The sequence below is a fragment of the Macrotis lagotis genome, chromosome 1, assembly GCF_037893015.1.
Source record: "Macrotis lagotis isolate mMagLag1 chromosome 1, bilby.v1.9.chrom.fasta, whole genome shotgun sequence".
In the NCBI taxonomy this organism is placed as follows: domain Eukaryota; kingdom Metazoa; phylum Chordata; class Mammalia; order Peramelemorphia; family Peramelidae; genus Macrotis; species Macrotis lagotis.
The window spans coordinates 204451695-205028410 of NC_133658.1; the positions used below are offsets into that span (position 1 = coordinate 204451695).

At 34.6% G+C, this 576716-nt stretch overlaps 1 protein-coding gene across 1 annotated transcript; it reads left to right on the forward strand.

The window, feature by feature from the left end:
* Positions 1–20176: 20176 nt before the first annotated feature.
* TPO (thyroid peroxidase) lies at positions 20177–305744 on the forward strand. Its single transcript, XM_074233541.1, has 14 exons — positions 20177–20339; positions 125660–125744; positions 161595–161764; positions 165904–166036; positions 216837–216966; positions 219858–220064; positions 226732–227247; positions 253174–253432; positions 256766–256936; positions 269177–269414; positions 275580–275788; positions 277301–277471; positions 283892–284023; positions 305641–305744. Exons 1-14 carry the CDS (start codon positions 20177–20179, stop codon positions 305742–305744), a joined length of 2688 nt encoding a protein of 895 aa, XP_074089642.1.
* Positions 305745–576716: the final 270972 nt, after the last annotated feature.

Consider the following 576716-nt stretch of genomic DNA (forward strand, 5'->3'; position numbering starts at 1 on the left):
ACTGGGGGTTCCACCATTTTTTTTTCTCTTAAAAAGTAAGAGACTGGCTTAGTATGCTAGTCTTGCTTTTGTGAGAAATGATGTGTAGGAGAAGAAATGTTGAAATAGAATCCCTACAATGTAGGTTCTTCATGGCATTTTTGTTAATTTTTTTCTCTCAAAAGAGAAAATCCAGCAGGTTTTTGTTTGTTTTGCTTAGTTTTGCTTGGTTGTGTTTTTTTTTTTTAATTAAAAAGCACTTTAATGAAGTGAGTTGTATTTTCCTTACTTGGAAAGCATAAAGACATTTCTAAGTGCAGCATGAATATTCTTTAAACTCATACATGTATTACAAGGAACATAGAAATAAAGAAGTGAAATGTAGATAGTGCAAGAGCTCTCAGCAACTAAGTCTCAGGATCTTGTCATCAGGATGGAGATTAGCTGATAGAAGAAATATCAGGCCAAGGTAAATAGTGTTTACAACAATCCAGTAGATTTATGAGTCTCCTTCCTATATATCTGATATTGAGGGAAAAAGAGAAATATTTTATTGGAACAGAAATATTTCTAATTAATATATTATTTTAATAATCTTTCATTAAAATTTCCCCAAAACTATTTATTTAAAAAAATTCCTACTGAAATATTATATTTTATATGATTAAATCTTAAAATAAGATATTGTAGAGGAAATGATACTTTAACTACATAGCTATTTATCCACTTGTTTCAACCCACATTTTCCATTAATATTAATCTTAAAAGTCAATAGAACAGTTCCAAAAATATTCATATACCTGGAAAATTGAAAGAGGATTATCATTTTTCCAGAATTATATTTTTCAAATTTCTAGGTTTTCCCCCCAAAGAAATATTATATTTGACTTTATTTTTTAATGTAAAAAAATCTTAGAAATTGAGGATGTAATTCTGTAGTAAAAAGAAAAGTTTAAGAATTTTTGATGGTTGTATTTAATTTTGAGTGATTTTTCCATTTGAAAATTTTACCTTGGTAATTTTTTTAGATAAAAATAAATAAAGAATGTGAAAAAATGTTTATTTCTTAAGTGGGGAAATATACCTGACATTAACACAATGACAACACTAACTAAGACTTTAAAGATTATCTGGTACAACCATACCTTTTATAGACAAGCGGACCAGGAGAAGTGACTAATTTTCCAAGGTCACATGGATAGTTTCTTGATTCCCAAAATTTCATAGTTTTAAATCTGAAGAGGATTTTGGATGTCATCTAATCAACTGTCCTTGTTTTACAGATAAGGAAACAGAACCCCAGAGATAAACTGATAGGTATAATGTCGCAGAGACAGAGAATAGTGAATCCTTTCAGAAAGAGAATGAAAATCCAGGTTCTCTGAATTCCAAAGCTAGTCAATTTTCTGCTAAATCACATACAATTCATTTTGTCCTTAGTTTAGTATAATTTCCACTAACAACAAACACTACAATAATAATGATGCTGCTGCTGCTGCTGCTGATGCTGATGCTATGATGATTAGTATTTTTGTAGCATATTAAGGTTTTACATGTTATCTAAATTATTATTGACAACAGCCCTGTTAGATAGATGCTATTATCCTCATTTAGAAATGTATATACTGACATCCAGAAAGGCTAGATACCTAGCTCACAATCACACAACCAGGAACTACCTGAGGCAGGATGTGAACTCAAGATTTAATTTATATATTTCTAGAAGGAACTCACATTTGTCTATTACTAATAGGATGTAAAAAGACTGCTTTTATTTTAGGGAGAAGACACAAGCCTCAGGTGTTGTCACACCTCAGATGTTCCTCTTCGTGGGAATTAGTGATTATTTTGCATAATTTTTAAATTTCTTTTTTTTCATTTTTTAACATAACAGGATTACTAAGAAAAAAAATCAATCTATTCCATGACATTTTTCCACATGTGAGAAACCATTGTTAGTTCAAAATAAGAGCACAACATCACTATAACTTGAATGATGCCCTTTGAAAGATACTGTGGGCAAAAAAAAAAAATTAACCTTGTAAAAGTCTAGCCTCAGATACTCACAAGCTATATGACCCTGGGAAAGTCACTTAACCTCTATTGGTTTTAGTTTTCTCAGTTATAAAAATAGAGATAATAATAGCAGTTACTTCAAAATGTTATGTGGTCAAAATAAATAGAACATAACTTGGAATCAAGAAAATTCATTTTTGTGATTTCAAATCCAGTCTCAGACACGTACTACCTGTGTGGCTCTGAAAAAGTACCTTCACTTTCTTTACCCTCAGTTTCTAGTCTTTAAAATGAGCTGGAGCATGAAATGACAAGTTTTAATGCCATTGCCAAGAAAATCCTAAATGGCACTATGAATAATTGGATTCAACTGAAACAACTGAAGAAAAACAACATAATGTGTTATTGTGAAGATCAAATAATTTCATATTTATTAAATGCTTAGAAATATTGCCTGGAACACAGTAGCCATAATATATTTGATCCAATTAAATTAAAAAAAAACTTTTCAGCTCATTGGGACTTATAATAACATATGCTTTCCTGGTACAATCTTCAGGTTGTTTCCATCATTACAATGAGGTCCAATAAAATAAAATGATTTTTTTAAATGAGTCTGATTAAATTTGAAACATTTCATTTAAGACTGAAATTTTGTAAGAAGAGAAAGCATTCTTTTACTTTAGATCTTCATAGTTGATACCATAAACTAAATTCAAACTAATATTATATTAAGATAGTGAACATTATATACTTAATTCAATAAACATATAACATTGTCAAAAGATTAAATGTCTCAGTAGGTAGATGGTTGGTATGGAATGAAAAAGACCTGACTTCAAATCTGGTCTCAGATCCTTCTTAGCAGTGTGACCCTGGGGTAAATCACTTAATCTTCATTTGCCTAAAATTCCTCATAAGAAAAATGGGGATAATAATACTGTTTACCTCCCAAAGTTGTTGTGAACATCAAATGAGATAGAATCTATAAAATACTTACAATGTTTGACACATAAGCTTTATATAAAAGCTTTATATAAATGTTAGCTGTTGTTTTTGTTATTGTTGCTGCTGTTGTTACTGTTGTTGCTGGTGTTGTTGTCTATTAAATGACTGTAAAGGACAAAACCTAGACAAAAACTTGGAAGAAACATAATTAAAACATAGTTCTTTTTTTTAAGGTTTTTGCAAGGCAAATGGGGTTAAGTGGCTTGCCCAAGGCCACACGGCTAGGTAATTATTAAGTGTCTGAGACCAGATTTGAACCCAGGTACTCCTGACTCCAAGGCTGGTGCTTTATCCACTATCCACCTAGCTGCCCCAGTTCTTTTTTTTACTTTAAATAATTTGCAAAGGAAATTAATAACAATAATCACAAGAATTTTGCATATGTTTTATCATTTGGTCCTCACAACAAACCATGTTAGCTTTTTTTTACATGTGGGCAAAGAAAAATCAAGAGAGGTTAATTGACTTGCCCAAGGTTACTCAGCTAGTAAGACTCTGATGCAGGATATGAATCCAGGTCATCCTGATTCTGGCATCCTATTCACTGTGCCATCTAATTGGGTGACACAGAGGAGATAAAACATATACCCAGACAAATCTGAAGCAAATCATTAGAATAGGATTTATGTGTGTGTGTGTGTGTGTGTGTGTGTGTGTGTGTGTGTGTGTGTGTATGTCTTCTGACACCTATACTGAATGATAACAGAAGAAACAGTTAAAATTTGTTGACTCGGATTCCCTTAGGCAGCACTAAGCTTTGGATCACTTGTAACTCCTGGTGTAGAAGAAGGAATTCCACCCATCATGGGGAGTCTCAGAGAAAAAGAATATCTGTCAAATAGTCAAAGAATGCTAGAGTGGAATGACTTCTTTTTAGATTTATTGAATGATTAGATCTTCCGATTTTAGGATCATTCCTGTTTGATACCTTTACTTTCTGCTTCTATGTTGGGATTACTATGTTATCTCAGAGTGTCAAATCTCTGAGGACCAAGTACATATATTGCTGGAAGTTCCTGGAGCAAAAGCTAACCATTCCTTGGGACTTACTCCAGTCAGACCACCTAGTGGTCAGGACCCAGGAATCCCTCCCCCTCTTCTCTATACAATGACTTTTGCTACATGAATAAATGATACATCTGTTGATCAAGAAGTTTGTATTGTATTTAATTCCAATACAAAACTCTTAAGTATTCTAAAAGGGCCAAGATTTTCTTATAGTTAGTTTTCTTTTTTACCAAATGATAACCACAAGAAAGATAAAATATACAAGTTTCTTTTGTCTCCACAAATTATACATACATATACATATGTGTGTGTGTGTGTGTGTGTGTGTATAGTAGAAGTCATTTTATGGCCATTTTAAAGATAAAGATACTAAGGGTCAGAGTGATTAAACTTGCTCATGGTTTTACAACCAGTATCAGACCTGGGCATGTACATGTACATACAAAAATTATACAGCAACTGTCCTTCAAAAATTACCAAGATGTCTCCCATCCTTAATTATTCTACAAACACCCCAGCTGCTGGTCTCAGCATGTAATAGTTGCATAATAAATGTTTATTAATTAATCAGCTGATTTAAATCAGGCTTTTTTAACCACCATTTTTAAATATTATAAATATCTTTAGCAATGCTAAAGTCAATGGATTCTTCAGAATAGTAGTTTTTTAAAAAGATTCATTTGGAAGCAAATGCTAAATTTCTATTACAATTTAGTAAAAATAAAGGTGTATTTTTTCCTTTTCAAGTTCACGAATGCCCTAAAATCCCTATAGCTTCCCTTGACTCCACATTAAGAATTTCTAAACTAAAAGATGTTTATAAGATGTTGCAGAGCAGAGAATTTAGTTTGTGTTGAGTCTTTTGACCTCAATCAGTAATTTAGGGAGTTCTTTTCTTTTTAATCTGTTAAAGATGTTATGAAGAATATTAAATAAATTATTAAAATAATAATAAAAAAATTGTCAGCATAGGAATAATCTGCCTATGAATATTTGTTCCTCTTTTCCCTATATATGAGAGAAGAAAGGATATGAGAGCAGTTTTTAAAGTTTCCCCTATCAATTCCTAAAATGAGCTATAGGAGTTATAATTAATAAACCAGTGTGGTAAAGATGGTTGGTATGATTTAATGTTGCAAGCATGAGATTTAGACTGTACTCTCATTCTGATTCTTACACTAATTCCGAGTTTGGGCATAATGCTTAGTTCATCTTCTACTTTATCATCTATAAAACATTGATAATAAATGACCTCCAAATCCCAATAGCAGCATTAAAAGGATCAAGTGAGACCATGCACAAGTTGCACTATTGTCCACAAAATTTTTCAGTCATTTCAGAAATTTGTGCAATAACACAGTCTCAGACTAGCATATAACAAAACTCAGAGCATATGTTTTTATCACTGTTATTGTGCAGATCTCACCAATGTATACCACGATCTGTTTATGTGTTAGAAGAATTTTTATGTGTCCATAGGACTTTAAAATATCAGAAAATTCTGGATGAGACCCCCTTTCATATTGAATTAGCTGAATTGTTCAAAGACAGACACACAATACAGCACCATACTCACATTCAAAGTCTTTCCAGCATGGTAGAACCTAACAGTGCTTGTGATCTGCTCGTATAGCCTTTGAAAATATAGGGTCACCTCTACACCATAAAGGAAATCAGCACTATTGGACTTTAGGAGAGGGATAAGTTAGAAAGACTCCACATTGTAGCAAACAAATTAATGAACATTGTCAAGATAAACAACATTTGTAGGAGAAGGGGAGAGGTGATCACTCTGAAAAAAAGACTTTGAAAAGACTGTCAACAGAATTTTATATGGAGTCCAAAGTCAACCAATCTCTAACCTAGTAATAGCCAGAGGTGTATAGAAGAGATCACGTGTGTCAGAAATCAAGCAATGGTTAAATTAATTTCAGGGTGAGGAAGGTTATTTTCAAATGAAGTTCTCCTTTGGGAAGGTTCATCTTGCTGTGAGAAAGTCATAGTTCATATATCCCACAAGTGGGCTGGACATAATCATTTTTACCTACTGAGTTGCTGTTCACATGACATGTTCATTCCTGGCATTTCTGGATCCAGTAGGAACTGTTCTTAAGCTTATTATCTTAAGTCTTGGGTGGGGGTCATGATTACTCAATAGGTTACAGAACCAGAGTTTTATGAAGGGAATAGGTTTTGCAGACTTTAATTTAGTTCATACACAAACATAGGAATGTATAAATCATGAGTGTGTCAAGAGTTGATTGATCACTTTAAGCAGTTATGTGTTTCTAACCAGAATCTCCAGAAAAAAAGGGAGATCTAAAAATTCTAGATAATTACACAAATCATGTCAATTAACATGAGGATCATAAATCCCTTTATAAGACATAATATCTAGTTTCAAGTATTGAAAGAATTATTGCATGAATGGAATTATACTTGTTCTGCTTATCCCTGGAGGACCAGACAAGGAAGTTATAACAAGGCAAATTTGGATTTGAAATAAAGAAAAATCACAATTAGAACTATACAAAAATCGAATCGGTTATATCTAGTGATTATGGGTTTCTCCTTAGGGAAGATTTGCAAGCAGAATATAGGTGACCACATACTTTTAATATTCTTTGAATGATTCTTTTAGAGGCATAGATGTACCTCAAAAGTCCCTTTCAACCTTCAAGATTCTGAGTACCAAACTAAGTAAAATTTTGTATAAGGATATAGAAACTGGAGAGGAATAGAACACGTTGTTAATATTGACAGACCATTTCCAAGAAAAATGGCATAATTTATTAATTGCTTTATTATCAGCAGCAGCAGCAGCAGCACTAAATCCTGGAGTCAGGAAGACCTTAGTACAAATCCAGAGGTAGCTAAGTGGTGCAGTGATACAGCACCAGCCCTGGAATCTGGAAGACCTGAGTTCAAATCAGACACTTGTGTGACCTTAGGCAAGTCACTTAACCCTGATTGCCTAGCATCCAGGGAAATCTCTAGTCATTCTGATTCATATCTGGCTGCTGGATCCAGATGGCTCCAGGGGAGAAAGTGAGGTTGGTGACTTAGCACAGCACACCCTCACTCAAATCCAGTTCATTTGCTTATCATGGCATCACCTCCCTGATATCATGGTCTTCAAGAACAAAGGACAAACTTCTGATTATCAATGCAAATACAGCCCTCAGTGTCAGACAGTTATTAATGTATGATCCTGAGTCACTTAAACTGCCTGCCTTTATTTCCTCAATTGTAAAATGGGAATCATTTTACCTTCCACTCAGGATTGATGTGAAAATCTATTGTTAAGTACAGGAAAAACACTCAACACAGTGTCTGGCACATAATAGGTGGAATATGAATACTTATTTCCTTTTCCTTCCATTCCTATTATCTACTTACTAAACATAAGGCTAATATGGACAATTCAGGCAGAGATATTTGGAAGGTAGAGGTGTTTGCATCATCTGCAAATAGACTTGATCCCTAGAAAATCAATCAACAGCCACTATGTGTTAATGGAATGACAGAAGGTGAAAGAATAAGTCAACATCATATTAGGAAAAGTGTTAGCTTTAAAGGAGTCATGAAGTAGATGGGGAAAGGTAAATCAGTAGTGAAATTCCAGTTGTTTCTCTTGGAAAAGAGACTTGGGGGATGGGAATTTTTGAAGGATTCTTAAGGAACAAAAGGACCAAATGTTTTCTATTTGGCTCCATAGGATAGTTCAAATAATAAATACAAACAAATGAACTTAATGTTAATATACAAAAAATCATTTTAGAATTTTTTTTAAGGTTTTTGCAAAGCAAATGGGGTTAAGTGGCTTGCCCAAGGCCACACAGCTAGGTAATTATTAAGTGTCTGAGACCAGATTTGAACCCAGGTACTCCTGACTCCAGGGCTGGTGCTTTGTCCACTGTGCCACCTAGCCACCCCAATCATTTTAGAATTTGAAATGATCGAAATGTGGATGTGCCTCAGTAAATGGTGGGTTTTCCCTCCCTGGAGATCTATAAGTAGAGTCTAGGTGATTTCATTTCAAAGATGCTGCAGAGAGGAGTCATTGTCAGATATAGGCTGGATAAGAAGGTCTTTTGAGTTTTCTTACAGTTGGAAGTTTCTGCAATTCTCTGATAGTTTTCAACTTATTATGTAGTTACAGAAAACTTGGATATGACTAATGAGAAAAGCACTTTAAAAATTATCGCTGAGATGGCAACTCTAAGAATATTTTTAATACAATGACCCTGCAAGGTAAATTTAGCCAATACTATTATCAGCAAAAAAGAGGAAACTGACATTCAAAGAAGCTCAAATGACTGGTCCACAATCATGCAGCTAATAAGTGTCAGAGATGAAATTCGAATCCATAGTTTGCAACTCAAGTATTTTTCCCACTATGCTAAATTGCATTATATTCAAACAATTAAAGTTTTAATGATGAAAAAATATATTGAAATCTATAATTAATACATGGATTAAAATGTTAAAATTAATCCAGACAGGAATACGAAGTATAAACTGGTATCCACTAAAGATAATGCATACTTCAAACTAAAGTTCAGCATACTCTGAAAATGAAATCTTTCAAGGTTTGCTCTAGTCACAGATTCAAGTCTTTAATATCAACCTCTCAGCTTCTAGATGAACCCTGGTCCAGAATTTTCTCCAATTGCCCTGCTTAGAAACCAGTCAGAAGAGAGGGTAGAGGAACTAATTACTCTAATCCTTATATTTTCTCCATTTCATGTTCTGAACCCCTCATATTGCCAGCACACAAACTACATTTGCCATCTCTATAAATCTAAATCATTGCTTCTATCCAATCCTCTCTTGGCTTTAGATTAGTTGATCTGCTCTTGCCAAACTCTAACTCGGGATTATTCTTACTGTACACTTTCTTTGCTCCTATTCATATTACTAAATGTAGCTGGAACAAACCAATCATACAGGGTGGATCCACTACAAATTGATTCTATCTAATTTCAAAGGGGTCCATATTGCAAAGTAATCGTTGTACTTCTCTCCAACCATTTTCCATGTAGTAGTTGCTTGTATCATTCTTATTTCTCTCAAGCCACCCATAATTTCTCCTCCTCTCAAACTCTCTACTGACCTTTCACTTACTGATGCGAGAAAGTTGAAGTCATTTGCATAGAGTTCTCTATTTCTGTCTCTCTAACCTCTCTCTCCTCTCTCCTTTCTCCCTCTGCATGTGCATGACTGTCTGTCCCTTCCTTTTCCTCTACTCCATTCTTCATCACACACACACACACACACACACACACACATCTTCCTTCACTCTAGTTTTAGATGGAGAGGTTGCCCTTCTTTCTAAGGGAAACCTCTACCTACATTTTTGATATTGTCTTCTCCCAGTTTTCCAGTAGACCCTCACTTTCATCCCCATTCTCTTTAATCTTTACCACACTATTGTTTTCTTCCAGCTATCTACAGATATAACCATGGCTTCCTGACCCTTTTTAAAAAATCCACACTTGTTCTACTCTGTATGCTAACTCTTGTCCCATATCTCATTACTTCTTAACTAAATTTAAGAAATGTTCACCAGATTTCTCAACTTAATTTCCTTTTACTCTCTTTTAAATCCTCTTTCATTTGACTTCCAACCTTATCATTTAATTGATACTGCTCTCTCAAAAGTTATTAATTATTTTTAGTTATCAAATTTAATTACTTTTCCTTGATTTGATATATTTTTCATCATTAAAGTTTTCATGTTTTTCTTTACCCCTCTTAAACATTTGAATATATATGCCACCGTCTCTAGTATACTTTCCTCTTAAGTTTTCATGACACTACTCTCTGAATTTCTCATTACTCTTTTAACTTATTTTTAATTTTGTTTCTTTTCCAAGTCATAACCACTAACTGTGCGTGTTACTCAAGGCTCCAAGGGCAAAACTCTGTACTTTCTTAATTAGGGACTCCCTTAGATTCAATTGTCATCTGTAAGCAGTTGTGAGCACCAACTAAACCTAGATCACCAGCTGTCTTTTGAATATCTCAAATAGAATAGACTATTCAAAATCATCATACTCAAAACAGATTTCATTGTCTTTCCTCAAATCTTCCTCTTCTCTTCTCAACTTTTCTAATAATATTGAAAACACCATCTTTCTTCCAGGCACCAAGGGGTAAAATATACAACCCAAGGGATAACACCTCTCTCACACATACAATATATCCAATCATATGCCATATTTTGTTTGTTTCTACCTTCCCTGTCATCCCTTATATAAATCTCTACTCTTCATTCTTATAACCTCCATAATTGTTCAGGCCTTCCTCACCTCTTTCCTTGACTATTGCAGAAGGCTTCAGGTTGTTGTTCCTGATTTTAATCTTTCTGTTCCAATTCATTCTCTACTCAGCTTCTAAGAGAAATTATTGTTTTCTAACCAATTATTAAGCTAAGATTGAGGGATTTTTTCTTTCTTTCCATTTTTTCATTTAAGTACCAGTTATTGTAAGTCAGTCATTCTCTAAGGACAGAACTGATGATGAGTTAGGCCCCCAGGAACATTCTCCTTAATCTTGCACAGTGTCCACCCATCTAGAAGATCTTATTTCTGATTAAATTGTAAATATAATCTAAAATAAATGAATTCCAGCCCTAAAGCATTAAGTTGATGCCCTTGATACTCCACTCCTCCCCATAACTCAACAGGAGTTGTCTGGAAAGAGATGAATTCCTTTGTCCAGGTAACTCTTGGCAGATATTGTTTTCTATCCTTCATTCTCAAAGAAGACCATGACAACTCGGAAATGATGCCATGACATGCACATGAATTGGAGTTGAATAAGGGAATGCTGTGCAATGTCACCAGCTTCACTCTCACTTCCAGAGTCTTCTGGATCCAGTGACCAGATTTGAATCAGGATGACTGGAGATGGTTCTAGATGCAAGGCAATCAAGGATAAGTGATTTGCCCAAGACCACACAGCTATTGTATCAAATGTCTGAGACTGGATTTGAACTCAGATCCTCTTGACTTCAAGGCAAGCATCTATTCACTCTATCACCTAGCTGACCCTCTTGGCAGATGAGTCTCATGATCAAATCATGCTTTCAGCAGAAGGAGTGGAAACCCACCCTCCCACTCATTAAAAATTAAGGTTGATTTTCACCTCTCAAGGGTACCATGTTGTTTTTTTTTCAAAACAGTATTTAAGCATTCAGGGTTTTTTTCCTTTGAATACAAAGAGAGACCATTGACCATAAATTTATCAATTATTTTCTGAAAATTAATAAATTAAGCTTTGATTACTAAAAAAAGTCTGTCTCTTGGACTTTCCATTCATCTTGCAGTTGCTGGCTACTTGAGTTCCATTCTGCCTATGAGGAATCATTATTCAGACTTGGGGGGAGCAAAGGTGGAAAGAAAATAAAAGTTTATTAAAAAGGTTACAAAACATAGGAAGGGAGAGAGGGGGAGGGAGAGAGAGAGAGAGAGAGAGAGAGAGAGAGAGAGAGAGAGAGAGAGAGAGAGAGAGAGAGAAAAGAACAGCCAAGCAGAACTGGCTGGGCCACAGGACAGAGGAGAGTGGCGGCCCTGAGCTGGAGTCCAACTCGGGTTTTTTATGTCTTTCCTCTCATCCAGAGGGCAAAAGGTGAACTCCCTTTCTCTTACTGGACCAGGAATTAGGTAGAGGGTGAAGCCAAATTATACATTAAACAATCAATGGTACATCTAGAATGGGGGGGAGGGGTCTCTACCCAACTAGTCTTTAAGATTACAAATTGTTGCTATTATAATCATAATTCTCTACTTCTAGTCAATTTAAATCTCAAGATTAGGTGGTAGTTAATTTACATCTCTACCCAATTTCTCTTCATTTTTCCTCTGCATCAATCTCACTACCAAAGCTATTTTCCAAAAATATAGGTCTAACTATGTTACCCGTTTTATCAATAAATACAAAGAACTCCCTATTATCACAGGATCAGTTCTGAAATCCTATCTTTAACCTACAAAGTCCATCATTACTTGTGCCCTTCCTCCCTCTCCCCCACCCATTCTTCTTACCTTTGTCTCCCCTCCATGAATTCTGTGATAAAGCTACCCTGACCTACTTGCACCTCCTGAATCATGAAGTACCATCTCTGATGCCTGTGTTTTCAACTGACTCTCCTCCACATCCAGGATACTCTTTCACCTCACCTCTGCTATTTAAGCTTCCCTGGCTTGCTTCAGGGTTCATGTCAAATTCCATCTACTTCAAGAGACCTTTCATGATTCTCTAAACAAATAGTGCTTTCCCCACTGTGATTACCCTCTTCTATTCTTTAATTAAATGTTGTACCTCCATTAGAATGTGAGCTCCTCAAAGACTGAAGGGTTCATTATTGGTTTTTTCTTTCTTTGTTTTTCCTTTCTTTGTATTCTCAGAACTTAGTACAGGGTCTGACAAGTGGTAAAAGTTTAACAAATACTTTCTAATTGGTCTATTGACTGATTACAAATTAATAGAGTTAATTGAGATATCTGTAATCTTCTATATGGGGTAAATCTATAAAAAAAATCTCTTGACTTTGGAAGACTTTGGGTATGTCTGACAAACTATATTTGGACACGGTTTTAAATGATTGATTAAGCAAACAAAAAGATAAGGTTTTCCTTTTTTTCACTCAAGACAAATTTTATATAATTTTTTCGTAATATTAGAATAATACTGAGCCACCTCCCACCTACCTTTCAAAAAAATCAAGACAAAGTCATTTTTCCTAATGCCATATTTTTCACAGTAATACCAATGACTCATACAGAATAAAAAATCTCACAGGAACCTTGAGAGATGTTTTGCTTAGTTCTTACTAGAGTTTTAACACTGATTTTGAAACTTTTTTAAGGTAAATTAAGCACAACTCCATCAAGAGGTCTTTTGGTAGATTTTTCAATAGGAAAGCAACATATCTTTACCCCTTGATTTCAGTGCCTAAGGACATGAGGAGATAGGAGCTTGAACTTTCCTTTGTACTAATCTATTTAAGACATCATGGTTATTTGAAAGCAAAACAAAGTGACTCAGAAATGTAGATTCCAATTGAATTCAAATGTGTTATCTCATGCATGGAATTTCTCTGGCTGGATAATTCTGTAAACATTAAAACATCTACCCTGTTCATTCAAAAATTGATTCTTTCTTCTTAATGCTTTTGCCCACTTGATACTAGGGAATTGATTTGACTTTTTTTTATGGAACTGGATGAATTCTTAGGCAACTGATTTCCTGATTCTGGGGACACATAGACAGAGTTGCAAATTTACTAACTCCATCAATCAGTTAATCAATGAACATTTATTATGTAGCTCTATGTGACAGAATATAGCAGGAAACATGTTCGGTTTAAATTTTTGTTTCTCCTAGGAAGATAATTGCTTTTTTAAAGTCCATAACTTCTTGAGTGATGCTATTATGAAAGAGGAATATGTAAAATAGACAACAAAAAATCCTTTGAAAACTCTTTCATGATTCTGGAACATAGGTTATTTTTAAAAACAAAATTTTAAGGAATGTAAAAGACTCTAACAGAAAAGTTTTATGGATAACAATTTTAATTAAGTTTTAATGTTTCTTCTGTGACTCTCTGAATTATTCCTCAAATAATTTGAACAGGTTTTATATATAAACATATCTTAGTTCCTGAAAGTTTTGTTATCAGAGTAGCAAAACAAAGTATAAGCTGTATGAGCATTGTAGCTGATGAAACCTTTACTAGAAATAAACACTAGAAAAATAAATTGAGGAATAGAGAATATTATTCAGAAAGTGTGATTCTGGGGGGGGGAAGAAAAAAATAGTTTTTCTTTCAAACATCTGAATATTTAGATGAAGTGAAGGCAATCTTTTATGTAGCATATATATGTAAACATGCCCACCTCTATGTAAATATATAAATTATGTATGTATTATGGGCATTGTGCTGTTTACAAGTATTATCTTATTTCATCCTCACAACAATTTTTAAAGGTAGGTGCTACTATTATTCTCATGCTATAATTTGGGAAACAGAATTTATAAAAAAGGTTAAGAAACTTGTCCAGGATAACACAGCTAGTAAATTTCTGAGACTGTATTTGAATTAATAGTTTCCTGATTCCAAGGTCAGGTGTCTACTCACTATACCAGCACTAGATATCTGGGAGACATTGAATTGTTCAAGTTGAATTTTAAGTTTATAGAAGAAAGAAAGAAGAAGAAAGTGCATTCATAAAGTTCTTTAAGTTTTATATTGTCAATTCTTCATAACATTCTTCTATAGTAATGCAAACTAATTATCTCTATTTTATGTGAGGAAACAGATTCATAGATATTAAAAAATGATTTTTCCAAAGTCATACAGCTAATAAATGTCAGAAGTTGAATTCGGAACCATTTCTTCTAAATTCTTTTTACAAAATTTTGTCATTCTAACAGGTAATTCACAAACCATTTCTTCATTCCTTATGTTATCTGGGCAACTGGTGACAGTTTGAGGTGACAGTTTCATGGAAAACCAACAACTGATCACATGTTTCTGATTATAGATTCATGTAAAGGCCTATTTGTGATAGATCATTGAGTAGTTCCAGTGATTTCTACTTTTCCTACTGAAAAAGAGAAATTTTCTAAATTAATGCAAAGATAATTTTCAACATTCATTTTTGTAAGATTTTAAGCTCCACATTTTCCCCCTCCTCCTTTCCTTCTCCCCTTCCCTGAACAGTAAGTAATCTAATATAGATTATATATGTATAACAATCATTAAAAAATTCCATATTGGTCATATTGTAAAAGAAGAATCAGAACAAATAAGAAAGAAAAACACTAGAAGGAAAAAGTATAAAAGATAAAATAAATTTTTAAAGTGGAAAATAGTATAGTTTGGCTTGCGTGCAGATTCTGTGGTTCTTCCTCTAAATGACAGCAATATTTTCCATCGTAATTCCTTTTTGAGTTTTCTTTGATTACTGTGCTGTTGAAAAGAGTAAGGTCTATCATAGTGACTCATCATACCATGTTGTTGTTCATGTTTACATTGTTCTCCTAGTTCTGCTCATTTTACCCAGTATCAATTAACATTAGCCTCTCCAGGCTTTTCTGAAATCTGTCCACTCTTGACTTCTTACAGAACAATAAATTGTATTCCAACCCATGTGTATACCACAATTTGCTCAGTCATTCCCAAATTGACAGACATCCACTCAATTTCCAATTCTTTGTCACTGCAAAAAGATCTTCTATAGGGTAGCTAGGTGGTGCAGTGTTTAGAGCACTGGCCTGGGAGTCAGGAGGGCCTGAGTTCAAATGTGGCATCAGACACTTAATAATTGCCTAGCTGTATGACCTTAGGCAAGTCATTTAATACTGTTGCTTTAAGTGAATTAATTTTTTTTAATTTGCTATAAATATTTTTGTAAATGTAGATTTTTTCCCAAGAATATAGATTGTTTAAATGAAACCACCTCACAGAGTTAAAATGAATATGAAGAATGAGTGTTAACTTGACAATTCTTTATGAAATGTGGATGTTATCTGAATAAATAATGTGTGAAACTCTTGCAAGAGAAGGAAACTACTAGATTTGTGATGAAGGAATATTAGAGATATAGAACTAGAATTTATTGATAAGAGATGATCCTTTGGTATAGAAATGACCTCTAACTACATATATTCCTGATTCATATAACATAGTTTTAGTTACCTGGCAGTTTCCCTAGCTGTTTTATTACCTGCTCTAAATTGTTTTTAAAATCCTCTTTTTGCCCTTTTAAAATCTCTTTCTATAACCCTTCTACGAGTTCTTCTTGGGCTTAAGTCCAAACTATATTTCTTCTTTCTTTGAAGCTTTAATAGATGTTTTTGAGTCATTGAGAATACTGAGAGTTAAGTGGTCAGCATTGTTGAGTCAATTTGTATCAGCAATCCAGGTTTTCCAGATCTGATGGAGAGTCTATTAACTCTTATAATGTACTACTTGTTTCTTTAGAGATAATCTATTCCAAAAAAACTGTTTTATACATGAGTTAACTGAAGCGAAAATAGAGCAAGTGACTTTTCAAAGTTCATGTACTCCATCAGTAGCAGAGTCAGGACTTGACCCTAGTCTTCTCAGTGCTAAATACATTGCTTTCTCTACTATATCACATTGTCTTAACTGACCATCATAATGTGAGAGTTGAAAGGGATCATATAGTAGATTTAGCCCAAACCCCTCATTTTTTACAGGAGGAAACTAAGGCTCAGAGAGTAATTTATTAAAGGTCACAGAGTTACTTATTAATAGAACCAGGACAAGATTCATGGTCTTTTATATCTTAATACAATTAACTTTCCATTATACACTCACTTCCTGAGTGTATGGTAATGTATGTATGGTATGGTAACATCTTGTATGGTAATACATAATAATGCACTATTTTTAAAAGGCCAAAGCTGTTCTGTCATTATTAACAAATATTAAGCATTCATTATGTGCACAGTACTCTTTTAGATACAATGTTCTGTTTAGAATTATATAATATCATTTGAACATCATAATATAGAAAAAGGATGGAATAAAATATTCAAATGTTATAGATAGAAGTGTGAACAGGTCATAGTCCAAATTTCTTACGTTTCTTATGAGCATAACAGGAAGGAAAGCTCTGGCCTCATTTCACACGAGGAGCTAATGTTGGACTCCCTATAATAGAGACTTTTTTAATGAAAACTAGAGAACAAATCAATGCTATTTGATCAGTCAGCCAAGGGAAGTTTTAAGTTATGCATTAGGGAGAGTCTTACTTTACTTGCCCTGAACTAATATGCTGCAAAGAGATATTTTACATTATCCATAGAATATCAATTAATACTTTTAAATGAATCTAAGTTCTGAGTCTTTTTCAAGCCTAAAAATGTTATTTTATCTATAAATAGAGGTGGTTTTTATCTTTTCCATAGCTGTTTGCTTCCTTTCTATAAAAGACCAATAGCCAGATTAACTCCTTATTCTGACTCTCTGGGTCTCTCTCTCTCTCTCTCTGTCTTCATCTCTGCCTCTGTCTTTGTCTTTCCCTGTTTCTTTGTATCTCTTTGTTGCTGTCTCTATGCTTCTGTCTCTCTCTGTGTCTCCATCTCAGTCTCAGTCAGTGTCTCTGTCAGTCTCTCTGTCTTTCTGCCTGTCAGTCTGTTTGTCCTGTCTCTCTCTCTCTCTCTCTCACTCTCTCTCTCTCCTCCCCCCCCTCCAATTGCAGTAAAGAAATTATGTTGGGAAAGAAAGTGAAAGTTTTCCAACAACCATTTGCTAGAGTTCTCCAAATTCTCTGACACTGCTATTTGTCACAGTATCTGACACATGTTTATTGAATGTTTATTGATTGACTCACTTGAAGTTCAAATTTTCTATTTAACTCTGTTTTTTTAATCAGGAAAAGTTGGAAGTCTCCCATTTTGCTATATATCCCTCTTTTCTCCTGGAAGAAAAGGCTCAGTTTTGCTGGATAGTGAAATCTTGGCTGCATTCCAGATTCCCTTACTTGTTGCAATACTGCATTCCAAGTCTTTCAATCCTTTAATGTTGATGCAGTCAGGTCCTGTATAATCCTTACTGTGGCTCCTTGGTATCTATTTCTTTCTGGTTGCTTGCAAGATTTTCTCTTTTATTTGATAGTTCTGGAATTTGGTAGGCATCCCTTTCTGGAGGGGATAGATGTATTCTTTCAATAATTAATGTCCCCTCTGGTTGCATGATGTCAGGGCAATTTTCCATCACTAAATCCTATAATTGCTTCAATGTCTATGGCACCTTTTAGGAGGATATAGTTTCCTTCCTTATCTCTTTTAATGAGATCTATTTTTGCAGCTGCTTTGTCTGAGATAAGTATTGCTATCCCTCCAGAGTTTTTTTTTCTTCAATGTTTTCCTGAAGCCCAGTGATTTTTTAAGTTGTCTCTTTTGGACTACTTTTGAGGTCAGTGGTTTTGCCAATGAGGTATTTTATATTTTCTTCTATTTTTCTTAATTTTTTGTTTTTGTTAAATAGATTCTTGTTGTTTCATGAAGCCATTAGTTTCCACAGTTTCCATTATTTTATTTAGAGAAGAAGTTTATTCATTTACCTTTTTTGTGATTCTTTTGCCACTTGGTCAATTCTCTTTTGGAAGGAGTTTTCCATTTGTCCAATTGAGGATTTGAGAGAATTATTTTCTTTTTGCATTTGCCCAATTGTATTTTCTAAGGATTTGTTTTCTTGTTGCAAGGTGTTAATTTTTTCTTGAGTTTCTTTTTTCCAATTTTTCCAATTGATTTTTAAACTCCTTCCTGATCTCTTCTAAGAAGTCTTTCTGGGCTAGAGACCAGTTTATATTCTCCTCAGAAGTTCTAGCTCATTCTGAGTTAGGTTCTTTGTATTCAAAATAGTTTTCTATGGATTCCCCTTTTCACTGGTCTTTCTTCATTTTCTAGGATCTTGTATTGAGGAGGGACTGGTTCAGAGAGGTTTGGTGTTGATATCCCTACAGGCTTTGCTCACTAGGTTTAGTAACTCCAAAAGGGCCCGACAGGGGGATTGCTAGATGCTTTCTCTGTAGTGTCTGTGAGCTTGATTTGTGGTCCACTTCCTAGGCCTGGGGATTGGGGGGGGGGGAGAAGGGCCTGAATTATCCTTGAACAATGTGGGCTGGGTCCTTGGGCTATTTAGTTAATCTCTGAGTAGTGAGTACTGAGAAAGGTTTACTTCCCACACCTGAGCCTGGGGGTGGGTGGGGTGGTGGGGTGGTGGTTGTTACTCTCTTTGTTCTGGGAAGAGTCCCTTTCTCTCACAGGGATGGGGGGGGGAACTCAACTGGAAACGTGGATTCTGCTGAAAATATGGAGCATGTGACCTAGTCTTTCAAGCCAGCAGAACTGACCAAATTGATGTATAGCCTTAACACTGGACTCCTATTCCCATTGCATTGCTCTCCTACATGTTCACAAAGTCAAAGCTTCCAAGGCTGCTGGGAGGTTAGTCCTGGGTCTCACTCCCCCACATGCCCTCTGTGCTGGCTCTCTGCTCCCAGCTTAACCATGTTCCCCTGAGACAGTCTTTGTTGGCAGATGTTCTTCTCCTTTGCTCTTTCTGAATTTTGTGGATTTGAATTTTAAGAGACTGGATTCATATTAATTCTGAGGGAAAGTCAGGAGACCTTAGCACAGTACCTAACTTCTCTCAGCCAACTTGGCCAGAATTCTATCAATTACAATTCTGAGAAACATGTTAAGGAAAATGCCAACCATCTCCAGAAAAAAAATAATCAATTAGGAATGTAGAATAAAGTATATTTTCACTTTTTAAAAAAATTATTTTGCTTTTCCTTTTTTTTTTCCCATCTTAGTTCTAATTCCACTGTCATAGCATGACTAAAATGGAATTATGTCAAACACAATCATACATATACAAATTTTACCAGATTACTTGCCCCCATGGGAAAGGGAAAGGAGGGTGGTAGAAAAATATGGGACTCATAAACTTGCAATGGGATGAAGGTTGAAAACTACCTTTGTAATTGGAGAAATTAAATAAATTTTCAATTAAAAAAATGAAACATTTTGTATTTTTCTTTATGTTTTAATTTAGTCCCAACTGAAAGTATAGTTAACTAGATAGTACAATAGATGCAATGCTGGTCCTGAAGTCAATTTTTGACTTCTCTTCTCATCTTCTAGAGTTCAAATCTGGACTCAGATACTTAGTCCCTCTGTTTTTTTTTTTTTTCTGTCTCTGTCTGTCTTAGTCATTTGACCCTGCTTATTTCAGTTTTCTCATCTGTAAAAGATGGGGAAGAAAATGGCAAACCACTCTGGTATCTTTGCCAAGAAAACCCTAAGTGGGACCACAAAAATCTCATGCACAACTGAACATCAACAACATCTGAAATCAGTTCCAGTAATTGCTGGTATTATATGATTTAAAGAAATCAGGGAGCAGAACCAAGATGGCAGTGTGAGGGCAGGATTTCTCAGAAGCTCTCTTTCAAAATATTCCAAAAAACGTTAAAATTATGACTCAACAAATTTTAGAGAGACAAACCCTACAGAAAAACCCAGTGAAATAATTCTCCAGCCCAAGGTAACTTGAAGATCCATGGGAAGGCTTTGTTCCACTAGGGTAAGGAGGTGAGGCAATGCAGTCAGGGTCATGCTGTGGCAGAATGAACAAGCTCCAGTCTTCCAGGAACAACCTGTGGGGTGCCTGGGTACCTGGGGACTCTGGCTTATGACAGCAAAAGTGACATCCATATCTCCAAACCCAGGTGTCACCAGGTACAATTTGGAAGATCAGTGGGGGAAACTCTGCCAGAGTAAGTGTAAAATCCATGCCAGCGTGGCCCTCAGCACATTCCCTGTCTGGAAAACAGAAGCATACCTACTGAGCCACTCAGTAGGGAGCCATTGGGCAGCTGCTTCCAGAGCACACAGCTCATGGACAGTAAGGGAGTCAGGAGAGACTGTCAAGGTCTCTCCACTATTCTACCTCACAGCTCCAGGGCAAGGGGGAGTACTTATATTCATCCACAGACCAGAGCATAGGCAAGAGAGCAGATAGAGCCTCTCCTAAGATATTGAAGGAACTGAGGTCATTGCAGGGGTAACCCAATAACATTCAAAAGCTTGGGAAGAACCTCAAAACCAGAATATAGGCTGAGGAAATGTGTAAACAGAAAAAAAAAAAGAATTTGACCATAGATAATTGCTTTGGTCCCATGAAGGATCAAAACACATACTCAGAAGATGACAAAGTCAAAGTTTCTGTATCCAAAGTCTCTAAGAAAAATAGGAAATGGGCTCAGGCTAAGGAAGAACTCAAACAAAGATTTTGAAAATCAAATAAGGAATGGAGGGGAAAAATTGGGAAGAGAAGTAAGAGCAATGCAGGAAAAATATGAAACCAAGTTAGTAACTTGGTCAAGGAGATAACAAAAAAAAATGCCAAAGAAAACATGTTAAAAAACAGTTTAGGTCAAATGGAAAAAGCAGTTGAAAAAGTTAATGAGAAAAAAGAATACCTTAAAAACCAGAACTGGTCAAATGGAAAAGGAGATAAGGAAGCTATCTGAAGAATACACCTCCTTCTAATGTAAAATGGAGCTAAGGGACGCTGATGACTTTGCAAGACATCAAGAAACAAAACAATACCAAAGGAATGAAAAATTAGAAGAAAACATGAAATATCTCACTGGAAAAACAACTGATCTGAAGAACAGATCCTGAAAAGACAACTGAAAATTATTAGGCAACCTGCAATTCATGATCAGGAAAGAATCTTGACTACATTATTTTTAGGTTTGACTACATTTTTAAAGAATTTTTACAGGAAAATCGCCCTGCTATCCTAGAAACTGAGGGCAAAATAGAAATTAAGGGAATCCACTGATCTCCTCCTGAAAGACATACAAAAAAATAATTCCCAGGAATATTATAGCCAAATTTCAGAACTCCCAACTCAAATAGAAAATATTATAAACAGCCAGAAAGGAACAATTAAAATATTATGGCACTACAAATCAAAATTACACAGCATTTAGCAGCACCTACATTAAGGACTCATAGGGTTTTGAATATAATATTCTGGAAGGCAAAAGAACTTGGAATACAACTGAGAATCAACAAACCAGCAAAACTGAACATCCTCTTCCAGGAGAAAAGATGGACATTCAGTGAAATAGGGGAATTTCAAACTTCCTTGTTGAAATGAACAGAGCTGAATAGAAAGTTTAATCTCCATATTCAGGACTCAGTTAAGCATAGAGAGGGTGAACAGAAAGGACAAATTATGAGCAATTTAATGATGTTGAAATGCTTGTATTCTTGCATGTTATACTGACAATTAATACAAACCATCTCAGAGCAGTTAGGAGGAGCATATTAGGCAAGGTACAGGAGAGAGTTGAATATTAAAGACGGAGTCAATAGGTTTAAAAGGAATGTACTGGGAGAAAGGGAAAGGAGAGGTAGAATGAGCTAAGATATTTTACCTAAAAGAACCAAGAAAAAAGATAGCACTAGAGTGGAATGGGGGAAGGTAAGGGGAAATGAGTAAGCCTCCATTCTTATCAGAAATGGCTCAGAGAGGAAACAACATATAATACTTAATAGGGTATAGAAATCTCTTACCCTAGAGGAAAAAGGAGAGAAAGGGAATGGGAAAAGGGGGACAGAAGGACAGGAGGGGGTGTAGTGACAGAGGAGAGGATAGATCATGGGAAAGGGTAGTCAGATACAACACACTTTTGGGGTTTTTCGGCAGGGTGGTAAGATTGCATGACCTGCCTGAGACCACATGTCTGGGGTGGGTTTTGGGTGTCTGGGTGGGATTTAGGCTTGGGTCCTCTTGGCTCTAGGGCCAGTGCTTTGTCTTCTGCACTACTCTACTATCCCATAGCATACTTTTGAGGTGGTAACATTTGAAAGGAGAGAGAAAAATTGAACAAATGGGAGTGGGGAGGAATGAATGGAGAGAAATATAATTAATTAGAAATAGCAACTATAGGAAAAAACATGGAAGTAACTTCTTTGATGGACTTATTATAAGGAATGTGATTCACTCAGAGACAGAGTTGATGGTATCTGAACACAGTACAAATTTTTTTCTTTCTTTCACTTTGTTTTTCACGAGGTTTTACTATTTTTTGGGCGGGGGATTATACTTACTCTTACAATAAGATTATTTTAGTAATGTGTAAATGAATAAAAATGTAATGATAAAAAAGAAATTGGAACTTTAAATGAATTTTGATTCTATTTGTAAATATGTTGTACTTCATAAAGAAAACTTTACTTTTTTAAAAAATGAAACTTTACATTTAATCAAATATAAAATAATTTCTTTGACTATTAAATGCATGAATTTTCAAGTAACTGATAATTTATTACTTAGAATTTCATACAAAGACAAGTATGGTTCTACTGAAATAAGATCTTTTTATAAAGATTTTCTTCTGATATGTTATGAGACTAAACAAAACATAAGCAGGAATCACAGCTCTCTTTCTGATAACCTGTCATAGGTTTTTGAAAAACATTTTCTATAAGTCAGCAAGAAAGCAGATTCAAGGTGATTGAAAGTATAGCTGGACTTTTAAACAAAATCCTCCTCTTACTGAAGCTCAGCAGCAGAGTGGAGATTGTACCTGGTGGTATTAGAGAAATGGCATCTGATCCCCTTGTTCTATGAATAGGGATTTTCTAGGACTTCACAGCCATTTTCAAAATGATCCCAAATAGATTTGGAAGGACAGGTTCAGTCAAAACAAATCAGATGCTTTCTCTGCATTCTCAATTTTGGATCTGTGTCCAAAGAAATTGATGAAATCAGTGTAAGCTGGGCTGCCCAAAGGCACTGTATGCTTTAGATTGAGTGATAGCCATCTACAACTTTGAAAATCAATGCACATTCCAAGTGATCATACCAAGTTTTAGGAAAAATAAATTTTACTCAAAGCATTGGTGGAGGGTCTCATTCAATTTAATTTGGTATTAACTATTTTAGTCTGTTGAAATGCAGAAAATAAGATAACATTTATAATATTTTAAAGAGGAAAATGCTTTTAATTGCTACTAATCTGTGCTTACAACAAATATCAAGATTGCTATCATATTTATTCTTTTTAGTATATTTATTCATACACTTGTGGTCACAGGTAGATGTATTTGATTTAACCCAAGAATTATAGCTTTACCTTGCAAATTGCATAATACCTATCACTCACAGATTTCAAAACACCTCAAAATGAAAGTTACCAATAGTTTTAAGGTTTTCAAAATGCTTTACAAATATTTCATCACAGCAACCCTTTGAGGTAGATGCTATTATGATCACCATTTTGGAAATGAGGAAACTGAGGAAGACAGAGGCAAAATGACTTAGCAAAGGTTTTATACTGGCTTCCTAACTCCAGGGTCAACAGTCTCTCTATTGTCCCACTCTGGGAAGTAATAAAAACAGTTCACACAGTTATGTAGGATGACCTTAGGAGGAAGCTAAATGGCATAAAAGATAGAATGCAAATCCTATAGTCAGAAAGATCTTAGACTGTGAACTCCTTGAAGGCTGGAACTATGGTTTTTGACTCTTTTTGTAGACTTTTTTTTTGGTTGACTCTAAGTGAGTTAATATGAGGTTTTCCATAACAATGATATGTGGTTTGACATTTCTTCTCCAGGGGATTGAGGCTAACAGGTTACATTACTGGGTCACTCTGCTAGTGAGTATCTGAGTTGAGATTTAGATTCAGGTCTTTTTATATCCATTGAACCATCTAACTTCCTCTCTAACACTTAGCAAAGTGTTTGGAACATTATAGGTGCTTAATAAATGCTTATTGATTCTGACCAATTGAAGTTAGTTTAAATGCTCTTAGATACTTAATAATGGTGAGGACTTGGAGAAGTTGCTTGATCTTTCTAAGCCAGTTTCTATAATGAAAACTAAATGAGAATATATATATATATATATAAAATATAATACATAATATAAAATATAATATATAATGTATATTATATCATAATATAATATATGATACATGATATATAATATATGATATGTGATGTATAATATATGACATATGATATATGATATGTGATATATGATATGTGATATATGATATATGATATATATAAATGATGTACATATATAGAAAAATTATATAAATAGATAATGTACAAAATTTTATACAGGTAGATATAAAACAGAATTTTACTTAACCCGTCTCTACCCTTGGAATGGAAACAAATCAGGCAAGAGGCAAGGTATCAGTAATCAAATAGTAGTTTCATCAGTTAGTTTCTGAGTGAGTAATACTGGAATTCTCCTGGAAAGACCTACCTTTATTGAAGTGAAAGCAGAGATTATATAAAAAAATCAAAAATGGGAAAGGAGGAAGAAGGTAGATCATGCAAGTCCAGGAGTACAGGGTATAGTAGTTCTTCAGGAAAAATTCTTCTCAAGTTTTGGGGAATTTTATTGCTTACTAAGTACAGAACTAAAGTCCTGATGGGAACCGGTCCTAAAGTTTTTGATTCACTTCATTAACATACACAGGCATAGGAATGTAGAGTTATATTGTGAGTCTGACTCCCAAGAGAGTCTGCTGAGAAAATGGATCTCTAAGACAAAATAATTAGTATGTTCACTAGGTGGCACAGGGGGCAGAGCACTGACCTTGGAGTCAGGAGGACAGGAGTTCAAATCTGACCTCAGATTGCTTGACTCTTACTAGCTGTGTGAGCATGGGCAAGCACTTAAGCCTGATTGCCTCACATTCAGGGTCATTCCCACTCGTACTGATTCATGTCTGACCACTGGATCCAGATGACTCTGGAGAAGAAAGTAAGACTGGTGGCTTAGCGCAGCAACCCCCTCTTTCAAATCCAATCTATGTGTTTATCATGGCATCACCTCCTTGATGCCATGATCTTTGAGAATGAAGGACAAACATTATATGAAAAGTATAATTTCATGAATATATTTGTATATACATACTAGATAAATGCTGGCTATTTTACTATGTGATTTCTTCAGAGAAACACTGTAAGGGAGATAGGTTAAATATTATTATTCTTAGTATACAGCATGTAGAGGTTACATGAATTTTCTTGGTCACATGGATAAACAACATGGAGATTGATATTTGAAATTTTGTCTTCTGATTGATTCTAGAGTTCTTTCCACCACACCATGCTGCAACTGGCTCACACTGTCAACATTAGTTTAAGGAAATAGAGAACAAAATGGTTCAGTAGAATTTTGAGCTTACAGGAAGCTAACTCTCCACAAATATGAACTTATTTACTAAGTAAAGAGCATTATTATATACCAGGGTCTCATGACTCCTGAATAAGACTTCACATAACCATAGGAAAGAGAAATGGATGTTGAAATGTGTTGACTCAGTTAGTCATTGTTCCTAACTTTGCTTGTCATGCAAAGTTGAAGAAGGCTGGAGTTGAGAGGTGGGGAGGAGCTACCAAGTAGCCAGTTTTTGTATCATCAGCTTTTTGTCACTTGCAATTTGTCATATTCTTGCTAGTTGAAGAGGAAGTGGACCTATTTGGATTATCTTAAAGCTTTCCTCACTGAAGCCATTGCTGATTTCCATGACTTGCCTGAATATACATGCTACCTTGAGGAACTTACACTATAATCCTTTTAATTCTTTATGTCCTTGATATGTGATAATTTGTTCAGTACTAAGTGAAAAACTCAGGATTCTCTGATCTCCCCCCTCCTAGTGAAGATGTAAAAAGAAAACACAGATTTATTAGAAAGGCAGTTACAACACAAAAGAGAGAAAGCAAGAGGTAGTTAAGAACTCTTAAAAGGCCATATGGACTTTGGACATGGTAGTTTAAACAGACAGACCAACTGCTGATAAACTTGTGATAAAGATAGACAAGATGAAGGAGCAAGGTAAAAATAGAGAGAGAGACAGGAACCACACTGCCTTTAAATGCCCATCATGATCAGTGAAGGGATGAGGACTGGAGAGATTGCTATAGGACTGATGTAGAGAATTGTGAATGTAGCAGAAATAAAATCTGTTAAATAAGTGGAGGTGTTGTGGATTGAGTTCGATTATCTGCCTGTGAAGAATCACACTATTGACCTAGGAACGCAGGTGTAAAAGAAAATAGAGATTTAATTTAATTTAATTTTTTATTAAAGATTTTATTTATTTTGAGTTTTGCAATTTTCTCCTAATCTTACTTTCCTCCCCCCACCCCCCACAGAAAGCAATTTGTCAGTCTTTACATTGTTTCCATGTTGTACATTGATCTAAATTAAGTGTGATGAGAGAAAAATCATATCCTTAAGGAAGAAACATAAAATATAAGAGATAGCAAGATCAGACAATAAGATATCAATTTTTTTTCTAAATTAAAGGAAATAGTCCTTAGACTTTGTTCAAACTCCACGGTTCTTTATCTGGATACAGATAGTATTCTCCATTGCAGACAGCCCAAAATTGTCCCTGATTGCTGTAATGATGGAATGAGTGAGTCCATCAAGGTTGACCATCACCCCCATGTTGCTGTTAGGGTGTACAGTGTTTTTCTAGTTCAGCTCATCTCACTCAGCATCAGTTCATGCAAATCTCTCCAGGCTTCCCTGAATTCCCAACCCTCCTGGTTTCTAATAGAACAATAGTGTTCTATGACATACATATACCACAGTTTGCTAAGCCATTCCCCAATTTAAGGACATTTACTTGATTTCCAAAAGAAGCTACAACACAAAAGAAAGTAATCGGAAAGTTAATAGTAATAGGAAAGTTAAGTAGAGATTAAGGAAAAGCCACATGGATTGCTAATTAAGCTTGACAGGTCAGTTGACAGGCTCGGGTCACATGGTGGAGCCCATGGAGCTTCACAGGGATTAAAGAAGAGCCAGAAAAAGCCACATCCTTCTGGATGGGAGGCCAGAAGCAGTAAGAGCCTAGAAGGGGCTGTGCTTCCTGTTAAATACCCCTTCAACATAGCCTGGACAGAGAGTGGTGCTTGGGGTGTGGTCTTTCACCTTGGAGCCTAGTAGCCTCCAATGGCAAATGGACTTTCAGTCATCCCAGTCCTTTCAACACATCATTTCCTGCCCACCCCTGTCTACCACCAAGGTTAGGTGAAGAGGAAAATGGGGGATGAGATACAAACAACAGGGTCAAGGGGAGACAGGATACAATCAACAGTGTCCAAGGGAGGCAGAATCTTAGGAGCAAAACCTCTACCAATTTAACAGATTTTGTTCCTGCTACATTCACAATTTTCTACACCAGAAGTGGCTGTAGAAGACATACTCTTAAGGTGACATACTCTTAAACTTGCATAATCTAGCTTGACCCATATGTGAGTGAATGACCAGGTCAAAATAAAGATCAAGGGGAAATATTTTTAACAATGTAGAGAAGATTACAAAACAGTTCTCAATAAATAAAAATAGATACATTTATAGAATACATACATATATATGTATATGTATATGTGTGTGTGTGTTTGAATGCAGATTTTAAACATTCCAACAGTGAAGAAAAGATTACAAAAATTTGTTTCCAATTGCAAAATTTCTGTAACTGTAATTTCCTGCATCAGTTTGCTCATTAATTAGATTCAAAGGGACATGAAAGGTTGTGATGATAAATATTAAATATGTAGTTAAATATTAATATTTCAGGAATAATTCTCCTGCAAAAGTGTGTAATTATAGATTTTAATTAACATTTCTCCATCATTTTCAAAAATCTTGACAATCAGAAAAAATAATAAATTAAGACCAGATTTGTAACATTTGGCTATTTCTGAGGTATAAATTCTCACACACTGAAAATTTAATAATGATTCTCAGGGACAGGTTTAAATTAATCCCAGCTCGCTTCTGGGTAGAGGTGCTGTCAAGGGTTCAGCTGACCCTGGACTTTGCTTAACTCTGCTGTATTCTATGTCTAAAACTCTAGGCAATACTTTCCCCAGTATTACATAAAACAAAGGGAAATACAAAAACAGACACACAAGCAGAATTACCCTTTACATAGTGAAAACTCACTTGGCTCTCACATTCCTTCTTTATCAGAGAAATTAATTCATACACTAGAATACACAAGCTTCACCACTAGCATAGAGACTAATCTTCCAGTCTTTATGTTATTTGAATGCATACTTTGAGAAAGAGGCTAGTACTACCTTAGGGCTAGTAAAAAGGGCACAATAGACTTCTAACTCTCATGGGTCAACTGTTCAATGATTTATGCCAAGTTAGGTATATCTAGAAGATTCCTGAAGCCACAAAATGTCCTTAGGAAGATGTCTTTCAAGTCTTCTTAACCATATAATGCTTTCATGTCATAGAAAGGTAACGGTTATATAGTCCTCTTCACCTTTTGCCTCATTGGGCTGGTGTGTTCCATTCTCTGAAATCTGATCTTGTGTTGCAGTTGACACAACTTCAATTTTGTTCTTGGCTATCCCTGATTCTTCAATCTTTCTATACACTTGGGTCTGATAGACCCTAAATAAGGGGTTAGTAAGGATTTTCCAAATGACCTCATCAGTGATCATCTGATGCACATTCCTACTTGGAATAGATACAAATTGACTATCTGTTTATTGGGAGCAGTTGTTTAGAAAAAACAGAAGTTCTGAGAATTCCAAAAGATATTTGGCAAATAGTGACTAATGAATTTCTGATTTCAATTACTTAGAGTAACAATAATGATGATAATTCACATTTGTATACTACTTTAAATTTTACAGAATGGTTTCATTACAACAACCCTATGAGGCAGATAATACAAGCAATATTATTCCCATTAACAGAGTGGATAACCAAGTCTCAAAATAGTTGAGAGTCTTAGCTAGATCATGATCAGATTTCCTGATCCCAAGTTCACTGCTATTTCAGCTTTACCCATTATTACCAGGTGGCTTAGAGTATCTTACTAAAATACAAAAGGATGAGCATGTATTTGCAGGACTTAATTGAACTATTTGAAATTGACGTGAAATCTTGAATTTTTGGGAGAAATAAAGCAAAATCAGATTTATTGCATTAGAATCAAAATTCACAAACGAAATTAAACACAATGGTGTGAAAGTTTGCTGAAGGCATAGGTGTCTTCATTAAAGCAGCTGTGGAATTATACCAAGTACTTACCTAAGGTTTTTCACATCTGGTCTTCTAACAAATGCCAGTTTCAATGAACAGATGTCTGTGAACCAGGAGAGATAATAGGAAAAACTTAGAGGCATGGGATCTGTATTATCTAAGTCAGAAATACTCTCAGACACTGTGTGTGATCGCTGTGAGAAGCTACTGTTAAATACTAATTTTATTATGTAAATGTATGATACTACATCTAGGGAGAGTCCCCTGGGAATAGCTCTTAGGCTCCATAATAACCTCCAATTGCCCTCACTGCAACATTTCTTTTAATTGATAAAAGGGAGAATACCTACATCAAAAAAATGCTGAATCTTTGAAATATTGATTATTATTTCTTACACATCTTTTCCATTAATAAACAAATACTTCTAATGGTGGTAATTCAGTCATCATGGAAGATCTATAGGGAAGATATTCAGGGAGCAGTAGGCCATTCAATGGCCCTCAACTAAAAACTATTCCATTTTGTCAAGCTCCACCAGTCTGTTGATAGTAATAATGATTACCTACATTTCATTTCACTTAAATGTTTATAAATCACTTACCCTATAAGAATGACATGAGCTACATGCTAAAAGTATTGTTACCTATAAGGAGGGTACAGAAAAGTGAAACAATTTTTCTGACACAAAATGGGGACATGGATCAAAAGGGGAGAACTTGGACTTAAAATTACATCTTTTGAGTTCACATAGAATGCTCTCTCCACCAGAATACAGTAATTTCTATGTCCAGAACAAAACTGTAATTGAACATAGAGCAAGAAGCATAATTTTCACTTTTTTGATGTACATACCACAAAATGTCACAGTGCTTCATTGATATAGAAAAGATATTAAATTTGACTTTACAAAATGCTAAGCAGAAAAAATTTTGGCAATTAATCTATTTGAAAAAATATAAAAAGTTAAATTTCTCCAAAGTTCAATATATTCTAAAATGCCATTAAAGCTGCTGAAAGCTACTGACAAGAATAAATTGACCATGTTCCTTGTGGTCATTGTAGGAAAATGATTTTCTACCATCTGGCAAAAATATGGAATTTATTGCTAAAAATTTGTGTTTTGACTATTTATAAAGGAAAGAGGTAAACACTAGGAGCTAATATGGCTTCATTAAGAATAAATTACATGGGGCGGCTAGGTGGTACAGTAGATAGAGCACTGACCCTGGAGTCAGGAGTACCTGTGTTCAAATCTGGCCTCAGACACTTACTAATTACCAGGCTGTGTGGCCTTGGGCAAGCCACTTAACTCCATTTGCCTTGCAAAAACCTAAAAAAAAAATCAAAAAAAGAATAAATTACATAAAACTAATCTCATGTCCTATTGACTATTTATAAAGGAAAGAGGTAAACACTAGGAGCTAATATGGCTTCATTAAGAATAAATTACATGGGGCGGCTAGGTGGTACAGTAGATAGAGCACTGACCCTGGAGTCAGGAGTACCTGTGTTCAAATCTGGCCTCAGACACTTACTAATTACCAGGCTGTGTGGCCTTGGGCAAGCCACTTAACTCCATTTGCCTTGCAAAAACCTAAAAAAAAAATCAAAAAAAGAATAAATTACATAAAACTAATCTCATGTCCTATTTTCACTAGCTTTATTAGACTATTAGATTAGGAGAATGTTATAGACAGAATATTTGAATTTCACCAAAGTATTTAGTTTTTGTTTTGTTTTAATATGAATAATATTTTATTATTTCTTAATTACATGTAAAATAATTTTCAATATTTGTCACTTTAAATTTTGAATTCCAGATTTTCTCCTTCCCTTGTCAGTTCTGGTAACAAATAACTAGAGTCACAGAGGTTTTACAAACACTATCAATTCCAAAAATTCCAAGAATTCACACAGTTTATAAACAAAAAGATTTCTTATTCCATCGTGGGAGAAAAATTAGACAGAAGTGTAGGGGGTCTCCTTCAGTGGGAGAACCAAGGCAATGGACTAAACCTTGATATATATTTGTGACTAGACAAAGAATCAAACAACATACTGTAGCAACATTGGTGAGATATAAACATCAGCCATGAGGCTATCTGATGACAAAAGCCCATTCATAGCAAGGCTTCATATCTGGGCCTATTAGTGCCTAGAGACCATCAGTTTTGTGATTTAGCTGCAACAGAATCCATCTGGAGGGTGAAAACAAAGAATTGTTTTTATACCAAACTCCTAGAGTGGGTTGCTTGATGGTCCTTAGCTCCAGAAAACAGGGTATCTGCAAATAGCATTACTAAATTAATTCCCCACCATACTATTTCTCATTTTTGTTTATTCTGGCCAAGAAATTTTCATTCTAATGGAGAGATAAAACACATAAAAGAAATCTGAAGAAGGAGTGAGAAAGTCCTGGATTGGTATCAGAAGGATTCCATCCACCCATGGGTTCTTGGTAAGAATGCAGAGAATAGAATTTCTTTTTTATAACTAATTTTTGTTATTTCATTTTTTAGTCTAAGAAAATGATGGTTAATTATGGTTAATAACAAACTTGAACCTTAAAAACCTCAAGTGAAATGTCCCAGGAATCTAACTTTGGATGCATATTGATTCAATATTTATATCAGTGACCACAATTAAAGTACTAATCGGTATATTGGTATATTCTTCCCAGAACCTCCATCTATACTTTCACTCTAGGACATGCCAGAGTAGAAAGGCTTTTAATAAGAATATTTTTACATCTTAATTCAGTAAACACAACAAATTAGGCCTTGATTTATTATATCATTGATTATCTAGACTTAAGAAAGTGGAGAAAAGGTTAATAATGTAGAATAAACTTACAGCTGATTATTGAACATATACTAGCCCAGTCTTGCTAGTCTTATTAATCATGCCACAGGGGACTTTTCACTATGAAAGTATAGTGAGCTGTGGAATCCCCTTCTTCTCTTTTTACTGGGTCCTCCTAGAGTCCCTATTTTAAGGAAAAAGGCCTAGTCAAACCATGTCCTCATTTCTCCACAGTCTCCAACCTTAACACAATGGATTTGATCTCCTCATCTCTATCCTCACTCCTTCAACTTTCTTTTATGTGTTTTATTTCTCCATTAGGATGCAATTTTCTTGGATAGAATAAACAAAGTGAGAAATAATATGGTGGGAAATTCAGTCAGCAATATTATGAAAAAATTTTGAAGCAAATTTTTCTTATTAAAGTTTCATTTCTCAAACTTGCATAGAACTGATTCAAATTTTTAAAAATAATAACCATTGATTAATTGATAATCAAAAATATAAGCAGTTTTCAGATAAAATAATCAAAGTTATCCATAGTCATATAAAAAAAATACCGTTACTCATTACTGATTTGAGAAAAACAGATTAAAACAATTCTGGGGTGCTACCTCATGCTTGTTAGTTTTACTGATAGAACAAAATAGAAAACTGACAAATGGTGGAGGGGATGTGGGGAAAATACATTATTGATGGAGTTATGTATGAATGGATTTAACCAAGTATAGAATAATTTGGAACTATGTCCAAAGGACTATAAAATCATGCATACCCTTTGACCTAGCAATATCATAATAGGTTTGTATCCCAAAAAACTCAGAAAACAAATAGGAAAGAGAATCTAAATGTGCATAGAATCTAAATTGGAAATGTCAATTTCTTTTCTGATGGCAAAGAATTAGAAATTGAGGGGATGACCATCAGTTAGCAAAGGCTAAACAAGTTGTAGTGTGTGATTAAGATGAAAACTATTCTGCTGCAAGAGATAAGACTGCTCTCAGAAAAACCTGGAAAGACTTACATTAACTGATGTAAAATGCAATGTATTGTATACAGAGTAAAAGCAATATTGTAAGATGAGCAGTGGTGAATGACTTAGCTATTGTCAGCAATACAATAGTCTGAAGGATTTATGATGGAAAAATGCTCTCCATCCCCAGGAACGAACTCATGGTGTCTAAATTCAGAATGAAGCATATTTTTTTATTTTATTTTTCTTGAGATTTTTAAAAAAATCTATATGTTCTTGCCCAAGATGTTTATTACATAATTGTTTTGCAAGGCTATACATGTATGGCCTAAACTCCATAGAATGAATTGTCTTCTCAATGAAGGGACTTCAATACTAGTGCAAGAAAGAAACAACTTATAAGAAACATTGTCACTATTTTCATATACTTGAAAGTCTTGAATATGCAAAAGGAATTAGATCTATTCTTGGTCCTAGAAGACAAAACCTCAAGCAAAGGGCAGGGGGAAAGACAAAATTGGATTTCATATAATGAAGAATTTCCTCAATTTCTGAATATGGACTGGATTGCCTCAAGAAGAAATGAATTCTTCATAAAGTCTTCAAATATGAAAGTCTTCAAACCAAGGTTTCATATCCAATAAAAAAATATATGTTGTAGGGGAGATTCCTATTCAGGCAAGAATTTGGCAAAATGACCTCTAAGTCTCTTCCAACTCTTCTTCTACATGTTCTATTTGACCAGATTTTCTCACCTTGGAAGTTCACCCTCACCCTGTGGACTTCTCAATCTGGAAGTTCACTCTGCCCCTGTAATCTCTTTCTCTGAATAAAAGATTTGCCCCCAAACCTCTTTTTAAAGGAAAATATCCAGATCTTTATTCCTATTCAGGTTTCTCTCCTGACTTTCCAAACATACTGTAAGTTGTCCTTGCCTTCTCTACCCTTCTCACTTTTTGCATTGTTTTCCCCATTGGAATATAAGCTCTTTGAGGACAAGAACTGTTTTACTTTTTGCTTGTATTTTTATTCTCAGTACATAGCATAATGCCAAGCATATAGTAAACACTTAAATTTTTGTTGACTTAATGACTTGAATTGATTTTTATTTGAGTTTGGATACCTAGAGAAGTTTGCTAAGTATTTGTTAGTTTTAGGATGATATAACCAAGTAATTTGGAATTCGCAGTATCAGAAGCAAAGTCTATCACAAAAAATTAAACCCCAATTTTGTTCTGTCTCATTTTACACAGATGGTAACTCAAGAAATTGCATTCCCCTTCCCAAAGGTAGACATTGGGTATTTCTACTTATTCATTAAAGAGATTTTACAAACTTACAGATAACAGAAGGAAGCCAATTCAAAGTCATTTTTTCTGCCAATTAAAGTAATTTGAGAATAAAAATACCAATAAACTTGAAATGAAATATTTTCAAACCTAAGACTTCATTTTAACAATCAACATAAGGACTAAGGCCACATTTTTCCATGTGGCTTATGAATCACCTCTCCTCCTTATATGGAACTGCATGAATTTAATTTCACAAAGTATGGAATTTTAATGGTAGAGTACTTATGCCACCTCAGTTTTCTCTACCAAGATTCATGTATGAAGTTGACTCATGCCTAAAATTTCATATATTTATCTTGCTAATAGATCAGGGAGGGTGTCCTTGAAAGAGTAAATAATTGAACCAAGTTTCTTTACATTTCCAAATACCAATAATTTTTTTACTCAAGATATTCCAAACTGTGACTCCAATAGCCAAATCATGGTCTTATCCATATAAAAGTCAGAATGTGTGACTAAGTTCAACTGCTTCTCTTGCTTATTTCTATAAATTTTATCTGCATCCTACTTTTTTCCCCATCAAGTTCCAGGCTGTACAGGTCTTTTCAATAGCATTCTTGTTAATCCTGTGTCAGAGGAGAAATGAAACAAACAAACCACAATAACAGCAACAAGGTCATTTTACATGGGGAAAGAAGAAAGCAAATCTTCCTACTTCTATCAGGGAAGGGAACTGCTTTTACCCCTTTCTTCCCAACTCCCTCAGTCTCCCTTTGCCTCTGACTGGAGGACTGGAAAGTGAGTGGAGCACTAAAACTTTCCCAAAATTTCCTACATAGAAAGCTGGGACAGGGACTTTCCATATAACTCTTCTCTTTCCATCTGTAGTTGGTTTGGTTTGAACTCCATAGAATGATATCCTCTTGTTCCCCACATATACATATGCACACTAAAACCCTTTCCACTTTCTTTTTATGTATTGTCTTCCCCCAATTAGACTATAGCTTCCTTGAGGGCAGTTAATGTCTCTTTTTCTTGTTACTGTCTCCAGCAATTAATAGTGCCTGAAACATAGTACATGCCTAACAAATGCTTATTTGATGAAAATGAATTCTTTTTAAGGAAAATTTAATGTCTATATAGCACAAAATGAGCTTCTCTCTCTCTCTCCCTTAGGGTATAGGAAAGGAAATTCAGATTCTCAAGAATTGCATCTCTTTATCTTAACAATCAAGAAAATCTAAAAGAGAAAGTTGCAATGTTTCTATCCACTCAGTCACTTACATACGATTCTATCCTTACCAACTTCATGAACTTCACTGGCACCATATTTCTTCCATGATCAAATATAAAATCCTCTGGTTTGACCTTAAACATTCTTTTTCAACCTTTCTACTTTTTTGATGCATTCTACATCCCTCTTTGATTCAGGGACACTGATCTTGATATTCTTCCCATATGACATTCAATCTCTCTATGCCATTTTCCTGACCTTCAGCTATTTCTGGATTGATGTCTCATCTCACCTCTGCCTTAATTTCCTTGAAGACTCAGTTCATATCCTATCTTCTGCAAGAGGTTTTTCTTACTTTCTCCATTATTAGTGCCTTTTCCCTATGATAACTTCTTATTTCAACTGCCTCTATTATATATTTATTTAGAGTAATGTTTTCCTCCTCATTGGAATAAGTTTCCTGTCCAGGGCCATATTTTTTTCCTTTCCTTGTATCCCCAGCATTTTGTTCAGTGTTTGCCCATAAGTACTTTATAAATGCTTCTTGATTGGCTGATTAAATCTTGTTTTTTTTTAATGATATTTTATTTTTCCAAATACATGTTGTGAAGTTTTTTCAACTTTCTTCATTGATTTGTGCATGTGAATATTTTTAATCTTTAAAATTTCTTTCTACCCTCTCTTCCCAGCCCCCTCCCTTCAGTGGTGAACATTAAATCTTGTTGGAAGGTATTTCAACCAGAACATATGCTTGTCCACTTCTAGATCAAGGTATCGCACTGAAAATTTCTAACATTTTAGACAACCAGGACATGTTTAAACCTAAATCATTAAGAAATTATATCAATATCAAATCATAATTTACATCAGTTGGTAAATGCACCCTCATCCATGAGATCATTTATGTCATCACGTCAATCATTATGTCAGCTTGAGAAGTATAGCAAATGTTACCTGAAAAATTAAAGGGAAATGACTGCAAGGTAAGTAACAAATGTTACTATATATGTCTCTAAAGAAGGTCTTAAAATAATACAATGCATATACTACACTAGAGAAACTAGAAATCTGTAACAGCAGTTTGGATAAGTTGCTGGGTAGAATATAGAGGCATGTATAATTGTAGAGCTGAAAGAAACAGGAATAAAAGAATCTGTGGGGGTAAAATCATTGCTGGGTCTCAATAGAAGGGAACAGCATGATATAGTGCATGGGTGTTCAACCTTTTAACTTTACTAGGTCGTATCAGCCAACAAAAACTTGTCAAGATTTTTTATTTGTCAAAAAATATTAATTATTTATGACTACAATACTACTAATGAGTACTATAATAATAAAATGCAATAATATAATAAGGAATGAGCTTTGAGGGCCACATGTGATCCATGGACTGAAGATTATACCCACTTAGAATGGGAAGAGCACTGAAATCCTGTTTTAAGAACTTGGGTTCAATTCTTGGCTTACACTAATTACCTGTGAGACTTTGAGCAAGTTGCTGGGTGTACTGTGGTTCTGTTTCCTATCTATGATATACTAAACTTATGCTAGGATTGGATTCTATAATTTCCAAAGTCCCTTACAGCTTTAAGTTTATAGCCTTATAGAGAAATACAATGTATAACCCCAGTGGTTTTGCTGTTACAGTTTAACACATGTTTATTGAGTGATAAATTTTGGGCATTGCAGATTCTGAGAGAATATTAAAAAGAATAATCTCTGGCCTCAGGGAGTTTACCATCTATAAGTTTACACACTTTTACACAAATAAGAATACCATCAATAGATGGAAAGAGCAATGTTTAAGGGATCACAGGGAACATATTTAGGAAATGAGAAATGTATTATTTATTTCAAAATCAAAGAAGTGATCCCTGGATTATTTTTCACTCTTTTAACAATGAGACTCTCACCATTCTAATATTAGCAATACTTGGCTGTAAGTGTCAACAGAAGGTTGAAGATGATAAAGTTGAGTACATGGTTAGTAGCCAGCAAAATATACCTTGAACCCCAAACTTTTTATAGAGTTGCACATATGGCCCTACTTTACTAGAACAAAGACCATATGTTTGAGCTCTGTCTCCTACTGCTCAAACTCAGAGCTAGCATCATGTGCCATATGGAAAAGAGTGAGGCTGCCTATTTATGATGTGCAGTGATCCACAGACAGTCACGTAATATCAACCTCATTTAGGCCTATCATCTTGAGGAAATGAGTCTTCACCCAAATTAGACTTGGATCAACTTTTTTTGAAAACTGGACACCTCAACATGTTCTCTTTGATGGGCCTAGATTTACAAATAATACTCAAAGAACTCTCCACTTCTCTGACAAGATATTTTTCTAATATAATTACATTTACTGAAGAAGTGATGAGCAAAATCTCCTCAAATAATAATGCTGAGTACTCTCATCAAGGACTTTGAAGTACTTCCTGAGATGTTGGGAGATGAATAATGGTCAGGCAGGGTAAAGACTCACTTTCTTGATGAAAGAAAAGAGGATACAAGTGATTTCCCCAGAACTAGGTCATGCTAAAAGCAACAACACTTGAGTATCTCACACTGGAATGAGTTCTATACCTAGAAATGTGAAGGCCATGATGAAAAATGCTCGAAACTCTAACTCAGGAGTTGTATTTCCTCATGGCTCATGTTCAAAGGATTATTTTTTATGAAAACATTGACTAAATAAAATGAGCATAAACTTTTTTGTCCTAAAAGCATTAAGAAAATATATATGAATATATTATGTTTTTATATTCTAACATTCCCACAATGTGAACTGTAGAACACTCAGACATCAATTCAGCAATATTCTAAGACAATTATGGGGGGGGGGTTATTAATACCTAGGAAAGGAAGTAGTGATCACAAAGAGCATTAAGAACAAATTAGGACAATTCTTTCATGACAAGATTAATAGGTCTGAGGGATACTATAGATATATCTTATCTGATTAACTTGAAAGTCAAACTCATTCACATCAGATTCACTGAATTGCTGGAGAATGATTCCATGCCTGTGTGAGGAAAAGATTTTGTGAGAGCTTCAAAGAGAAGAGATACTTGTTGTCTGAAAACTAGTTTCAAGAGAGATACATATGGTTCAAAGTTCTCTAGGAAAAAGAAAGACTCCATTAAAAAGTTAGACATATTTATTTGCATGTTATATACATGCACATATCTAGACTCTCTAGATCCTTATTCTCAGTTTACTACTTAAAACTTGATGGAATTCCTCCTTGGGTGAGAATCATGCAGTTAGTGGAAGTTAATTTTTAAATTTTCAGCATGAAAGGATGTCCATCAATTTTGGAATGGCTGAATAAATTGTGTTATATGAATGTGATGGAACACTATTGTTTTATAAGAAATCATGAGGCATAGGACTTCAGAAAAGTCTGAAACAACACATGAATTGATGCAGAATGAAATGAGCAGGACCAGAAGAACATTATACACATGAACAACAACATTGGGTGATGATCAACTTTGTTGGACTTGTTCATTTCAGCAGTATTATTATCAAATAAAATTCTAAAAGACTTGGGATGGAAAATGCCATCCATATTCAGAGAAGAAACTGTAGAGACTAAATGTAGACAAAAAGCTTATTAGCTTCAATTTTTAAAAGTTATCTGATGTGTTATGTCATTTTTCTTCCTCTAATTTTTTCTTTTGTTTAGATTTGATTCCTCTTTCACAACATGATTAATATGAATCTTTGTTTAGTATAGTTATACATGTAGAGCTTATATTAGATAATTTTTCTGTCAGAGGAAGAGGTAAGGGAATAGAGGGAGGGAGGAAAATGTAAGATTCAAAACATTGTCAAAAAAGATTGGTGAAAACTTCTGTTGCATGTAATTAGAAAAACAAATAAAAATATTTAAATTGAAAAAATTCAGCATGAGTATTTACATCTCAGAAAATAGCAAATGTTACAAATCAGGGCATGATTTATTATTTTGATGATTATCTAGATAAGAAAGTGATGGAGAAAATCTAATATAATGTTGTTATTTAGTCATTTTTAAATTGTGTCTGACCCTTCATGACCCTGCTTGAGTTTTTATTTTAGCAAAGATACTGAAATGGTTTGCCAAGTCCTTTTCCAGCTCATTTTACAGATGAAGAAATTGGGGCAAAAAAAGTTAAGTGTTTTGCCTAAGGTCACCAGCTAGTAAGTGTCTGAGGTCAGATATGAAATGAGATCTTCCTGATTCCAGGGTCTGTATTGTATTTACTCTATCTCCTAGCCTCCCCAATTTTATTATAGATTAAACTTAAATGTACATTGTACATCCTTTGGATTTTTTTTTTAGTGAATGTAAATTAAAAGAATATACATTTTTTTGAAGAGTCAGTTATTAAATCTTTGCCAGTATACTCCTGGATTAATGATTTGTGTATGTGTTTTTGTGTGTGTGTGTGTGTGTGTGTGTGTGTGTGTGTTACTGAGCTTCTAGTGGGAGAGCTTATACACATGTTGTGTACTATCTGATATATTTTAATTGGTATAATTACTCTGATTTCTTATTGCTTTTGCCTTGGATAAATGAGATTATTTGCTATTCATTATCTGTGATGGTCTTTATGATACTGCATTTTTTGGGTAAAGGAATCAAGTCTTAAGTTATTAAAGAAATTGAATTTTTCTAGTGAAAGAGATTAAAAAGTGTGGACTAAGAAAACAGTGCAGTTAAGATTTAAAATTCAGCATTATCCTTTCAAAATCACAATGTATAGAATTTAATTCAGTATTTCAATGAACATATGAATGATGAAACATTTATCAAACACTAAAAGAATCTGAATTTAAGAATCCTTCCAAGAATCAAGCTACCTCAATTGACAATGCACATTTTTATCCAAAAGAAGAAGAAAATAAAGCTATTAGGATGCAAATTTTTATTTCAAAGTCAAATTATAATATCTGTTTGAAATTATTTGAAAAGCTAGGAGAAATTATAGTAAAATTAATTTTTAAAATGCATCCTTTGGCAGAACTAATAGAACATCATACACATTAACAGCAACATTGTGAGATGAACAACTATGTTGAATGCAGCTCCTCTCAGCAATTCAGTGACCTGGCAGCACCCTGAGAGACCTGCCATGGAAAATGCCATACACATCCAGAGGGAAAAAATTATGAAATCTGTTTTCAGAGCAAAACATACTATATGCCCTTTTGAAATTTTTTTATGTTTTTTCCTTTCTCATATTTCTCATTTTCCCCCCTTTAGTTCTAATTCCTCTTTTACAGTATGACTAATATGTAAATATGTTAAATACATTTGTACAGGCACAACCTTCATAAGATTGTTGTTTGCCATGGTGAATGAAGCAAGGGTGGTAGAAAAATGTGGAACCCAAAAAAGGTTGCAAAAGGATATAAATGTAGAAAATTACTTTTGAATGTAATTAGAAAAAATAGATAAAATTTTTAAAATGCATCATTTAAGTCACCCATTCCTTCTTGTGTTTGAATTCTTACAATGTCACTGCTATTAAATACTAGGAATATAAACACAATAAAAAGACAGTTCCTGCATTCAAGGAACTTATATTCTGAATATAGTTAGTGTGAGCACTTTCTCAAATGGCAGTTTCAGGGAGAAGGACATCATAATAGTAAAGGTGTTTCCAGTACAAGAAGACCACTAGGATGGAGGTGGAGAGGTAGTTTTGGGAATCAGAGCTCCACCAAATGTGCCCTAGACATCCTAAAATCTGTCTCAAAAACTTCATCATCTTTCGCTAAAAGCTTTCCCCTCTTCTTAACCTGCCTGTTATTGCTAAAGACTCCATGATTACCACCAGACTTGCAACAGAGGTGTCATCCTGGACTCTTCACTCTCCCTCACTTTTCTACCATAGCCAATCTTTTGATAAGGCCTACTGATTTTTGTCTTCAGTGATATCTTGCCTTTTCTCCTCTGATGTAGACCTTCATCATCTCAGTTCTAGACTACTGCAGTAGCTTTCTGGTTTATTTGTCTGACATAAGCCTCTCCCCATTCTAATCAATTCTCTACTCAGTTATCAAAATTATTTTTCCTTGTTCTCAGGTGATTCTTCAGTGAATTTTTGTCACCTGCAGAATCAAATAGAAAATTCTCTGTAATTCAAAATTTTTTACAATCTTCATACTCCCCTACTACTTCCAGTCTTGCATCCCATCACATACCCTTGTAATGCAGTCATTCTTACTGTTTCTCAAACAAGATATTCCATCATCTGACTCCAAGTATTAATTTATACTGTCTCCTATGCCTGAAATAATCTTCTTCCTTATCTCCATTTTATGGTTTTCATCAAGTCCAGGTAAAAATCTGTAAACCAAGTTTTCCTGAGCTGTCTCTAACCTGAACTTGACAAACAAATCAAAGATAAAGTGCAGTTAAAACATATAGCAGTCCCTTAAGAAAAAAAAAACTAAACTAAATTAAACAAAAAGAAACTCTTCATAATCTGGTGAACAACACATTCACTTTTTAAAAAATATCTCATGCATTTGTTTCCTTTATCCTAATTCCTTGTGTCAAAAATGACTAATCTGTAAACATCTTTAACAAAACTGTGTATGTACAATATAAACCTGTTTGCTGCTAAGGAGATGAGGGTGGGAAGGGAGGGTGGAAGGAAATTTTGTAGCTTAAAAATATACATAGGCATATGAATGAATGTTGAAAAACTTTTGTAACATGTATTTGTATTGTAACATGTAATGATATTCTAACAGTATCATTAAAAAATAAAGTATATAGCAGTTTATTAATTACTTTCTTTGCAAGGAGCTGATTTGCAAATCATTATATTATTCCATTTCTTGGAACTCCACTTCACTACTGTGGAACCAGATGTTTTATACGTGATCATGAGTGAGTAAGTGGTTTCATAAAACAATCAGATTTGGGGTTTGAGTGATCTTCCCAGGGCAAACCTACATGCAGGACAATACAATGATTATATCAAATGTGACCATCCAAATAGGAGTCCCATGAGAATGAGTGGGTTGATTGTATAGTTTGAGGATTACATGATGAAGCAAATTATATGAATATACATCACTTAATACAGACAAGTACAATTCAGGCAAAAATGCAGGATCTATCATGATGAAAACAAGTTACTGTTCAACACTTTGTTTTCACTGTTTTCCCAGGTCCAGAGTTTTCTGTGAAAAAAGATTTCTAGAAACTAAATAACTGTTATTAAATTCATTACAAATATTATGCTAATCAATATAAAATCTATAAGTTTTGGCAAATCCTGTCTTTTATATGAAGACTTTCTCAATAGTGCCCTCCTTCTATTGATTAATTCTGATTTATACTATATATCTTGTATGTACATAATTATTTGCATGTGCTCTCTTCCATGAAACTATGAATTCCTAGAAAACAGATATGGCTTCTGCCTTTTCTTCTTTATTTCTTTTTTTGTGTGTGTGACCATGTCTTTTTTATCCTAAGGTATTCTCATCCATATCTTTTTATCATCTCTACATAGAGTATATATTCAGTGCATTGATGGGTTTTTTGCTTTTTGTTTTTAAATGTATAGACCAGTAAATTAGAGTCTTAATAGAAATGCCACTGAATTCAGTAGCAGAAAATAGTAGTTATAATAAAAAGTTTACTATTTGGAAATAATTCTGTTCACCTTGTTAGAATTTAGAAGACCTTTCTGGGAAAAATTTGAATGGCAGAGAAATCAATGACCTCTATCTATTCAAAAAAGAAAAAGAAATCAAAGAAATCAAAACTGATGTATGTGTTTCCCTTTGCAGTCAGCAAGCATGTTAACAATGAACCTGCTCTTAAAGTTTAATTCAATTTATTTCAATACAACAAATATTCACTAGTTGCTTGTTGTTTACAAGTGCTAGCTAAAAACAGCAACATACATAGTTTTTGCAACTTCCTTTAAGACCTAGCAAAAATCCTGTTTTCTGACTTAACCTGTTCCCTGGAACTGTTACCTTCTGATCTGAATTTAATTTCTTTCTAGGCAGTCTATATTTTATGTATCATTTAGTTATTTACACACTGTCTCCCATTAGATTGCAAGTTCCTAGTAAAGAGTAACTGGATTTTTTTGTTTGTTTTTATTTTTGTTTGTTTGGTTTTTCTTTATTGTTTGTTTGCTTTCTTTTCTTTGAATTCCTGGTGCTTAGCATGGTAGTTGGGACATAGTAAGTTTTAAAGAAATGTTTATTGAGAGGCAGCTAGGTGGCATAGTGGATAAAGCACCATCCTTGGAGTCAGGAGTACCTGGGTTTAAATCTGGTCTCAGACTATAATTACCTAGCTGCATGGCCTTGGGCAAGCCACTTAACCCCATTTGCCTTGCAAAAACCTAAAAAAGAAAAAAGAAAAGAAAGAAATGTTTATTGAATAACAAACTGATTCCTTTAATTTATTCAAAAACACCCAATACAGGAGCATCTAGGTAGCTTAGTGGATAGAGCACTGGCTCTGGAGACAGGAAGACCTGAATTCAAATCTGAGCTCAGATACTTAATACTTATTTGGTTGTGTGACCGGGCAAGTCACTTAACCCTACTGCTTTGCAAAAATCAAAAATAACAAAATAAAATAAAATAACTCAATGTAGCATATTCAAGGATGTCCATTGACATCATTTTTGGTTTGAACATATATACAGCATTTGTACAGCAAATCTAAAATCTGGTCCTTTTCATCTTCTTTTCTTTACCTCTCTGTTCTTTTTGTATCTTTTCTAGTCTTTCCCTCTCTCTTTTGAGAGAGAGAGAGAGAGAGAGAGAGGAAGAGAGAGAGAAACAAACCTAGGAATGTTATATGCTTGGAAAGAATGCTTGGAAAAATACCCCTTAGAGGAAGAGTCAAAAAATAGTTTAAAGGTTAAACTTTTGCCCCAAGGCCAAATTCCCCCAATCATATCCACATCATGGAGCTTCTCTTATAAAAAGGTGTACATCTGTCAAGTCTTTTCTTCCAGAACCCACAGAAACCGAATCAGAGACTAAAATTTAGAAAGGACTTTAGAGGTCATCAAATTCAAGTCTTAAGATCAAAAAAACAAATGACTTGTATAAGATCACATAGTAGAGGTGGGATTTTAACTGAGGTCCTCTGACTTCAAGATTGTCACTCTTTTGAATTAGACTAATCATGTTGCCTCAATTACTAGGACCTTCTCTTGCACCTAAGCATCTCTAAATAACTTGGGTAGCTTCCAAATAAATTGTTACCTGGTAGGAGATATGAAGCTAGGAACCATGATTGGTCAGAAATCTTTAAACTCTTGTATGGCATGTATAAGTGGTATGTAGAAAGGTGGAAAAGAAGAGGAGAGAAAGGGAAGAAGGGAGAGAGAAATGGCTACTTTCATATTCCTTGCTCTAGGCTTTGAGTCTAGACCCTTACTTACCATGTTGAATCTGGCCAGTGCTGACATGGTACATTTACCGTTGTGTAATTGAAGTCCAAAAGCTTGAGGGCCCTGGGAATAATGGAGCTAAAAGACAGGGATAGTAGGGGTCATCTAATTGACACTGAAAACAACTGCTATAAACTTACACTGTCACTGACCTCCACAACCAAAGAGAGGAAGAAACAGTTATTCATAAGGACTCAAAAGGGAGAGGCACAATGCTTAGATTAACCTAGAAGCAAGGTATTTCTGTCTTTTTAGTCTAATGCCTTTAATATACTGATTCATCAAGTACTATATATATATATATTTGAACCCATTCCTTTCTTATCTTTGTTAGAGAAATCTGGATGTAAATGACTGAATGAATTAATCAAAATAATATTCAGTAATGGATTTATGTCAGTTTTGAGGAATGTCTAGAAGAAGAACTCGGATAAGTTATACTCTGGGAAGTTTAAAAATTTTCAACAATGACTTACGTGCAAGTCCAATATGTTTATCACAAAGAGGGACAGATAAAATATTCAGTGACAATATGAAATTTCATATTCAACAAGTTTGACAATTTGAAACACTGGAATGAATCAAATAAATATGGAATTTAATATATATAGGGGTATAATTTTTAGAAGAGTCATGTTTAAATGAAAGTAAATCTTTAAAATTTCAGGAAATTTAGTTGATTAAACATTCAGTTTAATTCAATTTCTAAATTGATGGCTAAAATAAATGGTGCAATTTTAAATTAAAGTAAGAAAGGCATAGTTTCAATGACAAGGGAGATTACTTATATATTCCATCCTAGTTGTGTCATAGTTAGAAAATTTTGTTCAGCTATGTGTATGTCATACCTTAAGAAGTACACTGTTAAATTGGAATGTACCTAGAGAAGAGTGATTAGGATGAAAACTGAAATTAGGGATTTCCTTTAAAAGCATTAGTTGGAGCTGGGAATGGACATGGGAAAATTATCCTGGAAGACAAAGTCTGAGTCTAGAGATAGAAGCATGGCTGTCCTTTTTATGGAACCAATTAAGATTTTTGAGTAAAGGAATGTGTTGACCAAAGCAGAATATATTCGAAAGTCAATTTTTGACAGATGTGTTAAATATTATTGGAGAAAAGATAGTATTCTACATAAAATCATCACTGATTTGACTGAACTAAACACTAAGTTTTAGCATCAAAAGAACCTAGAAGGTAAAATGACTCAATGAAGCATTAGTTATGTATGTTAGAGTGGAATGTTATGTTAGAGCAGGGCAGATTTTGGGGATCATTGGGTTCTAACCCTATTAGCTTTTTTTTTGTCTGATCCTATCTTCAAAATTATCTTTGAGTTTCTTAGAGATTTTAATGATTTGTATATTTCTCTCAATGTATTTATCATTTGTTTTTATTTACTATCACTATTGCCTCTACCATAAGAATGAAATGGATACAAAATTTCCTAAAGAATAATTCAATGAAGGAAGCCATGAATTCTCTTTTAGGTATAAGACCCTTAAAATGAAGTCATTCTAAAATAAATGTGTATGTCAGGATAAATAAATAATGAAGAACATATGAATTATAGGATAAATAGGACATTTCCTTAGGCTACCAGTACTAAATCAAACTAAATGAAGTATTTTTAACAGTATGATTGCAATTGTCATTATATGTAAAACCAAGAAATTTTAGCCTAATGAAAGGATGACTCACTGCATTTCCTTGGTCAGGCAAATAATAATCTGGCAGTTAGTTTCAGTATTTGCCTAAAAGTACTGTAGAGTCCTAATATGCTCTGCCTGACAGGGAAATAGCAATTTGAATCAAACCAAGTAAACCAAAAAAAGAACCCCCTGGCAAAGACAACTTGATTTCAAATATATATATATATATATATATATATATATATATATATATATATATATATATATTGAACACATTGATATTCATGAGGTCTAAAATAAGAATAGAACACAATTGAACAAAATAATAGTTTTATTAACCAAAAAGATTCAATCAAAATGAAGTCATTAATAATCTTATGTTTATATCCTTATCTCTAGAAAATCATGGGGGAAATTTTTAAAAAGAATTAGATAAACAATAACAATTAATTTGAAGGTTTAGAATTTCAAGGAAAATCATGAGAAAAGTAAACATGAAAGGAAATAGAAAAGTAAATTAGACTGACAGATCAAATATCAATACTCAGAAATAATCAAAGTGTGTTTAATATGCCAATGAACACAAAATTCTATGGAAAGTCTTATTCAATAAGAACATTTGTATATATTAGAAAGCAATTTGGAAATAATTGGTTTAAACTATTCTTTTCACCTCATAGACTAAAATAAGCTCAAAATGGATAAACACTCAGTGTTGATGCCAAAGACTATATCTTTATTTATTTTTTAAGTTTTTGCAAGGCAAATGGGATTAAGTGGCTTGTCTAAAGCCACACAGCTAGGTAATGATTGTCTTGAATCTCACATACTGCTGACTCCAGGGCCAGTGCTCTACCCACTGCACCACCTAGCTGCCCTGACTATATCTTTTAAAAACAAAACTAACCAAAAACCTAGGAAATAGAAGAATATACAATTCAGATTAATATATTCATAAATTAATAAATGCAAAAAAGTTAGAAGTGATCACATAAGACAAAGGAAAAATTGTGTTTGAATTTTTAAAATTTGTATAGATAAAATCAAGAGGAATAAGACAAAGAAAAGCAACAGTCAATTTGGAAGAATGTTTTTTAATCTTATCAGCACCAGAAATAGCATTCTCCTGTTTCTCTCTCTCTCTCTCTCTCCTCTCTCTCTCAAACTCTCTCTAACTTCCAGGGCAGAGTGAAGATGGTAGCAGCATGAAGCTAACCTTCTCCTGGAGACTTTCCCTACCAAAGATACCTGAAACCTCTACCCTGATACTCACACTACAAATCCCATCAAGAAAAAGAGAAGATTCAAAGAAGGTTTCAACTGTAGCATTGTGGAGGATCTTCAGTGAAGGTTTGTCTCTTTGGGGGGAAAGGGGAAGTAAAGTCCAGTGGATTGGAGATCAAGGAAAGCCAGCGGGAGGTTTTTAACCAGAGTGCAATTCAGGTCCGGACAGCTTAATAATAACAGAGGTCCCAGCATCTAGATAGCAAGCCAGCAAAGAAGATCCCAACCCCAAAAAAAGTATGAACCCTGAGAGCACCAGGGTAAAAGCCAGGACTGTATCATAACCAATCCTCTGTTAAGTCAGAACCTGAACATAAAGGAGGAAACAAACCTCTGCAAAGGCCTGGACTGCATAGGCAACATCTTGGCCAACAACAAGCCAGGGATCAGATGCCCACCCCAGCAAAATAAAAGCTTGGATCTATACTCCATATACCCCAGGAGCAGAACTACAACATCAAAGATGAGCAAAAAAGCTAAAAGAGTGTTTGCTATAGAAAAATACTTCACAGATAAAGATGAAAGCAATGCCAAGGGGCACAAAAAAGAAATCCAAGACATATAGGAAAATTGTGACAAGTTGAATAAAGAAATCAACTTAATTAAAAAGTTAAAATAGCCAACTGGAAAAGGAAACACAGAAGATGATCGAAGAAAATGAAATCCTAAAAATTAGAATTAAACAGTTAGAAATTAATGGATCTAAAAGATTATAAAATTCCATCAAAAAAATAAAAAAGGCCAAAAAATTGAAGAAAATGTAAAGTATAAATGACCTGGATAACAGATCCAGGACAGACAATCTATGAATCACTGGACTACTAGAAAGTCTGGACCAACAAAAGAACCTGGAAAACATCATGCAGATAATTATAAAGGAAAACTGACCCAATCTACTAAAACAAGATAACAATATAGCAATTAAAAGAATCCACAGAATCCCTCCAGAAAGAGACCACTGGATAAAACCTCCAAGGGCTGTAATAGTCAAATTCTAGAACCCCCAAATAAAAGAGAGACTATTGCAAGCAACAAAAAAAAAAACAATTCAAATACAAAGGGAACACAATCAGACTAACACAGGACCTATCAGCCTTAACATTGAAGGATTGGAAGAAATGGAATAACATATTTCAGAGAACTAAGGACCTGGGATTAAAGTCCAGAATGTACTACCCTGCAAAATTCAGCATATGCTGTCAGGGGAAAAGATGGATGTTCAAGGAAATACAGGACTTCCAGAATTTCCTGACACAAAGACCAGAACTGAATGGAGAATTCCATCGCCAAATACAGGACTGAAGAACTACATTAAAATAAAGAAGAAGATATAATAATAATTCAAATTCGTTAGAATTTTACTTCTCTAAGGAATTAGAGGGTAGAATATAATTGAAGAGGGTAAAACTGAAGTATAAAACCCAAGAAGAAAAAGAAAAAGTAAGTTTCAAGCAGGGGTGTTAACTTTAACTTAAGTGTCTCATTATACTGTGACTCACTTTAATCACAAGGTGCTAAGCACCTTGCCTAATGAAGGCATCATAAACTTATTGATAAGACCTGAGACAGTACCCCTGTTACTTACAGCCATTTGTAAAGTTCTCAGGGAGACCTCCATAGCTTCCCATTACTTAGAGATCTTCAAGATTCTTACAGTTAATTAGATCAGAGTCCAGCTAATTGGATTAGCTTCCAGTACTTCCCTAAACAAGGGGTTCAGTATCCTGGGTGTGGAGGGGAGGGTAAAGTGGAAGAGACAATAGGCCTCAGTTCACTTAACAAGGTGTTGAGAAGCCTGGGGGGGGAGGTGTGAAAGAAAATAAGGGGGGAAGGGACACAAATAGTTCAAGAAATGAAATGATTTTGGATGATACTTTGACTTGTGAGGAGATTTATGTATATTCCAAAGATACTTGAAAAGACAGAAAGGTAAAAAATGATTTTAATTATAATTTGATGCAATTTGAGTTAGTGCTGTTTATCAAGCAATCAAGTAAACAATCTTGATGATATCTTGATAAAATAGGTAGGAGCTTATCAAGCAATCAAATAATTGAACTGTGTTGGATGATACCTGATTAATAATATTAGAGCACCAAGGGAAGAGGCACAAAGACTTATAATTTTAGAGGGAAAGAAGGGAGAATGTGAATGATGAGTAAATTCTATTCAAAATATTTAGCCCAGTGAGGAAATAAGATATATTCCCACTTGGATTTAAAAATCTAACTTAATCTACAGGAAAGGGAAGGACGGGGAGTGGAAAAAATAAGGAAAGAAGGGACTGATAAAAGGGAAGGTGAAAGTATACATTTAAAAAAACTCCAAGTTAAATTTCTAAAAGGAAAGTCAAAGGGGAAAGGTAGTAAAATTTTGGTGAGAAGGAATAAGAGAAAACGAAAGGATAAAGGCGAAAGATAGCATGGAGAGGGAATCTTAACTGTAAATGCAAATGGGTGAACTGTCCTATAAAACAGAAGTGGATAGCAGAATGGATTAAAAACCCAAATCCTGCAATATGTTGTTTACAAGAAACACACTTGAAGCAGAGAGAGATACGCACAGGGAACAAAATATATTATTCCTCAGCAGAAGTAAAAAAAATCTGCGCTAGCAATCATAATCTCAAAGTAAAAGTAAAAATCAATCTCATTAAAAGGGATATTGAGAGGGCAGAGCCAAGAGGGCAGCATTTCCCAGGAACTCTTTTCCCCCAAAACTCCAAAAGTCAACAAATTATGACTCTAGCCAAAATTTAGTGGGTCAGAACCCATAGAAATACTGAGTGATACATTTTCCCAGTCCAAAATAACTTAGAAGTTCTGCAGGGAAAGGTGTGTTTCACAAAGACCAGGGTTTGGAAAACAAGCTGCAGCCACAGTGCATCCCAGCCCAGCCTAGCCCAAAGATCACCAGCAACAGATTGAAGGGGTGATGAGAGAACTCTGCTACACCAGAATGAGTTGTGGAGTAAGGAGCACAGGATGCAGAATCTGCAGTGAGAATCTGGAGAAAGCAGCTTGCACCCCCAGAGATGGTAAGGGGGTGAGGGAAGACTGCAGAAATTTTTCTGCTCTCCCTTGAGGTAGGACTCTGCTGTTTGCCTACACTCAGATCCAGGTTGCAGTTTGGGCTTCCATACTAAGTAGTCAAGCAGGATTCCTCCTTATAGCTCCAGGGCAGAGGGAAGTGAGGAAGTCATCTAAATATCAAGGCACAGGCAAGAGAGCAGAAGACCTTGGAAGAATAAAGGTCCCAGTGGGGTGCCCCCCCCCAAAAAAAAACAAAGTCTTGAAAGTGCTATCTTGGGCTGAGGAAATGAGTAAACAACAGAAAAAGAAGAATCTGACCATAGAGAATTACTTTAGTGCCATGGAAGATCAAAACACATGCTCAAATGATGACAAAATTGAAGCTTCCATATCCAAAACCTCCAAGAGAAATAGAAAAATGGGCTCAGACTATGGATGAGCTTAAAAAGGACTTTGAAAAGCAATTAAGAGAGATGGAGGAAAATTTGGGAGGAGGAAATGAGAGCAATGCAGAAAAATCATGAAAACCAAATCAACAGCTTGGTGAAAGATATACAAAAAAATACTGAAGAAAATAGTGTTAAAAACCAGTTTAGGCCTAATGGAAAAAGCAAAACAAAAGGCAAATGAGGAGAAGAATGCCTTAAAATGCAGAATTGGCCAGCTGGAAAAGGAGATAAAATAACTCTCTGAAGGAAAAAAACTCCTTCAAATGAGCAATGGAAAAAAAAGAATGCTGATGACTTTGCAAGAAATCAGGAAGAAATAAAACTCTTCCCAAAAAAGCCAAAAATTAGAAGAAAATGTGAAATATCTCATTGGAAAACAACTGACCTCAAAAACAGATCAAAGAGAAATAATTTAAAAATTATTGGGCTATCTGAAAGCCATAATCAGGAGAAGAGCCTAGACTTCATTTTTCAAGAAATAATACAGCAAAATTGCCTTGAGATCCTAGAAACTGAGGGTAAAATAGAAATTGAGAGAATTCACTGGTCACCCCTGAGAGGGATCCCAAAAGGCAAAACTTCCAGGAATATTATAGCCAAATTCCAAAACTTCCAAATGAAAGAGAAAATTCTAAAAGCTGCCAGAAACAAAGAATTCAACTACCAAGGCTCCATAGTCAGGATTACACAGGATCTGGCAGCATCTGCATTAAGGACTCATAGGGATTGGAATATGATATTCCATAAAGCAAAAGATCTTGGTTTACTACTGAGAATCACCTACTCAGCAAAATTGAACATCCTCTTTTAGGGAAACAAGGGACTTTCAGACTTTCCTATTGGAACAACCAGAGCTGAACAGAAAGTTTGATGCCCAAGTACAGGACTCTGGTGAACCATAGAGGGGGTGGAAGAAAAGGACAAACTATGAGGAACTTAATGATATTGAACTGTTTGTATTCCTGCATGGGAAGCATGGGAAGAAGATATTGATAACTCATATGAACTTTCTCATTTAAAAAGAGCTGTTAGAAGGTGCATATATAGACAGGACACAGGAAGGAGTGGAATATAATGGTATAATATAGTAAAAAGATGGAGTCAATGGGTGATAAAGGAAAGTACTGGAAGGATGGAAAAAGAGATGAAGAAGAAGCTAAGAAATTTCACATAAGAGGCAAAAAAAAAGGTTTTTTAATGGAGTGAAAAGGGGGAAGGTAAGGAGGAAAGAATGAGCCTTCATTCTCATCAGAAATGGCTCAGAGAGGAAATAACAAGCACACTTAGTAGGGTGATGAAATCTATCTTACCATAGAGAAAAATGAGAAGAAAAGGGATTGGATAAAGGGGAATAGGGGGGAAAGGGGGGAATAGATGATAGAAGAGAAGGAAGATCAAGGGAGAGGGTACTCAGATACAACATACTTTTGGACAGGGCCAGGATGAAAGGAGAGAGAGAGAGAATAGAATAAATGAGTGGGGAGGAATAGAGAGAAGGTACAGCTAGTAATAGCAACTGTGGGAAAAATATTGAAGCAACTTCTCTGGTGGACTTATGATAAAGAAAGCAACTCACCCCAGAGACAGAGCCATTGGAATCTGAACACAGATTGAAGTACATTTTTTTTTCTCTCTATTCTTAAGGTTTCTCATCTTCTGGGGGTGGAGGGGTAGTTTCTTATAACACATTCAATTTCAATCAATGTATAGCCTGGAAACAATGTAAAGACTATCAGACAGCCTTCTGTGGGGCGGGGGTGGGGGGGTGGGGGGGAATTGTAAAATTCAAAACCTTACAAAAAATGATAGGTAGATGCTACTATTGTATATAATTGGAAAACACAAAATGTTAATGAGTCATTAAAAAATTCCAAAATTAAAAAAGGGATAAGGAAATAAACTGCATCTTCTTAAAAAGGCACCATTGGGTAATTAAGCTATATCATTATTAAACATGTATGCACCTAGTAGTATAGCATACAAATTCCTAGAGGAAAAGCTGAGTGAAATACAGGGAGACATAGGTAGCAAAACTTTAATAATGGGAGACCTCAATCTCTCTCTCTCTCTCTCTCTCTCTCTCTCTCTCTCTCTCTCTCTCTCAGAACTTGATAAATCTGACAACAAAATAAACAGGAAGTAATTTAAGAAGTTGAATGAAATCTTAGAAAACTTAGATATAGGGCAGCTAGGTGGCGTAGTGGATAAAGCACCGGCCCTGGAGTCAGGAGTACCTGGATTCAAATCCAGTCTCAGACACTTAATAATTACCTAGCTGTATGGCCTTGTGCAAGCCACTTAGCCCCGTTTGCTTTCCAAAAAACCTTAAACAAAAAAACTTAGATATGATAGACCTCTGAAAAAAAACTTAATTGTGATAGAAATTAATACACATTTTACTTGGCAGTACATGGCAACTTCACCAAAATTGACCATGTACAAGGACACAAAAACCTTAAAATCAAATGCAGAAAGACAAAAATAAGAAATGCACGCTTAGGCCATGATGCAATAAAAATTACATGTAATAAAGGGTCAGGGAAAGATAAACCAAGAAATAATTAGAAATTAAATAACTTTATCTTAAATAATGGATGGATGAAAACAGAAAATAATAGAAATAATCAATAATTATATCCAAGAAAATTATAATAATGAGGCATTATACCAAAATTTATGGGATACATCAAAGGAAGTTTTTGAGGGGAAACTTTATATCTCTAAATGCCTATATGAATAAAATACAGTAAGAGAAGATCAATGAACTGGGTATGCAACTAAAAAAGCTAGAAAAAGAACAAATTAAACAAGTCCAATTAAATACCAAATTAGAAATTCTGAAAATCAAGGGAGAGATTAATAGAATGCAATGCAAGAAAACCATTGATCTCATAAATAAACCGAAGCGTTGGTTTTATGAAAAAGCCAATAAAATAGAAAACCCCCTGGTTATTCTGATTTAAAAAAAAAGAACATAACCAAATTATCAGTATCAAAAATTAAAAGGGTGAACTAATCACCAAATGAGGAGGAAATTAAAGAGGTAATTTGGAGCTAATTTGCCAAATGATATGGCAATAAATTGGGTAATTTGAGTGAAATGGATGAATATTTACAAAAATACAAATGCCCAGATTAATAGAAGAGGAAATAAATTACTTAAATAGCCCCATCTCAGAAATAAGAAATTGAAGAAACCACCAATAACCCCCCTAAGAAGAAGTCTCCAGATCTAGATGCATTTACAAGTGAATTCTATCAAATACTTAAGGATCAATTCTATATAAACTATTTAAAATATAGGAAAGGAAAGAGTTCTGCAAAATTCCATTTATGATGCTGACATGGTGCTGATACCTAAACCAGGAAGAATCAAAACAGACAAAGAAAATTATAGACCAATCTCCAATGAATATTGATGAAAAATATTAAATAAAATTTTAGCAATGAGATTACATCAAGTTGTTACCAGGATAATATACCCTGATCAGGTTGGATTTATACCAGGCAGGCAAGGATAGTTCAACATTAGGAAACCACTCAACATAATTAAACATATCAATAGTAAAACCAACAGAAATCATATGATTATCTCAATAGATGTTGAAAAAGCCTTTGATAAAATATAACATCCATTCCTATTAACATTGGAAAGTTAAGAATTAATGGAGTTTTCCTTAAAATAATAATAAATATCATCTATCTACAACCATCAAGAAATATTACATTTAATGGGAATAACTTCAGAGCATTTCCAATAAATTCTAGGGGAAACAAGGATTCCCATTATCACCATTAATATTCAATATAGTATTGGAAATGCTAGCAGTAGAAACAAGAGAAAAAAACTAAGTATTTGAAAAAAATTGTTGAAAAAACTGGAAAATAGTATAGCAAAAACTAGGCATAGAACCACATCTCACAATGGGTGAGGATTTAGACATAAATGGGTGCAGGATTTAGACATAAAGAGTGATTAGCATAGATAAATTAATAGACCAAAAATACTATATCTATCTGATCTGTGTAAAAGGGATAAATTTATGACCAAACAAGAATTAGAGTACATTATAAACTGCAAAATGAATGATTTTGACAGTTTTAAATGAAAAAGTTTTTGCACTAATAAAATAAATGCTGCCAAAATTAGAAGAACAACAGAAATCTGGGAAACAATTTTCACTACCAGGAGTTGTGATAAAGATCTCATTTCCAATATATATTTATATAGAATTGCATCAAATTTATAATTTGTCAAGTCATTCCCCAATTGATAAATAGTCCAATGATATGAACACGGTTTTTCAAATGAAGAAATTAAAGCTATTTATAGAATCATTTGAAAAAATGCTCCAAATCATTATTTATTAGAGAAATGCAAATTTAAACAACAGTGAGGTATCATCTCACACTTATTAGATTAGTCCAGATGAGAAAAAGGGAAGATGATTAATGTTGGAGAGGATGGGGTAGTTTTGGGACACTGATGCATTGCTAGTGGAATTTTGAATGGATCCAACCTTTCTGGAGAACAATATGGAGCTATGCCCAAAGAGCAATAAAACTGTTCATACCCTTTCACCCAGCAATTCCAATTCTAGAAGAAATTGTAAGTAATGTGAAAAGTCCTACATGTTCCAAAATATTCATAGTAGCTTTTTTTTTGTGGTGACAAAGAATGGGGCATTGAAGAGATGCCCATCAATTGAGGAATGGCTAAACAAGTAATGATACATTAATACTATGGAATATTTTTGTTCTATAAGAAATTATAAATGGTCAGACTCTAGAGAAGCAATGAATGACTTTAGGGATCTGATGCTGAGCAAAGGGAATAAAGCCAAGAGAACAATATACACATCAACAACATTATGAGATGAACAACCTTGATGGAAGTCACTTGACGGAGCCACTCCTGTCAACAGATCAGAGAGCTAGGACAACTGCATTAGATTGATAATGGTCTATATTGTCCCCAATCAGTGGAAGTAAAACAAAACAAAACAAAAAAACAGAAAAAAAAACCCATTCCTGCCAAATCTGATGACCACTTTATAAAAATTATCTCATGTATTTCTTTCCCTTAATCCTAATTCCTCATGCTAGAAGGAAAGTGTAGGGAAATTTCGCAACTTGGAAATATGCATGTACAAATGGATGAAATATAAAAAAATAAACGATAAAATTTAAAAAACTCTCCATCTTTTTTTCTCTCTCATTTAGATAAGTATATCCTTGTATACATATAAAGTTTGATTCATTCCCTTGGTATTATTCCTATTGCATGATTTGTACTTTTGAGGAGATTGTTCAAAATATTTTATATTTTTATTGTTCATATTAACTGTCTCCAAAGTTGCTTATGTTAGCATTAATTTTTAGTGGTCAAAGATAGTCTAGAAAATTTTGGGAACCTTGCTATCAAGGGATATAATATATAAATGATAGCTTTCTCCTGTAGACTAGACAAAGTTTTTAAAGGGTTCAGGAAGTAATAAAGCTTTCTACATGCACACACACACACACAAACATCTTACAGATAGGTTTTTGCAATTACAGATTAAGATAGTTTCAACATTCATTTTGAATTTCAAATTTTCCCTGCCTCCTCCCCAAGACAGAGAGCAATATGATTTAGATTTTACATAAATAATCATGTTAACCATATTTCCATATTAGTCATGTTATGAAAGAAGAATCAGAACAAAAGAGAAAAAACAGAAGGAAAAAAATGAAAAGAGCATGCTTTAATCTGCATTCAGACTCCATACTTTTTTCTCTGTATGTGGATGACATTTTCTATTACATGTCTTTATTTAGCTTATCATCACACAATGATTCTAATTCTGTGTACAATGGTCTCCTGGTTCTGCTCAATTCACTCTGCATTATTTTATGGAAGTTTGTTCAGATTTTTCTGAAATCTGCCTGCTCATGATTTCTTATAGAACAAAAATATTCTATTACTTTTGTATGCTAAAATATGCTCAGTTATTCCCAATTAATGGATGTTCCTTCAATTTACAATGCTTTTCCACCACACACACACACACACACACAAACACACACACACAAACGCACAGACAAACCACCACCACCACCACCACACATGCATGCAAAACTGCAATAAATATTTTTTCACATGTGGCCTTTTTCTCATTTTTTTATCTCTTTGGTTACAGACTAAGTAGAAGTATTGCTGGATAAAAGAATATGCTCAATTTTATTGCCCTTTGGGCTTCCCCTTTCCATTTACTTTTTTATACTTCTCTTAATTCATATAATTGAAAATCAAATTTTCTGTTCAGTTTAGATTTTTTTATCAGGGAAATATGAAAGCCTTCTATTTCATTGAAAATACATATTTTCCCCTGAAAAAAAATATGCTGAATTTTGCAAGTTGGTTGATTCTTGGTTGTAATCCACTCTTTTGCTTTCCAGAATATCATTCTCCAGTCCCTCTGATCCATTAATACTGAAGCTGATAAATCCTGCTGAATCATGACTGTGGCTTCTTGATATCTAAATTGCTTGTTTTTGGCTGCTTGCAATGTTTTCTCCTTTGGCTGAGAATTCTGAAATTTGGCTATGATATTGCTTGGAGCTTTTATTCTGGGGTCTTTTTCTGGAGATGATTGATGGACTCTTTCAATGACTATTTTATTTTCATCTTCTAGGATTTTAGGGCAGTTTTATTCCATGAAATGATAATTTCCTGCAAGATTTTGTCCAGATGTTTTTTATGTTTATGGTTTTCATGTAGATCAATAATTCATAAATTAAGAATTTATTTTCCAAGTCTATCATTTTTCCCCAAGATCTACTTTACATTTTTTCTACTTTTTTCAACCTTTTGTTTGATGGAATCTTGGTATCTCATAGAGTCATTAATTTCCATGTGTACAATTGGTTAATTTTACTTTTTGATGACTTAATTCCTTTTACAGGCGGTTAATTTTTACTTTTTAATGACTTAAATCCTTTTCCAGTTGGTTATTTTTACTTTTAAAGGAGCTGATTTCTTTTTTCATTTGGCCAGTTTTACTTTTAAAGCTATTGTTTCCTTCAATCAATTTTCAAAATTTTACTACATGGCTATCACTTCTTTTCTCCTTTCTTCTTCCTCTCTTTTTTGGTTTTGAAAATCCTTTTTTGGACTCTTCTAAGAGATCTTTTGGGATTTGAGATCAATTTATAAAACCCTTGAGACTTCATACAGAAGCATTTTGTCACTGCTTTCCTCTTCTGAGGTGGCATTTTTGTCATCCTTATCAGAATAACAGATTTTTATGGTTAGCACCATCTTGACTCCACCTCAGAAGTTTCAAAATATATACAAATAAATGCTTTTTAAAATTTAATATAGAATAGATATACTTTACTATTAAAGTTTTATTTAGTGGTAAGTTTGTAATTGTTAAAAATACTCTTGCAAATCCATGAATTCATAGTGGTTAAACAGATATTTGATGAGATCCTAAGAAATACATTTATCAGGGATCAGGAAAAGATTTAATACTTTTATAATTCCTTGTTGAAAAACAAAAGTCATAGTTTTTTTCAATCAAATGTTAGAATAAATGAAATAAAACACAGCATTGTAAATACATCATGGCTATTTTTCTGAATCTTTTTTACTATATCTTTCCCCTTATGTACTAAGGCAGGAACATAAGAATATTGTCTTAAAATATTATAATTTAGTATAAAATGATGGGCAAATAGAGATTATAAAGACAGGAAAAGATGCACCAGGAGTGTTTTAGAAACTTCTGGGTCTCATTTTTTTTTGTTTAATATCTTCATACATAAAACTCCATTTCCAGAGGAAGATGGGTAAGTTGAACAGGTGAACTGACCTCATATCCTGAAGACACATTCTGTACTCAATCCAGTTTTCAAAATGAAATGAAAATACTAAATCAACAGTCTCCAAAACTGACATAAGCACATTTCTCTGATAAATGCCAAGAACTAAAAGATACCCTATAAAATCAACATTCTTCACATTGTTTAAATTTAATAAGAGTGTAGTTGGGAAAGGAAGTTGATCAGGACATCACTATTGATTCCCCTTTTCCATCCTATTTGATACATCAGAGAAAATAAAGATCAGGTAACAGGCTATGAGGCATTTAGATTTCAAAGTGTAAAGAAGGTTTATACTTACATCTGAGGTCTTTCAGAGCAAATTTGATGGCAAAAGAGAACAGCTTTTCAATAGCTAGGATAAGATTAATTATAATCATTCATAGGCTCTGCAAATGCTCTGAGATGTGTCTTAAATTTCAAAAGTCTTCACATAAACTAGCCTGAAGACTTCAGGGTCATCTTATATGGTGATTAAAAGTCTGCAAAGGGTTTGTAAACATTATCACATTTTAGTCACATTTTAATTTTGTGTAGTGGTTTTGTATATGTAGATATAATATAATTATTATTATTATGTCCATTTCCACAGATACTCAAGGAGGACAAGTGACTTGCCCAATAGATATATGCCTTTTGACCCAGGACTTCATGACATGAAGTTCACCATTCTACCATTGTTTCTCAACTGATTGATCAATTGACTATCATATTCCAATCCTTAGAGAGAGAGACTAAATAGAAGGTACCAATTATTAGAAGTAACTGAAATTTAAAAGTAATAGAAATTTAAAAGGTACATTTTTGGTTGGTTTGGTTCATTTATAAAAATGAAATTTATAAATTTATAAAATTTATAAAAATTTATAAAAATGAAATCTTCCTTACAGTGCAAAAAAAATCTGGCATTCAAAATCCCCTTAAGGTTTGCTAAATGCTTTACAGATATTACCTCTTTTAAACTCCATAACAAGGGAGGGAGAAAATGTATCATCCCTATTTTACAGAAGCAGTTACTGAGGCACAGAATGTAAGCCATGTGCTCTTGGTCATATAACTAGAGACAGTGGTAGAATTTGAATATAGGCCTTCCTGGGATTCCAAACCTGGAACACTGTGCCAGGCAAACTTAAGAGTATTAGATAATTGCCAGTTACAAGGTTTGAATGTAATCCAAAACTAGTATTTCAAACTCATCTATTTCCTGTCTGTATCTAGTTAGCCCTGCAGAGAAAGCCCCTTTTCAGAGTAATGAGTATGGGATCTATGTTCTCTATTAAAGTAGCCTCTTACTATGGCTTTTTTTTCTTCTCAGGTCTTAGTTTATTCTACTAAAGCTGTAGACCATGGCAGACAAAGTTCAGGGAGAATGCCATATCAAGTAATGTATGCTTTTCTTAAGAAACAAATTAACTTTCCTAGTTTATGATCATTCAGTCTATTCATGTAGGATATTACTTTGAGGGTCTTCTCTATTCAGAGCAATTTGTAGTGTCCATCTTGATCTGTGTATACTGTCCCCAAAGTGTTTCTAATGCCTCAGAGTGGGTGACGCCATTTTACTAAAGGAAAGCTTAATCCCACTGAATCATAAGTGCATGGAGGAAATCACTGGAATCCATTATTCATGGCATGTTTTGAAAATGAAATATCCATAGTGATTTTGCAACCAAAGACTTGCTTCTTCCCAGCTAGGGGAATTGAAAGAAGGTTTCAGACTGTAAGCCATAAAGTTGTCTGAGAAGAAAATCATTCATTCACACAGTTTCATAATTGTGGATTTTGGAGGACGTCCAAAAATAATAGTATGACAATATAAAATAATAGAGATCCCTATGCCTCACTCTCCAGTCAGGGTTGCTTGCTGTGCAGTTGTCTCCTGAATCTCTCAGGTCATCCACTAGATCCTATTTGATCTACATCTGCTCCCTCCCTAGCAAACCACATATGTAAGTGCAAAGAAAGATGCTGGTTGTTGTTCAGACATTTTCAGCCACAATGGACTCATTGTAACCCTAATTGGGATTTTCTTGGCAAAGATAAAAAAATGTTTTACCACTTCCATCTCCAGTTTATTTTACAAATGAGGAAACAAAACAAACAGGTTTAAGTGATGTACCTAGAGTCACACAGCTTTTAAGTGTCTGAGGGTAAGTTTGAACTCAGGAAGATGAGTTTTCCTGACTCTAAGCCTGGTCCTCTATCCACTGTTCTGTCCATTTAGCTGTCCCTGAAGAGTAAAGATGATTATGACATATAAAAGACCAAGGGAAGTGACTTCTAGTTAAATTGAGGGAACACACCTGCTAGGCTATCAATATTAGGTAGATAGGGCTGAAATAGTTTGTCTTATTCATGCTATTAGTCTTTTATTTCCACAGATAACTGAGACTTGTTCACTCTGTTAAATTTCTATATCCAGTCAACATTGTTTTTCTTTACAAGTTAAATTAAAAGCTGTATATAATCATATGAAAAAATGCTCCAAATCATTATTGATTAGAGAAATGCAAATTAAAAGAACAATAAAGTATCAACTCACACCTATCAGATTGGCCAAGATGAGAAAAAAAGGAAAATTACCAATGTTGGAGAGGTTGAGGGAAGATTGGGTCATCGATGCATTGCTGGTAGAGTTGTGAACAGATCCAACTTTTCTGGAGAGCAATACAGAACTATGCCCAAAAAGCAATAAAAATGTTCATACTCTTTGATTAAGCATTTCCAATTCTAGGTCTGTATCCAGAAGAAATTATTAAAAAATGGGAAATCCCACATGATTCAAAATATTCATAGCAGCTCTTTTTGTAGTGGCAAAGAATTAGAAATTGAGGAAATGCCCATCAATTGGAGAATGGCTACATAAGTTATGGTGCATGAATACTATGGAATAATATTGTATGATAAGAAACCATAAATGGTCGAACTCTAGAAAAGCAGGACCTGATGCTGATCAAATTGAGCAGAACCAAGAGAACAATGTACACATTAACAATAGCATTGTGAGATGATCAACCTTGATGGAAGCAGCTCCTTTCAGCAGTTCAGAGAACTGGGACAACCTGTTTTAGACCAGCTATTGATAATGTTATCCCAATCCAGAGGAAGAAAAACAAAATAAAACACCCCCCCAAAAAAAACCAACCCTTCAGAATCTGATGAACACTTTCTAAAAATTATCTCTTATGTTTTTCTTTCCCTCCTAATTCCTCATACTGCAAATGAATAATCTGTAAATATGTTTATTAAAACTATGTATGTATGTACAATGCTTACCTGACTGCTGCTGAGGGGATGGGGATGGCAAGGGAGGGTAGAAGGAAATTTTGTAATTTAAAAATATACATGTGTATATGGCTGAAAAAAATAAAAATAAATAAATAAATAGAGCTTTTTTTTTTTTTTTTCTTTTCGATTGCTGACATCTCCTCAGGACTTTTTTACTTTCCAGGATGACTGAAGTAAGAAGAGGAGCTGAAGCACAGAAGGCAAAATTCTCTCCTTTCACAGGGTGCCTGACTTGATCTTAGTCTCTGTGTCTTTCCATTTTTCTCTGTGTAAACACATGTGTTTACAAATCCTAAAACGTATGTAGAGTTGCTATATTAAACCATGAGTTGTTTTTATAGAAATATGCCAAAACTAAGTTATAAATGTGAAATCATGAAATCTCATAACTTAATAGTCTTCTTAAGCTTATATATGTCACTTTGCCTCTAATCACAAGTCAACACCCAGCTACCTCCTGGGCTACAAATTCTGTAAATCCTGTGCAATTATCTATATACATCAGATTTTTAAGGCCTACTTTATTAATATATTGACACTTTCAAAATGACTGTATTTCAATCATCACTAGAAAAAATAACATCTAACAATTAGAAGTATCCAGAAGTGTAACAAGTTACTTTGAGGCTTAGTGCTGGAAGGTTTCAGAGTCAACAAGACTGTCATGGTAATAGTGTTAATTGCTATGGTATTTATCTAACTGAGGGAATTAGATCTGGAATCAGGAAGAGATGAGTTCAAAAAATGTCTCATCCACTTACCACATGTTATCTTGGGCAAGCCAATTATCTATTTGTCTTAATCTATTGGAGAAGGAAATGGCAAACCAATCCAGTATCTTTGCCATGAAAACCCTATAGCCAGCATTGGTATACTATGGTTTGGGGATCAAAAAGAATCAGGCATGACTGAACAACAAGTTAGTCCATATATATAATTTCTGAAATCATTTTTAACTGAGATTGTAACTCTCTTATTGTACAGATACATATTTTTTTGACCAGAAGGAACTAAGTGGCTCAGTGGATAGAGCACTAGCCTTGGAGTCAGAAGGATGGGAGTTCAAATCTAACCTCAGATACTTGACTCTTACTAGATGTGAAACCTTAGGCAAGTCACTTAATACTGATTGCCTTGGATCTAAGGCCATCTCCAGTCATCCTGATTCATATCTTGCCATTGGACCCATATGGTTTTGAAGGAGAAATGAGGCTGATGTATAGCAACCCCTCACTGAAATCCAATTCTCTTGCTTGTCATGGCATCACCTCCCCTGATGTTATACTCTTCTTCAACAATGAAGAACAAAACATTATTTATTTGCCTATCTGATTAGCTTCCTTGTCCACATTTGAAAAATATTTTTACCCAACTATTTTTTTAATTGAAACTATTTTAGAAGGGGTTGGGAGTAGATAGCAAGGAAAAAGAAAGTGCAGAGAAACAAAAATGCCATAAATTTAGAATAGAGCTCTAATTAGCTTCTGCTGAATAGTTTAATTTTATTTGTGATTTCCTTTCAAATGTGCCTTTGGCAAAAAAACTCCCCTCCCCCTTCACATCTCTGAAGAATATAAGTGAGAATGTAATTCCCTTCATCTTTTAGTGAAACTGATACATGGTAACACTGTAGGTGTGAATTTATTCAGAATATGCATCATTAGAAAGTATCCATACCTTAATTAGATGGAGTGTGACTACTTCATGTCTTGACAAATCTAGTATTGATGGCAGGATATGAATGAGCTCTCTTTTAAATGTTTATTTTGCCTTGAACCACATTTGAAGCTAATCATATTTATTTTCTCCCTAGTCTAGGGGCTTGGGTTGATATCTTAGTTATTTTTACATTCCTTATACCTCTCTTTATGACTTCAGAGAGATACTTTGCTGGATTTGAATCAGGAAGAAATGGGCCAAATTCAGTCTCTGACACAGACTGTTTCTATCAATCTGGAGAAGTCATTTGATCCCCCAGTACTTAAAGTCAACTCCTTAGGACATGCTTTCTAAGACCTGGGTGGATTGTCATCAGTATCAGTAGAAAGAATTGTTTATTCTGGAGAAATTAGAGATCCTGCATTTATTCAAATGTGCCAGGTTAGGAATGAAGACTACTTACTACTACCACAAAATATTAGAAGCTACAGTGGAGCCTAGCACTAGCATTCACACAAAATCTCTGGGCCTGTTTAGGTTGGAGTGGGAGGTCTCTGCTCGGATGTAAGAAGTGGGGAACAGTGATAAGGAATCATATGCCCTCAGCTCAAATCTTCACCCTTCAATTTAGTGCTTGTGACAAACTCTCTAGGTCTCAGATTCCTCATATGTAAAAGGAGAGTATTATATCTAAAGTCAGTTCTTTATTTTTTATCAGAGCTGTATGCCCTCAGTAGTTCAAGGGGATCATAGATAAGTTTAAGGCAGATATATATCATTATCTTTCCAGGATTTCTGGTGTTGGCTTTCCCACTATTTCTTCTCTGCAATCCAAAATAATCCTACCTTTTGTAAGAGGGGATGATTTTTTTTCCCTTTTGATCACATTATACTATCATAGTAACAGTTGAGTGGGGTTAGAATTATATTATGGAAGCTTAGTCTTCTCAGGCTTTGTTAGATGTGCCTATTTTAGGGCACATTCTGAAAAAAGAGGAATAAGCAGGGAGGTCAATCACACTCCTAGTGCATACTTACAAAAGACAGACACACATGAAGACTACATAGGGTGGATACAGGGGCAGGTAGGAGGAAAAGGGCAAAAGTCTCCTCTATATGTGCCAAAAGTCTCAAGTCAAGCTCCCATCAATTGAGGAGGTTTCAGTGGTCTTCTCTCAGAGGATCAGTTTTACTTTCACTTGGCATGTTTGGATTTCGTTGTTTATTTTTTCATTGTTTTTTCTTTGTTTTTAGTGGAAGAGAAGGAAGCTACAGAGTGCCAAGTTAAAGGGCAGAAGCAGGAAAGAGAGCATAGTACTGTAAAGTTAACAAGGGTATATTTTGTGAAATTGTAGATTTTTCTTTAGAATTCTTTAAGTGGGGCGGTTAGGTGGTGCAGTTTCGGTAGAGCACTGGCCCTGGAGTCAGGAGCACCTGAGTTCAAATACGACCTCAGACATCTAATAATCATCTAGCTGTGTGGCCTTGGGCAAGCCACTTAACCCCATTTGCCTTGCAAAAACTGAAAAAAAAGAATTCTTTAAGTAAAATAAATTTGTATAAAACAATAATTGTCTATATAGTGCTTACAATATGCCAGGCTCTATGCTAAGTTACTTAATACTGTTTCTGTTTATCTTCATAATACCTGTGAGAGGTAGGTATTATTATTCCCTTTTTTCAGATGAGGAAACTGAGGCAGGTAGAGATTAAGTGACTTGTTCAGAGTCACACATCTATTAAGTGCCTGAGGTTATATTTTCTTGGTACCAGGTTATGCACTCTATGATCTAGTTGCTGAATTTGATTGTGAAAAGAGACAGAAAAAAAAGTCCTGTGCCTAGAAAAGTTGAAATCCTTGTGCAAAGAAAAAAAATATCTGATTAAAATGTGAACTACAAACTGATAGGAGAACCAAGTAGGGAGTTGAGGGGACCTGTGTGAAGAGAGAGAGAAATGATTGCAACTACAGGACATTGTAATTCCTGAGTTCATTTTTTATAACTGTTTTTAGAGCTTGAGGAGCTAAACCTCACACGGTGACAAATCAAGTAACTGTTGGAGGCTATAGGATAATTAAAGACTGTTCGTTTCATAATTAACAGAAAGGTGGATTCTAAGTTTTGCCTAAAAAAGAAGAAGGTGAGTCATTGAGTACCAGGAGACTCCGATTTGAGCCATATTTGAGGACTCTTAAAAACACAGCAGCAACAGGAGCAATAAAGACTGGAGCAGAAGCTACCTGAAAAGAGACTAGCAGGAGCCCTTAACCCATAGGAAGGTTTTATCCAAGCTGGAGACTTCCTGATTAGCTGGTCAAAAACTCATTGGAAGCTCATTGGAAAGTAGCTGACTTCTTACTGTTGCCCTTTAGCTCTATCTAGAGTTTGAGAGATGTGAAACTTCTCAACTATGATGGATTCATATCCCCTCAGCAGTTAGTTCAGAGAACTAGGAATACTCTGGAAGATCTGATATAGACAACAGAATCCACATGCAGATGAAAAAAAAGACACAGTATCTGAATGAACTCTATATCACTTTTTAAAAAAAAAATCTTTTTTATGTTTTTCCTTCCTATTCCATGATTTTCTTTTGTTCCCCTTAGACCTAATTCCTTAATCCTAATTGAAGTGACTAAGTGGTGCCTTGGAATTGGGAGAACTGGAGTTCTAAGTTGTGTGACCTTGGACAGGTCACTTAACCCTGATTGCCTCACATCCAGGGCCATCTCCTGTCATCCTGATTCATGTCTGACCACTGGACCAGATGGCTCTGTAAGAGAAAGTAAGGTTGGTGATTTTGCACAGCATCACTTCACTCAAATCTAATTCATGTGATTGTCATGGCATCACCTCCCTGATGTCATAGTCTTCTTTGAAAATGAAAGAGAAATATTATTAATTCCTCATACTCAAAATGACTATGTAAACATATTGAACACAAATGAACAACATTGAACACAATTGAACAAATGAACACAATGAACAACACAAAAGTACAACATTGACTTGATTTTACAATGCTGAGGGGAGAGGGCTAGGAAAGGAGGATGAAAAGAAATTGTGTAACATAAATATGCAAGTGGATGAATGTTGAAAAACTTTTATAATGGGTAATTGGAAAAATAAAATAAAATATCGATTTTTAAAATGCCTGGTAGAAACTACTACATTGTTGGTGGAGCTGTGAGATCATCCAACATTTCTGGAGAGCAATTTGGGATTATGCTCAAAGTACAACAAAAATGTGCATACCCTTTGACCCAGCCATAGCACTACTGGGTCTATACCCTGAAGAGATCATGAAAGAGGGCAAAAACATTACTTGTACAAAAATATTGATAGCAGTCATGTTTGTGTTGGCAAAAAATTGAAAATTAAGTCATTGTTCTTCAATTGGGGAATGGCTTAACAAACTGTGGTATATGTATGTCATGGAATACTATTGTTCTATTAGAAACCAAGAGGGATGGGAATTCAGGAAAGCCTGGAAAGATTTACATGAACTGATGCTGAGTGAGATGAACAGAAATAGACAAAGATTATACACACTAACAGCAACATGGGGATGATGATCAACCTTGATGGACTGCCTCATCCCTTTTGTGCCACAGCCAGGAACAATTTTGGGCTAACTGCAATGGAGAATACCATCTGTATCCAGAGAAAAAATTATGAACTTTGAACAAAGACCAAAGACTATTATCGTCAAATTAGAAAAAAAAATTATATTATTATTGTGCAATTTTACTATCATACTTTATTTTTCTTCCTTAAAGATATGATTTCTCTGTCATCTCATTCAACTGAGATCAATGTATAACATGGAACCAATGTAAAGACTTACAGAATGCCTTCTGTGGGGGTGGGGAGAGGGAAGCAAGAATGGGGGAAAATTGTAAAACTCAAAATAAATAAAATCTTTCTTTAAAAAATGTCTGGTGTGCTCTTTGTTGTCCCTACTTTGGGTTAAGAGAGAAAGACAGAGGAAAAACAGTTTTGGACCAGATTTGACAGGATCTTAAATGCCAAGAAGAATTTATATCTAATCTTGGAAATAATAGAGAACCATTGGATTTGATTAAGTAAGGGAATGCTTCAGGAAAATACCACTTTGACAGTTATGAATCAGAGTGGGGAAAGACTTGAGGCAGAGAGATCAATTAGGAAGCCAATGAAATAGGCCATGTGAGTCCTGATTTGAGATATGAACTAAGATGGCACGTGTGCAAGAAAACTGCAAATATTTGTAATATAAAAACAAAATTTATTAATAGAGCATTCAAAGTTCAGAAACACCTGGTTGAAACCTACCTTTTCAGCTACTCCTTTTCCCTTTCAACATGAATCAGAGAAGGGGCATCAGAAAGTAACTAAGTGCTTCTTAGAGTTTTCATATCTCTCAAATAATAGATTTCACTAAAGAGAAATAGTAAATAATTTAACTTCATTAACATCAGCTTTTCACTGGTCAACTGAGAGGTTTCAAAAAGCTAGAAACTCAGAGGAAAGGAAGAATAGTGCGTGGCATATTACTGTGATGGAATACTATTGTGCCAAAAATGAAAAAATAGAGATTCCAAAAAGATCTGGAAAGACTTATGAATTTATATAGAAGAAAGTAAGAAGAACCAGAAGAATAATTTAGATAACAGCATCAATCTTATAAAAGAGAATAATTTTGAGGACATTTATAAATGATGAAGAATGAAAAGGAGAGAAGAGGTGGGGGCAGAAATTCAAAGACTTGGCAGCTGATTGAATATGTGGAATGAGGAAGAATGAGGCATTGAGAATAATAATAAATACACAAACCTCAGATAATAGAAAAAAATGGTGATATTTCCAAAGAAATGAGCAAGTTCTGAAGAAGTTTGTGTTTAGAGAGGAAAGATAATGATTTAAGTTTTGGATATGTTGAGCTTGTGATGTCTCTGGGACTCCTAGGTTTAAATGTCCAATAAATGTATGATGATATGCAACTGAAGCTTGAGAAAGACAAAGGGTGGGAGAGAGAGAAACAGAGACAGAGAGACAGAGTCAGATACAGAGAGATGCACATTAGAAAGTTGTTGAGATCTTACAAAATTTCCTGGGGTCACCAAGAAGTTATGTGACCAACATGTAGCAGAGACAGGATTTGAACCCAAATCTTTCATACTCTAAGACCAGATCTTTATCCATAATGATATATTACCTTTATATATAAAATGTGGACATAGTAAATAAAAAAATGACTTTGACATATGGGGAAAAGTGGGAAGATTCAGAAAGTTTTCTTATAGGAAATTGCAAGTGAATTTTACTTCAAAGTAAAGAGGAATTCTAAGAGGCAGAGGTGAGGAATGAGTGCATTCCAGAAAGGCAAAGGCAAAAATTCAAAGGAGAGTGTATATTTATGGAAAACAGAAAAGTTAGTTTAAGTGAAATAGAGTGTGGGAAGGCAATCAATGTTAGCTCACACTGGAAAGAAAGGTTGGAGTTTAGAGTAGGAAACCATGTGTTTGAGTTCTCATTTTATCCTTATGGGATTAGTATAAGTTTCTAGAAGACCAGAAGATTTCACAATGGCAGTCCCCACCTTAGTGAATTTGTGAATTCATAGAATTGGACCAAAAATTCACTTTTAAATAAGAACTTTCATTTCAATCTCAGGACCTCTGTTCACTTGTTCAAACGATGTAAACAATTTAGCAACATTCTCACATAATTTCAAATTGTTCTGCAAAACAGTTGGACCTATTCACTGCTCCACTTATATAGTATTAGTATTTAAGTCACCCCATAGTCCCTTCAACATTGATTATTTCTTTTATTACCTTTGTCAATTTGATGACTATAAAGTGACATCTCAGGTTTTTATTTTTACTTACAGTTCTCTTATGATCAATAACTAAACTTTTTATTTACTGATCCTTTACAATTCTTTTAAAAAGAGTCATCACTAATCCTTTGGGGAATAGATCTTTCAATCAATAGTTCTGGAGTACGTGTATGTTGGCCAAGATACTATTCTGGAAAGGGAAGGGGACACAAATGAGAATGGTTCCTAATTCTATGAAACTTATAGTCTAGGGAATAACAGTATATATATATATCTGCACATTTTTATTTACATTAAAATTTCCATATAAAAAAGTAAAGCTGAATTTATTCCAAATAGAACTCTTGTGATTTAGATTCTACCTCCACACCATCTAACTGACTAAAAGGGGAGGAGGGCTTATTGCTACAAGTGGTTGTTGGTTGTTTTGTCTAAATTTTGATGCTTTTATAACAATTTGATTTAATAATAAATTCTCTTTAAGCAACAAGTAACAATCACCACCACCTCATGATATTTTTGAGAATTAGAATATTTTTCAAAGTATTCTTTGTAGCCCCCTGAAAGACTACCCTATGAATTATTTGTGTAACTGAATGACATATTTCAAATGACTATTTATGAAGAAGACATTGAAGAAGAGAGAGATTGAGGAAGTTAGTCAAGATTATAAAGAACTAGGTTTAAAATGAAGATTCTTGATTCCAAATTGAATGTTCTTTCAATTATGTCATGTTTACTATTAAATGTATAGGTATAAATAAATGAAATGTTGCCCTTTTTATAAGAGGTGGAAATATTGGGACTATACAATGCTAATTATCAAATTTCATTCTCTAACAATTGAAAATTTCCAAATGCCCTTTAGAGAGATTTAAAAAAATATCAAAAACTTTAGTGCTATGCAGTAGACAATTAGGTTGGTATGATGGCTAAAGCATTTAAACTCCAGTTAAGAAATTGAGTTCAAATTCTGCTTCAGACATTTATTACCTATTACCTAGGCAAGACACAACCTTCTTTAGCCTCAGTTCCTTCACTTAGAAATAGAGGAAAATAATAGCACTTCTCTCACAAAGATCAAATGAATTAATATGTATAAAATGCTTCACAAACCTTAATACACTATATAAATGATATAATTATTAATAGTATACAAAATGACTTATTTTCTTTTCCTTGTAGTTTTTCTTGAATAAGTTTTCATTAACTAATTTCAGATGTGCATATATAAAACTGTATATATATAAATATATACACAAAATATACACATGTACATACAAACATGAAGAGTGTGTGTGTGTGTGTGTGTGTGTGTGTGTGCGTGTGTATCTGTAGGTACAGATTATCCCTCAAATCTTACTAAAGTTTTAAGCTATTAAAATTGGAAAATACAAACAGGCCAGCTAGATGTTGCTGTGGATAGTATCAGGCTTAGAGTTAGGAAGACTCATCTTTCTGAATTCATATCTGGCCCCAAACATTTATTAACTGGGTAATCTGAGCAAGCCACTTAAACCTATTTGCCTCAGTTTTTTCATCTATATAATGTTCTGGAGAAGAAAATGGAAAACCATGTCAGTGTCTTTGCCAATAAAAACCCAAACTGGGTCCACAGAGTTAGACATGCAATCATAAATTTGAAGAGAAATGAATTGCTTGAATCCTAATTCCACAATTTACTGTGAGCAAAGCTCATTATCAGTTATCTCTTCTCAGAATCTGCTTCCTAATTTATAAAAGGAAATAAAAAGTAATTTTTAAATTACTTAAAAGCTCTAAAAAAATAATATCACCATCTGCTTTAAGATTCACAGAGTATCGAGAGAAGAATATGGGGGCCGGAGCCAAGATGGCAGCATGAGAACAGGCTTTTCCAGGAGCTCTCTCTAAAATTTTTCAAAAACCTTAAAATTATGACTCTAATTAAATTTTTGAGAGACAGAATGCACAGAAGGATTCAGTGAGGCAATTCTCCAGCCCAACTTAACCTGGAAGATCTTGGGAAGGATCTCTTCCATGGGGTTAGTGAGGGTGGCAGTGCAGCCAAGATTGCCACAACAGAGCAAAGGAGCTGCAGCCTTCCAGGAAGAACCAGAGTGGGACCTGGGTCCCTGGGAGCAACAGCTCCTGGCAGCAGAAGCAGTTTCTTGACCTGCCATCCCAGGCAACACCAAGCACAACTTGGAAGATCAGCAGGGGAACTTCTTCCAGAGCAAGCATGAAGCCCTGGACAACTTGGTCCTCAACAGAGCTGTGGCCCTCAGCACAGCCCAGACTCCAAGAAATAGAAGCAGACCTGTGGAGTCACCCAGCAGAGATCAGCCCACAGCTGCTCCTGGAGCACCCAGCACATGGAAGATAAAGGGGTGAGGGTAGACAGTCAAAGTCTCTCCTCTGTCCCTGGCACAGTACTCTTGTGCTTTGTCTATATTCAGACCCTGGTTACAGTCTGGGGCCCCCTCATTGCCATAGACATGGGACCCTCCTTCCAGCCTCAGGGCAGAGGGTGTGCTTGTGTTCATCCATGGACGAAAGCACAGGTCAGGAGAGCATTCAGAGCATCTCATAAGACCATGAAGGAACTGAGGTCCTTAAAGGGCTGTCCCAATAATACTCAAAAGCTCAGGAAGCACCCCCCCCCAACCAGGGCACAGGCAGAAATGAGTAAGCAGAAAAAAATGAACCTGACCATAGACACTTATTTTGGTCTCATGGAGGATCAAAGCACACACTCAGAAGATGAGAAAGTCCAAGCTTCTGTATCCAAAGCATCCAAGAAAAATAGGAGCTGGGCTCAAACTATGATGGAGCTCAAAAAAGATTTTGAAAATCAAGTGAGGGAAGTAGAAGAAAAAATTGGGAAGAGAAATGACAGAGATGCAGGGAAAACATGAAAACCAAGTCAGCAGCTTGGTGAAGGAGATCCAAAAAGATGCTAAAGCGAACAGCATGTTAAAGACTAGTTTAGGTCAAATGGAAAAAGCAATCCAAAGAAAGCTCTCTGAAGAAAATAATTCTTTCAAATGTAGAATGGAGCTAAAAGGAAGCCTATGACTTTGCAAGGAATCAAGAACCAATAAAAAATACCAAAGGAATGGAAAAACTAGGAGAAAACATGAAATATCTCACTAAAAAAAAAACAACTGATTGGAAAAACACATCCAAAAGAGAAATTTAAAAATTATTGGGCTACTTGAAAGTCATGATCAGGAAAAGAGCCTTGACTTCATCTTTAAAAAATTTCTACAGGAAAATTGCCCTTATATTCTAGAAGCAGAAGTTCTAATAGAAATTGAAAAAATCAGGGGCGGCTAGGTGGCACAGTGGATAGAGTACCGGCCCTGGAGTCAGGAGTACCTGAGTTCAAATCGGACCTCAGACACTTAATAATTACCTAGGTGTGTGGCCTTGGGCAAGCCGCTTAACCCCATTGCCTTGCAAAAAAAAAAAAAAGAAATCGAAAAAAATCCACTGTTCTCCTCCAGACAGAGATCCAAAAAAATTAATAACTCCCAGGAATATTATAGCCAAGTTTCAGAACTCCCAAGTCAAAGAGAAAATATTACAAGCACTAGAAGGAAACAATTCAAATACTGTGGTGCTGCAGTCAGGATCACACAGGACTTAGCAGCATCGACATTAAGGGCTCATAGGTTTTGTAATGTAATATTCCAGAAAGTGAAAGAACTTAGAATGCACACAACAAAATTGAACATTCTCTTCCAGGGGACAAGATGGACTTTCAGTGAAACAGGGGAATTTCAAATGTTCCTATTGAAATAGCCAGAGCTGAACAGAAAATTTGATCTTCAAGTACAGGACTCAGGTAAAGCAAACATAGAGAGGGTGGATGATAATGGCAAATTATGAGGGATTTAATAATGTTGAACTGCATGTATTCCTGAATGGAAAGAAGATATCAATAATATTCATATGAGCCTTCTCTTTTAATAGAGCAATTAGAAGGAGCATATAGACAAGGCACAGGAGGGAGCTCAATTTGAAGTTACAATATATTGCTAAAATGGAGTAAATGGGTGAAAAAAGAAATGTACTGTGAGAAAAGGAAAGGAGAAGGAGAATAGGCTAAGGTATTTCATGTAAAAGAGTCAAGAAATAGCTTTTGCAATGGTATGGAAGGGGGTAGGTGAGGGGGAATGAGGCAACCTTCATTCTCATTGGAAATGGCTCTGAGAGGATACAACATGTCTGCTTAATAGGATATAGAAAATAGAAGAAAAAAGAGAGAAAGGGTATGGAAGAAAGGGGACAGGGAAAGGGGAGGGTAGATGTAGGTGATGGAGGAGAAGGTAGATCATGGGAGATATAACACAGATATAATACATTTTCTTTTTTACTTTTAGCAAGCTAGTGGAATTGCATAGTATGTCTGGGACTCCATAGCTGAGTGGTTGCTGGTTTTCTGGGTTTGGATGTGGGCTTGAGGCCTCCTGGCCCCAGGGTTGATGCTCTGTTCACTGTGCCACTAGGCTGCCCTGCAGAATACTTTTGAAGAGGGACAGAGTAAAAGGAAGGAGAAAATATAATAAATGGTAGTGGGGAGGAATGGATGAGGGAATTATGATCAGCAACAATTGTGGAAAAATGTGTAAGTGACTTTTCTGATGGACTTAAAAAATGCCATCAACCCCAGAGATAGAGCTAATAGCATCCAAACTCAAACTGAAACACATTTTTTCTTTTTCTTTCACTTCATTTCTTGTTAGGTTTTTATTTTTGTAGGCGGAGGGGGGATTATGTTTACTCTTACAAGACTATTTTAGTAATATGTAAATAAATAAAAATATAAATTAAAAAATAAGAATAATTCAATAAAAAGATTCATAGAGTATATTTCCAAAAACAACCCTACAAGACAGAAAATGAAAATACTATTACCCCCCCAATTTACCTCAAAGAGGTAAAGGTGCATTTCCAAAATAACATAAATAGAAGTAACTGTGGTTGGAACAATACAGAATCCTTTTCTCCCTATTTCCATGGAAATACTTCGTTCCGTTCTTGTTATGTACTAATTCTTCCCTGGCTAGAAGAGGTGAGCATTTAGTGAGGGTTTAAATAAGAGCCTACTCTGCCCTCCTCCCAAGGGGGAATTGTTCTGATCCAAAGATCCTTTTACCTGCATAGGTGGAATAGTCAGGACTAAAATTCACATATCCTGATTTCAAATCCAGTGTTCTTTCTGCGATAGTCAACTTCCTCATTCATTTAAGAGAAGACAAACTTCTAATATAGAGCTTTCTAGGATGCCTTGGGCTGTTTTTATATGGGTGTCAGAGCTATTCTTATGAAATGGGTCACTAACATGCTCACTATTCAGCACTCCAAATTGCAAGGCTCCCAGCTGGGTAACCATTACCATCTCAATAGCTCTGTCATGGTTCTATTGCTACATACATGGCAAGAATCTAAAAATTCTCCCAGTATGAGTCATGATTATATTAAGTGGACATATTTTCTTCAGTTAACTTTCACTTTCATTGTTTGACACAAAATGAAATAAAATGCTATAACTAAAGAAAAATTTAAGATCTTTAGAACATAGGTTTAGAATTGGAAGGGATCTCAGAAGTCATAGTTTGATCTCTTCATTTTACACATGAATAAATCAAGTCTCAAATAAGTTTAAATTATTTGTCTAAAGTCAATAAAGCAGCATAAAAGATAGAATCTGACTACATTTTATCTGCTCATTAATGATTCCTAAATAGTGAGGTTTTCCAAAATGCCTTCTAAAGTGTCATCTGCACTAAGATTTAATAATGAATTCAGATTAATGAAAAATCTATAGTTGTTGACAGTGTGGGAAAAGAAAGAATTTCAGTTCAGGGGGAAAAAAGTCCTGCTTTAATAGAGCAGTATAGGTTTCTAAGTTAAAATAGACCTCAAAGAACATGTCTAGTTAGTCATATTAGACAGAAGGAAAATGAGGCATCATGACTCACACACAATTCCTGGCTAGCTCTGTCTCAGATCCTGGTATTTTAGCATTGATATTGAAAAAAATGAGACAGTCATAGGTCATTCAACAGTTAATAAAAAGTAGATTTGCTTAACCATAGAAACAGAAGAATTCTTTAAAAGACTTTGTATAGAAAACACCATGAGTTAATTCAGTTGAATGGGGTTTTCTTACCAGAGCTACTCATGACCTACAAGATAAGCATCACAGAGGAAACCAAGAACTCTCTGTGACTATTTTTTATTCAGAGAACCAGGAAGAAATGTTATCAGTTTTAGCCTTTAGTAGCCTGAACTAATCAAGTCTTGAGGATGACAATCCTTCTGTGGGGGGGGGGGCAGGGACTAGCTTGCATTTGTAAAGGAAATAGTATATGACTTCCCCTACAAACACTTAGTAAGCAGTTCAAGCCAAGCTTCTCTGATGCAAACTGGCATTCTTTCTTCCACTCTGCCTCTTCTCATATTAATACAAAAAAGTTTACTCTATCCTCCCTCCTTCTCACCTGCAGTAAGTAGGAAGGTGGATTACTGAACTAATAATAAAACCATTCTATAAGACCAAGAGCTTTTAATTTAATGAAATTGCAGAATATGTAAATGTTTATCCTTTAATGGATTCCAAGGAGTCAGAACTATGTGTTGTCTAGATGGGAAATATATGTCTCATATACCACTAATGTATTTTTTACATTAAAATGTGAACAATATTTAATCTATTCCTTCATTAAAGAACTGAGAAGAGAGTAATCTTTTTGAAAAATCTTTGGTATATAAAGTAACTGACAATGATATCTTTTTCTTTTCTCACTTCCTTATGTTCAATATGTTACTTTAAGTAGCACCAGAAATAATTACTTTGTTCAGAATAGAATCTGAATAATGAAGCTATTAGAGCTGGAAGGAACTACAGAGATCAAAGAGACCAACCCCCTGTTGTTACAGATGTGAGAACTATACAAAAGGCAGAATTGCTGCCAAAGTTTGGTACTTTTCATTTTCTTGGCCCACATTAACATTATCATTAATGCACTTTAACTGATTCCAAATTCACAATATTGTTCACACTAATCCTCTTCTATCAATTTGTACCACACTTAGCCTAGTTTAGGCCTTAACTGTCACTAGGACTCTTACAATCATTTTCTAATCAATCAATCCACAAACATTTATTAGGCACCTATTATGTGCCAACTTGTGCTACATACTAAAGATTCAAAAATGAAAAGTGAAATTATTTCTGGTTTCAAGGAAGTTACATTCTGTCATGGAATACATCATGTATGAAAAGCACATGCAGTAACTATAGATAGATATAGATAAATACAAATACACTTATACAAATAAATACAAGGAAGTGGAGACTAAGATATTAGCAGGACTAGTGACAACTTCTCTGTGCCTCTTCAATCCTTTTACACAACTGTCAAATTGCTATTACCCAAATTGGAAGTCTAATCAGGTTACTCTTCTGCTCAAGAGACTTCTATGATTCCTGATTATCTTTTGGATAAAATGCAGACTCTTTTGCTAGACATTTAAAGTCCTTTTATAATCTGGTTCCAGTCAACCACACTGTTGTTGTGAAATCAATGCTTCAGTCAAACTGGATTACTATCTCTTCTAGGTATACAATATTTCATCCACTGTCTACATGCGTTTGCACATCCTCATACCTAAAATAATCTCCCTTCTCACTTTTACTCTTAGAAGCCCTGGCTCCATGCAAGATTCCACTCAAAGCTACTTCTATCCCATATCTTCCCTTAAATAATAGTTTATTTTATGTTATAATATTTTCAATTACATACAATTACATGTTTTCAACACTCATCTTTTTGTAAAATTTTAAGTTCTACAGTCCTCTCTTCCTTCCTGCCTCCCTACAGCAGCAAGTAATCTGATATAGGTTTTACATTTATGTTCAATCATGTATAACGTATTTCCATATTAGTGATCTCGTGAAAGAAAAATTAAAACTAAAGGAGAAACAAAAACCACAAGAAAGAAAGAGGAAAACATAAAATAAATTTTTAAAAGAGAATATAGACTACTTTGTTCTGTATTCAGATTCCATATTTTTTCCTCTGGATGTGGATGGTATTTTCCATCACAAGTCTTTTAGAATTATTCTTGATCACTGAACTGCTGAGAAGCACTGAGTCCCAACATAGTTGATCATCTCACAATGTTGTTGATAATGTGCAAAATGTTCTCCTGATTCTGCTTATTTCACTCCTCATCAGTTGAAGCACGTCATTCTACTTTTCTGAAGTCTGCCAGCTCATGATTTCTTCAGACATTGTATATTTATTTTCCATGTGTTTAATTTGCTTTATCTACAAACATATGTCAGCTCTCCCCCTTTAAGCTTCCTCATGGCAGAAAATGTCACTGTGCATTTGTATCTCCAGCACTTAGTATAGTCCTTGCTATGCAACAGATGCTCAATAAATGTTGGTTGATTTCTTAAGGTATTTTAGAGGTTAAAAATATTTTCCCCTTACTTTCTTCTGATCTTTTCCCATGCTGTTGACTAGGAAAGATAAGTAACCTGAATTATTTTTCTTCACTAGGAAAGATAAATAGCCTGAATAATTTCTCAAGTACTAGCATTTTAATTTTCTACTTTAAGTGGGAGTAGGCAGTCATTAAGATCCAACCTCTTAAATGTATAGAGACAGTAAATTAACAAAATACTGGTTTCATTTTAATTATGTTAAAGGCAAAATTTCATCTTATTAATTAGAAAAATTATGTTGCTTTGGGGTTGTCAATGTATTCCTAGTTCAGTAACAGTATTCTTTTTCTCAATGTAATTTCATGTTGATGGGACTGATGGAATATGAGGTTTTTGTTTCTTTTGTGGATGATGAAATATATTATATTCAGTAATAATTATAAAGCTGTGCATATTTTTAAACATCCCCCCATAAACAGATAAATAACATATTATTCCCACTATAAAATGGCTTGATGTTTTTGATTCTATTTTGTTTTCCTCAGTAGTGACCTAGTGATACTGCCTGGTTAGCTACCCATTTAATAGTTCAAACTAGAAAGAGCTAGGACTTGATTAGCAAAATCTCATTTTGAAATAAATATATTTTTAAGTAAATAATGTTTCTTAGATCAGTTCCCTAGTATATAAACAGTGTAACGTATAAAATGTAGAAATAAATCTAGAGAAGTGATTATTATCTTTATTTTTAAGAAGACCACTATAACATTTCTTAATTTTTTAAAAGAAGCAATGGTTCAGTATAAATATTTTAAAGTCTTAATTGTTTTTCTTTCAATTACATGGAAAGATAGTCTTCAACATTTATTTTTGTAAGGTTTGAATTTCCAAATTTTTATCCCTCCTTCCCTCCCCCCCTTCTCTAAGACAGAAAAGTAGAAAGATTAAAAGGTAGAATTAATCCAAATTCATGAAAAAAAGTATGAGGATATGTTACAATCCAAATGTGGTATATACTCAGTAAGGTATCTTCCTTCTTTGAACACAGTTAGGAGTACTAATTAAACTAAATCTTAAAAGAGTTCTGAGGTGAAAGTGAAAGGCATTATATTTTTTTCTTCTTTATGAAAAATAGAATTTATCCTGGGAAAGAATTTAGACCTCAAAGATTTAGAACTAGAGAAGAATATAAAGGACATCTATTTTAACCCATTCATTTTATAAATGAGGAAGGTTAGGAGCAAAGTGGCAAGTGATAGGCAATAAGTGGCAGAGCTGGAATTCCAAACTAGGCCCTTGAGTACCAAATACAGTTTTCATATTACAAATATCATCTTCTCTGCAATCCCTTCCTTTTACTAGATGCAATGTCTTTCTCCCTGTCATATATTTTAAGTAGTAAGTATTTCCTGGTTAACTACCATTTTCTACTCCAAAGAGGAAAGAGCTAGCTTTGACTTGATTAGCAGAATCTCATTTTGGAATATGCTAAAACATTCCAGGTTTGATCAAGTGATTCTTAAGATCCATCTGAGCATGCCAAGTGGGTACCCTGTTTGAGCAGTTTGACGTCAAAAGACAAAAGTTGATCTTGTGTTGGCATTTTAAGAACTACTTGACCATAAGTATCTGATGTGCTAGTGATTTTACTGCATGTAACAACTTTATGGGCTATATTAACCCATTAAACTGTGAAAAACTGTCTTGTGTTACACCTCTGGGTTTCTGCAAAGACTGGCAGAGTGTGAAGGAATCATGGAGCTCTTTATTCTGTCAACAGTCTCATTGATTGTTTGCCCTCTAAATTTAAAGACTAATAAGTGGACATAATTGCTACATGTGGACATAATTATTGAATTGGACCAATTGACATTCTTGATATAAACAAATGTGACAAACGCAAGTATAACAGGCATGAGTAGGAGTACTCTGCTGGTGTCCTTCAGTAAGAAGTAAAACTGAGGAAGTCTAGTATGTTGGGGGGGTTTCACTATGGTGACATTTTGAAAGAAGGATGAAAGTCACATAATTTGGGAAACATTTTGTTAGAATTGTCTGATTATTTTAATCAAAGTAATTAATAGTTTCAGGGATGAAATTTTCTATACTGATCAATTATTTTATCGAATAGATGATAAAATTGTCTTTTGTATGACTTAATTTAGTAATAAATCAACTTCTTGAGTTTTATCATTTTTTCCTTAACTTTAATACCTATTTCCCAAGTACAATTGATTTTTCTCTGTACATATCTTCCATGCATTTTATTGCTCTATTAAGATCATATTTTTGTTATTTCTAAATGACATAGAAACATATCTGAACAGATGTTCTAAGAACTCTACCTATGCCCTGGTTTACCTTCTTTTTTTCAACCTTAATGGTATCAATTTGAAAACATTTTTATCAGCAAATAAAGCTAGCTAATCAGCTGAATCAATATTTTTCATGACACAAGAAGAGATACAAATAAAGTTTGTCATTTATTCCTAAAAGAAACTAGAATGCAAAAAGTCAGAATAGAAATTTGCTTAATTTCTTGATTCCCCCTTTTCTACATACATATGCACATATGCATAAACACATTGATCTTTCAATACCAAGAAATCCCAAAACATTTCATTAAAAATATAGATGATTATAGATTCCAACCTCCTGACCTTGGTCAAGGGTGATAGTGGTTGGAGTTAGAAGATATGCCTCAATCTTTTACTTAGCTAATAAGTTAATGAGTAGCAACTCTTAACAAAGTAGTAAAGGTATTAAGAGGGGTTATATAAGCTTAAGGCAAAACCTGAAATTTTTTTCTGAAGAATCTGTTTGAACCACACATTGATTCTTTTTTTAGTTGTATTTCCAAAGCAAATGGGGTTAAGTGGCTTGCCCAAGGCCACACAGCTAGGTAATTATTAAGTGTCTGAGACTGGATTTGAACCCAGGTACTCCTGACTCCAAGGCCGGTGCTTTATCCGCTATGCCACCCAGCCGCGCCACACGCATTGACTCTTATTGTCATTGTGTTATCTCTATCTCATAAAGCATTGGTTATGAGAAAATTTATTTGTATCAAAAATATTAATGCTAAAATTTGTTAATATGAATATAAATACTAATACTACTAATATTGTACTCACGTTTTAGGTTCAAATCAATCACAATTTACTTAAATAACAATCATATAATATCAAAACATTTCCAACTTTCAGAAATGTCCAAAAAGAGATAGTCTCCCAGACCTTTTGATATATTTCTCAGCCAAGAAGATTTCAACTAACATTTATAGGGATCTTAAAATAGAATTTGGGTTAAGATCCAAGAATAATTGATTAACCAAGGTTCATGAACCACTACTTTTCTGGAACAATCAAAGACCTTTTTCTTTCCATTGATGTCTTAATGGTTTTTCAGTAAAGAAAGATGGGTCCTAGAACCAATGTTTCAGGTAGATTGGAAAACAATGATATAGAGATAAGAGTTGTTTTGATTTAAAAGTTGGCCTCTCTTAATTCATTTACTTCATCCCTCCAAAAGTCTTTTTGTTCTTTACCTTTGAAAGGTTTTTAGAAAGGACTTTAGTTAAAAAATATTGTGTCATTATTTTCAATTTGGCTAAAAATATTTTATTTTTCTAAATTAGCTTCCACATTTGTAAACCCTAAATCATTGTATCTTAGGATCTTAGGATTATAAATTAAAAGTTTGAAGGAACATTAGAAATCATCAGGTCCAACCTTATTATTTTAGAGCTAAGAAAATTGAGATTAAGAAAACTTGAAGTGACTTGCTCAAATCAACCAATTAGTAAGTAGTAGTGGTAGAACTATATCGAAAGTGTTACCATATTGATTATTATAGGATATTATTATTCTCCCTCTTCTTTATCAAGTTAGAGCTGTCATTTTATTGGAAAAGGGAACCTCCCAATGAGGAAGCTTCCTCTATCAATTCAGAGAAGTAACTGTGGAGACTTTCAGGCTTAGAGAACTAGAAATTTATTATTGCAGAGGTCAATTTGTATCTTGTAATCCATGGGGAAAGTTCTTTCTTTCCAATTAAAGATTTAAACTTTTAAACAAAGGAAATTTTTGAGCAACTAATCAAATTAATTCTCCAATCAATCATATAGAGATACATTAGGGAAATGTCTCTAAAAATTTTTTATTTTAAAATTTACTATATAAAAGTTTCTCCAAAAGCTATTTAAATATAAAAAAGTCAGCACTAGGAAAGGCTTTTTAGAGCAGGGCCTATGTCTTTTCTACCTCTATCCCCAACACCTTAACTCAGTTTTTTAGTGCCTGTTCTGCTACAAACCTTGAGCAACTCATTCATTCTCACATTCTCACAAACTTCTGGTTCTCACATTTAAGTCAAGAAGTCTAAACTAGATAAATCCTAAGGTCCATTTTTGTTCTAAATCTAGGTATTAAAGGATCAAAGATACAGAGCTGAAAGTATTTTCAGAGGTCACTTGCAGTTTCTTCATTTTAAAGTCAAGAATATTGGGGCACAGAGTGTTGACATGACTTGCCAAAATGTAATAAGAATTAGAGATAGAATTTGAACCTAGGTCCCTTGACTTAAGAGTCAGTGTTCTTGTCACTATATCAATTTGCCATGAGAATCACTGTGGTTCTTCTCATCCCTAGGTTTCTGTGACTAGAAAAATCTTTAATTAATTTGAACTGCGAATAAAAGTATGGTACCGCACTTATATTCTTCTCCAATGGATCATGGTAATAGAGAGATAACCCTGGGTCCCTGAGGGTTCTGCTAGAGATAAATAAAATCTGATGGATCCTACAAAACTAGAAAGTCTTCAAGGGTTTCCTCAGTAACATATACCTATGAATCAGATATCTAAATACCTATATGCTTGGCCAGCTACATCCTCCAAGTCTCATAAGCTAAAAAACTGGACACTAAGTGATGAATTGTTTTGGCTCCACTAACTCATGAAACCATCTGTTTGGTGGGGAGAGGTTGTGATTAGTGTTGGCGGAGGGAGTGCCCACATAAAGAAAATCATAGCTCTGCTGAAGAAATGAAGCATCTATTCTGATGTTTCTTTGTGTCTTCCCACAAATTGTTCCTCCTTTTATTCCCATTAGTGATTATTCTCAAAAATCTGCATTATTGAAGCTTTTTAATGTTATGCTCCCTGATCTTGAACAAAGGAGAATGTATTTTCATTACGATGCTTTGCATGTTTTAGAGATTTCTGTTGGTTTAATCAAAATAATTTTAACCTCCAAACACAGACAGGCTGTAATATTATAAAATTAAGATAAATGCTCCTAAATTATTCTCCTATTTATGTATATACACAAAAAGTGATATAAAAGTTTCTCCAAAAGCTATTTAAATATAAAAAAAAAATGTCATCACTAGGAACTGAATGGTGTAGACTAAGGAAAGGTGTTTTAGAGCAGGGTCTATGTCCTTGTTACCTCTATATCCCCCAAACCTTAACTCAGTCCTTTCAAGAGAGTATTTTTTGAAAAATTTATTGGAAAGCAAGTAATCAATCAATGAGCACTAATTTAAATGCCAATATAATGTTCCAAGCATGATACAATGTTTTAAGAATGCAAAGATAATTCTGAAAGAACTTCTTTGCAAAGAAGATTTTAATAAATTCCGGGAAATAGATTGTAAAAGATACCTAAATTAATATAATGAAGGGCACACAAGTGCTATTCATACCTCCACTCCCAAGTTAGATCACACCCCATGGTGCTCTGAGCATGTGTACAATGCAGGTGCATTTGGGAAGGCACTTAAAATGACAATATTTGATCCTCTCTAGTACCCCACCATGAACTTCCAAGAATTTAAATATAGATAAATATATCACATTTTAATGAGCTTTGTTGCTAAGTAGAGAAAACATTTAGTTAGGAGCATAGGATATGGATAGGTGAAACACTTTGTCTCTTGATCTACTCTGGCTATAATATATTTAGTACTAATTTGATATCATATTAGAAGAGGGAGGCTTTTTTTCACAGAACTTTATTCAAACAATATATTTGGGAAATTTTGAAGTAATGATGACTGATATTATACTTTCTATTTTTAAAACTGATTCGATGATTAATTTGTATGTGACTTTTATATGAGTGGCCTTCATGGGTCCAAGGGATCAGGGGTTGTTTTTTTTTTCATTATATTAAAAATCTTTGCATATAGTTGTTTGGGTCTTCAATAATAGGGAAGCACATTTGGAAGTACAATGCAAAAAGAGTGTCCTCATTTATATTTTAAACAATTAGCACAAAACAACATTCTTGGTGAACTAATTTACTTACATCTTTTAAGCTCAAATCTGCCACAATTTTATTTACTATAAAATCAATCTAGGGGAAACTAGATGTCAGACTGGATAGAGCAATGGTCTTGAAGTTAGGAAGCCCTAAGTTCAAATCTAGCCTCAGAAACTAAATATTACCAAACTGTGTGACCTTGAGCAAATCATTTAATTTCATTGCTTTGCCCAAAAAACCCCAAAAAACAAAAGATTAATCTGATATCTAATGTTTTAATATAACATCAATTTACAAAAATTTTCAAAGAAGATTCCATTTACCATTGATGCTTGGAATGTAACCCTCTTAGATAGCATGAGATCCAATAGACCTGAAAGACAAAGAGCTCTTCTTGTGAGAGAACTCAGCAGGCATCATATCCAAATGCTAGCCCTGAGTGAAATAACACTGGCAAATAAAGGTCAGATTTTTGAAGTTGGAGCTAGATACATATTTTTATGGAATAGCCACAGTGAAGGGGAGTGCTGCGAAGCTGGGATATGTTTTGCAACCAAAACTAATCTAGTCAACAAGTTTGAATGTCTACCAAAAGCTATGAACAATAGGCTCATGACAATGAAATTGCCACTTGAAGGAAAATACCATGCCACCAAAAATTGTAGAGAAAACTGGAAAATAGTATGGCAAAAACTAGGCATGATCCACATCTCACATCCTTTTTGAAAATAAGGTCAAAATAGGTACAGAATTTAGTCATAAAGAACAATACCATAGAAACATTAATAGACCAAAAAAATTATCTATCAGACCTTTGGAAAGGGGATAAATTTAAGACCAAAGAAGAATAAGAGCATATTATAAACTATAAAATGAATGGTTTTGATTATATTATATTAAAAAAAGGTTTTGAACTAATAAAATCAATGCTGCCAAAATTAGAAGGAAAGCAGAAAGCTGGGAAACAATCTTCACAGCCATGAGTTCTGATAAAGGTCTCATTTTGAAAATATTGAGAATTGCATCAAATTTATAATTTCATAAGTCATTCCCCAATTGATAAATGGTCAAAGGATATGAACAGACAGTTTTCAAATGAAGAAATTAAAGCTATATATAATCATATGAAAAAAATACTCCAAATCATTATTGTTTAGAGAAATGCAAATTAAAACAAAAATGAGGTATTACATCACACCAATCAGATTGGCCAAAATGAGAAAAAAGGGAAAATTATCAATGTTGGAGAGATTGTTTTAAGATTGGAGCACTGATGCATTGCTGATGGAGTTGTGAACAGATCCAACTTTTCTGGAGAGCAATATGGGACTTTGTCCAAAGAGAAATAAAACTGTTCATACCCTTTGACCCAGCAATTCCAATTCTAGGTCTATATCCAGAAGAAATTATATATATAAAAAAAGGAAAAAGACCTACATGTTCCAAAATAGTCATAGTAGCTCTTTTTGTTGTGGCAAAGAATTGGAAATTGAGGGGATGACCATCAATTGGGGAATGACTAACAAATAATGGTATCTGAATACTATGGAATACTATTGTTCTATAAGAAACCATAAAGCATGGAATGTTTTATGGAATCTGATGCTGAGTGAATGGAGTAAACCTAGAGAACAATGTCCACATCAACAACAACATTGTGAGTTGAACAATGGAAGCAGCTACTCTCAGCAGTCCAGGGAGCTAGGAAAAAGTGTTTTAGATTGGCTATGGACTATATTATCCCCATTCAGAGAAAGAGAAACAAAACAAAACACACATGCACAAAAAAGCAACCCTTCGGAATGTGATGAACACTTTATAAAAATTCTCTCTAATGTATCTCTTTCCCTTAATCCTAATTCCTCATATCAAAAATTACTAATCTGTAAACAAGTTCATCAAAATATGTATGCACAATGCTAACCTGACTGTTCCCTGCTGAGGGGAGTGGGGTGGGAAAGGAGGGTGGAAGGAAATTTTGTAGCTTAAAATTTACATGTGCATATGGATGGAAAAAATAAAGAAATTAAAAAAGAAAAAGAAAATACAATACCACTATCATCAGTATGTATGTTCCTACCATGACAAACCCAGATGAAGTCAAAGAAAAATTTTATGATGACTAGGAAACCCTTATCATCAATATACCAAAAGAGCATAAGCTTATAATTCTGGGTGACTTTAATGCTAGAATAGGGTCAGACTACCAGATATGGCAGGAAGTCCTTGGGAGAAATGGAATTGGAAAGAGCAATAGCAATGATGATATACTACTTGAAGACTTGTGCCTCTCATGACCATCTCATCACAAACATTATCTTCTGTTCACCTAAATGCAATAAAACTTCCTGGATACAGCCTCACAGAAAACAGTGACATATAATTGACTATATGATTGTAAGGAGAAGAGACAGACAGGATGTCAGCATGATGAAGGCAATGTTTAGTACATAGTGCTGGACTGATCACAGGCGCATCCTCTCCAAGCTAAATATTCACATTCAATGGAAGTGTCAGCCCCAAGACAAAGTGACTACCAGAGGAATTAATGTTAGCAGAAAAGAGTGCTTCTCTGAGTGGGAACAATTTGTGGCTAACTTGGAAAGAAAGTTGAGCCAAATTCCCCAATTTATAAATGATCAAAGGATATGAACAATTTTCAAATCAATAAATTAAAGCTCTCTCTCCATATATATATATATATATATATATATATAATCATATGAATAAATGATCCAAATCACTATTGATTAGAAAAATGCAAATTAAAACAACAATGAGGTATCATCTCACACCTATTATGATAGCCAAGATGAGAAAAAGGGGAGATGATTAATGTTGGAGAGGTGATGGGAGGAGTGGGACATTGATGCATTGCTAATAGAGTGGTGAAAAGATTTAACCTTTCTGGAGAGCAATATGGACCTATGCCCAAAGAACAATAAAACTTTTCATACTGTTGACCCAGCAATTCCAATTCTAGGTCTATATCCAGAAAAAAATTATAAAAAAATGAGGGGTGGCTAGGTGGAGCAGAGGATAGAGCACTGGCCCTGGAGTCAGGGGTACCTGAGTTCAAATCTGGCCTCAGACACTTAATAATTACCTAGCTGTGTGGCCTTGGGAAAGCCACTTAACCCCACTGCCTAGCAAAACTAATATATATATATATATATATATATATATATATATATATATATATACATATGTACATATGTATATATGTATATATGTATATATATATATATATATATATATGTCCACATATTCCAAAGAGTCCTACATATTCCCAAATATTCATCACAGTCCTTTTTGTAGTGGCAAAGGAATGGAAACTGAGGGGATGCCTATCAATTGGGGAATGTCTAAACAAGTTATGGTACATGAATTCTATAGAATACTATTGTTATAAGAAACCATAAAATATTGGACTCTAGAGAAGCATGGAATCACTTACAAGATCTTATGCTGAGCAAAGGAAGTAGAACCAGGAGAACAATGTACACATCAAAAACAACATTGTGAGCTGAACAACAGCTCCTCTCTACAGTCCAGAGAGCTAGGACAAATTCGTTTGATTGTTTATGGACTATATTATCCCCAACCAGAGTAAGAAAAATAAAACAAAAACAAAACACACTGAAAAAAAACCCTTCCGAATCTGATGAACACTTTATAAAAATAATCTCTTATGTATCTCTTTCCCTTAATTCTCATTCATGCCAAAAATTATTAATTTGTAAAAGTTTAACAAAATTTGTATGAAAAATACTAACCTGACTGTTGCCTGCTGAGGGGGTGGTGGTGGTGGGAAGAGAGGGTGAAGAGAAATTTTGTAACTTGGAAATAGGCATGTACATATTGATGAAAATAAATAAATTAAAAAAAAAAGAAAGTTGAGCCAACATATAGCAACAATGGAGCAGAAAAGGAACAGGCAGCTTTCAGAAATTTGGTGTACACTGTGTTTGCTCATCTGAGTCAGAACATTCTCGAACATCAAGACTGATTTGATGAAAATAATGAGGCAATACAGAAGGTGCAGAATGGAAAACAAACTCCACAAAATTTACTAGCAGAGCAGTTCATCCTTTTCTAAGAAGGCAGCATTTAATTCCATCAAAAGTAAAGTCCACGGTGATGCTTAAAGAGATTCATGATTCTTAGCTCAGTAAGAAGGCAGATGAAATTCAGTTTTATGCAGCTAAGAACGATCCAAAGTGCTTTTAGAATGCCCTAAAGGTTCGTTATGGGACAAAGACAAATGGTGCAACTCAACTAATGTGCAATCACATTGATTAGTGATAGGGACAAGATCCTAGAGAGATGAGCTGAAAATGTCCCTAGTATTCTTAATAGACCACCATTGATCAATTCAGAAGTTATTGACCCATTTACCTGAAGTTGAAATTAATTTGTCTCTAGCTGAAACTCCAGTTGAAGAAGCTGTTTTGAGTGAAATTAGGCTCTTTTCATGTGAGCACCTGGTGATGATTCTTTTCCAGTTGAGATTTACAAGGTCCAATGCTCATACAAAATTTTGCAGATTATATGGTATTAAGAGATTAACCCTCAGGAATTCAAAGATTCCCTCCTTGGTCAGTCTCTAAATATAAAGGGAATAGGTTGCTCTGTGACTATCACCGGGGTACTTCTCTTTTAGTTATTGCTAGTAAAATTCTTGCCAGAATAATCACAATGATTTCAGAAAGGTCAAGAAACATTGATATGATATTTGCTGCTAGACCACTCCAGGAAAAATGCCAAAAGTACAACAGAAATTAATATACAATATTTCTATATCTGACCAAGTCCTTTGATACTGTCAGTCGTGATGGCTTATGTCAAAATTTGATTGCCCAGATAAGTTCATCAGTACTGTATGTCAATTTATTGATGGCATGCTTGTCCAGGTTTTGGATAATGGATGATGTCCTTGTGGTTTCCCAGACACCAATGGAGTGAAACACATTTGTGCCTTGATCCCAACCTTTTTTTGCATGGTATTTTCAAACCTGTTATCAAACACCTTCTCTGAGGATGAACACAGGATCAAGGTCAGCTGTCACACTGTCAATTAATTATGTGACTTGAAAAGCTTGTAAGCAAGTACCAAAGTAGAGGGGGTTGGTGCAAGATTTTCTTTTTGCAGATGATTGTGCAGATGTGAAGCTGAGATACAACATAGTATGGATTGATCCTTTGCTGCTTGTGCTAACTTTGACTTTACAATTAACACAAAGAAAATGCAGATGCTCTATCAGCCGGCATCACACCATCAATATGTGGAACCATCAACTTCAGAAATGGAGAAATTTTAGCAATGTACCTTGCCAAAGTATTTGTACGCATTGATAATGAGATTTACACACAAATTGCCAAAACTGTCTCAGTATTTGGGAGGCTCTGAAAGAATGTGTGGGAGAGAAGAGGTAGTAGACTATCTAACTGAAGGTCTATAGCTGACCTCAATGCTGTATCACCTTGAAACATAGACAGTGCCATGTCAGGAAAATGAATAACTTCTATTTAAATTGTTATAGGAAAAATTGTGAAGGTCACCTGATGATAGGTTAAGATACCAAACACTGACATAATTTCTTAAGCTAAACTGAGAAATATTCAAATATTATTACAGAGAACATAACTACAATGGCTTGGCCATGTTGTCAATGACAGTGTATACTTGCCAAAAGAACTATTTTTTTGGAGAACTCACACAGGGAAAGTAGTCACAGAGGGGTCAAAAGAAGTGATACAGGGACATTCTGAGGATCTCTCTTAAGAAATTTGTAAATAATTATACAGCATGAGAGACACTGGCACAGAACTGCCTAGCATGGCATGTCCTCATCAGAAAGGGTGTTATGCTTTATGAGCAAGACAGAATTAAAGCAGCTCAAAGGAAACAGGAGATACATAAGTTTAGAGCAACCGCTACAGGTGTTCACATGGACAATTTGTGGCCAACCTGTCACAGAGCACTCTGAGTTCATATTGTGATTGACCATAGTCAGACACACTGTAACTTATCTCTTACATAGCAAAGTCATTTTGATCTCCTCAATAACAAATTATAAAAAACCAACCAACCAGTGTGTATTTAATAAGCTAATATTTATTTCTATATCCAAAAGTATAATAAAGAAGCAACTTGGTCAACTGGGATCTATGAACTTAAAAATATACAAATACATGTACATATATCTATCTATTGAAAGTAATATTTCAATGTAATTAGTTCTATTTGTAATTCTATGCACACATGTATTTGAAAACAATGGACATAATTACATTATGCATTTGTAAACAATATTCTGAGAAAGGGCACACATATGAGCTTTATCAGACTGTCAAAGAGACCCACAATACAACAAAGATTAGGAAACCCTAATCTATTGAACTAAAATGACTTCAGAATCTGGAAAACCCAGGTTCAAATCTAAGTTCTGTGACTTCCAGCAATTCACCTCTCTTTACTCCAAGTGACTCTTCACCATTCTAAGTATCAAAGTAGTTTCTGATTTACATTGGTAGAAGTTTCTTATAGAAATTTCCTAAATCAATGAAATCATTTCTGAACACCCAAAACAAACAAACAAAATATTCCTTATAGAGAGAGGAGTCACCAAAAGAAATTGAAGAACAAAATAGGACCATGGAATTAAAAAAAAATAAAATTTGGAAAAGGTTGATAGAGGATATGGTAGATAGAAAGAGTGAGGGTCTTGGGGCAGCTAGGTGGCATAGTGAATTGAGCACTGGCCCTGGAGTCAGTAGTCCCTGAGTTCAAATCCAGCCTCAGACACTTAATAAATTACCTAGCTGTGTGGCCTTGGGCAAGCCATTTAACCTCATTTGCCTTGAAAAAAAATTATAAAGAAAGAGTGAGGGTCTTGATGTCAGTCAGAAGGTAAAGAAATATTCATGAAATGCTCACTATGTGTTAGGCACTGATAGCATATAAGTAATGATGTAAAAGTAAGCTATATACCAAATAGATAGGAAATAATCCATAAAGTAAAGGCACTAACTTTAAGGGGAATCAAGAAAGCCTTCCTGTAGAAGACAGAATTTTAAATGGGACTTGAAGGAACAGGAAAATGAGGAGGGAGAATATCTCAAGCATGGGGACAAGAATTGATCAAAATTGAAAAATAAGAGGTTTTTTTTGTTTGAGAATAGAAGGAGGGGCAGCTAGGTGGAGCAGTGGATAAAGCACCAGCCTTGGAGTCAGGAGTACCTGGGTTCAAATCTGGTCTCAAACACTTAATAATTGCCTAGCTGTGTGGCCTTGGGCAAGCCACTTAACCCCATTTGCCTTGCAAAAAACCTAAAAAAAAATAAAGAAAAGAAAAAAGAGAATAGAAGGAAGCCAAAATTCTTTATTTAAGGTGGCAGGAAATTTGTAAGATGACTGGAAAAGAAGGGATGGAAGATTATTAAGGGCTTTCAACACCAAACTCAGGATTTCATATTTGATCTGGAGGCAATAGGGAGTTGTTAAATCTATTGAGTTAAAGGTATGTTGCTAAAGAGAGTTGTGCTTTAGAAAGCTCATTTTAACAGTTAAGGATGGATAAGAGTGGGAAGAAATTTGTGGTAGAGAGATCAACTCACAAGTTATTCCAATAATCCAGGTGTGAATTAGTAAGGGCCTACAGTGGAGTGACAATTCAATATCTATCATCGTATGAACACCTCTTACCTGCTATTAAAAGGAAGTCCACAGTCGTTGAAGATATATATATATGCCGAGGTGAAGAGAATGTCTGTAAAATAAGATTCCAGATGTCTGAATTGCTGTAGGAAATTAGGCAATTACTGAGTAATCTTATGCCTGCCTTTTATCAAGTAGTATAAATCCTGAGTGCTTCTCATAAATTCTAATTTGTCTAAAACCCAAGCAACCAGAAAGCACAAATAGCTAATGTTTGTTTGGTATAATTCAGACACTTTTTTAACATAAGTAAACAAGATAATGATGTAATCCTAACAGTCAAATTTGTCATTTACAAAATACTTCCTCACAATTTTGAGAGGCAGATGGTACAAGGTTCATTATACAAATTTTGGAAAATCTGATGTGATATTTAATTGATGAAAGGAGCTTCTCTTAAGAAAACTTCCCTTCCCAATGCAGTTAAGTGTCTTCTCTGTAAGGAAGTCAAGCAAATAATATTGCTTACTGATAAAGTAAGTGATATGCTAATGATTACATCCAATATGTGTCAGAGGTAGGACCCAAAGACAGATCATATCACCAATGTCAGCTCTCTATCCATTGAATTGCATTGCCTCTCATACCCATTTTATAGATTTTTTTAAAAAAATTAGAAAAAGAGGTAGAACTTATTGTGCAATCAAGATCTCAAATTAAATTTGAATGTACTTTCTATGTAATAACAAATTTATATAATTTTCAATAAAGGAAATTGTAGTGTTCTTTTACATTCAAATTATGTTTTTATTTTTAATTGATTGATTCTATTTGTAATATAAAATAAAATGAGTATTTTCATTCTCAGGACTTTTAAATATATTTCTTCAAATTCTGTTGTTAAAATTTTATTATTTTTATTCTGTACGTAGCATCAAAAATAAACAGTTGTATAAACAAAACAGCATGGAAAAATGTTTATCATAAGAAAAGCTTTCATGAAATTTTCAAAGCCTTCCTGGCCATGTTTTCCTCTAACATTCCTTATCTTCTGGACATTTAAAAATATTTTAGTCTTCCTTTTTTGCTCCTTTTTTTCTTTGTCTTTAACTAAGCTCTCTCCCTCCTACCTCCAATCAATAAAATGAAAACAAATAAAATATTTGCAATAAATATGCACAATGAAGCAAAATAAATACTCATACCAGTCATAACTGAAAATGTATGTCTGGTTATGTATTTTAAGTACTTCGCTACAGAGATGGATAGCCTACTCTATCAGTGGTCCTCTAGAATTTCTGTTTCTCATAGCACTGGAAATCTTTGGTCTATCAAAGTTGGCTTCTTTACAATGTTGCTACTGCATAAATTGTCTCTGGATTCTGCTTACTTCAAATGGTATCATTTCACTCAAATCTTTCTAGGATTCCCTGAAACTCTCATAATTTTCTGCTATGTAATTAGTCATTTTCAAATTGATACATATTCTTCAGGTTTCCAGTTTCTTTCTACAACAACAAAAAAATTACAATAAAAATTATTGTACTTATGTGCTCTTTTTCAAACTTTTTTATCTCTTTGGGATACAGATCTGGTAGTTGAATTGTTGGGTGTTCACAGGTGACTTTGGGGTCATGGGATAATATTTCCAAATTATCTCCCAAAATATTTGGACTAATTCAAATTTGTACCAATGGTAGTAAAAAGTGTTCTTATATGGGGTGGCTGGGTGGTACAGTGGAAAGAGCACTGGCCCTGGAGTCAGGAGTACCTGAGTTCAAATCTGACCTCAGAAACTTAATTATTACCTAGCTATGTGGCCTTGGGTAAGCCACTTAACCACATTTTGCCTTGCAAAAACCTAAAAATAAAAGTGTTCTTATTTTCCTCACAATCCTTCCAACATTGCTCTAATTTACTTTTCCAGTAATCTTTGACAATTTGAGGGAATGAGAGAAAAATCGGATGTTTTGATTGGTATTTTTCTAATTATTTGTTATTTGAAGCATTTCTTTTTTTGTTTTGCTATTTTTAATTTTTTATTGTATTTTTGTACAAGTGATGTTTTTTATATACATTACTACAATATTCTTGTTTAAGAGTAAGCATAATACCCCCTTCTACCAAAAATTATAGACCCTCATGAGAAATAAAGTGAAATAAAGAGAGAAAAAAATGTGTTTCAGTCTATGTTCTGATATCATCAGCTCTGTCTCAGGTGGTTCATTTTCTTTATAAGTCCATCACAAAAATTACTTCCATATTTTTCCATTGTTGCTGTTGCTGATTGTAATTCCCTCCATCCTTACCTGTCCACTACCATATATTATACTTTCTCTCTCCTTTCACTCTGTCCCTCTTCTAAAATGTGCTGTAGGGTAGCTGAGTGGCACAGCAGACTGATCACTTGCCCTTGTGCCAAGAGGCCCTGAGCCCACATACAACCCCTGATACCCAGCAACTACTAGCCCTGTGGTCCCGAACAGGCCCCTTGTAAGAAATAAAAAAAGAAAATGTGTTAAATCTGACTTTTCTCTCCTATGATCTACTCTCTCCTCTTTCACCCACATCCCCCCCCTTCCCCCTTCCCCCCTTCTTTCCTTTTTACTCTAGATGTCTATATTTGGTTTATGATAGGTTATATTTTTGTCTTTGAGAATTCCCTTTTAATAACTTTCATTTATTTATTGGGGAATGGCCCTTTGATTATATTACTGAAATACTTTCATGGATATAAAATAACAGACATTCATCAAAGGATCTTGCAGTGAAGACTTTATTGCAGTTAAACCATTTCCCTTCTAATTTTAAGTCCATGAGGTTTTGAGCAATGAAAATCTCTCCATTAATGAAGATTTGTATTTTTCTAAAGAGTGTCCTTTAATTCTATTTTGTTTTCCTTCTCCTCCAGAGTTCTGATGAATCTATGCAAATATATAAATTTTTTTCATCCTGTATTTATGCTGAATAAATTCATCTTGGGGATATATAGAAAGCAAATATTTTGGGTGAGTTTATTTTACATCCTGCTTATTTGCATAGCATTAGTTATATTAATTAGATTTTAGTTAACTCTCAAGGTTACTCTATATAGGGTATCAAATCATTGACAAATATGGTAATTTTGCTTTTTCTATGTCTACACTATTCTTTCAATTATTTTTGCTGGAGTAAGCCTCTTAAATACTATATTAAATATTAATAGTGATAATAGATGTCTCAAATTTAGAAAAGATCTTATTCTAACAGCCATTATAACTATTCTATAAATGCTATCTCTTTTATTTTTGTAGATTTTGTTAACAATATTAGGGAAAGGTCCATTTATTCTTATATTTTAGCAGTTTTTAACAATATTGGCAATTGAATTCTCCAGTGTGAAAAGTATTTGCTATATTATTGATATAATGTGATTTTTATTGTTTCTGGTTTTTTTTTAACATAGCCTATTATATTTTTAGCTTTTTTAGTCTCAAAGAAGCATGCAATATTGGTATAGATGTAACCTGATCATAGTTTACAATGTTTATGATATCTTGTAGTCTCTTTTGAATTTTATTTAAAACTCTTGGTCAATATTCATTAGGAATATTGAATAATAATTTTTTTATTCTTATCTCTTGTTAGTTGAGATATGCAGAAAATATTTGAATCATGGAGGTAATTTTATAAGATCCCTTCTTTTCCTATTTTTTGAAAAGTTTATGTAGTACTATTGCTATTTGTTCTTTGAAGTCTTGATAAAATTCACATGCAAATTCATCTGGTCCTTTTTTTTGCTTTACAATTATATTTGTGGTTTATTCAATTTATTTTTCTGCCATTGGTTTGTTTAAATTCTACATGTCTAGCTCTCTTAATGTTTTGTTGTAGAAAAGAACTAGAAATTAAGAAACATGTATCATTTTGGAAATGATTGAGTGCATAGTAAGGAATGATGAAAGGGACAATTTCATAGAACTCTAGGAAGACTTGAGTGAAGTGATGCCATATATGCACTAATATCAACATAGTAAAAAATTTGAAAGATTAAAGTTTCAAACACTACAGCAAATAGTAGTTCTAGAGGATCAATGAAAGATTATTATCCAGTTCCAAAGAGAAGGTACATAATAGGAAAAACACATTCATTTAAGTTGTTTGGGTTTTTTTTTATTAGGGAAATAATTTTATAATTTACTGTATTCCTTAATACAAATTCTTTACCTGTGTTTTTGATATTGAAAATTGTATTCTTTTTCCATTAAATAAGGTAAAGATTTATTGATTTTTTTTCTTAAAACTAGTTTATAGTTTTATTTACCAATTGGTTTATTTCGTTTTATTAAAGTCCTATTTCTTTTCAGAATTTTTGTATGATATTTAGAAGAGTTTTTGGAAATATATTGGTAATCTGGATTTTTTTTTTCATTTTAAATCCAATTCAAATGATTTGGTCTTTTTTTTTTGTTAATAGAAATTTCCATAGATTTAAATTTTGTACTCTAGGATGATTTATTTACATCTCCAAAGTTTTGTTATGCTGTTTAATTGTTGTCCCTTTCTTTGATTAAATTTGTGTCTTTGTATGTGTTTGTGTGTGTGTGTGTGTGTGTGTGTGTGTGCAGCTTTGAGTCATCAGTCATTGGATCTTTGATCCATCAACTATTTAGGATTAGGATTTGGTTATTTTGTTATAATTCTATTGTTTTCAGGGTAAAAAAGAAGTTCATTGATATTTCTGCACTTTTGCATTTGTTTCTGAGGTTTCTTTTGCTATAATTCAGGACCAATTTTTAAAGAATATGTATGTATGTGTATGTATGTATATACACACATAACATGTATATGGTTATGTGTGTGTAAATAGATGTACTTGACCCAGATCCCAAGAATAAAAGAATTATATGCACACAAACAGGCATATTGAAGTCTAGCACAGATTCATCTAAATTGTTGACACCTTCTACATCCACAGAACTTATCAATTAATTTTAATTTTTGAATGATAACGTGAGGGTCATTTTGAGAGCAACAAAGACATATGACATTACTGTATTCCCAGTTTTCTTTTCTATATCATCTTTTATTTCTTTACATCTAACCATGGGTGCTCTCCAAGGTTCTGTCCTAGTTTCCCTATGGATTCTGACTCCTTTTTGCCTCTGAGATCAAATCTTTCAAAGTCCATATATCTTGTCTACATTATTATATATTATTCCTCCTCATGTACTCTATGGTTTATCTACAGTGGTCTCCTCTCTTTTCTTTACCCTCCATCTTGGCATTAGATATCTCCCCTACCTGTGAATGCACTCTCCTCACCTCTACTACATAGAAACCCTAATTTCCTTTATGACAGTTCAAGTATTATCTTGTACATCATTCCCTTTTCTTGCTACTTTGCATTTGAATAGTTTTTATTTATTTTGTATGTATTCTAGGAATGAGAAAGAGTCTCTGTCATGGTAAAGAGGCAAAAGAAGAAATATAATATGTGAAGAAAAACAAATAGACTAATTTGGCAGAAATTTTAGAATGTATTAAATAATGTTGTGCTGCACATATAGCATCCATTTACTGATTTCAAGTTAATGTTGAAGTCTAGGAATAATCATGTAATTCTTAAATCAATTAAGCAAACATGAATTCAGGTGCTTAGTATGTGCCATGGACACTTGGACTAAGTCATTATTTAGTGTATTATTTAAATACTAGACATTTTAATGCTACTAAAGGCAAAGGAAGCCAAAAATATTTAATAAACAACAAGACAATAAATAACAAAGAATATTTTATTTATGCCTTGTAAATCAGTAAAGCAATACTAACCTTCCAATTTGGTGAATCTTTAAAGATTGCCATGTCCTAAATGCATTGGACTAAACTGTCTGGCACATAGTAAGGGCTTAATAAATGCTTGTGGACTGATCAGCTGCTTGAATGGCTTGGTCTTGGAAGACAAAAAAGCTCATTATTATTGTTAATAGTTTGGCAAATAATTGTTTTATCCTTAGGCATGTTGAAAAAGACTAAAGGATTTTTTTTATTCCCAATCCATCTCTAAGTAGTTAGTTGGGTGAATAAGAACAGAATTTTAAAATAAGACAGAAAGGTAATAATAGAACAAAAGAAGCATAATGATCCTAATCAAACAAGGGAGAAGTTAAGAAAGTATGAGCAAATTGAAATGAAAATTTATAGACATTCGGCTTTGAATGCATTCAGGAGCCATTGAGGTTTGTTTTTTTTTAATGGGCCTGATGGTTATAGAGGAAATTTTATCTTCTAAAGATACACAGAAAAGATTAGAAAGAAGATAAAGTCATTCCAAAGTAAAATGACTCCCTCTCCTCTGAAACTGGCTTTGTGAATTTCTCTATTATATAAGAAAAAGCTTAGGTAAAGAGTCAGGGAATTTAAGATCAAATCATGTTTCTGTTACCTACTATGGGCACCCAAACTATCTAGGCCGTAGTTTTGTCATCAGTAAAATGAGATGGCTATACTATGACCTGAAGGTGCTTTCAGCTCTGTGTTTGATTCTATAATCCAGTGACTTTGAGGTTCTTTCCCAGTTCCAAAATTTGAGATCCAGATGTCAATTTTCAAGCAGTACAGCTTTGATTATTATATTTTTTCATCTTTATATCTGTAGTGAAACAGTTCTTGCCCACAACGATCATATTTCTAAATTTTGTTGAATATAGAAAAAAATACAACACTTTCCCCAAAATCCTGAATTTCTACTTGAAAGAAGGTAAAAATAATGAAATGTTGTGTAATTATGTGACTGTCTTTGGAAGTTCATAAATACAGGAGTTTTCCATGCTTAAAAAGTAAGGGTGGTGGAGCGGCTAGGTGGCGTAGTGGATAAAGCACCAGCCTTGGAGTCAGGAGTACCTGGGTTCAAATCCAGTCTCAGACACTTAATAATTACCTAGCCTTGTGGCCTTGGGCAAGCCACTTAGCCCCATTTGCCTTGGGAAAAAAAAAAACTAAAAAAAAAGTAAGGGTGGGGTGGAATTTAGTTTGAACAAAAAGTTCTTAGACAACAATGAATGGAAAGGCCATTTATTTAAATTTCTTCATTTTGGGAAACCCTGTTGTTTGGACAACCAGAGCAGTTGGGGGCCAAACACACAGAGCAACCTACTCTCTTAAGTGCTGTGTAGGCTTTATAAGGAGTTCAGTCATCCATCAGAGGAACTGCAAGGGGCAACTGCTGCTCAGGTCACAGCCCTTCATGCCTACTTTGTTTTTAATTTTTAAAAATCTCATTTGGTCTGTGCCTCAGTAAGTTTGGAGGGTTATACCCTTGCTTAAGTAGGAAAGCAAAGATGGAAATTCAGCTGAATAAACCAGTTGGAGACTATAATAATGAGCTACATTAAAAAAAAAGTTTATACAGCAACTTAGGCATAGAACCTAAAAAGTAAGAATCTGTGAGATTCAGGACACTTCTGGGGAAACTATAGCTTCCTATGGTTGGGGAGATGTGTTTGTTTCAGTTCAAAAAGCAATTATTAATCATTTACTGTGTGCAGATTGACTTACTGAGTTGTAATGGAGAGGGTTTCAAATTGAGATAAGATCATAGCTTATCACATATAAAATAAAATACAAACATAGAAAATTATAATAAAAATAATGACAATACATGATAAGGGCATTCAAAAGGTGGGCTTCCTGACAGAGATAGCATTTGAGCTACACTTAAAAGGATAGATGGGAATTCATCAGGTGAAAAGAAATAAAACTTTCTTTCTAGGTATAAAGAACAATGTGAAGAAAAATATCTGCAATAAAATCTAATTTTGATCTAATTGGTCATAAATATCTATTTATACATAATTAACTGCAGCCATTCTGAATTATAAATAAATTGGGGAGGAGCAAATATTTTGTGACTCTGTAGTTCTCCAGAAATATTCTATTATTAAGTCTTATAATGAAATGGAGCAACCTGGAATTCTTGAAGGCTATAACAAACGAACTCAATCTAGTGAGGACTTAAATATAGTTCTCAAGAAAATACATCTTCTGACTAAAGATTCTAACATAGTCAAACTAAATAGGAAAGATTCATTCCCAGTGACCATTAACTAGAGAATAAGACCACAAAAATAAAAAGAAAGTAAAACAATCTTTACTTCTGTACCTACCACTTCCTCAGGGCGGTTGGCACTGATAGAAAAAAAGACAATGTTTGCTAAGAATTTAAATGTTATAGCCTATAAACATGAACTTAGTTTAAATATGAATTTTTTTCAATATAATGCTAGAGGAATTGAATCATAAAATATTGATATTTTTACCATAACTGAAATCAAAAAATTAGGAAATTAATACTAAAAAGAATGATCACTCATAGATTCTCCTTAGAAGGACCAATAAAAGAGTCATTAAGGGTGTTATTATCACACATACAATGGCATTAGGAAGCATAATTGCATAGAGAATTTTGTGATCTTCTCTGAGGAACTTATGATGAGTATCAGCAAATGTTTAGCATGAAGTTAACTCTATCTACATGCCAACACAGCTATTCCAGAAGACAAGATCATGAAATTCAAACAAAAAGAAAACACTTTATTAGGGATTTCAATTTGGTGTTAGGCATAGGAAAGGTTTATGAAAAATATATTAGACAAGCTAGTTCAAGTCTAAGAAGTAAAAAATGATAGAGGTGTGTAGGACACTCAGAAATTCCATATTATTATAGATAGACAGACAGCTAGCTAGCTAGCTAGCTAGATAGATAGATAAAATGAAGACCTTCAAGAAGGGAATTAGAATTAGACAACCTTGGAATTGACCAACAACCAACAAAATAAAATAAAATGAAATGTATATTAACATGCAATAATTGACTAATAATTACTGATGTTAGAACAATTTTCAAATACACTTTCTGTCAGATGATTGACTTATCAGAACAAAAATAAAAATTAATACCAAATTAGATGAAAAGTTGAGATTACTAATAAGAATGTTCATAGCTAACATTTACATAATGCTTGCTCTGCACCTGGTATTGTACTAAGCATTTTATCATCATCATCATTATTATTAATATTGTTATTATTATTATTTCACTTGATACTCACAACAACCCTGGAAAGTAGGTGCAATTATTGTCCCTTTTTTACAAATGGGAAAATTGAGGAAAACAAATGTGAAAGAATTTGCTCAGAGTCAACAAATTACAAGAGTTCTAATATGAATTATAAAATAAGTTATTGATGCTGACAAAGGGAAAATGAACTAATAAAAGATATTGAGAGAATTTCATAACATTTTAAAGGATATTTAGTTCTACAAATGAATTTTCTCAGTGATAGAATGAAAGATCCCAGAAATTTTTGCAACTCACAAAATTTGATGTCTTCCAAAAAGTAATAGTTCATACTGTCCAAGGGAAACTATAATCTTATAAACTATATATAAGAGCATTTCAAAAAGATAGTAGAACAAGAAGATGAAAATTACAGCTTATATTTCATAAAATATTAAGAAAGAGATTAAAAGAAACAAATCATCAAAATTTTAAAAGTTTGACTTAATCATCAGTTATGGATGAATATAGAAGGGCAAAGGAATCGCTTTTGTTAGTATTACTATATAAATGTCTTTTCTTATTTAGAAATGTAGCTACCACATTCAGATACCAATACTTTGAACTTGAATGTTTTAAAATGATGAATAAAATGAATACTCTCTATCCTTTTTGGTCAATTTTTCTAACTGTAGGTGATAAACAGAAAATCATTTGCAAAAGTCAGCCTTTATGCCTTTGAAAATTGGGAAGGTCATTCTTATAAAATTTTTATAATAAAGTAGACTTAGGAGTTGGGAGTCAATGATTTTGATTTAATTGGACTGTTTTCTAATGCAATCCATGATTTTTTTCATAACACTGGAGTTTTTTTTCAGTCTTGAAGGTCTATGTCTCAGTTTTTCAAAATTCTGTCACTCCCAGTATAGATTCAATTGATATGTTCTTGGTAAGCAAATTACTTGATATGCCTTCTACTTTAATGAAATTTCAACTTCCTCATATAAAATATATTAGACTCAGTTCATATAATTATTATTGATTTAAGTTGAAAATTGACCACAAAAAGAATGTTTTCCAATCCTCTTATTTTGTAAATAAGGAAATTGAAACTCAGAATGGTTAACAACTTGTCCATGGACTATCACACAGCTATTTTGAGAGGCAGGATTTATACCCAAATTAACTCAACCACAAACCAGTAGATAAAAGCTAATACAAGACATTCTCTCACATAATGAACTCAAATAATCTAAGCAAGAAACATTTCCATTGTCATATTCATGCCATAACTTATAGACATATGAGGAAAGCAGATGTGAAAGAATTTGCTCAAAGTCAACAAAATTTACACTGCATCCAAATTACAAGAATTCCAATATGAGTTATTAGAAATGTTCTATCTTCCCTTTATGGGTTGTATACAATTTGATGGTCTTGACCAATGTTTGTTTTGTTTTTCTTTTTCCTCAATTATCAAATACATATTGACAGTGTATATAGTAAGGGCATAATATAGAATGGTAAACTGGCAAATAGAGAAGTTTAAAAAATGAATTATATGTTCAGATAATTTATAGTGCAGTTAAAGAAATAAACTTAAAAGAGTAAAATGTTTGAAGACAATAAAGACAAGTTACTGGTTCCAAAATCAGTGCTTTTTCCCTAGAATTCAGTGTTGGATGCAGTAGTTTAAGAAAGTGAGATGCAATGTGAACCTTTTAACAATTTATATAAGTCAAAAGGAAGCTTACAGGCATTCAAGACAGGGAACTTTCATGAACAAAGAAAGAGTGATAGAAACAAGCTTGATATTCACATGAGACTTTGAGTTAGTCAGTCTGACCATAGTAGGAGTTAGGTATTAGAAAAGAATTGAAAAGAAAGCTAGTTTGGAAGAGTGAGACCATTTTATAATTATAGAACCAAGGAACTGATGAAATGGAAAGCCCCCTAGTTCAAGATCAAGCCACATAATCCCAAGAGAATTACTAGCTCAGAACAAAGCACTCCAGTGAATGGGAACTCAAATCAAACCATTACATTTTCAACAACTCTTTTTCTTACAAAACTTTTATATTCCTTATTATTTAGTACACACCTGCCTCTATATGACTTTTAATTCTGAGGATGAACAAGGTCTCAAGGTCACACTGATGGCAAAGACTATAAGCCAAAACCAGAATGGAGGGAGTGTTGGTGCATGATTTTCTGTTTGCAAATGACTGAGAACTCAATGCAGCCTCTGAAGCTGAGAGGAAACAAAGAGTGGATTGATTTCCCTGCTGCTTATGCTAATTTTGGTCTAACAACACCAAGAAAATACAGGTGCTACATCGACAAGCACCACACCATCCATAAGTGGAACCACAGATTACAGCAAATGGAGAAGTTTTGAGTACAGTGGACAAGTTCACTTACCTTGACAGTGTCCCTTCCAGGGAGGTACACATTGATAATGAAGTGGACTCATGCATTGCCACAGCTAATTCAGTTTTTGGGAAACTTTGAAAGAAAGTGGGAGAGAAGAGGTATTGGAGTAACAAATTAAAGGTCAAAAGAGTCATCGTGCTGACCTAATTGTTATATGCCTGTGAAACCTGGACATTCTATCAGCATCATGTTGAGAAACTGAATCACTTCCATTCAAATTATCTTAGGAAGATTCTGAAGATCACCTGGCAGGAGAAGGTACCAGACACTGAGCTTGTCTCTCAAGCTAAACTGCCTAGCATTTCAACATTACTACAGAGAGTGCAACTACAATGGGCAGGGCATGTTGTTAGAATATCAAAAGTACACTTGACAAAAAAGACTATTTTATGGAGAACTCACACAGGGTGAGCACTCATAAGAGGGGTCAGAAGAAATCATACCAAGACACCCTGAAGGTCTCATTGAAGAAATTTAAAATTGATTGTACAACAGAGGAGACACTGGCACAGGGTTACCAAGCATGTTGATTCCTCATCAGAGAGGATGTTGAGCTCTATGAGGAAGGCAGAATTTAAACAGTTCAAAGGAAATGTGAAATACATAAGGTTAGAGTAAGCACTGAAGTATTCACCTAGATTATTTGTGCCCAAACTTTGGAAGAGCATTTAAAGTTCATATTAGTCATAGTCAGACACACTGGAATTTTGAACTTCTTTGTGAGGAAAGACAAGAACCAAATAATTCTATGCTCTGTATTCAATGAGAAAAATTTTGATCCTTTTCCTTATGACAACTCTTTAAATACAACTAAGAAAGTGATAATATTTTTCTAGCTTTGCTCTAGCAAGTTTCTTTTTGTTTCTTGAATAACCATCAGAATTTTTTTTTGAATGGCAAATCTTCTCACAGTCCTGTTCACTCTTCTCTGAATATACTTCAACCTGTAAATACCCTTTCTAAAATATGTCACCTTAAATTGAGAATAATGAAATAGAGTACTTCCAGTATTTCCTGACACAAAGACCAGAACTGAACAAAGAATTTTAATGGCCAAATACAGGATTCAAGAGTTGCATAAAAAGGTAAATGAAAAGGGGAAGGAAAAAAGTAAAACCAAACAAACAAACATTGATCAAGACCATCAAATGGTATACAATCCATAAAGGGAAGACAACACTTCTAATTCTTGAGAACTTTAATTATCCCAAGAGAAGTAAATATAATTGAAAAGATTAGATTTGAAGGATATGGGTCTTGTTTCTCCATTGAAAAGGTGCAAGATGATTTCACTATGTTTGAGACCAAAAGCACTGATGAAAAGCTGAAGTGTTAAATTAAAATTTAAGTTTCTCATTATCCTTTAACTCACTTTAATTCTGCTATGCTGACAAAAGTTTAGCACTTTGTCAAAAGGTGGTCAGTCCAGAGTCAATGTCTCTGTTAACTTACAATCATTTGTAAAGTTCTCAAGTGAGACCTCCAGAGCCTCAGAGTCTTTAGAGATCTTTAAGATTTTGCAGTTAATTAGATCAGGTTTTGACTTAATCTGTGCTTCACTTAACAAGGGGATTAAGTACACTGGGTGTGTGTGTGGGGAGGGGTAAAGTGTGAGAGAAAACAGGTCTTGCTTCACTTAATATGTTAACATGGAGTTAAGTGCCCTGGGTGTGTGTGTGTGTGTGTGTGTGTGTGTGTGTGTGTGTGGTTGGGGAGGGGGTAAAGGATAAGAGAAAATAGGTCAAGGAGGAGGGGTACATATAGTTCAACAAATGACTTGGCTTTGGATAATACTTTGGCTGATGAGGAAGATTATGTGTGCTTGGAGGGTTCTTGAAAAGGGGATAGGATAAAAAAATTATAATTATAATTGAATGTAATTTGAGAAATTCTGCTAATCAAGTTGTTGATCTGTGATGATACTTTGATAACAATATGTATTTATGAAGCAATCAAATAACCAAGCAGTGATTGATGATGCCTGACTGATAGTACAAGAGCAATAAATAACAACAGGCAAAGAGACACAAAGATTTATATCTTTAGAGGGAAAGAAGGAAGAGTGTGATCTCTGAGTAAATTCTATTTAATAAATTTGTCCCAGAGAGGAAATAAGATATATTTCCACTTAGGCTTAAAAATTTATCTTAATCTACAGGAAAGAGAGGATGGGGAAAGGGAAAAATAAGGGAAGAATGAATGGGTAAAAAGGAAGATGAAAGAAAAAGAGAGGTAAAGTGAAAAGTTAAATTTTAAAAGAAACGTCAAAGTGGAAAGGAAGAAAAATTTTGATGAGGAAGAATAAGATGAAAGGAAAAGAGAAAAATATGGCAAGAAGGAAAATAGAATTAGTAATCTTAACAGTAAATGAGAATGGGATGAACTATTCCATAAAATGAAAGCAGATAGCAGAATGGATTAAAAAACAAAAATCTACAATATGTTGTTTAAAAGAAACACTTTTGATGGAGAGGGTTACACACAGGGTAAAGATAAAAGGTTGGAGCAAAATATATCATGCCTTAGCTGAAATATAAAAAAATCATGGGTAATGATCATAATCTCAAATAAAGTAAAAGCAAAAACTGATTTCATTAAAAGAAATAAAGAGAAAGCTACATTTTCTTAAAAGGAACTTTTGGTAATAAAGCTATAACATTACTGAACATGCACGCACCTAATGGTATAGCATCCAAATTCCTAGAAGAAAAGTTGAGTGAAATACAAGAAGACATAGACAGCAAAACTTTAATAATGGGAGATCCTAAGCTCCTTCTCTCAAAACTAGAAAAAATTAACTACAAAATAAACACGAAGGAAGTTAAGAAGGTGAATGAAATCTTAGAAAACTTAGTTATGATAGACCTCTGGAGAAAACTTAATGGGGAAAGAAAAGAAAAATCATTTTTCTTGGCAGTACATGGCACCTACACCAAAACAGACCATGTACTTAGGGTACAAAAAACTTTTAATCAAATGCAGAAAGGCAGAAATAATAAATACACCCTTCTCAGACCATTATGCAATAAATATCACATGTAATAAAGGAGTCATGCAAAAATAAACCAAAAGCTAATTGAAATTAAATAACTTGATCTTAAACAATGGGTAGATCAACAGCAAATAATAAGATAATCAATAATTATATCCAAGGAAATGATAGCAATGAGACATCATGACAAAATTCATGGGATGCAACCAAGGAAGTTTGGGGGGGGGCAAATTTTATATCTCTAAATGCTTATATGAATAAAATAGAGAAAGAGGAGAACAATGAACGGGGTATGCGATTAAAAAAGCTAGAAAAAGATAAAATGAAAGACCTCCAATTAAATACCAAAATAGAACTTCTGAAAATCAAGGGAGAGATTAATAAAAATTGAAAGCAAGGAAACCAATGAACTCATAAATAAAGCTTAGAGTTAGTTGTATGAAAAAGTCAATAAAATAGATAAATACCAAAATAGAACTTCTGAAAATCAAGGGAGAGAATAATAAAAATTGAAAGCAAGGAAACCAATGAACTCATAAATAAAGCTTAGAGTTAGTTGTATGAAAAAGTCAATAAAATAGATAAAATTTTGGTTTGTCTGATTAAAAAAAACAACTCATCAGTATCAAAAATGAAGAGGTTGAACTAAGCACCAATGAGGAAGAAATTAAAGAGATAATTTGGAGTTACTTTGCCAAACTGTATGCCAATAAATTGGATAACTTGAGTGAAATGGGTGGATATTTACAAAAATGCAAACTGCCCAGATTAATAGAAGAGGAAACAATTTACTTGAATAACCCCATTTCATAAAAAGAAATTGAAGACACCATCAACAAACTCCCTAAGAAAAAGCCTCAAAGTCCAGATGGATTAACAAGAAAATGATAGAAATTCAATGCTATATTCATTGATAACAATGAAACATCATATCAAATTTATGGGTTGCAGTCAAGGCAGGTTTGATGGGAAATTTTATATCTGTATATGCTTATATGAATAAAATAGAGAAAGAGGAGATCACTGAACTCGGTATGCAATTAAAAAAAGCTTGAAAAAGAATAAATGAAAGATCCCCAATTAAGTACCAAATTAGAAATTCTGAAAATCAAGAGAAAGATTAACAAAATGAAAAGCAAGAAAACCATCTATCTAATAAATAAAACTAAGATTTGGTTCATGATAAGCCAATAAAAATAGTTAAAACTTCATTTAATCTAATTTAAAAAAAGAACAAAGATAACCAAATTACTAGTATCATAAATTAAAAGTGTAATCTAACCACTTACGAGGAAGAAATTAAAGAGAATGTTTGGAGCTGTTTTTCTAAACTGTTTATGCCAATAAATTTGAAAACCCTGAGTAAAATGGATGGATATTTGCAAAAACACTAACTGCCCACATTAACAGCAAAGGAAATAAAACACTTAAATAGCTTCATTTCAGAAAAAAAAAAGAAATTGAAGAAGGGATCGAGTCTTAGGAGCTCTCTGATAAAAACTCATAAACTAAGGACTCTAACTAAACTTTCCAAAGACAGAACCCACAAAGGGACCCAATGAGGCAGTTCTCCTACTCAAGGTAACCTGGAAAAGAGCAGAAAGGCTCTGCTCCCCGGGGCTGGAGGGGCAGCCCGCCAGTGGGGTGGCCAGCCAGAGCCAAAGAACTTCAGCCTCCCGGAGGCAGCCCCAGGGCGCTGAGAGCCTCAGCTCACAGCAGTGGGGGAGTCTCCTGAGCTGCACCCCGGGGAACACCAGCACAAAGTGGGGGAACAGCGGGGAACTTCTGCCAGAGCAAGCACATGGAGCCCAGCCATCAGGGCACACAGCCAGCAGCCTGGTCAGAAAGAGCTAAAAGTGAGAGTCAATTTGACCCTATTATCTATATAATAAAATGAAAACTTCTTAACCTGAAAGTTAATGTCCTCTACATTTTGTTTTTAAATTTCTTTTTCACATTATATTCCCTCATATACTCCAGAATGCCACTAAACTAAAAATATATACTTCCTTAACATGCCATTCAATCTCTAGCTTCTGTGCTTTCATGGAGTTAATCTAGTATATCTAAAAATACCTTCCTTTCCCATTTTCCCATTTCAGAATCTCTTGCTTCAACTTAGTTCAACTGTTGCTTCCTCTGAATCTTTTCTTATTCTTCCCAACTGAAAGTTTCTTCTTTGTCCTCAAATTTTCCTAGAACACTATCTTCATCCCTTCCTTTTCTCTATCACACCCTAGTTTTTATTAAACCACCTAACTGTATTCAGATTTCTGTTTCTCCCCAGTAGAATATAGGTCCTTAAGGAATTGTAACTGTCATTTAAAAAAATATTTTATATCTCCAATCCCTGTGGAAGAGATGGTGCTATAAAAAGCTCAAAAACATTTAGAATGGCCACTGAGGGAAATGGAAAAGAAAAACAATCAGGAAAAGTAAAAGATTAGTTCTTGTGTGTCTGTTACTAATTTCACCCTGAAAGTCTTTCTATATTGACTAACTCTGTACTTCATTATCCACTGTTGCAGTCTTTAAAGATCCAGAGTCATTTCTTTATCACAGTGCTAACATGTAACTATGAGCAAATCTCTTTCCTTCTCTGAAGCTGGCTTTATTCATCTAAAAATCAGGGCAATGCTAGAAAACCTTAAAATGCTTTGGAAGAGGATGTTTATGGAAGAACCTAAGCCAATAAGTTCTGAAAAAAAAATACAAACAGACATATCTTCAATGATGAATACAAGCTCATCAAATAATAATAATAATAATAAATAGTATAGAGCACTTTCCAAAATTTCTTATTTGCTCCTTATGATAAGCAATGAATAAAAATAGCTTGCTTTTATATAAGTATTTCCAAATGAAGTATTTATATTAGGTTTTAAAGTTTACTGAGAACTTTACAAATATCTTATTGTATCCTCAAAACAACCCTGGAAAGTAGGACCTATTATTATTATTATTCACATTTTACAAAAGGGAAAATTGAGGCAAATAGCAGTTAGATAACTTGGCAAGGATCACACAGCTAGTATGTGAGGCTAGACTTCAACTCAGGTCTTCCTGTCTCCAGACTCAGGGCTTTATCGACTGAAAAACCTGACCTTCCTCTAATCAGTGAAAGCAGCAAAATGAATATTAGTAGTTCAATTTGTAGATGAGAAAAATAAGGGTCAATACTTTTACATATTGCTTAAGGTTATACAATTATACACTTTTAGCTTTGCAACTTCAACTTCAATGCCTAGCACAACACCTAATACAGCAAAGACACTGAATAAATTGATTGGTAGCTATCTCCAAAGTGGGAATAGAGTCTGACAGAACCAGGATTTGAAGCCAAATCTTCTGAATCTGAACAAGGACTTTTTCTCTACAACTGTATATTTTATTAAGAAAGTTCTACCAAGAATATGCTGAAAGTTTTTGCACTGGTGTCGCATATTAATCATGAACCTATCTATGAGACAGATGTGAGAGAGAGAGAGAGAGAGAGAGAGAGCACAAAATGAACATGAATCTAAAATTAATTTATTTTTTATGGATTAGGTTGGTCAAAGAAAATGAATATCATAGTTTTCTCTGCTAAAAATTAAACATTACTTTGGAATTCATAGGCAACTATCATCTTAGGGGAAAGTACTTTTGGAGCTGAATATGAAAGCTTTGATTTTCCTTGAGAATAAAAATAATGGTCCTCTTTTAAACTAGCTAACTAAATAAAAACCACCAAGATAAAGGTTCAAAGCTTCCCTTGCTAATAGACATCTGAGCTAGAAACAGTCTGTCTTTATGATTTCACTGTTTACTTTGAAAGAAAGGCTAGAGATATTTGTCCTATTTACATGCTGAGAGATACATCTTTGGCCTCAATAAGCAATTCTTGTTTGTTAAGCTCTCCCTAAATCACAGAAACTAATGATCTTTTTTTCTACTGGGAGACCTATCTTCTTAACTATGTTGAGGATGGGGAAACTTAGGGGAAACTTATGAACATGTGCTCATGATATAAAAATTTTAGAATGTAGTAATGTTCTATATGTTGTGCCAAAAACAAAGTATCTGATAGCTCATTTTACATATTACCCAAGGTTAAACAACTATTCATTTTTAGCTTTGTAATAAGATTTGTAAGGAGCTTTAGAAATCATACAATCTCCCCACTCACAGTTCACAAAACTGGAAATTCTCAGTCACTTAATTGGTGGCAGAGATAGGATCCAAAACAAGGCCTTTGCACTCTAGTCTAGTTATCTTTTCCACTAGACTACATTCTCTTGACTTGTTGTACACATTTGCAAAATGAAAGCACAAAAAAATAGGAAATTAGCCTATCAGTGAGCAATATTTTTCAATGAACACTATACTGAAGCAAGCCCCCCACACACACACACACTAAAGAAGTTATAATTGGTAGAAACTGGGGACTTCAGAGGAGACATATAATAATGGAAAATATGAGGTGGAAGAGACTTCTATTGGTCTCCAAAATGGGGACCACTTTCTGAACCTAAAGATGTATTATCAACAAATCACAGGATGGAAAGAAGTTCCATGGTATAAAATTCTAATCTTCTTGTCTGTAATGCAAGTTATACCTACTCATTTTCCTTGTTATTGTTATTTAGTCATTTCAGTCATAGCAGACTCTTTGTGATCACATTTGAGTTTTTCTTGGCAAAAATACTGAAATGGTTTGATATTTTCCTCTCTACATTATTTTACATTTGAAGAAATTAAGACAACAGGGTTTAGTGAGTTATTCAGGGTCATATATCTAGTAAATATCTGGGCCAGATTTGAATTCAGTAAGACTCATCTTTCAAACTTGAGGCCTAGAACTCTACCCATTGCACCACCTACTTGATTCTCCCCCCCCCCCAGTTGATCTACTTGCCTCAGATCTCTCTTCTTTTGAATCTGTTTTCTCCAGAGTTAATAAAGTGATTGTCTTGTCAAACATCTAGAGGCTCCCTATAGGATTTAGGATGAAGTACCAATTCATCTTTATCTTATGTTTTTAAAGTTGTATTTTTTGTGTAAGATATGTGTGTGTGTGTGTGTGCGTGTGTGTGTGATTTTCTTACAGTTGAAGGTGATTTCACTGGTATAAGGGATTCCCAAATAATAAAACTACAAGTGCAGGTAGGCTCCTTCTCTGCAATTTATAACTTAGAAGAGTTCCCAAAACACTGAGAATCTAAGGAATTTTGTGAGTTCGCACACACACAATATCAAACGTCAGCTCACATCTTCTCTACTTCAAGAACAACTTTCTATCCACTATACTACATTGTCTCTCAACAAGTGTTTATGAATAATTTATAAATAGTAGATAGAATCATATTGGCATGACAGGTAGAAAAATTTTTACATAAAAATCAAAAACAGTTTGAAAATCATTGTACTATTCCAATCCCCCCATTTTATAGAGGAGAAGGCAGCCTCAGAGAAGGAAAATATCTGATCCAAGGTCACAGGAATAACAAAAGTTAAGGTGAAGCACTTTAAGTGTTTCCATTTAAGTGGATCCATTAATCTGTAGTCCAAAAAAAGTTTATGTTTGAATGTCAGATAAATAGAAAGTCAGGAGGAATATAGGTGAAGGTATCTCAGGTAAAGTCAAGACCAGGGTCAGAAAAAAAAATGAAATGTACCATTTACAAAATGGGGATAAGCAGTATGCTGGAACAGGAGTTAAGATATAAGGTATGTAGAAGGTAACTTTAATAATGGTAATGAAGATAAACACAGTACCATAGCATATATTATGCAAGACTTGAAAGCAAAGGATCAAGATTGAGTTCCAATTCTCATTCTGACATTCACTACTCATGTGATCCTGTGCAAATCATTCCTTCATCAATTATCAATTTCCTTATCTGAAAAAATTAGAGATGATGGCATTTTTATTATCTACATCCTAAGTTGGTTTTTGATTTTAACCATAAATTGACATCTAAATATGTTTTATTATTCTTACTTTTCAGAGCCAGGAGAAATTGAAAAATGATTTGCTTAAGGAAACTCAGGTAGTAAGTGACTAGAATGGATCTTAAACCAGGATTTTTGATCTTCTGGTCCAGGGCTCTTTTTGTCCCTTTTAATTTCTTCTTGCTTGTGGGCTCCATCTAATACCCTGTTTATGTCTATATAGAGTAGACATAGAAAACGGACACAGATACTAAAATATTACCCAATAATCTTACGTCAAAGGGCCCCAAACCACCCTATTTCTGAACAGCTTGAAAGAGCATTAGAGCAGAGCAATGGTTTATATTGTCAGTAGTTCAGTCTCAGGGAAGCACTTGAAGTTCACATTTCAGGAGAGTAACAGCCAACAATAAAGTATAGAACAGTGTGAGATCCTTGCCTCTGCTGGGAGAAGGAAAAAAAGGTCAGATTCTAAGACTTTTTTGCTTTTCATTTTGTAAGAGAAAAGTATCATTGAAAATTAAGAAGTTGGCCTAAGAAGGACTTTGGTTTGGGGTGGTTGGTGAATATTAATCTCTTGCCACAGTAAAGCTGGTGTGATGATTTTTCTGTTTGAAATAGAAAATGGTGCAAATTTTATTATCTTTATAAACTCAAATTTATGTTGATCTATGGGAGAAAATGTTGAAATAAATTCTCATCAGAATGGAATATTTGCATTTGTTGTATTAAGATTGGTGAGACATGGATACCAATCACATAAAGACATTAACTATTAAGTAAATCAATTGTGATTCATCATTGTGGGTACAACTCCTACAAAATAGGATAGCATGGAAAGCAAACTTGGCTAGGAAACAAGAGGTTACCAGCTCTGATATTTTCTATATGAGCATCATTGTCACTTCTCCCCTCTGGACATCAGTTTTCTTTTCTGTAAAATAAGACGGTTGCAATAGATAATTTCTAATGTTCCTTCCAGTTTCATAGCACATATTCCATCTATGTCAGTTTAACTTACGATTTATGATACTACATCTTCCAAAGAATCAAAATTGTGAACCAAAAGTCAAATGGAGAGATGAAAGTGAGTGTCACTTCATGGTATCAATAATGATATACATATATACATATATGTATGTATATACATATATATATGTATATATATATATATATATGCAAGAAGTGATATAAAAGATACAATCAAAGAACAAAATAGGATATTGGCTCATTATCAATACCCAGCTGCCCAACTGCTAAACTCATGTCAATGAGATTCAAAAAACATACAAAAGAAGACCTTATACCCTGAAAGGAGCCCTATAGAAATGAATTATGGAAGAACAGAGGCAAAAAAACTTACAGGATCAGAAAGTATATCTGAACCCATATAGATGAGATGATAGAATAATTTCAGGATTATCAGAAGATAACTTTGGAGTCAGAACTAAAGAGGAATTTTGAGTTCATTTAGTCCCATCCCTTCATTTTACAGATGAAGGAAACTGAAGCTCAGAGAGGTCATGTATATGGTATCATGTCTTACAGGTTGTAAGTAGCTGGGAAAAGGTTTCTTCTGAGGACCTCTGACCCAAAAGCCAAGTGGTATACCAGAGTGCTTCCTAAGACATATTTCATAGATATAGAAAGAGATATGAATTGGAAATCCAATGACCTCAGATTAAGTGTCAAAAGTTGTAATGAGATAAAGCTGAAGGAATAAAAAAATGGGGGAAAGAGCAGTTCCTGGATTTGGTGGTTAGGAATTAGCAGTATCAGTAAAATAGTGGGAACAGTAGTCTGATTACCAAGGATTGAGGACATAATAGCACATATTAAAGGTATGTAATTTTCAAAAAAATTTAAGAAGGTATTATTAAGTAGAACAAGGTCCTATGACAGAAAGTTGGGACAACAGCAAAAAACAAGGTATGAGTCTTAGTGATACATAGTATGGTTATTTCTTTTTCTGTGATCACAGAAAGGAAGAGAGTAGGTAATGATTAAAAATAAAGGTGGGTCTGAATTCTAGCATTACCATCAATTATCTGTGCAAACCTTGACAATTTACTTTATGTCTTAATTTCCTTATCTATAAAATGAGAAAATTGGATTAGATAACTAAGGTTCCTTTGAGTTCCATTAATCTGCCAAATTCTAATTCAATTCTATCACTTACTAGTTATATGACCTTTGTAATTCCATAAAATTGCTGTAACAGATTTTGATACAATACTCACTTTATAAATAAAAACAGACACTTCAATAAATATAAATTTATGAGCTCCATTTGTCATACATATCTAAAATCAGTATTATGTGTTGTGTAGTGTGATCATCAAATCTGTTATGGTTATCCTTTATGGAAACTCTTGAAAGACGCATGAGATAACACATAGAATAGTGAAAGAATGAGTCAGGAAGACCTAGTTTTCAAATACTACCTGTGACACTCAGCAGTATATGACCCTGGAAGAATAACATGACTACAAATTTCAGGCTATTCCTTTAGACTTGCATTCTAAGCTACAGATCGATTTTAGTGTATATAAGTGGAAGGAGGTCCCATATAAACAATATTGACAACCTCCCACAAAAACATACTACCTGATTTAATTGTGAATTTTAGGATCAGTGGGTATGCAGCAACAGTGGAAAAAGAGCTTGCTCTGGAGTCAAAAGATCTCAGAGCAGATTCATTTCTACCACTAATTATTTATGAAAACCATGTTTTCAGGACAGCTAGGTGGTGCAGTGGATAAAGCACCAGCCCTGGAGTCAGGAGTACCTGGGTTCAAATCCAGTCTCAGACACTTAATAATTACCTAGCTGTGTGGCCTTGGGCAAGCCACTTAACCTCATTTGCCTTGCAAAAGCCAAAAAAAACCCCCCACATTTTCATTTACCTCTCTGGGGCTCATGATCTCTGAAGCTAGATGATCTCTAAAGTTCCTTTTTACTATAAACTTAGGATTCTGTCCATGATCTAACCTCAAACTCTAATTTTACAGAAATGGAAACTGAGGTCCAGAAGTTAGTAACAATCAGGGCATTTGGATCAAATTTTCTAAATCTGCTTTAACCTACTTTCTTCTATTTTTTTTTTATTCTGTAAGCATAATTGTTCTGAAAGTGCATGGGAATGGCAACTTATTCACATAGGTTTATGATCATCCAGTGAGTACTGATTAAAGCCCCAAGAAGGAACTTTTTTTTGGATGTTTTCTTCTTTTAGAATGAAATTATATGTTGTGTTGGGGATATTACTGGTGGTGGCCTGCACTGAAGTTCTCTTCTTTTTCATACAGAAAAATACAAACTTCTTTTGGGGTAAGTAACGTGCAATGATCTTCCTTTTTTAACATTTTCATTGGTGGAAAAATGGAAAACAATACTATTGGTGCTTAACTGGTAAATTCAGAGTTCTTTAGTAGATTTTTAATGAAAGACATTTGTTGTCATTGGAGACAGCTAGATAGTAGAAATTTGGGTCTAGAGTCAGGAAGACCTAAGTTCAAGACCAACCTCAGACACATATTTAGTTGTTTGATCATGGACAAATCACTTAACCTTTGTGTCTTGACTTCCTTAATTGTAAAAAGAATGATATTATCTACAACAAATATTATCAAATAAGATATTTTTAAATTGTTTAGCATAGCATCTGGTATATAAGGGCTTATTCTCTCCCTTTGTTCTTCCTCTCCTTGTTTATGTAAATTATAAAATAAAGACTCCTTCTAATGAACACCTAGTTCTTCTATTTGGTGATATGTTAAGAGAATCACAGGTTGCAAAAACTAGAAAAAAAATCTTCTAAATCATCACAATATTCTGGGCCAAAAAAAGGTGTCAAACTAGAGGGCCTCTGAAGTTGCTTCTAGCTCTAAATCAATGATACTATGTTTTAGTCAAGCCATTTATAATAGAGGAGGAAACTGAGGCACATTGAAGGGAAGTGACTTACACAAGTTCATAAAGTTTGTTAGTTACAAGTTAGTTTACAATTTCTTTAACTTTAATTTGGGTTGTTGTGAGGAGCAAATGAGATTTATGTTTGTAAAAAAAGGTTGTAACACTGTCTTGCTCATCTAGTAGATAGGCAGTATATAAAAGTTAGATTTTAATATATTTAGTGATAAAGTTAGCTCTTGAACCAGCTCTTCTGACTCAGAGTGCAAGGTCTGATGAAATCCATGGCTTTACAATGAATATGTTTTTGTTTCTGCTTCTACTTTTTCTTCATGATGTAATCCAGGAAATCAGACTGCCTGAAATTTTGTCACTGATACACTTTTTTTAAAATTAAAATAAGATTAAACAGAGATTATTAAGGAAGAGAATAGGCAAAAGGTTACTGAACAAACTTATTTTTAAAACATGAGATTGTTAAACAGGTATTATTCTTAGTTCTCTTAAAGGCATGATGGTCTAGAGTTCCAATATCAGATGCTAACAGAAAATTTAGTTTTCTTTTGTGTCCCAGGCTTCAGTAAATTGGCAGGATTTGTCAAACTATTCAGAATGAATTTACTATAGCCTCACCCAAATTATGAGATAGGGAAAAAATTCTCAGTGACATTTATCACAGAATTGCTAAATCTTTTTGAGCCATTCTGCCTCTAAAGGGGTCCTAGATGAACCACTTCCTCTAAGTGAACAGCTTGATCAAACTAACTAATTCATCATTGAATAGTTAAAGAAAAAGATAGATGTTTATAATTTATGGGTCATATTTGGTTTTGAAATAAATTTGGTTTTAAAAAGTTGAAAGGGGGGCTGAGCCAAGATGGGGACAAGAAGGGATCAAGTCTTAGGAGTTAGGACTCTAACTAAACTTTCGAGAGACAGAACCCACAAAGGGACCCAGTGAGGCAGTTCTCCTACTCAAGGTAACCTGGAAAAGAGCAGAAAGGCTCTGCTCCCCGGATCAGAGAGGCGGCCCGCCAGAGGGGTGGCCCGCCGGAGCCAAAGAACCTCAGCCCCCTGGAGGCAGCCCCAGGGCGCTGGGGGTCTCAGCTCACAGCAGGGGGGGGAGTCTCCTGAGCTGCACCCCGAGGAGCACCGGGCACAAAGTGGGGGAACAGAGGGTCACCTCTGCCAGAGGGAGTATGTGGAGCCCAGCCCTCAGGGCACACAGCAAGCAGCATCCTCTTTCCCCAGCCCTGATCCAGGAAACAGAAGCAGGCAGAGCCCTTAAGCAGGAGCCCCCAGGGCATGAGCCCATGGAGCTGAGGGAGGGGAGTGAAGAGAGACTGCCTAACTCTGTCCTCTGCCCCTGAAACAGGATTCTGAGCCTCTGACCACATTCAGATCCTGACCACAGTCTAGGCCCCCCATAGAACAGCAGCCCCCCCCCACATCAGCCCCGTGGCAGAGGGAGGTGCTTATGGTCATTCACAGACCAGGAGGGAGGACAGAGCAGCACACACTGAGACCCTTGTGGGAGTGTCCCAAAAGCTCAAGAAACACCCCAAACCAGGCCCAGGCTGGGAAAATGAGCAAGCAGAGAAACAAAAAGAAGACTATTGAGAAATATTTTGCAAATGAGCCCAAGAAGGACCAAAATACTCAGTCTGAAGATGAGGAAGCACAAGCTCCTGCATCTAAAGACTCCAAGAAAAACAGAAATTGGGCTCAGGCTATGATAGAGCTCAAAAAAAAGACTTTGAAAATCAAATGAGGGAATTGGAAGAAAAACTGGGAAAAGAAAGGAGAGAGATGCAGGAAAAACATGAAAATGAAGTCAGCAGCTTAGTCAAGGAAATCCAAAAAAATGCTGAAGAAAATAGCATGCTAAAAACCAGCTTAGGTCAAATGGATAGAACAGTTCAAAAAGTTATTGAGGAGAAGAATGCTTTAAAAAGCAAAATTGGCCAGATGGAAAAAGAGATAAGAAAACTCTCTGAGGAGAACAAATCCTTTAAACAAAGAATAGAATTCAGGGAGAGGGATGAATTTAACAGAAATCAGGAATCAATACCTCAAAACCAAAAAATGAAAAATTAGAAGAAAATGTGAAATATCTCATTGAAAAAACAACTGATATGGAAAACAGACTTAGGAAAGATAATTTAAAAATTATTGGAATACCTGAAAGTCATGATCAGGAAAAGAGCCTTGACATCATTTTCAAAGAATTACTACAGGAAAATTGTCCTGATATTCTAGAAGCAGAGGGAAAAATAGAAATGGAGAGAATCCACCGATCCCTCAGAGAAAGAGATCCCAAAAAACCAACCCCTAGGAATATTACAGCCAAGTTCCAGAACTTCCAAGTCAAAGAGAAAATATTACAAGCAGCTAGAAGGACACAGTTCAAATATCGTGGAGCTGCAGTCAGGATCACACAGGACTTAGTAGCAGCTACATTGGAAGCTCGTAGGGCTTGGAATACAATATACCGGAAGGCAAGAGAGCTTAGAATGCAGCCAAGAATGAACTACCCAGCAAGGCTGAATGTCCTCTTCCAGGGAAAAAGATGGACTTTCAATGAACCAGGGGAATTTCAAAGGTTCCTTTTGGAATGGCCAGAGCTGAACAGAAGGTTTGATCTTCAGATACAGGACTCAGGTAAAGCATGGAGATTGGAGGAGAGGGGGGAAATATGAGGGACATAATGAGGATGAACTGCATGTATTCCTGCATAGAAAAATGACACTGATAATACTCATATGAACCTTCTCAGTTAATAGAGCAGGTAGAGAGCTTTTATAGTTGAAGCACAGGAGAAAGCTGAATTCGAAGATAAAATATGGTGTAAAAGTGGAGTCAATAGAAAAAAAAGGGAAATGGAAGGGGAGAAAGAAAAAGGAGAGGGGGAATAGTCCAAGATATTTCACATAAGATTTTTTTTTATTACAATGAGCTATTGCAATGATATGGAAGGGGGGAGGCAAGGGGGAATGAGGGAAACTTTGCTCTCATCAGAGATGGCTAGGAGAGGAAACAGCAAATATACTCAATGGGATATAGACAACTGGAGTAAGAAGGAGGGGGGAGCAGGGGGAAGGGGTGGGGATGTGAATAAAGGAGGAGAGGATGGACCATGGGGGGAGAGTGGCCAGATACACATTTTCTTTCTTACTTCTTGCAAGGGGCTGGGAATGGAAGGCCTGCCCAGGACCACAGGGCCAGGTGGATTCTGGGCCTAAGGGGTGGTATGGGGGTTCAGGGCTTCTTGGCCCCAGGACCAGGGATCTGTCTGCTGAGCCAGTCAATGACCCTACAGCAGAGTCAGAGTGAAAGGTGAGAGAAAATAGAGTACATGGTAGTGGAGAAATAAGAAAGGAGGGAGTTGTGATCAGCAATGGCAACGTTGGAAAAATATGGAAGTAACTTTTGTGATGGACTTATCATAAAGAATATGATCCACCCATGACAGAGTTGTTGGTGTTGGAACAAAGACTCAAGCACATTTTTTGTTATGATTATTTGGGGGAGGGCACAGGGCAAGTAGGCCTGGATGGCCTGCCTGGGGCCACATAGTGGGGTGATCTTTGGGTGTCTGGGGCCGTATTTGGATCCAGGTGCTCCTGGCTCAAGAGCCAATGCTCTGTCTGCCACCCAGCCACCCCTACTTTTATTACTATTTTATTTTATTTTGGGTCTTTTTTTCCTTTCTTTCTTTTTTTTGGTTTTTGCAGGGCAGTGGGGATCGGGTGGCTTGCATGTCACAGGGCTGGGTGATTGTTGGGTTTACGAGGCTGGATGTGGACTCGGGTGCTCGTGGCTCCAGGGCTGGTGCTTCGTCCATTGTGCCACCTGACCATACCTACAATTATTACTATTATTATTTTTTATTTTAATTTTTTTCCTCTCCCCTTTACTTTTTTCGCCCAAACAAGTCTATCTATATTCATGGGGGAGGAGGGGTATTTTGTTTACTTGTAAACAACAATATTTTATTAATGTAAAAAAAATTTGTACAAAATGAGAATAAAAAAATAAATTTAAAAAAAGTTGAAAGGCAGAAAAATATATTATATTTTTAATTTTTATTGCAATATACACTTGCAAGTGACAATATATCTTAAAAGAACAGGATTTTATCCTATAATTTCATCTTGCAATATTTTTATTGGATTAAAGTTAATCAAAATGAAGTAGTCTTGAACTATTGAATGGGTTTTCCAGGGTTAAAGTGTGCTAAGATGGGGGGGGGGGGGGTGGCTCAGTGGCACAGTAGATAGAGAAGCAGCCCTGGAGTCAGGAGTACCTGAGTTCTAATCCAACCTTAGACACTTAATAATTACCTAGCTGTATGGCCTTGGGTAAGCCCCTTAACCCCGTTTGCCTTGCAAAAATCTAAAAAAAAATAGTGTGCCAAGATGGGAGAATAGCTAGGAAAACCGAGCAAGAAATCTGAGAGAAGAGGTTACTATAAATTTGAGTTTTTTAACTAGAGGTTTGAGATCAGAAAGGAAGGAAAATGAAATCAGTGTAAAAGGATCATACTTAAGATTAGCAGAAGGACTAGAGCTCATAATGGGAAGTGGATAGTTTTAGAGGGACAAGACACAGGATGACATAGATAATAGAAAGTCAGTATTTGATCAAGAGATTTTATAGTTTTTTGATCAATGAAAAGGACCATTAGTGGATAATAGCAAGATATTGGATGTGATCATATCTGCATGAAGCAAAGTTCCTAAATATTTGTTTAACTTCAGCAGAAAGGGAATGAGGGAAATGGGATCAAAACCCAGCTTGGTAATGAACTAACCTAACAACACTGAGAATCAGCCAAGAATAATTTTCAGGTCCATAAGGAAACTTATTTTTAGTTACTAGGTGAGCAAGGAAACAGAGCTACTTCATTCTGAGGCTAACACAGGAGAAATGTTTTAAGTTACATGCATTAGAACATATTTTAAAATTTTATTTTATTTTATTTTTATTTTTGTTTTGCAAGGCAAACGGGGTTAAGTGGCTTGTGCAAGGCCACACAGATAGGTAATTATTAAGTGTCTGAGGTCCGATTTGAACTCAGGTACTCCTGACTCCAGGGCTGGTGCTCTATCCACTGTGACACCTAACTACCCTAAATTTTATTTTTTATTTTCTTAACATACAAAGATAGTTTTCAACATTCACCTAAGTTTTTGAGTTCTATATTTTTCTACTACCATCCCTTACTTCCCTCTTCCTCATGGCAGCAAGTAATCTAATATATAAGTTGTACATGTATGATCCTATTTAACGTATTTCCAAAATAATCATGCTGGGAAATAAGAATTAGAACTAAAGAGAAAAAATGAGAAAGAGAAAAACACAAAAGAAGTTTTTAAAAAGTAAACCTAGTAGGCATTGCTCTGTATTCAAAGTCCATAGTTTTATTCTGGATGTGGATGGCATTTTCCATTACTAGACTTTTATGATTGTCCTTGATCACTGAAGTGCTGAAAGAAGCTAAGTCCATCATAACTGATCATCTCACAATGTTGTTGTTAATATGTATAATGTTCTGGTTCCACTTACTCATTCATCATCTGTTCACTCAAGTTCTTCCTGACTTTTGTGAAGTCCAGTCATACAATTTTTTTTTCAGAACAATAGCATTCCATAACAAAACTCACTTTAAAAAAAACACATCACTTTGAAATAATGTGTTGCTGTTCTTTTTTCTTCAGGCATAACTATTTCTTGTTTACTAAATAGTGTACACTGTGAAGAAGGAATAGGACAAGAAGAATAGTGTAAAAATTTGGGAAAAATTTGTTAAATCATATCATAGTCTTTATGACCCTGAGATTTTCTTGACAAAGTTATGGGATTGCTTTGCCATTTCCTTCTCTAGTGGATTAAAGCGAACGTATTATTTGATTTGTTCAACATCACATAGCTAATGTGTCTTATGACAGATTTGAACTCAGGTCTTCTTGACTACAGGACCAGCAGACTATCCACGGAGTCAACTATCTACATGGACAAAATTCTATATGTCAACTTGCCCATAATCATTTTTTATTTCCCTATGCCTTGAACTTTACCTTAAATGTTCTTTTTTTTCTGCATAGATTTGTAATTAGTTCATTTAATTTTGTTTCATATATGGGCCATTTATGTTTACAAAAAGATAATTTAGTAGCTAGAATAAAAAAGTATGTTTTTACACTTGCTTATCTAGGCTTCAATTGTTTCCCTTTTTAAAAAAGGGGGGAGTGTTAGACCCAAACATTGTCCATCAGCTGTTATTCCTCAATCTCATTGATGATTGAGTGAGCATTTTTTTTCCTAGTCACACATTTCTCTAGTAGCCTCCTTTATTGATCTCTGTAAAACTTTTTCCTATAATATATAGAAATCTTCTTCTGCTCAGTATGTTTATTTCTCTGTGGGTAATCATTTACTTCAATTCCTCATAGATTTTAGCATTCTATAACAAGTAACTGGAATCAATCAATCAACCAACATTCAATATTTGTCCTGCCCTAAAGTAGCTTATATTCTAATGAGTAAAGACAACAAATAGAAAGCAAATAGGAAGTGGGAAGAGTATACAAGCTGCGGAAAAAACAGCTGATGAAGAGATGGAGAAATATCCATAGTGAGTACAGTCTAAAATAAAATGAGTATGACTAGAGTCCCTCATGAAACTGTCATTCAGGCTAGAAAAAACACCAGGTAAGAAAGGGAGTCTCCAAATAAATAGGTCATTGTTAGGGGAGAAAGGAGGAACAGGCAACTGAAAACATTAGGAAAAGCTTTATGTAGAATGGGATTTTTACTAGAGCTTTGAATGAATGGGAAAAAATAAGTCCAAACGCATTTATTAACTATTTATTACTATATGCCAGATATCAAACTAGACACTGGTATAAGCAAGCAGATAATCCCTTGCTCCCGAAGAGTTTATATATGCATTCCAGGCATGAAAACTGCAGATGATGAGATGGTAGATGGAATGTTGAATGTGAGAAATCTTAAGAAGACCAGTTTGGCTGGAATAAAGAAATTGTGAAGGAAAATGATATGTGTTCAAGTGGAAAGGCAGGTTGGTATCAGTTTTGAAAGATTTTACAAAACAAATGAGAAATATTTTTGATCCTAGAGGGTATGAGCAATTCAGTGACTTTATTAAACATCCTTTTAGATTATTTCCACTTAATTGTTCATGTTTTTCTACATATTTTGTTTTTATCTTGTCTCCCTTAACAAGATTGGAAGATCCTTGAATGAAAGGGAATTTTTTTCTATCTCTGCAGCCCTAGTATTTAGCAGAAGATCTAGAACATAGTATGTTCTCCAAGGTGACCCTGAATTTGAGCAAGAAAGTGAATTTGGGGGCAGCTAGGTAGTGCTATGGATAGAGCACCGGCCCTGGAGTCAGGAGTACCTGAGTTCAAATCCAGCCTCAGACATTTAATTGCCTAACTGTGTGGCCTTGGGCAAACCACTTAACCCCACTGCCTTGCAAAAAAAAGAAAAAAAAGAAAAAAAGAAAAAGAAAGTGAATTTGAACAGACCTGGGTATTATTAGGCTAATTACTTTCTAGCTCCATAAGGGAAAAATTGGAGAGATGAAAGAACTTAAGGCATATTTGCCAAATAGGAGGCAACTGAAAAAGTTCAAGTAAAAGATAATGAGGAATTCGAATTATAACTATGATCAGACGAATGGAGAGAAGTGAAAGATGTGAGAAATGTAATTGTTAAAATAATGGGTTTTTGTTAATGGGACATGTTTTTGATTATTAAAAGAGTTCTCTAATTTTAAAAAAGGGTATGAAGACTGCTCTTCTGTTAAATTCTAGTCCCCAGACCTACTCAGCTTATCATAGTGCAAAAGATCTGTTAAACTATTAAAATAGTTTTAAAGAAATTGCTGTTGGTGGTAGCTAGGTGGTACAGTGGATAGAGTACCAGCCCTAGAGTCAAGAGGACCTGAATACAAATTAGCCTCAGCCCCTTAATAATTGCCTAGCTATGTGACCTTGGGCAAGTCACTCTTAATCCTATTGCCTTAAATTATTTTAAAAAAAGAAATAACTACCTTGAAATGATTACTTTATCAGGATATATTTTTATATTATCTAAAATATGTCAATTCTGAAGAACTGATTTTTCAGAATTTGATTTTTTTCAAAAAATATATAGCACAAGTTAAAATACATTGACTTCCAAAGACATTCAGTAACAGTGAAAGAAAAATGCTAGGTACCTTGAGTAAAACTAAATATATACTAGTTAGTGCATTGTCATATGCAAAAAATGACATGGGATTTTGGATTCGGAGGAACTGGGTTCAAATTCTGCTTTGTTGCTTACTAGTTGTGTGATATTGGTAGAGCTATTTCTTCCTCTTCTCACTTTTGTATTCTTTACATTAAATGGTAAGATATGTGTTTTTTTTGGGGGGGGGGGGGTAAAGATCTCTTTTAGTTACAAATTCTATATTTCTATCCTTATCATTGCGCTAAGAATTGTTTCCATTTTGATTGTTTTAATTTTTCCCTTTTCAGGAAGAACTGAAAGTTTCCATATTACAAGTATTGTGGAAGAAAGTATGCACATGGTAGATAATGCAATATACAATACAATGAAGAGGTAAGTTGACTCACATGTAAAACTTAATTTGAAGAGGTAAGTTGACTCACATGTAAAAATTAATTTGAGGATTTAGATAAACCATGATTCTTTTTCAGAAACATGTTATTATTTTCAGATGTCACAATGAATCCTTTAAAGTTGGGTAAAGAATTAAAGAACTGGGGCGGCTAGGTGGCGTAGTGGGTAAAGCACTGGCCTTGGAGTCAGGAGTACCTGGGTTCAAATCTGGTCTCAGACACTTAATAATTACCTGGCTGTGTGGCCTTGGGCAAGCCACTTAACCCCATTTGCCTTGCAAAACCTAAAAACAAAACAAAAAAAAAAGAATTAAAGAACTAGGTCAGTTTGAAACATATCCAATTCTAGATGAAAATTTCCAATAGATATGTGCATCCTGGTAGAGCGGCAATTATTGGAGATTGACTTATGGACATCTATTACAAAGATGTGATAACTGAAATAATGAGAACAGATGATCAAAGGTTTTTGTATAGTGAGAGAAATGAATTCCAGGTATGAAAACTTAATAACATCCAAATGCTAATAACATCAAAATGAGGGAAAATAATATCAAAAGAATAAGAAAATAATCAGTGAGAATAAAGAGCCAAAAAGTGTAAAAGTTTATCCTTAAATGTCCACAAGATAGAAGTAGTAAATGAAAATATAGTAGCGATAATAATTCAAGCATTTAATACTTTAAGGATTACAGAGTATTTTCTTCATAACCCTTTGTGATAAATATTGCAAGCATGGTTATGTCCATTTAGAGATGAAGAAACAGGTTCAGAGAAGTTCATAGAATGATAAATCACAAATTTAGTGCTTTAGAGAGCCTTAAAAATCATGGAGCTCAACTCCTACATTTGACAAGATAAGAAAACAAATGCAAAAAGATTAATACAATAAAAGGTAAGTTATATAAATTATAAATGATAGAGTTTAATTCTAAGTCCAAATCTTCTGACATAAAATCCAGAACTTTAGTGCATGTCAGATTTGCGAATTCAGATTCAGTTTATCCTAGTTTTCTATTCACTGGAGGTGAAAACAAGATGGTAAGAGATTCAGGAGAATGTCAATGAAAAGTGAATAGAAACTCTGGATACTGACAGATTCTTCAAGAAGTTGATGGAAGGGGCAGCTAGGTGGTACAGTGGATAGAGTACCAGCCCCAGAATCAGGAGGAACTGAGTTCAAATTTGGCCTTAGACACTTAATAATTACCTAGCTGTGTGACCTTAAGTAAGTCACTTAAATTTTTTTTTCAAAAATAAGTTTATGGAGCATCCAGAGAAGGAACTGCTGAGTTTAAATGAAGACCAAAGCATATTATCTTCAATTTTTAGAATTTTTCTTATGCAATATGTCATTTTTCCCTCCATAATGTTTTCTTTCTTCTGATTGGATGTGATTCTTCTCTCAACATGATCAATATGGATCTATAAATTTAGAGTCTATATTAGATTGCCTTCTGACAGGGGGAAGAGGGAATGAAGGAAGGGAGATAAAAATATAAAACTCAAAACCCTGCAAAAATAGATAAAAACTACAATTACATATAGTTGGAAAATAAATAAATTAAATATATTTTTTTAATTTAAAAATAAAGTTGATGGAGGACAGATGGGGTAAAAGGCCCAAAAGAATCATATTTATTTAATTTATTGCAGGGAATGAATAAGTTTATAGGAAAATAGAAAAGAATCAAGGGGAGAGTATGAGAGCTTGTAGGTTCTGGATATATGAATGGTTTATTGCAAACCACTCCAGTAGATTGTTCAAGAAAACGCCAGATGGAATTATGAAAAAGAGTCTAACATGACTGAACAACAAATGGTTTATCTAGATTTTTAGCAAATGCTTTGACAGAAACTTTACTGCTGTTTTTTTTTTGACTAGGTGCAGAGAGGTGCTAGAAAATAATAGTTATGTGGCCCTAAAAAAGGCATATCTTTAGATGCAAATGGTATTGATTAATAATAGTTAATTGTCAAATGTATTTAACCCCAACCTGTATGACATTTTTATCAATGATGTGGTCAAAGGTTTACATATTTATATACATATTATAAAGTTTGCAGATGATAGAAAGGGGAAATAACAGTTAACATGCTAGATGACAGAGAAAGAATCCAAAATGACTTGAAATCTAAAACATTGTTCTCAGTTGCAAAAAAAAGAAAATTAATAAGAATAATTGCAGACTGTTCTGAAGCTAGTTTTTACCAATTCAAGAGCCAATTGTTAAATTTTCTGTGTTTACATTTTGAAAACCAGCAAATTCTACAAATAAAGGCTTGATTTTTTGTTTTATTGATTGTCTAGAATTTAGGAAATGTTGGAGAAAATATTAATAGCAAAGATTAAACTTGTGTAGTATGCAGTTAGTGTTGACTGTTAAACATTTACCAGCATACACATATGTAACTGTATAGTTTGAAATTTTATTTTTTTAATGATTTCAAAAATGCAATGTAGAAGAGGCATGACTGGACTGATTTGTCTAATGAATTGTAAATGCAATTTCAGTTAAAGGAATATTTTGGGATCTTTGGAGGGAGGAAGTTTGTTATTATATCAGCATGGACATTTTGCCCACATCAGTAATTTATAGTCTTAGATAATTGTCTAGCAGCACTTAGAGGTGGTTAAATGACTTGTGATTAGGCAAAAAATGACAAATTTAATCTTGAACTCTATTATGAGAGGCTTAGTATCCATGACTAGAGAAGAGGTAATTCCACAGAGTTCAAACCACATATGGAATATATTAGACAGTAATGATTAAATTTAGATCTAGGTATCATATCCTAGGAAAAACATTAATGGAAACAGAAATGGAAAATGATGAGATGAGAAATATTTGAATGATGAAGGGCATTAAGATCATGCCATATAATTATTGATGGAAGGAACTGGGCATGTTTAGCATGAGGGAGGGGGGAGATTTAAGAAGGAAAATATCTTCTCAAGTATTTGGGCCACCACCTCAAAGAGAAATCAGACTTTTTGTCTTTATCCAAAAAAAGCAAGTAATGGAAATTTCTAAGAGATGGGTTTAATATAAGGAAAGATTCTTTTTAAAATTGTACTTAAATTAAAGTGGAATAAACTATCTCAAAAATGTGATTCCTTCACTAACTAGTCAGTGAACACTTGACTTGTCAAGGGGAGTTCTTGATTTTGTAAGGCAAGAAGGGAAGGGATTAGAGCAGAAAAAGATAAGCTTTAGGAAGAATGAAGCATGCTCATGAACCACTTTATGATTTATAAAGCACTTTCCTTTTAATAGCACTATGAAGTAGGTAGGGCAAATATTAATGCTCCCACTTCACGTTTGATAAAAAAATGTTTAAAGAAATAAAATGAGGGGAGGCTAGGTGGTGTAGTGAATAAAAGTATCGGCCTTGGAGTCAGGAGTACCTGGGTTCAAATCCGGTCTCAGACACTTAATAATTACCTAGCTGTGTGGCCTTGGGCAAGCCACTTAACCCCATTTGCCTTGCAAAAAAAAAAAAAAAAAGAAATAAAATGACTGCTCCAGGGGCACACAGCTATATATGAAGTCAAGACTCAAAATCTCCAAGTTAAAGGTTTCTTCTACTACATCATGCAAATCTATTCTAATATAGAAGAGGACTGAAATCACAAAAGATAATCATTAAATCTTTGCTGGTTAGTTGACAAATGGAAGGGGGAGGGAATAAACATTTTTGCAGATCCAATTATGTGCCAGAGAGTATGCCAAGAACTTTATAAATGTCTCATTGGTCTTCCCAATTTCCATAGGATTATAATTCCTGTTATAATGCTGTTACAATTCCTGCTTTACAGTTGAGGAAACAGAGATAATTAGAGATTAAGTGACTTTTCCAGGGAAACACAGTTAGAGTTCATGAGGCTGGATTTGAACTCTTTTTCACTCCAGGCCCAGGATCAAGTGTTTAGTGGGAAGATTGATAAAATAATCTAAAATCCCAAGATTATATATCAAGAGTATAGCAATTCAATATTTTAATATTTTGAGTAGTTTTTATTATTTTTAATTTTAATTAAAATTAATAATTCAATAAATTTAATATTTCTATTTCCTATCATAGTGATCCTTTTTTTTACTTATTTCACTCTATGGTTCATGACTATTAAAACTGAATATGGATTCATATATATATATGTATATATATATATATATACAGTAGCCAGGTGACATAATAGATTAAGTGTTGCCCCTGAAGTCAGGAAGGCCTGAATTCAAATCTGACCTCAAACAACACTGTGTGTCCCTGGGCAAGTCACTTAACTTATGATTACCTCAATTTTCTCAAGTAAAAATGGGGATGATAACATCATATCCTCTAGGATTATTGATCGATTGAAGGAACTAAGATTTGTAAAGCACTTTGCAAAGTGCCTGACATATATATATATATATATATATATATATATATATATATATATATGTGTGTGTGTGTGTGTGTGTGTGTGTGTGTGTGTGTGTGGTGTGTGTGTGTGTGTGTGTGACTGAATTTTTTAAAAAAAGATAAAACTATTAAGATAATCAGCCCCCAAAGTCAAAGTAAAGCCACAAAGTAGAAAGTCTATAGAAATGTAAATTAAAGTTCAGATTTGTTTATTATATGCTGATGGATATATGTATTTCCATATTTATGTCTATATATATGTAAAACCCACATGAGTTCACCCTTCACAGTTCCAATATTGGCCCATTTAAGTGATTTTTGTTTATAACTTCTCTAAATTCACCTCAGAAAAAACTTTCCAATATAAGGCTTTCTTCTATGGTTTTAAAATATTACCTTGGATACCAATGCAACATTCAAACTATCCATCTTTTTCTGACTCTCACTAAATAAAAACAAGTCTGTCAACTTCCCTGTCTTTTGGTGTCTTTTATTGTGAGAATATCAATATGGAAGTGATTCAGGTCATTGAATAGTGTATTAGACAAGGATTTCACATTTAGAATAGCAAGAATTAAATTAATGTTTGTAGATGCTCTATGTGATTCATATTCTAGTCACTACAGAAGTGGAAGTTGCCCACAGGACTGAAAATCATTTCTTTTTTCCTGTAACATATATTATCATGGCCAAAGATTCCCTGTCTAATAGTGATAAATCTTTTGTATTTAATAATCTCACTCTCAGGCTGCAGACAGTTAACTGGGATTATATTTGAAGGCTACAGTTTGAAAGAGATTTCAAGAACTATTCATCCTTATTAGTGCTTCATTAATTATTTGGGGTATTTTAATAGATCTTAAATTTCTCTGTAAATGTGAGTTTTCTTTATTTTATATAAAATGATACAAATCAACTTTCCTTAGTGCTGAATAGTCCACAGGCTACACAGTAAAGATTAATTTTGTAGAAATGATAAATAACAGAGAATTCAACCATGATACTAGAAACAGTACCAAAAGAACAGGTAAAATTGGTCATTGTCATCAAACTAATAATTACAATTCAGAATCACAACACATTATTGTGGAAAGAGTTCAAGTTTGTCAGGGAAGCTGAAATTAAATCCCAACTGAGATGGCAATATGACTTTAGATAATTTAGACTCTTTGAGTGTCAGTTTTATCATCTGTAAAATGAGAGTGGTTAGATTATCACTAAGTCCCCTTCTATAATTCTGTTACATTGTACAAAGTATTTATTCAAATTGATCAATAAACTTGACTCACATGGTTGTTCGTGTAGATTTAAGTAGTTTGAATTTCCAGATTCTATCATTGATAAAGTATGGCTAAGAACACTGGGTTTAGATTCAGAGAAAGTGGGTTGAAGTCTGGTTCTACTGATTAGTACCCATGTGGTCCTGGGTAAACTATCTTTTCTAGGTCTCAGTTCCTTTATCTATAAAATGAGATGACTGGAATAAATAACCTCTAAGGTTTCTTCTGTCTAAATCTTATGACTATTGAGATAGCTTATTGGCAAAATGGTGTTCTACTTAATTTACCTTATTAAAAGTCAAAGAAATTACATCAGTGATTTTTTCAGATCTTCTAAAGCCTTTTGTTGGTCATGCTCAGTATCACTAGGTGATACTTGGTTAATTGATTGCTTAGGTGGTAGGGAATAAGGCACACAGTGCCTTACCTTTTATTATTAAATAGTAAAATGGGAGGGAGGAGGAAGAAGAGGTTTGAATTGTCCAGGGTTATTGCTATAATTGACAATAAAGATAGTGATCTGTATAGGTGCTTCTTAGGAATTCAGTTCCTGAAATGGTAAACTAACTCTATTTAGTAATTTTTTCTGTCCTCCTACTAATTTATATTAATGTCTGGCAATTAATGTTAATTAGGTATTAAGTCATTCATTTTCTATTTGCTTTGGAAAACATGCAATTAGTGACTGGGTTGCTCAGTAAAGAATTACTTAATAATTGACAGACTCTTCAAGTAATTACCAACTCATTAAACATTTTGGGAAGTTAAGGAAATACAATGTAAGACTTTTCAAGATGATGGTTTTAATAAGAAAATGGTGTAAGATAGCTTGTACCCCAGCTCCCAATCTTATTGCCCTCATATTCTTGGACTAGGTCATTTTCTTAAATGGTGTCAAGTTATTACTGACAAATGCAAAGTGTTTGACAACAATCAATAAAATAGACAATTTCAAGAAACAATTTGATCAGACTATTAGCACCAGAGGTTAGAATAAGGAGTAATATATGGAGACTGATAAGAAGCAAATACAGACTCCATGTTGGACACATCAGGGGGAATGATTTTCTTGACAATTAAGACTGCCCAAAAATGCAATAGACTATCTTAGAAGGTAAGAAATTCTTTTTAGTGGAACTCCTCAAACTATGGCTTTATGATCCTTTGTCATGTATCTTTCAGAATAATCCTTTGGAAATGGATTTGACAAAATAGCTGAAGTCACTTTCAACTCTAAAATTATAGGATTTAACATGTATGACCTTAAAGAAGTTACTTTATCTTTCTCTGCCTCATCTTTTGGCTTGCCATTTGATACATTTAGGCATTGAAATAGATAACCTTTAAGGTTCATTATAGTTTTAAAGCTTTAATCCCACTTCTAAGAGAAACAGGTTTTAGTAATATTTTGTATATGAAGACTTGAATACCTAGAACTAAATGGAGTTAATGAGTTGGAGTGGCTTGAGGTGACTGACAAGCATGTTGTCATCAAGTATTAAAACAGCCACTGTAATGTTAATGATATCACAGTAGCAGGGTTATCTGTACATTAGACTTTGTTATCCACTTGTTTCAATCACAATCAATTCATTGTGATACCCAATTGGGATTTTCCTTTTATTTTTATATTTTTTTTTAGTTTTTGCTAGGCAATGGAGTTAAGTGGCTTGCCCAAGCCCTCACAGCTAGGTAATTATTAAGTGTCTGAGGCCGGATTTGAACTCAGGTATTCCTGACTACAGGGCCGGTGCTCTATCCACTGCACCACCTAGTTGCCTGCCCCCACCCCCATTGGGATTTTCTTTACAAAGATAGTAGAATAGTTTTCCATTTTTCCTCCAGCTCATTTTACAGAAGAGGAAACTGAGGCAAGGAGGGTTCAATGCCTTGTTCAGAGTCACACAGCTAAGAAGTGTATGAGGTCAAATCTGAACTCAAGTTTTCCTGACTCCATGCCTCATACTTTAACCACTGCACTACTTAGTTGCCTTTCATATTTGCAAAGGATATAATTTGGTTTACCTATCTAAGAAAGGCTGATCATAAGGTAGAAACAGTCCAATACTTAAGAACTTAAAAAACTGGACTCAAGTCTAAGCTCTGATCATTTTTAATTTTGCCACTGTGGGCAAGTCACTTTACCCCTATGAAACTCAGCATCCTCACCTATAACAGGGATAATATGATACTTGTCCCAACTACTTAATGAAATTACTTTGAAGAAGAAATTCTGTAAAATTAAAAATGCAGTAGAAATGGGAAATCATTTTAATAACAACATCAATGATAACATTGATAAGTTAGCTCATGAGGTCTAAACATCCTGGAGACCAGTTTGAACTAGTGGAAAGAACATTGGGTCTGGAGTTAGAAAACCTGTTCCTGAGTCATTTCTTGCTTCCTTTGAGTTTGTTTGCAAATCATTTAACTTCTCAATTAACTTCTCATTTTTTATCATCTGTAGAGGAAATGACAGCTGTACTACTTAAAAGGACTGTTTCTTTTTTTTTTTTTGCAAGGCAAATGGGGTTGAGACTTGCCCAAGGCCACACAGCTAGGTAATTATTAAGTCCAAAGGCAGATTTGAACTCAGGTACTCCTGACTCCAAGGCCGGTGCTCTATCCACTGTACCACCTAGCCACCCCAAAGCACTGTTTTTAAGAAAAATTAAACCTTAAAAGATTATGAGAATGTGAGTTATCTTTAGATTTGTGCATTTGAAAATATTATTCTAAGATTTTCACAGGCTTCTCCAGGCTACCAAAAGGATCTATGCTATAAAAAGTTAAGAATCCCTGAATTCTAGAGTCTAACAAGATCTCACAAACCACCCAATTCAAGCCCTTCATTTTTAAATAGAATTTTTTAATTCTGAATTTAATTAAATACAAAATATTTCTTTGCACAAAGAATAACAAAGAATGGGATTTATGTGAAAACAAATCTGTAATATATATAGTTTATTTTTTAATTCAATTTCTTTTTAAGCTCCAAATCTCTTCTTCCCATATTCTTCTCCTTTTGAGAAAGTACAAAACAAGAAAAAGAAAACCCATTAAAAATGTGTGTGTAGTCAAGCAAAACAAATTCCCATCTTAACCATGTGTGCTCATTTTGCCTTGATTAGTACTGTGAATCCATCACCTCTCTATTACAAAATGAGTAGTATGATTCATCATGAGTCTCCCGAAATCATGCTTCACCAGTATGATGTTCAGAGTTCCCAGATGTTTCAGAAATACTTGTATTTATATTATTGTTGCTATTGTACAACTGTTCTCCTGGTTCTGCTCATTGCATCTTTTTTTTCAGATCATATATTTTCTCCAAAACTCATTCCCTTCAATTTTAAAAGAAAAAAATTATTCCATCACATTCATACACTGTAACTCTTGAAATTATTCCAATTGATGGAAACCCACTCAAAAAAAGGTGCTACATTTTTTCTTCATCTGGATTCTTTTCCAAACTCTTTGGGTTATAGATATAGTAAATTGCCCAGAGTAATAGCTTTTGGGGCATGATTCCAAATTGCTTTCCAGAATGACTGGGTCAGTTCAGACTTCTACCAACACTGTATTAATGAACCTTTTATCCCCCAGAGTCCCTCCAAAATTTTTAATTTTCCATTATTTAGAGGGGAGAGGGGAGCAGGGAGGGACAACTTTGTGATTCTTATGTGGGGAGAGATTATATCTCTAAGTTGTTTTAAATTATCTTTGTCTAATTATTAATGATTTGCAGTATTTTCATATGGCTATTAATAGCTTTGAAGAAGATAGGTGGATCAATAGAGAGCAAGTACTCTGAACCTAGAAACAGAAATACCTCAGTTTACATTTGACCTCAAATACAGTAGCTGTGTGATCCTCTGCAAATCACTTAACCCTATTTGTCTTAGTTTCCTCAAATATAAAATTGCCAAGAAAATTACAAATGGGGTTACAAAAGTTAGGTCACAATGAAAGAACTGATCAACAGGATTATCTTGGATTTCTTCCTCTGAATATTGCTTATTCGCATAGTTTTACCATTTATCAATTGGGTAATATTATTTATTAGTACTCTAAATCAATTTTCCATATTTCTTTTTTATTGATGTTTTACTTTTCCAAATACATGTTATAAAAGCTTTTTTTTAACATTCATCCTTATACCAATGCATATTTCTAAGGCATAAAATTTCCTTCCACCCTCCCTTCCCATCCCCTTCCCCTCAGTGGTGAATAGTCAGGTTAATATTGCACTTACACATTTGTGTTTAGCATGTTTACAGGTTAACCAATATTGGTAAGAGGAATTAGGATTAAAAGAAATAAATAGGGGTGGCTAGGTGGCACAGTGGATAAAGCACTGACCCTGGAGTCAGGAGTATCTGGGTTCAAATCCAGTCTCAGACACTTAATAATTACCTAGCTGTGTGGCCTTGGGCAAGCCACTTAACCCCATTTGCCTTGCAAAAACCTAAAAAAAAAAAAAAGAAATACAGGAGATTTTTCTTAAAAAGTGAATGTAGTGTTCCTCAGATTCTGAAGGATTTTGTTTTGTTTTGTTTTGTTTTGTTTTTCTTCCTCTGAATGGGAATAGCATTGTCCATAGCCTATCTAATGAGGTTGTCCTAGCTCTCTGAATAGCTGAGAGGAGCTGCTTCTTTCAGGGTTGATTATCTCACAGTGTTGTTGTTAATGTGTACTTTGTTCTCTTGGTTCTGCTTCCTTCACTCAGTATCAGATCCTGTAATTCCTTCCATGCTTCTCTAGAGTCCAACCATTTATGGTTTCTTATAGAACAATAGCATTTCATAATATTCATCTACCACAACTTTTTTAACCATTCCCCAATTGATGGGCAATCCCCTCAATTCCAAATTCTTTCCACTACAAAAAGAGCAGCTATGAATATTTTGGAACATGTGTAACTTTTCCCATTTTTTATGATTTCTTCTGAGTATAGACCTAGAATTGGAATTGCTGGTCAAAGGGTATGAATTGCTTCATTGTTCTTTGGGCATACTTCCATATTGCTCTCCAGAATAGTTGGGTCAGTTCACATCTCCACTAGCAATGCATTAAATGTCCCAATCCTCCTACAACCTTTGCAACATTGATCATTTTCCCTTTTTGTTATCTTAGCCAATCTGATAGGTGGGAGGTGATACCTTAGAGTTGTTTAATTTTTTTAATTTTAATTTTACTTTCTCTAATCAATGGTGATTTGGAATGTTTTTTAATATGATTATGTAAAGCTTTAATTTCTTCATTTGAAAACTGTCTACTCATATCCTTTGACCATTTATCAATTGGGGAATGACTTTGCAACCTTATAATTTTGATGCAGTTCTCTATATTTTTTGGAAATGAAACATTTATCAGCTCTCCCAGTTGTGAAGATTGTTTCCCAGCTTTCTGCTTTCCTTCTAATTTCGGCAGCATTGATTGCATTAGTGCAAAAACTTTTTTAATTTAATATCATCAAAATCACTCATTTTGTAGTTTATAATGTTCTCTAAATCTTGTTTGGTCATACATTTGTCTTCTTTCCATAGATCAGATAAGATAGAGTATTTGTTGGGTTATAAATTTAATGTTATCATCCTTTATGTCTAAATCCTGTACCCAACCTGGCCTTATTTTGGTATAGGGTGTAAGATGTTGATCTACGCCTAGTTTTTGGCCATACTATTTTCCAGTTTTCCCAATAATTTTGTCAAATATTGAATTCTTATCCCAGAAACTAATGACTAGGTTTGTCAAACAGTAGATTACTGCAGTCGTTTACTACCATTTCTTTTGAACCTATCCTAATCCACTGATCCATTACTCTATTTCTTAACCAGTACCAGGCAGGTTTGATGACTTCTTCTTTATAGTATAGTTTTAGATCTGGTAGAGCTAGGACATCTTCCTTTATATTTTTTTCCATTAGTTCCCTTGCTATTCTGGACTTCTTGCTCCAGATGAATTTTGTTACTATTTTTTCTAGCTCAATAAAATAATTATTGTAATGGCACTGAATAAGTAATTTAACGGGTAGAATTGTCATTTTGATTATATTAGCTTGACCTAACCAAGAGCAATTTTCTTTTTTCCAATCATTTAGAACTTATTTTATTTGGCTGAGAAAAATTTTCTTCATTTCTTATAAATGAACCATTACTAGTTAAAAAAAAAAAAAACTTTGTGCAAAGTTTTTCTCTGCAATTTTCTGCTTCTCCTCTAATTTTAGCTGCATGGATTTTATTTTTGCAAAGAACATTTTTGATTTTATGTAATCGAAATTGTTCATTTTACCTCCTGGGAACTTCTTTATCTCTTATTTGATCATAAACTCTTTCCCTTCCCATAGATCTGACAGGTTCATCAATGCTCTTTTATTTTTTATAAATTATTCCTATATCCTGTATACATTTGTAGCTTGTTTTCAAATATAGAGTGAAATGGTGTTCTCTACCTAGTTTCTACCAGATTGCCTTTCAGTTTTCCCCTAATCATTTTTGTCAAATAGTGCAGTCTTGCCTTGATTTCTGACATCTTTGGAATTTTCAAACACAAGACTTTTGCATATATTTTGCTTTTTTAAAGTGTATATACTGTTACTTTCAAAGCTTTAATCCTTTCTTAAATTTCCTTATGAATTTCTTTCAGTTATGTTCTGTATATGCTTTAAAACGTTTCAATCTCTTATTTTTCATTTGTTCTTTGTAACTCAGAAGTGTCAAATTCACTAAGCCTTTGGAGATCCTACAAACTCTAGAGTACAATTGAAAAAGATTACAATGTAATTGGGAAATGTTTTGTTAAATAAATAAAAATATAATATAACATAGATAATACTAATTTCTAGTTTTCAAAATTAAAATGGGGTCAGCTTTTCTATTAACCTTTTTTCCTCCAGATCTATATAAAAAAGATATTGCTTATAACAAAATCATGCAATCAAAAGTCATTTATAGAATTAGCTATACATCATTTTGTTCATAGCAAATAGGTAGATTTGAGTCCATTGCATTTCAGAAAAATGGATTAAATACTTCCTTATTAGAGCTCTAGAGTCATAATTGGTCATTTCATTTATATTAGTTCTTAATCAACTCCATCATTTTGAAGGAAACTTGATACCCATGGTGGTTAAGTGATTTTTTTCCTAGGTCCACACAAGCACTGTAGCTTGACAAGGTAACCAGATATTCTGACACCAGTGGGGGACTTTTTTCATTGTGCCTCAGGCTGATGACATGAGCTCATTGAATTGTATTTGTGTGGCTTGGCCACTAGGAACTGAGGCAAAAAACACAAAATAATCAGTTTATATTTGACTCCCCATGGTCCATATCTTCCCTTCTGGCCCCCTTTTCCATCTCTACAGAGCTAGAGATTTTTGAGCCAGCTTATGACTAGTGCAATATTTAGACTAAGTCAGCCTTGCTCTAAGTGCACCATATATCAAATTATGGTTCTTTTCCTCCCACCTCTAACTCCAGAATAAAGAACAAAACAAAGCAAAAACAAACAAGAGTAAAACTCTCTTTCCCTCCCTGGAATGATCTTAGGAGAAAAATGCAATTAAAAACATCCATTTACTAATGATTTTTTTTTAAAAAGGGAAAGGTCATGAAGCTTATGTGACAAGACAGGCTTTATGAAGCACACTTGAACTAAGTCTGAAGGGTGAGTAGGATTGAATTAATTAGAGAAGTTGGTAATCCAAAAGAGAATGTTAGTAAAAGAAAGAGTACTTTTCTTTCATTTTAATAAAATGCAAGAATCTTAGATTATTGAGACTCTAGACTCAGAGTAAAGAAAGTCTAGATTCACTCTTGAAGGGTTAGTTTGATTCTAATCAAAGATGATTTAATTGATCATTAGATAGATAGATGATAGATATTTACATATAGACTTGTATATTTGTACAAGCACACATATATGTATGTGTATGCATATGTGTATATATAAATAAACATATGTGTACTGTATATATGCATCCTCATCCCAATGTTTCCTTAACTTAAAATCTCCAGTGATTAGCAATAGATTGATTTAACCAATTAACTTCAATTAGCTTTTATACAAAGATATTTATTGCAAACATATGTAAGAAGATAAGTATTAACATACATTTCCAAGAAAAAAGTAAGAGCTTACTCTACCCCAAGCTCTAGGGAGCTTTACACAGTTTCTACAAAGCAGTCATCCCACCAAGTTCACTTCCTAATGCCCCACGGTGAGTTGATTAGGTACATGTATATCTTTGCTAATAGTTAGCTAGGTCAGTCATATCTTTTGAAACTTCTTACCATCTAGTTTCTTTCAAATTCCATTTTGGACACTAGCTTCTAGACTGGTGACTTACTTTCCTGGTCTTTTGAAACTCACAAAATGAATGTCACTTCTAATATCCTTTACCTTTATTAGGAAAGAAAAATTCAAAGGAACAAAGAACAGCAACCTATATTCATGGACTACATTTTAGTTCTAGGTCCCAAGGCTCACCTCTTATAGTACTGTCTTTCTTATCAGAAGGATATGCTAAGCAAGAAAAAGAAATCATTTTCAGAAAGTTATGCTCTGGTTGATCAGTTCTTTTTTTTTAAATGTATTCCAGTTCTGTCTACACAGTCAATAAACAATCCATATTCCCATGGTTATTAAATCAGAAATATGGAATGACTGTATATGCTCCAAATAGGGGAACATTTAATATTTAATACATTGCTAATATGCTTGTCTGGAAGCAAGCTCTCAACCTCTTTAGTTCTTGAAATAGTCCTTTCCTCTAGCCTTTCCCTTTTAAATGGACCTCTTTTTCTTTCCAGGTATCTATCCTACTACAGAAATCCATTCCCTACATTTTTCCTTCCTACTTTGCCTTTTACTTTAACTACTATTCTTCAAACATCTGGATCATATTGGAAGCCATGTTGGTATTTTGTTACCAGCTCCCACAATAGAGTGCAAATTTTATTGCCTTTAGGAGAGTCATTGTAGGACAGTTTTGTATTCGACATTTGAAAATAGCATTTTGTTAAATTGTAGATATCTTTTCCAATATTTCCAGATCCATGATTTCATTTGATTTTTCTAACAATCTTATGAAGCAGGCAAGAGAGTGGGTGTTATTACTTCCATTTTATAAATGTGACTAAGAAAAAGATGACTTGTTTAATGTCACTAAGTCAGTATGTGATGGATGCAAGACCAGAATCTGGTTCTTCTGATTCTTATTTTATTGTTTTTGTATACCATACTATAGGAGTCATATGATTGAAAAACTGCTAGAGGTTATTCCAGTGAAACTCAAGTTTTGCTGTGAGGACTTTCACCATTCCTAACAGAAAAATCTAGAGCTGATTATTCCTAGGCTATAACTATATCTTCTCATAGAGTCTGTTTAGGGAATGATTTTTACCTCTGGGTTCCTACCTTTAATTCCCCACCCCCTTCTTCCTTCATAGAAGCCTAACAGATTGCTAGAGGCTCCATTATTTGGTCAATCAGACCTTACTAAGATGAGCTTTCTTATTAGCTTAGTAGCAAAATAGTGGCCTTCAGGTCTATGTGAATACCTTTTTCTCCCCCTTTTTTGGTAGAGCTTAAGAATTTAGGTTATTAATAAATCATCATACTATTGCTCTTGCTTCTCCAATTCAAGCTGAAAATTCTGATTTTTTGGACAGAATACATTTTCCTTGAACTCATTATAATTTTGTTATATTAAGCATGGCCACTGATATCTCCCTAAGCACTCTCTAAGCAGATAAAAAAATTCAGGCTCAACACACATACACACAATCAATCAACCTTACTTTACTTAGGGAAAAAACAAGCTTTAAGATGTTATCAATCAGTAATCATTTATGTGCCAGTCACTATGCTAGGTGCTGGGGATATAAATAAAATGAATGAATGAAAGAATCTCTACTCAGAAATAGTGTATATTCTAATTTGAGAAACAACAAGAATCTATGTTTGTATAGATAAAGAAAAAAAGACAAAGGACTAAATCCAAAGTACTTTACATTTACAAGATAGTTTGGAAAGCAGGCAATAGAATTTTGGAGTGATGAGAAAAGGTTTCCCTAAAGAGGGAGTGCATTCCAGACAAAGACTTGGAGATGAAAGGCAGAATGATATGCATTTGGAACTGAGGATTTTTTGCTCAGATCACAGCACTTCAAGGGACAAGATAGTCAGCATTGAAAGTGGCAAATAAATACCTTAAAGCGTTAGGAATAATAATAACAGTTTGTTAGCTCACACAGTTACAATGAGAAAAAAAAATAAGGATTTAATATTTTTCCTTACTTCTCAGTAGATCTTAGAGGGAGGGGCCACTGTTCTGAAGGCCCCATCTGACCATAAAGCAGACAATACCCTGAAGTTAACATTCCATGTTTGGTGTGGATACTGCAAGAAACCCTCAGAGACCTTGCCATCATACATACACCACAGTTTTCTTTGTTTTTTTCTCTCTGATGTAGCCCAGTTCTTGTCTGACACAGATTTTCCTCTCCTAACTCATTTTCAAAGTAATTCAAAAAATTCCTACTATTTGAGAAAATCTGTCCTCCAATTCAGTTTGATAGGTCAATGTGTTCCTGATGAGAATATTAATGATTTTCTCCTAAGGGAGGGCTCTGATCTTTATTCAGCTAGGATGAGGCCTGTCTAACTGGGTTGATATACTGGCAAGGGACAAAAGAAGGTGTATATGTACATAATGTATCCTCAATAAGTAGTAGCCTGGTTCCATCTGTGACTCAAGCAGCAGTGACCCTTAATGATACTTATTGGATCAGGAAATTAATAGGGAAAGTTTACAACCAAACAGTAAAAGCATTTTAGTGTAAAACTACTTTTCACAAGAGATATGTTATAAATAATCTGGAACTGAAATAAATTACTAAAGAGTGAGAGAAGACTGAAGATTACAAAGGGGGAATTAAAACCTGAAGAAATGAAAAGCCAGGGTTTGGTAGTAAATGTTATGAGATACATACCTTCTGGGAATAATCAGATGATATTCTCACTTTTGCTGTTATTTGTCCTTCATTCTCGAAGTAGACCATGACATCATCAAGGTGAAGACATGATATGTATGTGAATTAGATCTGAGTGGGGGGAAGGGGGACTGAGCTAAGTCACCAGCCTTACTTTCTTCTCTAGTACCATCTGGGACCAGATATGAATCAGGATGACTGGAGTTTCACTATACTCTGCTTTCAACAGACCTCATGTGGAATGATGTGTTCAGTTCTGGGCAACATAGTTTTAAAACACAGCAATAAGCTATAGGAAGGCAACCATAATCTTGACTCCATGTCATATGACAATCATAAATAATTTGATTTGGTTAGTTTTTTTTCATGCTGTTCCCGTACTTTCCCCCTCCTTTCCATTCTATTCAATTGTCTTCTATTTTATTTCCTTCTTTTTCCTTCTCTTCTTCTGACTTTCCTCCTGCAATCAAAAATCAAACCAGTTTAACATTTACCTTTTCTTTCTTTTTTTGTTGTCTTCTTTGTTGTTCTTTTTCACTGAGGCAAAATAGTCAAATTTCTTTATTTGATAGACATGTATAGGATAAACATGTATTAAGTACCAATTCTATGGAGACTATTGCTCTTGACTCCAGGGAAGGTATAGAATTTTGCAAAGGGATGGTCCCTTTCTTATATATTCTTAAATATATTAGATTATGAGACACTTAGAGAGATAGCTATAATACAGTATAACAATTTGGTTTGAGCTTGTGATTCTATTAGGGGATTTCTGGTGTAAATACTCTCTCCAGTGATGAAGATGAGTAATTCTTCTGTAGTTTATAGTCTTTACCTTTGCAAAAATTTTCCTTTATCACTGAGATTATGTGTATGTGTATCGCCCACACTTTTAGTATGTGTCAGAGGTCAAACATGAATCCAGGTCTTATTTAATATTGGGAGAAATTCAAAATTTAGATAAGTTACAGACCTGTCTTTTTAGGGGCATCCATCTAATAAGATGAGGAGGTATAACACAGAAAACATTAATATGTGATGTTGACTCTCCCTAAGTGCATGACCTATATATTGTCACTCTCTTCTTTTTCTCCTTTCAATAAATCTTAATGAGAAAGGGAAAAGCTCACATTAAGAAGATCACAAATGTGGAGAAATTAGAATGTAAAAGTACCAAATGTTCTTATTCACCTAAGTGTTTAAAATCTCCTGGGGCTCCCATCCTTCCAACCATAAATCTACTACTTCCCAAGTGTTCAGTAAGAGTTTCCAGGGCACTGTGATTTACTTTGAGTTCCATAATTTATTCAGACTCAAGTATCTGTGCTCAGATTTGTGACATTGTTTGTGGCTGTTTACTGTTAGCTTTAAAGTGCTCTGGTGGTAGGCACAGGTTGTACATGGCAACACAAAGGAAGCATTATTATTTAATGAAAATTATGCTATAGAATAGTTTACCATTACTGAAAGATCTAAGATATTAATGTAGGTATGAATTTAATGCATGCCCCTCTCCACAAAGTCTTCACATTCAGACCCCTGTGCCAGCTGTGATCAAAGGTTCAGAATCTGGTTTTCAAAATCAGGGTTGTTTTCCTCCCAGTCAGAGTCCATGTTAGTTTTGTCTAAATATGATACTTATGCACCCTCCTAATGAGATCTTCAAATGGTTATGAAGTGCTGGCCTGGGGGACAGAGAAGGATCAGAATTCAGACTGTGAACATATAAAGCCTCTAGACATTTAAAATTTGGATTCTAAAGCCTCCCCAAGACTGTTGTTATAGCAACTTAGGATTTTCGTATTATAAACAAAATGATTCACTAGAAAATGTTACTGTGACTCTGACAAAATATTCTTGGGAAAAGGAATGCTTTCCCAATATACTTTGTGGCATCCCATCTTTTCCATATATAACTAATATAACAACTACTTACTAATGAGGAAGCAGCTTGGTAAAATCAGAAGCTACTCAAAGTCAGGAAGACCACAATTCATTTCTGCCTCTGATAACATATGGTACTTAAATTTGGAGTCACAGAAGTAACTGAGCAGTTACTAATCTATTTTAAGTAGAAGGAATTTCTTCACTAGAAGTTCTATATACCAATGAAATCACAGGTAAAATCCAAAACATAATAATAGCAACCACGCAGCTAAGTACATTATATACCAGCAGCATGTTGTAGTAGATGGAATGCTGACTCAGAAAGACCTGGATTCAAAAGTTGTCTTTCACACTCCCTCCCTACAGAAGCATTGTCCCTTGAAGGAACATAGGCTATAAGTTCCTTGTAGGAAGGAGCTGTTTTAATTTTTATCTTTTTGACTGTAGTGACTTTCACATTATAGGCACTTAATATATAATTCTGGAATTTAATTAAGAGCTTATCAAAGTCACTTCCTCTGACTCTCAGTTTCTTCATTATAAAATAGAAACAATAGCACCTTACTTCATAAGCCTTTACGAGGATCAAATGAGATATCTGTAAAGAACTTTGCAAAAGTGTTATATAATATAAACTAAAGACCTTTATGTTTGTTCTTAACTTTGTTTTAATAAGCTTTTGTGGATTATTTTTATATTAATATGGTAATATAAAATGCAATATGACTCCTCTCCTCCCAAATAGTTATCCTACTTAATTAAAAGTATACCATTTTTAAACTAAAAAGAAGAAAAGAAAAAAAAATTCATGTGACTGTTCAATATATGAAAACAGTCTGAAAGTACAAACAATTTACAATAATTTGGCTCTCCTACCTCTGCAGAATGGGGGGTGGGAGGAAATGAGGGAAATATCTTTTCATCTCTTCTTCTGGATCAAGTTTGTTCTTTATCAATTTGCAACATTCAGTTTTGACTTTCTTGTGGTTATTTTTAATGTAATCATTGTGCATGTTGTTTTCTTGACTCTGTTTACTCTACATCAGTTCATGTAGATCTTTCCATGTTTCTCTTTGCTCATTGCATTTGTCATTTCTTATAGAATATTAATATCCCATTATATTCATGTGCCATGATTTGTTTCTTTTCTTTAATCAATAGATACTTATTGCGTGATCTTGGACAAGCCACCTAATTACAATGCCTTGCAAAAAAAAAAATAAGGTAATAGGGAATAATATATAGAGACCTTCTTCTCATGAATGGTCTCCATGACATATGAACCTAATATTGGAAGCTCTGGATCAAAAGAGTGTAGAAATTTTAGTGTCTTTATTTGGAGAATTCCAAAGTAATTTAAAAATGATTATATAGATTCACAACTCCAACAACACACTAATATTCACAAGTCTCCCACATGGGCAATTCTCATCTCTTGTAATATTTTCCAATTTTCAGGATTTTAAGTGAAAATTATTTCTTTTATTATTAGTAAATGAGAGCACTTTTATCCATGTAATTGTTAATAGCTTATATACATATATATATATATGTAAAAACATATATTATATATATACATTGCCATTTTAATTGGAAATGATGTTTGGTCATTTGGACATATGTGTATATGTATGTGTAAATACACACATACAGATACACACAAATATTCAAATATTTATGCATGTGTATGTTTGTATATATATATGATATATATCTATATTTGCAGTATATATATTTGTATTATAAATGTATGAACACAATTATATATATATATATATCTGTAATGTCAACATGTGTTTATTTGTGTTTATGCATACACATCTTTGTGATTTTTGTCCTTATGGTTATAACACATGTGTTTATATATATATATATATATATATATATATACACACATATATACATATATACATATATATGTATATATAGTATGTGCATATGAGCATGCAAACAAGTCAAATATATTATATATATTCACAGATATATTCATGTACATATATATCTGTATATGTATTGATATGTATGTCTGTACATAGTTGAAAGATAAAAATAATTCCTCAATAAAGTGCTCAAAATATATGAACAATAATATGTATATCGGTTTTATATATATATGTATGTATGAGCATTCTTTTATCAAAGTGTATCTCTATTTCTATCTAAATCTAAACTTTTATCAGAAATTTTTTTCCTAATTTTTCCAGAATTCACTAGACCACTAAGAATAACTTTTAGGTAAATTAATAAGTAGGAGCAGCTAGGCGATGCAGCACATAGAGTCCTGGGATTCCTGAGATCAAATCCTCAGATTTTAACTGTGCAAATATAAGTCAAAATCTTTTTGCTTAAGTTTCCTCATCTGTAAAATGAGCTGGATAAGCAAATAGAAAACTACTCCAGTATCTTTGATAAAAAAAATTAAGTTGGGTTATAAAAAGTTGGATATGACTGAAACAACTGAATGACAAAATTTGATGCATTTCCTTATACACCAGAATTACAACATATGTACATTTTTGTAATATTTTGATAATAAGGAAAATTTATTTAGGGAACATGATTTTTAAAATATTGAATAATTTTGCAACTGGAAAGCATATGTATGTTTAGAAATTTTCCTTGATTTTATACTTTTTATATGAGACCACTTTTCACTTTTTAATACTCCATTCTATGAGATTTTTGAAAAATTGGTCCTTTGTGGGCCTTTGAAATTTTTTTGCCTATAGTATAAAGTTTCTTCTTTATATTGAGACAGAAGATAAAGAAATTGAGAAGCTTCCCAAATAACTTTACAGATCCTCTAAAACAAGTCAATATATATTCTGATATTTCATTGATCTTATTGCAATAACTAAGATAGAGGATTATAAAAAAATTGTTTTATGAGCATTTATTAGATGCTGATTTTATTCAGCATACTGTACTAGAATAGTTACTGGGGAAAATATAAAGTTTAGATAAAACTTTATTTTCATGAGAAATTTCAGCCTTGTACAAAATATGTTGGAGAAATATTCAACGTCTTGAGAGGGCAACAACAAAGTTATTTACTAAGCTGGTAACAGGTGCTACATAAAGTTTAATCGCCTTACTAGTTCCCTTTCAATCAAGTTCATGAATATAGGAACTGGTGGTAGATCCAGTTCCAGCTATATTAGCTACACTAAGACAGGTGGTCAACATTTTGTTATGATCAGTCACATTGCCAGGCAAAAATTTTTCCATGACAATTTCAATAAACAGCAATAAGAATAGTGGCAGAAATTGTTATAGTCTATCCTTTGCAATTAAAGTTTTGTTTACTTCCAAGAACATTTACATTTACATGGTGCTTGACTTCATAAGCCTGACTCCAATAGTTTTTTTTTTATTATTTGCTACTTCATTTGACTGAATAGACATTTGATTTAAATAGGCATGATCAAAAGCAACTAAAAACTGGTGGATTGTTCATACCTGAACAACTTGAATTGAAATATACTGGTTGTGGGGCAGCTAGGTGGCACAGTGGATAGAGCACCAGCCCAGGAGTACCTGAGTTCAAATCAGACCCCAGACACTTAATAATTATCTAGCTGTGTGCCCTTGGGCAAGCCACTTAACCCCATTTGCCTTGCAAAAAAAAGACACTGGCTGTAATGAGAATTAAATCACCCCCCAAAAAATTCAATCAGTAAACATTTATTATATACCTAGTATGTCCCAAGCAAGGGGCTAAGTTATATCTTAGCAGTTAGGAAATAATTCATTAATAATGGAATAGAGTCTAAGGACAATTGATTGGCTAGAGAAAAGGTCAAGTAAATACCAATGGTGTGTGGGGGGGAGACTTGATTTAAGTAAGAAGATTCCAAATGCAGTTTCACCAGTTTCAATGTAACATTTATAAAATTTTTAACTATAAAAATGGAAAATGGACTTAAATAACAACATTGACTCGATTATTTCCTTTTCTTGGAGAAATTAAAACAGTGCTAACAACTTACTGTAATACCTGCCCAAGAATACTTAAACCAAAAATTTGTGATGTTTGGGGCAAGGAAATAGATATTGTAGCTATGGTGAATACCAATTTAGAATATAAACTCAGTTATAAAACACTATGCAGGATGATGACAGAAAACAATATGTGATATTACCTTAGAAATATTTTTTAAAAAATCCACCAAAATATAGTTTGAGGATCTATCCAATCAAGGCAGATGACCCTGAGCATTTACCAATGAAGCTGGAGAGAAGCTAACAGACATGAGATGGGCATTTTAGAAAAGTTATTGTCTCATTAACTATGATAGTGAACCATTATTTTTGGATTCTACCACTTCAGGAAAATAAGTGAAGATAAACTTAAGAAAAGTGCCTGGTTTCAATCCTCTGCTTTCTACATTTGTAATCATAGAATGATCACTTCACTACTCAAAATTTCACTTTATTTATCTGAAAAAAAATGAAGAGGTCAAACTCCAAGACATTTGAAAAAGGGAGTGATAATAAATGAATGGCAATCAAATATATATCCAAAAAAAGTCTGAAAAAACACTGGTCACCATTGACCTATATGTCTGTTTTGTCATCTCTAGAAAATCTTTATGTGAATAGTTTATGAGTATTGAGAATACACTGGGGGAGACCATGAGAAGAAAACAGAAAATTTTCTGTAGCAGGCAACTGTGGCTTCTCTAGTCATGAAACTAGCTGGAGCACTGAGAACATAAATACACTATGGATATAATATGATTTAAAAAAATTAAACATCATAGAGGTCTTTCTTCCTGATAACTTGCAGAACCATGAAATATGTTTTCTTTAAAATATAGTTTACAACAGTAGAATATTTTCATGCAACAGTGTAGTATGGCAGAAAATTTTGCTTAATTTGGAGTCAGGAGACCTACTTTCAAATCTTGTCTCCAATACTTGTTAATTGTTAATAAAATAATGACAATTACTTCTTTGAATCTCCCTTTGCTCATCTTCAAAGCAGGATACTAAGTGGAATATTGAGGACAGTGGGACACTAATAAGGATAGAGCACTGGACTTGGAATCAGGAAGACCTGAGCTCAAATGTAGTCTCATTCATTTACTAGTTGTATGACCATGGACAAGTCACTTAACCCTGTTTACCTCACTTTCCTCATCTGCAAAATGAGCTGGAGGAGGAAATGATAAACCACTCGAATATCTTTGCCAAAAAAAAAAAAAAACCCAAATAGGTTCATCAAGAGTCCAACTTTATTTAAATGACATACATACTAAAACTACAACAATGTACTATATTACCTCCGAGATTTTTGTGGGGAAAGTATTTTGTAAAATTTAATGTAATATAGAATTCTTTTACAGGATGAAATCTTTTTTATTAAGACATTCCCTGACTTTTCCTCCATTCAAGTTATTTTATTTATTATTTTGCCTCTGTTCTCCAACCTGGGAAATGGGATATGGGACTCTTACCTACATAATGTCATTATGAGTCCTATCATTGAAAAAACATGCCCGATTGCTAAGCACTAATAACACAAGGAAAAGAAAAAAATAAAGTCTTTACTCTCAATTAACTCACATTCTAATTAGAGCTACAACATGAAAATAACTAGATACATAGTTATTCTAGCACAGTGGAACTGCCTTTTTCCTCTAAGAGGTTTCCTAACAGGAAGGAAAGAAGTAAAAAAGATATCCAGTGTTGGAGTTGTTTGTTCTCCAGTGTCATTGGCTCAAGCTCTCCTCCCCATTTCTCTAATTTTTCAGATCTAGTAACTAGTAACTAGAACCTTAGCTGGATTTAATCATTTAGCATTAGTTACCTTTTACAAAGGAATATTTATTTCAAAGTTATCATAAAAACAAAATGTATATTTATTAATGTGTATATATATATATATATATATATTTTTTTTTTCTCCAATACTTCTAGGTCATACTCTAAACCACAGTACCTTGATCTCTGGGGAGGAACACTCACATTGGTCCCCACCAAGTTCACATATAAATGTGGTATGATTACCATACAAAGCAGTATTTGAACAATGTATGGTGCTCCTGAAGTGCTTTGTTTTTTGGGTCATAGATGCTATCCTGGCTTCAAAACCCTGCCTAGACTCTGACTCTCAGAATTCCATGTTCTTTATTCTGACCACCTTGAAACTCTGATGCTTGATGTGTTCTCTCACCAGATGTAGGTAATACACTCAGCTAGTTTCCCCAAAAACAAATGAAGTGCAGAGTGATAATAGCTGAGGCCTTCAGGTGGTTTGAATGCTTCCATAGCCAATTAAAAAGCCACTCTTTAACATGTGAATAATTACTTGGAATGAGTTACAGAAGTTAACTCAGACTCCATGATCACTTCACATCATCATCACCCTCCCTGAAGGAGCTGCCCATGACCACCATGAGAAGAGATCTAAGAAACTTTAAACACATGCCATATCACCATTACAGAATCATTATAATTATTTAAAAAGCTAATTCACACACACAGACATTTGATATCTTATGTTTCACTACCACTGAGTAAAACCCAGGCACTACCAAGTGGATTTCTCTCATTCTTGTGGTTTTTCTTTTCTGTTTTTCCTAACTCTCTCAGCTGGTTCTGTACTGCCTTTGATATTTATTGCTGTCACTGTTGTTAACTCAACTTCTCTGGTAGCCAAGAGTCTGCTATTTGAGTGTCTGGACAGATAGAAGAAACCAGATGCCTTTCAAAAGCTCACTAGACCCTTTAAAAAAGGAGATGCAATTAGGAGGTGGCTCCATCCCAGACAAAGGCTTGTCTAGGAAATCACACACAGCCTCAATGTGAGATTATTCTTCCCTGACTCAGAAGCTCACAAAGTCATCTTGAGTCCAACTGAAGGGCAGAGATTGGTCATGTTTATTTTTCAAGAACTTAAGCTCAGTATGCAATTAAAAGCAACCTCATAACAAGCAAGAAGAAAGAGACTTTTTCTCACATGCTCTGCATGAAGAAGGGAAGGTCCCTTCTATTTAGCAACCCCAAGTGATACTATGTTATTCCTCCTGGTTAAAATTTGCTGTCCTTTGTAATTCCCTGGAGTGTATTTAGCAGTTTTATTGTCAATATTCCCAGCTCAGAATAGTTCTCTAGGCTCCCTCAGAAGTTTAGCAATATAATTTTCTAGTGCTTTATAATAAAAAAGTCCTAGAATAATCCATATGTTATAAATATCACACCATTCCACATTTTGGGACAGAAATCACAAAGGTAGTTCTGCAATGGCACCAAACAAATGACATTTTGTCATATCTGAAATTATTGCACATTTAGGCTTTAATAAGGACTTTAAGGAACTCAAAGAAAATAAAAGTAAAATGGAAATGGGGAAAATATATGCAACCAAGAGAAAATGAAAAACTGATGTACTGTAATCTGAGCTCAGCTTCCAACAAGCATAGAGTTCTCCCCAAAGGAAACTGTGATCAGAGATCAATAGGAAGTCACCCTCTCATCCTTAGTTGAAAAACTAAACTTTGCTGGGTGAGAACTTTTTTCATGATTCTCTTAGCATCTAGGGCTATCCAACTAGAATTGGGATAAAAAAAGTTCTCTATGGGATGTAGTTCAATAAAAGGCACATCAAAATGTCTCCAGGGATCTCTATATTATAGATGATTCCTTAAATCATTTAGGCAAACTTTAGATGCATATACCAAAGTAATTTTTAAATTTTCTTCAGGTGAACTCTGTCACAACAAGGATATTCTTAGATTGGCAGGTTCAAGTATAAAAAGAAGGGGTGAAAGTAAATAAACTAGGATCAATTAATTACTACATGCGGACCTCACAAAAGGATTCAGTGACTTAGGTCACTGAAATAAGCTCCTTGAAATGGAAGAGACTTCCCTTTAGTACTCAAGTCTTCATTAAAATCAGACTCTCAAAAATTGCAGATTTTTTCCCACACATCTAATGATATTATTTTGCACAGAAAGAAATTGAGTCCCAAAGGGATGAGAAACTCACGCTCAAACTAACACATCAGAGCTCAGCTCTTTCTATTTAAAAGTTTTAGGATTAACACTGATGTTTGGGGAAGGGAAGTTTTTCAAATATTATCCTCAAGAAACCCTATTCCTCACATATCAATCACAGTTAATATTTTCCCGTTATCTTAATATTTACCTTATATTGATTAGTATCAGTATCATTTTGACTTCTTGATATTGCTGATAACTAATTAATGTCAATTAGGTTTAAAAAACAAAATTTACAAAGAAGATATAGTAAGAGCTAAGGTATCATCCATGAATTTGGACTTTCTCCCTTCTACACTTTGGACCCCAGGAAGAGTGGGTTTAAACTTAAAGTCATATCTTCAAATCATTCTCCCATTAAGTTCAGTTCTTGGTGTATTATGGTTACTGCCTTTCCTCAGCTGCTAGATTCATTCATTTCTAGGGAGGTTCAAGTAAATCGATTCCCAAGCTTTTACTGACTCATCAGGTTTAACTGCTGTGGTCATCCACAGGCTCTGCTATTGTTTGAGGCTGCTTGACCTTGAGTGATTCTTCCATTCCTTTAAAGTTCAAAAGGCACCAAATGATTCATTCTGTTTCTGATACTCCATCTAATTATGGAAGAACAAACACAAAAAGGCAAAGAACAAATTCACATTTCTTCATTAGTCATGTTAGACTAAATAGGAGAGGAAACCTGAGGTGAAGGTTCAACCACCACCTCAGCCAAAAGCTTTGAGACTGAAAAGCAGTAAAGTTCTTCCAATGAAGTTTTTTGTGTTCTCATTCTCTTCTAGACGAGCAGCCAATTAAAAGTTTTTCTCATCACCATAAAATTAGCTGAAAGTAGTTAGTGGTTAGGTGGCATAATTCAATCTCAGACACTTTAATACTTAGCTGTGTGACCTTGGGCAAGTCACTTAACCCTATTGCCTTCCAAAAATCCCCTCCAAAAACTATACTGAAAGAAAACAGTCACAGAGTACTTGTGCATACTTTGAAGTAGAGGGAAAGGTCAATGATTATTCCCTCTCATTTCCAGCGTCAGGCTTCTCAAACCTCCTCACAGTTAGGCACCAGGTAAAATAGATTATACTTAAATAGCTGGAACCCTATTACTGTTAAACATAGTGCTCTTGCACTTCATCATGTTCTTTCTGCCACAACCAGAAAGAATTTTTTAAGAAACCAGAATCAGAGTAGGATTTAAATGATTATATACTTTAAACGTTATATCCAGAAATTGAAATATTAGTACCTTACCAATCCACTTCACCCATCTGGCAACCTTTCTATTTGAAATACCAAGAAAAAAAGATTTTAAAAGGAATTTTGAGAACTCAGATAAATTTCACAAAAGTTGATGATTTTAATTATTCACTTATTGGCTCATGTGTCCTTATATAGTACCTGTGTACTTTTTGTTTTATATATTACCTTATTTGTGTTTTCTCCACCCACAGAAGATTAAAAATAGTAAATCTAAAGTTTATGTGTTTGGACAAGGTATTTGTTGTTAGGCCAAAAAAATTGAAATTAGTGAGAAGTAATAGTTAACAGGTGAAGGAGATGCACTTGTTAAAAATAGACACATTTAGGGGTGGTTTAGGTGGTGCAGTGAATAAAAGCACCAGCCCTGGAGTCAGGAGTACCTGGGTTCAAATCTGGTCTCAGACACTTAATAATTACCTAGCTGTGTGGCCTTGGGCAAGCCACTTAACCCCAATTGCTTTGCCAAAAAAAAAAACCACCCTAAAAAAATAGACACATTCATTAATTGTGACAATCTGGGCCAAGGCAGTATCAAAACATATTGTCATTTAGTCCTGAGGCTATCTCTGCTTTGTATCAGAGTAAAATAATCAATATATATGATAAATGGGGAAAGGGAAGGAAATAAGCATTTATTAATTGCCTACTGTCACTATGCTAAGCACTGTACATATATCTCAGTTGATAAAAAGAAGTCCATCAAGAAAAACATCATATAATGCATTCATTCTGTTGAAAATGGACAACATAAGGTACACTTTAGAAAGATATTCAAAATAATCAAAGTGAAAAATATGCAAGGTGCATGTTTTTTGAAAAAGGAGCAAATCCTTCTCTACTATTAGAAATCTCCAAAAATCTAGAAAAAATATTCCATGAGGAATTATTTCAAGAGAGCTGTGTTTTAACCAAATTGTTGTGTTTCTTGGTTGAAAAGGATTCTAGACCCATTGGATTTAGAGCTGGCAGGGAACCTTAGGGAATCATCTTGTCTAATCATTTTGCACAGAAAGAAATTGAGTCCCAAGCAGATGAGAAAATATCCAAGCTACATAGCTGGTTTGAGGCAGAGTTGAAGCCAGAACTGCTGTCTTCATTCACATGATGCCCAAATATCAAGTCATTTCTCCCAGCTCAATCATTAACTTCAATCTTCCAGTCAGAACATCCTTGGCTTCCTGGTAACAGGTAGCCAATCAGCCTGATTTTTTTTTTTACCAAATGGACTGAAAGTTTTAGAATCACATAAACACAGACTAATTCTCCAGCTATAAATTAGGAAGCAAACAAAAATATTTTAAACAAATCAGTAGTGTATATTCAGGAAGATCATAAAATGCACTTAAAAACATGTGGACAATTTAATGATGTCTTTTGTATACAATAGATTTCTGTCAAGTGCCTTGAACAATATTATATCATTAAAAACATAAATAAACCTGCTCCAAAAGTCAAGAGATTGAGTCCTAATTGTCTTCTATCATGTCTGGGCAATATGACCCCAGAAAAACTATTTGTCTTCTCTTGTGCTTATTTATTCATCTGTAAAATAAATGATAATAATTTTATCTCTTCCTAATGTCATAGTATTCATCAGGTGTTATTAAACTTGAGATCCCTTTCAACTCTTGGATAAATTTAAATTGGCAGGTACTCCATGGATATTTGTGGGTTTGAGCTTTCTCATAATGTAGACTTGCTCTTTTTCTCTTCTGTAACCCCTGTTCTTGGAATAGCTTTAAAAGTTTATAGCCTAAGGGACTTGTGTCATATTCAAGCATTAGGACAAAGATGTACCAGTTGGATATTCTGGGATGTCGAAAATTGATTTCAGTGCTGACAAAAAGATCTTCTTACCAGTCATTAAACATTGCTACTTACTCTGTCCCACCGGATTCTGAGAAACAGGGTGTGTGGGGGGGAACAAAAGCAATTAACAAGGATTAGCATTTTCATCATTTTTCTAAATTTTGACATAAAAGGTATGCTACATGTTCATGAGAGTGCATTGAGATTTTTTGTAATAAATTTGCTTTTTTAAATATCCCCAAATAATGATTTCTTAAAAATAACTATTTGTTTAATGTGGCACATTTGCAAAAGACTTCTATATTGTCTCATTTGGTTAGAAGCACTGGGTATGTCAGCAGCTAGTTGGGCAGCAGATGGAGTGCCAAGACTGGAGTCAGGAAGATTCACCTTCCTGAGTTCAAATTCAGCCTTAGACATTTGTTAGCTGTGTGACCCTGGGCAAGTTAGTCCTATTTGTCTCAGTTTCTTTGTCTGTAAAATTAACTGGAGAAGGAAATGGCAAATCACTATTGCACCTTTTGTCAAGAAAACCCCAAATGGTATCATGAAGAGACAAACATCACTGTATACAAGCAACAACTGACCGCTTCAAGTGGCCTCTTCTATTAAACCACATCCAACCATGATCTACTGTATAAATCTAAATCTTTTCACTAGCCTCATCACTGCTATTGGCATAATCTCTAGTCTAGTCCTAGAATCAGACTCAAATCCATAGTTAGATGCCTACTGTCAATCTACTCAGATCCACAAACTCTTGGCTTGCCTTGGATTCCATTTGCCCATTTTCAATAACTTTCAAACAAAAATGCTCCTTCCCCATGTATGTTGTCTCTCCTCACAAGAGTTGTAAATTCCTTAAGGATGAGGACTGTCTTTTCTTCTGTTTTTATATACCCAGACCTTAGCACAAGGTTTGGCAATAAGGTTTACTATTTTTTTCCAGTTATTTCTTCAATCATTGGGACTTTGTATACAGAGAATGGATTAGGAATCAAGTGAGAGGAATATGCAGGTAATAACTGCAGAATAAAATGAACAGAGTTTACAAAAAGTAAAATGACAAATCCATTAATGATATGAAAAACATGTGTGGTTTGCAGATCTTCTCTAATTAAGTTGTTTTAGAGGGCTTATGTAATAAGACAGCAAAATGGAAGAAAAAAATTGATGTCAGAATGCCTAGACTTGTTTTAGCATTTCTAATTAATAGAGTTATGACAAACCAGTTGACAATAAGCTCTTGAGGACAGAGGTTACTTTGATTTGTTTTTGTATCCTTAGCTCTCTTCTTAATGACTCTCAAATAGTAGGCAACAAATAAATGTTGTCTCAAATAAAATTACAATCCACCTCTCTGAGTATCTGTTTTCTTTTATGACAAAGATATGACCAAATTTTCATGGTTATCAGAACTGGATGATATGATGAATGTGATGGGTCTTATAAGCATAAAAGGGCTAGAGAAATTTGAATTACTATTTAAAACTGAGGTCATTTAATACAATTAAGTAATTTCCCCATTTGAAAAAGAATAGCTTAATGTAAGAAGAAATTAAATTTTTAGTGGTTAAGGGTACTTCATAGTTATTTCCTCATGATTAAGATCAAGTCAATTTCATTTTACTGGCATCATATCCTGTTTGCTGAATTCAGAGACTTCTACTCCCTTTGTCAAGAAATACATACAGTTATGACAATTCTTAGTAGCCTAAAAACCTGTTTTCTTTCATTTCTCAATATTAATCTATAACTTTCATCACTTTTGGTTATCATTGCTGTATTCCCCCCATGACAGCCTTTGCGCTGAGACTGATAAGATATATGCTGATCTTGTTTGGAAGATCTTGTCAAATTTGTCATAATTTTTTCTCTACTTTTTCAACCTCTATATGAGGTACTGAATAATAAATTACAATTATCTTCATGGTGGTTTGTTTGGTTATACTTTCATGAGCCTGTAAAATGAAATGACCAAATGTTCCATAAACTGACATATCTTGTAGCCTTGACCTTGGGATGAGATAAACTTCACTGACACCTTAGTTTACTGCCTGAAGAAGATCCCCTCAGTCAACAAGCATTATTTTGTTTTGGGTTTTTTTTTTTAGGTTTTTGCAAGGCAAATGGGGTTAAGTGGCTTGCCCAAGGCCACATAGCTAGGTAATTATTAAGTGTCTGAGACCGGATTTGAACCCAGGTAATCCTGAGTCCAGGTCCAGAGCTTTATCCACTACGCCACCTATCCGTCCCTCAACAAGCATTGTTAAGTGTTTGTCATGGTCTAGGTACTGTACTAAACACCAGAGAAACAAAAAAAAGGCAAAAACAGTTCTTAAGGAATTTCTATTCTAATGAAGGGGGACAAGAAGTAAAAAAAAATGCCCAAAAGAGGTATTTATAGTACAAGTGGAAGAATCTTTGATCAGTCCCACAATTTAGCCAAGAACATAGGAGATTATAATGCCATGTGTCAGGAGCTTTCACACTGCAGTCCTTTCCCCACTATTCCAATTTTCTCAGGACCAAAGTAACTATGATATTGCTCTGAATGTTTACATTCCTGTATAATCCACATGAATACTCTATTTTAGGTATGTATGGAGTTTACAATCTAGCAGAAGAGTATAACATAGACATAGAAAGGCAGTGTTGTAAAATAATTATAGTGTAAGAAGAAAAGAATGCAAAAGCTCAAAGTAGGTACAAAGTGTTAGCCCAAGTCACATGAAGAAAAAATAATCTCTATGTAAGGTAGCCAGCTGGTATAGTGAATAAAGTGCTGAGATTAGAGGAAGGAAGGAAGGGAGGAAGGGAGGAAGGGAGGAAGGGAGGAAGGGGGGAAGGGGAAGGGGGAAGGGAGGAGGGAGGGAATGAGAGAAGGAGGCAATGAGGGAAGGAGGGAGGGAGAAAAAAGAATTTGCACATAATGCATAAGGGCTATGCATAGAAAAATCCTAATAGTCCCTGTTCTCAAAGAGCTAATCTTCTAACATAGAAAACCTATTTAAGAGGTTTCAATCAAATTGGTTAGATGGGGTCATGCATGGTCCTACCTTATCAAGTTCAGTTTTCTGAAAATTGATAAGTGTCATCCAAGTTAAGCATCAACAGTTCCTTTAATTGATTTTCATATAGCATAGATTTGAGTTCCTTAGAGCCAATCTATAGATTGGCTCCTCTGAACAACTTTGACATTGTAAATGGTCCATTATAGTTTGGTACCCAGATTTGGATATACTTAGAACTCCAAAAGCATAAAGAATCTTAAGAAGCCTAAACTGAGGCTATAACTGAGGTCTTTATTAACCTTAGAAAATCCTCACTTTTCACTAGTCATTTTAGTTACTACTATAATAATAATATTATTGATAATTCAATAATAGTAGCTTTTATATTAATGAATATGTATCAAGAAATTACATTGATAGCAATACTAATACCATTTATTTAAAATGTCTATATTAATAAATTGTATTATTAGGCAATAACAAAAACATTTAAATACTAATACATAATAATAATAATAATAAAATAACATGTATACTTTACAATTATTATTTCATTCCCTCATAAAAGTCCTGAGATGTTGATGATATTATTATCTACAGTTTTGCAGTGAGTTACCTGAGGTGGACAGAGGTTGCCCAAAAGTTATAATATACTAATAAAAATCTGAGGCAAGATTTGAACTAGTTCCAGGTCTCTTTATTCACTGTTGCCACTTAACTATTCACCAGTTTCAGTGGCAGAAAAGCTATTGGAAGCTAAACAAGGTGCAAGTCAATCCTTGTTGATTTTCCTTGTAGTTCTTTTCCACTACAGCTACTAAAACAAACAGCAACCAAAAGAGATGATGTTAGCATAACCATAGTCATTGATTTTGTTTTTGTTTTGCTTCTTCTACTGTTTTCATCAAAGCAGAAAGTCTAGGAAGGCAATGAATCTTGGAGAGGTCTGTCTCCTTCTCCCCCAACCTTATTCTGATTCCCTGTAAGTGTAGTTCTTATGAATCAAAATTATTCATGAGATGGTCAAAGAGTAGGGAAGGAATCGGAAAAAATTATAAACAATCAACCTGGTGATTGTCTTGCCATTCATGTCATTTACTTATATTTTCTTTTTCATTGGTTGGATACTGTTGAGAATAGTGTAGTATAATAAATGAAACAGAGAAATAAGGAGTCAAGAAACCCAAGTTCCAATCCTGGATTTAACACCTTTGAGTTAAGTGATCTTTGAAAACTCTGAGGCCAAAGGAATGAGATCTAGAAATGACAATAGAAATTCATTAGTCACCTTCCCCTCCCTCCAACTGATGCTCAGAAAAGCCAAGTAGAAGAATGAGAATACAAACCTATCTTCCCATTCCTCAAAGTGTCATGTTTAATATGACACTGATTTCTCTAGACCTGAGATTCATCTTTTGCCAAATGAGAAACTTGATCTGTTGGGTCTCTGTGATCCTGTCATTCTTTTTTGCTTGCTTGTTTGTTTGTCCTTTGTTTTCTTTTCTTTAATATTTCATTAGTTTTTACCAATCATCATTTTTTTGCAAGGTTTTGAGTTTTACAATTTTTCCCTCCCCTCTCCCCCCTAACAGAAAGCAATCTGATATAGGCTCTACATTTATAATCATGCTAAACATGGATCCATAACAAACTTTGGTCCTCATTTAAACTCCACAATTCTTTCTTTGGATATGGATAGTATTTCCCATCTCAAACCTTTTAAAATTGTCTTTGATTTTTGTACTGTTGAAATAATCAAGTCCATCATGGTTGATCATCACCCCATGTTTTTGTTAGTACTTATAAAGTTCTTCTGGTTCTGTTCATTTCAATCAGCCTCAATTCACACAAGTCTTCCCAGGCTTTTATGAAATCTCATTCCTCATGATATCTTATAGAACAATAGTGTTCCATCATATACATATACTACAATTTTTTCAGCTATTTTCCAATTGATGATCATTCTTGATTCTTAGAAATGCCTTTTAAAAAGTTTCTAGGGGTGGCTAGGTAGCACAGTGGATAGAGCACTGGCCCTGGAGTCAGGAGTACCTGAGTTCAAATCCGGCCTCAGACACTTAATAATTACCTAGCTGTTTAGCCTTGGGCAAGTCACTTAACCCCATTGCCTTGTAAAAAAAAAAACTAAAAAAATGTTTCTAGATGTCTTTTGCTATCACCTTCATTTCTAGATATTTGTATTGTGGCTTTTTTTAGTCATTTCCAAATTAACAGCCATGTACTTTATTTCAATTCTTTGCTACTACCAAAAAAGTATTTCTCTAATTCTCTAAATATCTTGTAAAAATACACTACTTTTCTTTTATCATGGCAAGTAATTCTTCTGTTTACAACTTAGAATACAAGGCAGTAAAATATTACATTTTGTAAATTTATTACTTGAAAAGAGAAGTGCCAATTGTTACTAATGGAAGTGTGACAAAAGAAGAAGAGACAAATGGGCTTTTAAATATGAGACATTTCCCACAGGTATTTATAGTATCTAGAAAACATAGTGATATTGGCTTCTCAACTTGTCATCCATTGTCCTTGGGAGCAGTTTTTAACGTTTCACAGAATGAGAGATACAGCCTTTCTAATCTGTTATTCTGTCATTCATTTTAGAAGTACAAGACAAAGCAAAAGCATTCTTTAGTTGACCATAACCAAGAATTAGGATAAAGACTGAAACTGTATGTAACTATCCAGTAATCACTGAAATAGAGGTTTGTTCTAAAATTCCACTACTTATGCCAAGAAAGAGAAAATAAAGTTCTACTACACTTTGCCATCATCCTCTTTATATTTTATCTATTTCAAGTTGACACCTACCAGCAAGATCTCTGCATCAAATGTTATGAATATTTTAAAACTTTCTTAATACAATTCCAAATTGCTTTCCCGTATGTTTGTTAGGATTCCCAAGTTCGCCTGACTTTCCACAACTCCTCCAAAATTGATTATTTCTCTTTTATCATCTTTGTCATTTTGCTGGATACAAAGTAAAATCATAATTCCTTTTAATTTTTCACTTCTATTTGTTCTTTCATTTATAATTTTTATTTTGTTAACAGGTTAGACCTTAGGCCATAATGTTCTATATCACTTGAATTCTAGTTATTTAATACCACTGAAAAAGCTAATTATTTTTATGTATCTTCTTTGTTCATCAGGAACCTCAAAAAGAGGGAACTAAATTCCCCAGCTCAACTCTTCTCCTTCTTTAAAATGCCAGAGAGAACAAGTCGAGATGTTTCCCGAGCAGCAGAAATAATGGAAACTTCATTCCTATCAGTGAAAGAAAAAGTTTCCCTGCAGCACAAGAAATCTTGGCATCCAACTGGTAAATGTGACTGCTCTTTTTCATCTCTTCTCTCTTTCCCTACCACCCCCAAGCCCCATGACTTTTCAGAAATCAATGGGGGCAGCTGAAATGAAAGTTGTAGTGTTTTGATCTAGCAGAGTGTTTCCTTATTTGGCTCCAGGCAAAAAATATAGTTTATCCCTGACTAGTCAGTCAATAAAAAAGTGCCAGTTCTTAGAAATTACTTATAAAACAGTCACTCTATCTATCTATTTATCATCTATCTATCTATCTATCTATCTATCTATCTACCTATTTCTATAGAGAGAGAGAGAGATAGAGATAGAGATAGAGATAGAGATAGAGATAGAGATAGAGATAGAGATAGAGATAGAGATAGAGATAGAGATAGAGATAGCAACAGAGATGATGATAGAGATAGAGATATATATATTTGCTTTGGCCACAGAGCTAACCTCTGCAGTTTCAGTTATGCCTTGAACCAATGCTTGATAATTTGCATCGCCTACCTTGTTGAATCAAAAGCAATCACAGAGGAAATTTTTCCTGTTCTACCAGCTCACTACTAACATCTCAGTATGGAAAAAAAATGTTCAGGTCTCATAGATACAAGTTCCTTTTCAAGAAATCAGGTTTTATGGCTTATAGAGTTGAGCATTGTAATGCAAGACTGTGGTTTCATATATTCCTCCCCACAATATGATAGAAGCATATTGTTTTCATCTCTGAAATCAGATGAAATTGATTCAGTTCCAAAAATGTTAAGCCTTTGGGTGTGGGTTCTTAGGAAAGGGGGTAAAAGGAACAAAATTTCCCTCAAAAATTCCTCAAAAAAGGAAAAAATAATTCCATGGCTAATAAAAAGTCATAGTCAAGTGATTTTTCTGGTTATTCAAGGGTTAATCTAATTTTTTTGTTATCCCTATTAAAAATATGTCTTATATGTATTGCATGAACAAATTAATGAAAAAAATTTACTTACACATTTCTTTATACTTCTTATTGCCAGATACTAAAGCTAGGCACTGTAGGGACAATTACAAAAATAAGACAACACCTGACTTCTAGGAATTCTCATTCTAATATGTAGAAGATACACATAAAAGGGAATGGCAGGAGAAAGTGTTAATCTGGACAGTCACAGGGACTGTGAATGCAGTGATAATAGACTAAAATGCTCTTTTCATTGACAATGGTAATATTGATTTGCTTGCTGTTCTCAAAATGAGTTGAAAAGTGGCAGGGAGTACTCCTATTCACAAAAGATTCAGAAGGGAAAATGCTGAGGTAAACTTAGGTTTACTTTACCCTCAGCAGATGGAGGCCTCAGTTAGCTATGCAGCATGGTTTAGGGTCAGGTAGATATAGCGGGTTAAATAAGTTTTTGCTCATTTACCAATCAAGACAACTCATTCCCAAGATGAGATTCCAAAACTTAGTGGATCACCTGGGGAGGGGAGAAGGCAATTGTCTCTGGAGGTCAAAGATATTAATCTGTTTTCCTCTCTAAGTTAATTACATCACTGAAACTTTGATTAAGGACATTGAAAATTAGCCAATTATTTTGTGAATGGCGTTTAGAAAAAGATGCATTTTTGCTATGCTTTTAAAAATTTGGGAATGAACTACAATTTTACCACTTCCTTCCTACAGAAAGTCTTCCCTAATTTCTCAGTCAGAGATTTTCAGTTGTTTTTTTTTTCAGTTGTGTTCAACTCTTCAAGGTGTCATGTGAGATTTTCTTGGCAAAGATACTGGAATGGTTTGTCTTTTCTTTCTCCAACTCATTTTACAGATTGAGGAAATGACGCAAGCAGGGTTAAATGACTTTTCTAGGGTCATATAACTAGCTAGTATCTGAGATTAGATTTTGAAATCTAAAAGATGAATCCTCCTGACTCCAGGCAGAGCATCTTTCCCCTTTACTACCTAACTGCCCTACTCAGAGATTACCTTTGCTTCATTTACTTTCATTCATACATTCTACCTGCTTTGAGCTTTTATATTCTTTTCTTCTTACACTATAATTATTTTATAGCATTTCATATCTGTGTCTATATTATATTCTTCTGCTAGATTATAAGCTTCATGCATACCTAAGCTTTGGCTACTTGTAGGCTATACATGAATGTGAAAATTCAAGCCACCATCATAGTTACTTTGGTCCTGAGACAGACTGGCATAGTGGGAAAAGTATTGAAGTGCGAATGCTCCTCACACATGGCTTTGCACCTCCTATTGCCAGGGCTAAATTGTGGAATTGATCAAAGACACTTCCGCTTATACTATAAATATCTCATTAAGGTAATTTTTTTTTTTTGCTCGTCATCTCCCTCATTAGAATATAAGCTCCTTGAGAACTGTTTTAGCCTTTTTTTTCTATCTCTGGTGTTTGGCACAGTGCCTAGACCATAGCAAACGTTTAACAAATGCTTGTGGATTGACAGGTTATTCTTCAGGCAGTAAACAAAGGTGCCAGTGAAGTTTATTTCATTCCAAGCTCAAGGCTACAAGAAATGTCACTTTATGGGACATTGGTTATTTCATTTTACAGATTCATGAAGAGTATAACCAAATAAACCACCATGAAGATAAGCATAATTTATGATTCAGTAACCTTTGCAGAGGTTGAAGAAACAGAGAAAAGATTTTATGATAAATTTGACAAGATCTTCCAAACAAGATCAGCATATAATCTTCTTATCAACTCCAGAGCATGGGAGGAGTACAGCAATGATAACAAAAAAGTGATGAACGATATAGTTTGATACTGAAAAATGAAAGAAATAAGAAGTTTTTAGACAATTAAGAATTGTCAAAATTGGATGTCATGAATGCCTTCTTGAAAAAGAGTAGAAGCTCTGAAGCAAGAGACGCTTCTAAAATGAACTTGATCTGATGTTAAGCCTGAGGAAATGATTACTTACTATCCTGGCAATCATTTCACAAGTATTTCTGTGAATGTCAGATATCATTAACCATTTAAAGTCAAGGTCAAAGTCAATGGAAATAAGTTACTAACACTAATGGGTAGAAGTAAAGATTGTCTCTGAGCATCAGTATTTCCTAAAGAAGCTTACTTAAGGTAAACAATTTATATGATATAGATGCCAAAGAGCTACAAACTGTTACCAATAAGTATCTGATCCTTATGCCAAATAGGAAAAAAAAAATTGGAGCCATGAGTAATCATGATTCAAGATAATTTGCAAAATATAGCAAAAGAAGAGGAAGAAAGATACATTTTATTATACTTACTACAGGTGACTAGACATACAAAATTTCTCCACTTGAATTTTCATAGCCACAAAAAAAAAGATTTTTTTTGTTATCTGTACAGAAAATAAAATAAATGACCAAATTAATTGACCAGAAGAAACATTTTATGTCTGTTGTTGGGTTCAAACAATTTGTGAGGAAGATGATGAGACAGAGGTAGTTCAACTGGAGATAACTTCAGAGTCACTGCTGTGGGTGAACATAGATCATGATGGCAAACAGGTGCTATTTCACTGGATATATAAGGAAAAGATTTTGTTATTCAAATCAGTGAATTTATTTGGATAAATCCACCTATATGCCCTGGAGATATTTGAATTATTCACAAAGTGAGAATAAACCACAATTGAACCTCCAGGAATGGGGGGAAAGTACCAGTGTATTATTTCAATTTCCAAAGAAGTTTGGAGGGAAACAAAAGAAATAGCTGAAGGCAGAGTATATGTATTCAACAGATACCTTATGTAGAGGAGGGTGAATGAAATAGTAAGGGCTGAGCCTATAATGAAAAGTCTTCTGAAATATACAGTCCCAGTTGTATTTATGATACAGCAATACTTTTGAAATTTTGCCCCATCACTTAATGTATAATCAGAAACTACTAAGACTTAGAAGACTACAAGATCAGATCACAAAAAAGAGATCTAGGTAATCACCTACACAAATTGCTTCTTCATAAAGCACCAGTTGTTAGAACTGCAATTCTATAATTGGACAAGCTTGTTCTCCCATACTAGAAAAGATCATGGTCAAATCTCCCAGATGAATATGACTGTCCTAGGATAATGTGAATATTTGTAAATGAAAATATTTTTGAGACACTTTAAAGTATACACCACAAAGATCGGGTATAATATATAAAACAATTTCTTTAACAGATGTTCTATCAGCTGACTTGTTGAACACAATTGCCAAAGTTTCTGGATGCCTGCCTTACATGCTGCCACCAAAATGCTCAAATACTTGCTTAGCAAACAAGTACAGACTTATCACAGGAGCCTGCAACAATAGGTAATTAATATTTACATTCTTGTTTTCCTCAACTTTTGATTTTGTTATTGACAGTTCACCATGTTCAGTCCAGATACAATCCAGATAAATATACACCATACCACTTGAGAGTAAGTACTAAAAGTGTATATATCTTTTTCCATTAAAAGTATTCAAAAATAGTTACTTTCCTGCTAAAAGAAAAATGGAAGAAAAAATCTGAGATGCTTTCTTATTATATACAGGATAAAGCATAAATTACATAGTCAAGGACTCAAGATCCTTTGTAATCTGATTTCTATTTCCCCAGGTTTATCTAAAATACCTATATTTGGTGAACCTTTCCCCTCAAACTTTTATTTTCTATTAACTAATTGCACTTTATATGCTTCTGCTTTCATGTTTTTCCTTATATCATTTCTTCTGCTTAAATATTTGTTCCTTCCATTTCTATGTGTTGGAAAATTACCAATTCCTCAAGGACTAGGTAGCATCTTTTATAAATCCTTCATTTGTAACCATTACCAAAAGTCAAAGGACTCCCAATATTTTAGAATTTCAAGAAATCTTAGAGATCATGGAATTCACTGCCTCCTCCACTGTATGGATGAGGAAACTGAGGCCAAGTTGTAAATTGATTTTCCTAAGGTCTTAACTGATAGCAAACAGTGGAGTTCGGTTTTAAAACAATTCATCAGACTTCAAATCCAATATTCTTTCCTGTAAATTGCATTGTGATTTCAACCTTCTTTGCAATCTTGCTTCACTTATTGCCTGTAGTATTTCTATCCTATCCTACATCATTTTGATTTCTTATTTCTTTAACTGTTTTGTAACTTATTAAGGACAATCACTACCATAATTATCTTAGTTTTCCACATAGCACCCAACAGAATATGTGCATTGTAGATACAAATGATATTTGTAGAATAAAAAAAGACTGAAAATTCTTATAGTTTTGTGTATGTGTGTGTATGTATACATCATTACAAATATGTCTGTTTTATGCAGTTGACAAAATTATCTTTCTAAGATACATGTATGATATAGTAAATTGCTATGGTCTCAAGGATAAATTATGTAAAGGAAAATAGAACCACTACTGGAAGTACAGTGACTGATAACTTATACCACTCCTTACCCTATATCTAGTCATTGTAGTTTGCTCAAATTCATATCTGAAGGAGGGAACACCATTAAATACAAGGATTAGGTTCTCCTTTCTCAGAAACTTTTGCTTTTTTCAAATCCCAAAACCTGGTTTCCCAGGTAAGAGGCCAATTATAGCTTGAGTTATAGTTTATATCTAGATATCTCTAATGGGTAAAATGAAACAACTACCTATCACACAATTTGAAAGGAATACTAAATCTAGAAAAATCATAGTGTGCATTAGTAAAATGATTTAAAGATTAAGGACATAATATAGATTCAGGGAGACAAGATGGCAGAATAGAAGTTAAAAGAAACACAATGAAGCTCCCAACACAACTCCCCAGAAAGATCAAAAAACCCTAACAGACCAGTGCAAATGAGGAAATCCAAGAAAAAGACACTGCTATATAAATGGAATAAGACAACCCAAACCTCAACAAGGGATCTGTGAACTTGTGTAGAATCCTGGAACAAGTGTCAACCAGCAGCTTTGTTCCTCATTTCCCAGTTACAGTTCACAAATGTGTGGCTAACTGAAAAGGAGTCTTATACCAAGGATGAAAAGTGGATGAAGGCCCTAAAGAAAGTGAAAGTTTTTAAGCAAACAATAGCATGTGGTTCTGATCCCCAGAAGCAGAACAAGATGCCATTTCCAAACTCCAACCTAGTATAAAGTGGAATAACTAAGGCAGCAAACCCAAACAAGAGGAGAGCCTGTAGTGGTGTTCCTCAATCTATAGAACTAGTTCCAATAACAATCTACTGGAAATCTTTCTAGAGTATGCCCAAAGGTGTATTGATTAACTCCAAATGGAGATCAAGTCCTTGAAGAGCTAAGATTAGGGAGGAAATGATCCCTGGAACAGACCACTTGTGCATCTATGAAAGCTTACTTCGAAATAATGTTTCAAAAAAATTCTGGGGGTAGCTAGGTGGTTCAGTGGATAGAGCAACAGCCCTGGAGTCAGGAGGACCTGAGTTCAAATGTGACCTCAGACATTTAATAATTGGGCAAGCCACTTAACTCCATTGCCTTGGAAAAAATAAAAATAAAAAAATTTTGGACTGGAAAAACCAACAAAAAAGGCAGGATGAGACTGTTCTCTAGCCCAAGACAATTTATCAGGTTGTCAGGAAAGGACTATCTCAGATAGGAGCAAAGTTCAGGCAGGTTGCACTCAAGCTTCTAATTCAGGATGGCTGAATTGGTAGCTGTGGCTTCTGGAGCTCTCAGCTCATAGATGGTAAGGTATTGGATAATTGGTCAGAAGGAGATTACAGGGACTCTTGACTGGAACTGGTACAGGTTTCTGTTGCATTATCCATATACAGTTGAGGGTCACAGTTCCAGGATAAGGAGGAGCACTATCTCAGTGAAGTTGTGGCTGGGGTGGGGTGGACCATAATCACAATTCCAGGATGGCAAAGAATACTTGTATTCACTCACAGAGCAGAACACAGGCCAGGAGATCAGGGGTCAAAATTCTGCCAGGATTATACTACCTTGGAAGCAGCAAAAGTTGTACCCCATTGTTCTGCTCCAAACTAGTTCTGAAAACAGCAGTTCAAAAAGCCTGAAGCTTGGTACAGAGCTTTGTCAGTCTCAGATGAGCAGAGTCCAAATCTAACATTAAATTCTATATTTTTAGTTGATATTTTATTTTTCCAATTACATGTCATGAGTTTTATAACATCCATCCACATGGATATGCATATTTTAAAGTTATATAATTCCTTCCACCTTCCCTTCCCTCCCCCCTCCCCTCAGTGGCGAACAGTCAGGTGAATACTATACATACACTTTTGTGCTAAATATAAAATAAAGTTCTAACTCAAGAACTGAAGTTTGTATTTAACATAACATAAAATACTAACAAGAAATATACTGGAAAATATGAACAATTGACAAAAAATAATTTATCATAAAAAGTTACTGATAGAAGGGAAGATCAAGACATTGATTCAAAAGAAAGGTATGATAACAGACAACAAAAGCCTCAAAGAAAAATGATAATTGGACAGAAACACAAAAGGTATTACTAGAAGAGTTAAAAAGATGAGTGATAGAGGGGAAAAATAGAGTGTAATGCAAAAAAAGTATGAAAAAATTTTGACAGTCTGGTAAAGGAAGCACAGAAATTACTGAAGAAAATAGCACCATAAAAAAAATTGGCCAAATGACAAAGGAGATACAAAAATTCACTAAAGAAAACACCTTAAAAAGCAGAATTGGTCAAATGGATAAAAGAAATAGAAAAATCTCACTGAAGAAAATAATTCCTTAAAATTAGAATTAGGCAAGAGAAAACTAATAAATCCATTAGACATCACAAAATAAAAAAGCATAAAAAGAACAAAAAAAGAGTCAAATGTAAAACATCTCATGGGAAAAACAAATGACCTAAAAATAGATCAAGGAGAGATAATTTAAGCAGTATTAAACTATCTGAAACCCATGATCATACAAAGGGCCAAGACATTACATTTCAAGATGTTATAGGGGGCAGCTAGGTGGCACAGTGGATAGAGCAACAGTCCTGGCGTCAGAAAGCCCTGAGTTCAAATTTGACCTCAGACACTTAATCATTATGCAGTTGTGTGAACTTGGGCAAGACACAACTCCCTTGCCTTGTGAAAACCAAAAAAAGAATAAAGATATTATCCAGGAAAAAATCCTGATATCATAGATCCAGCAAGTTAAATAGAAGTTGAAAGAATTGGTCTTTCACCTCCAAAATTCCCAGGAATATTGTAGCCAAATTTCAGACCGCCTATGTCAGGGAGAAAATATTTCAAGCAACCAGAAACAAATAATTCAAATATCACGTAGTCATAGTCAAAATCATACAAGTTTTAGTGGCTTAGTGTTAAAAGAGCAGAAGGACAATATTGTGATATCCTGAAAAGCAAAGGAGGTAGAATTACAACCAAGAATAACCTGCTCAGTAAAGCTGAGTATAATGCTCCTGGTAGAAAAATGGCAACTTATGATATAGATGACTTTTAAGCATTCCTGATGAAAAGAAAGGAGCTGAATAGAAAATCTGACATTCAAACACAAGACTGAAGAATGAAAAAGTAAAGAAGAAATAATAAGGGACTTTTTAAAATTAAACTTCCTACATTCCTATATAGGAAGATGGCATATGTAATTCCTGCAGTTGTTTGTCTTTTGTTCTCAAAGGAGAACCATGATATCAGGAAGGTAATGCCATGGCTTAAAAATTAATTGGATTAAATGAGGAAGGGCTGTATAAAGTCAGCAGCCCCACTTTCTCCTACAGAGTTATCTGGATCCAGTGGCAAGAATCATTATTAGGACAGTTAAAAGGAGTTTACATAAATATAGGGCATGAGTGAAGTCAATTATATTAGAATGATCTGCAAAAAATAAAAGGGGGAGGTGATAAAGAGGGATGCTCTGGGAGAAAGGGGAAGGGAGAAATAGAATGGGAAAAGTTTCTCACATAAAAAAGCTACATAAGGAAAAGCCTTTACAATGGAGTGGAGAAGAGGTGGTGGGCAATGCCTGAATTTCACTCTCAACAGAATTAGTTCAAAGAGAAAAGACTATTTGAACAGAATCATTCAGTATAGAAATGTAACAGGCAATAGGGAAATAGGAGGGGAAAGGAATATGAGAAAGGAAGGTTGGTAAAAGGTATGATGGATTATAGGAGGCAGAGGTTAGAAACTAAATAGACTATTGTGTATGGACAAGATAAAATGAAAGGGGGGAGGGAGAGGGAGAGGGACAGGAACAAGGGGAGAGAGAGAGAGAGAGAGAGAGAGAGAGAGAGAGAGAAGAAAATATTGTAGATGGAAGAACACAATTACTAATCATAATGTGAATGGGAACACCCAGAAAACAGCAGATAGCAGAATGGATTAAAAACCAGAATCCAAAACTATATTGTTTATAAGAGATACACTTGAAAAAGAAATACACACGCGAGTTAAAAATAAGTGACTGGAGCAAATCTAATATAGATTAACTGAAGTAAAAAAGGAAGGGGAAGCAATCATGATCTCAAACAAAGCAAATGGACAGACCTCATTAAAAGAAATCATCAAGGAAACTCCATTATGCTAAAAGATACCACAGACAATATAGCAATGTCAAATTTTTTTAGGGCAAGTTTCTCTGATAAAGGCCTCATTTTTCAAATGCATACTGTGAGTATAGAACTGAGCCAAATTGATAAAAACAAAGTTGTTTACTAATTGACAGTCAAAGAATATAAATAGGCCGTTTTCAGAAGAAGAAATCAAGACTAGTCATATGAAAATTTCTTTAAATTACTATTGATTAGAAAAAGATAAATTAAATTAACTCTGAAGTACCATCTTACACCTATCAGAAATGACAAAACCTGGAGATAATAAGAGGAATAAAGGTAAACTAATGAACTGCTGGTGGAATAGTGAACTAGTCCATTGTTTCTGGAGAACATTTTTGGAACTATGTTTAAAGTGTTATCAAATACGCAAATCTTTTGACCCCCAGCAATAAATTACTAGAGCTGTAACCCAAAGAAATCTAAGAAAAAAGAAATGAATCTAAATGGATAAAAAGATTTATATCAACTCTTTCAGAGTAATGGACATCAAGAGGATACTCATCATTTGAGGAATGGCCAAACAAGTTGTGGTTTATAATTTTGATTGAATACTGTTATATTCAAAGAAATGATGAAGTAGAGTGGTTTTAGGGGAAAAAAACATAGTAAGAACTGTATGAACTAGTGCAAAGTAAAGAATTCATTATTCATGGGAATAGTAATGTTGCAATAATAATCAGCTGTGAAAGTCCTAGCTACTCTGATCAATAAAATGATCCAAGATAATTCCAAAAGAATTTTAATGAAAGAATGCTATCTAACTTTAAAGTCAGCACTCGTGAATTCTGAATGCAAATTGAAGTGTAATTTGTTTATTTTTCTTTTTTTTTTAAATAGAACTAATACAGGAATATGTTTTGCACAATTTAATAGGAATAATTGATGGCATATTGCTTGCCTTCTCACTGGATGTGGGAAGATGAGGGAGGAGGGAGAAATGTGGAATAAAATTTTTAAAAGGAAAGAATTTTTCAATTGATGTTTTATTTTATTTTTCCAATTACATATTATGAAAGTTTTTCAACATTCATTCACATACATTTGCATATTTTTAAGTTGCATAATTTCCTTCTGTCCTCCCTTCCCACCCCCTTCCCCTCAGTGGTGAATAGTCAGATGAATATTATACATACCCATCTGTGTTTAGCATGTTTACAGATTAGTCATGGTCAATATGAGGAAGTGGGTTTAAGGGAAAAGAAAGAAAACAATGATATAGTAAAGAAATGCATAAGAAAATTATTAAAAAGTGAATGAAGGGGTGGGGTGGCCTAGTGGCGCAGTGGATAAAGCACCTGCCTTGGAGTCAGGAGTACCTGGGTTCAAATCTGGTCTCAGACACTTACTAATTACCTAGCTGTGTGGCCTTGGGCAAGCCACTTAACCCCATTTGCCTTGCAAAAAATTTTAAAAACAATTGAATGAAGTGTTCATTCAGATTCTGAATTGCTAATCGGAGTTATGTCCATAAAGACTGATCAATACACAATGTTGTTATTAGTGTGTACAATGTTCCCTTGGTTCTGCTCCTTTCACTCAGCATCAGTTCCTGTCATTTATTCCATTCTTCTCCAGAGTCTGGCCCATTTATGGTTTCTTATAGAACAATAGTATTCCACAATATTCATATACCTTGGATTGTTCAGTAATTCCTTAATTGATGGGCATCCCTTCAATTTCCAATTCTTTGCCACTACAAAAAGAGCTGCTATGAATATTTTGGAACATATGGAACTTTTCCCACTTTTATGATTTCTTCTCGATATAGACCTGGTATTGGAATTGCTGGGTCAAAGGATATGATCAGTTTTTATTAAACTTTGGGCATAGTTCCATATTGCTCTCCAAAATGGTTGGATTCATTCACAAATCCATCAGCAAAGCATCAATGTTCCAATCCTCCCACAACTTCTCCAATATTGATCACTTTACCTTTTCTCATCTTAGCCAAACTGATAGGTGTGAGATGATATCTCAGAGTTGCTTTAATTTACATTTCTCTAATCAGTAATGATTTGGAGCATTTTTCCGTATGATTATATAGAGCTTTAATTTCTTCATTTGCAAACTGTCTATGCAAATCCTTTGATGATTTATCAACTGAGAAATGGCATGTAACCTTATAAATTTAATGCAATTTTCTATATATTTTAGAAATGAGACCTCTATCAGAACCCCTAGCTGTGAAAATTATTTCCCAGCTTTCTGTTTTCCTTCTAATTTTGAGAGCATTAATTTCATTAGTGCAAACCCTTTTTAATTTAATATAGCCCAAATCATCATTTTGTAGTTTATTATATACTCTACCCCTTGCTTGGTCATAAATTTGTCCCCTTTCCATAGATCTAGCAGATAGATTATTTCTTGGTCTGTTAACTGATTGATGGTGTTGCACTTTATGTCTAAATCCAGCACTCATTTTGACCTTAATTTGAAGTAAGGTAAGATGTGGGTCTATGCCTAGTTTTTGCCATACTATTTTCTGGTTTTTCCAATGATTTTTGTCAAATAATGACTCCTTATCCCAGAAGCCAATGTCTTGGGTTTGTCAAACAGTAGATTGCTGTAGTCATTTACTGAAGTTTCTTTTGAACCTATCCTAATCCACTGACCCCTTACTCTATTTCTTAATCAGTACCAGGCAGTTTTGATGACTGCTGCTTTATAGTATAGTTTTATACCTGGTAAGAAAAGAATGTTAAAAATAATTTATTACTATATTACAGTATAAAAAGGAAAAAAACCAAATTATTAATATTAAAGATAAAAATAAATTCATAATAGTAGAAATAGTTTGGCCTAAAATTCATCTACAAAGCTTATAATCAAGATAAATATATAAATATTTTCTAAAAACATAAATTCCAGTATTAACAGAAGAAAACAAAGGCAGTATAATTTCAGAAAAAATTGAACAAACCACAAATAAATGCTCAAAGTGGGGAAAAAACAAGATCAGATGAATTTGCAAGTGAATTCTATCAAATATTGAAGGAAAAATTCAATCAATATTATCTAAACTCTTTGAAAAATTTCATCAAATTTCCTTCTGTGATTAAAAAAAAGTTCCTGAAACTTATATAAAGTAAAAAAAATGAGAAACAAAATTTGAACAAAATATTAGCAGAGAAACTAAAGTAACATATTACAAAAATAAAATATTCTGACTACTTTTAGTTTATTTATTTATTTATTTATTAGTTTTTGCAAGGCAATGGGGTTAAAGTGATTTGCCCAAGATCACACAGCTAGGAAATTATAAAGACCAGATTTGTACTCAGGTCCTCCTGACTCCAGGGCCAGTGCTCTATCCACTGCACCACATAGGTGGTCCAACATTAATTTTTTTTAAAGTTCATCTATTTTATCTATTTTATTTTTAACATTTATTCATGTGCATATATATTTTTTAAGTTACAAAATTTTCCTCCCACCCTCCCTTTCCATCCACCCCCTCCCCTCAGTGGCAGTCAGGCTAACATTTTTCATATATATATATATAGTATATAAGTATATATATGTATATATACTTATATACTGGAAGGTATATTCATATGTATTTTTAGGTTTTTTGCAAGGCAAATGGGGTTATGTAGCTTGACCAAGGCCACACAGCTAGGTAATTATTATGTGTCTGAGGCCAGATTTGAACTCATGTACTCCTGACTCCAGGGCCGGTGCTCTATCCACTGCGCCACCTAACCACCCTATAGTTACTTCAAATGGAATTTCTCTATGATACTAGAATAATACATAATGATCACATAGGATTTATACCAGGTAGGCAGAGATAGTTCAATATTAGAAAAACACTTAACATAATTGAACATATTAATAGCAAAACCAACAGAAATCACATGATTATCTCATTAGGTACTAAAAAAAGCCTTTTATGAAATACACTATCCATTCCTATTAAAAACATGAGAAAGGGGACAGCTAGGAAGTGCTGTGGATAGAGCACTGGCCCTGGAATCAGGAAAACCTGCCTCAGACATTTAATAATTGCCTAGTTTTTTGATCTTGGACAAGTCACTTATCCCCATTGCCTTAAATAAATGAAAAAATACCAGAAAGTCTAGGAATAAATGGAGTTTTCCTTAAAATAATAAATAGTATCTATTTAAAATATCAACAAATATTATATGTAATGAGAATACGCTTGGAGAATTTCCAGTAAAATCAGGGATGAACCAAGGCTGCCCATTATCACCACTACTATCCAATCTAACATTAGAAATGCTAGCTGTAGCAATTAGAGAAGTAAAAGAAATTGAAGGAATCAGAGTTGGCAGCAAGGAAGCAAAGCTTTCCTTCTTTGCAGATGATATGATGGCATTCTTAAAGAATCTGAGAAAATCATCCAAAAAACTACTTGAAACAATTAACAAATTGAGCAAAATACCAGGTTATAAATAAAACCACATAAATAATCAGCATTTCCTATATACAAACAACAAAGCCCAATATGAGTTTCAATTTAAAACAAGAATTCAGAACTGGCTAAACATTAAGAAACTATAAACTTAACTATAGATATTAATAACAAGATCAACAGAAACTTTATTATTCTAGTGATAGAAGCAGGCCTTAGATAAGACACAAAACAATTCCTGTTTTTTCACACCAATAAAATCATATTAGTAGAGCTTTCCTTAATGTGAAAAGTAGTTTCTATCTAAAAATTAAAAGCCAACATTAGCTGTAATTGAGATAATAAAGAGCCTCTCCAATAAGATTGTAGGCAAAGGAACGATTTTCAGTATGACTATTATTATTCAAAATAGTACCTAGAGAGAGCTGAGTGAGAGATGCCTGGAACTTCCCTCAGAAACAATATTAGCTTCTAAACGGATTGTGGAGTGACAGAATCCACAAAAGAACAAAGTGGAGTTTTTTCCAGCAGAAGATATCTGGGAAGGATTTCAAGGAGCAGGCACATGGCAGTCTTTACATTGTTTCCATGGTATACATTGATCTAAATTGATTGTGATGAAAGAGAAATCACATCCTTAAGGAAGAAAAAAAAGTATAAGAGATAGCAAAATTGCATAATAAGATAACTGTTTATATCCTAAATTAAAGGTAATAGTCTTTGGTCATACTTCAAACTCCACAATTCTTTCTCGGGATACAGATAGTATTCTCCATTTCATATAGCTCAAAATTGTTGCTGATTATTGCACTGATGGAATAAGCAAGTCCATTAAGGCTCATTATGACTCCCATGTTGCTGTTAAGGTTATACAATGTTTTTCTGGTTCTGCTCATATCGCTCAGCATCAGTTCATGCAAATCCTTCCAGGCTTCCTGAATTCACATCCCTCCTGGTTTCTAATAGAACAACAGTGTTCCATGACATACATATACCACAGTTTGTTAAGCCATTTCCCAATTGAAGGACATTTACTTGATTTTCAATTCTTTACCATCACAAACAGGGCTGCTTTGAATATTTTTGTACAAGTGATGTTTTTGCCCTTTTTTCTTAATCTCTTCAAGGTATAGACTCAGTAGTGGTATTACTGGATCAAAGGGTATGCACAATTTTGTTGCCCTTTGGGCATAATCCCAAATTGCTCTCCAGAAAGGTTAGATGAGTTCACATTTCCACCAACAATGTATTAGTGTCCCAGATTTCCCACAACCCTTCCAACACTGATCATTGTCCTTTCTGGTCATATTGACCAGTCTGAGAAGTGTGAGGTGGTATCTCAGAGATGCTTTAATTTGCATTTCTCTAATAAGTAATTATTTAGAGCAATTTTTCATCTGACTATGGATCTCTTTGATCTCCTCATCTCTAAATTGCTGTTGCATGTCCTTTGACCATTTGTCAATTGGGGAATTGCTTGTTTTTGTGAAAATTTGACTTAGTTCTTTGTATATTTTAGAAATGAGTTCTCTGTCAGAAATACTAGTTGTAAAATTGTTTCCCAATTTATTATATTTCTTTTGATCTTGGTTACAGTGGTTTTGTCTGTGCAAAAGCCTTTTAATTTAATGTAATTAAAATTATCTAGTTTGTTTTTAGTGATGTTCTCCATCTCTCTTCCTTAGTCATAAACTGCTTCCTTTTCCATAGATCTGACAGGTAAACTACTCCATGAGCTTCTAGTTTGCATAAAATATTGTTTTTTTTATGTCTTAATCCTGTATCCATTTTGATCTTATCTTGGTATAGGGTGTAAGGTCTTGGTCTAATCCAAGTTGCTTCCATACTAACTTCCAATTTTCCCAACAGTTTTAATCAAAGAGAATTTTATCCCAATAGCTGGAGTCTTTGGGTTTATCAAGCAGCAGATTACTATAATCATTTCCTGCTGTTGCACCTAGTCTATTCCACTGATCCATCACCCTATTTCCTAGCCAATACCAGACAGTTTTGATGATTGATGCTTTATAATATAATTTTAGACGTGGTAAAGCTGTCACCTTCTTTTGCACTTTGTTTTTTCATTGAATTCCTGAAATTATTGACTTTTTATTTCTCCATATGAATTTACTTACAACTTTTTCTAACTCATTAAAGTAATTTTTTTGGAATTTAGTTTGGTAGTATGCTAAACAGGTAGTTTGGTTTTGGTAGAATTGTCATTTTTATTATATTAGCTCGACCTATCCATGAGCAGATGGTGTTTGCCAAGTAATTTAAATCTGATCTTATTTGTGTGAGAAGTGTTTTGCAATTGTTTTCAAAAACTATCTGAGCCTGCCTTGGCAGGTAGACTCCCAGGTATATTATATTGTCTGAGGTTACTTTGAATAGGTTTTTTTCATTCTAGCTCTTTCTTGCTAGTCATATATGGGAATGTTGAGGACTTATGAAGGTTTATTTTATATCCTGCGACTTTGCTAAAATTTCTAATTATTTCCAGTAGTTTTTAGATGATTTTTTGGGATTCTCTAGGTATTCCATCATGTCATAATGAAAAGAGGGAGAGTTGTGTCTCTTCCTTCCCAATTATAATTCCTTCCATTTCTTTTTCTTCTTACTGCTGAAGCTAACATTTCTAATACAATATTGAATAGTAGTAGTGATAATGGGCATCATTGTTTCACCCCTGATCTTATTGTGAATGTCCCAAGCCTATTCCCCAAGCATATAATGCTTGTTGATGTTTGCAGATAGATACTGCTTATTATTCTAAGGAACAATCTATTTATTCCTATGCTCTCTAGTGTTTTTAGTAGGAATGGGTGCTGTATTATGTCAAAAGCTTTTTCAGTATCCATTGATATAATCATACATTTTCTGACAGGTTTGTTATTGATCTAATTAATAATACTAACAATTTTCTCAATACTGAACCAACCTTGCATTCCTGGGATAAATCCTTCTTGGTCATAGTGTATTATCCTAGTGCTAACTTGTTGCAATCATTTTGCTAAGATTTTATTCATGTTTTTTGCATCTATATTCATCAGGGAGATAGGTCTATAATTTTCTTTCTCTGTTTTAACTCTTCCTGGTTTAGGTATCAGCACCATATTGGTGTCATAGAAAGAGTTAAGCACAGTTCTGTCTTCACCTATTTTTCCAAATAGTTTATATGGAATTGGAAACAGTACTTCAATTGTGAATTCATCTGACCCTGGAGATTTTTTATTAGGAAGTCCAATAATGGTTTGTTGAATTACTCTTTTTCAGAGATAGGGCTTTTTAGATATTTAATTTCCTCTTCATTTAACCTGGGCAACTTATATTTTTGTAAATATTAGACCATTTCATTTAGATTGTCAAATTTATTGGTATAGAGTGGGGCAAACTAATTCTGGATTATTACTTTAATCTCCTCCTCAATGGTGGTGAGTTCACCTTTTTCATTTATAATACTAGCAATTTGGTTTTCTTCTTTTTTTTTAATCATATTGATTAGAGGTTTATTAATTTTATTTTTTTCATAAAACCAGCTCTTGGTTTTATTTATTAGTTCCATAGTCTCCTTGCTTTTGATTTTATTAATTTCTCCTTTAATTTTTAGAATTTTTAATTTGGTATTTAACTGGGGATTTTTAATTTGTTCTTTCTGTAATTTTTTAGTAGAATATTTAATTCATTCAGTTCCTCTTTCTCTAATTTATTCATGCAAGCACTTAAAGATATAATCTATCCACTGATAGCCACCTTGAGTGTATGCCATATGTTTTGGTATGTTGTTTCATTATTGTCATTATTTAGGATGAAATAATTAATTCTTTCTATAATTTGTTGCTTGATCCACTCATTCTTTAAAGTGAGGTTACTCAGTTTCCAATTAGTTCTGGGTCTATATCTCCCTGGCCCAGTATTTCATATAAAGTTTATTGCATGATGATCTGAGAAAGATGTATTCACTCTTTCTGCCTTTCTGCAATTGATCTATAGGTTTTTATGCCCTAGTACATGGTCAATTTTTGTGTAAGTGCCATGTACTGCAGGAAAAAAAAGTATATTCCTTTCTATCCCCATTCAGTTTCCTCCTTAAGTCTATCATATCTAGGTTTTCTAACAATCTATTTACAATCTTAATTTCCTTCTTGTTTATTTTATGATTACATTTATCTAAATCTGCGAGTGGGAGGTTGAGATCTCCCACTAGTAGAGTTTTGCTATCTATGTCTTTCTGTAGCTCCTTCAGCTTCTCCTCTAAGAATTTGGATGCTGTCACATTGGGTGCATACATATTTGGTATTGAAATTACTTTATTATCCATGGTATCTCTTAGGAGGTTATAGTTTCCTTCCTTATCTCTTTTAAAGCTATCTATTTTTGCAGCTGCTTTGTCTGAGATAAGGATTGCTACCCCAGCTTTTTTTTATACTTCAACTGAAACAAAATATAATTTGCTCCAACCCTTTACTCTCTCTCTCTCTCTCTCTCTCTCTCTCTCTCTCATGTTTATATGCTTCAAATGAGTTTCTTTTAAGCATCATATTGTAGGATTTTGGTTTTTAATTCACTCTGCTATTCACTTATGTTTTAAGGGAGTGTTCATCCCATTCACATTCAAAGTTAAAATTACTAATTCTTTATTGTCCTCCATCCTATCTTCCCTCTGTTTGTATTTTTCCCCTTTTTTAACTTTATCCATATTCCCCAGTATTTTGTTTTTGAATGCCACCACCTTCAGTGGGTTTGCTTTCCTATATCAACCCCCTCCCCTTTCTTTCCACTTTCCCTTTTACCTTCTTCCTTCCCTTCCTTCTGCTAGCTTCCCTTTTTATCCTCCTCCTTGTCCCCTCTCCCCTTTTCCCCTTTTAGTTTTTTAAAGAAAAGATAAGTTTCTTAACTTAACTGAGTGTGTGGGTAAGTTAACTTTAAGCAAAGGCTGATGATAGAAAGATTTAGGAGCTTCTCATGTCCTCCCTTCTTCCCCTCTGTTGCAGTAGATCTTTTGTACCTCTTAATGCAATGAAATTTACCTGTTCAATCTCCTCCATCCTCCCATCTCATTACTGTCCCCCTTTTTAAGGAGGTATTGTTTTTTAAATCCTTCTATTTGAATTACAAAAAAGTCATGAGTGTCCATCACTTCTGGCTAAGTATATTCTCTCTAATAGAGTTACAATTCTCAAGAGTTATGATAATCTTTCTCCCAGGTGGGGATATAGTCAGTTTCATCTTCTGCTTTTGGATAGCAGTTTTTTTGTTTTCCCTTTTTTAAAACTACCTTTTCATGTATCTCTTGAGCCTCCTGTTTGATGTCCAAATTTTCCATTTAGCTCTGGTCTTTTCATCAGGAAATGTTGGAAGTCTTTCATTTCATTAGATATCCATATTTTCCCTTGGAAGAGAAGCCTCATCTTTGCTGGGTAATGGATTCTTGGCTGTATTCCAAGTTTCCTTGCTCTTTGGAATATCTCATTCCAGGCCCTTCGATCCCTTAATATTAATGCAGTCAGGTACTGTGTAATTCTTACTGTGGCTCCTTGGTATCTAAATTGTTTCTTTCTGGTTGCTTGCAGGATTTTCTCTTTTATCTGCTAGTTCTGCAATTTGGTCACAACATTCCTTGGTGTTTTCATTTTAGGATCTCTTTCTTGAGGGGATGGATATTTTTTTTCAATAACTATTTTGCCCTCTGGTTCCATGATATGAGGGCAGTTTTCTATCACTAAATCCTATAATATTAAGTCTGGGGTTTTTGTTCTCTTCAGTATTTTCAGGAAGACCAATAATTCTCAGGTTGTTCCTTCTCAATCTATTCTAGAGGTCAGTGGTTTTGCTGATGAGGTATTTTATATTTTCTTCTACTTTTTTTTTATTTTTTTGTTTTAACAGTCTTTTGCTGTTGCATGAAGTCATTTGTTTCCACAGACTCCATTCTCTTTTTTTTAGAGAAGAATTTTCTTCATTTACCTTTTGCAACTCCTTTTCCAATTGATCAATTCTATTTTTGTAAGAGTTTTCCATTTGACCAATTGAGGTTTTGAGAGAATTTTCTTTTTTGCATTTGTCCAGTTGTATTTTCCAAGGATTTTTCTTGTTGCAAGGTGTTAATTTTTTCTCCCAAATTTTCCGATTGATTTTTAAATTTCTTCCTAATTTCTTCAAGGAAGTCTGTCTGTGCTGGAGAACAGATTATATTCTCCTCAGAGGTTCTAGGTCTCTTGACTTTTCCATATAGGAATTTTTCTATGGGCCCTCCTTTCTGCTGGCCTTTTTTTTTTCATTTTCCTAAGACCTTGTGTTGGGGAGGGGTTGGTTACCAGAGGTTTGTTGTTGAGATCCTTAGGGAGACTTTATTCACTGAATTTAGTAACTCCAAGTGGGCAGGCCAATAGGCTGTGTTAGTTGTTTTCTCTGTAGTGTCTGTGACCTTGATTTAAGGTCCTTGGCCTGGAGGGGGGTGGTTGAAGCTGCTGAATACTTTTATCTTTGAACAATGGTGGCCTTTGCCCTAGGACAAGGTAATTGCTCTCACTATTCACAACTGAGGGGATTCTGCTACTCACACCAGAGCCTGAAGTAAAGATGGGCAGTAAATGTCTTTGTTCTGGGAAGAGCCTTCAGCTGAAATGAAAGCATGGACTCTGAGTTCCTCCAGACCAGAGGAGCCCAGGAATCAATGTCTGTAACACTCCCATGCTGGAATTCACCCTCCAGCCCTTCCCCCCAAGCTCCAGATCCGTAATGCCACAACCAATGCCTCTGCTCCCCAGTTGGTCCAAGCCCTGCATGCGATCAGGCCAGTCCTGCTATCAGACTCTCATCATGCCACTGATCTGGCTAGTTCTGCTCTCAGGTTCTCAGGTTCTCATTTTCCTGTGCTCCCTGCAGAGTCCACTCTCTGTGCCTGGGCTCACTCATGATCCCAGAAGACAAACCTTGAGGTAGATGTTCTCCTAGCTTCTCTTTCTGGGTTTTGTGGATCGGATTTCTGTTAATAGGTTTGTTTCAGGAGCAGCTAGGTGGTGCAGTGGATAGAGCACCGGCCCTGGAGTCAGGAGTACCTGAGTTCAAATCCAACCTCAGACACTTAATAATTTCCTAGCTGTGTGGCCTTGGGCAAGCCACTTGACCCCATTTGCCTTGCAAAATAAAAACTAAAACAAAAAGAGGTTTGTTTCATATTATCTATGAGTGTAGATCAGGAGACTTTAACACAGTGCCTGTCTTCTCTCCACCACCTTGGCTGGAAGTCCTAAAGCATTCTTTATATAAAGACAGATCCAAATAATTGGATGAATATTAATTGCTCATGGGTAAGCTTTAGCTAATTTAATAAAATGATTTAACAACAATTAATGTTCTAATTTTGTACCATTCCAATCAGACTACCAAAGGATTACTTTACTGAGTTACTAAAATATTTTTTTAAAATTCATCTAGAAGTTTAAAATATTAAGAATTTGAAGTGAAATATTGAAAAAGTGGAAATAAAGTGTCCTAGCAGTATCAGATATCAAACTAGTTCTCAAAATACAAAGTATTAGTGATCAAAACAATTTGGTACTGGGTAAGAAAATGAGAGGCTGATCAGTGGAACAGATTTAGGTATGCAAGTTACAGAAGCAAATGAATGCAGTATTATTATCTTTGATAAAATCCAAATATTTGACATATACTGAAGCAAGAATTAATTATTCAAGAAAAGTTGTTGGGAGAACTGGAAAGTAGTCCAGCAGAAACTAAATCTAGAACAACATCTCACACAGCATATCAAAAAAGTTACCAAGATATACATGAAGGTAATTTCATAAGCAAATTAGAGAAGGAAGGAATAAAATTACTGATCAAATCTAGGATTCAGGAAGAATTCATAATTACAGAAGAAAGAGAACATCACAGAAGGCAAAGTGTACACATTTATTTACATGAAAGTAAAAGGGTTTTATACATATGAAATCAATGCAGCTTGGTACAAGAATACTATGGAATACTATTCTTCTATAAGAAACCATGAATGGTTGGACTCTAGAAAAGCATGGAATGAGTTACAAGCTCTGATGCTGAGCAAAGGGAGTAGAACCAAGAGAACAATATGCACATTAACAACAACACTGTGAGATAATCAACCATGATGGAAAGAGTCCTCTCAACAATCCAAATAGCTAGGACAACTGTATTAGAGTGGCTATGGACAATGTTACCCCCATCCAGAGGAAGAAAAACAAAACTAAGCAAAAGGCACACACACACACACACACCCTTCAGAACCTGATGAACACTTTGTAAAAATTTTGTTTTATGTATCTCTTTCCCTTAATCCTAATTCCACATATCATATCAAAAATTATTAATCTGTAAACAAGTTCATCAAAATATGTATGTATAATGCTAACCTCACTATTCACCACTGAGGGAAAGGGGGTAGGAAGGGAGCATGGAAGGAAGTTTTGTGACTTAAAAAAATTTGCATATGGATGAAAATAAATAAATAAATTTAAATTAAGAAAAAGAAAAGAGCCTGCAAAATAAATCAATACAGCTAAAATTGGAAAAGAAGTTAGTAAATGGAAAAAAGTGAAACAATTTTCTTTAATTAAGGTGTAATTTCTAAGATATATAGTGAAGTGATTCAAAATATAAGAATTAGAAATTCAAATTATCAATAATATATTAAAATGGTTTGAATAATTAATGTTTTGAAAAATGCAAATTAAACAACTATGAGTTTCCATGTCATATCCATAAGATGACAAAGTTAACCAAAAAAGAAAAATGACAAAGGCTAGAGGAGCTATAAGAAAACACATTAATGGACTCTTGATGGAACTGTGAATTGGCCCAGTCATTCTGGAAAGCAATTTGGAACTTTCCCAAAATTTCTTACTCTGAGCATACCATTTTTTTGGCAAGGCAATCGTGTTAAGTGACTTGCCCAAGGTCACATAGCTAAGTAAATTATTAAGTATCTGAGCTTGGATTTGAACTCAGGTCCTCCTGACTCCAGGATTGGTGCTCTATTCACTGCACTTTCTAGTTGTCCCCTGAGCACACCTTTTAACAGTGTGGTAGGCCTATAAACCCATAGTAGTAGCTTGATATCCCACAGAAATAAAAGAAACAAAAAGGACCAATAAATGAGAAAATATTTATAGCATTTTATCCAGTGATAAAGAATTAAAAAACAGAATGATGGCCTAATTTTTCTATAAATTTTTTGTACTGTGCTTTACAAATATAATCTCATTTTATTCTCACATAAATATAAATATAGATATATATGAAGGGGTGAACAATCAGTGTAGAAATTTGTTGTGACTATCCACGTTTATTGTAGAAATTTCATTCATTTATTTATTTATTTATTTACTTGCTAGCTTCCTTTCTCAATGAGAGAATGGAAAGGAGAAAAAATATATTATGCTTGAAAAACATATCCATGGTAACAATCTCATTAAGATACAAAATCTCTTTAAAGGCTACTAAATAGCCATTTCATATTTCAGTTCTATATTGGTCACTGTTTCCTCACTCCTGTTACTTGTTACTGGTAAAGGATGCCAGGCTGGAACCATCTCTTTGTAGTTAGTGGACTCTTTGAGGCAAATATTTCTACTGCCACTCCAGTGGCTGTCATTGTTATTACTGCAGTGCATACCCTTCCATACTCAAAAGATCAGTCTGTCCTGTACATATACATCATAGGATATGAGTCCATTCTCCTGAGATCTAGAAAGAAAAGAAAAAACATGAAGAGAAGGAAAGGCAGCATGGTGATGCTGATAAAGACCCCAAGAAGTAGGAGTTATGTGGAGAGAACTGACATGATGCCAATACAGACAAAGACCTAGTCCTTCTTCATCCCTCACTGCAATCACTTGACTCTTGGAAAGACAAGAAAGTCCAATGGGAAACTAGTAATTTTTAAAAGTCCTGTATCATCAGCTCTTTCAGCTCAGCAGTCAAATTAGGTATGTCTTAACAATGGGTCATATATGGAGAGAATCAAGTCACTTCTCCCCCACCCCTGTGCTTCCATTCAGTCAGTCAACCAGAAATAGAGAGTATGTGCATGCTCTGTCCAAATCCAAATTTCATATAGTTTCCTCAGTCTGGCATTTAAAGTCCTCCAAAATATGGCTTCAACTTACCTTTCCAGTTTTAGGTAACATTACTCTCCTTAATTCCCTCTAAGATCTAGGTCAGATAGACTACGGGTCATTCTCTCCATTCGATATTCCATCTCTCACCTCCAAGTCAAGTCAACATGCATTTATAAAGCACCTACTATATATCAGATACTATGCTAAGTTCAGTACCTCCATCAACCACTGGTGCTCTATGCTGAGCCTAGAAAATACTCTTTCCTCATTTCCTTTTTTCAGAATCTTTCTCATCTTGCCCAGCTTAAATCAAGGATAATCTTCTGAACAAATATTTCCCAGTTATTAAAGTTCTTTTTTTCTTAAATTATATTATCCTTATCCATATCTGTGCTTGTTCCCTTTTGGAATACAAAATACTAGAAGGCAAGAATTTTTTCATTTTTTTTTTGGTTCCTTAGCTCTAGCATAGGACCTTACACATAGTACAGCCTTAATAAATACTTGATGAATTGAAATGAGAGATGGCATTTGAAGACCAAGAAGATTCTATGGTGTGTATCTCCTGGTTAATTCATATTTATGCATGTTATCATACCCTATCCATGAATTAAAGCTATAAAAGGTTTATTGCATATTTTTTTCTTTTTTGTGGATGTGATAACAGCAATACAAGATAATAGCTAACATTTATTTCATGTTTCAAGGTTTGAAAAGTCTTTTACAGATATCTCATTTAGGCCTCACAAAAACCCTTTGGATAGCACACAGGAGCATCAAGTAACATGCCTTATATGAAGAGATACTTAAGGAATGCTAAGGTTTCTGAAAGTTAGAGATGAGGGAGATGCACATTACTGCACACACATGTCCACATATACACATCCTTTTAACTTCATTGTTGCTTTCTTTGTTACTTACAAAAGATTTGGGCCACAGGATTCTAAAGACTCGTATTATTTATTAGGGGAAAAGAACTTTGATTCTAAGACTTTGATTTTGTTCCCTAAATACTGACCCAGAAGTCCAGGCCAATCTTCAAGGACCGATAGAGAGTTGCCTGTTATTGAACTTATCATACATTGTCATCTAATATGGTGAGTTAATTGTTCATTTTAGTTTAGCAGTATTTAATTGTGTTATATTTAACAAGGCTGAATCCCATAACCACAATTTCTCTCTGACACTGACTTAAGATTCAATAATTTCAAGAACCTGAGCTTCATAAGATGTTTAAAACTTAGGTTTCTTCATTGTTAAGAATTCTGAGCCAAATCTGCCTTTAAAATGGACTTTCCTTCCTTATCAAATTCTTATTTATGACTTCTATCCTCCCTGAAGGATATTAATGAGAATTTAGTACTTTATTGATGAAGCTATTAGAAAAATCATGACCTGATTAACTTGATGCTTTAACAGATGACATTCTATACCCCTGTCATTCATTCTCTCATTTAGAAATGTTGACATGTAGGAACTGTACATTACCATAATGTCTAACTGAAACTCAGGAAAAAAGAGATTTTCAAAGAAGAGATATGTATGTAAGTTGAATAAGAGATGACAAAAAAAAAACAAACTAAAGGTTTAGAATTATTATGGTCCTTAGAGACCATATAGCCTAACATCCTACAGAGAAATAAATTGATGTTCAGAGAAGGTAAATAATTTTCCAGGTCTTTCTGCTTCCATTCACTAAACTCTCTGAAATACATTTTCCACACAGTTACTAAATACATCTTGCTAAAGCATAGAACTGACTATTATTGTGTTGTCCGTACTCAGAATTGCCATTGACAACTTAATATGACTTCAGGGAAAAATATAATTAGTAGGATCTTAACTATGTAACTAGATCAGATGCCATCTCACTCAAGTTCCTTATTTTACAGTTGAGGAAATCAGTTTCCAGAGAGATTGAATTATTTATTTGCCCAAGTTTACAAGGGTAGAAGGAGTTAAATTGTAATATTAATTCAGGTCCTATAATTCCAAATTCAGGGTTCTTTTGACTCTACCCCCAAAGCCTCTTCTATTTCACTTTTAAAGCTCTCAATTCTACTATCTCATTGAAGATATAGTCTGGATCCAACTCCTGATTTCATTTCATCTTGTTCACTCTGGTGAATACCAAGAAGAGAAAATATTTATTTATGGAAGGATAACTGCAGTGTAGTTTTTAAAGTCTTTACTGTAATATAGAATCAATGAGAAAATCAAAATCATTTACTTACTATGTTCCAAGGGCTGTAACAGGTCCTAGTGATGCAAAGACAAAAGGGGAAGCAGCACTTGTCCTCAGTGAGGTTACATTCTGATGGACAAAAATGTAGGCAAAGCAAATGTATATATAAGATGCAAAAAGTAAACTTAAATAAATAAAAGTACATTGAAATAAACTTTTTTCTGCTCACTATTAGTTTGAATTCATCTGTCATTAACTGAGTGGTATACTGATGATTCAGATGTTTTCTTCAAAGAGTTTGCAATCTAGCAGGAGTAATAAACCAGGGAAACATATAACAACAATATAAAATAGAAGTGGATAAATATATTAGAAAAATAAAGTATTAGAGGAAAATCATAGAAGAAATATGTCACTTTCTACTGGAGGTAGAGGATCTTAGATCATAGGAGGATAGATCACAGGTTTCTTCAAAAAATAACTAGGTCAAATTATTCTTTTTTTTCAGATGAAAATGAGACAGAGAAAGGCTTCACCGTATATCAGACACACTAAATGTTATTCTAATTAGTTATTAAGTTGTTTTTTAAACTTTCTATGGAGTAACACAAGTTCCTCAATAATGAGAAATTGTAGAAGTTACTTTCATAGGACTCTCTTACCACCAGAAAAGTTTCTAGCTCCCATCTTTATTCCCCATTTTCTTCTCTTATGTCCCTAATCTCAAAGGATTCAATACATTTGTCATCAAAATCCCTAAATCAGAGATCAGGCCTACCACCTAAAATGCTGGTCCCTGCCCACAATAGCATTGCTCTTTTCACCAGTACTATTTCTAGGGGAAAAAATGAACTATCCATCTTCTTGAAAATTATAATCATTAAGAAGTCAAAATCACAATAATATCTGTAATATGTTATCTCATTTTATGTTCATTTTCTTTATAATGGTCATATAGATTTTCTAAAATCATTAGCAAAAACCATGAATAGTCACTCATCAAATTCTTTGAGTGCCTATCAAGTTACTACTATATTTTCAATGGCCCACTCTGTATCTCATTGAGAGGGCTCCCCTTAAGATGAAAGATATGCCCCAGGGTACATGACACTTCCTTTAATTTTAAATTACCCTTCCCTCAATTCAACCAGAGCAAAGTGTGCTCTCTAACCTAATTCTTTTGACCAATGTCAAATATTCTGGGTAGATTAGGAGTAGCTCAGACTAGTCCAGCAAAACAATATGAAGTTTGAAAAGCATTTAAATAACTGTGGATATAATTTAATAAAAAAATTAATTTGCAAAAGGAAATTGTAAGATTTTGATAACAGCTGAAATAGACATTGATCACCTCCACCTCCACAGGCAAGATCTCATGATTGGGAGCAATGCTGGATAAGAAAAACATTCATTTATGAGGGGAAATTCTGCTATACTTTTGGCATGCCAAATCCCCATAGGTTTGGATGTTTATGTCATAGGAAGTGAGGAAGCAAAATCTGTCATTCAAGCCCTTGAACCAATCAAATCCAGAAGTCATTTCATTTTTCATAACCTAGAGGCCTCTCCTATAAAATCAAGTTAAAAAAAACCCTATGCTTTATTCAATTGGAATGCTAAGCATAGTAAATGAGAAATAGTAGGCACTTAATGAAGGCTTGTTCATGAATCAATTGGGCAATAAGAAGTTACTGATTGACTTTGAGTGGTGGAGTGACTTATGGTTTAAATTTATGGTTCTTTTGATTGTGATGCATAAAATTAAATAATGAAGACAGGAAGATCATTTAAATTGGAATTCTGAGTTCTAGCAAGAAGTAATGAGTAGGGGCAGCTAGGTGGTGCAGTGGATAAGGCACCGGCCCTGGAGTCAGGAGTCCCTGAGTTCAAATCCGGCCTCAGACACTTAATAATTACCTAGCTGTGTGGCCTTGGGCAAGCCACTTAACCCCATTTGCCTTGCCAAAAAAAAAAAAAAAAAGAAGTAATGAGTAGGGGTAGAGCCAAGATGGCTAAGTGAAGGCAGGAAATCTTGGGAGCTCTCCCCCAACCACTTCAAATGCCTCTAAATAATGACTAACCAAATTCTAGAATGTCAGAACTCACAGAACCAATTTGCAGCCCAAGACAGCTTGGAAGATCCATGAGAAAGGTCTGATAAATCTTTAGAAAGGTTTTAGAAAGGGTTAGAAAGGGTTGCAGCAGAACCAGGCCTGGGTCTTCCACCTGGCAGCTGTTGCCAGATCCTTTAGCTGATAGATAGTAAGGGAACTGGCAAAAGACTGCAGAGGTTTCTTTGCTATCTCTGAGGCAAGATACTGTTGCTTTGCCCATCATATTCGGATCCATATTGCAAACTTGTCCCCAAACTCAGGAAAAAAGAGCTTTAGCTTTATTGCCATAGCAGAGCAGGGAAACCTCCTCATAGTTTTAGTGCAGAAAGGATTGTTTGTGGTCACCCACAGACCAGAGCACATTCTAGGAGAACAGTCAGAAGCAATCATAAGACCTTGAAGAAATTGAGTTGCCTGCTGTCCCTGAAAACAACTGCAAAAAAGCCCTCTAAATTCTTGGAAAAGTGCATCCTTCACCTTGGAAGCAGAGCTTCACTTTAACAAAGAATTGAAATCAAATCATAGGTGGAGAAAATGAGCAAACAACAAAAGAAAAAAAAATCTGACCAATTACTTTGGAACTATGGAGAATCAAAATACACACTCAGAAGATAACAAAGTCAAAGTTTCTGTATCCAAAGCCTCCAAGAAAAACATGAATTGGTCTCAGGCTATAGAAGAGCTCAAAAAATATTTTGAAAATCAAGTAAGTGAGGCAGATGAAAAATTGGGAAGAGAGCAATACAGGAAAATTATGAAAACCAAATGAGTATCATAGTGAAGAAATTACAAAAAAATGAAGAAAATCACATCTATAGGGGATACATTTATGACCAAACAAGAGTTAGAGAACATTATACACTGTAAAATGAAGGATTTTGATGATATTAAATTAAAAAGGTTTTGTACAATAAATTCAATGCTGTCAAAATTAGAAGGAAAGCAGAAAGCTAGGAAACAATCTTCACACTAGAAGTTTTGATAAAGATCTCATTTCTAAAATATATAGAGAAATGCATCAACTTTATAAGATGGCAAGTCATTCCATAATTATAAATGGTGAAAGACATGAATAATTTTCAAAGGAAGAAATTAAAGCTGTACATATATATGAAAAATATATGAAAAAATGCTACAAATAATTAGTGATTAGAGAAATGCAAATTAAAATAACAATGAGTTATCACCTCACATCTATCAGATTGGCCAAGATGACAAAAAGGAAAAATGATCAATATTGGAGAGGCTGTGGGAGGATTTGGGACATTGATGCATTGCTGGTAGAATTGTGAAGAAATCCAACCTTTCAGGAGAGTGATATAGAACTATGCCCAAAGAGCAATAAAACTATTCCTTCCCTTTGACTCAATAATTCTAATTCTAGGACTATATACCAAAGAAATTATATAAAAAAGGGAAAAGTCCTACATGTTTCAAAATATTCATAACAGCTCTTTTTCTAGTGGCAAAGAATTGGAAATTAAGAGGGTGCCCATCAATTAGAGAATGACTAAGCAAGTAAAGGTTCATGAATACTATGGAATACTGTTGTTCTATGAGAAACCATAAATGGTCAGACTCTAGAGAAGCATGAAATGACTTAAGGGATCTGATGCTGAACAAAGGGAGTAGAACCAAGAGAACAATTTAAACATCAACAACAACATTGTGAGATGAGCAACCTTGATGGAAGCACATCCTCTCAGTGGGTCAGAGAGCTAGGACAGCTATATTAGACTAGCTATGGACTATGTTATCCCCATGGAGGAAGAAAAACAAAACAAAACAAAACAAAACACACAAAGAAAACCTTTCAGAATCTGTTGAACACTTTATAAAAATTATCTCTTATGTGTCTCTTTCCCTTAATCCTAATTCATCATACCAAAAATAACTAATCAGTAAACATATTTATCAAAATATGTATATGCAATGCTAACTTGACTGTTCACCACTGAGGGGAAGGGGATGGAAAGGGAAGATGGAAGGAAATTTTGTAACTTAAAAATATGCATGTGCATATGGATGAAAATAAATTTTAAAAAATTCTAAAAAAAAATGACATCTTAAAAATCAATTTAGGTCAAGTGGAAAAGCAGTCCAAAAGATCAATGATCAGAAGAATGCCTTAAAAAAGCAGAATTGACCAGATGGAAAAAGAGAAACAAACGCTTTCTGAAGAAAATAATTCCTTTAAATGTAGAATAGAGCTAAGGTTTGTGAGAAAACAAAAATAATAACAAAACTAAAATAATGAAAAACTAGAAGAAAATGTGAACTATCTCATTGGAATATAAATGGAGAAAGCATAAAGGGAAATACGGAATTAGTAATCTTAATCGTAATTGTAAATGGGATGAACTATCATATAAAATGGAAGCAGTTAGGAGAATGGAATAAAAACCAGAAAACTACAATATGTTGCTTACAAGAAACACATTTGAAGCAGAGAGTTACACACAGGATAAAGGTAAAAATATGGAGCAAAATACATTATGCTTCATTTGAAATAGAAAAATCAGGGTAGGGATCCTGATCTCAGATAATGTAAAAGCAAAAATCAATCTTATTAAAAGGCATAAGGAAGAAAACTACAGCTTCTTAAAAGGCACCATTGATAATGAAGCTATATCATTACTAAACATGTTTTGCACCTAGTGGCATAGCATCCAAATTCCTAGATGAAAAGTTGTGTGAGTTACATGAGACATAGACAGCAAAACTTTAATAGTGTGGGACCTCAACCTTCCTCTCTCAGAACTATATAAATCTAACCACAAAATAAACAAGAAGAAAATTAAGAAGGTGAAAGAAATCTTAGAAAACTTAGATATGATAGATCTCTAGAGAAAACTTAATAGGGATAGAAAAGAATATACCTTTTTCTCAGCAATGCATAGCACCTATACCAAAATTGACCATATACTACGGCATAAAAACCTTATAATTAAATGCACAAAGGAAGAACTAGTAAATGCATACTTATCAGACCATGATATAATAAAAATTACATATAATAAAGGAGCATGGAAAGATAAACCAAAAACTATTTGGAAACTAAATAACTTAATTTTAAATAATGGATGGATAAAACAACAAATAATAGAAATAATCAATAATTATATCAAAGAAAATGATACCAATGTGACATCATACCAAAATTTATAGGATACAGACAAGACAGATTTGAGGGGAAGCTTTATGTCTCTAAATACTAAAATGAATAAAATAGAGAAATGAGAGATCAATGAATTGGGAAAGCAATTTAAAAAGCTAGAAAAAGAACAAATTAAAGATCCACAAATAAATATCAAATTAGAAATTCTGAAAATCAAAGGAGAGTTAATAAAATTGAAAGCAAGAAAACTATTGATATAATAAATAAAATTAAGAGTGGTTTTTATGAAAAAGTTAATAAAATAGATAAAACTTTGGTTAATATGATTAAAGAAAACAAATATAAAGAAATTATCAGTATCAAAAAATTTAAAAGGTAAGCAAACCACAAATGAGGAAGAAATGTAAGATAATACGAACTACTTTGCCAAAATGTACATCAATAAATTGGATCTCCAAAGTGAAATGGATAAATACTTACAAAAATACAAACTGTCCTGATTAACAGAAGCGAAAATAAAATACCTAATTAACCCCATTTCAGAAAAAGAAATTTAAGAAAATATCAATAAACTCCCTAAGAAAAAGTCTCCAGGTCCAGATGAATTTACAAGTGTATTCCACCAAACATTTAAGGAACAATTAATTCTTAGCTTACATAATCTATCTTAAAAAATAGGAGGAGTTTTGCCAAATGCTTATTATGACACCAACATGGTATCATACCCAAACCAGGAAGAATCAATATTGATACAAAAAATCTTAAAATTTTAGAAATGAGGCTATAGCAAGTTATTACTAGGATAATACACATGATCAGGTAGGATTTATACCAGGTAGGCAGGGATAGTTCAATATTAGAAAAATACTCAGTATAATTGAGCGTATCAATAATAAAACCAACAGAAATTATATTATTTTCTCAATACATGCTGTCTATTCCTATTAAACACAGTAGAAAGTTTAGGAAAAAATAGGGTTTTCCTTAAAATGATAAATAGTAGTATCTATCTAAAACCATCAAAAATATTATATGTAGTAGGGATAAAAGAGCAATTACAATAAGATGTGGGGTGAAACAAGGATGCCATTATCACTACTGCTATTCAATGTAGTATTATAAATGCTAGCTGTAGCAATAAATAAAAGAAAAAAGAAATAAGAAATTGAAGGAATCAGAATTTGCAATGAGAAAGCAAAACTTTCACTCTTTGTAAACAATATGATGGTATACTTAGAGTCCCCAAGAAAATCATTTTAAAACCTTGAAATAATTAACAAATTCAGCAAGGTAGCAGGATATAAAATAAACCCACATAAATCATCAGCGCTTCTATATATGAACAGCGTACCCAAGAACAAGAGATAGAAAGAGAAATTCCATGTAAACTAACTATAGACAACATTAAATACTTGGGAATCTACCTCCTTAGACAAATCTGGAAATGAACACAATTATAAAGCATTTCTCACCCAATAAGGTCAGGTCTAAATAATTGGGAAAATGTCAATTGCTCATGGTTAGAATGAGCTAGTATAATAAACATGGTACCAAATAAGTATTTTAACGAGCTAGAAAAAATAGTAACAAAATTCATCTCAAGCAACAAAATGTCAATAGCAAGTGTCGAGTCCGGAGGAGGAAACTCAGGCCGACATCAATATGATGCATAAACTGGTTCATTTATTGATCACAGGATACATACTTTTATACTCTACATTTACGTAACCAATTACATAAGTGTTTTAGCAAGCATTTTTTCACATGCATACCTTGTGTATGTCTTAGGTGATTGTTTTGAGAACCAAACAGTGTTCTGATAAACAGAGAGAAGATTGTTTTGAGAACCAAACAGTGATTTGATAAATAGAGTGCAGAAGGTAATTATCTCAGAATGCACTATCTATCTGAGCCTGGGAATATACCTTCTTAGCTCAGACATGCAGCTACTCCCTTATCTAAGCTCTGAAGTACATCTTGCTGGTTAAAGCACATAACTATTTCTGTGTTAACCCTTCATAGCTCTTAGCCTGGAATATATATGACACAACAAGCAAGGGAACTGATGAAAAAAATATAAAGGAAGGTCACCTAGCTCTACCAGATCTAAAGTTATAGTATAAAGTGGCATCATCAAAATTGCCTGCTACTCATTGGGAAATAGAGTAATTAGGATAGCGGATTAGGATAGCTTCAAAAGAAACCAGAGTAAATGACTACAACAATCTATTGTTTGACAAATGCAAAGACATCAATTTTAGGGAAAAACTAGCTATGTGAAAAACATTATTGGGAAAACTGGAAAATAGTAGGGCAAAACCTTAGCATAGACCCACATCTCATACCCTATACCAAAATAAAGTCAAAATGGGTACAGGATTTAGACATAAAGGGCAACAGTATAGATAAATTAATATCCCAAGAAATACTCATCTAATAGACATATGGAAAGGGGACACATTTGTGACCAAATAAGAAATCTAATACATTATAAGTTCCAAAATAAAAATTTTTAACTATATTAAATTAAAATTTTTTGCACTAATGAAATCAATGCTGCCAAAATTAGAAGGGAAACAGAAAGCCAGTAAAAAATCTTCATAACTAGGAGTTCTGATAAAGGTTTCATTTCTAAATATATTGAGAAATGCATCAAATTAATAAAGTTACAAGTCATTCCCCAAATTGATAAATGATCAAAGGATATGAACAGATGAAGAAATTAAAGCTATATATAATGAAATGAAAAATAATCCAAATCATTAGTGATTAGAGAAATGCAAATTAAAAGAACAATGAAGCAACACTTATCTGATTGACAAAGATGAGAAAAAGGGAAAACAATCATTGTTGGAGAGGCTGCAGGAGGATTGGGACATTGATGCATTGCTGGTGGAGTTGTGAATGGATCCAACCATTCTAGAGAGCAATATGCCCAAAGAGCAATAAAATTGTTCATTCCCTTTGTCCCAGCAATTCCAATTCTAAGTCTACATCCAGAAGAAATCATAAAAAATGGGATAAGTCCCACGTGTTCCAAAATATTCATAGCAGCTCTTTTTTACATTGGCAAAGAATTGGAAATTGAAGAGATAACTATCAATTGGGGAATGACTAAAGAAGTTATGCTTATGGGAAAGCAATGGAATGTTATTGTTCTTTAGGAAAACATAAATGGTTGGGCTCTAGAGAAGCATGGAGTGAGTGACAGAATCTGATGCTGAGAAAATGGAGTAGAACCAAGAGAACAATATACATATTAACAACATTGTGTTGGGCAGCTAGGTAGCACAGTGGACAGGGTAGCTAGGTGGTGCAGTGGATAGAGTACCAGTCCTGGATTCAGGAGGACCTGAGTTCAAATTTGACTTCAAATGCTTAATAATTACCTAGCTGTGTGACCTTGGGTAAGTCACTTAACCCCATTGCCTTAAATAAATAAGAATTTTTAAAAAACAGCATTGTTAAATAATCAACCTTGATTAAATAGCTCCTCCCAGCAATTCAGAGAGCTGAAACAACTATATTAGTCTGTCTCTGGACAATGCTATGCCCATCCAGAGGAAGAAAAACAAAACAAAATAATTTTTTCAAAACCTCCAGTATCTAATAAACACTTTATAAAAAATATCTCTTAATTCCTCATACCAAAAATGACTAATCTGTGAACATGTTTATCACAAATATATATGTACAATGTTAACCTGTCCAGTACTGAGGAGAGGTGGGTGGGAAGGGAGGGTGGCAGGTAATTTTGTAACTTAAAAATATACATATGCATGTGGATGAATGTTGAAAAACTTTCATAAAATGTATTTGTAAAAATAAAATACCAATAAAAAGAAATATCTCAATGGAAAAACAATTGACCTGGAAAACAGATCCAGGAAAGATAATATACAAATTATAGGGCCACCCTAAAGTCATGACTAGGAAAAGAGCCTAGAATTCATTTTTCAAGAAATAACCCAACAGAGTTGCCCTGATATCTTAGAAACAGAGGGTAAAATAGAAATTGAGAGAATCCATCAATTACCTCCTGAAAAAAATCCCAAAATAAAAACTGTCAGGATTGTTATAGTCAAATTCCAGAACTCCCAAGTCAAGAAGAAAATATTACAAGCAGCCAGGAAGAAACAATTCAAATACTAAATACCTGAAAAGCACTGGAGGTTGCACTGAAAACAACAATAAGAAAGGCATGGAGCTTGGGACAGAGCCCCCTCTACACTGAGTGCAGAATTCAATTTTAACATAAAGTTAAAAGTCAAGAAATAGACTGGGGGAAAAAACAAACAATAGGAAAAGAACCTGACCATAAAAAGTTACTATGGTGACAAAGATCATGATAAAGTTAAAAGAAGACAAGAAAGTCAAAACAGCTACATGTGAAAGCGAAAATAAATCTATGAATTGGCCCAAAGGTCCAAAAAGAATTCCTGGAAGATTTCAAAAAGGATTTTAAAAATTAAATAAGAGATGAAGAGGGAAAATTGTGGGAGGGAGAAAAATGAGAGTGATGTAAGGAATGACTAGCAGAATATTTTCAGAAAAACCTGGGAAGACATAAACTGGTACATAGTGAAATGAGCAGAACCAGAAGATTGTTATAATAGTAATATTGTATGATGATCAACTTGAATAACAGTTATTCTCAGCAATTCAATGATCTAAAAAATTCCAAAATACATGATGAAAAATGATATCCACCTCTAGGGAAAGAATTGATTATGCATGAAGCTTAGAGAATATTTTACTTTCTTTGTTATTTTTTTAATTCTCTGAATTTTCGTTTACAATATTCCTAATATGGAAATATTTTACATGACAACTTGTGTATAATCTATATCAAATTGCAAGCCAAAAGAAGGATAGTCCTTAAATTCAAGGAGTTTATATTGGGTAGAAAGGAAACTGGAAGATGAAATGAGAAATGACAATATGTCCGACCTGGTCACCCTCCTTCTGTGAACTTTCTAGGATGAGCCCTCTAATCACAGGGAGAAGCTACAGGGGTAGAATATAAATTCTGTGGCTGGAAAGGTCTTCCAGAATGAAGTGTTTTCTGGATTGTGATAGACAAATCTGGACTATAGTCTGATGGTACATAGTGAGATGAGGACAGAGTAAATATTTGACATTAGAAATTATCTTCATGGATAAATAGAGATGGGTGATAACATGTCATAGTGGTTTTGAGATACCATTAATAATCTGATTTGTTGGAGTATAAAATATCTGATGGGGGGCATTTGGGGGCAGAGATAATAGGAAATAAAGTCAAAAAGTGCAGATTAAGGTTAGAGATGTAGGACTTTTAGCAATAAACTGAGGAGTTTGTGTTTTAACCTAGAAGCAATGGAAACTGCTAAAGCATTTAGAGCAGATGTTTCTCATAATTTGGGGGGCAGCTAGGTATTACAGTAGATAGAGCACTGGCCCTGGAATCAGGAGTGCCTGAGTTCAAATCCAGCCTCAGACATTTAATAATTACCTAGCTGTGTGGCCTTGTCAATTAACCCCAGTGCCTTGCAAAAAGTAAAAAAAAAAAGAAAGAAAAAAGATGATTTTGATTGGGTATGATCCCACTCACTAATCAAGTGTCCACAATTAGTCCCAGCAGCAATAGTGTGAACTCCCAGTGGAAGCTTCCAATTCAACCCAAATCAGCAAAACTTGTTAGGTTTATGATTCTATATAAGGATTGGGCCTGCAAGTAGTTATTAACCTTCTAGCTATTAGATGGAATAGAGAGATTTAGATGCCAAAAAGTTAAATGAAAAAAGGATAATTTTACCAGCTGTATAAAGGCTGAATTGAAGTAAGGAAGAGTAAAATCAGGGAAACAAGGTATTAATTGTTTCAATGAAAAATTAAACCATTATACAGTTGTTTCCAGCTACCTGGATATCTAATGTTATGTTGACCAAATAGTGTTAGGTATACATAGCCTTAGACATTAGCTCATTTTTGCTTTTTACCTTTTTAATTAGTGTTGGCCTGTTTCAAATAATCTGTTCATTTATTTCCATCTGGACTAAGTGCAGTTGATTTGTGGGCAACATTTATGCATTTTAGGGTAAATGACTTGATGTAGGGAGGATTTATAGAGACCTGTAGATGTGACTAGGTGTGAGATAAATACTACTTTGAAATCAGAAGAAAACATGAGGACATAATTCAGCATGTGTGTTAGGGAAGAGTATTTAGACAGTTGGGAGTAGTTACTGACACAATGAAGTGATCTGAAGGAAAATTTTATTTGACCTCTTTCATCCACTTCTATATAAAATATATGGATAGTCAAAGTGTTCTATAAATAAGAATTTCAAAGTCTTCTGGAAATATTGAGTGCTAGACAAAACGCATGTCAATATGAGGTAAGATCTCTACATTTTCAAGGAGACTTTAAAACATTCTCACATATTCATGACTATTGATGAGATGGACTCTTTAACCAATCTTCTAATTGATTCTATTTTCCAATTCTAGTGGGTATAACTGCAGACCCAATAAATAAAGAGTCCTGAATTTACATAGTAAAATCATTATAACTAAGAGTTACTGCTTTCTTAGAAACTGAATTAATTCTTTCATGTTGTTTAGGTCTTAATCAAGAAAGTCAGCATGATGTTGTGGAGATGACATTGGATAAGAGATCTGTGTTTGAATCCTATCATTGACACTTACATTAAGTACTGCAGCTATTTGCTCTTAACTCACTTAAACTCTCAATTTCAAGTACTTCTCTAAAATTAAGTAGTCTACTAAATGTTCTTTCCCTATTTCTGATCTCTTACATCCCAATCCATATTTCAATCAGCTACCAAAATGACTTTCCTAAAGCACAGGACTGATCATGTTATTTTCCTGTCCAATAAAATCCTGGATTTTTTGGTATTTAAATCTCTTTACATCCTGGATCATTTTTTACTTTTTCCAGTCATTTTAAACTTTAGTCCCCTCCTTGCATTCTACAATATAGTTTCACTGATCTGTTTGTTACTTCTTGTATTTATATGCCATATACTCCACCTTCTAATTTCATGTCCTATGCCTCAAGTCCCTTCTTACTTCCTCCTTGTTTCTTCCTTGTTTCCTTCAGGACTCATATCAAAGTCTATCTTCTATAGAAGCTCAACCTTTCCCAGTTGCTCCTTCAAACCAGCAACTTCTCTAAGAAATTCATCTGAACTTCTATATACATAACCATTTTCATGTTGTCTCTCTCATTAGAATGTGAACACCTTCAGGGACTGTTTTCCTTTGTATCCTTTACATTGTGCCTTAAAAGTGTGTAAAGAAACACTTTAAAAATGCTTGTTAGCTGACTTACGGACTTAGTCTTTCAGATCTAATATTATATAACTCTAGTCATTTATGTTTTGGATTAATAAATCATATTCTTAGACATTATTAATATGGATTTATGTTTAACATAGTTATACATGTACAACCTATATTAGATTGCCTTCTTTCAGGGGAAGGTGGGAGGGAGGGAGAAAAATATGAAGCTCAAAATCTTGCAAAAAATGCTTGTTGAGATTATCTTTACATGTAGTTGGAAAAATAAATAAAATATAAGACAAAACTAAAAAGGAATATGATTATAATTTTCACTTATACACACACATATATGTACATATGTGTACATATTCACAAACACAAACTTAAATGTGTCTATATTAAATTGAAATTCAAACTAATTTGGTTATAATTCAAAACCAGAATTAGGATAAGATGATGAAACTTTGTGTTCTCAAGTGAAAGCAATATTTGTATTCCTCCAACTGCTTTAGTTAGCAAAATAATTTTAATTGATATTTTATTTTTACAAATACACGTTATGAATATTTTTCAACATTCATCCATATGCATATGAATATTTTTAAGTTACAAAATTTCCTTCCACTCTCCTTTCCCACCCCCCTCCCCTCAGCAGCAAAGTTGGGGAAACAATGTATTTACATATTTGTGATAAACATGCTTACAGATTAATCATTTTCTGTGTGAGGAATTAAGATTAAGGTAAAGAGATACATAAGAGATTTTTTTATTAAGTGCACATCAGATTGTGAATATTTTTTATTTATTTTTTGGTTTTATGTTTTGTTTTGTTTTGTTTTTCTTCCTTTGAATGGGAATAACATTGCCCATAGCTAGTCTAATAGAGTTGTCAGCTCTCTGAACAGGTGAGAGGAGCTGCTTCTAGCAAGGTCGATCATCTCACAAAGTTGTTGTTAATTTGTACATTGTTCTTTTTGTTGAGAGTAATTTGTTAAAGTAAGAAGCTACCAGCCAGGAACCATGGCATTGATAAATACCTTCCTAGATTCCTCTGTAGCAATAGATTCATAGAATTCCTTTCTCTGCTTGTATATTATCCTTTTATGTACATACTTCTCCTTATCTAGCAGGTGACTTTCACTCAAGACTACTCCTTTAGTCCTTCCCACTATAAGAATGGTTTCTAGAAATAATGGGAAGAAAAATGAGGAAGGTCTCAAGCCCACTGCAAAGTCAACAAGCCTATCCCCTTGCCCACTAACCAGTGTATGGATGACCTGTGGAATTGTCAAACAGCTTATGTAAATGTCTGAACCTCAGGTTAACCTCAGGTCCAAGACCAATGCCAATTCAACTATACCATGCACCCTGTTTTACCTAAGATCTAAGAGGTGGAAAGAATTAATGCATCATCAAAAAGTTCTTTAATTCTTAGGCATAGTGATTCTGCTGTATAAATGCAGAAAAATATATACAAATACATAATTTTTGGATATATGTTTTATTTAGATAGTACATAGGATACAAATAAATACACAAAACAAACATGATTAATGATATGTGTACACACATGACTGTATATTTACACACATATATGTAGTCACACATGTGTTTCCTGAATTTGCAGGGCAATAAAGCATAACATACATTGTACAAAGAAATATTTTTAAATGTACTTTAAAAAGAATAATCTAACCCTAAGTAAAAAAAAATATTGATATAATTTGCTTTAAGTAATTACTTACTTCCATGAGATTACTGTTTCCAGCATCACAGAAACATTCTTTTCTCCTACAGAGATATAGGGTGTCTCTGTAAAAAAGGTAGGAAGGAAGGAAAAAACAAAAGATGGAACAATGAACAAATAAGCAAACTGATCTAGCTGTCTAGGTCAATTCTCACACAACAACAGTCTGTCTATAGGTTAATACCAAAACCTTTTCAAAATGGCCTTTTTATTTCACTTTCTAGAGCATGAAGTCTAATGACATAGTTTTAGAGGACTTAGGCTATTTTCTATAACACAAGTAGACATCAGGGGAGAAGCTATGTTATCATTATGTCAATATTTTTGTGTGCCAAATGTTATGTAAGGACATAAATTTTATAACAGGGAGTATCACTTGCTCTTAAGACAATACATTCTCTTAAAAAAAAGACAATACATTCTCCCTAATAGATGCTGAAAAAGCTGTTGATAGAATACAATATTCATTCCTATTAAAAATACTAGAAAGTTTAGGAATAAATGGAGTTTTCCTTAAAAAATAATTACTATTATCTATCTAAAACATCAGCAAATATTTCATGCAATGGGAATAAACTTGGAGCATTTCCAATAAAATCACAGGTGAAACAAGGATGCCCATTATCACCATTACTATTCAATGCAGTATTAGGAATGCTTGCTGTAGCAATAAGAGAAGAAAAAGAAATTGAAGGAATCAGAATTGGCAATGAGGAATAAAAATTTCTCTCTTTGAAGATGATATGATGGTATACTTGGAGAACCCAAGAAAATCATCTAAAAAAATCTTGAAAAAATTAACAAGTTCAGCAAAGTAGCAGTATATAAAACAAACCCACATAAATCATCAGTATTTCTATATATGAACACCAAAGCCCAAGAGCAAGAGATAGAAAAAGAAATTCCATTTAAAGTAACTGTAGACAAAATTAAATACTTGGAAATCTTCCTCCCAAGATAAACCCAGGAACTGTATGAACACAATTATAAAACACTTCTCACCCAAATAAAGTCAGATCTAAATATTTGGAAAGTATCAATTGCTCACGGTCAGTGGATTAGGACAGGTTCAAAAGAAACTACAGTAAATGACTAGAGTAATCTATTGTTTGACAAGCTCAAAGACAACAGCTTCTAAGATAAGGGCTCACTATTTGACAAAAATTGTTGGGAAAACTAAAAAATAGTATGGCAAAAACTAGATATAGACCCACATCTCACACCCTATACCAAAATAAAGTCAAAATCGGTACAGAGTTGAGATATAAAAAGGGAGACAGATGAATTATTAGACTAAGAAATACTCATCTATTCAATCTATGGAAAGGGGAAAAATTTATGACCAAACAAGAATTAGAGTATATTATAAACTGCAAAAATGAATGATTTTGACTATATTAAATTAAAAAGGTTTTGCACTAATAAAAATCAATGATGCCAAAATTAGAAGGAAAGCAGAAAGCTGGGAAACAATTTTCACAACTAGGAGTTCTGATAAAGGTCTCATTTCTAAAGTATATAGAGAATTGCATCAAATTTATAAGGTTACAAGTCATTCCCCAATTGATAATTGATCAAAGGTTTCTAATAGACAGTTTTCAAATGAATAAATTCATGCTATTTATATATAATCATAAGAAAGATGCTCCAAATCATTATTGATTAGAGAGATGCAAATGAAAATAACTATGAGGTATCATCTCACACCTTTCAGATTGATCAAGATGAGGAAAAGGGAACATGATCAATGTTGGAGAGGTTGTGGGAGGATTGGGACATTGATGCATTGCTGGTGGAGTTGTGTATGGATCCAACCATTCTGGAGAGCAATGTGGAACTTTGCCCAAAGAGCAATAAAACCATTCATATCCTTTAACCTAGCAATTCCAACTCTAGGTCTATATCCAGAAGAAATTATGAAAAATGGGAAAAGTCCTACATATTACAAAGTATTCATAGCAGTTCTTTTTGAAGTGGCAAAAAAACTTAGAAACTGAGGGGATGCCCATCAATTGGGGAATGGCTAAACAAGCTATGATACATGAACACTATGGAATATTATTGTTCTATAAGAAATCATAAATGGGGTGGCTAAGTTGTGCAGTGGATTGAGCACTGTCCCTAGAGTCAGGAGTACCTGAGTTCAAATCAGGCCTCAGACACTTAATAATTACCTAGCTGTGTGGCCTTGGGCAAGCCACTTAACCCCATTTGCCTTGCAAAAAAAAAACCCTAAAAAAAAGAAATCATAAATGGTTGGCTTCTAGAAAATCATGATGCTGAGTGAAGGGAGCAAAACCTAGAGAACTATGCATGCATTAATCACAACACTCAGAGATAATCAATCTTGATGGAAGCAGCTCCTCTCAGCAGTTCAGAGAGCTAGGACAACCATATTAGACCAGCTATGGAAAATGTGATCCCCTCCGGAGGAATAAAAACAAAATAAAACAAAATAAACAAAAAAAGCCAACTCTTCAGAATCAGATGAATTTATAAAAATTATTTCTTATGTATCTCTTTTCATTAATCCTAATTCCTTATACTGAAAATGAATAATCTGTAAACATGCTTATTGAAAATAAGTTTATATACAAAGCTAACCTGACTGTTCATCACTGAGGGAAGGGGGATGAGAAGGGAGGGTGGAAGGAAATTTTGTAACTTAAAAATATATATGTGTATTTGGATGAAAATAAATCAATTTTTTTAAAGTGTATGTTGTTCATAATATCTTTGAAAGCTAGGATATGTTATGTTCTTAAAAGAGTCTAATGTAGTTATAATCTGTAAAAATTCTAAATAAATATTATCATGATTGTAAAAAAAGACAATACATTCAAATTCAGGAGAGAACGTTTGTGTATATGTGAATATACATGTTGTCCTAGTATATCTATACAGGCACATATACATATATAGGAATTTGGGGTGGGGTATATACACATACCTTTCTAATATATAAATGTATTAATATACAGATATATAAACATGCTTATCTATCATCTTCCCAATTTAAAGAAATCTCCTTAATAGTTATGAATATTTCATTTTTATCTTTGTATTTTCACTACCTAACACAATGCCATTGTTGCTGATAGAAAGGATAGCATGTGGCAATTGATATCAATTTGTGGAATTACTGAGTATAAAGAGTAAAGGATAACATTGTGAATTTGAATAAAATGAACAGCTAGATAGATGATGGTACCCTCAACAGGAATAAAGAAATTGGAAGAGAGCTGTATTTTGGGAAATTGAGTTTGAGATGCCCATGAGACATCATGTTCAAAATATCTAATGGGAAGTTCATGATTTGGAATATAACTAAGGAAAAAATCTAGGGCTAGATATGCAGGTCTCAGAATCATCTACATAGAAATGATAATTGAAATTATGAGGTCTCCAAGTGAGAAGAAAAAATAAGAGGGGTTCAGGATAGAATGGAGCTATCATCAATACTAACTATAGTATGAATAAGGATCAAATAGAGGAGACTGAAAAAAACCAGTGGGACAGATAGGTGGACTAAGAGCAATATCAGTAACTCAATAAGAGAGAATGTCCAAGAGAAGATCAACAATTTCAGGTGCTATAGAGAAGTAAAAAGAGGATAGTGATTAAGAATGGGGTATTAGATTTGGCATTTAGAAGATCTTTGATAATTTTGTAGCAGTCAGTTCAGAATAGAATCTAGATTAACAATCCAGTTTACAATAATGTTCAACTTTTTGAGTTGGTAGAGAAAATTGTTCTTAGGTTTCTTCTAGTGTAGAGAGTTTGAGTAGCATCAAGGACAAACTTTATCTCTCAACAAGTCTCCAGTAAAATAGGAAGTTTAGAATTTTCTGTCCTGATGTTTTGCTTAAAATTCAAAATATCACAGGGGCCTTGGTAACTGCTGCCACAGATTGCTTGGGAAAGATGGGGGTGTTTCTAAATAAATCATGGGTAACTAGTATCAAATACAGTGCCATAGACATCTGTCTCTTCTCAAAAACACACTTTCAAAAATGCTATTTTATTTTTGTCAGCTTTATGGCCATTTTTTTCCAAAACTGCTGTTCATACAAATTTAGTAACAAAAATAGAAACTCATGCACTCAATCTACAAACCAATGTAGAACAGTCATGAAATCTTAATCTAGGAATTGTGAGAAGTTTTGAGGTTATGTCAGTGAGTAAGGTAGCAGGAATTTGTATCATTCTTATCCACCTTCAACACACACCTTGTTTTGTGAATTGATCTACTCCTCTCCTCTCCTAACCTTTACTTTGATATTTCTACTCTGGAGGAGCATATTTTTCTCTTGAAATAAGTTTTGGGAAACAATAAGAAGGAAAATGGTATCCCACCTCAATACTATCCCAGCTAGTTTGGCCAGCACTATGGTTTATTAATTGTTTACTGGAATCCTAATATACAGATTCTCTTTGTCCTTTAGGAAGCTAGAAAATGAACTAACAACTCTCTTCTGTAGCTCTGATGCCCCAACAAATTGAATTCTGGCAGAACATCATAGTTTCAAAGTCCACTACTATTTCCTCCAGGGATGTTCACTATCCATTACCTCATTAATAATTGTGAATATTTCATTATATGAAATTTGGATTTTTTATCAGTAATTTGAACAATGACATACAGAGATCAGTTGGAGGAATGCTAACAGTGTGACTTAAGAGAGCAAGTAAACATTTAAGCAAAGAAAAGAATACCACTTTTAAAAAGCAGGATAAACCTCTGGGTTAGGTTGGAGGAAAGCTTTAGTGTCAGAGGTATAGACTTGCTTTCCTGAAAAAGGAAGGGAAAAAAGTAGAGAAAAATGAAAATCTATGACCAAGATCTGTAGCCAAAAGAGGACTTCCAAAAGCAAAATATCTGAACTGATATTCCTAAATACTAGTCTACTCTACTCCTGGACTTTCTCTACCAATGACTGCCAATACTATTGCCTCAATCTTCCGGCTTCTCTTCCCTCAATCCAATAATATTAGAGGATGGATTTGTGAATCACATTCTCTTCTAATGTCAAAGATTAAAGATTTCCCTTCTCAGCTGTCAAGAAAAGGAACATTGGGGAATTTCTGCTCAAATAGTGGATGTTCCTTTCCAGTACCTTGCTCTCCTTAGTAAGACCTTGGTGGTTTTGTACTAGGTAGCATTGCTTTCTAACTAGGGAATGTGGTACAGAAGACTGATGCATGTGGGGAAAGTACCAAGGTTCTAATTTTAGTACTGCTGTAATATCTGTGGCACTTGGTAAATCGCTTCATCGCTCTTGGTCAGAACTTCCTTATTTATAAAATTAAAACAGTTTGACCAGATGACCTCTGGAGTCCCTCTCAGGACAGGGAACCTTGTGAAATTTCTTTCTTCAAGATGAACCTCAAGCTCTGTCATCGACATTCAATCTTTTCTCATTTTATTATATTTAACCAGATTATATTTATTTTATATTGATTCCATCTATCTATATATATAAATTATATACATATATAAATATGTATATGTAGTATCCTCCAATAGAATTTAAGTTCTTCAAGAGTAATGAATAATATCTTTACATGGTATCACCTAGTTTAATAATGGGGACATGGCAGGCTCATAAAAAAGTTTGTCATTTGTGTGATGTCAGAATTTATAGCTGAGAAGGAATTTAGGGATATAGATGATCAGAGCAGAAATGGACCTAAAATCACTGACATGTTAGAATTAGAAGATGAATTGACCTAAAAGTCATCTAAAATACTTGTGTAAGGTCATAACAGATAGTGAGAGTCAGGATTTCAAAGCCAGTATAATTTCCAGTCCCAACTATTTTATTACTACCTTCTCCTCCAGAGTTACCTTCCATTTCCCCAGTGTATCTACCTTCTTGAATGTAAGGTCATTAAGGGTAAGGGATGTTTAGATTTTTTATTCTTATTTTTTCAATTTATATCACAAGCCCTTAGGCAACAGACCACATATTGACAAGGAAGGGAATAAGCATTTACTTATTACCTACTACTGACCCATCTTTGTGCCAGGGAGCTTCACAAATATTATTTCATTTGATCTTCTCCACAACCCTGTAATATAAAAGCTGTTATAATTCCCATTTTGCACTTAAGGAAGGATCAACTAGGCACAGGAGAGAGAGAACTTAGTCTGAAGTCAGGTAAATTCATCAGCCTGAATTCAAATCTGGCCTCAGACACTTTACTATGTGACCCGGGACAAATAATTTAACCCTGTTTGCTCCAGTTTTGTCATCAGTAAAATTATCTGAAGAAGGAAATGGCAAAGCACTCCAGTTTTTTTACCAAAAAAACCCAACAACAAAAAACCAGGTTCACAAAGGGTTGGATGTGACTTAAAAATGACTAAATAATAATAGTTGAGAGAAAAAAAACCTAACAGAGGACTTCTAAGGGACTTGCCCATAATCACATGATTAGTAAGTATCTGAGGTCATATTTGAACTCAGGTCATCCTGATTCCAGATCCATCACTCTCTTAACTTTTCTATTTGGCTATTTCTGGCATATATGAAAACTTCATAAATGTTTCTTGATTCTCCTTTCCTCTCTATGCCACATTTCTGTGATACAAATTGTTCAAATACTTTTTGACTTGGGGCATATGCATGTTAAATTGCCAGTTTATATTTCAAAAAAGGAGTGAGAAAAATAAAAGAACTAACTGGATTTGAAAGAAAATCAACTTCACAAATTAAAATAACATAATATATTCAATAATTAGGTTTAATTTGTCTGGTCCTTTCATAATGGAAGCTATTAAATGCAGAATGAATTGAGGAGTGGAGAATGAAAGTTAATCTCACTTGGTTGGTGTCCATTGCAAGAGAAAGGGGAGGGGAGTAGGCAAAAATGAGATGCAAAATATCTTGTGTGACAAAGGATACAGCCAGGACTGCTAATTTACCAACTCCTATATCCATCTTCATTTAACCTATTTATGATGTGAGCACTGAGATGTATCAAGGAGTCTGCTTACCCAACATCAGAGCATTACTAATAGGCTTTAGCTCCCTTTGTCACCGGAGGCTAAAACTTTATAAGCACCAACACTCTGAAACTAGTCAAGTAAGTCTATAGTTCTGAAAGTGCTGACAAATTCCTGAATAAATCCCTTGTGTCATAGTATGTCCTAGATTAGGATAAAGGGGACCCAGCCACAAATTGACACATGACCTCATTGTGCCCATTAAGTTGTTTTTCTAGACCTGTGATTTCAGTGATTTAAGGAAATTCCCTGAGGAAATTTCTTCTACAATGGCAGATCAGCAACTGTTCTTCACATTACCATCTCAGGTAGTTAGTTGGGAAGTTGAAAAGTTGAGTCAACATTTATTTAAAATTTAGCATGTTCCAGGCACTGTGCTAATCTAGCCCCCTCCTACTTTTCTAGTTGTCTAAGATCTTATTTACATGGCACAGATTTCTCTATATAGTGACATTGATTTTCTTCCTGTCTGCCCAAACAAGTCACTCTATCTTCTCAGCTCCAGGATGTTCCTTAGTCTCTGGAATGTTCCCATTTCTCATCTCTGCTTATTGACTTTCCTAACTTCCTTCAAGTTTCAAACTCCTTAATTGTCACTGCCTCCTTCTCTAATTACCTTGCATTAAACTCGCTTATATTTACTTATTTTGGATTTACTCAGTTGGTATTAAACCTCAAAATATGGTATCTCACAATAGAATGTTAGCTCTTTGAAAGCAGAGATGTAGTCTCTCTGAGTCACTGAGTGTAGTAGACTTATGAGGGACCTATAAAACATTTGTTGATTGAGTGATCCCAGATTGTAGAACTAAGAAGGAATTTAGAACGTAATGAGATCCTATATTTTTTTAGGGTTTTGGCAAGGCAAATGGTGTTAAGTGGCTTGCCCAAGGCCACACAGCTAGGTAATTATTAAGTGTCTGAGACGGGATTTGAACCCAGGTACTCCTGCCTCCAAGGCCAGTGCTTTATCCACTATGCCACCTAGCCACCCCAATCCTATATTTTTCAAGAAATCTTTCTCAATCTTTCTTAATTCTGAGAATTCTGATAACTTATCTCTTGATTTTTTCTATGTCATATATATATATATATATATATATATATAGACATACATGCATATATATGTAGGTGTGGATGAATTTTACCTTGTAAATATTCATTTGCCTATTGTATCCTCCATTAGACTGTCATTTCCTTGAGGGGGACTATCTTTTGCCTATTTTTTTAAATCTTAGTGCTTAGCTCAGGGACTGACACATAGTAGGTATTTAATATACATTTACTGATTGAAGAAATTCATAATGTAGAAGACATGCCCACAGCCATATATCCAAGCCAATAAATATCAGAAATGGGGCTTGAGCCTCAGGTTTCACTGTCTCTAAGACCACTTCACTATCTACTATAGTAGGAAGACCTGAGTTCAAATCAAACTCATATATTTACCAGCTTACTAGTGTGAACCTGGGCAAGACATTTAATTTCTGTCTGTCAGGTTCCCATTTTATAAATGGGATAATAATAATAATAACAGATGCTTCTTAGGACTGTTGTAAGAATAAAATTAAATACTATTAGGAAAGAATTTTGCAAACCTTAAAGCTATATATATATATATATATATATAATATACATATATTATATATATATATATATATAAATTTGCATTTGCTAACTTATTAATTATAACTCAGCAGCCTGTGTTATTTCCTCCACACTTCTTTTAGAGTTTGCAGGCTCTTAGTGAATTACTAAAATATAAAAGCCAATCAGGAGGGGAAAAAATTGGCTAAGCACTTAAATTAACTTTTCATTATTTTTAATTGAGTAAAATAGTGCCTTTCCCATGAGCAGCACTTTATGCAATTCCAATAAAGACAAATCAACTGCAACAGCTTTGAATGCTTTATTAAGATGGCTCCAACCTTCAAGCATGGACCTAGTGCTGTTAATTAACTACATTACTGTCCCATCTAGTCTTGCAAATTGAGCCACTGTGGTGCGTTGATGATCAATGAAGTAGCATAATGTAATTATTCCCAGCTTTGAGTCCCCCCAGACACATGCCATCATGGACCTAAAGCAGCATCACTTTCCAAACTGAGCTACTCAAGTACAATAGACTTGAGAATATGAGATGAACTAAGATTTTTTCCCCTTTGGAATAAAGTATTAGGTAAGATCATCAACAGGATTTAGGAATAGAAAGTCTTCAAATGAACCTTTCTTGTAATTGCCCTATTTAGGTGTTATTCCCCCTTCCATGAAAATTTCCCTAATCTCTGCTAGTTAATAATAACCTTGCCTTTTGAATCTCCTCTAGCACATTATTTAAATGGAATCATGGGAATATTAAGGTTTTGGAAAGATCTCAAAGCATATCTATTACAACCAAAATGGCTGGGACAGAGGGTGTCAATTCCTAACACATACATTATTTAGGACAAGTGAAAATTGAGACTCTGCTTGGTCTTCTAGTGAACAGGATCAGTCTGCCAATGAACAATCATTAAGTGCCTCCTGTGTTCCAAGCAGAAACTAAGAAACTGGTGCTGTGAAGAAAAGGAAAATAAAAACATTTTCTATGCTGAAAGAGCTCATTGTCTAAGGAACTATAAGGTTCCATTTTTTCTTGAAGTGACCCATTTTAACTTTCAACATTTCAATTCATCAGTAAGTTTTACCTGACATCAAGCCTAAATTTCCTTCTTTTTTAACTTCAACCTAGTTCTCTGTTTTCATCCATTTATGTTATTACATTGTTATGTTATGCTATTATGTGTATCAGTTTGTAGTTATACCTCTCCAGAGCTAGAAGCTTCCTGAGGACCAGTACTAGACCACACTGATACTCTGCATCTCCTTGAATGCTCAGCAAAGGGGTTAATAAACATATATACATGTCTTTTTAATTGTGCATTAATTAGTTAGTTATCCATTTTATAAATAATTGCAAATTTGATGCTTGTGGATAAAAAATAATTTAAAATGTTTATTCTGTTGATTTAAAAAGGCTTAAAGTTAAAGATGTTTGAGTATTAATTATTCATTATTATCAATAAATAGTATTAATAATTACAATTAATTATTATAACATAATTATGTAACTATTCAAAATAAGAAATATTAATTATTAATGTACCCTAGTTTTTAAATTACATTAGTCTTAATATATTCATAATTAAACATTACAATAATTCAAACACTGCTATCCTAAATAGTACAAATGAGTGGTATTTATGTTTTATGTTTCAGTCTTCCAAAAACACAACACTGAAATTACCCCCTTGCTCATAAATCTTTAGTCATTCCTCATTCCTCATTCCTTCAAAGTAACATTCAAATGCCTTTGTCTGGCATTCAGGACTTTCTTGATTTCGATCCTGCCAATCTTTTAAAACTCATCTCTCTTTCAAACACATTATGTTCCAACCAAACAGCGGCTCATGCCCTGAGTCTTCCTATCTCCTCCATACCTTTGTTCAAGTAGTTACCACTACCTCTAATGAATGCCATGCTCCTTTCTTTCTTTGAGTCATACCTTCATAGAAGCAGATTAATTGCTTAATGGATAGAATACTGATCAGGAAAATCCAAGTCCAATTCTTATAAGCAATGTATTGCTGGTCAAGTCACTGAAACTCAGCCTTCCTCAATTTCTTAATCAATCAAGTGACAATAATAGCAGCTACTTCTCAAAGTTGTTATGAGACCAAATGAGAATATAGATGATAGATATACATATACATATACATATACATCATATAGATACATATAGATAGGTATATAGTATATACCTATATATAACATATAAATATGTATTTATATGTGTATATGTACACATATACATAAATATGTATAGATGTAAATATCTATATACATATATATGTTTATGCTTCATAAACCTTTTAAATATCACATTTAAATTTTATATACTCCATAAAGCCTATCTCTGTCCCATATATCCTTCCCCAAAACCAGAAGTCATCTTTCTTTCCACGGAATTTTTATCATTCTTATAACTTTATAATTGTCCTAGAAATTATCTTATCCAGAAATACTGAATATACTAATAAAATAAATGTTTACATGGTCTTGGCAGAATTGTCACAAAAGCAAAACAGTCTTTTCATATTTCCCTAAATGAATCACTACCCTACTCACCCCAGAAACTTTTCCAAAACTTTTCATCTCTTCAAATTTCTCATGACTGCTGTCTCATACACTCTTAGCTGAAAACTTTGCTTTCTATTTCACAAAAAAAGGTCATTCATTGAAAGCTTACTTTTCTCTCTTCTTTTTCATTTCAGATCACTTAAATGCATTCTGCCAATATTTCCTCTTTCACCTGTCTCCTTGTCAAGGCACACTCCTCTTCATGCTAAAGTAATTTTATTCCAACTCATCTTCTCCAACAAATTAACAATCTGTAATCCCATTTTCTCAATGATCTTCAATCTCCCTTCATCTAATGGATGCTTGCCTGCTTCCTACAAGTATATGTATCTCCCCATCCTCAAAAAAATCATTAGTAACTCCACTAGCAATTTATGATTGTGTTGATATGCTGAATTCCTAGAGAAGATCATATATAATTGATGTTCCACTTTCTTTTTTTTAACCATCTTGTTAGCACTTCCTTCAAACGGTAACTCTCTAGAGTTACCAATAATCTTTCTTAACTGAAAAATAGTCAGATAGTATGAATAGCAGTTTTCAGAGAAAGAATTTCAAGGTATCAATAACCATATGAGAAAATGCTCTAAATCAGTAATATATAGAGAAGTGTAAGTTTAAAACAACTCTGAGGTAACACCTAATACCCATCAATACGGCCAAGTTGGCAAACAAGAAGATTACAAAAGCTGGAGGGGCTAAAGGAAAACAGTTACTTTAATGCACTGTTAGTGGAGCTGCAAATTGCTCCAACCATTCTAGAAAAGATTTTGGAACTGTGCCCAAATAGCTATTAAACTGCATACCCTTTGCCCCAGCAAAACTCTTTATAGGTCTATGCCTACAAGTAGATCAAATAAAGAGAAAAAAGTACCCATGTATACGAAAATATTTGCAGCAGTTCTTTTTGACATTGTTTTTGGGAACAAAGAGGATACTTATTGAAACATGAAATTTCTGAAGAAGTTATGGTATATGAATATGATGGAATTCTATTGTGTTATAAGAAATTATTTATGTAAGGGTATCAAAAAAATTTGGGAAGAATTGTATGAGTTCATGTAAAGTGAACTGAGCAGAATGAGGAAAATATACAATAATATTTAAAAGATAAACTTTGAAAAAATAACTCTGATCAACACAATGATCAACCATAATTCCAAAGAATTCATGGTGAAATATACTCTTTACACTCCCAAATAGAGAAGAGATAGACTCAGTGTTCAAATTGAAGTATATTTTCTCTTTTTCTTTCTTTCTTTCTTTCTTTCTTTCTTTCTTTCTTTCTTTCTTTCTTCTTTCTTTTCTTTCTTTCTTTCTTCTTTCTTTTCTTTCTTTCTTTCTTCTTTCTTTCTTTCTTTTCTTTCTTTCTTTCTTTTTCTTTTTGTTTCTTTCTCAATAATTTTCCTTATTCCTTCCTTCTTTTTCCTCTCTGTCTCTCTGTCTATTTCTCTCTGTCTATCTGTCTCTCTCTCTCTCTCTCACACACACACGCACACACACACACACACACACACACACACACACACACACACACACACAAAAACACTGCCTCTGTCATAGTCTCTCTCTGTCTCTCTTAATTCAAGAATTTGTTTTATATGACAACGTATTTGTAATATATTTTGTTTTACTTGTCTTCTCAATGGATTGGAGAGTGAAAGGATTGAAGGAGAGAATTAGGAACTAAAAAAATAATAATAAGACAATGTAAGAAAAACAAAACTACAATGATCTTTTTGTTGTTTTTAAGTGACTTACCCAGAGTACCACAGCTAATAAGTAACCTATGACTCATCACTCATTCACCCTTCCCCATATCCAACCAAGTGCCAAAGCCTATCATTTCTACCTTTGCAACATCTCTCAAATATGCCCCTTTCTTTCTTCTAACACTATCATCTCTCTTGCACAGGTCCTCATCAAACCAGACTTAAATTATTGCAATAACCTACCGATTGGTCTATCTGCTTCATATCTCTCCTCATTCCAATATGTCTTTTACATAGCTGAAAATATCATTTCTCCTCTCCATTCAATCAATACTGGCTGCTTCTTATTCCTCCAAGATCAAATATTAAACCCTTCTGTTAAGAGGATTTTAAGTCCCTTCAAATCATGATTCTCTCACATGTTTCCAGTGTCTTATACCTTACTCCCTACCATATATTGTATTTTCTAGGGATGCTAGCCACTTCATGCTTCCATCTAGAAAACACTTCAGCTCTCATCTCTGATATTTTCCTTGATTATCCCTCATGTCCAGAAGTCTCTCCTTCCATTTTGACTGTAAGCTCTATTGAATTCCTTTGATTCAACTTGTTTTTTAGGTTTTTGCAAGGCAAATGGGGTTAAGTGGCTTGCCCAAGGCCACACAGCTAGGTAATTATTAAGTGTTTGAGACTGGATGTGAACGCAGATACCCCTGACTCCAGGGTCGGTGCTTTATCCACTATGCCACCTAGCTGCCCCTAGTCTTCCTTAAACTTAATGCCTTCCCTCTTAAATTATTTCTATTTTGTCCTGCATATATTATTGTTGTTTGTATGCTGTCTCTCCTATTATTAAGATGATTCTTTAGAACAGGGACTTTTTTAATCTTTCTTTGTATTTATCATTTAGCAGAGAGGCTAGAAACATGGTAGATGCCCACTAAGTTTTTATTAACTTGACTTCTTCCTCCATATATATACTCATATATAAATTCAAAGTGCAGTAACTGAATCTTATTCTTTGTGTTCTCCTATAAGAACAAATTTTGTTTCTTTTATTTAGTGGTTATTTAATCTTTTTAATAAAACTTTTTGGACTTATGAATTTAGCTCTATCCAATACCTCTCTAAGATAATTCTAGACTGTAATATCCCCAGGAGGGTATGGAAATTACAAGATATCAGAAACCCTACTTATTTATTATTATATAAAATAAAACTAGTCAAAATAAATATCAGTTAAAGAAAGAATCAAGATACTCTGAAAGGTATTTCAGGGAACATATTGTCTAACTGAATAAGGATCCCCTCTGTAGCATTGAATGAAGAATTTGAAAGTACTTTACTGCTATCACCTAATCCAACTTACACATCAAAGAATCCTCAATATAACATGCTCAACTAGTGGTCATCCAGCTTCTGCATGAAGACCTCTAAGGAAAGAGAACTTCCTTGTGAAGAAGTCAACATCATGAGGTCTTTTACAATATGGGGATGGGAAAAGAATGAGTATATTTTTTATATATTGATACTAAGTGCCTTTGAGTTGCTAGGATCTGCCTCCTCGGTTGTCATAGCCACATAAAGTTGCTATCTGTAGCAATGGATCTGAACTCCTCTATCAATGGAATAGTTTTGTCCTTAGCATTGTTTTATCTTTCTTTAATTAGATTTTGTTTTCACTTTTCAAAAACTTTCAAGTGTTTTTATTTTCCACAGAGACAATCCTAGATGGGGAGCTGCCAACACAGCCCTGGCTCGATGGCTCCCACCAGTCTATGAAGATGGAATTAGTCAGCCAAGAGGCTGGAATCCTAACTTCCTTTACAATGAATTTCCACTGCCACTGGTTAGTACATCATTACGTCATGGAAATCAAGTTGGCATATTTTTTTTCCCATAACATTTACAGAATTCTATTGGTTTTCAAAAGCAGAACATACTTCCCTGATATTATATTAAGTGTAAATGACATTGTACAAGTGTAGATGTTCAAACAATCAATTGGACCTTAGATGAACAAACTGTCAGAATAGGGAAGAATATCTAATATCTGGCCCACCTCATTTCATCCTCATTTTATAAAGAGTAAATGATCCCTAGAAAGATTAAAAGGATCTGCCCAAAGCCACATATAAAATCATATGAAGATCCATGATTTATTCCTAGGTCTTTTAACTCTTCCCAAATGATCTTTTCCAAATCTCAAAACAGTAATGTTTCATGATTAAAATGAAAAATTTGTTCAATTGGAGACAAGGGTAAGAAGAAGGATTTTCAATGAAAAAGAGATATGTTTATTTGCTGGAGTAAAAAAAGTCTTAAATAGTTGACAAGGTTAATTTGGTCAAGCAACAATACATTTTAAAAATTATGAATTTTTCAGGCAACTAAGTGGTACAGTAGAAAGAGCACCAGCCCTGGATTCAGGTGGATCTGAATGCAAATCAGGCCTCAGATACTTAAAAATAACCTTGTTATATGGCCTTGGGCAAGTCACTTAACCCCATTGCCTTACAGAAACCAAAAAAAAATTATGAATTTTTCTTTGAATTACAGAATACCTAGGGAAATTGAATAGTTATTTCAATATATGTGAATAGCTTATCGGTTTCCATTTACAAGGAATTTCTTTGAACATATACCATATGATTCTTTTGAAAAATTCATTAGAAATATGACATCGAAATCAATATAAATAGCCATTACTTTGAAACCACTTATCTTAAATATCATTCCATGAAGTAACAGAACATATTTTCAATCACTTTAATTTCTCATCTATCAGGTTCTTTGCCCTGTGGGATTCACTCTTATGCACACACTTATAAATATATGTACCATACACATATATTTATATATATATATATATATGTGTGTGTGTGTGTATGTGCATACATATGTAAATATGCATAGCAACTAAATATATACTAACTTAAGCATAAGGGAATACTAAAAAATAGAGGAGCCAGAAATCATAGAGGATACAAAGATGAACAAAGATAGGGTTTGGGGGTTTGTTTGTTTGCAATAGTTGCAGATGTATCTATACAGATGAAATGAGGGATATATTAAGTGCAGAATTATTACACAATGAGAGAGAATGCAGCATATGACATAGTAGATGGGATTTTTTTTTAATAATCAACAAATCCTTTATTTAAATCCTACCTTCCACATCTAGCTTCTGTGTGAGCCAGGGAAAGTCACTTACCTCTAAATGCTCTAGGCAACTTTCTAATACTATAAATTTCAGAGAAAATGAACATCAGCATTGGTAAAAGAGGTTTCTTCATCTGAAATGTCCCTAAAGGAATGAAATCATAGGTACGGTATTTTTTTAAAAGCATAATACCAGATCAAATAAGCAATCAAACTGAATATAGTATCTCATATAAAAGTCATGAAAATTTTGCTTACCCTCCAAGGAAGTCTCAATTTGCAAGCTCTTTGAAGGGGGGGGGGACAAGATCATTTTTTTGTTTTTATATCCCCAGCACCTAGTATCATTTAAATTACATTACACTATATGTAATATTTGTTAAATTGATTTTAAATACATAATACTCAGTTTATTGCCACATCACTAAACTTAAACTGATTTTTGACTACTCAAAGCTGAAAATAACTGGTATTGGGGAAGATCACTAGAGAGTTATTTTTTTCACCCAGTGAAGAAAAGAATTCAATAGCTAAACTTGCAGTCATGCATTCATCTTCATCAAATATTTGGTTTTAGTCTTAACATTGAAATTCACAATACATTAAGTAATAAGTGACTTTTGACAAACTTGCTTTTAGCTATCAATTACTTGTTGGTGCATATACCTGAATGTAAAAGATTATTAATCATAAAAATAGATATAAAGATGTCAGACCAATTTCTTGAGGTTCTTTCCAGCTCTAAAGTCAATGTTTCTGTACATCCAGTAGAATGTAAATATTTTAGTGCAATGTCTGGTTTCCTTTTTGTCTTTGAATCCCCAAAGCATAACCCAGGACCTGGCACATAGTTGGTCTTTAATAAATACTTATGGAATTGAATTTAATAAATTCAGACATATTTTGAATTATAATACTAAATAGTAAAAGTACAGCTCAAGTATCATTGAATGTGAATTATAATCCTTATACTTGATGATGATGGTTGTTTGTCCTTCATTCTCAAAGAAGACCATGATTTCAGAGGAGGTGATATCATGACAAGCACATGAATTGTATTTGAGTGAAGAGATGCTGTGCTAAAATCAACAGTCTGACTTTCTCCTCCAGAGTCATTGAGTCCAGTGACCAGATTATGAATCAGGATGACTACAGAAGGCCCTAGTTGCAAGGCAATCAGGGTTAAGTTACTTGCCCAAGTTCATAGAAGGATCTAAGGCTGGATTTGACCTTAGGTCCTACAGACTTCAGGGCTGTTGCCTGACTCATTGAGTCACCTAACTGTCATTTGTATTAAAAGACTATCAGTGAGTTTTATGTAATATCCAAAGAAAAGAAGCACTTTTCTAGGTTGTCTTCCATTTAAACAGAAACTGCTAATGCAGAAGCAGAAGGAGAAATATCCCCAGGGAAAGAATCCCCAATCCCCTTTTCATTACAATCACATATACCACAAGGAGAATTCCTGTCAAAAAATGACAACCTTTTTCTCTCAGATATTTCTCCTTCTTAACAACTGAGTATTTTATGAAAAGTTAAGAGTTGATGGCATTGCTAACAAACTAACTTTTCCCTCAGGTTCGTGAAGTAACAAGAAAAATCATCCATGCATCAAATGAGGCTGTGACAGAGGATGACCAGTATACTGATCTCCTGATGGTGTGGGGACAATATATTGATCATGACATTGCATTCACACCCCAGAGCACCAGCAGAACCACCTTCTGGGGAGGAATTGACTGCCAGAGGACATGTGAAAGCCAAAATCCATGCTACCCCATACAGGTGGGCTTTTTTCTGAAAGTTCTTTATCAAAAAAGATGCAAAGTTAGTGATCAAAAACCCTTCTGTCTGACATGCTGAAATTCAAAACACATTTATATTGTATGAATAGACAGAATCTTCTTGGTTCATGAGATAAGCCAGAAATTTGAAAAATTCTTTCTGCTAACTGGCCCGGGTATCTGGTACTACCTCCCCACTGATTCATATTTTGGCCACATGGTAAACAAGAAGAAAAATGTGTTAAAAGAAAAATTACTAAATATATTTGAAAATGTAGTAAGATTTAGAGAGTAAAATCTTCTGGACTTAGTATCAAGAGACCTATAGTCAAGCTTTGTACCTCTCATATCTCAGGAAAATCATTGACCTCTGAGTTTCAGCATTTTCATCTGTAAATGAGGGATAATAAAATTCTTAGTTCCTCATAGGGTTACTATTAAGAAAGCATTATATAAACCACAAAATTCCATATTCTAGTATGTGCCGCTTCATGGAGCAAGACCTCCTTTCAACCATTAACTGATGGCAGATCATCAAAGAAGGTTAATCTGATATGTATTAGCTAAAGAACAGAATAATAAATACATCAATATTGAAGTATAGAGCCTGGAGCCCTGCTTCTCTAATGTAGGGCTTCTTGTTTCAAGAAACTTTGTGAGAGTTTACTTCTAAATAAAATTTCTAGATCTGTTAACTTTACAAGTTGCCAAAGAATACAATTCATTGAAAGCAAAAACATTTAATGAGACAGCACAGTAAGAAAGATAGCAATAGAATAATACCCCTTGGTACACTATTTTTTTTCCTTTCAGTTCACTACTCCCTTCTTGACATTCCCCCACCCCCCCTACCCCCAACCTCATGATTAGTGATATTCTCCTTAAACTCTCATAGAGGTTGAGTTGGAAAATTTCCAAGAGAGGTGAAATTAGAGGACAAAAACAATATTTGTCCTCACATTCCTTATATTTAATCAATCAAAACAGTCTCTCAAAATACTGGTTATTTCTTTGTGGTGGCTAGCTCTGCCCACACTTCCAATCTCTGATATTAGAAGCTGACTTCCACAAAGTTTTCTTCCTGATTCACCTTGCTACCTCTTAAGGGTAACCTAAGGGCATAAATTTTCATTTTTTTTTTTTTTAGGTTTTGACAAGGCAGTGGGGTTAAGTGGCCACACAGCTAGGTAATTATTAAGTGTCTGAGATGGGATTTTAACTCAGGTACTCCTGACTCCAGGGCCACTACTCTATCCACTGCACCATCTAGCCACCCCAACTTTTCATTCTTTATACATACCAGCACTTCTTTTCTAAATCACTCAAGTAACTTGAGCTCGTACTTCATAAAGTTATCATCTGGCATAGATAAATGAAAGTTTTAGTTGAATACCTTTTATGGGTATTCATAATAAGAACAAATACCTATTATGGGATCTGAGTTTTCCTTTAAACCTATTCCCTTACTCTTTAAGATGCAACTTAGGTATCACCTCCTATTGACTTGCTTTTTTGATCCCTCAAGTTGTTAATACATTGTGTATTATTTTGAATAAACTGTGTACTTGGTACTCCCAGAATGTAAGATCCTTGAGGACTGGGAGGGTTAGATTTCTGTCTTTATATCCCCAGAACATATCCTTTACCTGATAAAGGTAGGTACTACATAAATATTTGTTGATTTGCTGTAATTTTCTCAGGTCACAGCAGGGCCATTCTTTAATCTGCTGCCTAGAAAGCCTCTCCCTAAGAAGAACAAGCTAACAACTTTTTAGACTTAGACAGAGGATATTTAGCTACCACCAACCAATGTTCACACTAGGTCCCCAAGATGAAAATTATTTTTTCTTTTAATCCCAGTGTCTGCATTTAAGAGCCCTCACAGCAATAATATTTGGGATATTAAATGTATAAGCATCTTTACATATATATGTATATATGTATGCATACACGTATGCATGTACATGATTAATAGCATTTGGACTAAATCAATGGACCTACAAACCCATCAGTGAGTTGGGGTGAGGGGTGTCTACCTTCCTAAGCATGTGAAGACTTACCCCAATGGGATGGGTAGATGAGAACAATTTGTTCCAACAGTCATGTAGCAGATAAAGCAGATGCCATGAAGCACTTAGCGGTTGATCAGACCCCAAAGACACAAAGGTGTCCCTGGCTATTGCCAGTCATCCTGACTTTTGTCTTGTCACTGTACTTTTATGACTCTGAAAGAAGGAATGAGATTGATGACTTTATACAACTCTGCCTCACTTAAATCCAAGTGATGTCATTGGTTCACTCTGAAAAAGGACAAAGAATAACAGTAGTTACGTAGGCATTTTAAAGATAGAATGGAACATAAGGAAGGTAAAGAGACTATGTCATTATTCAGAACTTATTTCAACCATACCCCTGCCTTTACTTTATCATCAGTATCTGTCTAAGCCCCATGTTTGGTACTTATTTTATCCAGCAAAAAATTCTTCAGTCTTCCCAAAGAATGTAGCCTGGCAATGTTGCTTTTGCCCAGCATGTTTTGTGAATTTATTTCAAATCCATAAATTCTTTAGGTAATTACACTGTTCATTACCAGTAACTGGAAAGTATTTGGCAGTGTAGCAACAAAGAAATCAGAATACCTGGAATCAGAATACTTAGGATTTGAGAGTTGCTCTCTCTCTTATTAGTCATGTCGTTCTGCACAAAACTGTGATCTCACTGAACCTAAAAAGAGAATGTGAATGCCTATAACTGCTTATTTCAAAAATAGGAAAGTACTTTGTAAGCTAATTTGAAGTAGGAGGAGAAAGAGTGTGAAAAAATGTCAATAGACTTCAAGAAAGAGATATAGTAATAGGCACCCCATGGGATTTCAGGAGGTTTCCTACCTAGGCTCTTCCAAAAGGAGAGTTCAATGACTCAACAGGCCATATACTTTGAAAATGCAGTCACAAGTGAAAAAAATGAATTTGATAAGTTCTGATTTGATGATATGGAAAGAATTTGTCTATGAGTTTTTAGTGAAAATTTTTTAAGGTGAGAATAGAGTTAAGGATTTTTCCTCCACTTTAAAATTTTGAATCCCAGTGAAGGACAACAAAACAATAACAACCAACCATAAATAATTAATTTCCAAAATGTCCATCAATGCAAGATTCCTTACTTTTCTGTGGACCAAAAGAGATTTTTCCATCAATTGGGCAAAGCTTTAGAACCAAAATATTTGACTGACTCTCTCCCATGTCTTAAAAAGCTGTATTTTGTGATGCTGATACCTGCAGCCCAGAGATAAGTTGTTGGGAGAAAGGGAGTAAAGGTCCTAGGGGAGTAAAATTCCAGAATGGGTCTGCAATAATAATAATAATAATAATAATAATAATAATAATAATAATAATAATAATAATAATAACTCATATTAAATAGCACTTTAAGATGTGCAAAGCATTTAAAGTCTATTATCTCATTTGATCATCACACCATCGTTGTAAGGTAAGTGCTATAACTTTATTTTATAAATGAGGAAAACGAAGCTTCAATGCTTCCAAGGAACACATAAGGAATAAAGAAAGGAGACAGAAATTACAATCATTTTTAAACCCTTCCTAAGTTCAAGGCACTATGATTCTTTACAAATGTTTAATTCTCATGATCACCTAGTAAGGGAGATGCTATTAAGATCCACATTTCACAGTGAAGAAAACTGAGGCAGAGCTAGGTGACTTCACAGTGGTAGGTATCTGAGGCTGGATTTGAAATCAGATCTTCTTAACTCTAGGATCAACACATTATTGTGCCACTTATCTACTTATCTACTTCTGAAATAATATTTGAACCTAGTCCTTCCTGATTCAAAGTCCTCAATGGGGGAAGACCATAGAAAATTAATTAATGGTGAGGTCTTATTTCTGAATTCTCAGCATTACTTGTCATTTTTGGCCATTTTCCTTTATGTAACTTGCCAAGTGCAGTGAATAGAATTCTTTTCTAGTTAACTTACATTTAAGATGCCTTAAGACACCTTAAACATGTAGTAGTTTTTGTTTGGTTTGGTTTGTTTCTTAATTATTGAGATCAGCAATTTTTAGAAATCAATATGAGCTGAGGTTTAAACTTAAAATTCTGAACATCTTCAGTCACAAGTTCAGGCAACAGTCCTCCTTTATGTTCCTCCATATAGTATATAAGGATTTGGGATTTTTCAGGTTCTGAAGACAGATATTCTATACATTCTTTAAGATGTTCTCAAATACATGTCTTCCATGAAAGTCTTTTCTGTTTATAATTAGTGGAGGTGATAGCACAATCAATCAGTGCTAAAGCTTCTTCTAAAGTGCTTAGGAAGGTGCTAATGAGGCAATGTGAGGTAAGGGAGCAGAGCACTGGACCTGAAGTCAGAAGAGATCTGGGTCCAAATTTTATTGTTTAAATGAGCAAATCATTTAACCTCTCTGGGCCTCAGTTTATTCATTCATAAAATGGCAATAATAACAACCTACTAGGGTATTGGTAGATAAGGTTTTTTTAAGTCTCAAGGTACAATCTTAACATCTTTCATTATTAAAATATTTCCAAAGGATTAAGATTCTGATATTGTGCTGCAGCGATTAGGAAAGTGACTCAATTTTCTGAACCTCAGTTTCCTTATCTATAAAATGAGGAGGTTGGTTTCCATGGTGTCCCTACAAACTCTAAATTTATGATCCTACTCTGAAGTAAAACACAGTACTGTCAACAATTAGAACAGGAAATCTCTGCTGAATTTATACCACTTATATTTCTATCTTTGTTCCATGACTGGTTGAAAAAAAAAAAGCAACTCTGCGTTCCTCCAGCTCTCTACTATTGAAATGGAGATGTTGAAAATTAACTTTGCTGAGTTGTATGTGGTCTATAATGTCTTGCCATTATAGGCTGGTATTCACCCCCTTAACACAAGATCAATGGGTAAAATCATCCTTTCCCAGAAATGGAAAATGATCCTTTGGAATACAAAAATCATTTTCCTCCCATATGTTCTTGCCAGCAATCTCTCTGAAGCACGTAGCCTTGGCATATCACTGAGGTGACTCACCATGCCTCATTACATGGGCACATGGTAATACATTGCAGGAGCTCAGAAATAACAGAATTTCAGAAAACTACTGCTGATCTACAGCTCCACATTAAATGGTGCCCATTGGTGTTAGAAGCAGAGAACATCAGGGCTAGAGGGAAATTTTTTTGTTATATTATGAGTAATAAGAAAAATTGGCATTGACTTTTTAAAGATAATTTTAGTTGCATTTGGAGCAACCCCCAGGTGCTCATTGCTGGAGCACACTGTGGTTTCTCGAATAAATACATCTTAAATTAATACACATCATTTCAATAAATAATTGTCAGGGAACTCAACAAATATTTATAAAACATAATAAATATTATATAAAATATGTTGCATATGTTTTATGATTATTTATAAATAAATAGAGAAAGGAAATGGCAAATTACTCTAGTATCTTTGCCAAGGAAACCCTAAATGTGGCCACAAAGAGTCATACATGACTGAAATGATTGAACAGCAACAAAATATTATATATATATATATATGTGTGTGTGTGTGTGTGTGTGTGTATAAAACTATATACAATTAATATGTTTATATGTATAATAAATAATATATGATACAATAAATATGATATTTATTAAGGAGCACCATACATATTTAGAACTAGAAGAGCTCTTAGAGGCAGGAAGTAATTGAGGCATTGATATTTAGATAGATATTAAGTGATTTGTACAAGTCACTATGCCAATTGATGTGTCTACAAGGATGAAAACTGACAGGATGAAAGGATGCCTCTGCAAGGATGGAAAACCCTCAAAAACTTGGTGTATTGGGAGAAAAGGAAATAAGACATATACTTAAATAAAAGAGAATAACTTACTTAGAGTCAGAAAGATTTGGGTTCAAATTCTGCCTCAAATTATCTGTGTCAACTTAGGAACTGTAAAATGAAGAAGAACTCTATCACCTCTAAGGTCCATTTCAGAAAGAAATAATTCTTATAGTTTTGGGAGCAAAAGAGAGGTTTAGACAAATATTCTAGAAGGGAAAGTTCACTTTTAGCTTGTTTTGGGGAAGTGAGAAGGGAATCAGGAAAGGCTTTAACCTGAATTGGATCTTGAAGGAAGATAAGAATTTCAACAGACTATGAAAAGGGAATATTTTATTGGTAGAGGGGACAGCCTACACGGAGGGAAAGAACATGAAGAGTGAGGAAAGAAATCGGGGAAAACATTTAATAGCTTGGTGGAGGATGTGACAAAGATTGGAATGAAGTAAGGTTGGGAATAACACTAACCATGATGGGAATACTAGTATAAATAGATGGATGAGGATAGAAACAAATAAAAGGGATAAGTGATAGAGAGGGACCCCTAAAAGAGAAAGTAAATAGAAACATAAGATCTAGAGCTGAAAGAAATGTAAGCAAGTCTCTAGTCCAGCTCTGATTTTACAAAGAAACCAAGTTTGCCCAGTTTCACAGAATAGTGAGTGAAGATATGAATGTTCCTTGACACCAGGTCCCATATTCTTCCCACCACTCTACACTGTCCTTTTATCTTTCTTCAAATCAGATGCATCTAAGAAATTTTAAACACAATTGGATAACCATTCTTTCATTCAGCTTCCTGACAATGAAATATCATCAATGGGAATGGAATGCCTGCCTTTCTACCGTTCATCTCCAGCCTGTGGCACCGGGGACCAAGGAAGTCTCTTTGGAAATCTATCCAAATCAACCCCAAGAGAACAAATGAATAGCTTAACATCTTTCCTTGATGCTTCCACAGTTTATAGCAGTACACCTGCTATAGAAAAGAAGTTGCGGAATTTGACTAGTGAGGAAGGGATGCTTCAAGTCAATACACTCTATACAGATGGAGGCAGAGAGTATTTGCCTTTTGTGACTCAAGTTCCTTCACCCTGTACACAAGCTCTAAACACAGAGGATTCTGAAAGAATTGAGTGCTTTTTGGCTGGAGACAACAGAGCCAGTGAGGTGATCTCCCTGGCTGCCATGCATACCCTTTGGCTTAGAGAACACAATCGTCTAGCCAAAAACCTGAAGCTATTAAATGCCCACTGGAGCTCTGAAACCATTTACCAAGAGGCTCGGAAGATTGTGGGGGCTCTGCATCAGGTATGTCCCTCATTCCACTGAGTTTGTGACCCTAAAGATGCCTTTGTTCTATCACCCCTTTTAAGAGCTCTGGGTTCATTTTGGGGGGGGGGAGATAAAAGAAGTATTTAATATCTATTTCTGCCACTTGTGAAAAAAGAAGCTTATGGTCTTGGGATAAATTACCATCTGAAAAATGGAAGGAATAAAGGTTCCTTATAGCTCTAAATTATATGATACTTCATCATTTACATTCTCTGTGACTCAGTTCTCTTATTCATAAAAGAGAGACATCAAAGATCCCTTAAATTGTAGACCTAGTGTTCTATGATTTGAATTGCCTTATTTTTTAAGAAATTTCATGGGAGAGAACAATAAATTGAAGTCATAACAATAAATGAAGGGCTATTACATACAGAATATAGCAATTTCTTAATTATTCCCTGAATATCTATCATCATCCTGTCTTCCTCATTTTTCCTATTTGAACCCCCAAACCTGCCATTCAGGTCACTGAAAGCAATATTTGAGGGCACTTTCTTTCAGCATATTTATCCTTTCCTTAATGGGTCATCTTTTATGCTAAGTAATTCCAACCTTCACCCCTCTAAGTGACAATTTGAAAGGATGTTTTTGTTTTCCTTTTCATTCTTAATAAAAGGGATCAAAATAATGAACTTTCCACACCATGTTTTCTAAGACTGACCAGACATGTTACCTCTTGTTAGTGACCTGAGGTACCTAAGATAGACTTAATATCTACCACTGCCCTCAGTATAATGAACTGGAGGTTAATTGTTTCAGAAGGAGCAATGGATTTCCTGTTATCTCTAATAGGTACAATGTATTCATCCAGAAATTTAAATAAACTGGTATTCTATCTTTTGAAATGATCAAATCATTTCTTCAATATAGGTGATAACCCTTTGGAAATAGGCTTATAGAATACAACCTTAGTTGAATATGGTTATTTTTTTATAAAAAGAAGAATGGTATTACATATTAAGGATTGAGTCTTGCACTGACACTTAGGGTAATTGGATGGAATCAATAATGCATTATTGTACTGAGGAAAAAAATGGGCTCTGGAGCCTTAGTGTGGATTCTAAGATTTGCCACATGAGCAATTAACCTCTCCTCACCTATAAAATCAGGATAATATTAGTTATACTTTCTTTTTCAAAATAATGTTATGAGAATCCAGTAGGCTGATATATATATATATATATATATATATGTACATATATATATATAAAAGTACCCAGTAAAACTTAAAATTATTATAATTATAACTTGTTGTTATGTAAGTTATGTGTATAGTAATATAAAATGAAGCAAATAAATTAGTGATTCTTGAACCCTAAAATTTTTAAAACTAGAAGGGATATTAAAGGTCATTTAGTTCAATTATCACATTTTATAAATAAGGAAACATAGCCTTAGAGAGGTTTAATAATTTATCCAGTCATATCTAACTAATGGCAGAACCTCAGACATGAAAACCCAGAAGGAACTTCAGAAAGAGTCACAGAGATTTTAAATATTTAGAGTGATATGAAAATTTAGGTTTTGGGTTGTTAATTTCAAAATTAGATGATCCCAGGGGGCGGGGAAGGGAGGGTGAAGGAATTTTCTAACTAAAAATACACACATGCATAGGGACGAAAATAAATAGATAAATGAATGAATGAATGAATGAAGAAAAAATAGATGATCTCTAAAATCCCTTATAATTCTAATAATCAATAAGTCTGATTTAATCAATACAATTATTGGAACAATGTTTCACATTTACAAATTTACAAAGCAGCTTTTTGTTGCTTTCCACTCCCACAATTAAAAACCTCTTTGCTATTAATATTTGAGATCTTTTTCTTCCTTTAGCTATTTTCCACATAATAATTCTGTTTATATTCTTTATGTGCTAATTTATCATTGCACATTAATTTATCATTTCACAATCATATTTCCTCTTGGCATATTTTGTTGTTAAGGTCTCCTTTTCCTAAGATTTGGCCACTCTATTTGAATCTTTAGAAAAATGTAATAATATGTTTACTTAAACCCATTCTTTTCCTCTAAACCCTACTGTCTTCCTAACTTCCCTATTTCTAACAAGGACAACTTCATTCTTTTGGTCTTCAGTTTGGTAGCATTATTCTCAAATTCTCATTCCCTTCAGTTCACATACTTAATCAATTATCATATTTTATTGTGTATTTTTCCACATGTTCTCTCAAACATGACATCTCTCTATTCACACAACTTTCACCTTAATACAGGTTACCATCACTTGTGCTTATATTATTGCAAATCTCCTAAATTATCCTCCCTACCTCAAGTCTTTTAATTTTATCCTACATATGACAGCCAAAATAGTTTCCATTAAACCTAGATCCAACTCCATACTCAATCAGCCTCAATGGTTTGTGATTGCCTATAAATAGAATATAAACTCCTCTACTTCATACTTGAAAGCAATCTGACTGGCCTTAAAGTTTCATTGGACATCACTCCTTCTGAAATCTGTAGTACAGTTTATCTAGTATTCTCTCTGCTTCTCCCATATGGCAATCAATCTCAAATCTCTGCACTGGATTTCCCAAAAAATGTGATGTACTCCTTCCTTATCTCAGCCTCCTGGAGTCTTTATCTTCCTCTAAGACACACCTCACATACTGTCTTCAAAGCATGAAGTCTTTACTGATCTTCCAATAACTAATGCTCTCTTTCACAAATTACCTTGTATTAAATATACATTTGTCTATTTGTATTTATTCTCTTTATATTATGTCCCTGATGACTCTCTCATTAGATTATAAACTCCTTGAGAGAAGGGATTGTTTTCTTATTTTATGCTTGTGTTCCTCTATTTAGACAAGTGCTTAGCTGGTAATAAGTACTTGAAAACAACTGCTGATTGATTAGGTTCTGAGCCATTGATCTATGTGGGAAAAATTCATGGAGATTGTCATTCCTTTTCTCTTGAGTATTTCAACACACACTTCAGTAACAATTTGATTAGAATATGTGATCCTAAAATATATGGTAATAAAAGAAAAGCTCAAGATAAGGATAAAAATATGTATAGAGACTGAGTTGATACTGAGAAAGTATTTTTTAAGATTTATATTGTTTTCTTTTAACTCAAATAAGTCTCTGCTATTTCCCATTTCTCTTAAAAGCAGAAAGTTTGAAAGTATCAAAATAAAGGTCATAAAATCTGTGCTCCATTCCTTTCCTCCCACTTCCTACACTGCGTGACCCTGGACAGGACACTTCCCTTAGCTTCAATTACTCATCTCTGAAAGAAGTGTATTGGAGAACATATCCTCTGAGGTCCTTGCTATCAGGTCCTTATGATCCTATGATCCTACGTGAGGTATACTTGTCCTTAGAAAAGTGTTGGGGATATCATACTGTGCACAAAGTCACAAACTTCTGCATTTTAAACCTACCTCTGATGACTATCAATCAATAAACGTTTATTAAACACATACTATTTGCCATGAACTATTCTAAAATCTCAGAATACAAAGAAAGGCAAGATAGTCTCTGTAGGACATCAACCTAATTGTTGCCGATTATCTGCCTGAGAAGAATCACTCTTTGACTCAGGGTGGCAGATGCCAAAAGAAAAGAAGTTACAATACAAAAGAAATTAATAAGAAAGTTGAGAAAAATTAAAGAAAAATCCACAGGAATTACTAATTAATCTTAGCAGGCCAGCTGCCAGGCTCAGCAGAAGTCTGGAAAAAAGAGAGACCAAACCCCTCTAGAAATCTCCTTAAATTCCCCCCTCAGAGTCTATGGGAAGAGATAGTGACCTGGGAGTGGCCCAAGTCTGGCACTAGAAAGTTTGCTTTTTTGGAGAGGGGTGGAAGGGATTCTGGTATGGGTGGTCTTAGATCTTGTTTCACATGCCTATGTAACCTAGTTGCCCCTTACCAAAAGGGAACAAGTTTAGACTGAAGGTTGGGGTGGAGTATTTAACAGAGGGATAAAGGAAGAAGGAAGATTTTTTTTTAATAGTAAAAACAAAAGATTTACAAGATTAGTTTCAATTGATTTCAATATTTTCCATGCCCATAGTTCTCTGCATCATATTGAGAGACAGCATACAAATAAGAATGCACAAACAAGATATATAAAAAAAGATAAATTGGAGATTAAAAATAATAGTAGGTAACTGTTATATGATACATAATATATACTGAGCATTTTGCCCTTATTATTTTATTTGATCCTCACAACACCCCTGTAAGGGAGGGGTTGTTAGTTTCCCCCATTTAATAGGTTAGGAAACAGAAGCAAATAGAGGCAGAGTGATGTGCCCTGGGTCACATAGTTTATAAATTTCTGAGGTCAGATTTCAATCAGTCACTCAGGTCTTCTTGAATCCAAATTAGGCTTTCTATTTACTGTCTCAGCTCCCCAAACAACACAGGGAAGACGCTAGAATTAAGAAGGATCAGGAAAAACTTCTTGTAGACTTTTCCAGAAGATAAAGAAGAGGAAAGAGAGTATTCCAGGCATGAGGGACAGCCAGTGGAAAAAGCCTGGAGTATAGAGATGAAGAGTCTTGTTCAAGGAATAATAAGAAAGCCACTGTCAGTGGATTGGGTGTAAGCTGTAAGAAGACTGTAAAGGAGGGAAAATGCAAGGGCATTGAAAGTTATGGAATGACAGAGGTTTTTATTTATGATCTGGAAGGGGTCAAAGGCAAAACTTTAGGAAGTGAGTAAAGGATGGAGTAGGAAGAAACTAGTGACAGGGAGAACAACCAATAAGCTATTGCAGCAGTTCAGATAAGTGGTGATGAGGGCATATACCTGGATGGTGGCAGTATCAGAAGAGACTTTATACTTTAATTAAAAGTTAGTTACAGGGGGCAGCTAGGTGACACAGTGGATAGAGGAAACAGCCCTGGAGTCAGGAGTACCTGAGTTCAAATTTGGCCTCAGACACTTAATAATTACCCAGCTGTGTGACCTTGGGCAAGCCACATAACCCCATTTGCCTTGCAAAAATCTACAAAAAAAAGTTAGTTAAAAGTTGATGGCTTTTTCAACATGCTAATGCATCTGAGATGAATTTTTTAAATAATTTTCAGTTTTATTGATTTCATTTTATATGATCTCTCCTTATTTAACATTTCCTGATAATTATCTTATAACAAATCAATACAATTTAATAAAACTAATAATATAGTAACCTTATCTGAAAATGAATGCAACATTTCAATTCTGGTAACCCCCCCCCTCTCCATTTAGAAAAAATAATAAAAATCTAGTTTCTTCCACCACCCAACTGAAGAAAAAAAGAGAAAAAGAATTGCTTGTAACAAATACGTAGTCAATTAAAAATATATTCCTCCAATGGCTACACAATATGAAACATGTTTCATTTCATGATCAACTATATCATTTTTCTGTCATTGAAATATATTGCATTCATTGTTGATTTCAAGATGGTATTTGAACCCAGGTCTTCCAGTTTCTAAGTATAGCTTCTATCCATTAAACTATACTATCTTTATGTAATTTGAAGTGCTACATAAAGGAGAGCTATGATTATTTAAAGGTCAGGTCAAGTTTCTCTTAATTTTATTCTGATTCAAAGAAAATATTCCTATAGTAATTTTAATTTTAAAAAAATATTTATTAAGTACCTATTGTGTGCAGAACCACGTGCTAGGCTCTGCATTGATATAAAGTTGAGATAAACCAGGTCTTTGATCTTATAGAATTAACACTGATAGCATACAATCAAAGAGACTGTACAAGATAACCATACTACATTATCATATGCCAAAGTTTTTTGGGAGGACCTATGAAATAGTTGCACTAGATGATTTATCCCATCCCTGGCTACTATGGATAGCACATAGTAGTTACTTTAAAACATTTATGTTAGTTTCTCAGAACAATCATAAAATTACATATTTATAATTAGAATGGACTTTATGACTGTTCCATTTTAAATATCATGAAACTGAGACTCAGAAAGAGCAAGTAACTTACTCTAAATCACAGAATCATTATTCAAACAGAGGGTCTCTGGTTCTAAAATATTCTTCTATAACTTCTCTCTCTTAAAAACTTTACCATGATTTCCATTTAATCCAATAAATATATATTAAGGGTCTAATATGTGAAAGTTCTTGTGTTGTATGTTGGAGATAAAAAGACAAAAAAAGCAAACAATGTATATACTAACTCCATCTGCCAGGATCTTATATTCTATTTGAAATCATATAATCAATAATTTTAGTACAGGAAAATAGAGAGAATCACTAAAAAACAATCTGATTAGGAAAGATTTCAAGAATGCTGCAGCACCTGAGTTGAATTTTAAAGGAAGCTAAGTTTTCTAAGAATCAGAGACAAGGGGTTATTGCATTTCAAGAATGATGAAAAGTTTGTGAGAATGCACAGAAGAGAGAGATAGAATATTTTATCTTGAAAAAGGGTCCTTGAGTATTTGCTTCTGTCTAGGAAACATCAATATTAAGGGGCTTGCCCAATTCCTAAGTATTCCAGAAGGCAGAGAAAATCTTTATTCCCAAACAATAATAATTACAAAATAGCAAATCATAAGTATAGTGGTAAGGACAATTTGATTTAACAAAAAGCCTAATCCTCTTTAAGAAACTGGGATTCAAAAACAAAATTCAAATTAAAAAAACTGGATTCAAAAACAAAAATGAAACTCCTTCCCCATAAAAAGCTTACATTCCACTAGAAGATAAAAGATCATGGTTATTTAATATATTATAGTTAAAGTAAGTGCTTTGCTTATAGAGTTTCATGGGATCCTCAGAACAGTCCTATTAGGAAGGCGAGGCAGGAAATGGCCCAATTTTGCAGATAAGAAAACTGAGATGGAGAGATTAAATAACTTGCTTAAAATTATTTAGATTATAAAATGGGGATTTGGATTAGGAAGTGATAGTCATGGAACTCATACCAGATCTTTTACTATACTCATACTAATATTTTTGTATCCTTTTAGTAGCAATAATTTTTTTCATAATTTTTAATTTTAATACTCATTGAAGGATAAATAAATATTTATATCTTGTATGCTTTACCTATGCTGTCTATCACCAGCTACACTATAAATTGAGAGTAGTTCCTCTTGTTCTTCTCTATACATTGCATAAAACTATTTTAAACATAGTGGGCAAATCAAATACTTGGTTATATGGCAAGTGAGTTTTGAAAATCTGAATTGAATAATAAAAGAATTGAAAGAGTGCCGGGCCTGGGGTCAAGAAGAACCAAGTTTAAATATGGCCTTAAACATTTACTAGTTTTTGTGATCCTGGACAAGTCACTTAAGTCTATTTACCACTTTTCTCATTTGTAAAATGAACTGAAGAAGGAAAGGGCAAACTACTCAGGAATTTTTGTAAAGGAAATTCCAAATGGGGTCATAAAGAATTAGATAAGATTGAAATGACTGGGCAATATTTTTTTTTTATAAATATGATAACCACTTTCTAAGTTAATGAAAATCAGAAATGAATGTTTTATTCTTCCTCCCTCTGCCTCTCCCCCCATCCCCTCCCTTAAGTTATTTAACTGGTAGTCAACCCACCCTGTTACTTAGGAGAGCAAAACAATCATTTAACTTGACTTTATCATTGACTTCTAAGGTCACCAAATATCAGAGCAGAAAAGAACCTTAGAGGCCATTGACCATACCCAATAACTGAATAAGAAACCCTTCTATAAGATCCTTGAAAAATGATCACCCAGTCTTCACTTGAAGCGCCATAGGAAGTAATAGGAGGTTACCCATTCCAATTTAGGATGGCTCTCATTATTACGATTTTTTTTCTTACATCTAGCAAAAATATGTCTCATTAAAACTTGTACTCTTCTTATTACTGTCTCTGTCATGCTTAATCTTCACTGATAATTCCCCATTATAACAGCTCTTTTTTCTAGAATATTTTATTATTTTCAAAATACTTTCCTTACCATAGACTTTTTATGTGCTACATGAATGAATATCCCTATAACAAATGAGGAAACTGTCAGTGAAATGACCTAGACAAAGTCACACAGAGAATAAATGTAAAAGTCTAGGTATGAACCCCTATCCTAACTTCAAACATAATATTCTTCACAATGGACTAATGGTTGGGGTTGTTTATATTACTTCCTAAAATTGCAAACAAACCACATTTGTTTTATTTCTTCAGATAATGCCTAGAGCACTTCTCTCACAGGGAAAAAAACTCATTTAATCAAGATATATTAAAACACATTTTAATAATAAAATTATAATATTTGTGGATGATAATATATGATAATATTGAGATAATAATATATTATATATTAGGCATAAAATTATGGGGACCTAGAATTTGAAACTGTCAGTGCCATACTGTACTGGATTATATTCACAAAAAATTACCCTATTTAGAAATCTAGAAATAATTATTTTGATTTTTTTCCTCAAAAATCGCTGTCATTGGAGTTTAAAAAATAATAGCAATAGTCTAAATTTAATCAAGCAATGAAAAGAATGAAGGGAAACAATCAAGAGTTGTAACATTCTCCTCAATGGTTTCAGAAGAATTAATAATAGATGGCATATTTATAATGCTTTGAAGTTTGAATTATTTTTTTACATAAGTTATCACATATGACACAACATCCCTATGTGTTGGTTGTTATTATAATTCTCATTTTACAAATGAAGAAACTGAAACTTAGATGGATCAAATGATTTACTCAGGGTCACACAACTAGTTAGATTCTGAGGTGGTAATAGAACTCGGATGTTATTGTACTCTTTGAGTACTTATTATTATTATTATTATTATTATTATTATTATTATTATTATTATATCAGGTTGTCTCTCAAGAAATACCAGAATTTAAATGTTTAGATGATCAGAGGGTTTTGTGAAGTTTGTTTCTGTTCAAATAAGAATTAGGCTAGATGATCTTTCAACTCTGTGATACAAAAGTCTACATAATTCTATGAAATTTTTCATTATTCATTGACTAAAAAATTCTATCCATTGGCAAATAATCTAAGTATTCTTATCAAGAAGAGAAAACTGGGTTTAGAATTGGAGAACCTGACTCTGACTCTGTACTTTATTAGTCATGTAATTCATCCTCTTTTCTCCTTTATTTAAAATTGGGGGGCTCACTCAGGTTTGAGTACAGACAGCAACTAACTGAACTCTCCTATCATTACCCTCTAAACCACTTTAAAATACTTATTCAAATTAAATTTTGGAATGGCAGAGCCAAGAAGAGGTCAGAATGAGATATATTTCCATCCTAACACAAATTAAAAGGTCAGCAAAAGATGTCTGTCACACCAGAGTGGATGCTAACCCAGAGCACGTGAGTAGGCCTTGAAGGTGGCTTAACTGTACAACATCTTCAGGACCTCAGCCCAGAGGTCAGGAAAGTAGACCATTATTCAGAAAAATATTAGAAGGAACCCTTTGCTAGTGCCAGATGTATCTGATGCTGACTGGCAACTCTATTGCCCATAAATAGATCTGGATCACAATTCCAGGGTGGAGTGAAATCTTCTTATTAAGTCAAAAAGGAGCAGGATCCCTGGTCACAGTTTCCAGGTCAAGGGGCAACAACAAGAATTTTGACTCAGGGAAATCAGGGGACCTGTTTCCAGTTCAAAAAGCAAACAACCTTCATGGGTAAAGACCAGAGCACAGACCAGAAGAGCAGTGATCACATCACCTTGAACACAATGAAAACTTGTAGACTTTCAAAACAAAGAAGTTTAACTTTGAAACAGTACTTCCCAAGCCCCAAATGAGTAGAACCTAATTTAAAATAAAAGTCAAGGGACAGCTAGATGGCTCAGTGGGTAAAGTACCGGCCCTGGAGTCAGGAGGACCTGAGTTCAAATCTGGCCTCAGACACATAATAATTGCCTAGCTGTGTGACCTGTGGCAAGTCACTTAACCCCATTGCCTTAAATAAACAAAAATTAAAAAATAAAAAGTCAAAGGCAAGAAATAGGTTGGAAACAACAAAAAAAGAGCTAGGCCACAATGTCAGGGAAAAACAATATATAAACTCAGAAGAAGATAACAATATGAAACTAACTACAAAAAACTTCAATTAAAATGCTAATTGGAATCAACCTCAATAAGAATTTCTAGAAGAGTTAAAGAGAGTTGAAGAGAAATAAGAGTTATACAAGAAAATTATGAAAAGAGAATTAACAACATGGCAAAAGAGGTTAAAAATACTGAAGAAAATTTAAAAATCTTAAAAAAAGAATTGGTCTAATGGTAAAAGAGGACTAAAAGTTCACTGAGGAAAAGAACTCCTTAAAAATTAATTTTGAATAAGTAGAACCTAATGATTTCATGAGACACCAAGAAAAAATAAAACAGGGGTAGCTAGGTGGCACAGAGAATCAGTTCAGGAGTCAGGAGGACCTAAGTTGACAAGTCACTTAACCCCATTGCCTCGGAAAAACCAAAAGAGGGAAAAAACAATTAAAAAGTCAATAGAATTTTAAAAAAAAGAAAATATGAAGTATTCCATCAGAACATCAGAAAAACACCCAGAGAAGAAAAAGATCCAGGAGAGAGAATTTAAGATTTGGTGGACTATCTGAAAGTCATAATGAAAAAAAAAAGCCTAGGTGTAATATTTCAAGAAATTGTAAAATTACCCTGATTTCTTAGATTAAAAAGGTAAAATAGATTTAAAAAAAAATTCATCAATCACCTCCTGAAAGAGATCCCAAAATGAAAACTTCTAGTAATATTATAGACAAATTCTAGAGTTTGCAGTTCAATGAGAAAATAAGTCAAGCAGGCAAAAAGAAAAAAATTCAAATATTGTGGAGTCACAGTGTAGTCACAAGAATAGTACTACCATGTTAAAGGAGTAGGAGGCTTAGAATGTCATATTCTGGAAGGTAAAGTAACTAGAACTAGAACTAAGAATAGCCTACCCACAGAAACTAAGTGTAATCCTTCAAGAAGGAAGATGGATATTTAATGAAATAGGAGGCTTTCAAGCATTGCTGATAAAAATATCAGAACTAAATAGAAAATTTGACGTTCAAAGAGAAGACTCAAGAGAAGCAAAAGAAAAATAAGAGGGGTAAACAAGAAAATAATAAGGGAATCAATAAAATTAAAATGTTTACATTCTTATATGTGAAGATGATACATGTAATTCTTAAGAAACTTATTGGGGAAGTTAGAAGTCTACATGAACAGAGGACATGAGTGTAATTCTAATATGATAGAATACTCTCAATATAAAAGGAAGATGGAGGAAGAGAGATGCACTATAAGAAAGTTAAATAATCACAGGTTAAAGAGGCACACAAGGAAGACCTTTTATAGTGGAAGGGAAAACATGGAATGTGGCAGGCAATGCTTGAACTTCATTCTCATTGAAAATGATTCAAATGGGGCAGCTAGGTGGTACAGTAGATAAAGCACTGGCCCTGGAGTCAGGAGTACCTGGGTTCAAATCCAGTCTCAGACACTTAATAATTACCTACCCATGTGGCCTTGGGCAAGCCACTTAACCCCATTTGCCTTGCAAAAACCTAAAAGAAAATGATTCAAATAGAGCAGCTAGTTGGTACAGTGGGTAGAGCACTGGCCATGGCACCAGGAGGACCTGGGTTCAAATCTGACTTCAGATATTTAACAATTACTTTGCTGTGTGACCTTGGGCAAGTCATTCTTGACCCCATTGCCTTAAATAAATAATTTTTAAAAAAGAAAATAATTCAAATAAGGAAGTATGTATGTTTGTGGGTGTGGGTATGGGTGTGGTCAGAAGCAAAGCAGTCCTTTGAGGACAAAAGGAAAAAAGACAGGAAAGATACAGAGAATAATATAGTACAGAGGTAACTAATCAGTAATCTTAATTATGATTGTGAATCAAATGTGCTTACCCAGAAAAATGGAAGTGGATAGCAGAAAGGATTAGAAACCAGAATCCAATGATATATAATTTATAACACATGTATTCACAGTTTTTTTTTAAAGGTCAAAGCAAAATCTAACATATTCCAACTGAAGCATGATAGAGGTAGAAATCTAGATCTCAGACAAAGCATAAAGGGGAAAAGAGGGTAAAGGGTAAATATAATATATATATTAACATATATGTATTTGGTAAATATATAGGTAATGAAACCATATCATAATGAAACCATATCAAAAAATTTTATCATAAATTTCCCTGTTAAAGGTTCATTTATCAAAAATCTAGGGAACTGAGTGAAGCTCATATAAGCCTTGGAAATATGTCATTTCCAAATTAATAAATGGTCAAAGCATATGGACAGGCAGTTTTCAAAAGAAACCAAAACTGTCTATAATCATATAAAATATTCTAAGTCATTATTGATTAGAGAAATGCAAATTAAAACAACTCTGAAATACCATCTCATACCAATCAAAAAAGGATAAATGCTGGAGAGGATAAAGAAAAATAGGGTTACCAATAAACTGTTGGTGAAGTTGTGAACTGGTCCAAACATTATGGAGAACAATTTGGAACTATGCCTAAAGGACTATACTGGGTATTTCCTTTGATCTAGTAACACCATTACTAATTCTGTACCCCAAATGTGTGCAAAATATGTACAAAAGGATTATTTCAGTTCTTTTTGTGGGGTTGAAGAAATGGAAATTGAGAGGATGATATCAATTGAAGAAAACAGAGCAAGTTGTGGAATATTATTGTGATAGAGGACTATTGTTTTAAGAAATGATGAATGAGGTGGTTTCAGAAAATATATGGCAGGATGTATATGATGCAAAATGAAGTGAGCAGATCACTGTGCACAATTGTAGCAATGTTGCAATGATGATCAATTGTGAAAGACTTGGATAATCTTTTCAATACAATGATCCAAAATGATTTCAAAGAAATGATGAAAAATGCTATTCACCTCCAGAGAGAGAAATTATGAACTCTGAATACAAATTAAAGTACATTTTTCTTACTATTCAGGGGATTTTTGCTGGGTTTTTTGATATGACTATTAAAGAAATGTGTTTTGCATGATTTCACAAGTATATTGTGATTTTGTTCATATTTTGATTAATTGATATTGATTTCAGATTCTCTAACTCCAAATTCAGCATTCATTTAATAGTATTACACAGCCTCAGATGATTTCAATAGTCCCTTCCATCCCTTTTCTTTTCACATAAGATCAGTCATATAAGATAAGTCACATAAAGTCAGAGGGAACAAAGAAAGTCAAAAAGACAGCCCTTGCTCTCTTAAAGCTAACAGGCCAATGTGAGATTCAAGATGAAAACAAGATATAGAAAGAATAAATTGGAAACTATCATGAGAACAAAGTCATCATCATCAAAGACAATCCGATAAGCATTCTTGAAAAAGGTGTGATTATAATTGGAACTAGAAGGAAAACAGGGAAGTCAGGGGCCAGAGATGAGAAGTGAGAGAACTCCAGGTAGAGGGAACAGTCAGTGAAAAGTGCCTGGAGTTTAAAGTTGAAATGTTTTGTGGGAGGGATAGAAAGGAGGCCAGTATCATTGAATTGCATAATATGGGAATTGGAATGTAGAGTAAGGTGTTGAAAGACTGGAAAGTAGGAAGGAAATGGGTTATAAAGAACCTTGGATTACCAAATAGATCGTTTTTATATTTATCCTTGAAAGTAAAAGAGAGCCACTAGATTACACTGAATTTGAAGTGATATGTATTACATATGACATGATTGTAAGCTGATTGTAGACTTAAGGGAATTACAGTTCATTTAATTAACTATCCTCATTTTACAAATCAAGAAATCAAATCTATGACTTAGTAGTGGCAAGCAGCAAAACTGGATTGGAAGCCAAAACCTTTGACCCAAATCCAGTGTTCAGATAAGATTCAAGATCCTTTTCAGCTCTATTTAATTTGAGTATTTTCTTTGCATATTTTAACAATATAGTTTATTTTTATTTTTAACAAGTTTTACTTTATTTTTACAAAATGAAAACACACACACACACACACACACACACACACACACACATATATATATATATGTGTGTATATATATATATGAGTAAATGATGAAGGAAATGGTAGTATAGTAAAGCATGCTTTTTCCAAAGTTTGTCAAGGTCAAGCATGGAAGATGCAATTTAGATTTAAACTAGAACTTATTTTAAAAAGATTTAGTTAGCTATTTGGAAAAGACTGACTTTGGGGATTAATAGTGCCATGTCAGCCTTTAATTCGAAATTCATTCTTATTTTCTGTTGTCAAAATGTGCTTGCTGCTGTCCTCTGGGTTAGGAAGTCAAATTCCTTGTAGACTAGAGGTGGAAAAGTTGTCACAAACCAAGTTTACATTTGATTTCAACATTGGCTCATTGTCCTAAATTTAAATGGTTTGTCTGTTCCCCTTCCATTTCAATGAGATGAAACCAATAAGTGTCAAATGAGTATATTAAAAAACAAAATGTTGCTGCTCATGCTATGAATGTAAAAAACCACATTAACATTACTGGGAGATTAAGGGTCAGCTCAAAACACTTTGCCCTTGTAAATTGTATCCCATCATCCTGTTTGAGATATCATATGCATTACAAAGTCTTAGCAGCTAGCTTTTGTAATGAGAAACCTATTAAGACTTTTGGGGTAGGGAGGAGAGGGATTAGGAGTCTGGCTATCTGTACAAGGTCAAGTTTGAATGGGTTGTGTTAAACAAATTGGAATCAATATTATAATTTGAAATATTTGTGATATCAGTCAATAAATAAAAATTTCTTAATTAGTTGTTACATATGTATTGTTTTAGACCTAGGGTTACAAGTACAATAAATGAAACAATCTCTACTTGCAAGGAATTTCTGAAGATTTACTGTGAATTACTGTGAATCCAGAACAAAGATAGAACATTTGTTTTATTTAGACCAGGCAATTTGATTTCATTAATGAACTCCTGGTGAAACCTCTATCAGTGTAAATCTGTGCCAGCTCTGCAAATTAATAAATCTTGGAAAAGTTTTCTGGAGATTTGAGAGTTACTAATCTGGGTTTACATAAATAATGTGTCAGAGATGGGTCTTGAACACAATTCTTCCTAAATATATATACTATACCGTACTGTCTTTCATTATTAACTTTTCTAAATTGTCAGTCACTAAGTTCAGGGTTATTTTTATCCTTCAATAAAAGTGCACAGAGGCTTTAAGGCATGTCCCTAGAGAACCATTTCCCAGGCAGAGCTGAAAGGGAATTTAGAAGTCTTGGAGTCTAAGCCTTTCATATAAGTTTCAGAGACAGGAGCTTGCTTCATATTACAGAACTACTATATTTCTAGAAGAGCAGCTAGGTGGAGCTGTGTTAGAATCCAAAACCTAGAGTCAAGATCTGAATTCAAATCTACACTAGACATTTAATAGCTGTGTGACCCTGGATAAGTCATTTAACCACTGCTTAACCTTAATCCACTGGAAAAACAATTATCCATTATCTTTTTTTCAAAAAAATTCCAAATAGTAGTCTCAAAGAGGCAAACCTGATTGAAACAGCTGAACAGTAGCAAAGTTTCTAGTGGTATTGAGAATATAAGTTTCCCAATACAGCATTTATCCATTACAACATACAGCCACTCTTCTGGAAAGTTTTCCCACTGGTCTGTGTGTGTGTGTGTGTGTGTGTGTGTGTGTGTGTGTGTGTATTCTCCAGTGGTACCAATGAAATCAATAATAGAGTCCTGGTCATAGAATCAAGGAGACATGCTCAAATTCAGATTCATATACTTATTAGATGCATGATCTGAGGCAAATGACTTAACCTCTACCTCAGTTTCCTCATCTATAACATTAAGATAATAATAGTCCCAGGGATATTGCATGGATTAAATAAGATAATATTTTAAAACATTGAACATATATATAGAGCATGATAGTTGTTTAAATAAATATGTGTTCCCTTCCATGGGTTGATTTCTTGGCTTGTTTTTTTGGAGGGGGTGGTCTTTTTAGCTACATATGCAGACCTGCGGTGGGATATTTCTACTGGGGCAAGAATAAGAATGAGAAATGTCCCATATATACTTAAAGTTTAATTACAACCATGATCTCAATGAGAATCAGTATTTTTTCCACCAATAGACAATGCAACCAAGTCACATCTCATCCTTCTTATATGATTCTTATACTAGTCCTTCCATCATTTTTCCAATAGAAGACCTTCCCAATACTCTTAAGACCCTCCTCTGGAGCTTTTAAGAATTCATGGCTATCAGGACTATAGATAGGTAGACATTCTCCATTTGATTATTATCTTCTCTGTTGCTACATCATTGATCCATTCCTTTCCCTGGGTCATACATGTTCTAAATGTTTTGTTTTATGCTACTTCATATATGTAATTGATTGTAATATTATACTATAGCCTAATTATATCCAACACATATCTTTCCATTGCTCTTTGGTTTCTCTGACATGGGATTCTTCTGAAAGTGCTGTCTTAATACTTTCCATCATTTAGCAACACTTCAAAGAGAATGATGTTGAAAAAAAAAAGAAATAAAACAGGGGCTTTTTGGCAGAGAACCTTTGGGATCATAGAAAACAGCATAGTTTCCCAAATTAGATCCATTCTATTACTTCTACCTGTTCAATTCTTAAACTAATTCATTTATCTGTCATGTTGATCCAAGAAAAAAAAGGATTAAGTTAATAGATTGCTTATCCACTTGTGTCATAATTTGAACAATATGACTTTTTTGAAAGATCACCATGTCTCATTTCTCCAGTAGTCTGTAATCTCAAAGAGAAGGACTCATGTTATTCAAGAATTCAATGCACTTAGCACAAACTCCACAACATTCACCAACCAGAACATCTGTCAAACATCTTCTGTTGGGAATCCATCTTCCATTTGGAATTAGTCCAGAATATCCTGAGACAATGTCTGAACAGTCAATATATGGATGCATAGATTATTCCTAATTTCAATAAACTATGGTCCAACAAGACTAGCCTTCTCTCTGGTTTTCACCAATGGAACTCCTCTTATCTCCACACCTTTGTGCTGGCAATTCCTACTGTCTGTAATGTATGAGACTAAACACTGCCTGAAATTCACTTTCTTCTCAATTCCTCCTCTTTGAATCTATCACTTCCTTCAAAGTTCAAGCCTATTTCTACATTCAACATGAACATTTTCCTAATCCCCCAACTTTAGTGCTCTTTTCTCCCAACTATATTGTAATTAACTACCTTATATTTCTATTATATTTATTCTTGATGTACTCATATATATTTGGCTTCTTAGATAGAATGTAAGTCAATGATTGCAAAACTTATTTTCATCTTTTTGTTTTGAAGTCATGGTGCCTGAAACATAGCAGATGTGAATAGATGCTTGTTTGTTTACTTTTTTTATTTTGCTTTTATTTGTAATCTGTCCCTTTTACTGCTCCTCTGAAATTAAAAAAACAACCCTTATCATAAATGATCTGATAAAATAAATTCCAACATTGACCATGCCCAAAAACAACATATGCATAATAAATGTATTTGTGTTTATGTGTGTGTGTGTGTGTGTGTGTGCGTGTATCAGCAAACATTGAACAAAGTTTTCAGTATAGATTTATGGTGGAATTTTATATGATTTAAATATATGCATGGAAGTCACCTTATTAGAGAAGAGAATTTAAAACTGAGTTTTATTCTACTGAGTTAAATGTGTTTTTATACTATATAAGCATAAATATGGTTGGTCTTATGTAAGTTACACAATAAATTAACTATGTAGATGTATTCTGTATTGAGAATAGTCTATAAAAGTTTGCCTGTTGTTTTTTCTTATTCTCATCAAATATATATATATATACATATATATATATAGTTTAATATATGCATAGAACACAAGATTTATGGAGGTAAGAAAGTTTGTACATTGTAGTCATTGATTGTCAACTTAAAACTATATATTTTAAAATATTACTATCTGTAACCACTTTTATTCTTTTGGAATATTCCACTTTGAAATGTCTTGAAAACCAATGCCTGAATAGCTCTGGATTTCTTTTATTTATATTTTTGTATATATTTATGGACCAATGATTTTAAGTCAGCTTGTGAATAGCCTCACTAGGAACTACTATGACTACCAGTTTTTCAGAGTGGAAGAAGACCACATCAATCAACCAATTGGAGGTGTGAGTTGCACAATTGTATTTATTCTAGTGAAGGGTACTTGTGCATCTTTCTCACTTGCCTTTACCAGAAATGTTCTATCCCAGGGTCTGATTTATATGTTAAAGAACTCTTGGAGATGGTCTGGTTGCTGTGGGAATATCTTGGCTTTAAATGGTTTTGATACTTTCCATCTCAGTGAGACACTACAATATTCCACAATAAGACATGTATGGGTTAATAATCATCATTTTTTTTCCCTCTCAAGTCTTCCATCTTTGAGTTGTGAGTTACACATCAGTATGATACAATTGATAATAGCTTATACACTAGGACATCAGTATGCTATTCATAGGGTTATACTGATCTGCTGTTACTACACTCCCTAGAGCTGGAACTCACCAGACTGCACAAGAACTTTGAGACTTTCCAAGGTGCAGACACTTCTCTCAGGGTGAATCCATTTCAGGGTGGCCCTGCCCTTCACAAAGAAAAGAGAACTCTCCCCAGGACTCCTTTTGATTTCTCCAGGATTTGTCATATTATCACACTGGATGCCTATCTCACCACTCTGGATTCAGGGGCATGAACTCCACTCCCTTTCAACAGTTGAAAAGCACAACCCTTAGGTTCTGGCTTGAATATTTGTCTCACTGAGTGATCACCCTGATACCTTCCAGCTACTGACAGTTTTCTTCATGCATTTCTATCCTAGATTGAAAAATAATAAACCAATATGCTCTGGTATTTTCATATTAATAACTAGAGTTGCAAATATTCCTCTCATTATTCAATCAATTAATTTTGAACCATCCATCTTGGTTTATTATATACTATTTATTAAATAAACAGGAAAAGGAAACTTTTTTCCAATTAGCTTTCACTAATTTTTCTACATATATCAAACCCTATAACCTCCTAAATGTAAAAGTTTATGATGGGCTATTTAACTTATTAACTATAACAATAAAACAAAGACATTTATTTACAATGTATAAGTTGTAAGAAAGATCACAGACAAAATCATTTTTACTCATCATTTCATATGTTGATTTCTCTCCAATTTCAGAAACACAATCTCACCATTCAGCTTTCTCAGGATAGCATCCACCTTTCAAGAATTTTCTTTATCATATGTCATTGCAAGTTAAAAGTTAAAATAGTTCTTTCAGAAAGGAAAGTCCTTCATTTTCTTTCTCTTCTTCCTTCATTTTGTCTTCCTTCACCTACATCTAAATTTCTCAAAAAATGAGTGTCTATATCTGTGAATGAAATTATTGAAGCTGGTGTTAGATGTATATAAGTACAAATTTTCTCCTCTTATCGAATGTAAGATTTTTGAGACCAGGAATAATTTCATTTTTTTTCTGTATTCCCAGTTCAGCTTTCATATAAAATAAGCACATAATTAATGATTGCTGACTGTAACTACTTAGTAAGATTTGTTTGCTGTTCTTAATTCTATCTTCTTTTTTTTTTAAGGTTTTTGCAAGGCAATGGGGTTAAGTGGCTTGCCCAAGTCCACACAGCTAGGTAATTATTAAGTGTCTGAGGTCAGATTTGAGCTCAAGTACTCCTGACCCCAGGGCCAGTGCTCTATCCATTGTGCCATCTAGTCATCCCTTAATTCTATCTTCTAATCTCTAAGTATAGAACTAATTAAGTCTTTTCTCATCTTGAAAGAATTCACTACACAATGGTGAGAGGAAGGTCTGAATAAGGGAGGAACTTGGCAGGGACCTGGTACTGTCCAGTACTGAGAGGAGAGACAGAGAGGTCTAATCTTGGTCTACCCTATTAAGGGTCAATGTTTTCCTTCTTCCTAGCCATCAGTTTGAGTTGAGCATACCCTTCAAGTGGACTTCAACCCTGAGCACTTCGAGAAATGGAGATAATTCACAAATTTCTTATTCTTTGAACCATTTGGGGTTTTTTTTTTAGGTTTTTTGCAAGGCAAATGGGGTTAAGTGGCTTGCCCAAGGCCACACAGCTAGGCAATTATTGTGTCTGAGACCGGATTTGAACCCAAGTACTCCTGACTCCAAGGCCGGTGCTTTATCCACAACACCACCTAGCCGCACCCCCTTTGAACCATTTAAAAAAAATATTTTTTAAATTTGATACTACCAAATGCTAGAAAAGGACTCTTTCTAAGACCTAACAGCAGACTTTGAAATTACACTCCTTTGTGGGACATTCTGATTATCCTTCAGCAACTGGAAAGAACTTCAGGGAAAATGTAGAAAGAATCTTCCCTTCTCACCATGCTCTTCAGCCAGGCTCCACATTAAGTAAGCTATACTGAACTTGTTATCCCATTTGCAGGCACCATTTGTCTCTAGTCCACATTTTTTGGGATCTGTTGCTAGTCTAGAGATTATTGGATAAGTTACTTCTTCCATAGTGAAGGTAGGCCAGATCATCTCTATTCACAAACATTTAGATAGCAATGTCTACTAAAAGTTTGCAATATTGAACCTTTAATTTCAGTCTGCTAGTAACCTGGACCTGGGTTGACTAGGTTTACAGGCAGCAAAAGAACAAATTTTATTTGTTCCTTCCTGTTCACCCTTTTTTTATGGTTGAGATTCAAGGAATTGCAGTTGGAAATATATTTTTTCTTGTAAGATATATTTCCCAGTGAGACAAGGGTAATAAGAATTCTTTAAAAATCTGCTATTTTTGAAGGAATTTTTTGATACATGGAATGATGAAATCAATTATAGTCCCTTATTTGACGAGCAGGCAACTATGAGGCATGTTGGATAGTGCTAGACCTGAAGTCAGGAAGATGAGTCCTCCTGAGTTTCAAATCTGACCTCAGATACTTAGTAACTGGGTGACCCTAGGCAAATCAGTTAATCCTGATTGTTTCAGTTTCCTCATCTATAAAATGAGCTGGAAAAGGAAATTAGAAACTACTCCAGTATCTTTGCCAACAAAACTTCAATGGTGTCTCAGGGAATCAGACACTACTCAACAACAACCTGAAGAGACATCAAGAGACTTTTCATGCTGCGAAGGTTTAGTGGCAAGGGGCTAGGAAAGCAGTTTTAAGGGTGAAATATACCTGGGAAGGAAGGATTCCTTCCAATGAAATTCCAGTGAAATATGCTTTGGGACACTTACTCTGTTTCAAAAGTGTGGACATACTTTGAAAATTTTTATTCAGAAGCATTTAATGTGCTGCTCAATCATGGAAACCTCTCTTAACAGTTCCCTCATTTCTTTGCTTGATCATTATTTATACTGGGACTGAAAGTATAATCTATTGGAGGAAAAAAAGCCCTGGAAGAGATATTTTGATAAATTATATGGCAAAAATTTATCTTACTCATATTCTTAGAGGAGACAGTGTTCATGGAAATTTCAGAGAAGAAAAAATAATACTGAATTCATTCTCTCACTGGGGAAAAAAATGTCTTCTGTGTCTAGTCCCATTGTAAAAAGTACAAATTCATCAGCCACATGCTCAGGGTCTTCTGAAATTTGGTATCACCTTCCTTTTCTAGGCAAATCTCATACTATTCCCTTTCATGGAACTTGACTCCATTCTGTGTACCAGTCAAATTATATTACTCTCTGTGTATACAATACACACTTCATTTTTCCATCTTCATGGCTTTGTTCACACTATTCCCTCTGCCATGAATGTCTTCCTTCCCCTTCTTTCCTTGTAGGATTACTATTCATCCCTTATGTCCTCATTCAAATACCAACTGCTCCAATAAGCCTGTCTTAACACTACTCTGATCCCCAATCAGTAATGATGTTTTATTCTTTGTATTTTTAAAGTATATTTTTGGCTTTGCATATAATTGCTTATTATTTTCTGTGCAACTATGTTTTATCTTCTATTAAACTTGGAATTGTGTGAACAAAGGATTTGAATACTTTGAATACTACTTGAAGTAAGGATGGAATAAATGGTGGTTGAACTGTTTAGGATAGTTGAGATCACTATGTCTCTTCAAATGCACAAGTATTTTAGTTGATTCCCCCCCCCCCCCATTAAATTTCCTTTGGTCCTCCAATAAGACCAGAAGAAGTCAATGATTTCTCAGTGGAAAAATCAGAAAATCAGTCAGTGTGCTAAAGATATTGTTGATTCTTCATTCAGCCTACTGCATCACCGTCTACTGATATATCTTCAAATGATTGTCATAAATGTCATTAAAAGAAGATATTTTTAGTTGAATGGGTTAAAAAAATGCTTACAGCTCTTCCACAATGGCACAATGTGTTGTTTGGATAAAAAAAAAATAAGTTGTTTGTTGGAATGAGTAGGTTCACTCTGAAAGAATTCATTCTTTTTTGTAGAAAAGAAGCTACCTTGGATGTGTGATTTTCATATTTTTCAGTGACATATCTGTGCTATCCTCTTCACTTTTCTATATAAAGAGATGATCCACACTGTTGATTCATTCTTAGCAGAACTGAATGTCTCCAAGGCAAAGTAGCTTCATCTGCTGCCAGATTGTAGATTGAAGGCAAGAGCAAAAGTATGATTCCTTTTATTGTATTCAAGAAAACATTTAGAGCTTACTTGCCCACAAACCTCTCAAGAAAATGTACTGATTGTTAAAAGTGAAAAATAACAATTCTCCAATCATGGAGCCTGATACCCATAGTTAAGGACCAATTATGTGAAGACAAACATCAAACAGTCTGATGTCTAGCACAGCTAAGGTTGCCTACTTAAAAGTAAATAGAATGTGATTTTTCCTTTTATATTATTCTGGTGGTAAACTATTTGACATAAGTAAAAAGATTTATATATCTTGTGCTTTCTTAGGCTAAATTAGTCTAAAAGCAAAATTTCAGTTGTACACAGTTGAGTATTTTGAAAACTATAGACCACTTGCATTGATTTTTCTTTCTATGATTTGACAAAAAAATCTACTTATATTGTGCCCAAGACTAGGTTAGATATTAGTACTAAGGAGGTAGGGGTTTTAAATCTGTTATTTCATTGATGTTCATTTCTTTCCTCATTGGAAGTCAATAATTCTTCTTTAGAATTATTTTCTTCCATGTAGATAATAAGTTTAATTTTATTTCATTTTTGATACAATACTTAACAATGTCTTAAATGTGACCTATGACTTAATTAGTATTTTTAGGGTATTTCTAGATGAAGAAATGTCCTTTATAATGCAGATCAACACCTCAGTAAGTTGTTGGGAGGCCTGGAAACATGGTCATAAATGCAAAAGAGATTTGTGAATCTTAAACAAATTAGAGACCAGATGGTATGGCAGATAATTGTAATAAGCGACTAGTTTTCATTTCTTGTCTTATAGAAAAACAGCTAGGAAGCATGAAGAAAAAACTATAAAGTGAATTGATGTATAGTCAGAGGCCATGAAGTGAGGAATATGGGTTTACAGGATGTAAATCAAGCTAATTTACATCTGACTAAGAACAAAAGGAATCTCTCTATAGAGAAGTAGATAAATTTGCAACAGAAAAGCAATAGATCCAAGAATTACAATGCTGGGTGAATTAATGAATAAACTGGTGATGGTCTAGGTGAATGGTTCATATATCTGTGTTATAATTTTAAGGCCAGGGCTACCAAATTGTGGGGAAGAGGAGGTTTGATAAGGAATGGGACCCAAATGGGGAGAGAATTGGGTACTGGACCATTGCTATACTCAGTCAGTTGGACATGGGAGGTCCTTGTGTTTCTATGTAGGAGGAAAAAGGCCATGATTTTGTGCCACAGATGTGCCCATTTCTGTTTGAGACACCTGTTCTTAAGAAAGTTTCAAAACGGTTCTGAGTTATTGGTTTCTTATGATAATCAAAGTCCTCCTCTGGATTAAAGTCATGCCTCTGATAATGTGTGGGCAAATTACTTCTTGCATTGACCTAGGCCACTGAGTCTAAAACTATAAAGTTTGAGGAATTTCCACTCTGCATCAGTGGAGGAGTTTATCACAATCAATTCTCCAAAATGAACTAGGACTCTCCAGTCACACCCAAAACAAAAGACCAGAAAAAAGAATTATATATGTATTGAGTTATCCAATTTTTTTCCTTTACCAATTGCCTACATGAAATATATCTACAAGACAGGAATGGTGGCCTAATAATTAGCAGTGTGTGTTGACAAATTTTCCAGGTTGGAGGTTTAAGACAAAGAAATGAAAAAAGATCCCTCAAATTACCCTTCATGTCAACAGAGTCTATGACACCAAGATAACTTTTATGCCATGGATCAAACATGTAATGAATGTCAGAGGCAGAAATCAAACCCACAGCTCCCAACTGACTATTTAAACTACATTTGGCTGTGTCCACTGTTTACAAGGCACTCTCCTCACTATAAAATACTGTAGCTGCTGATTTGTTTCTTGGGTTCAGTTCTGCCCCAAGAAGAATTGAGGACTCAGACTCAAGAATGCAGGTTTTGAAGAGAAAAGAGATTTATTAAAGGAAATTACAGCAGATTAAGAAAGAGATAGAAAAGTTAGGAAGAGTTTTAAGTGAAGACCATGTGGATCTCAATTATATTTTCCTTCTTAATAACACACACAAATTCTCAAGATTTGTTACAAAACTTAGGTGACTAAATTACTCTTAGATAGTTTCTTTTTTTCTTTAAACACAAGGCGATGACCTTTTCCTAATAAAGGCCTTCCCGCCCTCTTTTGAAAGCCTCTTGAGGGCAGGGAGTCTACATTTACTAAACCTAAACCTTAAAGTCTCATTAACCTAAATTGAATAAAGCCTTCAATCAATATTAGGTCAACAAAAACTTAGCTCACAGCTGAAATCATTTCAAACTTTGCCACTTAAAAACTTTGAAATGGTGTAAGTGGATAGGCTCAGATCCCAACTTCATTAATTACTTAATTTTAAATTAGATCTTTTTAAGCAATTAAATTCAAAACCCAAACTAAAAGGAGTAACATTTAACTCAGGTAACTATTTCAGATATGAATTACACACACACACACACACACACACACACACACACAAATAACAGAAACATCTCTTTTGTATAAAGATTTCAAATTTACCAAGGTGAGATGAGTTTGATTCTGCTCAAATTGGGTGGAGATTCCTATCACCTTTGATTCAATTGTGTGGAATTTCCACCCAATTTCTGCAGCCTTTAAGATTACAAATTGCTGGGGGCAGCTAGGTGGTGCAGTGGATAGAGCACAGGCCCTGGAGTCAGGAGGACCTGAGTTCAAATGTGACCTCAGATACTTAATAATTACCTAGCCCTGTGGCCTTGGGCAAGCCACTTAACTCCATTGACTTGCAAAAAAAAAAAAAAGATTACAAATTGTTTCTGTTACAATCATAATTCTCTACTTCCATAAGAAATGTTATTAGATCTCAGTTTTGAAAGAAGTTAGAATTTCAGAACCAAGATTTAAACAGCATTTCTTACTACAATTCCAATTATTTTCCAATTCATCGCAATTCAATTTCAACAAACATTTGCTGACCACCTAATTATATCAGGCACTTTGTTAAACACTCAGATTTTAGAGAGAAAAATTAACCATACTCTGCCCTTAAAGGTAACTTTATACTGATGGGAACTACCATGTATAAGCTGCCTCTCATGGTGATTTTTTTAACTTAGTAAATAATTTTTGCTTAGTATTCTGCAAATATTCAAATGAAATATTTCCAAAGTGAAGTATCTGTTCAAGTTTAATTCTTTATGGATCTTGAATTTTATAATACATATAACAGGGCAGCTATTCTTTTCATATCAGATTGATGAGCCTATTAATCCATTCCTTTTTGCTTTAGATAATTACTCTCCGTGATTATATCCCCAAAATCCTTGGACCAGTTGCTTTTGAGCAATACATTGGACCATACAAAGGCTATGATCCCACTGTGAATCCAACAATATCCAACATATTTTCAACAGCAGCTTTCCGCTTTGGTCATGCAACTATCAACCCAGTGGTAAGAAGACTTGATGCAGAATTCCAGGATCACCCAGATCTCCCAAAATTAAATTTGCATGAGGTTTTCTTTAGTCCATGGAGACTCATTAAAGAAGGTGGGTTTTATTTTCCTTTGTTTTATGGTTGCATTCTTCTAATGTTGTAGCTAATTTCATACTAAGACCTTCTAAGAGCTTTAATTAAAATTTATTTCTAATTTAGGTGACTGGACATTGTCCAAAGAATTACTGTTTTGTGAAAGAAAATTATAATTATTTCATAGCTTTGTGAAAACACCTGCTTTTCATTGGAACCAACTTGCCACTCAATTTTTGTCTTTTTAAATAACTAGGATGCACAATTCCAAATGTAGGTTGAATACAAACTATGCAACTCATCTTCATTTTAGTATTATTTGAACAGAAATCTCTATTTAAATTTAACACAACATATTGGCATTTTTTTATTACCAGTTTTTTTAAACTCAGTAGTTTTATCTACCAGCATATGGCATTTACTATCTGGGTAGATTGTAATTTTTAATGAATTTTTAAAATATGTTTATATATCATATATATATATATTAGTTAGGTTGTTCCCTAGTCAATTGGACATAAATATATTTTCGTTGTTTAATATTCATATTCTTTCCTAAAGTCCTACTCATGAAAAGACATTTCTTTGGCAATTAAAGTTTCCACATGTCTCCAAAAAAATGAGCTTTAGGAAATGATGCTCCTAATTTGATTTTTAGAGGGTTTTTTTAACCACAGTTATTTATTTATGAAGACTACATTAAAAAGCAATTGTTCACTCTAATAAAATCACAGAAACTTAGAGTATTAACATTAATAAAACCTTCATTATTACTTCTCTTATTTTTGGGGGGGGAGAGGGCAGTAAAATAATTCCCAGTTCTATGTTCCTCCCAGAACTTGTTTTGGGTGTTTTTGAGCACTTGAGAGGCCCCCAGACAGAGTAAAGAGGTGATCCTTTCAAAGTGGGTGGAAGGGAAAAACATGTATACTAAAGCTCCACACATCCCCTCACTGGGATGTTCTGAATAATAACCATCTAATAGCAGTTGAAACAGAAGCAACAATAGTAACAGAAACAAAAATAAGAAAAAAATTATTATTCTTAATTTCTTTAAGTTGTCCAAACTGTTTTACTCACAATAAAATCATAAAGTAGATTTTGTAAGTTTTGTTGTACCTATGCAGGAAAAATCTAAGCCTTGGGGATATGAAGAAAACTTACTCAAGGTTTTAAGGTTACAAATGGAACTTGAGGGGAAGATAAATTACAGCATATGAAAGACTAACCAGCAAATAAATGACCATTCTTCTAAGTTATTCATCTACAACACACCAAGAACAGTAGGTTCTCTATGGCTCTCAAATTAATGCCTGATGGAACAGATCTGGCAAACTGGGTACCTGGAAAAAACTTTGATAATGTTTCTTACCTGAACAAGAAACTTCAATGATTTTATTGTATCTAGAAAAAGAATGTAGACCCCTCAGTTTGGTGTTTCAAGTCTTACCCAATCTAGATTGGATCTATCTTTTCATGCTATTTTCACATTGTTTCCCCTTCCATACCTATGTTCTAGCCAAATGATTTAGAAAGAACTAAGTGATGCGAGGGACAGATGCTGGTGCTAGTTCTGGTGCTAATTCAAATTCAGCCTAGCTACTTTGGACAAGTCAGTGACCTCTGTCTGCCTCAGTTACTTCAACTGAAAAATGAGAATGATAATAGCAACTATGTCCTAGGGGTGTTGTGAAGTTCACATCAGCATAACAATTATAAAGCTTTCAGCAAGCTCTCAGCACAGGTACTAGTAGAGGACACTAGATAAACTTTTTCCTCTCCCTTTGTTCCTCATCTTTTTTTTTGCTTATCTTTTGGAATCTCCTTTCCAGGCTTAACCTGAATCTTTAAGAAGCCTTTCCTGAAGGGTATTACCAAATTGTTATTCACCTTTTTCCACTCCAAACTATTGTGTATTTATATATTTTTTCTATGTCAGGAGCAAAGTGAGTTCCTTGAAGGCAAGGAGTATTCCATTTTTGCCTTTGTCTATTGCACAGCCTCTGGCACTTAGTTGGTCCTTAATAAAATCTTATTCAATTGAAATTGTTGAGAAAATAGACTTTCTAAGTGATTTCTCTATCAAAAGAAAAAGTGTATTTGTTGATCTAGGACTTAAAGGGTGGATTTGATTATGGTTGCTCAGATACTAGATGCTATTGTTTTTTTATTGAGAAAAGAAAAGACTCAGGAGTTGTATCAGATAGAACTGTTTGGGGATGATGCCTGAATTTCCTTTTTCAGTCCTTTTGGCTCAAAACCCCTGATGATAGTCCTTCTATTATATGTTTAAGGTAAAATTATTTGTATAAAGTACTTTCTATATGTAGAACAGAGAAGGCTGCCATTTTAGATCATTTTAATGATATCATAGGTTTGCTTGAGGCATGTGTTAAAAATCAACTCCCTAATAAACAATTACTAGACTCATCAGGTGATATGAGAGCTTTCTCATTAACCAGACTTGGGCAAGCACAATATAGTGGAAAGAGCACTGGCTCTACAGTTAAAAAAAAAAAAAGCTTGGGTATATCACACCCTGGATGCTCACTACCTGTGGGACATTGGATAAGTCACTAAACCTCCCTTGGTCTCAGCTTCCTCACCTGTAAAATAAGGGGACTAGACTAGACTCTGATGTCTTTAGGAATTTCCTGCTCTGTAAAATGATTTTGAAATTCAATTCAATTCCACAAATATTTAACATGTATGAAGCATTCAGTATGTTCTAGGTCCTTTGCTAGTTACTAGAGCTAACTAGTCCTAGTAGGGCTAGCTAGCACAATCTCAGTCCTTAAGGATCTTCTAATCTAAGGTATGAGATCTGTATTAAATAATTAAGACATATAGGTGGAATGTGATCAGAATAAAAGAAGAATGTGGATAAATTTGAAGAAGGGGAGATCACTTTCATAATGATGTAGCAAAGAGTTTGTTACATTTTAGCTATACTTAGTCAGTTTATAAGTGTATCTCCACACTGAATGAAACCTTACAAAATCTCTCAATACTCGAATAGCACATCCAATCTTCTACTTTTTAGGGGAAAATGTACATAATAGGATCATAGATTCAAGAACTGAAATGAATCTTAAGTCTGTGGACACCTAGTCCAACTCCTTCATTTTAAAGAAGAGGAAACTGAGGCTCACAGTGTTAAAGTCATGTGAATGAAGTCACCAAAGACATGTAATAATGAAGAAATTTCATTAAACTTGAATCCGCAGGGTGTATTCATATCCTTGCAGACCTTTATCTGTCAGCAATAATTAGTCTAAGGTATGAAATATTATTTTTGCCTAGAAATTTCAAAAGAAATAACTTTATTCCCTCTCCATGCCCAATATTTCAAGGTGGCTTAGATCCTGTGATAAGAGGACTTCTAGCAAGCCCAGCCAAATTGCAGACTCAGGAACAATTGATGAATGAAGAACTGACTGAAAAGCTCTTTGTATTATCTAATAATGGAACTTTGGATTTAGCATCACTCAATCTGCAGAGAGGGAGGGATCATGGCCTTCCAGGTCTGTGATTAGTTTCTGATTTTTATTTTGCAAATGAAACACATGGATATGATTTCTAATTTAGTAAAAATATTTAATTTTTCTTAAAGATACTGATCTCAAGTAAAATGTGTTTGAAAACATGACAAATTTCTCCTTATTTCACCTGTCCTGAACTATATCATATAATGTGTCCAAAAAAAGATTCTTCATGCCAGAGTTACTAGAAATTTTGACACCTGGAAAGAGTAAAATATTCCCTCAAATCAACTCTGAAATTCATAATATAAAAATAATACAAGAGAAAATTAAGGTCACTTCAGCTGAGTTGGACTGAGAATTATATGCAAGGAATCACCAATACTTTTGATTGTGCTTAATTACTTTCTGCTTGCAAAAGCAGTAAGATCTTTTGGTGGTAACTAGAAAGTAGGCGGTGCAATGTATTGGAACCTGTAAGTCAGGAAGATCTGAGATCAAATCTAGACTCAGATACTTATGATGTGATGCTGAACAAGTCACTTAACCCTGTTTTCCTCGATTTCCTCATCTGTAAAATGAATTAGGAAAGGAAATGGTAAATCAATCCAGTATTCTTTCCAAGAAAACTCCTAATGAGGTCATGTGACTTAATTATTACATCCACATAGAACTGAATGTAATAATTAAGCCACAATGTGTTTTGATTATGTTGGATAAGTACATCTGCTAAATTTTTGCCCTAAAATTACTGATTTTCTACCAATTACATATCTATTTCCAGTTTATTGACCCAGATTTAGAACTGAAAGGGACATTAAAGATCATCCAGTCCAATCCTCTCCCTGTTTCACAGATGAAGAAACTGAGGTCTATGGAGATAAAGTGACTTGCATAGTGTCACAGGAAGCAAGGATTTAAACCCAAGTTCTCTGACTCTAAATCCATTGATTTTCCCTCCTACTATATACCACATTGCTTCTGTCCTGTAGGAAAACAATAGTATGAAGCTATTTATTATAAAGACACAATTTAAGTTATAGACAAGCAATTTAGGAGAGACATTAACAGACTGCAATTGTTCATATCATTCTGTCCCCTTTCCTTTTCTTTTCCATACTGTTCTGTTGTATTTAGAGTATGACAGAAACTGTAACCCAAGCTTTTAAGGTTAGTTGTGTCATGAAAGAATTTGCAAATTTTGTAATACACAGATGGGTAAAAGAGATAGGGTTTATATCCATCTGTGTAGGGCAGCCTGCAATGTGTCTTCTGATCCATTACTTCCAAGTCTTTTTTAATCCACTTCTCCTCCCCTGATTGTTGCTTCCTCTCTGTCCCACTTACTGAAACTTAATACTTTCTTTAAGATCCAACTTAATTATCCATGAAATTTGCCTTGGTTATCTTAACCCACCATTTTCTTTGATTCTTCTTAACTCATATCACATAATATCTGCAAGTGTCCTTAGAATAGCTCATACTATTCTTTCCATTAATAACTGTCTGTGTAGGTGAATAATATATTTTGTTTTGATTTACTGCCTCCTCCTCATCTTTAAAAACCTCTTTCTTCAAAGTCCAAATCACAAGCTATCTTCTTAGCAAAAACCTATTCCAATTCCACCAGATAAAAATGTTCCACCTTTCTTTCTTTCTTTTTTTTTTTTGGCAAGGCAATAGGGTTAAGTCACCTGCCGAGGCCAGCTCAGTCCACAGATGATAAGGGGAATGGGGGTCTCACAGCTAGATAATTATTAAGTGTCTGAGGCTGACTCAGGTCCTCCTGACTCCAGGGTCAATGCTCTATCCACAGTACCACCTAGTTACCCCTACCTTTCCATAATTTTTGAAGAGCACTTTATCTGGATTTCTCCTTACTCCCAAGATTCTCAGCTCTGTATTATATTTGCCAACTGACATGTTAAATATTCTAGAGTATAAGCTCTTTGATGACAAAGAAAGTTTAATTTTTGTCTTTTGCATTCTAAGTGCCTTTATATAACATTTTTTGGTCACTCATATAAGAAGACTCTCCATGACTCCATTTGGAATTTTCTTGGCAAGTGGTTTGCCATTCTCTTCTCTAACTTTCTTTATAGATGAGGAAACAGAATCAATGGGTAAAGTGACTTGGCTAGTGTCATACAACCCTTCCCCAACCCATTTCCAAGGATGGTGGAATAAAAGCAAGGAATATTTGAAACTCTCCCACAGACTACTCCAAATGCCTTTAAATTATGACTCTTCTCAAATTCTAGGGTGGAACCATTACAATGACTGAAGGAAAAATTTTTCCCCAGAAAGTGTCTGCTCAGCATTGGAAAAGGCTGCAGCACAGCCTGATCACTCTGGCCACCAGAGTAAACCAGCTCCGGCCATCCAGGAGCAACCTGTGTGGTGCCAGGATCCATGGGGTCACTTGGGTCCATGGCAGAGGGGCTGATTTCCAGACCTCTCAGTCCAGGGATCACTAAGGTCAAACTGGAATGTCAACAGGAAAACTCTGCCACATCAAAATGAGTGTAGAGCCTAGGCCAGTGCAGACCTCAGCACAGCCCCAGTCCCCAGGAACCTGAAGCAGGCCTGTAGAACTATACAGTAGCTGCTTCCAAAGTGCTCAGTGCACAGATGATAAGGGGAATGGGGGAAACTACAGAGGTCTTTTCTACTATCCCTGGGGCAGGACTCTGTTGCTTTGCCCATACTCAGATCCAGGTCACAGTCTGGAGCCCCATATTGCCCTAGTAGAACAGGGAAGGGACCTTCCTCACAGTTCCAGGGATAAGGGAAGTGCTTGTGACCATCCACAGACCAGGGCATAGGTCAAGAGAGTGGTTTGAAAAAACTCTTAAAAGTTTGAGAAAGTCTATCTTCCACCCTGGAAGCAGAATACCACCTTAACAAAGCATTAAAATCTAGTCATAGACTGGGGAAATAAGCCAACAATAGAAGAAAAATAATCTGACCATAGACACTTACTTTGGTAGAATGGAGCAAAGGGAAGCTGATAACTTTGGGAGAAATCAGGAAACAATAAAACAAAAATGAAAGAATGAAAAAATAGAAATAAATGTAAAATAATTTACTGGGAAAAACAGCTAACCTGGAAAACAGATCTCAGAGAGATAATTTAAAAATTACTGGGCTACTGAAAGTCATGACCAGGAAAAGAGTCTAGACTTAATGTTAAAAGGAATTCTCCAGAAAATTTCCCTAATATCCTAAAAGCAGAGGGTAAAATAGAAATTGAGGGAATTCACTGATTATGCCCTGAAAGGGATCCTAAAATAAAAACCCCCAGGATATTATAGTCAAATTCCAGAACTCCCAAGTCAAGGAGAAAATATTGCAAGCAACCAGAAAGAAACAATTCAAATATCATGAAGTTTACAATCAGGATTATACAAGATTTAGCAGCACATACATTAAGGACTCGTAGGTCATGAAATATGATATTCCAGAAGGCAAAAGAACTTGGTCTACAACTGAGAATCAACTACCCAGCAAAATCAAACATACTCTTTCAGGGGAAAAGATTGACATTGAATGAAATAGGGAACTTTCAGATTTTCTTGTTGAAATGACTAGAGCTGAACAGAAAGTTTGATCTTCAAGGACAGAACTCAGGTGAATCATAGAGAGGGTGGACAAGAAGAGTAAATTAAGAGGGATATAATGATGTTGAACAGCTTATACTCCTACAAGGGAAGATGATACTGATCACGCATATGAACCGTCTCATTGATTAGAGTAGTTACAAGGAATATATATAGACAAGGTACAGGAGGAAACTGAATATAAAGGAAAAATATATTATAAAGATGGAATTAATGGGTAAGAAAGGAATGTACTGGGAACAAGGGAAACTAGAGGCATAATGGGCTAAGATATTTCACATATTAAAGAGGCAAGAAAAAGCTTTTGCAATGGAGTCAAAGGGGAGAAAGTGAAGGGGAATGAGTGAACCTTTATTCTCTTTGGAAGTGACTGAGAGAAAATAAAATACACATTTAATAGGATATAGAAATCTATCTTACCTTAAAGGAAAAAAAAAGAAGAGGAAAGGGATAGGAGAAAGGGGATGGGGGAATGGGAAGAGGATTGTAGGTGATTAAAGAGAGGGAAGGTCATGGGGAAGGGTTGTCAGATACAACACTCTTTTGAGGAGGGTCAGAATGAAAGGAGAGAGAGACAATAGAATAAATGGGGATGAGGAGGAATAGGATGGAGGGAAATACAGCTAACAAAAGCAACTCTGGAAAAAAAATATTGAAGCAGTTTCTCTGATGGGCTTATAATAAAGAATGTGATCCATCCCAAAGACAGAGCTGATGGATCTAAATACATACTGAAACCACACTTTTTTTCCCTCTCACTTCATTTTTTTTTAAAGTTTCTCTATCTTTGTGGGCAGAGAGGGGATCATGTTTACTTTTATAAGACTATTGTTTTAATGTGAAAAATAAATAAGTAAATTTTTAAAAAATTTAAAAAATAAAAAAAAATACTTCCTTGAAGTGGCAGGGCTAGAAATGCCTGCTTAAACATTTTTCAATTGACATTGACATTGCCCTTGAAAATTGTTAAAGCACATTAATATGACTATCACAGTTCACATTTACATAATAGCTTAAGATTTAAAATATGCTTTCTTTACACAGTGGAGTAGATAATAGAGGTGCTGTGATACCCCAGGTTCCCTTCCAGGTGTAGTGCCCTGACTTTTAGTCTAGTGATGTTTGTCTCATGTCATTCACTGTGTTTCCTCCTGAGTATCAGTGGAAATATGTGTGAACACCAGAAGTTTCTACATTCAGCAGCTTTTTCAGGAATGAATTTGATGGGTGAGGAAGCAGAATAAAACTCACCCACATGAGCTCAGAGAACTTCATGTTCTCTGGCAGAGAGGAGAATCAAGCCAACAAAAGATTTAGGATATGTAATGCTTGTCATAAGTACATAGAGGGAACTTTCCATGCATAATAAATTCTCTTTTATTTATAGTCTGAAAAGGCTTATAATAAAACTGTATATCTCTATGTCACAGTTTTAAAAGAGACCAAACTGATCTCTTTACTCTTTGTTCCAACTGAGAAATGTTTTAAAAAAAGAAGGCAGTGTGATAGACTTTTTGGAGAACTGAATTTAGCCTAAGAAGACTTGGATTGTAATATTGCCTTTACTAGTTACTAACTGTGTGACTTTGGCCAGAGAGATTCCCCTCTCTGAAATTCTATTTGCTCTCTGTAAAAGAAGATGGGTGATAACTATACTCCCAACATGCTCAAAATCATATGACAATGACATCTAAAATTGTGTCTCTTAAAAAAAAAGATGAGATACTTGAATCCTTTATCTTCCACCACTGTTCTTTGTATTTAATATTCTCACCATGTAAAATTAGATGTAATTGTCATTGTTCCTGCTCAGAGCAGGAAAAGAAAAAAAATAAATCAAGAATATATTTCACAAAGTAGTTAAAGCATAATCAAACAGTGACATGAAAATGATATCTATTTAGTCAATTTATGTCAATTTTACCTAAAATCGTTTTTCCCCCTCTGGTATCTAAAACTTTAGTCTTCTAAAGAATTTTTTTATGTTCATACTTCAGTCTTTCAATAGATATCTTCTCATTTATGTGGGTGCTTCCCCTACAATGCAAATCCCAGCAAATATTCAGCCAATCTACATAATTCATGTTCAGGTCCTCTAGAAATCCAGAATATTTTGCCCATCTAAATATGCTACAGATCCTCTCAGTAATTCTTTCAGCATCATATTGTAATTATTATAATATTCAACAGCCAGGCTAACAACTTAGTATTTGTGTGTGTGTGTGTGTGTGTGTGACCATACCACCTTCTTTTCCAATCACACTTCATACTTCTGGAGGTGTAGTTTTATAACTTCTTGAGTACAAAATATTCAAAACATGTTGTAACCATTAATTGCCCCAAGCTTCTTTCCACTGTTCTTTCAGTTACATATTTCATTTAAAATTTGGAACTTCAGAGATTGTGTGATTCCATAATCTGCATCTGCATAGCATCACCAGAAGAATGTTGTTATAAAAATTATATTTTTGTTGTCATTTATTTGTTTGTAAAAGGGATCAGTTTGGAATTGAAAACTCTACAATTTCCCAAACACAAGACAATCCTCTCTCTGCTTCTTATGTATGTATATATATATATATATATATATATATATATATATATGATTATATTTATCTAGAGATACTTTTCCTTTTATTAGTTATTTTCTTTTAAAAAACAGCTTACACTCTTGTAATTCATATAGTCTTTGTTGCATGAACTGATGCTGAGTGAAGTGAGCTGAACCAGAAGAACATTGTGCACACTAACAGAAAATGTGATGATGTAATGGTCAACTATGATGGATCAAAGACAATTCTAAAAGATTTGTGATAGAAAATACCATACATATCCAGAAAAGGAACTATGGAGTTTAAATGCAGACCAAAGCTTACTATCTTCAATTTTTTAAGTTGTTTTATGTGTTATTATTTTTTCCCTCTAGTGTTTTTTTTTGTTTTTGATTTGATTCTTCTTTCACAACATGATGAATATGGATATATGTTTAATATAGGTACACATGTATAACCTATATCAGATTGCTTTATGTCAGGGGAAGGGGGGAAGAGAAAAAGGGAAGGAGAAAAATGTATATCTCAAAATCTTGCCAAAAATGATTGTTGAAAACTATCTTTTCATGAAGCTGGAAAACTAAATAAATGAAATACGTATAGTCTTTAATATACATATTCTAAATCTTGTTTTTGTTGTTTTCAAAAATAGGCATTTGAAGATCATAAAAGATAAACAAATCATTATTTCTTAAGTTGGGTTATAGAAAAATTAGGAATTTTTTTTACAATTTAAAATATGTTATTTAAAACTTGGATTTTTAATATTTTCCACATTGGAAAATTGTATATTTTGTATATTGTATATTTATATTGTATATTGTACATTTTCCCTTTTATCTAGCCCCCATTTTTTCCTTTGAGTGGAGAGTCCTGCCAAGTTGCCCTATACTTTGAATACTTTCTTCACCTAATAAATAAGAATTTTTCTTTTCCAACATTCAAGTAACTCCTAAAATCTACTTCCCTCCTGCCATCCTAATTTAATTGGAAGAAATATGATTTTTTTCCCCAACAAAAAGCTGTCTGTGTATGATGGCAGCCTGTTAGCTCACTGTCACCAAAATACTTGTGTTTTTGGTTTAAATAGATTAGAAATACAAATGTTCATATAAAGTCCCTAATAGCATAAGAGATGATCCTTGATTAGCTCTCCTGTTTTTAAGGGAATTTTCCATACACTAATCCATGTTGTACAACTTTGAGAAAGTCACGCAGTGTCACAATGTTTTGTGACATTCTTTAAAACTCTAAACTGCAGAGGAATTGTCCATCTACACTAGTAGAGAGAGTTTCCTCATCTAGGAGTTCAATATGCTAATGAAATCATATCTAGTCTCATTTACACCATAGGTCCCACTTTAAAAAATAAACCTGGCCTTTATAAAAATTGAGTATAGTTAATAACCATAACTTAGAACATACTAAATGCTAAAGTAAATACAGAATTACAAAGAAGCAATGATAGAAATGAATTTTTAGAAATTGAATTGAAAGAAATATTTTAAAGGTTCATAAATTTTATATCAATATTTTATTTTTCAAACACATTATGAAAGTTTTTTTAACATTCATTCATACACATATGTATATTTTTAAGTTACAAAATTTCCTTCCACCCTCTTTTCCTATCCCCCTCCCCTCAGCAGCAAACAATCAGGTTAATATTGTACATATATATTTTTCTTAAACATATTTACAGATCATTTTTGGCATGAGGGATTAGGATTAAGGAAAAGAAATACATAAGATTTATTTTTTAAGTAGTGAATGTAGTGTTCATTGGATTCTGAAGGGTTTTTTTTTTTTAGTTTGGTTTGGTTTTTCTTCCTCTGCATGGGGATAGCATTGTCCATAGTCAGTCTAAGAGAGTTGTCCTAGCTCTCTGAACTTCTGAGAGCATTTGCATCTACCGGGGTCAATAATCTCACATTGTTGTTGTTAATGTGTACATTGCTCTCTTGGTTCTGCTCACTTCACTCAGCACCAGAACCTGTAATTCATTCCATGCTTCTCTAGAGTTTGACCATTTATGGTTTCTTATAGAACAATAATATTCCATAATATTTATATCACAAAACTTGTTCAACCATTCCCCAAATGATGGGTATCCCCTCAATTTCCAATTCTTTGCCACTACATAAAAAGAGCTGCTATGAATATTTTGGTACATGTGGGACTTTTCCCATTTTTTATGATTTCTTCTGTATATAGACCTAGAATTGGAATTGCACTTTATTACACTTTGGGCATAGTTACACATTGCTTTTCAGAATGGTTGTAGCAGTTCACAACTCTACCAGCAATGCATTAATCTCCCAATCCTCTCACAACCTCTTTAACATTAATCATTTTCCCTTTTGTCATATTAGCCAGTCTGATAGGTGTGAGGAGATATCTCAGAGTTATATTAATTAGTACTTCTCTCATAAATAATGATTTGGAGCATTTTTCATATGATTATATGTAGCTTTAATTTCTTATTTGAAAACTTTATTAATATCTTTTGATCTTTTGTCAACTGGGAAATGACTTGTAACCTTATAAATTTGATACATTTCTCTATATGTTTTAGAAATGAGACCTTTATCAGAACTTCTAGTTCAGAATTTTTGTCAAATGGTGAATTCTTATCCTAGAAGCCAATGTCTTTGGGTTCATCAAACAGTAGATTACTGTAGTCATTTACCACTGTTTCTTTTGGACCTATCCTAATCCACTGATCTATCACTCTATTTCTTAACCAAAGCAGGCAGTTTTGATGACTGCCACTTTATAGTACAGTTTTAGATCAGATAGAGCTAGGCCAACTTCCTTTTTAATTATATTAATATTTTATTTATATTCCAATTATATACAAGAGTAGTTTCTACCTATAATTTTTTGGTAAGGTTTTGAATTTGACCCTTTTCCCCCCACCCTTCTTTCCCTCCTCCATAGAAAGCAATCTGAATACCTTTACATAGTTTACATGTTATGCATTGATCAGAATTGAATGTGTTGAGAGGAAAAAAATATCCTTAAGGAAAAGATAAAATATTAGTGATAGAAAAATTACATAGTACATAAGCCAACTTTTTTTTTTTAAATTGAAGGTAACAATCTTTGGTCTTTATATGAACTTTACAGTTCTTTCTCTGGATCCAGATGGTATTCTCCATCACAGATGCCCTAAAATTGTCCTTGATTATTGCACTGAAGGGATGAGCAAGTCCATTAAGTTTGATCATCACCCCATGTTGTTGTTAGGGTGTGCAATGTTCTTCTTGGTCTGTTCATCTCTCTCAGCATCATTTCATGCAAGTCTTTCCAGGCTTTTCTGAAATCCCATCCCTCCTGGTCTCTTATAGAACAATAGTGTTCTAACACATACATATACTATAATTTGTTCAGCCATTTCCCAAATGATGAACATTCCCTCAATCTCTAGTTGTTTTATGCCACTTTCCTTTACATTTTTATCAGTTCCCTAGCTATTTTTTTTTTTTTTTTAGTTTTTGCAAGGCAATGGGGTTAAGTGGCTTGCCCAAGGCCACACGGCTAGGTAATTATTAAGTGTCTGAGGCCAGATTTGAACTCAGGTACTCCTGACTCCAAGGCCAGTGCTCTATCCACTGCGCCACCTAGCCGCCCCCCCCAGCTATTTTTTACCTTTTGTTGCTCCATATGAATTGTTACTATTTTTTCTAGCTCAGTAGTTTGGCATGACACTGAATAAGTAATTTAATTTGGGTAGAATTGTCATTTTTTATTATAACAGCTCAACCTATCATGAGCAACTGACACTTTCCCAATTATTTAGATCTGACTTCATTTGGATGAGAAGTGCTTCATAATTGTATTCATTCAGTTTCTGGATTTGTCTTGAAAAGTAGATTCCTAAGTATTAATGTTTTCTACTTTTACTTTAAATGGAATTTCTCTTTCTATCTCTTGCTCTTGGGCTTTGTTGTTCATATATAGAAATGCTGATTATTTATGTGGGTTTATTTTATATCCTGCTACTTTGAATAATCTGTTAATTGTTTCAGGGAATTTTTTTAGAAGATTTTCTTGGTTTCTCTAAGTATACCATCATATCATCTGCAAAAAGTGAAAGCTGTGCTTCCTCATTGCCAATTCTAATTTCCTCGATTTCTTTTTCTTTTCTTTTTTATAAAGCTAGCATTTCCAATACTATATTGAAGTAATGGTGATAGTGGTCATCTTTGTTTCACCTCTGATCATATTGGGAATGTGCTGACTTTATCTCCATTACATATAATATTTGTTGATTGGTTTAAGATAGATACTACTTATTATTTAAGGAAAATTCCATTTATTCATAAACTTTCTAGTGTTTTTAATAGGAAAGATGAATTTTATCAAAGGTTTTTTCAGCATCTTTTGAAATGATCATCTGATTTCTTTTGGTTTCGCTATTTATATTTTCAATTATGTTAAGTGTTTTCCTAATATTGAACCATCCCCACCTACTTGGTATAAATCCTACCTGATCATGGTGTATTATTCTAATAATAACTTACTGTAATCTCATTGCCAAAATTTTATTTAAAATTATTGCATATATTCATTAAAGAGATTTGTCTAAAATTCCCTTTGTTTTGGTTCTTCCTGGTTTAGGCATCGCACCATATTGGTGTCATAAAAGGAATTTGGCAGAACTTCTATTTTTTAAATAGTTTATATAGAATAGAAATTAATTATTCCTTAAATGTTTGGTAGAATTTAGTTGGAGACTTTTTCTTAGGGAGTTTATTAATTGTTTCTTCAATTCCTTTTTTTTTTTCCTGAAATGGGGTTATTTAAATATGTTATTTCCTCTTCTGTTAATCTGGGCATTTCGTATTTTTCTAAATATTCATCTATTTCATTCAGGTCACCAAAATTATTGGCATACAGTTCAGCCAAGCAGCTCTGAATGATATTTTTAATTTCCACCTCATTGGTGGTTAGAATACTCTTTTCATTTTTTATGCTGGAAATTTGGTTATCTTTCTTTTTTAATCAGATTAATCAAAAGTTTATTTATTTTATTGTTTTTTTCATAAAACCAACTCAGTTTTATTTATTAGATTATCGGTTTTCTTACTTTCAAATTTATTAATCTCTCCCTTGATTTTCAGAATTTCTAATTTGGCATTTAATTGGGAATATTTAATTTTTTCTTTTTCTAGCGTTTTTAGTTGCATATCTAACTCATTACTCTCCCCTTTCTCTATTTTATTCATATAAGTATTTAGAGCTATAAAGTTTCCCCTCAAAACTACCTTGACTGTATCCCATAAATTTTGGGAAAGTTTCATATTTAAATTTTGAGGTTTTATTTTTTGCAAGACAATGGGGTTAAGTGACTTGCCCAAGGTCACATAGCTAGGTAATTATTAAGAGTCTGGGGCTCATTTGAATTTTGCTCCTCCTGACTCCAGAATCAGTGCTCTATCCACTGTGTCACTTAGCTGCCCCCAAATTAATATATTTTATGCTATAATTTTTTTTCAGTGTATACCTAATTTTTAACTTTCAAAAGATGTAATTTTGGAGTCCAAGCTATTGTATTGGGCGCCATTATAATCAGACTAATATGATATTAACTTTTGCTTCTTTCTGAACTTTATATCTATATTAATATGTATGTATGTGTATGTATGTGTGACACATACATACATAACACATATATAGATATAGATAATTCCTATGTTTCTATATCTCATTAAAGTCTACTTGTATCATTTTTATCACAAACTGCAAGAAAGAAGCAAGAGTTTACAATTTCTTTCATCAAGAACATTAAAACACAAAAATAGCAATAAGTAAATGACTTTTTAGTAAGCAGATAAATCCAGTCAAATACTTTGACCTTTAGTTGTGACCTTTGGACCTAGTAGCCCTTTGGCTCATTAAGGTAGTTAAATTCTGTAGTGGCATTATATTTCATATATATTACAGTCTCTAGGACATCTAGTAGTCACAGAGCTATTTTACTTGATAATGACTATATGTCTATTGAAAATTGTGTTTTGAAAGGATTAATTAGATAAATTTGATTCAACATTTCTAACCAAAAAAAAAATACAATCAAATTCTTAAATATATTTTCGTATCTGTAGGTTATAATGACTGGAGAGAATTCTGTGGCTTACAGAGACTGAAGAATCAAACTGATCTGTTCACTGCTATAGCCAACAGGAGTATAGTTGAAAAGATTATGGAATTATACAAGCATCCTAATAATATTGATGTCTGGCTAGGTGGCCTAGCTGAAAATTTTCTTCCAGGTGCCAGAACTGGTCCACTATTTGCATGCATCATAGGAAGACAAATGAAGGCACTGAGAGAAGGTGATTGGTATGTGTTCTGCATGTTACTAATATTATTTATGAGCATGCTATCTACTTGTTTTCCAAAAAAAGTCATCTCAGGAAGAAAAAGATTTTATTTCACTCAAAAATACTAAGTTCAGGGAATATGTCTGTCCTTAGGAGTTCAACGATCATTTTAACTGGTCCTGTGATAATTGGAATATTTGATGAAATTATGATGGTGAACTCAATCTTATGTTCCATATTTGTTGTCTATCTATATTCCTATGAGCTATTTCACAGTCATAAACTTTCTTTTTATTACAGAAAAATATCATACATTACGTTTTTTCCACCCTCTCACAGGCTATCCTATTCCACCCTGAGAATAGAGGGAATTTAGGTATCATAAAAGCAAGAAACCAAAGGTCTTCCTTTTATTTCCTTTTATGTTCCCCTCATCTCCTTTTTCTTAAAGTCTATAATTTCAAGTCTTAAATCTAGTTAAGTCTCTCCAGTAGGAAATGGGAAACTCAAAACTTCTTTGTTTCAATTTTCTAAATATTTAATCTTCATCTTTCAAAGACAGATGATGAAAATAATGAACCAATGATTAAATAAGCACAACGATGAGAATAACATTTTTTAAATAAGCCCTTTGAGTCAGATCTTAATATGCCAGCAATCAATTCATTCAAGCATGTTTATGTCTTTACAACAGAGAATTCTCAAGAAATACTGATATAAACCCCAAACAATAAATTTTGCTATTGGGCAATTTATGTCTTAAATATTTGTGAAATATATCCCATAGGAAATAACTTGATCAATCAATAAATTAATTAATAATCATTTATTGTTTACCATTGATCAATTAGGTGCTTAGGATTTTGGTTTGGTTAGACTAGAAATACCAATGTTTGTATAAAAGTCATAAGAGCTTATTTCTTATTAAGTGATCCAACATGGTTACAAATAAATAAAAGGTAGATTAAGAAGCAAACTAGCAGTGAAAAGTAGAATATGAGAGGAACAAACAAGTCTTCCTCTAGTAGGTGGCTCCTGAAATGAACCTTGAAGGAGGATAGAAATTTAAGAGGAAGAAATAAAGGATAGCATTCCAAAAATGGAGGGCAACCCATGAAGAAGCACATGTAAAAACTCCTCCTTCTGCAGCTATCTTTCCCCTTTACTTTGAGGAGCAGTGGAAATTTTAGAAATGGGTGATCAACACAGTATGAAATGTGACTCAGTAGGAGCAACATGTTGGTGAAAATTAAAAAAAAGGGAACTAGGTGTGTGAAATAGACACAAGGACAATAGTAACTATCCTTTACCCTTGCTTGATGTTCTTTCCAATAACCCAGAGGGGTCATCTACAGCCAAGAACATTTAGAATTCACTTCAGTGAACAGGCAAGTTCCTATGAAACTGTGCTGAGAGGTTGGCATTCCTATGGCTACTCCTAAAGGGAGTCTTGCAAGAATTATCTAGCGAGTCAGTGCTGTGGGAAAATTTGACTCGCTTGGCTTGTTCAAGGGAAGATTCCAACTGTATGTTCTAGAAATTCTTGATCCTGATCAGTTCCACATCTGGATAATGGGGATTTAGGAGTTTTTTTGTAATCATTTTATTTTTGTTATTCAGTCATTCAGTCAGATCTGACTTGTCATGACCCCATGTCCCATAGCTCACCAGGCCCTTCACTATCTCCTAAAGTCTGTCCAAGCTCATGATCATTGCTTCCAAGACATTATCTATCCATCTCATGTTCTTCCATCCACTTATTCCTTTTGCCTTCAATCTTTCCCAACATCAGGGTCGTTTCCAATTAATCCTGCCTTCTCATTATGTGACAAAATTATCAAATATTTAGCTTCAGTATTCCACCTTCCAGTATATAGTCTGAATCAATTTCTTTAAATATTGACTGATCTGATTTCCTTGCTATTCATAGGAATCTCAAAAGTCTTCTCCATCTCCACTTAAAAGTATAAATTGTGTATACTCAGCTTTCCTTATATTTGAATTCTCACAGCCATTCATTACTAATGGAAAAACCAAAGTTTTGATGATATCGATCTCTGTCAGCAAGAGATTTCTTTCCAAGAAGCAAGCACTTTTTCAGTCCATGCCTGCAGATATTATCTACAGTAAATTTTGAGCACAAGAATATGAAATCCAACTCTACTTTCAATTCTTTCTTCCTCTATTTGCCAGAAAGTGATAGGACCAGTTGCCAAGACCTCAGGGTTGCTTTTTATTTTTCATTGTTACTCTACTTCTTCACCCTCATCAAGAGGTTCCTTAATTCTTCTTCACCTTCTGCCATAAGAGTATTAGCAATTATACATCTAAGATTGTTGAAATTTTTCCTGGCAACCTTAATTCCAACTTTTGATTCATCCAGATTGGCATTTCACATGATGCACTCTCCATGTAAGTTAAATCAAGAAAGTAAAAATTTATAGCCTTTTCATACTCCTTTTCCAAACTTAAACCAATCAATTCTATATGTGTTCTAAATGAAGCTTCACATATAGTTTTCAAGAGACAAGATGATCTGGTACTTCCATCTCTTTGAGTATTTGCAACCTTTTGTTATAATCTACACAGTCAAAATCTTTAGTAGCCAATGAAACAGAAGTAGACTTTTTTTTCTTTTTCTGGAACTCTCTTTTCCTCTCATAATCCAGAGAATGCTAGTAATTTGTTCTCTAGTTCCTCTAGAACTAAAATTATTTTGTAGATAGTCATATACATTATTATACATTGTGTTCTCTAATTATTACATTATTGAATTATTGAATTCTATGCTAAAAGTAAAAATGTTGCATACAATATTTCATATGTAGTTTCTGTAAAAAAAAAAACCATTATGGCAAAGACATCTTTCTGGAACTTAAGAATTCAAAGGGATACAGGGTTAGCCAGTAGGTTTATTCTCAAAGCTAATATTAAATAGGTGTTTCCACAAATTCTTTACTCCAGTGCAACCTCTAATGATGAGGTTTGGAAGATATCTGATAATTTGGAAAAGATACAATATTAGGCCAACTCAAAGCTTGCATATTTGTGAACATCCAGGGTGAGCATGACATTCCCCAGCCAAAGGTGATTAGTGCCACCTGGTGCTTTAACACAGTGTTCAATTCTGAAATTAGCCAATAGTCTGGTTTAACTGGAATTTAGAGTTCTTGTGAGATAGTATAAAATAAGACCAGAAAAGCAGGTAAGAGCCATACTGTGATGATACTCAAATTTTAGGCTGAAGAGTAAGTATTTCATTCTAGTAGTAAAGGAAAGATACTGGGAATTTTTTAATTAGAGAGGTGGAGTGGAGGGTGACAGAATCAAATCTATGCCTTAGGAAAAATTAATAGAATTTCCACATTTGTGGAACATGGATGGGAAGGCAAAATCAAAAACAGGAAGATATAGTAACTCAGATGATAACTAAAGAGAATGTGAAACATGATAGTAGACAAATGAGAAGAAAGAAGGGGACAAGTGTGAGATAGAGGTAGAATTGACAAAATGTTTGGATATGGTAGAAAAAGAAAGAGTAAATATACCTCTGGGGTCCTGACCTGATTGACTATAATGACATTGATTTCTTAGACTAAAAGAGGAAGCTTGAAGGAGGGACAGATTTGTGATAGGTGGGAGGGGGATAGGGTAGATATGAAGCCCACTTTGGATATATTAACTTTGGGATGTCAACTGGCCTTCTACAGTAAGTAAATAATGAATATAGGGTTAGTCTTCGAGGAAGCGATTAGGAATGGATATTTAAAAACATAGTTGGAAGTTATCTAAAGAATGATAATATTTAGACCTAAGGCAACACATGAGATCACTGATGGAGACTATAGAGTGAGAAAAGGGCCCATAAAAAAACCCTGGGGACATCTGAATTTAAGTTTCAGATGTATCAACGAGAATATAACAGATATATAAATATGAAAAAGGAGATCTTTGTTTAGAGTAGTTGACCCAGGATCAAGTTCTCCTCTCTCCATTTATTAGACAAGTTACTTAATTTTTCTGGGTTTTAATTTTTTTTTTCAAAATTAAAGTATTAGACTAGATGACCTAATAACTCTTCTATCTCTAATTCTATAATTTTGAGACTATCTTTAATCACCACCCCACCTTCTGCCAACCATTTTTTAATGAATTTATTTAAATTATGAAATTCTAGAAGTTGAAAATCACATACCTGTGTGTCTGACATACAACCACTACTAGAAGCTCTGTCACTTGGAACTATGAGTTGTGCTTCAATTCTGCAGTTTGAAACTTCATCCTGGGATGTTTGCATGGCATGGGGAAGCACTAATTAAACAAGCAGCATTGTCCTGTCACCTGGGTTTTCTTACACATGCATTATATTACCTTTTATGTTAGCTCATCTTCTGTGCGGCAAGCAAAGAAGGGGAAGGGAATTCTGGAGGGGCTTCAGAAATTTCTCTTTCAATTATATATAATTGAATTTCGTCCACATGTTAACAATACATGAGTTTGATCAGAGTCTTCATATTATTTTTTTTTCTCAGCTTGAGAACTCATTCCTGTGTGTTACAGAGATCTCCAGCTGAGAAAAAAAGAGAAAGAAAATCATATTGAATTTTAAAATTAATGAAACCATTCAGGGTTGATATTTATTTCTAGAATTATTTGGACAATCTAAAAGATCTTATTATTGTGAAGAAAGAAATTCATTTATTTCAAATATATCATTCAACATTCAGCAAACATTTATCAATCACCTCCTATATTCAAACACTGAATTAAGTCCTGGAGGAGACATGAGGCAATAAAGAAAACAGGGTCCCTGCTAGGGCAATTAGGTGATACATCAGATACATTGTTGGACCTGAAGTCAAGAAGACTCATCTTCCTGAGTTCAAATACAGCCTCCAGCAATTTACTAGCTGTGTAATTCCAGGAGAGAAACTTAACCCTGTTGGCCTCAGTCCTCATCTGCAAAATGGGCTGGAGAAGGAAATGGCAGCACACTCCAATGTCTTTATTAAGAAAACCTCAAAAAGGGTCATGGATTGCCACACTACTAAAACGACTCAACAACAATTCTGCCTCACTGGGACTTTACATATGGAAAGCAGAGTTAAGTTACAAGAGTGCTTTCTTGCTCATAACTATAAAACAAAGAAAATAAGTATAATTTCTGAAAAAAGACAGGAAGTTCTATTAGAAGCCTTTTATTATCTGCTAGATGGATGGGCAGGATTAGGAAGTGTGGAAAAGTGCATTTTAAAATAGAACAACTCAATTTAAAATATAGCAATTCAATAATTTTTTAAAAAGTAAAAAAAAATTATGTTCCTAAAGTCTTTAATTAAATTTATGGTTAAAAAATAAAGCAATGCAATCAAATTAGGTAGTGAAGTCAAAATATTGAGTTAAAATACAAATGTTTGTTTCTTTAGGACACATTCTCAGGGATGTTTTAGCTCTTCACTTCATCAGAAGCCCATAGAGTCATTTTGAGAGATTCTCTTCATTGCTGCTTGCCCCAGAAGGCAATGGGGTTGGAGTTACCAAAATAGAATCAAATAACTAGGTGGTGAAATAGATAGAGCACCAGAATATTCAAATCCAACTGCAGACACTTTCTAACCGTGTGACCCTGTGCAAGTAACTTAACTCTATTAACTCTATCTGCTTCAGTTTCCTCAATTATAAAATGATATGGAGAAGGAAATCGTAAACCTCTTCAGGATCTTTGCCAAGAAAACACAAATAAGGTCACAAAGAATCAGATATGACTGAACAACAAAAAAATAGAATCATTATTAGCCTTTAGAGGTAGTCTTTGAGCAAAGTCTGTATGATCACTTGTTGAGTATGTTGTATGTGGAAGGATGTATGTTAAGGTAAAGGTTGGACTTAATTGTCTTCCTTCTCAAAATCCTTAAATTCTGTGATATTGTGATAGTATCATTCTATACTTCTTCACATTTCTTAAATTAAAACACTGCATTGGAGCCTCTAACTATTCCTTTGTTTACTCTAATCCAGATATCTACTAACTTCACCCATAATAAATGACATAAATAACTCACTTTAAAGAGCTCCAAGGTGCATATCAATTGCCACACAAACCTCTAGACAGCAAAAGAAAAACCACGTAGAGAACATAAATATTCAAGCATTCAGTCTAAAATCGCCTTCTCAATTTCTTTAGGTTTTGGTGGGAAAACAAACATGTATTTACTGAAGCTCAGAGGCATGAACTGGAGAAATATTCTTTATCCCGGTTAATCTGTGATAACACAGGCCTTACTGCCGTGCCAACCAATGCTTTTCAGCTTGGAAGATTTCCTCCAGACTTTAAGTCCTGTGAAGACACACCAGGCATCAATTTAGATGCATGGAAAGAAACTTTTCATCAAGGTACATTTATGCCTTTCTTTTATTAGATTATAGGAACTAGAATTAATCTTCTGAGGCATAACTTCTTTGAAGAAGAAATTAATAAAGGCAGGTTTGTGGAAGGAATATTAATGATATATCTTTTATTTTCCAGAGCTCAGCACCTAGTTCACCCCAAAATCAATGCTAGTTGACTTAGAAACTAATTCATACAGATTTTGTTTGGCAACTATTCTTTGTATGCCTACTGTGTTTCCAGTATATTGTTATGTTCCTTTGGAGAATATAAATGTTTTGTTTTAAATGTGCACCATAATATACCTTTACACATGTCCATCCTTTATTTTTGTAGCCTGAAGTTCTGAGAGGTTACATTTACTTGCCTAGAGTTGCACAACGAATACTGAACCTAGATCTCCCTGATTTCAAGAATAGCTCAGTCACTACCTCATAATACTTTAATATAAAAGCCTATAAAATACATGGTACAGGCATTATTATCCCCGTTTTATAGGTAGAGAACCTAAGAATCATAAATATGCAATATTTAGTCCAGTCATATAATCAATCAATCAATCAACAAAATTGTTCAATACTTGCTATATGCAAGGCCTTATGCCAGGCCTTACTTACTCCAAGGCAAGTACTCATTTTATTATTCTACAATTATTTGCAAAGATAAAATAATGATAATTTGCATTTATATAGTACTTTCCTCCATACAGTGAAATTAACTATATGTTCCATGTGCATAAATTTAAACTGTCCTAATTAGATTATAAACTCCTTAAAGACAGAGAGGTAGCATTATTTAGTGATTAAACAGTATGCAGGACTTGAATCAGAAGACCCGGGTTCATATTCTATATCTATGAGTGATTTAAGCTTTCTCATTTAGAAAATGAGGATAACAATACTCATGGATCCCTTGTGAGTATCATTTGTGAATATATATTTGCTCTGTAAGCAAAAAGTACTATATTAAAAAATTATCATTATTTTATCTCTGCAAATGTTTAGCTAGTTGGTGCAGTAGATAAGAGTGCTGAGCCAGGAGTCAAAGACATCTGAGTTCAAATTCAGCCCCAAACACTTACTAGCCTTATGACCCTAGACAAGTTATTTAAACTATGTCTGCTTCCCTTTATCAACTATAAATGAGGATAATAGCAACACCTGTCTCAGAGTGTTGTAAGGATAAAGATAAAGTATTTAGCATACAGTGCCTGGTACATTGTTGCGGAATCACTTTAGTTATGTCTGACTTGTTAAGACCCTATTCAATTGTCATTTCCTTCTCCAGGTCATTTTAGAAGTCAGGAATAGGATTAAGTGACTTGTTCAAGGTCACACAACAAGTGTCTAAGGCCAGATTTGAACTCATGAAAGGGAATCTTCCTGATTCCAAACCTAATGCACTATCCTCTGTGCTACCTAAGCTGCCCATCTGGTATTTAGCAGATCCTTAATAATGGTTTTCTTCTACCCCATTACTTGCCTTTTTTAAACCTCTGTGACTTTAATTAATTATAGTAGGGAGATGCAGCTTCCCAGATAAGGTGGATGATGGAGATTTTGTGTTTTGTTCTGAATCCGGAAAACAAATTGTGGTTTATTCCTGTCATCATGGCTATCATCTTCAAGGAAAAGAACAACTCACCTGTACAGAGAGAGGATGGGACTCCCCACCACCAGTCTGTAAAGGTAAATCACTAAGAAGTGAATTTTTCAATGAGTATTTTAAGAAAGTAAAAACATGGAGTTAATTATATTAAATCATATATTATATTTATATCATATATTATATAAAGCCAAGATATGTTCTTGTTCTAGGTTATTAGAGCAGTTTTCCATGATAATTTCATGCAAGATATTGTCAATTCTCTTTCTCTGATCATGGCTTTCAAGTAGACCAATAATTTATAAATTATCTCTTCTGGATATATTTTTCAGCTTAGTTGTTTTTTCCTAAGAGGTACCTTCACATTTTCTTCCATTTTTTTTCAGTTCTTTAGTTTTGTTTGATGGGATTTTGGTGTCTCATACAGTCATTAATTTCCATTTGCTCAATTTTAATTTTTAGGATTTATTTTCTTCAGGTAGTTTTTGTGTTTCCTTATCCAGTTGAATAATTTTACTTTTAGATAAGTTTATTTCCTTTTCTAGTCAGTCATTTTTACCTTTGTAGGGGTTAGTTTCTTTTTCCATTTGACTAATTTTACTTTTAAAGCTATTGTTCTCTTCAGTCAATTGTCATAATTCTCCTGAATGATTCTCATTTCTTTTCTACATTTTTCTTCTTCCCCTCTTCTTTGGTTTTTAAAATTCTTTTTAACTTTGTCCAAGAGGTCATTTTGGATTTGAGACCAATTTAAAAAAAAAAAACCTTTAAGGCTTCATATGTCACAGCTTTCCTCTTCTGTGATGGTGTTTTATTGTCCCTCTCAGAAAAAGGAACAATTGGTCATGGTATTCTTTTTTGGATTTTTTTTATTCCTATTAATAGTTGAGCTCTGCTTCTGGGACAAAGGGGACACAGTCCCAAGCCTTTTGTGGTAGGACCAAGCGTCTGGTCCCTAGTTTACCACTTGTTTATGGTGTTTCAGGTGCTGGCAGTTTTTCCTAGAGTAGCTCCAGGAACTGGGGCTCAAACTTTGTCTTCTGAGCTGGGGTTGGGACCCTCATTGCTGGCCTGCTGGCCTGTGTCTAAGGGCCTCCTACTAGCTTATCAACTCTCTCACTTATGACAAGCTATACTCCCCTTTTACTCATGTGAGACAGACCTTTACTGAATTTTCTCTTCTCTGAGTTGATAATTGCTTCATTGTTTTTTTTTTTGTGGATTCTGTCCTACAGATATTTTCTTTAGGAATAAATTAATGAATAAATGTCCTCACATCAGATTAATTCAATATGCAAATACTTTTAAGTGCCTATGTTCTAGACATTACAAAGACAAAATAAAATAGCCCTGTATCCTCAGAGAACATTTGTTTTTCTTTTTTGTTCTAGGGCAAAGAGAGGGATACAATTTATATACATATAAGTAAATAAAATAGAGACAAAGTATTTCTTGAAGAGGCATAATATAAAAGGCAATTTATTAGCAATACATCAAAGGTAACAGAGGACATAAAAGGGTAAAAAAGAATTGGATAAGACTGACAAAGTTTAAAATGGTGATCAAGTAAGAGAACTTTAGCTTACAGTCCAGATCACACAGTGGATTACCATGCCCTTTTGCAGATGAAAAGCTATTTGATTATTCTTGAAAAATCTGAAGGAAAGCTGAATTCTCTAGGCCTTTAAGGTCAATTCTCTATTCACTATCCTATTTCAAACTATTCAAAACATTCATCCTTCTAGTTATATAAGACTCATTTAAATACAAAAGCTTCAAACTATACATTTATTCTCACGAAATGTGACTTATAGTTGGAAGAAAACAAGAAACATTTATTTACACATTACTGTGAAAGAGCCTTTATTACAAGTTAAAAGAACAATAAACTTTAGCTCTATCTAGCCTCTGTCCTCATGAAAATTTGCAATCTAGAAGGGTAAAAACCTATTGAAAAACATAAACCTGAAATATTTGTCATATTTTGCTTAATCCTTAGGCATATAAATGAACAGTAAAGAGGGAAAATGTTCTCTTTTAGAACAAGATATTTGCTTTCACAGAGAGTTGAACTAAGATGGAGTCATTAGGGCAAAGTGGAGAGAGCAGTACAGGACCTTTATAAGCCTCACAAAAGAAACTCCTGAGGCCAGAGCACCTAATTAAAAAACCAAAGCCAAGGGCAGTTAGGTGGATAGAGCACTGCCCTTGGAGTAAGGAGGACCCGAGTTCAAATGCATCCTCAGACACTTAATTGCTTAGCTGTGTGACCTTGGGAAGTCACTTAACCCCATTGCCTTAAATAAATAAAACAAACAATAATAATAATTAAAAATCAAAGCCAAACAAACAAAATGTGTTTAAAGCCACACTTAAATGGGTCTACTGGCTTTCTCCCCTTTGTGACTGTGCATCTCCATCCTCCATTCAGGGAAACAGATGTTCTTTCATATCTATCTTCACCTTTGCTTCACAGAATCAGGTACTTCTTTGAAAGCTACTCTCTCCCTCTCAGCACAGTCTCTCTCTTGAAATTATCTTGCATTACTTTGCATAAATGTCCTTGTGTATTTATTGAATGATGAAGTTACTGAGAGGCAAATTTAGGTTTGATATCAGGAATGACTTCCTATCAGTTAGACCTATCTCAAGGTAGAATGTAATGCTTCAGTAGTTTGTGAGTCTTGAAATCAAGACAATATGGTATCATGTTAGGAATGCTGAAGTGATGAGTCTCAGCTGTAAGAAGTTTGAATTGAATGATCTCTGAGGTCCTTCCAATTCTGGGATTCTATGACTCCATGGTGATTACCCATTAAATGAGATAATGAATAGCAAAGCTCTTTGAAAACTCTCATCTGCATTTTATCCTAGGAGTAATAGAAAGTCTGCTCAGGAACATGTATACATTCTATCAAGTCATCTAAATGCTTAGACAGATTCTTTGAAATTATGAAGGTTTCTAATGTCATTATTAAAAGGAAAAATAATAAACTCTTGGAAAGACCAGCTTGGAAACACTTGAAGATTACAGTAAATTAATTTGAACTCAAAGTGATAAGGCAGATTCTCAGTGAAGCTAGCTTATCAGTAATTCTATGACAGTAGAATGGAAAGCTTACTGGTTTAATTGAGTATTTGATTCAGAAAAATCAAATGAGATTTGCTGTTCTCTTCTCTTTTCAAATCCTATTCATGCACTCAAACCCACCCACATACAAATCTGGTAGTGGTAGAAAAAATCTAGTAAATGAACTGTAATAAGTATTTTCAAGAACTTTAAGGTTACGAATACAAAATGAATCAAAACTCAGCAACTGGGAAACAGGCTTTGTCAAGATGTTGAGCTATATTATGATTGTAAACAAATGGTTCTTAAGGAAAAGCTCCTAAGGAAAATCAGTCTTTCAAACAACAATCTTTTTTTTTTAAGTGCCTACTATGTGACTGGCACAGAAAGATATTAGAGGAAAAGACTACAAATGATTTTGCTATATTTTGCTTTTAATTTATATTTGCTTTTCATTTATAATTATAAATTAATTTTATAATTTATATGGGTGATTATATTATGTGATCTTTAAAATTATAGTCATATGATCAGAAGAAAAGCAACATTGTATATGAAGGCATATCTAATCTGAGTAGAAACTATAACTTGTATAAGTTGAATATATTCAAAATAATATACAGCTCAAGATAGATATGTATCACGGTCCTAAAAATATAGATATAAATACATATTTGATAGCATTACAGATTTAGGGTATGTTTTAGACTTGGTAAATTTGAGATATCTAAAGAACAAGTTGGAAATGTACCAGAAGCAATTGGCAATAGGGGCCTGGAGTTTAGGTATGTAACTATAGTTAGAAATGTAAATATGAGAATCATCAGCTTTGGAATGATAATTAGATTCATATATCCTGACTGGATAACTAAGAGACAGTATGCATAAAGAAAGAAAAGAAGAATGATTGATTAAACCTTGGGATATATTCAAATTTAGATGATATCAAATGAATTCTATAAGGGAGAATAAAGACTATATTGCCAAGAGTAGAATAAGAAATGATATATGAAAATGATCAAAGAAATGTGTTTTGAAATTCTTTATCATGAAAGGCAATACACACACACACACACACACACACACATATGGGTGATGGTATGATCAACTCTGTAAATACCTAAAGTTGAGAGAAGATATTGTTCTTGGAGCTGAATAGTCTAAGGAGCTGGGAGTTTAGGGTATTTGAGGGAATATCAATTTGTTTTGTTATAGTCATCCAATCTTGAGCAGGAATTCTTATTGGAGAAAGAAACTGATGAATCAAGTTTGTTGTTTAGTTGTCCTTACTTGAGAAGGAGCAAAATGTCATCACTATGTCAAATTCAAGGTATAGTGTGTCTTCGGGTAGCTAATCAGACCAATAAAAACTCAGAAGACTCTATCATAGGTCAGAGCACAAGGTGCATTTCACATACCTTTTGGGCTAGTGCAATTATATATTGTACATAGAGCAAAGTATTTTCTTTAAGGTGGCTATGGCATGTTGGGAAGCCCTGTGCCAGTGTCTCTCACATCTCACAATCAATTCTAAAGTTCTTCAGAGAGACTTTAAGAGTGTTCTTGACCTTCATGTGAGTTCTTGCCTTGTGTGAATTCTCTGAAAATATTCTGGCCAGCCCATTGAAGTTGTGCCTCTCTGCAGTAGATTTGGAATACTTAGTAGTTTGGTGTTTAGTACATATTGGTGTTTAGTGCCTTATATTACCAGGTGATCTTCAGAATCTTCTTAAGAATTCAATTAGAAGCAATTCATTTTCTTGGTGTATAACACTAGTAGATACTGTTGAGATCTCACAGGCATACAACTTGAAGGTCAACATGAGCCAGATATTGAACCTGAAATGAAAAGAAAGGGAGAATGATTTAGGTGCTGGTAACCAACAGGATTGAATTGGAGACAAATTTAAATGAACCTCAATGGAAGAGAACTTGCTGAATAATTATAGAACTAAGAGTCAGGAAATGTTCATGGGGAACAAAGAGTCTTGTGATTCCCCCTCCAGGGTTAGTGTGTATGAGAGAAAGTACAAGCATTACTGTAAAGTACAGGTATAAAGGAAACCAACTCTGTTGTTACTTTGTTGTTCTATTTGGATTTTTTTGTGGACAGAATTTTTTTTTAAAAAGTAGAAAAGAGGGTGTCTAGGTGGCACAGTGGATACAGCACTGACCCTGGAGTCAGAAGTACCTGAGTTCAAATGTGACCTCAGACACTTAATAATCACCTAGCTGTGTGGCCTTGGGCAAGCCACTTAACCCCATTGCCTTGCAAAAATCTAAAAAAAAAGTAGAAAAGAAAGAATTACAAAATGAAGTGGTCATACTGTTAAATATAAAATAGTAATTCCAGAATGTTTAGTAGAAGTGATGGATAGGACTGGTGGGGTAGGTTTGAGATGGATAAGGATAATAGATTGGGGAGTGAGAGTTGGAGAAGTGAGTGTTTTATTTTTAGTATTCTGTATGACTTAGATTGGAAGAGTAAGAGAAAAGTGGGAATTAGCCAATCTTAGGTGAAACATCTTAGCAGAGTAAGAATATTCTCTATTCTGGACACATCTCTATTCATAGAAATCACATATTATTCACTTAGTGGGCTTTTGGTTTGACTGTTTTCAGCATCCCCTTAGAGATGTGAAGGTGGTAGGCTAGGCTGCATCTCCATGGAGTGATCATATAGTCTGTGCTTAGCATGTTTTCTTAAAACCATGACATAAAGGAGGTGATACCATAAAAGTACATGAATTGGATTTGAATCAGCAGCCTTACTTTCTCCTCCAGAGTTATCTGGGTCCAGTGACCAGATATGAATCAGGACAACTGGAGATGGACCCTAGATGCAAGGCAATCATGATTAAGTGATTTGCCCAAGATCACACAGTGTGTTTGAAGTCATATTTGAACTCAGGTCTTCCTGATTTCAGGGTCAGTGCTCTATCTACTTACATCATGCCCACTTACCACAGTATATCTGACACATAGGAGGCATTCAATAAATTATTGTTGATTGATTGATTGAACAAGGTCTCCCATGTACCTGTCTTCCCCTCAATAGTCTGAAAGCAGTTTGACTATACCCAGATGGTAAGTGATACTAGTTGTAACCATTCTCTGCTCAGTTATTAGGGTACAGTCAGTTTACCTTGGTCCTTCTTTGGGTAGTCATGCAATTCATTGAACCCAGGCTCTTTTGTGTCTGCCTTGAAGCTATATTGGTAGTCTCGCTATGTTAGGTCTGCTCTTAGTGGTCATGCAGTCTCTGGTTGCATCTGACCTCTGAGACTGTAAATTACAAGGGAGTTACTTATCTAGGTTGGTGAAGGGAATTCTTCATATCGATGCAATCTTAGATCTCGACTTTAAAAATAGACAATATAAAACTAGGTCTTTTCTTTAATGATTTTCCATGGTCATTGTGTCATTTTCACAGATATTAATGAATGTGAAGATCAAATGAACCCTCCCTGTCATGCTTCTGCTAAGTGTAAAAACATCAAAGGCAGCTACCAATGTGTCTGCACAGACCCATATGAATTAGGAGAGGATGAAAGAACCTGTATAGGTAAGACTCTTTTAATGAATATTGGTTTGCCCCAAGTCTTTTGAAATCCTGTAAGTGTTTTCTCCCTGATATGACCTTACAGTACTTTATACTCCCCTTGTGAAAATAGTATCTCTGAAATATAGACTTTAGAGATGGAAGGGACATTAGCAGTCATCTAATTCAAACCCTCATTTTATAAATGGAGATGCTAAAGGTCAAACTCTGAAGCTCACTCTCCTGGAGTCAGCAGCATTTCTATGTTTAAAACTAGGTCTTCTAACTCCAAATTAAATACTTTTTATACTGCATAGCATAGTCTGTGCTTTAATATTTTCATTTCTTTTATAGTTATTTGTATACATATTCTATCTCTTCCCTACTGGACCTATCAGACCCTCCCTAAGGCCATGGATCATATATTATTTATCTTTTGATCACCCTCAGCACTTAGTACTAAGCATTACTTATAGTGGACTCTCAATAAATGTTTGTTGAATGAATGGGCAAATGAATTCCTCAATATTCAGATCTCAATTATCAATGTTCTGCACATGCCTACATTCATGCTAATGGACCACAGAGGAAAAGAGCATTTTAAAAGTCCAAATAAATAAAAAGACATTTCTATTTTGTTTGGACAGAAAATAAATCATGATTTTGTAGCTGTTTTGACATCCTAATTCTCCTGTGTTCAGAATAATTAGTTTGCATTTCCTGAGTGCATGAGGGCAAGGACTGTATTTTATCTCTTTTTTAACTGCCCCCACTTCAGTGCTTAACCTGGCACTCAGTAGGTGCTTAATAATTATTTTTGACTGCCTGACTATATGGGAATGGGCTAGAAGAAGCTGGAGATGATTGAAAGTCAGTCCCAGATAAAGCCTGAACTACAAAGAGACTGCAGAAGAAACCATCCTCATACTTATTATTGAATATTTACTATGTTGTAAAAATATAAAAGTTTTGCATAAAACAACTTATAAACATTAAAACAAATGTTTTAATGCTTAGGGGATTTTGGGGATATATATACATATATATATGTGTGTGTATATATATATATATATATATATATATATATATATATATATATATCACAATAATTTCTCAATCCTCCTAGAATAAAGCTCTCTATTATAACAAAAGAGGAAATATCTTTCTCCATCAAATCATAATTGAAGGTGACCCAAAGGGCAGTGGACATATCAACATAAATGGCTGCAGGGGTGTAGGATGGGGGGGCATCAACCGAGGCAGAGTTGAGCCTCACCTCTGAATGTGAAGGGTTGAGCACATACACCTGGCAGTATATACACATTACACATTCAACCCTTTGCAAACAGAGATGAGACTCAGCTCTGCCTCATCTAACACTCCTCACTACATGTCCATGGTTGCAACACACTGTCAACAATAATTTGCTTGCAGGAACAGTGTGCCATATTGGATATAGGGTGTTAGATTTAACTTAGATGGAAATCCCATATCTGCTACCTCCTATTTATGTAACTATTCATTTAACATTTCTTAGAGGCAACTCTCTATGACTAAAAGTTGCAGGAAGCTTCTGATCTGTGTCAAATATACTACAGGTAAACTTGACATAACTGGTGTGTTAGAAATGATATAAAAGATTTCAATCAAGCAATATATGATCAGAAAGAGGAAAGACAGTCACAGATTGAGAATGAGAGATAACATGAACAGCTTGACTGCTGCAAAGACACTAATAGAATGCTAAAAGAAAAAAATGACTATGTAGAATGTATTCTCTATGCGAAGATTCCAGACAGATGTAGTTGTAAATGGCACAAGATGGGAAACCATGACAGTTTGCAATCTACAATATTGGTGGGAGTACCTACATCAATGAAAACATGGTTTCACTGAAGTTTTGTCATAATTAGCCACTTTATTTAATTATAAACTGTTTGATAAAAAGAACTTTATCTTCTTCAACTTTTGAATCTCTACCCCTCAACACCAAGAATAGATCTTTACACACTCTGGGTGGCCAATAAATGGTTTTTGATTGACTGCTAGGAATAATGGAATGACAGAGAGAGCACAAACACACTGTGAGTGAAATGTAGAATGTAATGTAACATAATCAGGTGTAATTAGACATTAGTCATGCAAGTAGAGATTAATTGAAAAAGAAAAAAGTGGCTTGAATATATGAAAGCTGTAAAACCATTCCTGATTTAATCAGGCAATAGTAAAGTCCATTGTCTATTAATTATGGATTTTTTCATCTGGAATAAAGCCATACAATTGTTCAAGTACTGCTCAATGGTTTCTTGTGTAAGCTTCCTCAATCCAATAGCCCTTGAAAATGAACTTTAAATATTTTAATTTAAAAAAAAATCTTTCATGGATTTAGTCAGATTTGAATGTGTAAGGTGTGTGGGCTTTAGAACTGTGTATCCAATTTCATTCAAGGATAATGAATAGTTGTGCACAGTTGCCTCTGTTAGTCAAGATTAGGATATCAATGAACAGAGGCACAGTCTCACCCACCTGGAATCAATCGATCAAAAAACATTTAAGTGCCTACTGTAACTTTGAACCATATGAACTCAAAGGTGTGGGGATATTTCTTTGACACTAATTCCCTGGGGTATTAGCTGGTTTATCAATAGGTTATAAACATCCTGAGAGCAAGAATGTTCCATTTCTCATCTCTTGTCCTTTCTCCCATTCCACTACTTCCCTCCATAGATTTAGGCACTTAGTTGACAGTCAACAAATGGTGGTAGAAGTGTAAATGTCAAAGGCAGGCAGCAGTTTATTTTGGTATTTATGATGTTTACAACATTAGAGTCATTATTACAAAGACCCCAGTAAGGAAATTCTCCTGCTGGAGTCATAGAGAAAATCCTGTTATCCATTCCACCAATCTTCATTGATGGGGTTAATGAGGCTGGCTAACTATGGCTCACAGGATGAAATTAAATCTTTTCAGTTTCACATTCTAAATTCTTCATAATATGTGCTTTTCTGTCCTTTTCAGTTTTGCTATACTTTTTTTCCCTTTGTGTACTCTATGATCTGGCTACAAAGGTACCAATTGTTCCTTGCACATGACCCTTCATCTCCAGATACCTTTGCATTAGCTATCCCCTACTGGGATTGTTCTGTCTCCTCACTCCCTTAATTTACTTAGATTCCTTCAAAACTAAGCTTAACCTACAACTTTTATCTCAGGATCATGAAGACTACACCTAAACTAGTGAGAACTGTTTTTCTGAAGAGGAAAAGTTCTTAATCTTAGAAGAATTTATTTTGTGACTTTTATAGCCAAGAATGGTCATTACTATAACACAGTGGATGAACAGGAAACCTGGGAGGTCACAGCAGCTTTGAACTTTTAGCTGCAGCACCAGCCCATTTTTTTTTTAACATGACCAAAGAAGGCTGCCAGGAGCTAACCACATCCAAGCACCCCATGCTCCAAGGAGGTTCTCAGGAGCACTTTCCCCACAATATTTATCTTCTTCTTAAACAAGAAAATCAAAGAACTTCTCCCAGATACTGCTCCTGGGTCCAGGCTTTTTGACTAAAACCCTCAGAATCCCTACTGCTTGATGGGAATTTTATAAACTGAGAACTTTTGGGTTCTCAAAGTGGTAGTTTAAGTCCAACTAAGAGAGGAAGACATTCTGCCAGACTGATGTTGACTGTAAACTTGCCTTATGTTTTGAAGTTCTTAGGAAGAGCCTTCATTCCTCTTTGAAAGCATAGATCAAGAATTCCCCAATTCGAAGAAGATTCTTTAACTGAAAACACCCCTGATTATGGAGAATAGAGGCTACTGAATCCCCTAAAGCAAAGATATCAAACTCTAGAAGCAGGCCCAAATCTCAGATTAGAATCAGATTAAAATGTAACTAGAAAAGGTTTAACAAATAAATAAAAATATAGTACAGCATAGATAATGGCAATTTATGGTTTTTAAATTAATCTGTAATACTCAATAATTAGTTTCTATTTGAGTTTGAAAATGTTTATTTTGGTTTGTGTTGTTTTTGTCCTTCATTCTCAATGAAGACTATGACACCAGGGAGGTGATGCATGACAAGTATATAAATTGGATTTGAGTGAGGTGGTGCTGTTCTGAGTCACCAGCCTCACTTTCCCATCCAGAGTCATCTGTATGCAGTGGCCAGATATGAATCAGGATGATTGGAGATGGCCCTGGATGTGAAACAATTAGGGTTAATTGACTTGCCCAAGATCACACAGCTAATGAATGTCAAGTGACTGAGTTCAGATTTGAATTCTCATCCTTCTGACTTCAAGGTCAGTGCTCTATTCACTGCACCACCTAACTGAGTTTGTCTCCCAGATTCATCCTGACAGGACAGTGTCACGAAATTGTGTGTTATAACATATAGGAGTAGATGTCCTGTCAGACAAATAAGTGTACCTTAGTCATGACTTAAACGTCTGCTACAATAGAAAACTGAGGAACATTTACTTCATCTTGAGTTGAAATTTTTAGTTATTCCAAAAGTACAAGAACAAACTAAACAAAACCATAGAATACTCAATAAGATTATCTAATTGGAGTAGAAAAGATAATAAAATAAGTATTAGAAACATCTTCAGCAACTATGTCCCTTTCTTGGGAGTAAGCTCTACTTTGTTCAAATAAAGCCCATGGATGGACAATCTGAATGAGGATGGTATTCATGCAACCATGTATGATAAAGGTAAGTAGCCTGAACTCTTTGTACTTAGGTTTCAGAAACTTATCTTCTCCTATTATCCAGCCTTGTTAAATTCTTAGCAAAGCTAAGCATAGAGACTAGATATTGTCCTGACTTAGTTGTATTCAATGTTCCTCATAACATGTACTTTTCTGTCCTTTTCAGTTTTCCCATACTTTGTTTCCCTTTGTGTGCTCTATGATCCAGCTACAATGGGACCAATTGTTCCTTGTACATGACTCTTCATCCCTGGAGTGCATATCTTTGCATTAGCTATTCCCTATTCAGGTATTGTTCTGTCTCCTCACTAAAATGAGATCTGTAGAATCTTAGCTAATCCAGAGAGATAAGGTAATATAACTAAGAAGTGTCAGAGCCTAGTCATTTCCATTCCCTTTGAATGAAGAGAAACATCTAGCAACAAACAATGAACAGTAATTATACAAATTTATTAATACATTTATAGGTTTGTAAACAGGTGATAATTACTTTTTTCCTCACTAGTAACTCAAAAAATGGGTGGTTGAAACAGGGAAATATTATGATTTGCAACAATGGAAGACAAAAATTTCTGTCATGTCAAATAGATTTTCCTTTTTCATATCCTAAAGGACTCAGGTCAAATTGCATATTCTATGGAAACATTTCCTAGTTGAGATAACCCCATTCTTCTTTGAGATAGCCTTTTATCTATTTTGTACATATTTTGTCGGTACTTAATTATTTGCATAACATCAGTATGTGAGCTCCTGAAGAGACATGACTTTTTTTTGCCTTTTTTTGTAACCCCAATATTTAGCACAGTACCTTGCATAAAGTTAACGTTTCTTGACTGAGTAGTTTTGTGTTGTCAAGTTTGTCTCTGCATTGACTAAGTCATTAATAAAAAAAGATGATATTCCCAGGTAAGGATAGGTATGATTCCATCTCTTTCAGTAAGCTGACTGAAGGCAGTGTGGCTATCATATGAAGAGGTAGTACAAAACAGTGGAAACTGATCTTAATGTCATAAGATTTGAAAACTGACTCCCCTACTTACTAGCTGTATCACCTTGGGGTCTTAATTTTTTCATCCCTAAAATGGAATTGGATTGAATAGCATTGAGATTTAGATTCCTTCAAGTTTAGATCCAAAATCCTATGAAATGGTTAGCAAATAAATGAACAAAAAGCCACCATATTCTTTTCTTTGTTGCATCTATTCCTGAAAAGATGATAGTAAAGTCTACTAAATGTATATTAAAAAGTTCCAGAAGAGATTTTAAATTTTATTGGATTAGATATAAAGACTTTTTCACGTCCCTCATTTTATAAATAAGAAAACAGGCCCATAAAGGGGACATCATTTGCCCAATCTTACACAATTAGTAAATAGTTCAGTCAGAACCTTCTGGTATCAAATATTAACTCTTTCAATGAAGATTCAAAGACCCACTATAAGCTCAACACTTTTACTAATGATTAAGGGAGCACTTCTACGGACTAATAGATAAGAGGCTTTTGATATGAACACAGAGAAGTCAAAATGAGAACCCTATTTTCTAGATTTATATTTGTTCACAAGAAACTTGTTTTTATCTGATTCTTTTCAGGTCATAAGACTCCAAGAACCTTGCTCATTAGACTGATGATGATACTTAAAGATTATAACCTACATTTGTATAGAAAAACATTTTACAGCATTAGATCCAAAAAATCTTGTGAAGTAACTAGTGTTATTATTAATATCATCATTTTATAGATGATTAAATTAATACTATGAGAGCCTGACACCTGCCCAGTATTACACAACTACCAAGAATCTAAGAAGAGATCCCACACCTATTCTTCCTAGTTGTTTTCAAAGTTCTTTCACAATATTTTTAAAGTAGTAAGGATGGATTTTTGAATAATCAATAGAACAATCTAAACAGAAAGACATTCTGCTACTGACTAGTTATGGGTATCCTGTGCCTCAGTTTCTTCATTTGTAAAGTGAGGGAACTGAATTAATCTCTAAGATCCTTTTTATGCTGAATCCTATGATGCTGAAACATGAATTATCCTATCTGTACAGCTAGGAACCTCTCTGCCCTCTTTCCTTTCTTACTTTTTTTTTCTAATTCATTTCTATTGATTTTTGCTCTTCAGGATAGCAATTTCTTCTCCCCCTTTCTTTTTTGTTTGGGTCTTCTTACTCACCATTTTATTTCACTATTTACTTTCCAGCTATTCCCTAAATAGTTCTCAGTTTTCTTCCCTTTCCTTCTAATTTAATGTTTTCTTAGACTTGAATTTTATTCAAGTTTCTGCTTCATTTGAATTTTTTTCACTCCACTCAAAATCAGACTATCAATCTACACTATTGATAAAAATATGTCTGTCTGCTCCCAATCACCTTCCCCCCCCCCACCTCTGCTCAAAACAATCCTCCCATGAAAACATCTATAGAAAACTATAACTCTTAAGGTCAGGTAAAAATCCTACATGTTTTCTAATGCATTCTCATGCAAATGAGTGAGGCAGATTGGAACCAGTGCTGTATATTATAGATTGACATTCTATAGGCTTTTTCCTTTGATTCCTCACTTCAAAGCTAATGAAATCAGATTCTTTCTAAGGTGAATTGAAAAGAGTGTTAGTCAACATTCTGGTGCCTTCATCACTGTAGACCTGGAGAATTTGAACAGTTTATTTTGATCAATAGCTTTTCACTTCATTAATTGACTGTAGGACACTTTAAACTTTAAAATTCCACTATTTTTTTTCAAATATGATTAAAGTCTTAGAGGTTGAGAGTTTCCAGGGATCTTAAAAATCATCTACCTTAACTTTCTTCTTTTACAGATGAAGAAAACTGAGTTATAGAGAGATTAAATTACTTTTCCAAAGTCAAACAGTAATAATTCATATTAAATAGTGTCTTAAGAATTGCCATCTTTTTGCCTTTTAAACCATCCTGAAAAGGAAAAATTATTAACTCCATTTTACAGGTCAATCAGTCAAAAATATTTGTTCATTACTTGCTATGTGCAAATATTATTATATTCATTGTACAGATTAGAAAATTAAATCAGAGTTCAGTGACTTAACCGAAGTCAAATAATAAAACAATGCCACATTTTTATTAGACTTGAGAGTTTGAAAAGTTTTCCTCACAACTATCCTATGATATAAATATGGCAATTATAAGTATTCTCCTTTTACAAATAGAGAAGATGAGGCAGAGAGAAGCCAAATTACTTATCCAAAGTTACATAACTACTAAGTGTCAATCAGGCTTTGAAAATTGGAGTCTTTCTGACTACAACTGCATCCCTTTGTAAACTGATCCTGTTGTTTAATCATGTCCAACTTTTCATGAACCCCTTTGGGGTTGTCTTGGCAGACGTACTGGAATGGTTTGCCATTTTCTTCTCCTACTCATTTTATAGATGAGGAAACCTAGTCAAACAAGGGAAAATGACTTGCCCAGGGTCATACAGTTGATTAGTCTCTGGGGCCAGATTTGAGAGCATTCTTCCTGACTTCTCCCAGTACTCTATGCACTGCAAACAAATCCTCCTCACTGGATTTCTCTTAAAATCAGTAATAGAACCATGATATGAACCCAGGTCAACTGGTTCTTTTTCACTGAATCATTGTTACTGTATATATTGTTGATATTACTTATTTTTTTATCTTTAACTAAACACTGATCCCTTGTGGATATTTTATAATCAAATATGGAATAATCGTTTCAGTCCAAGAAAATGTCACATTTCACCCACTCAGCAAACATTTCCCTGACAACGTGTTGGGAACTGCTAATGCCTTCTGTTGAAGGAAGTCATTTCTACAGTGAATCTGGCCTGCTCTTTACCAGTGTACTTCATGTTTCAGGTTATTTTAAGATGACCTAAGGATTTACTGAGTCATACCCATCCTAAGTTGGAGGAATAACACTTTCTATATTGAAAGAGGAATTCATATACATTCTAAGCTGCCTTTGGGCTTAGAATGATTACTTTTTTTTCTGCTACTATATCCTTTTTTATCTCCTACTCCAGTGTGCTGGGGATAAGGAATTAAATACATTCAAATCAATACAAGAAAAAATGATTTACCTTTTTCATGTTATAGATAAAGATCTATATTAGATTCTATTGCTACAAAGGCATTAATACAAAGTTGTCCTACCTCCATAGAGCTTAGAGTCTTCTGAGGTAGTGTGAGGAGGGAAGACACAACACATGTAGACAAATAAAAGAAATAAAGTAATTTTAAGGAAAGAGAGTGCAAATAACCTGGTATTTGCCAAATGGCTTTCTATAGGACCTAACATCTAAGCTGAATTTCCTTCTTTTGGGGGGTCTAATTAAGGGAGTTCAATTATTCTGTTTCCAAAATTATAAATGCTACTTTGTCTAGCAGTTAATTCTTTCCCCCAAAAGAGTTGTCTTGCATTTATTAAATATATTTTCATCAGTTTGATATATATATATATATATATGTATATATATATAATTTTTTTCTTTTCTGGAATGGGTACATGTTTTCTCTTAAAATAAATGAACTTTTTGTCATTGTATTCCCAGGGACTAGGACAACATCAAGCTTATCATTAATTCCACATCCCAAATTCAAACTACAGAGAGAGAAGCATTTTTATAGAACACCAAGTCTGGGATCAGGAAGACAAATTGTACCTCAAACACTTACTACCTATGTGTTCCTGGAAAAGTCACTTAACCCAGTTTGTTTCATATTCCTCATCTGTAAAATCAGTCAAAGAAGAAAATAGCATAGTATCTTTGCCAAGAAAACTCCACAGTCACTATTAGACATGACTAAAAGGATTGAACAGAAATTATTTATTATTTATTCATAATTTCCCATTTGCCTTGTATATAATTTACTTTGTATATATTGCTTTCATGTCTTCTCCATCTTGAAGGCAGTGGTGGTCTTTTGCCAGAGTAAGTACTCAATAGAGGTTTATTGGATTGAGTTGAATTGAATTGTTCAGAACAACACTCTTTAATTTGAACAACACTAATTTCCAAATGTTTAGTGATCATTAGTATTAATCTAATTAAGAGGCACTAGGACAAATCTAGTTCTAAAATGATATGAGCCAAAATAATATTCTAACATAAAACTTTCTAGTCAAATTGTTGATCTGTAACCATGGGGGAAATTTCTACACCAGAAGTTCTCTAAAACAATGAAATCATAGGTACAAACAAAAATGTCATTCAGATCAACCTTATTTTTAAAAATGCAGGAACTGTTCATCAGAATTGGAATCTATCTTACGACAGAGAATCTGTCTGAAATTTAGTCATATCATCAGAGACCCTAAAATACATTTAGTTTAATCATGTCATTTTACAGATAAGAAAAGGCTCTGAACAATGAAGGGATCTACCCAAGGTCACATAGATATTAAGTGGCAGATCCAATGTCTTCTGAATTCAAGTCCAATACCTTCCTTTATTACCCTTACTGCTTTTAAAGCAATGGAAACATACAGTTTCCACTCCAAGTGTGGATTCTTTGATTGAGGTTAATCATCCTGATCTCCTACTCATTTGTAACCATATCCCAAATCTCTTGCCAATTCAGTAGAGCACATTCCTGTCCATTTTAAAACAGATACCTAAATGAATCAGTCTTTGGGTTCATTTTATCTGCTACTTGATACCATAATTATATACCCTAAGCACATTTTACCTTGGACATCCATTCTTATGCTTGATTAATTTAGGTCATAGTCATCTTAAAACACATTCCTGAATAGCTTCTTTTTTTTTTAAAGGTTTTTGCCAGGCAACTGGGGTTAAATGCCTTGCCCAAGGCTACACAGCTAGGTAATTATTAAGTGTCTGAGACCGGATTTGAACCCAGGTACTCCTGACTCCAAGGCTGGTGCTTTATCCACTGCGCCACCTAGCCACCCCCCCCCCTCCGAATAGCTTCTTAACAAAAACAGCTGCACAGCTACATGACATTAGGATTCAGCCATTTCATGAGTTCTTTTATACAAAGGTTTGGATGTTTTATTTCAAAATATAGCCTGCAGATCCAATTCTGTGACTTTGGACATATCCTTTCTCATTTCTGAACTTAAATTCCATTTTTCTATAATATTATAGTTTTTATAATAGATTAAATATCTTAAAACTCAGCTTAAAGGCTAGAATAGTACTATTTCAGCTTCACTTCACTTACCTCAGAATGTATTAGTCAGTGTGGTATGATGGAAAGAACACTGAATGTAGAGTGAATAAGAAGATCTAGATTCAAATCCCACTCTGATACCACTTATATGACTGCATACATTGATTAATCTTTTGGATCCTTAATTTCTTGAAGTATTAATGAGAAAGTAGGACTAGCTCACATAAGAGCCTTTCAAGTTCTACATCATACATTTCTAGAATTCTTTTATTCAAGGACAAAGTGACAAAGCTATAAATTACCATATCTAAAATTTGATCTAATGGGTAAGTTAACCCGAAAGAATACTGAATTTCAAGAGATAGGATTTGGACTTAAATACTAACTATAATTTGTTATCAATTATGACCTTATTCTAAACAAGTCACTTGAAAAATATTGTTGAGCTAGATGATCTCAAAAATCCTTTCTAGATCTAAATCCATTGAACTAGTCCCCTTCTAATGATGTTGATTGCAATTTCTCCATGATTTGTCATTGTGTGACTTTTGTACATGTACTTCTATAAATCTTCTATAAGATTTTGAATATTTAGAGCAATTTCTTTTAAACAGAAAGCAAAAGAGAGATAAATTCAGGGATGGAGATATTTTAAGAGACCCTGCAGTTATCCTGGACTGGTATAGCCAGAACAATAAAAACAAGAAAGAACATCTAGAGGAGGTCCTCATCTATAGGAAATACTTCTTTATTCTTTATATTATATAATTATATATTCTCCATGGCAGGAGGAACCATATATGGTGAGTTCACATCCCCCTTGTTATATGCCTTGTTTAATAAATCAGGGATTCAAAAACAGTTATTTTTGTTTCTCCATCTTTTAAGAAATTTTATATGATTTTGATATTTGTGATATTTGCATAAGAGACTACTTATATGAATGAAGCCTTTAAGGGGGTATTTTGGTCCATCTAATTCACTTCCTTTATGGTCAACAAAACCCAATGTGTATTCTATACCTTTCAGACAATTATGTGACCATAAAGATGTGAGCTGTTGTAGACTATCATTTGCAAAGATCTACCTAATTTCTTCCCATACTTTTTGCAAAAACACACTTGATATTTGTATAGGTTATTCTAATAAAGATTTTGTTGGGAAAGTTGCTATATGGATTGGTAGTTATTGACATTTTCTTATTCATCTCTTTTAGTAATAATAATAATAGTCATTTCCACCAACTCATTTATTTCTCCAAGGAAAATCTATGAGGCATCCATCCTTTCATGACGCTATAACTTCCATTTATATTTTGGTTTTATTGATAATTAAAATGTACAAGTTGATATGATTCAGCATCTCTAACAGCAAATGCATTTGTTGGTCATGGACAAAGAAGGGTAAGAATTAAGTTAATGTTTATAGATGGTCTAAAAGCTATGTTATTCTGTGCATGCAAGTAGGTGAATGTTATAAAGTTATATAGGCAACTTAAATTAGAGACTGCTGGACTAAATTATTTTTGATATCACTTCCAGACATATAATTTTATGATAGTAATACTCCATCCCAAAGACCCTTTGTCTGTCACCAAGATGTACTATTCAGGGCACTGAAAACTGTTAATCATATTGATCCTTAGAACTCATCTCCACATGGATATTGATCATCCCTGAGAGAGGCCTGTTATCTCATAACAACATGGTAAATTCTAACTTAATCATTAAAAGCTATAATAGTCAGAGTTTTCAAAATCACATTTATAATTCATTGCCTTATTCTGTAGAAAGGGTTATATATATTTTTAATTGAAAGTGTTTAGGATCAGCCCCATGCTGAATTTATCTAAGTTTGCTGTTGTCATTCTCAAACTTCATGAATGGGGCAGTTAGGTGATGCAGTGAATAGGGGCCTGGAGTCAGGAATACTTGAGTTCTATTCCGACCCTGGGCAAGACACTTAACCCTATTTCCCTGAGCTTCTTCATCAATAAAGCCAGCTGACAAGGAAATGACAAATTCCAATATCTTTCTCAAGAAAACCCCAATTGAGGGGCATAAAGAGTCAGACACAAAACTACTAAAACTGACTCTATCTTGTTTACCTCTACTAAATTATGAATTGGTTCAATTATTCTGCAGAGCAATGTGGAGCCATGCAAGAGAACTATTCATAATCTTTGAACCAAAAATCCCACTACTGCAAATATACTGCAAAAAGGCAAAAGATCGAGAAGTCCTCTAAATAACAGAACATCCACAGTAGTAGCTTTTGTGTTTGCAGAAGACCTAGGAAAATATTAGGTGCCTATTGTTTTGGGAATAGCTCAACAAATAGGGGTATATTAATGTCATAGAATGCTATTCTACTTTTAAAAAGAACATTCAGATTTAGAGAATTCAGAGAAAAATGATGGAGAGACTTTCATGAATTGATACAAAAATAATGTTTATAGATCTAGAAAAACAATGTGCCCAATGATTGTTAATAGTTAAAAACATTAAAACAAAAGTTAATGATGTTTAATTATATTGACCAATATTAATAACCCCAGAGAAGAGAAAATCCATATTGATACTTAAAAACTGCATCTCCATTATGGTACCAGTTAATTTTGCTCATTTTTTGTTATTGTCACAAGGGAAGAAGTCTCACTAAGTAAATGGGAAACAATAGGGTTTGTGCAGAAAAGACCATGATTGTATGCTGCTTGGGCATAGCCTGTCGTTTGCCTCTTTTTATATCCCTAGCATCTATTATGGTGCCTGGCATAGAGTAGGTATCTAATAAATGTTTATTGATTAATTTATTTTAAAGCAAAAGGCATGGATAAAATTTTATTTTTTAAAAAAAGAATTAAGAATGAATGAAAGAAGACCATTTCCAACCCTTAAAGACAAGTTACTTTTCCAACTATGTGGCAAAAAGCTCACCAAAATAAAATGAAACAAAAATTCAACTTATAGAAACAAAGACACAGCTTGATAGATAGAAATAGTTCTACAACTCCATCCTATCCATTGATAGACAGTTACAGTCAAATGGTATGTACTTTCAGGGTCCAGGAAACTGCAGGATAGAGGGAAAGAAATGAACTCATTGACTTTTAATCCAAAAAGTATCTTTTCCCCTATTTGAATAAATAATTCCTCTAATTTATGCCCTGGAAGTGTGTTGCTACTTATCATTCCTTTCCTAGGGCTACTGCACTCAGGGAGCTTTAGCAATAGTAAGCAGTGTTGTTGTGACTTTTTATTAAACACCATGGGAATTCATGGTAGGTTTGTTAATGAGTCTGTGAGCCACAGTGAGAATGCAGCTTGACTTCTTCCCAAACTCATATGCTTATCCTTTTAAAAAATGAGCAACTGGAACTCTAAAATGATTGAGATTTTGGATTCGTGCTGCTCACAATGATTTTTAAATTATTAGAGTATTTTGCAACCTCTCAGGGATTTTAATCTTCTAACTAAAGTGCTCTTCAAATTTTGAAGATTTTTTATTAAAACTGTTCTATTCAATGTTCATAAGATTGTGAATCATATAGTTTTAGAAGTAAAATGAATCTAAAAACCCATCTAGTCCATTAATCTCATTTTACAGGGAAGGAAGCTGAGTTCTAGAGAGGTTAAGTGACTTGCTTAAGATCACACAGGTAATATTTAGAAGAGTCATGATTGGAATTTGCCACTTTGGTTCAAAATCCAGACCTTCTTCCACTACACCATCCTGTATATTGAGAAGAGCAATGGATTTAGAAGTCAAAAGTCTTGACTTCAAGTTTCTCTTCTATACTTTTAAGCCAATGTGATCCTATGCAACTCATTTTTATTATCTAAAGTTCAGTTTTCTCATCATGATACAGTGGTTAACATCTGTATTACCTACACCACCAGGATGATAAAAGGAAAGGATATATAAAACTTTTTTAAATTCCTAAATATGAGCAACACGTTCCAAGGAAGAAGGGAACCTGTTCCAAAGAAGAAAGGGAAAATAAAGCCTCACTTTGTCTCTGAGTCTCTCTCCTATATTTTAGAGTTATACTTTTGAAGTCTGTGATTATCATGTTTCATGATAATCAGTCTCTTAAAACTAGGCCCATATCATATTTTTCTTGATCTCTACAGAGTCTTTTATATAATAGGTACTTGATAAATAAAAATGATTTTTGCTGTAAATGTAGGTAACTTTTACAGATGTGGGTAGTTAGGAAAATGAATTTGTAAAGAATGAAAAACAATATTTTTGTGTCCAAAAAAGATGATTAAAAGAACATCAATAGCTACAAATCTGGGGTGGCTAGGTTGGCACAGTGGATAGAGCACCGGCCCTGGAGTCAGGAGTATGAGTTCAAATCCGGGCTCAGACACTTAATAATTACCTAGCTGTGTGGCCTTGGGCAAGCCACTTAACCCCATTGCCTTGCAAAAAAAAAAATAAATAAAAAATAAATAGCTACTAACCTATGCCCCTACTTATCACATCATAAAAACTTTAGGAAAATTAGTTAAGTATGTGCCAAAAATATAAAAAAGGAATAGGAGAGTTTTTTTCTCAATATTTTGCTCTAAAGTTAACAAGTCATCTTTAGAATGACATAATTGTCTAAAAAGGTGTAGAGAAATAAGATCCCCTATTGTTTTTTCATTAGGAAAAAAGCTTAATGACTCCCTATTGCTATTTTTTATTTTTGCAAGGCAATGGGGCTAAGTGGCTTGCCCAAGGCCACACAGGCAGGTAATTATTAAGTGACTGAGGCCGGATTTGAACTCAGGTACTCCTGACTCCAGGGCCGGTGCTCTATCCACTGTGCCAACCTAGCCACCCCCCATTACTTTTGATATTAAATTTTTTTATTAATTTTTATTAAAGATATTATTTGAGTTTTACAATTTCCCCCCCAATCTTACTTCCCTCCCCCCACCCCACCCCCACAGAAAGCAATCTGTCAGTCTTTACTTTGTTTCCATGTTGTACCTTGATCCAAATAGGGTGTGATGAGAGAGAAATCATGATATTAAATTTAATGTCATCTATTTTTCATTTAAAGTTCTTTACAGCCTGGACCCTCCCTTCATTTCCCATTTTCTTTGTAATAGTAGCCTGTTTGTCTAACACTTTAACATTTGCAGAAAACTTTGCAAATATTATTTTTATCCTACTAACAACCCTGGGAAGAAGATACTATTATCATCATCATTTTATAATTGAAGAACTAAGGCAGACAGAGGTTAAGTGACTTGTCTAGAACCATACTTAACTAGCATATGTCTGAGATGATATTCACACTCAAGTCTAGGCCTAGCTTTCTAGGACTTATCTCTATGTCACTTTCTATAGAATGTCTTTGCCATTTCTCTATTACAGAGCTTTCTTCTCTAAGATTATTGTCAAACACTTTTATATGTATCTTTCATGTACCTTTTGGTTGACTTATTGTCTCTCCCTTTGTTATTTGAGTTCCTTGGGAGAAGGGACTAGTTTTTGCCTTTCTTTGGGTTCAGTAACTGACACATAAATATTTAATACATATCTTTTGACTAATTGACTAGAAGAGAAAAAAATGAAACTTCAAAGGTTCTCCTACATCATGAAGTCTATCATACATTTGTTAAAATAATACAATATTCCATGGTAATAAAAATAATTCTATATACCTACTCTGTCATTATTAGCATCCATTGAATCAGAAAAAGTTAGATATTTCTCTCCAGATTTACTATCTTGGAGGATGTCTTGTACAAGATCCAAATAGTAGAGGAATTGCCTATGATGGGTCATTCTAATTTGTAAATAATATTGCACTTCCTTGATGCACCCAGAACATTCCAGAACCTTCTCAAGGAGCACCATTAACTAGTCGAAAGAAAATAACTAATAGTCCATCCACATAGGAAAACATAAATGGATAAAAATAAATGTCTATATTTCAGACTATGATGCAGTTAGAATGATGATAGTCTATTGGATTGAATTCATCAGTATATTTATTTGGAACAGGCATTGAGATAGCTAATGAGCTGAATATAGCTTAAATAGGAAGAAGTAGTCTGATGCCTTTGGGAAATTGCAGTGATTTTGATGACCTCAAAACACCACATAGCAAAATTTTGTTTGAAAATATTGGTTCAACACATTACCAAAGAATCAAAATTGTGCTTGACCCTTTGTGCAAAGGAGAGATACATATTAAGTAGTAGTCTATTGCTAGTAATAATTTATATATATATATATATATATATACAAGAAGTAGAGAAATGCATATCATCAAAGAAAAGAACAATTAGAAAATAAAGGCAAGATGATATTGTTGAAATAGATTTATATTTATAGTCAAGAGACTAATTTAGAGAAAGGGAAAACTTTAGAGGACATCTAGTCCAATCCTTTCATTTAACCAGAGGAAACTGAGAGCCAAAGACTATTTTACCCAATATCACACATGTTTTAGGTGACATATATGGAATTTGAACTTAGGATACATGACTTTATGACTTTTTTCTGCCATACTATGCTGCCTCTCTCAGTGAAAGGTATTCAAAAACTTTGACTCTGCTACTTAATACCTGTGTGATTTAGGGCATATTACTTGACCTCTGAGTCTCACTTTTCTCATCCATAAAATAAGGAGTTCATTAGGTGACCTCTTAAGTGCCATCCAACTCTAGATTGTTAATCCCTATGATAAAGAGACTCACATAACTGCAAATTACATATACATAACTCATATACTTCACTAGTAACCCTCAGATGAAAACCCTAAGAGGAAAGTCTTTTGCATGTCAGGCAACTCCTCTACAGAAGGTCTCTAGGAGAAGATATCCAAGAATTGCACAAAAGAAGGAGATAGGGATGAATTGTGATATACACTAAAAGAAGGATTTTAATGAGATCATAACTTCAATGAAGCATTTACTTATTGAATATAATGGTATGAAGTAAAAATTTTAATATGGAGACTTCCTATCTATTAATGAGATCTGTTGGGGATAGCATCCAGAACTATTTAGCTTTGTAACATAATAGATAAAAGGCTGGTAAAATAATAGAATACATTTAGAAAACATACTTCTATAAAAACTTCAGAAATGGAAAGGGTAGTATCTCTGTAGGGATGTGTAGTAAGGGGGAAGCAGGCGAGGTAGTGCTGCACATCTGGTTGCAGAGGGTTGAGACATATATCTGACATGTACTTATTGTGTATGCTAGGTATATGTGCTCAACTCTTCACTATCAGAGATGAGGTTCAGTTTCTTCCTCATCTGCCACCTCCTCATTGCATGTCCCTAGAACTATAGTATACAATATTTGGGAATGAATGTTTGGGGCATACCTAGGAAAAGATAAAGCAGAACTTTTTTATTTAATTGATTTTTTTTCTTTATAAGGTGAAAATTGTATCTAATAAAGTCTTTGGCATGAGGCTAACTGGCCTTCCATTATATCAGCATTTCACAGACCTTAGTTCTATTTCCTCATTTTCCTTTTCATTACTCTGTCATTTTTGATAAAAATCCTAAGTTTCAAAAATTATTGAGTACTTCCTAAGTGAACAAGGTCTTGTGTGCTCAAGTCATTTTTCTTAATTCCTGTTTAGATATTTCAAGGAACTGTTATTTCACCAATGGGGATAATCTCTCCAAGAACAAAGATCATGGATAACACCACAGAAGTAGTCTTTTTTAAATTTCCTGGCCCTGAATATTCACCCCCAACTCTCTGCAGTCACCCTAATTAGTCCTCAGATCACAGACCATACTCAAAACTTGACATCACTTTCATTCTACAATGAACAGAGGACTTTCCTGAATTTTTTTTTCAAAGTGACTCAGTGCTTAAGTTAAGAGCTACATAAAAAGTTGAACCAAAACTAAGATCCAAACTCGAAGCCATAGTTCAATACACCAACTGGCCAGCTAAATTTATTAATCATTTATTAATTGCCTATGATATATAAGGGCTTTCAGAAACTGGGGCTTTAAGCAATGACATATAGTATCTGTCCTCAAGAAGTTTACATTCTACTGGTGAGATTATATTAAATGTAGTACTACTGTGTAGTACTATACTACAACTGTGCAGTTTTTTCTATACTACTACTTTATAATTTTTCCTATAATAAAGTCATAAACACTTAAGCTTATAATAGCCTTTAGCCTGGAGAACTGCTCAACAGTATCTTAATGGCTTCAACTCTGGGACTATTTCATTATGAATAAGATTCTTAGCATTATATTAGTATTCGTATTATAAAATATTCTTCACTAACATTTAATTTTCAAGCTGCATTTGTGGGGAAAAAATTCAATTGTATTGATATCTGATGCAATTTCACTTATATAAACTTCTTGCTTTGTATTTAAGGCTTGCTTTTGATTTATTTTTCTTTTCCCCACATAATTCCATTCATCAGATTCAATATTCTGTATCAGCCACACTCAGTACAATTTACAGTGATATGATAAGATTTCTACCTGCTTTAGACAGAAGGAAACTGACCTTGCTCCAATTCAAGCCATCAAATTGTTTACAGAGCTGCCAAAGCACTTTAGTGAAGGCATGGAACAAATACCAACAGAATAATACCCATCTAGTTTACAATGTAACTTTTATCAAAAGGAAGGGCATAGACAGCAGTAATACCCAGAGGTCCTCAGACTTTATAAACAACTTATCTCAGGTATAGATAAGAGGCAAGCCTATCCTGACTTCATCACAAAGGATAAGAAAGGCAAAATTGTCTTTTTCAATTTACCAAAAAGTTGAATTGAGGGAAATTGGTGGCATATCAGGACTTCAAGGAATTCAGATTACTTCATAAATATCCCAAGAACCTTTTTTTTAAATTCATCAGAAGGTAAATCAAAGAAAAAACAGTGATGATTTCCTCTCTCCAGTCCAGTACTAGAGAAGGATGTTGGGGAAGCTTCATGGTACAGTGAATAAAACAATGGCTTTGGAGTCAAGAGGACTAGAGTTTGAATCCAGCCTCGCACACTTGACTCTTACTAGCTGTGTGACCTTGGGCAAGTTACTTCACCCTGATTGTCTCACATCCCCAGACATCTCTAGTCATCCTGATTCATACTGGCCACTGGACACAGATGGCTCTGGAGGAGAAAGTGAGGCTGGTGACTTAGCACAACCCCCCTCACTCAAATCCAATACATGTGCTTGTCATGGTATCACCTCCCTGACGTTGTGGTCTTCTTCCAAAATGAAGTATAAACATATTGTTAGAGAAGGATATTAGTCAGAATACTAAGGAAAGTCTGAAGGGAGAATAAAAGGAAAGTGGATGATGGTAAAATATATAAATAGTATGGACCCAGAACTAAAGACAGAGTTAGATCACTGATTATCATAGGACTGAGGCCATGTAAGACCCAAGGGATAACAACCAGAAAGGGCCAAACTCAGGTGATCCCATTTGCAACATGGCAGGAGAGAGGGCCAGAAAAGCTCCTGGACCTTCACTCAGCAGCCAGGGAGCTGGTAACATGAGCCAAAATAGAAGAGAAGGCCAGAGTAAACAACATCTGGTTGGGACTTGTCATGCTCACAAAAAAGAATGGAGCCAGCTCTGGACTCAGGACAGTACAAGAAGACTAGAAAGGGGTCATAGCCAAAAAACAAGTCACCAGACTGAATTAAAACCCAGGAATTCATTCAGAAGTCCTATAATCTTAGCAAATTAATGACTGCCCACACCACCCAAGTGTATTAGAGGGAACAGAATCTGATCCAAGAACAAAGCTCCAATGCAGAAACTAGGTTTGAAGATATATGCTACAAAAGAAAATGCTGAAGGGGAGAAATCCACTCCTGTCAAACAAGACTACTTGCTATGCCTAGAACTTGTTTTGAATTTTGATTCATTACCTTTATTGACATAATGTCTTCTACCTGGAATGCCCTCCCTACTCCAGCCCTAAATCTCCCAAAATCGCACCTACAATTTCTATCCATCCTTCAAAATGAAATTCAAAGGCTGTATCACTCAGGAAGTTTTCCATGATTTTTCCAGTCAGAAATGATGCTTCCCTCTTCTAAAAGTCTATAATAATTAATCATTCTGTTTTATTTATTTCTAAATTCCTTCAGTTTTAAATTTATAATTTTACTTTCATATCCAAATATGTATTATAAGATTGTGCTTCCATGCAACTCCTAGTGAAAATAAAGATAGAATAGTAAAATGAGTAGCAGGATAAACTTGAAGTAAGGAACACTTGATTTCAAATTCCACATTTACCACTTGTTTGTGGTATAACTCTAGGCTATAACCTCTCTGAGCCTCTATAACTCATTTGTAAAATATTTAAAAGTATAAAGTGAGGATGATAATATGTGTGTTATTTACCTTATAGGGTTATTGTGAGGTTTAAATGAAATGATACATTTGTAAAATATTTTGCAAAGTTTATAGTGCTATATTTAGTCAGTTATTACTAGACTAAGTCCTATAAGATTAAGAAAGTTGCCTTTTTTTCTTGCCTCTCTCTGCCCCCAACACCCTGAACAAAATAAGTATCAAATAAAAAATAAGTTAAATTTTTGTGAAGCAATGAGAAAGAAGGATAAATCAATGATAAATTCAAGATCATAAAATTAGGTACCTGAAAACATAGCAATGCCCTCAATGGAATTAGGGAAGTTTGGAGGAAGGGCAGAATTAGTAGAGAAAATAGTGTGATGGTTACTATTAACAGTTTTGACAAACAAATGTTAAGAGACTCCTTCACCAAAACCCTCTCCTTTGTTTTTACATTTTAGATTCTGGAAGACTCCCCAGAGGATCATTAGTATCCATCATTTTGGGTGCCATCATGATCATAGGCTTGATGGTGCTCACCTGGATGGTGATTTGCAGGTGGTAAATATCCTCTTTCTTCCATTGACAGTCTTAACAGGAGGAAATTTCTCTATCCTTTGGAATGTCATTAATCTTCTTTGTTTCTCTGCAGCCAGTAGATTCTAGGGACCACAGACTCATTTCTGTGCCAAGCTATTTTGTACAACCTATTAGACATTCATTCCCTTCATTATATTGAAAATGGAAGTGTGAGTGGTCATTAGCACATCTTCAGTGGATTTGGAGAATTAGATTATTGAAATGTTCTCTTGTTGAAATAAAAATGTCAAGCAAAGGTCCCCAGAAAAGAAGAATCATTAGCAAATTAAAAGTTAAAGGATGTTGAGTATGTGCGTTTAAGAAGACTGGAAAGGTAGGGAGGAGGCAGGTTATGCAGGACCTTCAAAGTCAAACATATGATTTTATATTTGATCTTAGGAGTAATATAAAGACAATGCAGTTGGTTAAATAAGGGTATGCTATAATCAGACTTGTGCTTTAAGAAGTTTGTTTGACTGCTGAGGGGAAGCTATATTAGAGCAAGGAGAGATCAATCATGAGTCTACTGCAGTAGTCCAAGTGTGAAATAATGTGAGTCTGCACCAGAGTGGTTGCAATATTAGAGGATGGAAGGAGATATTTGTATAAATATAAAAGAGGTATTATAAAAGTAAAATCAACAGGAATTAACAATTGATCAAATATGAAGGAAGTTGAATATGACACCTAGATTTCAAACCTGAATAACAAGGTGTAGAGGTGAGAGAACTCTTCAAAGTAATACAGAAGTTAGAAAGTGGGGAAACACTTGGTGAGGAAAGATAATGAGTTCAGTTTTAGATATGATGAGTTTAAAAATCTATGAGACATTTAGTTCAAGGTGTCTTTTAGACAGTTAAAAATGCAAAATTGTAGATCAGGAGAGAGATTCAGGCTAGATAAGGATATTGATGTAATCTTTATAGAGATGACCTGGGAAACCATAGAAGCCTATAAGATCGTCAAGAGAAGTTGTATAGAGGGGCAAGAGGAACCAGCACTGAGCCTTTGGAGATAGCTACAATTAGCAACTATCCTTTAGCTGAAGATCCCTCAAAGGAGGCAAAGGAGAGGTAAGATAAGTAGAAGGAGAACCAGGACAGAGTTGTCATTAGTTCAGGTGAAAATTAATGAAGACATGATCCAGGGTGGTGGTTATGTGAGTATAGAGAAGAGTATATTCAGAAAAAGAAATGATAATTGGCAATGGATTGGATTTTATAGGATGTTTCACCTGGTTGGGAGATGACAAAGATCAGGGAGTGAAACAATGAGAAAGAAGGATAAATTAATGATAAATTCAAGATCATAAAATTAGGTACCTGGAAACATAGCAATGTCCTCAATGGAATTAGGGAAGTTTGAAGGAAGGGCAGGATTAGTAGAGAAAATACTGTGTTTTCTTTTGAACTTGTTGAGTTTGAGATATCAATGAGATATCCGGGTAGAGCAATACAACAGTGTGTTGTAAGTTAAGGATCAAATTTCACAAGAAAGATTTTGGGCTGAATACATACATTTGGTGTGTGTGTGTGTGTGTGTGTGTGTGTATGTGGTGTGTCTATGTGTGTGTGTTTGTGTCTATGTGTGTATAACAGTCATCTTCATAGAGATGTTAATCAAATCTAAAAACCATGTGAAATCATACCTCTAAGTTTCACTTTCCTCACCTGTAACTTGAGATGGTTGGATTGGAGGATCTCTAAGGTCTCTCTTCCCCCTATAATTTTTTTAATATTCTATTAATATAAACATGGAAGAATTATAAACTTATTACTGTTCTGTTCCCTATACCTGTAAAGACTGCCTATTTTCTCTAATACCCTCCTACATTTTCTCAAGATTCATCTCTTCTATGAAGTTCTTCATGGCTACTCTAGCTACAAAGATCTTTCTCTTCATTTAATTCCTATACTTTATGGTTTATACATACCCCATAATAATTGATCATATATTGTGTAGAATTTGTTTTTGTTGATATTGGTATAAACATCTCATCTCCCTAATTCAATTCCAAACTCATAAGAGCAAAGGTTATCTTCCATTTCATTATGCATTAGGCATTATTAAGTGATACTTATTAAGCTTTTTAAAGTATTTATTATGTGCAAAGAATTGTATCAGGTTCTTGGGATCCAAAGTTGAAAGATTATATAATCCCTACCATTAAGGAATTTACCACATAATAGGAATAGTCAAATATGCATACAGTAAACTAGGATAAAAAGTGAAATATGGCAAGAGGTGAGGCTGAAATAAAGTGATACATGGTTTTCAAGTAGGAAGAGAAATCCCTTGAAGAGTTTCAGGTGAGAAGGAGGGACCCTTTTGTCCTTTCTCCATTTTCACCTCTATTTCTTTATATTCTTAGGGCAATGGTCACACAGTGATGTTTAATAGATTTTTTAAATGTGACAAAATGGGTATGTTAGACATCTCTTGATGATTATATGTTATGAAGAAAATATCTTAGGATGTTTGAGGTTCATAACTTTTTTGAAAAAAAAAGATTTTTTAGGAGATCTGTGGGTGGTTAGTTTTTAATGAGATAAAAATCTGAACTGTAGAAAAGGGAGAGATATATTTGGAAAACCAAGTATAATATATTTAGAGTTGCAAAGGTCTTTTATTTCATTAAATACAACTCCCCCATTTTTACCAATGAGGAAATTACCAAAGAGGCGCTGTGTGCTATATAAGTCACAAAGGTAATAAACAGCAAGGTTTAATTTGAACCCAGATCCTTTGGTATCAAAATCCATATTAATTCCACTGTACCAAACTTGAGATTGGCATTTTCAAATTATATGGAAAATAATTCATAAAGATATATGTGAAAAGATCATATATTTGAGAGTTAGAAAGGATCTTAGAGATCACCACACAACTCTCTCATCTTATAAATTAGGAAAAGTCCACAGATAGAAAATGACTTGCCCAAAGTATAATAATGATAAAAATAAAGATTCAAGTACAGACTTTATTCATCACAAGCTAGGCTCCTTTCTTTTATAGTGGTTTGTCAGATTCTTCCTCACCCTACATTGTTGGGTGCATCTATGATAAGAGACTAAGCATCTTAAGCTAGAGAAGAGTAAGGACTATTTTTCATTTGCAGTGGAGTCTTGTCTGTCATCAGGATTGCATTTTAGTCCAGGCCTAATCCTTTCAGGACTACATAGATATTCTGCACTAATACAGGTTATTGAAGGTGAGCATTTTTCAGGGAATAGCAGAAACAGTATAACTCAACCAAAAATGATGAGAAATTCAGTGAAATATACTTTGAACATGAGCTTCAGAAAGTTCTTGTGATTAAATAGAAGTATGTGGTATATAGACATTTAATTACTACTTTGAATCCATTCATACTGTATTTAATCTAGGTTTTCCAAAATTGGGTCTCTAGAATTAGGTATTCAGGAAAACCTTTATGTTAAGATGAATTTAATATTCAAAATTCACCGTTTTCAAAGAATCAGAAGAGTCTAATAGAATTTAAGTGCCTTGAAAATGGAGATTGTTTCACTATTATCTTTGTACTTCTAGTTGTCCCGTAGTAATCTTTTTGATAGAATGTTTGAATCAACCCTAACCAGTCATAAACAATATAAATCAATATATATATATATATATATATATATACAAGTATACATATATGAATGTATTTTAAATAGACCCTAAGTAAACAAAAAAATTAAAATTAGCATCAAGTTCTAAAACTCATATTGATGAAATGGAAAGATAAAACTTATCCTCACTGATCATTGTATTTGGTAGACTCTATTTACTCTAGACAGTACAAAAAATTTAAAAACATTTTTCTAGGGTTCCCCCATGAAGTCAAGATCGAGGGGAGAGGTAAGAAAAACTATATCAGTAAAGTGGAGGAAGGAGCTACAGAGTTACCAGAGAAGAATAGCAAGCCTAGTCTCTCTTGAAAGAAAAGTAAGGGAGAAGAGGTTCATGAAGGTATGTACCTCATAAGGCTCTTCTAAGAATAAAATAAAATAATTTATACAAAGTGCTTTGCAAACATTATAGAAGTAAATGTTATCTATTTGAGGAGCAGGTTATATCAGTTGATATCTTGCTCTTTTCCAACTCTAAATCTATTATTCTAATTTTGTTTTTTTAATAAAAATAAGCATATGAATGACCTGAAAATACTATCATTAACTTTCTAAAAAATTAAGTAAATCCAGGGAAAAATATCCATTTAAACAGATGTTTATTGAGTACCTGAATTTATTATATTAGCAAAGATATCAGATTCATTCTACAAGCATTTATTGAGCTGAACTTTGTTCTTCAGGGGATTCAAAGATAAATAAAATACAGTCTACTGGGAGCTTGCCGTCTGTCTGCAACATATTCATGAGACTGACAGCTTCTTCCTTGCATTAATAAGTTTAGCTAGATCCTTTTAGCAAACAGTGCTTGCTTAGAAAGATTATAAGTGGGCATCATTGAGTTTATACCTTAAGGAGATTATGAACAACAAGGAAAAGAAGGAAGGAAGAAGGAAGGAAGCAAGGAAGGAAGGAAGGAAAAAAGGAGGGAAGGAAAAAGGAAGTAAGAAGGGAGGGAAGGAGGGAAGGAAAGAAGGAAAGTGGGAGAGAGGAAAAGAAGGAAGGAAGGGAAGAATGGAAGGAGGGAGGAAGGGAAGGAAGAAAGAAAGGAGGGAAGGAGGGTGGAAAGGAGGAGGAAAGGGAAAAAGGTAAGAAAAGGAGGGAAGGAGGGAGGAAGAGGAAAAGGGAGGTTAGTAGGGAAGAAGGGAGGAGTGAGGGAGGAAGGGAAGAAAGAAGGGGTAAAGGAGGAAGAAAGAGAGGCAGGGAGGGAGAAAGAGAGGAGGGGAAAGAAGGAAGGAAGAGGAAAAGAAGAGAGGAAGAGAGAAAGGAAGGGTGGAAAGGAGGGAGGAAGGAAAGAAAGAGTGAGGAAAGAGGGGAGGAAGGAAGGAAAGGAGGGAGGGAGGGAAGGAGGAAGGGAAGAAGGGAAGATGAAAGGGAGGGGAAAAATAAAAACCACAAGCATTTACTAAATGACTTCTATGTACCAGGCACTGTGCTAAGCACTTTCCAAATATTATCTCATTTGATTCTGACAATAATCCTGGTAGGTAGGGAGAGAAACAAGATGACTTGCCCACAAAGCTGGTTTTGAATGTACATTTTCCTGATACCAGGCCCAGAATTCTATCTAAAGCCTCATCTAACTGAAAATATCCTTTATGCATGAAAAATGCATAGAGTTGTTATTGATAATAATAAAAATATGGGGGAAAATATATGATCAATTTTTAGGAAATACCTCAATACATTATGGTGTTCTAGACCTGGCTTGACTCAGGATAATCCAATGATTCTGACTTGAGGCTGAAATATAATGGAACCCTTAAGCAGATAAAAATAATAAAAATAACTACATATAATAAAAACAAAATGACTAACATTATAAAAATATGATTATTCCCATTTTTCTTTGTCAAAGTAGCGAAGATAGATCAAAGATTGTTCCACAATGGTCCAGACCTCAGTTACACTTATTCTCCTTAGATTGGACTTTTTATTCCTCTCATCTTCTGGACCAACCAAATCCCAAGAATGGTAACTTTGCCTTCGGATAAGGAAATCATTTCAACCTATAAAAATTAAATGTTGGTTCCATCATATCTGGTATAAAGATGTGATAAATTATAATTGTACCATAAAGATTGTAAATATGGACAGGTTACAGAAACATGAGGTGACTTGTATGCACTAATGTATAGTGAAGATATCAGAGTCAAAAGACCAATATATACAATCACTAAAGCACTGTAAACAAGCCTACATTTAAAAGGTCATATCTCATATTCAACACAAAAATGTTGGCACCCTCCTACTTAAAGGAAACACACATTCTTTCGATTAGCAATCATAAACTACAAAAATAAAAGTGACAAGTGACATTAATCACAATAATACTATAGGTGCTTATTTACGTAACTGGTTTCACAGAATGTACTTTCCAGAGAGGGGTTTTAGAAGGTGTTTATTGAAAAGCACCTGTTGTATTGAAATAAAATGCATCAATAAATTCCAGGGGAAAAAACATGATTGGGGTGGAAATCTCTAGATAAAATGACTAAAAACTTTTTTTGCATGTTCCATTTGTGTTATTTTCTTAGTTATCTATGTTTACAAAGACATACTGGCTCTTTCTCTGCTTTTTATCCAGAGTCATTCATTAGGGACCACTGGAAAGTCAAGGAGTCTTTACTCATTTCTCCTCTCTGGGCCTCAGTTTCCTTTTTTTAATAAAATGAGCAAGTTGGACCAGATGATCTCAAAAGTCCCATCACACTCTAAATCTGAGGCAATAGATTTATTCTCTTACTCTTTTCCTTTCCACACAAACATGCTATTTGGCCAAGAGAAATATGAAACCTACTCCCCTGCCAGCTCTTGGCTGTGAAAGCTATTTTGATTTCCCAGGTTAATCCAACCATGCTAATTCAACCACATACTGCAATAATATGGGACATGTTCCTTGAGCATTGGATCTCAGCAGGTGATGCTGTTTCAAGGTCCCTGACTTGGAATCCTGCCCTCACTATTCATATATGCAAGTTCCTTGTTGAGGGTCCATCTGGTAAAATGGCCATCCGCCCACCCATTTCGAGGAGGGTTGGGTGCCAACCCAGGGTCAGAGCACATATTATCATTAGCATCTTGTTTGGAACTATGAAGATGGACAACTTAAATCGTTTTTTGTAGATTAAAAGAAGAAAAGAATAATTATTTGAGCTGAAAGGAAACATAACCATTTAGGTTTAATACCTTCACTTATAAAAGAATGGGAAAATGAGTCCCAGGGAAGGGAATTGCCCAAGGTCATATGATTAGAAAGTAGCATGGTAGGAACTTGAACCACTTTCTGGAAGTCTTCCAATTCCTCCACAGCAGAGGCCCTTTCAGAAGAGGGGAAAGTACTAATTAGGTTGAGAGTATCATAAACTCTACACGTTAAGGAAAGTTGAAAGTCATATTGTGTAGGTCCTTTCCCCTGTTCAGCTATTTGGAATCCCTGACTCACAGCTTGCATAGCCTTTCACTGATTTCAGTTGGAATAAATTCTGCTCTGAAGAAACTCATATGATCTGGCTATTACTCCAGTTCCAGTTCATTTGAGTTTGCTGCTACTATGTGGTAAGCTCTGTTCTAGATACTGTGGCTACAAAGACAAAAAAAAAGCCAATCTGCCCTGAAGGGGCAAAGAATTCAATCAATACATTCCATTAGAGAAGTAAATATTAACTATATATTAAATAAACAGAAAATAATTTTGAGGGGCATTATCTAGGGAACCAAGAAAGGCTTCCAAACCAAGACCCAGAGACAAGAGATGGAATGCTATAGAGAAGACAGCAAATAGTCCAGTTTGGCTTGAAGACAGTGCTTGGGGGTAGTAATGTGACATGAAGAATGGTAAAAAATAAATTCTGCTGACAAGGAGCTCACCTTCAAATGAAGAGGAAATAACTATATACAAAAAAGAGATATATTTGAGATAAATCTGGATTAATCTCAGCCTAGTAAAAAGGAGCCAAAATGTGAAGTGTTTTATAAATCAAATAATGGAGTTTGCATTTTATCCTAAAGACAATGAGGAGTCACTGAAGTTCATTATGTCATATGTCTAGACTAACGCTTTCTTTATACCAATTTGTCAGCTATGTAGATGATGACTTTGAGGCAAAAAAGCCTGGAAATAGAGAGAATAATATGGAGGATTGCTGCAATGATCCAGACAAAAATTAATGAGGACTTTGGACCACAGTTGTATAGATACTTCCCTTTTATTTCTTTTCAGTGTGTGTCTGCCATTCCATTCTGGAAATTCCCCAAGACCACATTGAGCTTGGGAAATAAATATACCTCAATCATGACTTGAGCTTCTACTGAGTGGAAAATTGAGGAACACTAATATCACCTTGTATTCAAATATTTGTTTATTACCACACTAACAGCAACAAAGTAAACAAACTGTAGGATAACTCAGCAACAGCATCTTATTTGAACAGAAAAAGAAATGAATAAACGTTAAAAACATCCTCTAAAACTAGTTCCCAAAACTGCATTGCCACTAATTTATACCGCAGCATAGTCATTCGGTCAGTCAGTTGACCAGCATTTATTAATCATATATTATGTGCCAAATGCTGTAGAAGGCTAAGGGCATTTTTTCAAAAAGCAAAAAAAAAATTCCCTGCTCACAAGTAGCTCACAACCTAATGAAGGGATAACAACATGCAAAAACTATATACAAAAATATTCATATCATATTCAGGATAAATTTGAGGTAATGTCAGATGGAAGGAACTACTAAGAGTAAGGAATGCTGGAAAAGACTTGTGGAGGGAGATGGATCTCTAGCTGGGACTAGAAAGAAATCAGGAAAACTAGGAGATGGAGGTGAGGAAAAGTTTTCCAGACAGGGGAGAGAAATGAGTGAAAACTCTTGGAGTTGGAAGATGGAATGCCATGTACAGACCTGGTCAATATGGAGGTCAGTGTCACTGGTTTGCAAGGTATGTGAAGTGGGGTACTGGGTGAAGAAGAATAGTAAAGTAAGAAAATTCCAGGCTATTAAGTGTTTTGGAAGTCAAAAGGAGGCTTTTCTATTTGATTCTAGGGAGGGGGTTCTCTTTTACTCAATTTATAGCCATTGACTTGGCATGACTGTATCAACAACTATCTCCATATAGAAAGTCCAGTTGGATTTTCTATATTCACCAATTCAGAGTTCTAGAACCATTACTTGTTTTCTTTCCCCACATGGCTCTTGATCTCTCTCTTCATTTTTCTCCTTTCAGGAGTATTGTCTCTTCTTTCAAAATGAATTATGTCCAACATCCAAGTACCAGTTCTTGTTCAATTATTTCAGACTCTTCATGTTTGCATTTTGGTGTTTTCTTGGAATAAAACACAGGAAGGGTTTTCCATTTCCTTCTCCAGCTCATTTTACAGATGACTGAACTGAGGTAAACAGGATTAAGAGACTTGTCCAGGATTATGTGGCTAGTGAGTATCTGAGACCAGATTTGAATTCAGGAAGATGAGTCTTCTTAATCTCAGCACTCTACCCACTGTACCACCTAGTTACCTCATATACCAATCTCCTTAAAAGTAAACTTCCAATCAGATAGCTTTGTATGAGTTTTCTTTTATTTTGGCAGTTACATCAATTGAACTTCCATAAGAAAGAGCAACCATAACAGTATGTCATCAGTCTTTTTTTTTTCAGTTTCAGTATTTATTCATATAAATTTGCATTCTGTAAATATATTGAAGAGTTTTACTTTTATCCTATGGAAATTGCTTGAGACTGATGCATGCAAGAGGAGAGAAGAATTCAGAGTTTGACTATATGGGTTCCTGAGAGATGCAGCTCCAAATATAATCTGATTTTGTCCTACCTTAGAAAGGCAGAAAGCTCAGAGATGGTCATACCAACAGCTGATATGGATTCTGCAAGTTTGGAAATTAAGAAGAAGATATATAAATTGTTGGTTGCTACAGCAATGTTTCAACTAAACAAGGAGAAGAAGTCAGGGTCAAGTTAGGAAAGGGTTTTTCAGTTAGGCTTAGCAACCTGCAGGACTGTGGCCTGAGCCCCAGGTAAAGTGGTTTATGGGACTAAAATTAGGTCTTTTTTTTTAGCAGCCAAAGTGAAATCATAATTGTGGACTTTCAATTTAGGAAAAGCTTGATGTAGTTTCTCTACCAAAGAAGGAATGTGTGTTTGGCTCTATTCATGTCAGATGAGTAAGATCCATCTGGTGTTTGCCATCCCACTAGTCTATATGTATATTTTCACAATCCAGTTATGAGAAATAACATGTTCTCCTTTCTACACAATTATATTCTCCCTTTTACCCTGGACCTTTCTCTTTCTCCTCTTAAAACCCTCAGAACAGTGACCATACACCAGCAAAGCATTGTTTTGTTTTTCTTTTTTGCTTCATCATCCTTAATTCACTCTATATTCTTTGAAGATACTAAGTTCTGAGGGATTTTTTTCCCCTCTAATCATTATATACCTCCTTTCAGTTGCTCAAATGAATTGCTCTTTGGGGATTGCAACAAGTGCTTTCTTACTCTTGCCTTTTCACAAGAATACCTGAAAATCCTCTTCTGTTAAGAGTTCATTTTTTTCCTCCATGCAATTATACTCAGCTTTGCAGAGTAAGTTAATCTATCTTTTGCATTCAAAATCTCTACTGGCTTAAAGTTTCAGTTATTGATGCTTGCAGTATTGCTTGTTTTTGCTGTTGTTTTTTGTTTTTGATATGGGAGTTCTGGCTTTTGGTTATGACATTCCTTGGGACTTTAGCAGTTTTTTTTTCAAAAGGTGATTAGTAGAAGCTTTCTATTTTTCTTTTGCCCTCTGATACTAATATCTCTAGCAGTTTTTGTTTGTGATTTCTTGAAATAAATTGCCTAAGTTTTTTTTCTATTTTTTTATCATGGTTTTCAGGAAATGCAATGATTTTTAAATTACTCTTCCTTGAACCATTTTCCAGTTCAATTACTTTTTATATGATGGCTTATATTTCCTATTTATTCAATCCTTTGGATTTTTTTTCTAATATTCCTTGCTCTCCCATTGGTCTATTCTAATTTTCAGAGACTTCATTTCTTGAGTAAAATTTGCCATTTTATTTTCTGAGCTTCTTATTCTCATTAAATTCCTCATTCAAGAGCTTTATCTCATTTTTTGACATCTCTCATATAAGTAATAATATGGTTCTTGTGGATTTTTTTGCTTTGAATTTCTTACTGAAGTTTGTTTTGGATGCATTTGTCTTTGCTTTATTCATCTCCCAAACTTTGTTCTTGAATTAGGGTTTGGGGGCAGAACTAGTTTCTGCTCTCTATTACATTGTTTGTAAGGGTGGTGGATTCTCCCTGGTCTCACTAGGCCACTTTGATTTTGACCTGGTCTCCATTTCCTATGACCATAACCTGACTGGTTTATACTACTGTGGGATACATCCCATTTCTGTTTCCAAAATACAAGGGACTTTTTAAGATGCTCACTTTAGGGTTTTCTTTTTATTTCCTTTTATTATTTATTTGCTTTTAGAAATTTTTTTTATTTTGAGTTATAAATTATCTTCCAATCCCCAGTCACACCCCTACTCACTGAGAAGGTAAGCAATATTATATCATTTTTACAAGAGAAATCAAATAAAACATACTTCTATATTATTCATGTCATCAAAAAATCAAGAACAAGAAAGTGAATAATTATACTTCAATTTTCATTCAGAGTTCACTAGTTATTTTTCTGGAGGTATATATTTTTCATCATAAGTCCAGAATTGTTTTGGATCATTGTATTGTTCATAATAGCTAAGTCTTTCACAGTTGAGCATCATTGCAACATTGCTATTACTATATAAAATGATCTCCTGGTTCTGCTCACTTCAGTTTACCTCAGCTCAAATAGATTTTCTTGGGTTTTTCTGAAGCCATTCCTTTCATCATTTCTTATAGCTCAATAGTTTTCCATCATAATCATATGATATAACTTGTTTGCATCCTGGAATTTTCTGACCACACTGAGACTTTTTCTTGGAAGCCTTAACTCTTTTTGTCTCTAAACATAGGCTTCAGGAGACCCTATTAATCTCTGTTTCTGCTGGGAAGCTATTCTGCACTGACAATGGCTTTGGTATGAAGGGGTAGGGAGACTGGTTAATGGTTTTGTGGAGTTCAGAAGACATATAAAGTAGATTTTCGTTGGATTTCTTGGTCATCATTGCTTCTGGCAACCTTCAGTTTCAGGAATAAGTATGTGTGAACTGGGCACAGTGTACAGAGTCCCAAGCCTGGAATCAGGAATACTCATCTTAAGGTCCAATATGGTCTTAGACATTTACAAGCTGTATAACCTGGGCAATTTCATTAATGCTATTTGCCTCAGTTACAAATCTGTTAATAAGTGGGAAAAGGAGATTAAAAAACTCCAGATTCTTTGCCAAGAAAAGTCCAAATGGAGGTCACAAAGAGTCTGAAACAACTGAAAATGATGGAATAACAAAAATCTCTGATTTCAAATTTAGTGTGTTTTTTCCAATGTAAAAATTAATCAAAATGTTTTTATACATTATTAGCAAAAGTTAAATATTTCATCATTACTAATTTGAAGTATACAGGAGTAATTGTCAATTATTCTTCTGAATTGACAGGGGTCAAATTATAGGACTCACGATTTGAGTGTGGTACTTAAACCAACAAAACTAGAGTATCACTAGGGAATTTATAAACTGAAACTTCAAGACTAAAAAATGCAAACTTTTTTAATTCAACCAAAGGCATCATTGTGTACCCTGTGGCCAATGCAAAGATAACCAAAACAGGTATAAATCCATGATAAGCATAGGTGTTCCCAGTACAAACCATTCACATTTATTTAATCAGTCTAAACCAAATTGTGGCTCTCTCTGCCCCATCACTGCAATGACAGCAACTTGTTCAATTTCCTTTCCATTGCTTTGACATATAAGCAGTCATTTTCCCTTCCTTTTCAAACCATGTTCTTACCTCAGGAATATAAAAAAAATTGATTTCACTTTTGACATGACTAAAATGTCAGCAGAAGTACTCATTCTAGGGAAAGATGAAGAGACCAAGTTTTTAGTGTCCCATTCCAAGGACATTAAAGACATAATTGCATTTGTCAAATAGAAGAAGTCTTTAATGTAATTTCAGCTGACTCTAGAAGATAGACTTAGAAACCAGCAACCTCAATGTCTATATGAGAATAAAGCAGGGTCCAAGAGAATAAGATGAGTGAGAACTAGCATGTTTAGCATGCTTAGGGTACGCCTAACATTAGAAGGGTCTCCATATAAATAAGTACATTAAAGTAATTCATTATTATAGTCAGCTTTGGAAGAAGATGGGTTCAAGTGCTATCACTGATACTTGCTGGCTAAATGTCTTTGAATAAGTCACTTAACCTCACAGTGTTCCAGAAAAGCTTGCAAGACTATAAATTGCACAAAAGTCTTGCATCAAACATTTATTAAGCCCCTACTATATATATCAAACACTTTTCTAAGTGCCAATCTGCTTTGATAGAAGGGGTTTTCCATACCAAAAAAAATTATTTATTGAATACCCTCCCCAAAAATGTGTCCTAATGAGTTACTAAACAAAATCCATTAGTGAGGTCTTTAAAAGGAGGGTCTTACTCTCTAGGGGATGACAAAGGTGCTAAACCAGTTACATGCTAAAGGTTGCATTTCAGTCTGGCTTTAAAGGATGGATAGGAACTTGGCAAAATTTGACAGAGAGGGAGGAAAGATAAGAATAAGGAAGAGCTACAGGAGAGGGAATTGGAAGGTAGTCAAAGAATTATCAGATTACAGTGTAATGTTAGATGGGGGGAATAGTTAATGCTTCAATTTGGTTGTAACATAAAAGCACATAAACAGGAATAATGGAAGCTGAGACTGGAAAAAAAGATGTAACTAAATTGGGAAAGACTTTAAGTGTCCTGCTATAGTTTGTCTTTAACCCAAAAGATAATGAACCACTGAAGAGTTTTTGCAGGGGGAAGTGATAGTCAAACCTGATCTTTAAAATGGATTCTTTTGGTACCTAGATAGAGAAATTTTATTTCTTAATTTAATTTTCTTTTTTTAAAGAAAGATTTTACTTGTTTTGAGTTTTACAATTTTCCCCTCATTCTTGCTTCCCTCTCCCCACCCCCCACAGAAGGCATTCTGTTAGTGTTTAAATTGGTTCCATGGTATGCATTGATCTCAGTTGAATGTGATGAGAGAGAAATCATATCCTTAAGGAAGAAAAATGAAATATGAGATAGTAAAATTACATAATAATATAACACTTTTTTTCCTAATTTGTCAGTAATAGTCTTTGGTCTTTGTTCAAAGTCCATAATTCTTTCTCTGAATATAGATGGTATTCTCCATTGCAGATAGCCCAAAATTTCCTCTGGTTGTTGCACTGAAGGGATGAGCAAGTCCATTAAGGTTGATCATCACCCCCATGTTGCTGTTAGGGTGTACAATGTTTTTCTGATTCTGCTCATCTTGCTCAGCATCAGTTCATGCAAATCTTTCCAGGCTTCCCTGAATTCCCATCCTTCCTGGTTTCTAATAGAACAATAGTGTTCCATGACATACATATACCACATTTTGTTAAACCATTCCCCAAATTAAGGATGTTCACTTAATTTCCAAGTTCTTGCCACCACAAACAGGGCTGCTATAAATATTTGTGTACAAGTGATGTTTTTACCCTTTTTTCATAGATAGAGAAATTTGAAGACATAAGAGAATAAGAGCAGAGACAACAGTTATTTAAATAGTCAGGCCAAGAAGTGATAGGGACCTGAGTTAGGGTGGTGGCAATGTAAAGAAAGCAAAGGCAATAGAATCAAGAGATATTTGATTTATAGAATTAACAGAATTTGGTGACAGGTTGAAATATGAGGAGCTGAGGATGACTCCAAGATTGCAAACGTGATGATCCAAAAAAATATATTGGTGTCCTCAAAACCAAAAAAATAGGGAAGTTTGGAGGAGGAATGGAATTAGACTTCTATTTTGGAAGTGTTTGAGTTTGAAATGACAATGAAATATCCAAGTGGAGAAATCCAGAAGGCAATGTTGGACTGACATTCAGGACAAATATTATTACTAATGATATATTAGATTATAAAGTCATCTTCAGGGAAACGATAATTGAACACTTGGAATTTGATAAGATAACCATTGGGAAAAATGTATAAAAAGAAGAGGATCCAGGACAAAATCTTAGAGGATATCTAAGGTTAGACTAGGAGATAGATGTTTCAAAGAAAACTAAAAGAGAAATATTCATCCAGATAGAATGAAGATAAGAAAAAGATAGAAACATGGAAGTCAATGTGAGAAAACTATTGAGAGGAGAGTAGTATTGAGTAATATCAAAAGTTTTAATAGGTTAAAGAGGATGAGAACTGAGAGAAATCATTATTCAGATGTTATCATTGCTATGATTTGAGAGAGCAGTTTCAATAGAGAAGCAAATTCTGAAGCAAGATATAAAGAAATGAAGTAGAGGAGAAATAGAAGAAAATAAATTGAAGATAGGTAGTGTCTATTAATTTTGTTTTTAAGAAGGGGGCTATTTTTAGAGCTAGGGATACCTACTCTAAACAGATATTTTAACCACATAGGAAGATGACTGGTAGAGCAAATTATTGAAATTACTTGATAGAGTGAGGTGATTACAGGAGCAAGGTCCTAAAGGACACAATGGGGAATGGATTTGAGAATGCAGGTGATATGCAAGTAGGTCATCTCTTGTTCTTGGAGAGGAGATGATACAAGTAATGAACAGAGGAAAAGAGAAAATAATTGGATCAATGGCTACAAATAATAATATAACAAATAATAAAGAGTAAAATATAATTGTCACAAGACAGTAAGGGCCCAAAGGAAGTGATATACCAAGAATTTGTTGTGGATAAAATCAAATTAACTAATTTTTCAATTTTCTGATATTTCTTTCAAATTTTAAATACACAGTCCTATAAGTCATTGATCCCATGCATCCCATTCCAGTTTGTTGGTTGTATATCTGACTGGCACAAATTGAAGCTATTATAAAAATTCATTCTACTTAATGTATTCTATTCTACTTAATGCCTTCTCTTTTTTCTCCAGATTCTGAAAAAGATGATTCATTTTAAAAAGAACAATCCTTCTATTTTTTTTCTTTAATCTCATTCTTTCTACCGTCCCCTCTGGAATCTTGTCTCCCTTTTTATATTTCTCTCTATTTTCATCTTCAATCACTCTCTAATTATTGGAAACTTCCTGATATATGTGACTAGAAGAGACACTAAATTATCTTGAAAAATTGAAGAGAGAATCCCAGGACGTTCTCTTTAGATGCCATCAGTATTTTTAAATAGGAACTATGTCACTTGTTCTAAGTGTGATGAGAAGCACCATAGTTTTAATGGGTAGAAGATGAATTTAGACATCAGGAAGATGTAGATTATAGATCTACCTCTGAAACAACCTAGCTGTGAGACCCTGGACAAGTCATTTAATCTCTCAGTAATGCATGGCAATTCTCTAAGATTATAAAATACAGATCAAGGGCTAATCTACATTGATAGAAGATATTCCTGTATCAGGAGTTTTAATTACAGTGAAATCCCAGAACCTGTCAATGGAAATCAGCCCATCTTCTATAATTATATAGGAAAAGGAGTTGGATTAATAACAACAGTAAATAAAAAAAAAACTTTAAAACAATGGCTAATCAAGATCAATGCAGATAAGTGGAATTATTGCTAAGTAACAAAATCCAAATGAATTCATGGTAGGTAAAATTAGCAGGCTCCACTTATTCCTTTACATAAAATTCTTTGCCTTGTCAATACTAACTCCTCCAGTCCCCAATGAACACTATCTTCTTTTAAAGATTCTTCCCATCATCATTCCACCTCTCTTTAATCTTCCTTATCCCCTGTCCACTGATTTCCTCTATATTGCCTACAAACACTCACAAGTCTCCTCTGTACTTAAAAACAATCCTTGTTAGATTCCATCATCCCAGCTAGTCATCAGTTTATTTCTTTCCCTCTTCTTTCTCAGGCAAACTTGTTGAAAAAGCTATATAGTTTGGCAAGTACTAGTCCCACTTCTTCTCTCATTCTCTTATTTATACCTTACAATCTGGACTCACATACCACTACTCAACTGAAACTGCTCTCTCCAAGATTATCAATGACTTCTTAGTCACTCAATCAAATAGCTTCTTCTTCATTCTCATTCTTCTTGATCTTTCTTTATCATTAGACATTGTTGACCAACATTTGTCCTATATAACCTCCCCCCCTTAGGACATAGGAGGAAGATTGATAACACGGAAGAAGAAAAGCATTATAACAGTTATGCAAGATATACACCCAAACACATAGTCAGTTTTAGTCTATTTGCAACTATAACCTTATGTTATGAAATGTCTAATGGACATTTCAATCTGGATGTTCCATAGACATCTCAAACTGAACTTATCAAAAACATTAACTTTCCATCCCAAACCACCCTTCTCAAAAATTTATCAGTTGTTGGTATTGAGGGCACCTCCATCCTTCTAGTCACCCAGGTTCTAAAATTGGCTGTCATCTTCAAATTCTCAACCATTCTCATCCCACATCCAATCAATTGCAAAACCTTATCATTCTATATCCATAACTCTCAAATATATCCCATCCTTTCCATTCATATAGCCACCATTCTTTATCAGTCCCATAACTACTCTAGTCTTGCCATGACCTTCTATTTGATCTCCCTCTTCAAACCATTCTTCTAAAGTAATTTTCCTTACATGCTGACCTAGTTGTGTTTCTTTCCTATTCAATAATTCCTGTGGCTACCTATGACCTCTATGATCAATGTATACTCTCATATTTGGCATTTAACTATTTTCACAACTTCTTTCCCAGACTTTTTCTTATGTAAGAGCCTTCTACAAGCATTCTGAAATTCAAGAAAGATGGTCTACTCACTGTTCTGAACATGAAATTCCATTTCTTATTTTCATACCTTTGCTCTAGCTGTCTCCAAGCCTAAAATACACTCCCTTTACCTCTATCTTTTAAAAATCTCTGAATTCCTTCAAAACCCAACTCAAATATCACCTTTGGTCTATTAGTATACCTAATTCTTTAGGTATAAGTGCATTACTCATAACTACATATTTTCATTTTAGACATATTATTTATTTGCCTAAACAAATGCTGTCTCCCTATATATTATATAAGCTCCTTGAGACCAAGAGATATTTCAATTGTGTCTTTGTATCTTTACCACGTGTCATATCTTGTCATAGTAATCCAGGACCAGTGCGCTATCCTCTGCGCCACCTAGCTGCCCTGTTTTCTACCTGTTCTTGTTGCCACCAACTGAGATTTTTGGATTTATTTTTGGTCTTTATAAATTTTATACATCAATTGTGAATTTATCTATAATTTATAATCTTAGAACTTTTTGAGTACTGCAAAATTAAGTGACTTGCTCAGGATCACATAGCTTTTGTGTGTCTGAAATAACACCTAAACACAGGTCTTCCTTGGTCTTAAAATTTTACTGTGATGCCTCTCCTTTTGAATATTCTTTTCCATTGGTGAGTCCTTCTTGTCTCTATGTAATATCTTCTTGACATGATGATCATGCATAATGTAATAAGGCTTAGAAAGTACCTGACAATAATCCTGTGTAGAAACTAGCACAAAATTGCTACCTCCATTTTACAGATAAGAAAACTGAAGCTCAGGTTTCTCTTTGACTTGCCCCAGGTAATGTGGCATATAATTGCTGCACCCAGATTTTGAATATACCACAAATCACTTTACTCTTAAGACTAACCAGTACTCTCTTCCACAAAACTATGCTTAATACAACCTCTCTGGGTTTCCTCCTTGACTCTAAAGAAGAGAGATGATAATGTTGACTTTTCAAACAGATTATAAGCATCCTTTCCTTGATTTCTACCCACCCCCTCCCTGAAGCCAGTGTTCCACATATATTTTTATTATCTCCTGTATTATCCCTTAGACAAAGCTTTGCAAAGTTATCATTTACTAAGTTTGAAAAGCAGTCAAGGAAGAATGTATTTCCAGGAGAATATCAAACAGAAAGAAACAATCAGAGTGACTTAGAAAGAAAACAAGATTTTCATTACAGTCCTGATACCCCATTACTGCAACTCACACTGAGGCACCATAGTTCCTTGAAAAGACTTTTACAAAAAAAGTCCCAAGGAGAAAAAATTGCAATTCCTGCAGTTTGGCTGTAAGTTTTTCCCAATTATTTTTCCTTAGGGTTTTTGATATCCCAAAAGTTAATCAATCAATAAACATTTATTAGGCTCCTATTATATGACAGGCAATATGCTAAAAAACTGTGATACAAAAAGAGGCAAAAGATAGTCCCTGACCTCAAAGAGCTTACAATCCAATGGAGGAAATAGCAAGAAAACAAATATAAGTGAACAAGCTATCTATCTAAACATATGCACATGATAAATATAAAATAGATGGAAGGCACTAGATTTAAGAGAAGTTGAGAAAAGTCATCAGAAAAGATGGTTTTAAGGTAACCTATATCTCAAAGGTATCCCCATTATTTTGTGTTCATTGCTGAGACTTAAAGGAAAAAATTACAAAGGAATTAGGCGGGCAAATTGGATATGTAAGGCAATAGGTATTTAATAGCAGCATTTCAACTTACCATAGAGGGCTTTCCCCAAAATTAGAAGGAACACTGGTTCCAGATACAGAAAAACTGAGTTCAAATCCCTTTCATGACACTCATTTCCTATTTGAACTTGTTTAAAGCACTTAAACTGAACTTCAGATATTTCCTCTAAAACTTGAAAAGGTTGAACTCCATAGCAAAGATCCTATGATCATAAAAGACCCCTGTAGTTTATAACTTAATGGGAGTGATCTAAAAACACATGGAGAGGGGACAAGGGACACAGGTACAAATGAATCACAGTCACTAGACACATAGAATGGATTTGGTATTGAGGGAGCAAGATTAAAAAGGTCTGGGTTTTGTTTTGATCATTTTCTGATCTCAATAAGAGACCCAAGGGGTTCAATGATCCAAAGAAAGATACCCTCTGGTTTTGACCCCTAGATTTTATATCAGGCTTTCAATATTCCTCTTTGGTTCAAGATGCCCATACAAGAGATCAGTGTTTTGGTAGAAATCCAGACCTTCTAAGGAAAGGTAGGGTATTGTTCTGGTGCATCTTATTGGCTTAATCTTCTAATATCACATACAAGGAATTCTCAATTGATATAGGAAATACAAAAAGTTCCAGCAAGGGGAGGTTGTGCTAGGCATTAAAGAGGATGCATCTAGACAGAAAAAGCCTAGTACAGGAAAGTCGAGACCCAGAAAAACAACAAAAACTTTTTTAGACAATCCTACTTTGCAAAATAAGACTAATTTAAGTTTATTTTTAAAATATGATGTTTAAAAATATGTAAACTCCTGGGTTTTTTTTCTCCCTATGCTATTGAGGAGGGATGTGTTACAAAAGTCAAATAAAAGCTATTTGTTATTCTCTCATCAATAATGTTGTTAGCCTTGGTAAAACATTCAGTATTCAGGTGGTTTTCTAAACCTTCAGAACATTTATTTTACTTTGTCAAGTCACTCTTGTCCTTGGAAATATGCTTCTGTCACAAAGTCACTGGATAGAATATGTACAATTAGCTTAAGATATTAGAATATTGTTTTCAAAACCTTTGTTCTTCTAACAACATTAAGGATGCTCTTTCATATCTTTTTTTAATAATATCATGTTGAACTCCAATAATTTTCTATTAAAAATAAAAATGTCATTTTCCTTACTTCAAACCACCAGAAATCCTATGGATCTGAGAATTCAGGATTCAGTCATTCTAATTTGTGTTATAAATCAACAAAGTCAATAATTAACCTTCCCTGTGGAGAGATTATAGGTGTTAAAGACATCAAAATTCTTTTACACTAAGGTACTATGGATTTTTTAAATACTCAGAGGTGTTTATACTTTAAAAGTATCTACTTTAAAAAATTATACTGATAAAAATCCAATGCTTAACAAAAAAAGGGATGAATTGTTAGCGAAGGATGTTTAGACACTATGGCTCCCATGTTACAAAAAATATGGGCTATTAGAGCTGAAAAAAATCAGAGAACATCAAGGGCAGCATCTTCATTTAACAGCTGACCAAATTGACCTCCAAAGTGTTGAAGTAATTTGATCAAAGTAAGCAATAACAACCAAAAATAAAAGACAATTGAAGTTCTCTCCCTGATGAAATCAGATAACTTGAAAAAGCATTGAAAAATAGAGAACTTTGGAAACAAAGCAGAGATCTAAAGCATTTTGTGTCAAATACTGGAAGATTTCTCTCTTCTCAAGCATCTCTAGGACCTATCCCATAAAGAAGGATAAAGCATCCTCTACACAGTAAGAAAGCATCTGAATTCTGAAAGGACTGTCCCATTTAGACCTGTGATCCAGGGCAAGATACTAAGGAGTGATTATGGCATACCTTAAACAAATGGAGAATTTGGCTATTGATCTCACATTTCATTATCTAAGTTACCCTATGGTTCTTGACAATCACAAAGTTTTCTGGGCACCAATCTTTAAAGTCCTGTCCCAGAGAATTAAAGGAGTCCTGAAATGAAAATACTGACAATTCCTCTTGCTAAGAAACTCAATAAAAGAATATATGACCTTCTCATTATCACTTTTTGCCCTCATACATTTTCAGGCACTATCAGCATCATCAGCATCCTATGGAATGCCCAGGTGCCTGGAAAACTTTCTAATAAAGATAAATCTGTTGCCTCCAGCAGCCCTTGGCCAAAAGAACCAGGTCACTGTTGCAATTGTCAACTCCAAAGGAAGTGATATTTGGTGGTTGCAATAAAAACACATGGAGAAAAATGTCCCTCTCTTCCTTCTCCCCTCCCCCAATGCCAGCGTCATGGTAGCCACTCGTTTTCTGGCAATTCTTCATTCTAGGTTATTTCTCACATACTCATATGATTGTTCAATTCAGCAAAGTCCTCGTGTAGATATGACTTTCTCATTTGCAAACTCTAAAATTCTTCCCTTTATGATTTTTGAAAATGTTGAATCTAGTATCATAAACATCAAAACCTCTATTCAGTTCTGTTCAACCCTCAAAAGTATTTATTTGTTACGTAAAAGATACCATGTTAGTTGCTAAAGCAGAAGAATCTATCCTGAAAGTTACCTCTTCCTGAAGATATATTACATATATGTAAATACCCAGACCAGAAAAAGTCTGGTGTGACTATGTAATCTTATATGTATAGAGTGCCACCTGATCTGTGCATAGAAACTCAAATTTCTGTGAGGCAAAGGAGGAAATACATTCCAAACCAAGGAGAGCCCCCTGTGCATTCCATCAGAAATGTTGTGAATGGGCATTACCTAATAGATCAGTCTAAATAAGCAAGAGGATGAGAAAAGATAGTTGCAAACCAGGCTGTTGAATAAGTTAAAGGCTAGATATGGGATGTTATGTTTTTATCCTAGAGGCAACAGTGAGGTATTGAAAATATTTGAGTAATGGCATAGCATGGTAAGACATGCCTCTTAGATTTTGAAGTATTATGGAAGACAAATTAGAGAAAGGAGCAATCACATTTTGTTAAGTTATATACAGAATTCCCCTGGCTGATCAGTTTAGTGACCCTGTCAAAAAAAGGGGGGGAAGATAATCTGCCAAAGATCTCACCTCCTTTGTGGTCACAACTTCCTTTCTTAAAAACCATCTTTTTGATAATATTTTTAAGAACTTCATCAGGAATCAAACTTGTTGCCCTTTAGTTCCTAGACCCTATTCAATTCCTTCCCTCAATTGCTACCTTCCTTTTCTTTTCTATCTTTTCTTTTGAGTAGGTAAAAGAGGCCATTTTTGTCTCATTTCTTACCTAATCTTATTTACTGAAAGGATGTTGCCTCAAAAAAAATAGAGCTGAAAACGTCCATATATATCTTGTTGATACATAGTTATCTGCACACTGTCTCCCAGATAGAATGAATTCCTTAAAGAGATGTTTTTGCCTTTCTTTGTATGCCTAGCTCTTAGGAGAAGACCAAGTATATATTAATTAAACACCAAATTAATGCTTGACTGATTTTTCTTTCCTTGAAAACCTCGAAAATTTAATATATATTGTTTTTCTCTACTCCTGCACTATCTCTCCATGATCAATCAATAGCAATCAACAGCAACCACATCCACTAGTTTTCTAGGAACACCTGAGCTCATCAAGTGTGGCTAAGTGCACTTACCATCTCTTTAAGTACTGTCAATATTATTTCACTAATCCCATTTTTGTTCTGGCCTTTCAAACCTTGAAGTCATTTTTCTTGGCAAAGAAAACAGAAGCAAATAAAAATTCTTTAGCTCTGCCTTATTGTTATCCTTTCTCCTTATTCCAGTTATCCTCATTTCATCCATAATGAACAGTGTTCCTAATTTGCTTTGATCATTCTCTTTCCCCTAATATAGATTTCCAAAAAAATATAATTTTTATCTTTAACTTTTCTCATCAGCTTCAGCTTATTTTGAATTTTAGCATTTCTGACATTATTCTTGCTTTCTGACCTTTTCTTGAATCTTCTGTATTTATCTTTATACAATCTCATTTTCAAGTGTGATCTCTAAGATCTTTTACAATTTTAATTCTCATTAAACATTTAAGAAGTGTTGCTATATGTAAATATTTATTCTTTGTTTTTCAAGGGATTCAAAAGTTCTGAAAAGGCTATATATCTTGTCTTCATGTAGCCTCTAATCCAGTAGACAGAAGAGACATGTACACAAATAGTAAAAGAACTTACTTGGTAATTCATGGGCACTTTACCTACTCTTCATTTTAGAATCTTTCCACAGTCATTTCTGAATTTCTTTTTAAAACAGAAGGAAACAGGGAAGAAAGGTAGGAAGGAAGGTCTCTCTTCTTTTCACCAAGGCTTTTGAGTACTGAGAACTTGTGATGAACTATTTCTTGGGAAATTATGTAAAGTGGGTCTTACTTTTGTGTTGACCAGGCCTTTTGTAAGTTCCTTTTGCAAGTTTTTATAAGTTTTATGACTTCACATCTATCAATCCACAAATATTTAATAAGAATTGACTATGTGCCAACCACCATGAGAGGCACTGAGGATATAAAGATATAAATAAAATAGTCCTTGATGTCACAGATGTCTTAATTTGGTTCTCATCAAAATTTAAAATATAATGAGGCTCATAATCTCACCAAGGAACATTAGAATATGGCTCATATTTTCCAAAAACCACCCTTAGCTCACATACAAATATCCAGTCAGAGCCAGACACAGAACAAGTTTTATTTACTTCCAATAGAAAAATAATTTAAAGAATTCATTCCCAAGTCCATAAAGAGTCAAGATAATATTCTTACCCATTCTACAAGTCATCAAGCAATACATTTTTTTTTGTTTGACCCCACTTTCCTTCAGAATTTGTAGAGTTCATATAACTCATAATATCAATAAAGATCACTCCAAGGTAGGCCTATGTGAACTAATTTTCCAATTATATTAACCCATCATCTTCTCTGGGATTGTGCTTATAGCACTTCCATTCCCTCTCATCTCTCACCAACATCCACTCTTTTGACTTCTGTTTTGTGTCAACTCTTTTTGGTTCAGATTGAGTGAGTAGATGGGATTTAGAGATTGTCACATGGTACCTACAGATACAAAGGTATCTCTTTCCCAATGGTCTATTTCTAAGTCCTCCTCAGCTAGTGGATGGATTCATCTGGTATTCAGCACTTAACTGTGACTTCCTGAAGAAACAGGGTTTCTGCGTAGGCCTTTTTCTCAGGATATTATGTCTTTGTCTACAACTCCCCCCCTGTGAACTTGATATCCCTTTCAATTATAGTATCATAGTATGTTAGTGGTCCAAGAAGGAGCCCCTGGGGGGGAGAGGAGAAGAGTGAGAGCGGGAGGTCACAGCTGGGTTTAACTCCTACCAAAACAAAGGATGATGAAACCAACTCACCTCTAACATCCTTCTACTGACTACTGAAGGAATAATTTTCCAACTAAAATGACATGAAGGCCAATGAAATGTGACTTTTTTTAGTGGGTTTTTCTCCTGGATCCCTTAGTTGTGGTGTAAGAGAAATGGACTGGTTTATATCTGTTGTCTTAAAAGTCAGTGTTACCACCTTTTAACTTCTATAACAATTCCGCATTAAAACTGGTGAAGCACTAATGTTGTTTTCTTTTGACAGAAAAAAAATTGCTAAATCCAATACCATTCCTTCAATAAACATTGACTCAACCTTTTAAAAATAATAATAATAAAGGCAGTAGGAACTTTAGAAATCACTTAATCCAAATCCCTCACTTTACAGAAGAGGGACTAAGACCTAGATAATCACACCTAAGGATCTCAAGTATACCAAAGGCAGTGGGACAAAGTCTAGACAAAGCAGTAGAGCAATTGGGATAAAAGACAAAAAGAATTCACACCTTGTCCAAGCCTTCATACTTTTTCATTCATGGAGACACTGTTGAGGAGGAAAATGTCCTTTATTCACTTTAAATGCTTTGCAACTAAAAGGTACTATACAAATAGGTTATTAAAATTATTACAGGTTATATAGGGGAAATGTCATTTTGACTCAGCAACTTCATTTCCCAAACAAATGAGTTTAACTCTTTTTTTTTGTAGTTCCTTCAGTTAAAAGCTTACTACTAAATATTTCCTTAAAATGGCAATGATAATAGGAAAACATTCTGGAAGTGAGTTAGAACTTACCTTTTAAAATCAAAACAGTGCTCTAATGGCAATAGTCACTGCTTTTTATAGCTGACTTTTTTTTTTGTAAATTGTCCCTTTCCTATGTAATTCACACAAAAATAAAAGTCATTAACATGGGCTATTTAGCATGGAATGAGTTCTAATCCTTTGTGATAGTAACTCCCTGGGTGGAATCTATTCCCCAGCATGGGAGCCTGAGAAAAAGGGAAATGACTGGTGGTCATTAGGGAACTCAGAGTCCTTTTTGAAAATGTTGAGGTGTGAGATTCTAGCTAGCAGGCCAAATTTCAGCTCTGGTAATTACATCTTCCTACTATTTAAATTCCCTTTGTGATTTCCATTGGCTATGTTATCCGCTTTCCATCTCATAAAAACATGTAATATTGCTCACTTCAAATAGTTCTGACATTATGCATCACAAAAGAAACTGAATTTGAGTGATATAGTACCTATATATTGAGAATGTTTGTAGACTTCTTGGGGTAAAAGGTCATATGAAAATAGATTAAGAGCTTAAAGTAACCTTAGAAATCCTTTACTCTCACCCCTTCATTTTAGAACTTTTCATTTTAGGGTTTCTTCCAGGAAGTGACCATTGGATGCTTTCTTTTTCCATTTTGGCCTCTGGAAACATAGGCAGTTTTTTGGTGTATGTTTATTTTTTTGATAAATTTCTTGAAGTATGGTATCAAAGTTTGTTTGCTGTTCTTTTTCCATGATTTTTAGGTTTCCTGATGAATTTTAGATTTTTTCTTTCCTTGATCTGTTTTCCAGGTCAGTTGCTTTTGATAATATATAGGTCACATTTTCTTCTGGTTTTTCTATTCTTTTAAATTTATTTTAATATTTCTTATTATCTCATGGATTTATTGTTTTCTATCTGACCCATTCTAATTTTCAGAGATGTCAACTCTTACATGTGGTTTTCCATCATCTGTTCTAAGTATTTACATTCTTTCCTCCCTACTTAAGTCATCTTGTTTCATTTTTTCTAGGTATTCAATAATTCTTGGGGCCAGAACTTACTGTTTCTGAGGCTTTCCTCAAACTTGTAAATTTACTTCTTAGTCTTCTCTCAGTCCAAAGTATTTCTTCACTGTATTTGGATTTTTTCTATTTATTCATATCTCCAATATTAATTTCTAGATTGGTTTTTTTTGTTAGATTGCTTCCTGCAGTATGCCTGATTTGGATGGACAACCTTGCTTGATAGTGAATTCAGTGATTATGACTAGGTTCCACATTCTATAGAAATTGTCTGCTCTTTTCTATTATTGTTTTTCAGACATATGCTCTAGGATCCTGGGTAGAATAGCAGCTGGTTAGGTGCTGGTCTAACCCTTTCACACAATACAATTCAAGTCTTAAGGAACAGGTTGAACACTGCTTCTAACTCTATCTTCTTCTGAGGCAAGACCTATGGGAAATGCTGCTTTACACTTCTTTCATCTGCTCTGGCTTATCTCAGCTCAGGACTAGGCAAGATTCTTTTTGTGTAGTACTAGTCTGTATAGAAGAGTTTATAAATTGAAATTCTTTGTTTCTCTTTATCATTGGTTTATTTTTTTTAAAGCTTAATGGGATGTTTTTCAACCAATCAGCAAGTATTTGGGGTCTAGACTCCACTGGAACTTTATATGACTCCATATTTTCACAATCTTCCCCTTTATTTTAGAAATGAGGAAACTGGGGGATAGTTAGGTGGTGCAGTGAATAAAGCACCAGCCCTGGAGGACCTAAGTTCAAATCCAGCCTCAGACACTTAATAATAACCTACCTGTGTGATCTTGGGCAAGTCACTTAACCCTATTGCCTTGCAAAAACCTTAAAAAAAAGAAAGAAATGAGGAAACCAATCCATTTTCCCAAGTTAACATTTGTAGTAAAGAGAGGAATTAAAACCTAGATCATCTGACTTCAAATTTAGTATTCAATAATTAAGAGAAGAAACAGGTGACAGCTGAGAGTCAGGAGATCCTGCTTTTTTCTTAATTCTCCTAATATGTGATAGTTTGGCAGTCATTCAACTTTCCTTGGTTCATCTTTAAAAAGAAGGGTTTGGACTAGAGAGTTTCTAAAAAACTTTTCAGTTCTATATTTGTTCCTGTATTATAGTCCTATTATAGGTAAAGGCCACTGAACATTCTTCAGCAGAGAAATAATTTAGTCAAACCTATGAGTTAAGAATATCCCTTTGTCAGTTGTGTAAAGGATGAATACAAAAGAGAAGATCAGTTAGGAAGATAATGAAATAGTTCAAGCAAGAAGAATGAAGGTCCTGAGCTAAGGTGGTAGCCATATGAGTAGAGAAAAGGGTTCAGATGCCAGAGATATCATATCATTGTCTATAAAGTAATTTTCTATAGTGAGCTCACTTTTAGCTTTTCTGCTCATCTTTGTTGTTTTAGCTCTGCTCCTGGGATAAAGGGAATACAGATCCAAGCTTTTTTTTTTTTTTTTTTGTTTTTTTTGCTGGGGCTGGGGTCTGATCCCTGGTTTGTTGTTGGCCAAGATGTTGCTATGCAGTCCAGGCCTTGCCTTTTCAGAGGTTTGTTTCCTCCTATATGTCCAGGTTCTGACTTAGCAGTGGTTTGTTCCCAACCCAGTCCTGTCTTTTACACCAGTGTTCTCAGGGTTCAGACTTTGTTTGCGGTTGGGATCCTCCCTGCTGACTTGCTACCTAGCTTCTGGGACATCTATTATTATTAAATGGTTGGGACCTGCATTGCGCTAGGCTACAAGCCCTCTGCTTGCTTCCCCACTCTCTCACCTCTGGACTTGCTTCCCTTCCCCCACCCCTAGAGAGATAGAGTTCACTGAAGATCCTTCACAATGTCTGCAGTTAAAAACTTCTTTGAATCTTCTCTTTTTTTTGGTGGGATCTGTAGTGTGAATGTCAGAGTAAAGGCTTCATTTATCTTTTGTAGGGAAAAGCTCTGGGAGCATGTTAGCTTCATGCCACCATCTTGGCTCCACCCCAGAAGTCCCCTTGATACAGTCTTGCATGAGGGGGAATCTATCCATGGACTGATAGACAGTGACATTATGGATGTAGAATCAATGGAACTTGGTAATCGATTGATTAAGAGATGTAAGGGGGAATGAATACAGGACAATTCTGAGGTTAACTCATTGAAAACTAAAAGGATAGTGTTACCCTTAACAGAAATATAGAAGCTTTAGAAAGGAATTCCTTTGAAGGCAAAAATAATGAATTCTAAAGATTTGGCAAATAAGAATAAGAAGTAGTTACACCATTATCATAGACTTTCTTAAACCTAAGGGCACCAATTTGGGATAAAATCTCCCTATTCAATTAAAACTATTGGAAACATTGAAGCAATCTGATAGAAATTAAGTCCTATAGTATATTCCATAAAAAGTACCAAACATAGAAAGGAGATGTCTTTTACAATTATAATTAGAGGTATAAATCTTAAAAAAATAAATAATATTGTAATCAAAGAAGATAAAATGGTTTGATTACATAAAACAAATAAAATAAATATAATTGGAATTAGGAAAAAGTTGTATGTTATTTTTACTCTCTCTCCACAAAAAAAACCCTTAATCTCCATCCATGAAACTGCTAGTTTCTGATGCTGGTTCTCCTTCTTCTTGGCAGAGAAGTGATGGGCTAAAAGTACAGAGTGAAAGATAAAGTTTCAGACATAGTCAATATGCTGATCTCTTTTTTTCAATTGAACTTAGTTTTAAATAAAATATAGGTTTTGTTTTGTGTTTGTTTCATTGAGGTTACCTATAAGATATCCAGTTAGAAATGACCAATTGACAATTAGCAATACCAGACTGGAAATAAATTTAAAAAAAACAAGAATCACCTACATAAAGATGAAAATTGAACTCATGGGAGCAGATGAAATCATTGAGAGATAAAAATGATAGAGAAAAGAGAAGAGAACCCAGAATTAAAACACTGTGGATTAAATGCCTTTAGAATACAGAACATGGATTACAATTCAACAAAAGAAATTGAAACACAGTGATCATATAGCTAGGAAGAGTCCTGGGAGAACAAAATATCTAAAACACAAAAGAAAGAGTATGTGGGCCACAGTTATCAGAAGTCACAGAGAAGTCAAGAGGGATGAGGAAAGAGAAATGTTCCATTGGATTTAGCAGTCAGTTCATTTGTAACCTGTTAGGGCATAGTTTTAATTGAGTAGCAGGGAAAGATACCACAGATTGAAAGGATTTGATAAGTGACTAAAAGACAAGGAAGTAGAAGCAAAAAGTATAGAAAACTTTTTCCTAGGTTTTTGGCAGTGAAAGGGAAATGTAAAAATGATAGCTTGTGGGAATGACAAGGTCAAGAGAGGTGTTTTAGGGTTTTGTTGTTTGTGTTGGTTTGTTTTTTCAAGGCTGAAGGAAGTCTAGGAATTTGGAATCCCTGGTTTCCTTCATAATTTAGCTCAATTATCATCTTTACCTAAATCCTTTCCCAATCCCCTAAGCTACCAGTGCCTTCCCTCCAAAATGATTATAACCTAGTCACCCCCCAAACCCATTTTTATGAGATTCTCTTTTATTGGTGGAAATAAGGTTCTCTTTACTAGGCAGAGTTGAAAGAGAGTTCCAATTCTCAGCAGTACCCCTGTAAGTCCTCTCAAAATGACAAAGCCATTAAAAGTTATTTTGCCTAGATGAACAATATTTAAAAGAGAATATAGATAAGCTTCTAAGCAGATACACCATCTCCCTGAGTAAAGCAGAGCAGCCTCCAGGCCCAACTTCTTGGTGCCCTTCCCAGCAGGAATAAAATTCTCTGGGAGAATTGTAGTAGAGGAAGAACTTCCTTTAAACATACACATCAGCAGGACTTTGCCCACTCCTCTTCCTTATGTCTACAAGGAAACTGCTGAGAATTGAAGCTCTATGCCTCTTGCCAAATCTATCTTCATTCCCACCAAATAGGAAATAGTCCCATACCACAGAGCTTTGGGATGAGGTCATATTACCTCATATTTATTTATTTTTATTTTTGGTTATCCATATATAAATGTTAATCTTAACAGAATATGAGGTCCTTCAGGGCAGACATAATTTTATTTTTGACTTTGTATCACCAGCAACAGACATAGTGCCTAGCATTTATTATGTCATTAATAAATGCTTATCGATTTATGTTTGTAAGCCATAAGGAAGAAATCGATAGATTGAGAGAGAGACTGAAAATATAATGATAGAAGGGGCAACATCACAAAGGAGATGGGAGGGGATGGGATCAAGGATATATGTAGTAGTAAAAAGGTGAAACGTCTTGCTTTAAGATTGAAGCAAAAGAAGAAATGATGAGGAAAGATGTTAAGGGAATTTGAGGTGCAAAAATGTAGAGGAAAGGAAATGCTTTGTGAAAGTTTCAATGTTTTTATATGAACTATGAAGTCCTTTCCTGAAAAGAAAAGTGAGTGATAACAGGGATGACTTGAGGAGGAAAAAATGGTTTGGAACCAACATTGTGGGAAGTGTGAGAGGTAGTCAGTTAAGGAAAAGCCATAGAATTGCAATAGTGAGGACCCAATTGAGATCAGATATCATATAGTTACAAAAAGGCCTGAATCTGTAAGCATTCAATTTAGGTTCAAATTCTTTCTGTGCTACTTATCATCTGTGTGATGTTAACAAATCTCTTAACATCGAGCATTTAGTTTCCTCTTCTGTAATAATCCATTGCTATGTCCCACACAGAGAACTATTCTCTAATAGCAAAGAATAAAAATGAAAAATAATACTAAAAACTAATTGGGACAGTAAACAATTTTGACAGTTCTTGTGTTCTATACTTCAAATGCCAAACTCAGCAATGAAAGATATTTTCTCATATCTCTTATGCAAGGTCAAATGTGGTCATTATAATTACACTGAATTCAGGTTCTATTTTCAGTTTCCATCATATGTTATATGAGCATAATTTACCTGATTCTTGCTTAATTCACTTTGCATTAATTCATATATTCTCCTTTGCTTTCCTGTGGTCTTCAAATTCATCATATTTTTAGTCAATAATATTTCATTACATTCATGTGACATATCATTTGTTTAAGCATTCTCTTACTTGATGAATACATACTTTCTTTCCAACAGAACAATTTTAGTTTAACTCAATGTTTTTAAAAATAGATAAAGTTCAATTCTTCCCCTTCAATATTGTCTAAATGCAGAAACAACCAAAAAAAGATAGATATTACATGAAAAAACTGTTCTCTGAACCAACCCCCCCCACATAAAGCAGACATAATTTTAGTAAGGATGCTGAATGGGTCATGTCTAACACACAAAAAAACTAGATTAAACAACTCATTGTCCCCCATTCTCATATTGTCATTATGTCCTTGACCAGTGACTGTTGTGCAGGACCAGAAAAGATGCAGGCAAAGGAGAGAGCTTTATGTACTGAGAGTGGGGGAGAAAAAAATCCATTTTAGAGGTTCCTGCATCATTAACCTTTCTTTCTTGATCAAACAGTATGTGCAAAGATAGAAAGACAATGGAACAGACCTAGTCAGGAAAGAGATGCTTGAGGAGAGACTGCACAGTGACAACTAGATGTCAGATTCCTAAATGAGTATGGCATCCTTCCTATGTCATCTGTCAAGATCTTGGCCCAGTCTTCGATATTTAGCTCTATTCTGAGCTATGGTTCACGTGGATAAGAGAAGCATTTAATGGATGCTGTCTACAATGCCCCAAGCAACCAAATCTGCAAAACTGAAAAGGAATATTAATTGTAATACTCCTTGAGCCACTAAGGGGGGAAAAAAGTAGCCTTGCTCCAGGATAGAGATACTAAAGGTCAAGAAGAGCCTGAAAAAAATTTATAGGTCATCTGATCATCCTTATTAGAATAGATAGATGGCTTCCATAGAACACTACTTTTTCAATACTTCTTATTCTGTTGCAGTTATCTTTCTGTTTAGTTTTCTATCTTTTGGATGATAACAGAATTGTTATAGAGTTGTCAATGCTATGTTTTAGTCATATTAAAATGGGAAGAAATGGGAAACATTGCTTAAATTATTTCAAACAGTGTTGCATTTGAATGGTTTATTCTCATAAATGGGGGGGTAAGGAGGGACATCTGATCATGTGATTTCATTGATGAAGAAAATCCTCAAATAAATTTCTCTCAGTGAGACATATTCACTATCCCTTGCTTTTCCTTAACCACAATGAATCCCCTAATATAGTGGGAGAAGAAAACATTCTAAGTAATAAATGTTTAGGATTCAATATTTTCTAGCTGGTAAAATTTTACAGAATTAAAAACCTGAGCAGGTTAGTATATGATGAAACCTCTCTACTTAATTCCAGAATAGTAGAGATTATGTTGGACACTTGGGTTCAGTAGCTCCATGACCCTGACACTTTACATAATGCTCCTCCAATGTCCTCACTGACCACAAATGCAGCTTTCTCCATGAGCTCTGCAGATACAACTTCATAGAATCACAACATTTTAGAGCTGTAAACTAGTCTAATCCATACCAGAAAAACTTTCCTTATTATATCTAACTGAACAAGTAGTCATCCAGTCTTTGTGTGAAAATATCCTGTGAGGACAAACTCACTAATCTTCTAGGAAAGTCTAAATTGGCCTTTCACAACTTCTACCCAGTATTCTCAGATCTCCTTCTGAGGCCTAATCCTTCCTCTTACATGAAAGCTGTTCAAATCCCTGAAGGGATCTTAGATGTCATTTATTCCAATCTCTTCACTTTACCTATGATATTACAGGGCTCTTAAAGAGTCAAGTGACATCCAAAAATCTCACAGGAATTAAGTGACAGATCCCACATATTCTAAAATATTCATGGAAGTTCTTTTTTGTAGTGGCAAAAAATTAGAAATTGAGGGGATACCCCAAAATTGGGATAAATGGCTAAACAACTTAATGTACATGAACACTATGGAATACTATTGTTCTATAATAAAACATAAATTATCAGACTTAAGAGAAGTATGGAATTACTTACAGGATCTGATGCTGAGTAAAGGGAGCAGAACCAAAAGAAGAATGTATTACATCAACATTAAAAAATGATCAAACTTGATGGAAGCAGTCCCTCTCAGCAGTTCAGAGAGCAAGTATAACTGTATTAGACCAGCTATGGAACATGTTATTCCAATCCAGAGAAAGAAAAACAAACAAAAGCAAAAGAAAATCAACTCTTCAGAATTTGATGAACACTTTATAAAAATTACCTCATAATATCTCTTTCCCTTAATCCTAATTCCTCCTTCCAAAAATGACTAATCTGTAAAAGTGTTTATCAAAAAATAGATATCTACAATGCTAACCTGACCATTCGCCACTGAGGCAAAAGGGGTAGGAAGGGATAGTGGAAGGAAATTTTATAACTTAAAAAATACCTGTGAATAAATATTTTTTTAAAAAAGGAATTAAGTCACAGAGTTGAGATTTGAAGCCAGATTTTCCAAGTCCAAATACCATACTTTTGATTATATTATTTTGTCAAAATAAATATTATTTTATTAGACACTAAAAATTTTAGTGTTTTTTCATAAAGTCAGCATGGCCAGTTTCTTGATACCAAAATATGAATAAGATCTAATAGCTTGGATGCTACAATTGGCACAGGGCTCACATCTGACATTATTCCATATTATGGTTCGTCATTTCACTACATAAAAAAAGAGATTTTTCATTGTTGTGTTCTTTGGAACTGAGATTGGTCACTACACTTAATCAGAATTTGAATACTTTTTTGTATGTTTTTAAAAATTATCATAGGTGAGATATAGCTATAGATATAGATATAGTAATTTCTTGCTTTTTCTGGTTCTCCTTACTTTACTCTCCATCAGTTATATGAATTTTCCTGTGTTTCTCTGAATTTCTCATATTTTCAATGCCTTATGTTAAAATAGGAAAATAGCATTAGGCAAAATATTTCCCCAATTCCATATTAAAACAATTTTAGCATTTTTAAAGGTTTTGAGATTCAAATTTCTCTCTCTCTCTCTCTCTCTCTCTCTCTCTCTCTCTCCCCCCCCCCCCAAGGTGGTTAAGCAATCCAATAGAAGTTTATATATATGCAACTGTGTAAAAAATTTCCACATTAATCTTTTTATAGTGAGATTATTTGAATAAAAAATAAAAGTGAAAATAGCATACTTCAGCCTATATTTATTTGGACAGTATCAAGTCTGGAAATGGATAGCATATTTCATCCTGAGTCCTTTTAGATTGTCTTGGATCATTATGTTGCTGATAACAATTAAATGATTCACAATTTTTCATCATATAATATTGCTGTTACTGTGTATGTTGCTGTCCTATTTCTGCTCACTCTTCTTTGTATCATTTCATGTAAGTTTTTCTAGGTTCTTCTAAAATCGTCCTGCTTGTCATTTCTTATAGCCCAATAATATTCCAACACAATCATATCCCGCAGCTTATTCAGACATTCCCCTAATGATGGGCATTCTCTCAATTTCCAATTTTCAGCCATCATAAAAGAGCTATTATAAATATTTTTATACAAATAGGTCCTTTTCCATTTTTTATATATTTGAGATATAGACCCAGCAGTGGTATAGCTGGAACAAAGAGTAAGCAGTTTATAGCCCTTTGGGTAAAATTCCAAATTGTTTTTCAGAATGCTTAGATCAATTCCTGACTCCACCAACAGTGAGTTCATTAGTGCTCCAGTTTTCCCACATCCCCTCCAACATTCATCATTTTCCTTTTTTTGACATGTTAGTCAATCTGATGGAGGTATAAAAATAACGTTATACTTTTTTCAGAAATTTCTTTTTTTGTTTTTGTCTGTTTTTTTTTAAATATATTGACACTTTATATTTTCAATCTTGAAATATGTCCTATAACTAGTAATAGTCCAACTAAGAGACTTTTGACATAATTACAAATCATTTTCCAGAACCATTGGACCCATCAACAAATCTGTCTTCACTCTATTAACGTGTCTTTCTTGGTCCCTTCAAAATTAACTATTTCTGTCTTTCTTCACCCTTGCAATTTTGATGAAGAAGCAATAGAAAAAAAAGGAATAGATTTGCAATCAAGGGGTCTGTGTTATAATCCTGGCTCTACTACTTACTACCTGTGTAACTTTGGCCAAGTCAATTAACTTCTAGATTTAAATTCCTCAACAGTACAATGTGAGGAAACTTTCCTAGATGATCTTTTTCTTTGTTTGTTTTTGGGGGGGTGGAGTTGGGTTGTCTTTTTTATTTATTTGTTTGTTTGTTTATTTATTTTATCCATGTGCACATGTATATTTTTAAGTTACAAAATTTCCTTCCACCCTCCCTTCCCACCCCCTTCCCCTCAGTGGGGAAGGTCAGGTTAGCATTGTACATACATATTTTTATAAACATGTTTATAGATTAGTTATTTTCAGTATGAGGAATAGGATTAAGGAAGAGAGATACATAAGAGATAACTTTTATAAAGTGTTCATCAGATTCTGAAGGGCTGGTTTTTGTTTTTTGTTTTATTGTGTGTTTGTGTGTTTGTGTGTGTGTGTGTGTGTGTGTGTGTGCGCACACGCGCACGGCTCGCATTTTGTTTTGTCTTGTTTTTTTCCCTCTAGTGGAGATAACATTGTCCATAGACAGTCTAATAGAGTTGTCTTAGCTCTCTGAACTGCTGAGAGGAGCTGCTTTCATCAAGGTTGTTCATCTCACAATGCTGTTGTTAATACATATTATTCTCTTAGTTCTACTCATTTCGCTCAGCATCAGATCCTATAAGTCATTCCATGCTTCTCCAGAGTCCGACAATTTATGGTTTCTTATAGAACAATTGTATTGCATAGTATTAATATACCATAACTTGTTTAGCCATTCCCCAATTGATGGGTAATCCCTCAGTTTCCAATTCTTTGCCACTAACAAAAGAACTCCTATGAATATTTTGAACATGTAGAACTTTTCCGTTTTTTTATAATTTCTTCTGGATATAGACCTAGAATTGGAATTGCTGGGTCAAAGGTCAGTTTGATTCAACCATAAAGTTCAGTTTTATCATTCTTTGGGCATGGTTCCATATTGCTCTCCAGAATGATTGAATCCATTCATAACTCCATCAGCAATGTATCAATATCCCACTTCTCCCACAGCCTCTCCAATATTGATCATTTACCCTTTTTTCTCATCTTGGCCAATCTGATAAGTGTGAGGTGATATCTCATTGTTGTTTTAATTTACATTTCTCTAATCAATAATGATTTGGAGCATTTTTTCTTATTATATAACTTTAATTTCTTCATTTAAAAACTGTCTTTTTATATTCTTTGACCCTAGATGGTCTTAATTGTCTTTCTCCCATTTCTGTGTCCTTGATCCTAAGCAATCTAAGGTGAAACCTCGGAATTGTTTTAATATGCATTTCTTATCAATAGTGATTTGAAGAATTTTATCATGTGATTGATGATAGTTTGCAGTTCTTTTGAAAGCTATTTGTTTATATTTTTCCTTCCCTCCCATAGGGCACTCTGTGACTTCTTTTGGATGACAAGATAAAAGACATAAGGGTTAATGGAAGAGATGGTTGGGAAAGAGAAAAGCTGGATGGTGGCCCCTTTGCTATCTATTCATATTAAAAAAAAACATTTCTGGCATAACCAGGACTACCACTGGAAATGGTATACGATGTTTTCTCTCCCTATTTTATATATAAACATTGAAACCTGACGGAGACTCATTGCATTATTGTACCTGTCAAGTGATGTATAATAGTGATTAATCACTGTGGGTATACATTCTTTGACCAAACCCAGAGCAGCACAACTAGGCTGCTGCTTGAAGAATTCACATTCTGAGGGGAAGGGTAGTGCCACTCCTGTCTTAAAGGTTATTTGCATGGTTGACCCATTTACATCAACCACATAGCAATGAATTCCTGGGACTTTCTCAGGGTCAATTGATTTCCTTATTGTGGTTTCTTACCTTTATGAAACTATTCTGCAATGCCATTTTCATTTTGTTTTTAGTATTGATTTGATCAGTTCTGTTCTACTGCAGAAGATTGTGTTTTTAGATTTCTGTTATGGATCATTAGTAACAACAATTTAAAAGGACTTAAAAGAAAATGAAACATGAAAAATCCATACCTTCTTCAAATTTATATGCAGGGTCATCATATTTGTAAAACTACATTAAGTAAGGATTTTTTCTGGCTTAATTTTTTTCATAAATTCTTTTAAATTTTAATTATGTCAACCATCATCATTATCACCATCATCATCATCATCATCATCATCAACACATCATTATCCAGTTAAGAGGCCTTTCCAAGCTCTTTCCTCATAACAGCTATATGAAAATTATTAAACTTGTTTTAGAAAAAAGGAAAGCTGAGACTAAGTGAATAGGCCAAGGGAGAGCCAAGATTCCAATCCAGATTATCTCCTAATAAGTTCAGAGCTCCTTCTAGTATACCACATTACTTTTCATTCTTAGTCAATTCAGACTGGTCCCTTCAATATCAAATTAGTCATTTTCCTTGTAATTGATTTCAAAGTCATTCATTCAGTATCACCAATCACTACTGGTAATTATATGAAGATCTTCATGATTTCTGATTTTATGTCATGTCAGTCTTGATTCATATGAACCTAATCTTCTTTGGTAATCATTTACTTAGTTTATTTCATTTTTTCCAGCAATGTAATCTCATAAATGAAATCAAGACTCATAAACAACACTTCTAAAGATCAAATCCCATCCTAGAAAACTAGGATTCAATTACATTAATAAAAAGAATGCTATTTCTATGGCACTTTAAAGCATGCAGAAGGCTTTACAAACACAATCTTGTTCATTCCTCATAGATAAACTAGAAGTACTCATATATAACACAGATATATTATCCCCATTTTATACATAAGGAAATAATACTAGATCTCATGTCAGAGTGACCTGGGTAAAAATCTTGCCTCTGGTACTTCAATCAACAGGTGTCAAGAAGCATTTAATAAGTGGTCATTATTAGACACTCAGGAGAAAAAGACAAAAATGAAATAATTCTTGCATTCTCAGAATAGGTAGTCTATCAAGGGAGGCAATATGTATCTGTATAAGTATATACAGAACAATGAGTAGTGAATAAAAAGGAAGTTATCAAGAAAAGACATTGGCAATTAGGTAAATAAGGAAATTTTCTTGTACAATATGGTGTTTGAGCTGTTTCTTGAAACAAGTGAACAATTTTAAAAAGTGTGACCAAGGAGGGTGTACCTTCTAAGCATTGTAGAAGGAGGGCTCTGGGGGTGGAAGGGGACAGCCAATACAAAAATGACTCCGAAATGGGAAATTGAGTAAGGTATATTAGGAACAGCGAAAAGGCCAGTTTGATTCAACCATAAAGTTCAGGAATGTGAGCAATCAATATTTAATGAAATTTGAAGGATAGGAAAGGACCAGGTAACAAGGGCTTTAAAAGTCAAAACAAAAGGATTGTATTTTATCATAGAGATAATGGGGAACTATTGGAATTTATTGAATTAAGCAATGACAGGGTCAGATTTTCACTTAAAGGAAAATCTCTTTAGTGGCTATAGCGAGGATAGATTAGGATAGTAAGAGACAGGAGACAGAAAGACCAATTATAAGGCCATTTCAATTTTCAGGGGAGAGGCTATGAGGATCTAAGAGAGTGACTGTGTGAATAAAAAGAAGTGATTAGATGTTATAGAAATTAAAATAGCAAGATTTGGTAATTGACTATCTATGTAGATTTGGGGAGAGTGAGGACTGTGAAAATAATGCATAGGTTATAAAACCTGGCAAGACTTAGGGTTATTCACTTAATCTGTCTAAATTTCAATTTCTTCGGCTGTAAAATAAGGTTAAACTTAAAGGCCTTAAAATCTTTCTGTTCTAAGCCAAACCTTAGTCTCCTAAATCTGAGTCTGGTGCTCTATTTATTCCTCAGAGTCAAAAAAACACATTCTAAAAGTAAGAAGAAATGGGTAATAAATTTGGTTTTGCCACTGAGTTGCTGGAGCAAAAAAAGTCAACCTATTATCCTCATTTTACAACTGAAGAAACTGAAGCAAACAGGAGTTAAACGACTTACTCAGTCACACAGTATTTGAGGTAGGATTTGAACCAGGATTTCCTGATTCCAGGCACATCATTGTATCCACTATGACACCTAGCTGCCTTCAGCAGTTCTGAGAAAGTTATAAATTTTACAAGGCCTCCTAATTATGTGATAGTTCATGAAATAACTACCCAATCACCAAAATATTTGCTTTGTAGTTTAACTTTTTAAAAAATATAAAGTAAAATATTTTAATTTTATTTTTTTTATTAAAAAGCTAATGAAGCATAGGTGAAAATAGTAATGTTAAAATTTTCTAGCTCAGAAAATTATATTACCAATGATTAGCTTTCAATTTCCCTTTTGTAGATGTTTATTACTCAATCTAATAGCTGTACTACCTGGAGCATTCTCACTGGTAGGCCTTTGAAAAGTTAAGCCAGGTTCAAGATAGTGAAACAAAATTTTGCTCACAACCATAGCTCACAAACACCCACGTAAAATTTTTGTTTATTGTTAATGAAAATTGCCTCTCCTTTCCTTGTTGGATGTCATGACTCTACTGTGTACTGAATCTCCTCTCTGATATCTTCTTACTGCTGAGCATTAGGTATAATGTTGGAGGAGCTGCTCTCTGCCACCATCTGCATGAGTACAAGTTGGTGGGTCTCTCCTATACAAGAGACTCAATTACTTTATTACTCATTTAACTCTATTACTTCTGCCAGGAGCATAAGAACAAGACAATAAATATAGCATCCAGCTCTCCCACTGATAAGAAGCCCTCAGAATTAAGCCTCCTCTTAAGACTAACTCTTCTTCTGCCCCTTCCAGTGCTTAGTCGAGTCCTACCTACATGATTTCGGGTTAGAAAATCCTTTTTCAATACTCAAATCACTTCTAGGATTCTACAAAAATTGCAAAAGAGCTTTGTGAGAAAGGGGCACCCTAATAGCTAGAATTTATGTAGCATTTTAAGGTGTGCAAAGCATTTTACATTTGCTATTTCATTTGATACTTAAAACAAACCCAGGAAAATAGGTGATATCATTCAAAATATCCAAATTTCAGATAAAGAAGCTGCTACTAAGAGAGGTTAAATGACTTCCTCAGTTTCAGTTACTAAGTGACAAAGAAAATTTGAAATTCAAGTCTTCCTGCATCAAGTCAAGTGCTCTAACCATTGGACTTATTATGCTATATAAAATTCCTGACTTCCATACAAAGCTAGGAGTAAAAACAAAAGGATTAAGAAAAGGCAGAAAGACTATAGAGCTCTGCAGAAGAGCCTTTGTTCCAATAGTCATTGGTCTTTAGTTATAATTCCTTCTATCTACAGTCACTAAAGGATTCCTTCTATTCGAATATCAAATGATAGTTACTCCTTGTTCCTTGAACAAGAAACATAACCTAAGAAATGGACATTTTCACTGGCACTTCCCATACCTGGAATACAAAGAAGATAATATCTGTAATATTAATATTACAAAATTATAATACTTAGCTTAGTGCCTATCACACTGTAGTCTTTTAATAAAGGTTTCCTTCTTCCTTACTTTTCTTTCTCTTTTTTCTTCCTTTTTCTTTCATCCTTTTCTTATTTCTTTACATATTTTTCTTCCTTCATTCCTTCCTTCTATATATCAATCTCTGCCTTCTGGTTTCCTTGGTTTCTTTCCTAGTTAAAATCCGACTTTCTGCAGGAAGCCATTCTTAAACCCCCTAAATTCTAGTATCTTCTATTTATTATTTCCAATATCTGATTTTTATAGATTTTTTGTCTATAATTGTTTGCATGCTGTCTCCCCCATTAGATTGTTGATTCCTCAAGAATAAAGGTTGTTTGTGACTTTTTTGTGCCTTCCCTTATACCTTAAATGTTCAACCCAGAAATAGGCACATGTTAGGAACTTACTGAGTGTTTATTGGCTTGACTTAACTTTCAGGAATCTGTGCCCATGTTGAGCTCTTTTTCAGTTGTGTCAGACTCTTTATTACTTCATTTGGAGTTTTCTTGGCAAAGATAATGGAATGGCTTGCCATTTCCTTCTCCACTTTATTTTAGGAGATGAAGAAACTGAGGCAAACAGGGTTGAGTGATTTGTTCAGGATGGCACATCTAGTATATGTTTGAGGTCAGATTTTTAATTCAGAGAGAGTCCTCCTGACTCCAGGCTGGTCAGACTGTGCACTATGGCAGGATCAGGATGTGTACCAGTGGAGATATATTCACTTGAGTCAAGATCTGGGATCTGATCTTGCCTTAGACTCTTAGCAACTCTGGAACTCTGAGTATGGCATTTCACTTCTCTCAGTTCACCCCCCACACGCCTTTTTTTTCTTATTTTCAAAATGGAGAAAATAATAGTGACTGTCTCTCAGGTTTGTTGTGAAGGTCAAAAGAAATTATATATGCAAAGTGCTTAAAGGACTATGTAAATACTACATATTATTATCGTGTCTAACACTAAACCTCTTACAAGGGAAACCACTTAGTAAATATAAGTCAGCTTTAATTTGGGCAAATAGATGAGAGTAAAAGAAATAGCTTAGATGAGTGATTATATATATATATATATATATATATATATATATATATATATATATATATATGCCTTTATTTTCAGCAGAGGGTGGGGGTTTTCCCTCCCTTCAATATATAAAGACAGACCTGTCTGCCTCCACCCCATGCATGAAATTATACCAATTTTCATCAGAACTGTTTGGTCCCCACTGTAAATTGTAAATTGCTCCTGCACACACCTGCCTGTCTGATAGGCAAATCATACAAAATCACTCTGGAAACTTCTTAAACCCTGATTAATAGAAATTACATGCACATGGGAGAAAAATAGATTTCTGAAGGTGGAGATAGAATCTCCCCCCCACCCCCACCACTTGTCTGTTGTGACTTAACCTCTGCCTCTCTTGCTGGTTAAAAGAAAATTAACTCAAAAGCAATTTCTCAAATTAGGAGTGAAAAAGCAGGCTTGAAACATCCATGCTTCTGTTTTTTTGGTTCTGACCCAAAGCAATTTAATTTCAGATTGGGATGTCTGTCTCGCTCTGCCTACCCTTTCTAAAGCAAACATGTCAGCAAGTAGTTTTTCTCAAAACCCAGCTTGCCAAACTGAAGCAAAGAAAACTCTCAGGGAAAAAAAACCTAGTTTAGAATTCCTTATAGCTTCTTCCTTCTTTGCTCACTCCCTTAGGAAAACCACTCTGGATATCTGAGACAGCAATAGCATCTAAGAGTGCTAAGTATCATTGGCTATAGCTTCCTCACAGCTAAACAGTGTTACCTGTTGGAAATACCTTTCATGGTCAATAAAATTTTGAAAGAATATTTGATATAAAAAAATCAGCAGAAAAGTTGTGCAAGTATTCCCTGCGTGATATCTGATTATCTTTCTTCTGAGGTACTCAGTGTCCATCTGACCCTTTAAAAATAAAATCTACCCCACAGGCAAACCACCAAAAAAGAGAATTGGACATTGAAGTAGTAATCGTAAAGAAAAAAAAGGAAATTAGTCTTCAGAGTGTAGATATTTTACAGGTGATTCTCTCCCTGAGGGAGCTTTATTCATTATTTGCATGAGGGAAAAAAATCCCATTAAATGTGAGACTTAGAAAGCTTGAGCAATAGAGATATTTTTAAAAAATCTTTCCTGGGTTATTAGAAAGACCAGACTCACAGCCTTTTAAAAATTCAATCATCTAAGAAACATTTATCAAGTATGGTGGAAAGAATATAGGAAAATCCTTGGTTTAGGAATCAGTTCTGACACTAACAGTGTCATTTTGACCTAGTCATTTAACCCCACTGCCTTGCCAAAAAAACCCAAAAACCATAAATCACAAAACAGTTTTTGTATTAACAGCTGGACCACTTTTGGACCAATTTTGAGAGACTTAGGATCTTGATGAATCTGAAGGACAAAAAAAATGATAAAGATTGGTACCTATTGATGGTGGTAATAAGACTGTCTATGTGCAAAGAAATGCTTTTCTGAACATCATCAACATGAAGATTTGTTTGGTTTGACTATGCATATTTTTACAAAGGTTTTGTTTTTTCTTTTTTTCCAGTGCAGTGGGGTGGAAAATATATACTTATTAATTTTTTTTAAATTGCAAATAAATTAGAGTTAAAATGTAGTACAATGAAAAGTGAGTGGATTTGTCATCAGAAGACTTAGGTTCAAATTTTTGCTCTGATATTTGTCAGATATATGATATTGAATCAGTTATTTAAATGCCCCTGATCTCACTTTTCTCACTTGTAAAATTAGAGGCTTAGATTAAATGACTTTGGGGGATCCTTCCAGCTCTAGATTCATAATCCTACTCTAGAATTCTACATGATAATCACCAAATAGTAATAATTTGAATATAGGGTAACGAATATTTAACTAACAGGAGATTCATGATCTCAAAACAATTCTAAATCATCAATACCATTTTGAGTATAAATTGACATAATAATCAAGGAACTTTAGATTTGAAAGATACATGAAAATTAATCTAATCCAACCTCCATGATTCTATAGATACGGGAATGAATGTAGAAGTTTAATCATTAAAGAAATGATAAACTTCAGATTAAAACCCACATTTTTTCCATATCTAGTCCTTTGTTCTATTTACTCTCTTATTGTTTAAATAAGTTTCTTGTGAAAATATCATTTTCAAATTAAATCATCTTTAATAAAAGATCAAGACACACAAAAATATATAAGAGTAGAAAACATTCATGAGTCTTAAATATTGAAGTTCTGATTTCAACATTAAAAAAGCCAAATTTAGTATGTACTTTTGTATTTTCTGATGATAATAATCAAACTCATGGTTATCAACAGGACATATTCTGATATAGAAACAACTCAGACAAATGTGGAAAATGATGGAAAGACAGCTGCTGAAATAGGATGTAAAAAATGTCATGAAATGAAGATTTTACAACCTGAAGTCATAGCTCAGCCAGTTGATAAGGTAGGATAAATAACTACCTTCATTAAAAGACTTCATGAAATGTCAATTATTTCCACTATCTCACAGGCCTTTCTAAAAAACTTTGGTTGTCAGTTCAATGACTTCAGAATCTATTTCTGGTTAAATTAGTTTCATATACATTTTTATTCTTTCCTCTCAGATGTCCAGTTCACATATATTTTTCAGGAAGGTCATGTTGGGAAAGGGAAAAAATATTTTTTCTGAATAATAAATAGGTAGAAGTCTATTGATCAAGGATAAGAAACTATGCTTTTTTATTTAGAAATCATTAGGGTCTTAGAAAATTGTTGGGGACATTTTGATCTTGATTTTTAACATCATCCTTGATATTAGATGCTTTCCCTGGTTTAAAGGGGGAAAAGAAAACAAGTGAAAATTGTTTGCTTTTTCAAAAAGAGGCTAACAAAAATCAGGGCATTAAAAAGATATCATATGTGCTATTCACTGTTTTTATCTTCTGTACATGACCAAAGATTTTTTTGTTAGTCATTTTCTATGTGTTCAAAAGTCAAAAAAACATAAAGAATAAAGTCCATTTCTAATATTGAACAATGGTTCAGAGTTCAAAGTAGTAGAATCTGAGAAAGTGTTAAAATTCAAGGGAAAATTTGCACAAGAAATTGATTTAACTTAAGTAAATTAATAAACCAATTCTATCCTAATGAAAAATATAATCTTTATTTCTGCTCTCCTTTGGACTTCTTTTTCCCTTCCAAGATACCTGCAATTAACCAGATAGTAAAGTCCCTCTGTTTATCTACAAGTCAAATAAATAACTATCCTTAGTTCATCATGCCAAAGGCCACATTCACATCCAAGGACAGCAGAGAACTATTCTGGTGGGGAACCATGAAGTATAAGTAATTATTTGTCATCACTATATCTACAAATTCCAGCTGAATATTCATTCTTTCCTTTAGGATTCTGCCAATAGTCCTCAGTTTTTATTCAGCATGTGAAACAACAGTTTGGAAGGTGAGCATGAACAACTCTACAACAACCACCTACTCTCTGAAGTTATTGCAAAGCTGAGGAAAACATGCTTCCCTCTTCAGAAGCTTTATAACCAGCACTAAAAATTTTGAGAATCAAAGAACATATGGACCTTAGTCTGACCACATGGGCTGTCCTTTAGAAAAATAGTTTCTATTTCTGACTTGTTTGGCATTCTCTAAATTGTAAGTGGTTAAGAGTCTTGATGTTGTTAACATTTGTTGAGAAGTCTTCATAGGAAAATGACCATATTGAAGCAGTAGGCTTAACATTACCAGATGGCATGAAAAGGACAGACATACATGAAAAATCAATGTTTCCAAATGTTTCATTCTTCAAAAAATCAAAGGCCCTCAACTTAAATGAAAACTTAATACATAATACTTAATGCAAAACAAGTAAATACACTATCTTATATTTTATATACTATAACATTTCAAAACTCTGTCATATATATTAGATTTTTTGATCCTCATTTCCTTTTTAATATCCTTTGATAAGTCTCAAATCCCACTGATATGGGTATTTTCTTTCCATCACATAGCCTATAATCATAGCCTATACTTGTCCTTTAAGCTTGTGCAATTATCCTCCATGATACTTATGAATCTTGTATAGAGGATCTGACAACATGCTAAGAATCTAGATCTCTAACTCTTTTAGTGTTTCCTGAATAACATCACAATGAAAAGGCTGTTAACCCTCATTAAACATAACTATGTCATTTTGATAATATTTTTGACTTGTTTAGTTTAAACCCTTTAATTATAATAATATATGAATCGTGTTGAAATTTACCTTTCATGGTTCCAGTGGCCTTCTTCTGGTCATGCTTGCTTTGTCCCAGAACAACCATTTGAGTTTGAGAGATGTGAATGTCTTGGGTCAAATGAGAGGAGAGATTGGTAAAGACAGCAGCAGTAAAAAGAGAGGAGTATCCTTAGCCTGGCCATTTAAAAAGCAGGCATGTACATGGAGTGTTTGAGCCAATACCCTATTGGTTATGAAATCTAAAAATATCATATTCATTATCTTCAAAACTGCTTTTTATTTGGAAAAGTTTTGATTATTAGCCTTTCTTCAGTTTATAACAATTGGTAAAGTTGCTGATTTTTGTTCTATTAACATTCAGTTGTGAGTCTATGTTGAAAATTTTATACATGTATCTCAGAATAAATTATCTATCTCGTATTTAATTCATATTTTACATTGATTAGTGTTTACTTTTTTACCTTGACCCTTTTGGGTGATGGTCTACCTATAAACCAGCAAGGATATTTCCACAAGCACAATAAGCTCAAATTTCAACTTTCCTTTTCTTCCTCCTCTTTTTTATGGCATACTTTACCCACCCATTTGGATCAGCCCCTCAACTTACTCTCTTTGGAGACATTATGTTGAACTGGAAAGAGCATTGGAATGGGTTTCTTTTGGTGGGGGGGCAGGACAATGGGGTTAAGTGACTTGCCCAAGGTCACACAGCTAGGTAATTATTAAGCATCTGAGGACAAATTTGAACTTGGGTCCTCCTGATTCCAGGGCTGGTGCTCTTATCCCTGCACTACCTAGCTGCCCCTGAAATGAGTTTCAAAAAGACATATTTCAGACCAGACTCTGATGTAGGACTATGACATAATTCTGTAGGACCATGATACAATAATACCTTCAAGCTTCAATTTCCTCATCTTTAAAATTAGGATACTAATAATTGCCCAGTATACCTCACACAGTTATGGTAGAGATCAAACAAGACAAAAATATTGGAGTATTTTTAAGCTACAATGTCCTCTTTTATACTTTTATATCTCTGGGACCTTATACTTTGTAGATGATTAATAAATGTCTATTGAATTAAAATTTGTGTGCATTCAGTCTTTCCTTCCCTATATCTATTAATTATCTACCAAATTAAAGTACTGTGCCAAATTGTTGTTTGTCCTTCATTTTTGAAAAGGATCAATAATCAATAACATCATAGATGATGTCTTGAATCATAGGTCAATTGGTTTAAAAATCAAGCAGAGTTGTACAGTGTTGTCAGTGTCACACTTTCTTCATGGGTCCTGGAAGTACAATGACAAAATAAAAGTCAAGATGACTAGAGATGACCTAGGATGGAATTGATCACCTTGGTATATTCAATGCCTGATCAAGCTCAAAGTGTTCCATAACACCTGTTTCAAACTCCCCCAAGACTGGTGAAACAAATAGTTTTTAATCTCACTATTCTTCTGGGGGTGTCTTCACAGGCTTGGAATAGACACCCCCCCTAATTCAGAAGGCCTTACCTTCAAACTGGATTAGCCCATCTGCCCTAGACAGTTTGCCAGACTATGACCACTGCACATTACATCTTCTTAGAGCCACAAGTGAGAGTTCACCAAAGGTGGATGGCAATCCCTCACATCTGAGGGGCCAGTCCTACTATACACCTCATGTATTCAACTGTGCCATATATATCAATGATACAAAGACAGAAACTTTCTGCGCTTGTTTCTGGCCTTGAGGGGCTTTAATGTGATTATAAACTTCTTGTCTCATAAAGTTTTTATGCCCAAGATCATGTAGCTTTGATCTTCTCTTCACACTTTTAGTGGATCACTTTAGAACAAGAATTATAAATGTATTTTAGGTCATGTACTCCTTGATAGTATGAAGAACACTGTGAATGCCTTTTCAGAATACTGTTTCTTAAATGCATAAAGTAAAATACATAGCATTACAAAGGAAATCAATTTATATGGAAATACAGTTGACATCAGAACATGTTTTAAAAGAATTTCATAGAACTCTTGCTTTAGAGGATCAAATGAATTCATACTTGTACACTTTAAAACTCTCCAAATGTAAGTCATTATCAAATATTATGTTGCTTTAACATAGACCATTATAAAATCCTATGAACAGAATAGGCTAGAGGTTTTTGTTCTTATTTAGAAGATGGGAAAATACAGATTTAGAGAAGATTGGTTACTTACCTGATATAACACAGTCATTTATTATATTTCTTATTTGTTTGCATGTTCAGTTCAATTTTTTAGTATATATATATATATATATATATATATATATATACATCATATATATATATATATTTCTTTTTTGCTATTATTTATTTTGTTTACTTTTACTTATTTATTTTCACATTACTTCAATAGTCTTGTAAAAATAAACAGAAAACCCTCTTCCCCCATAAAGATAAACCTCAAGAAAAATAAAGTGAGTTCAATTTCAAAAGGTAATGTCTCATCTTCCATAATTTTACATTATCCTGTTCTTTTAAATGAGGCAACTAAGTGTCTAATTAAATAGAATACTCAGTCTGGAGTTAGGTTCAGATCTGACCTCACACACTTAACTAGCTGGGTGACCTTGGGCAAGTGACTTAACATTTATATACCTTAATCCACAGCAAACTTCTCCAGGATCTTTGCCAAAAGTAAATAAATAAAAATTTAAAATAACATAATGGACTCATGAAGAATTGAACATGACTCAACAATATCAAATGCTTTTAAGGAACAAAAACAATAGCAAATATTCATATAGCATTTTGAGGCTTTCCAGGTGCTTTCTTACATTTGAACCACAGAACAACTTTGTGAAATAGGTGCTATCATTATTCCACTTTTTAGATGAGGAAAGAAAAACTGGGAGAGGTTAATTGACTTGACCAGTATAATGTAACTAACAAATATAAAATAGCTAACTAGATTTGAATCAGGTCTTCCTGACTCCAAGTCTCTGCCACCTAGTTGCCTCTAATAGAAGTTAATAATATGTAATCCATTCATCTAAAAACTAAAGTAGAATTTAATAAATAATAATTAAAGAGATCTACCAGCAATTAAATATCTGAATGACTAGTGTCTGCAAATGGAAATAGAATTATTCTGCTCATCCCCAGAAGGTAGAATTAGAAACAATGGATGAAAATTACAAAGATGCATATTTGGGCTGAATATAATATAAAGGTAGGCATGTTGACTATCAGAGTTATCCAAAAAAAGGAATGGGCTAACTCATAAAATAGTGAGTTCCCCATTACTGAATTGTCTTCTAGTAAAGGCTATGATTGCTTTCCTGCACAGTTTTCAGTTCAGGTCTTAAGTAGATTAAAGAGCTAATTAAATCCTTTCTATCTTCTAAGATTCTGTGTGTGAAAATGCAAGCGGGGAAATCAGATGAGGATTTCTTTAATTCCAACAATACCTCCCTTTTTCACAAAATTTATTAAGCATTTCTCTATGACTTGATACCAGGAATGGAAGGAGAGATATGGTCTAACTCTGGGAGCTGGAAGTGAAGAGGAACTGAGAGACAAATACTGTTCAAACAGCTCTTGCCTGCCTGCATTAATGGAGGGGAACAATGGTATCAATAATACACTCATCATTTAGCTTTGAATTTCATGAATTGAATATCATATAAACCATATCAAAAATGCCTTATTTTTCATACCTCAGAAATAAAATTTTCTCTTACTAGCCTGTCCTTCAATAAACAGGTAAATACTGTCTCCATTACATAATCTAAAGCTGATGTTAATATTCTTAAGTGAAATTTGATAAAAACAGAATATAGTTGTTGAATTTAAAGGCTATTTCATGACACTGAGTAGTGATAAAGAGTTAAATAGGTTGTCATGATTATCTCTCAGAGAAAAATGGATGATTATACAGGTAAAAATGATTAGAAGAGGAGCCTCCCAGCAGGGAGCTTCCCAGCAGCTGCTTTCAGAGCTCAGCCCATGAAAGGTAAAGGAGTCAAGGCCTCTCCTCTGTCCCTGGGACAGGATTCTTGTGCTTTGTCCATATTCAGACCCTGGTCACAGTCTGTCATAGAGCAAGGACCCTCCTCACAGCTCCGGGGCAGAGAGGAGGGCTTATGGTCATCCACAGGCCAGGAGAGCAGTCAGAACCTCTCAGAAAATCTTGAAAGAACTGAAGTCCATGTGGGGGTGTCCCAATAATACTCAAAAGTTTGGAAAGCACTCCAAAACCAGGGCACAGGCTGGGGAAATGAACAAACAGGAAAAAAAGGAACCTGCCCATAGATAATTACTTTGATCTCATGGAGAATCAAAATACACACTCAAAAGATGCCAGAGTCCAAACTTCTATATCCAAGGTTTCCAAGAAAAATAGGAATTGGGCTCAGGCTATGAGCCTTTCAAAAACAATTTTGAAAATCAAGTTAAAGAGGTAGATGAAAAATTGGGAAGAGAAATGAGAGAGATGCAGGAAAAACATGAAAATCAAATCAGCAGCTTAGTAAAGGATATCCAAAAATATACTGAAGAAAATAACATGTTAAAAATCAGTTTAGGTCAAATGGAAAAAATTCTCCAAAAAGTTAATGAGGAGAAGAATACCTTAAAAAGGAGAATTGGCCAGACAGAAAAGGAGATAAGAAAGTTCTATTTAGAAAATAACTCCTTCAAATGTAGAATGGAGCTAAAGGAAGGTGATTACTTTGCAAGTAATCAAGAGACAATAAAACAACATCAACAGAGTGAAAAGCTAGAAGAAAACTTGAATTATCTCAATGAATAAACAACTGACCTGGAAAACAGATCCAAAAGAGACAATTTAAAAATCATTGGTCTATCTGAAAGTCAAGATCAGGAAAAGAGGCTTGACTTCATTTTTAAAGAATTTCTACAGGGGAATTGCCCTAATATCCTAGAGATAGAGGGCCTAATAGAAATTGAGAGAATTCACTGATCTCCTCCTGAAAGAGATCCAAAAAAATAATAACTCCCAGTAATGTTATAGCCAAGTTCTAGAACTCCCAAGTCAAAGAAAAAACACTACAAGCAGCCAGAAGGAAACAATTCAAATACCATGGAACTATAGTCAGGATCACACAGGACTTAGCAGCATCTATATTAAGGGCTCATAGGGCTTGGAATATAAAATTCCAGAAGGCAAAAGAGCTTGGAATGCAACTGAGAATCAATTACCCAGCAAAACTGAACACATCCTCTTCCAGGGACAAAGATGTACTTTTAATGAAACAGGGGAATTTCAAATGTACCTGTTGAAACAGCCAGAGCTGAACAGAAAGTTTGATCTTCAAGTACAGGATTCAGGTGAAGCATAGAGAGGGTGAACGAGAAAGGTAAATTATGAGGGATTTAATGATGATGAACTACGTGTATTCCTGCATGGAAAGATGATACTGATAATACTCATATGAACATTCCCATTTACTAGAGCAGTTAGAAGGACTTTTTATAGACAAGGCACAGCAGGGAGTTGAATTTGAAGGTATAATATATTTTTAAAACAGAGTCAATGGGTGAAAAGGAAATGTACTGGGAGAAAGGGAAAGGAGAGGTAGAATGGGCTAAGCTATTTCATATAAAATAGTCAAGAAATAGAATTTTCAGTGGTATGGAAGGTGGGAAGGTGAGGGGAATGAACAACACTTCATTATCCTCAGAAATGGCTCAGAGAGGAAACAACATACACACACACACACACACATATATATATATATATATATATATATATATATATGTATATATACATATATACATACATATATATACACACACACACACACACACACACACACACACACACACATACTAGAAAAAGGAGAGAAAGGGGATGGAAGAAAGGGGACAGGGTAGGGAGGGTAATTGTAGGTGACAGAGGAGAGAAGCTAGTCAGATATAACACATTTTCTTTTTTTTTTTACTTTTTGTAAGGCAGTGGGATGGGGTGGCCTTTCCAGGACCATGGGGCCAGGAGGTCGCTGGGTCCCTGGGGTGGAATGTAGGCTCAGGGCCTCCTGGCCCTAGGTCCTATTCTCTGTCCACTGTGCCACTCAGCTGCCCACAGCACTCTTTTGAAGAGGGTCAGAGTGAAAGGAAAGAGAAAATATAATAGATGGTAGTGGGGAGGAATGGATGGAGGGAATTAAAATCAGTAACAGCAACTATGGAAAAATATAGAAGTAACTTCTCTGATGGACTTATGACAAAGAATGCAATCCACCCTAGAGACGAAGCTGATGGTTTCACAACACAGACTGAAGCACATATTTTTCTCTTTCTTTCAGTTTATTTCTCTTGAGGGTTTTTATTTTTGTTGGGGGGGATTATATTTACTCTTACAAGACTATTTTAGTAATGTGTAAATAAATAAAAATGTAAATTTAAAAATAAATAAAAAGATTAGAAGATCTAATCTCAAAGCAATGAAAAACCATTAAAAAAGTCTCCTCTCGGGGGCAGCTAGGTGATGCAGTGGGTAGAATATCAGCCTTGGAGTCAGGAGGACTTGAGTTCAAATCCATCCTCAGACATTTAATAATTACCTAGCTGTGTGACCTTGGGCAAGTCACTTAACCCCATTGCCTTGCAAAGCCAAAAATAAAATCTCCTCTCTGGTCAGTTACATGAAAGGAAGTAAAAAAGTTTCTGAATGAATAAAAAAAAATAGAGAATCTTAGAGTTGAATGAATCTTATGAGAAATGAAAGATGAAAACAAGTTTTTTTTTTTTTTATTGGCAAGGCAATGAGGTTAAAGTGATTTGCCCAATGTCACATAGCTAGACAATTATTAAATGCCTGAGCCTGGATTTGAACTTAGATCCATCCTGACTCCAGGGCCAGTGCTCTTTCCACTGTACCACCTAGATGCTCCAAAAATTAAGTATTTATTAAGCACCTACTAAATGTCAGGTCCTTTCTCTGCTAAGTGCTTTAACAAATATAATCTCATTTGGTCCTCATAAGAACATTTTAAGTTAGATAGCATTGTTATTCCTGTTTTATAATTGAGGAAACTGAGGTATATGAGTAGAATGAGTACTTAGAGCATATAAGGATTGAGAAGTATGAAATAAGGCAGAGGTTTCATACATAAGCCCCACTATATCCTGAGGGAGAAACCAAATTAAAAATTATTTGGAAATATTCAATAAAATAAAATAAAATGTAGATAATATTACTTTTTTACACTGTCAATTGAATCACACTACAGAAAGAGGTCATGTATCACAGATCTATAGCTAAGAAGGAACCTCTGAGAATACTCACTGGAGTCTCCCCATTGTACAGATAGAAGATTAAGGCTCAGGGACATTAAGAGGACAAAGATCACATAGATGACCCTTAGAGGCAGGATTTTAATGAAGGTCTTTGACTGTACAATTTACTCTCTTTCCACTGTACCATAATTTGTGTAGGGTATTGGGGATCTAGGGGGCCACAATGTTTCTACAGAGCAAAGGTTTTAATGAAAGACTATGAGTCAAGTACTCTAATTATTAGAGAAAAGAATGACTTAGAAGTTCTAAGTTAACAGCAGCAAGGGTCTAACAGGATGGAATGAATCTTAAAGAAGGAGAGGTAGTTACTGAATGATGGTGGAAGAGTAAGGGTCAGAAAGTAGTCATGGGGATTCAGTAATATACCAGTTCCTCCTCTTGGCCATGGTTTGGGTTTGGGAAAAGAAACAGTCAGCCTTGGAGAGAGAGTATCAAGATATTTAGTATTTTCAGGAGAAAGCCAGGCCATAATGAGCACCAAAAGCAGAGAAAAAAAAGATATAGGATGAAGAGAAAAATTTTAAATAAAGAAGGGTAGAGCAGTTAGGAGTCTCAGTGGATAGTGCAACCATCCCTGAGTTCAAATCTGGCCTCAGACACTTGATACTTATGAGCTGTGTGATTCTGGAGAAGTTACTTAAGTCAAATTGCCAATAGATAGATAGATAGATAGATAGATAGATAGATAGATAGATAGATAGATAGATAGATGATAGATAGATGGTGGATGGATAGATTGGATGGATGGGTGGATGGATGGATGGATGGATGGATGGATGGATGGATGGATGGATGGATGTGGGTGCCAAAAGGCACAATGAAAAGGGAGAGCAGAAGATGATGGCAGCTGAGGAGGATTAGGACTCTGCCCACTATTTCCCTCCCACTCTACACCAAGGCAGATACTAAAGAACACAGTAGCCCTGGGGCAGCCGGTCCTGGATAATTGGCCTGTTTGAGAAAAACATCTACTGGAGTGGCAACGCAGTTCACCAAGCAAGGGAGCAGATTGGGCAGCTAGCAACCATGCCCATGTAAGTGGTTTAGGAAAAAACCACTATATATAGGGTAGTTTCAATTCTACCTAAAAAAACCACTTTGTTTAATAAATATATGAATAAGAGTCCTCTCCACAATATCCTTAACAAGTACATCATCTCTGTTTGTCCCTCCCTTACTCATGGTCCCCAAAACCTACTAGATGACAGTTATAGTAGTCTATGATGGTCCAGTCTCTGCAGAAAGAAACCTCTAGGGAGAGAAATTCACTCCTTCCTGAGGCAGTTTATTAACCCTTGGATTGCTCTAATTATTAGAAATTTTTCCTTCCTAGACAAACTTACCAAGTTTCTCTGCAAGTTCCAGAGTTACTAATTCTCCCCTCAAGGAACCAAGCAGAACAAGTGTGAAGGGAAAGGTCTCATTTACCACTGATTGACAAATAGTTTCAGCTTTTTCTTCTATAAGCTTCTTACAGACAACTGACAGGCATAAAACAACGATTATTTTGACTGAACTCCCTGTACTTTCACTGCCCTCAAGAGGTGATGCTAAGGAACAATTAGCCAAAAGGCAGGAAATTGGGGTTAGAGAAAAGACCTATATAATGAGTCCCTAAATAATTGACTACTTACAATTTCAAACTGATTCAGTCCCCTAAAGCCAATAGACTCTGCCTCAGAACATATCCAGCACCTGCTAATTTGCACAACAATTCCTTTACTATCTGGAATTAATTTGATAATCTATTATCTCTCCAAAGTAGATGTCAGCTGGTAAGATAATGCTGGGTGATCATTTCAATGCCAAGATTGGCAACAGTTCTGCCAAATCTTCATCAACCAGAAATCCAAACTCGAAAGACAATTTCCATAAGGCCTGCTTCTCTGGGGAGGAAAATTACTTTTCTTTCAAATAGTTCCATAATTTGCAAAACCCTCTACTGCAGAATTTGTTACTTGTGTGACATTCCTAACGTTTATGTAAACTTCTTCACAAAAGAATAGTAAAATATTAAATGCTAGTCAGCCTAGTCTTGCCAGATGGCCCAATTAAAATCAGAGAATTTTAGCACTGGAAGACAATGTAGAATTCATCCAGTTCAACCCCATTCCCCCAAACACTCATTTACAGTTATGTTGAGATATATATATATATATATATATATATATATATATATATATTCCCCTCTACACTTAAATTTTTTCAAATGTACTTGCTATGACTTCTCTCCTTTACCTTATTATTTTATCATACTTATTTGTATGAATATGTATCTTCCCCATTAGTCTGTAAGTTAATTGAGAGTGAAATTGTATTAGGAGCAGGGACAATGTTCTTACAAATTTTTAAAACCTCAATGAATAGTACATTGTACTGCATTTTGTGTTGTTGGGGGAGGAGGGCAGAATATGACCTAGACCTATGAATGAATTGACATATGAACTTCCCAATGAATAGATTTATTTTATCAGTGCAGATTGGCATCTGTTCCTCAAATCACAGTCTTTAGAGAGTTACATATAGCCCCCAATTTTTATTATTTTTTTTTAGTTTTTGCAAGGCAATGGGGTTAAGTGGCTTGTCCAAGGCCACACGGCTAGGTAATTATTAAGTGTCTGAGGCTGGATTTGAACTTAGGTACTCCTGATTCCAAGGCCTATGCTCTATCCACTGCGCCACCTAGCCGCCCCCAAGCCTCCAATTTTTAAATGATTTTCCCAGGGTCATAGAGCCAACATGGCAGAGACAGATCTTCAACCCAGGTCATCCCAACTCTAAAGCCTATTCTTCTATCCTCTATGAGTAAATGCTTTAAAAATATCTTTTGATATCCTATTCTTTGTTCTTCTTTATATATTGAAATAGATGTGTTTGTGGATAAATGTTTCATTCACAATTTTTAAAAAAAACTTAATTGATTGAGACCCAGAGAGGGGAAAAGCCTTCATAAGGAAAATTTGCAAATTCAATGCATTTTCTGGTTCTACATCTAATTCTTTTTCTATTCGACCACATCACTTATTATTTTTAGAATCTAGCAGTTCACTAGGAACTAGGATTCTGACATGTGTTTGCTAGTTCTTTTCCATGGATAAAATAACTGAGATTTTAATAAAGATTTAAGTTTGCTAGCTCGTGTCCTCCAAAAAAAAAAAAATGGAAAATTAGCCTAATAAGCAAACATTACCTTTTTCAATTGTCAGAGAGCACCACCTCCTGGACACATTGAGAAATGACCTTTACAAAGCCAAAATTCGTAACATCTCTTTGCTGTTTCTTAATATTTCCTTGTTGATTAAGGACCTCAGCAATTTACCTAGGTGAGCTAAGTGTTCTGTGTAACTCCAAACTGGGTGGCCATTCCCTGAAAAAAATTTTTTTATGTTGCCTCTTTTTTCTTGAAAGTTAAATTACTTGACCATAGCACCATTGGCTATAGAGGAAGAAAACCCAGTTTTCCCATATTTCATTAGTTAAAGAAGATAAATAAAATATCAAATCAAATCACATGGTTATGCCTTTAAGCAGTTTTGCTAAAGAATGTCAAATTCAACCAATTTTCCCTTTTCTTCCTCTTCTCAATGATGTGGTGGACAGAACTGAATTTGTAATCACAAAATCATTGAATTTTAGTTGTAAAAGATCTCTGAAGTCATTTAGCCCATTTGAACAGAAATTTCCTCTTCATTATCTCCAAGTGCATATACATGCTCTATATGTAAAGATTCCCTGTGAAGGAAGATCTAATGCTAATAGACAGATTGTTGAAGAGATATGAATTCTAACTCTGGCTCTTCTATTCCTTATCTGTGCAGTTTGGGGCAAGTCACTTGCCCTCTAACCTTTAGTCTCTTAAAGTATACCATCCACAAAGAAAAGCATTTTTTTTCTTTTTTTGGGGGGGGGGAAGCTGATACTTTATTCTTTACAATTACATACAAAAATAGTTTCCAACATTCATCTTTTTGCAAGCTTTTGAGTTTCACATTTTTTTTTTACCTCCCTCCTCTCTCCCTCCCCTCCCCATAGCAGTGAGCAATCTGAAATGGGTTGTACACATAAAATCATATTTAGCATACTTCTGTATTAGTAATGTTGTGAAAGAATTAGAACTAAAGTAAAAAAATGAGAAAGAAAGGAAAAATAATAGAAGAAATTTTTTAAAAGAGGGGCAGCTAGGTGACTCAGTGGCCCTGGAGTCAGGAGGACCTGAGTTCAAATACTGACTTTAGACACCTAATAATTACCTAGTTGTGTGATCTTGGGCAAATCATTTAACCCCATTGCCTTGCAAAAATCCGCCAAAAAGTGAACTTTCCCTGAATCCAGAAAGTTTTTTTTTTCCTGGATATAGGTAGCATTTTCCATCACAGGTTTTTTATGATTGTCTTTGATCTTGAAGTGCTGAGAGGATCCATTGATCATCTCACAATGATGCTGCTAATGTGTGCAATGTTCTCTTGGCTCAGCATCATTTCATGAAGTATTTCCAAATTTTTCTGAAGTCCAGCTGTTCATGATTTCTTAAAGAACAATAACATTCCATAACTTTCATTGATCATAATTTGTTCAGCCATTCCCCAATTGATGGGCATCCCCTCAATTTCCAATTCTTTGCCACCACAAAAAAAAGAACTGCTATAAATATTTTTGTACCTGAGGGTCTTTTTCCTTTTTTATGATCTCTTTGGAATATAGATCTAGTGGTGTTATTGCTGGATCAAAGGACATGTACAGTTTTAGTGTACTTTGGGTATAGTTACAAATTGCACTCCAGAATGGTTGGATCAGTTCACAATTCCAACAATAATGATCCCGATTTTTCCACACCCTCCCCAATATTGATCATTTTCCTTTATCATTTTAGTCAATCTAATGGGAGTGAGGTGGTATCTCAGAATTGTTTAATTTGTATTTCTCTAATCAATAATGATTTCAAATAATTTTTTCATGTGACTACAGGAGGTTTTAATTTAGAAGAAGCATTTATTAGCACCAATTATGTTCTAAGCAACTGTGCTAAGTGTTGCAGATACAAAGAGAGTTAATACCATTAATAAAAAGAAGACATTTAATAGATGACTGGTAGAATCACTTCCAGCTTTAAATTTCTATTTTTACAATTGCCCATTTCACCTTAAATAGAACTAGTTTTCCTTTGTTTAGGTTATGTTTCATTTTTCCAAAGTATTAAGCCTAAATCTGGCTCGATAATTTCCAACCATTGGACCATTTCTTCCCTCTGGGACCAACCAAAAATTATTGATATACAGCTAGAAGAACCTCAGAATTATATCATTGAAACTCCTCATTTTACAGAAACATGAGAAATTAAGTGATTAAATCAAAGATGATACTGAAAAAAGGTAACAATGCTGAGATCCAAATTCAGGATCCCTAATCATGGACCTACTGATCTTTCCATTATATCATATATATATATATATATATATATATAAAATCTTAATATTTCTTCTATAGGACAGTCCTTTGAATAATTGAAAACAGTCATTACATCCCATTCTATCCAACCCATGTTCAAATCTTCTTAATTCTAAACATTTCCAGGATCTTTAATCGATCTTCCTTTGCAGCAATCTCTAACCCTGCAGTTGCCATACTGACATTACACATGTTATAGTTAGAGTTTTCAGGGTCCCAGAAAAAGCACAGAGCCCGGTTTTATTCTAGACAAGGCCTCACCTATAACACTGGGAAGTTTTTACCCCAGGTAGGTTAGATTTCATCTCTCTCACAGAATACTCCAGTACCCTAAAAGATTTGGAGAATGTATTTCTCCATTCCCCACTTATTGTTACTGTAAGTGTAAAGAGGTCCTCTCTAACTAAATTCCATTAGCCATATTCTACTCTTGATTTTCAGCAATACCTATGTGCTGTCTTACATCAATTATTATCACATCTAATCTTCATAACAATCCTGGAAGGAAAGTATCAATATTATTCCCATTGTACAGATGAGCAAAAAGAGTTAAATAGAAGTTCAAGTGACTTGCCCAAGGTCACACAACTAGTAAGTATCTTAGATCAGATTTAGACTCAGGGTATAGTTACAAATTTGGACTCAGGTCTTTCTGACTCCAGACCCAGAATTCTATCCAATGTGCCATCTAGCTGTCCCAATAAGATCTGTAATCCCTCAAACTTCATACATTTCTAAGAGACCAGGAGTATATAGTATGATAGAGTATAGAGCTTAGTGCTCATCTCCTCTAAGCCCCTCATTTTATAGAGGTGCAAAAAAACTAAGACCCAAAAGTAAACAGTCCAAAGTTATAAATTAGTAAATGGCAGTGAGGATTTCAGCCCAGATGTTTTTCTTAAAAATACTCTTTTTTTTTAGATTTTTGCAAGGCTATGGGGTTAAGTGGCTTGCCCAAAGCCACACAGCTAGGTAATTATTAAATTGTCTGAGGCCAGATTTGAACTCAGGTGCTCCTGACTCCAGGGTGGGTGCTCCATCCACTGCACCACCTAGACATCCCAAAAATACTCTTTTTTCTTGATGGCTGTCTTATTATATACTGTGACCCATGAATTACCCATTCTCTTTACACATATTTTCTTCCCCAAGCTATACTTGCTACTCTCTGCATGATCAAGCTTACCTGACAGAAATGGGTAGTTTTCTCCCTCCCTCTCCATTTTTAGTTTAAAGCTCTGGATTAGATTGAAAAGATTCCAGACAAATATATTTTTATTGGTCTTTGCTAACTAGCTACACTTGATTACTGCTCAAGTCTATCATTTCTTTATTTTTAAGACAAATCCTGATCTAACATATCTTTTTAACCAGATGTTCATTTTCCTATCAACTTTTTCTCATCTGAAAATCTAACTTTCATTCAATAGTAGTAAAGTCCTTGTTATTAATATTTTCATCTGCTTGCCCATTTATAATATCATTTTCAAGTAATTTTTTAAATAGGCAAGTAGTTTTTCTTCTATATCTAGCCTTCCTCCCCAAAAGACAAAAGAAAAGTCTTGTAACAATAATCATAGTCAATCAAAACATATCCCTATATTTATCACATCCAAAAATGTGTGACTTTTATATATGTAATATATTCGATAAAATATATTCATCATTTCTTTCTCATAATTTGTGTAGCATCCCCTATAATCAATAAGTTCGTAATGTCTTAACCGTACCTTCTTGGTTCCTTTAGGACATAGCATTTGACGTAATATGAATCATGAGAAGTAGATAATGGTCTTAATAGTTCAGAAGTCTTAGGAACCTCTCTGACATGTCCTGGGTAACTGCCATAAGAAAACAGAAGACTTTTGAAAATTCTACAGCTTATCAGTCCTTCCTAAAGCTGGAGTATTCAAAACTGAACATTTATCATGCACATATTAACTTTCAATAAGAAATCAACAGTTACTGCTACTTACTTCTCTTTCTCCTAATCAGTCCTAAATCTTCTTTCCTGGAAGCAGTCTCTCCCACATCATCATTCCTTAGAACCTACAAGGTTTTTCCTCCTGATTCTTTCTCCAAGGGAATAATTTTTACCAATACTACTATGGTGAAAATAATTGCAATGGTGGTAGTGATAATAACAATGATAATAGCTCTCATTTATATAGTAAGGTTTGTAAAGCACTTTGTTTTTGTTTACTTCTGATAATAACCCTTTGAGGTGTAGGGCTCTAATATTCCCATTTTGCAAATGAAGAAACAGGCAAGTGAAGTGACTTGCCCAGGTTTATCTAGTTAGTAAGTTTCTGGGGCAGTATTTGAACTCAAGTCTTCCTTTGTTTTCAATATTTTAATCATTCGACCTTCCTACATTCAGTGGTTCCCATTTCTCTTCCTTCTCTGAGTCACATTCTCCTACTCTGCAACAAATTAAGAGTTCCCTTTTGCTGTTCAAATATTTGTCTTATTTTCCCCCTGAAGCTTTTCTTTCAAGGACCCCATCATTCTTCATAACAGCATAGACAGTAAAGCATTTCCCCAATGCCAGCCACCCCAAGTCTTTTCTCAGTTAGTGAAATTGACATTTGTACATAAATCACTGTTACTTGCCAATAGAAGAAACTCAAATACAGTGTATTCTCTGCAAATCACTAAATAATTCTCCTTATCATCTGTACTTGCTGAAATTAGGTCCTCAGGCCCTTTCTTCTTCTTCTGAAAAACTGCTCATATGCAGGCTTGTTAGTTAGGATACTGAGTCAGTTGTCAGGGTTTCCTAAGGGAGGCTTTCTTAACACCAGGATTTTGTTTCATAATAGGGTACTTGCTCATTCAGCTGCTTTTGCAGTTGCTTGGACAGGTGAAGAGCCCTGTTACTATTATAGCATACTTTTTTTGTCAACCTTAAGATCTAATTCCCAAAGGCCTCATCTGTTTCCTATTTCTATCTAATTGGCCTACAGTATATTCATTGATGAAAAAACTACTTCTATTGTTCCCTCCATTGATCTTTACTCAAATATTTTCTACCAAGTTAATTTTTTTCTACTTCTTGGACTGAATAAGTTTTATTCATTGTATACTAAGAAATAATTTATATTTATAAAAGTAGATCACATAACTAATAAAAACTCTCCAACATCTTACTCATGAATATATGAATAAGTCATCTAACTAGGGTAACATAAATTTTAATTTTTACAATTGTTCTTCAGAGCTCTTCTTAATCAATAATATTGGAAGGGTATCTTGTAGTTAAGATATACTCCCCAATACACTACCCTTTTGAGTTTACAACTAACATGGGGGGAGGAGGGGATCTACAATTTTACTTCTTTAAAATCGAACATTTAATTCTTAACCTACATGAAACATAAGTTTTCCATGCTGACATTTCATTTTTTTTTGGCTAAGCAATGGGTTTAAGTGGCTTGCCCAAGGCCACACAGCTAGGTAATTATTATGTGTCTCATTTCATTTTCTTAAAGCAAAACAAAACAACAGGTTCTTTTAAAGTTAACTTTATAACTGAATATCTTTTACACACAAATTTATTTTACATTTTTATTTTATGAGATTATTTACCTCTTATGCCAAATACACTTCAATTTTCAAAAAGAAAATAAGATTCTTCACGAATTTAATCTTATACATATGATAATTTCAAAATCCCAATGTAAACTTTGTCCCCTTGCCAGTGTTCCATTTACTTAGAACAAGATCTCAAATAAATACATTTTCTTCTTCTTCTTAAATAACAGATATTAAGTAAGCTATTTTGAATTTACATATAAATATTCCCTTTCATAAACACAGGATGGAAAACAAAGCTTTTCATAAAATCTCTGGGCCAAAAAGACCTTGAGAGATATAAACTGCTGACAAGGCATTCTCTAGTTTTCTCATAACAAAACTTTACAAATGTGACAGATGAAACTTCAATGCATTCATAGTAATTTCAACACAGTTTTAAATTCTTAGATAAGTTTAATTTGAATATGTTCTATACAAAGTTTAATAATTATACAATTTCATGTATATTACCTTTGCTCACTAGAACTTTGCAGCACAGAAAATTCTTAAAACCAGATGTTTCTAAAAATCTCTTCTTATGGTTGTAAGATTTTCTTTATACTTTTCATAACTATTTTATAAATTCTAAAAGTCATATCCAAAATAGCCTTAAATTATTTTCCTTTTCAAAAATCTAAAAGTTTGCAAATTCTTATCTTTATCAGTACAATTCTAACTTCTCAATGCTCTAACTTATAAGAGTTTTTATCCTTATTGATCAACATTTCTTAATTTTAGAACATTTAGGAATTCTACCACATCATAATCAAAATTGTACATTTTTACAAACCCTTTAATTGAATTACATGTATTTTCAGATTACTTTCTACAGAATATCAGCCCATTATAGAGTTATCTAATTGAAGAAACAATAATAAAATAAAATAAAGAAAAATTAACATTTACCTAGCAATTGCTTTCATATCAAACTTTTCAGGTTATAGGGGTTCTTACTTTTCAGTCAATTCACTGCCAGATATTGTAGTAGTGGCAGTTTAATGCAATTTTCAAATTACCACAACGTTGTTTAAAAAAAAAACACCACATCTTAATTTAGCACAAATCTGGGTTATACAGAACCATAAGACTTGGTTTATCAACCACTTGGCTTATAACCATGGCTTATCAATTGACTTTTAATTCCATACTTTTCCTCTTTTTACATTGATTTTTGAATCACTTCTCAGCACTCCCAAAATTCATCTATTTTTACTTATACAAAGTCAAACTTGCTAATACCTTCTTTCTACATGCTTTAACTAATTTCCATACTTCCCAAATGGTTCAAGAACACCAACTTTCTCTATGCCTCTTCATTTTCCCTTGAAATCCTTTTATTATCTTCCCAAGCCTTTTAAAGCCATGATTCAGACTATACAACTTACATTTGCCCATAATATACTGCTCCACTGTTCTTTTCCATTTCTTTTGATTTTAATACATGCTGTTCTGAACTAGATTCCCATCATTTATTTAAAACTTCATTTTTACAGCTTTATAGATTACATTATAATGCATGATTCCACTTTTCACAATACACCTTTCCATTCAAAGGCTTTAATATTTAACACTTTTTGATTTTAATTGGTTTAACTTTTAAGAAGCCAAACAGCCACTCAGAAATCTCATAGCCTATTTAAAGTATTTCCTGACCCCTTCTCCAAATAACTTCTCTCATAAGGGAATAGTCCTAAGTTTTCTGGAGGTTCTTCTGTTCTTACATTCTCAATTGTCCCATTATTTTCTGTAAATTTTAGAAATGAAATAACATTATCAGAATCCATATTTTCACTAATAAACTCCTGAAGCTATAATGTTACCATAGAACAAACATATTCATTATGTTAAATGATCAACTATTTCCAGCACATACTTCAGTTTTCCTTTTTCTAGCATTTCTGTATAGTCAATTTATGTGCAATTTATGGACAAAGACATGACTCACATCCTCCTGGAATTTGATTCCTCAAAGTTTTTTCAATGCTGGTATTTGCTTCATGATTTATTTATTTAACACAAACATTTCCCATCTGGTAATACTCACTGTCTGTTTTCTGTTTAATTCTAAATAAATTGTCCTTTCAACATTTGTCTTACCAAATCTTCATAAAATAACTTTCTCTATTATTAATTAATCTTTTTTCTTAGTTCCTTTTTCGGCTCCTGTTCAAGGCTGAGAGATTAGAGCCAGAGCAAAGGCTACAAGTGTCAAGTGACAAGTGGCAGGGCATTGGGGGCCGGGGGGGGGGGGGGGAAGCAGCATTCTAGCAGCATAGAATTACAGAGAAAAAGCAAGTCAACAGCATTTAATCATTTCCTGCACTTTTCCTTTTTCCTTTGGTCTTTCTTCCTACTTACTATGTCCAGACCTTAGAGTTCTCAGTCAGTACTTTGGGGAGTAAATTTGATTTCTTGCTGCTTAACTTTGAATTTGACTTTCTCATTCTTATGGATTTGAATCCCTCAGGATATCGAACCTCTAACAAACTTTAACTGCTTAGAGGGTGTCTCTGGACCCCTTACAGGCTTCAACTATTTAGAGGATGTCTCTGGATTATCTACAAATTTTAGGTGCTTGGAAACTTATCTGCTTCCATCTTTACAGACTTTAACTGCTTAGGGGAGGCAGAGACCAGGTCCTGCAGGGGCTACCTAATCTTGTCCAGGTCCTAGACTACATACAAGTCTTGCTTTCCTGGGCTTGTGCACAAATACTTACATGAACTCATGATACCATTCCTTTGGTACTGTCTGTTTTCTGTTTCTTTTTAATTCTAAATAAATTCTCTTTTTAACAACTATCTTACCAAATATTCATAAAATGACTCTATCATTATTATTATTATTAATTCGTCCTTTTTCTTAGTTCCTCTTTCTGCTCCTGTGCAAGATTGAGAGATTAGAGCCAGGGCAAAGGCTACAAGCATCAAGTGAGAAGTGGGTTGGGGGGGTGTAGCATTCTGGCAGCACAGAATTACAGAGGAATAAAATGTTTTCATAATATTTTTCCCACCAGATGAAAATGTCCTAGCGACCTTCAATAACTATCAACCAGAATTAAGTAATGTCAATGGTTGAAATGTTCTCCAAGTCAGTAAAAATAGTCTTATAAAACAGGTGGCTCTGAGCTTCCTTTGGAATGCAAGGTTTTCTTGACAAAAACATTTCTTAACCCTGAGAGGACTTCACCAGAAACTTTCCCACACAATCAGACACTAGAAAAGCATGGAATGAATTACAGGATCTGATGCTGAGCCAAGGGAGCAGACAGAACCAAGAGAACATTCTACATATTAACAAAAACACTGTGAGCTGATCAACCTTGATAGGTGCAGTTCCTCTCAGAAGTTCAGAAAGCTAGGACAACCCTATTAGACTGGCTATGGATAATGCTATCTCCCCATCCCCATCCAGAGGAAGAAAAATAAAACAAACAAAACAAAAACAAAAAAAACAAAACTCTCAGAATCTGATGTTCTCTAAATTCAGTTTTGAAAAAATTTCTTACTTAATTCTAATTTCTCATAAAAAATGAGTAATCTGTAAACATGTTTAATACTTTTGTACATGTACAATATTAATTTGACTGTTCACCACTGAGGGGAGGGGTGTGGTAAGGGAGGGTAGAAGGAAATTATGTAACTTAAAAATATAGAAATGCATGTGAATGAATGTTGAAAAACTTTAATAACATATTTGGAAAAACACTAATTAGAAAAAAGTACATTTTACTAAAAGACTTTTATAGGAAGCTGACACAAAACAAGTACTCACATTAAGGTCAGAAGAAGCAATACAAGGACAGTCTCAATGAAGAACTCTGGAATCAGTTGTGAGACATTGGAGATACTGGCATAGGACATTCCAGCATGGTGTGCTTGCATAAGGAAGGGTTTTGAACTCTAAGAACAAAGTATAATTGAAATACTTCAAAAGAAACATGAGATGCACAAATTTAAAGACATCTCTACTTCAAATGTCCATATGGATTATTTATGCCCAACATGTGATAAAACCTTCCAAGCTAGTTTTGGTCTGATTAGCCAGTCAGGCACACTATATCTTCACCCCAATATAGTGATGCCATTGTTGTCCTCTTCCAAAGTGAAGGACTACAAACAATCCAATTGTGCCTTGATAGAATATACTTAATAACTGCTTGAGAGATCAAATCTATTGTTACTGAATCTAGTACAATCCTCTCTTTACATGAGGAAAATGAAGACCAAAGAGGGTTTGCTTTTTTGCTTTTGAGAGCTTGAAGTTTTTCATTTTTATCTTGTATTCCAGTATCAATTTGTATCAATGAAGTCCCTGAGGCTGAGATAAAAAAAAAAGTATGGATTGATTCTCTGTTGCTTGTGCCAATTTACTCCTTGGGATTGAAGCTTAGACTCTGACTATAAAACAGTTGTTTGTTCTAACACAACAACAACATTCTGGCTGCTGCCTAAAAATTCCATAGTTGGAGTTTAAATCTTCAGTTTTTAACTACACATGGATCTTTTAACACCCCAGATAAAATGACAGCTTCTTTGGGGGTGGGGTAAACTAACATTCAGTCTCCTCACTTATTTATATCTTATTATAAATGAGTTTGTAGAGGGAGCCTGGACAAAAGGACAGAATTCTGGGCTAAAAATTAAACCTCTTATACTTATGTGATTCTGAGCAAGTCACTCCATCCCTATGTGCCTTAGGTAATTACTTATGATATATACTAAATCATAGATGGATTGTAATTGCTAATGCTGGAGGGAAACCTCAAAATGGCAGTTCCTTATATGATCAAGATCATAGACCCTTAATATTCCAATGAATTGTTTTCTAGGAGCAAGTTTTGATAGTAAGATTATACATAAATACATATATCCATACATGCATATCTTTCTTTGTATCTTTAAATAATTCAGCTCCATCAATCTATGCATTTATCTATCCATCCATCCATCCATATATCCAACCAATGAGAAACATAATTCAAAACTAAATGAGGGAAAGTTAATGATGTCATTGCCAGGAGTTACATGTAACACATCTAGCTGATCATCATTTCAACTCTTTTTTCAGATGAAAAGAGAGGGAGGGAGAAAGTGATTTCTTTAAAATCATATAAATATATTACATATACATACATATGTATGATTATATACATATTAAGTAGCAGATGCAGTATTTGAACCCAAGTCTTTGGACTCTAAATCTTGTATCCTTGCATCTATGCCATGGTATATTCTTGCCTTGGAAATTACCAAAAACAGCTCAGTTTTAAAAACAATTAAAATAATATATTTAGAGCTAGTAGATAACTTAGAAGTCATTTATTCCAGTTTCCCTCATTTTTTACAGATGAGGAAACTGCAATTAAAAAGTTAGGTGACATGGCAAAGTCACACAAATTGTAAATAGAGTCAGGTTTTCAATTCAGGTCAATTATCCTGAATATGTCACTTTTCATTATACATGCTACAACCTTGCTTTGTCTTCAGCTATCTTACAATACCTCCAGAGAGGTATTCTATCAAATCTACAATGTTAAAACATCTGCCAGAGATACTATTAGAGAGGGCAAAAGGTTGACCTGAGTGACTTATTAAGTCCCTTCCAATTCTAAGATTATGTGATTTTGACATGGAATAGCATTGTTCAGAAAAAGCACTAGGAATATTATTGCTAGTCCCTCTGTCTACCTTTCCTTCTCTACTGCATCAGTCAGTCCCCTGGCTCTCATACTGCTCCGGTGGGTCTTTTGTAGATTATTCAGGCCTTCTACTGATCAGGTATGTAAATAATACAAATGTGTCATGTTGACAAAATTTCACAATTGTTTTAAGTAATGAATTAAACTTCAAAGTTGGCAGACTTTAAAGGATGTGGAAGTTTAGGGTTCTGGATGAATGCCTAGCTATTAGAGTATGTATGTATGTATGTATGAAAAAAAGGACTCTCAGTGAGAATTTTAGATAGTTTTACAAGAATTAATTCAAACACATGTATAAAGGCAAGATGAAGTTTTGAAACAACTAAATGATTGGTTAAGTTTTGGTTCCTGAATTATTCTTAGGACATAAGATCACATTTTATATCTTTTTCAATTAAGATGGATTGGTCATATTTATAAGGTAAATATTAATACTTTTCCCATCTCCAGATGATTTAGAGATCTTAGCATCTCATCTTTTTAAAGAAAGAACTGAATATTTTTGTCTAATTCTATTAAACCTAACAAACATTTTTAGAGTGCTTACAATCACAATCATTTTGTCAGATGATAGGGACTTGAACATTTTAGATTTAAAAAATCATCTCTTGCCCCGACCCGCGGGGCAGAAAAGTGGGGTGTCGAGGAGGACCCAGCCTGAAATGGAATGGGTGAGAATAAGGAGAGTGAGACCCAAGGATGGTGGATAAGGTCTGAGTTTATTTGAGAAAAATACCTGCTTATATTTTGTAGAGAAGGAACAAGGGGATTAGCTTAGGGGTGGAGTTGGTATGCCTTGGCCTGAGAGAAGGGATAGTCTGTGGTCAGTTTGTTCTTGATAATGGAGGGTGACCTTCCTTTATCTTGGCCCTTGGTATGCCTGGAATTTTGTTTGCTCCTTTTATCTTATCTGACAGGGGGCTTCTTGGCTCCTGGTATGTCTGGAATTTATTTGCTCTTTTTATGGGGGCTTCTTGGCCCCTGGCAATCTCTGCTTTCATAGATCTTATATTTTGGGGATCTGTTTTGGGGTTTGGATCAATGATTTATCATGATATGGAACATCTGGTATGGAAATAACATCCATTGACACAGATGAGAAACTTCATGTGTAACTTATAGTTATAATAAATTTCATTGGATACTGAGAGATTCAATGATATGATCATACATAGGTGTCCAAGGCAAAACTTGAACCAACATCTTCCTAATTTCAATACTTAGTACCTCTCAGAGTTTAGGAAATATGATACAAATACTACAGTATAAATGCTATTGTGAATTAAAAAGATGCAAATTTGCTACAGGAAGCTAGACTAGATATCTGTCTACAACAAGGAAGATGAGAGAAGATCTCCTAGAGAAGTGGGAATTTGTATTGAGCTTTCAAAGATGGTTAAGAATTCAACAATGGGGAGAAGTGAGGGTATGTGGGGCAAAAATAACAGAGTGAACAAAGGCCCAGAAGTGGGAAAATAAAACATAAACAAAGTAGTAAATAATCCAGTTTGAATGGATTTGATTAAATGTGGAAATAAATAGAGCTAAGAGATAAGGATACAAAGGTAGAGTTATGACATAGTATGTAACAACTGGAATACCAAGACAAAATAACTTGAACTTTTCTAGTTGGGTGATACAAATTCATGAATGAGTCTGTCTAGAAATAATTTGACTCAATTTTATACATAAGGAAGAAGATACTGACCACAATGGGAAAGCTGATTTTGAAGTCTTTTTTAGGAGCTAGTACAATAGCCCAAAGTTTTTCTATGGGGAGAGAGCCTATCAAGTCTGGGATGATCTAACATATGTTAGGGATAGTATTATATAGTAGAAGAGGTTAGCTCAGGTAATTCATAGGGTTTCTTTCAATTCTGAGATTCTATAATTTCAATATGGCATGATATTATTTCAAAAAGTGACTTAGGAAGAGTTCCTCTTTCTTACTTGTTCTCTCCACTATATCTACCTCCATTACCAAGATCAGTACTAGAGTGATGGTCATATGAATAAAGTAGAGAATGCAGCTATAAGATATGATAAGTAGGTAAAATCAATATTCCTTATTAATAAGATTTTTGGTTTAATAAATCATTGGTGTGCTTTAAATAGAGTAAAATTATTTCATTTCAGAACTTGGAAAAAGTTTCTTTTACTTTTGTGAACAATATGGAGAAAATTAATGGAAAATAACAGATTGATGATTTTGAAACTAGTTAAAAGACAGAAACTAAGGAAGAATCATTAATGAATCTGTATATAGTGGGACTTAAGGAAATGTGAGGGAAAAGAAATGTTCCAGTAAAATTTATACAGAATTCTGTCCAGGAACTTATATTTGACCATAGTTATAGCACTACCAGAGACTTCAGATAGCCCCATGTGGGGAATGAACTTATAGATGGTGGACAATCAGGTAACTGTCTTCCTTGGACCTGTACTGTTCACATAACTCATTTTTCACAGAACCAGCAAAAGATAAGGTTTAGGTTTACTCCTCAAGATCATAGCTCTATTTCTGACTTCTTACCATTACAACTCGAATTTAGTTTAGACCATTTGGTCCCAGAAGCATATTCCAAGAACCATCATTTTCCCAATACTATTCTACTCTTTGGGACTATACTATAACTCTGAGCTTGACTCAGCAAAGAATGGAAGGACTCAGAATTAGGAAAACCTGGGTTCAAATCATATCTCTGACATATATTGGCTGTGCAATTCTGGATAAGATATTTAACTCTTTAATGGTCCAAGCAATATTCAGATTATGAAGTATAGAGCAGTAATTTATCTACATTGAACTTGACTGACTGAAAGTTTCCTATTCCACTGAAATCACAGGCACAATTAAAAAAATCATAAAATATGATATTCATGCAAGATACTGTTACAAAATTTATAGACTTAGTAAAAGCTACCCCCTGACCATGACTCTTGAGAAGTTTAAAAAAACACAGCTGGTTACTCACAGACCAAGTATATTGGGAGACTCTGATAAAAAAAAATTCAAGATACAATTTTTTGCTTCTAAACTAGGCCAGGATGGACCCTTCCTAGAACGTGAGTTCCATGTTCCATAACTAGTATTTGTATCTGACAGTACCTGACACATTGAAAATGCTTAATAAATGTCTTTTGATTTACTGACTGGTTCTCTGGAGTTTTAAGCAGGAGAGGGGAAAAAGATTGATTTAGAAAGCAAGAAAAGTGAGAATACTATGTCAGGAACTTCAGGAGAGATGAGATTTAAGGGATGAAAGAGTAAACTTTCCTCTATCTGGATCCACAATACACAGTCACATAAAATACCTAGAAAAAGTAACAAAGTAACATAGAATAAAATGTTCATCTTCACAACTGTTCATTGAATGTTTAAGTGGCAAAAAGAGGCAAAATTCATCTGATATTTTAAAGTAGAGAAGCATTCCTGGAAGAGCTCTTTGAACAACTGGGAAGAATCAGAGATGCTAGTATGCTTAAATATATTGTTTACTTGGTACTAATGTGAGTTATAAATATTCTAAAGGAACATCCTTTTTAATAGAGTTAGGATAAGGAAGACTGGAAAGAAGATGATTATTAGTGGAGAAAGTATTATATCCTGCCTCTGGTGCTTACTATTTATGGACCATTGGTCAAGCTTTTGACGTTTCCTCATCTATAAAATGAATTGGACTAGATGGTCACTGAAGTCTCATTCAGTTCTTCAACTATGATGGATATATGGCTACAGCTGCATTGTAATAAAAGGAATCATAGCTGGTATGGGAATTTTTCTATGTGTTCTGACAATGCACTAAGCCCTAGGAGATGGTTGTGGTATATTTCTCTCCTACCCCAGGAATCTTGTGTATCATGTTCTCTTCCCCAATAGTAGAAGTTTCCTCAATTGTACAATGAAGGGGTGGGATGAGATGCCTCTAAGGTTCTAATTTGCTCTTTATTTATGATGCTAGTATGAGATAATTCAGAATAGGTCAGGTGTAATATGTAACATTGTGATTTTTCTTTTGAGTTACCACACTTGGGATCACATTTGCTAGCCCCAGAATAATAGAAGATTGATAAAAGAGCATCTGGGCCTTACTGTGTCCCTTATCCCACTACAGAGATAATCAGTCAACTCCTCTGCCTGCACTAAGATCAACCTTGCCTATCAGTCAACCACCTGCTGGAAGTTCAAAATTTAGAACAAATATAACATTAACATTCTGAATGAAATCTTGAAACAATTATTACCTCCTAATTAACCAAATTGTTCCTATTCAACCTTCTCCCTGCCCTCTCACTAACATGCCCTTTGCTATCTATCTCCCCAAATCCTAAGAAAGTTTTCTGCTTTAGATATAAACCTTCCTCTTTTTTCTATCTCAAACTTACTTTCAAACTTAGTCAATTCACACTGGTCTTCACCAGGCTACCTCAACTCCTGCTTACCCCCTATCAGCCTCTTCCAAAAGGCCCTTTGTAACCTTTTTTTTCAATTATGAACAAACACCTCTACCTCCAAGTTTTACTTAACAATTCTTTCTCCCTTATCATCCTAAATGAAACCCACATTTCTCTTGAAAACAGATAACATATCCTTTGAATCCTTTTCCAACAAACTTTCAAAACAAGAATAAGAATTTCAAGACTGCAAAGAAGGTATCACAGAGACCATCTCCAACCTCCTCAATATACAAATGAGAAAATGCACAGGACAGGTGGGTTAAGTGAATAACCCACGCAAGAAGTGACAACCAGAGGTTGTCCTATAAATCCTATAAATCCAGGACCAGTGATGAGTCTATCAAACCACAGCTCCCTCATTTTACAGATAAAGTCAATGGAACCCTGGGGCATTGAATGATAGAACACTGAGGTCCTGAGATGATTAAGTAAAACAAATGTGCCTTTATGAAGAGTATTCTAGACAACATCAGGACAACTCAGGTTCACATCCTACTTCTGACTCTTAATAGCATTGTATGGATAAGAAGGTAGCTTAACCTGAAGGTTCAAATGAGAGTTTATATAAATTGTTTTGCATACTTTAAAGCACTAAATAAATATTAATTATTATAAGGTGTCTAACAATAGCTAATTAGTAGCAGACAAGCTGCTTATTTCCCATGGACACTTTCACCTTCTCTTTCACTCTCTGACAACAGCCTCTCTGCTTGGCATTCTAATTTTTGATTCAATTTCCAATTACCATCTTCTCTTCTATAGGAAATCTTTCCCAATCTCTCAAGTCTACTGTTTTCTGACTTCAAATTATTTTCTATTTATCGTGTGTATATTATTTGTAGATAACTGTTTAATGTCATAACTATTAGATTTTAGTTCCTTGACTAGAGACTGATTTTTGCATCTTTTTGATCCCAGTACTGCCAGTGCCTGGAAAATAGCAGGCACTTAAAAAATGTTTATTGATTGATTTACCTTAATCATAACCCCTAAGTTTTTACGTTCTGAAAATCTCTCTCTAATCACAAATTCATATTCTCCACTCTTTCATGTCTTTAGAACCTAGTATAACAGTCCATTTCCTCACCATGACTACAGCATAGACTAAGGGAATGAGAAATAGATTTTGTATTATGAACCATGGGTTTAGAGAGTGGCACTATTAACAGCTGGTGTAGACTTGGGAAAGTAGATTTCCCCTTTCTCCATTGGAGTTTCTGCACTATAAATTGAGTGGGTTAAGCTGGATGACCATGAAAGTGTCCCTCCAAGCTACAAAAAATCTATGATCCCCTGAGCTCCTTCCTGTTTCCTTAGTCATCTCCCCTTCTTTCTTTGTTTTTAATTACTTGCCTTCCTAACAGGATTAGACCCCATAATTAATCATTTCACTAATGTCATACCTACCAAATACATTCTCTTACTCCTTGGGCCTTTACCCATCAGTTTATTCATCTCACATCCCTGGTGATCTCACTAATCTTTTTCATTCATTCATTCTCCTCGGTTTCTATGATATTGTATTCTTATTGTACTCCTATCTTTTTTGACTATTCCTATCTCACTTGCTCACTTCTGCTCTCAAAAAATAAATGATCCCTCAAGTTTCTACCATTTTTACATTTCTACACCCCCTGAACTTATTGCTATGCTCTCCTACCACCCACTCCCATACCTTGAACTTTCATCTCCATAATGCACAAATGACTTTCAGATTTATACCTCAATTATATCCCAAAATTTCCCCACTATTATTCACATCCCCATTCTCATCTTATCCCCAAATTAAAATTGTTTTCATAGGTATGCTAAGGATAGACTAAGAAAGTGATATGGTTGATCATTCCCCTCCATCTGGGTAGAACTTCTCTTTGTTTCAGTGGTCCTAATATTGTTTCATTTTCCTACTCCCTTGGTTTCCTTCAGTGAATGAATGGCTTAAAATGACCAATCTTTAAAGGGACTTCCAAATGAGGAAACTGTGGCCAACAGGAGTTCCATGACTTATCTGAGGTGTGAGTTAGTGATGAACTTGATGTATCTATTTTTCCTCTATTTTTCTTGAGAAAGATTCTTATTTGGAGTGAACTAGCTATTTTTAGTGCCATCTTATAATCTCACTGGGTTCCTCTTAAAAAGAAGTGCTAAAAGATGATCCTTTCTTTCTGGAACAATTTCAAAAGAGGTTACTTTTTGACAAGAGCTACTATTATCTCTGGCCTATGTTTCACCCTCATGTGAGGACATTAATGGGAACCCTGATGAAAATCCTTCTAACCTCATTTCCATGTTAGCTAAAGAGATTTTTAAATTTTATTCAGTAAATCCATTGAGACTACTTTCCTTATTACTCACTAGAAAAAATGATATAATGAAGCTAACACAAAATTCCCCACCCCACTCCCATGCCTCATTTCCAGAGAGAATGTGGCAAAAAATCAGAGGGCTAGTAGTCAACCTTATAGCTGATGACCCAAATTTATCCATTAACACCAAAATTCACTTTCTTCTTTGTGCTAATAGATCTCTACCTTATCAGTAAGACTGGGGACTTCAGAGAGATAACATTTAATCATTAACTGTCTCCCATTACTGGGGAATGGAGTCCAATTGTGACCTCAATTCCATCAACTATTCCATGCCTTCTAGAAAGATATGAGACATTTATCACATAATTACTTAAGTATTCTGAAGTACCCTGGAGAGGGTGGGTTAAGTTACCTATGTTTTGGTGACCTAAGGTAATTTTCATTGACAATAGTAAAGATAATGTCACATCTCAATAGAAAACTGAAAACTCTAAATTACTACCAGGAAAAAATTGGGTCATAATTTGCAGGAGTCAGGGAAATAAGAAGAAGAAGAAGAAGAAGAAGAAGAAGATGATGATGATGATGAAGAAGAAGAAGAAGAAGAAGAAGAAGAAGAAGAAGAAGAAGAAGATGATGATGATGATGATGAAGAAGAAGAAGAAGAAGAAGAAGAAGAACTTGTATTTATACTGAACTTTTCTGCTTGTAAAGTATCTTCTGTAACATGGGTAGGCTAGGAATTATTATCCCCTTATTTGAGGCAGAAAAAAAAACTGAAGATAAGAGAAGCTGGCTCAGCTGAGATCCCAAACAAAGCAAATGAAATCTGAGGTCTAAGGTTCTTTGAATTTTACTAATATTCTGCCTATTAACTACATCACAGACACATCTTTCTTTGAAATGAACTGAAATTCCTTGATGGCAGGACCTGGATTTTTTTCTTTTTTTGTTTTTCTTGTGTCTAGCACATACTAGACCCTTATGATTGATTGCTTGTGAAAGGGATGACACAGTAGACAATAAAATGGAGAGATAAGGGCAGAAAAAATGTTTTCAGAGACTCAATCTAAAATTAAAGGAGTGTAACCTTTATTTATATTCCCAAGAATACAAAGTAGAAAAAAACAATTATCTTTCTAGACCATATCATTCACCCAAGCATGTGATGGTAAGATGTTAAACAACCAAGTTTCTGAAAAACAAAACCATCATAACACACTTTTAATTGTAATCTACATTATTAACATTTTCTTCATCATTTTCTTAATTCTTAAAGACCATTGTGGCAATTCAAATAGAACTAGGACTGGGAAGACATGATGACTTTGAAAACCACATATTTATTAGTCACATTTTTCAGTCTTATTCAACTCCTCATGACCCCATTTGGGATTTTCTTGGAAAAGATACTGGAATGGCTTTCCTTTTCCTTCTCCAGCATATTTTACAGTTGAGGAAACTGAGGCAAACTAGATTACACTATGTAGTCATATGTTATACAATAAATAGAAACTATGTAAAGTAGTATAAGACTTAGAACTGAAAGAGATGTTAGAAGTCATTGACTCAATTCTTGAGTTAGAAGGGATCTTAGAGGTCATTTAGTATAATTCCTTCACAATTTGCCAAAGAGGAAACTGAGACCCAAAGAAGTTAAGTGATTTTTCCAAAATCATGGCATCGTAAATCATAAACTGGGTAATTCAATTCAAAGAAGTCCCACAAGACCAGTGCTCTATCCACTATATCACACTTCCATAGCTGTAGAGTTAGAAGTTTCCATAGCATTCTGTATGGAGGTAGGTGCAGTGGCTATATACAGAAGAATGATTCAGTCCATACTGAAGCATACTTCCCTCCCAGGATTGTAAATAAGCTGAATGAAGATTGAATGAAATTGAGGTCTTACAGTAACCCAGAGCTGATTGATAGTAGTGTAAGAGTATCACTAGCTCTACTTTTTGGTCCAACTTCCCTTACCCTGGCAAACTTTCTGGGAGTACTAGAGAGTTTAGGTTAGTTCCCAAGCTTAAAACGAAATTACACTTAGAGCAATACTATCAACTTGTGATGTTGACCTCTCCCCATTCTCAGAGAGTGCCAATGAAGTCAGCCCCCTCACTTATACCCTCCCCCCCCCCATTTTCCAATCCTATTCTGTTACTGAGTTGGGAGATGTCAAAAACATGGACCTCTGACTTGGTTGCCTATCCTCAGATCTTTAGATGCCATGATAAGAGGCCGTCCTTCTCTTTTTTAAAAATTAAATTAGGGGTGGTTAGGTGGTGCAGTGGATAGAGCACCCGCCCTTGAGTCAGGTGTACCTGAGTTCAAATCTGGCTTCAGACACTTAATAATTACCTAGCTATGTGGCCTTGGGCAAGCCACTTAACCCCATTGCCTTGGAAAAACCTAAAAAAAAATTAAATTACTATAAATTTTTGCTTTAAAGTAACTGACTTTTGAGAAGTATACCTCTAAGGAGGGAGCAGTATTCTGAATCAGGCTGATTTAGAATACCTAATGGCCCAGCAAGGAAAATGGGTGCTTTGAAATAGAGGAAATGAACTCCTCATTGACTGAATTCAGCAGCAAGACTAGTGGCATGTGTTGCAAGCAACTGAAGAGATAGAGAAGCAACTAGAGTGGGATACTGAGAGCTCTGATTATAATAGTCCCAAGGGGCCCAGCATGGTTCCAGTTTCCCAGTCACTGCAAAGTTCTCCAGAGACCAGAATGGAAAGGTTGGACACTCATTGATTTGGGAGATAATAAGCCTAGATTGGAAATGATGTCTCTGTTTCCTTCCCTCTCCTCTCTGCCTAGTAGCACAGAAATGGAATCCCAAGGTTATTCTGTTGCATAAAGTTAATTCTATAATTTTGGTTTATGCATAATTTCTTATGTTATTTAAAACCTATTACAGATTACTTGCTCTCTTGGGAAGGAGGAGAGGTAAGAGGAAAAAAAGAAGGAAAAATGTGGAACTTAAAATCTCAAAGAAATGAATATTCAAAGCTGTCCTTACCTGTAATTGAAAAAAATAATTATCAAAAAAAAGAAAAATTCTTTTGCCAGTTAAATAAATATGACCCATGCAACTGCTATTGATCTATATATTATCTTATTTACAAACAATGAGAACACAGCAGTGGTGGACCGTGTTATATATAGAGATACAGAAGAGAAGCTGGTTAGACCTCAGGTAAAAGAATGCCAGACTTGAATTTTATGACTAGGCTTAAAATTAATTGGGTGTTTTAGATTGAAACTATAAGTTGCATTGAAACATTGTAATGATTTTACTGTAAAAAGTGTTACCAAACTATGCTAAAATGGTATTTGTAACAACCCAACAATCCATGGCTGTTTATTTCTTCTGATTTTAACCTTTCTGCACAGTTATCACTGAAAGTGGTATCACTGATGTCTTTATACATGTTCAATTTGTTAGTCTTTCCTCCTTCCCTCTTTCACTTTATCTCCACTCCATGCTTTCCTTCCTTCACTGAACCTCTTTTGCTCAATGTGTATAATCTGAAGTTAATTTGTATTACTGTTATCTGACTAGAGCCACAGAACTGTAATTTTTTACTGAAACAGCATGGAATTAACATTAAACTTAAATAAAACAAACCTAAATTAAAAATAAAAATAAAAAGGACCAGGTTTTCACCTGGTTGGAGACAGAGGGAAATTTGAAAGAATTAAATTAAAAATTAAATTAAATTAAAAATAATAATTAATAAACAAATTTAAAATAAATTGAATTAAAAATTCAAATTTTTAAAATAAATTTACCAAAAAATAAAGTTTAAGCACATCTGACTTTTTTTCCCTTAGGAATAAGCAAAAGATGAGCCAGAAGAACTATTTTTGCTTTTTAGAACAAGGTTGAACTACTGGGAAAAGTGGCCTTACTCTTTCTGCTCCCTTCTATAAACACTCAAAGTTCACAGAGCAGGAATGGAGTTGAGAGCTATTCCCATTAGGTAATAGGAAGTGCCTGATAGTTGGAAAGAAGGTTTGACTGGACCTGACCAACAACAACCACATTCTAAAGACCGGGACCAGAGGAGGGAATATTTTTCCCCCCTCTTCCTCAATTCTTTATTCTAGCTACACTTTCATCACCTATGATTTCCATCCTCCTTCTCCATCGCCAGTCATATTTTATGATAAATCTACAAAGAAGGGAGGGAAAAAGCCACAGTCTCCCTTTTGATATTTAACTCTATCATCCAGATAGCAAAGCAGTCCATCCATCAGACTTAAGAGGTTTTTCTGAGGGAAGGCAAGGTGGCCTACAAGTTACAGAGAGTAGAAAAACATCTGCAGGATAAAAACAGGTTTCATGTCTCAAGAAAGCAACCATATTATGCCTAATCTAACTTCTGTTTTTCACTTTAAAGAACTGAGGCAGTTGGTCCATTGAAATAGTCTATCTACAGATTGCCTAGAAATCTACTCAATACCTTTAACCCTAACTTGGATTACAAACCCTCCCCATGATTTCATTGGAACTGAAGGAAGCTGAATATAGGTTACTGGAGAGGTGAGGTTGCTAGTATCCTGAATAGATTGAGGGTAGTACTGGCCAGAGAGTGGATTTGTACCCTTCTGGACACAAGTTGTAGGATCAAGGAGATGCCAGTTGTTAGCACTTTTCAATCTAGGCTTCTACCTTAGGAGCATAGAACATAGTGAGGAAAGGAAAAGGGAAGAAACAATATAATCTTAGCAGTAGAATATATAATAGTAGGCTATGAGGAAGGTAGTGGAGGCAGTGGTGGAAGCAAAAGAAAGAAGGACAGGAAATAATGGGACCAAGCAGCACTTTAAAAAGCTATCAATAGGGGCGGCTAGGTGGCATAGTGGATAAAGCACCGGCTCTGGAGTCTCCTAGGAGTACCTGGGTTCAAATCCGACCTCAGACACTTAATAATTACCTAGCTGTGTGGCCTTGGGCAAGCCACTTAACCCCGTTTGCCTTGCAAAAAAAAAACCTAAAAAGCTATCAAAAACATTTCCTAGCATCCCCCCCAAAAAAAGTCTGCAATGAACTCAAAGAAGGAACTGGTGAAAAGAGAATCAGAAGGGAATTATCACTAAGAATTTGGTAAACCTTGAGCAAAGAGAAGGAGAAAACAGGTAATTAAGTGTACCCCCGTGGAAGTTTCCAGAAGATATAGATCTTTGAAGTTCCCCGCAACTACTTTAGAATATTGAAGATCAGGCAAAAGTTTGAGAGATCTGTTCTGGGATCGCATAGAAGAACTAGTGATGATTGTGAAAAAGTGTTGTGGCATATATGTTATAAAAGTGAGATAGGCCAGTACTTAGTTAGGTTTGAAGATAGTTTTAATGGTTATATGTTGAAGACTAATAAGTAAGCCAGTCTATTTTAGAACCAGATCAGATCTCTAAAGATCAAACTCTGTGTTAGGACTTGGTATGAGAAAGACTAAGGTGAAGGTGGGGAAGTTAGCAGTGGGAACTTGCTCTGGATTGAGAATATGGGGTAGTTAGAGAAACACTGAATTAAGAGAAATGAGTTCAAGTTATGATTCCATGACACTGACACCACATATTGACACAATTCAGGAGACAGGTCAATTGACCATTGGGCACAAAATCAGTAGCTGTTGACAATAACCTTAACAAAGGCACCAAATTTTATTGCCTTTTTAAAGCTCTTATTTCACATTCTCCTATATTGTCTATGGTCCCTATCAAAATCCCATACATTTGGACTGATATGTACAACTATTAAAAACCTTAGCCAAAAAAAACCAAAGAAAAAATAAAATAAAAAAATAAAATAAAATAAAATAAAAACCTTAGCCAAGAGTAGACTATAATCAGTCACAAAGTCAATGGTGGATATAAATAACAACTCTGAGCCTTTCTATATTCTTTTGGTTGTGACTATGTCAGATCATTGAATCCCAGAAGTCTGTGGGTTGTTGACACTATAATATATACCTTTGAACAAGTCTCTCAGCTTCTCTGTTTTACCTTTCTCACCTATGAAAAAATATGATACCTCATCCCCACCCCAATTTGAGGAGCAAATGATAAAATGGAAATGAAAGCACTTTGGAAACTCAGAACTACAATGTAAATTGCATATTTATTAAGTAGCATCTGGTTAGTCAAATGTAGATCAGGTGACTATCTCCAGGGTATACTTTTATAGATCTCTCAGGTTCACTGTGCAATAAATATCTCCCCTCACTTGTTAACTCATGCAATACTATGTTAAATCCTTCAAGTCTTTATTTAAAAAAAAAATCCTTAAAATTGAAATACCCCCAAGGACCTGGAACCCTAAGACTAAATTCATTATAGTTAACATCAAAGACTGAACTCAGATCGTCCTGAGGGCAAGTTTTTGAATTCATAAGGATAAAGGAAAAAAAGTACCCTGAACACCCATGGGGAAAGGAGGAAGAGGCTAACTTCTAGGGGATAAGAAAAGATTGGAAACATCAAAGACTTGATTTATAAAGTAATGATTGTATCTAGGTACAAGGTAATAAAGTTCTGTAGAGAGAAGAAGAAGAATTACATCTCTACAATTATTAAAGTTTTATAGAATATTAGACCTGCAAAGGATCTTAGGGATAATCTAGTTCAGGACAACCATGTTCCTTCACCCCACCTCCATTTATCAGATAAGGAAACAAAACCAGAGGGTTTGACTTACCCAGGGTCACATGGGCAGTAAGTTGCAGAAGTAGGGTTTGAATTCCTATATTCTAATATATTAAATATACTGTCCTTTGCCCCTGCTATCTGTTTTCCTTACTTTATTCTGAAGCAGAGAGTGAAAGTGCCATTAGCTTCATTTCATAGCTGAGTTCAAAGGATAAGAGAGATGACTTGAAGATATGATGTGCTGGCCACCTCAGTCCCACTCAGCATAGACAATCTCTTTTAATATACAATGAAGATTTTTCTTAAATCTCTCTCTCTGTCTCTCTCTGTCTCTGTCTCGTTGTCTCTCTGTCTCTGTCTTTATCTCTGTCTCTCTCTGACAGGAAAGTTGCTAATGCTAAAAAAAAAAAGGAAAGCATTTTGATGTTTAATGAAGAGGTTTCTATTTTATTGCCATGAAAGCACAATATTAAGTCAAGAAGTTTGTTTGGTTGTTGTCATTGTGTTTAAATGTAGTTCCATTAACATCTTCCATTAAAGGAAGAGTTAATTGGCCACAATTCCAATTTCTCAGATGCTCCTATCAAGGTGCTTTAGACCTATTTCTTCTATCTCATTTTGAGGACCATATGGATGATAATTAAGGAGATGAGACTTGCCAATGAACTTTTAACTAGTTCCTTTTGAACATGAAGGATTTAATAATGTTTTGGGCAGAGACCCTGAGATTTTCAGGTTCTTAAAATTATATACTGTGGAAAAAAAGTGATGCTTCTATGATTTCCAAAATCTGTCTGGGTTTTACATTTTTTCTTGTCATGATTTTTCTTCACCCAAAGGAATGCCTGCATTCAAACACTAAGTGGGGAAGTGAGTTACAAAAATGCTTAATGCACTATGTCCCAAAAGTCTTGGTGAGGTTTTAAGTTTAAGATGATCCTTAATATTCCTTCCAGTTCAAACATTCTATAACCTCAGATACAATGGAAATGTGACTTATTAATCTCCATTATACTTATTGCTGTGGCCAGGTAAGCTTCAGAAGTCAACAGGTAAAGTTGGTCTTTAAGATAAAACTGAAAACTGAAAAAAAAAATCTCTTGGGCTCCGTTATATTTAAAACAAAGGTCAACACAAAAACTTCAAAAGATAATTATAAATCATAGGACCATGAGAACTGAGATGGAAGACCAAGAAAAGTGAAGTGACTTCTAAAAGGTGACACAGAACCAGGATTCAAGTTTAGGTCTTCAGAATTCCAATCCAATATCTAATTTCTAATATCTACCTCCCATATTGTAATTAAACAATAATTTCTTTTGTAGGTGATATAGACCTGCTGGGTAAGGCTTTTTTTTATCTCAGAGGTTTATAAGACATATAAGTAGGGAAGGATGAATAGAGGCAACATCATGACATAATGAATTCTACTCATTTTTTTATCTGACTCATATGAATATATTCAAGCATAGTTGGAAGTCTGTTAACCCCAGATTTGTGACTCTTAAATGCTCTTTAAACCCCCTTTGTATACTCTAGTACAAAGTAGCATGGTTCTTAACAATTATGGGCTATCAAATTATGTCTATATAATACCAGCTTCCCAGAATTACATGTGTCTAAAAAACTCCTGAATGGGACCTGAACTAGATCAAAATACAATTGAGAAATATTTAACAACATCAACAAAAATACAATACCACATAGATAATGCTAATATATGCTTTTCTAAGCTAATATGTGGTTCATACAATTCATTCATATTTAAAACCACTGTCTTAAACAATTCTTTCAAAATCTATATCTTCTGACAAGAGCAGACCATTGTTCATCCTCCTGTTTGTACTTGTTTTCACCTCAAAAAAATTACTATAGTAGCTGAAGGAATACCTCAAGTGAGAAATGCCACTTACTGAGGGACTCAGGAAATCCTGATTCAAGATTACTGGAAAAGTGCTTGTTCTATTAGACCTAGGGAACATTTATCAGTCACCATTTCTGCCAGGGCACAAGAGGATATAGACTTCCCCTACTCATTATAGAACATTCAAACTTCTGGCCAAGATAGTAGAGAAGCCAAGCACTGTGCTAAGTTCTCCTGACTTTCCCTCAGAACTAACATGAACCAAGCCTCTTAACAGAATTTGGAATCACAGAACCCAAAGAACCAAGGGGAAGAACATCTAACAATAAGGTCTATGTCAAGATGGGGGGTGGGGTGAGGGGGAGTCAGAGAGCAGAGAGCCAGTGCAGGGGCAGTGGGTGAGGCTGGGGAACTGACCCTAGAACAGGAACAGGGGAGGAAGTTTTGACTGTGTGAGAGGTGGAAGGGAGAGCTCCAAGGAGACAATGTGTCTGATCATGGCTGATCCAATCAATGTGAATTCAGAATGCTGTATCACAAGACCAACACAATTAATCCATCTGAACTCTAAATTTACACATTCCATTTCTTGCATAGATCTAATATCTTATTTTTTTGCTGGGTTGGGGGTCTGATCCCTGGCTTGACATTGGCCAAGATGTTCCCATGTGGTTCAGGTTCTCTTTGCAAAGGTTTTTTCCCTCCTCTTTGTCCAGGTTCTGACTCAACAGTGGTTTGTTTCTGGCCCAGTCTTGTCTTTTACCCTGGTGCTCTCAGGGTTTAGACTTTGTTTGGGGTTGAAATTCTCCCTGCTGGCTTGCTATCTAGCTTCCAGGACCTCTGCTGTTGCTAAACTGTAGGGACCTGGATTGTTCTGTGGCTAAAAACTTCCTTTTGGCTCTCCCTGCTGTCCTGCCTCCTGGGCTTTACTTCCCCTTTTCCCCAAAGAGATAGACCTTCACTGAAGATCCTCCACGATATCTACAATTGAAAACTTCTTTGAATCTCCCCTTCTTCTTGGTGGGATCTGTAGTATGAATGTCAGAGTAGAAGTTTCATTTATCTTTGGTAGGGAAAACTCTGGGAGCAGGTTAGCTTCATGGCATCATCTTTGTTCCACTCTGGAAATCACCAATAAATATTCTTTTTATAGTTCTATCTAGTTTTCTATCTACTATTCATTTTCTTGAAACTGTACACTTGTTTTTGAATATTTCTTCTAGCTCAGGGCAAGGGATAGAAATATAGAAGTAACCAAAGTGTCAGTACTTGCTCTTACCTGTGGAGAAGGAATCAGGGAAGAAGGTGAAAAATATCTGTAAGAGAAAGGGACTGAACACTACATTATATAAGTTGAAAGAACTAATAATGTTTATTCTGGAGAGAAGACTCAGAAGACTTGATCATTGTTTTGAAAAATATCATATGGGAGAGAGATTGATGTGTTTTTTCTGACCCTAGAGAACTTAACTAGGAATAGAATTTTGAAATTTCAAAGAAGGAGAATTAACCCTGATATAAGGACAGTATTCCTATAGAGCTGGATAAATATAGAAGGGGCTGTTTGAGGATATAAAAACTTTCCCTGAATAGAGATCTCAAACAAAAGATAGATGACAATTAACTTTAAATGTTATGGAAGGTATAAATTGAGCATATGTGTGTGTGTAGGTATGCTTGAACATATATATATATATATAATATCATATTTACATTTATAGTAGGTATGTATATGGTAGCTCTCTCTCTATATATATATGTATGCATGTGCATATGCATGTATATACATATGTGTGAATTGAACTAGATAAAATCTGATCTCTTCCATCTTTGAAATTCAATAATTCTGTTTCCATGTATATGTACAAAATCAACTTGATAGGCTCAGCTCGGCTTACTGGCAAAGTTATAGTTAGCAGTTCTTAGGATGTCAGCAGCCCACCTGATGTGCCTTCTCCACCAAAAAAAAAATCACTTTACATTTATTTTGTGAATAATTGCATAGGTACTTATAACTTTCCTCTATAGTATATAAGCTCTTCAAGGGAAGTTTTATTTTTCTCTGTGTTTCTGATGCCTAGACAAAAACAGATACTTAGTATGCGTTTACTGATTGAAATGGAAATGAGTATCCATGTGAATGGAGGACAGTGAGGGAAAAATCTCTTTTTCTAGTCACATATTCATCTTTCTCTCAACCCTGACATCCAATCTAAATCATCCTGCATATTAAATAGGTTGCTAACCCTTGCAATTGCTATCTGGAAGCTTTTTGGTGTGTGTGTGTGTGTGTGTGTGTGTGTGTGTGTGTGTGTGTGTGTGTGTTTGTGTGTGTGTGTGTATGTGATTGTCTTTTTCTGGGTGTCTGTGTGTATGTATAGATGGCATATCCACCAATATCCAAATAGATGGGAATTCATATGATCTAATATAAATTGATATTTCATCAATTATAATTCCCTTGGAGCATACAATGACTCTAGATGGAAACCAAACATCTAAAAAGTTATATGACCAATTTTTTTTAATCTTAAAAATGCTTCACAGTGTAATGAAAAAGCCACTGACCCTTTTCAAAGATAAGGTCAAAATGGGTACATGATTTAGACGTAAAGGGTAATATCATAAGCAAATTAGGAGACCAAAGAGTCATTTACCTATCAAATCTTAGGAAAAGAGAAGAATCCATGACCAAATAAAAAAGAGAGAGAACATTATAAAATGGAAAATGGATAATTTTGATTACATTAAATTAAAAGAGTTTTGCACAAACAAAACCAATGCAACAAGATTAGAAGGAAAATAGAAAGTGGGAATCAATTTTTAGAGCCAATGTTTCTAATAAAGGCCTCATTTCTAAAACATATAGAGAACTGAGTCAAATTTAAAATAATTTAAGTCATTACTTATTGATAAATGGTCAAAAACATGAACAGGCAGTATTCAGATTAAGAAATTAGACTTCTCCATAGGCATATAAAAATATTCTAAATCACTATTAATTATAGAAATGCAAATTAAAACAATTCTGAAGTACTACTTCACACCAATCAGAACACTAAACCATTGTTGGTGGACTTGTAAGTTTATCAAACATTTTGGACAGCAATTTGGAACTGCCCAAAGCTCTATAAAACCTTATGCATGCCCTTTGATTCAGCAATACCACTCTAGCTGTAGATTCCAAAGAGATCATAAAAAGGGGAAAAGGACTCACACATACAAAAATATTCATAGCAGCTCTTTTTGTGGTGGCAAGGAATTAGATATTGAAGGGCTGTCCAACAATTAGGGACTTGGGAACTGACAGAACAAATTATGGTATATGAATGTGATGGAGTGCTATTGTTCTGTAAGAAATCATGAGTGGACAGACTTCAGAAAAGTCTGGAAAGACTTGCATGAACGGGTGCTAAGAAAAGTAAGCAGAACCAAGAAATTTTTTACACAGAAACAGAAATGTGGTGTGATGATCAAGTATAATAGTCTTAGCTCTTCTCAGCAATATAGTGATCAAAGATAATTTTAAAAGACTTGTGATGAAAAATGCCATCCACATCCATAGAAAGAGATATAAAGATTGAATGAAGACCAAAGCATACTATTTTTACTTTTTAAATTTTGTATTTAGTTATTTTTTTCTTTCCTGTGATTTTCCCTTTTTATTCTGATTATTCTATCACATTACTAATAAGGAAATAATTTTAACATGATTGTGTATGTATGACCTATATCAGATTACTTGCTCTCTTGGGGAAGGGAAAGAGAAAAAAGGTAGGGAGAAAATTTTATAAAAATGAATGCTGAAAGAATTCCAGTCAAGATGGAAGAGAGAAGACAGGCACTGTGCTAAGGTCTACTGATCATATATAATATGAAACAAACCTCTTAACAGAAATTCAATCAACAAAACCCAGAAAAAGAAGCTAGGAGAAGATCATTCATGAACAAGTTCTGTCTTTGAGGATCATGGGTGAGTTGGAAGCAGAGAACAGAAAGCCAGCCCAGGCATGGCAGGATGAGAGCTGGACTAACCTAAGATCAGCTGCAGAGGTTTGACTGTGGGAGCCATGGTCCAAGAGCCAACTGGGGCATGGAGGCTATGACTGTGGGACTGATGGTCTGGGGTGCTCCAGCAGGGCTAGAGGGCAAACTAGTGCAGAGAGTTGCAGAGTTCTGGATATTGATCTGTTCAGCTGCTCGGGAATAGAGGATCTCAGACTCCACACATTTATTTCAGCTGAACCCTCTTCCCAGAACAAACACAGTAACAGCCCCACCCCCCCACCCCCCTACCCCTGCCAAGGCTCAGGCATAGACAGTAGAGCTCCCTTAGCTGAATAAGCTGAATAATAAAAATTACTTCTCCCCAGAGCAAAGCTCACATTGTTCAAGGATCAAAGTATCCAGCAGCACCACCCACCACCTCCAGTTCAAGGAAAGGGATCAAATTAAGGTCACAAACACTCCAGAGAAAGCAATCAGAATCCCCTACTGGCTGTCCCACTTGGAGTTACTAAGCCCAGTGTCCAAAACCTCTATGGACCTCAACACCAAACCACTGTGAACCAGCCCCTCCTCCAACACAAGATCTTAGAAAAATGAAGAAAGCCAGCAGAGACCCTAACTTAGAGAGATCTAGAACCTCTGAGGAGAATACGATTTGGTCTCCAGCCCAGAAAGACTTCCATCAAGAAATCAGGAGGGAGTTTAAAAATCAATTGGAAAATTTGGGAGACAAAATTAACACCTTGCAACAAGAAAACAAATCCTTGCAAAATACAATTAGACAAATGCAAAAAGAAAATAAATCTCTCAAAACCTCAATTGGTCAAATGGAAAACTTCAAAAAAACAGAATTGACCAACTGGAAAAGGAGTCACAAAAAGTAAATGAAGAAAATTCCTCTCTTAAAAAAAGAATGGACTCTGTGGAAATTGATGACTTCATGAGACAACGGGAATCTGTTAAACAAAACCAAAAAAAATCAAAAAAAGAAAAGAGAATGTAAAATATCTCATTGGCAAAACCGCTGACATTGAGAATAGAACTAGGAGAGACAATTTAAGAATCATTAGGCTCCCGGAATATATTGAAGAGAAAAAAATGCCTGGACTTAATATTATAGGATTTAGTGATGGAAATTTTCCTGACATCATGGAAACAGAGGGGAAAATAGTTATAGAAAGAAAATATTGATTCCCTCCAGAAAGGGATCCCCAAATGAACAAAAAACAGGGAATATTGTGGCCAAATTCCAGAACTATCAGGTAAAAGAGAAAATCCTGCAAGCAGCCAGAAAGAAGCAATTTGGATATCAAGGAGCCAGTAAGGATTATACAGGACATGGATTCATCAATATTAATTGATCAAAGGGCCTGGAATGAGATATTCCAAAAAGCAAGGGAGCTTGGAATGTAGCCAAGAATTCACTATCCAGGAAAACTGAGTCTTCTCTTCCAGGAGAAAAGATGGATATTAAATGAAATAGGAGCAAACAGGAGACTCAAGAGACACATGAAAAGGTTTACAAAAAAGGGTAAAGAAAAAAACTGCTATCCAATAAGCTGAAATTGGCTATATCCCAGCCTGGGAGAAAGACACTCATAACTCTCAAGAACTGTAATACTATTAGAGAAAATTTACTTAGCCAGAGGTGATGGACTATCATGACTTTTCTGTGGCTCAGAAAGAATGGCTTAAAAGCTATACTTCATTAAAAGGGGGACAGTAAAGAGATCCGGGGACAGAGGAGATTGAATGGGGTAAATCTCATTACATTAGGAGGTACAAAGGACCTATTGCAATAGAGGGGAAGAAGAGAGTAGGTGAGAACCACCTGAATCTTACTCTCCTCAGTTAACATGTATCAGTTAAGTTAAGAAACTTATCTTACCTTTCAAGTATTAAAAGAGGAAAAGGGGAGGGGGAAGGAAAAGGGAACCTAACAGAAGGAAGAGAAGGAAGAAGGGGCAAAGGAAAAGGGGAGAAAGGGGAAAGAAAAGGGAGGTGTTGGATATAGGGCCACAAACACACTAAAGGTGGTGGTATTCAGAAACAAAATTCTGGGGAATATGTATAAAGTGAAAAAAAAGGGAAAATACAAATAGAGGGAAGATAGCTTGGAGGGGAATAAAGAATTAGTAATTATAGCTTTGAATGTGAATGGGATGAACTCTCCCTAAGTGAATAGCAGAGTGGATTTAAAACAAGAATCCTACAATATGCTGCTTATAAGAAACCCATTTGAAGCAGAGAGATACATATAGAGCAAAGGTAAAAGGTTGGAGCAAAATATATTTTGCTTCAGATGATGCAAAAAAAAAGCAGGGGTAGCAATCCTTATCTCAGACAAAGCACCTGCAAAAACAGATCTCGTTAAAAGAGGAAACTATGTACTCCTAAAAGGTACCATAGACAATAAAGTAATTTCAATACTAAATATGTATGCACCAAATGGTATAGCATCCAAATTCTTGGAGGAGAATTTGAAGGAGTTACAGGAAGACATAGACAGCAAAACTCTACTGGTGGGAGACCTCAACTTCCCACTTTCAGATTTAGAAAAATCTAACCATAAAATAAACAAGAAGGAAGGTAAGTAGGTAAATATATTGATAGAAAACCTAGGCATGATGGACCTTTGGAGAAAATTGAATGGGGATAGAAAGGAATATAATTTTTTTTTCTCTGCAGTACATGGCACTCACAAAAATTGACCATATACTAGGGCATAAAAACCTAATAATCAATTGCAGAAAGGCAGAACTAGTGAATGCACCTTTCTCAGATCATAGTGCAATAAAAATCACATGCAATAATGGACAGGGACAAGTAAACCTAAAACAAATTAATTGGAAACTAAATAAACTCACTTTAAAAAAATGAGTGGATCAAACAACAAATTATAGAAAGAATTAATGATTTCATCCTAGAAAATGACAATAGTGAAAGAACATATCAAAACTTACGGGATACAGACAAGACAGCTCTCAGGGGATATATTATATCTTTAAATACATGAATAAATTAGAGAAAGAGGAAATCAGTGAACTAAATATACAACTAAAAAATTAGAGAAAGAACAAATTAAAAACCCCAATTAAATATCAAATTAAAAATTATAAAAATTAAAGGATAAATTAATAAAATTAAAAGCAAGAAAACTATAGAACTAATAAATAAAATCAAGAGTTGGTTTTATGAAAAAAAATAAAATTGATAAACCTCTGGTTAATTTGATTAAAAAAAGAAGAAAACCAAATTGCTAGTATCATAAATGAAAAAAAGATAAACACCACTAATGAAGAGGAAATTAAAGTAATGATTCAGAATTATTTTGCCCAAATCTATGACAATAAATTTGATAATCTAAGTGAAATAGATTAGTATTTACAAAAAAAATATTGCTCAGATTAAATGAAGAGGAAATTAAATATCTAAATAATCCTATCTCAGTAAAAAAGAAATTCAACAAGTCATTATTGAACTGCATAAGAAAAAAATTTCCTGAGCCAGATTGATTTACAAGTGAATTCTATCAAACATTTAAGGAACAATTTGTTACAATTCTATATAAACTCTTTGGAAAAAAATAGATGGAGACAGAACTCTGCCTAATTCTTTCTATGACACCAATATGGTTCTGATACTTAAACTAGGAAGAGTTATAACAGACAAAGAAAATTATAGACCTATATCCCTGATGAATATAGATGCAAAAATCTTAGCAAAATGATTACAACAAGATATCACTATGATAATACATTTTGACCAAGTAGGATTTATCCCAGGAATGCAGGGTTGGTTCAATATTAGGAAAACTGTTAATAAAATTAATTATATCAATACAAATCTATCAGAAATCATATGATTATATCAACAGATGCTGAAAAAGCTTTTAACAAAATACAGCACCCATTCCTACTAAAAACACTAGAGAATGTAGGAATAAATGTTCCTTAGAATAATAAGCAGTATCTAACTGAAACCATCAGCAAGCATCATATGCAATGGGGATAGGCTAAAGGCATTCCAAATAAGATCGGGGTGAAACAAGGATGCCCATTATAACCACTACTATTCAATATTGTATTAGAAATGTTAGCTTCAGCAATAAGAGAAAAAAAGAAATTGAAGGAATTAGAATTGGGAAGGAAGAGACAAAACTCTCACTTTTTTACAGATGACATAATGGTATACCCAGAGAATCCCCCCCCCCCCAAAATCTAAAAAACTACTAGAAATAATTAGTAGCTTTAGGAAAGTTGAAGAAAGAGATTGAAAGAGAAATCCCATTCAAAGTAACTCCAGACAGTATAAAATACCTTGGCACCTACCTGCCAAGACAGACTTAGAAACTTTTTGAAAACAATTACAAAACACTTCTCACACAAATGAAATCAGATTTAAATAACTGAGCAAATATGAACTGTTTATGGATAGGCCAAGCTAATTTTTATCATATTAATAAATTATATTATATTATATTTGTTATTATATCACAAATATATTTATATTATATATAATTTGATATATTAATAACTATTAAAAATGACAATTCTACTTAAACTACTTATTTAGTGCCCTACCAATCAAAATTCAAAAAAATTACTTTGAGTTATAAAAATTTGTAAGTAAATTCATATGGAGAAATTAAAAGTTAAGAATTTGGTTTTTAATGAAAAAAAGTTCAAAAGAAGGTGGCTTAGCCCAAACAGATCTAAAATTATATTATACATCATTAGTCATCAAAACTGTCTAGTATTGGCTAAGAAACAGAGTGATGGATCAGACTAGGTGCAATAGCAGGAAATGATTGTAGTAATCTGCTGTTTGATAAACCCAAAAAGCCTAGTTTTGGGGATTAAAAACTCTCTTCGATAAAAACTGTTGGGGGAAATTGGAAGTTAATATGGCAGAAACTTGGATTAGATCAACACTTCACACCCTGAACTAAGATAGGATCAAAATGAATACAGGATTTAGACATAAAAAACAATATTATAAGAAAACTAGGAGATCAAGGAATACTTTATCTGTCAGATCTAAGGAAACAGAAGCAGTTTATGACCAAGGAAGAGATAGAGAACATCATTAAAAACAAATGAGATAATTTTGATTACATTAAATTAAAAAAACTTTTGCACAGACAACACCACTTAACCAAGATCAAAAGAAATGTAGTAAATTGGGAAATAATCTTTACAACTAGTATTTCTGACAAAGGACTTATTTCTAAAGTATACAGAGAACTGAATCAATTTTAAAAAAAAGCCATTCCCCAATTGACAAATGGTCAAAGGACAGGCAAAAGCAATTTGCAGAAGAGGAAATCAAAGCAACCCATAGTCATATGAAAAATTGCTCTAAGTCACTACTTTTTAGAGAAATGCAAATTAAAGCATCTCTGAAATACGATTTCATACCTCTCAGACTGGTCAATGTGACCAAAAAGGACAATGATCAATGTTGGAAGGGATGTGGGAAATATGGGATACTAATACATTGTTGGTAGAACTGTGAACTCATCCAACCTTTCTGGATAGCAATTTGGAATTACGCTCAAAGGGCAATAAAAATGTGCATACCCCTTAATCCAACATTGACACTACTGGGTCTAGACCCTGAAGAGATCATGAAAAAGGGTAAAACCATTACTTGTACAAAAAATATTTATAGCAGCCCTGTCTGTGGTGGCAAAGAATTGGAAATTGAATGAATGTCCATCAATTGGGGAATGGCTGATCAAATTGCTATATATGTACATTATGGAACAGTACTGTTCTATTGGAAACCAGGAGGAATGGGAATTCAGAGAAGTTTTGGATGTGCATGAACTGATGCTGAGTGAGATGAGCAGAACCAGAAAAACATTGTATACCCTAACAGCAACATGGGAGTGATGATCAACCTTAATGGACTTGCTCATTCCATCAGTATAACAATCAGGCACAATTTGGGGGTATCTGCAATGGAGAATATCATCTGTATCCAGAGAAAGAATTGTGGAGTTTGAACAGACCAAAGATTATTACCTTCAATTTAGGAAAAAGGCCCATTATCTTATTATCTTATTATCTAATTTTGCTATCTCTTATACTTTATTTTTTTTCTTAAGGATATGATTTCTCTCTCATCACATTCAACTTAAATCAATGTATACCATGGAAACAATGTAAAGACTATCAGACTGCCTTCTGTGGAGTGTGGGGGAGGGTATTGAGAGTAAGGGAAAATTGTAAAATTCAAAATAAATAAATTAATTAAAATTTTAAAATGAATGTTGAAAACTATCTGTACATGAAATTGAAAAAAAATACTATTTAGATTTTAAAAAAGAAAGAAAGGCCACTTAATGTTCAGGAAATCTGACCTTTCTACTGACAGTTCTACTGACTAGAATTCCTTTTTCTGGAGGACTTTAAACCAAAAAAGTAAGTCAAGATACTGAGCAAGGGATTAAGGATATTTAAAAAAAAAAAAAGGAAACATCATAGACCTCTGAGATGGTTTTAGAAAAGAGAAAGATTAGAGAAGTTCTCTGCCATTTCATAATTTCTTGGTTTTGGACTCCAATCCAAGCAAAAGTATAAACATAACTATTTATGCAAACTCTACCTTTTTGGGGTCTTGTCCAAATTCTTACCTTTGTTTTAATCTCTCAATTTCCTCAGTTGTGAAGTGCAGAGTTTGAACTAGAATACTTCAAAGGAAGGGTCAGCTCTTAATCTAAAAATTTCATTTCAGAAAAAGATCTGTTAACTTGCATTCAATGTTTAGTGAGTCTCTAAATTAGTGCACAATCTTTCTCCTTGGGAAATTTTATTTTGAAATATATTGAAAATTGAAATAAAAGATTTTTAAAACATCTTAATCATGTCAGGTTTCAAAGAAAAGATGGGGAAAGGTGTTGGGGTAGGGTGAAAGAATAATTCCTTGGCATCAGACCAATCCTAATTTCATCCCTGAGAAGTCAGAGAAGGTCAAAAGGAGAAAGTTTCTGTTGATTCCACTATCTAAGCTTCTAAAATAAGAAAAGATTAAGGAGTTCTCTAGGTTAAGAACATTTGTGATAAAAGACCTTTAGATTATAGATTTAGATTTAAATCTAAAAGGTATAATTGTAGAAATTGTTCTCTTTCTCACTTCAATCTGTATCATTTTATATAACTCTTCCCAGTTTACTTTGAAATTGTCCATTTAAGCATTGCTTATGGTATTAATAATAAGAATATTCCATCCCATTCATATACCATAATTTGCTTATCCCTTCCCAAACCTGAACATTCTCTCTTAGTTCTCAATTTTTTACCATAAAAGAGCTGTTATAAGTATTTTTATAAAGATTGTTTCCAGGTCTTATTGTATACGGAAAGATTTAGATCTTAGAAGCTTTGAGGTCATTTAGTTCAATAGTCTCATTTTAGAGATAAAGAAATGGAGTCAAAGAAAGTTTGTTCAAAGTCATATAGCAAATACCAGAGAAAAGATTTGCTTACAAATTCATCTAACACTTTTTTCATAATGTATACTTGAGAGAACAAATTCTTATTCCTTTGTTATAGATGTTATCCTTTCTGAACCTCTAATTCTATTTTTAAAATTTTATATTGATATTTTATTTTTCCACATACAGATTATGAATATTTTTCAACATTCATTCCTATGTATACATATATGTATATTTTTAAGTTACAAAATTTCCTTCCACTCTCCCTTCCCATCCCCTTCCCCTCAGCAGCAAACAGTCAGGTTAGTATTGTACATACACATCTGTGTTAAACATGTTTACAAGATTAGTCATTTTTGGTATGAGGAATTAGGATTAAGGGAAAGAAATACACAATAATTTTTTTAAGAAATTAAATGTAGCTTTCATCAGATTCTGAAAGGTTTTTGCTGTTGTTGTTTTGCTTTATTTTGGCCTCCAATTTTTTAACTATAAAATGAGAAGACTGAACTAAATATGCTCTTAAGTTCCTTCCAGCTCTAAAATTGACTATGTTCCTATAAGCACTTGTCATGCTCTTCACATATGTCAGGGTCCAACCTATAATAAAAATTTAATTCTATATTCATCCCTTGATAAATTTTTGTGAGCAATGAGCTCCAAGAGCTAAAAGGTTGGATACCCTGAACTGGGTCATCTTCTCTCATGAGTGTGACCATTAAAGGGGAGATTTTTTATTCTCTGCCACAAGATGGTGCTGTTACTGTATGTTATATCTTTGACCCACCAAGAATAAATATAGTTGTAATTTTAATTCCCAAAGAAGGCCAGAAAATTACCCGGTTCACAAATGGAATTAATGCATCCTAATGGAATGAGGGCTAGTATTGCATTAGCTATTTAAAATTTCAGGAAGTTATTTTGGCAAAGCAACAATAATTTCAGAAACCATTTGCATTAGCAACCAGAATATTGAGCAGGTAAAGGAAAATGTCAAATACCCATTTTTTCTGATGGTGCATAGCCAGGGAAGGAAGGGGGTCATCCTTTCATATGAATTATTCCAATGACGTTAATAATCCTGACAGTGAATTCCTTTGACTGACTTCTTTCATTAAACTTAGTCTTTATAGTAAAGGCTATATAAATTTTAGTTATCACCTTCACCATTATCAAATGGGTACATCATATGATGTACATATGGGTACATCATATGTGATGAACAAGTGGAAGAAATGGGTTTGATTAGCCTGGATAAGACATATATCACCTTCACCATTATCAAAATCCTCATCATTATTATAAAGAAGCAGTACATGCTGACATTTATTATCTTATTCCCAACATTTATTTCTTATTAGACAATTTCAAAAGAAACAAAAAATAATTCCAAGCCATGTTACAAAATTAGGCTACAATAAATATCTGGTGATGACTAAAATTTTATCACTGAAGCTTTTTTGGGGATGAATGTTTACATTCTTATATTTGCATATATATAGGTACTCAAAATTTCAGAATCATTCATCACTGAGTCATTTTATAACAAATAGAGAAAATAATAGAAGTTGATATTCATTCATTTTCTGAGGCATATTCTCTGACTACATCAGAATTTGTATATGCTTTTCAGTTTAGTAGTGTTTGTAACATGTAGTAGGCATTTAATAAATATTTGTTGATTCATTAATTTGACACCAATAACAATAGAAAAGTGATTTATCAATAAACTTTTATCCTATCTCACAGATTGTTGCTGAGCTATATTTTTATATAAGGTGGATGTAAAGGTCATCCAATGAAAACACTTTGTTTTACAGATGAGGATATTGAGACCAAAAGTGATAAAAAGGAATATAATCACAGATGGATTCAAACTCAGATTCCCATGAGTCCAAATACAGGACTCTTTCCATCATTCTTCATGACTTCTTACTTTTTGTCATAAAAATTTACAAAAGTCTACTGTACAGCAACCAAAAAAGATAATTAATTATTAATATTGATGAATTGTGAGTTCAGGCATATTTTGAGGTGAAAAGGTGTCTAGGGCAGTTAGGTGGCACATTGAATAGAGTGCCTATCCTGGAGTCATGAAGACTCATCTTCCTGAGTGAAGATCTGGCTTCAGACATTTATTGTGTGATCTACCTAACCCTGTGCCTCATTTCCTCATCTGTAAAATGAGTTAGAGAAGGAAATGGCAAACCATTGATTGATTGTGCAACTGGAGCTGTAAAGAGGGGCACAATCAATACAGGAATAAGTAATCCAAAAAAGTCTTCATGAATGATGTAGTATTTTTCCTGAGCAGTGAAAATATGTACAATGTTGATGACCAGAGATGAAAAAGGAAGACCGTTCCCCCAAAAATGAATGGCAATGGTTTATAATAGCAAACACTCATAAGATATTCAAATGGGTACATCATATGTGATGAACAAGTGGAAGAAATGGGTTTGATTAGCCTGGATAAGACAAAACTCAGTGGGAGAGAGTCTTTGAAGAGTTGTCATGTGGAGAAAGATTACACTTGATTTTTATTTTATTTTATTCCAAAACAAGTAAGTTAGGCACTATTATTATACCCATTCTATATTGAAAGAAATTGAAGCAAACAGAGGTTATGACTTGCCCAGGGTCACACACCTAACAAATGCCTAAGACTGGATCTGAACTTTGGTCATCCTGACTTCAGGTCCATCTCTCTATTCATTTTGCTAACTGCTACCTATGATGAGAGGTATTAAGAGTGTCTCACTACATCTTGTCCTCAGGCTTCTAGGGCTTCCCTTGAAAGGATAAGGGTATCCTTCTAACATCATTGTCAATATTTTGGTGCATTGCCCATTAATATCAATTGTTAGCAATTATTGTCCCAATATCATTTACATATTACTATCTCCTCAATATTTTCAATAAGCAGTTAAAATCAATTAGCTTTTAGAAATGGATCTTTACTGATGTAATGAGGTTTTGACTTACACCCAGATCACTTAGATATATTCAAACTGAAGACGCCAGGAACTTGCTTCTCTGTTGACTGACCACATGGGTGGAAGCAGCCTCTTTCCAATGATTGTATAGCTATATTATTAAAAACTATGAGATTAAGACAGCTCTCTTTCTCTCTTTTTCTAACTGACTGTCTCTTTCTCTCTCTCTCTGTCAGGCTGTCTCTGTCTGTCTGTCTGTCTCTGCCCTCCAACCCTTTGTTTCATTGGTGTGCAAGGATAATGGTTTTGTTCACTCACAGCAGGAATCATCTTCCCCATTCTTTGAGACTCCATGGTTCTGAGAAATGGACACAAGGTTTTGGCCTTGTTTTGTGGGTCCTCTTCAGATTTAGGCTCATGGATTGGCATTCCAGGCCTAGGAGTTCATGCCATTGTAACCTTGCAGCCCCAAATTCCAGGCTCTATATTGTAACCAATCCAATAGAGATAATTCAAGAAACCAGGGTCTTTAGATATAATCCCAGTTGTGGTTTTAGACTTAGAATTTGGTGGGACTTCTACCTTACAGGAAATAAGGTAAGCTCTGCATCTAATTCCCCCTTCCCTCTCCAGAGTTCAAGGTTTATTTTGGGAGGGAGGATTTCCGAAGGTCTTGGAAGGAAAAATTGATATGTTTTTTCTTTCTATACTTTTGCAGCAAATATCCTTTTGTAATACTTAATTTGATTGTAAATGGGTTAAATGTAACTGAAATACCTGGGAGAACATAATTAGTAAGGTTTTCAACCAATGGCGTTGTTAAGAGACTACTGCAATCTTCCAAAGAGACCAGATGACATTAGAGAAGGATGAAATATAACTCACCTAGACTTCCAGCTTTGAATGCTAGTCTACAAATATATCCCTTTCAACTATTTTTATCTTTCAATAACACCTTCTAATTTCTAACTCTTTTACATTGTTCTGGACCAAACATTATATATATTATGTAATGCTTGTTGAAGATAGATACTAATTTATGAGTTCTACATGCTACCCATCTTACTATGTCATATATAGTCTGAAAAAATAGATATTCTTCATTTTATGGATGATTTCACTAAACTGATTTATGTGATTTTTGAATTCTGGCCACCTGGCTCTGCAATATTTAATGACTTGAGATAACCAACACAATAGGAATACCTAAAGAACCTCAATAACTATAAACTTTCAACTTTTACTTTGCACTCCATCACATTGGTTTATCTCTTATATGACAATGGATTCTTTTATATACATATATATATATATATATATGCAAGGTTATTTCCATTTTTATTCTTTTTATACTTTCAAAGAAACAAAGAATCATATGATATACCTTATAGAAAAAGAACCTTTAAGGTGATATTTTCCTTATAATACATAGATAGATGATTGATTGAATTAATTGATTAGTTATTAATAATCACAGTGAAATTCTTCAAAAGTTTCAGTCAATTATGTGTTGATAAAGATGAGGTCTACTATAGGATATCAACAGCTAAAGTTTATCTTTTGCCTAATATCTTCAATAAAGATATTTTTATTGTATCTAAAGATTATTCCCCAAAAAGATTTTGCATAGATAGGAAAGAAGATATAGAGATCTAGAGTTGTTCATATTCTGTTGATTATCTTTCAGTATAAGTAAGGTTCTAGGTGGGTCTTTCCCCCATGTGTTTGATATCAACTACTTTTAGATACCATGAGAAGTAATCTCTTAATATTATCATAATTATGTCACTTCCAGCAAAGACCTTTCCTCTAAATACCTGGTAGAGTCCAGATGCTTTACTAAACCTTGCTTTCTTTAGTGCTATTTTTGTCTCCCATATAAGTACATCTGGGACAATGAAACTGTATTTCTAGAGTTAATATGCAATCCTCACTACATATGTAAATTAAATGATAAGAAGATAAATGATCACCTGGTATATAGACTCAAATGTTCACAGATGGATTTTCTAAGCATTCCTCTACAAAGGTGGTCAAAGTAAAACTTGATTCTCTCTTATAAAAGATAGCAGTGCTTTTTTTAGTAGGTCTGTGATTTGGCTTAGAGAACAAAAGATACTGAAAATAAATAACATTTTTACTCTCAGGCATATGTGAAGATTATCTTATCTAACTGATAATGAGTAATCAATCAATCCAAAGGTAGAGACCCAACTCTGGAACTACTTTGGTCAAGTATAATTCATTGGACTCTGAAAAAGCTATTTCAGACTCTAAATAATTTGTGGGTAAGAATTCTCTTTAAATCAGCTTGTGGCTCCATGGGCTTTTATCTGAAAGGTAGTAGAGACAGTACGTAGAGTGTTATATTTTAAATCGTGAATACCTAGGATCAAAAATGACTTTACAAAAAAGAGATCATGGGCAAGCTATTTGACAGCATTTGCCTAAATTCCTTCATTTATTAAATAGGTATATTTATTCACTTGTGCCATGGATTATTATAAGAATAAAATAAGCTTATATAAAGAGTTTTGTGCACATTAAACAGCTATATAAATACCAGCTAATGTTATCTTTGTTTGTTTGTTCCAAATCTGAATAGGAGTTGAAAAATTGGGGAAATTGTACAATACTTTCAATTGTCCAAATCTGTTTCATGCCACAAAAGTCCTATATTATTAATCCCAATATTCTCCTGATAATGTGATATCCACATCATTTCATATTAAGTCAATCACCTACAATGATCCTTTTTAAAAAAGGGGGGGCGGTGAACAGCAACAAGATGAATTCCTAAAAGAAATCTGCTGGTACCCACTTCAAGTCCTTTCACCAAATAGATTAAACTTCCTGAATGTCTTATTTGCCATTTCTATGAGTTGCTACACACAAATATTCTATCACCTGATGTTGTTTTCTGGTGGAGAGGTCCTCCTAATTTAGCCTAGCCTTGGAATGACACAGTCCAACTTGAGGTTATATACAAAGCCTTCCAGTTTGCATTACAATATAGCCTTTGAGAGCCTAGTGAAAGCTCCACACCAAAATGAGGCATGAAAGTAGAACTCTAGTAGGAGATTTGGATCATTATTCTCCAAAACAGCTTCATATTCTAACTTCTTAGTAGGAACTACATAGGGTCTGGAAGAAGGTTATTCAGAAAGAAGCTGTGTAGTATTATTGGCCTATATTTGCTATGTCTTCCTAAAATTCAGCAAGAAAAAAAAATCCTAATATTTCATTAGAAAAATTAGATTGCTACCCTATAATAAAATGACATCTGCCTTGCCTGCTTTTCAAAAACAGGAATTCATCAGAATCAGATGTCTTTATCAAGGAACAATGAATAAAAGGTCATGCTAAGAGATTTTTAAAAGCCTGCGGATGTCATCTCTTAGATTTACTGCCAGCTTGTCAATGCCCCCAAAGTCTGACATGTATTGTTTTTAATCAGCAGCAATGAAACTGTTCACAGAGAATCATCAACACAGCCGGCTTTTTGTCTGGGGTAGTAAAGAGGAGGGAGGAGGGAAGGAAAAGAAGAGGAGCATGAATGAGAGGATTTTTGCTGACATCTCTAACCATAGGGACTGATGAAGCTTCTGAAAGCATTATTTTCCCCATCCTGCTCTCAACTGCCTAAGAGCTTTGTTCTCAAATAAGGGGATATTTTACTGCTCATCAAGGACAGAAGAGGATAAGAGGAGGAAAAGTAGATTCTGTCAAAGGAGGTGATTGCACCTTTTAGGTTGGTTTTGTTTTTCCTCTTCTATGGCACAAAAGAAGTTTCCGGCTTTCTGGTCACTCCTTTCAAATGCAAAATAAATTGATAATCCATATGCCAACACCAAACTATTGTAGATGGTAATCTCTGGCTTCCTGCATCTGGAGGTAGCAGCAGGCACTACAGGTGGTTTGGGCACTGCCAGCAAAATTCGTGGGGAAATACCAAAACAAGGAACCTATCAACCTGTGTCACTATCAATGGGATCAAATTGGATAGTACACAGCTCAAGTTACTCCTTCATTTAACATCAGTTTAACATCAATTAATTAACATCTGATATATGTAATGAACTAACTGAGATACAGAGATAAGCACAGATCATTTAAAGTTTTGTGTTGAGTGCTCAAATACAGAGGAAAAATGGCATAGACACTGACCTCAATAAGGTTATAATTTACTAAGGAGACTATGCCTGAAACAAATAAATATATGCTAAGTAGGTTATGCTATAAGACATACATGTAAGGAATACCTCAGCCTCCTTAAAAAAGAACTTCCAAACCCTAGAGAAAACTCGAAGTAATATCAACTAGGTACCAAATCCCCATGAATCTAACTTCACACCCAACACCCAGCACAAATTAGCACCAGGATTTAAATTTGATCTACAATCTAGATTAGATAATCCCACTCCCTTCCCTTAATGCCTGGGTCCTGTTTGACCCAGATAATTCTATGAAAAGCCAATCTGTTTCACACATATTGAGTGTTTAGCTCCATCGAGGTCCCCAGAAAACTGAGTTGTGTTTCCATCTTCTCTGATCACCCTCCTATGGGAGATTCTACCTTCAATACAGTTTGCTTCCTAAACTTTCTCTTTGTCCTATCTAATAATGCAGTTTATCCAGTGCTGAGCCATCTCCCAGTCATTCAGGATCCCTCCCCCATCTCTTTCTCCTCGTCACCAGGGCTGTGACTAGGCCCTGTTCAAATTTTGGACATTTTTCCCTGGCAACATAATTAGCAGATTAGGGAGATGGATGCCTTTCCTGATATTCCAAACCTTCCTAAATCTGTTTAAGACAAGACAAAAGAGAGGGAGAGAGACTAGTCAAATGTTCTAGAAAAATCAGAGAATGTCTCAAAGCAGAGAAGTGAGTGTTTGTAATCATTGTTACATTTTCAGATATGAATAATTTATGCATTTGTTTTTATTACATACATATTTGTATGCATACATATTTGGTATGCATCAATTCTATTAGGAGAAGGAAGCAGAGGGAAGTGATCTTTTTTTAAAAGCACATATAAAAGATATAATAATTGAGCAGGAAAAATAATTCAACTAGAGGAAAAGGAAATAAGGGGATGATTCATGGAGAAGTTAGAGCCTAAACTAAATCTCATAAGAAAAAGAAAGATTTTAATGGACGGAGATAAAAAAGAATTATGCTCAAAGAATAAAAATATGAAATGTATAATTTCACTGAAGAGGAAAATGGAAGGAAAAACTCTAAACACTTAGTAATTTAATTTGAATTGAATGGAGAAATCTATTGTGTAATGTGTACAAAAGGAAAATTAGCTGAGTCAATCTTGTTGATAAAATAAAATCACATGTAATAAATAAAATAATTTTGGTAACTGGAAAGTTTCAACAGCCTCAGTCACCCTATCTTGATTTTGCTCCTGAGTTGATTTACATGGTTAAAAAAATAACATTATGAGTGTTGTAAAAAAAATCTCTCTACTCCACTTCTACTCTGGTGATTTGCAATTCTGCTAAGTGTAATCCCAGGTATGATACTCCTTTTTTGTACTTATCAACCTATTCACTCTGGCTTTTGATTTTTATATCCAACAGGAACATCTCTCTCCAATGTAATCAATGATTGCAAAATAACTAAATCTGAAGGTCTATCTTTGAAGTGTTTGATAACTGTTGATAACCATCTCCTCTTTTATACTCTTCTAACTAAACATCCAAGACTAAATGTCTTATCATACCCAACTGATCATTCCTTAATTACCTATTATGGATCACCATTCATGTCCAACTTCCTCATCCTGACAGCCCCCAAAACTCTGTTATGGGTCCTCTTCTTTTCTTTCTCTCTCTGTGCCATCTTATCAACTCTCAAGGGTTCAGTAATCTCTAAGAATTCTCCCAAATAATAGGCCAATTGACTGGTGCCAAATTGTCAAGGGCTTTATATGCTAAATAGAGGACTCAAATTTACTCAAGATAATTTGAAGCCAGTAAAACTTCGTTAACCAAAGACTAAGTAATATAGTCAGACTTGTGCTTTATGAAAATCAATTTGGCATCTGTATGAAAGGAAAATTAGAGATGAGAGAGACTGAATGCAAAGAGACAAATTAAGATATTTGCATTTGTACAATGAAGAGGTGATAAGGATCTGAACTAGAGTGGTAGTTTTGAATGGAGAGATAGATGAGACAGATGTCATGGAAGTAAAATGGACAAGATGTTCCAAAGCAGTGCTGGGTGAGGTGAGGGAAAGAAAAGTGTCAAGTATAACTCTGAAGTTTTGAACTTGGGTGCCTGGAAACATAAGTGCTCTCAACAGAATAAGAAGATGAGAAAAGTAAAGCGTTGAGGAGAAAGAAAATTATTCTATTTTGGACAATTTGAATCTAATATTGCTATGAACTATCCAGACATAGATGTCAAGCAAGCAGTTAGTAATATAGTACTAGAAACCAAGAAAGAAAGAAGAGCTAAATATTCAAATAGATCTATATGGGTATAAATGAACTAAAGTCTACCATGGTAGGCCTACGACAAAGCCAACCATGCTTAGGGAATGGGATATAAATAGCAATCCTCCCCCCCCCCCAAAAAAAAGACCAAAAATGAGCTATCAGACATGTAGGAGAAGAAATAGGAAAGATAAACGTTATATAAACAGAAAAAAGAAGGCACCCAGGAGAAGTGAGTGACCCTTATAATATCAGATATATTAAGGTGAAGAATGAAGAGGACCATATTATAATATTACATGTACTTGTCTAGGCAATTTAATTATTACTTATGCTAACTAGCCCAGTGGAAAAACTCATTAAATTTCTACTTTTCAATGCATAAAATCAAACTTTATTAATCAAAGTAGTCTTCTCTAAGAACAAACCTCTAAACTATATCTTAGTGATTCTGATAAGCTTTTTCTACTGGTCACTTGATATGATCCCCTATTTGCCTGGTCAGAGACCCTGTGACTACTGTTACTCAACACTACCCTCAAGTGAACAAGGACTATAAGAGTCCCAAGTGTGGAGAACCTGCAGGAGTCAGTACTCTTGTTGACTTAGGGATAGGTTGACAGGTACAGTTTCAGGTGAGGTGTTGTTTACCTTAAAAAATTGTTTTAGTTATAGTGGTTCCTATTATATTTACCCTATAATTTGATTACTAATTAACTATATAAACTACTGATAAAATTGTTTAATTTTTTTATTGATGGTCTGTCTCATTAGGTAAAGCACATGTTAATCAACTGTTTAAGAACATGCATATGTTGTTTACTCTATCATACCACATACATTCTTCTTTTATTATTATTTAAAAGAACTCTCACAAAACAAAGGTTTATAATAAAATGGAGTACTTTTACAAGGTTGGAAAACAAATCTCTATCTTATTAAAGTATGACTCTTACTCTCTCTATAGACTGATAAGATGGCTATTGTATTTAGCAATTTAATGTAGAACCTGGGGCCATTCACTAACTTTCAAGGCAGGTCACTAAATGACTACTCCAGCTCCAAGGAACTCTGTGGATCTGCATCCTCTAAAATTACCTGACAAACTCCACCAATGTGTTTACCTTTGATTGTCAATCAAAGGACACAATTGATATTTCAAGGCATTTGTCTAGGAATGGAAGATAAAATATGGTTATATAAAATGATTACTTTTATGAGCCCCAATTTCCTCAACTGAAAATAAGAGTTTGAATAGATGGTCTTTAAATTTACATCTACCTTGAACATTCTGTTTTTATTATTCTATAATCCTCCTCCATAAGTTTGCCCATCCTTAATTTGTCCAGATGTGAAGACTCCAGTTTCTTTGTGTCCTTCAATCTATTTCTCTGATCATCATCTCATAACAAATCTGGAGTTGTAATTAAAATCTACCTAAAAATCAACTCCATTGGTCAAATTATAACATGAGTTGAAAGAGTATATTTTTCTTAAGAGGGAAAAAAAGTCTATGAAATTACTATTTTGACTTTTCCAAATAACCTTAATTCTTTCCAGTCTCTGGAAATCATTTCAGGATAATACAGAGAAGTGAGTATATTACAAAGTAGAAGAATGCTGCTGAGGAATATAACCTAGAATCTGTTTTTATGATAATATTTTATTTAGACATTTTAAATAAAAATGCTGGGATAGAGATTCATATTCCTACAGTGTTGAAGACATAGAGATTCTCCCAAAATGTTGATGGTTTCAATTTTAGCTATAATTTTCTCTACTCAAGTTTAAAATAAAGGTGAGTTTTGAAATATGATATCAAAGTGCAATTCAGCTGGTTTTCTACTTTAAATTGCCAGGTTACACTCAACATGATCAAAGAATAAAAGTAAATACTTTCAAAACACTTGGAGATTCAAATTCCATCAGTTCCAGTTCAAATAAATATGTATCATTTTTGTCAACCACAAGGCAGCTCACCAATGTATCTGACTTTTCCCCTAAAATTCTGAACATTCTACAGTCAGTATCCTTGGCCCTTCCCATCAGAAAGAACACTGGAATCCAATTCTGGGTCCTTTGACTCTTAGAGGCCAGCTTTTTGCCTTATGTGCAGGTTTCCACACTACCCTGTTGTATTTTTATCCCTACTGATCTTCTGTTTTGTATAACCCCTCTATATGTTATCTTCCCCCATGAGAATGTTAAGTCCTTAAGGCAGTCCAAGTCAATTCAACAAACATTTATTGATAATTCATTCATAGTATTTATATAATTAATATTATATTATATTAATAATTAATATTATTAAAAATTTAGTAAGTGTTTACTACTGACCAGTAAGTGCTAAATGCTAAGGATACCAAAAGAGATTTAAAAAATAATCTCTGCTCTCAAGTTCACCAATAACATGCAAACACCTATGTACAAACAAGACATATACTGGATGAATTAAGATGATCCGTGAGAGAAGTCCCTAAAATGACTGAAATGTCTTCTTTCAGGAAATAAGGTTTTAGCTGAGACTTGAAGGAATCTGAACCACGAGGCAGAGATGAGAAAGGAGAGAATTCCAGGCATGAGAGACAATTGATGAAAATTCCAAGAATGGGGATTTGGGGTGTCTCATGAAAGGAATCTTAAGGAAGCAATTCTATTGGGATCACAAAGTTTATGGAGGGAAGTAAGATGTAATAATACTGAAAAGGTTGGAAAAGCCAGGTTATGAAGGACTTTAAAAACCAAACTTTTTTTAATTTGATAGTGAAGGTGCAAGGTGTTTATTTAGTTGTGATAGGGCTGGGAGATAAGATGTTAGAAGTGTGCTTTAGGAAGATCAATTTGACTGCTGAGTGGGGGGATAGATGAAAGTGTGAAGAGACTTGAGACAGATTATTGAAATAATCCCAATATGGGGTAATAAGAGTTTGCATAAGGAGGTGGCAATGTTAGATGAGAGAAGAGGACTTATATGAGAAATATTGCAAAAGCAAAACTGACAGGAGTCGATGACACACAGATGTGAGGGATAAAAATGGTAAGAAGCTGAGGATGATACATAGGGCTGACTCTGGTTTGATTCTTTGAATTTCTATTATCAGCACTTAGCACAGCATTTAGTAAGAGTTTAATATATATTCTGTCTGTTTATGCATGCATGCATCTATAAATCTGTCTAATGTAGCACTCGTGTCAAGCCGTAGCACTATGAACTTTTTAAAAACAATGATCATCAATGTTTTTCAAACCTGGATTTTCATTACTTCAGCTACTTTAACTCCTCTAGAGATTTCAGGGCCTCTCATAACCAAGAGAAAAAATTCAAAGTCCCCACCCCTGTACTCATCATTGTCCATCATAGGAATTTATCATACTTATTATAAGTTGTCTCCTCCTAGTCTCCAACATGCACCCTTCACTATAGTCAGAATATCCCCTACATATAACTTATACAATCCTATATATTTTATTTTATCATCATGTCCTCTTCTTACTCCTCTCCAAATTCTACCCATCCCTCAATGTAACTCAAGGTAACATCATTTCCTTAGTGATCCTGGATGAATCACTTAAATTCTCTGGGTCCCAATTTCCTCATCTGAATTCATATCATTTGACCCAGACAACTCTATCATCAGGTACTACAATGACCAGTAGATGTGATTGTTGAGCTACTGACAGCGAAAAATCATGGAAAATCAGAAATGTTCTGTAGGACTAGTAAATGACAAGTGATATCCCGCTTTTTTAAAAAAGAGTCTGAAAGCTATAGGCCAAAGATCTTGACTTTGATTCACTGAAAAAAAAAATTAGATTGGGCTATTAAAAAAGGTAGCTAATGACTGTTTACTAGAGAAAATGAAGGAATGATTATAAAAAGACAATATATGAATAATGTATTTTTTAAGAAGCTTGCTAAATTAGTACATGAGGGGAGTATTGTAAACATCGCTCATGTATATGTTTGTAAAGTCTTTGACCAAGTATCCATACTATTCCTGTTCAAAAGATAGAGAAATGTGGACTAGACATTAACACCATTAAACAGCCAGAAGAATTCAGAATAATCCTTCATGGTTCTATTTTTAAACATCAGAAATTTCCCAATATGGTACCTCAGAGATTTGTACTTAGTCCTGTTCTGTTTAATATGTTTTTTTTTAACCAAAGACATAACGTGGCATCCTCATCAGATTTGCAGATAACATCAATTTAAATGGGATAGCTAACATACAACATTGGATAACTGAGTCAGGATCAAAAAATATTTATAGACTAAATCATTGGATTGAATCTAATAAGATGAAATTGAATTAGAATTAAAGACATTTGAATATTTAAAAATCGAGTTCACAAATACAAATTGGAAGGAACATGATTAGACAGGAGTTTGTATGAGTATACTAGTAAGAGTATATATATATATATGTATATATATACATATATATACATATATATATATATATATATATATATATATATATATATATATATATATACATTTATAGTGTGGTGTGATAGACCAAAAAAATAATAACCTTATGTAAAGGTTGACTTTATTAAGAAAATCACAGCTTCCAGGAATTTCTGATTGGATAACTATAATCCTAACCCTATTTGCAATCATTAACCCTGCCTCAAGAGGTAGTAAATGCTCCCTCTTTTGAAGTCTTTCAGTAGAAGTCTTCAAAAGAGACTGAATGATCACTTGTTGTATAAGTTATAATAGGTATTTTTTCAGGTATGAGTTGGACAAGATGACTGCTGAGGTCCCTTAGGATTCTAGCAATCTTCAATTATTCCACCTCTCCAGGTATTCTCCTTTATTATGCTGTCCTCTCTATTCTTTGATCTACATTTACCATGCCAATACTTTTAACACTCATATGAATTCTTTTATTTTCTGACTTTCATTTACATGTATTATCTCTCTAATAAGACAATAAGTTATTTAAGAGCAAACTATGTTTTAATAGTCTTCTGAATTCTCCACACATATTAGCATATTTATAGGTACTCAGTAAACACCCAAGAAACAAAAATTGAAGTAACCTTTAAGGGATCCTAAGAAACTTTAATGGACATTCATTAGTCCAGAAGGACTCTACTGTTGCAATAAGGAAGTCCAGGGTAATCCTTTTAGCAAGAATGGCTTCTACTATCTCATACAAGCTTTGAATCAGGTGATCATGATTAACTTAGCATATCACCCCTGGTTTTTAAATCTCAGATTTTTTACCTTAAGTGTACCTGTCAATCATGAGTTATATTTCAACAACTCAGCACATACCTCTCAGCCCATGCTATTTCTTTAAGATTTGGTGCATGCTTTCAGTAACTCAGACCTCAGTTCAGTCACAGGTAAATAATTGGTTTGATTGGATTAGTAAAAGCATAGTAAAATCCACAAAGATTTAACCACCTGTACCATAACATGTGCCAATCTAAACACTTCCCAACTCTACCCCCCCCTCCAAGGTAAATCCTGCCTCTCAAGTTAGAGTTCAGGATTCTCTTCAATCTCTCATCTGCAAGAGAGAGGGAATTAAGAAATTCCCTTTCTTAGAAAATATCTGGCCTGGAGGGATTTGCATGAACTGATGATGAATGAGATGAGCAGAACCAGAAAAACACTGTAGACCCAGCAGCAACATAAAGGCAATGATCAACCTTGATGGACTTGCCCATTGCATAAGTGCAACGATCAGGGACAATTTGGGGCTCTCTGCTATGGAGAATACTATCTGTATCCAGAGAAAGAACTGTGGAGTTTGAACAAAGATCAAGGACTATTTACTTTAATTTAGAAAAAAAAACTGATATCTTATTGTCTGATCTTGCTATCTCTTATACTTTATGTTTCCTCCTTAAGGATATGATTTCTCTCTCATCACATTCAATTTGGATCAATGTATACCATGGAAACAATGTAAAGACTGGCAAATTGCCTTCTATGGGGGGTGGAGGGAGAGAAGTAAGATTAGGGGGAAAATTGTAAAACTCAAAATAAATAAAAGCTTTAAAAAAAGAAAAAAGAAAATATCTGCCATCTTCATCTAGAGCTGAAGTAAAGGATTATTGCAGTCATTCATACAATTTAATTCAGGGACAAGAGCAGTGATTTAATAATCTTCCTTTTCTCAAGGAAGAGTTAGCATGTTCCCATTGTTGGAAACCACTCAAAACACTTTTCCTCTCAACCGATTCACACCCCTTTCCCATGATTTCTTCACCCCAAGAATCAGTTCTTACTTTCAAGCCTTTTCTAGTAGACATAGGAAGACTGGGAAACTACCCAATTAGACATTATAGTCTCAAGAAAAGGAAAAAAATGTATCTCATTGTTGTCATGCTTTTATGTCTCCTTTTCTTTTCTTTTTAGGTTTTTTGCAAGGCAAGTGGGGTTAAGTGGCTTGCCCAAGGCCACACAGCTAGGTAATTATTAAGTGTCTGAGACCGGATTTGAACCCAGGTACTCCTGACTCCAAGGCTGGTGCTTTATCCACTACGCCACCTAGCTGCCCCTATGTCTCCTTTTCTTTAAAACTTTCTACTGAAATAGCGATGTAAATATCTATCTCGCCCTGGATTTCCAATCGATTTTTTTTTTTAGGTTTTTGCAAGGCAAATGGGGTTAAGTAGCTTGTCCAAGGCCACACAGCTAGGTAATTATTAAGTGTCTGAGACCAGATTTGAACCCAGGTACTCCTGACTCCAAGGCCAGTGCTTTATCCACTACGCCACCTAGCCACCCCTTCCAATCGATTTCTTAATCGCAACATGTCCAAGGCTGAACTCACTATCCTTCTCCCCACCACCAAATCCTCCCACCTTCCAAAGTTTCTTATTGATATTACAGGTAACATCATAGTCCCAGTCACCCAGGTTCAAAACCTGCATGTCATTCTTGGCTCTTAATTCTCTCTTATTTCTCATATACAATCTATTGTCAAAGTCTTTCAATTTTACTTTCTTAATATCTCTTATAAAAGCTTCCTTCTCTCCCCTGACAATGCCATCACCCTGATGGTAGCAGTCAAGAATTCCTACCTGGCCTATTGTAGTAACATTTCCATTTGTCTCCCTTTCTGGTGTCTCCCTTTTCTAATCCATTTTCTACTCAGCTGTCAAGTTAATCTTTCTAAGGCACCAATCTGAAAATATCATTCCCCTCATCAATAAAACTTTGTTTCTATGACCCCAGGGATCAAATACAAAATTCTATGTTTGCCATTCAAAGAGATTTAAAACTTTGAGCTTTCTGGACTCCCCCTACAAGAAGTCTTTCCCAATGTCTTTCCCATTGCTGCTTATATTAGCAGCTTCCCCCTGCTGATTATATTAATTTATTCCATCTATATCTTGTTTAAGGGTGGTTGTTTTCCTGTGGTCTCCATAGGACTATGAACTCCATGGGAAAAGAGACTCTTTTGCCTATCCTTGTATCTCAAGTACTTGATATAATGTCTGGTTCTTTATAATCCTCTTTCTCTCATGGCAGAGTAGCTTGTGCTCATTGTTACCTGTCACTCACATCAAGCAACTTTTCCTTTCAGTTGATTCACACCCCCTTAATCAATGCTTAATAAAAGGTTACTAATTGAATAGCAGGTGAGAAGTCATTTGCCCTCATGTCTTTTGGTTGTATTCCAGGGAGAGAACATTTGTCCATCAAGAAAAAGGTATATTTTAAAATATTCTAGGGGTCTGCTATTCCTCAAATAGGTCATAAGAGTTTCCTTTCCCTTGACTCTCTGATCTGCCCAATCTCTCAACCACCAACATGGTCTTTATCAAACCCTTCATCAATTTCCCATACCCATAATAAGTTAAACCTTAGGTTCAGCAGACTGTATATACTATGAAATCGTTTCTGAAAAGATATCAATGTCATTCTCATCTCAGAATCAAAGCAAAAAAGAGATCCTAGAGAGGAGAAGAGGAAAGAGGAGAGGTTAGGTTAAAGAAATCTTAGTTATTCTTTGATCCAACTCCCCCTCACTCTAGAGGCGAGAAAACAAAACTAATAAGGGTAAAATGATTAGCCCCCCCAGTAAGTGAAAGAACTAATATTCAGATCCAGATCTTCTAACTCTAAAGCTCTCATAAGGTTTATCTCCTTTTAATCATCTCTTCTGCAGGATGAATAAGAAAGTTAAAATTTCTAATGTGTTAAATCCCCATAAATTTGTAATATTAGGCCTCCTAAAAGTATAAACAACATAATAAATCAGGTTCCTAATGCTCAGAAAATGTTATAGCATCAAAGATTTAGAGATAGGGATGACAAAGTTTACTGAATCTAGCCCCTTCATTGTATAGATAGATATAGATATTTAGAAATATATCTATATAGATATATATTTAAATATCTATATATCATTATATATATAGATATATAAAATATATGGGACCCAGAAAGGTTAAGTGCAGAGTTATTCAATAAATATCAATGGGAGACAAAAATGGAGCCAAGTCCAAACCTTCTACCATGTTGTCTTTCATACATTAATAGATTAAAACTTTTCTTTTTAATCAAATGAACACAGTTCATAATATTTACTATCATCAGCTGTGAGGATACCCTAAGGCAGTGTTGTCAAGTTTACATAGAAATGGGGACCACTGTATCATATATAAGGGCTCCATTTTTACTTAGAAAATCATGTATTAACATTATTTTATTTATTTAGTTAGTTTTTAAATATTTCCAATTTTTATCTTGTTTGACTACACTTAGTTGCCCAAATGCCTGGGCCCTTAGTCACATCTTAACCCCAAGTAACATGATATATTTGCATGGATTCCTGAACAATGTGTAGGTTACTAATGCAAGGATGTCTCCCATTTAAGGTTTGTTCCAACTCAGGAGAAGCAATAGTTTAATATAGTTCTTATTTTTAAAAAATTAATGATTATAGTTCTTTATTGAATATAGCTTGATGGCTAAGTTGGAGGAGAGTTCTTAACAAAAACAAAAAAAGAGTTGAGATGAGTAGGGAGCTTATCTGAGGCATAGAATAAGTAAAAAGAGAAGGGAGAATTTTCTGGAGGATTTGGATAGTCACTTGGGTTAGGTTGGGTAAAGGACTACATAGGGCTCTAAGGGCTGTTGTAAAGATCAAATGATATAATATTTGTAAAGTGCTTTCCAATGTTTAAGTGTTATATAAATATGGTAGGTGTGAGCAGGCTGCAACATGTAATCAGTGAAGAACTTTAAAAATGGAAGTTACTCTTTAAATTGGGCAGGTGGGAAGGGTACATTAACCTAGATGAAAATTTGTAGAGGAAACTAAGGAAAATTCAGTATTTTTTTTGTATAGTCATGGCTCAAGTAGGCTTGGGGTATTTTTTTTTTTTTGTTCAGTGATTTGTAAGTGAGGGAAATCAGAATAGACTGTGTGGGAAGATGTGGAACCACTCTCCAAGAATTTCTCCTGTCTTTATCTTAAGGTTCCATGTAAGTGCACCTAGGTGATGTAGTGGATAGGGAACTGGACTTGTAGTCAGGAGGACAGAAGTTCAAATCTAATCTCTTGACAATTGACACTTAATGACAGTGTGTTTTCAACAAGTCATTTAACCCTAATTACTTTCCATCCAAGACCATCTCCAGTCGTAGTGATTCATATTTATAAACTATCTCAGATGACTCTGGAGAAGAAACTGAGGCTGGTGACTTAGCACAGCACTCCTCACTCAAATCCAATTCATGTGCTTGTCATGGCACCAGTTCCCTGAGGACAAACATCATCACCATATTAATGAGATCATTGTAAAGCTCATTATTGACTCTAAGACCTCAAATGCTAATTCCAAGAACAGAAATACTCCAGTGATTTCAAATACTTCCAGTGATGCATATCATGATGCCCCTATGCCTGCCTATACTGTGAAACAGATTCTTCTGGAAGTTTACCATAGGGAGCCCATCCAATATGTAGGAGGTTTTCTTCTAAAACTGTAAGGTTACACCAAAGTAGCAATTGGGTTGATCTTGTCTAATCTTTTACCCTTTTCAAGGAATAGTCCATCTCCACTTCCTTTTGGGTAATTCCTTAATAACATCTTATGGGGAGGCTAGGTGGCACAGTGAATAGAGCACCAGCCCTGGAGTCAGGAGTCCCTGAGTTCAAATCCAGCCTCAGACACTTAATAATTACCTAGCTGTGTGGCCTTGGGAAAGCCACTTAACCTATTTGCCTTGCAGAATCCTAAAAAAAAAAATAGCATCTTATACTTCCAAGTTCTTCATTGATTATATGTTTCAGCCTGCTCACACCCACCATATTAGCTAACATTTATATAACACATTAACATTGCAAAGCACGTTACAAATAGTATCTCATTTTATCTTTGCAATAGCCCTGGGAAACAAGTGCTATTTTTATCCCTGTTTTACAGTTGTGAAAACCAAGGCAAAAAGAGGTGAAATGATTTACCCAATAACACATAAATAGTGTCTGAGACCAAATTTGAACTCAGATCTTACTGACTCTAGGCACAGGGCTCCATCCCATGCTACCTCCTCTTCTCTGCATGTACTCTTCATTCTAAATTCTTCAGATACTGTTGCATTGACCCTATTGCTCTTGTCCTGCAAAAGCAGGTATTGAAAAGATAAAACAAAAATAATCTCAATATAGGCAAAGATCATCTTTATAATTATGATAAGAGTTGAGACTTTATTGTGCTTTACTGTATGAATTCAGGTAAGGTAAATAATAGACCTATGGGGTGGGTACTATAAATATTGCCCCTATTTTATAACAGTAAATTGATGCTCAAAGGTAAAGTGATTTGCTCATAGATGACATAGCTTATAAATTTCAGTGTAACCACTTAAATCCAGGTCTATTAACTCCAAACACAGTGCTCTTTACAAAATACTGTAGTATGAAGAAATATCAGTATTGCTATTATTTTGCTCTAATGTTATTACCCTGATACATTTTTCCTGAACTGAAGAAAGCATTCCAAGCCAGTTCTGAAGAACTCTTCATATCATGCCAAGTTTCTCTGAAATAAAAATGTACTTTCTCATCTTAATGGCAAACAAATTAGTTTCTTTTGGCTACATTTAAATCAATATTTTCCTCCCTGGAAAAACATTCTTTATGTTTAATGGTTTCAGATTATATGGGAAAGAGGAAAATAATGCCTCTTACAGCTTAGGGTACAATTTCATTGAGTGGTACAATTTTGCTTGACTTAAATTGATTTGACTTTCTGTAACCAAATGGTCAGAAAATCTGAACTCCTCACCTAGATTCTCAAAGGAGGATAGTGCCAAGCCTTATACTTTCCCATACTTTTTCCACAAAGAAGAAATTCAGGTTCCTGTGGCTCACAATAATTAGCTTTCATCAAAAGCTTTGGCATTCTCAAAGGGAGGATGCTTCATCAGCATCTCAGAGGAATCCTCTCCTGGCTTTTCAGTTAACATTCTTAGCTAAGGCATTTGAGGTCAGTAGGAAAGATGGCATTTTTCCTTCTTACCTCACTTGGACTTATTCTGATTTGAAGAATTAGGCATCTCAAAACTAGGCACTGTGTCATGCCACATCAGTATATAAAGTTTTTACCATGTAAGTTACCTCTATATACAAGAGGCAAGCTGTGAATTTACAAGTCAAAGTCAAAAGTGAGCATACCAGACAGAGGCAAGCTTTCATGGCACACTAAGAATTCAGGCTCCAACTAAAATTAAGCACAAATGTGGACTTTCTATACCTCAGCCAAAGCCTAATATGTGCTGTTGTTTAAACCTAGAGAATAAAAATAAGATGGCATCCAATCATTGCTATCTAATGCAAAATTACTTCAAGTTTTTCAAGCCTTTATAGGCTTTAGAGCTGGAAGGGACTTTAGAGGTCCCCTAGCCAAAACCACTTATTTTTAAGGATGAAGGAGACCAAAGCCCAGAGAAGAAAAGTAACTTACCCAAAGTCAGACATCTACTAAATAATAAAAGTAGACTCTGAACATGTGTCTTCTAATTCCAAAGCCAATTGCTCTATATTTATAAAGAAAATGAAAAAAGAAATTTTAAATTTGAAAAGGCAGAACTGAAAGAGAGACCTTAGACATATAATACAAGTTCCTCATTTTACAGAAGAGAAAACTGAGACTCAGGAAGTTTATTTTTTCAAACTCATACAAGATAGCAAAGAAGTAGTGTCAATTTGAACATGAATCCCCTAGTCTAAATTATACTTCTTGTATTTCACTATGCTAGAATCAGTCTTAAAACTTTATTTATTGTCAAATTCCAACACCAAGTAAATGGTCTGAATAGAGTACTGGGACAGAATTCAGAAAGATTCCCTCATCTTCTTGAATTCAACTCTGGTCCCAGACACTTACTAGCTGTATGACCCTGGGTAAATCATTTAACCCTATTTGTTTCCATTTCCTCATCATTAAAATGAACTAGCAAAGGAAATGGCAAACCACTCCAGTATCTTTGCCAAGAAAACTCTAAATGAGATCATGAAGAGTTGGTCAAGACTGAACAACAACAAAACACTTACTACATAATATATTTAATTTAAATGTTAATAGATTTCACTCCATTCTCTGATTTACTGAAAATATAGTGCCTAAGTTATATCAGTTTCCCTTACTCAAATCCTTCATTGCTTCCCATTGACAGACAAATTAAGCCCCAAAATCACGGTATTTTATAATACCAATTATTACCACACATGTGACATTGCGTAAGTGATTTAAACTATCTAGACCTCAATTTTTTTAATTGGGGGAATTAGATTATATGATTTATAAAATCTCTTCAAGCTCTAAGTTTTATGAACTAAAATATACAATAAAACATGGTGGTCATAGATATAGACCTGGAAGGGACTCTTATTTTAAAGATAGGAAAACTGGTTTAGAGAGGTTAATTTTGCTGGCCAAGACTGCTTTTGTCTTTATGTTTTTCCTTGGAATGACATGAGTGATACATCTATATCCTCTAGAATTTAAATGAAAATAAGATCAAAGAGGTAGGCCTGATAAGGATGCTAAAGCACACAAGTTGGTGAATTCAGGATTCAAATGCAGGTTTTATGACTTCAAATTGACAGCTCTCTTATATCATTCTTTAGATTATAAGTACCTCAAAAAAGCAGAAAATGTACCCCAGTTCCTGTATAGTGTATAATTAATCATTGCTAGTTGAATGAATTTAGACAATACCCACCTGATCATGTAGCATTATGATATTCAAGATTTGTATTCATATTTTTGATGGCTTGTTTAATAAATGGATATTTTAAGTTCAATATGAAACAGTAGTATGAGGTCACAACCAAAAAAAGCTAAAATAATAATAGTTTGTATTGAAAGACACATCTTCCAAGAATAAGAGAGTAACATTCTAATTGTGGAGATAACTGGTGGCACAGTGGATGTAGAAATGGACTTCATCTTTGTAAATTCAAATCTAACCTCAGATACTTATTACTGGAATTGTTGACTATGAGATTTTGGGTCACCAATTAAAGACAGAAATTGAGGGTACTGAAAAACAAAGGAATTTGAGTGCTCTCTGGGGTTTTAAAACTGCTCAGGATTTTATTACAAATTATTACAAGATAGACAAGTTAAAATTAGAAAAGCAGTAAGCACTTTGAGGATAAGCTAGGTGAAGTTTGAGTGAGAGTGAGGGAGGAGACAGAGAGAGAGAGAGAGAGAGAGAGAGAGAGAGAGAGAGCATGCCCCAGCCACATGGCATGGGGGGGGGGTCTGTGGTGAACCACCAGGGCCTAGCATAGGAGCACATGGTTTAGGAAGAAAAGAAAGATGCAAATATCCTGTCTTGCATCCTGGAGGGTAGAAGATTGAATCAAGAAGAAGTGGCACTTCCTCTTAAATATACTTCTGTAGTGGGTTGGAAAAAGGGTGGCACTTAGGGTGTGGTCTAGCACTGCCCCAGTTATCCTCCAAATAGGAAGCGACATATTGGTCCTTCCTGTCCCAAAATGTGTGACCTCAAAGTTCAACATGTCATTTCCTGTCATGCCAGCATCAGTGGGTGAAGTCAAGTAACTGGGAACTGGAATCTGGGTAAAGGAGGAATGGGGAGATAGGATACAAACAAAAAGAGATTAGTTTCCATCTCAGGAGCAAACAGCCTTCTAGACCTTAACAAAATTAACAGAATTAAAGATTATTTTCTTTGTTCATAATTCTCTGCATCAGTATCACACAGTGCATTAATCCAGTTTACCTCAGTTTCCTCATCTGTAAATAAGTTGGAAAAAGAAAAGGAAAATCACCTCAGTATCTTTGCTAAGAAAATCCCAAATAAGATCCTGAGGAGCTAGACACAACTAAAAGTAACCAAACATCAACCATATGTAAATTACATCAGGATAATCTTCCCAACAGTTAGAGATGTCCAAAATTGAAAAGTGGGTTCCTATGGAGATAGTAGGTTTCTTCTCCCTGGAAGTCTTCAAGTAGAAGTTGAATAACCATTTTCCATGTATGCTATAGTAATGATTCCTGTATATGTGCTTTTTTTTTAATATAATCACTGAGATCCCTTTCCACTCTAATTCTGTAATTCTGTGAACATTTTGGACCAGAATATTCAATGAGGTAGTAGTCAGGCTTCTAGCCATCCTTTCAATCATATTATCTGGGACTGTCTCTGTTACAAAAGTATATCATGGGGACTGCTAGGGTGGAACCAAGATGTCATCATGAAGCTAACATGCCCCTTTTCCCTACTAAATATAAATGAAGCCTCTAGTCTGGCATTCAAGTTACAGAACCAACCAAGAAAAAGTGAAGTTTCAAAGAAGTTTTCAATGGTAGACATCAAGGAGAATCTTCAATGAAGGTCTGCCTTCTTCAGTGAAAGTAGATCAGAAAAAAACAGCTGGAAGTTCTTATCCATGGTACAATCCAGGTCCCAACAATTTGATGACAGCAGAGGACCAGCAGCTAGATAGCAAGGCAGCAGGTAGAATCCCAACCCCAAACAAACTCTGAACACTGAGAATACCAAAATAAAAAACAGGACTGTGTTGGGATCAAGTCACTGATAAGTCAGAACCTGGACATAAAGTAAAGAACCTATGCTTAGGCAAGCCTGGACTGCATAGGCAAACATCTTGGCCAACAACAAGCCAAGCATCATTCCTCAGTCACAGCAAAAAAAAAAAAAAAAGATTGAATCTATACTCCCTATACCAAAGTTTAAAGAGCACTCACTACAGAAAACACTTTACTGACAAAGATGTTAACAATGACATGTCTGAAGAAGAAATTAGTGAAAAAACACTCACAAGGGAAGTCTCAAAACAGTCTATGAATTGGACTCAAATACAAAAGCTCATCAAAGAGCTTAAAAAGAATTAAAAAAAAACAAAGTAGAGAGAATGAAGGAAAATGGAACAAAGAAATGAGAGTCATGCAGGAAAATTTGACCAGAGAATTCAACACCTTTTAAAAGGAAACACATGGCAATTGAAGAAAATAAAACTCTAAAATTTTGAATTGAACAAATAGAAATCAATGAATCTACAAGACTACAGGGTCCCATCAAACAAAATTAAAGAACTGAAAAAACTGAAGAAAATTCCCTTTTAGGGAAAATGAATGACCTGGAAAATAGATCCAGGAAAGACAATCTACAAATCATCATACTACTAGAAAACCTAGATAAAAAAAGAACCTGGAAAATATCATGCAGGAAATTATTAGGGAAAACTAATTTTCTAGAACAAAAAAGATAATATAACAATTCAACAAATATACAGAACCGCTCCAGAAAGAGACTCCAGTATAAAAACTCCAAAGGGCTATTATAGCTAAATTCCAGAACTCTCAAATAAAGCAAAGAATATTGCAAGCAGCAAAAATAAAACAATTCAAATATAAAAAAATACAATCAAAATCACACAGGACCTATAAGCTTCAACACTGAAAGACCAGAAGATTTGGAATACCATATATTGGAGGGTAAAGGACCTTTGATTACAACCTGGAATTTACTGCCCTGTAAAATTCAGCATGTACTGTCAGAGAAAAAGATGGATGTTCCATGAAATATAGAACTTCGGGAATTTCCTAAGAGAAAGATCAGAAATGAACAGAGAATTCAATTACCAAATACATGATTTGAGAGTTCCATAAAAATGGTAAATAAAAAAGGGAAGGAAAAACAAAACAAAAGTTGTTCAAGACCATCAAATTGTATACAATCTTAAAAGGGAAGATATGTATTTCTTCTAATTCTTGAGAATTTTACTTCTCTTAGGATAATTATTAATGGGTCAAATATAATTGAAGAGATTGTACTTAAAGGATATGGGTATAGCTGAGTCTTGTCTCTCTACTGAAGAGGTCCAAGATGATGTCATTATGTTTGAGACAAAAATCCCTGATGAAAAGGAGGGATGTTAACTCAAAACTTAAGTGTCTCATCATCCTTTGACCCACTTTAATTCTGTTGTGCTGACAAAGCTTAGCACTTTGTCTGATGAGGGCATAGTAAACTGGATGGTCCAGAGTCAGTACATCTCATAGCATACAATCATTTGTAAAGTTCTCAAGTGAGACCTTCAGAGTCTCCTAGTACTTAGAGTCCTTTAAGATTCTTGCAGTTAATTAGATCAGGAATTGACTTAATCCTTGCTTCACTTAACAAGGGGTTAAGTACTCATGTTAGGGAGGGTGGGTAAAGCTCAAGAGAAAAGAGGGCTGGGGAGAGGGGCACAAAGAATTCAAGAAATGATTTGGCATTGAATGATACTTTGTCTCATGAGGAAGATTATGTATCCTGTGAGGGTACTTGAACGGGGAGTAAGGTAAAAAATGATTATAATTTGTTGAGTCCCTATCAGGACTCCCTCAATCTTCTCCAGGCAAGTGTTGGAGGGGATAAAGCTCTGGTACTCAAGGATACCAGGTGAAGATAATTTACAGTACTCCCATACACAACAGTCCCTAGCAATAATTATAATCTTATGTAATTTAAGACAATGATGTCCATCAAGCAATCAAACAATCATTCTGTGATAATACTTTGATAACAATTGAATAATCAAAGTATTATTGATGATATGTGATTAATAGTACTTGAGAGATAAATAACACCAGGTGAAGAGGCACAAAGATTTATAATTTTAGAGGGAAAGAAGAGTATGAACACTATGTAAATTCAATTCAATTGATTTTGCCCAGAGAGGGAATAAGATGTATTCATACTAGGGTTTAAAAATCTATCTTAATCTACTGGGAAGGCAGGGAAAGGAAATGATAAGGAAAGAAGGAACTTATAAAAGGGAAGGTGAAGATATAAGTGAAAATAAACTGAAAGTTAAATTTTGAAAGGAAAGTTAAAGGGGAAAGGCAGGAAAATTTTGGTGAGGAGGAATAAGAGGAAAGGAAAGAGAAACATATAAAGAGAAAGATAGTATGGAAGGAAATACAGAATTAGAAATCTTAACTGTAAATGTGAATAGGATGAACTGTCCCATAAAATGGAAGCAAATAGCAGAATGGATTAAAAAATAGAATCCTACAATATGTTATTTACAAGAAACACATTTGAAGCAGAGAGATACAGATAATGTAAAGGTAAAAGGATGGAGCAAAATATATTATGCCTCAACTGAAGTAAAAAAAAACAGTCATAGTGATCCTGATCTCAGATAAAGTAAAAGTAAAAATTGAGCTCATTAAAAGGGATAAGGAAGGAAATTACATCTTCTTAAAAAGTACCATTGGGGGTAGCTAGGTGGCACAGTGGATAGAGCACCGGCCCCAGAAGTCAGGAGTACCTGAATTTAAATCCAGCCTCAAAAATTTAATAATTACCTAGCTGTGTGACCTTGAGCAAGTCACTTAACCCCATTGTCTAGCAAAAAAATATAGAGATAGAGATAGAGATGATAGAGATAGAGATAGAGATGATAGAGATAGAGATAGATAGAGATAGAGATAGAGATAGAGATAGAGATAGAGATAGAGATAGAGATAGAGAGATAGAGGTAGAGGTAGAGGTAGAGGTAGAGGTAGAGATAGAGGTAGAGGTAGAGGTAGAGATTAGAGATAGAGATAGATAGAGGTAGAGATAGAGATAGAGATAGAGATAGAGATAGAGATAGAGATAGAGATAGAGATAGAGATAGAGATAGAGATATATGCCTAGTGGTATAGCATCCAAATTTCTAGAGGAAAAGCTGAGTGAGTTACAAGGAGATATAGACAGCAAAACTTTAATAATGGGGTACCTCCCTCTCTCTCAGAACTAGATAAATCTAATCACAAAATAAACAAGAAGGACCTTAAGAAGGTGAATGAAATCTTTTTAGATATGACAGACCTCTGAAGAAAAATTATTGGAAATAGAAAATAATATACCTTTTTCTTAGCAGTACATGGCACCTAAACCAAAATTGGCCATGTATTAGGGCACAAAAACTGACAATTAAATGCAGAAAGGCAGAAATAATAAAAACATATGGTCTCATTTCTAAGATATATAGAGAAAATTGCATCAAATTTATAAGGTTACAAGTCATTCCTCAATTGATAAATGGTCAAAGTATATGAACAGACACTTTTCAAATGAAGAAATTAAAGCTAAATATAATCATATGAAAAAATGATCCAAATCATCACTGATTAGATAAATGCAAATTGAAACAACTATGAGGTGTTACCTCACACCTATCAGATTGGCCAAGATGAGAAAAAGGGAAAATGATCAATGTTGGAGAGGTTGTGGGAAGATTGAGACATCGAGGCATTGCTTGTGGAGTTGTGAATATATCCAACCATTCCGGAGAACAATATGGAACTATGCCCAAAGAACAATAAAAATGTTCATTCCCTTTGACCCAGGAATTCCAATTCTAGGCTAATATCCCAAAGAAATCATAAAAAAATGGGAAAAGTCCCACATGTTCCAAAATATTCATAGCAGCTCTTTTTGTAGTGGCAAAAAAACTTAGAAACTGAGGGGATGCCCTTCAATTTGGGAATGGCTAAGCAACTTTTAGGGTACATGAATACTATGGAATATTATTGTTCTATAAGAAATCATAAGTGGGGGCAGCTAGATGGCACAGTGGAGAGACCACTGGCCCTGGAGTCAGTTCAATTCTGACCTCAGACACTTAATAATTACCTAGCTGTGTGGCCTTGGGCAAGCCACTTAACCCAATTACCTTGCAAAAACTAGAAAAAAAAACCCATAAATGATCAGACTCTAGAGAAGTATGGAAAGAGAGTATCTGATGCTGAGCAAAGGAAGCAGAACAAAGAGAACAGCATACATATCAGTAACAACATGGTGAGATGATCAACCTTGATGGAAGCAGCTCCTCTCAACAGTTCAGAGAGCTAGGACAATTGTATTAGACTAGCTATGGACAATGTTATCCCCATCCAGAGGGGGAAAAAACTAAACAAAACAAAAAACAAGAACAAAAAACAACCCTCCAGAATCTGATAAACACTTTATAAAAATTATCTCTTATGTATCTCTTCATACTGAAAATGACTAATCTGTAAGCATGTTTATCAAAAATATGTAGGTAGAGTGTTAACCTGACTGTTCACTGCTGAGGGGAGGGTGTGGGAAGGGAGGGTGGAAGGAAATTTTCTTGCTTAAAAGTATACATATGCATATGGGTGAATGTTAAAAAAAATAGATGAACTTTGGGGGGGAGGAAGTAAATCAGTCCTCTAAATCTGTCTCTAGGGAAATGGATACCTGGATTTTATAATTTCTAATATTTTATCCTTAATCAGCACACCTTTTCTGAATGTAGTTGCTCAAGTTCATACTAGAGTATCTAATATGATATTTTGGAAGAAATATTAGATTTAGTGCATTTCATTTGCAAAGTATAAAAAGTAATAATCATGTCAAAACTTCAACTAGCAACAGACTTTAAATACAGAGTGCCAAAACTCTATATAGCAACAGACTTCTAATATAAAACTGACATGCCAGAATCTATCAAAAAAATTAAATGCCAAAAATAATGACTGTACAACAATCCTGTACTATAAATTAAATACATGACACAATAATGAAAAAGAAGAGCAAATATGAAGGATGGATAGAAGAAAGAAAAATTTTTTTTAAAACTCTCCAATACTATTTATTCCAGATACATAGTAAATGACCAGAAAATGAGATAAGAAGGTCATTTAGGAAATATAGAGTGACAAATATAAATTCTATGTGCACCATTCATATTCATGTAATGTCAAGAGACCTGGAAAAAGGTCTCCAGTATGATAAGTGAGGTCCCAGTGGGGAAAGTGCAAGAATAATTTGAGAAGTAGTTTCATAGGATGAGAACGTTTGGATCTATTTTGTTCTGTACAATAAGAATAGTATCTGTACCAGTGAAACCATAGAACCAAGGAAATCTTGAAATATGCTTAAAAATCCATAGTCAGTTCATCATTTTCTGAATTCAATCTTTAAAAAATAATATATTTTTAAAATCAACTTTTAATTAAATATCCAAAGTAATTAATTTATACCTGATACCTATAGGTATATGCCTAATTTTCATAAATGTATTATTTTAGATATATACTCCTAAGATAATACTCAACTCTTGTGTATTTAAACAAGTTCCATTATATAAGGGAAGATGTTTTTATTGTTCAATTGTATCCCATCAAACAATTTTTTGGATTCATGGAAAACATACTGGAATTATTTATCTTTCTCTTTTACCAGTTTAATTTTACAAATAAGAAACTAATATAAATAGGATTAAATGACTTGCCCAGAGTCACATAGTTTGTAAGCATGTGAAGTCAGATTTGAACTCATGAAGATATCGTCTTAATTTTAGGAAGCTAACACTCTACCCTACCCATTGTAACACCTAGCTGCTACTGAGGGAGATGACTCCAAAGCAAATTTAGATGATCCTGTCTCTGAACAAATGAAATTCGAATTTTTCAAGGAAAGATTGAATTAATCTACAATGTAAACTTGAGTTGGACAACAAAATTAGAGGAACATCAGTTCCCCTGATTTAATCAAATGAGGTAATATTTATAAACCATTTAGCATAAATGCTAATTCTATTCCATCTCAAATAGTTGTTTGAGGGCTAATTCAAAATAAACTATCATTAAAAGAAGCTTTTCATCTTTTGTAGTAGGCAGCATTCTCAAGTGAACCCTCAAAGAGGTGCCTTTCCCTATCAATAAAGAACTGTGGGACAAACATTGGGGATTAAGGCACATCCCAAGGAGATGTGCTAATCCTTCTGAGTAGGATTCACAATGAACACATTGTCGTCATGGGAGACTTTTGATGTTGTATTTTATTCTATACTATAATTATAATCATCATTGCATATTTAAGGTATGGCACTGCATACTTGTCAATGTATTGAAATCTTTCTAACAAGGCCAATAATTAACATTTAAAGCTTAAGGAACAGTAGCCCTACAGTATCTTATTTGATCAATGATAGATAGTAAACTCCATTAGGGCAGAATTAGAACTGAAAGAACATAAGCTCTGGAGTCAAAGAAGTTGACTCTAATAGTGGTTCTATCATTTACTTGATGTTTATCATTCATCCTCGAAGAAGGCCAAGACATCAGGGAAGGTGATGCCATGACAAGTACATGAATTGAATTTGAGTGAGGAGGAGCTGTGCTAAGTCACCAGCCTCACTTTCTCCTCCAGAGTCATGAATCCACTGGCCAGATTTGAATTAGGACAACTGGAGATTCAAGTCCTGGATGCAAGACAATCAGGATTAAGTGACTTGCTGAAGATCACACAGCTAATTAGTGCCAAGTGTCCAAGATCAGACTCAGGTCCTCCTGATTTCTTTTCTTTTTTTTTTTTTTTTTTGCTTTTTTCCAAGCAAATGGAGCTAAGTGTCTTGCCCAATGTCACCCAGTTAGGTAGGTATTAAGTGTCTGAGGTCAAATTTGAACTTAGGACCTCTTGACTCCAGGACGGTTGCTCTATCTATTGCACAACCTAGCTGCCCCTACTAGATACCTGGTGAGCAAGGGAAAGAAAATTTATAAATTGTAGCAGTACAATGTGATTTTTTTTAAAAAAGGAACTGCTAGATCATTTTATTCTCACAACAATAAGTGTTAATTTTTAAGAATATATTTTTTATTTTAAAATTGAGTAACCTGAGGAAAACAGCATTAAATGACTTGCCCAGAGTCACACACATAGTAAATATCTGAAGGTAGATTTGAACTTAGATCATCCTGATTCCAGGCCTTGCACTCTAATCTAGTGCTCTGCCTAACTAGCCACTTCTAAGTAAGTAGTCACTTAACCTCCCCTGGTCTCAGTTACCTCATCTTTAAAATAAAGGGCTTGTTCTATTTGATCTCTGCCATTCCACCTAATTCTGTATCTAATATTCTAGGAGCTCCCTTGCTTCCCCCATATCTACTTCCCTAAGGTTTAACACATATTTCATTATTTCAAAAGATCTATGAGTGATTAGTGGGGGGTCACCTGACCCCTTCATACCTTTCTAGCCTACTTACTATTTTAGAAACACACACACACACACACACACACACACACACACACACACACACACACAAACACACAGAAACTTATTTGCATACTGTATTCTTCCCTCTGGTAGCATAGGCCGCCTTGCTGTTCTTCAAACTAGATATTTCATGTCTCCCAGGTTGGAATGCTGTCTCTACTGATCTCCCCACTGGCTCCTTATTGATAGTTATTGCCCTTGACTGACAGACTTCAACTTATTCTTTTTGTATCTTATTTGTACCTAATTGTTGGCATGCTATTTCCACTATAAGGCAGTTTTCTTCTTTGAGGACAGGCCTGTCTTTTTCCTTTCTTTGCATCCCCATCACTTAGTCCATTTCATGTCAAGTCTTTGATAAATACTTGTTGATTTACTGACCACCCCTCTGACACATACCCCTGCCACTCTAACTTTGAGTCAACTTCCATAGAGACTTCTATCCCCACCCTATAAATACTCTTTGTGCAGGAACTGCCGGGATCTCAGAACTATGCTGACAAAATATGGCATCATTAGGTATTGCTATCCCTATCCCCAGATGCTAGAATGGTGGGGATAGGGGAGGATTATTACAAATACCCCTCAAGTTCATAACTTGGTCACCAGGTTGGGAGTGGGTGCCTTTGCTTAACCTTGTCTTATTTCTTCCTAGTCCCATACTATCATGACTCAAAACTCAACCTAAAAGCAGACTCCTTGTCCTGTAAGTCTCCTCACCAAACAAATGCCTATATATTTTCCTAATCAACACACAACTCCCTGTCACTCACTCACTCAAAATGACTAACATTCACATTTGGAATCACAGGTTTTTCCAGAAAGAACTATGGGTAACCTTGAGTTCTCTTTAACTGAGGCACTAAAGTATAGTCTTCAAGAGTTACCTGAAAGAGTTAACATGGTCCAGAGGAAAAGGTTCAAGGGTCTGAATTCAGGAATTTTTGATTAAATTACTAACTATGCTACTTATTCCCTATGGGAGCTGAGAATTTAAGATTTTTGAGAGCAAGTTCACTCTTGAGGACTTGTGCTTTGAGAACTTATACAGTCTTTAAGCAGCTTGGTGGCAATGGATGAAACTCTAAGCTACAGTCAAGAAAACCTGAGTTGTTTTTTTTTTTTTTTTTGCAAGGCAAATGGAGTTAAGTGGCTTGCCCAAGGCCACACAGCTAGGTAATTATTAAGTGTCTGAGCCCGGATTTGAACCCAGATACTCCTGACTCCAAGGCCGGTGCTTTATCCACTACGCTACCTAGCCGCCCCAAACCTGAGTTTTAATATGACCTCAGACATATACTAGCTGTGTGACCCGGGAAAATATCTTAACTCTGATTGTCTCAGTTTTTTCAGTAAAATGAACTGAAGATGGAAATTACAAACCAATTACAATCAAACCCTTTACAAAAAAAAGGGTCACAATTGTGACATATTAAACTCAGTTTTAAAGTCCTAAGCTTTAGTGGCACCTCTAGCATAACCTCAGGATGTGTCCTTATGTTGCTTTCTTTCTGAATTGTTCAATTTTCTCCCCCATAAAATAAGAGGAATGGACTTGATGATGTATAAAGGCAGAAGAAGTGTTTCATAGTGAAAAGATTCAGTGTGCTATAGTCAGAACACCTAAGTTCAAATTCTGCCACTTACATTTACGTTTTTGTAAGTAGTATAACTTTTCTAGCACTCATTTTTCCCCTCTGCAAAATGGGATGGAGGAAGTGAGGGAGAGAGACTGGGTAATTGTTGAGGTCCTTTATAGCTCCAAATCCATCATGCTCTAAAGTCTATAAACCATACCACAAATAGATCATTTATATCATTCCAAGAAATAACTCTTAATTTAAAAGGAACCTTGGCTAGAAGGGCAAACACCTAAGACCACACAGACAAGGCTCAGCAGCTTATTAGACACTCTCAGTTTTGTGGAACAGCATTGCTAAGCATGAAATGCAAATTACTCCTAGAAAATACAAGAGCAGCTGGCATTTTTGTGAGTAAGCCATTCCCGATTTAATTATATATGATTCTAGTTTCATTGTCCAGTGGGTAAAGATACCAGAACTGGCACATAGAGGAGATGAGGGTGATGTAGGATTGTGGGCCAAATTCCAAGTGAACTCAAGTCAGAAAAGCATCTCCCATTTTTTCAATTCCAAGGTGACTAACTGCATGGCCTTGGCTCTACATGAGTCTTCTGATTTGGTAACCGGCTTTCTTGAAAAAAATCACAGCTGCTTGCAATTTTTTCTTTTAATAAAAAAATGACAATTTTTTAAAATCCTTCTCACTCTTTAGATCAAGTCATTTTACTTTTAGATTTTAGATTTCCGAGACCAGTTTCACTTCATTCACTTCATTAACCCTGTCTACTGAGATACCCATGAGATTAAAATTGTTAGCACTTGAATGGGAATAGTAGAAATTTTTGTAAAACTAGGAGGACAAAAAAATGGAAGAAATATGATCAATTGGGAATGCCTGCATCTTAAAAAAATAATCTCCATTTAAATTATATTTGTATAGCATTTTAAATTGTTCATAACCAACATCCAATTTTGTGTGGGAACACAGGATAGATAAACCCATTTGATGGTTTAGGTAACTAAGGCAACATAGTCATCATTTTCCTGATTCTCTCTGGTTTTATATTAGCCCACACTGACTGAAGATTAAGAATACATAGATCTGGGGTGGCTAGATGAAGCAGTGTATAGAGTACTGGCCCTGGAGTCAGGAATGCCTGAGTTCAAATCCAGCCTCACACCTAGCTGTGAGACCTTGGACAAGTCACTTGACCCCATTGCCTTGCAAAAACCTAAAGAAAAAAAAGAATACATAGATCTAATTGAGAAATAGAGATTAGGTACAATGCCAAAATAAAACACAAACTATACTAATTATTTATCTAATGGTGTTTAACAGTTTAAAAGTGTTCTCTTTTCAATAGCCCTAAATGTAGAAGTAATATTACCCAACTCATTTGCCAAAACTTTTCAATTTTTCTTTCTGATGAGAACCTGAAATCAGCTGGATGTTTGTGGAAAGAAGGGGACATGTACAAGAGATATGGACATTAAAACAACAAGATTTAGAGTGGTGGGACATCAAGAATCACACCAGGTTTTGTTTTTTACAACTTGTAGAAATATTAAGAAAAGAATCCAGTCAATCAATTAATAAAGAATAAGGATGGATATTGGGTCTATGACCTTTTTAATAGAAATAGTATGTGATCTAGGGGTGACTAGGTAGTACAATGGATAGAGCACTGACCCAGGAGTCAGGGGTACCCGACTTCAAATCTGGCCTCAGACACTTAATAATTACCTAGCTGTGTGGCCTTGGGCAAGCCACTTAACCCCATTTGCCTTGCAAAAACCTAATAAGAAAACGAAAAAAAGAAATAGTCTGTGATCATTCTAAGCAATAAGATTCTCAAATAATTAGGACTAATATTATTAATAATGACTGAACTGAGAAATCAAAATGTGCAATTATTTAGAAAGTTTTGTGGACTTAGGAACTTTCCAAGGGACTGAAACTACCATCTGTGACTTACCAAGCTTCCAATAACCTTATGGGGTTTGTTTTCATTTTGAAGAAGAAAAACCTGAGGATTGGAGAGGTTCATTGACTTGACTGGAATTATACAATGATAAGATTCTGAGGCACAATCCAAATCCATACCTTTCAGATAATAATGATATTATCTCACTCTATCCTCCTCACTAACCAAAATGCAAACTCTTGTAGACCTGTTGTTTAATTGTGGTTCTTCTAGTCACATCTAGTCTTTAAACACACACACACACACACACACACACACATTTTATTTGCTTTTGACATTCTTTTCTTCTTAAATTTTGAGTTACAAATTCTCTCTCCTTTGTTTCACCCACTGAGAAGGCAAGTAATATATCAATTATACATGTGAAATCATGCAAAACATTTCAATATCAGCTCTATTTCAAAAAAAGAAAAATGAAAAACTTCTATTTCACTTTGAATGTAGAGTTTATCAGTTCTCTTTAAAGAGGTGGAAACATTTTTTTCATCATGAATCTTGAATTGTATTGTATTGATCAGAGTAGACAAGTTTTTCACAGTTGATCATCATTACAACATTGCTGCTACTATGAAGAATGATCTTCTGATTCTTCTAACTTCTAACTTCACCTTGAATCAGTCCATATAGGTCTTGCCATGTTTTTATGAAACCACTCCCAAATCACATACAATCACATGCCACAACCTGTCTAGTCATTTCTCAGTTGATCCCTTTATTTTCAATTATTTGCCACCACAAAAAGAGTTGCTATAAATATTTTTGTACCTATTGGTCCTCTTCTTTTTTTTAAAATTTCTTTGGGATATAGACATAGTAGTAGTAGTATTAGGACAAACGGTATAGAAAGTTTTATAGCCCTTTGGAATTAGTGTGAGAATTTTTCTCCAGAATGGTTGGATCAGTTCACTATCCCATCACCTCCTGCATTTATTATTTCTGTAAAGTATGAGGTGATACTTTATAATTGTTTTAATTTGCCTTTCTCTAATCAATAGTTATTTAGAACATTTTTATATGACTTTAGATAACTGAATTTTTTTCTGAAAATTATCTGTGTATGTATATATATATATATATATATACATATATATATATATATATATATATTGACCATTTCTCAATTGGCGAATGGCTCTTATTTTTATAAATTTATCTTAGTTCTATGCAGAATATATTTTTAAAATGATGCATTTGTCAGAAATTTGCCATAGAAAATTTTGATATTACTTCATTTTCTGTGGTTCTTTTTTGGAATAATGTAGTTTTTTAAATGTCTTAATTAGGTCTATTTTTGCTTTTACTTTGACTGAGATTATATTTGCTGCTCCTGTCTTTTCTATATAAACTGAAGCATAATAGACTCTTGTTTAGCCTTTTTTTAAAAAACCCTGTGTATGTCCTTCTGTTTCAAGTATTCACTTGCAAACAACATATTATTGAATTCTGATTTATAATCCATTCTGCTGGATTATATTCCAGATTTTGTTTTATGAGTGAGTTTATTCCATTCACACTTACTCAATTCTAATGTTTAAAGAATTATTTTCTTCAGTGAACTTCATTTGGAAAATTCTGCTTTTTGAAGAGTTCTTGTCAGTGGATTTTTTTTGCCTCCTTTACCATTTTGCCATTCTGTTTTTTAAGTTGTTTTTTTCTTCAATAATTTTTGTGTCTTTTTATCAAATCACTAATTGTCTTTTCAGAATTTTCTTAAATCACTCTCATATCTCTTTCCATTGTTCCTCTATCATTCATCTCTTTCTTTAACTGTTCTAGGAATTTTTGATGGATTTGAGTCTAGTATTTTTGAGGGTTTTTTTTAAATAACTTGTCACATGATTGTCTTCTTCTGGGTCTATATCTTAGTCTTCCCTGCCACAGTAGGAGATTGGTATGGTCATTTGTGTGGTCATTACTCATTTTTCCAGCCTATTTCTTTGTTTGTCTGGGGGGTTTTTTTTAGGTTTTTTTGGGGGGGGGTAAGGCAATGGGGTTAAGTGGCTTGCCCAAGGCCACACCTTAGTAATTATTAAATAGCTACAGCTGGGTTTGAACTCAGGAACTCCTGACTCCAGGGACAGTGCTCTATCCACTGCACCACCTAGTGGCCCCTTCCAGCCTATTTCTTGACTGAATTTTTTGTTAGAGTTCATCTCTGCTCCTCTTGAGGTTGGGGTGGTCCTGTTTCAATCTAAAAGTTTTTTGTGCTGATGACTTCAGAGCTGGTTCTGAGGGTCTGAGGGTGGTATGATCCTGAGAGAGTTGTGGTCACTGCTCTCTTAGTCTGCACTCTGAGCTTTATAAAGAAAGGGTTCCTGGTCCCTGACAGCCCCAAACATTAGTGCTCCTCTCTTCTCTGCTACTATAACAGATCCTCTGCTCCTTTGTGACTGACCACCAGTGCTGCTCTCTCTACATTGCAACTACAATTAAGAAATGTGTATGGCAATACAGTTGTCAATCAGTGCCAGCAAAGAGTCCCCTGGAATCTCCTTCTGGCCAATTGTCTGATCCTATATGTGAGCTGAGAGTTTCCACTTACTGCTATTCTACCTGCTGTTGTTGCTAACCCATGCCCATGCATGGGCTCCAAGAAGGCTTTCATCCTTTCTCCACAAACTTCTGATACTCCTTAAATTTTCTTATGCTGGAAAAGTCCAAAATTTGACTGTTTGAAAGGGAATATTGGAAGAGTTCAGCTGGGTAGATACCCCTAATCTGTTATCTTGGGGTCCACTTCGTGATATCGAGTCTTCAGTTAATGTTACCAAACTTGGAGAAGCTGATTTTCATGTCTTCATATAATTGCTATTTTTTTCTGGTGATAAATATGTACAATGCATGCTAAGTCACATGTCTGATGTTCTGATGAGTCATTAAAGAACAAAAACAGCCCCTTTCGCTAATATCTACCCTAAAATCCCAACAGGAAGAAACATGCTGTTTCTCATGGAAACAGCAAGGATAAAATGACTAAGTGAGGACTTCTGGGCAAGAAAGAAAATAAAAGAAAATTGTGCATCATTTCCTAATTGATGAGATGTTCACAAAGTTCCTTTCTGTAAAAAGAAGCAAAGAACTTTTGAGAAGAGGGAGGGCAAAAGGAAAGAGACAGACAGCAGAGAGAGAAACGGAAAAAATAGAATTGATTACACAGTCATCATCAACTGTGAAAAATATTTTATAGCAAGTTGCTCTGAAGAAATCTTATTTCTCAAATATATAGAGAACCAAATCAAATTTATAAAAAGTACAAATTATTCCCCAGTTGCTAATGGTCAAAGAATATGCTCAGACAGCTTTCAGACAAGAAATCAAAGCTATCTATAGTCATGAAAAAATGCTCTAAATTACTATCGATTAGAGAAATGCACATTAAAACAATTAATAGGCTCTACTTCACAATTATCAAATTGACAAAAATTATTAAAAAAGGAAAATTACATATGCTACATATGCTGGAGGAAATGTGGGAAAATTGGAACATTAAAGCACTATTAATAAAGTTATGAACTTCATTATGATCCAACCAGTCTGGATAAATATTTGAAACTATCACAAAAGGCTATAAAATCATGCATACCTTTTTATGTAGCAATAACACTACTAGATCTATATCCAAAGAATTCCTTCCCAAGAAAAAAGAAGGAAAAAGGAACCATATGTACAAAAATTTGTGGTGGTAGAGTTGGAAATTGAGGGTATAGCCATCAATTGGGGAATAACTACACCTGACAAGCTATAATTGAATTGATGCACAGTAAAGTAAGCAGAGCTAGAACAGTGTACACAATAAAAGTAACATTGTACAATGATCACTTGTGAATCACTTAGTTATTTTCAGAAATACTATGATCTAAGACAGCTCAGAAAGACATTAGATGAAAAAATGCTAACTACCTCCAGAGAAAGAAAAGGAAAGGAGAGAGAATTTTTTAAATTATTTAAAATGATTTTATTTATAACTAAAAGAAAATTAGTTTAAAAACTGGGAATGTGGGAAGGGGGGGCAAAGGTGAGGGAAAAAGAATATGAGGGGAAATGGTTGCCTTAAAGTAGTCTAAGAAAAAAAGACACAGAGAAAAAGTCATATTTGCAGAGAAAGAGGAAGCTTTCCTCCCATCCCTAATTCAGACAAAAAAAAGAGGAAAATCTAAATTTAAGTCATAACTTCAAATGTGAATGGATTAAACAAGTCAATAAAATTAAAGAAAATAGATTGTATTTATATATGCATATATTAACTCTCACAATTTTTTACTTATAAGAAAAGTACCTAAAAATCAAAGGCATAGATATAATGAAGATGAGCAGTCAAAACAAAATCTACTATGTATCAGGAAGATTCAAAAACAAAACAAAAAAAGCCATTCATAATGTCAGACAAAGAAAAAAAATCAACAATTTAAAAACAGATAAACAAAAAAGTATATTATGCTGAAATGAGCCAAAGACAATAAACCAATATCAATATTAAAATTATATGTACCAAATGCATTAGCATCTTCAAGAGAAAAATTATTTGAATTTCAAGACATAGAGAGTACTTATAAGTAGATTTTAATGTTTCTCACTTAGTTTGAGGTAAGTAAAACATAACAATGTTTGGCCATTGCAAAACAACAACAAAACAAATAACCCTACACATAAACTTTGGCAGAGTAAATCTTGGAATTATTAAATCCTACCTTATATACAAGACTACTGGACAAGGGTAGATAATTAAGACTGACACTTTTAGACCATCTACAACACAAGAGAAATGTTCCTCTCTACTTTTGGCTTGTTTCTACTACTGTTTTCTTGTATAGTCTTGTACAAGTCATGTAACTTCTTTTGGACTCATTTTTCTCATCTATAAAATGAAAGACTTGTATTAGAAGACATCTAAATTTCCTTCCAGCTCTATGTCTTTGGTTCTATGATCTATATTGACTAGCGTATATAAACTCAGGCCATGGCTTCCTCATTTTTAAAAAGACACTAATCCCTCTCCTCCCCCCCCACCTTGACTACATGGTGAACTTATTGTGAGACTTAGCTAAGAGGCCATGTATTAGAGGACATTGCCACTTTATAGATGAGGAAACCATAGTTTCTTTCTCTTTTTTTTGAGTAAAAACAACTGGGTGAATTGGACAGTTTGAAAAACCTAGTTCTTTCTCATCTGATACCATTCCCGCTACGAGATCTCATGGCTATAGTCCAGGTCTTGTTTTATTTGTTATCTTCCTACAGTACCTAACTTCACAATGATCATAGAATCAAAAGATCATAGGATTTAGAGTCAGGATTTTAAAGTTCATCTAGTTCAATTCCATCATTTTACCATAGAGAAAATAAACCCAAAAAAGTTAAAGGATTTTTCTAAAATTATACAGTAGAAAGTGGCAGTCAGAATTTGAACCAATGACTTATACCTCTACATTCAGAATTCTTTTTTACCATACCACATGTGTGTGTGACTGTGTGTGTGTGTGTGCGTGTGTATTTGTGTACCACTAAATATGACACTACTTTAAGGACATTCAATTTTGAACCTCTATGGTAGATACTCCTTCAACCTATTTTTATATAACTTAAATGAGTTCTCTGTTAATTGACTTAGATACACAAGGTCAGTCAGCTAGTAAATATCAAGTCCCTTCACTCCCATGTCCTACCTCCTCTCTCACCAGTAAATACCATATTGATTTAGTCTACAAGACCTAAAATATTGTCCAAGATAGAAAGTTTCTCTAACTATGACTTTATACTAGCAACTCAAAAAAAAATGTTCTTTGCAACTCCCTATATTGAATTGGCCATTGCATGAGATCACACTATTTACAAATACACAGGGCTTGCTTCATCCAGTCACCATCTGTAGGCAATTAATAATGTTCCTCTAATGAGCCAAGTATTCCCCTGCTATCCATTTAGTCAGACTTAGTTAGAGGGATACCTTGTATAAAAGCAAGCTTCAGCTCGACTTCAGAATAAAAGCCTGAGAAAGTTCATTCCAAATAGCAAATATGAATCATTCTTGCTGACTGCCCTAATTCTCTTGCCTAGAGATGAGGTTTGATAACTCTGGGGTTACTGAGCTGTGACTGGAGAAATAAGGAACTACTTTAAACTACCTTAGCAAATCAATGGAAACCTTTTATATAGGGAAAATGCCAAGGGCACCTTTCACCTCATGAAGTTTCTAAGCTGCTAATGCCACTGACATTCCCTGAGGAGGTGCAGAAGCTACTTTGAATTTTTATTCAATCTGTCTTACTTGGAAGTACCATCTGATCTAGGGCAGGTATTATCTTGAAAACATTTGATCATAGAAAACATAGCTATCTTAAGGTTTAGAGTCAGAAAGGACCTTAGATATGTCAATTCCTCATATTGCTGTTCACTTGTTACAGTCATATGAAACTATTTGTGACTCCATCTGAGGCTTTCTTGGCAAAGATACTGGAGTGGTTTGCCATTTCCCTCTCCAGTTCATTTTACAGATGAGGAAACTGAAGCAAGCAAAGTTTAGTGATTTGTCCAGGGTCACAAAACTAACAAGTATCACATTTGAATTCAGGTCCAGCATTCTACTGTATTATCTAGCTGCCCAACTCATGTTATAGGTGAGGAAATAGAGAACAAGAAGAGTTAAGTGATTTGCCCAAGGTCATACAACTGACTTTATACAGGAACTGGGGGCGGCTAGGTGGCTCAGTGGATAGAGCACTGGCCCAGGAGTCAGGAGTACCTGAATTCAAATTTGACCTCAGACACTTAATAATTACCTAGCTGTGTGGCCTTGGGCAAGCCAATCAAAAAAAAAAAAAAAAAAACCTAAAAATAAGTCAGGAACTGAGCCCAGGTCTTCTGACCCCAAATCAAAATACTGAATCAAATGTCCAGTATCCTTTTGATAAAGAGCAAAACATTAATACCTAAGATCAAAGGCTTGTAGTTTTTGTACAATGCAAGTTCTTCCGTGGAATCACTTTTAAATCCCTTAATTCATAAAATCACAAAATTTTTGGAAGGGCTTCAGAAGCCATGTAGTCCAAATCATCCATAACAACAAGCTCATCAAGTAGTGATCCACTCTGCTTGAAGACCTGCAAGGGAAGATAATTCCCCACCACATGAGGCAGCCAGCCTTAATCTCAGAAAACACTTATTATTTGGAAGTCAATAGGAGAAATCATTCTGATTTGAAGATAAACCACAGAATCTCAGATCTCAGAATTAGAAGGGACCTCCGAGGCTATCTCATTGGAATCACATCTACAGAAGAAAAAAAAAATCTCATCTACAGAGAGAAAGGGGAAAGAGAAAACAAAAAGCCATTCTAGTCATAATCAAGAAGCATGAAAAGAATCATGGGAAACAAACATCTAATAGAACATCTGTTAGCTTTTATTCAAAAGGTTCGACAGAAAAAACAAGAAGAATGCCATTTAGATAGAAAGTATCATTATGGTATATGAGCAACTAGGTAGCCGGATGATAAAGGACTAGACCTTAATTCAGAAAGATCTGAGATCAAATCAGATACTAACTAGCTATGTGAACATGGGCACATTATTTAACCCTGCTTGCCTCAAATTCTTCTCTTGAAAAATGAACTGGAGAAGGAAATGGTAAGCCATTCCCGTATCTTTGCCAAGAAAATCCCAAATAGGTCACCAGTTGGGCATGACTGAACAATAACAACAACTCATCAAGGTGTATTGGAGCATGGGGTGGGGAAAAGAATATAAAGTTGAAGTAAAAGACCTTGAATTTGAATTCCAGCTCTGCTACTTACTACCCTTGTGACCTTTTTGGTAAGTCAATTCATCACCCATTCATGTGACGTTATTACATTTTGTTATTATTATACTCATTAGTAATATGAGTTATATTGTAATCCTAAAAAATGTTAAATTCTATATGCAACCCTCAACAAGAAACTTTAGTTGGGTTTTGTGGCCCAGGAGAGTTAAAATTTTTATCCATGCTCTAGACCCTTTGAGAGAATTTGTAAAATCAAAACAAATTTCATAATAATAATCTGTTTTAATTTTAATACAGTAAAAAAAGTATAAACAAAGAATGGGGGCTGGACAAGGGGTTTGAGTAATTTTGAAGTATACAGCATACTGAGACCTAGAAGTTTAAAAATTGTTATATTATATCATATGGTGGCAGAAGGTAAACATGGGAGAGCCTCAATCAGACTGATTCAAAAAGTGCGATTGTTTCACTTGAGCAGAGGTAAAGTCTCCCATTTCATTTTGTATTGGAAGAAATGACTTCATGATTCAGTTCAATCCAACAAATTCAACCAGTTGTTGTTCTTTGTTCTCAAAGTGACATCACTATGTTAGAGTCTGACCATGGCTACCTGGTGTGTCTGATCATGGCTGATCAAATAAATGTGAATTCAGAATGCTCTATCACAAGTCCAGCACAAATAGTCTATATGAATATTTGGATTCTCTAAATTTGCACATCCCATTTCTTGTTATTTTAATTCTGCTCCTGGAATATAGGGAGTATAGATCCAAGCTTTTATTTTTCTGGGGCTGGGGTCTGATCCCTAGCTTGTCATTGACCAAGATACTGCCTATGCAGTCCAGGCCTTGCCTTTGCATAGGTTTCCTCCTTTATGTCCATATTCTGACTTAACAGTGGTTTGTTCCCAACCCAGTCCTGCCTTTTGTGTTCCCTGGGTTTAGACCTTCCTTGTTGTTGGGACCTTCCCTGCTGGCTTTCTATCTAACTGCCCAGACCTCTGCTGTTGTTAAGCTGTTGGGACCTGGACTACACTGTGTCTAAGAGCCTCTTGCTGGCTTTCCCATACTCTCACCTCCTAGACTTTACTTGCCCATTTCCCTCAAAAAGACAGACCTTTACTGAAGATCCTCCATGATGTTTTCATTGAAAACTTCTTTGAATCTTCTCTTTTTCTTGATGGGATCTGTAGCTTAAATGTCAGAACAGAGGTTTCATTTATCTTTGGTAAGGAAAAGCTCCCAGAGCATGTTAGCTTCATGCTGCCATCTTGGCTTCAAAAATTTCATTTCAGAAAAAGATCTGTTAACTTGCATTCAATGTTTAGTGAGTCTCTAAATTAGTGCACAATCTTTCTCCTTGGGAAATTTTATTTTGAAATATATTGAAAATTGAAATAAAAGATTTTTGAACCATCTTAATCATGTCAGGTTTCAAAGAAAAGATGGGGAAGGGTGTTGGGGTAGGGTGAAAGAATAATTCCTTGGCATCAGACCAATCCTAATTTCATCCCTGAGAAGTCAGAGAAGGTCAAAAGGAGAAAGTTTCTGTTGATTCCACTATCTAAGCTTCTAAAATAAGAAAAGATTAAGGAGTTCTCTAGGTTAAGAACATTTGTGATAAAAGACCTTTAGATTATAGATTTAGATTTAAATCTAAAAGGTATAATTGTAGAAATTGTTCTCTTTCTCACTTCAATCTGTATCATTTTATATAACTCTTCCCAGTTTACTTTGAAATTGTCCATTTAAGCATTGCTTATGGTATTAATAATAAGAATATTCCATCCCATTCACATACCATAATTTGCTTATCCCTTCCCAAACCTGAACATTCTCTCTTAGTTCTCAATTTTTTACCATAAAAGAGCTGTTATAAGTATTTTTATAAAGATTGTTTCCAGGTCTTATTGTATACGGAAAGATTTAGATCTTAGAAGAAGCTTTGAGGTCATTTAGTTCAATAGTCTCATTTTAGAGATAAAGAAATGGAGTCAAAGAAAGCTTGTTCAAAGTCATATAGCAAATACCAGAGAAAAGATTTGCTTACAAATTCATCTAACACTTTTTTCATAATGTATACTTGAGAGAACAAATTCTTATTCCTTTGTTATAGATGTTATCCTTTCTGAACCTCTAATTCTATTTTTAAAATTTGATATTGATATTTTATTTTTCCACATACAGATTATGAATATTTTCAACATTCATTCCTATGTATACATATATGTATATTTTTAAGTTACAAAATTTCCTTCCACTCTCCCTTCCCATCCCCTTCCCCTCAGCAGCAAACAGTCAGGTTAGTATTGTACATACACATCTGTGTTAAACATGTTTACAAGATTAGTCATTTTTGGTATGAGGAATTAGGATTAAGGGAAAGAAATACACAATAATTTTTTTAAGAAATTAAATGTAGCTTTCATCAGATTCTGAAAGGTTTTTGCTGTTGTTGTTTTGCTTTGTTTTGGCCTCCAATTTTTTAACTATAAAATGAGAAGACTGAACTAAATATGCTCTTAAGTTCCTTCCAGCTCTAAAATTGACTATGTTCCTATAAGCACTTGTAATGCTCTTCACATATGTCAGGGTCCAACCTATAATAAAAATTAAATTCTATATTCATCCCTTGATAAATTTTTGTGAGCAATGAGCTCCAAGAGCTAAAAGGTTGGATACCCTGAACTGGGTCATCTTCTCTCATGAGTGTGACCATTAAAGGGGAGATTTTTATTCTCTGCCACAAGATGGTGCTGTTACTGTATGTTATATCTTTGACTCACCAAGAATAAATATAGTTGTAATTTTAATTCCCAAAGAAGGCCAGAAAATTACCCGGTTCACAAATGGAATTAATGCATCCTAATGGAATGAGGGCTAGTATTGCATTAGCTATTAAAAATTTCAGGAAGTTATTTTGGCAAAGCAACAATAATTTCAGAAGCCATTTGCATTAGCAACCAGAATATTGAGCAGGTAAAGGAAAATGTCAAATACCCATTTTTTCTGATGGTGCATAGCCAGGGAAGGAAGGGGGTCATCCTTTCATATGAATTATTCCAATGACGTTAATAATCCTGACATTGAATTCCTTTGACTGACTTCTTTCATTAAACTTAGTCTTTATAGTAAAGGCTATATAAATTTTAGTTATCACCTTCACCATTATCAAATGGGTACATCATATGATGTACATATGGGTACATCATATGTGATGAACAAGTGGAAGAAATGGGTTTGATTAGCCTGGATAAGACATATATCACCTTCACCATTATCAAAATCCTCATCATTATTATAAAGAAGCAGTACATGCTGACATTTATTATCTTATTCCCAACATTTATTTCTTATTAGACAATTTCAAAAGAAACACAAAATAATTCCAAGCCATGTTACAAAATTAGGCTACAATAAATATCTGGTGATGACTAAAATTTTATCACTGAAGCTTTTTTGGGGATGAATGTTTACATTCTTATATTTGCATATATATAGGTACTCAAAATTTCAGAATCATTCATCACTGAGTCATTTTATAACAAATAGAGAAAATAATAGAAGTTGATATTCATTCATTTTCTGAGGCATATTCTCTGACTACATCAGAATTTGTATATGCTTTTCAGTTTAGTAGTGTTTGTAACATGTAGTAGGCATTTAATAAATATTTGTTGATTGATTAATTTGACACCAATAACAATAGAAAAGTGATTTATCAATAAACTTTTATCCTATCTCACAGATTGTTGCTGAGCTATACTTTTATATAAGGTGGATGTAAAGGTCATCCAATGAAAACACTTTGTTTTACAGATGAGGATATTGAGACCAAAAGTGATAAAAAGGAATATAATCACAGATGGATTCAAACTCAGATTCCCATGAGTCCAAATACAGGACTCTTTCCATCATTCTTCATTACTTCTTACTTTTTGTCATAAAAATTTACAAAAGTCTACTGTACAGCAACCAAAAAAGATAATTAATTATTAATATTGATGAATTGTGAGTTCAGGCATATTTTGAGGTGAAAAGGTGTCTAGGGCAGTTAGGTGGCACATTGAATAGAGTGCCTATCCTGGAGTCATGAAGACTCATCTTCCTGAGTGAAGATCTGGCTTCAGACATTTACTGTGTGATCTACCTAACCCTGTGCCTCATTTCCTCATCTGTAAAATGAGTTAGAGAAGGAAATGGCAAACCACTGATTGATTGTGCAACTGGAGCTGTAAAGAGGGGCACAATCAATACAGGAATAAGTAATCCAAAAAAGTCTTCATGAATGATGTAGTATTTTTCCTGAGCAGTGAAAATATGTACAATGTTGATGACCAGAGATGAAAAAGGAAGACCGTTCCCCAGAAAATGAATGGCAATGGTTTATAATAGCAAACACTCATAAGATATTCAAATGGGTACATCATATGTGATGAACAAGTGGAAGAAATGGGTTTGATTAGCCTGGATAAGACAAAACTCAGTGGGAGAGAGTCTTTGAAGAGTTGTCATGTGGAGAAAGATTACACTTGATTTTTATTTTATTTTATTGCAAAACAAGTAAGTTAGGCACTATTATTAAACCCATTCTATATTGAAAGAAATTGAAGCAAACAGAGGTTATGACTTGCCCAGGGTCACACACCTAACAAATGCCTAAGACTGGATCTGAACTTTGGTCATCCTGACTTCAGGTCCATCTCTCTATTCATTTTGCTAACTGCTACCTATGATGAGAGGTATTAAGAGTGTCTCACTACATCTTGTCCTCAGGCTTCTAGGGCTTCCCTTGAAAGGATAAGGGTATCCTTCTAACATCATTGTCAATATTTTGGTGCATTGCCCATTAATATCAATTGTTAGCAATTATTGTCCCAATATCATTTACATATTACTATCTCCTCAATATTTTCAATAAGCAGTTAAAATCAATTAGCTTTTAGAAATGGATCTGTACTGATGTAATGAGGTTTTGACTTACACCCAGATCACTTAGATATATTCAAACTGAAGACGCCAGGAACTTGCTTCTCTGTTGACTGACCACATGGGTGGAACAGCCTCTTTCCAATGATTGTATAGCTATATTATTAAAAACTATGAGATTAAGACAGCTCTCTTTCTCTCTTTTTCTAACTGTCTGTCTCTTTCTCTCTCTCTCTCTGTCAGGCTGTCTCTGTCTGTCTGTCTGTCTCTGCCCCCCCCCTTTGTTTCATTGGTGTGCAAGGATAATGGTTTTGTTCACTCACAGCAGGAATCATCTTCCCCATTCTTTGAGACTCCATGGTTCTCAGAAATGGACACAAGGTTTTGGCCTTGTTTTGTGGGTCCTCTTCAGATTTAGGCTCATGGATTGGCATTCCAGGCCTAGGAGTTCATGCCATTGTAACCTTGCAGCCCCAAATTCCAGGCTCTATATTGTAACCAATCCAATAGAGATAATTCAAGAAACCAGGGTCTTTAGATATAATCCCAGTTGTGGTTTTAGACTTAGAATTTGGTGGGACTTCTACCTTACAGGAAATAAGGTAAGCTCTGCATCTAATTCCCCCTTCCCTCTCCAGAGTTCAAGGTTTATTTTGGGAGGGAGGATTTCCGAAGGTCTTGGAAGGAAAAATTGATATGTTTTTTCTTTCTATACTTTTGCAGCAAATATCCTTTTGTAATACTTAATTTGATTGTAAATGGGTTAAATGTAACTGAAATACCTGGGAGAACATAATTAGTAAGGTTTTCAACCAATGGCATTGTTAAGAGACTACTGCAATCTTCCAAAGAGACCAGATGACATTAGAGAAGGATGAAATATAACTCACCTAGACTTCCAGCTTTGAATGCTAGTCTACAAATATATCCCTTTCAACTATTTTTATCTTTCAATAACACCTTCTAATTTCTAACTCTTTTACATTGTTCTGGACCAAACATTATATATATTATGTAATGCTTGTTGAAGATAGATACTAATTTATGAGTTCTACATGCTACCCATCTTACTATGTCATATATAGTCTGGAAAAATAGATATTCTTCATTTTATGGATGATTTCACTAAACTGATTTATGTGATTTTTGAATTCTGGCCACCTGGCTCTGCAATATTTAATGACTTGAGATAACCAACACAATAGGAATACCTAAAGAACCTCAATATCTATAAACTTTCAACTTTTACTTTGCACTCCATCACATTGGTTTATCTCTTATATGACAATGGATTCTTTTATGTATATATATATATATATATATATTATATATATGCAAGGTTATTTCCATTTTTATTCTTTTTATACTTTCAAAGAAACAAAGAATCATATGATATACCTTATAGAAAAAGAACCTTTAAGGTGATATTTTCCTTATAATACATAGATAGATGATTGATTGAATTAATTGATTAGTTATTAATAATCACAGTGAAATTCTTCAAAAGTTTCAGTCAATTATGTGTTGATAAAGATGAGGTCTACTATAGGATATCAACAGCTAAAGTTTATCTTTTGCCTAATATCTTCAATAAAGATATTTTTATTGTATCTAAAGATTATTCCCCAAAAAGATTTTGCATAGATAGGAAAGAAGATATAGAGGTCTAGAGTAGTTCATATTCTGTTGATTATCTTTCGGTATAAGTAAGGTTCTAGGTGGGTCTTTCCCCCATGTGTTTGATATCAACTACTTTTAGATACCATGAGAAGTAATCTCTTAATATTATCATAATTGTGTCACTTCCAGCAAAGACCTTTCCTCTAAATACCTGGTAGAGTCCAGATGCTTTACTAAACCTTGCTTTCTTTAGTGCTATTTTTGCCTCCCATATAAGTACATCTGGGACAATGAAACTGTATTTCTAGAGTTAATATGCAATCCTCACTACATATGTAAATTAAATGATAAGAAGATAAATGATCACCTGGTATATAGACTCAAATGTTCACAGATGGATTTTCTAAGCATTCCTCTACAAAGGTGGTCAAAGTAAAACTTGATTCTCTCTTATAAAAGATAGCAGTGCTTTTTTTAGTAGGTCTGTGATTTGGCTTAGAGAACAAAAGATACTGAAAATAAATAACATTTTTACTCTCAGGCATATGTGAAGATTATCTTATCTAACTGATAATGAGTAATCAATCAATCCAAAGGTAGAGACCCAACTCTGGAACTACTTTGGTCAAGTATAATTCATTGGACTCTGAAAAAGCTATTTCAGACTCTAAATAATTTGTGGGTAAGAATTCTCTTTAAATCAGCTTGTGGCTCCATGGGCTTTTATCTGAAAGGTAGTAGAGACAGTACGTAGAGTGTTATATTTTAAATCATGAATACCTAGGATCAAAAATGACTTTACAAAAAAGAGATCATGGGCAAGCCATTTGACAGCATTTGCCTAAATTCCTTCATTTATTAAATAGGTATATTTATTCACTTGTGCCATGGATTATTATAAGAATAAAATAAGCTTATATAAAGAGTTTTGTGCACATTAAACAGCTATATAAATACCAGCTAATGTTATCTTTGTTTGTTTGTTCCAAATCTGAATAGGAGTTGAAAAATTGGGGAAATTGTACAATACTTTCAATTGTCCAAATCTGTTTCATGCCACAAAAGTCCTATATTATTAATCCCAATATTCTCCTGATAATGTGATATCCACATCATTTCATATTAAGTCAATCACCTACAATAATCCTTTTTAAAAAAGGGGGGGGTGAACAGCAACAAGATGAATTCCTAAAAGAAATCTGCTGGTACCCACTTCAAGTCCTTTCACCAAATAGATTAAACTTCCTGAATGTCTTATTTGCCATTTCTATGAATTGCTACACACAAATATTCTATCACCTGATGTTGTTTTCTGGTGGAGAGGTTCTCCTAATTTAGCCTAGCCTTGGAATGACACAGTCCAACTTGAGGTTATATACAAAGCCTTCCAGTTTGCATTACAATATAGCCTTTGAGAGCCTAGTGAAAGCTCCACACCAAAATGAGGCATGAAAGTAGAACTCTAGTAGGAGATTTGGATCATTATTCTCCAAAACAGCTTCATATTCTAACTTCTTAGTAGGAACTACATAGGGTCTGGAAGAAGGTTATTCAGAAAGAAGCTGTGTAGTATTATTGGCCTATATTTGCTATGTCTTCCTAAAATTCAGCAAGAAAAAAAATCCTAATATTTCATTAGAAAAATTAGATTGCTACCCTATAATAAAATGACATCTGCCTTGCCTGCTTTTCAAAAAACAGGAATTCATCAGAATCAGATGTCTTTATCAAGGAACAATGAATAAAAGGTCATGCTAAGAGATTTTTAAAAGCCTGCGGATGTCATCTCTTAGATTTACTGCCAGCTTGTCAATGCCCCCAAAGTCTGACATGTATTGTTTTTAATCAGCAGCAATGAAACTGTTCACAGAGAATCATCAACACAGCCGGCTTTTTGTCTGGGGTAGTAAAGAGGAGGGAGGAGGGAAGGAAAAGAAGAGGAGCATGAATGAGAGGATTTTTGCTGACATCTCTAACCATAGGGACTGATGAAGCTTCTGAAAGCATTATTTTCCCCATCCTGCTCTCAACTGCCTAAGAGCTTTGTTCTCAAATAAGGGGATATTTTACTGCTCATCAAGGACAGAAGAGGATAAGAGGAGGAAAAGTAGATTCTGTCAAAGGAGGTGATTGCACCTTTTAGGTTGGTTTTGTTTTTCCTCTTCTATGGCACAAAAGAAGTTTCCGGCTTTCTGGTCACTCCTTTCAAATGCAAAATAAATTGATAATCCATATGCCAACACCAAACTATTGTAGATGGTAATCTCTGGCTTCCTGCATCTGGAGGTAGCAGCAGGCACTACAGGTGGTTTGGGCACTGCCAGCAAAATTCGTGGGGAAATACCAAAACAAGGAACCTATCAACCAGTGTCACTATCAATGGGATCAAATTGGATAGTACACAGCTCAAGTTACTCCTTCATTTAACATCAGTTTAACATCAATTAATTAACATCTGATATATGTAATGAACTAACTGAGATACAGAGATAAGCACAGATCATTTAAAGTTTTGTGTTGAGTGCTCAAATACAGAGGAAAAATGGCATAGACACTGACCTCAATAAGGTTATAATTTACTAAGGAGACTATGCCTGAAACAAATAAATATATGCTAAGTAGGTTATGCTATAAGACATACATGTAAGGAATACCTCAGCCTCCTTAAAAAAGAACTTCCAAACCCTAGAGAAAACTCGAAGTAATATCAACTAGGTACCAAATACCCATGAATCTAACTTCACACCCAACACCCAGCACAAATTAGCACCAGGATTTAAATTTGATCTACAATCTAGATTAGATAATCCCACTCCCTTTCCTTAATGCCTGGGTCCTGTTTGACCCAGATAATTCTATGAAAAGCCAATCTGTTTCACACATATTGAGTGTTTAGCTCCATCGAGGTCCCCAGAAAACTGAGTTGTGTTTCCATCTTCTCTGATCACCCTCCTATGGGAGATTCTACCTTCAATACAGTTTGCTTCCTAAACTTTCTCTTTGTCCTATCTAATAATGCAGTTTATCCAGTGCTGAGCCATCTCCCAGTCATTCAGGATCCCTCCCCCATCTCTTTCTCCTCGTCACCAGGGCTGTGACTAGGCCCTGTTCAAATTTTGGACATTTTTCCCTGGCAACATAATTAGCAGATTAGGGAGATGGATGCCTTTCCTGATATTCCAAACCTTCCTAAATCTGTTTAAGACAAGACAAAAGAGAGGGAGAGAGACTAGTCAAATGTTCTAGAAAAATCAGAGAATGTCTCAAAGCAGAGAAGTGAGTGTTTGTAATCATTGTTACATTTTCAGATATGAATAATTTATGCATTTGTTTTTATTACATACATATTTGTATGCATACATATTTGGTATGCATCAATTCTATTAGGAGAAGGAAGCAGAGGGAAGTGATCTTTTTTTAAAAGCACATATAAAAGATATAATAATTGAGCAGGAAAAATAATTCAACTAGAGAAAAAGGAAATAAGGGGATGATTCATGGAGAAGTTAGAGCCTAAACTAAATCTCATAAGAAAAAGAAAGATTTTAATGGACGGGGATAAAAAAGAATTATGCTCAAAGAATAAAAATATGAAATGTATAATTTCACTGAAGAGGAAAATGGAAGGAAAAACTCTAAACACTTAGTAATTTAATTTGAATTGAATGGAGAAATCTATTGTGTAATGTGTACAAAAGGAAAATTAGCTGAGTCAATCTTGTTGATAAAATAAAATCACATGTAATAAATAAAATAATTTTGGTAACTGGAAAGTTTCAACAGCCTCAGTCACCCTATCTTGATTTTGCTCCTGAGTTGATTTACATGGTTAAAAAAATAACATTATGAGTGTTGTAAAAAAATCTCTCTACTCCACTTCTACTCTGGTGATTTGCAATTCTGTTAAGTGTAATCCCAGGTATGATACTCCTTTTTTGTACTTATCAACCTATTCACTCTGGCTTTTGATTTTTATATCCAACAGGAACATCTCTCTCCAATGTAATCAATGATTGCAAAATAACTAAATCTGAAGGTCTATCTTTGAAGTGTTTGATAACTGTTGATAACCATCTCCTCTTTTATACTCTTCTAACTAAACATCCAAGACTAAATGTCTTATCATACCCAACTGATCATTCCTTAATTACCTATTATGGATCACCATTCATGTCCAACTTCCTCATCCTGACAGCCCCCAAAACTCTGTTATGGGTCCTCTTCTTTTCTTTCTCTCTCTGTGCCATCTTATCAACTCTCAAGGGTTCAGTAATCTCTAAGAATTCTCCCAAATAATAGGCCAATTGACTGGTGCCAAATTGTCAAGGGCTTTATATGCTAAATAGAGGACTCAAATTTACTCAAGATAATTTGAAGCCAGTAAAACTTCGTTAACCAAAGACTAAGTAATATAGTCAGACTTGTGCTTTATGAAAATCAATTTGGCATCTGTATGAAAGGAAAATTAGAGATGAGAGAGACTGAATGCAAAGAGACAAATTAAGATATTTGCATTTGTACAATGAAGAGGTGATAAGGATCTGAACTAGAGTGGTAGTTTTGAATGGAGAGATAGATGAGACAGATGTCATGGAAGTAAAATGGACAAGATGTTCCAAAGCAGTGCTGGGTGAGGTGAGGGAAAGAAAAGTGTCAAGTATAACTCTGAAGTTTTGAACTTGGGTGCCTGGAAACATAAGTGCTCTCAACAGAATAAGAAGATGAGAAAAGTAAAGCGTTGAGGAGAAAGAAAATTATTCTATTTTGGACAATTTGAATCTAATATTGCTATGAACTATCCAGACATAGATGTCAAGCAAGCAGTTAGTAATATAGTACTAGAAACCAAGAAAGAAAGAAGAGCTAAATATTCAAATAGATCTATATGGGTATAAATGAACTAAAGTCTACCATGGTAGGCCTACGACAAAGCCAACCATACTTAGGGAATGGGATATAAATAGCAATCCTCCCCCCCCCCCAAAAAAAAAAGACCAAAAATGAGCTATCAGACATGTAGGAGAAGAAATAGGAAAGATAAACGTTATATAAACAGAAAAAAGAAGGCACCCAGGAGAAGTGAGTGACCCTTATAATATCAGATATATTAAGGTGAAGAATGAAGAGGACCATATTATAATATTACATGTACTTGTCTAGGCAATTTAATTATTACTTATGCTAACTAGCCCAGTGGAAAAACTCATTAAATTTCTACTTTTCAATGCATAAAATCAAACTTTAATAATCAAAGTAGTCTTCTCTAAGAACAAACCTCTAAACTATATCTTAGTGATTCTGATAAGCTTTTTCTACTGGTCACTTGATATGATCCCCTATTTGCCTGGTCAGAGACCCTGTGACTACTGTTACTCAACACTACCCTCAAGTGAACAAGGACTATAAGAGTCCCAAGTGTGGAGAACCTGCAGGAGTCAGTACTCTTGTTGACTTAGGGATAGGTTGACAGGTACAGTTTCAGGTGAGGTGTTGTTTACCTTAAAAAATTGTTTTAGTTATAGTGGTTCCTATTATATTTACCCTATAATTTGATTACTAATTAACTATATAAACTACTGATAAAATTGTTTAATTTTTTTATTGATGGTCTGTCTCATTAGGTAAAGCACATGTTAATCAACTGTTTAAGAACATGCATATGTTGTTTACTCTATCATACCACATACATTCTTCTTTTATTATTATTTAAAAGAACTCTCACAAAACAAAGGTTTATAATAAAATGGAGTACTTTTACAAGGTTGGAAAACAAATCTCTATCTTATTAAAGTATGACTCTTACTCTCTCTATAGACTGATAAGATGGCTATTGTATTTAGCAATTTAATGTAGAACCTGGGGCCATTCACTAACTCTCAAAGCAGGTCACTAAATGACTACTCCAGCTCCAAGGAACTCTGTGGATCTGCATCCTCTAAAATTACCTGACAAACTCCACCAATGTGTTTACCTTTGATTGTCAATCAAAGGACACAATTGATATTTCAAGGCATTTGTCTAGGAATGGAAGATAAAATATGGTTATATAAAATGATTACTTTTATGAGCCCCAATTTCCTCAACTGAAAATAAGAGTTTGAATAGATGGTCTTTAAATTTACATCTACCTTGAACATTCTGTTTTTATTATTCTATAATCCTCCTCCATAAGTTTGCCCATCTTTAATTTGTCCAGATGTGAAGACTCCAGTTTCTTTGTGTCCTTCAATCTATTTCTCTGATCATCATCTCATAACAAATCTGGAGTTGTAATTAAAATCTACCTAAAAATCAACTCCATTGGTCAAATTATAACATGAGTTGAAAGAGTATATTTTTCTTAAGAGGGAAAAAAAGTCTATGAAATTACTATTTTGACTTTTCCAAACAACCTTAATTCTTTCCAGTCTCTGGAAATCATTTCAGGATAATACAGAGAAGTGAGTATATTACAAAGTAGAAGAATGCTGCTGAGGAATATAACCTAGAATCTGTTTTTATGATAATATTTTATTTAGACATTTTAAATAAAAATGCTGGGATAGAGATTCATATTCCTACAGTGTTGAAGACATAAAGATTCTCCCAAAATGTTGATGGTTTCAATTTTAGCTATAATTTTCTCTACTCAAGTTTAAAATAAAGGTGAGTTTTGAAATATGATATCAAAGTGCAATTCAGCTGGTTTTCTACTTTAAATTGCCAGGTTACACTCAACATGATCAAAGAATAAAAGTAAATACTTTCAAAACACTTGGAGATTCAAATTCCATCAGTTCCAGTTCAAATAAATATGTATCATTTTTGTCAACCACAAGGCAGCTCACCAATGTATCTGACTTTTCCCCTAAAATTCTGAACATTCTACAGTCAGTATCCTTGGCCCTTCCCATCAGAAAGAACACTGGAATCCAATTCTGGGTCCTTTGACTCTTAGAGGCCAGCTTTTTGCCTTATGTGCAGGTTTCCACACTACCCTGTTGTATTTTTATCCCTACTGATCTTCTGTTTTGTATAACCCCTCTATATGTTATCTTCCCCCATGAGAATGTTAAGTCCTTAAGGCAGTCCAAGTCAATTCAACAAACATTTATTGATAATTCATTCATAGTATTTATATAATTAATATTATATTATATTAATAATTAATATTATTAAAAATTTAGTAAGTGTTTACTACTGACCAGTAAGTGCTAAATGCTAAGGATACCAAAAGAGATTTAAAAAATAATCTCTGCTCTCAAGTTCACCAATAACATGCAAACACCTATGTACAAACAAGACATATACTGGATGAATTAAGATGATCCGTGAGAGAAGTCCCTAAAATGACTGAAATGTCTTCTTTCAGGAAATAAGGTTTTAGCTGAGACTTGAAGGAATCTGAACCACGAGGCAGAGATGAGAAAGGAGAGAATTCCAGGCATGAGAGACAATTGATGAAAATTCCAAGAATGGGGATTTGGGGTGTCTCATGAAAGGAATCTTAAGGAAGCAATTCTATTGGGATCACAAAGTTTATGGAGGGAAGTAAGATGTAATAATACTGAAAAGGTTGGAAAAGCCAGGTTATGAAGGACTTTAAAAACCAAACTTTTTTTAATTTGATAGTGAAGGTGCAAGGTGTTTATTTAGTTGTGATAGGGCTGGGAGATAAGATGTTAGAAGTGTGCTTTAGGAAGATCAATTTGACTGCTGAGTGGGGGATAGATGAAAGTGTGAAGAGACTTGAGACAGATTATTGAAATAATCCCAATATGGGGTGATAAGAGTTTGCATAAGGAGGTGGCAATGTTAGATGAGAGAAGAGGACTTATATGAGAAATATTGCAAAAGCAAAACTGACAGGAGTCGATGACACACAGATGTGAGGGATAAAAATGGTAAGAAGCTGAGGATGATACATAGGGCTGACTCTGGTTTGATTCTTTGAATTTCTATTATCAGCACTTAGCACAGCATTTAGTAAGAGTTTAATATATATTCTGTCTGTTTATGCATGCATGCATCTATCAATCTGTCTAATGTAGCACTCGTGTCAAGCCATAGCACTATGAACTTTTTAAAAACAATGATCATCAATGTTTTTCAAACCTGGATTTTCATTACTTCAGCTACTTTAACTCCTCTAGAGATTTCAGGGCCTCTCATAACCAAGAGAAAAAATTCAAAGTCCCCACCCCTGTACTCATCATTGTCCATCATAGGAATTTATCATACTTATTATAAGTTGTCTCCTCCTAGTCTCCAACATGCACCCTTCACTATAGTCAGAATATCCCCTACATATAACTTATACAATCCTATATATTTTATTTTATCATCATGTCCTCTTCTTACTCCTCTCCAAATTCTACCCATCCCTCAATGTAACTCAAGGTAACATCATTTCCTTAGTGATCCTGGATGAATCACTTAAATTCTCTGGGTCCCAATTTCCTCATCTGAATTCATATCATTTGACCCAGACAACTCTATCATCAGGTACTACAATGACCAGTAGATGTGATTGTTGAGCTACTGACAGTGAAAAATCATGGAAAATCAGAAATGTTCTGTAGGACTAGTAAATGACAAGTGATATCCCGCTTTTTTAAAAAAGAGTCTGAAAGCTATAGGCCAAAGATCTTGACTTTGATTCACTGAAAAAAAAATTAGATTGGGCTATTAAAAAAGGTAGCTAATGACTGTTTACTAGAGAAAATGAAGGAATGATTATAAAAAGACAATATATGAATAATGTATTTTTTAAGAAGCTTGCTAAATTAGTACATGAGGGGAGTATTGTAAACATCGCTCATGTATATGTTTGTAAAGTCTTTGACCAAGTATCCATACTATTCCTGTTCAAAAGATAGAGAAATGTGGACTAGACATTAACACCATTAAACAGCCAGAAGAATTCAGAATAATCCTTCATGGTTCTATTTTTAAACATCAGAAATTTCCCAATATGGTACCTCAGAGATTTGTACTTAGTCCTGTTCTGTTTAATATGTTTTTTTTTAACCAAAGACATAACGTGGCATCCTCATCAGATTTGCAGATAACATCAATTTAAGTGGGATAGCTAACATACAACATTGGATAACTGAGTCAGGATCAAAAAATATTTATAGACTAAATCATTGGATTGAATCTAATAAGATGAAATTGAATTAGAATTAAAGACATTTGAATATTTAAAAATCGAGTTCACAAATACAAATTGGAAGGAACATGATTAGACAGGAGTTTGTATGAGTATACTAGTAAGAGTATATATATATATATACATTTATAGTGTGGTGTGATAGACCAAAAAAATAATAACCTTATGTAAAGGTTGACTTTATTAAGAAAATCACAGCTTCCAGGAATTTCTGATTGGATAACTATAATCCTAACCCTATTTGCAATCATTAACCCTGCCTCAAGAGGTAGTAAATGCTCCCTCTTTTGAAGTCTTTCAGTAGAAGTCTTCAAAAGAGGCTGAATGATCACTTGTTGTATAAGTTATAATAGGTATTTTTTCAGGTATGAGTTGGACAAGATGACTGCTGAGGTCCCTTAGGATTCTAGCAATCTTCAATTCTTCCACCTCTCCAGGTATTCTCCTTTATTATGCTGTCCTCTCTATTCTTTGATCTACATTTACCATGCCAATACTTTTAACACTCATATGAATTCTTTTATTTTCTGACTTTCATTTACATGTATTATCTCTCTAATAAGACAATAAGTTATTTAAGAGCAAACTATGTTTTAATAGTCTTCTGAATTCTCCACACATATTAGCATATTTATAGGTACTCAGTAAACACCCAAGAAACAAAAATTGAAGTAACCTTTAAGGGATCCTAAGAGACTTTAATGGACATTCATTAGTCCAGAAGGACTCTACTGTTGCAATAAGGAAGTCCAGGGTAATCCTTTTAGCAAGAATGGCTTCTACTATCTCATACAAGCTTTGAATCAGGTGATCATGATTAACTTAGCATATCACCCCTGGTTTTTAAATCTCAGATTTTTTACCTTAAGTGTACCTGTCAATCATGAATTATATTTCAACAACTCAGCACATACCTCTCAGCCCATGCTATTTCTTTAAGATTCGGTGCATGCTTTCAGTAACTCAGACCTCAGTTCAGTCACAGGTAAATAATTGGTTTGATTGGATTAGTAAAAGCATAGTAAAATCCACAAAGATTTAACCACCTGTACCATAACATGTGCCAATCTAAACACTTCCCAACTCTACCCCCCCCTCCAAGGTAAATCCTGCCTCTCAAGTTAGAGTTCAGGATTCTCTTCAATCTCTCATCTGCAAGAGAGAGGGAATTAAGAAATTCCCTTTCTTAGAAAATATCTGGCCTGGAGGGATTTGCATGAACTGATGATGAATGAGATGAGCAGAACCAGAAAAACACTGTAGACCCAGCAGCAACATAAAGGCAATGATCAACCTTGATGGACTTGCCCATTGCATAAGTGCAACGATCAGGGACAATTTGGGGCTCTCTGCTATGGAGAATACTATCTGTATCCAGAGAAAGAACTGTGGAGTTTGAACAAAGATCAAGGACTATTTACTTTAATTTAGAAAAAAAAAACTGATATCTTATTGTCTGATCTTGCTATCTCTTATACTTTATGTTTCCTCCTTAAGGATATGATTTCTCTCTCATCACATTCAATTTGGATCAATGTATACCATGGAAACAATGTAAAGACTGGCAAATTGCCTTCTATGGGGGGTGGAGGGAGAGAAGTAAGATTAGGGGGAAAATTGTAAAACTCAAAATAAATAAAAGCTTTAAAAAAAGAAAAAAGAAAATATTTGCCATCTTCATCTAGAGCTGAAGTAAAGGATTATTGCAGTCATTCATACAATTTAATTCAGGGACAAGAGCAGTGATTTAATAATCTTCCTTTTCTCAAGGAAGAGTTAGCATGTTCCCATTGTTGGAAACCACTCAAAACACTTTTCCTCTCAACCGATTCACACCCCTTTCCCATGATTTCTTCACTCCAAGAATCAGTTCTTACTTTCAAGCCTTTTCTAGTAGACATAGGAAGACTGGGAAACTACCCAATTAGACATTATAGTCTCAAGAAAAGGAAAAAAATGTATCTCATTGTTGTCATGCTTTTATGTCTCCTTTTCTTTTCTTTTTTTTTTAGGTTTTTTGCAAGGCAAATGGGGTTAAGTGGCTTGCCCAAGGCCACACAGCTAGGTAATTATTAAGTGTCTGAGACCGGATTTGAACCCAGGTACTCCTGACTCCAAGGCTGGTGCTTTATCCACTACGCCACCTAGCTGCCCCTATGTCTCCTTTTCTTTAAAACTTTCTACTGAAATAGCGATGTAAATATCTATCTCGCCCTGGATTTCCAATCGATTTTTTTTTTAGGTTTTTGCAAGGCAAATGGGGTTAAGTAGCTTGTCCAAGGCCACACAGCTAGGTAATTATTAAGTGTCTGAGACCAGATGTGAACCCAGGTACTCCTGACTCCAAGGCCAGTGCTTTATCCACTACGCCACCTAGCCACCCCTTCCAATCGATTTCTTAATCGCAACATGTCCAAGGCTGAACTCACTATCCTTCTCCCCACCACCAAATCCTCCCACCTTCCAAAGTTTCTTATTGATATTACAAGTAACATCATAGTCCCAGTCACCCAGGTTCAAAACCTGCATGTTATTCTTGGCTCTTAATTCTCTCTTATTTCTCATATACAATCTATTGTCAAAGTCTTTCAATTTTACTTTCTTAATATCTCTTATAAAAGCTTCCTTCTCTCCCCTGACAATGCCATCACCCTGATGGTAGCAGTCAAGAATTCCTACCTGGCCTATTGTAGTAACATTTCCATTTGTCTCCCTTTCTGGTGTCTCCCTTTTCTAATCCATTTTCTACTCAGCTGTCAAGTTAATCTTTCTAAGGCACCAATCTGAAAATATCATTCCCCTCATCAATAAAACTTTGTTTCTATGACCCCAGGGATCAAATACAAAATTCTATGTTTGCCATTCAAAGAGATTTAAAACTTTGAGCTTTCTGGACTCCCCCTACAAGAAGTCTTTCCCAATGTCTTTCCCATTGCTGCTTATATTAGCAGCTTCCCCCTGCTGATTATATTAATTTATTCCATCTATATCTTGTTTAAGGGTGGTTGTTTTCCTGTGGTCTCCATAGGACTATGAACTCCATGGGAAAAGAGACTCTTTTGCCTATCCTTGTATCTCAAGTACTTGATATAATGTCTGGTTCTTTATAATCCTCTTTCTCTCATGGCAGAGTAGCTTGTGCTCATTGTTACCTGTCACTCACATCAAGCAACTTTTCCTTTCAGTTGATTCACACCCCCTTAATCAATGCTTAATAAAAGGTTACTAATTGAATAGCAGGTGAGAAGTCATTTGCCCTCATGTCTTTTGGTTGTATTCCAGGGAGAGAACATTTGTCCATCAAGAAAAAGGTATATTTTAAAATATTCTAGGGGTCTGCTATTCCTCAAATAGGTCATAAGAGTTTCCTTTCCCTTGACTCTCTGATCTGCCCAATCTCTCAACCACCAACATGGTCTTTATCAAACCCTTCATCAATTTCCCATACCCATAATAAGTTAAACCTTAGGTTCAGCAGACTGTATATACTATGAAATCGTTTCTGAAAAGATATCAATGTCATTCTCATCTCAGAATCAAAGCAAAAAAGAGATCCTAGAGAGGAGAAGAGGAAAGAGGAGAGGTTAGGTTAAAGAAATCTTAGTTATTCTTTGATCCAACTCCCCCTCACTCTAGAGGCGAGAAAACAAAACTAATAAGGGTAAAATGATTAGCCCCCCCAGTAAGTGAAAGAACTAATATTCAGATCCAGATCTTCTAACTCTAAAGCTCTCATAAGGTTTAGCTCCTTTTAATCATCTCTTCTGCAGGATGAATAAGAAAGTTAAAATTTCTAATGTGTTAAATCCCCATAAATTTGTAATATTAGGCCTCCTAAAAGTATAAACAACATAATAAATCAGGTTCCTAATGCTCAGAAAAAGTTATAGCATCAAAGATTTAGAGATAGGGATGACAAAGTTTACTGAATCTAGCCCCTTCATTGTATAGATAGATATAGATATTTAGAAATATATCTATATAGATATATATTTAAATATCTATATATCATTATATATATAGATATATAAAATATATGGGACCCAGAAAGGTTAAGTGCAGAGTTATTCAATAAATATCAATGGGAGACAAAAATGGAGCCAAGTCCAAACCTTCTACCATGTTGTCTTTCATACATTAATAGATTAAAACTTTTCTTTTTAATCAAATGAACACAGTTCATAATATTTACTATCATCAGCTGTGAGGATACCCTAAGGCAGTGTTGTCAAGTTTACATAGAAATGGGGACCACTGTATCATATATAAGGGCTCCATTTTTACTTAGAAAATCATGTATTAACATTATTTTATTTAGTTAGTTAGTTTTTAAATATTTCCAATTTTTATCTTGTTTGACTACACTTAGTTGCCCAAATGCCTGGGCCCTTAGTCACATCTTAACCCCAAGTAACATGATATATTTGCATGGATTCCTGAACAATGTGTAGGTTACTAATGCAAGGATGTCTCCCATTTAAGGTTTGTTCCAACTCAGGAGAAGCAATAGTTTAATATAGTTCTTATTTTTAAAAAATTAATGATTATAGTTCTTTATTGAATATAGCTTGATGGCTAAGTTGGAGGAGAGTTCTTAACAAAAACAAAAACAGAGTTGAGATGAGTAGGGAGCTTATCTGAGGCATAGAATAAGTAAAAAGAGAAGGGAGAATTTTCTGGAGGATTTGGATAGTCACTTGGGTTAGGTTGGGTAAAGGACTACATAGGGCTCTAAGGGCTGTTGTAAAGATAAAATGATATAATATTTGTAAAGTGCTTTCCAATGTTTAAGTGTTATATAAATATGGTAGGTGTGAGCAGGCTGCAACATGTAATCAGTGAAGAACTTTAAAAATGGAAGTTACTCTTTAAATTGGGCAGGTGGGAAGGGTACATTAACCTAGATGAAAATTTGTAGAGGAAACTAAGGAAAATTCAATATTTTTTTTTGTATAGTCATGGCTCAAGTAGGCTTGGGGTATTTTTTTTTTGTTCAGTGATTTGTAAGTGAGGGAAATCAGAATAGACTGTGTGGGAAGATGTGGAACCACTCTCCAAGAATTTCTCCTGTCTTTATCTTAAGGTTCCATGTAAGTGCACCTAGGTGATGTAGTGGATAGGGAACTGGACTTTTAGTCAGGAGGACAGAAGTTTAAATCTAATCTCTTGACAATTGACACTTAATGACAGTGTGTTTTCAACAAGTCATTTAACCCTAATTACTTTCCATCTAAGACCATCTCCAGTCGTAGTGATTCATATTTATAAACTAGCTCAGATGACTCTGGAGAATAAACTGAGGCTGGTGACTTAGCACAGCACTCCTCACTCAAATCCAATTCATGTGCTTGTCATGGCACCAGTTCCCTGAGGACAAACATCATCACCATATTAATGAGATCATTGTAAAGCTCATTATTCACTCTAAGACCTCAAATGCTAATTCCAAGAACAGAAATACTCCAGTGATTTCAAATACTTCCAGTGATGCATATCATGATGCCCCTATGCCTGCCTATACTGTGAAACAGATTCTTCTGGAAGTTTACCATAGGGAGCCCATCCAATATGTAGGAGGTTTTCTTCTAAAACTGTAAGGTTACACCAAAGTAGCAGTTGGGTTGATCTTGTCTAATCTTTTACCCTTTTCAAGGAATAGTCCATCTCCACTTCCTTTTGGGTAATTCCTTAATAACATCTTATGGGGAGGCTAGGTGGCACAGTGAATAGAGCACCAGCCCTGGAGTCAGGAGTCCCTGAGTTCAAATCCAGCCTCAGACACTTAATAATTACCTAGCTGTGTGGCCTTGGGAAAGCCACTTAACCTATTTGCCTTGCAGAATCCTAAAAAAAAAATAGCATCTTATACTTCCAAGTTCTTCATTGATTATATGTTTCAGCCTGCTCACACCCACCATATTAGCTAACATTTATATAACACATTAACATTGCAAAGCACTTTACAAATAGTATCTCATTTTATCTTTGCAATAGCCCTGGGAAACAAGTGCTATTTTTATCCCTGTTTTACAGTTGTGAAAAACCAAGGCAAAAAGAGGTGAAATGATTTACCCAATAACACATAAATAGTGTCTGAGACCAAATTTGAACTCAGATCTTACTGACTCTAGGCACAGGGCTCCATCCCATGCTACCTCCTCTTCTCTGCATGTACTCTTCATTCTAAATTCTTCAGAAACTGTTGCATTGACCCTATTGCTCTTGTCCTGCAAAAGCAGGTATTGAAAAGATAAAACAAAAATAATCTCAATATAGGCAAAGATCATCTTTATAATTATGATAAGAGTTGAGACTTTATTGTGCTTTACTGTATGAATTCAGGTAAGGTAAATAATAGACCTATGGGGTGGGTACTATAAATTTTGCCCCTATTTTATAACAGTAAATTGATGCTCAAAGGTAAAGTGATTTGCTCATAGATGACATAGCTTATAAATTTCAGTGTAACCACTTAAATCCAGGTCTATTAACTCCAAACACAGTGCTCTTTACAAAATACTGTAGTATGAAGAAATATCAGTATTACTATTATTTTGCTCTAATGTTATTACCCTGATACATTTTTCCTGAACTGAAGAAAGCATTCCAAGCCAGTTCTGAAGAACTCTTCATATCATGCCAAGTTTCTCTGAAATAAAAATGTACTTTCTCATCTTAATGGCAAACAAATTAGTTTCTTTTGGCTACATTTAAATCAATATTTTCCTCCCTGGAAAAACATTCTTTATGTTTAATGGTTTCAGATTATATGGGAAAGAGGAAAATAATGCCTCTTACAGCTTAGGGTACAATTTCATTGAGTGGTACAATTTTGCTTGACTTAAATTGATTTGACTTTCTGTAACCAAATGGTCAGAAAATCTGAACTCCTCACCTAGATTCTCAAAGGAGGATAGTGCCAAGCCTTATACTTTCCCATACTTTTTCCACAAAGAAGAAATTCAGGTTCCTGTGGCTCACAATAATTAGCTTTCATCAAAAGCTTTGGCATTCTCAAAGGGAGGATGCTTCATCAGCATCTCAGAGGAATCCTCTCCTGGCTTTTCAGTTAACATTCTTAGCTAAGGCATTTGAGGTCAGTAGGAAAGATGGCATTTTTCCTTCTTACCTCACTTGGACTTATTCTGATTTGAAGAATTAGGCATCTCAAAACTAGGCACTGTGTCATGCCACATCAGTATATAAAGTTTTTACCATGTAAGTTACCTCTATATACAAGAGGCAAGCTGTGAATTTACAAGTCAAAGTCAAAAGTGAGCATACCAGACAGAGGCAAGCTTTCATGGCACACTAAGAATTCAGGCTCCAACTAAAATTAAGCACAAATGTGGACTTTCTATACCTCAGCCAAAGCCTAATATGTGCTGTTGTTTAAACCTAGAGAATAAAAATAAGATGGCATCCAATCATTGCTATCTAATGCAAAATTACTTCAAGTTTTTCAAGCCTTTATAGGCTTTAGAGCTGGAAGGGACTTTAGAGGTCCCCTAGCCAAAACCACTTATTTTTAAGGATGAAGGAGACCAAAGCCCAGAGAAGAAAAGTAACTTACCCAAAGTCAGACATCTACTAAATAATAAAAGTAGACTCTGAACATGTGTCTTCTAATTCCAAAGCCAATTGCTCTATATTTATAAAGAAAATGAAAAAAGAAATTTTAAATTTGAAAAGGCAGAACTGAAAGAGAGACCTTAGACATATAATACAAGTTCCTCATTTTACAGAAGAGAAAACTGAGACTCAGGAAGTTTATTTTTTCAAACTCATACAAGATAGCAAAGAAGTAGTGTCAATTTGAACATGAATCCCCTAGTCTAAATTATACTTCTTGTATTTCACTATGCTAGAATCAGTCTTAAAACTTTATTTATTGTCAAATTCCAACACCAAGTAAATGGTCTGAATAGAGTACTGGGACAGAATTCAGAAAGATTCCCTCATCTTCTTGAATTCAACTCTGGTCCCAGACACTTACTAACTGTATGACCCTGGGTAAATCATTTAACCCTATTTGTTTCCATTTCCTCATCATTAAAATGAACTAGCAAAGGAAATGGCAAACCACTCCAGTATCTTTGCCAAGAAAACTCTAAATGAGATCATGAAGAGTTGGTCAAGACTGAACAACAACAAAACACTTACTACATAATATATTTAATTTAAATGTTAATAGATTTCACTCCATTCTCTGATTTACTGAAAATATAGTGCCTAAGTTATATCAGTTTCCCTTACTCAAATCCTTCATTGCTTCCCATTGACAGACAAATTAAGCCCCAAAATCACGGTATTTTATAATACCAATTATTACCACACATGTGACATTGCGTAAGTGATTTAAACTATCTAGACCTCAATTTTTTTAATTGGGGAAATTAGATTATATGATTTATAAAATCTCTTCAAGCTCTAAGTTTTATGAACTAAAATATACAATAAAACATGGTGGTCATAGATATAGACCTGGAAGGGACTCTTATTTTAAAGATAGGAAAACTGGTTTAGAGAGGTTAATTTTGCTGGCCAAGACTGCTTTTGTCTTTATGTTTTTCCTTGGAATGACATGAGTGATACATCTATATCCTCTAGAATTTAAATGAAAATAAGATCAAAGAGGTAGGCCTGATAAGGATGCTAAAGCACACAAGTTGGTGAATTCAGGATTCAAATGCAGGTTTTATGACTTCAAATTGACAGCTCTCTTATATCATTCTTTAGATTATAAGTACCTCAAAAAAGCAGAAAATGTACCCCAGTTCCTGTATAGTGTATAATTAATCATTGCTAGTTGAATGAATTTAGACAATACCCACCTGATCATGTAGCATTATGATATTCAAGATTTGTATTCATATTTTTGATGGCTTGTTTAATAAATGGATATTTTAAGTTCAATATGAAACAGTAGTATGAGGTCACAACCAAAAAAAGCTAAAATAATAATAGTTTGTATTGAAAGACACATCTTCCAAGAATAAGAGAGTAACATTCTAATTGTGGAGATAACTGGTGGCACAGTGGATGTAGAAATGGACTTCATCTTTGTAAATTCAAATCTAACCTCAGATACTTATTACTGGAATTGTTGACTATGAGATTTTGGGTCACCAATTAAAGACAGAAATTGAGGGTACTGAAAAACAAAGGAATTTGAGTGCTCTCTGGGGTTTTAAAACTGCTCAGGATTTTATTACAAATTATTACAAGATAGACAAGTTAAAATTAGAAAAGCAGTAAGCACTTTGAGGATAAGCTAGGTGAAGTTTGAGTGAGAGTGAGGGAGGAGACAGAGAGAGAGAGAGAGAGAGAGAGAGAGAGAGAGAGAGAGAGAGAGAGAGAGCATGCCCCAGCCACATGGCATGGGGGGGGAGGGTCTGTGGTGAACCACCAGGGCCTAGCATAGGAGCACATGGTTTAGGAAGAAAAGAAAGATGCAAATATCCTGTCTTGCATCCTGGAGGGTAGAAGATTGAATCAAGAAGAAGTGGCACTTCCTCTTAAATATACTTCTGTAGTGGGTTGGAAAAAGGGTGGCACTTAGGGTGTGGTCTAGCACTGCCCCAGTTATCCTCCAAATAGGAAGCGACATACTGGTCCTTCCTGTCCCAAAATGTGTGACCTCAAAGTTCAACATGTCATTTCCTGTCATGCCAGCATCAGTGGGTGAAGTCAAGTAACTGGGAACTGGAATCTGGGTAAAGGAGGAATGGGGAGATAGGATACAAACAAAAAGAGATTAGTTTACATCTCAGGAGCAAACAGCCTTCTAGACCTTAACAAAATTAACAGAATTAAAGATTATTTTCTTTGTTCATAATTCTCTGCATCAGTATCACACAGTGCATTAATCCAGTTTACCTCAGTTTCCTCATCTGTAAATAAGTTGGAAAAAGAAAAGGAAAATCACCTCAGTATCTTTGCTATGAAAATCCCAAATAAGATCCTGAGGAGCTAGACACAACTAAAAGTAACCAAACATCAACCATATGTAAATTACATCAGGATAATCTTCCCAACAGTTAGAGATGTCCAAAATTGAAAAGTGGGTTCCTATGGAGATGGTAGGTTTCTTCTCCCTGGAAGTCTTCAAGTAGAAGTTGAATAACCATTTTCCATGTATGCTATAGTAATGATTCCTGTATATGTGCTTTTTTAAAATATAATCACTGAGATCCCTTTCCACTCTAATTCTGTAATTCTGTGAACATTTGGGACCAGAATGTTCAATGAGGTAGTAGTCAGGCTTCTAGCCATCCTTTCAATCATATTATCTGGGACTGTCTCTGTTACAAAAGTAAATCATGGGGACTGCTAGGGTGGAACCAAGATGTCATCATGAAGCTAACATGCCCCTTTTCCCTACTAAATATTAATGAAGCCTCTAGTCTGGCATTCAAGTTACAGAACCAACCAAGAAAAAGTGAAGTTTCAAAGAAGTTTTCAATGGTAGACATCAAGGAGAATCTTCAATGAAGGTCTGCCTTCTTCAGTGAAAGTAGATCAGAAAAAAACAGCTGGAAGTTCTTATCCACGGTACAATCCAGGTCCCAACAATTTGATGACAGCAGAGGACCAGCAGCTAGATAGCAAGGCAGCAGGTAGAATCCCAACCCCAAACAAACTCTGAACACTGGGAATACCAAAATAAAAAACAGGACTGTGTTGGGATCAAGTCACTGATAAGTCAGAACCTGGACATAAAGTAAAGAACCTATGCTTAGGCAAGCCTGGACTGCATAGGCAAACATCTTGGCCAACAACAAGCCAAGCATCATCCCCCAGTCACAGCAAAAAAAAAAAGATTGAATCTATACTCCCTATACCAAAGTTTAAAGAGCACTCACTACAGAAAACACTTTACTGACAAAGATGTTAACAATGACATGTCTGAAGAAGAAATTAGTGAAAAAACACTCACAAGGGAAATCTCAAAACAGTCTATGAATTGGACTCAAATACAAAAGCTCATCAAAGAGCTTAAAAAGAATTAAAAAAAAAACAAAGTAGAGAGAATGAAGGAAGATGGAACAAAGAAATGAGAGTCATGCAGGAAAATTTGACCAGAGAATTCAACACCTTTTAAAAGGAAACACATGGCAATTGAAGAAAATAAAACTCTAAAATTTTGAATTGAACAAATAGAAATCAATGAATCTACAAGACTACAGGGTCCCATCAAACAAAATTAAAGAACTGAAAAAACTGAAGAAAATTCCCTTTTAGGGAAAATGAATGACCTGGAAAATAGATCCAGGAAAGACAATCTACAAATCATCATACTACTAGAAAACCTAGATAAAAAAAGAACCTGGAAAATATCATGCAGGAAATTATTAGGGAAAACTGTTCTAATTTTCTAGAACAAAAAAGACAATATAACAATTCAACAAATATACAGAACCGCTCCAGAAAGAGACTCCAGTATAAAAACTCCAAAGGGCTATTATAGCTAAATTCCAGAACTCTCAAATAAAGCAAAGAATATTGCAAGCAGCAAAAATAAAACAATTCAAATATAAAAAATACAATCAAAATCACACAGGACCTATAAGCTTCAACACTGAAAGACCAGAAGATTTGGAATACCATATATTGGAGGGTAAAGGACCTTCAATTACAACCCGGAATTTACTGCCCTGTAAAATTCAGCATGTACTGTCAGAGAAAAAGATGGATGTTCCATGAAATATAGAACTTCGGGAATTTCCTAACAGAAAGATCAGAAATGAACAGAAAATTCAATCACCAAATACATGATTTGAGAGTTCCATAAAAATGGTAAATAAAAAAGGGAAGGAAAAACAAAACAAAAGTTGTTCAAGACCATCAAATTGTATACAATCTTAAAAGGGAAGATATGTATTTCTTCTAATTCTTGAGACTTTTACTTCTCTTAGGATAATTATTAATGGGTCAAATATAATTGAAGAGATTGTACTTAAAGGATATGGGTATAGCTGAGTCTTGTCTCTCTACTGAAGAGGTCCAAGATGACGTCATTATGTTTGAGACAAAAATCCCTGATGAAAAGGAGGGATGTTAACTCAAAACTTAAGTGTCTCATCATCCTTTGACCCACTTTAATTCTGTTGTGCTGACAAAGCTTAGCACTTTGTCTGATGAGGGCATAGTAAACTGGATGGTCCTGAGTCAGTACATCTCATAGCATACAATCATTTGTAAAGTTCTCAAGTGAGACCTTCAGAGTCTCCTAGTACTTAGAGTCCTTTAAGATTCTTGCAGTTAATTAGATCAGGAATTGACTTAATCCTTGCTTCACTTAACAAGGGGTTAAGTACTCATGTTAGGGAGGGTGGGTAAAGCTCAAGAGAAAAGAGGGCTGGGGAGAGGGGCACAAAGAATTCAAGAAATGATTTGGCATTGAATGATACTTTGTCTCATGAGGAAGATTATGCATCCTGTGAGGGTACCTGAACAGGGAGTAAGGTAAAAAATGATTATAATTTGTTGAGTCCCTATCAGGACTCCCTCAATCTTCTCCAGGCAAGTGTTGGAGGGGATAAAGCTCTGGTACTCAAGGATACCAGGTGAAGATAATTTACAGTACTCCCATACACAACAGTCCCTAGCAATAATTATAATCTTATGTAATTTAAGACAATGATGTCCATCAAGCAATCAAACAATCATTCTGTGATAATACTTTGATAACAATTGAATAATCAAAGTATTATTGATGATATGTGATTAATAGTACTTGAGAGATAAATAACACCAGGTGAAGAGGCACAAAGATTTATAATTTTAGAGGGAAAGAAGAGTATGAACACTATGTAAATTCAATTCAATTGATTTTGCCCAGAGAGGGAATAAGATGTATTCATACTAGGGTTTAAAAATCTATCTTAATCTACTGGGAAGGCAGGGAAAGGAAATGATAAGGAAAGAAGGAACTTATAAAAGGGAAGGTGAAGATATAAGTGAAAATAAACTGAAAGTTAAATTTTGAAAGGAAAGTTAAAAGGGGAAAGGCAGGAAAATTTTGGTGAGGAGGAATAAGAGGAAAGGAAAGAGAAACATATAAAGAGAAAGATAGTATGGAAGGAAATACAGAATTAGAAATCTTAACTGTAAATGTGAATAGGATGAACTGTCCCATAAAATGGAAGCAAATAGCAGAATGGATTAAAAAATAGAATCCTACAATATGTTATTTACTAGAAACACATTTGAAGCAGAGAGATACAGATAATGTAAAGGTAAAAGGATGGAGCAAAATATATTATGCCTCAACTGAAGTAAAAAAAAAAACAGTCATAGTGATCCTGATCTCAGATAAAGTAAAAGTAAAAATTGAGCTCATTAAAAGGGATAAGGAAGGAAATTACATCTTCTTAAAAAGTACCATTGGGGATAGCTAGGTGGCACAGTGGATAGAGCACCGGCCCCAGAAGTCAGGAGTACCTGAATTTAAATCCAGCCTCAAAAATTTAATAATTACCTAGCTGTGTGACCTTGAGCAAGTCACTTAACCCCATTGTCTAGCAAAAAATATAGAGATAGAGATAGAGATGATAGAGATAGAGATAGAGATAGAGATAGAGATAGATAGAGATAGAGATAGAGATAGAGATAGAGATAGAGATAGAGATAGAGATAGAGATAGAGATAGAGATAGAGATAGAGATAGATAGAGATAGAGATAGATAGAGATAGAGATTAGAGGTAGAGGTAGAGGTAGAGGTAGAGGTAGAGATTAGAGATAGAGATAGATAGAGGTAGAGATGGAGATAGAGATAGAGATAGAGATAGAGATGATAGAGATAGAGATAGAGATAGAGATAGAGATAGAGATAGAGATAGAGATAGAGATAGAGATAGATAGAGATACAGATAGAGATAGAGATAGAGATAGAGATATATGCCTAGTGGTATAGCATCCAAATTTCTAGAGGAAAAGCTGAGTGAGTTACAAGGAGATATAGACAGCAAAACTTTAATAATGGGGTACCTCCCTCTCTCTCAGAACTAGATAAATCTAATCACAAAATAAACAAGAAGGACCTTAAGAAGGTGAATGAAATCTTTTTAGATATGACAGACCTCTGAAGAAAAATTATTGGAAATAGAAAATAATATACCTTTTTCTTAGCAGTACATGGCACCTAAACCAAAATTGGCCATGTATTAGGGCACAAAAACTGACAATTAAATGCAGAAAGGCAGAAATAATAAAAACATATGGTCTCATTTCTAAGATATATAGAGAAAATTGCATCAAATTTATAAGGTTACAAGTCATTCCTCAATTGATAAATGGTCAAAGTATATGAACAGACACTTTTCAAATGAAGAAATTAAAGCTAAATATAATCATATGAAAAAATGATCCAAATCATCACTGATTAGATAAATGCAAATTGAAACAACTATGAGGTGTTACCTCACACCTATCAGATTGGCCAAGATGAGAAAAAGGGAAAATGATCAATGTTGGAGAGGTTGTGGGAAGATTGAGACATTGAGGCATTGCTTGTGGAGTTGTGAATATATCCAACCATTCCGGAGAACAATATGGAACTATGCCCAAAGAACAATAAAAATGTTCATTCCCTTTGACCCAGGAATTCCAATTCTAGGCTAATATCCCAAAGAAATCATAAAAAAATGGGAAAAGTCCCACATGTTCCAAAATATTCATAGCAGCTCTTTTTGTAGTGGCAAAAAAACTTAGAAACTGAGGGGATGCCCTTCAATTTGGGAATGGCTAAGCAACTTTTAGGGTACATGAATACTATGGAATATTATTGTTCTATAAGAAATCATAAGTGGGGGCAGCTAGATGGCACAGTGGAGAGACCACTGGCCCTGGAGTCAGTTCAATTCTGACCTCAGACACTTAATAATTACCTAGCTGTGTGGCCTTGGGCAAGCCACTTAACCCAATTACCTTGCAAAAACTAAAAAAAAAACAAACCATAAATGATCAGACTCTAGAGAAGTATGGAAAGAGTTAGAGTATCTGATGCTGAGCAAAGGAAGCAGAACAAAGAGAACAGCATACATATCAGTAACAACATGGTGAGATGATCAACCTTGATGGAAGCAGCTCCTCTCAACAGTTCAGAGAGCTAGGACAATTGTATTAGACTAGCTATGGACAATGTTATCCCCATCCAGAGGGGAAAAAAACTAAACAAAACAAAAAACAAGAACAAAAAACAACCCTCCAGAATCTGATAAACACTTTATAAAAATTATCTCTTATGTATCTCTTCATACTGAAAATGACTAATCTGTAAGCATGTTTATCAAAAATATGTAGGTAGAGTGTTAACCTGACTGTTCACTGCTGAGGGGAGGGTGTGGGAAGGGAGGGTGGAAGGAAATTTTCTTACTTAAAAGTATACATATGCATATGGGTGAATGTTAAAAAAAAATAGATGAACTTTGGAGGGGAGGAAGTAAATCAGTCCTCTAAATCTGTCTCTAGGGAAATGGATACCTGGATTTTATAATTTCTAATATTTTATCCTTAATCAGCACACCTTTTCTGAATGTAGTTGCTCAAGTTCATACTAGAGTATCTAATATGATATTTTGGAAGAAATATTAGATTTAGTGCATTTCATTTGCAAAGTATAAAAAGTAATAATCATGTCAAAACTTCAACTAGCAACAGACTTTAAATACAGAGTGCCAAAACTCTATATAGCAACAGACTTCTAATATAAAAATGACATGCCAGAATCTATCAAAAAAATTAAATGCCAAAAATACTGACTGTACAACAATCCTGTACTATAAATTAAATACATGACACAATAATGAAAAAGAAGAGCAAATATGAAGGATGGATAGAAGAAAGAAAAAATTTTTTTAAAACTCTCCAATACTATTTATTCCAGATACATAGTAAATGACCAGAAAATAAGATAAGAAGGTCATTTAGGAAATATAGAGTGACAAATATAAATTCTATGTGCACCATTCATATTCATGTAATGTCAAGAGACCTGGAAAAAGGTCTCCAGTATGATAAGTGAGGTCCCAGTGGGGAAAGTGCAAGAATAATTTGAGAAGTAGTTTCATAGGATGAGAACGTTTGGATCTATTTTGTTCTGTACAATAAGAATAGTATCTGTACCAGTGAAACCATAGAACCAAGGAAATCTTGAAATATGCTTAAAAATCCATAGTCAGTTCATCATTTTCTGAATTCAATCTTTAAAAAATAATATATTTTTAAAATCAACTTTTAATTAAATATCCAAAGTAATTAATTTATACCTGATACCTATAGGTATATGCCTAATTTTCATAAATGTATTATTTTAGATATATACTCCTAAGATAATACTCAACTCTTGTGTATTTAAACAAGTTCCATTATATAAGGGAAGATGTTTTTATTGTTCAATTGTATCCCATCATACAATTTTTTGGATTCATGGAAAACATACTGGAATTATTTATCTTTCTCTTTTACCAGTTTAATTTTACAAATAAGAAACTAATATAAATAGGATTAAATGACTTGCCCAGAGTCACATAGTTTGTAAGCATGTGAAGTCAGATTTGAACTCATGAAGATATCGTCTTAATTTTAGGAAGCTAACACTCTACCCTACCCATTGTAACACCTAGCTGCTACTGAGGGAGATGACTCCAAAGCAAATTTAGATGATCCTGTCTCTGAACAAATGAAATTCGAATTTTTCAAGGAAAGATTGAATTAATCTACAATGTAAACTTGAGTTGGACAACAAAATTAGAGGAACATCAGTTCCCCTGACTTAATCAAATGAGGTAATATTTATAAACCATTTAGCATAAATGCTAATTCTATTCCATCTCAAATAGTTGTTTGAGGGCTAATTCAAAATAAACTATCATTAAAAGAAGCTTTTCATCTTTTGTAATAGGCAGCATTCTCAAGTGAACCCTCAAAGAGGTGCCTTTCCCTATCAATAAAGAACTGTGGGACAAACATTGGGGATTAAGGCACATCCCAAGGAGATGTGCTAATCCTTCTGAGTAGGATTCACAATGAACACATTGTCGTCATGGGAGACTTTTGATGTTGTATTTTATTCTATACTATAATTATAATCATCATTGCATATTTAAGGTATGGCACTGCATACTTGTCAATGTATTGAAATCTTTCTAACAAGGCCAATAATTAACATTTAAAGCTTAAGGAACAGTAGCCCTACAGTATCTTATTTGATCAATGATAGATAGTAAACTCCATTAGGGCAGAATTAGAACTGAAAGAACATAAGTTCTGGAGTCAAAGAAGTTGACTCTAATAGTGGTTCTATCATTTACTTGATGTTTATCATTCATCCTCGAAGAAGGCCAAGACATCAGGGAAGGTGATGCCATGACAAGTACATGAATTGAATTTGAGTGAGGAGGAGCTGTGCTAAGTCACCAGCCTCACTTTCTCCTCCAGAGTCATGAATCCACTGGCCAGATTTGAATTAGGACAACTGGAGATTCAAGTCCTGGATGCAAGACAATCAGGATTAAGTGACTTGCTGAAGATCACACAGCTAATTAGTGCCAAGTGTCCAAGATCAGACTCAGGTCCTCCTGATTTCTTTTTTTTTTTTTTTTTCTTTTTTTCCAAGCAAATGGAGCTAAGTGTCTTGCTCAATGTCACCCAGTTAGGTAGGTATTAAGTGTCTGAGGTCAAATTTGAACTTAGGACCTCTTGACTCCAGGACGGTTGCTCTATCTATTGCACAACCTAGCTGCCCCTACTAGATACCTGGTGAGCAAGGGAAAGAAAATTTATAAATTGTAGCAGTACAATGTGATTTTTTTTAAAAAGGAACTGCTAGATCATTTTATTCTCACAACAATAAGTGTTAATTTTTAAGAATATATTTTTTATTTTAAAATTGAGTAACCTGAGGAAAACAGCATTAAATGACTTGCCCAGAGTCACACACATAGTAAATATCTGAAGGTAGATTTGAACTTAGATCATCCTGATTCCAGGCCTTGCACTCTAATCTAGTGCTCTGCCTAACTAGCCACTTCTAAGTAAGTAGTCACTTAACCTCCCCTGGTCTCAGTTACCTCATCTTTAAAATAAAGGGCCTGTTCTATTTGATCTCTGCCATTCCACCTAATTCTGTATCTAATATTCTAGGAGCTCCCTTGCTTCCCCCATATCTACTTCCCTAAGGTTTAACACATATTTCAGTATTTCAAAAGATCTATGAGCGATTAGTGGGGGGTCACCTGACCCCTTCATACCTTTCTAGCCTACTTACTATTTTAGACACACACACACACACACACACACACACACACACACACACACACACACACAGAAACTTATTTGCATACTGTATTCTTCCCTCTGGTAGCATAGGCCGCCTTGCTGTTCTTCAAACTAGATATTTCATGTCTCCCAGGTTGGAATGCTGTCTCTACTGATCTCCCCACTGGCTCCTTATTGATAGTTATTGCCCTTGACTGACAGACTTCAACTTATTCTTTTTGTATCTTATTTGTACCTAATTGTTGGCATGCTATTTCCACTATAAGGCAGTTTTCTTCTTTGAGGACAGGCCTGTCTTTTTCCTTTCTTTGCATCCCCATCACTTAGTCCATTTCATGTCAAGTCTTTGATAAATACTTGTTGATTTACTGACCACCCCTCTGACACATACCCCTGCCACTCTAACTTTGAGTCAACTTCCATAGAGACTTCTATCCCCACCCTATAAATACTCTTTGTGCAGGAACTGCCGGGATCTCAGAACTATGCTGACAAAATATGGCATCATTAGGTATTGCTATCCCTATCCCCAGATGCTAGAATGGTGGGGATAGGGGAGGATTATTACAAATACCCCTCAAGTTCATAACTTGGTCACCAGGTTGGGAGTGGGTGCCTTTGCTTAACCTTGTCTTATTTCTTCCTAGTCCCATACTATCATGACTCAAAACTCAACCTAAAAGCAGACTCCTTGTCCTGTAAGTCTCCTCACCAAACAAATGCCTATATATTTTCCTAATCAACACACAACTCCCTGTCACTCACTCACTCAAAATGACTAACATTCACATTTGGAATCACAGGTTTTTCCAGAAAGAACTATGGGTAACCTTGAGTTCTCTTTAACTGAGGCACTAAAGTATAGTCTTCAAGAGTTACCTGAAAGAGTTAACATGGTCCAGAGGAAAAGGTTCAAGGGTCTGAATTCAGGAATTTTTGATTAAATTACTAACTATGCTACTTATTCCCTATGGGAGCTGAGAATTTAAGATTTTTGAGAGCAAGTTCACTCTTGAGGACTTGTGCTTTGAGAACTTATACAGTCTTTAAGCAGCTTGGTGGCAATGGATGAAACTCTAAGCTACAGTCAAGAAAACCTGAGTTGTTTTTTTTTTTTTTTTGCAAGGCAAATGGAGTTAAGTGGCTTGCCCAAGGCCACACAGCTAGGTAATTATTAAGTGTCTGAGCCCGGATTTGAACCCAGATACTCCTGACTCCAAGGCCGGTGCTTTATCCACTACGCCACCTAGCCGCCCCAAACCTGAGTTTTAATATGACCTCAGACATATACTAGCTGTGTGACCCGGGAAAATATCTTAACTCTGATTGTCTCAGTTTTTTCAGTAAAATGAACTGAAGATGGAAATTACAAACCAATTACAATCAAACCCTTTACAAAAAAAAGGGTCACAATTGTGACATATTAAACTCAGTTTTAAAGTCCTAAGCTTTAGTGGCACCTCTAGCATAACCTCAGGATGTGTCCTTATGTTGCTTTCTTTCTGAATTGTTCAATTTTCTCCCCCATAAAATAAGAGGAATGGACTTGATGATGTATAAAGGCAGAAGAAGTGTTTCATAGTGAAAAGATTCAGTGTGCTATAGTCAGAACACCTAAGTTCAAATTCTGCCACTTACATTTACGTTTTTGTAAGTAGTATAACTTTTCTAGCACTCATTTTTCCCCTCTGCAAAATGGGATGGAGGAAGTGAGGGAGAGAGACTGGGTAATTGTTGAGGTCCTTTATAGCTCCAAATCCATCATGCTCTAAAGTCTATAAACCATACCACAAATAGATCATTTATATCATTCCAAGAAATAACTCTTAATTTAAAAGGAACCTTGGCTAGAAGGGCAAACACCTAAGACCACACAGACAAGGCTCAGCAGCTTATTAGACACTCTCAGTTTTGTGGAACAGCATTGCTAAGCATGAAATGCAAATTACTCCTAGAAAATACAAGAGCAGCTGGCATTTTTGTGAGTAAGCCATTCCCGATTTAATTATATATGATTCTAGTTTCATTGTCCAGTGGGTAAAGATACCAGAACTGGCACATAGAGGAGATGAGGGTGATGTAGGATTGTGGGCCAAATTCCAAGTGAACTCAAGTCAGAAAAGCATCTCCCATTTTTTCAATTCCAAGGTGACTAACTGCATGGCCTTGGCTCTACATGAGTCTTCTGATTTGGTAACCGGCTTTCTTGAAAAAAATCACAGCTGCTTGCAATTTTTTCTTTTAATAAAAAAATGACAATTTTTTAAAATCCTTCTCACTCTTTAGATCAAGTCATTTTACTTTTAGATTTTAGATTTCCGAGACCAGTTTCACTTCATTCACTTCATTAACCCTGTCTACTGAGATACCCATGAGATTAAAATTGTTAGCACTTGAATGGGAATAGTAGAAATTTTTGTAAAACTAGGAGGACAAAAAAATGGAAGAAATATGATCAATTGGGAATGCCTGCATCTTAAAAAAATAATCTCCATTTAAATTATATTTGTATAGCATTTTAAATTGTTCATAACCAACATCCAATTTTGTGTGGGAACACAGGATAGATAAACCCATTTGATGGTTTAGGTAACTAAGGCAACATAGTCATCATTTTCCTGATTCTCTCTGGTTTTATATTAGCCCACACTGACTGAAGATTAAGAATACATAGATCTGGGGTGGCTAGATGAAGCAGTGTATAGAGTACTGGCCCTGGAGTCAGGAATGCCTGAGTTCAAATCCAGCCTCACACCTAGCTGTGAGACCTTGGACAAGTCACTTGACCCCATTGCCTTGCAAAAACCTAAAGAAAAAAAAGAATACATAGATCTAATTGAGAAATAGAGATTAGGTACAATGCCAAAATAAAACACAAACTATACTAATTATTTATCTAATGGTGTTTAACAGTTTAAAAGTGTTCTCTTTTCAATAGCCCTAAATGTAGAAGTAATATTACCCAACTCATTTGCCAAAACTTTTCAATTTTTCTTTCTGATGAGAACCTGAAATCAGCTGGATGTTTGTGGAAAGAAGGGGACATGTACAAGAGATATGGACATTAAAACAACAAGATTTAGAGTGGTGGGACATCAAGAATCACACCAGGTTTTGTTTTTTACAACTTGTAGAAATATTAAGAAAAGAATCCAGTCAATCAATTAATAAAGAATAAGGATGGATATTGGGTCTATGACCTTTTTAATAGAAATAGTATGTGATCTAGGGGTGACTAGGTAGTACAATGGATAGAGCACTGACCCAGGAGTCAGGGGTACCCGACTTCAAATCTGGCCTCAGACACTTAATAATTACCTAGCTGTGTGGCCTTGGGCAAGCCACTTAACCCCATTTGCCTTGCAAAAACCTAATAAGAAAACGAAAAAAAGAAATAGTCTGTGATCATTCTAAGCAATAAGATTCTCAAATAATTAGGACTAATATTATTAATAATGACTGAACTGAGAAATCAAAATGTGCAATTATTTAGAAAGTTTTGTGGACTTAGGAACTTTCCAAGGGACTGAAACTACCATCTGTGACTTACCAAGCTTCCAATAACCTTATGAGGTTTGTTTTCATTTTGAAGAAGAAAAACCTGAGGATTGGAGAGGTTCATTGACTTGACTGGAATTATACAATGATAAGATTCTGAGGCACAATCCAAATCCATACCTTTCAGATAATAATGATATTATCTCACTCTATCCTCCTCACTAACCAAAATGCAAACTCTTGTAGACCTGTTGTTTAATTGTGGTTCTTCTAGTCACATCTAGTCTTTAAACACACACACACACACACACACACACACACACACACACACACACATTTTATTTGCTTTTGACATTCTTTTCTTCTTAAATTTTGAGTTACAAATTCTCTCTCCTTTGTTTCACCCACTGAGAAGGCAAGTAATATATCAATTATACATGTGAAATCATGCAAAACATTTCAATATCAGCTCTATTTCAAAAAAAGAAAAATGAAAAACTTCTATTTCACTTTGAATGTAGAGTTTATCAGTTCTCTTTAAAGAGGTGGAAACATTTTTTTCATCATGAATCTTGAATTGTATTGTATTGATCAGAGTAGACAAGTTTTTCACAGTTGATCATCATTACAACATTGCTGCTACTATGAAGAATGATCTTCTGATTCTTCTAACTTCTAACTTCACCTTGAATCAGTCCATATAGGTCTTGCCATGTTTTTATGAAACCACTCCCAAATCACATACAATCACATGCCACAACCTGTCTAGTCATTTCTCAGTTGATCCCTTTATTTTCAATTATTTGCCACCACAAAAAGAGTTGCTATAAATATTTTTGTACCTATTGGTCCTCTTCTTTTTTTTAAAATTTCTTTGGGATATAGACATAGTAGTAGTAGTATTAGGACAAACGGTATAGAAAGTTTTATAGCCCTTTGGAATTAGTGTGAGAATTTTTCTCCAGAATGGTTGGATCAGTTCACTATCCCATCACCTCCTGCATTTATTATTTCTGTAAAGTATGAGGTGATACTTTATAATTGTTTTAATTTGCCTTTCTCTAATCAATAGTTATTTAGAACATTTTTATATGACTTTAGATAACTGAATTTTTTTCTGAAAATTATCTGTGTATGTATATATATATATATATATATATATATATATATATATTGACCATTTCTCAATTGGCGAATGGCTCTTATTTTTATAAATTTATCTTAGTTCTATGCAGAATATATTTTTAAAATGATGCATTTGTCAGAAATTTGCCATAGAAAATTTTGATATTACTTCATTTTCTGTGGTTCTTTTTTGGAATAATGTAGTTTTTTAAATGTCTTAATTAGGTCTATTTTTGCTTTTACTTTGACTGAGATTATATTTGCTGCTCCTGTCTTTTCTATATAAACTGAAGCATAATAGACTCTTGTTTAGCCTTTTTTTAAAAAACCCTGTGTATGTCCTTCTGTTTCAAGTATTCACTTGCAAACAACATATTATTGAATTCTGATTTATAATCCATTCTGCTGGATTATATTCCAGATTTTGTTTTATGAGTGAGTTTATTCCATTCACACTTACTCAATTCTAATGTTTAAAGAATTATTTTCTTCAGTGAACTTCATTTGGAAAATTCTGCTTTTTGAAGAGTTCTTGTCAGTGGATTTTTTTTGCCTCCTTTACCATTTTGCCATTCTGTTTTTTAAGTTGTTTTTTTCTTCAATAATTTTTGTGTCTTTTTATCAAATCACTAATTGTCTTTTCAGAATTTTCTTAAATCACTCTCATATCTCTTTCCATTGTTCCTCTATCATTCATCTCTTTCTTTAACTGTTCTAGGAATTTTTGATGGATTTGAGTCTAGTATTTTTGAGGGTTTTTTTTAAATAACTTGTCACATGATTGTCTTCTTCTGGGTCTATATCTTAGTCTTCCCTGCCACAGTAGGAGATTGGTATGGTCATTTGTGTGGTCATTACTCATTTTTCCAGCCTATTTCTTTGTTTGTCTGGGGGGTTTTTTTTAGGTTTTTTTTTGGGGGGGGGGTAAGGCAATGGGGTTAAGTGGCTTGCCCAAGGCCACACCTTAGTAATTATTAAATAGCTACAGCTGGGTTTGAACTCAGGCACTCCTGACTCCAGGGACAGTGCTCTATCCACTGCACCACCTAGTGGCCCCTTCCAGCCTATTTCTTGACTGAATTTTTTGTTAGAGTTCATCTCTGCTCCTCTTGAGGTTGGGGTGGTCCTGTTTCAATCTAAAAGTTTTTTGTGCTGATGACTTCAGAGCTGGTTCTGAGGGTCTGAGGGTGGTATGATCCTGAGAGAGTTGTGGTCACTGCTCTCTTAGTCTGCACTCTGGGCTTTATAAAGAAAGGGTTCCTGGTCCCTGACAGCCCCAAACATTAGTGCTCCTCTCTTCTCTGCTACTATAACAGATCCTCTGCTCCTTTGTGACTGACCACCAGTGCTGCTCTCTCTACATTGCAACTACAATTAAGAAATGTGTATGGCAATACAGTTGTCAATCAGTGCCAGCAAAGAGTCCCCTGGAATCTCCTTCTGGCCAATTGTCTGATCCTATATGTGAGCTGAGAGTTTCCACTTACTGCTATTCTACCTGCTGTTGTTGCTAACCCATGCCCATGCATGGGCTCCAAGAAGGCTTTCATCCTTTCTCCACAAACTTCTGATACTCCTTAAATTTTCTTATGCTGGAAAAGTCCAAAATTTGACTGTTTGAAAGGGAATATTGGAAGAGTTCAGCTGGGTAGATACCCCTAATCTGTTATCTTGGGGTCCACTTCGTGATATCGAGTCTTCAGTTAATGTTACCAAACTTGGAGAAGCTGATTTTCATGTCTTCATATAATTGCTATTTTTTTCTGGTGATAAATATGTACAATGCATGCTAAGTCACATGTCTGATGTTCTGATGAGTCATTAAAGAACAAAAACAGCCCCTTTCGCTAATATCTACCCTAAAATCCCAACAGGAAGAAACATGCTGTTTCTCATGGAAACAGCAAGGATAAAATGACTAAGTGAGGACTTCTGGGCAAGAAAGAAAATAAAAGAAAATTGTGCATCATTTCCTAATTGATGAGATGTTCACAAAGTTCCTTTCTGTAAAAAGAAGCAAAGAACTTTTGAGAAGAGGGAGGGCAAAAGGAAAGAGACAGACAGCAGAGAGAGAAACAGGGAAAAAATAGAATTGATTACACAGTCATCATCAACTGTGAAAAATATTTTATAGCAAGTTGCTCTGAAGAAATCTTATTTCTCAAATATATAGAGAACCAAATCAAATTTATAAAAAGTACAAATTATTCCCCAGTTGCTAATGGTCAAAGAATATGCTCAGACAGCTTTCAGACAAGAAATCAAAGCTATCTATAGTCATGAAAAAATGCTCTAAATTACTATCGATTAGAGAAATGCACATTAAAACAATTAATAGGCTCTACTTCACAATTATCAAATTGACAAAAATTATTAAAAAAGGAAAATTACATATGCTACATATGCTGGAGGAAATGTGGGAAAATTGGAACATTAAAGCACTATTAATAAAGTTATGAACTTCATTATGATCCAACCAGTCTGGATAAATATTTGAAACTATCACAAAAGGCTATAAAATCATGCATACCTTTTTATGTAGCAATAACACTACTAGATCTATATCCAAAGAATTCCTTCCCAAGAAAAAAGAAGGAAAAAGGAACCATATGTACAAAAATTTGTGGTGGTAGAGTTGGAAATTGAGGGTATAGCCATCAATTGGGGAATAACTACACCTGACAAGCTATAATTGAATTGATGCACAGTAAAGTAAGCAGAGCTAGAACAGTGTACACAATAAAAGTAACATTGTACAATGATCACTTGTGAATCACTTAGTTATTTTCAGAAATACTATGATCTAAGACAGCTCAGAAAGACATTAGATGAAAAAATGCTAACTACCTCCAGAGAAAGAAAAGGAAAGGAGAGAGAATTTTTTAAATTATTTAAAATGATTTTATTTATAACTAAAAGAAAATTAGTTTAAAAACTGGGAATGTGGGAAGGGGGGGCAAAGGTGAGGGAAAAAGAATATGAGGGGAAATGGTTGCCTTAAAGTAGTCTAAGAAAAAAAGACACAGAGAAAAAGTCATATTTGCAGAGAAAGAGGAAGCTTTCCTCCCATCCCTAATTCAGACAAAAAAAAGAGGAAAATCTAAATTTAAGTCATAACTTCAAATGTGAATGGATTAAACAAGTCAATAAAATTAAAGAAAATAGATTGTATTTATATATGCATATATTAACTCTCACAATTTTTTACTTATAAGAAAAGTACCTAAAAATCAAAGGCATAGATATAATGAAGATGAGCAGTCAAAACAAAATCTACTATGTATCAGGAAGATTCAAAAACAAAACAAAAAAAGCCATTCATAATGTCAGACAAAGAAAAAAAATCAACAATTTAAAAACAGATAAACAAAAAAGTATATTATGCTGAAATGAGCCAAAGACAATAAACCAATATCAATATTAAAATTATATGTACCAAATGCATTAGCATCTTCAAGAGAAAAATTATTTGAATTTCAAGACATAGAGAGTACTTATAAGTAGATTTTAATGTTTCTCACTTAGTTTGAGGTAAGTAAAACATAACAATGTTTGGCCATTGCAAAACAACAACAAAACAAATAACCCTACACATAAACTTTGGCAGAGTAAATCTTGGAATTATTAAATCCTACCTTATATACAAGACTACTGGACAAGGGTAGATAATTAAGACTGACACTTTTAGACCATCTACAACACAAGAGAAATGTTCCTCTCTACTTTTGGCTTGTTTCTACTACTGTTTTCTTGTATAGTCTTGAACAAGTCATGTAACTTCTTTTGGACTCATTTTTCTCATCTATAAAATGAAAGACTTGTATTAGAAGACATCTAAATTTCCTTCCAGCTCTATGTCTTTGGTTCTATGATCTATATTGACTAGCATATATAAACTCAGGCCATGGCTTCCTCATTTTTAAAAAGACACTAATCCCTCTCCTCCCCCCCCACCTTGACTACATGGTGAACTTATTGTGAGACTTAGCTAAGAGGCCATGTATTAGAGGACATTGCCACTTTATAGATGAGGAAACCATAGTTTCTTTCTCTTTTTTTGAGTAAAAACAACTGGGTGAATTGGACAGTTTGAAAAAACCTAGTTCTTTCTCATCTGATACCATTCCCGCTACGAGATCTCATGGCTATAGTCCAGGTCTTGTTTTATTTGTTATCTTCCTACAGTACCTAACTTCACAATGATCATAGAATCAAAAGATCATAGGATTTAGAGTCAGGATTTTAAAGTTCATCTAGTTCAATTCCATCATTTTACCATAGAGAAAATAAACCCAAAAAAGTTAAAGGATTTTTCTAAAATTATACAGTAGAAAGTGGCAGTCAGAATTTGAACCAATGACTTATACCTCTACATTCAGAATTCTTTTTTACCATACCACATGTGTGTGTGACTGTGTGTGTGTGTGTGCGTGTGTATTTGTGTACCACTAAATATGACACTACTTTAAGGACATTCAATTTTGAACCTCTATGGTAGATACTCCTTCAACCTATTTTTATATAACTTAAATGAGTTCTCTGTTAATTGACTTAGATACACAAGGTCAGTCAGCTAGTAAATATCAAGTCCCTTCACTCCCATGTCCTACCTCCTCTCTCACCAGTAAATACCATATTGATTTAGTCTACAAGACCTAAAATATTGTCCAAGATAGAAAGTTTCTCTAACTATGACTTTATACTAGCAACTCAAAAAAAAATGTTCTTTGCAACTCCCTATATTGAATTGGCCATTGCATGAGATCACACTATTTACAAATACACAGGGCTTGCTTCATCCAGTCACCATCTGTAGGCAATTAATAATGTTCCTCTAATGAGCCAAGTATTCCCCTGCTATCCATTTAGTCAGACTTAGTTAGAGGGATACCTTGTATAAAAGCAAGCTTCAGCTCGACTTCAGAATAAAAGCCTGAGAAAGTTCATTCCAAATAGCAAATATGAATCATTCTTGCTGACTGCCCTAATTCTCTTGCCTAGAGATGAGGTTTGATAACTCTGGGGTTACTGAGCTGTGACTGGAGAAATAAGGAACTACTTTAAACTACCTTAGCAAATCAATGGAAACCTTTTATATAGGGAAAATGCCAAGGGCACCTTTCACCTCATGAAGTTTCTAAGCTGCTAATGCCACTGACATTCCCTGAGGAGGTGCAGAAGCTACTTTGAATTTTTATTCAATCTGTCTTACTTGGAAGTACCATCTGATCTAGGGCAGGTATTATCTTGAAAACATTTGATCATAGAAAACATAGCTATCTTAAGGTTTAGAGTCAGAAAGGACCTTAGATATGTCAATTCCTCATATTGCTGTTCACTTGTTACAGTCATATGAAACTATTTGTGACTCCATCTGAGGCTTTCTTGGCAAAGATACTGGAGTGGTTTGCCATTTCCCTCTCCAGTTCATTTTACAGATGAGGAAACTGAAGCAAGCAAAGTTTAGTGATTTGTCCAGGGTCACAAAACTAACAAGTATCACATTTGAATTCAGGTCCAGCATTCTACTGTATTATCTAGCTGCCCAACTCATGTTATAGGTGAGGAAATAGAGAACAAGAAGAGTTAAGTGATTTGCCCAAGGTCATACAACTGACTTTATACAGGAACTGGGGGCGGCTAGGTGGCTCAGTGGATAGAGCACTGGCCCAGGAGTCAGGAGTACCTGAATTCAAATTTGACCTCAGACACTTAATAATTACCTAGCTGTGTGGCCTTGGGCAAGCCAATCAAAAAAAAAAAAAAAAAAACCTAAAAATAAGTCAGGAACTGAGCCCAGGTCTTCTGACCCCAAATCAAAATACTGAATCAAATGTCCAGTATCCTTTTGATAAAGAGCAAAACATTAATACCTAAGATCAAAGGCTTGTAGTTTTTGTACAATGCAAGTTCTTCCGTGGAATCACTTTTAAATCCCTTAATTCATAAAATCACAAAATTTTTGGAAGGGCTTCAGAAGCCATGTAGTCCAAATCATCCATAACAACAAGCTCATCAAGTAGTGATCCACTCTGCTTGAAGACCTGCAAGGGAAGATAATTCCCCACCACATGAGGCAGCCAGCCTTAATCTCAGAAAACACTTATTATTTGGAAGTCAATAGGAGAAATCATTCTGATTTGAAGATAAACCACAGAATCTCAGATCTCAGAATTAGAAGGGACCTCCGAGGCTATCTCATTGGAATCACATCTACAGAAGAAAAAAAAATCTCATCTACAGAGAGAAAGGGGAAAGAGAAAACAAAAAGCCATTCTAGTCATAATCAAGAAGCATGAAAAGAATCATGGGAAACAAACATCTAATAGAACATCTGTTAGCTTTTATTCAAAAGGTTCGACAGAAAAAACAAGAAGAATGCCATTTAGATAGAAAGTATCATTATGGTATATGAGCAACTAGGTAGCCGGATGATAAAGGACTAGACCTTAATTCAGAAAGATCTGAGATCAAATCAGATACTAACTAGCTATGTGAACATGGGCACATTATTTAACCCTGCTTGCCTCAAATTCTTCTCTTGAAAAATGAACTGGAGAAGGAAATGGTGAGCCATTCCCGTATCTTTGCCAAGAAAATCCCAAATAGGTCACCAGTTGGGCATGACTGAACAATAACAACAACTCATCAAGGTGTATTGGAGCATGGGGTGGGGAAAAGAATATAAAGTTGAAGTAAAAGACCTTGAATTTGAATTCCAGCTCTGCTACTTACTACCCTTGTGACCTTTTTGGTAAGTCAATTCATCACCCATTCATGTGACGTTATTACATTTTGTTATTATTATACTCATTAGTAATATGAGTTATATTGTAATCCTAAAAAATGTTAAATTCTATATGCAACCCTCAACAAGAAACTTTAGTTGGGTTTTGTGGCCCAGGAGAGTTAAAATTTTTATCCATGCTCTAGACCCTTTGAGAGAATTTGTAAAATCAAAACAAATTTCATAATAATAATCTGTTTTAATTTTAATACAGTAAAAAAAGTATAAACAAAGAATGGGGGCTGGACAAGGGGTTTGAGTAATTTTGAAGTATACAGCATACTGAGACCTAGAAGTTTAAAAATTGTTATATTATATCATATGGTGGCAGAAGGTAAACATGGGAGAGCCTCAATCAGACTGATTCAAAAAGTGCGATTGTTTCACTTGAGCAGAGGTAAAGTCTCCCATTTCATTTTGTATTGGAAGAAATGACTTCATGATTCAGTTCAATCCAACAAATTCAACCAGTTGTTGTTCTTTGTTCTCAAAGTGACATCACTATGTTAGAGTCTGACCATGGCTACCTGGTGTGTCTGATCATGGCTGATCAAATAAATGTGAATTCAGAATGCTCTATCACAAGTCCAGCACAAATAGTCTATATGAATATTTGGATTCTCTAAATTTGCACATCCCATTTCTTGTTATTTTAATTCTGCTCCTGGAATATAGGGAGTATAGATCCAAGCTTTTATTTTTCTGGGGCTGGGGTCTGATCCCTAGCTTGTCATTGACCAAGATACTGCCTATGCAGTCCAGGCCTTGCCTTTGCATAGGTTTCCTCCTTTATGTCCATATTCTGACTTAACAGTGGTTTGTTCCCAACCCAGTCCTGCCTTTTGTGTTCCCTGGGTTTAGACCTTCCTTGTTGTTGGGACCTTCCCTGCTGGCTTTCTATCTAACTGCCCAGACCTCTGCTGTTGTTAAGCTGTTGGGACCTGGACTACACTGTGTCTAAGAGCCTCTTGCTGGCTTTCCCATACTCTCACCTCCTAGACTTTACTTGCCCATTTCCCTCAAAAAGACAGACCTTTACTGAAGATCCTCCATGATGTTTTCATTGAAAACTTCTTTGAATCTTCTCTTTTTCTTGATGGGATCTGTAGCTTAAATGTCAGAACAGAGGTTTCATTTATCTTTGGTAAGGAAAAGCTCCCAGAGCATGTTAGCTTCATGCTGCCATCTTGGCTTCACCCCAGAAGTCTGTCCCATTTTTTTTTTTTGTCCCATTTCTTTTGAGCTACTTCAATTCTGCTTTGCTCATAGAGCACAGCTCTCTGATGAGGGCAAGTCATGCTGAGCAGTCCTATGCCAGTTACTCTCTTCAGAGAAACCTTGAGAGTATCCATTTCTTTCTCTGACTACCATGTGAATGATTGCCTTGTATGAGCTCTTAAAATAGTCTTTTAGAAAGGCAAGTGCTCATGAAAGCAACTTGTCCAGCCCATCGCATTCCACTCTCCGCTGCAGAGTTTGAATGCTTGGCAGTTTAATTCCAGAAAGTACCTCAGTATCTGCTACCTTATCCTTCCAGGTGATCTTCAGAATCTTCCTAAAACAATTCAAATGGAAGTGATTCTGTATCCTAGCATGTTACTGGTATACTATCCAGGTTTCACAGGCATACAATTATTAAGTTAACACAATAGCTCTGTAGATTTTGGTTTGATAGTCAGTTTAATACCTCTTCTCTCTCCTACACTTTCCTTCAGAATCTCCCAAACACCAGCTCATTAACAATGTGTACATTATTGGAAAGTATACCACAAGTGAACTTATCCACAGTACTCAAAACGTCTCCATTAGCTGTAATAGATGATTCCACATATGGATGGTATTCTGACTGATAGAGCACCTGTGTTTTCTTGGTGTTGCTTGTTGGGTCGAAAATAGTACAATCAGCAGAGAATTGATCCATACTTTGTTGCATCTCCACTTCATAGAGCGCAATGATTGTACAATCATCTTCAAACAATAAAATAGTGCACCAACTCTCCCTCCACTTTACTCACATATTATGAATCAGAAAGATATAGGTTCAAGTTCTACCTCTGAAAGGTACTAGTAATTTGACCTTAATCAATTCTTTTTCACTCCCAGTACCCCAAGCAACTCTCTAAGACTACAAAATACAAAGCGGTGCCAATATGGAAGGAGTATCCACAAGGGGAGGTCCCTATAATTATCACAAATGAAGACAAAAAAAATTCACATCACCAAGCAAAATGCAACAATTTCTTGAGGAGAGCCCTAAGAGATTTGGTCACATCCATCCTTGTACACAATTAAGCATTATTTCAAATGAATTATCTATTTATTAATGCATACCCTATAAAACCTCTACTTAGAAATATTTTATTAAGTTATTCTTGTATTCAGTATTAAAGTATTGAATTCAAAGTTTTGTATGCACTTGAAAGGTAAAATGCATTCATTAAAAAAATTATTCCCACTGTTCAGGCACACTTTCTTCTTAATGCATTTATATTGATGAGATTTCCTTGCTTATAATAAGAGTATATGAGAAAATAAGAGTATAAAGATAGGTAAACTTTTTTTGATTCACAGAACAAATAATACATCTGGGGTGAGGGGTGTTGCTTAATTCAATGATTTTATAGCTTGAAAACTTCAGACACTTAAATATTTATAGAATAATAGTAGTAAAAAGCACTCTGGATGAGTAAACTCCTATCAATGCAGGCAGTTCAGCACCTCCTCTTGAAACTCAGTTTTGAGAGTTTCCAAGACCATCTCTCTATCCACAATAGGCTCCCTTTGTTTATAGCTTAGAAAAATTCATTTAATAATAATTCACCATTTTTTTTTAATTATCTCTAGTTTTTCTAAAGATCAATGGATGAGCACAGCAGTCTTTGAGTCAGAATCTTCGGCTCCAATTCTAGTCCCAGTCCCTATCATTCAATCCCTTTGTGACTTCAGACAAATGACTTCAACAATCTGGGTCACACTTTCCTTCTCTGTAAACAGAAGAAATGTATTAGTACATTATAAAGAGAATCGATTGTATTAAGATTAACATTTCACCTCTTCATTAGCTATATGACTTTAGACAAGTCACAAATGAGTCATAGTTTCCTCAGTTGGAAAATGGAAGATTTGAACTAGATGGCCTCTGAGATCCCTTCCTGCTCTAAATTATGAATCTCCCAGATCTTCTGGATGACATGATTCTGAGATTGTTGGGTCAATGTAGTTTCTGTTGAAATGCAACACAGAGCCAGAAGAGAGCAGAAGAGAGCTATGTTAGCCTTCCCATGGACCCTTTAAAATAAAATATTCCAGCATGTTGCATTCATGCTTGACTTCCGGGACTGGAGGTGGGTAAGAGCTATTGTGCTGTTTCCCCCAGAGAGACAATGGAATGGCCTTCTGCCTTGATCCTTCAAATTTCCCTAAGTCTAGCCCTTTCCCCCCCCTCCCTTCAAACCAATTACTACTGTGGGGCAATTAATTACAAAATAAAATATCTTTCTCTCCTCCAAATCTGCACCACACCCACATTGCTAGCTTCCAAGGCAGCCCATTGATTCCCAAATTATTCCCAGACCTTCCTTCCAGGGCTAGCCTGGCTCTAATCAGACTCTCCTCCCACCCTCCTCCCCCCAGCTGTTATATCCCAGTGGATTCTCACTGACAATACTTTCCCCTACACTCCCAGTTCTTACCAAGGATATTATTTACTTCCATCTCAACAGGCCTTCTTTTTCAGGCTCACTCACCCTGCTTCTGAACCTTTTTTTTTTCATTCCCCACCCCAGTTATTTAAGGAGATACAGAAGGAAATATGCAGGCTGTTATCTGGAGTCCAGACTCCTTCCAACCAGTATCAAATCTGACTGGAGATCTCAGTTGGCCCAATTCCCAAAGGTCTGAGGATTCAGTATGACAGAATACAAAGAACATTAGATTTAGAATCAGAAAACTGGGTTGCAGTCCTGAGATCTGTCATTTACTATATGTATTCATGTCTTTGGGAAAATCACTTCCTTCTCCAGAACTAAATTTCCTTAATTGTGAAATTGTAATCCAGAATCTAGCTCTATTACTTCTCCTCACATACTCTACATTCTAGCCAAATCATTTCCCATCTCTAGACCTTTGCATAGACTGTATCCTTTGTCTGGATTTCATTTTTTCCTCTCTTTTGACTCTTTAAGTACCTTCTAAGTACCAGGGCTTTTGGAGTTCCCAGTTATTAGTGTCCTCCATTCTCCAAAATTACTTTGTCAATAATCTTTATTTACTCCAAATATCAATAAAATATAGTCTCCTTAAGGGCAGGAGGTCATTTTTTTTAGGTTGGGGTTTTTGGTCTTTTCTGGGTTATTGACAAACACAGATCATTCAATGTTTATCACCAACCTTAGTTGTGATAACAACCAAACCTTAGTAAAATGATATCTACAGATAAATTAAACCAGGTTGACAGTAACCAACAAACCTCAAACCTGTTGGCAAATTAAGGGATTATCTATCCTAAGTAAGAGAAGACTTCCCTGAAAGGAGGGGTAGATGAGGTGGCACAATGGTTAGAGCACTGGCCCTGGGGTCAGGAGGACCACCGTTCAAATCGAACATCAGACAATAAATACCTAGTTGTGTGACCTTGGACAAGTCGCTTAACCCTATTGCCTTGCAAAAACAAAAACAAAAAAAGAAGGGGTTGATGAGAACAATATGCTCCAATGGCCATGAAAACAATTAAAGCAGGTGCTCTGGAGCACTTAACATTTGGTCAAACATATGTAAGACATCAAGATCATCTACGGCTTCTCAAGCTATAGCCAGGAGACCCACCTTTTGTCTTGTGACTGGATTGTGATGACTTAGAAAGAGAGTGATATTACTGACTTTGAATAACTCTATTTCACCTAAATCTAATTCACTTGCAAGTTAAGATATCACCCATGATGTCATTAGTTCTCTTCAAAAACAAAGGACAAAAAAAAAATTTCCTTCTGTGAAAATTTACCCTTAATCTATTTTAATTTTAGTACTTTCCTTTGGTTGATTCTTTACTATGTATCTTATGTAATACTCTAATTATACTTTTTTTTATTTTGTTTTTTGCAAGTTAATGGGGTTAAGTGACTTGCCCAAGGTCACAGTTAGCTAATTATTAAGTGTCTGAGGTCAAATTTGAATTGAGGTCCTCCTGACCTGAATTCTATCCACTGTCCCTCTATATAAAGACTTTGTATATCTCTACAAATATATTTATGTATCTAGTTTATATAGTATTGTTCCTATTGTGCCTTCCCCATTAGAATGTGAGCTCCTTGAGAACAGAGACTGTCTTTTGTCTTTCTTTGTATCTTTAGCACTTAGCAGTGTCTGTCACATAACAGGCAATTAATAAATGCTTATTAACCGACAACGTATGAAAAATAATTACCTTGATTTCCAAAAAGCCAATGAAAGATGCAATATTAATACTATGGGCACCAGAAGAAGAGGGGGTCATTCTTTATGTCTTGATACTGCCCTATCAGGAAGTTTTATTTCAGGGGTGGCTCTGGACTGTGTCAGTGACCTGGCTAACCATGAGCCTCTGCCTTCCATTCTCTCTCAAGAACTTCACCATATCCTCAGAATGTAAAACAGGATTATCTCCATTAAAAAGGATATAGCTGGGGCGGCTAGGTGGCGTAGTGGATAAAGCACTGGCCTTGGAGTCAGGAGAACCTGGGTTCAAATCTGATCTCAGACACTTAATAATTACCTAGCTGTGTGGCCTTGGGCAAGCCACTTAACCCCATTTGCCTTGCAAAAACCTAAAAAAAAAGGGGGATATAGATGTAGGTGGATGTAGATATAAATATAGATGTGATATAAATATGGATATAGATGGAAATGAATACAGATAGAGATGGAGATGTAACTAAAGATGACTTTGGAGAAAGAGCTGGAGTTGGAAATAAAGACAAGAATGGATAGGTATACATACATATATATATATATATATATATATATATAGAGAGAGAGAGAGAGAGAGAGAGAGAGAGACAGAGAGAGAGACAGAGAGAGACAGAGAGAGACAGAGAGAAATTATTCAAGAAATCCAGGTTAAAAAAATTTCAAGATAGTATGGAAGTATCAAGGGGAAATAATAAAGAACCATGGCTTAGTTTTTTTGATTTGGTGCAACAAACAGAATTCATATTGCCTGTTTAGACCCTGACAAAACATGTCTAAAGAAGATTAAAGCTCAAAACTCTATAAATCATAGTGGATCTTTTGTGAAACATTTTCAGAACTCTTGTGGAGATATATGGCGACTTCCAGCAGGAAAAGACCTAGAACAGACACCTCCTCCTGTCAATCCTGTTTTGTTTTTCGGTTGGTTATTTTAGTTTTTTTCTAATTCCTATCAACACTGTTATCTCTCTTTATAAACATTGCCTCTCCCCAGGCACAAACCTTCTCAAACACAAACAGCATTTTTATTATAATGCCAGCTCACTTTTCTATGGCACTTTCAAGTTGTTAACAACAACAATTAACGTTTATCTAGCATTTTGAGGTTTTTAAAGCACCTAACATATATCATCTATTTCAATTTAATCCTGACAACATAAAACAATCTTTTGATGACAAGTCATTCAAATGTTATTGGTCCCATTTTACAATTGGAAAAACTGTGTTTCAGAAAACTGAAACGATTTTCCCAAAGTAGCACAATTTGGGTTGCAGAGAGTTTGAAAGGGAAAGAAGAGAGGAAGAAGCCTAGCCCTGGCTTATTTCCACTATACTGCACTGACTCTCAGACAGGAAAGTTAAAGATCAAACAACTCACTACAAAAATATCTAGCTGTTTCTCAAATTTTCTCTTATGAGCTGCCTGTAGTTGTACTAGAGTCAGCTTTAATCAGCTCAGGAGAGGTGATTGTTCAATTTCCAATTTTCAGTGTAAGCACTTACACTTTGGAAATTAGTAACTGCTACAGATCAGACCATGACTAGCTGCTTTTGTCTAGACTTAAGAAAGTGATGTAGAAAATGTTAATATTAACAATGAAGACTAGACTGAAAAGTATGTTATGTTAACATGTAATATTAACAAGGAAGACTAAACTTAAAAGCATGTCATGTGTACATTTTTTCCCCTGGAGAGTCAGTTGTTAAACATTTATCAGTACAATGCTTGCCTGTAAGTGAGTTATTTTTGCCTAGAGATTGAATAACGTTGAACATGGACTTCAAGCAAAATATGTAAATTACAAGTCACAGGAAACTTCATTACTTATACACAAATAGTCAAAATTAATCAGAGAAATTCTATATTAACCAAAAATACTTATTTTAACTACAATGGAAATCTTACCTGTAATTGCTCATCTAAGCTTGGAAGTCAGGCTCTAAAAAATGGGGAACTGTTATTTCTTATTTATTAAGACACTAGAATTTGATCCCCTAATGCAATGGTGGGGAGTGTTGTTCTCCCAAGGGCCATTTATATACATATAAAACATAATTAGTAGGCCATACAAAACTATCAACTTAAAAATTAGTCTACTATATTTGGTCACTTTATTAATTCATCCTTTAAAAGACTCCTAGATTTATTGAATTTCCAATCCTGCCTGCAGTTGCTGGGGCAATACATTCCCTGCCCTTGCCTAATGTGTGAGAGGCATAGAGACTGAATGGATCCCTGGTAGTTGCCAAGCAACTGCCTTTGGGATACTTATTACTTTACATTAAACTAGACTATGCATAGACTGGGCCTCCAAAGGCAGTCTTATTTTATCTAGTTGAGCCTATATATCTATGAACATGTTTCTATGTAGTTTTAACTGAATAAAATGAAACCAAGAGAATATAAGGAAATCTTGTAATTCACCATGCTAAGAGAAACCCAGTATTTTACTGTGGTATAGTCTTCAGGGTGAAGAGGATGTGATTGTCCAATCTCAAAAGTTAGTCAATAGTAAGCTGATAATCATTTATTAAGTATTTACTATATGTTAGACTCTATATTTCATCCCTTAGAGGGCATGAAATACAAACAAAAGAGCAAAAACAGGGCTCCTGTCCTCAAGGAACTCACATTTTAATAGAGAAGTCTACATGCACATGGCTATATGCATACAAAATATAGACAATGTAAATCAGAGATAATCTCAGAAAGAAAGCACTTGTAGTAGGAGGTACCAGGAAAGGCCTCTTGCAGAGGGTGGAATTTGGGGCTGAATCTTGAAAGAGGCCAGAGAAGCTGGGAGACAGGATAAAGAGGGAGAATATTTTAGGCTTGAGATTTTAGGCATGACAGCCCGTGGAAAGGCACCAACTGGAAATAGAGCACACTGTTTGAGGAACAACAAGGAGGTCAAGTGTGTCTGGATTATAGAGTGTCTATGGATGAGAAGGAAGGTGTAAGAAGACTGGAAAGTTAGAGTGGGGCCAGGTTACAAAGTGCTTTAAATGCTTACTCCAGTCATAATAGCCTCTTATCATATTTCCAGATCTTTAAAGGTTTGCAGGGTACTTTGTATATTTTGTCATTTTGATCATCACTATCACCCTTTATGATTTGGACTGTAGATATATTATTCCCTCTTCATCTATTCCCTAATAGAGAGATTAGGTATGCAGTTGTCCAGTCACAAAGGGCTTCAGGAATTAAGTCCTGACCCAAGGGTTAGCATTCTTTTTCTTACACATTATAGTTTCTTTGAAAGGTAGAAAGAATGTGATCTCTACCCTCAATTAACTGTTGCCACTTACCACATTCAAAACTCAAGTTTCTTTTGCTACTTCTGGATGATCTCTAAGTCGCCATCCAGTTCCAATATTCTAGGTTCATAAACCTCTTTTAACAATCAGTTCTCAGATCAAAGACCTTTCTGACCAAGACTCTCTGAGAGAAGCTCCTCTTCTGTATAATCAGCCTCAAAAAGATTGCTGTGAATAGCAAACTGGAATAGAATTTAAAAGAATATGGAAATTATAAAGTCTTCCACAAATGTATGGTACTATCCAGTTAGGTTGTCATCTCTATGTCTATTTTAATGATTTACCAAGATTAATTCAGTAACAGAGAGTTAGAGCTTTAAGGAACTGAACAATAATAATGCTATTTGCTCTTCATTTTCAAAAAAGACCATGACATCAGGGAGATAATGCTATGACAAAGCACATGAATTGAATTTAAGTGAGGGGAGTGCTATGCTTAGTCACCAACCTCACTTTCTCCTCTGGAGCCATCTGGGTAGAGATCAGACATATATGAATCAGGATGAGATGGACAATCAAGTTTAAGTGACTTTCCCAAGGTCACTCAAATGTTAAATATGTGAGACATAATTTGAACTCAGGACCTCCTGACTTCAAGACCAGCACTCTCTACCCATTGTGTCATCTAACTACCCTTAAGGGACCTGGAAGATCATCTCAAACAACTGCCTCAATCCACAGCTAGCAAAATTAGGATAGAGAGCATTCATGAATGTGCTCAAGGTTATAGAAGTAGGAAGCAGAAAGGCAGAAATAGAGATCCAGGATATTTTGGTTTCAAATTCAATCCTCTTTCACTTCTCTGAATACAAATCTAGTGTTTTTCCCCCCTCACTGCTCCCTCCCATGTGGTCTCTAATTCCTAGAGCATATCTAATTCTCTTAGCTCTGGCTCCATATTTGTCAAGTAACCTTCTGTTTTTAATTCATTTCCCCAACAAGGTCTCTCTACAGGAAAAAAAAAAAGAAAGAATGTACTGAGTAGCCAACAGAAGTATATTGTCCTTCCTGGAAGTCCTATTGTCCATTGTAAATTAATAAATTTGTTGGCTGGCACAATTCCATCTTGTGGGAATGTGGGTAGGGAGGGCTCATTTTCCCAGGGTCTGATGATCACCCCTTCAATAACAATAATGACACATTTATTTCTACATACCTCACTCTATAGTCACTTTGGTATTTGTCTACACATATCCTAGGAGGATTGCACATTTTCTTTATTTTTGTTCTAAATATATTTAAGTATATCTCAAAATACCCCTAATAAATAGTAAGCTCCATGATCTTTGAAAATCACACCAGGTCCTATAGAGAGTCTAGATGGATGAACAACCATATGATAGGCTCTCAAATAACCTAGTCCTAAGAAACAAAGAAAGAAAGAAAAAGAAGAAAGAAAGAAAGAAAGAAAGAAAGAAAGAAAGAAAGAAAGAAAGAAAGAAAGAAAGAAAGAAAGAAAGAAAGAAAGAAGGGAAGGAAGGAAGGAAGGAAGAAAAAAGAAAGAAGAAAGGAAGGAAGAAAAAAAGAAGAAAGGAAGGAAGAAAAAGAAGGGAAGGAAGAAAGGAAAAATGGAAGGAAGGAAAAAAGAAAGGAAGGAAGGAAGGAAGGAAGGAAGGAAGGAAGGAAGGAAGGAAAACTATGGCCTTGAAAAACAGAGGAGGTGAGAATTAAAGAAATAATAATTTCCCCTTAAAGAGGTGAAGGGATTTTATGTAGAAGAGAATTTAGTACTTTGCTTGGCCTAAAATAAAATGAGGAATAGTGGGTGGAACTTAAAGAAAAACAGATTTTAGCTTGACATAAAGATGAATTTCCTAATAATTAGAGTTATCTAAAGTGGAATGAACTGCCTCAGGATACAGTAGGTAAAGGTCTGCAAGCTGAGACTGGAATTTTGGAAATGTTATTAAAAAGGTTTTCAGTCATAAGAGACAGCATGGTAAAGTGGAATGAACACTGATTCTGGGGCAGAAGATCTGGGTTCAAAATCTGTCTCTAATACTTATTGCCTGTATGAGTTGGTAAGACACTTACTTCTCAGTTTCCTTATTTTCAAATGATGAGGTTGGACAGTTGGAGCTTCTTGAATAATGTGAAGAACATACTTTCAGTAAGTGCCAAGACCAAAGTTCCAAACCAGGACAAATGACTGTCTCCACTACTCTTCCCAGAACAATCCTTGGATCAGCCAGTCCCAGTGAGGCCTGCAAACCCATAAAACCCATCTTAAACTTTCATCAACTCAAATTAACTATTCTACAGTTATTAAATGTTTTCTGAATCCATAATACTTATTGGGTTCTATAAAGATATATAAGATAAGGGAATTAAGATGTAGCTAGCCTGGGCAAATTCCTATATGGAGATTCTGGAAAGAAATGAATAATCAGAGAAAGAGGTCACAGGGGTGGCCTACATTTCCAGGGATAGAAGCATGCTATGGCATGATGGAGCAAGATAGTCAGTGCCTTAATGAAATGTAAATCTACTCCCCTCCTTCTCAAGTCTAGGGTAGGAGGAAGGGAGTCCAATGAAGAGAAACAAGTTGCATGAAGGCATAGAACTGAGCTAGGAGGCTGCCTAGATATCAATTGGATTGGGAATCTTGACCAGAAAGTAGAATGGTAGAGTAGGAGAGGCAGAGCAGAAACAGGAAGTGTTTGGTATGACATATTCCTGAGAAAATAGGTTCAGATTCACTAATAATAATCTCTAAAATATAAACTTCTTTCCATTCATTGAAAAATTATAACTTAAATTTTGAAATATTTTAAATTAGACCTATATTTACTGTTAGTAGGCAAGTGAAGAAACCATACACCATCTATTCCACTGCTGGCAGAATTGTGAATTGTTTCATTCTTTTTGTAAAGCAATATGGCAAAATACAAAGTTGTTCATACCTTTCATTCAGATTCTACAACTAGGAGTATGCCCAAAGGCTGTTAATAAAAGGGAAAAAAGCAAAAATTATTCATAAGAACATGATTCATGAGAGCAAAATAGAAAAACAATGATAGGAGTAGAGATTACAGAAGTACTGGACAAATTGTGGTAAATGAATTTAATTGGATGTTTTCAATCCACCCCCCCTCAAAACAATAAAGATGGATACAAAGATATGTGGGAAAGGCTATGAATTATGGCAAAGTTAAAAAAAAGAAAAAAGCAGATCAGAAATAAAATCACATTCCAAATATGTTTTTTTAAAATAACTAAAACAAAATCCAGAAAATATCACAAAAATATAGGGATAAGAAGGGCACTCAGAAACAAAAAAAAAGATATTACTATTTCAAGTTAAAATCATGTAAAGTTTTATATATATTTACATAAAAATTTATAATTGAAAAGAACTTTAGGTAACTTTTTAAAGTTAATTCTTAACATGTCAGTATGTTTTGTTTGGCATATTTGTATCAGAAAGATATTGTCATTTTTAGCTCATATTATACATACACATATAAATTTAAAAAGTAGATTTTTCTAGTTCCATAACATCATTGAAAATTTTCTATTTGTTTACTTCAGTGTTTGTTGTTTTTTACTGAAAGTTATTGTTTAGAATTTTATAAAACAGGAACCTAAAAAAGATAAGTACTGAAGATACTAAAGACATATGTTCTCAGTACAAGATTCTTGAAAAAAAGGAAATGAATGAAAACTTAGCAGATGTCCATGATCATGTTGCTGCCATTTAAAAACACTAAGCAAAATGTTTCTCAGTTTTGCCTGTAATACTCATTTTACTTGCAGGATATTCAGTTATGGCCAACCTTTCTCCAGGAGCTGGGAACTCAACTATCATCCAGGCATTTCCTAAAGGACTCGTATATACTTTAATGAAGAAAACTTTTGCTCCTACAGATGGAGAGTCTATTCACTGGGCACATTCTATTTACTGATATAGGTATCCAAAGTAATTCACATAAAAGCAGATGCATTGTATAAAGCAGCATGCTGATTTCCCCAAATCACATTTAATCCAAACTCACTCATTTCAGACTGTTTTCCCAAGGAGTCATTATATCAAGAATGGACATAAATATAATGAATAGCCCATATTCACTATTCCCTGTGGTGGTTCTAATGCTCTTTGGCTGGTTAGCTCATTTGCAGGAGTACTTGAGGAGGGGCTGGAGCTGCTCTTCTTCTCTCCCAACCACATGGATGGTAGAGATCATCTCTGCTATCCCTAAGATAAGAATTACAACTGCTCAGACTCTATGGGCCGCTAATATGAACATCTGTTTCCCTAGTACCTAATACAACATGCCAGGGTACAAAACAGGCACTAGCTGATTGATTAACATCCATCTTCTTGATATAACAAAACTTATAATGACTAATTATCATTACTCCATGAGAAACATAATGGAATCCTTCTGAACTTAGTCTATAGCATGAGTTTTTTTCCAATGCTTCACAGGAATTTACTTGTTTTACTGCCAGAGTTGTAGAAAAGGAAAAGAAAATTCTTTCAGAGAAATAGGAATTTATTTTATCCCTGAGGACCTGGATTTGAATGTCAGTTCTACTTATTACCATAGTTATACTGAGCAAGTCACTAAACCTTTCTAGACCTCAGTTTTCTCACCTGTAGAACAAAGGTTTTAAATTAAGGTCACTTCCTACAATCCCACAATAGATGGTGAAGAATTTCTCCAAAATACCATCACAATACCACCACCCCCTACAATCAGAATTTCTTAAGCAGTGATTGATTTTTCCAATATATTAGACATTGAATCCTGATTTGTTTGGGTTTTTTTTGCTTCCTTCAAATCCCAGTTAAATTTACCAACTTCTACAGGAATTCTTTATCAGTCTTTCTAAATTCTAAGACTTTCTCTCTATTAATTATTTCAAATATAGGAAATATATCCTATACATAAACAAGTATTCTTGTATATATTTCTTTTCTTATTATTTCTTGCATTAGGTGGTTAAGTTCATTGAGGACAAGGATTGTTTCTTTGCCTATCTTCATATCCCCAATGTTTAACAAAGTGCATGCATGACAAATCTATTAGAAGCTTATTGACTAATATTGAGAAAAAGTATTCTAGAATTGACTAAGATGTCATTTGGAGCTACAATATTATTTCTTACCAATATTAGGTAACTATGTGTAATGAAAAGGAGTATTTGCATATAGGTTTATGTAAATGTATGTGTAGTCTAGCATTTTCATTTGGATGGTTCTTGTCCTTCATTATTGCAAATCAAAATGGCATCACTAGGTTTGAGACAAATTACAGTATGTGTATGACCATGACTGATCAGACCAACATGATCTCAGAATGCTCTACCACAGGTTGGACACAAATTGTCCACATGAATCCCTAGGGTGGGTACTCTAAACTTACAGATGTCACATTTCCTTTGAGCTGCTTCAATTCAGCATTTCTCATGGAGTGCGGCATTCTCTCTGATGAGGACATGCCATTTCTGGGTGTCCTCTACCCGTGTCTCCCAGGTGGCATAATCAATTATAAAGTTCTTATGAGACCTTCAGGGTGCCCCACTATCATTTCTTCTGTGAGAGCACTTGCCCTGTATGATTTCTCCATAAAACTGTCTTTTTGGCAAGTGTATCTCTGGCATTCGGACAACATGCCAGCACATCATAGTTGCACCCTCTGTGGAATTGTCTGAATGCTTGGCAGTTTAGTTCAAAAAAGGACCTCAGTGTCTGGTATCTGTTCCTGCCAGGTGATCTTCAGAATCTTCCCAAGGACAATTTAAATGGAAGTGATTCAGTTTTCTGATATGGCACTGATTGACTGTCCAGGTTTCACAGGCATTCAGCCTTGAAGTCAGCACAATGGCACTGTAGACCTTCAGTTTGGTAGTCAGTCTACTATCTCCTGTCCCACACCTTCTTTCAGTCCCTCAAATACTGAGCTAGCTCTGGCTATGTATGTATGTATGAACCTCAATATCAGTATGTACTGCCCTGAAAAGGACAATGCCAAGGTAAGTGAACTTGGCCACAGTACTCAAAGCTTCTCCATTTGCTATAACCGATGGCTTCTACATATGGATGGTGTGGTGCTGACTGATGGAGAACCTGTGTTTTCTTGGTGATGTTAGGTCAAAATTAGCAGAGAATCAATCCACAGATTGTTTCATTTCAGCCTCAGAGACTGCATTGAGTGTACAGTCAACTGCACAGAGAAGATCATGTACCAACACTCCCTCTACTTTCAATTTAACTTGTAGCCTTTTAGAGTTGAAGAATTTACTATCAGTGTGGTAGCTGCTGATGCTGTGCCCATCCTCAGAGAAGGCATTTGATAACATGACTGAAAACACCATACTAAAAATCATGGGAGCAAAGACACAGCTTTGTTTCACTTCATTGGTGACTGAGAAATCTCAAGAGCATTGTCTACTATACATAACCCAGTCAAATATGCCATCATGAAACTAATGAATAATACTGGTGAATTTCTCTGGGCAACCAAATTTTGACATGATTTTCCATAAACTCTCATGAATGATGGTGTTAAACATCTTGGCCATATCCACAAACATTGTATTCTGCTCCTGGCATTTTTTCCTGGAGTTGCCAGGCAGCAAACATCATACTGACTGTTCCTTGATCTTTCTGAAGTCACACTGGCTCTCAGGGAGGGGACCATCTTCCAGGTGAAGGAGCAGTCTACTGAGAAGGACTTTGATAAGAGTCTTACTAGCAATGACTAAAAGAGAAACACCCCTGTGATTGTCACAGGACCTTCTATTCCCTTCACCTTTATAGAGATGGACTATGGAGGCATCTTTGACTTCTTAAGGGATAATCTCTTTATGCCATATAACCTGAAAAATTTCAATCAGTTTTTGGATGAGCAATGGACCTCTCCCCCATTTTGTAGATCTCAGCTGCAATGGAATCAGCATCAGCTTTGTCACTTGAAAGGAACCTAATTATATTCTTCTTCAATTGGAATTTCAGATAAAGACTGATTGACTTCAACTTGAGGGAAACAATCAATGTCTTCTGCATTGATTGATAAAGGTCTCTCTTTTCAGTTAATATTTATCTTTCATTTTTGAAGAAGACCATGATATCAGAAAGGTGATGTCATGACAAGCATATGACCTGGATTTGAGTGGGGGGGGGATTGCTATGCCAAGTCACCAGCCTCACCTTCTCTTCGAAAGCCATGAGTCCAGTGGCCAGATACAAATCAAGACAACCAGAAATGGCCCTGGATGAGAGGCAATCAGGGATAAATGATTTGCCCAAGGTCACACAGCTAGTAGGTGTCAAATGTCTGAGGCTGGATTCGAACTCCAATTCTCCTGACTACAAGACCAGGGCTCTATCCATTTTGCCACCTAGCTGCCCTATTATATTCAATTAGGTATGCAGTATATATCCAACTACTTTTAAATTTGTAAATAACTCTGTTCTGCTAAGGATCACTACCTTCTTTTGAAATGAGGTCACTGCTTTTTATTAAACTAGGATAATAGATTTAGAACAAGTTTGGACATTAACAATTACCTAATCTGACTCCCTCAATTTTCAGATGAAGAAATTAAAGACCACAAAAATGTAGCAATTTCCTTGATGGAGTTTACAAGTGTAGCAAAAAACAGAGCTGAGATTTAAAGCTGGGTCCTCTGCTTCTTATTCTGTTCCTTTGGTTGAGCAACAGGAAACCACTATGGGAAGAAAAAATTTACTTACTTTGTCCTCAGGGAAGAAAATTAACACTTTGAAATATGTAGTTTACTTATGGTTTCCTGTCTTGAATTAGGGAAGATTTAATTCACCTCACCCAAGTGATTTTGTGACCAAAGGTGGTTTCATTGGGTGTTTTTAGTAAGACTTGTGTTTGTGAAAATAGCAAGATTCATCAATAATTTTGATAGACATAGAAAAAAAAAACTCTGATTTTTATAACATTTAATGTTTAGAAAGTACTTCCCTCACACCAATCATATGAACTAGTGTGGGATTCTAATAAAGACCATTTGATTTAGGATACAGAGACAAACTGTAACCTGGTTCTACTTACTGGGGCCCTTAAGCCTCAATCTGTGTTTCTACTAATAGAGTCCTTTTCTTGATTCCCCCGCCCCCTACACACACAGAACTCCCCAACCACGAATCTTGACTTGATACTCTCTAGGCTTCTTAGGGATTGAGTTTTTGTGCTTGAAACCCAGTCCCCATAGGTCAAACCACTCTGAGACTAAATCCCATTAGTGTATGTACCATCTACTTCCTCTTTCCTACTGTTACTTTCCCCCAGTCTGGTGACAGACTGTCACATATCTTTGACTTTTATAAGTTGACTACCTGGAATTTTACCCTTATTAGAAGAAAGGTTTCTTGTGGAACTCTGTGTTCTGAGATATATAAAAATCTGATGACATATTTGCTGGGTAATTAATCATTCATTAATTATGACTAGTGAATAATTAATTTGACTTTCTCTTATAAACCAAAGACTCTTCATGGAGGTCCTTGAAAGAATACCACATTTCAACTCCAAAGGGTTAATAATTAATGAAAGAATGAATATTATAATAAGAAGTGGGTCTATTTCATTGAGGGACTAGGTGCATGACTGATGAAAGAGATTCATCTCAAGCCAGACTACTCCCACCTCCACAATCTATACAAAAGGTTAATAAACAAGGAACCATGATGGAGTAAGAATTCCACCTAGATTAGACTCTCCTTGTGAAGTCATCTTTGGAGGGAAGAGAGGGCACAGGGGGAGAGACATGTACACAGGATTTGAGAAATCTTACCTATCAACATGGTTCTTCACAAGGACTTTCTGGATAATTCACAATGGTTTATTTCTGAATGAGGAAATAGAAAAGAAAAAAAAAACCCTAGATTTCCCCAGATAATAACTGGTTATTAATAAAAGAGAGATAATCATTTCTCTCAGTTCTGTATTTTAATTGCTTGCAGTACTCTGTTCACTCTACAACATTCAATAAAAACTACTGGGTGTGGAGCACTATAGTAAATAATTTCACAAAATTGTATAGTTGCAAGAATCCTCAGTGACCATCTTGTACAACACATATAGTTAAATGATTATCCCAGCATTGCTTAAAGACCTCTGTGGAAAGGCAATTCACTACTCCATATACCAGTTCCTCCCATACTCTAATAGCACTAATTATTAGAAAACTTTTCATCTATCTTAAACTCACTTCCTAATTTCTAAGTTCTACTCTCTTCAGTTTAACAGAACAATTTGTGTATGGCCACAACCTTTTAGAAGCTATAAATCCTTAGTCTTCAATTCTTCAGATTAAATATGCCCAGACTTTAATCTGTTCTTCTTATAGCATAATAGATAAGATCATATCTCTGAACTCCTTATGATGTTGTTGTTGTTTGTCATTCCTTTTCAGAGGACCAATATTATCATAGGTGATGTCTTGATCTGCAAGTGAATTGAATTCAAATAAGGCAAGTTGCACTGTTATCAGCCTCATTTTCTCTTCCTGAGTTATTAAAGTTCAGTGGCAAGATAAAAATCAGGATGACCTTGGTGACTTCAATGTCTGACCAAATTCTAAGTACTCCACAGCATCTGCTTCAATTGTCTTCATGGTCATTGAAATAAATTCTACCAGGAGAAGTCTTCACATGCTTGGGTTAGATATCACTGGTCCCTGATGGGTTTGAGGCTTGTCAGTTATGTTCAACCTGGTTTAGCCCATCTGTGAGATAATTTACTGGTTTCTGGTTGCTGTGCATGTTTTTCGCTTCTTGGAACCAAAAGTGAAAGTTGGATGACCAATTGGACAACAAAAGTAGATGAACAGCCCTAAAAAGGTCTTGTTGAGCTCTCGTACCAGTTCTCCTGAATACCCAATCCACTCTATATTTGATCAATGATCTATGCAGTAGTATGACATCAGGGAGGTGATACCATGACATGCACATAATTGTATTTGAGTGAGAGGTGCTGTGCTAAGTCACCAGACTCACTTTTTTCCTCTGAAGAAGTTGGAGCAGCTAGATAATATACTGAATAGAGCAACAGCCCTGAAGTCAGGAGGACCTGAGTTCAAATCCAACCTCAGACACTTACTAGCAGTGTGACCTTAACCCTGATTGCCTCACATCCAGGATAAAATACAGTAGTCCTAGATGGACCTATTTGGTCACTGATCCATGATGACACCAGAGGAGAAAAATAAGATTGTAGTAGTATAGTAGGAAGAATATTCACTGCTTCTGAACTCAGTGGATCTAGGTTTACCTTTAAGCTCTGCCATTTACTAGTTGTAACACAAAATAATTTCTCCTCTGTGTTTGTAATAAAGATGGAAAGGAGGATTGTAAATGCCTCTTTTTTATATCTAAGATTAAAAAGAATTATCTAAGGAAACAAATAACACAAACAAGATTATTTAATACCTGTTTAAGCAAAACAAAAATCATTCTGACTACAGATTAATATAAATACTGCCCATTCTAATTAGAAATACTCACTCATCTGGTCATTAAATAGATTGCCTGAGACCTTTTTCCCCAAAATCTTTTGGTTTGTAAGCTGGAATGATGGTGAAATTTTAAACTTAACATATATAATTTGATATTCCAATAAATCTATGAATTGATTATTAATTTATAGAATTTTGAAATGGAGTAGACTCACCAAATTTTTTTGGGTACTTGCCCAGAAAGACCAAGATGATGGGTGGGAGGGGAGAAGGGTTGTTACCATACCTTAATATGGACCACAGGGTACAGGGGGAAATGAACAAGTATAGAGACAAGACATAAAAAGGGACACAGAGACAGATGACATAGGAATTGGAGATGGAGGGGGAAAGGAAGGTAGGGAGTGATGGGGAAGCAGATGGGAGAGAGGGGAAAGCAGAGAGCATCACATATAAAACCAGGAATTAGAGTTGGGAACACTCAGCAGTATTGACCCAATACACATGGAAGCATGCTCTTTGAGCAGGAGTTTGAAGTCTCATTTTTACAGGAGTTTTGGAAAACAGATCAACTCCTTATCTGTGTCATTTTGGAATAGTTCATTAGCAAATAGAAATGGAGGCCACTAAGGTATATATAAGGATAATTGGAGAAATCATATTGACTTTTTAAGCTTTATAACAACATTATCTGTGTTCTGTATCATTTTTATTTATTTTGCTAAATATTTCCCAATTACATTTTAATCTGGTTCCTGTGCACTTAAGATTACTTCCAGCTGTTTGATAGCTCTGCACTCTAAGCAACAGGCCTTCTTCATTTATTTGATTTTTTCTACTATAACTAGTCTAAACTTTTTTAAATGATTATAGATCTCACTTGATTAAATAAGCTCAAATTCATCTATGAATAGGAACATCTTTAGACTTTCATAATTCAGAGGGATTTTCTCTTGCACTTGGACTATACCCTGGAAATTTTCCATGACAGCACCAAACATCTGTGGCAAATGCATATATCCCTATTTTATGATTCTTTTGTTATTAACAATCAAAGTTTCCTTGAATTACCTCATCATATTTATGAAATAATTGTACATGATTTTGACTTATGCACAGGAGATACTTCATTGGAAAAGAATGGTTTAGGTAGAATTTTGCTATCTCAAACTATTTATTTTAGGGGCTGCTAGGTGGCGTAGTGGATAAAGCACAGGCCCTGGAGTCAGGAGTACCTGGGTTCAAATCTGATCTCAGACCCTTAATAATTACCTAGATGTGCGGCCCTGGGCAAGCCATTTAACCCCATTTGCCTTGCAAAAACCAAAACAAAAAACTATTTATTTTAACATATTCAGAGCTTATAACTTCTAATAATCTCTAATTTTATAATCTCTGTTGCAAGTACAGAATTCATTAAAGCCTGTTACTTTTATATATATTTTAAATCAAGAATGGCCTCAATATATGTTTAAATTATTGTCACAGATTTTTTTGTTGTTGTTGTTAAGAGATGAGAAAGTAGCCAGGCAGCAGTGATTTATATCATGATTCAATACTTTTTGGGGAAGAAGTAATACACTTGATTTTTCCTAATCATTTAGTATTTTTCCCTCTTTCAGATACCTTGGGAATAATTTTAACACAAGGCACTAAAAATTGTGCTGCCTCCAGCAAAGGTTTCCTTTCTATATTCTTTGTCCAATCCTGATGTTCTTGACATTTTTATTTCCATTAATACCATTCTTACTTCTTCATGCATCATGTAGAGATTGTCATGATTCCTGAAGCTATGGCCCCTTGATGATATTGTAGAAATCTTTTTGTATTTGGTTCTTCATTTCAATTTGACCTTTCTCTTCTTTCAGGATTATCTAGCTCAAGTGAGTCTAATGTTAGGGTTTTTTTTTAATTTTTCAATCTTCTGATTCTTTTATTAAGAATTATTCAATTATTTATCTAAATAGAATTATTTAATTATTATTTTAAAATCTTTTTATTAAGCAATTTATTAAGTAAAACTATGTTCCACTAAGCTCTTTCATAATATTTTGCAAAGGAAATCAAGTATTTACTAATTGAAGTAGTTTCTAAGGTCTTTCGACCTCCCATTTTGGCTAATACTTGATTCCTTTTCTCTTTTAGGAATTCAGTGTCTCCAGATTTTCTGATTAAAATCCCTTTTTGAAGTAAAAAGCTGTCCATTCTGTAATTGCTACAGTGATGTTTGTCCTTCATTCTCAAAGAAGAATACATCAGGGAGGTGATGCCATGACAGGCAAGTGAATTGGATTTGAGGGGATGCTGTGCTAAATCACCAACCTCACTTTCTCCTCCAGAATCATCTAGGTCCAGTGACCAGATATGAATCAGATTGACTAAAGATGGTCCTTGAATTCAAGGCAATTAGGATTAAGGGACTTGACCAAGGTTACACAGCTAGCAGGTGTCAAGTGTCTGAAGTCTGATTTAAACTCGAGTCCTCCTGACTCCCGGCCAGTACTCTATTCACTGCACTACCTTGCTACCCCTACATAAATAGTTATTAGATTTAAGATATGAATCACATTGAGAAATGAAAGACTTGGAGAAGGAGATTAAAATTGATTAATGATTAAGGTGTAGATGACCAATATCATAATCTTTCCTGAGTGCAAGTTTTGTGGAATGTAAACTGATTTTTTCCCAATCTAATGACCATTATTGTACTTTCCAAATGTGCTGGCATATTGAGTGCAACTTTAATAACCTCACTTTTTAGAATTTTATATTTATTTGGAATTCTGTTATTTCCACTGGTCTTGTTGCTAGCAATGCTTTCAATGATCCACTTGAGTTCACTCTCCAGGATGTCTGACTCTAGATCATTAATTACACAATTGTGGTTATTAGTGATATTCTTGTATAGTTCTCCCGGTATATTTTTGCCACTTTAATTTCTTCTATCAAAAAATCCCTATACATTTTTGTCTTTTAGCATGCCCATTATTATTTGAAATGATCCCTTAATATCCCCAATTTTCTTTAAGAGATTACTTGTCTTTCCCATTCTATGTTTTCTTCTATTTCTTTGTATGCTCATTTCTTGCTATTTTCTGTAATTCTGCATTCAGATGAGTTTCTTTCCCTTCTCCTTTACCTTTTGCTTTCTTTTTGCCTCATTTATTTGTAAAGCCTCATCAGTCATTTTGCTTTCTTGTTCTTTTTTCTTTGAAATGTTATTGGTTGTTAACATCTATTCATAGTGCTTCAATAACAACTGTCTACTAGAACTCATTCTTAAATTTAATCATCACTTCTACTTCCTATTCATAAAGAGATATTATTTAGATGGTTTTTCCCCTTTCTTCAATTTAAGTCTGAATTTTTCGTTATGAAATTTATAATCTGTACCACAGTCAGATCCATATCTTGTTTAGATTGAATGCATAGAATTCCTTCACCTTTGGCTAAGACTTTTATATTGATCACTTGGTAATATTCATATATATAGTTTCCTTTTGGATTGTTGAAAATGAGTGTCTGCTATATTAGCAAATTATTTTGACAAAACTTTTAGTCTCTACCCTGTTTCATTTTGTACTCCAAGATCAAACTTGCATGTTATTTCAACTATCTTTTGATTTCCTACTTTAGTATTCTATTCCCCTTTGATGAATGTGGATTTTTTGGTGTTATTTCTAGAAGATATTGTAGGTCTTCATAGAACTGATCAACTTTGACCTTTTCCCACATCTGTAGTTAGAGCATAGATTTGCATTACTGTGGTGTTAAATGGTTTACCTTGGATTCAAATAGATATCATTATTGGTTTTGAGATTTCACCCCCAATAATGCTTTTATCATCATTTTATTGATTTTGAAGGTTACTCCTTATCTCATAAGGACTTCTTGCCAATAGAATATGAAATGGCACTTAAATTAAATTCACCCATTCCATCCATTCCCTGACACTGATGCAGATATTTAATCTTCTAACTCATCACATCCAGTTTACCTTATTTCATAAATGTTACGTTCCAGGTTCCTTTGTAATAATGAGCGTTATACCATGGGACTTTCCTTTTGTCACTGGAAACATCTGAATCCTTGCATCCTTTGGTTTAGTCCCTTCAGTTGTACAGGAGCTAATTGTAGTTGTCCTCTACCCTTCACCAGTAGCAAGTTGGACATCTCTAACCCAAGTATCATCTCCCAGGATCACATTTTTTGTCACTTTAATACTGTCCATGAGGTTTTCCTGGCAAAAATACTAAAGTGGCTTGTCATCACCTTTTATCTGAATTTTTCACTATAATATGTCAATCTTAGGTAACCCTACATGGCATAGCTCATAGTTTTATTGAGTTACACAATAATTGGAGAAATATTCATTGTACAGAGGGTAAGCTGAATCATTTAATAAAAATGACAATTTTCTTGTCCAGTACCATACCAATCAAACTACCAGAGAATTATTTATAGAGCTAGGAAAAAAATTATAAAATTGATTTAGAAGAACAAAAGAATCAAATCAATGAGAATCAATTAAAAAAAAGTTAAAGCCAACTCAGCCATACCATATTTCAAACTATGTTGCAAAGCAGTAATGAAAACAATCTGATACTGGCAGAGTGGTGGATCAATGGAATAGATTAGGTATACTATATACACAGTAGTAAATAGCCACTGTAATATAGTATTTGATAAACATCCAAATCACAAAGAACTTAATTTGACAAAAATTTCTAGCAGACCTAGAAAATACTTTGGCAGAAACTAGGCATAGTCCATTATTTCACTCCAAACATCAAGATAAGATCAAAATGGATAAGTGATTTAGACAGAAAGGTGATATTATAATTAGAAGAGCATGGGAAAAATAGATCTATCAAACCTGTGGGCAAGGAAAGAGTTTATAAGCAAACAAGAGGTAGAAAGGATCATAGGAAAGAAAAGAAATAATTTCATTTATAGGAAATTAGGAAGGTTTTGCACAAACAAAACTAATAAAATCAAAATTAGAAGGAAAATATGAAACCAGGAGGGGAGTATTTGCAACAAGTTTCTCTGATAAAAGGGCTCCTTTTTCAAATACATAGGGTATGGAGTCATATTTATTTTAGGTTTTTGCAAGGCAATGGGCTTAAGTGGTTTGCCCAAGGCTACACAGCTAGGTAATTAAGTGTCTGAGGCTGGATTTGAACCCAGGTACTCCTGACTCCAGGGCCGGTGCTTTATCCACTGCGCCACCTAGCCGCCCCTGTAGTCATATTTTTAAAAAATAAAGTTATTTCCAAGTGGACTCTCAAAAGGTAGTTTTCAAAAGAAGAAATCAAAGCTATCTATAGTGATCTGAAATATGCTTTAAATCACTGCTACCTAGAGAAATGCAAATTAAAAAAACAACAACTCTGAGATACTAACACACCTATTAAATTGGCTAGCCTGAAAAATAACAAATGCTGGGAGATGTGAAAAAACTGGGACACTAATGCATTATTGATGTAGTTGTGAATTAGTCAAAACATTCTGGAGGACAATTTAGAACTACACCCAGAGGGCTATAAAAGTGTGCATACTCATTGACTCAGCAATAGACTATTAAGTCTGTGTCTCAAAGTGATCAAACAGAAGGAGGAAAAACAAAAGCCTTATTTGCACAAAAATATTTATAACAGTTCTTTCTGAGGTATCAAAGAATTGGAAACTTAGAGAATATTGAGAGACTGAGAGTGACTGAACAAGTTGTACTGTGATGGAATAATATTGTGCTATAATAAATGAATGACAGGATAGTTTCAGAAAAACTTGGGAAAAAATATAAGAATTTTTGAATGTGAAGTGAGCAGAATTAGGAGAACATTGTCCAGGTTAATAGAAATATTGTAACTAAGTTCAACTATGAAAGACTTAGCCTCTCTGATCAAGATTGCTATCCAAGAAAGTTCCAAAATATCCACAATGAAAAATACTATCCACCTGCAGAGAGAAAACTGATGAACTTAGAATGCAGATTGAAGTACATACATGTTTTTTTTCTTTACTTTTTTATTTTTCTAGTGGTTTTGTCTGTATTCATTTACAATATGACTTATATGGAACTGTATTTTTCATGATTTCATGTGTACAATCAATATCAAATTACTTGCCTTCTCAAAGAGGGCAGGTATAAAAGAAGGAGGGAATTTAGAAGTCAAATTTTTAAATGACTTAAAAATTATACATGTAATTGGAAAATATTTAACAAAATAAATAAAAATATATTTTTTAAAAAAGCAAGTGAATTTTAAGTTGGCTCTTGAAGATAAACAAGGAGGCACGATGAAGAGGGACAAAGTATGGGAAAATCAGTGAAATAGTCCAGAGATGGTTCAGAGAATAGGATATCCCTTGTAAGGAACAAAAAGGAAGCCAGTGCTGCTGAGGTGCAGAATATGTGGCGAGATATCTGAAAAGTATAAAGAGGTTAGGTTTTGCAGGACTTTAAAAGCAAACTGAGAATTTATATTTGATCTTGGAGATAATAGTGAGGTCCTAAAGTTTATTGACCAGAGGGTAACATGGTCAGATATGCATTTTTGGAAGATCATTTTGGTAGCTGAGAAGGACAGGGTGGGCAGAGAGACCAACCAGCAGACCATTGCAATAATCTAGGTACAAAGTGATGAGTTCCTGCATCAAGGTGGCAGATATTAGGTAAGAGAAAGGTTTCTATAGGAAATCCATTGTGAACATAGAAGCAATCATAGACAGAATGTGTCAGAGGCTGTGATTTGATCCAGGCCCTCCTGGCTCCAAAGTCAGTTCTCCACCTATTACAACATGTCATCTCTTATCATTTTAGCATCTTCCTAAAGAGAACAAAGCCTATCTGGCACCTCATCTCCCAGGAAATGAGAAGTCCTAGGTTTGAGATCTTGAACTGTTTACTAGTTATGCAACCTTAGATAAGTAAAGTCACTGTTTTCTCCTCTGTTAAAGGGTTTGGCTAGATGGCCTCTCAAGTTCTTTCTGATGCAGAGAATTATGGCTGTAGAAAAATTAAATTTAGAAACAAATTCTGTAATCTTTTAATGCTGTTGAAAGCTGGGATCTTGTTAAGGGTGTGGAAGGATCTTTGCTCTTGAGATGTAAATTGACTATTATTGTTTCATTCTTTAATGTAAAATTTGTATCCTGTCTCCTCACTTCCAACCCTGAACCTTAAACCCTCTACCTTGTAAACCCTGAACCTTCAACCCTCTACCTTGTTTTGGTCAACTGGGGGGTGGGGTGGTGATTTCCCCTTTTGCCCTCAGTGCCCAGATAAGAGGCAAGGCTATAAAAAAAAAAATCAAGCTGAACCTCTGCTCCAGGCGGTTCTCTCTCTCTCTCTCTCTCTCTCTCTCTCTCTCTCTCTCTCTCTCAGTTCTCTCTGACTGTCTTTATTCTTGCCTCTATCTCCCCCTCCCCCTTTCTGACTTAGTCTCTGTCTACCAAGCAACCCTGCCTAGTCTTTTGTTATTCACCCTGTCTTAAAGTGCTTATTTACCCTTCCAGAAGAAAAGGTTTTTTTAACCAGTTTATTTTGCTATATTTTATAATAAAATCCGGAGCAGTTTTAAAATCTCAGAGAGCAAGCAAATTCATTTGTCTTTCAGTGAACCTCATATCTCGGTTATCTCAAATTTCTGTCTTTATCTGATTGCCCTAAATCCCAGGGGCAACACTTCCATTCCTGACATTCCTTGACTTAATGGAGATGAAAAAAAAAATAATCCTGAACAATTGGTTATAGAATATATTCACTTTGCAAAATAATACCACTGGAAAAAAAAAGACAAGGTTTTAAGAAAGGAGGCGTGACAAAGACACTGAAGAAATTGGATGATTACCTGACAGACCTCTCTGCTTGAGGAGACCTATGCTTGTGGAAATAACCAAAAGATCTCCAGGTGCAAGTTTCTAGATAGGGTAGAGCTGACTGAAATGTGCTTCCAAAAATACCAGTGGTCAAGCTCTACTTGCTTTCTACACCATGGGAACATTATGCCCCCCCAATATAATTTGATAATCTGAAATCACACCACCATACTAATTGACTCCATTTTTTTGAAGCCAAACAGTCTGAACTCCATCCATCAATTGTATCTTCGCTATGATTAGAGTTAGAGCAATAAACTCCACCCTAAGGCTTTCTTAGGCAGCTAGTTGCCCAAGTGGTTAAAATACTTCACATAGAGTGAGGAATATTCCTCTTTGTAAGTTTAAATCTGACCTCAGACACAAGTCTCTTAAACTTGTTTGCTTCAGTGCCCTTCTCTGTAAAATGAACAGGAGAAGAAAATGGCAAACCACTTCAAGAAAATCTCAAGTGGAGTCATAAAGAGATGGACACTATAGTACAACAACAAGCGTTTCTTTATAGTACTTTGAACTGTAAGAACTTTCCAGGTACCTCCATTTTCCACAGGCAGCTCTGCTTGGTTTGGACTACAGGGAACAATACACTCCATGATGGCCTCCATCTCTCTCACATTTCACCTACTTTTTGTGTATTATCTCCCCCCAATGGAATGTAAGTCTCTTGAGGGCAGGAACTGTCTTTTTATTTTTATTATTATTATTAATTATTATTATTATTTTTATTATTATTTATATCCTCAGAATTTAGGACAGTACCAGGCACTTGATAAATGATTAATACATTATTGAATAGCAGTCTTGATATATGAGGTGAATGTGAGGAGTCAAGGATGATAACAATGTTTCAAATGAATAGGAGAGTGGTAGTGACTACCAGTAGTAATGGAAAATTCAAGATAGAAGAGTATAGGGGAAAAGAAGAATTCTATTTTTTTTCAGGCAATAATTTATCCATTTATAAACACCACTCATTTGATGAGAGCACCAGTCATCCTTTGCTGGAACCAGATGAATAGAATCACAGCATTTCATTCCTCTGTAAGAAAACTCTGCCAAAGTTCACGCTCAAGCATATCTAGGGAGCAGGAAATCCCACTGCAGGAAAGTTATTTCCCATTGTTTACTCAAAAAAAAGGAACATCTTGCATCAGTAGATATGTACATGTGATTTCAAAATACATATATGGATAATCAGCTTTGAAAGATAAGTATTCACAGAGGCAGAAAATCACCAGTCTAGGAGCAGAAAAACTCTTAAAAGGAAATTAGGTACCTAGAATATTAGAACTGGGTGGGATCTTAGAGATTCCCCTAGAGGTAGAATAGGAAACTAAATAGTGAAGAAGGGAAATGACCTGACAATTAGGGGCAGAGAAGCCCTAAATTTTCTTTCTACCATTATAGAGAACCTATACTGTATAATGCTAAAACTGCTGACCCTTGAGTCAGGATTTAGTTCCTGAGACCATTTATAACTGTGAAGAAGTAGGTACCTAATCTCTGAGTGCAGGAAGTAGATTAAGAAGAAATGATAATATTTATAATCTATATCATGCAGGGTTATGGCAATGATCAAAGTGACAAAATTTGCAAAGTCCTTTGCTGTTGTTCATCCTTTTGTGATGACATTTGGGGTTTTCTGGGCAAAGATACTGTAATAGTTTACTATTTCCTTCTTCAGTTCATTTTACAGATAAGGAAACTGAGGCAAATAGGACACATAACTGGTAAGAATCTGAGCCTAGATTTGAACTCATGAAAATGAATTTTCCTGTCTCTCACCCAGCACTCCATCCATTGCAGCAGCACTAAATTGCAATGAAGTGTCTAGAAATAAGGTGAGATGCTATATTGTTTGGAGGAAGCAGGTATGACATTTAAAGCCCTTCACAACCTGACCCCTTCCTACCTTTCCAGTCTTCTCACACCTTCCTCCTCACACATAGGTACTCTTTGATTCAAGTTTTTTTTTTTTAAACCAGTTTACTTTGCTATATTTTATAATAAAATCCTGAGCAACTCTTTGTTGTTCCTCAAACAGGACACTGCCTTTTCACTGGCCATCCCTAATCCTAAAAAGCTCACTCATCTTGCCTTCAGACTTTCCTGGCCTCCTTTGACATTCAGTTCAAATTCTACCTTCTACAAAGAGACCTTTCCTGCTATCTCCAACTACTAGTAACTTCTTTCTGAGATCATATCTGATTTACCCTGTCTATATCTTGTATACAGAGTTGTTTGCAGGAGGTCTCCTCTATTAGAGTGTGAGTTCCTTGAGGGCAAGAATCCTGTTCCTGCCTTTCTTAGAATAAAATTTAGCATATAGCAAATACTTAGTAAATGCTTGTTGACTGAATAATCATTTAAATAAGTAACTTTTGACAAAGGAGACTGAAGGATTGCATTGTCCTCACTCTGTGGTCTGTAGACTTAGGTAGTCTTGTTTTGTGTCTTTTGAAAAGAAACTGGGTTAAGTGACTTGCCCAAGGTCACACAGCTAGATAATTGTTTAAGTGTCTGAGGTCACATTTGGACTCAGATCCTCCTTACTCCAGGACCAATGATCTATCCACTGCACCACCTAGCTGCCCTGACTTAGGTACTCTTGATTTAACTTTTATTCAATTATGCCTGTACAGATACATGTACACAAACACCTGATCCCATTAATGGAATATGACTGACCTAAGAACCTGGATCTTTCCTTTCAGATGAGGTTTGTAGAGCCCAAGTTCATTCAAAGTAGTAAAGTCTTTCTTCCTTCCTTTCTTTCTTCTTCTCTCTCTCCTTTCATTCTTTTTTTCTTTTCTCCTTCCACTTTCCCTCTTTTCCTACCTCCTTTCCTTCCTTTCTTCCTTTCTCTATTCTTTCCTTCCTCCCTTCCTTCCTTTCTTTCTTCATCTATTCATTCCTTCCTCTTTTCATTCCTCTCTTCCTTCCTTTCTCTTTATTTCATCCTATCTCTATTCTTCCTTTGTTCCTATCTTCTTTCCTCTTTGTTTCTTTCTTCCTCCTTTCCTTTCTCTCTCTCTCTTCCTTCCTTCCTTCTTTCCTTCCTCCCCTCCTTCCTTCTTTTCTTCCCTCCTTCCCTTCCTTCTTTCCTTCCTTCCTTCCTTCCTTCCTTCCTTCTTTCCTTCCTTCTTTACCTTATTGTTCATAATCTCCTTAAGGTATAATCTCAATAATGTCCACTTGTATCCTTTCTAAGCATGCACTAAAAGGATTTAGCTAAATTCATTAATGCAAGGAAGAAGCTGTCAGTCTCAGGAATATGTTGCAAACAGACTGCAAACTCCCAGAAGACTGTTTTATTTATCTTTGAATCCCCTGAAGAACAAAGTTCAGTTCAATAGATGCATGTAGAATGAAACTGATATCTTTGCTAATAGCATAAATTCAGGTACTCAATAATTATTTGTTTAAATGAATAGAAAAGTTAATGAAAGCATTCTCAGGTCATCAAATGCTTATCATTTTATAAAAGAACAAAATTAGAACACTAGATTTAGAGTTCAAAATTTATGAATTTAAGAGATCCAACAAAGTCAGCTTCCCCAGGAGTTGGAATTATATTGCCTGTCTACTTTCTATTTCACAGACCTATTTTGGTCTTTGCCTGCGGCCTCTAATATAGAACAACTGTTGACACAATTTGTGTGGGAGGTGGGAGGTCTGATGGGGTTTGAATACTGGTGTATTTTGCCAGATCTGCGATTTCATTAACTTAAAGAGCTGCAGCTAAATTAGATGGGGAGGAGGGTTGCGGGGAGGGGAAGGAAGGGGAAGGAAAGGTAGGGAGAACTCAGAAAATTGTACCATTAGAGAACTATTTTATAAATAGAGGTTAAATGATTTGACCAGATTCAAAGAGTTAATATGCATCAGAGACTGAATTTGAACCCAAATCTTCCTGTCTCCAAGGCAAGATCTCTAAACAAAACTATTTTAGTTACATCACACAGATAATTAACCCATACAACTGCATTAACAGTCACTCATTTGAGCTGTAATTTCCCCCTGTTTACAAGTGTTCTGTCCCAAACCCTAGAATTAAAAGTGATTATAACCAAGAGAATAGCAATCCAGGTTAAAGGGTAGATTAAAAGAGTTGTATACAAAGATTCTTGAAGAAATCCTCCTTCCTAGCAACTGGCTAATGCTTGAAATCCTACTATTAGATCCCACTATTAAACTTTATCCTTTTAATTTAAGGTGGCTTAGCCTTACCAGATCTAAAATTATATTATAAAACATCAGTCATCAAAACTGTCTGGTATTGTCTAAGAAACAGAGTGATGGATCAGTGGAATAGACTAGGTGCAATGGCTGGAAATGATCATAGCAATGTGCTGTTTGATAAACCCAAAGAGACCAGCTATTGGGAAAAAAAAATTCTCTCTTCAATAAAAACTGTTGGGAAAATTGAAAGTTAGTATGAAAGAAATTTAGATTAGACCACACTTAGATTAGACCAATTAGACCACACCCTATACCAAGATAAGATCCAAATGGATACAGAATTTAGACATAAAAAATCAATATTATAAGAAAACTAGAAGATCAAGGAGTAGTTTACCTATTCTATGGAAAGAGAAGTAGTTTATGACCAAGCAAGAGATGGAGAAAATCATTAAAAACAAACTAGATAATTTTGATTACATTAAATTAAAAAACTTTTGCACAGACAAAACCACTGTAACCAAGATCAAAATAAATGTAGTAAATTGGGAAACAATCTTTACAACTAATGTTTCTGACAAAGGACTCATTTCTAATATATACAGAGAACTAAGTCATATTTTTAAAACAAAAAGCCATTTCCCAAATGTCAAATGGTCAAAGGATATGCAAAAGCAATTTACTGTTAAGGAAATCAAAGCGATCCATAGTCATGTGAAAAATTACTCTAAATCATTACTTATTAGAGAAATGCAAATTAAGAGATATAACCTCATACTTCTTAGACTGGTCAATATGACCAGAAAGGACAATGATCAATGTTGGAAGGGTTGTGGGAAATCTGGGACACTAATACATAGAGCTGTGAACTGATCCAAACTTTCTGGAAAACAATTTGGAATTATGCCCAAAGGGCAACAAAAATGTGCATATCCTTTGATCTAGCAATACCACTACTGGGTCTATACCCTGAAGAGATTATGAAAAAGGGTAAAAATATCACTTGAACAAAAATATTCATAGGCCCTATTTGTGGTGGCAAAGAATTTCAATTGGGGAATGTCTTAAACTGTGGTCATGGAACAATATTGTTCTATTAGAAACTAGGAGGGATGGGAATTCAGGGAAGACTGGAAGGATTTGCATGTATTGATGCTGAACTAGATGAGAAGAACCACCCTCACAGCAGCATGATCAACCTTGATGGACTTGCTCATTCCATCAGTGCAGCAACCAGAGACAATTTTAGGCTATCTGCAATGGAGAATACCATCTGAATCTAGAGAAAGAATTGTGGACTTTGAACAAAGACCAAAGACTATTACCTTCAAGTTAGGGGAAAAAAAGCTGTGATCTTATTATGTAATTTTGATATCTCTTATACTTTATGTATGAGGTATGAGAATTGCAGATACAGAGTTAGAAGGTAATCTAGTCAAAACCCCTCTCATTTTAGAGAGAAAAAACTGAGACTTATGAGTAAAACTTTTTGGAAACTTTGAAGTGCTATATACCTAAAGAACTTTTTTGGAGTGGATCTACATTTATGTAATTCACAACATTTCTATAAATTAATATATAAAGTATTATACAGTGGTTAGAGTGATAGGCCTGGAAGCCTCATCATCCTGAGTTCAGTTTTGGTTTCAGTCACTTGCTAACTTTGTTACTCTGAGTATGTTACTCAACCTTCTTTGCCACAGTTTTCTCATAAGTAAAATGAACTAGAGAAGAAAGTGACAAACCATTTTAATATCTTTGCCAAGAAAATCCCAAAGGGGATCATAAATAGAAAGAGAGACTGAAAATAACTTTCCAAAGGTAAGTAATTATTATTTTCCCAGTTATAAGTCTGGGGGAAAATGGCTTCCCTTTTCATGAGCATTCAGGCAAATAATGAAATAAAAGTTAGGAAATCATGGAGTTTCATGGGAATTCCATTAAGATTCACACCATATTTACAATGAGTCTTGATGACTTTGACACTGAGCCTCTAAACTGATGATGAGTCTGATCAGAATAGAAAATCTGAGATGAAGCTCTTGGTTTTTTCATGTCTTGGAGTTGACAGTCACAATACTCATTACATTTTTGAGATGTGCTTTAGTGGAAAGAGTATTTGACATGGTACAACAAAAGATTACTTTTATCTTGCTTATTATTATTATTTATTACTTATTAGGGCAAAACTTGGCTCATTTCTCTCAGATTCAGTTTTTTCATCTATGATATAGAAATAACAACACCTATAATGTCAACTTCATGTTGTGAGGATTAAATGAGTTATTTTATGTGAAATGCTTTGTAAATCTTAAAAACTATATAAATGTCAGCTATTATTATATCTAAAGCACTTTCTTCCTTCCCAACCATCCTCACAACCTTTGTATTCCTATGCATTTCTTAGAACCAACTTAAATTCCATCTCTTCCATGAAGCTTTCCCAAATTCCTCTGTTTCAGCTTCCTAGTCAATAGTGACTTTTTCTTCTCTTAATCTCACATATATTTCTCTTAATATCACAAAGTTAATGCTTTGTGAACAACTCTGTCAAGAAGTTTTATTTTGTTTTGTCTTTATCTATATATAATTTCATTCTTTCAGGAACTGTGTGGAAACTCCCTTCATCAATACCTAAGGAAGAGGTTAAAGGATTTACCCTAGACCCACAGCTAGAATCAGAGAAACAATTTGAATCCAGTTTTTCCTGATTTTAAGGTGGCCCTATAACTACTATGTCATGTTGTCTTTCCTAATGCATTTGTCAGATATTATTTTGTATCATCACTATTTTAGTTTATACCATATTCCCCTACTAAATATAAGGGCAAGGCTTATATTTTGCTGAAACTTTATTGTCTCCCCAAATTCCTAAAACAATGCTCTGTGGACATTGTCTTTATATACAGCATATAATATATTACCTTTTTCTGTAGAAACACCAACATCCAAGTTGTAAATTGATTCAACCATTCTGATGAGCAATTAAGAACTATGCCCAAAAGGCAATCAAACTGTACATACCCTTTAATATAGCAACTCCGCTGATAGGTCTATATCTTAGGGACATCAAAAAAAGGATGGGGGGGAGGACCTATTTGTATAAAGATATTTATAGCAAATTTTTTGTGGCAGCTAAGAATTGGAAATTGAAAGGATGCCCAATCTTGTTTAAAGATGAGATATATAATTGTAATAGAATATTATTGTGCTTTAAGAATTGGTAAGTAGGATGATACCAGAAAACCTGGAAAGACTTACACAAGTATATACAAAGTAAAGTGAGCAGAACCTAGAACATTGTACACAGTAACATCAATAGTGTACAATGAGAATTGTGAATGACTTAGCTATTCTCAGCAATACAGTGATCCCAAAGGCCATCCCAAAGCATACTAAATGACTACTATGGAAATGTTTTGCTTGATTGCAAAAAGAAAAAAAAAAGAAAAAAGAACACCATCATTTTTAGTCACTGGAGTATCTTAACCTGAGTCTTTCTCCAGTTTAATAGATTCAATGTGGGCAAAAGCCTTCCTTTGGCTCTTAGAGATCCTTATAGTCTGACCCTAACCTACATTTTCAAGTAAAGTATATATCAATCTCCTTCACACATTAAAAAATTCCTACCAAATTGGCCCATTTACTGTTCTTTACAGTCAATCTTCTAACTCCTGGCCATATCCCAACCATACCCTGCATACCTCCAGCTCCTGATTCTCAGCTCCCTTCAATATTTATAGTTCAAGTACCCCCCCTCTTCAGGAAGCCCATCCTGATCGCTCATAAGCTAGGATCCTCCTTCCAGAAATTTTGTCCCTTCTACTTAAATATTTTGTATTTAATTGTCCATGTTCAAGTTACTAAAATGTAAACTTTGAAATCAGAGACAACTTTGTTATTGTCTTTGTATCCACAGATCTTGGCTCAACTCCCTCAAATAATAGACACTTTAAAAATGCTAAAGCAGCTAGGTGGCACAGTGGATAGAGTGCCAAGTCTGGGATCAGAAAAAACTGAGTTCAAATCTAGGCTCAGATAGTAGCTGTGTAACCCTGGATGAATCACTTAACCTCTATATGCCCTGCTCTAACCTACTAGAGAAGTAAACAACTAACTACTCCAGTATCTTTGCTAAGAAAATCCCTGGGAGAGTACAAATGTGATACAGTCCACAGGATCACAAGAAGTGAGACACAACTGAACAACAATAATGTTTTCATTGTAGTCACATCATTATAGGTATATAATAAGTACTTATTAAATTAAATTGAATTAAATTAAGAAATAGTTGAGTTGAAATGAATTGAATTACACAAAGTCAGGCTGTCTTATCAGAGAGGTTACATCAAGAGTTTTTTCATACATATACATTGAGAAAGATCTGTGACTTCTGAATCATTCCTTGGAACACAATGATTCCCAGGCCTAAACTACTGGCATCACCAACATGGCAGCAGGCCAAGCATCTGTCAACTTTGGGGGCTTCCTTTACACACATAGGCCATTCATTTTAGAACTCTCTTGGGGGACAGCCTAGTTGACCAAGGAGACAGAACTACATACAAACACCCACCCTCAGTGGTTCTGAAAGCAGGAAACACTCTAAATATTTACTGGGAAAACATTTTTTTTGGTTCTTTCCCTAGAAGATGACAGATGATCCACTAAGTGGTGGTGCTTACTGCCAGGTTTGAGGGAGGAAGCAAAGGTAAGGAAGTGTTCTAAGCATGAGACAGTCAAGTCTCTTGACTTTTCTCCTCTCTTCACCCACTCAATTTCTTATTCTTCCCTGGTTCCTCACTTCATTTGACTGAGACAGCTGCAACTCCAAGGATTACTTTTCGTCATTTGGCTGTTGATTCCTCCTGGAAAGCCAACACAGCTGTAACCTTGGCCTGTTAATTCTGCAATAAAAAGCCATTCCACCACAGGGACCAAGAGAAAAACAAATGGCCTTGTGTGAGAGGGAGACCTGGCAGAGACAGCAGGGTCACTGTACTGTGTCAATGGCACTGTTTGCAAGAGCCAGCTGTCTGTTTGTCCGTCTGTCTCAGCCTTGAGTTTTTACACTTGACCCAAATTGCTCACATACTGGAGAGCAGTCAACAAGACCTCTGCTATATACACCAGGGAATTATGTGAAAACAAATGGGTGAGAATGGTTGATTTGTCCCACAGGGAAAAAAAAAAAGAAAAAAGAAAACTCTTTGCAATTAGGGACTATCGCTTTCTTTAACTACAATTCAAATGTAGTACTACTAAACATGTTTTTTGATTGATTGATCTTTTTCCACAATTTTTTTCTATTCCCACATTTAATGTCATTATAGCTACTGTCACAGGTATTTTTCAAGGAGATGCATTTTCCTGAGTATTCAGGGAAGTGGACAGACAAGCTTCATTGCTCTTTCATGTTCACTGGGCAAAAAGGTCAGTTGAATAAGAACTTGTGTAGCTCTTTGCCATCCATGGAGATTGTAGTCCAGTCCAGTCACATACCCTACATGGATTTTTAATTCTCATTTCACTAACTTTCCAAAATTTCTCTTGCTGGTAAGTCTAATCACAGATCATGACATGGCTTCACCTTCCAAATGGACTTGCATGATCTCCTAATAGTACCTCATCACATCCCAAGCCAGGTCAGAATGTGTTCGCCAGATTTTTTCCTCCACGCCTGTCAAAAATCAGGCATTAGATTAAATAGTCTGGCAATCAAGGAGTAGATATATCCAGAGGAGAAAAAGGAAATGTGCAAAGGAGCCTAGGAGAGACAGAGAGAGAGAGAGACAGAGAGGAGAGAGAGATCCAAACAATTACAGAAATTCAGAACCTCTTAGCTCAACAAAGTGTTTGTGCTTCCTCCCCACTCCCTTCCACTTTGCAAAGAGCTTGACACTTGTTTCATTTGTTGTTTGCTTATTCATTCATTCAGTCAGTCAGACATCTATCCATCTATCCATCCCTCTGAGTTCAATGAACTGCTAATTAAGAATGCTCTCTATACCATTCTTGAAATTGGTCATTAGTCTTAGCTTGAATAACTGAGGTAAAGAGCTCTCACTTCTTTAGTTGACCCATTTCATTTTATGGATATTGTTAAGTATTGAATTTTTCTTCACATTGACCTCAAATTTTATAACTTTCCTCCATTGCTCCTTCTAAGGCATTTTGGGGGTCAAGTAGAAGCTATCAAGATGATAGCTCATTAGATCATAGATAAATTATGATAGAGATAGCTATCATATCCCCTTTAGTCTTTTCTTCTCCAGGATAACCATCAGTTCTGTCATCTGGCACAAGCTTAAAGCACCTTCACCATCTTAATTGCTCTCTTTTGGATATTTTCAAGCTTATCAATATACTAACTAAGATGTGGCACTGTCTACAAACAAGTTTTTTGAGGGGATGATACAGCCCAAAAGAGCTAAGAGGTTGAACAGCCCGATCTATACTTGACATGCCTTGTATATACATAGATATTTGAATCCTGTTTAACCAATAGAATGTGAGTTTTTTAAGTGCAATAACAATGTTTTTGACTTTCTATATATATCCCAAGTTTAGCACAGTACTTAGCATTGACCGATTAATTCTTGTAATACATCTTACTTGCATTGCTCTCTTTTGGGAAATTGTTCAAGCATTTGTATTCTCCCAAGTACTCAGAGAAGGGGACAGGTTTCATTGCTCTTCCAGGTTCACTGGAAAGAAGGTAAGCTGATTATGAAATGCTTCTAAATCATCTGGTGATGGAGAAACTGAGTACTAGGAAGCCTAAACAACTTGTTTAAATAATATAGTTCTTTAGAGAGATAGCTCTCTCTCTCTCTCCCTCTCTCCCTCTCTCTCTCTCTCTCTCTCTCTCTCTCTCTCTCTCTCTCTCTCTCTCTCTCTCTCCCTCTGTCTGTCTGTCTCTCTCTCATTCTCTGTCTTTCTTTCTCATTCTCTATATCTCTGTCTCACTCTTTCTTCCCTATTTCTGTGTGTGTGTGTCTCTCTAACTCATATTTCACATCAATTATATTTGCAAGATGTTTTTGTTGAAAAGTCAAATCTAATTTTGAGAGAGAGAGAGAGAGAGAGAGAGAGAGAGAGGAAATATCACCCCAAGTGAGAAGAATCTCAACTTTTATTTTAAAAATCTTATTCTGCATAGATAATTTTACATGATGGCATGTGAAACAACCAACCCCCTCTAAAGGAGAAAGAAGGAAAGAGATGGAAACCTTACTTTGTTTTTTTTTCTTTTTTTTTCAGTGTTTTTGCAAGGCAAATGAGGTTAAGTGGTTTGCCCAAGGCCACACAACTAGGTAATTATTAAATGTCTGAGCCTGGATTTGAACTCAGGTACTCCTGACTCCAGGGTGGGTGCTCTATCCACTTCACCACCTAGCTGCCCCCGGAAACCTTACTTTCTTACTCGAATGTCTAAAAACATGTTGAATGTTGGCAAAATTCCATAGTTTCTGGATCCCCAGGCTACATAACATATTCATATTCAGGGTGAGATAAAACACACTCCCTGATGTTTGCATCCAAGATCTGTTTCTTCTCCTCAAAGGAATGCCATTAAATCTGAGTCCATCCTAATTCCAGTTTCTTTTCCCTGACAGTCAACTCTTATGAAATATTTTAGCTAAGATGGAAAAGGTAGTGAAAATATAAATTCTTGGAGGGTAGCAATGAGATCACTATTCATAGGTTCACAGATAAAAAGATGAAATGCACCTTAGAGATCATCAAATCCAACTCCTTATTTTACAGATAAGAAAACTGAGTTACAGAAAGGATAAATAATTTATTAAGAGTCACTCATCAATATTTTTGAGGCAGGATTTGAATTTGGATCTTCCTAATTCTACTTCTATTGCTCTATTATACCACCTTCCTGCCTTTTTGTACCCACAATACATAGTAGATGCTTGTTAAACAATGCAGAGTGTGTATTCTTGTTAAATTCTTGTTGATTAACACTGAAATTAAGAAAATTCTAGAATGATAGCACAGGAGTAAGGAAACTGATTCTGAGAGGAGTGAAAAATATTAAAAAGAGAAATAGACCTGATGTCAAAAAGTATGGGTTTGAATCATGCTTTTTTGCACATACCAAACTATCTGGCCTTCGAAGGAACTTGTAATCTAGCCCATACCCAAAAGGAATCCCCATCATGATTTGACAGCCAGTGCTCATCTAGTCTCTGCCTAATGACACATCACCTCATTGTTGAAAACTGTAATTATCAAGAAGATTTTCCTGTATTTTCCTCTATATTTCCTCTTGATCCTTGTTCTACCCTCTGGGGCCAAGTAGAATAAATTGAATCCTTATTCCACATGCACTTGATATTCAGTTGTTTTTAATGTTTCATGAGCCCATTTAAGATTTTCTTAGCAAAAATACTGAAGTGGTTTGCCATTTCCTTTTCCAAATCATTTTACTGATGAGGAAACCAAGGCAAACAGGGTTAAGTGGCATGTACAGGGTCACAAAGCTAGTAAATATAGGAGGCCAGATTTGAACTCAGGTCTTCTTTACTCCAGGTGCCATTTTATACACTTTGCCATTTAGCATCACTACATGATAACCCTTCAAAGGCTTGAAGATACTTATAATTTTCCCCTTGAATCCAAGCAAATTATCCTTTAATTGATCTTCGCCTAGCACAGACTATAAAGTCCTTGCAATCAATCCCCATATAGCAACAGATGAAGACTTTTTAGTTAATCCTTATAGAGCACAGATTCAAGGCTTTTTAATCAATCTTCATATTGTATGACTCAAAATTTTTCAGTCAAACTCCATATAGCAGGGAATCAAGGCCTTTTAGTCAATTCTCATAAACAGCAGATTCAAATCCTTTGAATCAGTCCCCATACAGTGGGAACTAAAAAAATATTCACCATCGTGGTTGTTCTCCTGGGAAAATGACTAGTTTATCAATTTCCTTCTTAACCCTGGTACCCAGAAATGAATGTAATACTCTAGGTGAACTCTAATAAGGACAGAGTACAGTGGGACTATCACCTTATTGTTCCGGGAAGCTATTCCTCTCAATGCAGTCCAAGATTACCTTATATTTTTGAAAACTATATCCCACCTGAAATGTACATTTACTATATTTACTAGCTTTGTGACCCTGTACATGCCACTTAACCCTGTTTGACTCTGTTGCCCACTAAATTCTCAGGTCTTTTTCAGCAAAACATCTATCTAACATCTCTTCCCTCCCCCCAATCATGTTCTTATGATATTTATTTTGTACCCAAGTGTAAGAATATATCCACATTAAACTTCATCTTTTTCTTTTCATCTCAATGTTTTAGTCTAGTAGTGTCAAACAAATAAAAATAAATCCCTGTGCATTGCATATTAATCTAGAAAAACATAAATTAAATCATCTATGTTATATTTTAATTTAATTTGCTAAACTTTTTCCAAATATTTTCATTTGGGTCCAAGCATTCAGGAATTTTACAGCCAGGTTGGTTGTGCTCCTCCAAATGTGACATCTTTACTCTAGCTATGAAGATATTTTTTAGATCCTGACCCAGTAATCCATTATATTGACTATCCCTCCCAGTTTTGAGTCACTTCATTTCTCTGTACCTTGGATTCCTCAGTAGAGGAATGACAAAATGAGGGAGCCGAACTAGATGATCTTCAGCTCTAAATGCTCTCCCTTTTTTCTCTCTTTGCCTTATCCCTTCCTTTCTTTTCTCCCTTTCCTTTGTTCAACAAAAGTTATCATCAAGAAGTGGTGGGGAGTAAATATTTTGGTCAGACTTGAGGAGATATCCCAAACCCTTTTTATACTTATCTCATTCCTTGAGAAAGAAAAAAAAATGAAGCTCAGTACTCAGCTTTCCCTCACTAATAAAAAAGAGACCATTTTTCTAGCTCTTTATCAAAAGGGATATTTTTTTTATTCAGTCCTACTCTCTAAGTCATTTTTCTGCATATAGACAGCATGCTGGAGAAAATATATCATGAAAGAAACATGATAATGATGTAGCAACACCTACTAATCTAGTTTAGCTCTCCCATTCAAGAACTCCAGTTCTAGGATGTGGGTTCGATCCAGGGGGGCACCTGGCTTCTAAAAAGAGGGGTTAGGATATTTTTCTTGTCATATGCCTAGGAATATGTCAGTAAATGTTTAGCAACCATACAAAATTTATTTCAGTGTACATTTGGGGATTACTTTACCCTAGCACAGTTAGAACATAAAACAAGGATGCTATAGCATTTAGCTTATTTGGTCTACCCTCCCTCTCAACCCCTCCCCCCACAGCCTCACCTCCACTCTCACCCTCCACCCCAGTCTCTGACTGGAAACTCATCAGGATATAAAAATGCAGTTTCAGACACCCACCAAATCTGAGAAACCCTCGCAACATACTTCTTTCAAGTTTAATCTTTATGAATAGCATTTTCTCCATCCATTTCTAAAATTTAAACAATCATCAAAATAATAATCAAAGCCTGATTGGTATTGTTTGCAGACTTCTGGAAAATGCTCACATTGAAATTTTAACAGTTGATTAGTCTCTCTGGCTATTTTGAACTAGTTCCTGCACACCTGATTTTCTGCTCTTTTTTTTGCTCCCACCCTGAAACCCCAGAGAAATGTACTTAAAGCTTAGGTGGGACTCTAATCAAAGGTCTTCACAAAAGAAATTATTAAGATCTTTATGTCTTCTACCAGCAAAAAGTCACTTAAAACACACAATCTGCAAAGACTTTAAGCCTAAACTAGTAACCTATAACTAATTATACTCTCCAAGAAGGTCAATACTTAAAGAAAACTAAAAATTTTTGTGGGAGTGCTAGATCATATTTCACTCTTACCTGAGTTGAACCTTCTCTAAGCAAATCCTCAAGATTTATATCTTCTGGCCAACCGGGGCATGGTTTGGACTCCTCATCCCAGTAATTCTCATATTCTTCAAGGAATATTGTAGTAGCTATAAAAGAAAACCAACTTTCTTTTCACCTGACCTCTTGAGTCCACAAGGTAGACACCAAGGAAAAATAAATATCTCAGTATCATAGTTTCATCACATGAACTCTGGGAAAGAAACACAAAACAGAAGAAATAGCTCAATCTCAGTCTCATCTAGATTATTTAGTACATGCTCTCAGTAATATGGGTAAATAGTCATCATTGCTATAGAGGGGGAGGAATCCCTCCCTATCCTTTATGGCAATTCCAAGAAAGCTCTGAGTCCTAACAATGTAGGTTCAAAAGAGAGAAAGGAAAGACAGAACAGAAGTGGTCTCTCAAGTCTATTGAATGATAAACTATTACTTCTCAGCAGACTTTACAGGGCTAAGAGGAGGCACATTCTCAGTGTTTTGTCTTTTAATGTACTTTAGCAAGATGCCTTTCCACCAGAAGGTACCAGGGTTTATAGTCAGAGTTCTAACAGATATGTTCCAGTCTATATAGAGAGGAGATGCCTATTTTGATTACATCTTCACACTAATAAAAAGCTCCCCTTCATATATCATTTTAATCACTTTCCTTGTAATAACCCCATGGAAAAAACTAGTATATGTATTTGCAATCCAGCTTTTAGAGAAAAAAGGAAACAGGTGCAACAATAAGTAAATTAGATAAGGTCACAAAATTAGTAAATGGCAGAGACAGGATTTGTACTCAGTACTTAAGGTTCTAAGTTAAAGGTTAGCTTCAAATAAAGATAGATTTTTCTTGTTGGAGCAGCTTCTATGTGTCACAGTGACTAGAGATCTAAAATAAAAATCTCAGTTTCAGTTCTATAAAATTTAAAAACTGAATATATATTTCCTTTCTAAGTCTACACAGTTTTCATATATAAATATATATATATATATATATATATATATATATATATAATGAAGATGATAAAAGAATCTATCTCACAGAATTTTTGCAAGGTTAAGATGAAGTAATATGTGGGTGGGAAAGTGAATTTAGACTATTATGAGGAAAATCCTCCTAATAATTAATACTGTTTAACAGTACATTGGTTTGCCTTTAAAATGGTGTGAGTTTCTTATCACCAAAGAGCTCAAAATGGAGCAAAACTGACCCCTTCTTGGATACAAGTTTGACCAAATATTCTCTGAAATCTCTTTCAATTCTAAACTTCCATGAAATCAACTTAAATAAAGTATCACTTGTACCAAAGATTGGAGTTAATTTGTCAAACCTCACAGTTATTAAGTTATATAAACACAGTAATTTCTGAGCTTTCCCCCTTTCAATTTTGGAAAAAAAATCACATCTTTAAAGTGATAAGGCTGCTTTCTATCTGGTCTCCTGGTTTCAGAAAAGTCTAAATTATATGTAATTCATGGCTCTGGATTTAAATGATGGTCCAGATAGGGAAAATCCATAGCTCACTCTCTCTCTCCCTCTCTCTCTCTCTCTCTCTCTCTCTCTCTCTCTCTCTCTCTCTCTCTCTCTCTCTCTCTCTCTCTCTCTTCTTTACCACAATGAAGAGGACATCAAAGAGTAGCAGAATACTAGGCAGGCTCTGAATCTTGTTCAGATTCCTCTGTGATACATCATCACACACTTCCAGAAGCAGGTTCACCAAGGTCCATATCTGAGTTATCAGCTGGCAGAGTACACTTGAGCCCACAATGGACAATCCCCTTACCTTACATGCATGTATACATGTGTACATGAAGCTGACATTTATGTTTTAAATTTTGCAGCACATTTTATACATATTATCTCTTTAGATACCTGACTGATTCTATTAGATACTACTGCAAGAATTGTGACTTCCTATAAGAGGAAACTGAGTTTCAGAGATAAAATAGCTTGATCATAGTCATACAGCTGATAAGAATGAGAGATTGGCCTGGAAGTCAAGTTCTCCTGACTCCATGTCTGGTGTTCTTTCCATTACATCATACCTAGGTCAACAGTCAGCTGAGGATAAATCTTACTAAATCCCTTCCAGACTAGTAAAGATGAATCAGAGGCCTATGTAGTCAGCTGAGAAATCAGCTTTTGTCAGGAAGGGGCCAGAAAAATATGTATGTGTGCATATGTCCACATGTATTATATGTACATGTGTATATGCATTGTGTGTTTATGTATATTCTAAAAGAATATTATTAAAGTAAATTCTAAATTACAGAAACAATACAGGGATATATATTTGGCTTCTGTAATTTTCTTTTCAATTGAGAAATTAATTTTCTTTTTAAAGGGGTAAAAACTTTTGTGTATGTTTTTTGAAGGGGAAAGATATTTCAACTGAGTATTGATCAAGCTCATTTTATAGAGGAGGAATTTCAAACTCCAAGAGATTAAATGACATGGCCAAGATTGCCCAGAATTAGTGGAACAGCTAGGAATAGGTATTTGATTTCATGATCTACCATCCAGTCCCTTTTCATTTCACCTCACTAACTTTAATAATTAATCATTTTTATGCAATGCTTTATAAAGTACTTTCTTCACAACCACCTTGTAAGGATTATGTAAGCATTATTAACCCCATTTTACAAGTGAGAAAAAAGAAGTTACAAAATTAATATGACTTACCCAAAATCTCATGGCTACTAGTATTGGAACTGGACTTGAGACTTTATCTTCTGACTTCTAAATTCAATATTCTTTCTAGTTTTGCCATATTGTCTCTTTTTCAGAGTGACAAAATGTGCAAGACTATAGGAAGAGAATATGTGGGAGACAGATGGTACCTGCATCATTACCTGAGCCAATCCTATTTTAAAGATGTGAAAAATTATGCCCAACAAAGTTCCTTGCTCAATGTTACATATCTAATAAATGACAGGGCTGACTAACTACAATGACAGTGTGATTTCTAAAATAATCACAACACATTAATCAATCAATAAGCATTTATGAATTGCCCTCATTATACCAGACATTGTGCTAAATATTAGAGACACAAAGAAATATAAATATAACCTGTCCTTTAAGTTACATTCTATCCATAGACAAATAGAAAGATAGATAGATAGATAGATAGATAGACAGACAGACAGATGTAAATATTATATGGACACACGTAAGTATAAGTAACAGGTGATGCTATTTGGTAAGGTTTGGGGCATTATGTAAAACAATAGCCCCTTCTTTCCACTTTAGAATTTGCTGTGTTTTTTCTCAGAGCATGGTTAATTCTTCTTAAACCTTACCTCCTCCATCTGAATGAGATTGAGTGTTATGAAATTTTCTAGGTTTTCACCTGTATTCCATCCATTATTCCTAAAGTCAGAGACTTCACTCAAATGCCCCTCTCTAAGCTCCCTGAAACTTACTATATAAGGTAACTGTATAAGGGAACCGATTACTAACTTACTATATAAGGGTATCCCTATAACATAGGGATAAATGGTCTAGTCACAAGATCCATCTTTCTCTTTGGAGGAGATTATAAGGAGGCAAGGAAACAAGCATTAAGTACCAGCTATGTAGCTTTACTAAGCACTTTATAAATATTGCCTTATTTGATTCTCACAACAAACTGGGGAAATAGATACTATTGATCACCCTCTTATAGTTGAAGAAGCAGGCAGTGTTTAAGTGACTTGCCCAAGGTAAATCAGCTGGTGTCTAAAGGCACATTTAAACTCAGGTCTTCCAGTTTCTCAGGTTCAGCACTTAATCCATGTTTGCTTTTATGAATGTTTTTAATTCTTATAGGGGCTATTAATTAGGTCAAAATTATGTTTCTTTTTCTTTTATCTCAATTTCTGTTGTTAGAAGGAGAAAAAAAAATCACTTTCCCTTTCATTCTCAACGGTCAGAGGTTCAACTTAACCTGACTCCTTTCTATAACACAAGCTATTCATTTGTCTTCCTCCATTACAATCTCCTTGCACTAAATAAATTAATAAATATGACTCACAAAGAAATTATGATCACCATAGTTTTAAATGAAATCAATCAAGACTAAGAAACAGCTTAAATAAATAGAGAAATCATGTAGGAATATCCATTGCTGCAGCGCACTGGAAAATGGGAATAAAGACATGGCCACTGAAGTTAAACTTGAAATGCCCAATCTCTAGTCTCTAAACCACCATTGCAAGTTAACTGTAGAGGTTTTTCCCCTCTTCTTTCCCCTCTTCTTCCTCTCCTCTCTCCATATCTCTTTGTTTCTGTCTCTCTATGTCTGTCTGTCTGTCTGTCTATTTGACAGTCTCTCTCTCTCTCTCTTTCTCTCTCTCTCTCTCTCTCTCTCTCTCTCTCTCTCTCTCTCTCTCTCTCTCTCTCTCTCTCCTCTCTCCAGTTCTAACTCTACCCCCCCACTCCAAATCCAAATCGAAACTCCAAACGAATTTACTTATAACCATTCCAGCTTTACCTTCTGTGGTTGGAGGGAATCACACATGTTATTTGATTGCTTAAATAAATATCTGACTTCAGTGGTTTTTCTTATTATTTACCTTTTTCTCATAAAAGTAGGTTTTTGAGAAGGGGGAAAAACATTGTTCATTAAAAAAAACCTTGCTCAGTTTCCAGAACCATCCTGGTTTCTAACACTATTGTCAAGGAAAAACTAGCATCCATAAAACTTTTCTTAAGTTATTTGTGATTTGGGAAAATCCTAATTACCCATTTTACAAAATCCTGGGCAAAGGCAGACCTCAACTAATAAAAGCCATTAGAAAAAATAATTAATTGGAAGAAAAAATCAAATATATTTAAGCCACAGTAAATCAATTCCCTATGTAATGAAGCTCAAACTGAGTTCTTCTTAGAAACATCTGAAGTTCATGTATGAGCAAAGCCTTGCCCTGAAATAATACTGTTGGTAAAGGGTTTTCTCCTCTCACATTTTTCTCTCATCTTACTTTAAAAGATTTCTCATATAGAATGTCTTTTTTTTAAAAAAAAGTATGCCCTATTTGAGAGGATCAAGGAAAGAAAGGGAGTAAAACTAATTTTCAACTGAACAAAAATAAACATTTTCAAATAAAATTTTACATTCTTACTGTGTCTTTCTTGGTCTCTAGCCCCTTAGTCTTTGTTGTGTTTCTCCCTCTCTTAGTATGTTTTCTCCCAACTACCCTTTTCTGTGTCTATCTCTCTTTCTCATTCTCATACATATAAAATAAGGAATGGCTAAAGGCTTCAGATTTCAAAATTTCCTTTGGAACATAACCTATGGAAGATCAGGGGAATAGAAAAGAGCCACAAAGATATGAGGAATCCTGCCATGTCCCCATCCAAGGTTTTAGAAGTCAATAGAAGTCAGACTGCTTTACACTATTTTCCAGAATGTAAATAATGAGACTAGCCTTTTGCCATGTTACTCTTGCAGGCTATGATAGCTATTGCCTGCAAAAACATCACTGAAGGAGGCTGTTGAAAAATCTGTCTAGTCCCTATGGTTACCACCAGAGTAACAAGTTGTTCCCAGGAAAGTGGAAAAAAAAGGAAAGAAACATGAGAAAAACAGAGCCTTCCTAATTTACAGCCTAGAGGAGGGAGGAATCTCTAAAGCTAATGTACGAACAGAAAAGAACATTGTGATTAAGATTCAGAGGACACAAAACAGGATCTAATAATCACCAAGGGCATAAAAATAAACAGACCTAAATTGAGCAAAATATGATCATGACCAATTGATTCCTGTAGCTTTTTCTCTTTTCCCACTACCCCTCCACCAAACCTACTTTTTGGAGAGGCATTCTGACATGCTAATGAATCCTTGCCATCCTGATAGAGGTTACAAACCAGAGCCTAAGTTATCTGAGTGGAATGTTCATCTGCTTCCCAGAAGAGCCTTTCTTCTCTCCTCATCCCCCCCTCACTGTCCTGGGGCCTCACTTCCCAGTTTCTTTCCTCAAAGCATCCCCATGAGCTGGCCTCAGGGGCCTTCATGTTTTCCAATCATTCAGCCCCTGCCAGGTAGAAATATTTGGCTTGAGCTCTCCTGGCTCCCCATTATACAAGTCTCACTTTCCAGACATTCTTGCATCACTTTCTTCCCATGAAAGATCCTAGAATCTGAAGAGGCTGGTGGTTATAGCTAACCTCAGACAGAACTAAGGGCAATGCCTTCCCTGTGTGTTGTGATCTTCTAGGTGGTTTTTATTGGTCTACCAATCCTCTATAGAACAGATTGCTTCAGGATTCCCATTCCAGAGGCAGATTTGCTTCAGGTACTCTAATGATTGCAGATGGAAGTGACTTTGGAAAGTAGATATAGTGAATTTTCTAGTAGTGATTCTAAAACTGTTATAAGAAAATACATGTCATGAAAGAGTCAATGAAACATTTTTTAAATAAACATACAAAAGAAAGTTTGGAAGACAGATAAGCAGGGCAATGTTAAATTTAATATATACTTTTAAAAACTAGAAATCATGTTTTTATAATATATTTTTCCTTTTCTGTGCTTGTTAGTTGAAACTTGTCAAGTTTATAATAAAAAAAGAAATTTTAAAGAGAAAATATTTTTCTCCTAGGAATGTCAAATCTAGAGACCTGTTAAGAGACTCTGTCATAGCTTCCTTTCTTCACAGTAGAGATGTTTTGCTAATTTTAAAGCTTAAAGGGTCCTTAGAAATCAACTAGTCTTAGTGTATTATTTTTTAGAGAACAAAACTGAAGTCCAACAAAGTTAAGAGATTTGTTCATCACCTAGCTAGTTTGTGGCTGAAACAGGATTTAAATTCCAGGTTCTTTTTGCTTTCAAAACCAGTCCTGAGAGGCAGCTAGGTGGCATAATAGGTAGAATACAGATCATAAAGTCAGGAGGACCTGAATTCAACTCTGACCTCAGACATTTAATACTTACTTTTCTATCTGACCCTGGGCAAGTCACTTAACCCTATTCCCTCACAAAACAAACAAACAAACAAACAAAAACAGGCCTTTTCTCTTAGTATATTGGAATCAATCAAGAAAAATAATCAGTAAACAAGTATTTATTAAAAGCCTACTATATTTTAGGGATAATGCTAATTGTTGCATATATACAAAGACAAAAATGAAACTATCTGTGCTCTCAAAAAGCTTGCATTCAGTTAGTAGAAACATGTTCATAAATAAGTTAAATATAAAATACATACAATGTGTATTTTGATGAGAAGGCACAAGTAGGGAAGGGAATCAATAAAAGTCTCAAGTTGAAGGTGGCACTTGAGAGATCTTTAAGGAAACTAAGGATTCTAAGAGTATATTCCAGTCATGAGGAAGAGTAAGTACAAAGTCATGGAGACGGAAGATAGAATGATTAGTTTATGTGAGGAACAGTGAGAAGGTTGGCAGTGAATAGAGTTCTGGAACTCTAGAAGTGCCATTTTCCTAAGTTCAAATTGGCCTCAGATACTTTTTTTACTGTCTGACTCTGTGCAATTCACTTAATCCTGTTTGTCAGTTTCCTCATTTGTAAAATGAACCAGAAAAGAAAATGTCAAACGTCTTCAGTACCTTTGCCAGGAAAATCCCAAACAGGGTCACAAAGAATTGAACACAAGTGAACCACAGCAGTACTTAGAGGAGCAGAGGAACCAGGAATTCCTAGAAGCAATCTGGCAGCACCCAAGTGACAGAGTTGGGATCAGGTGAGGAGTTCCTGAACCAAATTGGAAGGTACAGGAATGAAACCCATCTGCATTTGAATGAAAAATAATGGCGTGATATAGGAAGTCTTAGACCAAACTAAGAACTTGCTTCAAAATGGGATTTTCAAAAGCTGAACCAGCAGCATCAAGAAGCAGAGTCTCTAGTTTATCTTTCCAGGACACTATATTACACTTAATTTTTATTGCATCATATTCTGGGAAGTGTATATTTATTATTTCTGCCTTTCTATATTTGATTATAAGGTTTTGTGGCCTAGTAAATGGTCAGGTTTGATATAGGTGCCATGTACTGCCGAGAAAAAGGTATAATCTTTTCTATCCCCATTAAGTTTTCTCCAGAGGTCTATCATATTTAAGTTTTCTAAGATCTCATTCACCTTCTTAAGTTCCTTCTTGTTTATTTTGTGGTTAGACTAATCTAGTTCTCAGAGAGAGAGGTTGAGGTATCCCATTATTAAAGTTTTGCTGCCTATGTTTCCTTGTAATTCATATAGCTTTTCCTCTTGGAATTTGGATGCTACGCCTCTAGGTGCATACATGTTTAGTAATGATATAGCTTCATTACCAATGGTGCCTTTTAAGAAGATGTAGTTTTGTTCCTTATCCCTTTTATTCAGATCTATTTTTGCTGTTTACTTTATCTGAGATCAGGATCATCACCCTTGATTTTGTTTTTTTTTTACTTCACTTGAAGTATAATATATTTTGCTCCATCCTTTTACCTTTACACCGTGTGCATCTCTCTGCTTCAATTGTGTTTCTTGTAAACAACATGTAAGATTCTGGTTTTTAATCCATTCTGCTATCTGCTTCCATTTTATGGGGCAGTTCATCCTCATTCAAATTTATAGTTAAGAATACTAATTCTGTATTTTCCCTCTTTGCTATCTTTATCCATTTAGATTTTTCTTTCTTTTCCTCTTTTCTTCCTCACCAAAATTTAACTCCTTTTCTTTTTTAATTTTTCTTTTAAAATTTAACTTATTATTTTCACTTATACCTTCACTTTCCCTTTTATCAGTTCCTTCTTCCCTTATCTTTCCCTTGCCTCCCTTTCCTGTAGATCAGATTTTTAAATCCAAGTGGAAATGTATCTTGTTCCCTCTCTGGGCCAAATCTATTGACTAGAATTTATTCAGTGTTCACACCCTCCCTTTTTTCCCCTCTAAAATTATAAATATTTGTGATTCTTTACCTGGTGTTATTTATCACTCAAGTATTATTAGTTGGTTATCATCAGTCACCGTTTGATTATATAATTGCTTAAAAAGCTCATATTGATATTGATATCATCACTAATTTATTGCATTATTGTTTGTTAAGTAGCATTATCTCAAATGACATCAAATTGTAATTATAATCATTTTTACCTTGCCCCCTTTTCAAGTAACCTCCAGGAACATACAATCCTCCTCTTGAGTCAAAGTATCATCCCAAAGCCAAATCATTTCTTGAACTATTTGTACCCCTTCTCCCAGGCCTATTTTCTCTCACACTTAACCCCTCCTTTCCACTCAGGATTCTTAACCACTTGTTAAGTGAAGCAAGGATTAAGTGAAACCTGATTTAATTAACCACCAGAATCTTAAAAGACTCTAAGTACTGGGAGGCTCTGCAAATCTCACTTGAGAACTTTACAAATGATTGTATATAATGGGAGACTGACTTAGGACCATCCAGTTTATGATGCCCTCAGCAGACTTAAAGTGGGTGAAAGGACAATGGGACACTTTAAGTTTAAAGTTAACACCCCTATTTTTCATCAGGGCTTTTTGTCTCAAACATAGTGATGTTATCTTGGACTTCTTCAATGGAGAGACAAGGCCCAACTATACCCATATCATTTAAGTCCAATCTCTTCAATTATATTTGGCCCTTTAATTATCCTAGGAGAAGTAAAGTTCTCAACAATTAGAAATGTTATATCTTCCCTTTTAAGGTACTATACAATTTGATGGTCTTGACCAACATTTGTTTTGTTTTGTTTTGTTTTTTCCTTCCCCTTTTTATTTACCTTTTTATGCAACTCTTGAGTCATGTATTTGGCAATTGAATTCTCTGTCCAGTTCTGATCTTTGTGTCAGAAAATTTTGAAAGTATACTGTTTCATTGAACATCCATCTTTTTCCTCTGACAGTATATGCTGAATTTTGAAGGGTAGTAAATTCTAGGTTGTAATCCCAGGTCCTTTTCCCTCCAATATATGGTATTCTGGGTCTTCCAATCATTCAGTGTTGAGGCTGATAAGTCCTGTATAATTCTCATTGTGTTTCCTTTGTATTTATATTATTTTCTTTTTTGCTGCTTGCAATATTCTCTCCTTTATTTGAAAGTTCTGGAGTTTAGCTAAAACAATCCTTGGAGTTTTTATGCTTGGGTCTCTCTCTGGAGGTGTTCTGTGTATTCTTTCTTTTCTTTGGAAATAAAACAAAAATTTATTTTGAAAGTTGCAATGCATAGGAAGGTATAGGTATATATATACATATATATATATATATATATATATATATATATATATATGGAGAGAGAGAGAGAGAAAAGGCTGTGTATTCTTTTAATGGTTACATTGTTTTCTTGTTCTAGCAGACTTGGACAATTTTCACTAATGATTTCCTTCATGATGTTTTCTAGGATTTTTTTTGATCTAGTCTTTCTAATAGTCTGATGATTCATAGATGGATCTATTTTCAGGTCATCTGTTTTCCCTAAAAGATCCTTTATGTTTTCTACCATTTTTTCAGCCTTTTTATTTTGTTTGATGGAATCTTGTGGTCTCATAGATTCATTGGTTCCTATTTCTTAAATTCTAATTTTTAAGGTTTTATTTTCTTCAAATACCTTTTGTGCTTCATTTTCACAGGTGTTGATTTCTCTTGTCAATTCTCCATAATTTTCCTGCATGACTCTCATTTCTTTTTTTCCATTTTTCTTTTTCCTCTCTTGTTTGGTATTTGAATTCCTTTCTAAGCTCTTTGATTAGCTTTTGGATTTGAGTTCAGTTCATAGACTGTTTTTTAGACTTCTTCTGTGAGTGATTGTTCACTGATTTCTCTTCAGACTTGGCAGTGTTATGATCTTTGTCTGTAAAGTAGTATTCTATAGTGAGTGCTCATTTAGTTTTTTGCCCATCTTTGCTGCTTTAGCTCTGCTCCTGGGGTAGAGGGTATATAGATCAAAGCTTTTTTTTTTTTTTTGCTGGGCTGGGGTTCGGGCCCTGACTTGTCATTGGCCAAGATGTTGCCTATGCAGTCCAGACCTTCCCTTTGCAAATTTTTGTTTCCTCCTTTATGTCTAGGTTCTGACTTAGCAGTGATTTGTTCCCGATCCAGTCCTGTCTTTTACTCTGATGGTTCCAGAGTTCAGACTTTGTTTAGGGTTGGAATCCTCCCTTCTAGCTTCCTATCTAGCTGCAGGGACCTCTGCTTTTGTCAAGCTGGTTAGACCTGGAGTACTGTGGCTAAAAGCCTCTTGCTGGTTTTCCTACTCTCCTGTCTATTGGCTTTACTTCCCCTTTTCCCCCAAAGAGACAGACCTTCACTAAAGATCCTCCACAATGTTTACCACTGAAAATTTCTTTGGATCTTCTCTTTTTCTTGGTGGGATCTGTAGCTTGAATATCAGAGTGGAGACTTCATTTAGCTTTGGTAGGGAAAAGTTCTGGGAGCATGTTAGCTTCATGCTGCATCTTGACTGTGCACCAGAAGTTTCGAACACACAAAGTTTCAATGATGTGAAAGAAATCCAGACCTGTTCTTTCTCCGGCATGGTAAATTATATTGATATAGTGCGATGCCTTGCAGTAGACACTTAATAAATGTGAGTTGACTTTGTCTAGGGGCCAGATGAATATGCTACCCTGTTTTATCAGATCAAGAAAAGTGAAGAATGGGGCCCCAGGCTTGGGAGATGAAGGAATTACAATCTAAGAACTCATTATGAATCAATTGATAATGTCAGTCAATCAAACATTTATTAAATGATTACTATATATCAGTCACTGTGCTAAGTGTTGCAGATACAAAAAAAGATAAAAAAGACAGTCTATGTCCTCAATATGTCACAATCTGGATGGAGGGAAACCAGGTGCTGGGGTAGACTTTCCTGGCCTTTATGCTACTCCAGCCAGTTAACTCAGACCAAGAAGAAGAGGAATAACATGTATACCAAACAAGGATCATTTCAACCTGCATCCCCTCTGGGGCATCATCCTGCTTCATGCTTGAGGACTATGTAATCAAAAAGTTCTTCATTTATATCACAGAAAGCAAGATGAAAATCTTGACTATCATGAATATCTTGAATCAAGAATATCTCCAAGACCAGAGTTTTTTACTCCTACATTAAGAATTGAGTCACAAAAAGATTGACTTTCAGACCTCCAGGAACTACCCTTAGATTTTCTCCATGTAAGAACTATTTGCCTATCCAGATCACTGAACTCCTCAAAGAAAAATAAAATGAAAAAAAAAATAAAATGGTTTGTCTACTTTTTGAAGAATGAAGAAAATTTCCTTTAAAAAAGTTTATAAAACTGGAAATTTTTATTTATCATCATATCCCCTCTCTTAAGTTTCAGGTTCCTTCTCTGTAAATTTGGTAGGGGAATAAAATGGATTATTTCAAAGGTCTTTTGTTTTTTAAAAGTGAAAAGCAAATAAGAGCCTTTAATCATTTCTCATAATTGTGCCACTGGCCCCTCAAAAGAAGGAATGTTAGAATTTTAACATTTTTCAGTATTTATACTTCATTATTCATTAATGAAGAGTGAAGCTTTACTATTCCTTCATTTATGGCTAGTCATCATGAGTTTCAGTAGCTTAAACAAATCATTTCCTTATGGCCAAATTCTCTGATAAGCTTCTGAATTTAGCTAGACTGTTTTTTTAGATGATAAATATACAATTCATCACAGAATAATGAGGTGGGTGTGGATAAGGGTATAGTGGGAAAAGTTTTAGCCTTGACATTAAAAGAGATCCAACTTAAAATCAAATCCCTGGTCCTTAGTAGCTGAATGATTTTAGAGAAGTTTTTTTTTTTGCTCCTCTATAAAATGGAGATAGAATCTACTATCTGAAGCCTCTACCTCCAATTGTTATTGTGAGAATAGGTTGAGAGTCAGTGTATGCAAAACACTTCAAATATCAAAATATCATATAAATGTCAACTATACATACTGAAATTCTTCCCAGCAATGGAAATGTGTTCTTCCTGAACAGCCTATGAGGATCTAGGGGCACCTTCACAATGACTAAAAACTTGATAGATGAACTTTTAATTTATTGCAATATGACAGGTTTTTGTACTAACAAAGAAATTTTTCTTTTTCCTGGGGAGTACAATAAAAAGCACTGGACCTGAAGCCAGGAAGAATTATGTTAAAATTCATCCTCAGACATTTATTAGTTATGTGACCGTGGGAAAGTCATTTAAACCTATTTGCCATAGTCGCCTCATTTGTAAAATGAACTGGAGAAGAAAATGACAAACCACTCTATATCTTTGCCAAGAAAACCCCAAATGAAGTCACAAAGAGTCAGACACAACTGGAACAACTGAATAACAACAAAAACAACGACGAAAAGTAAAAGGAATGCACTACTCAGAAAAGACAGATGGGTCAGAAATTACAAGGGAAAGTCCTGGACAAAATAGAGCAACAGGAAGGTATAAGACATTTAGGCTTAGAAAATAATATTAGTAAGGGAAAAACATTAGAAAGGGAGATAGCAATTTACTTTAGTCAAAGTATACTGGTTTGAATCATGTCCAACTTGATACTTTTCCTTGTCTAGATCTTGCTTTCTTTTCCTCTAATTAAGAGTGACTTTAAGGTCCCTGCTAAGTCCATAAAGTAGAGCTGAGAAGATTACTCTATCACTTTACAAAAAGCCAAACTGGTTCAATTTCTCCCACGAAATTAGAATTAAACAATATTCTGCTTTGTAATGAAAGCTGTGATAGGGCTCTGAAAGTCTTAAAGCACATCAATTATTTTGCTATCAAATAAAACCTTGGAGATAAACAACAAAAGCTCATAACAATTAAAAGACAATTTTTTAAGTGCCTACTAACTTAAGTGGATGGCATGCTGGAGGCAGAAAGATGCAAGGAGTTATGGACATAGTGATGCTGTAATTGGAAACAAATTTTGCAATTTTTTACACTATTAATTCCATCTGAGAAAGGAAAGATAGAGGAAATCTCTGTCTAGTTGGGAAAATGTTATCTGCTCCTGTGATGTAAATTGACTCGTCATAATGTCTCCTTATTTCCACCCCCCCCAACTTCCAAACTTGGTTTCAGTCACGTAGAAGAGTGACCACAGTCTCCTGAACTTTCTGAACTTTCTGTACTAAAGAGTGGGCAAGACTTTAAAAACCTGGCCTGGACTCCCCTCACAGTATGCAGACTAGCTCAAGTCTCAGCCCAGTCAGTTCTAGGGACAAATGTGGCCTAGCCTTTTGTGACCACAGTCCCCTGCCCTCAATAAGCTTACCAACAGTTTGCTGCTTCTCCAGGAGGAGAAAAGATTTTAATCTGTATACTTTTCAGGCTTGTATAATAAATCCTGAGTGGTTTCAAAATTCCAGGGCTGTATGTGAATTCTTTCATTTTTAAAGACCTCTCAATCTTAATTTGCTGACACCAATCCCTGACAGAAAAAGGAAACGGGATTGTGGCAAATCATTTACTGCTTAACTTAAAAGTGCATTGAGCCAAATACTATACTAGGCTCTGTAAATTTTTAAAAAATACAATAAACAAAATAATCCCTACTGCACAATGAGTTTATATTCTAATTAGGGAAACACCAAGATCAGTTGTAATATCTTTGTGTGTGTGTGTGTGTATGTATGTATTTAGACAGAGAGAATAAAATTATTATTATACTTTAATTCCATGACCTGACTGACTTTCAGGGACAAAATGATTGGATATTTTGACAGATTTCTTTAAATTTAAAAAAATGAAACCTATCACCTTTTATAAGTGTTCCAAGATTTTGAGGAAGTTATATAGAGTAATAATTTTCACATCTCTCTTCTCTGTTTTTGGCAGGCATTTCTACAGCCAGAGGGAAACAGGGAACTGAAACATTTATTCCAGGGATTGGGAGCAAGACCCCACTTGATATGGACTAACTACATAGCTCAGCTCTAAACTTCAGAGTCAAGATGTCTATACAGAAGGGAAATAAAAAGGATGCCTGAGACAGAAAGACTTAATGCTTTTTTTTTAAAAAATTCTTATCAAAATAAATACAAGGGAGAGAGAAAGGTAATAGTATATTCCAAATCATAAATTTCTTGTTTTCTTTTTAGAATTCTAAAAGACCTTAGGAATTATTTAGTTTAACCCTCTCATTTTAGTAAATCAATCAATCCATCAACAATATTTATTATATTCCTATCATATCCCAGATACTGAGTTAACTGGAACTCAAGAAAAAAAATGAAAGTGTCAATGCTTCCAAAAGCTATATAATTTGTAATAAGTGAGCCATACACTAATTATTGGCAGAGTTTGAAATAGAACCCAGAGCTCTTGACCTCCATTGCTGTTCTTTTAACAACATGCCCCTGCCTCAAAGCCTAGATACTGTGGAAGAAGTGCTGGATCTATAGTCAAAGGACATGGATTGTGGCAAATCACTTAATACTTATCTTAAAAGTACATGTGAAGCACATTTTTTCTTTTTTTTTTTTGAGAGCCAAGTATTAAAGATTTACTATTATGCCCCAATATTGCTCTGGGCCTGTTTCTTCATTTATAAAATAGGGAGTTCAAATCAATTTAATAAACATCCACTAAATACCTAGTATATGAATTGTAGTAAGCACTGGGAATACAAATAAGAAAATTCCCATCCTCAAGTATCAAGCAATCTAATGGAAGAAAACCATACATGAAAAGAAGTTAGAAATGGAGTGTGTCTGAGTGGGGGGGGGGGGCAGGAGGAAGGGGTCTCATGTTTCCTAGAGTTCAAACCAAGCAGAGCTGCAGATGGAAAGCAGAGTGTTAGCTGGGGGTAGATAGTCTCTAAGGAATTATCTAGCTCTCATTCTAGGATTTTATAATCATTAAAAAAGCTTTCTCATTCTTATCAGACTACAGAGTATTGTCTAGCTTTCACTTTCCATCCTCTATTCACATTATTCCATATGCCTTTATTTGTTATTTATATATTTAATTTATTGCACACATTACTAAAATATTCTTGTAGTAAGAGTAAACATAATCCCCTCCCCCCACAAAAATAAAAAAAAATCTCATGATAAATAAAGTGAAAGAAAGAGAAAAAATGTACTTCAGTATGTGTTCTGATACCATCAGTTCTGTCTCTGGGGGTGCATCACTTCCATATTTTTCCACAGTTGCTGTTGCTTATTGTAATTCCCTCCATCCATTCCTCCCCACTACCATTTAATATATTTTTTCTCTACTTTCACTCTTTCCCTCTTCAAAAATGTGCTGTGGGACAGCCGAGTGGCACAGTGGACAAAACCCCAATCCTGAGACCAAGAGGCCAAGCCCACATTTCACCCCAGAAACCCAGTAACCACCCAGCACCTTGGTCCTGGATAGGCCACCCAATCCCATCACTTTACAAAAAGTAAAAAAGAAAATGTATTATATCTGACTATCCTCTACCATGATCTATACTCTCCTCTATCACCTACACTCCCCTCCCCTCCCCCTGTCCCCCTTCTCTCCTTTTTCTTCTAGTTTTCTATACCCTATTGAGTATTTATGCTGTTTCCCTCTCTGAGCCATTTCCTACAAGATTGAAGGCTCCCTCATTCTCCCTCACCTTCCTCCTTCCATACCATTGCAAAAGCTATTTCTTGACTTTTACATGAAATATCTTAGCCTATTCTACCTCTCCTTTCTCTTTCTCCCAGATTTCCCTTTCACTCATTGACTCAATTTTTGCAATATATTATAACTTCAAATTAAGCTCTCTCTTGTGCCTTGTCTACATATGCTCTGACTGCTCTAATAAATGAGAAGGTTCATATGAGTATTATTGGTATCATCTTCTCATGCAGGCATACACACAGTTCATCATCATTAAGTCCCTCATAATTAGGGGTGGCTAGGTGGCATAGTGGATAAAGCACCGGCCTTGGAGTCAGGAGTACCTGGGTTCAAATCCAGTCTTAGACACTTAATAATTATCTAGCTGTGTGGCCTTGGGTAAGCCACTTAACCTCTTTAGCCTTGCAAAAACCTAAAAAAACAAAGTCCCTCATAATTTACTCTTCTTATCTACCCTCTCTCTGCTTCACCTGAGTCCTGTACTTGAAGATCAAACTTTCTGTTCAGCTCTGGCTGTTTCAACAAGAACATTTGAAATTCCCCTGTTTCACTGAATGGCCATCTTTTCCCCTGGAAGAAGATGTTCAATTTTGCTGGGTAGTAGATTCTCAGTTGCATTCCAAGCTCTTTTGCCTTCTGTAATATTATATTCCAAGTCCTATGAGCCCTTAATGTGGATGCTGCTAAATCCTGTGTATCCTGACTGTAGCTCTATAATATTTGAATTGTTCCCTTCTGATAGCCTGTGATATTTGCTCTTTGACTTGGGAGTTCTGGAACTTGGCTATAATATTCCTGGGGGTTATTGATTGACGGATTTTCTCAATTTCTATTTTGCCCTCTGCGTCTAGGATAACAGAATATTTTCCCCTGTAGAAATTCTTTAAAAATGAAGTCAAGGCACTTTTCCTGATCATGACATTCAGGTAGGCCAATAATTTTTAAATTGTCTCTTCTGAATCTGCTTTTCATATTAGTTGTTTCTCAATGAGATATTTCACATTTTCTTCCAGTTCTTCCTTTTGGTATTGAATTATTGTGTCTTGATTTGGTATTGATTTAATGAGTCTTGATTCCCTGAAAAGTCATAAGCTTCCTTTAGCTCCATTCTACATTTGAAGAATTTGTTTTCCTCAGTTTTCTTATCTCCTTTTCCATCTGGCCAATTCTGCTTTTTAAGGTATTATTTTCCTCATTAACATTTTGGATTGGTTTATCCATTTAACATAAACTGGTTTTTAAAATGTTTCTTTCTTCAGCATTTTTTGGATCTCCTTGACTTAGCTGTTGACTTGGTTTTCATGTTTTTCCTGCAACTCTCTTATTTCTCTTCCCAGTTTTTTCTCTATCTTCCTTACTTGATTTTCAAAATCTTTTTTGAGCTCTGTCATAGCCTGAGCCCAACTTCTAGATTTCTTAGAGTCTTTAGATGCAAAAGCTTGGAGTTTTTCATCTTCTTAGTATGTGTTTTGATCCTTCAAGGCACCAAAGTAATTGCCTATAGCCATGTTCCTTCTTTTCTGTTTACTCATTTCCCCAACCTGTGCCCTGGTTTTGGGGTGATTCCTGACCTTTTGAGTATTATTGGGACACCCCCACAATGACCTTGATTCCTTCAAGGTCTTATGAGAGCCTCTGACTCTCTCCTGGTCTGTGCTTTGGTCTGTTGATGACCATAAGCTCACCCTGTTGCCCTGGGGCTGTGAAGAGGTTCCCTGTTCTATGACCAGTATGGGGGCCCAGACTGTGACCAGGGTCTGAATATAGAAAAAGCCCCAGAGCCCTGATGCAGGGACAGACAAGAGACTGCTACAGTCTCTTCCTACTCCCTTACCTTAGGTGATCTGAGCTCTTTGGAAAGTAGTCGCTGGGGGTGGCTCTGGACCTGCTTCCATTTCCTGGAATCTAAGATGTGCTGAGAACCATGCTGGGGGCTCTGAGCTCTCTGTTCACTCTGGCAGAGGTTTCCCCACTGCTCTTCCAAGTTGTCCTTGGTGTTCCCTGGGTTGGCAGGTCAGGAAACTGCTTCTGCTGCCAGGACCTGGTGCTCCCAGGGACCCAGGTGACCCACAGGCTCTTCCAGGAAGGCTGGAGCTCCTTTGCTCCAGTGTACTGATGCCCCTCCAGCTATGTGGAAAAGAGCCTTCAGAGGATCTTCCAGGTTCCCTTGGGTTGGAGAATTGCCTCAGTGGATCTTTCTGTAGGTTGTGTCTCTCAAAAATTTAGTTGGAGTCACAATTTTAAGGTTTTTGAAATATTTTTGAGAGCTCCTAGGAAAGGCTGTTCTCCTGCTGCCATCTTGGCTCTGCCCTCCCCATCTGTGTGGCCTTGGGCAAGTCACTTAACCCCAGTGCTTTGCAAAAAACCTTAAAAAATAGGTATTCTCTACTTCATCCAGCACAAAATAAATCATTGGCTCATTGATAATGATTTAGAGCTGGGAAGAAACTTATATATTCTCTAATCTAACCCTTTAATTTTGCATAGGAGAATGCTGGGCAACAGAGTTTAAATCATTTGATCCCAAAAATGTTTGGTAAGGTGGTTTTTTCCCTTCATTCTCAGAGGACCAATGTTTGAGTTAAGTTATAATGTATCAGACTGTGACTGATCAGACAAGTATGAACTCAAAATGTTCTATCAGGGATCAAATACGAGTAATCCTTGTAAACATTTGGGGTGGATTCTCTAAATTTGTATATCTTACATTTCTTTTTAACTACTTCAATTCTGCCGGGCAGTATTGTAACAGTCTCTCCTGCCATGAAATCTTTTTTTAATTACGTAAATATTTTGTTTTACAATTATATATAATAGTAGTTTCTACCTATCATTTTCATAAGGTTTTTAATTTTACAATTGTCCCCCAACCTCCCTTCCCTCCCTCCTTCCCCCCACAGAAGGCAATCTGATAATCTTTACATTGTTTCCATGATATACATTGATCAAAATTGAATATGTAGAGAAGAAAAAAACATATCCTCGAGGAAGAAATAAATTAATAGAGATAGCAAAACTATGTAGTACATAAGACAACTTTTTTTTTTAAAAAATTGAAGGAAATAACCTTTGGTCTTTGTTTAAACTCCATGGTTCTTTCTCTGGATACAGATGGTATTCTCTGTTGCAGATACCCTAAAATTGTCCCTTATTATTGCAACAAAGAAATGAGCAAGTCCATTAAGGTTGATCATCACCTCCATGTTATTGTTAGGGTGTACAGTATTCTTCTGGTTCTACTCATCTCACTCAGCATCAATTCATGCAAGGTTTTCCAAACTTCTCTGAAATCCCGTCCCTACTGGTTTCTAATAGAACAATAGTGTTCTATCACATACATATACCACAATTTGTTTAGCCATTCCCCAATTGATGAATATCCTCTCAGTTTCCAATTCTTTGCCACCAAACAAAACTGCCATGAATATTTTTGTACAAGTTATGTTTTTACCTCTTTTCCTGATCTCTTCAGAATATAGACGCAGTATTGCTGGATAAAAGGATTGAACAATTTTTATTGCACTTTGGGCATAATTCCAGATTGCTCTCCAGAAAGGTTGGATGAATTCACAGCTCTGCCAACAATGCATTAGTGTCCCAGGTTTCCAGATTTTCCTCAGAGATGTTTCAATTTTGATTTCTCTAATCAAATGGTTTAGAGCAATTTTTCATATGACTATAGATGGTTTAGATTTCCTCAACACAAAATTGCCTTTGCATATCCTTTGACCATTTGTCAATTGGGTAATGGCTTATTTTTGTATAAATTTGATTCATTTCTCTTGATATTTTTAGAAATGAGTTCTTTGTCAGAAACACTAATTGTAAAAATTTTTTCCAAATTCACTACATTTCTTTTGATCTGGTTACAGTGATTTTTTTTTTGTGCAAAAGCTTTTTAATTTAATGTAATAAAAATTATTGTTTGTTTCTTTTCTTTTGGTTTTTGCAAGGCAGTGGGGTTGTGATTTGCCCAAGGAAACACAGCTAGTTAATTATTAAGTGCCTGCGGTCAAATTTGAAGTTAGGTCCTCCTGACTCCAGGGCCAATGAGCTATCCATTGTGCTGCCTAGCTTCCCCATGCAATTTGTTTTTAATGATGTTCTCCATCTCTTCCTTGGTCATAAACTGCTCCCCTTAGATCTGACAGGTAAACTTGTTCTCCTAGTTTGCTTATAATATTGTCTTCTATGTGTAAATTTTGTACCCATTTTGATGGATATTTTTGTATAGGGTGTGAGATGTTGGTCTAATCCAAGTTTCTGCCATATCATCTTCCAATTTTCCCCAACAGCTTTTATCAAAGAGTGAGTTCTAATCCCAGAAGCTGGACTCTTTGAGTTTATCAAACATCAGATTACTGTAATCATTTCTTGCTGTCTCTTTTGTACCTAGTCTAATTCCACTGTTCCACCACCCAGTTTTGATGACTGATGCTTTTTAATATAATTTTAGATCTGGTAAGGCTAAGCCACCTTCTTTTGCACTTTTTTCCATTAAATCCCTTGATATTCTTGACTTTTTGTTTCTCCATATGAATTTAGTTATGATTTTTTCTAACTCATTAAAGTAATTTTTGGAAGTTTGATTGATAAGGTACTAAATAAGTAGTTTAATTTGGATATAGTTGTCATTTTTATTATATTAGCTCAGCCTATTCATGAGCAGTTGATATTTGTCCAATTATTTAAATCTTATTTTATTTTTGTGAAAAGTGTTTTATCATTGTTTTCATAGAGTTTCTCTGAGACTTCCTTGGAAGGTAGGCTCCCAAGTATTTTATATTTTCTGGAGGTATTTCAAATGGGATTTCTCTTTCTAGCTCTTGCTGCTATATCTTGCTAGTAATATATATATATAGAAATGCTGAAGATTTATGTGGATTTATTTTAAATCCTGAAACTTCACTGCTAATTGTTTCCAGTAGTTTTTAGATGGTTTTTTAAGGTTCTCTAGATATACTGTCATGTCATCTGCAAAGAGTGAGAGTTTTTTTATTTCTTCCTTCCCAATTCTAATTCCTTCAATTTTTTTTCTTCTCTTATTGATGAAGCTAACATTTCTAGTACAATATTGAATAGTAGTGGTGATAATGGACATCCTTGTTTCACCCCTGGGAATGCCTCTAGCTTATCCCCATTGCATATAATACTTATTGATGGTGTTAGATAGATACTTATCATTTTATGGAAGAATCCATTTATACCTATTCCTCCTAGTATTTTTAGTAAGATGAGTGTTGTAGTTTGTCAAAGGCTTTTTCAGCATCTTGAGATAATCATGATTTCTGTTAGGTTTATTACTGATATAGTCAATAATACTGAGTTTTCCCAATATTGAACCAACTCTGCATTGCTGGGAAAAACTCCTGCTTGGTCATAGCATATTGTCCTAGTGATAACGTGTGCTGTAATGGCTTTGTTAAGATATTATTTAAGATTTTTACATGGGGGGGTGGAGCCAAGAAGGAGGCATGAAGGCAGGAATTCACAGAAACTTGTTCCCCCCAAAACTCTAAAAGTCATCAAATTATGCCTCTAGCCAAAATCTAGAGGGCCAGAATCCACAGAAAGACTGAGTGATACAATTTCCCAGTCCAAGACAACTTAGATCTCTGGGACAGGTCTGTTCCACAGGGATCAGGGGTTGGAAAAACCACAGCTCAGCCACAGTGCAGCCTCAGTGAAGTACAGCTGGGCTAGACAACTGGGTCTGTGGCAGAGGGAGCAGTTTAATCATTAGAAACAGCTGGAAGGGGAGGTGAGAGAACTCTGCAATGTGAGTACTAAGCAGAGCTGTGGCCTCAGAGTAGCCCTATGGTGAGAACTTGTAGCCAGAGTCAGCAGAGCCACTCAGCAAGTCCAGAGTTCTCAGTCAATAGATGGTACTGGGGTCTGGGGAGACTGCAGAGGATTCTCTGCTCTCCCTGGGGCAATACTGAGCTGTTTGCCCATACTCAGATTAAGATTGCAGTTTGGGCTCCCAATCACTATAGCCAAGCAGGAACCAAGCTCACAGTTCCAGGGCAGAGGGGAGAGCCTAAACACAGACAGGAGAGCAGTCAGAGACTCTCATAAGAGCCTGGAGGAATTAGGATCCCTAAGGGTTGTCCAAAAAACACCCCAAAGCGTTGGAAGTGCAGTAAATCAGTCATAGGCTGAGGAACTGAGCAAACAACAGAAAAAGAAGAATCAGACCATAGAAAATTACTTTGGTCCCATGGAGAACCTAAATACATACTCATATGATAACAAAAGAGAAGCTTCTGTATCCAAAACATCCAAGAAAAATAGAAAATGGGCCCAGGCTATGGATGAGCTCAGAAAAAAGACTTTGAAAAGCAATTAAAGGAAGGAGAGGGAAAATGGGAGAAGAGATGAGAGCAATGCAGATAAATGTTGAAAACCAAGTCAGTAACTTGGTGAAAGAAATACAAAAAATACTGAAGAAAATATTATGTTCAAAACCAGTTTAAACCAAATGGAAAAAGCAACACAAAAGGCAAATGAGGAGAAGAATGCCTTAAAAAGTAGAATTGACCAGCTGAAAAAGGAGATACAAAAGCTCTCTGAAGGAAATAACTCCTTAAAATGCAGAATGGAACTAAAGGAAGCTGATGACTTTGTAAAAACTCAGGAAGAAATACAACTGTACCAAAAAAAAAAAAACAAAAATTAGAAGAAAATATGAAATCTCTCATTGGAAAAACAACTGACTTAGAAAACAGATCCAATAGAGATACTTTAAAATTTTTTAGGCTACCTGAAAGTCATGACCAGGAAAAGAACCTAGACTTCATTTTTCAAGAATACAGAGAGGCGGAGCCAAGATGGCGACAAGAAGTGATCGAGTCTTAGGAGCTCTCTGATCAAACTCATAAGCTAAGGACTCTAACTAAACTTTCGAGAGACAGAACCCACAAAGGGACCCAGTGAGGCAATTCTCCCACTCAAGGTAACCTAGAAAAGAGCAGAAAGGCTCTGCTCCCCAGGGTTGGAGGGGCGGCCTGCCCGAGGGGTGGCCTGCGAAAGAATTTCAGCCTCTCGGGGGCAGCCCCAGGGCGCTGGGAGCTGTGGCTCACAGCAGCTGGGGAGTCTCCTGAGCTGCACCCCGGGGAGCACGGGCACAAAGTGGGGGAAAAGCAGGGGAACTCTGCCAGAGCGAGCACGTGGAGCCCAACCCTCAGGGCACACAGCGAGCAGCTTGGTCTTTCAGCAGCCCAGACCTGGAAACAGAAGCAGGAGCCCCCAGGGCATGAGCCCATTGAGCTGAGGGAGGGGAGTGAAGAGAGAGAGAGACTGCCCAGCTCTGTCCTCTGCCCCTGGAATAGGACTCTTGGTCTCTGACCACATTCAGATCCTGATAGCAGTCTAGGCCCCCCCCCAATAGAACAGCCCTGTGGCAGAGGGGGGTGCATATGGTTATTCACAGACCAGGAGGGAGGACAGAGCCTCACACACTGAGACCCTTGTGGGATTGTCCCAAAAGCTCAGGAAGCACCCCAAAACCAGGCCCAGGTTGGGAAAATGAACAAGCAGAGAAATAAGAGGAAGACTATTGAGAAATATTTTGCAAATAAGCCCAAGAAGGATCAAAATTCTCAGTCTGAAGATGAGGAAGCACAAGCTCCTGCATCTAAAGACTCCAAGAAAAAACAGAAATTGGGCTCAGGCTATGATAGAGCTCAAAAAAGACTTTGAAAATCAAATGAGGGAGTTGGAAAAAAACTGGGAAAAGAAAAGAGAGAGATGCAGGAAAAACATGAAAATGAAGTCAGCAGCTTAGTCAAGGAAATCCAAAAAAATGCTGAAGAAAATAGCATGCTAAAAACCAGCTTAGGTCAAATGCATAAAACAGTTCAAAAAGTTATTGAGAAGAAGAATGCTTTAAAAAACAAAATTGGCCAGATGGGAAAAGAGATAAGAAAACTCTCTGAGGAGAACAAATCCTTCAGATAAAGAACAGAATTCAGGGAGACTGATGAATTTACCAGAAATCAGGAATCAATACTTCAAAACCAAAAAAATGAAAAATTAGAAGAAAATGTGAAATATCTCATTGAAAAAACAACTGATATGGAAAACAGACTTAGAAAAGATAATTTAAAAATTATTGGAATACCTGAATGTCATGATCAGGAAAAGAGCCTTGACATCATTTTCAAAGAATTACTACAGGAAAATTGCCCTGATATTCTAGAAGCAGAAGGCAAAATAGAAATGGAGACAATCCACTGATCCCCTCGAGAAAGAGATCCCAAAAAACCAACCCCTAGGAATATTATAGCCAAGTTCCAGAACTCCCAAGTCAAAGAGAAAATATTACAGGCAGCCAGAAGGACACAGTTCAAATATCGTGGAGCTGCAGTCAGGATCACACAGGACTTAACAGCAACTACATTGGAAGCTCGTAGGGCTTGGAATACAATATACCGGAAGGCAAAAGATCTTAGAATGCAGCCAAGAATGAACTACCCAGCAAGGCTGAATGTCCTCTTCCAGGGAAAAAGATGGACTTTCAATGAACCAGAGGAATTTCAAATGTTCCTTTTGGAATAGCCAAAACTGAACAGAAGGTTTGATCTTCAAGATACAGGACTCAGGTGAAGCATAGAGATTGGAGGAGAGGGGGGGAAATATGAGGGACTTATTGAGGATGAACTGCATGTATAGAAAAATGATACTGATAATATTCATATGAACCTTCTCAGTTAATAGAGCAGGTAGAGGGAGCTTTTATAGTTGAAGCACAGGAGAAAGCTGAATGCGAAGATAAAATATGGTGTAAAAAATGGAGTCAACAGGAAAAAAGGGAAATGGAATGGGAAAAAGAAAAAGGAGAGGGGGAATAATCCAAGATATTTCACAAAAATAAGGATTTTTTTTATTACAATGAGCTATTGCAATGATATGGAAGGGGGAGGCAAGGGGGAATGAGGGAACCTTTGCTCTCATCAGAGATGGCTAGAAGAGGAAACAACAAATATACTCAATGGGGTATAGACATCTGGAGTAAGAAGGAGGGGGGGAGCAGGGGGAAGGGATGGGGATGTGAATAAAGGAGGAGAGGATGGACCATGGGGGGAGAGTGGTCAGATATAACACATTTTCATTTTTACTTCTTGCAAGGGGCTGGGAATGGAAGGCCTGCTCAGGACCATAGGGCTAGGTGGATTCTGGGCCTAAGGGGTGGTATGGGGGCTCAGGGCTTCTTGGCCCCAGGACCAGGGAATTGTCTGCTGCGCCACTCAGCGAGCCTACAGCAGAGTCAGAGTGAAAGGAGAGAGAAAATATAGTACATGGTAGTGGAGAAATAAGAAAGGAGGGAGTTGCGATCAGCAATGGCAACGTTGGAAAAATATGGAAGTAACTTTTGTGATGGACTTATTATAAAGAATATGATCCACCCGTGACAGAGTTGTTGGTGTTGGAATAAAGACTGAAGCACATTTTTTGTTATTATTATTTGGGGGAGGGTGCAGGGCAAGTGGGGCTGGATGGCCTGCCTGGGGCCACATAGCAGGGTGATCTTTGGGTGTCTGGGGCCAGATTTGGACCCAGGTGCTCCTGGCTCAAGGGCCAATGCTCTGTCTGCCACCCAGCTCCCCCCTACTATTATTACTATTTTATTTTATTTTGGGTCTTTTTTTTATTCTTTTTGGTTTTTGCAGGGCAGTGTGGATCGGGTGGCTTGCATGTCACATGGCTGGGTGATTGTTGGGTTTATGAGGCTGGATATGGACTCGGGTGCTCGTGGCTCCAGGGCTGGTGCTTTGTCCATTGCGCCATACCTACAATTATTACTATTTTTTTTAATTTTAATTTTTTTTCTCTCCCCTTTACTTTTTTCGCCCAAGCAAGTCTATCTATATTCATGGGGGGATAGGTGTTTTGGGTACTTGTAAACAAGAATATTTTGTTAATGTAAAAAAAACATTTGTACAAAATGAGAATAAAATATAAATTAAAAATAAAGAAGTAATGCAGCAAAATTGCCCTGAGATCCTAGAAGCAGAGAGTAAAATAGAAATTGAGGGAATTCACCGATCACCTCCTAAAAGAGAACCCAAAATAAAATTTCCAGTAATATTATAGCCAAACTGCAAAACTCCCAAGTCAAAGAGAAATACTAAAAGCTGCCAAAAACAAGCAATTTACAATTCACAAAAACAAGCAATTGTTCCTTAAATGTTTCATAGAATTCACTTGTGAATCCATCTTGCCTTGGAGGTTTTTTCTTAGGGAGTTCATTGATGACTTGTTGAATTTTTTTTTCTGAGATAGGGTTATTTAGATATATAATTTCTTCTTCCTTTAACCTAGGAAACTTATATTTTTATAAATATTCATTCATTTCACTTAGATTATCAAATTTATAGGCATACAGTTGGGAAAAATTGTTATGAATTATTTAATTTCCTCCTCATTGGTGGTGAGGTCATCTTCTTCATTTATGATACTGGTAATTTGGTTTTCTTCTTTCCTTTTTTAATCAAATTAACCAAAGGTTTATCTATTTTATTGTTTTTTAATAAACCCATTATTGGTTTTATTTATTAGTTCTATAGTTTTCTTCCTTTTGATTTTATTAATTTCTCCTTTAACGTTTAGAATTTCTAATTTGGTATTTAATTGGGGTTTTTTAGATTTGTTCTTTCTCTAATTGTTTTAGTGTATGCTTACTTCATTGATTTCCTCTTTATTTTATTCATGTAAGCATTTAGAGATATAATATATTTCCTCATAACTGCTTTGGCTATATCCCATAAGTCTTGGTTTATTGTTTCATTTTTATTATTGTCTAGGATGAAATCATTAATTCTATCTATAATTTGTTGTTTCATCTATTCATTCTTTAAAATGAGGTTATTTAGTTTCCAATTAGTTTTAGGTCTATCTCTCTATGGTCCATTATTGCATGTGATTTTTATTGCATTATAGTCTAAGGAGGAAATATTCACTATTTCTGCTTTTCTGCATTTGATTATGAGGTTTTTATACTCTAGTACATGGTCAATTTTTGTGTAGATGCCATGTACTGTAGAAAAAAGCTATATTCCTTCCTAACTCCATTCAATTTTCTTCAAAGGTCTATCATGTCTAGGTTTTCTAACATTCTATTTATCTCTTTAACTTGCTTCTTGTTTATTTTGGGGAGGTTAGATTTATCTAATTCTGAGAGAGGGTGGTTATAGGTCTCCCACCAGTAGAGTTTTGCTGTCTATATCTTCTTGTAACTCATTCAGTTTCTCCCCTAGGAATTTGGATGCTATACAGCTTGGTTCATATACATTTAACATTGAAATTGTTTCATTGTCTATGGTACCTTTTGGGAAGATGTAGTTTCCTTCCTTGTCTCTTTTAATGAGATCTATTTTTGCAGCTGCTTTGTCTGAGATAATGGTTGCTACCTCTGATTTTTTCACTTCAGCGGAAGCATAATATATTCTGCTCCAACCTTTTACCTTTATTCTTTATGTGTTTCTCTGCTTCATATGAATTTCTTATAAGCAACATATTATAAGATTCTGGTTGGGACATTGATGCATTGCTGTTGGAATTGTGAATAGATCCAACCTTTCTGGAGAGAAATATGGAACTATGCCCAAAGAGCATACTTTTGGACCCAGCAATTCCAATTCTAGGTCTATATCCAGAAGAACTTGTAAAAAAAGGACAAAGTCCTACATGTTCCAAAAATATTTATAGCAGCCCTTTAAGTAGTGGAAAAGAATTGGAAATTGAGAGGATGGCCATAAATTGGGAAATGTCTAAACAAGTTATAGTACATGAATACTATGAAATACTATTGTTCTATAAGAAACCATAGATAGTCAGGCTCTAGAGAAACATGGAATAACTTACAAGATCTGATCCTGAGTGAAGGGAGTAGAACTAAGAAAACAATGTACCCATCAACAACAGCATGTTGAAATGTACAAACCTGATGGAAGCAGCTTCTCTCATCATTTCAAAGAGCTAGGACAATTGTATTAGACTAGCTATGGACCATATTATCACCCTCATTCAGAGGAAGAAAAACAAAACAAAACACACACACACACACACACACACACACACACACACAGAAAAGCCATCAGACTCTGATGAACACTTCATAAAAATTATCTCATGTATCTCTTTCCCTTAATCCTAATTCCTTATACTGAAAATAACTAATACTAATCTGTAAATATTTTTATCAAAAATGAATATACAATGCTAAACTGACTTTTAGCTGATGAGGTGAGGGGAGTGGGAAGGGAGGGTGGAAGGAAATTTTATAACTTGAAAATGTGCTTATATGCTTGTGCAAATGGATGGAAAGAAAGAAAGAAAGAAAGAAAGAAAGAAAGAAAGAAAGAAAGAAAGAAAGAAAGAAAGAAAGAAAGAAAGAAAGAAAGAAAGGAAGGAAGGAAGGAAGGAAGGAAGGAAGGAAGGAAGGAAGGAAGAAAGAAAGAAAGAAAGAAAGAAAGAAAGAAAGAAAGAAAAAGAAAGAAAGAATGGAAGAAACAAAGCAAGAGAAACAAAAAGAAAGAGAGAGAGAGAGAGAGAGAGAGAGAGAGAGAGAAAGAAAGAAAGAAAGAAAGAAAGAAAGAAAGAAAGAAAGAAAGAAAGAAAGAAAGAAAGAAAGAAAGAAAGGAAGGAAGGAAGGAAGAAAGAAAGAAAGAAAGAAAGAAAGAAAGAGAAAGAAAGAATGGAAGAAACAAAGCAAGAGAAACAAAAAGAAAGAGAGAGAGAAAGAAAGAAAGAAAGAAAGAAAGAAAAAGAAAGAAAGAATGGAAGAAACAAAGCAAGAGAAACAAAAAGAAAGAGAGAGAGAAAGAAAGAAAGAAAGAAAGAAAGAAAGAAAGAAAGAAAGAAAGAAAGAAAGAAAGAAGGAAGGAAGGAAGGAAAGAAAAAGAAAGAAAGAAAGAAAGAGAGAGAGAGAGAAAGAAAGGAAGGAAGGAAGGAAGGAAGGAAGGAAGAAAGAAAGAAAGAAAGAAAGAAAGAAAGAAAGAAAGAAAGAAAGAAAGAAAGAAAGAAAAGGTCATGTAGGTAAAAAGGATCAAAACTGGGATTCAAACTGAATTCCAGTGATCAAAGAACCAATCCTCTTTCTCTGTGCCTCACTGCCATTTTTGGAATATGGGTTACAAATCCATGTCATGGATAAGTTATAACCCCTTTCTGAATCTCAATTTCCTCATATGTAAAATGGAGAAAATAATGTTTGTAAGATCTATCTCATAGGATTGTGGTATTCAAAAGGAAAAAAAATTGAATTACCATACAAACTTTATAAACAAGCTATAAAAATGTAATTTTTTAATAATTAAGAGCTACTATTAGCATCCATATCAGACTCTCCAAACTTGTTTGATTATAGCTGTTATTTCAAGAAACTGAGAAATCATTTGATTATGTAAAAGAAAAGGCAGAAACTGTGAAAGCCAAGTATTCATTCTTTCTTTTGAAATGAAGTCCATAAGAAGTAATGATATTTCAGACACCCAAATACTATCCTCCAAGGTCTCTGAGCAATGAGACAACTTCTGTAGGAAGGGTCAGTGGTACTCTTCAAGTTAAAGAATTGTTCCTGATACTTAAAACCAGTTGTGAAAATGACACAAACTCAAGATTTGGAAGAAGATATAAAGAAGAATAAAATCAAAGAAATTTGTCAGAGGTCAAATAAGACTTTTATGAAATATTGAAACTTCAACCCAGAGAATGAATTTTGGACTTCTTTAGGATAAGGAAGGCCACAATTAGCTTTCAACTGTACCTTGATATTCTTTCTCTTAATTTGACCATTAAGCCACAAACTGAGGACAATCTAGTTGCCTTGAATAAAAACTCTACTCCTGAAAATCTGTGTGTAGGTCAGATTTTTTTTAGGTTGTACAATGGATAGAGTGTGGAGTCAGAGAGTCTCACCTGAGCCTAGAGTCAGAAAGACTCATCTCCATGAATTCATATCTGGTGTTGCACACTAGCTGCATGATCTTAAGAAAATCATTTAACCCTATTGACTTCAGTTTTCTTATCTGTAAAAATGAGCTGGAGAAGGGAATGGCAAACTGGATTTTTAAGGTTCCCCTCAAACAATGATATTGAAGAAAGAGGGTTGTGGAACTCCAGATTGATTATATAAATAGTTTAATAATCAAAGTGGAATACTCACTCACAGTCTAGGGCTGCTAGTCAATAAATTGCAATTCTTGCAAAGATCCTCCAAGATGTCCATGATAATTATAGAAATCAAACAAGTGAAGGAGTTATAGAAAATGTTAATGAGGATTGGAATATATTTTTGAGTCCATTGTACTCATCAAAGGGTTTGGATTGCAGACCTAGACCTAGATGCTATATCAGTGCTATTTTGGCTAGTGTTCTGGGCATGTGTCACCTTGTGCTGATCACTGTGTTCATGCCTAGTCAATGCATTTTCTTTTGACTTACATTAATATTGGTTTACAATATTCATAGCTTTCATTGATAGGAACTCAATATCATTATTATTGTTATTATTGTTGTTGTTGTTTGCTGTTATTACTTTCATTGATAGAAACTTTTGTTAGAAAACTCACATTATCCATGATTTTTACTGATAAAGACTTTTGCTAGGAAACCCTCATCCTGGCTTTCACTATTTAAGGGGGTCAACATTATGACTTTCACCATTAGGGACCTCATTCTAAGGAAACATCAAATTGGGCTCATGAAAAGTCAGAAACAACTAAAATGATTTAACACCAACAATTGTCAATGCCCTAGGGAAAGTTATTATTCAATGGAATAAAGAGTAAGTATTTTTTTTTAGGTTTTTGCTAGGCAATGGGATTAAGTGGTTTGCCCAAGGCCACACAATTAGGTAATTATTAAGTGTCTGAGGCCGGATTTGAACTCAGGTACTACTGACTCCAGGACTGGTGCTTTATCCACTACACCATCTAACCGCCTCAAGAGTAAGTATTTTGGTAACACAAATAGTCTTCATATATGAATGAGGCAAAAAAGGGGAGCACAAAGTTCAAGCCTAAAAGGAGTTGGGAAAAAGCCATCAGGAGATGCAAGGTATTCAATGTGGTAGAGGAACAGGCCAAGTTGACTGGAGTTTTCAGATATAAAGAAGAATAAAATCATCTCTAGTCTGTGTGCACAGCCCACACGTCTATTCCATCCTCTTTCCTCACATGACCTTCATCCTAGTTCGGGTTGACTTAAAATAAGAGTTCAATTAATTTCCCTATTTCAGTTTTCATCCCCTTTCCTATCCTTCCACAGTTAACAAAATAATTTTCTAAAGACACAATTCTGTTTAATGCTACTCACCTGCTCAAAAACATTCAGAAGCTACTTATTGCCTAAAGGTTAAAGCACAAATTGATCAATCCAACAGTTAAAGCCCTCCAAAATCTTATTCCAACTTACCGTTGCAGTTATATTTGTCATTATTCTCTTTGACAAATTAGACTGTTCACCAAACTCATTTTGTCATCTTTCCTTCCTTTGTGCCCTTGTCTAGATTGTACCCCATACAAGGAATAAATTATCTCTTCATCTCCACATGTTGAAATCTTTCTCTTCCTTCAGTACTCAACTCTTCATGAACAATTCCTTGATTCCTCCCCAAAAACTTTTCTCTCTCTCCTCAATTCTTCCTAAAATACTTTGTCAATGTTTTCATTACATACTAACTTGCATTTGATTGTGTCCATGTTCCATCTTCCTTAGTTATATATGCACTTTCAAAGAAGACCACAACATGGAGGTAATGCCATGAAAGCAAATGATTTGGATTTGAGTAAGGGAGTACTGTGCTAAGTCATTAGCTTCACTTTCTCCTTTGGAGCCATCTAGGTCCAATGGCAAGATATGAATCAGGTGACTGGAGATGACCCTGGATGTGAGGCAATCAGGGTTAAGTCAAATAGCTAATAAGAATAGTGTCTAAGGCTGGTTTTGAACTACCATCTTCCTAACTCCAAGGTAAGTGTACTGCATCACCTAGCCATTCCTTATGTGTGTGTATGTATGTGTATATACACACATACTCTTTGAGAATTTGTTTTCTTTTTCATTTTTAAATCATTTATAGTCATACTATTTTTCATATAGTAGGTTATTATATTCTTTTAAATGAATTGAATGACACATAAGAAATAACCATAAAACAAAATAATATATAATAAGTCCTTTGACATGCTTCAAGAAAATTCTTTTTGAGATCTAATAGCAGGGAAGAGAAGTTATTATTGACTGGAGGGAACTTTACTTCAGAAGACTTATAAAGAACACTACCATAGAAAGATGAAGTCCATCAAAGGAGAAAAATAATGACTATACTAGTGGAGACCATCAATATGTTGGTTTGTTTCAAATAACATACTTCTTTATCATAAATGGAAGTGGGTATGGTATTAGAAGATGATATTTTTTATGCATCAGTAACTTTCTAAAGATAACATACAAGTTATAATTTAATAATGAAGAAAATTACAACAGAGGGAGTTGGATTAGTGCATAGATTAAAAATCACTTAACTTTCTCAGCCACAGTTTCCTTACCTATAAAATGGAGATAATAATAATAATAATAATAATAATAATAATAATAATAATAATAATAATACTGTAATTCCAGAAAACAGCTTAAGAAAAGTCATGAACATGGAAAAAGTACAAGGAATATATACAGAAGTATCAGAAAGTAGTGCAACAGAACAAGAACACAGAGTGTTTTGGGAAGTAGTATCAAATTAGTTGATAAGATGTGATGGCATTCCTAATTGCTTCTTAATGAATCAATACATAAGATTCTTGAGGAAAAGAAAAACCTTTTCCCCCTTTTTTTCTCCTTTTTGAGTCATAAACTTAGAGTTGAAAAGTGCCACAAAAGCAATCTAGTACAAATCTTAAATCTCATTTAAATGCATTCAACAATTAGTCAAATAGATTCACTCCACCCTGAAATATTTCTTCATATTTTTGGATAGATCATAACATTAGGAAGGGTTTTTTTAATGGTAAGCTGAAATCCAGTCCCTGGTCCTACTACTTCTGCCAAGAAATCTGCCCCATCTTCAACCTAACAGCCTTTAATTTTTTGACATTTATTCATTTCATTTTTTGATTTATGTAATAAAACAAGTATTTCTATAATAAAGTACAATAAAACATATGATTGCACAGAAAACTACAAGTCATTAAATATTTGAAGCCCTTCCCTAAGTTTCCTTTTCTCCAGGCTAAATATTGCCAGATCTACACATGTAATGATTTGTAGCCCACTCATCTTCCTCATCCTTCTCCTCTGTACATAATTTAACTTGTCAATGACCCTTATAAAACGTGGTGCCCAGAAATGAGTAAAATATTCCAGATGTTGTCCAACCAAGGCAGAGAAAACTAAGACTGCAACTTCCCTTACTTTTGACTATATATTTCTATTAATGAAACCAAACATTACAATAATTTTTAGCTGCCACATTATACCACCGTCTCATATTAAACTTGTTCTTCATTAAAACACAAAGCCCCTTTATACATAAACTGCTTACTAACATGAACAGCATCCCCCCATGCTGTCTTTGTTGGCTGATTTGCAGTACAAATGTAGGGTTTCAAATTTATCACCATTGCATTTTCCATCTTCAATTCCAACCTGTTGAGAGCTTTCAACAATTTGACCTTGTCATTCAGTGGGTTAGCTCCTTTTGAGCTTTATCTATCCCTTAATTTAAGACACTGATCAAAATGTTGAAGGGAATCAAGTCAGAGATATCCTAAGGTGCCTCCTTCCAAGGTACCATCAATTTATTAATCTTGTCCATGCAGTTATAATGAGAAACTTCATAAAATTCCTTAATAAAATTGAAATAGAGATATATTTGGAAGAGCCAAAATGATAGAGGCATTAACTCAATCCAACTCTCTCAAGATTCCCCTTTGATTAACTTTAAAATAACATATCAGATTGAATTCTGTCAGAAAGGCATTTTTCTAGCCCAAGACAACTTAGGAGGTTGGAAGGAGAGATCTATGACAGTTGGGTGAGTGGGGGGGGTCAATCTAATTTTCTTTCTTGTTTTTGAAAAATAGTTAATATGAAAATATGCTTTGCATTATTTCACATATATAATTGATATCACATTGCTTACGTATATAATTGATATCATATTGCTTATCTTCTCAAATGAATAAGTTAAGGGCTGGAGGGAAAGAATGAATTTGGAACACAAAAAATATTTTAATATATTCTGAAAAATGTTTTAATAAAATAGAATGCAACAGTACTTTGGTATAATTTATGGAAATATCACCTCCTATAGTCCTTCATGAGATCCCTGGTATTTTTCATGTTCTTCTTTATACACTCTTCTTACTAATCCAGATCATATCTCTTTGATAAGGAATAGACAGGTTTCCTGATTCAACTGCTACTTTCCTCCTCATCCCTCAAATTAAAATGGAGTGACCAGTTTGTGGTTCATGACCCTCTCCAAATTTAACCATATTGGTAAACCAATGATAGATTCACAATTGATGACTAGAATCAGACTTGAAGTCCTGGTCTGGTAGGATCTCTTGAGCCTGTGCTCTACAACAAAATGAGGCACCAGAACTAGAACTCCTAGAGAACAAAGAGTACAGAGAAAACTTACAAAAATAGATATGGCTTTAGTAATTGTGAGCATTATAATAAGTTCTATGGATATAAACTTTTGTAGCTACTCTTTGTAACAAAAAATGAAAAACTAAGGAGATTCCCTTCAGATAGGAAATGACTGAACAAATCATGGCATGTGAATGTAATAGAATAATATTTTGGTTTAAGGAATTAATAAATCAATACTATTAAAATGAACAATTTTGGGGTGGCTAGGTAGCACAGTGGATAGGGCACTAGCCCTGGAGTCAGGAGTACCTGAGTTTAAATCTAGCCTCAGATACTTAATAATTACCTAGCTGTGTGGCCTTGGGCAAACCACTTAACCCCATTTCCCTTGCAAAAACCTAAAAAAAAAAAATGAGCCATGTTGAAAGGCTTAATGTTTGCTTGACTAAATGATCAACCTCAATTCCCAAGAACAGATTAGATATTCTGCCTACCTCATGACAAAGAAATGATGGACTAACATGCAAATAAACAAGCACATTTTAGGATATTACAATGATATTAATTTAGGATATTATTAATATTTTCTTGAATGTGATTATGTGATTGATAGGTAAGTTTCATATTTCTTTTTTTTTTCAGTGAATGGAGGAAAGTAGAAGAAAAAATAAATGCGTGATATTAAAAAAAAATCTTACCATTTAAATATATTTAACATTTTGAAATGAAATAAAGATATACTTATGTCCAGATTTGCTAGATTAGTATTGAGAAATCTCCAAATCAGAGCTACGCTATTTTGGCTGAAAGATACTTAGACACACACACACACACACACACACACACACACACACACACACACACACACAGACATATATGCATGCACACATAAAAATATTTTTTTCTTTCATGTTACTCTATATTGTGGAAGTGGTATTTGGACTGAAATGATGTGACTTCTTCTTGGAACCCTAATTTCTTCATCTTTACCAAAAGGGGATTAGACTGAGGACCTTTCCAAACTCTAAAAATCTAAGAAAATTGGATACATGTTGTACCCTCCCTCCACAAATATTTTTGCTAAAGATGGAGCCATAAAACCAATGCTTTTCTTGTAAAACAAATTCATCAAATAACAAATTGTTGCTAATGAAAATAATTAATAACACATGAAAACTGAGACAATCAGGCAGAAAAATCCCTTTGAATATTTTGATCAGATGCTTACCAGTTATCTGAGACTAACAGCAAAGAGAAATAATTGTTGATCTACTTATTAACCTGCTAACTCCAAAGAAGAGAAAAATATATTTGCATGTTTTGGTTATATCAAGTGGCATATTTGCCACAGCTCAGGATGACCTCAATTATCAATATATGCAATAGCCTCCATTTATAGAATCAAAGTAATAAAGATAAAAAAGATTATACAGTTAACTAATCCAACTCCTTCATTTTCTAAATGAGACAACAGTCTTAATCAGGGAATTGAAGTGATTTGCTCAAAGAAAAAGTACAGTTTTAGTTTTCATTGGGCAATATTTAGTAGATTCAAATATTAAGGTGTAGGTTATTATGAGACAACAATATGATATGACAGGCAAGAAAGTTAATGTTTTCTTGAGCATTACTGAGATAAGAATGTATTAATCTGTTTTCCTTCTTCCCTGATCAGGTCATACCCAGAATATTGTGTTCAGTTCTGGGTTCATTTTATGAATGACATTAATAAGCAGCAAAAAAAAAAAAATAGAGGATGATGAGCAAGATGGTGAAGGACCTGGGCCATATAAGGATTAGCTAAAAGAACTGGATCTGGACAAAATGTCTCCAAGGAATAGTTAGAAAAGAAGGTATTTTTCTTTCCCTTTTATAGATTTGGGGAATTGGAGGCATAGAACATCATATATTGTTTAATTTTTTTGATGTGTTGGTTGGTTTTGTAGAACTTTTCTTTGTCTTTTTAAATTTTTTTTTGTGACAACAAAGCATATAGGAAACCTAACCTGGGAACCAAGAAGAACTGTCTTCAAGTCTTGCCTCTAATATATATATATATATATATGTATATATATATATATATATACATATATATATATATATATACATATATATATGTATATATATATATATATATTGATCATTGACCCTGATCAAGTCAGTATTCTAAGAAACTTTCAACAACTAGAAAATGAGATAAGAGAAGATGAAATATCTATGAGTTCACTGTACCAATATAATCAAGTCAAGTTTCTATCTACTTCCTTAATTCTTTGTTACAAGGAAAGGCTCTCTGGGATAGAGAAAGGGATGTTAAGCTTGAAGTAGAAAAGTCATGGTGGGAAGGTTTAAGAAAAAGGGACTTGTTAAGTCTTCAGTTTTTGATGAACTGTCATCTGTAAAAGCGATTAGATTTTTCCACTTGATTCCAGAAGTCAGGATTGGGAATAATGGGTAAAAGTTGCACAGAATCAAATTCAAGATCAATAGAAGAAAAATTTCCCAACAATTAAAACAGTTAAAAGTGGAATAGATTACTTCAAGAGGTCATGATTTTCCCTTTTTTGAAGTTCTTTAAGCAAAAGCTAGATGACATAGTCTTGGGTGTGCTATGCATGGTGGTTCATGTTGAAGTATGGGCTGTATTGAATGGACAACAAGGTTCCTTCCAATGCTGAAATTCCTTGAATCTATGATTATGTCTTATTTGTCATGGTGAAAATTTGATGTTGGCAGGAATATGTTCACACATAGCTATGATTTTAATGATAGCAGTGATATGCTTAAAAATATAGCAACAAATACTGATTTATTCCAGATCCAATACTTGGATGAATTCCAAGCTTAAATATGCTACTGCCTGGTAGCATCTATATATTTTGAGGAAGATGGTGAATAAAAATAATAATGTTCCTACTAAATTTTCTTGACAATTGTTTTGAGTTGCAAGGAGATAGCCAGTTTACTAGAGTAATTAAACTATGCAAACCTAGCATTAAAAAATGAGTTTTGTAAAAAAAAATCAAATAGAATATAACTGAATTATTCTGATATAACTGCAATTCTGGATGTGGAGGAAAGCACCAGATCTAGAATAAAAAAAGGGGGGGCTTCATAATTCCACATGTGATAAGACCATCTTCAGTGCCAACTATGTGCAAGGACCTTTGTAGAACCTTTTTTGTCTTTTTAAAAATTTATGTGTATGCAAAAAAAGGCAGAACAAAACCAAAACAACTCCTATTCACAAGAAGCTCACTCACTGTCTAAGGGAGGAGATAACATGTAAACAATTATGTACCAACAAGAACTGTACAGGATATAATGATGGACATCTCAGAGGGAAGTCACTAAAAATAACAAGAAGTAGGAATGGTTTCTTACAAAAGGTGGGATTTTAGCTGAAAGAAAGAAAATCAGTAGACAGAGATAAGGAGGGAGGAAATCATAGTCAAGAAGGATGGAATGGCCAGGAAACAAAGTCCAGAACTGGAAGACAGGGTCCTGCCTAAAGGATAGCAAAGAAGCCAAGTATCACTGGAAGTCCTTCACTCTCTTGTGTCTCTTTCCTTCTCTGTAAAATTCACGTTATTCTTTAGATACTCTGTACCCAGAGCCTATAGAATTGTTCTTTTCAGCAGGAAACGGGAAAGCACCAGATTTAGAGCCTGAAAACATCATTTAAATTCTGCTAACTGTGGGCAATTCACTTCATTTCTAAGTGGAATAAAGAATAGAGCACTGAACATGGTAACCAGAAAGATTTGGGTTTAAATTCTGCTTCATCTGCTGCTAGCTACTTAATCTCTCAAAGTTTCAATTTATTTAGCTATATAATGTGAATAAGAATAGCACTTCTCTCATAAGGCTGTTGTGAGGATTAAATGAGAAAAAATATATAAAACACACTTCAAAAATCTTAAATTGTTATAGCAATGTTAGCTATAACAATCTTGTTATTGCTGTTATATATTTATTACTCTGATTCAATTTCCATACTCATTTTTAAAAGGTCCAGCTATTAGAAAATTCTTTCCAATCTTAAAACTGATAATCCTCTAAGTTCTGTTTTTATTTGTTCTCTGTGTGTGTTTGCATATGTGTGTGTGTATGCATGCATGTGAATGTTTCAAAGCTATCTTATGGTGATTTTCATCACGATTATGTTCCAGAATGACATCATCTTCATTGTTAATGACAAAAATATGAATATACAAAAAAACTTGCCAACATGTTTGTTTGATACCTAAATGATTCAACTCCTAATATCAGAATCATTATTATCATGACAGTCATTTGTAAATGATCCACACTGGGAATACCCATTTACTTAACTGGATAATATCATAAATAGATAATACAAACTCCTGATTCTTGGATTTTCTTCCAAGAAGATAGTCAGATATATACCCCTTTGCTCTAGACTCAATATTATTCTGTTTTACATCCTATTAAAGCCAATATGTATCATCAAGACTTCTCCTAATAATTCTCCTAAATTTTATATTGTCTGTGTGTGTGTGTGTGTGTGTGTGTGTGTGTGTGTGTGTGTGTGGATTGCTTAGCCAGTGTGCTCCCTAACAGATCTCATGCTTATTATTACTTACTTAATGATCCTTCTCAGTACTTTCTTGACAAAAATTCCATCTCACTATGTCAAAGAAAAAAGAAACTTTATTCTAAGAGTTGTTTGGATTTTCATATCTAGTGCTCAAGACTAAGGAGATGATAGTCAAGATCCAGCCTTCCAATTGTTAGACATCTAAAATACCATGTTCAGTTCTAGGGGCCATATTTTAGGATTGACATTGATAAGATGGTGAACCTTCATTGGAGGACAAGTAAGATATCATATGGAGTAGGGAGACCTTGGTTGAAATACACCATATTTGTGAAATCTTGAGCAAATCATTTCACTTCCCAGGATCTCAGTTTCTTCATCTATAAAAGGAAGGAGTTAGAGAGCCTCTGAAATCTAACCTCTGGTTACTGACCAATTTGTGAAAGTGGAAGACCTTGAAATCATGTCATATGAACATAAGTTGAAAGAATAAGAGATGTTTAGATGATGAAAATATACTTAAGAGATCTGAAGAGAGAAAGATTAGACTTGTTCTGCTTGATCCAGAAAGGTAAAACCAAGAATAATAGATGGAAATTTCAGAAAGTAATAGAGGAAAATTTAGACTTGATGTAAGGAAAAACTGCCTTATATCGAGGGATTCACCAATTGAAATGAGTTGCCTGAAAAAAAAAACAATGGGTTCTCCTTCAGTCAAGAGTTAATAACAAAGATGAGTTACCTGCCTGTCTATTCTGTTGATGGATAGATGGAACTGCATCACTTCTGAGATCCTTTCCAAATCTCAGATTCTATGATTTTCTGAGTATCCTGACCTCATGATGTCTTAGTTATTTCTCTGAACACTGTAAAGAATATAAATTATAACCAGATAGAAAAACAGAATAAGTTAGGTATGCACAGATGGGCTACAGATGTTGGTTACAGTAACATTTAGTGTATTCCAGGACTCCATTGAACTAAAAAGGAATCCATGCCAGGATACGGATATCTGATAACAGCACCACGTGTCACCAATGGGCACTGATTCAAGAGGAAGCTTTCATTCACAATTCTCTTCCTCTGATTATTAAATCAGAAGATAAGGAATTGTCAGTGGACTGGAGATATTTTAAAGCAATGGCAATGAAAAGAGGAGTTTAAAATATCTCATAAACTTTCCAATAAAAAGTCATGTTACAATAATTCCTGACTTATCTAGAGATCACTCAATTAGAAACATAGGCCTAAGTCAAGGGTGGGTAAGTCCACCATGACAAACTGCTTCCTTAAACTGAGGGGAAAACAGCTCAATGATAACATAAACTGAATGTGCTCTCATGTCTCTTAAATTCAAATACTACCCCCAAAAAAATTAGCTCATACATCTCTAGTATCCTAAATGCCCTTCACAGGAACTCTGGGAAGTAAATTCTATAATTATTAATATTTCCATTTAGTAGATGAGAAAACAAATGATTTGACTATTGTCCTAACACTGAAAGGTAGGGCTGAGATCTAAATCTATGTCTTTTTACTCCAATATTCTAATATTCATCTCTAAAAAAGACACACACAAAAAAATTGAGAGAGCAGTAAAGATAGACTTCATAAAGGCCACTACCCTTGGGCCCTCATATTACCTATTTATCCTTACTTTGGAGGACAAAAGTTACTTGAGCTCAGTTACTTGATTTTCAGACCCCCATACAAGGGAGAAAATACATGATAGGAAGCAGGATACCCATCTTATAAAACTTTTTTTCCATTTCCAAGTTATTTGATCATGTACATTTGATTTCCTTTTTTCCTGATCTCAGTTTCTTATTCATAAAATTAGAACTTAGATAGATCTCTTGGATCTCTCCTTGGGCAGAAGGTCTTTGGTTGTAAAAGGAGCACTGTGATTTAGAAGCTAAAAACTAAGCCTCAAAGCCAAGAATAACAGTGTTTAAGTCTCCCTTCTGACACAGACTGTGGGCCTGAACTGAACTTCCCCATACCAGAGGTGTCAAACAACAAGCACTATAAACAGATTAAAATGAAATTGGGAAATGTTTAACAAAATAAGTAAAAAATGCAATACAAAATGTTGATATGAAGTTTTCTTTTTTTGTTGGGGTTTTTTTTTGCAAGGTAATTGGTTCAAGTGACTTGCCCAAGGTCACACAGTTAGGCAATTATTGTCTGGGTTTAGATTTGAACTCAGGTCCTTCTGGCTCTAAGGTTCTTTCATGCCACCTAGCTGCCCAAATTTATGGTTTTCTAAGTCAATATACTGCTGAAGCAATCTACTTCTTTTGAAGTTTGACATTACTCTTCTAGGCAATTATTTAAGGCTATAAACAGAGAAATTGCCAAGGTTTTAGTAGAGGGAAATTTCTTCATCTTGAAGTTCCCTTTTCAAATAAAATCATATATTTAGTCTCTACTTCTATGATTATAAACTTCTATGATTATAAATTAGAAGTAGTTGTACAACTACAACAGCCAAATATATAAACTGATAACCATAAGAAAAATGAACTAATTTAGAGGAGATAGAAAAATAAGGAAGAAAAGTTACAAAAATTCAAAAAATCAGAATAATTTGTGCATAAATTGGCTAGAGACAAACAGCAATTCCCCTCAATAGCCCTTGAAAGCATCATTTAATTCAAGAACCCAATCTGTGTCTGTGATTATAAAAGGAGCACTGTGGTTTAGAAGCTAAAAACCAAGTCTAATATTCATAATGATCATCCTAGAAACCAGGAGACAGAGTAAGTTTTCCAGATTACCAGAATGGCATGCCTAATTCTTAATTCCATTGAGTCTGGTCTTAATCCATAGACCCTGTTATTGAAGGACTATTTAAAATTTTAGAAAAGAGAATTATTTGATGTTCTGTGATCCCTAAAACTGTTTTTGAAACCCTTAAAATATAAGGTCAAAATAAAATTACAAAAACCATAAATGAGACAATATTCTCTAAGATCTTACCACTAACCTAAAGGTGATGGCCATCAAGGCAATTACCACACTTTAAAGAGATGAACTTTTATATAAAAACAGAGAATAGAAAAAATCATTAACTTCTTTTATGGCCTGACTATGAAGGCTGCACAATATTAAATTGCCCAAACTGTCTCTCAAAGATTATTATCCTTATACAATGCTATGTGATCCCTTGTTTTCTCTTCTGGGCAAGACACGTCTCCCAGCATCCTTATTGTCTTCATTGTCGTCCTATGTTTATAATTAGTATTGGGGATGATACCTAGGAGTTTTAATTTCTTATGGGTGACTGATATGAAAGTCAAGTATTCTCTAAAGAAATCAATCAAGTAACTTTTGCCAGAAATAAAATTTTGAGAATATTATTAAATTTAATGTTCATAAAATAAAAAATACTGAAAGCAACAATAGTAGGCATGGTCTAGTGCAATGCTCTCATTTGGTTGGTAAGGAGACTAAGTCTAAGGAAAAAAAAGTCACAAAGAGACACAGTTGACACCACCATGCATTTTCCTTAACTTCGTGGTTTCTTTGACCCCACACTGCCTCTCATTTTCACATGATTTTTTATGATTTGTTTAAAACAATTTGGTCAACTATCCTACTGTATGCTTTTCTTCTATATTTAATTTAGTCCACAACATGGAAAGGGACACTCTAATTCCACTCTAAATGAGGAAAGAATCAATTCTTTCCACTATCAATAAGGCTTTGTCTACAATAGGTTCAAATGGGGCATTCTATTTATGAAGTGTTTATGTGTGTTGTATTTGGCCAGTAAGTAGATGATCAGTTCTTTTTCTCATTCTTATTTTTTATAAGGGGTAAATTTCCCCTCAATCTCATTCATATTCAGAGTCTCAGAAGGAATATATATATATATATATATATATAGTTTCAAAAATAAAGAGTTTTATATTTTAGTACTCCAATATGTGTTTAATGACCTCAGTGATGTGGATCCTTGTCTTCAATGTCAAAACTTAAATCCTATTGATATCTTCTTATTCTACATGATTCTTGTGTATTTACTCCTGTAAATCTTTAGGTATATACTCAGTGTGTTGAGGGGGCCTTCTGTTAGGTCTTTCAATGTAGTTTCGGTACTGGAGCAGCATTCCATTGACTGTTCATTTGCTGTACTTTGCCTTTCCAGTTGTTTTTCTAATTATATATTTCCTGGATGATAACTGAGGATTTCTGCCACTTCATTCATAGATTACTTGTAGTTTTGATTCTTCAGAAGTTTTAATATTTCTTAAGACTCACAGATATACAACATAAAGGAAATAATTTTGACATCAAAGAAAATTTTTTTCTTTTGCTTTATCTGAAATCATTGGAAATGTTATACAATTTGCCAAGTGCAACAACTCATTTTCTTCCTTCTCTTCAGACTTTCACTTAGTTTATTGCTTATTTGCCATGTTCCAGACATTGATAGCAATAGAATAATTCAATAGACTATCTATCCAATTATGTGACATCTATATAGGTGCTTTCATGTGTACATTCATAAGTTCTTTTGTGGCCTGACCATTGAAGGTTGCACAATATTAAGTTGCCCAAAGTGTCTCTCAAAGATTATCATCCTTATACAATACTATGTGATCCCTTGTTTACTCTTTTGAAAAATTATGTGGGACCACTAGGCAGTGTAGTGAGCAGTTAGGTGGTTCAGTGAAAGAGTCAGGAGAACCTGAGTTCAAATTCGGCCTCAGACACTTAATAATTACCTAGCTGTGTGACTTTGGCCAAGTTACTTAACCCATTGCCTTAAATAAAATTAATTTTAAAAATTAAAAATAGCCATGTGTCTCTTTGAGGAGTCCCTACAGTATTCTCAAACTTGCCGCCATCTGTACAATTTTATCATAAACAAGAGCATCAGACTGACCACAATGTAACAGCTGTGCTTTTTCCAGTAAATGCAGGGAAAAATATCCTTCATGATACTGCTGAACATGGCATTACTTTATATAAATCACTTAAAACAAATGATCAGAGTGCCATCAAATAAGGTTATCCATCACTGAATATAATAAGGATTTTTTCTTATTTATTTATTAAAATATTAATTTTAGTTACTTAAAAATGCATGAAGAATTCTTGTCACAGGAGAGTCTTTAAGGCTGTATTTTACTTGTGCATAACGAAATAAAAAAATTTCAACGTATTTTATCTTTTGTACCTTTTAATCAAATATGTGATCAATTATAGAAAATCATTTGTGAAATATTACTTGACTCATTTTCACCAATGATATACTCAATAATCATGTAGATCGTTCTCATGAAAATTTATAGAAATAAAAAGGTGATATATAGTTCTGAAGTTACTAGAGCTCATACCACTCCTTCCCTGGTAATAATACTGTTCTTGCTTGGATTCCAATATGTTTTATATGTATGTTTTATACAAACACATACACACACACATAGAGATAGAGATAGAGAT

What these genes read in the sequence shown, in the direction of transcription:
- TPO (XM_074233541.1), top strand. Translation starts at nt 20,177, where the DNA reads ATGCTGTGGCAGAATGAACAAGCTCCAGTCTTCCAGGAACAACCTGTG. An exon ending in GTGGGGGAAACTCTGCCAGA is followed by an intron (nt 20,340 to 125,659) that starts GTAAGTGTAAAA and finishes TTCCCTTTTCAG; the next exon opens with GAAGAACTGAAAGTTTCCAT. An exon ending in GGATGAAAGAACCTGTATAG is followed by an intron (nt 284,024 to 305,640) that starts GTAAGACTCTTT and finishes TTTACATTTTAG; the next exon opens with ATTCTGGAAGACTCCCCAGA.